The 451,260-nt window shown below is 39.6% G+C and overlaps 1 protein-coding gene across 3 annotated transcripts; it reads right to left on the bottom strand.

The window, feature by feature from the left end:
• Positions 1–208,058: 208,058 nt before the first annotated feature.
• Positions 208,059–442,985, bottom strand: COL21A1 (collagen type XXI alpha 1 chain). 3 transcript variants are annotated; one of them, XM_059880512.1, is made up of 30 exons: positions 442,897–442,985; positions 374,969–375,080; positions 366,774–367,325; positions 338,403–338,571; positions 337,747–337,963; positions 334,906–335,079; positions 333,757–333,834; positions 331,713–331,721; positions 331,334–331,417; positions 322,170–322,232; positions 302,404–302,457; positions 302,259–302,312; positions 282,734–282,787; positions 282,202–282,253; positions 281,576–281,631; positions 281,399–281,452; positions 258,049–258,102; positions 233,289–233,333; positions 231,062–231,115; positions 229,406–229,459; positions 225,912–225,965; positions 224,263–224,334; positions 221,877–221,912; positions 219,981–220,025; positions 214,676–214,708; positions 213,938–214,084; positions 213,795–213,849; positions 213,087–213,287; positions 211,213–211,290; positions 208,059–209,340 (listed from the first exon to the last, which is right to left on the bottom strand). In XM_059880512.1, exons 2-30 carry the CDS (start codon positions 375,054–375,056, stop codon positions 209,153–209,155), a joined length of 2,874 nt encoding a protein of 957 aa, XP_059736495.1. In that variant the 5' UTR covers positions 375,057–375,080; positions 442,897–442,985; the 3' UTR covers positions 208,059–209,152. The 3 variants fall into 3 exon arrangements, with proteins under 3 accessions (XP_059736495.1, XP_059736494.1, XP_024839572.1); XM_059880511.1 differs by lacking the exons at positions 331,713–331,721; positions 333,757–333,834; positions 334,906–335,079; ... (3 more) ...; positions 374,969–375,080; positions 442,897–442,985 and having other exon boundaries at positions 322,178–322,232; positions 331,334–331,586; XM_024983804.2 differs by lacking the exons at positions 258,049–258,102; positions 281,399–281,452; positions 281,576–281,631; ... (12 more) ...; positions 374,969–375,080; positions 442,897–442,985 and having other exon boundaries at positions 214,672–214,708; positions 233,289–233,325.
• Between the last annotated feature and the right edge of the window lie 8,275 nt (positions 442,986–451,260).

Below are 451,260 nucleotides of genomic sequence, written 5' to 3'. Positions count from 1 at the left end.
ACACAAATATACCAGCCCTCTTCAAGGGAGATCTAAAGAGTAATGTAAGCACAACCCTGCTGGGAAAGAAGAGGCTTCTCATTGTAATTTGAAACTGGTAAAGCAAAAAGAACTTAACCCCTTTGCTACCAGAAAAGCCTCCATTTTCACAATTTCATAGACACGCATCTCACACAGCACAGGGATGCATGGAGCATGTAAGTTCTAGTGGGGGAAAGCCAGTTTTCAAGCAGCAGACTGAAAATTTGGTCACCAGTTTTATAGAGGACCCTTTCAGATCTTTTTTTCTAATAGTACACATTTAGTGCATTTCTATATTAAGTCTCAGGTCGTGGCTGAATTAACATGAGATGTCTCTATCCTATATTTGAGGTTGTTTCTAGTTTTTACAAGTTGTTTAAGTTTACTTCTTACAAAAGAAAAGGAAGTTTCATAAATGAAGATTAATTTGTTGTTTGTTAATGACAGCCAGATCTTTTCAGAATAAAGTACAGTAGAGAATTCATCATCAGTAAATATATTCTAGTTCCCAAAGCCGTAGTTATAATAATTCAATAATGGTGATGAGAGAGCCCGGCTTTAGTGATCTTTGAATATCAAGATTTTAAGCAGCAAAGTATATTCATACTTCCCTAGTTAATGCAGTGCATTTGAAATACAAATAGCCTAAGATATAGTGTCATGACTCTTAACTTTCAAGTCATTTCAGTTGAAATATAAGCAGATTTACAAATTAGATATTTCCCATATGTTGTACTCAGTATTTTGATTTGCCTTAACCCATACAAATAAACAGAAGTCAAATATGCTTTCTGACTACATGCAGATTTGCATTTTCAAAATCTGATGGGCATAATGGGGTACGTGCACACCTTTCTAACATACCCCACTTAATCCAGGGAAATGAGCAAAGTGCGTGTTTATCCTTAATGTTTAATGCCTTTAAACTTTGGAAGTCTACAATGTTTCTGTGCAGCTATAATTTTCCTTAGAAGCTCTCCCTTAACCTTAGGGCTCACAGCGCTTTCATTGTCTGGGAGGATATTCTGATACCAGTGTAGATTTATCAAACAAATTCTCAAACTATTATGAAATTTTAATGTTTTTCCTTTACCTAGAGGTGCCTGGTTTCTTATTTAATTCTTTTTAAATATTTCCTCTGAGGGTTTAAAGCAAAGTCATATTTCTCATAAATCTACAATTTATTGGTGAAGGCAAGATACCAAAAGGGCTTGTGGAATCTTATTGTCTGCATGATTTTTCTAATACAAACTTACTGCATTCAAACTTGATGACGCTGTTGAATATTTGCCCTACTGACAATACTTTATTAACAGCCAAGTAGCATGCCCCAGGAGCAGACCCAAACACTGACACACTTCTATAACATAGCTATCCCATGAATAGCAGTAGTTCAGCTTGAAAGTGAATTAAAGCATACCATTTCAGTAAGAAATGATTGAAACCACTAAACTCCTTGATTTCACATCCAAAACAAACTAAGATTTTTTTGGCCAATGGTGAGGATTCAAATCAATTACTTGTAGATAAAAACTTTCTCCCCTGAATTTATTTAACATGTCCCCAGATAAAAGATACTGCAGTTTTTCTCTTTACATTTTAGAAGAGATGGTCAAGGTTATGAATTTGCTTCCTGTCTCTAGAGCACAGCTTAGAGTTACAAGTGAAAACTAGCTACCCTAGAGGAAGAAACAACTCTTACCTTCCACAAGTGCTGATTTTTCTCCTAAGATGTAAGTGAAAAATAAAAATGAGTCTAGGTGTCACCAGTCCCCAAACTCATTTTCCCAAAGTCTGATTTATAATATCAATCAGTGTAATTGTAATTTAATTGCTTCACCAGGCACAGAGCCCACCTCTAGACTAGAAATCAGTTGCTAGCGTTCTTAGTCAGAGCTTTTCGTATCAACTCTTCCCCACCTCCCTTCCAACTCAGACCAGATTTGGCAAACATTCATTTTCAAAAGGATCAACATGTGTAAAGAGGGAAAGAAAATAAAGAAGAAAAAAACCTACCAGAAAGAGAGGGGAAATGCTAACCACAAAGCGAAAAGCTAGATTTATTCCAACTTAAAAGTAAAGGTGTCATGCCACATCATTGGATTTCCAGGTGGGTGTGTATCTAAGTATGTAAAGGCAATTTAGAAGATTAAGCATTTTGCAGTGGCAACGTATCAATGTTCCAAATTTCAGAGCATATATTTAAAAGCTGCATAAGTCATTGAACAGACCGAAGAAATATATTCAGTATGGAAGAAGTTGGGACAGGAGAAAAATCCATGGCATCACAAGAATTGTTCCTAAAGATAAGCACATTCCAAGAAGAGGGGCCTTGGTAAAAACCCACCTCTCACAGAGTAGTCTTTGCCTAGGGTATATGCTAATATAAGTGGCCTTCTGGTTGGAAACAGAGAAGATTGAATACATGGAAGAAGTCCTTCCCAGGAGGGAACAGTCCCTCCTGTTCATTTTTCTCTATCCCTCACAAAAATTGGACACATTTAGTCCACAGATACGCAAACCGACAACATTCAGCAGACAGATCAATTTTCCCCAGCCTTTCAAAAGAAGGTTGCAGTATCTATAAATCTGTGTGGTTCTGGAAAGGTCTTTCTGTTTCATTCCATCTGACTTGGACACGTCTGCAGTAACCCAAAAGCGATGTTAATTGTGGATATAGCCTCCACCTTCTGCTGGGTTAATAGTTGTTAAAGAAATATTGAATGTGAATAATGAAAGATAGTGACCCAAAAGATTTGAAACTTTTGGTTGGTATTATTTTTAATGAATGGTGACATTATTGAATATTTTTAAGTGAAGAGAACATACATCAATACGCTTTGGTATTAGCCCATGTTCCTAAGATTGTTTTATTTTATTTCATGAGAGTAGGTAGTCTGGTAGTTACTTAAGGAAGAATGAACCAACATTTAATCATTAGAAAGAAAACACTGTTAATGAAATACTGATCTAAGTGTTCATCTGACAAACAGACTCCAATTAACTGACCCTAAGAGACTGGTAAATCAAATTACTAAGGCAGAGGATTTATCTGTCATCCAAATTGACAGATTATTTAAATAGGTAGATTGAGCATTAAGCTGTTATTTAGTTAACCATTAAAGAATAATTTCATTTATAGAGTACACTTTATAATTTTAAAAACTCATTCACAATGACTGGACATTTGGAATAATTTATTAATTCAACAAGCATTTATTGAATGCCTATATATGATTATTATGTGTTATCTGTTTTGCATATACAGTAAAATCAAATCAAACAATATACTTGCCTTCAAAAAGCTTACAATCATGTTTTATAGATTCAGTTGATTTAAGGGCATAAAATTATTATTTAAATGTTATTGTTACTCAAAAGGTAATTTCACTTTTTGCTTGAGAGTTTAGCTAGAATACAAGCACCATAAAAGCAGGGGCTGAGTTAATTTTGTTCATCACTGTTAAACAGTACATATTAGCAGCTCAATTAATATTTGTTGAACAACTGACTTTTTAATAAAGATGAACAATATTTCAGGGATTTTTTTTTAAAGAGCAGTGTTCTCTGGAAGCATTATAAATTGTAAGGATTCATAGACATGCTGCTGCTGCAGCTGCTAAGTCTCTTCAGTCGTGTCCGACTCTGTGTGACCCTATAGACGGCAGCCCACCAGGCTCCCCCGTCCCTGGGATTCTCCAGGCAAGAACACTGGAGTGGGTTGCCATTTCCTTCTCCAATGCATGAAAGTGAAAAGTCAAAGTGAAGTCGCTCAGTTGTGTCCAACTCTTAGCGACCCCATGGACTGCAGCCTACCAGGCTCCTCCATCCATGGGATTTTGCAGGCAAGAGTACTGGAGTGGGGTGCCAATGCCTTCTCTGACATACTCATTGACAAATTCCCCTATCTCTTAATAGGAAGCCTCACCTACAGTACCAAAGGCTCCTTTTGCAAGGAAACTAGCCTATTATAGGCCTCATCCCACAGCCAAGAATCAGAGTGCAAATATCTAAAAGCATCATATAATGAGTCACATTAGGGCTTTCCTGGTGTTTCAATGGTAAAGAATCTGCTTGCCAACAGAAGACACAAGTTTGATCCCTGGGTCGGGAAGATCGCCTGGAGAAGGGAATGGCAACCCACTCCAGTGTTCTTGCCTGGAGAATCCAATGGACAGAGGAACCTGATGGGCTACAGTCCATGGGGTCACAAAAGAGTCAGACATGACTTAGCGCCTAAACAACAGTGAATTGTGTTAGCATTTACAAAATATCTTGGTCTGTCATCACAGGGAGCTCTGATGAGGTGAGTGCCCATTGAATTAAAGTGGTCCTTCACCCAAAAGAGCAACTTCTATTCCTGTCAATTAATACCGCCTTTGGCTTGTAATGGCTTATTTGTTTTGAGTTTGCGTGCTGTTTTATGACACATATTACAAGAAGCCCTGAAGGGGACCACTTTTTGTTTAATAGACATTAGCAGTGAACACCACACCTGCTAAGATTCAAGTAGGCGTAGAGTGTTGAGACACACACTGGGATGAACACACGTGGAGGGTGGAAGAGGCATTTGATAAAGCAGGTTGGGGTGTCCAAAAGTCAAAGTCTTTCAACCCATGTTTTCCATCCTTCACACTTTATCAGGTGGAAGACTCTAGAAGTATCTCACCAACATACTAACCAATTCAAAATTTGTAGGTGTCTCACAGATGAATGGAAGGCATGATTGCCAACGTACCCCTGTAATTCCCACAAATGGTGCTTCAGTCCTCAGTGGAAGATATAACCTATAAGTGTTCTTCCCATCAACGCATTCAAAATGAGACAGTTCAAAGGAAATTTTTTAATTACTTTACCTAATGCAAATGTTCCTTGACAGCAGTAGTGCTTTAATTAAATAGCCCTGTGTGCTGCTAAGTCACTTCAGTCCATAGGGCTACCCTATGGCCTGTAGCCTGACAGGCTCCTCTGGCCATGGGATTCTCTAGGCATGAATACTGGAGTGGGTTGCTGTGCTCTCCTCCAGGGGATTTCCTGACCCAGGGATCGAACCCACGTTTCTTACATCTTCTGCATTGGCAGGCAGGTTCTTAACCACTAGCGCCACCTGGGGAGCCTAAATAGCCCTACTTTTCCATATTGTCTTTTTTAAGGAAATAGAGACTATTTCATAGCATCCTCATCAGTAGCTTTAGGGTAACGCTATAGGACAAATTTAGAGCCTCACAAATTAGCCCCAATTATATCACAAAAACTGTCCAACAGCAACAACAACAAAAAGACCTGTGTATATGTCACCCAAGACCCATTCCTATTCTGCATCATTAGAGGATACAAACTCTGTTCCCTAAGACATAATATGACAAGGAAATAGAACTAATAATGAGAAGGATGGACAAAAATGATTGATATCAAGGTGTAAGTGTATAACACTAACCCTGTAACACAAAAGTTCTCAAGCCAGGTTACATAACTACAAATGGGGAGCAGAGAGAACTTTTGAGAAATACTATTGATGTTGTTAAGGGAGTAGATCTTACTAGACTAGACTTTAATGATCATTTTTCAATATATACAAATATTGAATCATGTTGTATATCTGAAGCTAATATAATATATGTCAATTATGCCTCAATTTAAAAAAGAAAAAAAAATACTAATGACTGGTTCACTAGTCATTAGTATGACTAGGCCAGAAGACCAACTAAATTGTATCTCCTAAGGAGGCAGTAGTATTTTTTTTAATACTTATGAATAAGCAGCCAAACTTAGAACCCATAACAAATAGTCTTGGCAGCTTCCAACCCATTATACACATGAGGATGTTTCAGTATCATAATAGAGTTTCCAAATTAGAACAAGGCTTTTGATTTTTCCTTGGTTGCTGCTGAGTCCCAGGTAAGCAATACATTGTTTAAAGAAATACACAATGCTTGCATCCAGAAAAATGTTTGCACTTATTTATATACTAAATACAATTTATTCAGCATCTGCTATAGCAATGAATAAAACACACAGTGTCCAATCTTTCCAAATTTGGAGGTTAGTTGTTTCTAGAATGATTTCCTTAAGTATTTATACTTGAATGCTGAGCTTAAAATGCAATTTCTTAGACACACAGATGGAAAGAATATATCCTTCAAATGGTATCTGTTTATCACACTTTCCTCTTTGCTCGCATTTCCAGTTCCTTCCTGTATTATAATGTAAGGTGAATCGCAAGGCCTGCTCCATTATGTAACTCTTTAAAATTCGACTGAAAAAAAAAAAAAAAGTCATCTGAAATCACAGAGCAGATGCCCCTCATGCCTATCCCCAGTAGGTTCAGTTCTGAATATGCCGTGCTGCTGTTAGAGAGTTGTGTATATTCTGTGTCTGTGTGTGGAGGCACTGGCGCTCCTCAGAGGAGCACATGCACTTCTGAAGCTCCCTCTGGCACTGGGGCTTCTGTCGTCTTCTTTCCCAGATACTTTCTATATTTAAAAGCTATGGATTTTTTCTTTGTCACCCTTGCATTCTCTTGACATCTTTTGTTCTTCCATTTTACAATAAACTCTTTATCTCAGTGTCTCCATTTTTAAAAACTTTATCCTGCCTAGTTTCCTTATCTAGAACTCTCTTTCAAGTGTGTAACTGCTTCCTTTATCTCTTACCTTTCACCACCTCTCTCTTCCTGCAGGGTAATCCTGCTCCCCTCCCCACCACCACCCTCCTAATCTCCACTTCTTTCTTCCTTCTAGAAGAGTTGCATTTTCCATCACTGCATGTTCATTAGCAAGGCAGTGATAACATCAAATGGTGGTATAATAATATTCTTCCCATTAGACAAACTCACTTTACTTTTAGGTTGCTTTAGGAGAACCAGAAGTAAATTCTGTAGCCTGTCAATCCAACAGTGTTTTCAGATGCAGATACAAACACTTTACATTCACAAATTTCTATTATTTCTGTCTAAAATGTTAAAAACAAATAATAATTATGATTTTGAATGTGTATTCAGCATTATAGTGAAAATACAAGAAAATAATCTAAATAGCTACAGAAATTATACCTCATTGCCAGTCCATACCTCACATAATGGATAATTACCTTTGAGTCCAAAGCATTAATTTCTTAGTCTCAATGTCTATATATTCTGCCATGAGATACACTGTTTTTAATAGGAGGCTTTGATTATATATGCAATATAATTTAATATTATCTTTTAAAATGTCTTTTAATACTTTTCTATAAAACTATCTAGATATAATGCTTATCAATTGTATGTTCCAATTATTTTGAGGAAATAAAGTTAAGCCAGAGCATATATAATTTCTAACATAATCCAAGAATCCCTTATATGTAGATATAAAGCTCATTTACATAAATTTTCAAACAAGCTTCCTGAATCAGTGAAAGACTCATTAGGTAAAGATCAATCTGATAAGATCCCTTCCTTAAACAGAGCTGCTTAAATGCAGTGTTCAGGACTCCTTAAGCTTTTCGAGTGTTTTCTAGGTGGCAAAAGTTATTTCTTTGGAAGTCTGGAGTAGTTCAGTCACCCTGAGCTTTTCTCTTCCAAATCTATAGATGTTAATGGATGTTTGATTCTATGGGAATTTGTTGGCATAATCCCTCTACCAAAACAAAGTAGTGAATTATTTGGAACTACTTATAAGGATAAAATCAATAACTACAGGGCATGAACTTAAAACTCACTGCCCATGCTATTTTCTTGGCAAGTTTCCAAATGTCATCTTGAATGGATGCTTGAATGTTTTCCTAGGGATCCACTATATTTTATCACTTAACTCATGCTCAGAGAATGTCAGCCAAGAGCCTAGATTTAGATCTTGGTTTTGCCACTTTAACTGTCCGAATGATCTTGGGAAGGTCAAATTGAAATAATCCAATCAGAGAATAAACAGGAAGGAGTCACTTTCTGGAATCTAAATTTCTTCATCTGTGAAACGGGGAGAAAAAAAAAAAAACACCTCACCATGGGTAAGACTGAGCCCATTAAAAGAAGAGACTACATGAACAAATGGTTCATAAAGGTTGATATATTTCTTAACTCATCATGGCCACATAGCCCAAAAGAATTCCATCTGTAAGCTTTTCCACTAGTCGATGTACATTTTGTATTCCTATTGAATCACTGGATGGGGAGAAAAACACTTCAGAATTATTATAGAAAGATCATTCCCTCAATGAAGGTTGTTATGTCTACAAATAGACAAAGCTAGGCAAAGCCAGGAATTTCACCCACAATCTCCTACCATCTCAAAGGCATGAAGGCTCTCTCTCCTTGGTGACAGCCTCTTCTCGCTCCTCCTTTGATCAGTCCATTTCCATTGTGGTTGTTAGTATCCCAGTGCGGTGGCAAAAAAAAAAAAAAAGAGCTTTGATTGGCTAACTGCTCCTCCACTGTGCAAGAAAGAAAATGTAAAATGCACATCTACTTTGAGGTTTTCTGCTTGTGTTAATGGAAATTTGGTGAGTGAAACAACAGGGAGAGTTAGCCTGCTCAACTTTGACTCAGATAAGCAACACATAACTGAGGACTTGGACAGAGGGCTGTCCAGAGCACACTGGCACAGATGAAAGACTGGGGAGAGGTTTGCTCTATACAATCTAGAGCACTGTGCTTTGAATCAGGAGAATTAATTCAAGCAGAGGTCTCTGTGCTGCCCACTTTGTTCCAGGTAAGAAAGCTCGCCTAACACCCTTGCTTCAGTTACTTCATCTTTTTTTTTTTTTTTTAACTTAAAAAAATTTTTTTGGCCATGCCACTTGGCATGTGGATCTTAGTTCCTCAACCTGGGATCGAGCCTGTGACCTTAACATTAGAAGCTCAGAGTCTTAATCCCTGGATCACCAGGGAAGTTCCTCAGTTATTTCACCTTGAACGTGAACGTGAAGTCGCTCAGTCGTGTCCAACTCTTTGCGACCCCATGGACTGTAGCCTACCAGGCTCCTTTGTCCATGGGATTTTCCAGGCAATAGTACTGGAGTGGATTGCCATTTCCTTCTCAAGGGATCTTCCCAACCCAGGGATCAAACCCGGGTCTCCCGCATCTTAGACAGGGAAAATGACACCACATTTACTACTCAGAATTCTGTCATTGAGAATGAACTGACAATTCTCACACCTTTACAGAGAGATGACCCAAAGCATTTAGCAATAGAATAAGCAAAGATATTTTAATTGTGCTGGTGATGAAGAGGAGTTATAGTATACAGTATTTTCCAAGCAAATGTTACCATTTTTCTAAGGAGCTGATTACTATTTTGAAAAACACATCCTAGGACTGGTCTGCAAACAGCACATTTTGGGAAAGAATTAATCTGTGTCTTGTTATCGTTGGAAAGACAAGATAAAACAGTGATCAAGAGTCCAGCCTCAGAAATCAAACTGAATTTGATTCCTGGCTCCACTATTTCCTAGCTGTATAACCAGACTTTGTCTCAGTATCCAGATCTGTAAAATGGGGTTCATCAAATTTCCTCCTACACAGGATTTTATAAGGATTAAATGAGTATATAAGTGTAAAAAGACTTGGCATAGGGCCTGGCACATAATAAATGATAAATGCCAATTACCATTCAGTTTCACTGCTTAGTGACCGGTTTCTGGAGGACAGGGCTTTCTTCTCATGTCTCACAAGACCCCCACCCCACACCATCTCCTCCATGCCTGTACACAGCATTTGGCACATAAATACCCAATAGAATGAATGTTCATTCATCTGTTTCAAAAACGTTTACTAAGCATATATCTGTAGGTAAACAACAGTGACTATTAAATCAGTAGGTATTTACACATCTAATTACCTGACCCACATAGCTGCAATCTAACTATAGGCCATGATTGTGACCGGTCCACAGAAGTGTTTCACATTGATAAAGCAGCACCACAAAGTTTACCCCACATTTGAATACACAAAAAGGTCCAATGCTTATCTCCTAAAGGACGTTTTCTTGTGCCAGTGTGAACTGTACCATCACTAGTCAAAGGCTACAGATGAGCTATAACAAAAGAATCTAGAAACACATGCTTTTAACGGTAGTGTTCTTATGTTGGAAAGACAGTTTTACTTTTTTTAATTGTATAAATACCAAGAGAAACACTCCATGGGGAAAAAAAAAAACAGTCATAATACGAGAACAAGGTAAGAAAAATCAGTTTGTGACTTTCACTTCTCTTCTTTTCACTGACAAACTGCAGTCAATTTTACTATCACTTGCATTCTTTCAATTGGGAAATAAGGACTCAGAAGAAAATGGAATAAGAATTAGTCAAACCTGTTCTGTCCTACAAATTTTTTCTTAGGTTAGATGGTAAAGGAGCTTCAAAGGAATAAGTCAAGTCATTTAAAAGGACTTTGCCACTAACACAGATAACTGGAAAATAAATGTTTACTCATCTTGATAAAATCAGGTATAAAAACTAATTTGGTTTACCAACTAAAAATAGCTGTTATTTAATTACCTGAAGGCTGTCTTTAAAAGTCATTTTAAAGTGAAAAGTACTATGAATGTTTCACTAATTTATATTCAGTATTATTTGCCAAATATAACCAGTTATAATTTTTTTATATATAGTAGGTGAACAGAGATAAAATCTCCAAGTCCAAAAATGTAACCATAATAAATAGAAGAGTATTCCCCCCCCCCACATTTATAAGAATAAAAATGAAAGTCTTCTGGTGTTCAGACCAAACTCCAAACAAAATTCCTAAACTTCTGTTTTAGAATTTTGATGCCAAACTTTGGCTAAGGAAGTAACAATCCGCAGCACTGTTGCAAAGTTCTAAAAAAGAGGGTTTTATACAAATACTGACAGGCTCTGATCACCAGTGGCAATAGAAGGCGCCACCATAATTGCAGTCTCCTTAAGACAGAACTTATTTCAGGCTAAACGACAGCCAATATTTTGTATTTTAATTAAGAAAGCTGGACTTTGTTTATAATAATTGACTGTTAGGTCAATTCTTGCCAGGATACACTCATAAAAGAATTTTTGCCTCATGTAAGCTTTCATTTAAGATTTTGGAGCAGATTTAGGATTTGGGGTTGAAAGCTTTTTCAATTGCTTATTGTAGTTGCTTTCACTGTAATATTAATAGCTTAAGAATATATTTGCATATATTTTCAACCTATTTGTCAGGGGCCATAAATATTTATTATTTGTTTCTTGAAGAAAATTTTTAATCATGGTGATGAAAACATATTGTCTTCTGTAAACACAAAAGCCAAATCGTTTCCCTCATTAATTTGTGAGACCTGGAAATGAATCAATCTTCCACAGTGTTATAACATCAATCAATCAATATTTAAGAGAGAGTAGACCAAAGAGATAATCAAATAACGAATGAAATATTTGAGATATGACTTACCAATAGGCTGATCTTTAAAATGTCTATCTTTTTTTATTTTGGCTGTCCAGATTAAAGTATTCTATACAATAAATCCTTTAAAGCTCCTGTCGTCAAAAAAAATTTTTTTTCTTCTCAATCATAATTATCTTCTGGCACATGTGATAATAGTAATATTGCTTAATGTTTGTTTTAAAAGTAAATTAGAGACAGAATATATCTAAAAATTATACCTCTAGAAAAATGAGGCTCAGGAGGAAACCAAATGGAACACTGCCACCTTTTGGTTATAGAAATTGTAAGGTTGCAGGAGTTCACTGCTAGTTTTTCTCAGTCTAAATACGTAGACATACTTCCATCTTTTAGAAATAGTAACGCTCTCTCTGTTGGCATGAAAACACCCATCTTTAGACTTTTATTCTTTTGGTCCTTCACTTTTTAGGCATTTCAGTCTCCATTTTGCAAGTTTGTCCCCAAATTCTTCAACTTTAAACCTGGAAACAATTCTTCCTGTTTATTTTGTTTAAAAAAAAAATGGCAAGTAATGACCCAGTAATGAAAAACACAATGAGACTTTTCTATCCTGGGGCTCTGTTGTGAATATTTCTTTTATTTCTCTTTGTACCAAACAACACTGCTACTCTGTGGAACAGGATTTTGAAATGTCACACTCAAATTCCCCAAATCACTAATTGCATTTCTTTCAGCTAGAAGGATTTATGTCTTCTCACCCATAAGTGTTTTATGTATACAGTTTTAAATTATAGGGTAAAAGAAGTGATACAGTGGGTGCCTAGGTGCATATAGAGGATAATTGGCGGATGAGAAGAAATGAAGGGCTACATGGAGACATAGATTTCATGTAGGGCAGGATCTGAAATTATGATGTTTTTCTAAGCATGGGGACAAAACAAGGAAAATAAAGAATGGAAGAGTAGACAGACTTAACAAATAAAGTAAAGAAAAGAACTGGTTGAACAGATGAAAGTGATGAAAGCGAAAGTCACTCAGTCGTGTCCAACTCTTTGTGACCCCATGGGCTATAGAATCCATGGAATTCTCCAGCCCACTGGAGTGAGTGCCCTTTCCTTTCCCCAGGGGATCCTCCCAACACAGGGATTGAACCCAGGTCTCTCACATGGCAGGCGGACTCTGTACCAGCTGAGCCACAAGGCAAGCCCAGTTGAACAGTATATTATACTATTTTTTTTCAGTCCAATTATTACCCAGTCCTCTGGCTATAAAAGTGGAAAAACAGTATGCAACATATAATCAAAATAATAATTAAAATATACATATGAGTTCCCTGGTGGCTCAGATGGTAAAGAATCTGCCTGCAATGCAAGAAACCTGGGTTCAATCCTTGGGTCAGGAAGTTCCCTTGGAGAAGGGAAGGGCTACCCACTCCAATATTCTTACCTGGAGAATTCCATGGACAGAGGAACCAGGTGCACTACAGTCCATGGGGTCAGGAGGAGTTAGAAATGAATGAGCAACTAACACTGTCTTTCCTGAGTTTAAAGAAAAGAAAGAGAAATCCCTGAGAGCCAGTAACAAAGAAATGTAAAACAAAAGCTTTGTAAAGTGACTCAGTAGATGTTGAAGGGGTTATTAGACCCAAATGAAACCTCATTCTTAGATGCAATGGATTAGATGTCTATTTGGGGTAAGAACATGACCTTGGACATACGTGAGCTTGGGTGAAGGACCTGAGATCCCTGTAAAAAGCCAGGAGAACGGAAGAATGACTCCTGAGTGGCAGAAAAGTGAAAGTCGCTCAGTCGTGTCTGACTCTTTGCAACCCGTAGACGATACAGTCCATGGAATTCTCAGGCCAGAATACTGGGGTGGGTGGCCTTTCCCTTCTCCAGGGGATCTTCCCAACCCAGGGATCGAACCCAGGTCTCCCTCATTGCAGGTGAATTCTTCACCAGTTGAGCCACAAGGGAAGCCAAGTAACAAGGATATTTGATTCTGCTTGAGGATCTAAATAGGAAAACAATATTCCCTTTTAAAAATTAAAACAAATGACTTCACAATACTAATCTCCAAGTTCAGTTCAGACACTCAGTCATTTCCGAATCCCCAAGGATTATAGTGATATCCTCAAGTCTAGGAAAAAAAAAAAAAACTAGTGTGAAACCAATTGAACAAACATGAGTATATAATATCATATCCTAAGGTACACAGTGTTCCAACAAAGGAACTGAAGAGAACTTCAAAATCATAAATTGCAAACTGCACAAGCAAACCATCTAATAATTAGCAGGAGCCCTTAAATAAAACAGCTAGAGGCGTCACCCATGCCAGCCTGGAGGAAGTAAAGCCATCTGAAATAGATTGTTTTAAAATATGCTTAAAATGGTGAAAGAGATAACAGAAGAAATAGAAACCATAATTTTTAAAAGCAGGATATTAAAAAGAATGTGATGATTTAGGGGGGAAATTTAATTTAAAAAATTTAAATTATTACCATTTTTTAAAAAAAATCAGTGAATGATTTAAACAACCAACCAGACACAACTGAAAGAAAAAGGAATGAACCAGAAGATCTACCTGGGAAGTCTACCCAAAGGCACTCAAAATATAAAGTGAGAAACACATGCAAAAAGGAAGCGCTGGAAATCTCTGCAAAATATTATGGCAAGTTTCTCTTCAATAAACTTAGGGTGTTTTTCTCAATGAAAAATGTATAAGCAGATTTCAGGAATAACTCCTCTGTTTATCACCACTGCTGTCTTCTCAAATATTGCTTGAAATAATAAGAAAAGAATTTATGCGCAAGTTGCCAAATAATGAGAGCTTTTTAAATTACTGAAGTTAAGAATTTTTACATGCTCTACAATGTAGAAACTTGAATTCTTCAAGATAATTCTAGCTTTGCCATTAGGTCCCCTAAATATAACGGGAGGTCTCTAAAATAGCTTCTTCTGTATTTGTGCTCAAGCGCAACTGGTTCCCTGAAAATGTGGATTGATCATATTGACTTGCCCTTAAAAGTAAAAGAGATCGATATTTAAAACAGACGTTTCAAAATTAGGGTAACTCTATTTAAGCCTGTCATTTTACAGGCTGGGTATAAAGAATAATGTTATCAAACTGCTGACATTTTATGTATTTTATGACTTTGTAACATAATAAATGCTAATGCAATTGATATCAACTTATGGACATTACACAAAGGCAACATTATAAAATAAAAAGAATATGAAATTTTTGTACAAAGACTCAACTCACTATCTTGAAAAACGTTTGAATCTAAAGAGTAATTTATATTAGTGGTAAAGGCTATATATATCGTATAGTTTTAATTAACATCTCAAATCTAAAATATTCTTTGTATTGCTGGGAAACTTTTAAACTCTGAATAGATAATAAAATTAATATGGTTTTAAAAAAAAAGAACTAATGAGATCTTGCTTCCAATATTAGGTTATAAAAAACTATAGCTCCGTTGCAGGGCTCTCTCTCCCTCTCTGGCTCTCTCCCTTGAACCACCAGCAAGCTGTCCTGTTGTGGGGACATCCCATCAGCCTATGGGGAAGTCCATGAAGTAAAGAGCTGAGAGCTTCTAGCAGCCACATGAGTGAGTGTAGAGGCATCTCTCTCCCCTCATCCATCACCATCAAACCATCAGAGGATCCCACAGCCACAACCACCAGGTTAACTGCATCATCATGAGAGATCTCTAGCCACAGACATCTATGTAGGCTAGGGTCAGATTTCTGACCCACAAATACTATGAAATAGTAAATGTTTTTGTTTTAAGCTTCTAACTTGGGGAGCTATTTGTTATGTAGCAGTGAATAGTTACTTACATGAGCAAGATGTCATTTAACTTAGGAAAGGTACTGGTACCAGTATCTCAACATCAAAAATGTAATGTGAAGTGTTATCACTTGAGAGTCTAGTTCTGAAGGTTTGAATCAGCCATCAATCAACTTTACAGATATCAATTCTTCAAATAAATTAATATCAAAATCTGATTTCTTGTTTTTAAAAATAGTTAATGAACAAGCTAACTTAGAAAAAAATCATCTGATGGACATGCCATCCATTCACTCCTTGAGAAAACTTGATCTAAGCATGAGGTGTAAAATAAATTATTTTAGAATAAAGCTTCTCTGATATTGATATTGAGAACATTGTCCATCTCTCTACATATTCCTCTTAAAACATCACATGAAATTTTAGTTTTAAAATTTAGTAATGGGGGAAAATAATTCTTCTGTAATTACATTGACTCATTTATTCAATAAATATTGTATTTATTATCTTATAGTACCATAAGTTAAGCATTTGTGTCCATACTGGGAATACATTTGTTAGGAAAAAATATGTTTAAGGAAGAAGCAGACATTAAACAGTGGATCACAAGTTAAAAGACAATAAGGTGGAAGTTTCAACCAACACCTTAAAATGACAAATATCAGACATCAAATGTAAAATATTTTGAGGGAGGTCTACAAACACCAGTTGCTTTTGCTGCTAAGTCACTTCAGTCATGTCCGACTCTGTGCGACCCCATAGACGGCAGGCCACCAGGCTCCCCCGTCCCTGGGATTCTCCAGGCAAGAACACCGGAGTGGGTTGCCATTTCCTTCTCCAATGCGCGAAAGTGAAAAGTGAAAGTGAAGTCACTCAGTCCTGTCCAACTCTTAGCGACCCCGTGGACTGCAGCCTACCAGGCTCCTCCATCCATGGGGTTTTACAGGCAAGAGTACTGGAGTGGGGTGCCATCGCCTTCTCCATAAACACCAGTTAATCATCCCTAAAGTCCTCCAACCCAAGAGTAGTCAGTGGTCAAAAATAGAGAAAACTGTTGTGTGTTGAAGGTCCCTCCTTTTCAGAGGGAAGAGTCGGACATGGTGTCTGCTTCTAACATCAGACTGAATTACAGATTAAATGAGTCCATCAGAGAACTTGATGTGTGTTCCTTAAAGCTGGGGGTTGTAGTAGATGGTGTGTTACTCCCATCTTGTTGTTGTTCGGTCGCTCATTTGTGTCTGACTCTTTGCGACCCCGTGGATGGTAGCACTCCAGGCTTCCCTGACCTCAACCATCTCCCAAAGCCTGCTCCAACTGATGTTCATTAAGTCAGTGATGCCATCCAACCATCTCATCCTCTGTCGTCCCCTTCTCCTCCTGCCTTCAATCTTTCTCAGCATCAGGGTCTTTTCTAAAGAGTCAGTTCTTTGCATCACGTGGCCAAAGTATTGGAGTTTTAACTTCAGCATCGGTCCTTCCAAGAAATATTCAGGACTGATTTCCTTTAGGATGGACTGGGTTTGGTCTCCTTGCAGTCCAAGGGACTCTCAAGAGTCTTCTCCAACACCACAGTTCAAACATCAATTCTTCAGTGCTCAGCTTTCTTTATGGTCCAACTCTCACATCTTACATGACTTACATGACTTAGTAAGTCATTTTAGTCTTACATGACTAATGGAAAAACCATAGCTTTGACTAGATGGACCTTTGTTGGCAAAGTAATATCTCTGCTTAAGATATGGGAATACCAGACCACCTGATCTGCCTCTTGAGAAATTTGTATGCAGGTCAGGAAGCAACAGTTAGAACTGGACATGGAACAACAGACTGGTTCCAAATAGGAAAAGGAGTACGTCAAGGCTGTATATTGTCACCCTGCTTATTTAACTTATATGCAGAGTACATCATAAGAAACGCTGGACAGGAAGAAACACAAGCTGGAATCAAGATTGCCGGGAGAAATCTCAATAATCTCAGATATGCAGATGACACAACCCTTATGGCAGAAAGCAAAGAAAAACTAAAGAGCCTGTTGATGAAAGTAAAAGTGGAAAGTGAAAAAGTTGGCTTAAAGCTCAACATTCAGAAAACGAAGATCATGGCATCCTGTCCCATCACTTTATGGGAAATAGATGGGGAAACAGTAGAAACAATGTCAGACTTTATTTTCCTGGGCTCCAAAATCACTGCAGATGGTGACTGCAGCCATGAAATTAAAAGACGCTTACTCCTTGGAAGGAAAGTTATGACCAACCTAGATAGCATATTGAAAAGCAGAGACATTACTTTGCCAACAAAGGTTCATCTAGTCAAGGCTATGGTTTTTCCTGTGGTCATGTATGGATGTGAGAGCTGGACTGTGAAGAAGGCTGAGTGCCGAAGAATTGATGCTTTTGAACTGTGGTATTGGAGAAGACTGTTGAGAGTCCCTTGGACTGCAAGGAGATCCAACCAGTCCATTCTGAAGGAGATCAGCCCTGGGATTTCTTTGGAAGGAATGATGCTAAAGCTGAAACTCCAGTACTTTGGCCACCTGATGCGAAGAGTTGACTCATTGGAAAAGACTCTGATGCTGGGACGGATTGGGGGCAAAAGGAGAAGGGTACGACAGAGGATGAGATGGCTGGATGGCATCACCTTCTTGATGGACGTGAATCTGAGTGAACTCTGGGAGTTGGTGATGGACAGGGAGGCCTGGCGTGCTGCGATTCATGGGGTCGCAAAGAGTCGGATATGACTGAGCAACTGATCTGATCTGGTCTAGGTTGGTCATAGCTTTTCTTCCAAGGAACAAGAGTCTTTCAATTTCATGGCTGCAGTCACTATCTGCAGTGATTATTGGAGTCCAAGAAAATAAAGTCTGTCACTGTTTCCCCAACTATTTGCTATGAAGGGGTGGGACCAGATGCCATGATCTTCATTTTTTGAATGTAGTTTTTAGCCAGATTTTTCACTCTCCTCTTTCACTTTCATCAAGAGGCTCTTTAATTTCTCTTTGCTTTCTGCCATAAGGGTAGTGTAATCTGCCTATCTGAGGTTATTGATACTTCTATTGGCAATATTGATTCCAGATTGTGCTTCATCCAGCCCAGCATTTTACATGATATACTCTTCATGTAAGTTAAATAAGCAGGGTGACAGTATATAGCCTTAACATACTGCTTTCCCAATTTGGAACCAGTTCATTGTTCCATGTCAGGTTCTAACTGTTGCTTCTTGACCTGCATACCGATTTCTCAGGAGGCAGGTAAGGTGGTCTGGTATTCCCATCTCTTGAAGAACTTTCCAGTTTGTGTGGTCCACACAGTCAAAGGCTTTGGCATAGTCAATGAAACAGAAGTAGATATTCTTCTGGAATTCTCTTGCTTTTTATGTGATCCAACAGATGTTGGCAAATTGATCTCTGGTTCCTCTGCCTTTTCTAAATCCAGCTTGAACACCTGGAAGTTCTTGGTTCACATACTTTTGAAGCCTAGCTTGGAGAATTTTGAGCATTACTTTGCTAGCATGTGAAATGAGTGCAATTGTTCAGTAGCTTGAACATTCTTTGGCATTGCCTTTCTTTGGGATTGGCATGAAAACTGACCTTTTCCAGTCCTGTGGCCACTGTTGAGCTTTCCATCTCCCATCTAATGCTAAGTCGCTTCAGTCGTGTCTGACTCTGTGTGACCCTATAGACGGCAGCCCACCAGGCTCTGCCGTCCCTGGGATTCCTCAGGCAAGAACACTGGAGTGAGTTGCCATTTCCTTCTCCAATGCATGAAAGTGAAAAGCGAAAGTGAAGTCGTTCAGTCGTGTCCGACTCTTCGCAACCCCATGGACTGCAGCCTACCAGGCTCCTCCGCCCATGGGATTTCCAGGCAAGAGTACTGGAGTGGGGTGCCATTGCATCTAGGAAATATTAAAGGCAAGGAACCATTGGTTAATTTCTCCAGTGATGGGAAAAGTAAGGAGAGTGTCTGACTTGAGATGGGCTCTTATTCCAAGAATTTAATAAAGCAAAAGCTATTTGAGGATTTTCTATAGGACAGATTTGGGCCACAAATGGTGTAAAAATAGTGTGTTGAATTGTGTTGTGGACCAGCCCACAAAGGCTACCTAAAGAGTGATCTGGCTGTATAGACAGATCTTAGAAGTCATAATCCTGTATGACTTCATCTTAATTAATTTTATCTACAAGGGAATTTACATTTCCCAAAAAAGAGATATTCTGAGGTTCTGGGTGGTTATGTGAGCTTTTGTGACAAATTAAACAGAAAATAATTTACAGAAATGTTGGTACGGCAATAAGGGCAGAAGATAGATAGATGCATATGAATGTGCATATATATTTAAGCTTAGGGATTAATATAATTTCAAAATGTGCTTTGTTAGGGAAACTTTATTTTCTTATTCTAAGGTTTTGCCTTTTCTGATTGTTTTTATATTAAAATGCACATTTATGTTAGCACGTTATAGTGAGAGCATATGGCAGGTTTTTTTTTATTTTGTTAAACAAATTTTAATTAATATATTTATTTTAATTGGAGGCTATTTGTTAAAAATAAGTTTAAAAATTTAAAACCTGGCAACTTCATGTCAGTAAAATTTGAAACTTTATTCGTTTGTGAAATCTAAAAATCTGGGAGTCATACAGAATCTGAGGATAACATTTTCATATGGACCACTGGAGGAGCAAAAACACAGAAAAATTCTCATCAAACAACAAAGCAACTCTCATCCCACTAAAACTATTTCCTGTTACCCTGTGTTTTTACTATTTCTTGCCACTGATTTCTACACTATATTTCTCAATCCATTCACTCTTTGTTGTCTTACTCATAGTTAAAAAGATCGCTTACTTCAGGGCCACTATCCTCATCTCCTAACCATTGTTTTAATTGAATAAAAGGTTATTTCAATTCTATAGTGTTTTACAATTTTCAAAAGTTTCACACACGTGATTTCATGTCATTCCCCAATAACCCTTTTCCCCCTCCCCCACTATGTTACCCATCCTTTTTTCACCCTCTCCCCATTGGAAACCCCTAGTTTGGTCTCTACATCTGTGAGTCTGATTCTTTTCTGTTTTACTCACTAGTCTGCTGTATTTTGTAGATTCCACATACAAGTGATATCACACAGTATTTCTCTTTCTCTGTCTGACTTATTTCACTAAGCATGATGCCCACCATAGTTTGTCCATGATGGTGCGAATGGCAAAATTTCCTTCTTCTTTATGGCTGAGTAACAGTTTGTTTTATATATACAACAGATATATGTATCTGTTCGTCTATTGATGAATAGTTAAGTTGCTTCCATACCTTGGCAAGTGCTACTATAAACACTGGGTTGCATGTATCTTTTCAAATTAGAGTTTTCCTTTCATTCAGATATATGCCCAGGAATGGAATTGCTGGGTCATATGGTAGTTTTATTTTTAATTTCTTGAAAAACCTCCTTACTATTTTCAACCATGGCTGAAGGAATCATGCTCCCTGACTTCAGACTATATTACAAAGCTACAATACCCCAAACAATAAGGTACTGGCACAAAGACAGAGAGATCAATGGAACATCTCCTTAAATCAACATTCCCATCTAGCAGATCTATTTCCTCAGGTCATGTCCACTGCCTGTTCTCTGTTTCTCTTCAGACCACCATGCTCTATCAACTGGGCCCTCATCACTGCACCACAAGTCATTCATTGCCAGATTGCTGGCCCTGTGTTGAGTGTGTTCCCAGTAGTTCCTCCACTGGTCTAGTCTCCTCAGTCTCCCACTCCAACTCTGTACTCATCTTGCCCATCTTCAGCTGATATCATAAATTACGGAGAACTTTTAACAAACCTGAAATGAATCCTCAGTTTACCCCAAGATGGTTGCGTGCCTCTATCTACTTTCTTTCTCTTTTTCACGTCCTGTGAAAAGGTGCCTTGAAGCCCTCCCATCGCCTCCACTTGCACTTGCATCCTACTTTGCCCAATACCATCCTGTACCACTCATTTCCTCTTTGATGTTTTCCTACCATCAGCATTGTCAATCATTGAACAAATACATACCCCTTCCAAATATACATTGGTCTCAATATAAGACAAACTCTTTGCTTTCACCTGCCAATTCCTTATCATTCAATCTCTCTCCTATTCTGACTCCCACCATTAAATCACCATGCATTTGTCAACTATGATATTAAGATTTTTGTCTTCACTACTTAGCTGAAACTATTTCCTTACATGTCAACTCTAACATCTTAATTATACTAAACATGGATTTTCTCCATTCTTGACATCTTAGATAGATCTCAACAGCATTTGACACTATAATTATAGTATTTAACAATGTTGGCCCATTATTACAACATGAAACTTTTTCTTCTGCTGAATTATATGGGACTGATTCTCTTCTTCGTATTTTAGGAAAGTTTCTGACCTTTTTTACTACCTCTTTGTCTTCCACTGTTTCTGTAAACACATACAATATATATATTCAATTATATAGAATTTTATAGTATATTAATATAATATACAATATATGCAATTTTACTTGCATTCAGTTATATATATATATATTTTATAGTAATAATATAGTATATTATATATAATGCCTATAATTTAATAATATGCTTTATATATATATATATATATATATATGTATATACACACATACATATATGTATTTATCTTAAACTTCTGTTATTTGGCCTCTCTCAGCTTCACTTTGCCCAAAGAGATAAAGTCTACTTTTCATGCGTCAGCTAACACCATCCTGAAGGTTACGACCAAACCAATATTTTTAGTCCTGAATTATTTCTCAACTTCAAGTTCTACATCTCTAGCTGTCCACTGAGTACTTAAAACTGGAATAAACCAATGACACCTTGGTTTCACCATGTAAAAAATGAAAGTTATTTGTTCTCCTTTAAAACCAGAATCCCCTATATTCCATAAAGTCACTCATATACAATAGGCATTGCCTGGTAAATGCTCTCCACTCTGGTGCAAACCGGAGAAGGCAATGGCACCCCACTCCAGTACTTTTGCCTGGAAAATCCCATGGATGGAGGAGCCTGGTAGGCTGCAGTCCATGGGGTCGCTAAGAGTCAGACACGACTGAGTGACTTCACTTTCACTTTTCACTTTCATGCATTGGAGAAGGAAATGGCAACCCACTCCAGTGTTCTTGCCTGGACAATCCCAGGGACGGGGAAGCCTGGTGGGCTGCCATCTATGGGGTAGCACAGAGTCGGACACGACTGAAGCGACTTAGCAGCAGCAGCAACTGGTGCAAAGTCTTGGAAATACCAAAATGTGATACAATGTCTATCTTAACAACTAACATAGTTTCTACCTTAGGTTTGGTGAAGACAGAAATATACCATGTAGTCTAATTCATAGAGCTAAGCCCAGATGGCTGTGAGTACATATCTGGGACTTCAGATGATCTAGATCTCCTGAAAGGATGATCTCTAAACTATGTCCTGAACAAAATGTAGATCATTAAAGAAAAATCTTGTTCCTTTTTTCTTTGAGATTACTTAACAGTAGTACTCAGCCTTGTGTGTACATCACAGCAAACTCTAGAACTGCTTTTCAAAATTGAAATGCCTAGACTGCAACTGACAACTGTGATCAGCAGGGTAAGAGTTGTGCTAAAACCATTTTATTTTTCCAAATTCCGCCACTTTAAGTCTTTGTACTGCCACTGCTAAGTCACTTCAGTCATGTCCGACTCTGTGCAACCCCATAGACGGCAGCCCACCAGGCTCCGCCATCCCTGGGATTCCCCAGGCAAGAACACTGGAGTGGGTTGCCATTTCCTCCTCCAATGCATGAACGTGAAAAGTGAAAGGGAAGTCACTCAGTCGTGTCCGACTCTTAGGGACCCCATGGACTGCATCCTACCAGGCTCCTCCGTCCATGGGATTTTCCAGGCAAGAGTACTGGAGTGGGTTGCCATTGCCTTCCATTTAGAATATTACTGATTGCTCCCTTTTTGAAAAGAACCACAAATGGGGAGTTTCCTCTGAACATGGAAAAGCAGTTGATTACAAAAGCTGGAAGAATGCCCTGAAAAGTTCACCCTTAGACAAAGCATTCCAGAGCCATTTCCTCAATTATAAGGGATACCACCTGCGATATAACTCTATCAATATCAGTAAGAGATATCTTATCTCTTATGCTTGCCTCTTCCAATAGACAACAAGTTCCTTGAGAGGAGGGAGTTTTGCTTTTTCCTGAAATGTTTATTAATTAATTAATGCAAGTTAACCAAATGAACTGGCTATGAAGTATTCTATGAAAATGTAAGAGCAAATAAAGAGTCTTGGAGATCAGAAAAATCATGCATTCAAGGGTAGGATATAAGGATGTTTGTGGCCAGACATAAGGCTGGGGAGGTGAGCATGACTCAGGTTGTAAAGGGTCTTGGATCATATGCTACAGCTTTGGGGCCTTATCCTAAAGGTTATGAGGAGCCTCTGAAAAATGTTCATAAGTATGTTGTAATTAAACAAATTTAAAGTCATAATTCAAGGCCATATACTCAGGGAGTCAAAATTTAACATCATTTGTCTATAATTTCAATCTCCATTTTTAGTCTACATTATCATACTGTAGTCAATTCTACGGAAACATGATTATTCCTAATTTAAATGCCTTCTACTCAAAAATTTCCTCCCACTCTACTTTCTCTTCAGAGTTATTTAATTTTATGCCATGAAAAGAAGGCATCTGGTCTGTGGCCATTGGTATCTGTCCACACTGTCATCCACTGAAATGTAGCCAACCATGGCTCCTGGGGTCCTAACTGGATCAGCTAGATCAGTGATATTACCACGCACCATTCCATTCACCAAGAAAGAGGATAGAAGAATAAGAACAGGCCTGAGGAGGAATTAGAATAGAGAATGCTATCTATGCAGAGCTGGGGAGACAAGAGATTAATTAACTTGTGCAGGCAGCTCTGGAGCCTGGAGCTCAGGAGAAAGAGCCACGATGGTGGAGCGGGATTCATCAGTGCATGCCTGGAAAGGGTAGTTTCTCAATAAACACTTGTCTGCAATGCATGAGAAGTGACAGCTGAAACCATGAGAATGCAAATACACACAATAATAAGGTATAATGACGGAAAACAGGAGGTTAGGAAACACCAATATACATTGTTCTTTAAAGATCCAGTTATGTTGGAAAAGAAACAAGGAAACACTGATGCCACAAAACCCAAGGCAGCAGAGAATGCAAATGGGTGGACTAGACACAATTCTCAGTTTCGGGAGATCAATTAAGATAAGTAATAGAAATCACCTGTCCTTTTAAGCCACAAACGGATCATCAAAAACCTTTACCTAAAAATTTTCAGTGGGGGGGCTTTGATGGAAATCAGATTGCGAAGTCCACACAAAGGGAAATAATTAAAATAATAAATTAGAACAACTATTTTGTGAAAGTCTGAAAAGGCAAAAAGATAGAGATAAGTTTTCTACCAAGCGAAAGTTTAGAGTAAAAGGAAGTTGGATATTTGATCTCCTTTAGAATTAAAGAACATAATTTTTTCACTACCCAGTTTAATTAGTTTCAGATATCTGGTGATAATCTTTTCTTCATTCTTTGTCTATATCACCTATATCAAAATCACTTGCTAAATGCTGTGAGTGATTATTTCGTTCTCCTATCAACATGTCTTTAAAGCATGAAGGCTTCTCTATCTTCCTTAGTCACCTTACCCAACTTTACATTATCTTACTAAAGTCTTGCTTTGGTTAAACCATTTGCCTTCACTTTTTTTTTTTTTTTTAGTGCCTTCCTATTGCCTATCGAATAAAGTAAACACTACTTTTATTTATGGAGAGGAAAAAAAACCTAAAAATTGTTCACTCACACAGTGAAACATTTCTACAAGATACCAGTTTTCATGCCATTTCCTCTGCCTGGAGATAACATCCTCTCTTTTTTTCTCTACTTATCCAAAACTCCACTCACTATCTAAGGCTCAGGCCAGATGTCAAGTCAACAAGGATACTGGCTTTGATCTCCTCAAGTGAAAGAGTGATCCTTCTTTCCCAGGCAATCTGGCAGTCCTAGATTTTGACAGATTCCATCACACTTTTCATACACTATATGTGCTAAAGTTACTGCTGTGTTTAACTCTCCTAATCAGATGGAAAGAGCTTGCAAATAGAGAATGCAGCTTGTGTATTTCTCAGCCCTCAGAGAGCCTTAGACAATAGATGTTCAATAATACCAGGAAATATGCAGATCCATCTGTACATAGTGTTACTGCAACAAGAATGAGGGGAAAGATCAGATACAGAAGAGTGGAATAAAATAATTTTGTTGTTGCTGTTGTTCAGCCACTAAGTCATGTCTGACTCATTGCAGCCCCATGGACTGCAGCATGCCAGGCTTCCCTGTCCTTTACTATCTCCTGGAGTTTGCTCGAACTCATGTCCATTGAGTCAGTGATGCCATCCAAACATCTCATCCTCTGTCATGCCCTTCTCCTCCTGCCTTCTATCTTTCCCAGCATCAGGGGCTTTTCCAATGAGTTGGCTCTTCGCATCAGGTGGCCAAACTACTGGAGTTTCAGCTACAGCATTAACTCTTCCAGTGAATATTCAGGGTTACTCTTTAGTGACTACAGCAACTACCTCTATTAGATTTTCTATTATTTTGGACTTTCAAAGATCATCATAGGAACAAAGACTTCTTAACTAAGGCTGTGAAAAATAAGTTTAAAAAGGAATCCCATACACATAAATAATAATATTAATAGTAGGGTCTCCAACATACATTAAAAACACCATGAAGGACTTCCTTGGTGGTTCAGTGGCTAAGACTCCAAGCTCCCAACACAGGGGCCGGGGGTTTGATTCTTGGTCAGGGAGCTAGACCCCACATACTGCAACTAAGAGTTCAAATGCTGAAACTAAGGATCCCATGTTCAGAATCAAGGTACAGTTTCTGTACCTTGGTACAAGTACAGAACAAACAAACTGGTACAGTTAAATAAATAAATCAGACTAAAATATAGTTTTAGAAAAACAAATACTATGAAACTGTGAGCTATGAAGGAATTCTATGCCTTCTGGGAAGTGCTGCATTTTTTACCCTGAAGGAATTTAATGGTTATAAAGAGGTGATTAGGAATAATGGTCCCACGGAAAGTTGCTAAACTAAGACATAATTCCCACTTGATTCAGAAAATAAGTTTCTGGCATATTTTATGTCCAAAACATTTTGTATTAGCATGCTGCTGCTGCTGCTAAGTCACGTCAGTCGTGTCCGGCTCTGTGCGACCCCATAGACGGCAACCCACCAGGCTTCCCGTCCCTGGGATTCTCCAGGCAAGAACACTGGAGTGGGTTGCCATTTCCTTCTCCAATGCATGAAAGTGAAAAGTGAAAGTGAAGTCGCTCAGTCATGTCCGACTCTAGGGACCCCATGGACTGAAGCCTACCAGGCTCCTCCGTCCATGGGATTTTCTAGGCAAAAGTACTAGAGTGGGGTGCCATTGCCTTCTCCATTGTATTAGCATAGTATATAATAAAAATATGATAAGTTATAGGACCCCCCCTAAGAATCTTATAGTCTAATAAGACAGACAGAAAGTTGTTAACAGTGGGAGTTTATTGCTCTAGATTCAAAGGACCCAGCATCAAACTTAAGCTGTCCATGGTGGTCAACAGGGATTCCAGTACCCAAAGAATCCCCCAGGATCCCACATCCCACTGTGATGTCTAACGGGTTGCCATCTAAGCACATTGGCCAACACAGCCGGAAAAGGAAGTCCCCACTGGACAAGCCCTGCAGTTCAGCTATGGCTCTTCACCAGCTGTAGTGCAGGCCTCCCGGGAATGATGGCTGCATCCCAGGGGCGATGGCTACAGCTCGGCACAGAACCCCGGCTCTGCTTCCATCCTCCTTCCTCCACCTGTCAGAGTTTATGTTGTCTCCTCCCTTATCATCCTGGACTAATGCCCTTTAACTCAGATTTACTATAGATTAGAGCTGTCCAGTAGAGACAGAACGCAACTTGAGTGTGCATGCGTGCACACTAACTTGCTTCAGCTGTGTCCAATTCTATGTGACCCTATGGACTGTAGCTTGCCAGACTCCTCTGTCCATGGGGATTCTGCAGGCAAGAATACTGGACTGGGTTGCCATTCCCCGGGAGCAACCAAGGCATTGAACCCATGTCTCTTAAGTCTCCTGCATTGACAGTTTCTTTACCGCTAGCACCACCTGGGAAGCTGGAATGCAACTCAGTGACCCACATAAGTAATTTTAAATTTTCTACTAGCTACAACTTTAAAAGGTACAATGAAACTAGTGAAATTAATTTTGGTAGTGTATTCATTTATCCCAATATGTCCAGCATAATAAGATTTCATCTTGTCAAAAGTGTATTTTTTAAAAAATTTTATTTTGTTTTTAAACTTTACATAATTGTATTAGTTTTGCCAAATATCAAAATGAATCCGCCACAGGGATACATGTGTTCCCCATCCTGAACCCTCCTCCCTCCTTCCTCCCCATACCATCCCTCTGTGTTGCTCTTTTTATTCTGTCTTTGAAATACAGGATTATATTTTATGCTGGCAGTACATTTCAATGCAGACTAATGACACTTCAGCCACATATACATAGTAGCCACCATATTGCAGAGTTCAGCTCTAGACATCTGATATCCATGGGAAGATTGAGGTAGGAAAATACTCAAGACACTGGGTGTCTGCCATCCCCTCCCTAGACTAGCCCAGTTACTGGATTCTGGCAGGGGCATGTGGTTCTCTGAGCCCTGACAGTGGGAATTATCACACACACTTATCTTTAGGACCTGCACATCCTAAGACAATACTGAGTATAAAATAAAATAAAAAAACAGAACATTCCTCTTATTCCTGATCCTAAAAGTAGTGTATATATAATAACACTTTTCTGTTAAGTGTAATTGCTCTAGATGATCGCTATGTATTGTCTTCTCTTCCTAACTTGCTAAGGTCTTTTTTAAAGTCATCAGTGGGCTCTAAATCTTATTAAATAATTGATATATTTCTATTAAGAAAAGCATCTAGATTTTTTCCCTTTCTTAACCTATTAATGTGGCAAATTCATTAACAGACTTTATAATATCAAGCCAAACTTGAATTTCTGAAATATTAGAATTTCAGGGGTTTTTTGGTTTGGATTTTTTTTTCTTTCTTTTTTTTTTATTTTTTTACATCATCTAAATTCAGTTTTCCAATATTTGGCTTGGAATTTTTGACATATACGTTTAGGAGTAGATTCAGTTCCATTCAGCTGCTCAGTTGTGTCCAGTTCTTTGCAACCCCATGGACTGCAGCATGCCAGGCTTCCCTGTCCATCACCAACTCCCAGAGTAGGGTGGCCTGTGCTTGACCTTTATTTTATTGTCTTTATCTACTATTGATATGAAGGTTATTTTAGCACTATAAAATGTGGAACAGAATGTTTCCTGGTTTCTATTATCTTGAAATTTTTATATGACTGAAATGATCTATTCACTTAAAAGTTTGTAGAACTCACTTTATAAAATTGCCTAGATCTGAAATTTTCTTTTGTGCAAAGATTAATGTTTTCAGTTCCTTTAAACACTGTAAACTACTCAGGTTTTCTATTTTTACAGGGGTGGGATGGGGAGGGCGATGGGAGGGAGTTTCAAAAGGGAGGGGATATATGTATACCTATGGCTGATTCATGCTGAGGTTTGACAGAAAACAGAAAAATTCTGTAAAGCAATTATTATTCAATAAAAAATAAATAAAATTTTAAAAGTCCATAAGAAAAGACTGACTGAAATTAATGCTTTACTGAAGATGAACACCTAACTGTTGTGGAGCCATCACGATGAAGATTGCTAAGGGGAAATGGAAAACAGATTGCAACCCTGACCAATGGTTAGAAAGAGGAGTGGGATGTGGCAGAGAACCATCTCTAGGGCTCCCCCAGGTGGGGCAGAGGAAGGGGCAGAGAGCTCACACAGCAAGTCTCCTGAGCAAAGTTTCCAACTGAGGTTATTCATTCATGGAAGAGCAAGTGGTCCCGCTCTGGGTGTTCTGCATGGCAAAATATAGAACAGTATGAAAAGCAGCCTGGACATTTGAATTCAGAGCTTGTATTTGGACCTGATCTTGATAATTATGTGTAGGATGTCAAAATAGAGCTGCTCCCTTACCATTGATCTTCGGCAGAGTATAGTTGCGTGATGTAATTATGAATTAGCATGTACCACACTTTTCTAGGCTACTTTTCTCAAAATTTATCTAAGCTTTCTATTGTATTCTGAGAAAGGAACTCTCCAAGGGACTAGCCAATAGTCATATCACATCTTGAGAGTCTTTGCCTTCTAAATTTCATCTGAAAGGAGAGAATCAGACCCATGATTAACCACTTATTTCCTGGGATAAAGTAATTAATTTATCCAGAAAATAGTAATTTGATCTGGGCAATAAAGTGTTAATGCAAAAGTGTAAAAATATACAAGTTGCTTCTAAAACTGATGAAATATACATCTAAACTATTATTTTTTTTTCACTCTGTCATGATTTTAGCATTGTTTCTATCATCGTCTGTTTAATATTAGAAATCACTATGAAATATTGTGATATGTAAGGAATGAAATTCTAGCAGATTCCTGCCCCGAGGAATTTAGCAGCTTGATAACTGCTGAGGGAGGGGAAGAGCACAGTTTATTGACCACTGGTATGTGCCAAGCACTAAGCTAAGTGCTTTGTGTATACAACCTTACTCACTCCCCATGGTAACTCTCTGGGTTAAACATCATCATTTCCTTACATTAATGATGCAGTTTCAACTCTGAAATGTACACATTCAATAAGTTATTTTAAATCTAAAATGAACTCAAAAGTAAATAAATGGCAGGTATGTTTTAAAAATATTTGTTATATAAAAATATTTAATACTACATGCAAGGCCATATGCATACAACTTAGCAGGCGTACAATTGAACCCAGGTCTTTAATCCAAGGATCACAGTCCTAAACATTGCAGCATGGCTCATGAAACACAGTACTGACTGACATAAAGAGCTGCTTATTATTTGATAAATCTAGATTTCTTATATGTCCATAAACTACTTAACACAGCAGTAGGCACATAAAAAACAATCAATTGATTGTGGTTATTATTACAGTAAAATTAGTATTATTGATTAAGACAAGCCTAGTCAAAATATTAAGCAGTAAAGTTCCTATTTAAAAAGTTAAATTACTGTGCTGGAATTCACCAGATGACTATAAATTCTTCACTGTACTGTGGAATAAAAGAGCTCTGGGGAGAAGGATCTATGTGACATAGACATGGAGGATTGTGTGTGCTGCAGAGACATAGAAAGGTTAGGAGCCAGGCATTTTTAGAAAAAGTTCTGAGTATTTGTTTTCCTTTTCCCCAGGGTCAGATTTCCAGAGGCCCCAAACATAAGCAAAAGAAGAAGGGAAAAAAAAAGAGCTGAAAGGTAAGGTTCAGATAAACATGACTCGTTTGTTCAGAGAAAGAGGTTAAATTCCAAAGAGATAAAGTGAAAGAAGCAGCTCTGAGGACCAGGGTGTTCTGAGAAGGGGCTTGGGCAGGGTCTGGGTTTTGAAAAACCATGGAAGCAAATGTCTGTTATAGCAGAAAAGCCAGCTAGAGATTCTAATGGCAGGGAGCGCTTATAAACCAAGAAATAATTCAGAATGAGTCAGGAAGCCCCTGACAACAGAGAATGACACAGTCTCCTTTCCCAACCAGATGGCAGCCAAACTAGAGTGTTCAACAACACTTGGCAATAGATATCAAGATGGAGGTTTAAAAAGTACACAGACTGAAATAAGCAGTATTTAAGATAAAAAATACTTGCTTGCCTATGAGGTGATGTATGGAGAACAGTGTGGAGATTCCTTAAAAAACTGGAAATAGAACTGCCTTATAACCCAGCAATCCCACTGCTGGGCATACACACCGAGGAAACCAGAATTGAAAGAGACACATGTACCCCAATGTTCATCGCAGCACTGTTTATAATAGCCAGGACATGGAAGCAACCTAGATGTCCATCAGCAGATGAATGGATAAAAAAGCTGTGGTACATACACACAATGGAGTATTACTCAGCCATTAAAAAGAATACATTTGAATCAGTTCTAATGAGGTGGATGAAACTGGAGCCTATTATACAGAGTGAAGTAAGCCAGAAAGAAAAACACCAATACAGTATACTAATGCATATATATGGAATTTAGAAAGATGGTAATGATAACCCTGTATGCGAGATAGCAAAAGAGACACTGATGTATAGAACAGTCTTTTGGACTCTGTGGGAGAGGGCGAGGGTGGGATGATTTGGGATAATGGCATTGAAATATGTATAATATAATATATGAAATGAATCACCAGTCCAGGTTCGAGGCATGATACTGGTTGCTTGGAGCTGGTGCACTGAGATGACCCAGAGGGATGGTATGAGGAGGGAGGAGGGAATAGGGTTCAGGATGGGGAACACATGTACACCTGTGGCGGATTCATGTTGATGTATGACAAAACCAATACAATATTGTAAAGTAATTAACCCCCAATTGAAATAAATAAATTTATATTAAAAAATAAAATAAAAAAGGGGAAAACATAGGACAAAAGCAAAACTGTATCTTTGCACTATTCTCTTAAGTGTCCATCATCAGAAGAGAAGCAAATGAGAGGGAGAAAATAAGTGTAGTTAATGAAAAAGGATGATGCCAAGCCCACTGACTCTAGGAAAAGTTACTTCAATGCCTAATTCAAAAAGAATGATGATAAATACAAGCAATGAAAGCATTGTACCAGGAAAAAAATTATACCTGTTAAAATCAATCAGTAGCATTAAGTAACTATTAAGTAACAAAGTATCTAAAGAGAATTACTTTAAAAAACAGTTTTAAAGCAACCTATTAAGGGTCTCAAGAAAGAGATCTCCTAATTTAATCTTGCTCCAACTGAAATTTGAAATAGAACATTTCCCACACACTTAGAAACAATCTATTAAAAAAAATCAGGCGTCTTGCGAATGTAATACACCTGTTCATTTTTCCCCCCAATTAGAAAATCCCAGGCACTGCAGTCATTCTCCAGGGAGTAATGAAGGACAAAGGACCTGAGCACAACCCAGGCCTCCAAGGTCCTGCCCAATAAGAGTAAGTGGGTATGTTTAAACGTTTCTCTACAAACTCTATTTCTGTTCTCTCTCTCTCTCTCTCTTTTTTTTTTTTTTTTTTTTGGAGTGGAGAGAGGGGATTGAATTTGAACATTACTTTGTGAGTGGTGTTTTGTGCGTGTATAACATAATGAAACCAATACCACAGTAATCACTGTTGGAACTCATACTGCTGCTGCTGCTAAGTTGCTTCAGTTGTGTCCGACTCTGTGTGAACCCACAGACGACCTCCTACCAGGCTCCCCTGTCCCTGGGATTCTCCAGGCAAGAACACTGGAGTGGGTTGCCATTTCCTCCTCCAATGCATGAAAGTGAAAAGTGAAAGTGAAGTCTCTCAGTCGTGTCCGACTCTTAGAGACCTCATGGACTGCAGCCTACCAAGCTCCTCTGTCTATGGGATTTTCCAGGCAAGGAAAGTACTGGAAGTAGGGTGCCATTGCCTTCTCTGGAACTCATACATATCATCAATAACTTTTCCTAATTTGATCTGAGTCCTCAAGGAAGGCTTTACTCTTTATTACAGTATGGTCTTTCTTTACCTGAAAAGGTCACTCTTCAACCTCATGCTGGAGCTAGAATTGGGACAGGGAGGAGAATTAGGAAATCTCCTTAGCCTCTAGATAAATCAATTGTCACGACAGATTTTGCAGACTTTTTGTCCTGCATGGCATAAGTTCTCTTGGAGGAGATTGACATTAACTCCACCATATAGCTGCCAGAACTTACACAGAGCTGGGAAATAGACTCTTGGAGGGCAAAAACAGAACCCTGTGTTCACCAGGACCCAGGAGAAAGGAGCAGTAATGCCACAGGATACTGACCCAGACTTGCCTGTGAGTGTCCAGGAGTCTCCGGTGGACGCACGGGTGGGTGGAGGCCTGCTGCAGAGCTGGGGGCACTGAGTGTAGCAGTGCCTGCATGGGACCTTTTGAATGAGTTTGCCATTTTCTTCATTACCTCCACCATAATTGGCCCAAGTAAATAACAGCGGGGAAAACACAGCCCCACTCATCAACAGAAAATTGGATTAAAGATTTACTGACCATGGCCCCACCCAAAAAACAAGACCCAGTTTCCCCCTCAGTCAGTCTTTTCCATCAGGAAGCTCGCACAAGCCTCCTGTCCTTAACTGTCAGAGGGCAGACAGACTGAAAACCACAAACACAGAAAACTAACCAATCTGATCACATAGACCACAGCCTTGTCTAACTCAATGAACCTATGAGCTGTGCCGAGTAGGGCCAGCCAAGACAGATGGGTCATGGTGGAGAGTTCTGACAAAGTGTAGTCCACTGGAGAAGGGAATGGCAAACCACTTCAGTATTCTTGCCTTGAGAACCCCATGAATAGTATGAAGAGGCAAAAAGATAAGACACTGAAAGATGAACTCCCCAGGTCAGTAGGTGCCCAATATGCTACTGGAGAAGAGTGGAGAAATAACTCCAGAAAGAATGAAGAGACGGAGCCAAAGCAAAAAAAACAAAACAAAACAAAAAAACACCCAGTTGTGTATGTCACTGGTGATAGAAACACAGTCTGATGCCGTAAAGAACAGTATTGCATAGGAGCCTGGAATGTGAGGTCCATAAATCAAGGCAAATTGGAAGTGGTCATACAGGAGATGGCAAGAGTGAACGTTGACATTCTAGGAATCAGTGAAATAAAATGGACTGGAATGGGTGAATTTAACACAGATTACCATTGTATCTGCTATTGTGGGCAAGAATCCTTTAGAAGTAATGGAGCAGCCCTCATAGTCAACAAGAGTCCTAGATGTAGCACTTGGATGCAATCTCAAAAATGACAGAATGATCTCTGTTCATTTCCAAGGCAAACCACTCAATATCACGGTAATGCAAGTCTATGCCCTGACCCGTAACTCTGAAGGAGCTGTAGTTGAACGATTCTATGAAGACCTACAAGATCTTCTAGAACTAACACCCAAAAAAGATGTCCTTTTCATTTCAGGGGACTGGAATGCAAAAGTAGGAAGTTAAGAAACACCTGGAGTAACAGGCAAATTTGGCCTTGGAGTACAGAATGAAGCAGGGCAAAGGCTAACAGAGTTTTTTGAAGAGAACGCATTGGTCATAGCAAACACCCTCTTCCAACAGCACAACAGTAGATTCGACACATGGACATCACCAGATGGTCAATACCTAAACCAGATTGATTATATTCTTTGCACTCAACAATGGAGAAGCTCTACACAGTCAGCAAAAACAAGACCAGGAGCTGACTGTGGCTCAGATGATGAAATTCTTATTGCAAATTGAGACTTAAATTGAAGAAAGTAGGGAAAACCACTAAACCATTCAGGTATGACCTAAATCAAATCCCTTGCAATTATACAGTGAAAGTGAGAAACAGATTCAAGGGACTAGATCTGATAGAGTGTCTGAAGAACTATGGACTGAGGTTCATGACATTGTACAGGAGACAGGGATCAAGACCATCCCCATGGAAAAGAAATGCAAAAAAGTAAAATGGCTGTCTGAAGAGACCTTAGAAATATCTGTGAAAAGAAGAGAAGTGAAAAGCAAAGGAGGAAAGGAAAGGTATATCCATTTGAATGCAGAGTTCCAAAGAAGAGCAAGGAGAAATAAGAAAGCCTTCCTCAGTGATCAGTGCAAAGAAATAGAGGAAAACAACAGAATGGGAAAGACTAGAGATCTCGTTAAGAAAATTAGAGATACCAAGGGAATATTTCATGCAAAGATGGGCTCAGTAAAGGACAGAAATGGTACTGACCCAACAGAAGCAGAAGATATTAAGAAGAGGTGTTAAAAATACACAGAAGAACTATACAAAAAAGATCTTCATGACCCAGATAATCATGATAGTATGATCACTCACCTAAAGCCTGACATCCTGGAATGTGAAGTCTAGGCCATAGGAAGCGTCACTACGAACAAAACTAGTGGAAGTAAAGGAATTCCAGTTGAGCTACTTAACACCATACACAAAAATAAACTCAAAACGGATTAAAGATCTAAACATAAGATCAGAAACTATAAAACTCCTAGAGGAGAACATAGGCAAAACACTCTCCGACATACATCACAGCAGGATCCTCTATGACCCACCTCCCAGAATATTGGAAATAAAAGCAAAAATAAACAAATGGGACCTAATTAAAATTAAAAGCTTCTGCACAACAAAGGAAACTATAAGCAAGGTGAAAAGACAGCCTTCAGAATGGGAGAAAATAATAGCAAATGAAAAATATACAAGCATCTCCTGCAGCTCAATTCCAGAAAAATAAATGACCCAATCAAAAAATGGACCAAAGACCTAAACAGACATTTCTCCAAAGAAGACATACAGATGGCTAACAAACACATGAAAAGATGCTCAACATCACTCATTATCAGAGAAATGCAAATCAAAACCACTATGAGGTACCATTTCACGCCAGTCAGAATGGCTGCGATCCAAAAGTCTACAAGCAATAAACGCTGGAGAGGGTGTGGAGAAAAGGGAACCCTCTTACACTGTTGGTGGGAATGCAAACTAGTACAGTCACTATAGAGAATAGTGTGGAGATTCCTTAAAAAACTGGAAATAGTACTGCCTTATAAGCCAGCAATCCCACTGCTGTGCATACACACTGAGGAAACCAGAATTGAAAGAGACACGTGTACCCCAATGTTCATCGCAGCACTGTTTATAATAGCCAGGACATGGAAGCAACCTATATGTCCATCAGCAGATGAATGGATAAAAAAGCTGTGGTACATACACACAATGGAGTATTACGCAGCCATTAAAAAGAATTCATTTGAATCAGTTCTAATGAGGTGGATGAAACTGGAGCCTATTATACAGAGTGAAGTAAGCCAGAAAGAAAAACACCAATACAGTATACTAATGCATATATATGGAATTTAGAAAGATGGTAATGATAACCCTGTATGCGAGATAGCAAAAGAGACACTGATGTATAGAACAGTCTTTTGGACTCTGTGGGAGAGGGCGAGGGTGGGATGATTTGGGATAATGGCATTGAAACATGTATAATATAATATATGAAATGAATCACCAGTCCAGGTTCGAGGCATGATACTGGTTGCTTGGAGCTGGTGCACTGAGATGACCCAGAGGAGGTATGAGGAGGGAGGAGGGAATAGGGTTCAGGATGGGGAACACATGTACACCTGTGGCGGATTCATGTTGATGTATGACAAAACCAATACAATATTATAAAGTAATTAACCCCCAATTAAAAAAAATAAATTTGTATTAAAGAAAAGAAATCCTAAAAGATGATGCTATGAAAGTGATGCACTCAATATGCCAGCAAATTTGGAAAACTCAGCAGTGGCCACAGGACTGGAAAAGGTCAGTTTTCATTACAGTCCCAAAGAAAGGCAATGCCAAAGAATGCTCAAACTACCACACAATTGCACTCATCTCACATGCTAGTAAAGTAATGTTCAAAATTCTCCGAGCCAGACTTCAACAATACAAGAAACATGAATTCCCAGATATTCTAGCTGATTTAGAAAAGCTGTAGGAGCCACAGATCAAATTTCCAACATCCGCTGGATCATCAAAAAACAAGAGAGTTCCAGAAAAACATCTATTTCTGCTTTATTGACTATACCAAAGCCTTTGACTGCGCGGATCACAAGAAATTGTGGAAAATTCTTAAAGAGATTGGAATACCAGACCACTTGACCTGCCTCTTGAGAAATCTGTATGCAGATCAGGAAGCAACAGTTAGAACTGGATGTGGAACAACAGACTTGTTCCAAGTAGAGAAAGGAGTACTTTAAGGCTGTATATTGTCACCCTGCTTATTTAACGTATAGACAGAGTACATCATGAGAAACGCTGGGCTGGAAGAAGCACAAGCTGGAATCAAGATTGCCAGAAAAATATCATCAACCTCAGATATGCAGATGACACCACCCTTATGGTAGAAAGCAAAGAAGAACTAAAAAGCCTCTTGATGAAAGTGAAAGAGGAGAGCGAAAAAGTTGGCTCTAAGCTCAACATTCAAAAAACGAAAATCATGGCATCTGGTCCCATCACTTCATGGCAAATAGATGGGGAAACAATGGAAACAGTGACAGACTTTATTTTTTTAGGCTCCAAAATCACTGCAGATCATGTCTGCAGCCATGAAATTGAAAGAGGCTTGTTCCTTGAAAGAAAAGTTATGACCAATCTAGATAGCATATTAAGAATTGGAGCCATCACTGTGTTAACAAAGGTCTTTCTAGTCAAAGCTATAGTTTTTCCAGTAGTCATGTATGGATGTGAGAGTTGGACTATAAAGAAAGTTGAGCGCCAAAGAATTGATGCTTTTGACCTGTGGTGCTGGAGAAGACTCTTGAGAGTTCCTCAGACTGCAAGGAGATCCACCCAGTCCATCCTAAAGGAAATAAGTCCTAAATATTCATTGGAAGAACTGATTGATACTGAAATTAATACCTTGCCCACCTGCTGCGAAAAACTGACTCATTTGAAAAGACCCTGATGTTGGGAAAGATTGAAGGCAGGAGGAGAAGGGGATGACAGAGGATGAGATGGTTGGACGACATCACCGACTCGATGGACATGAGTTTGAATAAGGTCCAGGAGTTGGTGATGGACAGGGAGGTCTGGCATGCTGCAGTCCATGGGGGTCACAAAGAGTCTGACACGACTGAGTGACTGGACTGAACTGATCAAAACTGATCCATAAGAATTTGATAAGGGAAGAAAAGTATGAGGAAGAAGTTACCTGCACTCATACAAAAGCTTAAGAATATTCACTACGTGCCCCCAAGACCGTTAAGTAGCTAAACTGTAGGGCATGTTTTGAAGCACAGAAAGAAATGTAGTCAAGAAGGTGGGATGGTGCCATAATGTTAAGTTATCTTGCTTTCCGTGCAAGAACATTTAGTCTGTCTGAACTGGGAAGTTTTGTTTTGTTTTGTTTAGCAGAGAATTTACAAAGAGAGAACCCTACTACACTGTTCGTGGGAATGCAAATTGATGCAGTCCCTACAGAGAACAGTTTGGTAATTCTTTTAAAAAACTAAAAATACCTGTGGCGGATTCATTTTGATATTTGGCAAAACTAATACAATTATGTAAAGTTTAAAAATAAAATAAAATTAGAAAAAAAAAACTAAAAATAGAGCTACCATATGATCCAGAAGTCCCACTGCTGGACATGTATCCAGAGAAAACCGTGGTCCAACTGATATATGCATCTCAGTGTTCTTTGCAGCACTATTTACAATAGCCAGGACAAGGAAGCAACCTGGATGTCTATCTGTAGAGGAATGGATAAAGAAGGCATGGTTTATATACAGTGGAATTATACTCAGTCATAAAAAGAATGAGATAATGCCATTTTCAGCAACATGGATGGAGCTGGAGATTTCCATCCTGAGTGAAGTCTGTCAGACAGAGAAGGAGAAACATCGTATGATATCCTTTACATGTAGAATCTAAAAAAAGGTAATACGAATGAATTTATTTACAAAACAGAAACAGATTCACAGACATATAGAACAAACTTATGATTGTGGAGTGGGGGGCAGGGGGAAAACTGAGGGGAAGCAATAGCTGGGAGTTTAGAAACAAGCTGTACACTCTGCTATATTTAAAAAGGATTACTAACAGGATTCTACTGTAGAGCACAGGGAACTCTGCTCAATGTTATGTGGCGGCCTGCGTGGGAGGGGAGGTGGGGGAGAATGGACACATGTATGTGTATGGCTGAGTCCCTTCGTTGTCCACCTGAGACTGTCGCTATCAGCTATACTCCAATACAAAATAGTTTTTAAAAAAAACAAGTAAAAGGCTTTTAATCTTTTTCAAAAAACAACCAAATGTTGGGAGTTAAAAAAAAAAAAAAGTAATTTCAAAATACCAAACTAATGAGTAAAGAATCAGTTACTCAAAGTTGGCCTTAAAAAGTGATATTCAAAGAATAGTAATGGAATTTTTATCCAACTGAGGAATTTAATTAAAGTACCTCTCTAAATAGTGACCTGTAGAATCATAATTATACATTTCTTTAAAATGTATAGCTCACCTAATCTATATGGGACTTCAAATATCTGATAAATGCAACTATTTATTACATGACAGAATGGTTGGAATTTAAATCCCAGAAAATTAAACTTCATATAGGAAAGAAGCTGATAAATACTACCAAAATATGGTCTTATATCTTTCTTTCAACTAAGAATTTAAAATTTAGTACAAAATTGCCTGCAAGCATCATTTTTTTTTAATATTGGGGAAAATTCTACATCAACCATTTAATCTTAAATTCTTGAAAATTCTGTCATCCACCATTTCATTTTTTTTCTAATTTTATTTTATTTTTAAACTTTACATAATTGTATTAGTTTTGCCAAATATCAAAATGAATCATTTTAAACTTTCTATAATCAGACTCTTTCAAGCTGGTATTCAGATATATCCAATTAGATTTTCAATCAGACTCTCAGGCATGTAAGTCATCGTAGTCCCCAGTAAAGCGGAAGTCCGTACTGGCTTCTTTGAAGTGCCTATTAATGACATCATCAGTTTTTAAACCATAGTAATTCATAGTATCAAACTATAAGTCAATAGAGAAAAATACACCTGACATGAGCATTGTTAAATTACATACACATTTTCAAATATGTTCTATTCATGTATACAAATGTTTTAATGGTATAATATTTTACATACTGTTCTGTGACCTACTTTATTACTTAGATTGTGAATTTTTCCACATTCAAGTATATGAATTTCTATTTTCATTTTTGATGACTCTATTTTGCTGAATTATAAATTTGTCTTAATTTTATACCTCAGAAACAAACCAGTAAAACGTTTGCTCATACACTTTAACATGCTTGTCTGAATAATCCCTTTAAAGTGAAAGTTGCTCAGTCGTGTCCGACTCTTTGCGACCCCGTGGACTACACAGTCCATGGAATTCTCCAGGCCGAATACTGGAGTGGGTAGCCTATCTCTTCTCCAGGGGATCTTCCCAACCCAGGGATAGAACCTAGGTCTCCCCATTGCAGGCAGATTCTTTACCAGCTAAACCACCAGGGAAGCCTGAGGATACTGGAGTGGGTAGCCTATCCCTTCTCCAGGGGATCTTCCCCACCCAGGAATCAAACCAGGGTCTCCTGCATTGCAGGTGGATTCTTTACCAACTGAGCTATCAGGGAAGCTGAAATAGTCCCTTAATTATTACTAAAGGTGGAATTTCTGGGAAAAAATACTGTACTTTTGATTTTATAGTTTCTAGTGTGTGCATGCTAAATCGCCTCAGTCATGTCTGACTCTGCGACCTTGTGAAGTGTAGTGACCCTGCTCTTCTGTCCATGGGATTCTCCAGGTGAGAGTACTAGAGTGGGTTTCCGTGCCCTCCTCCAGGGAATCTTCCCAACCCAGGGATTGAACCTGGGTCTCCTCTGTCTCCTGCATTGGCAGGCAGGTTCTTTACCACTAGCACCACTTGGGAAGTCTGCGATTTCTAGTATGTATTATCACATTTCTCCCTTAGAGATTTGTATTTCCATCAGCAACAAATGAAAATTCCTCTTCACTAAAATGTGGGTCTTTGACAAATGGTGTTTTATTCTTTTTGTTTATACTTATGTTAATGTTACTTACAAATACATATTGTCTCAATGAGTCATTGCAACCTTTCTTCCAGCCAGCATTATTGTATGTGTCTGCTTTACCTACCACCATGGTGACTATGTAACATATTAACTGATCCCAAACTTCCAACTTTTTACTCAAATCATTTTACAAGCTTTCTCTCCCTCTCTTTCTCTTTTAATATTAGAAATCTAACCATGTTATTCTCACATTTAAACTTTAAGTGTCTTGCTTTGTTTGGCAAATTAAGTACAAACTCCTCTGTATCACATCATTCATAAGAAATGAATTTAAGAGGGCCTAAGATTGTTGATGGCACCCCACTCCAGTACTTTTGCTTGGAAAATCCCATGGATGGAGGAGCCTGGTAGGCTGCAGTCCATGGGGTCGCTAAGAGTCGGACACAACTGAGCGACTTCACTTTGACTTTTCACTTTCATGCATTGGAGAAGGAAATGGCAACCCACTCCAGTGTTCTTGCCTGGAGAATCCCAGGGACGGGGGAGCCTGGTGGGCCGCCATCTATGGGGTTGCACAGAGTCAGACACGACTGAAGCGACTTAGCAGCAGCAGCAGCAGCTAAGAGTCGGACACCACTGAGCGACTTCACTTTCACTTTTCACTTTCATGCATTGGAGAAGGAAATGGCAACCCACTCCCGTGTTCTTGCCTGGAGAATCCCAGGGACGGGGGAGCCTGGTGATATCCTGTCTATGGAGTCGCACAGAGTCGGACACGACTGAAGCGACTTAGCAGCAGCAGCAAGATTGTTGACACACATAGCCATATGGCAGGAAAAAAATCAACTCTCAGGAGCAAAGGATAACCTCAACCAAGGTCTCATTCCCCTCTTGCCCTTTCCCTGGCCCCTCCAAACATATACATGAAGAAACTATGGGAGAGAATCAGCACCGAGGGGGAAAAAAAAGGCAGATCTTAACTCACAACACTTGAGATATTGAAATCTTGAATACAAAACATTAACATTTTGAATATTTAAAGAAATTTTAAAAATAAATTAAAAAGGTGAAGCAATTAAGTCTACCAAAAATGGACCAAGTATATTTGGAAAGAACTAAATAGTTTTTCTAGAAACATAAAAACATATAATCATTAAAATTACATAGGTATTTAATAACATATTAGTTAAAATTATTTACTTTCAATATGTGAAAGTAAATATTTGCAACTTATATTCCTCACAAAGACATATATTCAAGATATGTAACTATTTCTTCAAATCAATAAGAGAAAGGCAAACAACTCAGTGACGTCAACAGACATTTTGCAAAAGAGGACAACTGATGGCTAAGAAGCATATGACAGCCATCAAGGGGATGAAAAGCATAACTTGAATGAGATTCCACTTCCTACTTTCGAGAATTCCTAGTGCTGACTATAAGAACTCTCACAGATTGATTGTAAAAGTGTAGCTGATATAATATTTTGGGAAAGAGGTTCACATCACCTTCTAAAGTTGAAGAGAACTATGATCCATAAGATCCACTACTAGGTATAGACCCAAAAGAAATACACACACACACACACTGAGAGACAAGATAAAAATGTGGACAGTAACATTATCTGCAAGAGCTTTAAACTAATAATGACTCATTTCCATCGATGAAAGAATGTGGTTTATTCACATGATGTCATGCTCTACTAAAAATTAACCAATTCCAGCTATGTGCAACACTGCAGGTGAATCTTATGAGAACAATGTCCAGTGAGAGGATACAAAAACAAAAGAACATATACTGTGCAATCTCATTTGTATAAAGTCCAAAAAATAAATAAAGTTTAACCTATGAAGGCAGAATTCAGAAAATAGTTACCTTTGAGGAGGAGGGTAGAGACTGAACAGAAGTAGATTTGTGCTGAAATAAACTTCAGGCCCCTCACTTACATGGACCCCTTTCAATGTCCTAAGGAGACCAAGTCAATGTGCTCACATAATCATAATGTTTTTGTAAAATGTTTAAAATAAATACATTTAACTGCAGTTGGTTCAGACATATGGTTCATTACTGTCCAAATTCACCTGGGTCACATTTCCCATTTCGCTGGATGCCTTTAGACAGGGAATGGTCTTTCAAGGGATCCATCTAGAATGAAGATGAGCTGACTGTTCACTGAGGTTGACAGTAGTGTCAAACTCAAGTGTCTAGTATCTAGTACATTTATTTTGTTCACAATTACTTCTATGAATGGTTAAGTTATTGCTTTCATTCCAGTGCAGGACTGGCTTCTAGGAATACTTCTACCACTCACCCTGTTGACTCCTTAAATTCTGTGACCTAACAGCGGAGAGCCAGAGGTCATATAGCAATTTAAGTGTATCCTACAGTACTAGCCAGTGGAAATATTTGGGTAATGGAGAGGAAACCAGAGGTAAAGCGTCTGCCTGCTATGCAGAAGACCCGGGTTCAATTCCTGGGTTGGGAAGATCCTCTGGGGAAGGAAATGGCAACCCATTCCGGTACTTTTGCCTGTAAAATCCCATGGACAGAGGAGCCTGGTAGGCTACAGTCCATGAAATCGCAAAGAGTCAGACATCACTGAGCAACTTCACATGGTCATAGAGAGGACACAAGGTAAAATAAACAGAGTAAAAAATCTAGTCCATGTAAATTTTTCCAGTCATGATGTATAAAACTACAGGCAGAGAATTTATTTCGTATTGATGTCTCATGACGTCGTCTCTCAACAAGAATGTACCAGATAACACAACATAAAAATTTATAAAGGCACCATAGTGTTGTTTTTTTTTTTTCCTTTTGTGTGGGGAATTGAGACAAATAGAGTGTATTAAAATTCTCAGATTTGGGAAACTGAATGAATCCTAGTAGAATTTAAAAAAAAAAAAGGAAACCTACTGTCACTGAAAAGCAAGTCTGTGTGCCCAATGCACAGTGAGGCCAGTTCAGTTCAGTTCAGTCGCTCAGTTGTGTCCAACTTTGTCAAACCATGGACTGCAGCACACTGGGCTTCCCTGTCCGTCACCAATTCCCAGAGCTTGCTCAAACTCATGTCCATCAAGTCAGTGATGCCATCTAACCATCTCATCCTTTGTCATCCCCTTCTCCTGCCTTTGATCTTTCACAGCATCAGGATCTTTTCAAATGAGTCAATTCTTCACACAAGGTGGCCAAAGTATTGGAGTTTCAGCTTCAGCGTCAGTCCTTCCAATGAACACCCAGGACTGATCTCCTTTAGGATGGACTAGTTGGATCTCCTTGCAGTCCAAGGGACTCTCAAGAGTCTTCTCCAGCATCGAAGTTCAAAAGCATCAATTCTTCGGTGCTCAGCCTTCTTTATAGTCCAACTGTCACTTCCATACATGACTACTGGGAAAACCATAGCTTTGACTAGCTGGACCTTTGTTGGCAAAGTAATGTCTCTGCTATTTAACGTGCTGTAGGCTGGTCATAGCTTTTCTTCCAAGGAGCAGGCATCTTTTAATTTCATGGCTGCAGTCCCAATCTGCAGTGATTCTGGAGCTCAAGAAAATAAAGTCTGCCACTGTTTTCATTGTTTCCCCATCTATTTGCCATGAAGTGATGGGACCAGATGCCATGATCTTAGTTTTCTGAATGTTGAGTTTTAAGCCAACTTTTTCACTCTCTTCTTTCATTTCATCAAGAGGCTCTTTAGTTCTTCTTCACTTTCTGCAATAAGGGTGGTGTCATCTGCATATCTGAGGTTATTGATATTTCTCCTGGAAATCTTGATTCCAGCTTGTTTTTTTTTTTTAATTTAAATTTATTTATTTTAATTGGAGGCTAATTACTTTACGATATTGTATTGGTTTTGCCATACATCAACACGAACGCTCCATCCAGTCTGGCGTTTTGCATGATGTACTCTATATGTAAGTTAAATAAGCAGGGTGACAGTATACAGTCTTGATGTACTCTTTTCTCAATTTGGAACCAGACTGTTGCTCCATGTCCAGTTCCAACTCTTGCTTCTTGACCTGCATTTAGATTTCTCAGGAGGCAGTAATGTCCCATCTTTTAAGAGTTTCCCACAGTTTGTTATGATTCACACAGTCAAAGGTTTTTGATACTTTGACTGTGAGGCCAAAGAATATCAAAACATTAGAGTTTGGAACAGAAAAAAGTTTATTGCAAGGTCATGCGGAGGTGAGTGGCTCATGCTATAAAAACTCCAAACTCCTCAAAAGCTTTCAGCGAAGCTTTTTTATAAGAAAGGTGAGGGAAGGGTGTGGTTAGTTGTTGCAGATGTCTTGGTGTCAGATCTTTTGTTCCCGAGGTCGGGTCATGGTCAGGTACAATGTCCCTGCAAATCTCTATCAGACAAATGTTATTCTCGGACAAGAAAGGGCAAGGTACCAAGGCACAGCTTTCACCCTCCAGGGTCCTGGTCCTGGGCAAGAGGAGGCAGATCTCAGCTGGTGGCTCCCGTAGGGCCAGGTCCTCGCTGAGGGGGCCAGGCCTCCGATCCAGCTGGCCCTCGGGCCTCAGGCCACCCACAGCATGGTGGCGCAGGCAGGCCTCGCAGACCGTGACCCAGGCAGACTGCCGTTGCTCTTACTTCACAGACACAGGCAGGTGCGGAGGTTCACTGCTGCTGCAGGCTTGGGCTGAGGCCAGGGGTGGCCATGGTGGGGGCTCTGGAGCCCGACAGGAAACAGATTCCGGCCTGTCCCCTGGGCCCCAGCTCACCCACTGAGCCAGGGCCAGGAAACAGGCTGGAGGGCCCCGAGGAAAAGGCCGGGATCACCACTTACCTCACTCCCCACCTGCTGACCAGCACCCCGCCAGTCTCTGGCTGAACCCTCTCACGAAATGTCCCTCAGTGATGGTTGGTTGCTTGTGGGCAGGGCCTCTGAAGCACCATCCAGCAGCTAAGCAGGGCCACTAAGGGCCGCTTACTGACGGTTGCTGGTGCATGGGGATTGCTGTGGTGCTGACCAGGGGCTGAGCAGGACCTTCCACCTGGTGACGGGTGCAGAGCACTGAGGCACAGCAGTGGTTATCTGCTAAGAGCTGCCCTCAGGTGCCCGGTTACACACTACTAGGAACATAGTGGCAAAATAAACAGAACCTAAACGCCGTGAGAAGGAAAGGAAAGATTCCTGCAGAGGAACAAAAACTAAACCTTCAGCTGAAATGTTCAGCACAACACAGGAAATGATAAAATAGTGGAATCCCTTCAAATCTGGGGAGAAGTGTCTCTCAATAGCTCAGTGCACAATTGTGTTTTCAACAAAACTGTTTTTCAGAAACACTCGGGGTTGGGGGGGGGGTAGGCTTTTCATTCAAAACAGACTTTTATGAAAAAAATAATAATAATAATTCTTAGGAATGACTTAAAAGAAACGGAGAAGATTCCAGAAGGAAGGCTTGTGATGCAGGAAGGAATGAGCAGAGAAACTGGTAAAAGTGTGAATATATACAAATAAGCCTTGCCTTGTGAGGATGAAAGAGAAGAAGGAAAGAAAGAAAGAAAGCTAATACTAGATAACAAAAGCCTAAGAGAGTAAAGATGCTGATTCACTTTATAATTCACTATTTTAGGCTGCATGTTATAATTTATAGGATACTGATTAAAAGACTAGAGAGCAAATAAATTACCTCTCAGCCAGAAAGAGAAAAAGGTGAAACAGGGGGACCAAAAATAACATTTAATCTGGAAGATAGCAAGAAAGAGGGAAAACAGGATTAAAAAAAGGAGACACCAATAGAAGAAAAGGAAGAGATAAAAAAGGAAAGAAGAAAATGAAGGAAGAAGGGAAAGAAGGAAGGTTGATTTGTTCAAGGAGAGGCAGACGCAAGTTACAAGGAAGATGTGCTGAACGCAGAAAACCACTCCAGATTGAAAGTTAGAGACAAAAAGCGTTTTAACCGGCAGATACCAAGTGCTGGCTTCACAGTGAGGCAAGAGCTACTTTCAGTGAAGATGTTACAATAGCAACAAGTCAGGAAAAGGAATGCTGTTCTTCAAAAATTCTTTGAGTTGCCTCTGATATCAATTCACATTCCAGTCCCCTAATTATTGACTGTCCTCGACCTCAGAGTCAACCTGGGGTCATGGTTTTTAGTGCATCATTGGAAGATTCTTGTGGCCCCATCATGGTCATCCATTGATGGATGATACTTGCTCCCCAACAAAATCTCAGATCATAAAGTGAAGTATCAACCATACGTAATAATGGAAAAGATTTCATTTTCCCTAGTCCTAACCATCGCATTACATGGAATTTTATGCTGAAATCATATTATTTTGGAAAATGGAAGGCAATTTCTTAAAATAGTTTAAAGGAAAATATATTTTTATAAAGATACAAATTAGAGAAGCAAATGATACTGGAAAAGAATCATTCTCTTCACTTCTGTATTAAAGAGAGACAATGATTAACGTTTTCAGTTATAATTTGGGGTAATATTCTAAGTTTTTGTAATTGTATGAAAAAAAGAATATATTAGCAAAATATATCAAGACACATAATCAAATATAAAATACTAAGGGTTTTATATAAATCAATAAGCATGCAAATATGCTCCATAGGAAAATGTATACATAATATGAGTAAGTAATTAATTACAGAAAACTAGAGGGGCATGAAACATGATAAAATCTTATTTTCAATAAAAAGTGAAGGAATGAAAACTAAAATGGATACCATTCTCAAGGATCATATTTGATTAATATAAATGTATTATGTTATCCAGACATTTTTTCATAATTATAGTTTATCATATATAAGGGTATTTTTATGTGGTCAAAATAAATAATATAGCTGAATTATGATTTATTTAACATTTTTAGCTTATGAAATCTCTTTGAAACTAGGCTCATTTCCAGTTGCTTACTCAACACCTGAAACTCAGCATATTAAGAACTAAATTCATATTTCCACCAAGTCTTTTCTACCCATCATTTTCCCCATCTCAGTAAATAGATACCCAATCCTCCCAGGTCTCTGGTCAAAAACCTTGCCATCATTCTTTATTTCATTCCCATATCCAATATGAAAAGAAATTCTGTTGGCTCTCCTTTCAAAATCTATGTTGGACTGACAATTTCTCATCATCTCCACTGCTGGTGGGATGTCCAAGCCTCCATCATTTCTCATTAGTGTAATTGCACTAGCTGCTCACCCAGTCTCTCCATTTCTGCTCTTGTACCTCTGCGGTCTGGTACCAACAGAACAGCCAGAGTGAAACTCTTGAAATACAAGTTAGATCAAATCACTCCTCTGCTCAAAACCCTTCCCTGGCTGCCCATTTCACTTACCTTCAAAGGCAAAGTCCTTAAAATTTCTTCTGCATTAGTCAGAGTAAGTAATTATAGTTTGCAGTTTAAAAAAGAAATCTTGACAGCATAAATGTCACAATGTGATGGAGGTTGCGTGGCTCTCCTAGATGTCTCTCCTCCCAGGGAACCTAATCATCTTTCATCAAGGGACTCTACTGTTGTCTAAGGCCATCTTGGAGGGCTCTGCGCGATCTCCTCCAGCCAACTGGCCAATAAAATGCACAGACAGAGAGACAGTCAATTCTATTGGCAAGAATTAATTTTGTGTCCCCTCCCAGACTACAGGAAGATAATCTAGCTATGTGTCCATGGGTATGGGGCACCAGCTCTTTCCTCTTCCTGGATCACTGCTCCTCAAGCAGTGATTAAGTATTAAGTATTAATTAATTAAGTATTAATTAATTAAGTATTAAGATGATGAAATTTTTCATCTTCTTCAAATGTTTGCCCAAAAGTCACTTTCTTACCGAGAGCTTTCAGACCATCCAATTTATACTTGCAACCTATAACTGCAATCACCTTTTCCCTACTTTGCTTTTCCATTTTTCCAAAGTATACATGTATATCATTTCCTAATACAATTGACCTATTTCTTAATGGTCATTGCATGACAAGGTATCATATAATCTCCACCAGGGCATATACCTGAGTCTGTTTAGTACATTGATGTATTGTCTAGAATAGTGTTTGGCACTGAATAGGCACTCAGTAACTAATTTGCAGTAAGTATTATAAAATGGTTATGATCTCAGGACTATCATTTTTAAGTTTAAGCTCCTTACATGTAAGTTCTCCGAAGTGTGATATTTTAAGTATAACTAGTTAAAAATTTATATATATTTTCTTATGGAAAACAATTCACTTTACTTCTATTTCTCATTTTTTAATGATTTCTGTTACTCACTTCCGATTTTATGCTTTGGAAAATTACCATCATATTTTCTTATCCTTTAATGTTTTCTAAGAATTTCATTGCAGTATTTAATTATTAGTCACTTATTTTCATGCTTATATAATTCTTCCATCCGCTACTCCTTCCAAATCCCTGATATGCTGTCAACAATATCATCTGATATTTTAGATTCAGTACATTATTGTTAGTTTTCAGTGCATTTCACATTTTTATTTTTAACTTAATAAATTTATTTTAATGGGGGGCTAATTACTTTACAATATTTTGTTGGTTTTTGCCATACGTTGACATGAATCAGCCATGGGTGTACATGTGTCCCCATCCTGAACCCCCCTCTCACCTCCCTCCCCATCCCATCCCTCTGGGTTGTCCCAGTGCACTGGCCCTGAGTGCCCTGTTTCATGCATCAAACTTGGACTGGTGATCTATTTCACATATGGTAATATACATGTTTCAGTGCTATTCTCTCAAATCATCACCTTCTCCCACGGAGTCCAAAAGTCTGTTCTTTACATCTGTGTCTCTTTTGCTGTTTTGAATATATGGGGTCATCATTACCCTCTTTCTAAATTCCATATATATGCATTAATATATTGTATTGGTGTTTTTCTTTCTGACTTATTTCACTCTATATAATAGGCTCCATTTTCATCCATCTTATTAGAATTGACTCAAATGTGTTCTTTTTTAATAGCTGAGTAATATTCCATTGTGTATATGTACCAAAACTTTTTTACCCATTCTTCTGCCGACGGACATCTAGGTTGCTTCCACGTCCTAGCTATTGTAAACAGTGTTGTGATGAAAATTGGGGTACACATATCTCTTTCAATTCTGGTTTCCTCAGTGTGTATGCCCAGCAGTGGGGTTCCTGGGTTGTATGGCAGTTCTCTTTTCAGTTTTTTAAGGAATCATCACACTGTTCTCCATAGTGGCTGTAATAGTTTGGATTGCCATCAATAGTGTAAGAGGATTCCCTTTTCTCCACACCCTCTCCAGCATTTATTGTTTGTAGACTTTTGGATAGCAGCCATTCTAACAGATTTTGGCTCTAAAATCACTGCAGATGGTAACTGTAGCCATAAAATTAAAAGATGCTTGCTCCTTGGAAGAAAAGCTATGACCAACCTAGACAGCATATTAAAAAGCAGAGACATTACTTTGCCAACAAATGTCCATCTAGTCAAAGCTATGGTTTTCCCAGTAGTCATGTATGGGTGTGAGAGTTGGACTATAAAGAAAGATGAGCACTGAAGAATTGATGCTTTTGAACTGCAGTGTTAGAGAAGATTCTTGAGAGTCCCTTAGACGGCAAGGAGATCAAACCAGTCGATCCTAAAGGAAATCAGTCCTGAATATTCATTGGAAGGACTGATGCTGAAGCTGAAACTCCAATACTTTGGCCACCTGATGCACAGAACTGACTCATTGGAAAAGACCCTGATGCTGGGATTGAAAGTGAGAGAAGGAGACTACACAGGATGAAATGGTTGGACGGCATCACTGACTCAATGGACATGAGTTTGAGTAAACTCCGGGAGTTGGCGATGGACAGGGAGGCCTGGCATGCTGCAGTCACTGGGGTCGCAAAGAGTCAGACATGACTGAGCAACTGAACTGAACTGACTGATTCTGACAGTATTCTTACATTTTCATTTTGCACATAATTGCAATCATTTTCATTTTTAATAGCATTTATTATTTCCTTTCTAACTTAATAGCATGCATGTTCATTGGAGACAACTAGCAATACATAAAACCATAAAATAAGAAGTAACAATCACCTATAATCCCCACCCCCTAGAGATAACCACCATTAGCATTTTGATACATTTCTTCCCAGTGTCTAAATATTTTTTTAAATTAAACTAGAATTGACCTACAACACTATATTAGTTCCAGGTGCACAACACAGTAATTTGATATTTCAGTATATTACAAAATGGTCATCATGATAAGTCTACCATTCATCACCATAGAAAGATATTACAATTGACTATTTTGCTCATGCTGTATATTTCATTCTCATGACTCAATTATTTTTTAAGTAGAAGTTTGTACCTCTTAATCTTCCTCACCTATTCTCTCCTCCCCCACGCTTTCCAACCACCTGTTAGTTCTCTGCATCTATGAGTCGATTTCTGTTTTTGTTACCTTTGTTTGTTTGTTTTGCTTTTTAGATTGAACAGGTAAGTGAAATCATACAGACTTTGTCTTTCTCTGTTTGACTTATTTCACTCAGCATAATACCCTCTGGGTCCATCCATGTTGTCCAAATGGCAAGATGTCGTTCTTATTTACGGCTGAGTAATGGTCCACATCTTCATCCATTCATCCATGGTATGCCCTGAGGTTATGTCCATATCTTGGCTATTGTAAATAATGCTTCAATGAATGCTGGGTCCATATATCTTTTCAAATTAGTATTTTTCTTTTCTTTGGGACATCATGCAGAAGTAGAATTGCTCAATCATATGCCAGGTCTATGTTTAATTTTTTGAGGAATTTCATGCTGTTCTCCACAGTGACTGCTCCAAGTTACATTCCCACCAACATCGCACAGTTTCCCTTATCTCCACATTCACACTGACACTTGTTATTTGTTGTTTTTTGATAAAATTCATTTTGACAGGTATGATGTGACTTTTCACTGCAGTTTTGATTTGCATTTTGAACTTTACGTGTGTCTGTTGACCATCTATATGTCTTTAGGAAAAGAAAATTACTATGATTTAAACTTCATTTCACTTTTTTCTTTCAATTTTCACTGCTTACTATTTTTTATAAAAGATATAATTTAAATGAATAAAGATTCAGCTGGTAGCAAGATTCTAGATCACAAGTTTTCCCTTAAAAAATACTGTTTCAGTACTTTCTTATATTTAAAGTGTAGATTTTGGGTTGATCTGGCTTAACTTACTTTGATGCTAATAGGTTTATTTCATTCCTCTGACCAAACACTATAGATTTGTTTCTCTGATATCCAGATTCAAATATTTCAATAGATTTTTTACTTTATTTATTAACTGTTTGTTTTTCATTACTTTTAAAGTTATCAGCATAGAGCTATCAATATAAATAAAGTTCCCATCATATGGCAGATCTACAGTTACCTGGGATATGTGGATTCTTGGATGCAGGTCCTTGTAAATGCTTTAAATTTCAATAGTAAGGGTCCAAGTGGAATGTATCTTTCCCTCCAAGGGTGCTTTCACCCTCTGAAGGGGTTTTCCAGATTTTTCTAGGCTAAACTACTTGATCAAAAGGCAAAATTTCTAATTTGGCTCTTATTCCTGAAATGTTATGACAAACTTACTGTATTTTTTCCTAGCTGCCAGCATTAATTCTGGCTTCCTCTATTATTTTGTCATGAAAATCAGAATATGAGGGAAAACTAGAAATCAGTATTCAGGTAATCATTTTATATGAAAGTCTTTTGAATAGATTGTCAATTAAATATTTTGCAAAGTGTGGAATAATAAAGTTAAATTTATAGAGAGTTCACATCATTGATGTTGGTCTCTTTCTCTTATGTTATAAACCCAGCATCAAGAAAGACCAGTGTTATAAAAAATCAGTTATATTTAGGGATATCAGCCTTCTCTTGGCTAAATTTTTCACTCAGAAAATTTGGGAAATGAGCCCATCTAAAAAGTTCAATCTTGAGGATTTATCATGATGATTTTAAAAGTGAACCACCCAAATATTTATAACACTTGATAGGCAAGCCTCTATGGCAAAGGACTCAATGCCCCAAAGTACCTACATCCACCATTCTCTTCTATAGACTCATGATAATCTGAGATGGTTATATGATTAATCAGCCATTTTCCCTCATTCAAACATTTCCCAATGTAAACCACAAAATGCTACCTCTGCCTGAATGAATCTCAATTTTCAGTAATCTGTCACACCTTCCTTCTGTTCAGTTCAGTCGCTCAGTCATGTCTGACTCTTTGTGACCCCATGAACCGCAGCATACCAGGCCTCCCTGTCCGTCACCAACTCCTGGAGTTCACTCAAACTCATGTCCATTGAGTCGGTGATGCCATCCAACTATTTCATCCTGTGTAGTCTCCTTCTCCTCTCACCTTCAATTCCAGCATCAGGGTCTTCTCCAATGAGTCAGTTCTTCTCATCAGGAGGCCAAAATATTGGAGTTTCAGCTTCAACATCAGTCCTTTCAATGAATATTCAGGACTGATTTCCTTTAGGATGAACTGGTTAGATCTCCTTGCAGTCCAAGGGACTCTCAAGAGTCTTCTCCAACACCACAGTTCAAAAGCATCAATTCTTTGGTGCTCAGCTTCCTTATATTCCAAACTCACATCCATATATGACTACTGGAAAAACCATAGCTTTTTTTTTTTTAATCTAATATTTTTTAAATTTTATTTTATTTTTAAACTTTACATAATTGTATTAGTTTTGCCAAATATCAAAATGAATCCACCACAGGTATACATGTGTTACTACATGGACCTTGGTTGGCTAAGTAATGTCTCTGCTTTTTAATATGCTCTTTAGGTTGGTCATAATTTTCTTTCCAAGGAGTAAGCGTCTTTTAATTTTATGGCTGTAGTCAACATCTGCAATGATTTTGGAGGCCCCCAAAATTAAGTCTGCCACTGTTTCCATTGTTTCCCCATCTATTTGCCATGAAGTGATGGGACCAGATGCCATGATCTTAGTTTTCTGAATGCTGAGCTTTAGGACATTTTCACTCTCCTCTTTCATTTTCATCAAGAGGCTCTTTAGTTCTTCTTCACTTTCTGCCATAAGGGTGGTGTCATCTGCATATCTGAGGTGACTGATATTTCTCCAGCAATCTTGATTCCAGCTTGTGCTTCATCCAGTCCAGCATTTCTCATGATGTACTCTAAATATAAGTTAAATAAGCAGGGTGATAATATACAGCCTTGACGTATTCCTTTCCCAATTTAGAAACAGTCTGTTGTTCCATGTCCAGTTCTAACTGTTGCTTCCTGACTTGCATACAGATTTCTCAAGAGGCAGGTCAGGTGGTTTGGTATTCCCATCTCTTTCAGAATTTCCCACAGTTTATTGTGATCCACACAGTCAAAGGCTTTGTCATGGTCAATAAAGCAGAAATAGATGTTTTTCAGGAGCTCTCCTGCTTTTTCGATTATCCAGTGGATGTTGACAATTTGATCTCTGCCTCTGCAATTTGATCTCTGGCAAACTGGTTCCTATGACTTTTCTAAATCCAGCTTGAACATCTGGAAATTCACAGTTCACATATTGTTGAAGACTAGCTTGGAGAATTTTGAGAATTATTTTACTAGCATGTGAGATGAGTGTAATTGTGTGGTAGTTTGAACATTCTTTGGCATTTTCTTTCTTTGGGATTGGAATGAAAACTGACCTTTTCCAGTCCTGTGGCCACTGCTGAGCTTTCCAAATTTGCTAGCATATTGAGTGAAGCACTTTCACAGCATCATCTTTTAGGATTTGAAATAGCTCAACTGGAATTCCATAACCTCCACTAGCTTTGTTTGTAGTGATGCTTCTTAAGGTCCACTTGACTTCAAATTTCAGGATGTCTGGCTCCAGGTGAGTGATCACACCATTGTGATTATCTGGGTCGTGAAGATCTTTTTTGTACAGTTCTTCTGTGCATTCTTCCCACCTCATCTTAATATCTTCTGCTTCTGTTAGGTTCATACCATTTCTGTCCTTTATTGAGCCCATCTTTGCATGAAATGTTCCCTTGGTATCTCTACTTTTCTTGAAGAAATCTCTAGTCTTTCCCATTCTATTGTTTTCATCTATTTCTTCGCATTGATCACTGAGGAAGGCCTTCTTGTCTCTCCTTACTATTCTTTGGAACTCTGCTTTCAAAAGGGCATATCTTTATTTTTCTCCTTTGCTTTTTGCTTCTCTTCTTTTCACAGCTATTTGTAAGGCCTCCTCAGACAGCCATTTTGCTTTTTTGCATTTCTTTTTCTTGGGGATGGTCTTGATCCCTGTCTCCTTTACAATGTCATGAACCTCAGTCTATAGTTTATCAGGCACTCTGTCTATCAGATCTAGTCCCTTAAATCTATTTCTCACTTCCACTGTATAATCTTAAGGAATTTGATTTAGGCCACACCTTCAGACATAAAGAAAACAAAGGGACAACTATAATCACCTCAAATTATACGATATTTTCAATGTGCAGCTCTAGAATCCAGTGTAATGTCAGCCTCCTTTCAAGTGCTCCATAATTATCCAGAATCTGTGCCATCACAGTGGCTTCTCACCCTTAACTCTACCAAACTGAAGTGAAGTGAAATTGCTCAATCATGTCCAACTCTTTGTGACCCCATGGACTATACAATCCATCAATTCTCCAGGCCAGAATACTGGAGTGGGTAGCCTTTCCCTTCTCAAGGGGATACTCCCAACCCAGGGATAAAATCCAGATCTCCCACATTGCAGGTGGATTCTTTACCAGCTGAGCCACAAGGGAAACTCTAACTCTACCAAAGACATAGTCAATTCCAATTTTCTTGAAACTTCTATCTTGTCAGTGTTCTTAAAAGTGATTTAAGGGGGTAGGAGAGATGTCTTTCCACCCAAGGTCTAACCTTGATTTTACTAAAACAGTCATTTTGATTTTTTTTAACTTTTATACCTACATGGTACTGAGAAACATTTTAAAATATTTTTTAATTAATTTATTTATTTTAATTGGATAATAATTACTTTACAATATTGTGATGGTTTTTGCCATACATCAACATGAATTGGCATAGGTATACAAGAGTCTCCTCCATTCTGAACCCCTCTCCCACCTCCCTACCCATCCTATCCCTCTGGGTTGTCCCAGAGCCCTGGCTTTGGGTGTCCTGCTTCATGCATCAAACTTGCACTGGCCATCTATTTTTCAAATGGTAATGTACACGTTTCAATATTATTCTCTCAAATCATCCCACCCTCACCTTCTCCCACTGAGTTCAAAAGTCTGTTCTATATGTCTGTGTCTCATTTTCTGCCCTGCATGTAGGATCGTCATTACCATCTTTCTAAATTCTATATATGTTAATACACAATATTTTTCTTTCTCTTTCTTACTTATTTCACTCTGTATAATAGACTTCAGTTTCATCCATTTCATTAGAACTGACTCAAATGTGTTCCTTTCTATAGCTGAATAATATTCCAGTGTGTATATATACCACAATTTCCTTACTCATTCATCTGTTGATGGGCATTTAGGCTGCTTCCATGTCCTAGCTATTGTAAACAGTGTTGCAATGAATATTGGGGTACATGTGTCTCCTTCAATTTTGGTTTCCTCAGGGTGTATACCCAGCAGTGGGATTGCTGGGTTGTATGGCAGTTCTATTCCCAGTGGTTTAAGAAATCTCCACGCTGGTGTCCTTGGTGGCTATAACCAATTTGCATTCCTACCAACAGTGTAAGAGAGTTCCCTTTTCTCCACATCCTCTCCAGCATCTATTGTTTGTAGACTTTTTGACGATGGCCATTCTGACCAGCATGACATGATACCTCACTGTGGTTTTGATTTGCGTTTCTCTAGTAATGAGCAATCGGAGAAGGCAATGGCACCCCACTCCAGTACTCTTACCTGGAAAATCCCATGGACGGAGGAGCCTGATGGGCTGCAGTCCATGGGGTCACTAAAAGTCGGACACGACTGAGCGACTTCACTTTCACTTTTCACTTTCATGCATTGGAGAAGGAAATGGCAACCCACTCCAGTGTTCTTGCCTGGAGAATCCCAGGGACGGGGGAGCCTGGTGACCTGCCGTCTATGGGGTCACACAGAGTCGGACACGACTGAAGCGACTTAGCAGCAGCAGCAGCAGCAGCAGCAGCAGTAATGAGCAATGGTGAGCATATTTCCATGTGTTTATTAGCCATCCATATGTCTTCTTTGGAGAAATGTCTGTTTAGGTCTTTTGCCCACTTTTTGACTAGGTTGTTTGTTTTTCTGGTATTGAACTGCATGAGCTGCTTTTATATTTTGGAGATTAATTCTTTGTCAGTTTCATTTTCTATTATTTTCTCCCATTCTGAGGGCTGTCTTTTCCCCTTGCTCATAGTTTTCTTCATTGTGTAAAAGCTTTTTAGTTTAATTAGGTCCCGATTGTTATTTTGTTTTTATTTCCATTACTTGGGGAGGTGGGTCATAGAGGATCTTGCTGTGATTTATGTTGGAGAGTGTTCTGCCTATATTTTCCTCTAAGAATTTTAAGTTTCTGGTCTTACAATTAGATCTTTAATCCATATTGAGTGTCTTTTTGTGTATGGTGTTAGAAAGTGTTCTAATTTCATTCTTTTACATGTAGTTGACCAGTTTTCCCAGCACCACTTGTTGAAGAGACTGTCTTTTCTCCATTGCATATTTTTGCCTCCTTTGTTAAAGATAATGTGTCCAAAGGAGCATGGATTTATCTCTGGACTTTCTATATTGTTCCATTGATCTTTATTTCTGTCTTTGTGCCAGTAACATACTGTCTTGATGACTGTAGCTTTGTAGTATAGTCTGAAGTCAGCAAGGTTGATTCTACCAGTTCCATTCTTCTTTCTCAAAATTGCTTTGGCTGTTTGAGGTCTTTTGTGTTTTCATACAAATTGTGAAATTATTTGTTCTAATTCTGTGAAAAATACCATTAGTAGCTTGATAGGGATTGCATTGAATCTATAGATTGCTTTGGGTAGTATACTCATTTTCACTATATTGATTCTTCCAATTCAAGAACATGGTATATTCCTCAGATAATTTGTGGCATCTTTGATTTCTTTCATCAGTGTTTTATAGTTTTCTGTATACAGGTCTTTTGCTTCTTTAGGTAAATTTATTCTTAAGTATTTTATTCTTTCTGTTGCAATGGTGAATGGGGTTGTCTCCTTAATTTCTATTGCTGATCTTTCATTGTTAATGTATAGGAATATAAGGGGTTTCTGTGTATTGATGTTATATCCTACAACTTTACTGTTTATTGATTAGCTCTAGTAATTTTCTGGTGGCATCTCTAGGGTTTTCTAAGTACAGGATCATATCATCTGCAAACAGTGAAAGTTTTGCTTCTTTTCCAATCTGGATTCTTTTATTTCTTTTTCTTCTCTGATTGCTGTGACAAGAACTTCCAAAACTATGTTGAATTATAGTGGCGAGAGTCGGTACCTTTGTCTTGTTCCTGATTTTAGTGGAAATGTTTCCAATTTTTTGCCATTGAGGATAATGTTTTCTATGGGTTTGTCATATATGGCATTTATTATGTTGAGGTATGTTCTTTCTATTCCTACTTTATAGAGAGATTTATCATAAATGGGTCTTGAATTTTGTCAAAGGTTTTCTTTGCATCTACTGAAATTATCATATGGCTTTTGTCTTTCAATTTATTAATATGGTGTATCACATTGATTTGCAAATATTAAAGAATTCTTACATCCCTGGAATAAAGCCCACTTAATCATGATGTCTGATCTTTTAATATGTTGTTAGATTCTGTTTGCTAGAACTCTGTTGAGGATTTTTGCATCTATGTTCATCAGTAATATTGGCCTATAGTTTTATTTTTTGTGTGTGGCAACTTTGTTTGGTTTGGGTATCAGGGTGTTGATGGCCTTGTAAAATGATTTAGGGAGTTTTCCATCCTCTGCAACTTTCTGGAAGAGTTTGAGTAGAGTAGATGTCAGCTCTTCTCTAAATTTCTGGTAGAATTCAACTGTGAGGCCATCTGGTCCTGGGCTTTTTTTGTTGGCAGATTTTTAAATACAGCTTTTATTTCTGTGCTTGTGATTGTTCTGTTCAAATTTTATTTTTCTTCCTGGTTCAATTTTGGAAGGTAATGCTTTTCTAAGAATGTGTCCATTTCTTCCAAGTTGTCCATTTTATTGGCATATAGTTGCTTATAGTAGTCTTTTATGACTTCCCTGTAGCTCAAATGGTGAAGAATTTGTCTGCGATGCAGGAGACCAGGGCTTGATCCCTGGGTGGGGAAAATCCTCTGAAGAAGGGAATGGCAATCCACTCCAGTATTCTTACCTGGGGAATCCCAGAGACAGAGAAGCCTGGTGGGCTACAGTCCATGGGGTCGCAAAGAGTCAGACATGACTGAGCAACTTACACACACACACACACAAACATTAACATTTGCACAGAATGTGTGCAAATGTGAGTGATTTCCTGTGAGTTCGCAGTCTTTTGTGACCCTTTGTATTTCTGTATTGTCTGCTATAATGTCTTCATTTTCATTTCTAATTTTATTGATTTGAGTCTTCGTTTTTTTTTCTTAATGAGTCTGGCTAAGGATTTGTCTGTTTTATTTACCTTCTCAAAGAATGAGCTTTATTCATCTTTGCTATAGTCTCCTTCATTTCTTTTTATTCTATTTCTGCTCTAATTTTTATGATTTATCTCCTTTTATTAACTTTGGGGGGTTTTGTTCTTCTTTTTCTAGTTGCTTTATGTGTAAAATTAGGTTGTTTATTTGATTTTTCTCTTGTTTCTTGAGGTAGGCTTCTATTGTTATGAACTTCATTCTCAGCATTACTTTTACTGAATCCCATAGGTTTTGGGTTGTCATGATTTTAATTATCATTTGTTTCTATGCATATTTTGATTTCCTTTTTTATTTCTTCAGTGATCTCTTGCTTATTCAGAAGCATGTTGTTTAGCCTCCCTATGATTGTGTCATTTATAGTTTTTTTTCCTCTAGTTAATAGTTACTATTACAGCATTGTGACTGGAAAAGATGCTTGAAATGATTTCAATTTGTTTTTAATTTACCCAGGCTAGATTTTTAGCCCAGAATGTCATTTATCACGAAAAATGTTGCACGTGAACTTGAGAAAAAGGTTAAATCCATTGTTTTGGTCTGAAATGCCCTGTAGATATCAATTAGGTCTAACAGGTCCAATGTATCATTTATAGCTTGTGTTTACTTGTTAATTTTCTGTCTGGATGATCTGGCCATTGGTGTGAGTGGGGTATTAAAGTCCCCTGCTATTATTGTTTACTGTTGATTTCCCCTTTCATAGCTGTTAGCATTTGCCTTATGTACTGAGGTGCTCCTATGTTAGGGGCACATATATTTAAAATTGTTATATCTTCCTCTTGGATTGATCTCTGATCGTTATGTGGTGTCCTTCTTTGTCTCTTATAATGCTCTTTATTTTAAAGTTTATTTTATCTGATATGAGTATTGCTACTCCTGCTTTCTTTTGATCTCCATTTGCATGAAATATCTTTTCTAGCCCTTTACTGGAAGGAACATACACTGAAAGTGTGTATGTTTCCCTAAGTTTGAGGTGGGTCTTTTGTTCAGTTCAGTCACTCAGTCATGTCCGACTCTTTGCCACCCCATGAATCGCAGAATGCCAGGCCTCCCTGTCCATCACCATCTCCCAGAGTTCACTCAGACTCATGTCCATCGAGTCAGTGATGCCATACAGCCATCTCATCCTCTTTCATCCCCTTCTCCTCCTGCCTCCAACCCCTCCAGCATCAGAGTCTTTTCCAATGAGTCAACTCTTCACATGAGGTGGCCAAAGTACTGGAGTTTCAGCTTTAGCATCATTCCTTCCAAAGAAATCCCAGGGCTGATCTCCTTCAGAATGGACTGGTTGGATCTCCTTGCAGTCCAAGGGACTCTCAACAGTCTTCTCCAACACCACAGTTCAAAAGCATCAATTTTCAGTGCTCAGCTTTCTTCACAGTCCAACTCTCACATCCATACATGACCACAGGAAAAACCATAGCCTTGACTAGACAGACCTTTGTTGGCAAAGTAATGTCTCTGCTTTTGAATATGCTATCTAGGTTGGTCATAACTTTCCTTCCAAGGAGTAAGTGTCTTTTAATTTCATGGCTGCAATCACCAACTGCAGTGATTTTGGAGAGAAAAAAAAAAGTCTGACACTGTTTCCACTGTTTCCCCATCTATTTCCCATGAAGTAATGGGACCAGATGCCATGATCTTCGTTTTCTGAATGTTGAGCTTTAAGCCAACTTTTTCACTCTCCTCTTTCACTTTCATCAAGAGGCTTTTTAGTTCCTCTTCACTTTCTGCCATAAGAGTGGTGTCATCTGCATATCTGAGGTGATTGATATTTCTCCCAACAATCTTGATTCCAGCTTGTGCTTCTTCCAGCCCAGCATTTCTCATGATGTACTCTGCATAGAAGTTAAATAAGCAGGGTGACAATATACAGCCTTGATGTACTCCTTTTCCTATTTGGAACCAGTCTGTTGTTCCATGTCCAGTTCTAACTGTTGCTTCCTGACCTGCGTACAAATTTCTCAAGAGGCAGGTCAGGTGGTCTGGTATCCCCATCTCTTTCAGAACTTTCCACAGTTTATTGTGATCCACACAGTCAAAGGCTTTGGCATAGTCAATAAAGCAGAAATAGATATTTTTCTGGAACTGTCTTGCTTTTTCGATGATCCAGCGGATGTTGGCAATTTGATCTCTGCTTCCTCTTTTGTAAACAGCCATATATAGGGGTTTTGTTTTTGTATCCATTTGGCCAGTCATTGTCTTTTGGTTGGAGAATCTAACCCATTTACATTTAAGGTGATTATTGATAGGTATTGGAGAAGGCAATGGCACCCCACTCCAGTACTCTTGCCTGGAAAATCCCATGGGCGGAGGAGCCTGGTAGGCTGCAGTCCATGGGGTCGCTAAGAGTCAGACACGACTGAGCGACTTCACTTTGACTTTTCACTTTCATGCATTGGAGAAGGAAATGGCAACCCACTCCAGTGTTCTTGCCTGGAGAATCCCAGGGACGGAGGAGCCTGGTGGGCCGCCGTCTATGGGGTCACACAGAGTCGGACACGACTGAAGTGACTTAGCAGCAGCAGCATTGATAGGTATGATCTCATTACCATTTACTCTAATGTTTGGTTCATTTTTAGAAACCTTTTCTATGTTTCCTGTCTAGAGAAGACCCTTTGGCATTTGTTGAAGAGCTGGTTTGGTGGTGCTGAATTCTCTCAGCTTTTGCTTATCTGTAAAGCTTTTGATTTCTCCTTTGAATATGAACAAGATCCTTGCTGTGTAGAGTAATCTTGGTTGCAGGTTTTTCTCTTTCATCACTTTTAGTATATCCTGCCATTCCCTTCTGGCATACAGAATTTCTGTTGAAAGATCAACTGTTGCCCTTATGGGGATCCCCTTTTATGTTATTCATTGTTTATCCCTTGCTGCTTTTAATATTTGCTCTTTGTGTTTAATTTTTGTCAGTTTGATTAGTATGCATCTTGGTGTGTTTCCTCTTGGGTTTATCCTGTATGGAACTCTCTGGACTTCTTGGACTTGGGTGACTATTTCCTTCCCCATTTTAAGGAAAATTTCAACTATTATCTCCTCAAATATTTTTTCTTGCCCTTTCCTTTTGTCTTCTTCTTCTGGGACTCCTATGATTCAAATGGTGGAGTGTTTAACATTGTCCCAGAGGTCTCTGAGGCTGTCCTCATTTCTTTTTATTCTTTTTTTCTTTATTTATTTCCACCATTCTATATTCTAGCTCACTTATCCTTTCTTCTATCTCAGTTACTCTACTATTGTTTCCCTGCAGAGCACTTTTAATCCGTTATTGCATTATTCATTATTGATTAACTATTCTTTATTTCTTCTAGGTTCTTCTTAAACATTTGTTGCATTTTCTCAATCCATGATTCTAGTCTATTTATCTGTAACTCCATTTTCTTTTCAAGATTTTGGATCATCTTTCCTATCATTATTCTGAATTATTTTTCAGACTCCCTTTCTCTTCTTCTTTTGTTTAGTTTGGTGGGTTTTTATCACGTTCCTTCACCTGCTGGATATTCCTCTGCTTTTCATTTTGTTTAGTTTGCTGTGTTTGAGGTCTCCTTTCTTCAGACTGGAGTGTCATAGTTCCTCTTAATTGTGGAGTCTGCTCTCTGTGGGTGGGGTTGACCATGGCTTGTGAAGGTTTCCTGGTTGGAGGAGTTTGTGTCTGTGTTCTAGTGGGTGGAGCTGATCTCGTCTCTCTGGAGGGCAATCCAGTGTCCAGTAGTATGTTTTGGGGTATCGATGGGTTTGGTATGGCTTTGGGCAGCCTGTCTTTCAATGTTCAGTGCTGTGTTCCTGTTTTGCTGAAGGATTAATGTGTGGTGTCTTGCACTGGAGCTTGCTGGCTCTTGAATGGAACTTGGTATCAGTGTAGGTATGGCAGCTTTGGGGTGGGTTCTCATCTATTAACATTCCCTGGGGTCAGGAGTTCTATGATAGCCCAAAGTTCTGGAGTTGATCCTCTTGCCTTTGGGTTTTGATTCCCCTCTTACAGTAGCTTCAAGGCTTCTGTATCCACACAGTACAGAAGACAGAACCCCTAGGTTAATGGTGAAACAATTCTCCACAGCCAGGAACATCCAAAGAGATTCACAAAGTTATATAGAAAAGAGAAGAGGGAAGACGAAGATAAAGGTTGCCAGGAGGACAAAAGGAAGAGTCAAAAGGGAAGAGTGCAATCAAGCCAGTAATCAAATCCCTAAATGAAAGTGGATACTAAAAATTAGACTCTTAAAGGTACAAAACTAATAACAAATATGAAAAAGCAAAAAAAAAAAAAAAAAACTAGAATAGAGTTTCAGACTCTTAAAAGTGAAATACAAGAAAATTGAACACAAACATTTTTTAAAATATGGAATTTGTTTAAAACATAAGTTGTTTTTTTTTTTCTCTCTCTCTTGTTAGAAAGGTAATAATAGGCTCCTCTGGAAACATGGAGAACACACACACTGCTACCAGGAGCACCTGCTGAAGAAAGGCAGCCAGGAGCACCAATGACTGGAGGCTCCACTCAGAACTTGGTCTCAAAGAGCAGCCCTTCAGAGCCAGCAGTGTGAACTGGCCCTTTTTTGCCATGTGGAGGTCAGTCTTCTGATAATGTTAATTTCAGGAAAATGACCATCCATCACATATGCTCATATTGCATCTCCACTACAGAGCCAGAGACAATTCAGGGCTACCAGGCTCAGGGATACACACGCCAAGGCACTGCAAGCCCTACAGCTACGATACTGTCTGGCCCAGCCATGCCAGACATTTTGCTGTCTTAGGAATGTTTTAAAAATTTTAAAGAATTTAAAATTTTAAGAGTATAAACTTAGTTTGAATCAAAATGAATCCTATGATCATTAACTAAGTATAATGAAAATGTCAAGGGCCTTTTGAAATCCTTTCTCCCAGCCTACAAACAACTTTTTAAAGTGACTAATTTAATTTAATTTTTTTCTTTTCCATTATGATTTATCATAAGATATTCAATACAATTTTCTGTGTTATACAGTAGGCTTCTGTATACAGTAGGACATTGCTTTTTATCTTTCCTATATATAATAGTTTGCATTAGCTTATCCCAAACTCCCAATCCTTTCCTCCCCCCAATCCCTTGGCAACCACAAATCTGTTATCTACTCTGTGAGTCTGTTTCTGCTTTGTAGATAATTCTGCTGGTGTAACAAGACTAATTTTAGAGTACTTCCCATTGTGTTATAAACTGAAAATGTTTATATTTGTGCAAATAAACTGCTTGAGCCATAAAGATAGTTTTAATTTGAACTGAACATGATAGTATCTATGATTTTGGAAAGATGGGGGAAAATTAGTCATTGTATCCTATTATATGTACACAGTATCTTTATTTCTAGATAGCTTCAAACTGCAAAACTGCATCAGGATGGAGAAAACTGGTTTCTAATAACTGTGGTTTTCTTGAACAGGAATACATAAATAGGTTTACTAATAAAAGTGGTCTCACAGTACCAGCAGTTACTTTAGTTTTACACTTTTTGTTTTTGTTGTTTAGTCACTAAGTCATGTTCAACTCTTTTGCAACCCCATGGACTGTAGCCTGCAAGGCTTCTCTGTCCATGGGATTTTCCAGCAAGAATACTGGAGCAGGTTGCCCTTCCCTTCTCCAGCCAAAATGGTGTTATATAGTGTGCTTTGGTTTTGAAGAAACTTTACCAAAAAGTCATGTAAGGGCTAGCTTTGCATCTGTCAGCATCAAATCTCTCATGAAAGTTCTAATCTTATACTGTCATAAAATTCTAATCCAATTTTATGCCTTCATTTTTGTATTATATGTCCTGTGCAAAATATGGAAGACACAGTGAACAAAGTCAACAGGCCAGTGATGTGCCAAGAGATGTTTAAAATCTGTTTTCTGAAGGGTGGAGAAGAGGGAAGCTCTGATATATATTGTATGCCAATTGTTATGGTGTAAATATTTCTGGGTCTATCTTTAGCTAGGATGCAAAACAGATGCCACCAATTAGATGGACTTGCAAAGCATTTAGAATAGGAAGATTGAGCCAGAGCCCAATTTTATGCACTGGAAATCTGTTGTAAGGGTGTGAGATGTTCCTGCAAATCATGTCACTGTTCCCTGTCCAGTTGCTGGGAACCCAGAGTCTTCTGTGGCAGCAGCTGCCTGATTCCTGGATTCCATTTCCCTTAGGTAGTTCAAGAACTTTGTAGTACCCACAGCAATCTTAAAGGAAGCATGAGAAGATTCCGGTGAGTCAGTTCTGTGATGCTCTATGAGTTTTTCCTAAAGGACCAGCTTAAGGTCCACCCCATCAGCCCTTCCATGCATTGAGTAAATCCTTAATTCTCTCTGTTAAGTCCTTTATGTTTAAAATTTGCCACATAAACTGGATTTCCTGTAGGTTCCCACTTAGAACGTGAAATTCTTAACTCAGAAGATCTGGTCATATTCTCTCCTCAGTTCTATAAATGGCAACTACAATATCCATTTGTGAAATCTTCTTAGACAAAGGTTTCCTTTTCCTTCTCTGACATTCTATAACACTGTTTGTTCTTATGTTACAGGAATCCCATTTGCACATGCTGCTGTTACTGCTGCTAAGTCACTTCATTCGTGTCCGACTCTGTGCAACCCCATAGATGGCAGCCCACCAGGCTCCCCCCCATCCCTGGGATTCTCCAGGCAAGAACACTGGAGTGGGTTGCCATTTCCTTCTCCAATGCAGGAAAGTGAAAAGTGAAAGTGAAGTCTCTCAGTCATGTCTGACTCTCAGCAACCCCATGGACTGTAGCCTACCAGGCTCCTCCATCCATGGGATTTTCCAGGTAAGAGTACTGGAGTGGGGTGCCATTGCCTAAATTGTCCTTATTTTAGGATTTAGACAAGTTCAGGACAGATAATGTCGGCACAGTAATGCATCTGCATAAAGACAATCTGTGGGAAGGACATTAATCTAAGGGAATGACAGGCATGCAAGATTGGGCCAGTAACAACACACTCGTTATTAAACAATCTCAGCAATTCTGATACAGACTTCCTTCCCCACCCCTGAAGATTCAAATCTGATCCCAGGAAGAGAGATAGCTACTGGAAAGTAAAGATTACTGACAGTGTCAGTAATCCGTGGAACCATGGAGCCTAAGGACCATACATTCTCCCAGTATGGGGAAAGTTGTTATAGCTCACAAAGCAGCTGCCACTGTAACTCTTTGGCACAGAATTTTCAGCAGCGTAGTTAAACAACATGCCTGCAGATCCAGGAAAACTCTCTGAATCATATCAATGTCTTTGCTACTTAGAGTTTCGGTGGTGAGGGGAGATGCAGGTCAGGAAGCAACAGTTAGAACTGGACATGGAACAACAGACTGGTTCCAAATAGGGAAAGGAGTACATCAAGGCTGTATGTTGTCACCCTGCTTATTTAACTTCTATGCAGAGTACATCATGAGAAACGCTGGGCTGGAGGAAGCACAAGCTGGAATCAAGATTGCTGGGAGACATATCAATAAGCTCAGATATATAGAGGATACCAGCCTTATGGCAGAAAGTGAAGAAGAACTAAAAAGCCTCTTGGTGAAAGTGAAAGTGCAGAGTGAAAAAGTTGGCTTAAAGCTCAACATTCAGAAAATGAAGATCATGGTATCCGGTCCCATGAGTTCATGGCAAATAGATGGGGAAACAGCGGAAATAGTGGCTGACTTTAATTTTGGGGGCTCCAAAATCACTGCAGATGCTGATTGCAACCATGAAATTAAAAGATGCTTACTCCTTGGAAGGAAAATTATGACCAACCTAGACAACATATTAAAAAGCAGAGACATTACTTTGCCAACAAAGGTCTGTCTAGTCAAGGCTATGGTTTTTCCAGTAGTCATGTATGGATGTGAGAGTTGGACTATACAGAAATCTAAGTGCCGAAGAATTGATGCTTTTGAACTGTGGTGTTGGAGAAGACTCTTGAGAGTCCCTTGGACTGCAAGGAGATCCAACCAGTCCATCCTAAAGGAGATCAGTCCTGGGTGTTCATTGCAAGGACTGATGTTGAAGCTGAAACTCCAATTCTTTGGCCACCTGACGTGAAGAGCTGACTCATTTGAAAAGACCCTGATGCTGGGAATTATTGAGGGCAGGAGGAGAAGGGGACGATAGAGGATGAGATGGTTGGATGGCATCACCAACTCAATGGACATGGGTTTCAGTAGACTCTAGCAGTAGGTTATGGACAGGGAGGCCTGGCATGCTGTGGTTCATGGGGCTGCAAAGATTCAGACACAATTGAGTGACTGAACTGGAAACTGGTGAGGGGAGAAAAGTCTTCCCAAGGCAGAAAATGAGTCTGGTGTCTTTGAGGATGAAAAGAGGCAACAATTGTATATTCTTGCCTCCTTTGTCACAGATTGGGTGACCATAGGTGCATAAGCTTATCTCTGGGCCTTCTGTCCTATTCCATTGATCAATGTTTCTGTGCCAGTGCCATATTGCTTTGATTAATACAGCTTTGCAGTATAGTCTGAAGTCAGGGAGCCTGATTCCTCCAGCTCTGTTATCTCTTTCTGAAGATTGCTCTGGCTATTTGGGGTCTTTTGTGTTTCCATACAAACTGTAAAATTTTTGTTCTAATTCTGTGAAAAATGTCATTGGTAATTTGATAGGGATTGCATCGAATCTACAGATTGCTCTGAGTATTATAGTCATTTTCACATATTGATTCTTTGATCCCAGAACATGATATATTTCTTCATCTGTTTGTGTCATCTTTGATTTTTCTCATTGGTGTCATAGTTTTCTCGGTACAGGTCTTCTGCTTCCTTAGGTAGGTTTTTTCCCGGGTATTTTATTCTTTCTGTTGCAATGGTAAATGGGATTTTTTCCTTAATTTCTCTCTCTGATCTTTTGTTGTTAGTGAATAGGAAAGAGGAGATATACATATAGTTGATTCACTTCATTGTACAACAGAAATTAAGGCAACATTGTAAAGTAACTATACCCAAATTAAAAAAACAGAAAATAGGCAACAAAGGCAAAATAGATTATCAAAAATGACCTACTGTGTAGCACAGGGAACTCTACTCATTATTCTGTAATAACCTATATGGAAAAAGAATCTGAAAAAGAATGAATATATGTATATGTGTAAGTGAAACACATTGCTGTACACCTGAAACTAACACATTGTAAATCAACTGTATTGCAATATAAAATAAAAATTAAATTAAGTATTTTTAAAGAATAAGAAAAAAATGAGGCAACTAGGGGTACACACATACAAATGAAGCTTTTGTTGTTGACATTCAGTAGCTCTGGTGATTCGTCAACAGTTTTTTGTTTGTTTGTTTGAGCGCATGTAACCAAATCTTTTCAGGAGGAAAATAAAAATGGCAGATGATTACTGTACCCAAAACATCCTAATCTTGGACAGTGTTTAGCCCCTAACATATCCTAGAAATAGTTTTAATATTAGGGAGCATAGTCTAAGAAGCAATATTTATTCAAAATATGACCCTGTATTTACTTCCAGGCTTTTGTGGCTTGGCATTAAGATTAAACAATGGTTATCCTGCAGTGATGTGAATGCATACTGTCTTCCCATCTAATCCAGCTTATACATGCCTTAAGACTCTGTTGTAAATTCCACACAATACCTAGCACAGTGCCTCATACATAATAGGTGAGCAAGATGTGTGGTAAATGAGTGAATACCTTTTACTTTTACACCTTTTCTTTTCTTCCAAACACTCACACACATACACAAACCCTGCCAACACCACAAATTACATTAATACAAACATTACCAATGTAGAAATTGTAACAGGATTTGATAATATTTTATCCTGAACGAACTGAAGAACTTTCAAATTTATTTTCTAATTTAAAATCATAAGCTTTTCTCAGGTGGTAAAAATAGTGGTTGTCAATTTCATGGTACAAATGAAAATTTAGTATCAACCATTTAAATTATTTCTTTCCATTTATTCAGTTATTTCAGAGAAAAAATTAAATTGAATAACGACAATAAGTTTTATGCTAATTTCTCTAAAATAAGCTATGTTCTTGAATGTCCACAATACTTCTGATTACGGCTTCTTTTGAAAAATATTTAGAGGGGTCAAAATGATTTTAAAATGTAGATGTATGGATGTAGCAGTAAGACATTTTTTTCCTTGGTAGAGTAATTAGAGTTCCCTTTTGGGAAATAAAAAAGCAAGTAAATACATTGGCAATTCCAATCAGTGTCTTTAAACACTAGCTCTGCTAATTTCCAAAGAAGCCAATGGTGCTGTATTTTGCCTTTATGCCCTCAAGAGAGAGCAACCTCATATAAGACCTGTCTACCTTGAAGACCACCTAATGTTTTACAGCTACAATTTCTAAAGAAAACCATGACAAAAATATGGCCTGAGACAGTACCATTTTATGAACAAATGTTCCCAAGTCACAGTGAATATTCCACATGACCAAATTTTCATGCCTTTTGTACTGCCCGTAACAGTAGCCATTAATACTATGGGATAATATATACACATATATATCACACATTTCTCCTTAAAATCAGATCCTAAGAAGTTCTTTAAAATAATATTCTTTAAAGAAGGAGCTCTAAATTTGTATTAAAAAGAAAAAAAAAAAAAAAAAAGAAGGAGTTCTGATGAGGTTTGAGTCAGAGTGAGAGAAAAATCTGTTAATCTCCTATCAGGCAGAGTTAAATAACAATCTTATTAGAGACTTTGATGATTTTGGAGGAAAATCTAATAATGATATAAATCAAATGTTAAAATAATCCTCTAAGGAAACTTACTTCATTTGAGAGAAAAATAAAGTTTCACCAGTAACCATAGTGAGTTGATATTATTGCAGTTGTTTTTATAAGTTGTTGCTATGACTTTTTTGACTTTGGGGCTAGAGTTTACTTCAAATACAACAGATGGCAACGATTACACTTCTGTAACTTTTTTTTCTTGAATAACTAAACAGAGCATAATAAAATAAACAGTCGTATACACTAGAGAGTTTTGTTTTGTTTCACATTTTATTAAAACTAAAAGTGAACAAAGTAACTCAAAGCAAATATAAAATGAGACCTCCATGTATTCCAAACTTTACCTACAAATTGAAAAATATTAAGATATTCTATTTTTTTACTTCTCTCATGGTTTTAAGGAAACTAAAACAAAATGGAACAAAAAGATAGTAAGAAAGAAAGTTTGCAACATCGACAACTCAAATCAGAAGCAAATATTAAAAGCCTAGGAGAAAGCTTCTCTTTATCTGTCTCAGTTTGGTTCAGTTGCTCAGTCATGTCTGACCATGTGGACTACAGCACGCCAGGCTTCCCTGTCCATCACCAACTCCCAGAGCTTGCTCCAATTCATGTCTCTCGAGATGGTGATGCCATCCAACCTTCTCATCCTCTGTCGTCCCCTTCTCCTGCCTTCAATCTTCTCCAGCATCAGGGTCTTTTCTAATCAGTCAGCCTTTTGCATCAGGTGGCCAAAGCATTGGAGCTTTAACTTCAGCATCAGTCCTTCCAATGAATATTTTAGGATTGATTTTCTTTAGGATTGACTGGTTTGATCTCCTTGCAGTCCAAGAGACTCTCAAGAGTCTTCTATACTCCCACAGTTCAAAAGCATCAGTTCTTCAGATCTCAGCCTTCTTTATGGTCCAACTCTCACATCCATACTTGATTACTGGAAAAACCATAGCTTTGACTATATGGAACTTTGTCTATCTCACTTGCTACAAATTGGAGAAACCAGAATTTGATAGAATTAAAATCTGAAAAAAAAATCTTATAATGAAATTTTAATCTCAGAGATGTTCAAATTTTTTTCTTAGTATTATGTGGTATCTGTCAATACCCTGAATTTTCCTTTTCATGACCTCTCCAAAAGGAGAAGATTTGGGTAATTTTCAAAATTCAAACTAAAGCTTACAAACAAAGCTAGATAATGATTACCTTTCACATAGCAATATTTTACATTAATTAATTCTATAAGGATTATTTAATCAAAATGACATAGTTGATGGGAAATGACCTCTAATGTACAAGAACACTGAGGTCAAGGACCAGATTCCCATTTCCAGATGTTTAAAATGTTGATATGTGTCCTTGGGTTAATCATTTGACTTCCATTTTTTATTTTCCCATTCTGACAAATGAAGGCAATAAATTCTCTGATAAGATAGAATTTATATCATGCTGAAATGTTGATATGTTATAATTAGATAGGGACTTTAATGCATCATAATAATACCAGTGATGGAACTCTTAGTCATGGTGATTTCTTTGGCAGGGATAAAAGTCTGTCTTCAATAGTGTGTGGAATGGTTTCTCAATTGCCAAATTGCCTTTTTAATGATCTCACCATGATTTCATCCTTTGGTTAAGAGCTTGAGAATTCAATGAAATAAAGTGTAGTGACTGAGCAATACCCAAAGTATTTGCCTATAAAATTTTTGTTTAAAAAAAATCTTGCAGAAATTCAGCAGAATTACTAAAGAAGGCCAGCAAAACCAATCTTAGCAATGTTGAAAGATCAAATATCTTAATAAGAATCATTGATACTACAAGTCAACGAATTATTAATTATTGCAGACCCGAGGCTACTAATCTGAGAACAAAGAGACTGAAGTTAATATTCAAGGTATGTTTCCCAACTGTAAAAATAATGCTTGATGATGATTTTTTATTTTTTTTATTTTTTAAATAAAAATGATATTTTATTTTTTTTAATAAATAAAATGATTTTTTAAATTCATAAGAATAGAAAGAGTAAACGAGTATAATAAGCATGCATAATGTCCCCTCAGAAAATGACTATACATTTACCATATATGCTGTCAGGTTTTTTATTCCTATGCATATCTAGACAGTCCTCTATTTACATGTCTCTTTCCTGGAAAAGTATTTAAAAGTTAGAGGCCTAGAATAATCAAATTTTTAAACAGTACATGTAAATAGATCAGGTTATATTTGCAAAGAATTAAAATCATACATACACACATATATACCAAACACATGTTGCAAAGTTTCCTTATTACAGTTCAGATGGGCCCAGGTAGATAAGAAGATGGCAATGCAGGGAGGCCTCCAAGAAGACCCATACATTCTTGTCCAGAGCAGGCCTTTCCCCCCACCAGTCCTTCTGCAGGGCCAAAAGCAAGAGTTCCTCACCCTACAAGCCTGGATAAGCTGAGTGCCTGGATGAGTGGTGGGGAGAAGGGGCTGGGCTGCCCTTGCACACACTGTGACCTACTGGATCTCAGCCAGCCCTGCACACTGTGATCAGCAACATGAGTGTCCTTTATGAGCATGAGTGTCCCAACTCGGCTGCCTGTACGGGAAAACCTAAGGTCATCTGCCACTCAGCCTACCCTCATCCTGCCCTGACTCCACCATGCAAGAAGCACGTACAGTAGGAGCAAAGTTTGAGTCATCTGCTCAGTTAGCTGAGGGCTTCACGGAGCTTCCTTAGCACACAAGATGAGAGCATCAAAGAGCAGGACAACACGGAAGGCTGAGTCAGGTCTCTGTCTGCAAGACAACGGGCCAGCAGCACCAACGACAAACCAAAGCACATTTTCAAGGCTGTGGCAATCTGCCCTTTCCTGGCGTCCTTCTACAGAAGAGCTTAAAAGCATTCTGCAAAATTACCTCTGTTCAAAACTATACATGTACATTGATCATAGAATGTGTGTGCTGAACAAATACCATATAATAAATAGGATTGCATATTAATATATTTATCTGTATACTTATATATGTTAATTATAAGATTGGATTATGCAAACTAATTTTTTAATATTTATTCTTTATGATGCTCATTGTCTTAACTTACTCTCACTTATATTAAGAATTTTATCTTTTCAGGGTATACAGAAAAAGGAATGCTTCTACACAGTTGATGGGAATGTAAATTAATCCAGTCCCTTTGGAGAACAGTATGGAGTTTCCTTAAAAACTAAAACTAGAATTACCATATTATCCTACATTTACACTCTCAGGTATAATATCAGAAAACTTTTAATTCAAAAAAAATACAAGAACCACTATATTCACAGCAGCACAAATTGCAATAGCCAAGATATGGAAGCAATCCAAATGTCTACTGACAGATGAATGGATAAAGAAGACATGCTACATTTTGTTGTTGGTACATATATACAATAAAACATTGCTGTTGCTGTTCTGCTGCTAAGTCCTATCAGACTTTTTGAGACCGCATGAACTGCAGCATGCTAGGATTTCCTGTCCTTCACTATCTTCTAGACTTTGCTCAAACTCATGCCCATTGAGTCAGTGATGCCATCCAACCATCTCATCCTCTGTCACTAGTGGCCTCTTGCTCTCAGTCTTTCGCAGCATCAGGAACTTTTCCAATGAGTAAGCTCTTCTCATAAGGAGGCCAAAGTATTAGAGCTTCAATTCAGAATCAGTCCTTCCAAAAAATATTCAGGGTCAACTTCCTTTAGGATTGACTGTTTGATCTCCTTACTCTCCAACAGACTCTCAAGAGTCTTCTCCAGCACCACAGTTTGGAAGCATCAGTTCTTCAGCACTCAGCATTCTTTATGGTCCAACTCTCACAATCATACACGATTACTGGAAAAACATAGAATTGACTATACAGACTTCTGTCAGCAAAGTGATGTCTCTGCTTTATAATACACTGCCTAGGTTCAAGGGATTAGATCTGATAGACAGAGTGCCTGTAGAATTATGGATGGAGGTTCGTAACATTGTATAAGAGGTGGTGATCAAAGCCATCCCCAAGAAAAAGAAATCCAAAAAGGCAAAACAGCTGTTCTGAGGAGGCCTTACAAATAGCTGAGAAAAGTAGAGAAGTAAAAGGCAAAGGAGAAAAAGGAAGGTGTATCCATATGAATATAGAGTTCCAAAGAAATGCAAGGAGAGATAAGAAAGCCTTCCTCAGTAAACAATACAAAGAAATACAGGAAAACGAGAGAATGGGATACAGGAAAACAACAAAATAGGAAAGACTAGAGACCTCATCAAGAAAATTAGAGATACCAAGGGAACATTTCATGCAAAGATGGGCACAATAAAGGATAGAAATTATATGGACCTAACAGAAGCAGAAGATATTAAGAAGAGGTGGCAAGAATACACCGAACTATACAAAAAAGATCTTCATGACCCAGGTAACCAAGATGGTGTGACCACTCACCTAAATTCAGACATTCTGGAGTGTGAATTCAAGTGGCCCTTAGGAAGAATCACCACAAACAAAGCTAGTGGAGGTTATGGAATTCCAGCTGAGTTTTTTCACATTCTGAAGATGATGCTGTGAAAGTGCTGCACTCAATATGCCACCAAATTTGGAAAACTCAGCAGTGGTCACAGGGCTGAAAAGGTCTGTTTTCATTCTAATCCCAAAGAAAGGCAATGCCAAAGAATGTTCAAACTACCCTGCAATTGCACTCATTTCACATGTTAGCAAATTAATGCTCAAAATTCTCCAAGCCAGGGATCAATAGTACCTGAACTGAAAACTTCCAGATGTTCAATCTGGATTTAGAAAAGGCAGAGGAAACAGAGATCAAATTACCAACACCCACTGGATCATAGAAAAAGCAAGAGGATACCTGAAAAAAACATCTACTTCTGCTTCATTGACTACACTTAATCCTTTGACTGTGTGGATCACAACAAACTGTGGAAAATTTTTCAAGACATGGGAATACCAGACCACCTACCTGCCTCCTGAGAAACCTGTATTGCAGGCCAAGAAGCAACAGTTACAACCAGACATGGAACAAGGAACTGGTTCCAAATTGCAAAAGGAGTACTTCAAGACAGTATATTGTCACCCTGCTTATTTAACTTACATTCAGAGTACATCATGCAAAATACTGGGCTGTATGAAGCACAAGCTGGAGTCAAGATAGGTGGGAAAAATATTAATAACCTCAGATATGCAGACAACACCATTTTTAAGACAGAAAACAAAGAGGAACTAAAGAGCCTCTTGATGAAAGTGAAAGAGGAGAATGAAAAAGTTGGCTTAAAACTCAACATTCAAAAGATGAAGATCGTGTCTGGTCCCATCACTTCATGGCAAATAGATGGGGAAACAATGTAAACAGTGAGAGACTTTATATTCTTAGGCTCCAAAATCACTGCAGATGGTGAATGCAGGCATGAAATTAAAAGATGCTTGTTCCTTGGTAGAAAAGCTATGACAACCCTAGACAGCATATTAAAAAGCAGAGATATTACTTTGCCAACAATAAGCATGTATGGATGTGAGAGTTGGACCATAAAGAAGTCTAAGAGCTGAAGAACTGATGTTTTTGAACTGTGGTGTTGGGGAAGACTCTTACAAGTCACTTGGACTGCAAGGAGATCAAACAAGTCAATCCTAAAGGAAATCAGTCCTGAATATTCATTAGAAGGACTGATGCTGAAGATGAAGCTCCAATACTTTGGCCACCTGATGCAAAGAACTGACTCACTGGAAAAGACCCCGATGCTGGGAAAGATTGAAGCCAGGAGGAGAAGGGGATGACAGAGGATGAGATGATTGGATGGCATCACCAACTCAGTGGACACACATTTAAGCAAGCTCTGGGAGATGGTAAAGGACAGGGAAGCCTGCTGTGTTGTAGTCCATGCAGTCTTAAAGAGTCGGACATGACTGAGCAACTGAAGAACAACAAGGTTTGTCATAGCTTTTCTTCCAAGGAGCAAGTTCTTTAAATTTCCTTGCTATAGTCATAATCCACAGTGATTTGGGCGCCCAAGAAGATCGTCTCTCACTATTGCCATTTTTACCCATCTATTTTCCATGAAGGGATGGGACCAGATGCCATGATGTTAGTTTTTTGAATGTTGAGTTTTAAGCCAGGTTCTTCACTCTCCTCTTTCATCTACATCAGGAGGCTCTTTAGCTCTTCTTCAATTTCTGCCAGTGGAGTGGTGTCATCTGCATATCTGAGGTTATTGCTATTTCTCTTGGCAATCTTAATTCCAGCTTGTGTTTCATACAACCTGGCATTTCACATGGTGTACTCTGCATAGAAGTTAAAAAAGCAGTGTACCAATATACAGCCTTTACAAACTCCTTTCCCAATTTTGAACCAGTCCTTGTTTCTTGTCCTGTTCTAACTGTTGCTTCTTGTCCTTTCCATTAAAAAAAAAAAAGATGTTCTTTCCATCATAGGGGGTTGGAATGCAAGAGTAGGAAGTCAAGAGATACCTGGACTAACAGGAAAGTTTGTTCTTAGAGTACAGAATGAAGCAGGGCAAAGCCTAACAGAGTTTTGCCAAGAGAACACACTGGTCATAGCAAACATCCTCTTCCAACAACACAAGAGAAGACTCTATACATGGACATCACCAGATGGCTAACTAATATGGAAATCAGATTGATTCTATTCTTTGCAGCTGAAGATGGAGAAACTCTATATAGTCAGCAAAGATCAGACCCAGAGTTTACTATGGCTCAGATCATCAGCTCCGTATTGTAAAATTCAGGCTTAAATTGAAGAGAGGAAAACCACTAGGATGTGTAAGTATGACCTAAATAAAATTCATATGACTACACAGTAGAGGTGACAAATAGAATCGAGGGATTAGATCTGGTAGACGAAGTGCCTGAAAAAGTATAGGAGGAGGTTCATAACACTGTCTGGGAGGCAATGACAAAAACCACTCCCAATGAAAACAAATGCAAGAAGGCAAAGTGGTTGTCTGAGGAGGACTTAACAAATAGCTGAAAAAATAAGAGAAGTAAAAGCAAAGGAGAAGGAAAAAGATATACCCAACTGAACGTAGAGTTCCAGAGAATAGCAAGGAGAGAGAAGACAGCTTTCTTAAGTGAACAATGAAAAGACAGAGGAAAACAATAGAATGGGACTGACTAGTGTTCTCTTTAGTAAAATTGGAGGAGGAACTATCTCCTTTGCTATTTTTTCGTGCAAAGATGGCACAATAAAGGACACAAATAGCAAGAATTTACCATAAGCAGGAGAGATTAAGAAGAGGTGGCAAGAATACACAGAAGAACTATACCATAAAGGGCTTAATGATCTAGATAACTGTGATTGTGTGGTGGTGTGGTCACTTACCTAGAGGCAGATATCCTGGAGTGTGAAATCAAGTGGGACTTAGGAAGCATTACTACAAATAAAGTTAGCTCAGGTGATGAAATTCCAGTTAAGCTATTTCAAAAGTTATTTAAGGTGATGGAATTCCAGTTAAGCTGTTTCAAATCCGAAAAGATGGTGCTGTGAAAGTGCTGCTCTCAATATGCCAGCAAATTTGGAAAATTCAGTAGTGGCTACAGAACTAGAAAAGGTCAGTTTTCATTCCAATTCCAAAGAGAGGCAATGGCATAGCACGTTCAGACTACCATACAATTACATTCATTTCACAGGCTAGTAAGATTATGCTCTAAATCCTTCAAGCTAGGCTTCAGCAGTATATGAACAGAAATGCAGATGTACAAGCTGGACTTAGAAAAGGCAGAGGAAGCAGAGATCAAATGGCCAACATCCACTGGATCATAGAAAAAGCAAGGGAATAGCAAAAAAAAAAAAAAAAATCTACTTCTGCTTCATTGACTAAGCTAAAGTCTTTAATTGTGTGGATCACAATAGAATATTATTCTGTCATAAAAATAATGAAATAATGCCATTTACAACGTGGATGGACCTAGAGGTGCTCATGCTAAATGAAGTAGGCAGACAAAGAAAGACAAATATCATACAATATTGCTTACATGTGGAATCTAAAATATGATACAAATGAACTTATTTAGAAAACAGACTTACAGACATAGAGGACAAATTTATGATTACCAAAGAAGAAAAGAGGTGGAGGAAGGAAAAATTAAGAGATTGGGATTAATGGATACACACTACTATCAATATAAATAAAATAGATGAACAACAAGGTCTATTGTATAGCTATTGTTGTTCAATCACTAAGTCATGTTCTACTCTTTGAGACCCCATGGACTGTAGCAAGAAGGTTCCTCTAGCCTTCACTGTCTCAGAGTTTGCTCAAATTCATGTCCACTGAGCTGGTTATGCTATCTAACCATCTCATTTTCGGTTGCCCTCTTCCCTTTCTGCCCTCAATATTTCCCAGCATCAGGGTCTTTTCCAATGAGTTAGTCCTTTGCATTAGGTGGCCAAAATATAGGAGCTTCAGTTTCAGCATCAGTCCTTCCAATGAATATTTGATTGGAAATCAAATTAGGTTTGATTTCCTTTAGGATTGATTGGTTTGATCTCTGTGCAGTCCAAAGGACTCTTTAGAATCTTCTCCAGCATGACAATTCAAAGCATCAATTCTTCAGTGTTCTGCCTTCTTTATGGACCAACTCTCACATCTGTGACTACTGGAAAAACCATCCCTTTGACTATACAGATCTTTGTCAGCAAAGTGATGTCTCTGCTTTTTAATACATTGTCTAGGCTTGTCGTAGCTTTCCTTCCAAGGAATAAGCGTCTTTTAATTTCTTGGCTGCAGTCACCATCCACAGAGATTTTGGAGGCCAAGAAAAAAATCTGTCACTGCTTTCACTTCCCCCTCCATTTGCCATGAAGTGATGGGACTTGAGTTTTAAGTCAGTTTTTTCACTCTCCTCATTCACCCTCACCAAGTGGCTCTTTAGTTTCTCTTCACTTTCTGCCATTAGAGTGGTATCATCTGCAAATCTGTGGTTGTTATTTTTCCCAGCAATCTTGATCCCAGCTTGTGATTCATCCAGCTCAGATTTCATGATATACTCTGCATATAACTTAAATAAGCAGGGTGACAATATACAGACTGTTGTACTCCTTTCCCAATTTGAAACTAGTCAGTTGTTCCATGTCCAGTTCTAACTGTTGCTTCTTGACCCTCATACAGGTTTTTCAGAAGACAGATAAGATGGTATTCCATATCACTTTAACAATTTTCCACAGATTCTTATAATCCACATAGTCAAAGGCTTTAGTGTTCTCAATGAAGCAGAAGTAGATATTTTTCTGGAATTCCCTTGCTTTCTCTATTATCCAATGAGTGTTGGCAATTTGATCTTTGATTTCTCTGCCTCTTTGAAACCCAGCTTGAAATCTGGAGGTTCTCAGTTCACATACTGCTGAAGCCTAGCTTGAAGGATTTTGAGCATAACCTTACCAGCATGTGAAATGAGCACAATTGTATGGTTGTTTGAACATCCTTTGGCATTGGCATTTTGGGGATTGGATTGAAAACTGATCTTTTCTAATCCTGTGACCACGGCTCAGTTTTTTCAAATTTGCTGACATACTGAGTGCAGTCCTTTAGCTGCATCATCTTTTAGGATTTGGAATAACACAACTGGAATTCCATCACCTCCACTAGCTTTGTTGGTAGTGATGCTTCCTAAGGCCCACTTGACTTCAAACTCCAGAGTGTCCAGCTCTAGGTGAGTGACCACACCATAGTGGTTATCTGGATCGTTAAGACCTTCCTTGTATAGTTCTGTGTGTTTTTGTCACCTCTTCTTAATCTCTTCTGCTTCCTTATCATTTCTGTCCTTTATTATGCCCTTTCTAGCATGAAATATTCCCTTGGCATCTCCAATTTTCTTGATGAGATCTCTAGACTTTCCCATCTATTGTTTTTCTCTGTTTATTTATATTGTTCATTTAAGAGGGCTTCTTATCTCTCCTTGCTATTCTCTGGAACTCTGCATTTATTTGGGTATATCTTTCTTTTTCTTTCTTTCCTTTTACTTCTCTTCTTCCCTCAGCTATTTGTAAAGCCTCCTCAGATAACCACTTTGCCTTCTTGCATTTCTTTTCCTTAGGGAAGGTTTTGGTCACTGCCTCCTGTACAGTGTTACAAACTTCCTCCCATAGTTCTTAAGGCACTCTGTCTACCAGATCTAATCCCTTGCATCTGTTTGTCCTTCCCACTGTTTAATCATAAGGAATTTGATTTAGGTAATATGTGAATGGTCTAGTGTTTTCCCTACTTTTTTCAATTTAAGCCTGAATTTTGCATTAAGGAACTCATAATCTGAGCCATAGTCAACTCCAGGTCTTATTTTTTCTGATTGTATAGAGCTTCTCTATCTTTGGCTGCAAAGAACATAATGAATCTGATTTCAGTATTGACCATCTGGTGATGTTCGTGTGTAGAGTCGTCTCGTGTTGTTAGAAAAGCATGGCCAGCTATGACCAGCATGGTGTCTTGAACAACTCTGTTAGCATTTGCCCTGCTTAATTTTGTACTCTAAGAACAAGCTTGCCTGTTATTGCAGGTATCTCTTGACTTCCTACTTTTGCATTCTAATGCTCTGTGATGAAAAATACATCTATCTCTCTCTCTCTTTTGGTGTTATTCATAGAACTGGTCAACTTCAGCTTCTTTGGCATCAGTGGTTGGGACATATAGTTGGATTACTGTGATATTGAATAGTTTGTCTTGGAAAGGAGTGGAGATTGTTCTGTCATTTTTGAGATTGCACCAAATCTACATTTTGGACTCTTTTGTTGACCATGAGGGTTACTCCATTTCTTCTAAGGGATTCTTGCCCACAGTAGTAGATAAATAGCCATCTGAATTAAATTCACTCATTCCCATCCATTTTCGTTGACTGATTCCTAAGATGTTGACATTTAGTCTTGCCATCTCCTGCTTGACCATGCCCAATTTACCGTGATTCATGAATCTAACATTCCAGGTTCTTGTGCAATATTGTTCTTTACAGCATTGGACTTTACTTTCACCATCAGACACATCCACAGCTGAGTGTTGTTTCTGCTTTGGCCCAGCTGCTTCATTCTTATGGGAGCTATTAGTAATTGCCTTCTTTGCTTCCCAGGAGCATATTGAACACCTTCTGGCCTTGGGGGCTCATCTTCTGGTGTCATATCTTTTTTTTTACCTTTTCATACTGCCCATGGGGTTCTCCAGGCAAGAGTACTAGAGTAGGTTGCCATTTCCTTCTCCAGCAGACCACATTTTGTCAGAAATCCACTATGACTTGGGTGGCCCTGAAGGGTATGGCTCATAGTTTGATTGAGTTATGCAATTCCTTCACCCCAACAAGTCTATGATCCATAAAGGGGTAGTGCATAGCACAGGGAACTGTATTCAATATCCTGTATTCAACCATAATGGAAAAGAAAATAAATATGTATATACATCTGTTGTTGCTTAGTTGCTAAGAAGTTTCTGACTCTGTGATCCCATGGACTGCAGCCCACCATGCTCCTCTGTCCATGGGATTTTCCAGACAGAATACTGGAGTGAGTTAACATTTCCTTCTCCAGGGGATTGTCTCAATCCAGGGACTGAACCTGCATCTCATGTGATGGCAGGGAGATTCTTTTATCATTGAGCCACCAGGAAGCCCCATATACATACAAACATACAGAACCTAATCACTTTGGTGCACATCAGGAACTAACTCAACATTGTAAATCAAATATACTTCAATTTTAAAAAGCATTTTATATTTGCATCATTATGTCTTCCAGGGGGAATTTTATTTCTACAGTTGATAAAACGTATCATATTTTTTAAAAGCCAAGAGAGCTACTTGAGGAAGATGAAAGTGCCTACTTAAATATTCCTGATATAGCATCCTAGGACATGATGGGGAGGAATGAATGATTCCTACACTGTTTCCAGAAGAATTGGATAGGAATTTGGAGGTTGGAAATCTAGGGTGGATCTTTCTAGATCTTAATGGACATGAGCTCTTGGAAATGACACTTAGGTTTCCCTTTCCTCTGTTTCCTTAAGATTTATTTGTTGATCAAATAAGTCTTTACTCTTTCCTAAATCCATTTAAAATGCATGGGAGAGAAAAATTCATAGATGAAGACAAAACAGGCCAGGGAAAGAATAAGGCTGAACAGGGCAGAAGGGGAAACGGACACATCCACAAATGGTCTCTGGGGGAAAGAAGCCAAAGAGATGGAGGAGGCAGCCCTGAAGCAGCAGGAAAAAGGGAGAAAGTGTTTCAGAAAGGAAAGAGGGTGTCTTCCAGAAGTCGGGAAGCAGAAGAGAATAGAAACCGTCTGCTCCATTTTAGTTCTATCTAAACAAAAGCTTGATGGCAGTGGAGGTGACGATCACACACAGTTGTTTTCAGAATTTTTAATGTGAAAGAAAGAGATGGAATTGTGTCTGTGAGCCAACTGACATCTATAGTTTTTTTTTTTTTTTTTTTCCTGAAGAATGGAAGGAGATCGGGGATCTTTACTATTAATTAATTAGTCATTTCCCGTTTTATTCAAAGATTCCCCAACAGAATTCAAAGAAGGTGCCCCAACGTGCATGAAGCTCCACCGTTACACAGTTATCTCAACCATATACACAGCTCTAAGGACATAAAGGACAACAGCAAGCTCTTCAAAGCTGTGCGGCTTATCTCTGTAGCTTCAGAAGCTGTTACAGGGCCATTTTGGAGCCTTCAGGAAATGTTTAGGGCTCAACATCATCATGTGATCATTTGTATCACAAAACGATATCAGAAAAAAAAAAAAAAAGCTCAACAAAGGGTTTGGGGATTGTTTATTTTGTTTTTATTATAGGTGGATGGCAATTTAATTTGCTTCTATGCACCAATCCTGGTGGCTCAGTTGGTAAAGAATTGCCTGCAATTCAGGAGACCTCAGTTCGATCCCTGAGTCAGGAATATACCCTGGAGAAGGGAATGGCAACCCACGCCAGTGTTCCTGCCTGGAGAATTCCATGGACAGAGGAATCTGATGGGCTACACTCCACGGGATCACGAAAGAGCCAGACTGAGTGACTTTCCCTCATTTTCATTCACATACAACAATGAAACAACAGAGAAACATGACAATGAAACAACCCGAGAAACACAGAGAAGAAAAGAGGAGATTGCCAACAGCCCAAGACCACCAAGAAGGTGACAGAGGATGGGATCTGAGGCCCAGATAGAAGAAGAATTCTTTCCACGGAAGGGAGGCGTGATGGAGATAAGGACGTTTGCAGATGCAGACAAGGCTCTCCGGGACTGAGTGGGAAGAGTGGAGGAGGGCGACAGGAAGGAATTTAGAGGAGTTTCAGTCCATAAAGAGGGCAGTTTATCTGCTGAGTGTGAGTGGAGAAAGGGGCACAGTCTGACTTCAGCGGGGCAGTAGGCTGTTTGAAATTAGTAAATGAAAGGACTTTCTATGTTATGAAGCCAGAGAGATGCACTAACTTAGGTTCTTTTCTTTTTTTAAAAAAATTTTATTTTATTTTTAAACTTTACAATATTGTATTAGTTTTGCCAAATATTGAAATGAATCTGCCACAGGTATACCTGTGTTCTGCATCCTGAACCCTCCTCCTTCCTCCCTCCCCATACCCTCCCTCTGGATCGTCCCAGTGCACCAGCCCCAAGCATCCAGTATCGTGCATCGAGCCTAGACTGGCGACTTGTTTCATACATGATATTATACATGTTTAAATGCCATTCTCCCAAATCATCCCACCCTCTCCCTCTCCCACAGAGTCCATAAGACTGATCTATACATCAGGTTCTTAATGCTATATATCAAGATGTGGTCACATGATGTAATGTAAATGCAGTTGCAATGACAAACCAAGTTTATTAATTTAAACATAGGAAGATTTCTAAATTGTATGAGAAAAGAGAAAACTAAAATAGTAAATGTGTAAAACCTCTGAGAATACTAATCATAAAAGAAAAAAAGAAAGAAAAAATTGGCAGAAATTCTTCAACTAATCAGGAATGTAATAATAAAAGTTAACAAATTATTTCTGCCTTTAAATCAGCAAATTGTTTTCTTCTATAAAAATGACCATGTGAGCAATATATATTCATCTAATAAAACTATTAAAAATAAAAATGCTGCAAAAAATAATTCAAAACCACTTGAAATTCAACACTTGGAGATAGTCACTTTTTAAACTTTGCTGTATCTGCTTTCCTATGCATACATATGTATAAATGCATGCCCATATTTAGAAATATGTAGATGTATCACATATATTTTCCCAAAGCATCACATAAATTTTCACTTAATATACCATATCTTTTTATGTTAATAAATATCCATGTGATTATTATTCATAGCCATTTACTATCATAATATAAAACAAAATCTGTTTAGCAAAGCCTTTTTTGGATATTTTGACTGTTTATAATAGTTACAATTTGTTCCTATTACAAAGAATCTTTCAAGGAACAGTTTTCTACATAATTATTTGCTAAGGGAAATAATTTTTAAGTGAAATTTTTGAGTGAAAGATTTTGCCCATTAAACACTTGGAAACTCTGGAAAGGTTATGACAGTTTTTACCCTGAGAGCAGTGAGCATTTCCCTACAATTATGCCCACCTAGGTATCAACATTTAATCCTTGCTCAGGTAATAAAATATGCTGTTATTTAATTTACATTTCTTTAAAAACAAGTGAGATTGTAATTTTTCAACTTTCTTTAATGGTCATATGTATTCTTCCTTCCTAAAATGATAATTAATATTCTTTGTTTACATGTTAGTCACTCTGTGGTGTCTGACTCTTGCAACCCCACAGACTGTAGTCTGCCAGGCTCCTCTGTCATGGGATTCTCCAGGCAAGAACACTGAAGTGGGTAGCCATTCCCTTCTCCAGAATATCTTCCTGACCCAGGAATCAAACCTGGGTCTCCTGCATTGCAGGCAGGTTCTTTACCATCTGAGCCATCAGGGAAGCCCATACGGTATACATACTTACATATATATGTACATACATATGGTAAATATTTTTAATATGGTTAATATTTTAAATGAATTTATTTATTTTATTGGAGGCTAATTACTTCACAATATTGTAGTGGGTTTTCCATACATTGGCATGAATCAGCCATGGGTGTACATGTGTTCCCCACCCTGAACCCCCCTCCCACCTCCCTCCCCATCCCATCCCCCAGGGTCATCCCAGTAGCCCTGAGCACCCTGTCTCATGAATTGAACCTGGACTGGCGGTCTGTTTCACATATAGTAATATACATGTTTCAATGCTATTCTCTCAAATCGTTCCACCCTCACCCTCTCCCACAGAGTCCCAAAGTCTGTTCTTTACATCTGTGTCTCTTTTGTTATCTCACATATAGGGTCATCATTACCATCTTTCTAAATTCCATATATATGCTTTAATATACTGTATTGGTGTTTTTCTTTCTGGCTTACTTCACTCTGTATAATAGGCTCCAGTTTCATCCATCTCATTAGAACTGATTCAAATGTGTTCTTTTTAATGGCTGAGTAATACTCCATTGTGTATATGTACCACAGCTTTCTTATCCATTCATCTGCTGATGGACATCTAGGTTGTTTCCTCGTCCTAGCTATTGTAAACAGTGCTGCGATGAACATCGGGGTACACATGTCTCTTTCAATTCTGGTTTCCTCAGTGTGTACGCCCAGCAGTGGGATTGCTGAGCCTTATGGCAGTTCTATTTCCAGTTTTTTAAGGAATCTCCACACTGTTCTTCATAGTGGCTGTACTAGTTTGCATTCCCACCAACAGTGTAAGAGGGTTCCCTTTTCTCCACACCCTCTCCAGCATTTATTGTTTGTAGACTTTTGGATAGCAGCCATTCTGACCAGCGTGAGATGGTATCTCATAGTGGTTTTGATTTGCATTTCTCTGATAATGAGTGATGTTGAACATCTTTTCATGCGTTTGTTAGCTATCTGTGTGCGTTCTTTGGAGAAATGTCTGTTTAGTTCTTTGGCCCATTTTTTGATTGGGTCTTTTTTTTCTGGAATTGAGCTGCATGAGCCGCTTGTATATTTTTTATATTAATTCTTTGTCAGTTGCTGCATTTGCTATTATTTTCTCCCATTTGAAGGCTGTCTTTTCACCTTGCTTATAGTTTCCTTTGTTGTGCAGAAGCTTTTAAGTTTAATTAGGTCCCATTTGTTTATTTTTGTTTTTATTTCCATTACTCTGGGAGGTGGGTCATAGAGGATCCTGCTGTGATTTATGTCAGAGAGTGTTTTGCCTATGTTTTCCTATAGGACTTTTATAGTTTCTGGTCTTACGTTTAGATCTTTAATCCATTTTGAGTTTATTTTTGTGTATGGTGTTAGAAAGTGTTCTAGTTTCATTCTTTTACAAGTGGTTGACAAGTTTTCCCAGCAGCACTTCTTAAAGAGATTGTCTTTTCTCCATTGTATATTCTTGCCTCCTTTGTCAAAGATAAGGTGTCCACAGGCGTGTGGATTTATCTCTGGGCTTTCTATTTTGTTTCATTAATCTATATTTCTGTCTTTGTGCCAGCACCATACTGTCTTAAGAAATATTTTAATGGTGATAATATTCAGTGCCAACATCAGCAAATATTAGTGCTGTTGTGATTTCAATCATTGTTGCCTTAGCTATGCCTCACACACTGTTTAACCCATTCATTGAATTTCTAATTTCAAAAATTTCATTTACAGATGTTCCTTTCATGGTTTTTTATTTTTGCTGATTATTTTCTTTCCTGATTTCTATTTTGTCTTATATTTCTTCAAATAATTCATAATTTAGGTCCTTGACAATCTAATTTGTTGTTGTTTCCATTTACCTTTCCATGTTGACAGTTTGTTTCATTTAACATTTGGTAACTTTTGAATGTGAGTGTCTCTAATGCACAAAGAGCTTGAATGCAGGGAGAAGGGAAGGAAGTGAACATTTTAAAATAAACCACAAGACACAATGTGCCTCTATTCTTGTTAGAAATTTTCTTAACTTAAGCTGGTAAAGAATCTGCCTGCAATGCAGGAGACCCCAGTTCAATTCCCGGGTCAGCAAGATCCACTGGAGAAGGGACAGGCTACCCACTCCAGTATTCTTGGGCTTCCCTGTTGGCTCAACTGATAAAGGATCTGCCTGTGATGCAGGAGACCTGGGTTCAATCCCTAGGTTGGGAAGATCCCCTGGAGAAGGAAAAGGCTATCCACTCCATTATTCTGGCCTGGAGAATCCCATGGACTGTATAGTCCATGGGGTTGCAAAGAGTCGGACACGACTCAGCAACTTTCACTTTCTTAACATATGTAATCAATTGCAAAAGGTGTTCAGAGTCCTGCCTTTGTTTCAACTGCAGAATCAGAGTCAAGATTTGTGAATGGAAGTAACTAAGGATGCTGGTACCTCAGGCCCGTAATGAAGTATCCCATGCCCTTGCTATGCTTCTTAAGACACTGCTTCTCCTTCACTTTCACATTTAGAAACTCCTATAAACTTTTCAGGCATGTGTGCTCAGGGAAAAGGCAATGCCTGTGTGTCAACCCACAACAATTTCATCAGTATTTTCCTTAAGTCTGTGAAACCACCATTCAAATTCAGGGTTCATACCTCCAATTTTTCTCCCTCATTATGAATTGGAAAAAGGTCCAAACTAAGAGTTGGAAAACCCTCTGCTTTTTGAACTTCAAACAGTAAAAGATAAGACTGAAAAAGTTTATGAGAAACAAGTCTTAACAAAATAACATGTAGACCTAGTGCAATGGCGTTCCTGCCCAGGTACAACATTTGAGAGAGCATCAGGTAAGCACCCATTCAGTGGTCAGGAAGGCGGATAAGAAAGCAACACCTTAAATCAGCTTGGGAAGTAGGTGCAGAAAAGAACTCTAACTGTGCTGGTGGGCAGACAGAAAGGGGTGGATGCAAGGAGCTCAGAAACCCAAAGGGATTTGGAGAAAAATGTGTTATCTAAACAAAAAAGAGTCCAGATGATGAAAAAGAAAAGTAATCGACTGAGACTTAAAATTCCCTGTGGGATATATTGTTTATAGACTTTTTGATGATGGCCATTCTGACCGGTAGTTGTAGTTTTGGCTTGCATCTCTCTAATAACTAGTTCTGTTGAGTACCATTACATGTGCTTTTTGGCTCGCTCTCTGTCTTCTTTGGAGAAATGTTTACTTAAATCTACCACTTATTTTTATAGGGTCACTTTTTTTATACTGAGCTTCACTAACTGTTTGAAGAGGGTGTGGAGAAAAGGGACCCTCCTGTGCTCTTGGTGGGGATGCAAATTGGTGCAACTATTATGAATAACACTATGGAGTTTCTTAAAAAAAAAAAAAAAAAAAAAGCTAACAGTAGAACTACCATATGACCCAGCGATCCCACTCCTGGGCATGTACCTGGAGAAAAACACAATTTGAAAATATACATGCACCCAATGCTCATTGCAGCATTATTTACAGTAGCCAGGTCATGGAAGCAACCTAAACGTCTATTGACATATGAATGGATACAGAAGATGCGGTACATATAAACAATCACTCAGGCACAAAATAAACATATGAATAAACATATCACTCAGGCATAAAAAGAACAAAATAAAGCTATTTGCAAGAACATGGATGGACCTGAGATTGTCACACTGAGTGAAGTAAGTCAGACACAGAAAGACAAATATCTTATGATATTGCTTATTTATGGAATCTTTTAAAATGGAGTACAAATTAACCTATTTTTAAAACAGAAGTAGAGTCATGGATGTAGAAAGCAGACTTACAGTTACCAGAGAATAAGTGGGCAGGGGGATAAACTGGGAGATTGGGAGTGACAAATACACACTACTACTACATATACAATAGATAAGTAATAAGAACCTACTGTAAAGCACGAGAACTATACTCAATACTCTATGATGGCCTCTTTGGGAAAAGAATCTTAAAAAAAAGAGTGGATGTATGTATACTGATTCTCTTTGCTGCACACCTGAAGCTAATACAACATTGTACCAGCTATACTCCAAAAAAGAAAAAGTCCCTATTGGGCCCTAAACTTTCACTAGGAAGCGGCAGGTGTTAGGGAATATGCAGCCACCTTTAAAGCAGTCACTTCAAACATGGATAAGGAGGATGTGGTTAAGCGCACTTTACAAAAAGAGCCTTCTGCACAGGATTCCGGTGCTGCTGTGAACCCGTGACTTTCAGGGTTCATCCTTTCTACCCTTTTTCCAGTAAGAGGTTTGCTAAACTTATCTTATCCTGTTCATCGGGTGCAGGGGTGAGGAGAGGGAGAGGTGATGTGTTATGTTAGTGTATAGATAAGGACCAAGAAGGGCTTCCCATGTGGCACTAGGGATAAAGAACCGCCCACCAGTGCAGGCGATGTAAAGAGACGTGGGTTCAGTCCCTGGGTTCGGAAGCTCCCCTGGAGGAGGGCACGGCAATCCACTCCAGTATTCTTGCCTGGAGAATCCCATAGCCAGAGGGGCCTTGCCGGCTACAGTCCATAGGGTCACAAAGAGTCGGACAGGACTGAAGCAAGTTAACAGGCACACAAGAATCAAGAAGAGGCATATGAGGACTTCATGGAAAAGATCACAGAGCCCCGTGAACCTGGGCTTCGGGATGATAGTCACTGCCTGGGGTTCCACACTGCCCCCTGGAGGAGAGCATCAGTGTGGTCTGTGTGACAGAGGGGAATCCACCTGAGCTTTGGTGTCCAGTGGACACAGTGGCGGCCTCGTTCATACCCACGTGTCGCTATCTATTCCCTAGTCTTTCTTTTGCTGTTATTGCTCAGTCTCTCAGTGATGTTTGACTCTGTGACCCCATGGACTGCAGCACGCCAGGCTTCCCTGTCCTTAACCATCTCCTGATACTTGCTCAAACTCGTGTCCATTGAGGCAGTGATGCCATCCAGCCATCTCGTCCTCTGTTTTCACCTTCTTCTCCTGGTTTCAATCTTTCCCAGCATCAGGGTCTTTTCAAAAGAGTTGGCTCTTCCCATCAGGTAGCCTAGATATGAACTTTCTTGAAAAAGTTGTATCGTCTCTTGAGAGATCCCTGCACATATATGCGGAATTGATGCTGCTTCTAAGTCTAACCTCAAATGTCTCTTGAATCCGCTCAACTTTATCTTCATGGCTGGGACCAAAAACTTCTGAGATGGAGTCACAGGTGAATGGAGGCACAGTCCCTGAGTGGCCAATGTGAAGATAGCCACTCAGTTGTTCTCAGATTGCAATGAGACCACTAAGACACGATGGAGAAGTTGATGTTATTTACTCAATAATACAAAGCAAGCTGTTTGGCTGTCCCAGACCAGGTCATATGCCCTGTACCTGAACCAACAAAGTGTGATCCACCATCGACACTAAACTTTTAGAAGTATGTTACTGGGGGTTAAACGTGAGTGCAAATAAACCTGTAATGGACTTACAACCTCCTTCCAGAGGACCACTGGATTGCAGCCTTAGAGAAGGAGAAGCAAGGAAGCAGGTATGGGGGGCAGAGTACCTGAAGAGCTATGGACAGAGGTTCGTCACATTTTACAGGAGGCGGTGATCAAAACCATCGCCAAGGGGAAAAAAAATGCAAAAAGGCAAAATTGTTGTCTGAGGAGGCCTTACAAAGAGCTGAGAAAAGGAGTGAAAAGCCAGGAAGAAAAAGAAAGATATATCCATCTGAATGTAGAGTTGCAAAGAACAGCAAGGAGAGATAAGAAAGCCTTCATAAGCGATCAATGCAAAGAAATAGTGGAAAACAATAGAATGGGAAAGACTAGAGACCTCTTCAGGAAAATTAGAGATATCAAGGGAACATTTCACGCAAAGATGGGCACAATAAAGAACAGAATGGTATGGACCTAACAGAAGCAGAAGATATTAAGAAGAGGTGGCAAGAATACACAGAAGAACTATGCGAAAAAAGATCTTCATGACCCAGATAACCATGATGGTGTGAGCCAGACATCATGGAATGCATAGTCAAGTGGGTCTTAAGAAGCATCACTTTGAGCAAAGCTAGTGGAGGTGATAGAATTCCAGTTGAGCTATTTCAGTCCCTAAAGATGACGCTGTGAAAGTGCTGCACTCAAGATGCCAGCAAATTTGGAAAACTCAGCAGTGGCCACAGGACTGGAAAAGGTTTGTTTTCATTCCAATCCCAAAGAAAGGCAATGCCAAAGAATGTTCAAACTACTACACAATTGCAGTCATCTCACACCCTAGCAAAGTAATTCTCAAAATTCTCCAAGCCAGGCTTCAACAGTACATGAACCGAGAATTTCCAGATATATAAGCTGGATTTAGAAAAGGCAGAGGAACCAGAGAAAAAATTGCCAACATCCCCTGGGTCATGGAAAAAGCAAGAGAATTCCAGAAGAACATCTACTTCTGCTTCATGGACTATACTAAATCCTTTGACTGTGTGGATCACAACAAACTGAGGAAAATTCTTAGAGAGATGAAAATAGCAGGCCACCTTACCTGGCTCCAAAGAAATCTGTATGCAGGTCAAGAAGCAACAGAACCATACATGGAACAACAGACTGCTTGGTAGATGGTGACTGCAGCCATGAAATTAAAAGATGCTTGCTCCTTTGAAGAAAAGCTATGACCAACCTAGATAGCATATTAAAAAGCAGAGACATTACTTTGCCAACAAAGGTCCATCTAGTCAAAGTTATGGTTTTTCCAGTAGTCATATATGGCTTCCCTGGTGGCTCAGAGGTTAAAGCGTCTGCCTGCAATGTGGGAGACCTGGGTTCGATCCCTGGGTTGGGAAGATCCCCTGGAGAAGGAAATGGCAACCCACTCCAGTATTCTTGCCTGGAGAATCCCATGGACGGAGGAGCCTGGTGGGCTACAGTCCACGGGGACAGGGTCACAGAGTTGGACACGACTGAGCAACTTCACTTTCACATATGGATGTGAGAGCTGGACCATAAAGAAAGCTGAGCACTGAAGAATTGATGCTTTTGAACTGTGGTGTTGCAGAAGACTCTTGAGAGTTCCTTGGACTGCAAGGAGATCCAACCAGTCCATTCTGAAGGAGATCAGTCCTGAATATTCCTTGGAAGGACTGATGCTGAAGCTAAACCTCCAATACTTTGGCCATCTAATGGGAAGAAGTGACTCATTAGAAAAGGCCCTGATGCCAGGAAAGATGGAAGGCAGGAGGAGAAGGGAATGACAGAGAATGAGATGGTTGGATGGCATTACTGACTTAATGGACATGAGTCTGAGCAAGCTCCAGAAGTTGGTGATGGACAGGGAAGCCTAGGGTGCCCATGGGGTCGCAAAGAGTCAGACATGACTGAGCAACTGCACTGAACTGTGGTGGCAGACATGGAACACAGGAGTGGCTGTCCTGGGCTGAATATGGAATAGGCAATTTTTCTAAGTTAGCACATGCTTTGCGGGAAAAAGCAGGTCCATGGCTGATATACCGATACACCTTACCTGGCTCCAGAGAAATCTGTATGCAGGTCAAGAAGCAACAGAACCGTACATGGAACAACATACTGCTAGGCAGATGGTGACTGCAGCCATGAAATTAAAAGATGCTTGCTCCTTGGAAGAAAAGCTATGACAAACCTGGACAGCATATTATTGGGGCAGCTTTATTATATGCAGGAGGTCACCTGAACATCTGGGAACGGCTGAGCTGTGGCAGACATTTAAAGAACCAAGGCAACCAGCATAGATGTTGCTACTTTCTGGAAACTTTAGGATTTACAAAGATCCTGTGGGTGCCCTGAGAGGCATCTGTGTCTAGAGTCGCTCAGTCGTGTTCGAGTCTTTGAGACCCCATGGACTGTAGCCTACAATGCTCTTCCGTCCATGGGATTTTCCAGGCAAGATACCAGAGTAGGTTACCATTTCCTTCTCCATCATTTGACCACAAAATGGTGAAAATGGAAAATTTTGAAGACATGAAGATAAAGAAGAGTTGTGGAAACTTCCTAAGCCTCCACTCTTGAGGATGGTTTGTGGTTTCAAAGCTACAGACGCATCCATCAGGCTCATGGCAGCTCATATGCCTTATGGCAAGTCCTTTACTCTGTGGGGTGTCAAATACACTAATCCTGCCAGAGTTAAAATCTGCATGCTCTAACTTGGATACACAAAAGCTGCACTTCTACAATTCAAAGATGATGTTTCCTGTCTCAAGTTTTCATTGCCACTTAGTAGACAAAAAAATCTTGCAAATACTTTTGAGGAAACTTCATCCTTATAGGTTCGCCAGACTCTTGGGGTATTAGTAACTGAGTTTTTTTCATTATACAAACTCACTGAGGTTTTAATTAGTCTCTTCCCCATCATTCTTCCTGTTTCCCTCCCAAGAGAACTTATCAAAGGTTAAGCTACCTCCCCCTGCAATCACGCTTAACCCAAAGAATCATGTCACCGAGGATTTTCTGCCCACATCTGCTGAGATGAGCTTGGTCCCACCTGCTTCATTTGGTCTCTGTGCCACTGTCAGTTACCAGAGCACGCCCTCACATAACCTGGCTCCTTGAAGCACATCTGTGTCAGTCGGCAGGGAGCATGGAGAAGTTGTGGGTGGCTGGGACACCATGCTCAGTTTGCGAGGCTGTGGGATCTCATTTCAGCCCAAACATTTACCTCGACCAGTTCTAAGGACTTGCCCTTCCTCATCATTCTCAAAACATATTGAGTAGAGAGCTCAAAATTTCCCAAGGTCTGTCCAGACATGAATAGCAACCTTGCCTCCCCAAGATTTTCCTGTACCTTGCCTCCTCCCACAGGGAGAGGAAGCATACACCCTGAATTCTTTATCACTGTCTGAATTCCTGCCCTCTCTCTCTTTCTCTCCAGCCCCCTCGCTCACCCCTCAGGGGATGGGACTTCCATTTCCCTTCCCTGTAAGATAAGAATTGCCCCGATGATATCTTCTTCTTGGCTGCAAATGAGCCTTAGTGCAGAATACTTGTGAGGTTGCAGAAGAAACAAGGTGACTGATGCTGAAGGCTCTTCTCCTGGCAGAAGGGACTTCACGGTTCTGAAAGAGGATGGAAGGGTGCAGGCCCCAGTTTTTAAAAGAATACCATAGCCATAGAAGAGGAGGAAAACTAGTGAGAACTAGGTCCAAGCTGGTGCAATTTTCCACTTCCAGAGGACTTTGAGCCTCGTTATACACTCACTGTAATACATTATTAGCTAAATGATACGCTCACCAGCGCCATGCCAGTTCCGAGGCCAACCATCAAAGACCAAAAAGTGGGAAATAGCCCAGTTCCTGAAAATCCCCACCCCTTTCCCGAAACAGCTGGTCTATACAGTTACCCAGCCCACAGAAACTGACCAGGCCATATTTGGGCCTGCTCTCGCCTTCTAGGAGGGCCCACACTCTGGGGGGGGCTTCTCTCCAAATAAATCCACTTCTTACCTATCACTTTGTCTCTCACTGCATCCTTTCTGCGATGAGACATCAAGAACCTGAGCCTCATTAGACCTTGAAACCAGATGTGTGATCTCAGTTACACGACTGTAGGTTTAAGTCCCAATCTGGCTTTTGGCTATGTTTTGAGTCCCAGCCACCTAGATTGAAGTCCCAATGTGAGTTACCCTGAATTTGGGTAACAATGTAAATACTGGTAGCAGCTTTCCAAGGGAAATGGATACCTACTTTCCTGCTTATAGAGGTGAAGTGAAGGCATTATAAAGTCACAAGCAGAGGCTGCTCTGAGCAGCTCACCAGCAAACTCAATCAAAGACGTCAGATGCCGTTTACAGTGTTAATGCAAATGCAAGTGGGGCAGATGGAAGAAACACCTGAGGGTAAGTTGTCACAAACGGTTATAGAAATTATTTCTTATACATAATATCTAAGGGCAATAAATCCTTTATGAGGAAAAAGAACCCATGACATGCCCTTTTATACTTTTAGAGGATTTAATAAAATTTATATAAGTATAGAGTGTATATTTAGTCATTCTCAACATATCTAGAAGTCTTTGAAAATCTAAGGTTAAATTCCTGCTTCAAAAATGTTTATAAATAAACACTTAAACTAGGTAAATCAGATCAGATCAGTCACTCAGTCGTTTCCGACTCTTTGCCACCCCATGAATCACAGCACACCAGGCCTCCCTGTCCATCACCAACTCCCGGAGTTTACTGAGACTCACATCCATCGAGTAGGTGATGCCATCCAGCCATCTCATCCTCTGTCGTCCCCTTCTCCTCCTGCCCCCAATCCCTCCCAGCATCAGAGTCTTTTCCAATGAGTCAAATCTCTGCATGAGGTGGCCAAAGTACTGGAGTTTCAGCTTCAGCATCATTCCTTCCAAAGAACACCCAGGGCTGATCTTTAGGATGGACGGGTTGGATCTTTGCAGTCCAAAGGACGCTCAAGAGTCTTCTCCAACACCACAATTCAAAAGCATCAATTCTTCAGTGCTCAGCCTTCTTCACAGTCCAACTCTCACATCCATACATGACCACTGGAAAACCCATAGCCTTGACTAGACGAACCTTTGTTGTCAAAGTAATGTCTCTGCCTTTGAATATGCTGTCTAGGTTAATAGATCTGACAATTAGAGTCAAAATTCTGGTGGCTAGTGGCAGCAAAACTAAATAGTTCCCCTTAGAAATGTCTTAACCCTCAGTTCTCTCCAACCATTTGGGTGTTCTTGATTTTTCTACAAAAATAAGTAAATAAACCTTCTTCAGGGCCTTTGAAAATGCTGTTCCCTTTGTCTGAAATGTCCTCTACCTCATAGATCACAGAATTATCACACTCCCTTCACTCAGGTTTCTGTTCAAATATTAGCCCATCAGAAAAGCATTTTTCGGATCACATTTTATAAAACAGAACCTCCTTCAATCTGTACCCTCTTGCCACTTTTATTTTTCTTCAAAGCATCTATTATTACCTAATGACTGAGTGACTGAACTGAACTGAATGTAATAGATATGTATTTATCTGCATATTATATTACCTACAAGAACATAAGTTCCATGAAGGCAGAAACATGATCTATCTTGTTCTTCCGCATTTATAGAACACAAGAAATATTTGTCAAATACATGAGCTATATTATATCTTCCTGCAAAAGCCCCATATTACACACATATGTGGTAAAAGAATTGGGGAGCATCAAAATATATGGGAATAGTTGTGGTGAGTTTATACATAGGTTCTCTTGTATTTTTTAAAGTTTAGAATCTACACAACCAAAACTGTAAGATTTTATGAAACTGAAGAAGATATAAATCAATAGAAAGCTATCCATGCTCATAGATTAGAAGAATAAATATTGTTAAAATGTCCATACAACACAATCTATAAAGTTAATACAATTCATATCAAAATTCAAATGGCATTTTTCACAGAAATAGAACAATCTTAAAATGTATATGGAACCATGAAACACCTCACATAGCCACAGTAGTCTTGAGAAAAAAGAAAGAAGTTGAAAGTATTGAGGATCCCTAATTTCCGTCTATATTATCAGTCAGTTCAGTAGCTCAGTCATGTCTGACTTTTTGCGACCCCATGGACTGCAGCACGCCAGGCCTCCCTGTCCATCACCAACTCCCGGAGCCTACACAAACTCATGTGCATTGAGTTGGTGATGCCATCCAACCATCTCATCCTCTGTCATCCCCTTCTCCCGCCTTCAGTCTTTCCCAGCATCAGGGTCTTTTCCAGTGAGTCAGTTTTTCGCATTAGGTAGCCATAGTATTGGAGTTTCAGCTTCAGCATCAGTCCTTCCAGTGAATATTCAGGACTGATTTCCTTTAGGATGGACTGACTGGATCTCCTTGCAATCCAAGGGACTCTCAAGAGTCTTCTCCAACACCACAGTTCAAAGGTATCAATTCAGCGCTCAACTTTCTTCATAATCCAACTCTCACATCCATACATGATTAGCAGACCCTTGTTGGCAAAGTAATGTCTCCGCTTTTAAATATGCTGTCTAGGTTGGTCATAGCTTTTCTTTCAAGGAGTAAGCATCTTTTAATTTCATGGCTGCAGTCACCATCTGCAATGATTTTGGAGCCCAAGAAAATAAAGTCTGTCACTGTTTCAATTGTTTCCCCCATCTATTTGCCATGAAGTGATGGGACCAGATGCCATGATCTTAGTTTTCTGAATGTTGAGTTTTAAGCCAGCCTTTTCACTCTCTCCTTTCACTTTCATCAAGAGGCTCTTAATTCTTCTTCACTTTCTGCCATAAGAGTGGTGTCATCTACATATCTGAGGTTATTGATATTTCTCCCAGCAATCTTGATAAAAGCTATGGTCATCAAAACAGTATGGTATTGGCATAAAAACAAACACATAAATCAATGGAACAGAACACAGAGCCCAGAAATAAAGTTTAGAACTTTAAATAATGATAATTACATAACTTGGGACAAATAGTAGTACTTTCTCAGTCCTCAAAAGTGTTTTTGTAATGATCAAATAAGATAATAAATGTAAAATTGTTCTGAAAATGATAAAGATTTTGGTTAATAAAAGATATTGCATTAATGTAATAATATTTAAACAAAGGTTATATAGCAAAAGTAAACTATTAAGATAATTAACAACTAATAAATGATAGAGAATGCAAGCAGATTTTGGAGTCCCTGAATAATCCATATTATCTATCTGCACTCACTGGGTTGTCTGTCCTTTTCTCTTATCTATCAGGATATAGCCTTAATTAACATCTACTTCCTTCTGTTTCTCAGTGTGCCAGATAGACTTTGATTTATTTCCTGGATTATATATTCTCCAAGCTACTTCCATAAAAATAGGTCTCATGTGTAAAGGAAAACCAGAAATATATTCTACTAAATATTATGACTTCTAAATTTAATTAAACCATGTTGAAGAACACAGGACATCTTTTTAGATTGCATATTTTAAGCAGAAACAGAAATCTTATTTTACAACTAATGACAAAGTAATGCTCAAAATATTAACAATGATATGGAACTCCAGTGCAATAAAAGAAAGAATAGACTGAAACATCAGACACAACAACACGTTTAAGTGAGAAGCACTCTACTTCATACGTGACTCCTCAGGGTTGGAAGAAACCCCTAAAACTTGAATAGCTTCTCTAAAATTTTCTGCATCACCCGTAACACTTCTTATTTTATATTTAGGTAAATATTTTTCCTTCTCCAGTTTTCCTATCTTTTGAACACACTGGCCTCTTCCCAGAATATTTAACTAACAGCTGTAAAATCCATTATAGTATCATTTATGGCTTTGAATTCAAGCACAGAAAGCCAAGAAACCTGAAAGTACACTATTATTTCTTAGAAATACAGGCTTATTCATACGAGAAGGTAGGATGAGTAGCACAATTACGATACAAATGCCAATGATCTAAAAAAAAAAAAAAAAAAAAGTGAATATTTGGTCCTTGTGTTATTTTTACAACCAGTACCTGGTATTCCTGTTAGGAACTATTGGGCCAATCAGCAAGGTGTTTAATGAGCTTAGTGAAGTGCCAATTATGTGATAAAAAGCACCTGGTGGAAAAGCTCCTCCGGAACCTCCTTCTTCCTGGGCAGGCTCACAAGCCTTGAGCTCATACATTTGGATCTAATATTATTTGCTGAATGATCGCTTTACCTTTGGCTTGTTTTTCTCTCATTACGAAGTTAGCACATGCTTATAGCAGAAAATGAAAATAATATATAAAGGACTATGTATCAATGTAATATAAAAAGATGAGTATCCTCACCTTTAAAATAATGCAGGTTGTCATGGGACCTGCTTCAAAGGTAGCTGAGAGTCTTCAATGAGTTAAAACATGTAACATACTTTCAATAGTGTCTAGAGCTCCGTAACTGTTCCATAAATGCTAGTTGTTACAAGTATTGCCAGTATTTTTGGTAATAGCATGACAGCTGGATGGCACTTAGGAAACGTTTGTAGAATTCACAGCTGAATGAAAAACAGCCTAGTTATGAGCCACTTGGTTCTTTGGTAACAGTGATAGTTCTCAGGAGTGTCAGGATGGCCCCCAGCTTGAGAAGGCAATGGCACCCCACTCCAGTACTCTTGCCTAGAAAATCCCATGGACGGAGGAGCCTGGTGGGCTGCAGTCCATGGGGTCGCTAAGAGTCGGACACGACTGAGCGACTTCACTTTCACTTTTCACTTTCATGCATTGGATAAGGAAATGGCAACCCACTCCAGTGTTCTTGCCTGGAGAATCCCAGGGACAGAGGAGCTTGGCGGGCTACAGTCCATGGGGCCGCAAGTGTTGGACACGACTTAGTGACTAAACTGCAAGATTTAATAAAGGACGTCTCGGGGCACCATTCTTGCTCTGTGACCTCATAGCCGGGGGGTCTGAGCATTTTGCACCTGATGAACCTGTTTCCTTATGTGTAATATAATGAGGTGACACAAGAGCCTCAAAGTGCTGGGATAATTGTTGGTACTCAAAGAAGCTTTGCTTCCTCCTTTTAATTGCACCATAGAAATGAACAACTCCCATCCCTAAACAAGTAGGGGCCAGGCAGAGGCAGAATGGATCTGTTACAGTCACTCTCTGCCAAGCTTCTCGACAGTGAGACAGAGGAAAGGCCTCTAATTCAATCCAAGCACAGGAACATTTTATTAAAGCAAGCCTCTACTGCCAGGAGAGAACTCTTCAGTGCCAAGATGCCAAGGCTCACACTGCTTTTGTCAAAATGCATCCACCTCACACAACTTTATTTAAAATGGGTAACTAACCAGAACCTACAGTACAGCACAGGGAACTCTGCTCAATATTCTGTAACAACCTAAATGGGAAAAGAAGTTGAAGGAGAACAGATACATGTATATGTACAACTGAATCACTTTGCTGTGCCTGAAACTACCACAATAAAATACAATTTTAATTAAAACATTTTAAATGCATGGAATATAGTCAGCGATGAATGTGCAACAGCAAAAATAAAGAAAGTTTAAAATTAAAAAATCAAAACTTCATCCACCTCCTTTTCAGCCTGCGCTCCTTGGGAGTGTCCTCATATTAGACCTCTGCTGGTTTGGGGTCACTGCTAAGCACTCACCTCTGTGACTGTCTTTCCTCTTCCTGTGTGATCATCTCTACACGGTTAGGTACTTCACCACAATCCATTTTTCCACCATCCTCTTCACAATCAACTACAGTTAGCTCTGGAACAACACAGGTTTCAACTGCGCTGGTTCCACTAATACGCACTTTTTTGTTTTGTTTTTAACTGACTGCATACTACAGACCTATACTACTCTTGGTTGGTTTAACCTGAGGATGCAGATGAGGTGCATGTGGAGTGCTGACTGTAAAGTTGCGTGTAGATTCTGGATTTTCCTGGGGCAGGTGCTCGTCCCCTCCGTGTTGCTCAAGGGTCAGCTGTATGTGTTTAGTGCAGACCTTCGTTCTGTTTAAACCGTGTGCACCCTCATCAACCCTCCCCAGCCTGCTGTGCGCCTGCCTAGTTCCTGCCACAGCCTCCCTGGTGGTAACTTCCTCTCCACAACCTAGCTCTTCGCTGCTGCATGTTCACATGCAGGGTCTCTGCTCCTCTGAAGCTTGCAGCTCCTTACCAGGACAGTCCCATATTCTCCCAGATATTTTGCCGTCAGACTCGTAGTACTCCTTCCTTCCCACCTGTCAGGTGCAGAGCCCACCACACTGTAAATGCTGATGCTGCTACATCTGTCTGGGTCTATTCGCATCTTGCTCAGTACACGTGTCCTGCTGGCTGGCTTATAATCCCAGGTTATCAGTTACAACCCACATGCCCAGCCCCCTAAATCTATTTCTCTATTCCATATATTTTGATTCCCAGACACTATAAATGCCTCCATTGAAGCATTCTGCAAGCAGTTCATATTGAAAGGCTGAGAAAGGACTATATGTGGTCCCACACCTGTAGCTGTTTATCTCAGTGACAGGCTTCACCACGGTTCAGCTGTCCGAGTCTTGTCAATAAACGTCAGCCTGATGTGTCCCCTCTTTCTTCATTTTCCAAACCTGAGCAGCCACTGAGTTCTGAGAACTGCATTTCCTTATGCTACCCACGTCATAGACCTCCTACCACTGCCTTCCCATGCCTCGATAGAATATCCTCACAGCCAGCCTCCTTTCTCCTGATCTGGGCTCCCTCTAATCCATTCCCCACTATGTAGGAGTTTGCTGAAACTCACGTGAGTTACTAACATTTTCCTGCTTAAGATCTCTAGTGGCTCTTCCAAGCTTTAGAGAAACTTCCAAACACCTTAGCATGGACTGAAAGGCCTTTGCCGGTTGATCCCCTTCATACCTCACTAGACTCGGGGGTCTACTTATCTCCTCCAAATGTGCCACCTCTAAACATTTCAACAGGCTAATGCACGTTTCTCTCCACCCTCAGCCTCTCTTCCATCCAAGTCTGGCTAATTCCTGAAAGATGCTTCAGTACTCAGGCTGAATCAGATTTCACCTTTCCAGGTAGCTTTTGCCCAAGTCCATCTCCTCTCCTACCTAGACCACTTTACACTCGGGGTCAGATGCCCTTCTAGGCAGCCCACTAGAATCCTGTGTTTAATTCTAGCACAGTGATACCAGGCTGCATTGAAATGGTCTGTTTAGTTTTCAGTGCCTCGAATTCTCTCCTCTTTCAATCCAAAGTGTCAGTTCCTTGAAGTTGCAAGTTTGCCTGACTCATGTAACTCTAGCATCATGCCTAACATTTGGTTAATAAATATTTGATGATGAAGGAAGAGAAGAAGATGAAAGGAAGGAAGGAGGGAGGAACCTGGTTCTCTGGAGCAGCTGAGATCTGGAGATATTCCCAGAGGTCCTTGCAAACATGTCAGACCCACAGGGAGCCCTCACCAAAACCAGCAGGAGAGATCAGCGACACCAGTTAACCAGAGGCATTCTATTTGGCAAACAGTGCTATCACTTTTATCATGTTCACAGTGTGATAAACGCTACTCTGAGTTTCTTACATGTGTTAATCAATTTGATTCTTACAACCATACAAGGCAACCATTTTGCAGAGGGAGAAACCGTAGAAGTGACATAAGCTCCTCAGAACATACTGGTGGTGGGCATTGGCGGGGGGGCGGGGGGGGGGGGGCCGCAGCAGTGGGCATGAGGGGGGATGGCGGTGGGCGTGGGGGGTGGGGGGGCGGGGGGGGACGTGGGGGAGACGGGTGGGGGGCGGGTTGTGGGCATGAGGGAGGTGGCTGGTGGGCGTGAGGCGGGTGGCTGGTGGGTGTGGGGGAGGCGGCTGGTGGGCATGGGGAGGCAGCGGTGGGCATCGGGGGCGGGCAGTGGGTGAACACAGGCATTCTGACTTCACAGCCCATCTCCTCACAGCTGTGCCCATGTCTCTTTTATTGACATCCATTCATATGGAATCACTATCCATCACTGATTTCCACAACTCTTTGTACAAATTGTTTTTATTTCATATTTGTTTATAATACGAGCCAAACGAAACATACATACGCACACGTACAAATTAAGAACCAGCTGAGAACTGAGCAGCCAGGAGTTACAGTAAGGAGTGTCTGAGATACAAGGATGAAGTGTTGGATGCAACAGGGAGCTGGGGCTGGCCTCTCACTTTCCTACAGGTAACACACTGCTGCTGCTGCTGCTAAGTCGATTCAGTCGTGTCCGACTCTGTGCGACCCCATAGACGGCAGCCCACCAGGCTCCCCGGTCCCTGGGATTCTCCAGGCAAGAACACTGGAGTGGGTTGCCATTTCCTTCTTCAATGCATAAAAGTGAAAAGTGAAAGTGAAGTCGCTCTTAGCGACCCCATGGACTGCAGCCCACCAGGCTCCTCCATTCATGGGATTTTCCAGGCAAGAGTACTGGAGTGGGGTGCCACTGCCTTCTTCTGTGAGCGTTATTATCAGAGTCCTTCAGGAGCTGTGCTCAGATGGAGACTCAGCCCTCCCCTTCTTGCTGCTGGTGAGTGAGCCAAGGCAGAGGACAGGAATACTCTTAGAAAGTCAACATGTACAGATAATCTTTCTAAGCAACCAGTCCACCTTCTAAGATTGTACATTGATTTTCCTTCAGTTCAGGTCTACCTTTTTACAAATGATGAAGAGTTACTATTTCAAAGAAATGACGTTTAACCAATTTTCCACCTTTACCTATAAGATAGCTTATCCTATTATTTTCCAGACTCACACTTAATGACTGATTAAATGGAAGATGCTCCATTTTTATACAAGATTTGTAAAATATGTATTGCATTAATAGTTGCCTTTATATTGTCTTTCTACTGTTAATGGAAGATATTCAATTCCTCAAATGCTTGTTGATGTACTATAGTTTTGTAGCAAAACTAATAAAGATTATGGAGATTATAAAGCACTTCTTGGTGGCTCAGATGGTAAAGAATCTGCCTGCAATGCAGGAGACCTAGGTTCAGTCCCTGAGTCGGGAAGAACCTCTGGAGAAGGGAATGGCAACCCACTCGAGTATTCTTGCCTGGAGAATTCTATGGACAGAGGAGCCTGGTGGGCTACAGTCTGTGGGGTTGCAAAGAGTCCGTCACGACTGAGAGACTAACACAGTTATATATATAACTTCTCAGGGTCACTTTACCCAGCCTAGTGGCTTAGTCGGTGTAAATTCACCCACAACCTGACTCTTTGCAACTTTAATGTCCATCCATGGCATATTGCATCAAATAATTTGGGAGCAAACACTGGAAAGCTGAAAATAAAACATGAAATACTTCTCTCATGAAATAAACATTAAATAGACAAAGTGATGAAAAACATAACTGATTTTTAACTTCAAAATACCTATCACATGGGGAGTATTGTGTGATTTTTGTCTGTCTTCTTTTCAGAAAAATATTTTTCTTTTTTTCTGAATTGTTCTTTGGTTTCCAAAACTTTGGACTCCACTCATACTGCATGCATTCTTGCAAGGATCCTGTGGAGACCCATAAAAACATGCTCTTGTATCCCAGATGGCCCCCCTTTTTTTTGTTTTTCATTTTTTAGAGGCAGTACTACTTAATAGCTGATGGTTAGCAGTCCCTCTTCTGAGTGGACTGTTTTTAGTGTTTAACAGAGAATATAATTCTCCAAGGATCCATGCTTAAGGAGAAATACAAAAGCTACCTAGGTGTATTTTAGTAGTAAATTCTGTATTTGCTAAAGCCTGAAGAGTTTTTTATTAATGAACATCCAAGAAATAGTTTCGAAGTTGTACACACACACACACACACACACACACACTTTAACCCATGACATTAATTAGGCTTGTCAATATTTTTTTACATGTGCAAGGATTAAGAAAGAAATACATTTTTACATGTGAGATAAAACAGAGCCAAATCTTAGAAAAACCAATATTCCCAAACAGCTTTAAAGCCTGAGTCCAGGCCTGGGTGAGTCCAGGCCTGGGTAGCCACAGGTCCAGTTACTGACTCTCTTTTTAATGCAGCAACAGGTCAGGGCTGGTATCCAGGATTCCTGCCCAGGGTCCATTACATAACACAGCCTCATTAACCGATTTTCTTTAATCACCTCCCTACTATAACCCACAGATGGCAGTAAAGCCCATCCTGGACTGAATTGTGTACCCCTCCCTCCCCGGCCACAAACTCATACGTGGAAGTCCTAATCCCTAAGGACCTCAGAATGTGATTGGAGTTGGAAGCAATTGAGACAATGAGCAGGCCCTAATCCAATGCGACTGGCCTCTTTGTATGAAGAGGAGGGTTGGGACTTGGGCATCGGGGAGCACAGAGGAAGGCCCTGTGAGGACACAGGGAGATGATGGCTGTCTACATGCCACGGACATGGGTCTCAGAAGAGACCAGTCCTGCCAACAGCTGGACCTCAAACCTGCAGCCTCCAGAACTGTGAGACTGTTGAACAAGCCACCCGATCTGTGGTTCTTTGTTATGAGAGCCCAAGAAGACCAATGCAATGTTATGAGAGCCCAAGAAGATCAATGGTATATCTGTATCAGCGTATACAGGAAGGTCTGAGTCCTAGCCCAGAGCATCACACCACCAGTCACATTACCTGTTTTCTTTCATCGCCTGCTCAGCTGGTCATCTGCAGAAGGCAACACAGTCAAGCTGACTTTGAGCCCACAGCATACACACAGCTTCAGACAATAGGAACTAACTGATTAAGAGGAATCAGCAAAATATTTTTGAAAATCAAAGGCTAGGCTCTCTCTTCAGTAGTTAAGAATTTCACATAATCCCAGTTTAAAACCACATGAAGAGGAAAACAAGAAAACGAATTCATCTTATTTCCAGTGAGCATATTGTCAACAGCAATATTGGCAACATTTTCGTTTTCATCTCTGTTTTCTATTTCTTGCAGATTATTTGTTCCCTAGTCTTGATAAGAACCTTGTGTGGGAGAGTCTCTCATCTTAATTGTGCCTTCTTGCATCCCCTGTGTCTACTGCAATCCCACCAGTAATGACTAAGATGCTGGTTCTAATAACTGTCTTTGAAATGGAAACTCTGACTCGTTGATTACTAAGAAAATATCTTTAGAATTGCATGGGACTGTAAAAGCTGTTTTAGCACTATAAAGTTAAATCCGTCTCATTTAGCCATCTACAGTTGCTTAGTATAATCTATTCCCAAGATCGTGAAAAGAAAGTAAGTAAGTCCATAAATACTCGGGTGGTTTGTAAGTCACAGTGAACAGCAGTTCAGTGAATCAGGAGAGACCCCTATTGACCTTTTCAGGTATTATGAGAAATCTGCAACTAGGATAATGCTTCCTTGCACGCCCTAGTGTTTGTGTTTGTGTAAATCAAGGGCACTTGACATCTTGAGATTGGTGGTCATGTCTGATTTCTCTTTGCTTCCTAGTGCCTACTACAGAACTCAGTCACTATTAGCAGCCCAGTGATATCCATTTTGCTGCTTCAGTTGCTAAGTCCTGTCCAACTCTTTGTGGCCCCATGAACTGCGGCACGCCAGGCTTCCGTGTCCTTCACTATCTCCCAGAGCTTGCTCAAACTCATGTCCATTGAGTTGATGATGCCATCCAATCATCTCACCCTCTGTCACCCCCTTCTGGTCCTGCCCATTTAGTAATACTGAACTGGACTGGCTGGAAGTGAACTGTTTACAAGTAAGAGGCTCCCACTGAGACAAGATTAAATGCAAGGGAATTTGTATTTATAGAACGGATGCAGGAACTTGTCACAATTCCAAGAGTGGCACAGAGCTGGGTGTTAGATTCAGCTGGAAGCTGGCATCTGAATGAAGTCAGGGCTCTCTCCATCTCTGCTGGGTTCATCTCTGGCCCCTCTTTCTTTTCTTCCCCCTCTGTTCACTTCTTCAGCCCACTCAAAAAAATTACTGGTAGACTGGCAGAAGGGTTTTAAATGCTACAGTTTTTCACTGTTTGGAAAGCCTGCTTTGATTGATCGCCAGCCCAGATTCTCTAGCGCGGTTTAAGCAGGGGAAACTGCAAGCCTTAGAGGAAAGCAAAGGGCAGACAGTCCCATTTGGCATCAATTCTGTAGAAGAACAAATGAATGAACAAATGAATAGTTTTTAGCACCAGTATATTAAAAGACCTTGAGAAGTCACGAACGTATAAAAGGACCAGTGCATGCTTAGTCACTCCGTTGTATCTGACTCTGTGACCCCATGGACTGTAGCCCACCCGGGTCCTCTGTCCATAGGATTCTCCAGGCAAAGATGCTGGAGTGAATTGCCATGCCCTCCTCCAGGGGATCTTCCCGACCCAGGGACTGAACCTGTGTCTTTTATGTCTCCTGCATTGGCAGGTGAGTTCTTTACCACTAATGCCACCTGGGAAACCAAATAAAGAAAAATTCTTTTTAAATAAAAAAGTAAAAATTTGATTAAGAGCCAAAATTTTTTTAAAAAGCTGAGAGATTTACTTAAAATGTGGACTGATTAGACTAAAATATTGGAATATTGGAAAACAGAGAAGAAACCCCCTTTCTGTTGGACATCTGAAAAGTTTGCTTTAGTTTTATGTACACTGTTGCTGGTTTACCCCCAAGCAGGATGAGTCAGGTTGGGTGTGGATTTCATGATTTTTTGCACAGGATATCTCCCTCCATCACAAATCTTTGAGGCATGGCTTTTGGAAGTTTTCTGAAGAATCCAAACAATTTTTCAGCATCACCCTATTGCCTGCTGTGTAGGTTATTGGTAGATATTTGTTGAAGACATGCACCTCCTCCGCTTATTTACTCAACTCTCTGCAGTTTTCTGACAGATTTCGAAGTGGAAAAAGAAGGGGTTGACCAGTGAAGTGTAAAGAGGGTTTACATGATTCTGAAGGTCAGGGAATTTTACGTTAAAATTCGAAATGGCTATGGAGTCTACACTTGATATTTGGTCTACGCTTTAGATCAAATTACATGTTCTGGGAAGCACTGACATCATAGAATGGATATCTATAGGCCTGGATGAATCTGCAGCAGTTGAGTGATGCCTGAATGCTCCTGTCCATCACCTAGAACTAGAAAATGTTCAAGCCACCGACCTGTGTCAGCAGAGACCAAATCACCAGAAAATTTCAGAAAAGAGCTCAGTTCTTTAAAATCTTACCTGAGAATTTCTAGAAAATAAGGTCACTGGGAAATTTCCAAAGACAGACATCTACCTCATCCTCATCTCATCCTCGTCCTGATGAAATGCAGGTGAGAAGTCTGCAAGGTGAGCTAGAAAAACACCATCCCTTGGTCTGTGTTCTGCATTTTTCCTGTGTATTCCTAGGTTGAATGTGATAAGGTGAAAGTATACCTTCCCCTCCCCTCCTCCACCTTCTCCAGACGTTCTTGCTTAGAAATTCTATTTCTCCTCCTCTTCTTCCACACAATGGTCCCTTTAAACAAATAATCTCTCATTTATCCAAGAAAAATCCTGGATTATGATTTGCATTTTCCTTATTTTTACTGAATAAGAGGACTGAAGTATTACAAATCCTACCAGTTTATCTTATACAGCTGAAGCGTTATTAATAAGGGGCATGATTTGTTTATGTAGAGATAGATTTCACTCCATTTCCTCTTTCTATTTCATCTGGAAACTGGGAATTCAATAACTGTTCTCTGACTAAAGCTTACATGGTTCCACCAACACAATTCAAAGCAGGCATTAGCTTTAAAGATCCTATATAATAAATTTTAGTTCTCAGTTTCAAATCCCATGAACCATCCAAATAAACTTTAAATGATTTGCTTAAATGTTCTCTTTCGGGATATTTATTTAAAGTGTACAATAGCTAATGTGCTATGTTATACTTGATTAATGTCCAATTAAATACTCCAAATTATAAATTTGGCATATTACCCAGGAGTTAATTTTCCCTATAAAATACGGTGTATAGTCCTATTTCAGTCAACATTTTCATGTATTTTATCTTTGAATTATATTATCAAATTGCATCATTATTACTGAAGATGCACTGAGCTGTTAAATTTCCATTATGCAATCAAAGATGAAGTCATTATTAACACCCAGTTTAAACTCTCAGCTTCAACAGACATATAAACTACTCATTTTTGTTTTTCATTTTCTTTAATATACTTCTGAGGACTTCCCTGCTGGCTCAGGGGTAAAGAATCTGCCTGCAATGCAGAAGATGCAGGAGACATGGGTTCTATTCCTGGGCCAGGAAGATCCCCTGTAGGAGGAAATGGAAACCCACTCCAGTATTCTTGCCTGAAAAATGCCACGGACAAAGGAGTTGGGCAGCTACAGTTCAAAGAGTCGCAAGAATTGGCCCTAACTAAGCAGCTGAGCATGCACATGTGCAATATATGGCTGACTTAGTCTTCAAAGGGATTTTAAATGATTTTCATCCTACTCACGATATCCACTCAATACCCACTATATTGTATATAATCTAAAAGGCTTAGGTATTGTCTTTACTTGGTTGTTCTCCTATGTAGACATAAGACCCCAGGGCATGTTGATTTATTTGATAATACATTTTAAGTGCCTTAATAGTCTAAGCTACTGATTTTTTCACTTCATTTAGAACTGATCCCAAATGAATCAAGCCTACATTCAAACATTCATACTGCATACCAGGACTAAGGAAAGGTGTTATCTATAAAGAGACTATACTATCTCTTACTTTGATAAACAAACAAACAAAAAAAAGTAGATGATATTCTCAAATGACTTAATTAAATCTTTTGAATGAAGGTTTAATTAATTTTCTAAGATACCTAACATGTCCTTGGGTGATTTATTATTGGTTTCCGATTTCATCTAAATATTATAAAGGTAAGTTCAGTAGCTAATAAAGCTCACTAATTTATCAGATTAGATCAGATCAGATCAGTCACTCAGTCGTGTCCGACTCTTTGTGACCCCATGAATCGCAGCACGCCAGGCCTCCCTGTCCATCACCAACTCCCGGAGTTCACTCAGACTCATGTCCATTGAGTCAGTGATGCCATCCAGCCATTTCATCCTCTGTCGTCCCCTTCTCCTCCTGCCCCCAATCCCTCCCAGCATCAGAGTCTTTTCCAATGAGTCAACTCTTCGCATGACGTGGCCAAAGTACTGGAGTTTCAGCTTTAGCATCATTCCTTCCAAAGAAATCCTAATTTATAAAGTCACACAATTTAATTACTAAATTAGGAACTTTAATACATGCAACTTCATACCAAAATGTCTTCTAAATTCTTAAAAATTTTTTAACTCTGTACATTCTTAAAAACTCCTTTCTAAATGTTAAAAAAAATACTTTTAATATTGTTTTTCTTTTTTTTTAATTTTATTTTATTTTTAAACTTTACAATATTGTATTAGTTTTGCCAAATATCGAAATGAATCCGCCACAGGTATACCTGTGTTCCCCATCCTGAACCCTCCTCCCTCCTCCCTCCCCATACCCTCCCTCTGGGTCATCCCAGTGCACCAGCCCCAAGCATCCAGTATCATGCATCGAACCTGGACTGGCGACTCATTTCATACATGATATTATACATGTTTCAATGCCATTCTCCCAAATCTCCCCACCCTCTCCCTCTCCCACAGAGTCCATAAGACTGATCTATACATCAGTGTCTCTTTTGCTGTCTCGTACACAGGGTTATTGTTACCATCTTTCTAAATTCCGTATATATGCGTTAGTATACTGTATTGGTGTTTTTCTTTCTGGCTTACTTCACTCTGTATAATAGGTTCCAGTTTCATCCATCTCATTAGAACTGATTCAAATGTATTCTTTTTAATGGCTGAGTAATACTCCATTGTGTATATGTACCACTGCTTTCTTATCCATTCCTCTGCTGATGGGCATCTAGGTTGCTTCCATGTCCTGACTATTATAAACAGTGCTGTGATGAACATTGGGGTACACGTGTCTCTTTCCCTTCTGGTTTCCTCAGTGTGTATGCCGAGCAGTGGGACTGCTGGATCATAAGGCAGTGCTATTTCCAGTTTTTTAAGGAATCTCCACACTGTTCTCCATAGTGGCTGTACTAGTTTGTGTTCCCACCAACAGTGTAAGAGAGTTCCCTTTTCTCCACACCCTCTCCAGCATTTATTGCTTGTAGACTTTTGGATCGCAGCCATTCTGACTTGTGTGAAATGGTACCTCATAGTGGTTTTGATTTGCATTTCTCTGATATATTTTAATAGAGATATGTTGTGAAACTGGTTTCTGAGATAGTTTTTATAATTAAATCTAATCTGTTTCAGTTATCAAGAGTCCATCTGCATACTTCAAACAATGAAAACAATCTCACCATGGGGGACTCTGAAAAGGAGGGTGTGGGGAAAGTCTATTTATTTGGATGCAGTTGAAAATAAAGAAAAGTCCACGGGATGAGTAATCTCACTCCCTAATAGCTCCCTTCTGGACACATGAGTAGAAATTCCCCAATATTTGTATTGCTTCTCAGATTGGATGTGGCTAACTCACCTTGGACTAAGACTTCTCAGTAACCTAAGAATTCACAAAAGTCACAGGAAAATCACTGTGTATTTGATAGGATGAGGGTTGGAGGCTTGGGCCAATTTTATTTACATCTCCAAGCACAAGTCTTTCCACACAGCAACTGAAAAACAAACAAACAAAAGCAAGGGAGGAGATCAAGATGGCAGAGGAGCAATTTGGGGAGCTACTTCCCACCAAGAATGTATGTAAAAGGAGAAATACTGTATGACATTCCTTATATGTGAAATCTGAAAAGTAACAATACAAATGAACTTACTTACAAAACAGGAGCAGATTCTCAGACTTAGAGAGCAAACCTGTGGTTGCCAGTAGGGAAGGATAGGGGAAGGGGCATTTAGGGAGTTTGGGATGGACGTGTACACACTGCTATAATTAAAATGAATAACTAGCAGACAAGGTCCTACTGTAGAGCACAGGGAACTCTGATCAATGTCATGTGCAGCCTGGATGGGAGTAGAGTTTGGGAGAGAATGGATACATGTATATGTATGGCTGAGTCCCTTTGCTGTCTTCCTGAAACTATCACAACATTGTTAGTCAGCTATACTCCAGGATAAAAACAGTAACATCAAGCATACACGTGGAGCAAGTCTCACTGAACACTGATGGGAGACTGGCAGTAAGACTCATACACCCGAGGCAGTAAGAAAAACCCACGCACAACCTGATAGGAAGGGGAAAGAAGCGATCACGTGGCGCAGGGGACACGAAGAGGAAGCCGATTACATGGGCAGCGGCCAGTCCTGAGCGGTGAGTGCTTCAAGCCACATTTTGAAGACTCCAGCTCTGGGGTCCACCACTGGAAAGATGAGTCCTCTTGGTTGGTTGAAGGGCCATGGGACTCACGGGAGGGCTGTAGGAAGCCTGGACTCCACTCCTGAAGAACATGCACAGCCTTGCTTACTCCCAAACACAAGGCAGAGAGGGTAAGACTGAAACCAACACACAAAAAGTCACTGGCTGGTCTCCCGCGACTGTTCTGGCACACACACTCCCCAGCCAGAGCCTCACCACCCATCCAGGCCCTGAAAGGGGGCCCTTACACTCGGCAGTGAATTGTCTGAAGAGACACATGCTGAGAAAGCCTGAGACTTTACCAGGAAGAGGCACCCGGGCCGAGAGCAGTGGGGTAAGGGAACCTAGGACGACTGCTCTGCCAGGCTCGCAGTCCCGGGTTTTATGGGGGTGGGGTTAGTTTCCAGGTTGTCTCTGGCCAGTTACTCTGGTCCTTCCTGGCGGTGTACACACTGCTCAGCTAAGATGGATTCCAGGGAGGAAGATTCTGGGAGGTGGCTGGACATGTGGAGCCTCCTTTTGACCTTTCCCAAATTCTTCCGGTTGGTGGCAGCTTGTCAATTCCATGTTCCTGACCCAGACCTCCTGTCATGAAATAACTCACGTGGACAGTTACCGTGGTGCCTGGCCAGGGCAGGCGGCTGCACTCAGTGTGCTTCCCCGAACATCTCCTGCTCTCCTAGGACCACACAGGGTGAGCGCTGAGCCACAGCTGTGAGGCACACGGGGGACTCAGCCCTAGCTGTGGGAGGACCGCTGCTGCTCCTGAAACCGGCAGCAGAGCAGAAAGTAGGCCAGGTGACGGGCTGCAGCCGGGCGACACGACCCATGCCCAGGTCCACGCCGAGGGCCCATAGCAGGCCCTCAGCTCCAGCGCTGGTCCTCTCTGGAGTGAGGGTGTCACGCTAGGAGCGGGGAGAGTGCACCAGGGAGCAGCGCACTGAGACCTGACCCTCGGGCCTTCTGTTTCAGCAACCTGCACCCGGACCCTCCCCGTACGGCAGGCCTGGGCACTGAGCACGGGAGAAGCACCAGCTCAGGCTGGCTCCGGCCCTCACCAAACAACGCGAGAAGACCCTAAAAGCAGAAGAGAGCTGCTGCTGCTGCTTAGCCACTTCAGTCGTGTCCGACTCTGTATGACCCCATAGACGGCAGCCCATCAGGCTCCCCTGTCCCTGGGATTCTCCAGGCAAGAATACTGGAGTGGGTTGCCATTTCCTTCTCCAAAGCATGAAAGTGAAAAGTCAAAGTGAAGTCACTCAGTCGTGTCCGACTCTTCACGACCCCATGGACTGCAGCCAACCAGGCTCCTCCATCCATGGGATTTTCCAGGCAAGAGTACTGGAGTGGGGTGCCATTGCCTTCTCTGGAAGAAAGCAGATAAGACTACAAAAACAAGCAGGAAATGAGTAACGAAACGGCAGTAAATGCATACTACCTATAATCACTTCAAATGTCAAGCAGAAGACAGGACACCCAATTAAATTCATATCCACCTTAAAGTGATGGAGAACCACAGATTTTTTAAAGACACTCTGTTTTAATATTACTCATATATATGACTTCCCTGATGGCTCAGACAGTAAAGCATCTGTCTACAATGCGGGAGACCCAGGTTCGATCTGGGGAAGATCCCCTGGAGAAGGAAATGGCAATCCACTCCAGTACTATTGCATGGAAAATCCCATGGACAGAGGAGCCTGGTAGGCTACAGTCCATAGAGTCGCAAAGAGTCAGACACACCTGAGCGACTTCACTTCATTGCAGGCAGATTCTTACCAATTTGAGCCACCAGAGAAGCCTATGGCTCAAGTTGATAAGAATCTGCCTGCAATGCGGGAGACTCAGATCCAATCCCTGGTCAGTAAGATACCCTGGAGAAGGAAATGACAGCCCACTCCAGTATTCTTGCCTGGAAGATCCCTTGGACAAAGGAGCCTGGTGGGCTACAGTTCAAGGGGCTGCAAGAGTCAGACAAGACTTAGTGTACACAGTTAGTGCACATACACACATATACATATCTATATATATACACATATGTACATGTATACATACACACATGTGTATGTGTATATACACATATATACACATGTGTGTACATATATGTATATGCATATATAACACATATGTATATGTACACACACACATATTCAGGACTGATCTCCTTTAGGATGGACTGGTTGGATCTTCTTGCAGTCCAAGGGACTCTCAAGAGTCTTCTCCAAGAGTCTTCTCCAAAACCACAATTCAAAAGCATCAATTCTTCAGTGCTCAGCTTTCTTTATAGTCCAACTCTCACATCCATACACGACTACAGGAAAAACCATAGCTTTGACTAGACAGACCTTTGTTGGCAAAGTAATATCTCTGCTTTTTATATGCTGTCTAGGTTGGTCGTAGCTTTTCTTCCAAAGAGCAAATGTCTTTGAATTTCATGGCTGCAGTCACCATCTGCAGTCATTTTGGAGCCCCCCAAAATAAAGTCTGTCACTCTTTCCACTGTTTCCCCATCTATTTGCCATGAAGTGATGGGACCAGATGCCATGATCTTAGTTTTCTGAATGTTGAGTTTTAAGCTAACTGTTTCACTCTCCTCTTTCACTTTCATCTAGAGGCTCTTTAGTTCTTCTTTGCTTTCTGCCACAAAGGTGGTGTCATATGCATATCTGAGGCCACTGATATTTCTCTCAGCAATCTTGATTTCAGCTTGTGCTTCATCTAGCCTGACATTTCTCATGATGAACTCTGCATATAAGTTAAACAAGCAGGGCGACAATATATAGCCTTGATATACTCCTTTCCCGATTTGGAACCAGTCTGTTGTTCCACGTCCAGTTCTAACTGTTGCTTCTTGACCTGCATACAGATTTCTCATAAGGCAGGTCAGGTGGTCTGGAATGCCCGTCTCTTTAAGAGTTTTCCACAGTCTGTTGTGATTCACACCGTCAAAGGCTTTGGTATAGTCAATAAAGCAGAAGTAGATGTTTTTCTGGAACTCTCTTGCTTTTTCAATGATCCAACAGATGTTGGCAATTTGATCTCTGGTTCTATATATATATTCCTCAGTCTCTAGACCCACCTTCTGGAAATGTTCCTTACATTTTCTTCCAGAAAATGGTTGAAAAAAGGATAAATTTGCAATAGACACTAATATCAGTTCAGTTCAGTCACTCAGTTGTGTCTGACTCTTTGCAACACCATGAACCGCAGCATGCCAGGCTCCCTGTCCTTCACCAACTCCCGGAGTCCACCCAAACCAATGTCCATTGAGTCGGTGATGCCATCCAACCATCTCATCCTCCATCATCCCCTTATCCTCCTGCCCTCAATCTTTCCCAGCATCAGGGTCTTTTCAAATGAGTCAGCTCTTCGCATCAGGTGGCCAAAGTATTGGAGTTTCAGCTTCAACATCAGTCCTTCCAATGAACACCCAGGACTGATCTTCATTAGGATGGACTGGTTGGATCTCCTTGCAGTCCAAGGGACTCTCAAGAGTCTTCTCCAACACCACACTTTAAAAGCATCAATTCTTCAGGCACAGCTTTCTTTATAGTCCAACTCTCACATCTATACATGACTAATGGAAAAACCTTGACTAAACGGACCTTTGTTGGCAAAGTAATGTCTCTGTTTTTTAATATGCTGTCTAGGTTGGTCAAAACTTTCATTCTAAGGAACAAGCATCTTTAATTTCATGGCTGCAATCACCACTTGCAGTGATTTTGGACCCCAGAAAAATAAAGTCAGCCACTGTTTCCACTGTTTCCCCATCTATTTGCCATGAAGTGATACTAATATAGATCTTATCATATGCCAGATGCTGTCCAAAGTAAGCTATATTAAGAAACAAAAGAGACTATAGCAAAAATCAACAAAGCCAAAAGCTGGTTCTTTGAAAGGATAAATAAAATTGACAAACCATTAGCGAGACTCATCAAGAAACAAAGGGAGAAAAATCAAATCCATAAATTTAGAAATGAAATTGGAGAGAAAAACAGACAACACAGAAATACAAAGGATCATAAGAGACTACTATCAGCAATTATATGCCAATAAAATGGACAACATGGAAGAAATTGACAAATTCTTAGAAAAGTACAACTTTCCAAAACTGGACCAGGAAGAAATAGAAAATCTTAACAGACCCATCACAAGCACAGAAATTGAAACTGTAATCAGAAATCTTCCAGCAAACAAAAGCCCAGGTCCAGACGGCTTCACAGCTGAATTCTACCAAAAATTTAGAGAAGAGCTAACACCTATCCTACTCAAACTCCTCCAGAAAATTGCAGAGGAAGGTAAACTTCCAAACTCATTCTATGAGGCCATCATAACCCTAATACCAAAACCTGACAAAGATGCCACAAAAAAGGAAAACTACAGGCCAATATCACTGATGAACATAGATACAAAAATCCTTAACAAAATTCTAGCAATCAGAATCCAACAACATATTAAAAAGACCATACACCATGACGAAGTGGGCTTTATCCCAGGGGTGCAAGGATTCTTCAATATCCGCAAATCAATCAATGTAATACACCACATTAACAAATTGAAAAATAGAAACCACATGATTATCTCAACAGATGCAGAGAAAGCCTTTGACAAAATTCAACATCCATTTATGATAAAAACTCTCCAGAAAACAGGAATAGAAGGAACATACCTCAACATAATAAAGGCTATATATGACAAACCCACAGCAAACAGTATCCTCAGTGGTGAAAAATTGAAAGCATTTCCTCTAAAGTCAGGAACAAGATAAGGGTACCCACTTTCACCATTACTATTCAACATAGTTTTGGAAGTTTTTGGCCACAGCAATCAGAGCAGAAAAAGAAATAAAAGGAATCCAAATTGGAAAAGAAGAAGTAAAACTCTCACTGTTTACAGATGACATGATCCTCTACATAGAAAACCCTAAAGACTCCACCAGAAAATTACTAGAACTAATCAATGAATATAGTAAAGTTGCAGGATATAAAATCAACACACAGAAATCCCTTGCATTCACATACACTAATAATGAGAAAATAGAAAGAGAAATTAAGAAAACAATTCCATTCACCATTGCAATGAAAAGAATAAAATACTTAGGAATATATCTACCTAAAGAAACTAAAGACCTATAAATAGAAAACTATAAAACACTGATGAAAGAAATCAAAGAGGACACTAATAGACGGAGAAATATACCATGTTCATGGATTGGAAGAATCAATATAGTGAAAATGAGTATATTACCCAAAGCAGTTTATAGATACAATGCGATCCCTATCAAGCTACCAACGGTATTCTTCACAGAGCTAGAACAAATAATTTCACAATTTGTATGGAAATACAAAAAACCTCGAATAGCCAAAGCTATCTTGGGAAAGAAGAATGGAACTGGAGGAATCAACCTGCCTGACTTCAGGCTCTACAACAAAGCCACAGTCATCAGGACAGTATGGTACTGGCACAAAGACAGAACTATAGATCGATGGAACAAAATAGAAAGCCCAGAGATAAACCCACTCACGTATGGACACCTTATCTTTGACAAAGGAGGCAAGAACATACAATGAATTAAAGACAATCTCTTTAACAAGTGGTGCTGGGAAAACTGGTCAACTACTTGTAAAAGACTGAAACTAGAGCACTTTCTAACATCATACACAAAAATAAACTCAAAATGGATTAAAGATCTCAACGTAAGACCAGAAACTATAAAACTCCTAGAGGAGAACATAGGCAAAACACTCTCTGACATACATCACAGCAGGATCCTCTATGACCCACCTCCCAGAATATTGGAAATAAAAGCAAAAATAAACAAATGGGACCTAATTAACCTTAAAAGCTTCTGCACAACAAAGGAAACTATAAGCAAGGTGAAAAGACAGCCTTCAGAATGGGAGAAAATAATAGCAAATGAAGCAACAAACAGCTAATCTCAAAAATATACAAGCAACTCCTACAGCTCAATTCCAGAAAAATAAATGACCCAATCAAAAAATGGGCCAAAGACCTAAACGGACATTTCTCCAAAGAAGACATACAGATGGCTAACAAACACATGAAAAGATGTTCAACATCACTCATTATCAGAGAAATGCAAATCAAAACCACTATGAGGTACCATTTCACACCAGTCAGAATGGCTGCGATCCAAAAGTCTACAAACAGTAAATGCTGGAGAGGGTGTGGAGAAAAGGGAACCCTCTTACACTGTTGGTGGGAATGCAAACTAGTACAGCCACTATGGAGAACAGTGTGGAGATTCCTTAAAAAACTGGAAATAGAACTGCCTTATGATCCAGCAATCCTGCTGCTGGGCATACACACTGAGGAAACCAGAATTGAAAGAGACATGTGTACCCCAATGTTCATTGCAGCACTGTTTATAATAGCCAGGACATGGAAGCAACCTAGATGTCCATCAGCAGATGAATGGATAAGAAAGCAGTGGTACATATACACAATGGAGTATTACTCAGCCATTAAAAAGAATACATTTGAATCAGTTCTAATGAGGTGGATGAAACTGGAGCCTATTATACAGAGTGAAGTAAGCCAGAAAGAAAAACACCAATACAGTATACTAATGCATATATATGGAATTTAGAAAGATGGTAACAGTAACCCTGTGTACGAGACAGCAAAAGAGACACTGATGTATAGAACAGTCTTTTGGACTCTGTGGGACAGGGAGCGGGGCAGGGGATGATTTGGGAGAATGGCATTGAAACATGTATAATATCATGTATGAAACAAGTCGCCAGTCCAGGTTCGATGCACGATACTGGATGCTTGGGGCTGGTGCACTGGGACGATCCAGAGGGATGGTATGGGGAGGGAGGAGGGGTGAGGGTTCAGGATGGGGAACACATGTATACCTGTGGCAGATTCATTTTGATATATGGCAAAACCAATACAATATTGTAAAGTTAAATAAAATAAAATTTAAAAAAAAACAAAGTAAGCTATATTAATTAACCCATATAATCTTTACAACAGCCTTATAAGGGAGTCACTATTAACATTTCAAAAGCAGAGACATTACTTTGCCAACAAAGGTCCGTCTAGTCAAGGCTATGGTTTTTCCTGTGGTCATGTATGGATGTGAGAGTTGGACTGTGAAGAAGGCTGAGTGCTGAAGAATTGATGCTTTTGAACTGTGGTGTTGGAGAAGACTCTTGAGAGTCCCTTGGACTGCAAGGAGATCCAACCAGTCCATTCTGAAGGACATCAGCCCTGGGATTTCTTTGGAAGGAATGATGCTAAAGCTGAAACTCCAGTACTCTGGCCACCTCATGCGAAGAGTTGACTCATTGAAAAAGACTCTGATGCTGAGAGGGATTGGGGGCAGAAGGAGAAGGGGATGACAGAGGATGAGATGGCTGGATGGCATCACTGAGTCAATGGACATGAGTCTGAGTGAACTCCGGGAGTTGGTGATGGACAGGGAGGCCTGGCGTGCTGCGATTCATCGGGTCGCAAAGAGTCGGACATGACTGAGCAACTGATCTGATCTGATCTGATCTGATTAACATTTCCATCTTACAAAGAGGAAATTGAGGCCCAGAAAGACTAACCAACCCGCCCAGGGTCATAGAACTAGTAAAGATAAAGTTAGCTTTTGAACTCAGCCAATACAGCTCCACAATCTATGCTGTTAACCACTAGGCTACTTTGTCTCCAGTACTTACTGAGTTTCCATGTATTAATGCGAAAATCATGAACATGAAATAAGTATTCTAACACAAATGACTCATACTCTCCTTTTACTCTGCACCATGTTCTTTCAGTTATTAAATAGTAACATACCTTCAAGGTGTTTTCTGTCAACCTATTCTGATCCACTTTATTCTTAAAGATTGTACAGGATTTCTTTATGTTAACATTCCAAACTATACTTAAACACATCTATATTGGTTAATATTAGCAATAATTACAGGTTTGGATCATAGAAATAATGCTGCATGAAAATAATAGCAGAGGAATTGTTGAAAGGAAATATTTATTTTAAATATTCAAAATATGGCAAAATTTCCTGTTGTAAATGAAGATATTCAACAGCCCTCCCATCTGTCACCCAAGATTTCCCCTAAAGGTGAGTTTTCATCAAATTTTGTTTTTAAATTCTCTGCCCATCTGATAAGTGAAAAGTGATCCCCACAGTATTCTTAAATAGCCTGATGTGATGACACATGTGTTTGGGAAAGATCATGCTGACAGAGCACAGAAGCTAGCTTGGTCACACCAAGAGTCAAACCAGAAAGGACAGATAGGAGGCAGTGATCACAGACTGCACTGCATGGAACAAGCAGAACTTACGCAGAGCACGGCTGTGAATGTGTCAGGAGGAATGAACAAGGGTGGGGGCCCCAGCAAAAAGGCCAGCTGATATTCGATATTGTGCTAGAGATGGGTAAGAAAGAGGAAGGATTCCAAAATATCTCTGAGGTTTATGAGTTAAGAATCCACGAGGATTGTAAAGAAAGCAACCATCCTAGGAAATACAGAAGAAGGCAAAGATTTGGAGGCGTGCCAGAGGACGACAGAGTTCCCTTACAAATATGAGATTCTATTATTTACTTAGAGAAGCTGCCTTCCTCTGCGGCAGGGGCTATTTCAGAATATTCACTGTATTTAATGTCAGTAAATCCTTGACGTTAGCCACAATATGAAGACAAAGACACTTACATCAAATTACCCAGCACGTTTATGAAACCAACTGTTCCATGCCAAAGCATTCCTTTCGCATTCTGCCATCTAGTGAATAATAATCATTGGTACAACTTGGCCTGTAAACTGCTCCTTCGGAACAAAGAAACCAGAATTTTATGACTTCTCATCGTGAATCTTTTCAGTTTCACACCATAGAAGCATAATCTGGAAGTGCCTCACATTTTTTTGCAAAACTTAATCTCATAATTATTAAATTTTAAAACCCAGAGGAAAGAATGAAAGCATAAAACCTACCAGCTTAATCCTAAAATTTGACCTTGGGTTTTGCTTGAAAATGTTTGCTGTTAGAGTCAGGGGGTAGTTATTGTGAGTTTCTTTTGCATTACACTGTCTCTTTCTGTCATGAAAAATAACAACAAAAACATGCACACACACACACACAAAACCTTTACTCATTAGCAACTTTCTTCTCTGTAATAAATATATTTAAGTAAACAATTTTCACCCATTACTTGACCTATGCTTAGTAATACTATCAAAAATTTATCATCTGAAAAATGATACTACATAACACATTAGAGATTGTATTTGAATGTTACAGGAGTTTATTATAAAAAATTTGTTACCTCTATTTTTATGAAAATTTTGCTCAGTTTTCCTGAGTTGATTGCTAATGCATATTACATATTAAACTTTATATATACACACATTTTAATTGAGTTTTTTTGCAAGCCTATCTCCCCAAAGTATCTGCAAATTTATTGACTGAGCAGATAATGTCATATAGCTTTCTGTTATGATGTGTTTAGTACCTCTTGGTTTTCAATAAATGCTAATGAATGAGTGATTTGAAATGATTGAAAGAATGAATAGAAAATGTCTGAAGTGTCATTCATTTTAATTCAAATTATATTGATATGTGATTTAAAAGAAGCAATCACTGTACTCAGCATCCTTCATGAGCCCTAGAAGACACAGACTGGACATATCATCCGAGTACCCACAAGGCCGTGAAAATAGAGATGTACAGTCATTAGACAGAATGGAGGGAAGTAGACAAAAGCCCTCCTTTGAAATGTGTCCTCATCGGTCATGGCAACATTCCCAGGCTTGTCAACTTATTTCCTTTGGCAGCTGTCTCTTGGTCCATCTGTTGAATTTCGATGCCGAAATGCTCAAAAAGTGAGCATGTCTTTATTCTGCATGATTATATACCAGCAGAGTGTATGCACTTGAGCTATTTCAGATTGTCAGCTAAAATTGCTCCCAAGAGAGTGTTTCATTGCCTTATGGATAACTATGGATGAAACCTCAAAATTAGGACGCTTATCCTAAGAACTTGGTATTAGTGATGTGCATTGGTTGCAAAACAGAGAATTGCAAGGAGAGATAAGAAGGCCTTCTTAAGTGAACAGTGCAAAGAAATAGAGGAAAACAGTAGAATGGGAAAGACTAGACATCTCATCAGGAAAATTGGCAATATCAAGGGAACATTTTATGCAAGGATGGGCACAATAAAGAACAGAAACAGTGAGGACCTAACAGAAGCAAAGAGATTAAGAACAGGTGGCAAGAATACACAGAAGAACTATACAAAAGAGATCTTAATGACCCAGATAACCACAATGGTATGGTCACTCACCTAAAGCCAGAAATCCTGGAGTGTGAAGTCAAGTGGGCAATAGGAAGCATTAATAAAAACAAAGCTAGAGGAGGTGACTGAATTTCAGTTGAACTATTTAAAGTCCTAAAAGACGATGCTTTTAAAGTGCTGCTGTCAGCAAACTTGGAAAACTCAGCAGTGGCCACTGAACTGGAAAAGGACAGTTTTTATTCCAATTCCAAAGAAGGGCAATGCCAAAGAATGTTTAAATGATTGTATTCATTTCACATGCTGGTAAGGTTATACACAAAATCCTTCAAGCTAGGCTTCAGCACTATGTGAACTGAGAACTTCCAGATATATAAGCTGGGTTTAGAAAAGGCAGAGGAACCAGAGATCAAATTGCCAACATTCGCTGGGTCATACAGACAGTAAGGGAATTTCAGAAAAACATCTATTTCTGTTTCATTGACTATGCTAAAGCCTTTGACTGTGTGGCTCACAACAAACTGTGGAAAATTCTTAAAGAGATGGGAATACCAGACCACCTTACGTGCCTCCTGCGAAACCTGTATGCAGGTCAAGAAGCAACGGTTAGAACCGCACGTGGAAAAACTGACTGATTCAAAATTGGGAAAGGAGTATGACAAGGCTATATATTGACTGTTTATTTAACTTACGTGCAGAGTATATCATCTGAAATGCCAGGCTGGATGAATCACAAGCTGGAATCAAGATTGTTGGGAGAAATATCAACAACCTCAGATATGTAGACGATATCTAATGGCAGAAAGTTAAGAGGAACTAAAAAGCCTCTTGATGAGGGTGAAAGAGAAGAATGAAAAATCTGGCCTAAAACTCAACATTCAAAAACTAAGATCATAGTATCTTGTCCCATCACTTCATGGCAAATAGAAGGGCGAAAAATGGAAACAGTGACAGATTTTATCTTCTTAGCCTCCAAATTCACTGCAGACGGTGACTGCAGCCACAAAATTAAAAGATGCTTGGAGCCCGCCAATCTCTGACGCCGCGACGCCGAAGCGTTCGACCCCGCGCTCCCGGAAGTGACGCGAGCGTCCGGTTCCCGCCTCCCAGCTTCCGGCTACAGGCAAAAAAATAAAAAATAAAAAAAATAAAAGATGCTTGCTTTTTGGAAAGAAAGCTATCACAAACCTAAACAGCAGAGACATCCCTTTGCTGACAAAGGTCCATATAGTCAAAGCTATTGTTTTTCCGTACAGGTGTGAGAGTTGGATCATAAAGAAGGCTGAGCACTGAGAATTGATGCTTTTGAAGTGTAGTGTTGGAGAAGAGTCTTGAGATTCCCTTGGACTGCAAGGAGATCAAACTAGTCAATCCCAAAGGAAATCAACCCTGAATATTCATTACAAGGACTGATGCCGAAGCTCCAATACTTTGGCCACTTGATGAGAAGAGCCTGCTCATTGGAGAAGACCCTGATGCTAGGAAAGACTGAGGGCAAGAGGAGAAGGGGGCATCAGAGGATGAGATGGTTAGATAGCATCACCAACTCAATGGACATGAATTTGAGCAAATTCTGGAGACAGTGGAGGACAGAGGAGCCTGGTTTGGTGCAGTCCATGGGGTTGCAGAGTCAGACACAACTCAGTGACTGAACGGCAATAGCAAACTGGTTGTAAATTGGATCTCTGAATCAATCTAACATGTCTAACCTGTAATTTTACTCTAGCCAAGCTAATTCTAAGGAGTTCAGATAAGGGCCTCATCTATTTTTGAAGTTTTTTGTAAGTGTTATTACAAACTTGCATTCCTTTGGGCAGCTGTTTTCATTTTTCTTTGCATATTAACACCTCTGCTTTTAAAAATCAAACCTTTGTACTTGTGGGGTATCATTTGCATTTGTGTGTTTCATAGAGCATTGTTGCCATCTGAAGCTGCAGAGGAGAAAAATAAGTACTATTTCTCTTAAGTAATATTGTTGTTGGGGCATAGGCTTGGATTACTGTGATATTGAATGGTTTGAAAACTAAGATCATGGCATCTAGTCCCATCACTTCATGGGAAATAGATGGGGAAACAGTGGAAACAGTGTCAGACTTTATTTTGGGGGGGCTCCAAAATCACTGCAGATGGTGATTGCAGCCATGAAATTAAAAGACGTTTACTCCTTGGAAGAAAAGTTATGACCAACCTAGATAGTATATTGAAAAGCAGAGATTTTACTTTGCCAACAAAAGTCCGTCTAGTCAAGGCTATGGTTTTTCCAGTGGTCATGTATGGATGTGAGAGTTGGACTGTGAAGAAAGCTGAGTGTGAAGAATTGATGCTTTTGAACTGTGGTGTTGGAGAAGACTCTTGAGAGTCCCTTGGACTGCAAGGAGATCCAACCCGTCCATTCTAAAGGAGATCTGTCCTGGGTGTTCATTGGAAGAGTTTGAGAGAACTTGGGAGTTGGTGATGGACAGGGAGGCCTGGCATGCTGTGATTCATAGGGTTGCAGTCGGACATGACTGAGTGACTGAACTGAACTGATTATTGTTGTTGCTGTTTTTGTGGTTCAGTTGCTAAGTCGTGTCTGACTCTGTGATCCCATGAACTGCAGCACATCAGGCTTCTCTGTCATCGCTGTCTCCCCGAGTTTCCTCAAACTTATGTCCACAGAGTCAGTGATGCCATCCAACCATCTCATCTTTTATCACCCCCTTCTCCTCTTGCCCTCAATTTTTCCCAGCATCAGGGTCTTTCCCAGTGAGTTGGCTCTTTTGCATCAGAACCAGTCCACACACACAGAGTTGGCCCTCTGCATCCACAGTTTCTGTATGTGCAGATTCAACCAACTGTGGATCCAAAAAAAAAAAAAACACATTTTTTTAAGATATCAGAAAGTTTCAAGAAGCAAAACTTGAAATTTGCTGTGCAGACAACTGTTTATAGAACATTTACATTGTATTTATCACTTATGTAGCAGTTCAGAGCTTCCCTGATGGCTCAGACTGTAAAGAATCTGCCTCCAATGCTGTGGGAGATGTGGGATACACTGTATTAGGTATGATGAGTAATCAGTAAATAGAGCTGATTTAGAGTATATGGAGGGTGTGCATAGGTCATATGCAAATATCACACCATATTATATAAGCAATTGAGTATGTGAAGATTTTAGTATCCCAGGATGTCCTGGAACCAATTCCCTTAGAGATAGAAGGGGGGAAGGGAAGACTGTAATAGCAAAATAAGAAGACTCAGAGTTGGTTGGTTGGTTGGTTGGTTTTGAAATCTGAACATGTAAAATAATTATATAAATGTAATTAAAAGTAATTTTTAAAAACATTCGTACTGAGTGCCAAAGAATTGATGCTTTTGAACTGTGGGGTTGGAGAGGACTCTTGAGAGTCCCTTGGACTGCAAGGAGATCCAACCAGTCCATTCTGAAGGAGATCAGCCCTGGGATTTCTTTGGAGGGAATGATGCTAAAGCTCAAACTCCAGTACTTTGTCCACCTCATGGGAAAAGTTGACTCATTGGAAAAGACTCTGATGCTGGGAGGGATTGCGGGCAGGAGGAGAAGGGAACAACAGAGGATGAGATGGCTGGATGGCATCACTGACTGGATAGACATGAGTTTGAGTGAACTCTGGGAGTTGGTGATGGACAGGGAGGCCTGGCTTGCTGCGATTCATGGGGTCGCAAAGAGTCGGACACGACTGAGCGACTGAACTGAACTTAATTCTTAAGTATTTACTTAATACTCAAGCAAAAGGAGTCATAATAATGTGAGAATTAACACATTAAAGAGCTTTCTCTTTCAGAAAAACCTGAGATAAAAGACCTCTCCCAAGGAGGACCCTGAGAACCTGGAAGAATTCATGGATATAAAGAATCAACAGATTCTGCTGCTGCTGCTACTGCTAAGTTGTGTCAGTCATGTCCAACTCTGTGCAACCCCATAGACAGCAGCCCACCAGGCTCCTCCATCCCTGGGATTCTCCAGGCAAGAACATTGGAGCGGGTTGCCATTTCCTTCTCCAATGCATGAAAGTGGAAAGTGAAAGGGAGGTCCATCAGTTGTGTCTGACTCCTAGCGACCCCATGGACTAAAGCCTACCAGGCTCCTCCATCCATGGGATTTTCCAGGCAAGAGTAACAGATTCTAGGGACATTAAATTACACCTGGCAATTCAGACTCCAGAATGGATGGTGCAGCCATCCCCTTGCCTTCAGGCATGGTGGGTGAACACAGGCTTGCAGAGCAGCACAGAGAGAACCACTGGCATCCACGTGTTCTTCAGATGGAGACATCTGAGCGCCCTAGAATTGGACTTAACACTGACTCGGGAGGTAGGCCCAGACAAGATCCTCTTCTCTTTCAAACCACATATTGTGGATTTCATAGAGAAAAAACTAGATGACAGAGTGGCTGGGTAACTAAACATGAGAATTCAGGAGCTCATCCATCAGTCAGCTAAAGAGGTTTCTTTTTAAGTGCTGATCAAACCCCGACCTGTCTTGTCAAGTTCCATACTCCTTCAGTGGAGATATAACCCAGAAGTGCCCTGCCATGTCCCTTGCATCCTGTTTTTAGAAGAAGTTTAAACTCCATAAGTTCAAAGAGAAAAAATTTAATCAGAGAAGTGAGACACAAAGGAAAACAGTCAAGCAAGAGAGAAAGTTATAGTTTAGCCATGAAACAAAGTCAAGGACCTTTAGTCCTCCTCAAGGGCTATTGTGTGTGTGTGCTCAGTTGCTTAGTTGTGTCTGACTCTTTGTGGCCCCGTGGACTCTAGCCCACCATGCTCCTCTGCCCATGGAATTTTCCAGGCAAGAACACTGGAGTGGGGTGCCATTCCCTACTCCAGGGAATCTTCCAGACCCATGCCTCTTGTTTCTCCTGCATTGGCAGTGAAATTCGTTACCACTAGTGCCACCTGGGAAGCCCCCTCAAGAGCTCTAGATAATCTTCTGAGCTATATATTCTGAGCTCCTTTGCAGACACTGAAACGGCCACCAGGTGGAAGAAGTTAACTGCATGCTGATCACCAGCACTTGGACCCCAGGATGACTGGAACCAGGAGACTGAGATGGCTGACTCCTGGTTACCTAACACCAACCAGAGAATGTTGCAAAAGCTGATGATGCACACACCCTCCTATCCTCTCCTTCACCCTGTCTTTAAGAACATTTCTCTGAAAGCCATTGGGGAATTGGGTCTTCTGAGCATCAGAGGACCACACACTCCTTGCTTTCCTTGTTTGGTGTTTGCAATAAACGCTTCACCTTACTTCACTTTATACCACCACAACCATGTCTCAGCAGATTGGCTTTTCTGTGAATGGGTGAGTGGATCAAGTTTGGTTCCATTATAGAAGGAGGTATTTCGTTGGCTACAGCTGAGTCTGCAGAAGAATGCTGTGTAAGACCCACTTAAGACTGTAAGACAAACCTGAAGGATGTCAAGAAACCAAACCAGTAGTCCAGAAAAGCTGAGAATAGTTTCCCACTATAGAAATAGGGAAGCCAACAGAGGATAAACACAAAGGTAGGCATTACTAACTTTTTACATTAGCACAATTGATGTGATCCCCACACTAGGCAACATTAGTATCACCTGGAACTTGTTAGAAATGCTAATTCTTCTCCTCCACCACGGACCTATTGGACTAAAAACTCTGCGGAGGTTGGGGAGGACTGTAATCTGAGGTGTCAGGAGCCCTCCCGGTGATTCTTACAAATACTGACATTTGAGAACCACCGGCATAGACTTTAAAGAAATAGATTAACCTCCAAGCTATAAAGAAATGGATTAACCTCCAAGCCATTTTTAAAAGAATCTCATTCACAGTTTATGTAATAAGTAAATGTTGGAAATTTAAAGTAAAAGATGTAACACCTTATATGATCCATGGTACAGATACATTTGATACCACCTATAGATGGGAGTTGAAAAGTGAACTATTTATAAATGATACCACAAAGTTTTCATGAGGCTAGAATGTTTTCTTAAATCTCTTAAATGTACTCTTAACTAGGAAATAATAGAATCAGTATTGTGTTATATTGTATTTATTATTATTTTGGCTGATTTACTTTTTAAAAGAAGTCAATAAATTTTTCAAAGTTTCCCCTCATAAAACTAAACTTAATGAGGAAAAGTTCAAGTACCTGTTCCTTGTGTTTGAGAAGAATATTCCGGGCTTAAGAAAAGCATATAGCTGGAAGCAGACAGCTGAAATGACCCACATACTGAGTTTAGTGAACAAACCATATTAAATCAGACATGCAACTTCTAGCTCACAAAATGAGTGAAATTAGTCTGAATAATTGAACTTTCCTGGTGATGGAGCTTGATCCTGATTCTGAATCACAGGGCATATCTGATAAGAAAGGAAATGGGTAGAGATGAAATAAATAGTCAGCTAGCAGACCACTGGAGTGAGGAGACTGAGAAGGATGGGAGCCTCACAGAGAAACACTCTAGTAACAAGAGCTGAAGATAGAGGCTGTTGACAGTCTCAACTGACGAGCCGTCAAGTAGGCATGAACCAAAGAGCAGATAATTTAGCAAATGAAAATTTCCCCTGAAGTTGACTAAAGCCTGATGAAAAAAATAAATAAATGCAAAGTTTGCCACAGGAAGTGGAGATCCTTAAGGAAACCCAGGAGAAACTGACATGTGAAATAAAGTGAATTAAGAAGAGGATATGCTTGGGGTTGAGGGGGGGAAGTGAGGTGAAGATTATAAGATATAGAGAACAGCAGACTCAGAAGCAAAGAATTTAAGAAATATAGGGTGAATTGCAGAATATGAAGTGATCCCAATGAAACTATATTGCTTCTCTCTGAAGACAATCTTGCTTTCCCAATGGCTCAGTGGGAAAGAATCTGCCTGGAATACAGGAGATACAGGAGACCAGGGTTTGATCCCTGGGTGGGGAAGATCCCCTAGAGAAGGAAATGGCAACCCACCCCAGTATTCTTGCCTGGAGAATTCTATGGACAGAGGAGCCTTGCGGGTGATAGTCCATGGGATTGCAAAGAGTCAGACAGGACTGAGTGACTAATGCTTTCATTTTCACAATCTATGCCCATGGTTCACTACTCACAGCTCCCCAGGTGGGTGGCACAGGAAGCCTGTGAGTTTCCACTCCAGCTCATGTAACTTGATCAATTGACAAATGATATAAAAGTGAGTACCATGAAATAAAATACATTCTGATAAATTTTAAGCAAGAAGAACAGAACCACTCACACATACTTTTTATTTACCAGTTGTTAGGAGAAGGAAATGGCAACCCACTCCAGTGATCTTGCCTGGAGAATCCCAGGGACGGGTGAGCCTGGTGGGCTGCCGTCTATGGGGTCGCACAGAGTCGGACACAACTGAAGCGACTTAGCAGCAGCAGCCTAATTTCTAACCTATTATTACTTTGAATCAGCCTATTAAATATGGCTGATTCAAAAAAAGATCTTATAAGTAAATATGATAGATTTAAAAAAATATTTATTTTGAAATAAACATTTGATTATTTCTAAATCTACCAGATTTATTCACAAAAGGCATAAATGATTACAACTCTTAAAAGAAAGTAACAAGTTGATGCTAATGATAGAAAAGCCCCCAGGAGAAGGACAGGAGTACAAGGAGAGAAGTAGACGAGCCACAAATTTATGCTTAGAGAGAGGAAGAACTCTCCTTCCCTGTGAAGGGACCAGAGCAGATCTGGTTGCAGCTCTTGCGCTCATCACCGCAGCTGAAGGACCTGCACCACAGGGCAACGACCAGTCTTTCCCTTCACACCAGAGCAGGGCTGCGGAGCACAGACCTCTGCTTGAACAGAGACTTGGAAAACTTCTTACAAAATTTGAAAAGACAAAGCAGACAGTATGGATATGTGTAATCACTCATATTCCTATTATGCTGCTGCTGCCAAGTCGCTTCAGTCGTGTCCGACTCTGTGCAACCCCATAGACGGCAGCCCACCAGGCTCCCCCGTCCCGGGGATTCTCCAGGCAAGAACACTGGAGTGGGTTGCCATTTCCTTCTCCAATGCATGAAAGTGAAAAGGGAAACTGAAGTTGCTCAGTCGTGTCCAACTCTTAGTGACCCCATGGACTGCAGCCCTCCAGGCTCCTCCGTCCCTGGGATTCTCTAGGCAAGAGTACTGGAGTGGGGTACCACTGCCTTTTCCACCTATTATGCTAGGTCACACATTTTTGCATTTTGCCATCTTTTCTGCCAATGTTTCTCTAAGCATAACCATGCTGGGACCATGCTATGCTTCTGTGTGTATGACAATGGTGGCATATCTTCTTTTTATACAGTTTTTAAAAGTTACAGTCTACTTACAGTTATAACAAAATATTGACTCTATTCCCCATGTTGTACAATAAATCCCTGTAGCCTATCTTAATCCTAGTAGCCTGTACCTCCCACTCTCCCACCCCATAATGCCCCTGACGGTAACCAAATACTTGTTTCTTCTGCATATCTGTGACTCTGCTTCGTTTTTTAATATTCACTAGTTTGTCATATCTTGGTTACGTATTATTATGTTGTATTTTCTCTGTCTGACTCATTGCACTTAGCATACTGTCCTCCACGTCTATCCATGTCACTGCAAATGGTGATGAGCAGCTCAGTGATTGGACCACAAACACACTCCAAAGCACTTCCCAAAGCCAGATCTTGCACCAAAAAAAGGTCAAGGTCACTGTTTGGTGGCCTGCTGCCCATCTGATCCACTACAGCTTTCTGAATCCCAGTGAAACCTTATATCTGAGAGTTTTGCTCAGCAAATTGATGAGATGCACCAAAAGCTGCAACGACTGCACCCGGCATTGGTCAACAGAATGGGCCTAATAATTCTTCTCCACGACAACACCCAACTGTATGTCACACAACTGATGCTTCAAAATGGAGAGAATTTAGCTACAAAGTTTTGCTTCATCCACCATATTCAACTGACCTCTCAGTAACCAACAAATACTTCTTCAAGCATCTTGACAACTTTTTGCAGGGAAAATGCTTCCACAACCAGCAGGAGGCAGAAAATGCTCTCCACAAGTTCACTGAATCCTGAAGCATGGATTTTTATGGTACAGTTCAGTTCAGTCACTCAGTCCTGTCCAACTCTTTGTGGCCCCATGGACTGCAGCACACCAGGCCTCCCTATCCATCACCAACTCCTGGAGCTTGCTCAACTCATGTCCATTGAGTCGGTAATACCATCCAACCATCTCATCCTGTCACCCCCTTCTCTTCCTGCCTTCAATCTTTCCCAGCATCAGGGTCTTTTCAAATGAGTCAATTCTTCACATCAGGTGGCCAAAGTATTGGAGTTTCAGCTTCAGGATCAATCCTTAGAATGAATATCCAGGACTGATCTCCTTTAGAATGGACTGATTGGATTGCCTTGCAGTCCACGGGACTCTCAAGAGTCTTCTCCAATACCACAGTTCAAAAGCATCAATTCTTTGGCGCTTAGCTTTTTTCATAGTCCAACTCTAACATCCATACATTACCACTGGAAAAACTTGACTAGACGGACCTTTGTTGGCCAAGTAATGTCTCTGCTTTTCAATATGCTGTCTAGGTTGGTCATAACTTTTCTTCCAAGGATCAAGTGTCTCTTAATTTCATGACTGCAGTCAACATCTGTAGTGATTTTGGAGCCCCGCAAAATAAAGTTTGTCACTGTTTCCACTGTTTCCCTATCTGTTTGCCATGAATTGATGAAACTGGATGCCATGACCTTCATTTATTGAATGTTGAGTTTTAAGCCAGTTTTTTTTTTTTTTTTTTCACATTCATCAAAAAGTTCTTTGCTTTCTGCTATAAGGATGGTGTCATCTGTGTATCTGAGGTTATTGATACTTCTCCCAGCAATATTGATTTCAATTTGTGCTTCATCCAGTCCAGATTTCACATGATATACTCTGCATATAAGTTAAATAAGCAGGGTGACAATATACAGCCTTGATGTACTCCTTTCCCAATTTGTGAACCAGTCTGTTTTTCCAAGTCCAGTTCTAACTGTTACTTCTTGACTTGCATGCAGGTTTCTCAGGAGGCAGGTCAGGTGGTCTGGTATTCCCATCTCTTGAGGAAATTTCCAGTTTGTTGTAACCTACACAGTCAAAGGCTTCTGCGTAGTCAATAAAGCAGAAGTAGATATTTTTCTGGTATTCTCTTGCTTTTTCGATGATCCAATGGATGTTGGCTATTTAATCTCTGATTCCTCTACCTTTTCTAAATCCAGCTTGAAAAACTAGAAGTTCAAGGTTCACGTACTGTTGAACTCTGGCCTGGAGAATTTTGAGAATTACTTTGCTAGCATGTGAGATGAGTGCAATTGTGTGGTAGTTTGAGCATTCTTTGCCATTGTCTTTCTTTGGAATTGGAATGAAAACTGACCTTTTCCAGTCCTGTGGCCACTGCTGAGTTTTCCAAATTTGCTGGCATATTGAGTGCAACACTTTCTCAGCATCATTTTTTAGGATTTGAAATAGCTCAACTGGTGTTCCATCACCTCCACTAGCTTTGTTCGTAGTGATACTTCCTAGGCCCACTTGACTTCACATTCCAGGATGTCTGGCTCTAGGTGAGTGATCACACACCATCGTAGTTATCTGGGTCATGAAGATCTTTTTTTGTATAGTTCTTCTGTGTATTCTTGCCACCTCTTCTTAATATCTTCTGCTTCTGTTAGGTCCATACCTTTTCTGTCCTTTATTGAGCCCATCTTTGCATGAAATATTCCCTTGGTATCTCTAATTTTCTTGAAGAGATCTCTAGTCTTTCCCGTTCTTTTGTTTTCCTCCATTTCTTTGCATTGATCATTGAAGGAGGCATTATTATCTCTCCTTGCTAGTCTTTGAAATTCTTGCTATTTTTGGCATTCAAATGGGTATATCTTTCCTTTTCTCCTTTGCCTTTAGCTTCTCCTCTTTTTTCAGCTATTTGTAAGGCCTCCTCAGACAGCCATTTTCCATTTCTTTTTCTTGGGAATGGTTTTGATCACTGCCTCCTGTACAATGTCACAAAGCTCCATCCATAGTTCTTCAGGCACTCTGTCTATCAGATCTAGTCCCATGAATCTATTTCTCATTTCCACTGTGTAATCATAAGGGATTTGATTTAGGTCATACCTGAAAGGTCTAGTGGTTTTCCCTACTTTCTTCAATTTCAGTCTGAATTTGGCAATAATGAGTTCATGATCTGAGCCACAGTCAGCTCCAAGTCTTGTTTTTTGCTGACTGTATAGAGCTTCTCCATCTTTGGCTGCAAAGAATATAATCAATGTGATATCGGTGTTGGTGATGCCCATGTGTAGAGTCTTCTCTTGTTTTGTTGGAAGAGGATGTTTGCTATCACCAGTGCGTTCTCTTGGCAAAACTCTCTTAGCCTTTGCTCTGCTTCATTCTGTACTCTAAGGTCAAATGTGCCTATTACTCCAGGTATCTCTTGACTTCCTACTTTTGCATTCCAGTCCCCTATGATAAAAAGGCCATCTTTTGGGGGTGTTAATTCTAGATGGTCTTGTAGGTCTTCATAGAACTATTCAACTTCAGCTCCTTTAGCATAACTGGTCAGGGCATAGACTTGGATTACTGTGGTATTGAATGGTTTGTCTTGGAAACGAACAGAGATCATTCTGTCGTTTTTGAGATTGTACCCAAGTATTACATTTTGGACTCTTTTATTAACCATGAAGGCTACTCCATTTTTTCTAAGGGACTCTTGCCCACAGTAGTAATATAACGGTCATCTAAATTAAATTCACCCAATCCAGTCCATTTTAGTTCGCTGATTCCTAAAATGTCAATGTTCACTCTTGTCATCTCCTGTTTGAACACTTCCAATTTACCTTAATTCATGGACCTAACATTCCAGGTTCCTAAGCAATATTGTTCTTTGCAGCATCAGTCTTTACTTCCATCACCAGTCACATCCACACCTGGGTGTTGTTTTTGCTTTGGCTCCATCTCTTCATTCTTTCTGGAGTTATTTCTCCACTGATCTCCAGTAGCAAATGGGCACCTACCAACCTGGGGAGCTCATCTTTCAGTGTCATATCTTTTTTGCCTTTTCATACTGTTCATGGGGTTCTCAGGGCAAGAATTCTGAAGTGGTTTGCTCTTCCCTTCTCCAGTGGACCACATTTTCTCAGAACTCTCCACCATGACCCATTCATCTTGGGTGGCCCTACACAGCATGGCACATAGTTTCATTGAGTTAGACAATGCTGTGGTCCATGCGATCAGTTTGATTAGTTTTCTGTGATTGTGGTTTTCAGTCTGTCTTCCCTCTGACAGATAAGGATAAGAAGCTTATGGAAACTTCTTGTTGGGAGAGACTGAGTGTGGGGGAAACTGGGTCTTATTCTGATAGGCGGGGCCATGCTCAGTTAATCTTTAATCCGATTTTGTGTTGATGGCTGTGTTCCTTCCCTATTGTTTGACCTGAGACCAGACTATGGTGGAGGCAATGAAGATACTGGCGACCTCGTTCAAAAGGTCCTGTTCATGCACTGCCACAGTCAGTGCCCCAGACCCTGCAGCAGGCCACCGCTGACCCACACATCCACCGGAGACTCCAGGACACTCACGGGCAAGTCTGGGCCAGTCTCATGAGGTCACTGCTCCTTTTCCTGGGTTCTAGTGCCCACATCGTTTTGTTTGTGCCCTCCAAGATTCTGTTTCCCCAGTCCTGTGTAAGTTCTGTAATCAAATCCCACTTGCCTCCAAAGTCAAATTCCCTGGGGGTTCTCAGTCCCTTTGCCAGATCCCCAGGTTGGGAAATCTGTTTTGGGCCCTAGAACTTTCTTAACAGTGTGAGAATTTCTTTGGTATAATTGTTCTGCAGTTTGTGGGTTGTCTGCTCAGCAGCTGTATGGTGGGATTAATGGTGACCTCCTCCAAGAGGGCTTATGCCACAGGCTGGGTGACCCAGGTCTGCTGCAGCCAGAGCCCCTGCCCCTTTGGCAGGCCACCACTGACCCGTACCTCTACAGGAGACGCTCAAACACAGGTCTGGCTCAGTCTCTGGGGTCTCTGGGTCCTTGTTCACACAAGGTTTTGTTTGAGCCCTCCAAGTGTCTCTGGCAGGTACGGTGTTTGACTCTAAACATGATTTTGCCCCTCCTACCATCTTGTTGGGGCTTCTCCTTTGCCCTTGGATGTGGAATATCTTTTTTTGGTGGGATCCAACATTCTCCTGTTGATGGTTGTTCAGCAGTGAGTTGTAATTTTGGACTTCTCATGGGAGAAGATGGGTGCATGCCTTCTACTCCACCTGTATCATTTATGGTACCGGAAAAAACAAACTTATCTCATTAGCAAAAATGTGTTGATTGTAATTGTTCTTATTTTGATTAATAAAGATATATCTGAGCCTAGTTATAATGATTTAAAATTCACTGTTGAAACCAAAATTATGTTTGCACTAATCTAACAGTTGATAGGTATGTATTTGGAGCTAAGTTAACAATAGAGTAAAATCTGAATTACTATTTGTCAAGATTCCTTGTCTTTGAAATTAAAAAAAAACAATTTTTTTAAGTTTTTTTCTCACGCTCAAAGCACATATCCACTAAGCAATTCTTATACGGACACTCTAAGTACAAAGAAAATGGTAATAATGGTTAATAAATTGACCAATGGCTTTGAAATACTACATTTTTAATGCCAAAAAAAATATTGTGACTGTCTCTAGACTTGGAGTTGAGGTGACCTTTGTCATTTGTCTTTTTATTTGACCTTTTTAAAATTGCTATGAACCGATAATGACTTTTGTATTATAATATTTTTTGTATTCAAATTTTGAGAGGTTCCTGTCTCTTAGGTGGAGCATTCCAGTTTCTAGATCATCCTTTCATGGGTTTTTTCTTGATAAATCTTAAAATGATAGCTTTTTCTCCCTTAATCTTTTGGGATTATTTCTGGGCTTCTCTGAATATTGTTTAAAAAACTCCACGAAATATTTATTTTGTCTGATTTTACTTCAATATAATTTCAGCAACCCTGAGACTTTTTGCAAGAAAACAACAAAAAATGGAAAAATAAGTTTAATGAGAAAATTCAGAATGTCAAAAATCTTACCCACAAAGACCCAAGGAACTTTCCATTCTAGAGAGTCTTGGGATAAACTGAAAATAAATACTACATTGTAACCACCAGAGGGCACTGCAATCTAAATAATGGCCCTCGGCGATTTTTTTTTAAGATGAAGCCCAATTTACTTTATCTTGAAGATCAAATTTATGTAAGAATAACATTAGATTACAAATTTATTTTAAACTCCGTAATGATTACAAAATATAGTTCTGCTGTTAGCCATATAACATTTACTTAGCATATTTAGAGAAATATAGACACCAGTGAATTATCCTCAGTACCCGCTGAAATGTGCCTGCACGTTGGGGAAGGCCTCTTTAAAACCAGAAGTTGCTGTGCACAGGTGAGAACCCCCGTGGAGACAGGAACTGTCCTGAACCAGCTGTTTCTTCCGTATACGTGTGTGTGTGCTAAGTCGCTTCAGTTGTGTGCAATTCTTTGCAACCCCATGGACTGTACCTGGCCAGGCACCTCTGTCCATGGAATTTCCCAAGCTAACATACTGGAGTGAACTGCCATTTTATATTCCAAAGGATCTTCCCAACACAGATCGAACCAGCATCTCATGTCTCCTGCATTGGCAGGCGGGTTCTTTACCACTAGCATCACCTAGGAAGCTCAGCATATGCATTAGGTTCCAGTTTATAGTGACAATCCAATAAGTACTTGATGAAGAAAAAATTAAATTACTAGTTTGAGCCCTTCTTAACTGGTACTCTCCCTAGGTGCCTGTCCTGGACCCTGCAATTTAAAGGCCCATCTTGCTCTCCTCTAGCTGAGCCCTTTCGTCTGTCTGGGACCACCTCCTGCATCCCATGGTCCCTGTAACCCAGGATCCCTCTTTGACCTCATGCTCTGGTGTCTCAGACAGAGAATCACTAGCATGCATGTCCAGGGCCTCCAAGCCCATCAAACCCAGGGTAGGTTCTCCTTGTGAGAGTGGATACCCCAGGCCCAAAGGCTAGCTGATAGGAAGCTACTTCTTTGGACAGAATTTCATTGTGAGGTGAGATTTAGGTATGAGGGAAATTGAAGGAGAATTTTATCTCTTTATTCCTTTATTTCTGGATTGCATAATTTTAAATAATAACATATTAACTGTATATTCTCTAAAACACAGAGGGACAGTTAAAGGATGTGGAACCAACTTGACTATGTGATGGTTTGGATAGAAGGTTAAAAGCAATAAGTGATCTGTGCCTACAGTTCCGGCTTGGGGGCCTGGTTGAATAACAATATCATCAAATATCATCAAAGAAGAGGAGTGGGCTTGGGGATACAGGCTGAAAACAATAAGTTCTCTGAGGAAAAAGTTGTGTGCAGGACCTGTGTAACAGTCATGCAAATATCCAGAAGGCAGTCAGAAGTAGTCCTGGAGTCTCAGGTGGAGGGTTTAGACTCTTTGCACCGTTAGAGGTATCTGTGTAGAGCTAATAATATAAGCAAAGAGCCCATCCAGGAAAAGTATGAAAGTACAAGAATAAGACAAAACTTGGTGCCCTGAGAAACAACATTTCACGATAAGAGAAGAGTGAACAGACAGGCAGAAGAAGGATGAGCAGAGGAGAAACCAGAGAAAATTTCAGTAAGAACCAAGGCTTGTCAAGTGGAGCAGGGAAGACCCGTGTGACACGGGCTCACAAATCTGTCTGCACATGATCTCCAGGAGGTCACGCCAGGGGGTAGTCAAGGTGAGGTCCCAGTGCTGCAGGCTGACCAGGGAATGGGAGCTTGGGAAGCACAGCTAGGGATCATATGTAAGTTTTCAAGATGTCTTTCCTGAGAAGATAGATACAGAAATATTGTAGTTGTTTTCAGGCTCTGTGGAAGAGCTACTTCCAGGAGAAGCAGGTGGTTTATAATCAGAAAATCTAAAAAAAGGAAAAAAGTCTCCTTGAAGACTACTTTCAAATATGGCCTCAAGTTCTAGTCTTTTCCTTGACCAAAAACTACCGAGATCCATCTTCAAGGGCTGCCAATTAGAAGGCAAACATTACACAGTGAATTATGTTCAATATCTTATACTAAATCATAATGGAAAAGAATATAGTTCAGTTCAGTTCAGTTCAGTCGCTCAGTCATGTCCAACTCTTTGCGACCCCATGAATCGCAGCACGCCAGGCCTCCCTGTCCATCACCAGCTCCCGGAATTCACTCAGACTCACGTCCATCGAGTCAGTGATGCCCTCCAGCCATCTCATCCTCTGTCCTCCCCTTCTCCTCCTGCCCCCAATCCCTCCCAGCATCAGAGTCTTTTCCAATGAGTCAGCTCTTCGCATGAGGTAGCCAAAGTACTGGAGTTTCAGCTTTAGCATCATTCCTTCCAAAGAAATCCCAGGGCTGATCTCCTTCAGAATGGACTGGTTGGATCTCCTTGCAGTCCAAGGGAAGAGAATATAAATCCATACTATATAAATATATGTATGTATGTAACTGAATCACTTTGCTGCATAGAAGAAACTAAAACAACATTGAAAACCAACCATATTTCAACAACAACAAAACATTTTAAAAAAGAACTCAAGCATTAAACAAATAAACAATTTCATGCTCATAAGCGATATATTCCCTTCTATGAAGATGAACTTCCAAATACTGCATTTCTTGGACTATGAATCTAGTAACTGAAGTTTCAGTTATTGACCAGATAATCACACTGCTGAGGGTTCTAACAGTGAGAGGTAAGTTGATATGCAAATTTGGTAATGAAGAGTCAGAAGATGGTAAAAGCATCCTTAGGAAAGTCAAAAGAAATGTAGACTGTCCAAAGTTTTTTGTTCCCTTTGGCAGCCTCATCCTAACTACTTCAGGTCTGATACTGATTTATGCCAACTTGACTTTAGTGAGTTCATTGTTGATCTAACGCAGAGTCTCCCTTTGGCTTAGATTGCAGACTCCCTCCACCCCCAACAGCATTGTTCACACTCTCACACCAGCCCCACCAGAAATCTCGCTGTTACCTAAAGTGAGGTCCCACTGCTCGCTGCTCTAAAGTCAATACACTGGAGGCAAGACTGGTGGAAAGGAAAGCTTGCTTTATTTCAGAGGCTGGCAACCTAGGTAGAGAGCAAATACCTGTCCAAAGGCCAACTGCCCCCCACTGACCATCAGTGAGCAAGAGCTTTTATAGTCAGAGGGAGGGGGCTACATGCAGAAATAGGGCAATCAGCTCTGACAGTCATCTTGAAGTTGGTGATTACTAATCTGGTTAGGGTTATCTATTGGAGAAGGAAATGGCAACCCACTCCAGTGTTCTTGCCTGGAGAATCCCAGGGACAGGGGAGCCTGGTGGGCTGCCGTCTATGGGATCACACAGAGTTGGACACGACTGAAGCGGCTTAGCAGTAGCAGTAGGGTCATCTTGATTGCTTTTAAGTACAGTTAGTCTTTAGTTCCAGAGTTGATTTGTTCCCATTGCTTTGATGCCAGTTCTCAGAATTGTGGCAATTGAAAGCTATGACACACCTAGACAGTGTATTAAAAGCAGAGACATCACTTTGCCAACAAAGCTCTGTGTAGTCAAAGCTATAGTTTTTCCAGTGGTCATGTATGGATGTGAGAGTTGGACCATAAAGAAAGCCAAGCACTGAAGAATTGATGCTTTCAAACTGTGGTGCTAGAGAAGACTCTTAAGAATCCCTCCGACAGCAAGAAGATTAAACCAACCAACCCTAAAGGAAATCAACCCTGAATATTCACTGGAAGGGCTGATGCTGAAGCTCCAGTACTTTAGCCACCTAATGTAAAGTGCTGACTCATTTGAAAAGACCCTGATGTTGGGAAAGATTGAGGGCAGGAGGAGAAGGGGACAACAGAGGATGAGATGGTTGGATGGTATCACCAACTCAATGGACATGAGTTTGAGCAAGCTCTGGGAGATGATGAAGGACCAGGAAGCCTGGTGTGCTGCAGTCCATAGGGTCACAAAGAGTCAGACACGACCGAGCAACAGAACAACAATGTCATGGCTACACTCTGGTCATCATGTAATTAACTTCTTCACCTGGAGGGAGTTTCAGTATCTATAAGACAGCTCAAAGGATATGGCTTTGAATGTTATCTACAGCTCTTGAGGAGGAACTGAAGTTCCTTGACTTTGCTTAATAACTATTATATAATGCTGTGTTGTGCTGTGCTAAGTCACTCAGCACATGGACTGCAGCCTGCCAGGCTCCTCTGTCCATGGGGATTCTCCAGGCAAGAATACTGGAGTGGGTACCCTTTCCCTTCTCCAAGGGATCTTACCAACCCAGGGATCGAACCCAGGTCTCCTGCACTGCAGGCGGATTCTTTCCTGTCCAAGCCACCAGGAAAGCACTATTATTATTTTGTCCCATTTGACTGCTTTCCTTTGCTTCTGCATTTCCTCACTTCATCTGTTAAGCTTATTCTTTGGCTAAAGTTTTTCTATAGACAAAAGGCAACAGAGGACGTGGGGGCGAGGGGCAACTCCCAGAGAGTCCTGCTCTGTTCCATCAAAGCCTGAGAGGCTGACACCCTGCAAGCCCCAGACACAGCCCGCAGCAGCTCCAGAGAAAGCCAGGCTGTGAACTACACGCACTCTGAGTCAAAGGGGAACATCCTGAGAGACTAAACTTCAAGCTGTCCTTGGAGCTGTTTTGTCTGTCTGTCTATCTGCACCCCTGTGAGATTCTCCCTTCCAGTTTTTGAAAATATCCAATTGTGTGCTCACAATGTCCAGCCACTCTCCCTACCCACCCTTGGCCTGCTATCCCAGGGCCCTAAATCTGGTTCATCCCCTCCAGCTTGCCCTCAAGGAAGGACAGGGGTCCCAGCAGACAGTTGGAGGGAGACATGGGCCTCCTTTCCTGAGTGTGGCCCTCTGGGTGAGTTGAGGACCAAGGCCAGCTGGTGTCCCAGGCCTCACAGGGTCATTAGAGTCCTCTGTTTGGGCACCAAGCTGCAGGCGGCCCTGTTAGACATAGGACACACCTCTCCAGGATAAAGACATGCTGTCAAACAGTTTTGTTCAAAGCATTTGCACCTATAAGGGAAGCATAAAACAGTTTCCTAACTGTCCTCTGAATAATCAGGGAAGTTCCTCCCCTGATACTGTGAGTCACATTATTAAACAGCAGTAACCGCACTTCTCAAGGGTGGATCCCTTAGAAAAGAAGTCTGGTGTTAATTGTTCTACTGAGACCTCAATAAATCCCTTTGCCAAGTACCCTTTTTCTCAATTTCTCTCTGGGGGAAGAAGGGGTCTATTTCTGCTATTTCTGCTTATTTCATTTTTGGAAAAAGGGCCACCATCCATCATGATACAACTCTAGGACACCAGCTGACCCATTCAGTACCTCCCTGAGTTGTCTGATTTTGCTGTATGCCAAATCTTCTCATTGCGGCATTCAGTATAGGATGAAGGATGGGTTTGCTAGAAGTTATTCCAGTATGTTTCTACAGCACATGTGTTTTGATGCATTCTAAAACAATTACCAATGTGTGTTCAGTTATTTATTCAACACATCTATTGTAGAGTGTCTTGCAGTGGGTATGGGAGATGTGATCAACACAGGGAGAGACAGAAGTGAGTTAGATGCCTGCCCCTACAGAGCTTAGGGAAAGGATATCATCAGTCCCTATGGTGCGACTGGTGCCCTGATTGGAGGCCACACAAGAGCCATGAGGGGAAGGGATTGAACCCCAGCTTGAGGAAACAACAGAGGGCCTCCTAGAGGAGGTGTCACAAGTGGAGTCTAGGAGGAGTTGTTATTCAGCTGCCAAGTCCTGTTCAACTCTTGGACTGCAGCATGCCAGGCTTCCCTGACCTTCACTATCTCCCACAGCTTACTCAAATTCATGTCCACTGAGTCAGAGATGCCATCCAACCATCTCATCTTCGGTCGTCCCCTTCTCCTCCTGCCTTCATTTTTTCTCAGCATCAGGGTCTTTTCCAGTGAATAGCTCTTCACATCAGGTGGTCCAAGTATTATAGCTTTAGCTTCAGCATCAGCCCTTCCAGTGAATACTCAGGGTTGATTTCTTTCAGGATGGACTGGTTTGATCTCCTTGCTCTCCAAGGCACTCTCAAGAGTCTTTTCCAATACCATAGTTCAAAAGCATCAGTTCTTTGGCATTCAGACTTCTTTGTGGTCCACCTCTCACATCCATACATGACTACTGGAAAAATCAAAGCTTTGACCAGATGGACCTGTTTGCCAGCAAAGTGATGTCTCTGCTTTTTAACATGCTGTCTAGTTTTGTCATAGCTTTCCTTCCAAAGAGCAAACATCTTTTTTTTTTTTTTAATTTTTAAACTTTACATAATTGTATTAGTTTTGCCAAATATCAAAATGAATCTGCCACAGGTATACATGTGTTCCCCATCCTGAACCCTCCTCCCTCCTCCCTCCCCATACCATCCCTCTGGGTCGTCTCAGTGCACTAGCCCCAAGCATCCAGTATCGTGCATCGAACCTGGACTGGCATCTCATTTCATACATGATATTTTACATGTTTCAATGCCATTCTCCCAAATCTTCCCACCCTCTCCCTCTCCCACAGAGTCCATAAGACTGTTCTATATATCAGTGTCTCTTTTGCTGTCTCGTACACAGGGTTATTGTTATCATCTTTCTAAATTCCATATATATGCGTTAGTATACTGTATTGGTGTTTTTCCTTCTGGCTTACTTCACTCTGTATAATAGGCTCCAGTTTCATCCACCTCATTAGAACTGATTCAAATGTTTTCTTTTTAATGGCTGAGTAATACTCCATTGTGTATATGTACCACAGCTTTCTTATCCATTCATCTGCTGAGGGACATCTAGGTTGCTTCCATGTCCTGGCTATTATAAACAGTGCTGCGATGAACATTGGGGTACACGTGTCTCTTTCCCTTCTGGTTTCCTCAGTGTGTATGCCCAGCAGTGGGATTGCTGGCTCATAAGGCAGTTCTGTTTCCAGTTTTTTAAGGAATCTCCACACTGTTTTCCATAGTGGCTGTACTAGTTTGCATTCCCACCAACAGTGTAAGAGGGTTCCCTTTTCTCCACACCCTCTCCAGCATTTATTGCTTGTAGACTTTTGGATCGCAGCCATTCTGACTGGCGTGAAATGGGAATCACTGCAGATGGTGACTACAGCCATGAAATTTAAAAGATGTTTGCTCTTTGGCTGTAAATTTCATGGCTGTAGTCACCATCTGCAGTGATTTTGGAGCCCAAGAAAATAAACTCTGTCACTCTTTCCATTGTTTCCCCAACTATTTGCCTTGAAGTGATGGGACCAGATGCCATGATCTTAGCTTTCTGAATGTTGAGATTTAAATCAACTTTTTCACTCTCCTCTTTCACTTTCATCAAGAGGCTCTTTAGTTCTTCTTCGCTTTCTGCCATAAGGGTGGTATAATCTGCATATCTGAGGTTATTAATATTTCTCCTGACAATCTTGATTCCAGCTTCTGCTTCATCCAGTCCAGTGTTTCTCATGATGTACTCTGCATATAAGTTAAATAAGCAGAGTGACAATATACAGCCTTGACATACTACTTTCCCAATTTGGAACCAGTGTGTTTTTCCATGTCCAGTTCTAACTGTTGCTTCTTGACCTGCATACAGATTTCTCAGGAGGCAGGTCAGGTGGTCTGGTATTCCCAACTCTTTAAGACTTTTCCACAGTTTGTTGTGATCCACACAGTGAAAGGCTTTGGTGTAGTCAATAAAGCAAAAGTAGATGATTTTCTGGAACTCTCTTGCTTTTTTTTTTTTTTGATGATCCAACGGATTTTGGCAATTTGATCTCTGGTTCCTCTGCCTTTTCTAAGTCCAGCTTAAACATCTGGAAGTTCAAGGTTCACGTACTATTGAAGCTTGGTTTGGAGAATTCTGAGCATTTATTTGCTAGCATGTGAGATGAGTGCAATTGTGCGGTAGTTTGAGCATTCTTTGGCATTGCCTTTCTTTGGGACTGGAGTGAACACTGACCTTTTTCAGTCCTGTGGCCACTGCTGAGTTTTCCAAATTTGCTGGCATGTTGAGTGCAGCACTTTCACGGCATCATCTTTCAGGATCTGAAATAGCTCAACTGGAATTCCATCCCCTCCACTATCTTTGCGTGTAGTGATACTTTCTAAGGCCCACTTGACTTCACATTTCCAAGATGTCTGGCTCAAGGTGAGTGATCCCACCATCGTGGTTGTCTGGGTCATTCTGTGTATTCTTGCCGCCTCTTCTTAATATCTTCTGCTTCTGTTAGGTCCATACTATTTCTGTCCTTTATTGAGCCCATCTTTGCATGAAATGTTACCTTGGTATCTCTAATTTTCTTGAAGAGATCTCTAGTGTTTCCCATTCTATTGTTTTCCTGGATTTCTTTCCACTGGTCACTGAGGAAGGCTTTCTTATCTCTCCTTGCTATTCTTTGGAACTCTGCATTCAAATAGGTATATCTTTCATTTTCTCAAGGCCTCTACGGACAACCATTTATACCTGAATATGCTAGTGTTTTCCCCTACTTTCTGCAAGTGGCGTAAGTCCTAGAAGGAGGAGTCAGAGTTATTTTGGTTCTGGTGGAGGGATGAGTGGATAAGATTATAAAGGCACAGTGAACAAACTGAAAATGGCTTCCTATCACTGGAAAACCGAACTTCAGGTGAACAATTTTTCCTTAAATAAACTTGGAATGTGTAACCAATATTAATCTCTTTAAGGGGAAAGTCAGAGGTCGAATCTGTGAACAGAATGATTATATCTGGTCTGAGAAGTCCAGAAACTTTACAAGTAAAATTTGGGAATTTGGCTTGCAAAAACTCAGAAATTCTCATAGTAAGTTTTCTGAGATAAAAGGATATTTTAAATAACTTTTCATTTTCAAATAGTTTTAGATTTACAGAAAAAAAATTAAGCAGTACCCAGAGATTCCATATTGCCCACCCCAGTTTTCTCTATTTGTACCACCTTAGCATCAGTATCGGAGAAGGTGATGGCACCCCGCTCCAGTACTCTTGCCTGGAAAATCCCATGGATGGAGGAGCCTGGTGGGCTGCAGTCCATGGGGTCGAGAAGAGTCGGACATGACTGAGCGACTTCACTTTCAGTTTTCACTTTCATGCATTGGAGAAGGAAATGGCAACCCACTCCAGTGTTCTTGCCTGGAGAATCCCAGGGACGGAGGAGCCTGGTGGGCCGCCGTCTGTGGGGTTGCACAGAGTCGGACACGACTGAAGCGACTTAGCAGCAACAACAGCAGTATAACGTAATTGTTATAATTCATAGGATTCTACTGATGCGCTGCTATTAGTGAACATTCATACTGTGTCCCTGTTTCCCTAGTTGTTACCACATGTCCTTTTTCTGGCCTAGGGTACCATCCAGGACGCCCCATGGTCTGTATCTCTGTCCCCTCAGGCTCCTTATGGTTCTGACAGTTTCTTTGACTCTCCCTATGTGATGACAGCTGTGAGTAGCACTTGTCAGCTGCTTTGCAGCCTGTCCCTCGGTTTGGGTCTGTCTGATGTTCTCCTGGTTTGACTGAAGTTGGGAGCTTTAGGAGGAGATATAAAGTTTCCAATGCAACATCTCGTGGAGGGAAGGGCAAGGTGGCCTTTGTGAAGCTGGAGAGGGAGTGCAGTGCCCATCGTCTCACTGCCTGGCCTCCTCCTCACTCTGTCCTTCTTTGCATCCTCATGCTCCTCGCCCCTTGCAGCCCCTGCCCCGAAGCTGTCCCCGCCCCTCCGTGCCTCTCCAGCTCCTCTCTGACAGCCGCGTCCTCTGCCTCCCTCTCTCCCTGTTCACCCAGGCTCACTGGCTCTCCTTCAGATCCTGGACCCCAGAGCATCACTCCGGCTATTCTTTGCCTGGAGATGTCTCAGAACACATCCCAGAACCCCTGATGGCCATCCGACCCCACTCACCTATACGTACCACACCACACTCACCTATAGCACCTCCCTTTCAGACTTCTGATCCCCAGCAAATGTCAGCTTTCTTGAGAAGACCGCCTGCCACCCCTGCCAGAGCCTGGCTCTCAGAAAGCCTGATGCTTTGATCCTTGGTGCAGCTTGTGCCATCCCTCAGACCATCTATCTCCAATTGCAATCAGGTGCCCATGCAGTTCTGTGATCAGTGCCTACTCCCTCCTTTATCTGTAGCATATCAATACATGGGGGAGGGCAGAAAACACGTCTAGTTTCTTCATTTGGTGTTGTCAGTGCCTTGTAGGACTGGTGGACACGTTATCCATCCCTGATGGAGGGAGGAAGGGAGATGGGAAGACTGTGGGAGATGCCAGATCAGTCCCTTGACTTGACGCAGCCGCTGTCTGGGATTCTTAAGATTGCAGCAGTGTTACTTGAGGGATGACACCTCTGTTCTGGGCTGGGCTTCCAGTGGAATGGAAGAGGATACAGTTTACTAAGGGCATGTATGTGTTGGCCACTCAGCTGGGTCCGACTCTTTGTGGCCCCATGAACTGGAGCCCACCAGACTCCTCTGTCCATGGAATTTTCCAGGCAAGAATACTGGAGTGGTGTGCCATTTCCTCCTCCAGGGGATCATCCTGACCCAAGGATTGAACCTGGTTTCTCATATTGCAATCAGATTCTTTTTTTAAAAAATTAATTTATTTATTTTAATTGGAAGCTGATTACAATATTGTAGTGGTTTTGCGTACATTGACATGAATCCACCACGGGTGTACATGTGTCCCCCATCCTGAACCCCCCTCCCACCTCCCTCCCAATCCCATCCCTCTGGGTCATCCCAGTACACTGGCCCTGAGCACCCTGTCTCATGCATCGAACCTGGACTGGCAGTCTATTTCATATATGATAGTACCTGTGTTCAGAGAAAGCAATGGCACCCCACTCCAGTATTCTTGCCTGGAAAATCCCATGGACAGAGGAGCCTGGTGGGCTGCAGTCCATGGGGTCACTAAGAGGTGGACACGACTGAGCGACTTCACTTTCACCTTTCACTTTCATGCATTGGAGAAGGAAATGGCAACCCACTCCAGTGTTCTTGCCTGGGGAATCCCAGGGACAGGGGAGCTGGGTGGGCTGCCGTCTTATGGGGTCGCACAGAGTCGGACACGACTGAAGCGACTTAGCAGCAGCAGCAGCAGTACATGTGTTCCAATGCTATTCTCTCAAATTATCCCGCCCTCGCCTTCTCCCACAGAGTCCAAAAGTCTGTTCTTTACATCTGTGTCTCTTTTGCAAGCAGATTCTTTACTGTCTGAATCACCAGGGAAGACCTTACAAAGGGGAGGGAGTGGACAATTTGGAGCACAAGCTGAAAGAGAGATGGAATCCAGTGTTCCTAGTCCTGATGTTCAATGTGGAAGGCCTATTAAGGTGATTATCTACAAGCAAGGGCAGTTTTTAGGTAACTCCCCAGGGTCGCACGCAGCTGGTACATTTTCCAGTGCAGTAAGTCCCCTACATACAAACGTTCAAGCTGCATGCTTTCAAAGGTGTGAACGTGTTGTTCGCACGTTCACTTACATAAGTCAGCCTACACATCTGGAGTACGATGTCGTGTGTGTGCACCCTCTACCAGGGGTTGTGCTTCTGTGTACTTTACTGTACAGTACGGTATAGAGTACTATTGTGCAGTATCTTTATTTCAAGCCCAGAACGTACCCAGACATCCCTGGATCATTTTATCAAAAAGGTAGATAGAATTGAATCCAGCAGGGAACCAGAGCCTGTGCCATCAACATCAGGCAGGAGTGAAGTCACAGCCTGTCCTCCGTCTCCTGCTGGGACGATCCTTCAGCTCCACCATCTCCCAGCTCCTCTCCCTCCTCCATCAGTAACTCATCTTGACTGTTCACTCGATGCCAGCCCCTGGATGCCAGCTGTTACGTGGTACTACTGTATTTTTCAAGGTACTATGCTATGCTATGCTAAGTCACTTCAGTCGTGTCCAACTCTGTGCGACCCCGTAGACGGCAGCCCACCAGGCTCCCCCGTCCCTGAGATTCTCCAGGCACTATACGTAATATTAAAACTGTTTTTGTATGTGTGTGTGTGTGTGTGTTCTTTTATGTATTATTTTTGTGAAAAGTATTATAAACCCACTACATTATAGTACTATATAGCCAATCATGTTAGTTGGGTACCTGGGCTAATGTCCTTTGACTTATGAACAAAGTGGACTTACGAATGCACTCTCAGAATGAAACTCATTCATATGTAGGGGACTCACTGTATTTAAAGTTCAGCACTTCTGCCAAAGGGAATGCACATTTGGAGGGGGCTTCAGAAATTATCTGTTTCATCTTGTAACCGCAATATTGAATTAGCCTACTCATTTGGCAAAGACTGAGTCAGTCCTCTCTATATCAACCTGGATTCTCATGCAGCAGTATTGTGGACGATAAAAGAAAAAATAATGTAAGCGTGATCAAATGGAAATATTCTTCTCACTTGCCTAATGTTAAAAGTCACTTAGCACTTTGTAAGTTCATGTTGACTCAGCCAAGTGGAATTGGGTTGCAAGAACTTATGAATTCTCCTCACGGGGGAATTCACTACCAAGGGTAACTGGTCTAAATATAACTTTGATTGGGTCTTGGAACAGAAAAAGGACATTAATGGAAGAACTGCTGAAACCCAAATAAAGCCTGTAGTTTATTTACTAGCATTGTACCAGTGTTTTTCTTCATTCTGGTGAATGCACCACGGTTGTGTAGGGTGTCAGAAAGGAGAGAGAAGGACACACACGGGCTTGCTTAAATGACTTTACGACTTTTGTGTAAATCTGAGATTATTCCAAATGATAAGTTATATAAAAATAAGCAAAAAACGATATTGATTTGTCTCGTGGAAACTAAGTAGTTGAAATGCCTCCCAAGGAACTGGAACCATAAAAGAAGAATTAAACAATGATGGTCACACACAAAATTTTCACCATCACCAACAACTGAAAAAATGCAAATCCACACAAGCCAGAATGTATTTCCTATGAAATCAGCCAATATAAGAATAACCAATATTGAGCAGATTTGGGAGAAATGAACCTTTATATACTGTGAGGGATATTCATTGAATCATTTTCTTTTTATCGCAGCTAATAGAAAATTCCTCTCAACTGGGAATGGAGGGGACACTTTGGTTCAGGCATTGGGAAAGCTCAAGGTTAGGTCAAACTTCAAGGGAGGCCTGGCCCCAGTGAACAGAAATTCACCTTCTTTCTGCCTCTCCTCTCGGCTTTCTGTGATGTCCACTTTACCCAAAGTTGATTCCTCATACACAACACTTCCAGCCATTTCCACAGCTCTGTTCTTCTTCCTTTCCATCAAGGAGCCAAGAGAATGATTTTCCCAACAGTCCTGGGAAAGTAAATATTTCTCACCTCAGTGACCTAAGTCATGGTCCGTCCACGAATGTTCACTCTGGCCAGAAAGGCGGCTGCACAGAGGGAGCCAATCTCTCCCACACTCTCTGGAGGAGACTGTCAGAGGGATGGCCCGTCAAAGGAAATGGGCAACGCAGGCCAATGAAGGAAGTGTATCCATTAACTGAATTTTTACAGAAGTCTTTTTAAAATAATGGATTTCAAACAAACCCAACTTTTTGTTTTATTTCAAGTAGTCAAAGTTGTACAAAAATAAAAGGAATCATGGACAAGAGATATTCTGGTAATTTTATCCTTTAAAAAAATGTGAAATAATCTAAATTCCCAGCAATAGTATGCTTGTTACATAAGTTACAATTCACTACTTGATGGACTGCCAGGCAACTATTAAATATGATGCTTTCTAAGGGTATTTACTGATAGTGAATAAAAGTCATTCTGTACTGGTAAGTTCAACAAATATTTGATATCTTACCACTTGCTGGGCTTCCCTGGTGGCTCAGACAGTAAAGAATCTGCCTGCACTGCAAGAGACGGGAGTTCAGTCCCCAGGTTGGAAAGATCCTCTGAGAAGGGAATGGCTACCCACTCCAGTATTCTTGTCTGGAGAATTCCAAGGACAGAGGAGCCTGGTTGGGCTACAGTCCATGGGCTCACAAAGACTCAGACATGACTGAGCGACTAACACTTTCGCTTTTTCACTACTGTGTGCCAGATGTAGGGATACACCAATCAACAAAACAAAGAGCCTGATCTACCAAAATTAAAATTTAAAATAATACTATAAGATGAATTTATGACAGATCTTTAAAAACCAACATTTACAGGTGCACACACACAAAAATATCTGCAAATGAACCAACATTTTCATGTATCTGCAGACACAAATATCTATAAAGTTGTACCTCAACATGTTAGCAGTAGTTTTGTTTCGTTTTGTTTTTCTGGTCAGTGGTTTAAAGGGGATTTTTTACATTTCTTTCTGGTCTTTTATTCTATTTTCAGAAGTATCTGCCATAAACACACATTCCCTTTTACAGCCAGAAAGTAAGTAACAAATTTGTTATCTTTTAAAAGAGTGGAGATTGAGTTCTGTTGATATGTTGGCATGCACAGAACACCTGTGAAATGTTTGAGCCTTTCTCTCCACACTCACCACGCTGGTGTTGGGTGGTGAGAGAGGAAATAGAAAAGGGGACATTGAGCTTACATTCTACACTGAGATCTAATTCCATCTAATTCGTTCAAATCAAACGTTTCTTGCACCAAATCGCATTGGGTTTTGTAAATGCGGTGATGAATTGATATTTCCCAAGGTATACTTGCTAGTTTTGGATTTGTATAAAGCCAAGATTGGATGCAAGGAATGAACATCACCTATTCATGTTATCTAAGATGTGATTGCAGAGAAAATGACTCTCACATTTCAGAATTCCCACAGCATGACTTCTGTCCTGTGTTAAAAACAACTCTAACATCGTCTAAGACACTCTGTGTTAACCTTGGTGTGTGAATGCCAAAGCCATTCCCAGGCTAGAGATGTTTTTGGAGTAATTTTCCCATGAGAAAACAAAGCATCTGACTGTGGGTGATATGAAAAAATAAAATTCCACTCTAATAGCCAGCTTTTCTGTTTTAACTCCTCAGGCCCACACCATCAGTGGAGACAATCTTCTTGGCATATATGGGCCAAAGGTAAGTGTTCTGAAGCATAAATCCTTTTTTTTTTTTTTATCATTTCTTGACATTTATTTCTTAATAAAACCACAAGCTCAAGGTTGTGATGAGCAAAAGAGTTAAAGTACAAGCATGAAATAAACATATCAACATTTTTATTGTTTAGTGCTATGAAGTATTATTAATTGTATTTGATAAAATTTACATATTCTGTCATTAAAAATGTAATTTGATCAATGTATACCTCATAAACAGTTCACATGATGCATTCAAGTGAATGTGGTTAACTTTGACCTTTTAGGATTGACCTATTGGTCAAACAATAGTATAAAGATCCCTTGGAATTGTTGAGTGAGGGATGAGTCATTTCAAATTGATTCCCAGGAGTGTCATGATTAAGTTAGTACTCACTTAAATGTTTAACAAAAATCTCTAAAATTCTTTAAGGAAATTCTCAAAGACGTCTTAAAACTGGCCCAGGGGACTTCCCTGATGGTCCAGTGGCTAAGATTCTGTGCTTCTCAGTGCAGGGGGCCCAGGTTAGATTCCTGGTCAGGGAACTAGGCCCCACATGTTACAAAAACACGAACAACTGGCCTAAGATTTATCCCAGAAAGAAGCAAGAACAGTTGGCCACTAGATCTTTGACATTTGTCCTTTCACTATTTTGGGGACATCATTCAAATAATCTTGATTCACCAGAAATAAGTTGCAAGTGCCAGTGATCTTCATAAATAGTGCATACAGTCAAGTTATAAAAGTATCAGAGGCCTCTCATTTGAAAATGGCTTTGCAGATCTTGGGTAATAACATATCTCACTGTATAAAAGCTCCATCGTCATCCCAAATCTCTGGACTAGATCCGTAAGTGCCAGCGAGATGCAGCTTTCATTTTCAAGGAGTCAAGGCAGCCCAGTCACCCCGTAAGAGATTTAATTCCTTTTGGAGCAAAGGACTATTAGGTGGCAGAGGTCAATGATTGTCTAATGCTTGACCACAGGTGTTTTCTACAGAAAATGAAGTGACTAGAAATATCAGAAATAAACATGCTAAAATTCCTAATCAGATTAATACTTTTATAAGTTTTATACTTAATACATTTTATGACCTCCTCAAATTTTGAAATTTTTATTAAGCCATAATCTCAAATAATATTTGGAGAATTAATGTAAATTTTTTAAAGTCTCTTAAACACCTTCCAAAATCAAGGCTCATAGAACAATGCCAATAATAAGTCTTCAATATAGTTTTTAAATTCTCCTGGAAACCATCCTATCAAGTGTTCAACCATTTGATCTGATATGTAAACACAGGTATATAAAGTCGACACTCAAGGCTCAGTGCCAAGAAATTCACTGAGCAGAACGTTATGAAGATCTTCTAAAGCCTACCACCAACTACAGTGCACAAATGGGCGTTGTAACTGAAAAAAAGGTTCACCCTGGCTCCCAAAATCACAAATTCTCCATCATAGCCATAACATGATGTGCTATTTGGTAACAAAATATACAAATGTTTGGCTTTATAAAAATAAAATGTTTAAGATCACAAAACAGAATAATAAATTAATCTAGGGATCCACTAGGGTGAGTGCTGGTCCTACCCTGGCCTTAATCTTTAGGAATTTATACTTTGAGACAGTTCAAGTTAAACTGGAATTTGAGCCTGGAATTAGCAAACCCTGTTATTTATTTATAAAGGGCTTCCCTGGTGGCTCAGATGGGAAAAAATCTGCCTGCAGTGTGGGAGACCAGAATTTGATCCCTCAGTTAGGAACAGCTCCTGGAGAAGGGAATGGCTACCCACTCCAGTAGTCTTGCCTGGAGAATTCCATGAACAGAGGAGCCCAAAACGTATTTACTGCAACACTAGTAAACTAAAACACCAGCATCTTTCAGGACTTCCCTGTCAATCTAGTGGTTAAGACTCTGCCCTTCCACTGCACGGGACAAGGGTTCAACCCCTGGTTGGAGAGCTAAGATCCTGCATGCCCTGCAGTGAAAATAAACCCCCCAAACTTGGATATTTCATGTGTAAGGGCCTTTTTCAAGCCTCTTGAAGGTTCTCCAGCCATATCTGGACAATTATATGTTTTTTGATAAATTAGCTGCAGCCAGCTGAGACTCCTGTCTCTCTCCATGGGGACCTCCTCTCCATCACTACTCTTACACAGGATCATGCTGGAGGGGCTGTGGGCATTCTGAGAACCTGTTGGAGAGGATTTGCAGCTGAACATCCCTCTAGTTTTGGTTTGGTGAGATATATTCATGTGATTTGCAGTGACTCTCAAGTATAGTTAAATACTTGTTAACCATCTCAGTGTACGAGATGGTTATGTATGTATGAGTTAACCACCTCACCCAACATCAAGGCACAAGGGTGAAAGACGCCAAAAAAATGCCCTATGGCATCTGGCACCAGAAATATCTGGATGACAAAGGAGAAACAAAATGATTCATCTTTCCGTAACTCTATGAGCAGATTTCAGATTGATTCATGGATAGTATAATCTAATTATATGGCATGTGGTTTTAAAATATTCCCACAAAAATTTTCAAAACATAAAATCTTAATAACACACAAACTCAAGACAAAAAGAAAAAGGAAAGCTTAGAGTTACTAGTATGAATGTATAGCCAGCCTCACTAAAAGGTAAAACAATGCTTATCTTATGGTAGGTGCCAAAAAGCTATTGTAAATTATTTTTACTGTGCAAGAGTAACATTAAAATATAGGTTTACACCCTTGTCCTAAAGGTTATGCCTTAGAAAATTAACTAGTGCCAATAAGAAGACATTTCTACATCAAGATACTTAAAAGCACACATGCAGAATAGGATAACTCAGCGGAGACGATGCCTGAAAATGTTTTTGATATCAGTAAATTTTTTAATGTTTTCTTACTTTATATACTTATAAAGCACATAGTATGCTAATATTTTCTAGCTAACATTTATATTATTCTAGGCAGTGTTCCAGGCCCTTTGCACGTAAAGACTAATTCTCAAAGAAAATCTACGAGACATATTTGTTGTTGTTCAGTCTCTCAATCATGTCTGACTCTTTGCAACTCCATGGATTGCAGCACCCCAGGCTTCCTTATCCTTTGCTATCTCCAGATGTTTGCTCAAACTCATGTCCACTGAGTTGATGATGCCATTCAACCGTCTCATCTCCTGTCACCACCCCCCCACACACACCCCGCTTCTCCTCCTGCCTTCAATCTTTCCCAGCATCAGGGTCTTTTCCAGTGAATTCGCTCTTTGCTTCAGGTGGACAAAGTGTTGGAGCATCAGTCCTTCCAGTGAATATTCAGGGTTGATTTCCTTTCAGATGGACAAATTATTGCCCCATTATACAGAAGAGGACTTCCCTGGTGACTCAGACGGTAAAGCGTCTGCCTACAATGTGGGAGACCTGGGTTCAGTCCCTGGGTTGGGAAGATCTTCTGGAGAAGGAAATGGCAAACTACTCCAGTATTCTTGCCTGGAAAATCCCATGGATGGAAGAGCCTGGTAGGCTACAGTCCATGGGGTTGCAAAGAGTCGGACACGACTGAGCGAATTCACTCATTCACTCATACAGAAGAGGAAACTGGGTACCTTGCCTTGCTTGGGAGTGTGTGACTAGTACAAAATGGAACTGAACCTGGACACAACTCCTTTCCTTACTAGTATTAACCTTCTCTTTCCTTGTCCCCCCACCGCAGCACCTTCTCCATCTGGAACTAGAAACAAAACTAATAAAGATATGTGATGAAATCAGTAGAAAGTATTCTGATGATGAAAAGGAGGCTTTAACAAATTACATCACCCAGAGTCCAAGCTGATATGGAAAAATTCCTTTACCGTCTCCCTTCCTCAAGTGGGTGAATTTCTTCTAGTCTTCCAAGGGATTTGCTTTGTCTTGAGATTTCAGTTTCAGCTCCATTGTTTCCATGGACCTAGTCTCCTGTCCCCACTCAGGATACAATACTCAAGCTCCTGAAATATTGAGACCAAGACTCAAGCCCAGAGCATCGCTTGTAGACTCTCAAAGCTCCAGCATTTAGTTCTGCCTTTGTTTCTGGATCCTAGATACTTCCCTAACTTTCTTTTGAGCTCCTCTAATCTTATGAAACAGAGAAGGCAATGGCACTCCACTCCAGTACTCTTGCTTGGAACATCCATGGATGGAGGAGCCTAGTAGGCCACAGTCCATGGGGTTGCTAAGAGTCGGACATGACTGAGCGGCTTCACTTTCACTTTTTACTTTCATGCATTGGAGAAGGAAATGGCAACCCACTCCAGTGTTCTTGCCTGGAGAATCCCAGGTATGGGGAAGCCTGGTGGGCTGCTGTCTATGGGGTTGCACAGAGTCGGACATGACTGAAGCGACATAGCAGCAGCAGCAGCAGCCTCATGAAAAAACTGCCATTCCTGGCATTTCTGGATGTCCTCCCAGGAGGATTTGTGGCTTTCTACTCTCATGCTTGTGAGAACCCCATCCTCCCCCCTGCTCGTGTGTCCCTCCATCTCCCTGCCTTCCATGGAGCCCCTGCATGACTTGTGATACTCACCTCCCCTATGCAGTCAGGGCACCCGCATGTCACCCCCTCTTTCCCGACAGAGACATTTGCTTTTCTCCTTTCCCCTAGGAAGCGTAGAACAGCTGAGGAAGAACGTGAATTTGGGGAGAGAATTGAAAAGTATCTTTTTTTTTAAATTTTATTTTATTTTTTAACTTTACAATATTGTATTGGTTTTGCCATATATCAACATGAAAAGTATCTGTTTTGAAAGGCTAACATTGTATTCCTTGTGGCAGAGGCTAAAGGGATACTCTCTGATGCTGCTTCCTCTTCGCCAGTGGCCACCAAGGTGACACTTGCCAGCCATCCTTGAGTTCAGGCTGAGACCAACCATCTGTGCAGTCTTCAGCCCATGGGGTGAGGAAAGGAAAGAACCACACTCTTGGGTCTCCTGTGCAAACCTCCAGCCATGTACTCCACATACAGCCTCCTCTGGTGAATGCTGGCACTTCCCAACAGAAAAAAGCTGACCCCCTGAATTAGTGGCGAAAGGAACTCCACAAAAATGCTGCCTCACTGTCATGAAACTGGATGTTGGCAAAGAACTTTTACTGTGCTAAGCAACTGAGTTTGGAGGGTGGGGTAAGTTTCTGGCATTTGGTATCCAGATGAATATATTACCATCACAGTTATCTGAAACATATTTTTAAGCTGAAATGCTTAAATTTGCTTATATTTGGTAAAGTCAAAACAGTGACCTTATTTGAGTCACTATTAGTTCAGTTCAGTTCAGTCGCTCAGCCGTATCCAACTCTTTGCGACCCCATGAATTACAGCGTGCCAGGCCTCCCTGTCCATCACCAACTCCTGGAGTTCACTCAGACTCACGTCCATCAAGTCAGTGATGTCATTCAGCCATCTCATCCTCTGTTGTCCCCTTCTCCTCCTGCCCCCAATCCCTCCCAGCATCAGAGTCTTTTCCAATGAGTCAACTCTTCGCATGAGGTGGCCAAAGTACTGGAGTTTCAGCTTTAGCATCATTCCTTCCAAAGAAATCCCAGGACTGATCTCCTTCAGAATGGACTGGTTGGATCTCCTTGCAGTCCAAGGGACTCTCAAGAGTCTGCTCCAACACTACAGTTCAGTAGCATCAATTCTTCAGCGCTCAGCTTTCTTCACAGTCCAACTCTCACATCCATACATGACCACTGGAAAAACCATAGCCTTGACTAGACAGACCTTTGTTGGCAAGGTAACGTCTCTGCTTTTGAATATGCTATCTAGGTTGGTCATAACTTTTCTTCAAGGAGTAAGCATCTTTTAATTTCATGGCTGCAGTCACCATCTGTAGTGATTTTGGAGCCCCAAAAAATAAAGTCTGACACTGTTTCCACTGTTTCCCCATCTATTTCCCATGAAGTGATGGGAACAGATGCCATGATCTTCATTTTCTGAATGTTGAGTTTTAAGCCAACTTTTTCACTCTCCACCTTCCCTTTCATCAAGAGGCTTTTTAGTTCCTCTTCACTTCCTGCCATAAGGGTGGTGTCATCTGCATATCTGAGGTTATTGAGATTTCTCCCAGCAATCTTGATTCCAGCTTGTGTTTCTTCCAGCCCAGCATTTCTCATGATGTACTCTGCATAGAAGTTAAATAAGCAGGATGACAATATACAGCCTGGACATACTCCTTTTCCTATTTGGAACCAGTCTGTTGTTACATGTCCAGTTCTACTGTTGCTTCCTGACCTGCATACAAATTTCTCAAGAGGCAGGTCAGGTGGTCTGGTATTCCCATCTCTTGCAGAATTTTCCACAGTTTATTGTGATCCACACAGTCAAAGGCTTTGGCATAGTCAATAAAGCAGAAATAGATGTTTTCCTGGAACTCTCTTGCTTTTTCGATGATCCAGCGGATGTTGGCAATTTGGTCTCTGGTTCCTGTGCCTTTTCTAAAACCAGCTTTAACAACTGGAAGTTCACGATTCACATATTGCTGAAGCCTGGCTTGGAGAATTTTGAGCATTAGTTTACTAGTGTGTGAGATGAGTGCAATTGTGTGGTAGTTTGAGCATTCTTTGGCATTGCGTTTCTTTGGGATTGGAATGAAAACTGACCTTTTCCAGTCCTGTGGCCACTGCTGAGTTTTCCAAATTTGCTGGCATATTGAGTGCAGCACTTTCACAGCATCATCTTTCAGGATTTGAAATAGCTCAATAGAGTCACTATTATGTTCATGATTAAACTGAAAAATGCATTTGTAGATTCTTATTTGTAAGTTTAGGTGTAAGTTTCAATTTCCTGATTGTTTATTTCAAGTAAGATGTCCAAGGGAGAAGGAAATGGCAACCCACTCCAGTATTCTTGGCTGGAGAATCCCTTGGATGGAGGAGCCTGGTGGGCTGCTGTCCATGGGGTTGCACAGAATGGGACACGACTGAAGTGACTGAGCAAGACATCCAAATGCTGATGATAATATTTCTGGTAACTGTACATTTGTTTAAGCAATAGCAACCTCTGAAATGTTCATGAAAAGACAGAAAGGCATCTAGAAAATACAGACAGGCATCTCCATAGCCACACTTCTTAGCCCTTCTAAAACTCAGGTGGGCCCTACAAGTGAGTGGGGTTCCCTTCTCTGAAAGCAGAATTCATCCTTCATAACATGTTTACATGTATAAGTTGAAATCATCCTTCATAACGTGTTCACATATTATAATAACTAGAATTAATTAGCTCAGAAAATCTATTTATGGATAAGAAAGAGTTTGAATCCCAAATGCAAACTATTATATAGACTTCATTTACCTGTTCTCACGTATCACGAGGCCATGGCAGCTGTGGGAAAGTGATGTCACATTTTGACGTTGCTGACAATTGTATTTTATCCCTTTGCAAAGCTTTCTTAGACTCTTATAATGTGAGAGGATTTTCTAACTGGGAGGGAATGTCAAGAATACAGAAACGAAGGGGAGGGGTAAAGTAGGAGTTTGAGAGTAACATATGCTATGTGTAAAATACATAAACAGAGAAATATATTCAGTACCTGTTAATAGCCTACAGTGGCTGAATGAAAAAGAATAGACTCATATATATAGCTGAATCATGTTGCTGTACGCCTGAAACTAACACAGCATTGTAAATCAACTATGCTTCAGTAAAATAAATAAATGAATACAGAAACAAAGCATCGCTAGATTAACTGTTGTGCTCACAACTTCAGAGAAGCTGACAGCAAATCTGAAAACAGACTAATTCTTACTCCTCCATCTCTCTCCAGCTTTATGTCTCATTAAAGATCTTCCTATTTTGAAATAAATCTCAAAAGTTTATAACTAATTTTTTTTCTGCTGTTTGAAACATACACACATAATTTTCATGCTTGAGAGCAACTTTAGTCTAGAGTCAAAATGTCTTGCATATATTCTACTTTTGTGAATTTCTAAATAAAAATAAGAATTCCCTTAGGGACTTCCCTGGTGGCCCAGTGGGTAAGACTCCTCACTCCCAGCACAGGGGGCCTGGGCTCGATCTCCAGTCAAGGATTTAAATCCCACATGCCGCAATTAAGACCCAGTACAGGCAAATAAAAAAAAAATATATATTTTTTTTTTGAGAAAAAGAATTCCCTTAAATATATTCTTGTAGAAAATGCTAAGTCTCATTTTCTGATAAAATTCCAGAGCCATCAAGTTTTTAAATTTAGTAATGAAGTTTCCAATTGTTCTTACTTTTTTTTATAGCAAAAGTGTGGTATTATTAGGATGAAATGTGAGTTTCCAAATAATCATAATAACAAGAAACAAGCTGGATTTTGCAAGCCAACTCTTGTGGAAGTTCTTTTTGATGAGAGTTTCAAGTTAGAATCCTCAAAGCTCACTCACACTCAGAAGCTGTTTGTCATCTGAATGTAATTTTCCTAGAGTTCAATAAACTGCAAATTGCTTGGCTGCAAAATAAATGACTTCAGCTATTTTAGTATTAAATCAACATATGTTTACATCAGTTTTGAGTTTCTGTTGATAAGGCTAGCCAAGCAATGAAAATACCTTCAATATGACAGAAATAAGTGTTTCTGGATTTATACAATTCTATGGACTAAGCTAACTTGAAACATCAAATATCATTAGCTCAATGATCACTTGAAGGATTTTTGTCAGACAGGACTCTTCTTAGTTTCCCGTCTCTAGGGACGACTGTCTTTTGTTGCCTGATGTCCAGTATCTTGAAAACTTTTATGTCATACATTTTGTCTATATTTTTCTTATTGATGTTTTCAAAATGGGGTGGGGAAGAGGGGGATAAATATGGTCCTTATTAGTCCTCCTAGGCTGGAAGCAGAGTGATTGAACTGATTTTAACAAAGGAGCATTCATGAAACCTTTGTGGAAGAAGGAAAACCTGAGTTGAGATAATCATAGATGCTGACATGCCAGGCTCTGTGGAATAGCATGAAAAACAGTGAATAAAATTTACCTGATTTACTGTTTAATCAGGAAAATGGATTTAGTCTGCTCTAGAAATGTTGGGGAAATTGATCATCTTACTTATCAGGCAGCTTAAGGTAATCTTTGCTGCAAAAACAAAGAAACCCTCAAATTCCACTTACTTCTCTGTGCTAGGATCCAGGCTGACAAAGTACCCTCTATTTGGAGCATAGCTAGTCTAACGGCAGAGGCAAATCTGAAGGTTCCGACATTGCAAAAGGTTGTACAGCTTCTTCTCAGATATGACTCACATGATGTTTATTCATATTTTATTGATCAAAACTAGTCCCATATCTATTCTCATCCGGATATAGGTCCCTGTAAGGGAGGGTCCATATATATACATTTCCTGAATACTTTCAACAATCATAAAATCTCTCATGCTTAACAGAAATGAAACTAGTGATTCTTAATCTACCTTGAATTCTGGTGATATCTTCTTAGAAAAATACACATATGTAACAAACATGAATATTTTTCCATACACTATTCTAGGCCTTGTGAAACCCCTGTAAGTGTCCCCAAGGACCAGAGGCCAGAGACTGTAGGTTAAGAGCCCCTGATTATATACCTTTGATGTCTATAGCTCTGGGGCCAAAAGAAATCTTAGGTTGCTGTAAATTTTATAGAATTAGAAGGTCGTATTTTGAGAAAACCAGAATGTACTGTGATTCTGTTGACTATAAATCCTAATCTGTTTGTAAACATATGAAGATATGTCATAGAATATAAATGAATATATTAAACATTTGTAAATCATGAAAATGACAAAGTCTTCGAATCTGCCATGATTTATACTCCATTTTCAGAAATCTTCATTGACCCATTTTAAAAAAACTATTCTTTAGCCTGAAGCCAGTCTACTAAACTTTATCTGAACTTCTAACTCAGTCATTTGATCTGGCCTGTAAGAATAACAGAACACCTGTTGGTCAAGAAGTGTTACTTCTGTACTTTTAAGAGATCTGCCCAGATGTCAGACTGTAAGCCTGCACATGCTCCATTAAAAGTCAGAGAAGACCATTATAATATTGAAATAAGAATCAAAGAAGTATTTTTTCATTTCAGTTTTGAAGACCGGAAAACAGAATAAACCAAGAACAAGAAACACCAAGAAAACTCAAAGAGTAGATTATTTCTGTTTAAGACAATTTTATCCATCTCATTTTGTATGTGAGACGTGTATTTTTGTTGTTTATACTGATAGTCTTGGTAATGTACATGAAAATGGCTGAGAAAATGCTTTGATTAAAGAAAAGAACATCGTTTTTATGTTTGCAATATTTAGTTAGATTCAGTTAGTTTAAAAATTATAATTTTGTACTTAAAAATAATAAAATATATACAAATAGATTTTCTTAGATTTTTTTTGAACAATGCAAGACTGAAATAAGATACAATAAGAAGATGAAAGACCACTGTCATAATCAATCCATCATTGATAATGGAAAAATTCTAGGAGATTTGATCCAATATCTGCTGGATCATTGAAAAAGCAAGAGAGTTCCAGAAAAACATCTACTTTTGCTTTATTGACTACACCAAAGCCTTTGACCTTGTGGATCACAACAAGCTGGGAAAAGGCTTCAAGAGATGGGAATATCAGACCACCTGACCTGTCTCCTGAGAAATCTGTATGCAGGACAAGAAGCAACAGTTAGAACTGGACGTGGAACAACAGACTTGTTCCAAATTGGGAAAGGAATACTTCAAGGTTGTATATTGTCACCCTGCTTATTTAACTTATATGCACAGTACATCATGCGAAATGCCAGGCTGGATGAAGCACAAGCTGGAATCAAGGTTGCTGGGAGAAATATCAATAACCTAAAATACGCAGATGACACCACCCTTATGACAGAGAGCAAAGAAGAACTAAAGAGCCGCTGGATGAAAGTGAAAGAGGAGAGTGAAAAAATTGGCTTAAAACTCAACATTCAGAAAACTAAGACCATGGCATCTGATCCTGTCACTTCATGGCAAACAGATGGGGGAAAAACAGACACAGTGACAGACTGTTTTGGGGGGCTCCAAAATCACTGCAGATGGTGACTGCAGCCATGAAATTAAAAGATGGTTGCTCCTTGGAAGAAAAGCTATGACCAACCTAGACACCATACTAAAAGCAGAGACATTACTGACAAAGATCCATTTAGTCAGAGCTATGGGTTTTCCAGTAGTCATGTATGGATGTGAGAGCTGGACTATAAAGAACTCTGAGTCCTGAGGAATTGACGCTTTTAAACTGTGGGGTTGGAGAAGACTCTTGAGAGTCCCTTCGACTGCAAGGAGATCCAACCAGTCTATCCTAAAGGAAATCAATCCTGAATATTCATTGGAAGGACTGATGCTGAAGTTGAAACTCCTATACTTTGACCACCTGATGCAGAGAACTGACTCATTGGAAAAGACCCTGAGGCTGAGAAAGATTGAAGGCGGGAGGAGAATGGGACGACAGAGGATGAGATGGTTGGATGGCATCACTGATGAGATGGACATGAGTTTGAGTAAGCTCTGGAAGTTGGTGATGGACAGGGAAGCCTGGCTTGCTGTGGTCCATGGGGTCACAAAGAGTCAGACATGACTGAGCGACTGAAACTGAACTGACTGAAAGGATTTGATTTACAAAGAAACTATTTTCAAAAGAGTAGGCAGAGTATAAAGGAAGAAGAGGAACATTATGGCTTTAGCCCGTTTACCTCCTCAAAATAAGAAAAAGAAAATAAAAGAAAAAAAGTTCAGATTCAGTGGTGAGAGGACACAGGACCAGAATCTTCAAGGGAAACCTGCCTGAGGAAGGGAAATGACCTGTGGAAAGTCACCAGCATCTCAAGATGATCCCCCCAGACAGGAAAGAGTCAGAGATGACCTCACTGTACCTCCCTGTGACCCACTGGGGCTCCTGTTGGTAAAATCAGCTAGAAGAAGAAAGAGGTCAAGGAAATCATTAATGATAGGAGTAAGTCTCAAGGAGAGACCAGGAGGAAACTGCAGTAAAGTAGGTAAGTACAGAAATGAATGGTCTCGAGAAAATGAAACAATATGATCATATGAGTGGACTCTTATAGCATTAAATCTTGTTTCATCATTATCTTTCTCTACTCCTCCCATGAAGGTGGGTAAGGAGGGGAACTGGCTTCCTTAGAGATGAATGGTTTCAAACATCTACAGACTTCTCAAGGCAAGTGTCACATCTTATAAATCTTTCTGTCCTAAGCAACATCACACACTTAGCACGTGATAAATATTTATCAAATTAATTGACTGAATAAGTGAGCAAATCATGTTTAAGTGGGAAGCAATAAATAAATGCCAACAGTCAAAGTGGAAATCTGTATAACAGCTTGTTCATCCTAAGTGGAACTCCTCTGGTGGTCTCCCGTAAACTTGGGTGAAACTGAGATATTTTAATTCTGTGACACTCTGACCTTGGTCTCAAAATTATTCCTTTAGGAAAACCCATACAATTCTCTCCATATCTAAACATACAACAGGCCCTATGTTTCCAATTTATTTTATGGTGAGATGGCTCTCAAATATATCATCACAAATTCCTCCAGTTTTCTTTGGGTGTTATATGGTAGCATATTCATCTCTAACTGAAAACAGTAAGATTTATTGGAATGAAGCAGGACTTATAGGGGCCATCCCAGAGAAATAAATCTCAGCACTTTCAGAAGAGCCAGGGGAGCTTTATTCTTTTGGGCTCAGCTTGGCTCACCCAGAGAGCAACCCTCTCTAAATAGCAGAAGGAAAATCCAAGTCCCTTAGAGACGAGTAGCTAAATCCATTTCCAAATCAGTTCTCACTTGACTGGATATGCTGCTCCCTGTGTACCTCACTCTCAGAAAGGCTATTTCCTTGGACAAATTATGAAGCTGTTCTTTCTGTCCTTCTCTTTTCCTCCTCCTTCCTCCTACACCAGTGATGGAGTGGGTAGCCATTCCCTTTTCTCCAGGGGATCTTTCTAAGCCAGGGATTGAACCTGGGTCTCCCATAATGCAGGCAGATTCTTTCCATCTGAACCACCAGGGAAATCCCATACTCGTATTACCAAGTTTAAATTCATTCTGCTCACCTCATAACAGTCAAATATAAACCCAGACCAACCGGGAGATCAGCTGTTGGAGCAGGGAATAGGAAATTTATAAAGAAAGTCAGCAGATGTAGAAAATGGTAGACTAATGTCTAAGAGAACCATCTTCCCTGAGTTAGAATTCCAGCTTATTTTACACTAAAACAGGAAGGGGTATGATTGGTTGTTGCAAACTCCTTGTTGCCAGAATCTTTTATTCTTGAGCTGTCCCTATAGGTCAGGTCATGAGGTTCCAGTAAACCTCAAACAAGACAAATGTTATTCTTAAAACTCAACATTCAAAAAACTATGATCATGGCATCTGGTCCCATCACTTCATGGCAAATAGATGGGGGAAACATGGAAATCATGACAAATGTTATTTCTTGGGCTCCAAAATCACTGTGGATGATGACTGAAGCCACGAAAATAAAAGACACTTTCTCCTTGAAAGAAAAGCTATGACCAACCTAGACAGTGTATTAAAAAGAGACATTACTTTACTGACAAATGTCTGTCTAGTCAAAGCTATGGTTTCTCTAGTGGTCATGTATGGATGTGAGAATTGGACCATAAAGAAGGCTGAGCACCAAAGAATTGATAGTTTTGAACTGAGTTACTGGAGAAAATTCTTGAGAGTCCCTTGAACAGCAAGAAGATCAAACCAGTCAATCCTAAAGATCAGTCCTGAATATTCATTGGAAGGACCTATGCTGAAGCTGAAACTCCAATATTGTGTTCACCGATGCAAAAGCTCAACATTCAGAAAATGAAGATCATGGCATCCGGTCCCACCACTTCATGAGAAATAGATGGGGAAACAGCGGAAACAGTGTCAGACTTTATTTTTCTGGGCTCCAAAATCACTGCAGATGGTGACTGCAGCCATGAAATTAAAAGACGCTTACTCCTTGGAAGGAAAGTTATGACCAACCTAGATAGCATGTTCAAAAGCAGAGACATTACTTTACCAACAAAGGTTCATCTAGTCAAGGCTATGGTTTTTCCTGTGGTCATGTATGGATGTGAGAGTTGGACTGTGAAGAAGGCTGAGCACCGAAGAATTGATGCTTTTGAACTGTGGTGTTGGAGAAGACTCTTGAGAGTCCCTTGGACTGCAAGGAGATCCAAGCAGTCCATTCTGAAGGAGATCAGCCCTGGGATTTCTTTGGAAGGAATGATGCTAAAGCTGAAACTCCAGTACTTTGGCCACCTCATGCAAAGAGTTGACTCATTGGAAAAGACTCTGATGCTGGGAGGGATTGGGGGCAGGAGGAGAAGGGGACAACAGAAGATGAGATGGCTGGATGGCATCACTGACTCGATGGACATGAGTCTGAGTGAACTCCGGGAGTTGGTGATGGACAAGGAGGCCTGGCGTGCTGCGATTCATGGGGTTGCAAAGAGTCGGACACGACTGAGTGACTGATCTGATCTGATCTGATCTGATCTGATGCAAGAGAGCCAACTCATTGGAAAAGACCCTAATGCTGGGAAAGATTGAGGACAAGAGAAGAAGGGGACGACAGAGGATGAGATGATTGGATGGTGTCACTGACTCAATGGACATGAGTTTGAGCAAACTCTGGGAGATGATGATGGACAGGAAAGCCTGTTGTGCTGCAGTCCATGGGGTCGCAAAGAGTCAGACATGACTTGGTGACTGAACAACAGCAACAACATTCTTTGTTCTGCAACGTTTTGTCTCTGTATGAATGGGAAGATGCTATACCTTTAAAGATCAGAGCCTTGAGAACAGTCTATCCTGTATATTTCAGTCTATAGGCACCATTCTTTTACAAAAGTTGTACAGCCAGCATGACAGACAGCAGAGCACAAAGGTTAAAGTACAAGAAACAGATCCAACGTGGGGTCAGATGTATTTTTCCCTATTATACTAGAAGACATCTGTAAAACAGTAAAACACCCCAAGTGACATAGGTAATTATACAGAGAGAAGAGGGCAACAAGTAAATGTACAATTTACCAGCTTTTTTATAGACTTTCTAATAGAACCTGAGGGGTTTTTGTTCAAAGTTTATGCATTCTACCTTGAGTGTAGGTATTACAAAAATATTACATATCTAATAGATGGTGGAGGAGGAAATTGAAGAGAACAGAGGGAGGGATGGAAGGAAGAGGGGAGAGAGAGACCTCAACTTATCCATTCATAACTGTTGAGTCAAACTCTTCACATCAAAAGTGAAAGTGCTAGTCACTCAGTCGTGTCCAACTCTTTGAGACCCCATGGACCACATCCCACCAGGCCCCTCTGTCCATGGGATTCTCCAGGTAAGAAGACTGGAGTGGGTTGCCATTTCTTTCTCCAGGGGATCTTCCCACCCAGGGATTGAATCTGGGTTTCCCTGCATTGTGGACAGATTCTTTACAATCTGGTCACCAGGGGAGGAGCATCACATCAAAGTAACAACAACAAAACAAAAAAATGGAGTAAATCTGTAAGAGAGACCATGTGTGTCACCCCAAATCTTTCAGAACCTTAGGTAGATAATACTTTTAGGAACTTTAAACTGGAGAGGAAAAGGACTAGAAAGGAAAAGGGGCTTCTATAATGCAGGAATATTATATTGACTTAGGTAAACTGTTAAGATGAAAACAAAGCAATGTACATAAAAAGATGTGTTGTTGCTGTTCAGTCGCTAAGTTGTGTCTGACCTTTTGCAGCACACCAGGCTTCCCTGTCTTTCACTATCTCCTGGAGTTTGCTCAAACTCATGTTTATTGAGTCAATGATGCTGCTAATCTCATCCTCAGTTTCCCTCTTCTCCTTTTGCCTTCAATCTTTTCTAGCACCAGGGTATTTTTCAGTGAATCAACTCTTCCCATCAGGTGGCCAAAGTATTGGAGCTTCAGCTTCAGCATCAGTCCTTCCAATGAGCACTCAGAGTTGATTTCTTTTAGGATTGACTAGTTTGATCCCCTTGGAGTCCAACAGACTCTAGAAGTCTTCTCCAGCATAACAATTCAAAAGCATTTCATTGAGTTATGCAAGCCCCTTTGCCACAACAAGATGTGACCTCCATGTAAAAGAAAGATCACAGGTTTTTCAGCCACTATGCAGGTTTCAGTTGTGGCTATGACTCAAAATGTATCTTTGTCAAAGAAAAACAGTATTCCGATCAGTTACACAATTAAGTGCTCATCAGATCAGATCAGTCACTTAGTCGTGTCCGACTCTTTGCAACCCCATGAATCGCAGCACGCCAGGCCTCCCTGTCCATCACCAACTCCCGGAGTTCACCCAGACTTACGTCCATCGAGTCAGTGATGCCATCCAGCCATCTCATCCTCTGTCATCCCCTTTTCCTCCTGCCCCCAATCCCTCCCAGCATCAGAGTCTTTTCCAATGAGTCAACTCTTCGCATGAGGTGGCCAAAGTAACTTTTCGCATGAGGTGGCCAAAGTACTGGAGTTTCAGCTTTAGCATCATTCCTTCCAAAGAAATCCCAGGGCTGATCTCCTTCAGAATGGACTGGTTGGATCTCCTTGCAGTCCAAGGGACTCTCAGGAGTCTTCTCCAACACCACAGTTCAAAAGCATCAATTCTTCGGTGCTCAGCCTTCTTCACAGTCCAACTCTCACATCCATACATGACCACTGGAAAAACCATAGCCTTGACTAGACGGACCTTTGTTGGCAAAGTAATGTCTCTGCTTTTGAATATGCTATCTAGGTTGGTCATAACTTTTCTTCAAGGAATAAGCATCTTTTAATTTCATGGCTGCAGTCACCATCTGCAGTGATTTTGGGGCCCAGAAAAATAAAGTCTGACACTGTTTACACTGTTTCCCCATCTATTTCCCATGAAGTGATGGGACAGGATGCCATGATCTTCATTTTCTGAATGTTTAGCTTTAAGCCAACTTTTTCACTCTCCACTTTCACTTTCATCAAGAGGCTTTTGAGTTCCTCTTCACTTTCTGCCATAAGGGTGGTGTCATCTGCATATTTGCGGTTATTGATATTTCTCCCGGCAATCTTGATTCCAGCTTGTGTTTCTTCCAGTCCAGTGTTTCTCATTATGTACTCTACATATAAGTTAAATAAACAGGGTAACAATATACAGCCTTGATGTACTCTTTTTCCTATTTGGAACCAGTCTGTTGTTCCAAGTCCAGTTCTACTGTTGCTTCCTGACCTGCATACAAATTTCTCAAGAGGCAGATCAGGTCGTCTGGTATTCCCATCTCTTTCAGAATTTTCCACAGTTTATTGTGATCCACACAGTCAAAGGCTTTGGCATAGTCAATAAAGAAGAAATAGATGTTCTTCTGGAACTCTCTTGCTTTTTCCATGATCCAGAGGATGTTGGCAATTTGGTCTCTGGTTCCTCTGCCTTTTCTAAAACCAGCTTGAACATCTGGAAGTTCACGGTTCACATATTGCTGAAGCCTGGCTTGGAGAATTTTGAGCATCACTTTACTAGCGTGTGAGATGAGTGCAATTGTGCAGTAGTTTGAGCATTCTTTGGCATTGCCTTTCTTTGGGATTGGAATGAAAACTGACCTTTTCCAGTCCTGTGGCCACTGCTGAGTTTTCCAAATGTGCTGGCATATTGAGTGCAGCACTTTCACAGCATCATCATTCAGGATTTGGAATAGCTCAACTGGAATTCCATCACCTCCACTAGCTTTGTTTGTAATGATGCTTTCTAAGGCCCACTTGACTTCATATTCCAGGATGTCCGGCTCTAGGTCAGTGATCACACCATCGTGACCATCTGGGTCATGAAGATCTTTTTTGTACAGTTCCGCTGTGTATTCTTGCCACCTCTTCTTAATCTCTTCTGCTTCTGTTAGGTCCATACCATTTCTGTCCTTTATCGAGCCCATCTTTGCATGAAATGTTCTTTTGGTATTTCTGATTTTCTTGAAGACATCTCTAGTCTTTCCCATTCTGTTGTTTTCCTCTATTTCTTTGCATTGATCACTGAGGAAGGCTTTCTTATCTCTTCTTGCTATTCTTTGGAACTCTGCATTCAGATGTTTATATCTTTCCTTTTCTCCTTTGCTTTTCACTTCTCTTTTCACAGCTATTTGTAAGGCCTCCCCAGACAGCCATTTTGCTCTTTTGCATTTCTTTTCCATGAGGATGGTCTTGATCCCTGTCTCCTGTACAATGTCACGAACCTCATTCCATAGTTCATCAAGCACTCTATCTATCAGATCTAGGCCCTTAAATCTATTTCTCACTTCCACTGTATAATCATAATGGATTTGATTTAGGTCATAGCTGAATGGTCTAGTGGTTTTCCCTACTTTCTTCAATGTCAGTCTGAATTTGGCAATAAGGAGTTCATGGTCTGAGCCACAGTCAGCTCCTGGTCTTGTTTTTGCTGACTGTATAGAGCTTCTCCGTCTTTGGCTGCTCATAGATGAACTAAAAACAATTACTGAAAAGAAGCTTCTCTTGAAAAGGAGATAATTTCTTCTGTGGTTGCTCAGTAAGAAGATATTGTGTCATGCAGAGGGAAAAAAAAAAAAAACAGTAAGTTGAAGATATTGGTAGATGTAATCTATAAGAACTTCCAACTCTTCCAGAATGTTCTAAGAACTCAGAAGTCTAGGAGGTTACTTCTTTAAATTAAAACATTCATCTTTTCAAGGCTGCTTTCAATTATCAGCCAGCATATAGCTATCAGTCCTACAAAGCAATTCAGTACAATTCATTATCAAAAGTTACATTTTGACAACTAGTTTACTGAGTGGTCATAATATGAAATTTAAAGGTTTAAAGCTAGACATTCATTGGCTGATTGAGGTTTTAATGGTGGTAATTTAATGGCATAACATTTTAGCTTTATTTTTAAAATGTTTTCTAACATGTCCATGTCTTAGGACTTATTAGATGCTAAAATGGGCAGAACCTAGTGAAAAAGGAAGAAATACAATAAGAATATCAAAGCAAGAAAGAATTAGATAGCACAGGCTCTGCTGAGCTAAGGTAAGAAATCATATTCTAGCCTCAGAGCAACATGAAACAATTAAAAAGTTTAAACTGAGGAATATATGGCCTGAACTATTATGTTTATATTGTTTTCAGTCTATTGGCTCATGTGCTAAACTACAAAATTTTTAAGGGAGTGGTGGCAGGGATTCATCTGTTTTCTTTTTCCACCTTCAGTCAACTAAAATAGTGCCTGATATAGAAAACTTGCTGAACTAACCAAATGACTTAGTGGCTGATTGTAGTACTTATGAGGGCAGGTGTTGGACATCACCCGGTAGACATGGCCTCTGCATCCTGGCGCTCATACCCTGTGATATCCTGTTCATTTGAGCATAGACAGAGCCTATGACTTGTTTCTAACCACCAAAATTCACCAAATGTGATGAAAACTCATTTCCATGCTTAGGTTGGATAAGATGATAACTTCCATCTTGCTAGCAGACTATGTAGCCTTCCCAACTTGTATCCTGTGGTAGACAAAATGCTGTATTGGAGAGATCCACATGGTGAGGAATTGTGACTTATCCACATGATAAGTCAGTTTCTTCTTTCTCAGTCAAGCCTTTGGACGAGACTCCCAACCTGGCTGACATCTTGACTACAGTCTCGTGTGAAACCCTGAAGCAGAGAACCCAGTGAAGCCACACCCAGACTCCTGAGATCCACAGAAACTGTGCAATAATGCATGTGTGTTGTTTGAAGTCACTGTATTTGTAACAATTTGTTATAGGACAATAAATATATAGCATTACGAGGAGGGGGTACTCAGTTCACTTGGTCCTCATTCTACTCTGAGGACGTCTTTTCCCTGCAGATGTGGGTGTTCACAGGTCATATTTGGGCTAAGACACCAGGTACTTTGGCCACAATAGTAGCTAATCCTTGGGTCATCTCCTGACCTCAACTGGGCCATTCAGAATCTGTCTCCCAAGAAATCAACAGTTGGAAAAGAGAGAGAATGGCACATTGCCACTGCCACTCTAGAAAAAAAATTGAAATGACATACTTTGACTGGTGGGGGTACAAGTCAATAATTGTATCTCTGTCAATGGCAATAGCAAAGTGGATTAGTTTCAAAGAATCTCCTACAGATTTAGCCAAAAATCTAGATTTCATCTATACAAATTTTAAAATCATAATTCAGGTGCAAAAAAATATAATTTCCAAACTTCTTAGTATATATATATCACCAGGAAAATCACCAACAATCTAAAGAGGCCTTAAGTTAACCTCAGTTTCCTTTCTAAAAGAAGCAGCTTTCAGGGCTCACAATGAGGCATAAAATGATACTCAAAACATCAGTGTTAATTCAAGCCGCCAGGAGGCAGCAGTCACTCCAACTCTAGAGGCTGGAATCTGATTAGCATGACATTCCTGGCTTGGTGATGAGAGCATGGAAATTTGAATAGCCACTCTCCTTGTCTTAAATGTGTATGTATTATCATAAGAAATGGAGAAACTGACTTGTAAAGTTGAAATAAGATGCAAGATTGTTTTTCTGTGTGGTCTTTCTTCTTGGCATCTAATTCAAACTCTTTGCAAAGTCTACCAAAAACATAGCAAGAACAATGGTGATCTCTGAATTATTTCAACCTCTTCTTTTTTCACCCCTCAGGCTGTACACAGACGTAACCACCGAAATCTAAATTATACCCTTAATTGTGAAAAGGATGCCTTACAAAAAGTCTCGTGTGTGGATTTATGGTAGAATTTGACCCAATATCCTGTTTTAGGCAAGTCCAGTTTTGTTTGTTTGTCACATTTTTTCTGGTTCAATAGGGAAGCCTGGCATGCAGTAGTCCATGGGGTTGCAAAGAGTTGGACGTGACTTAGTGACTGAACAATAAATGTTAGTATATTCTGGGGGGGGGGGGGGGGGGACAAAAACGTAGAGTTATACAAAACATTTTGAAAATAGGAGACATTAAGAATTTTTCCATTCAGGGATATTTGTCTATACCGTGTGGACTTGTATATACTTTAATATTCACTAGATCATGTTTATGCAAATATATTTTGTTGATGTTCAGTCACTAAGTTGTGTCCAACTCTTTGCAACCCCATGGACTATAGCCCCCCAGGTTCCTCTGTCCATGGAATTCTCAAGGCAAGAATACTGGAGCAGATAGCTTTTCCTGTCTCCAGGGGATCTTCCTGATCCAGAGATTGAACCCAGGTCTCTCACATTGAAACTGGGTCTCCTGCATTGCTGGATGAATCACAAGCTGGAATCAAGAATCCTGGGAGAAATATCAACAACCTCAAATATGCAGTTGGTACCACTTTAATGACAAGAAGTGAACAGGAACTAAAGAGCCTCTTGATGAAAGTGGAAGAGGAGAGTGAAAAAGTTGGCTTAAAACTCAACATTTGAAAAGCTATGATCATGGCATCTGGTCCCATCACTTCATGGCAAATAGATGGGAAAAAATGGAAATAGTGACAAATGTTATTTCTTGGGCTCCAAAATCACTGTGGATAGTGACTGTAGCCATGAAAATAAAAGACATTTGCTCCTTTGATGAAAAGTTATGACTAACCTAGACAGTGTATTAAAAAGCGGAGACATCACTTTGGCAATGGAGGTCCTTATAGCAAAAGCTGTTGTTTTTTCAATAATCATGTATGGATGTGAAAGTTGGACCATAAAGAAGGCTGAACACCGAAAAACTGATGCTTTCAAACTGTGGTGCTAGAGAAGACTCTTGAGAGTCTTTTGGTCAGCAGGGAGATCAAACTGGTCAATCCTAAAGGAAATCAGTCCTGAATATTCATTGGAAGGACTGATGCTGAAGCTGACGCTCTAATACTTTGGCCATGTGATGCAAAGAGCCAACTCTTTGGAAAAAACTCTGATACTGGAAAAGATTGAGAGCAAGAGGAGAAGGGGGCTGGTGACAGAAAATGAGATGGTTGGATGACATTACTGACTCATTGGACTTGAGTTTGAGCAGACTCAGGGAGATACTGAAGGATAGGGAATCTTGTCATGCTGTAGTCCATGGGGTTGCAGAGTTGGACACAGCTTAGTGACTGAACAACAACTCCTGCATTGCAGGCAGATTCTTTACCATCTGTACCACCAAGTAAACCTAAAGGTTGTAGGGTACCCAGTTATTTAAGACATATGTTGTTAAAATAACTCCAGAAGAGAAATTTATTTCAAGAGCAAAGTTATTTCAAGCAAACTTATTTCAAGAGCAAAAGAAAGAAGAGTAAGTCCCCTACATATGAACCTCCAAGTTGCGAACTTTCAAAGATGTGAATGTACATTCACACACCCAATCATGCAAGTGAGTTCCTGTACATTGTCACATGCATGCATGCATCTTCTACGAGTTGTTGTACTTTTGTGTACAGTACTGTACACAGTCCTGAAGTACAGTGTCTTATTTCAAGCCCAAGATGTCCGGAAGCAGGCATAAAAGCAACAGTGATATAGCTAGCATTGGCATGATGAGAAAGAAAGAACTACTACCCAGACATCGCTGGATCAGTTTTTCAAGAGGGTAGATAGAGCTGAAGCCAGCAAGGAACAGAACCTGTGTTATCAACGTCAGGTGAGTGAAACTGCAGCTTGCCCGCCATCTCCCGTTTCTGACGGTCTTTCAGCTCTACTGTTTCTCTGTCTCCTCTCCTTCCTCCTAGTCAGTAACTCTTCTTGACTATTCACTTGATGCCAGGTCTCAGATGCCAGTTGTTATACAATGCTACTGCACTTGTCAAGGTACTGTACTGTAAAATTAAAAATGTTTTCTTTATTTTGTGTGTTTGCCTTTTATGTATTTGTGTGAAAAGTATTATAAACCTATTACAGTACAGTACTATATAGCCAATCGTGTTATCTGGGTACCTAGGCTAACTTTGATGGACTTTGAATTGAACTAACAAAGGCACTCATACAATGGAACTTGTTCATATATAGGGTACTTACGGTATTCAAGGAATACACATATAATTCAGGTGTAGAAACTGTGAGTCAGAATCCTGAACTTTAAAAAAAAAAATTAACATTTTTATCAATGAAATAATTATGCTTGGGGGTGGGACTGTGTGGATCACAATAAACTATGGAAAATTCTGAAAGAGATGGGAATACCAGACCACCTGACCTGCCTCTTGAGAAACGTGTATGCAGGTCAGGCAGCAACAGTTAGAACTGGACATGGAACAACAGACTGGTTCCAAATAGGGAAAGGAGTACATCAAAGCTGTATATTGTCACCCTGCTTATTTAACTTATATGCAGAGTACATCATGAGAAATGCTGAGCTGGAAGAAGCACAAGCTGGAATCAAGATTTCTGGGAGAAATATCAATAACCTCAGATATGCAGATGACACCACTTTTATGGCAGAAAGCAAAGAACTAAAGAGCCTCCTGATGCAAGTGAAAGAGGAGAGTGAAAAAGTTAGCTTAAAGCTCAACATCAGAAAACTAAGATCATGGCATCTGGTCCCATCTCTTCATGGCAAATAGATGGAGAAACAGTGGAAACAGTGGCTGACTTTATTTTTGGGGGCTCCAAAATCACTTCAGATGTTGATTGCAGCCATGAAATTAAAAGATGCTTTATCCTTGGAAGGAAAGTTATGACCAACCTAGACAGCATATTCAAAAGCAGAGACATTACTTTGTCAACAAAGATCCATCTAGTCAAGGCTACGGTTTTGCCAGTAGTCATGCATGGATGTGAGAGTTGGACTATAAAGAAAGTTGAGCTCTGAAGAATTGATGCTTTTGAACTGTGGTGTTGGAGAAGACTCTTGAGAGTCCCTTGGACTGCAAGGAGATCCAACCAGTCCATCCTAAGGGAGATCAGTTCTGGGTGTTCATTGGAAGGACTGATGTTGAAGATCAAACTCCAATATTTTGGCCACCTGATGTGAAGAGCTGACTCATTTGAAAGAACCCTGATGCTGGGAAACATTGAGAGCGGGAGGAGAAGGGGACAACAGAGGATGAGATGGTTGGATGGCATCACCAACTCAACGGACATGAGCGTGGGTAGACTCCGGGAGTTGGTGATGGACAGGGAGGCCTGGCATGCTGCAGTTCGTGGGGTCACAAAGAGTCGGACACGACTGAGCGACTGAACTGAACTGATAGTACGATACAACAAAAGTTGTTTGATTTATAGAAAACATTCATAGAGCCTGAAACAAAATACCTAAGCCACTTATATAACAGTGAAAACTACTGTGTAGCAAATATAAACATATTAGACTACAGTAGAAAGATAAGGAATTAGACAAGCTCTGGCTTTGGCTCAAGTATTAATTCCAAATAACAGAAACCATCTGAGACACTTTGTGGAGAGTGAGTTATGGACCACAGCTGCATTCAGTAGGACAAATACTGGTGCTGAATCCAGGCTTTGTACACCAACACCAAATTAAATTTCAGAGACTGAGTTTTGGGTGAAGTTGCAAAGAATAGCTTTATTGCTTTGCCAGGTAAAGGGAGCTAGAGCAGGCTAATGCCCTCAAAACTGTGTCCCAGCCTGGAGAGGGTAGTGAGGAGTTTTACAGTCAGAGTCCAAAGAGGGCATGATTAGCTTGTGGATGTTTTTCTGATTGGTTGGTGGTGAAGCAGGGGAGTCAGTATCATCAACCTTCTGGTTCTAATAGTTTTGGGGCCTGTGTTATTGTGGGCAGACTACAGTTAACTTTTACAACTGGGTGGAAGTTTCAGTATCTGCAAAACAGTTCAAAACTATTTTTATGTGTATCCCTTGAGGGGGAACAAGGACCCTGTCCCAAGGCTGCACTATTATTTCTTGACTGCTCTTCCCTTGTCTCTGAATCTGCTCCCTTCTCTGATTAGCAATTACTTGAACCTGCCCTTTGGAACTCAGGAAAGGTCATGGAGGCTGGATGAAGCTTGTGTGCCTGTACCTGCTCAGTCGGTCAGCTGTCTGACTCTTTGCAACCCCATGGACATAGACTGCCCGGCTCACCTGTCCATGAAATTTTCCAGGCAAGAATACTGGAGTGGGTTGCCACTTCCTTCTCCAGGGGATCTTCCCAATCCAGGAACCGAATCCATGTCTCTTGCAACTCCTGCTTTGGCAGGTGGATTCTTTACTGCTGTGCCACCTGGGTGGCCCAAATGAAGCTTATTGCCTGCAGACAAGAAACAGGGGACGTGGAAAGGCTTTTGTGTCCTGGAGCCCTACAGAGTCCTGCTTGGTTTCAATACTGATTACCAAGTTTTACCATAGATGGGTTTGGGAAGCAGCATGTTTAGGGGTGGAGAGTGGGAATCTTTCATGTGTAGCATCTCTGTCCTAAGCAACATTCCCCACAGGTGGTCAGCTCTGTGATTTTCCCCATGTCTTTTTTTCACCTTCAGTAGTTGTAAAACAACAGTGTTGGATATCTTTATATCTAAGATTATTTTCAGTTTTCTCATTTTAAATCTGTGCAAAAGGGACTTCCTTGGTGGTGCAGTGGCTAGGACTCCATTCATCCAATGAAGGGGGCAGGGGTTCCATCCTGGTGGGAACTAGACCCCACATGCTGCATTTGAGGGTTCACATGCCTCAGCTAAGACCCAGCACAGCCTCAGTAAGTAAGCAAATATATATATCTTTTAAATCTGTGCAAAATATACACATGCATTTTAGGAAATCAACACTTAAAAATATTGAGAACATGAAAACATTGTAAATATACAACCTAAATTCTTGTTTTTTCTTCAAAAAAACAAGTGAGTGAGGAGATATAATTCAGGATTGTTGTAAAATCTGATGGAAAAGATTATTAAGGCTTTTGCTCAGTGGGTAACATTACAATCATCCTCCATACATGGAGGTATAAAAACAAAATGGCAAAATATTTCAAGAAGAAAATATGGTTTATTATTTTCACAGCAATAGCAAGAATAATTCAAAAAAGAAGCCTCATGACTTAACATGAAACATTGAGAGATATGCCTGTCTAAGTACTTCCCTCAGTCAGTTCAGTCACTCAGTCGTGTCTGACTCTTTGTGACCCCATGAATTGCAGCACACCAGGCCTCTCTGTCCATCACCAACTCCCGGAGTTCACTCAGACTCATGTCCATCGAGTCAGTGATGCCATCCAGCCATCTCATCCTCTGTCGTCCCCTTCTCCTCCTGCCCCCAATCCCTCCTAGCATCAGAGTCTTTTCCAATGAGTCAACTCTTCGCATGAGGTGGCCAAAGTACTGGAGTTTCAGCTTTAGCATCATTCCTTCCAAAGAAATCCCAGGGCTGATCTCCTTCAGAATGGACTGGTTGGATCTCCTTGCAGTCCAAGGGACTCTCAAGAGTCTTCTCCAACACCACAGTTCAAAAGCATCAATTCTTCAGCGCTCAGCTTTCTTCACAGTCCAACTCTCACATCCATACACTTCACATCCATCCAGTACTTCCCTAGATATTCAGGATTTATATACCACATGTAACATATTTGGAAGACCTTATTAATCACAGGTGCAGATCCGTCAATATTTTGTTCATGTTCCACTTTAAAAGTAGAAAAAATGTAGTCAAGATATGAAAGGAAATAAAGGTTTTAGTGATTATGGCAAGATGTCTCAATATAAAGTGTTTTAAATCAAACCTGAACCCTAGGTATCTACTGATCTGTGTTGACACAAACTTTAAAATATGTTCCAACTTAAGTCTCAAACTACTGAAAACTTATTTGTAAAATGGAGGTGATGGGGGAGAACTTCTATACTTCCATCTTCTTTTTTCTGGTTGTTTTATAGCGGAAAAGAATAAAGTATATGGAAATATGCATATTTTTTCTACCTAGAAACTGTTTTATTTAAAAAAAAAACACAACATTTTAGAGGACTTGTCTGGTGGTCCAGTGGTTAAGAATCTGCCCTGCAATGCAAGGGATATAGGTCAGATGCTTGGTTTGGAAGCTGAAATCCCACATGCTGCCAGACAGCTAGGCTGATGCACTGCAACTACTAAATCTATGCACCACAATGAAAAGCCCAGGTGCCGCAACTGAGACCTGATGCAGCCAAAAATAAGCTTACTTATTAATTTTTAAAATGGTTCTAATATTGAGAAAGAAAATTTTACTAGAGCTAATCAATGAATATAGTAAAGTGGCAGGATATAAAATTAACACATAGAAATCCCTTGCATTCCTATACACTAACAATGAGAAAACAGAAAGAGAAATTAAGGAACCAATTCCATTCACCATTGCAATGAAAAGAATAAAACACTTAGGAATACATCTACCTAAAGAAATGAAAGACCTATATACAGAAAACTATAAAACACTGATGAAAGAAATCAAAGAGGACACTAATAGATGGAGAAATATACCATGTTCATGGATTGGAAGAATCAATATAGTGAAAATGAGTATACTACCCAAAGCAATTTATAGATTCCATGCAATCCTTATCAAGCTACCAACGGTATTCTTCACAGAGCTAGAACAAATAATTTCACAATTTGTATGGAAATACAAAAAACCTCGAATAGCCAAAGCAATCTTGAGAAAGAAAAATGGAACTGGAGGAATCAACCTGCCTGACTTCAGGCTCTGCTACAAAGCCACAGTCATCAAGACAGTATGGTACTGGCACAAAGACAGAAATATAGATCAACGGAACAAAATAGAAAGCCCAGAGATAAATCCACACACATATGGACACCTTATCTTTGACAAAGGATGCAAGAATATACAATGGATTAAAGATAATCTCTTTAACAAGTGGTGCTGGGAAATCTGGTCAACCACTTGTAAAAGAATGGAACTAGAGCACTTTCTAACACCATACACAAAAATAAACTCAAAATGGATTAAAGATCTAAACGGAAGACCAGAAACTATAAAAGTCCTAGAGGAGAACATAGGTAAAACTCTCTCTGACATACATCACAACAGGATCCTCTATGACCCACCTCCCAGAATATTGGAAATAAAAGCAAAAATAAACAAATAGGACCTAATTAAAATTAAAAGCTTCTACACAACAAAGGAAACTGTAAGCAAGGTGAAAAGACAGCCTTCAGAATGGGAGGAAATAATAGTAAATGAAGCAACTGAAAACAACTGATCTCAAAAATATACAAGCAACTCCTACAGCTCAATTCCAGAAAAATAAATGACCCAATCAAAAAATGGGCCAAAGAACTAAACTGACATTTCTCCAAAGAAGACACACAGATGACTAACAAACACATGAAAAGATGCTCAACGTCACTCATTATCAGAGAAATGCAAATCAAAACCACAGTGAGGTACCATTTCACACCAGTCAGAATGGCTGCGATCCAAAAGTCTACAAACAATAAATCCTGGAGAGGGTGTGGAGAAAAGGGAACTCTCTTACACTGTTGGTGGGAATGCAAACTAGTACAGCCACTATGGAGAACAGTGTGGAGATTCCTTAAAAAACTGGAAATAGAACTGCCTTATGATCCAGCAATCCCACTGCTGGGCATACACACTGGGGAAACCAGAATTGAAAGAGACACGTGTGCCCCAATGTCCATCGCAGCACTGTTTATAATAGCCAGGACATGGAAGCAACCTAGATGTCCCTCAGCAAATGAATAGATAAGAAAGCCATGGTACATATACACAATGGAGTATTACTCAGCCATTAAAAAGAATTCATTTGAATCAGTTCTGATGATGTGGATGAAACTGGAGCCTATTATACAAAGTGAAGTAAGTCAGAGAGAAAAACACCAATACAGTATACTAATGCATATGCTATATGTGAGGCAGCAAAAGAGACACAGATGTAAAGAACAGACTTTTGGACTCTGTGGGAAAAGGCGAGGGTGGGATGATTGGAGAGAATAGCACTGAAATATGTATATTATCATATGTGAAACAGATCACCAGTCCAGGTTCTATGCATGAGACAGGGTGCTCAGGACTGGTGCACTGGGATGACCCTGAGGGATGGAATGAGGAGGGGGTGGGAGGGGGGTTGAGGATGGGGAACACATGTACACCCATGGCAGATTCATGTCAATGTATGGCAAAAACCACTACAGTATTGTAAAGTAATTAGCCTTCAATTAAAATAAATAATTAATTTTTAAAAAAGAAAACCAAAAATATTAAAAGAGAAAATTTGTGCTGAATACACAAAATGAGTTTTAAAACGGCTGTAATTCTGTTCCAGCAAAAGACTGCTTTTCTTTAAGCATAGATAGGAATCAGGATTAGTTAGTTGAAGAGAACAATTTAGACACACCGTTGCCAAGGTAACTTCCTCATTTGGGGAAGACCTTCACAAGTTCAAATGCAGAGCAAGGAGACAATCTTCTTTGTCTTGAGAAGACATAAGAGCATGCAGTTGAAAGATCAACTTAAAACACACCAACCAGAAAAAGACGTGTGGCAGACCACAAGTTTCCTCACAAAACGCATTGGTTAATAATGGCAAGAGATCCAGTGAGGAAGATTATAAATGCTCTTAACTATTTTCCTATTGAGTCTTAAGTAGGTTGTTTGCCATGTAAAGTCCTTGAGTCCACTAAGAGACAGAAAAGGAATATTCTCTGGAGTTTATCTGATACTAAAATCCAAAATTTCTCTTCTCAAGGAAGATTAAATGGTAATCTACAGTATTTGTAGATTCTTGAGCAAGGAATAAAATTGTACATAGGTATTGATGTCTTATTAAATCATTCTTTGTACACAGTTTTCAAAAAGTCCCTTTGGGAAAGATGGCTTATTTTCATCAAAATATATTCCTTCTCCCTTCTACTGTAAGAAAGCTGTAGCTGGGATCATTACTGGGCTGGAAAGACTTCCAAGGTGCTCTTGCAGCCTGTTCTGGCCATGGGCATCTGTCCTTTCTGGTGTGAGCCATTTTAGCCTATGAAGTTCATGGTCTTTTCTCAGTGCACAACTGTGATCCAGTGTGCACTGTGCCAATAAGGACACAGCCTTGGAGGAATAAGGCCCCGAATGACTCTGTGGAGCAGAGATTCCCTGACAACCTGGATTGTTTCTGTAAGAATTCTTATGTAAGAAAGGAATACATTAATTTTTCTTTAAACTGTGGCATTTGAGAAGCTCTTTGTTATAGCAACTGAAATTTTGCATTATAAGATTTTCTGCAGGCATTTGTAGATGTATTGTGCAACATCATATATATGATAAAGCAGAGACTGCTTCTCTACCCTTTACTCTTGTAATCAATAAAACATTATCAATATGGTTACAGTTCTATGTGATCTTTACCAGTAAAAAAATCTCCTTTACTCAACCTCTGAAGTAACTATCAAGTAATCCTAAATCTGATGTTAGTTATTCCTCGATGTGTTTTTATAGTTTTACTAAACATGTCTGTTTCTTAAACAATGTATAGACTTGCTTGCATTTTATAGTGAATGGTGAAGTTGCTCAGTCGTGTCCGACTCTTTGCAACCCCATGGACTGTAGACTGCCAGGCTCCTCTGACCATAGGATTTTCCAGGCAAGGATACTGGAGTGGGTTGCCATTTCCTTCTCCAGAGGGTCTTCCCAACCCAGGGATCGAACCCAGATCTCCTGCATTGCAGGCAGTCTCTTTACCATCTGAGCCACCAGGGAAGCCACTGTATAAATAGTGTCTTCAAAAACCAAGAATCTCAGTTGCAAATGCAAAAGAATCTATTTTGGTTAGTTTAAGCAGAAAGGAATTTATGTTGAATATTAAGTAGTTCATATTAAATAAAATCTCCACAACTCTCAAAAAGGCAGAATGTGAAACTACACAATCCAATCACATCACAAAATCTTTAATGAAAACATCAATGCTTCTAAACAGCATCTGTGGTCTCTGTGGAATATAGAGAAAATATTTTCTGTGTTTCTGCAAGGTTTGGGCTTCCTAAATACATTTTGCTGAAAACTGGGGATCCTGGCACATGATGATGAGAGAATTCCAGGAAGACTGACCTAATCCTGAAGGTATGTGTTTGTATTTCAAGAGAAAATGAGGCCCAGGACCTTGGAGACATATGTAGGTCATAAAAAGTCAGAGAGATACCCAAAGTTCGTGCAGCCTCTGGAGACATGTGTATGCATTCCAGAAGGTTAGAATGAGAACCCAGGGTCCTCCCCATCCCATCTCCACCGAGCAGAGGTGTCTTTCGCTCCATTCAGGAGAGGAAAGGGAAGGCAACTGTCCTGTGTGTAAGCACAAAGTCCACTCTGCTCACCGATGGAGTGTCCAGCTACTTACGAAGAAGGATCTTCCATCTGGCTCTCGTCACATCCCCTCGGGGGTACGTGCTGAAGTGAGAGAGAATCACACTTGTATTCATGGTAAGGTAATAAATATGAAATCTGTCTCTTATCAAAAATATCTCATGTACACCTTCAGGATGAATAAAAATGGAATATTAAAATCGCAACAAGTGCCTCAGACTAGATGCTGTACATTCCAACACGACTTCCCCCAAAACACTGTACGCAGCTGTTGTGCTAACCTGATGCCATAGGTCTGGTTATTGGGGAAATCCCTTGGTTTGAGACTTTGGGGCAAGAAGTTTATGAGGAAATACACTTGAGATCAGCACCCATGACACAGAGAGTGCATGTGTGTAACTGGGAAGGTTTAATTTGAATTCACACTGGGTCTGCTCTGTGACTTTAACCCTTATCTTGCTGCTTTTGCTTTTGTTACTACAGGCATACATGATGGCCTGCCTCGGGAAATAACCTGATCCTGCCCACCTGTGAAGGACCGTGACTTTCCTAAATTCTCTGTGTGCAAATGGCACACATCATCTGCTGCTTACCAGCTTAGCCCAGAAATACACATTTTGGGAGGCCAGAATCACAGCTGGATGTGGCATCTTTGTTGATATGACAGGAGATACTCCATTTCAAGCCACCCATGTAAGGAAGTGAACCTAACACACACCCCTGCCTGAGGCTTGCCGAGACATTTGCAAAGACTGAATAGTCTTTTTACTTTGTTTCCTCACTTTCCACCCACTTCTGATCCATAAAAGAACCTCATTTATATTCGGGCATCCAAGACCAGACAAGATGTTTCTTTTGAAGCATTAACCTGCCAACTTCTTGGTCATCTGGGTCCTGAATAAAGTCCCCAGTTAACGCATATAAGCTGTCTCTCGGGAGGGGGGTTGGGCTGCACTTCATGGGTAATTCCAGAAGGTTACAAACTCAGCTGAGGGCTATCAGCAGCAACACCCTGGCCACTTGTGTTATAAAGTCCAAGCTTGCACTGCTCACCACAGGACTGGCCAATAAATTAGATGGATTGTTGGGGCAAAGAATAGCAAGTTTATTTGGGAAGCCAACAGACCGAGAAGATGATGGACTAGTGTCCCAAAGATCCATCTTGCCCAGATGGGATTTCTTGGATGCTAGTTTCTTTTATAGAATAAAGAGAAGGAGGTGAGGAGGGAGAGTAAAAAAAAGATGATAAGTTATTGCAAATATTTCCTGTTTCTGGGCAGACTCCAGAGGGAATGTATTAATTTCTTCTTACCTGCAGCCATTCACAGGTGGTCTGGTCAGGGTGTTTCCTGTGAGCTAAATAAAGGTATTTTATCTTAAGGCTCATTACCTGGGAGGCAGGATTCACTGAGATGGGCCATTATGTATACTTCAAGCTATAGGCAATATCCCTCTAGTGATTAACTTGTAGAAAAAACAATAGAATACAGAGGCAAAAGCAAAGGATCTAATATGAAGTTAGATCTGTCCTTCCCTGTTCCATTGGAGATGAGAGCCTGAGTCTTCAAAGGCGAGATCTGGGCACTGCACAGTCCCACACCAGAGCACTTGCTCATGGTGCTCACTTCTGAATCCAAGGTCCACATGGACCTGTCTGATGGGATGGTGGTCAGGAAAGGCTTACCTTATTTCAAGTGTGTATTCCACCAAGGACAAAGTGTTTTCCTGTCCCGGATAGAAGGTATCATGAAACTCAGCCCGCAATCAGTCAGAGGCCAGTACTCATGGCATGCACAGGCAAGGTGGAGGCGGCAGGGATGGGAGAAGAAGGGGCAGTGACATCAGGATTGGCTGCTATTGCTGGAAACCTAGGTGCTGAGCAATGCCAGTACCCTGGCCAGCTGTTGTGGAAGAATATCTGCATTGAGTGAGGAAACTACCATGCTAGCAAATATTAATAGTAATTTCAAATGGATGATGACAGAATACAAAGACATGACATAGGAAAATAAAATTAGGTTCACTTATCTAGTAAGGGCTTCTCTTTTTTTAATTAATTTATTTTTTATTGAAGGATAATTGCTTTACAGAGTTTTGCTGTTTTCTGTCAAACCTCAACATGAATCAGCCATAGGTATACAAGGGCTTCCCTGATAGCTCAATTGGTAAAGAATCCGCCTGCAATGCAGGAGACCCTGGTTCAACTGTTGAGTCAGGAAGATCCACTGGAGAAGGGATCGGCTAGCCACTCCAGTATTCTTGGGCTTCCCTTGTGGCTCAGTTGGTAAAGAATCCTTCTGCAATGCAGGAGACCTGGGTTCGATCCCTGGGTTAGGAAGATCATCTGGAGAAGGGAAAGGCTACTTGCTCCAGTGTTCTGGCCTGGAGAATTCCATGGACTGTATAGTCCATGGGGTCGCAAAGAGTTGGACATGACTGAGCAACTTGACATGACTTTCACTATTTAGTCAAGTTTACTCAATTTGCTACAGAGTAAGAAAGAACTTAGAGCCATCAGAATATTGCCAAGGAATCAGTAATTTTTAACAGATTTTGGTGTAAATTCCTAAGATCTCCTAGAAAAGGGAATGCTAATAACTGCATGTAAAAAAAAAAAAAAAAAATGATTGAAAGCTTTGTCAAACTTCCTGAAAGCTCAACTACTTCCCTCTATACCAATGTCATATATTTAAAACTGGAAAAGCTCGTCACATAGGCTAGTCTGGGAATGTACCAGAGACTGGGTCCAGACTTCATTAGTGTGTTTGCTGCACAGTATAAAACATGATCACGTAACAGAGCAGAGTTCAGTCAGAGGGTTTATTGTCACCGTTTTCATTTATCACCTTTAGGCTTCTTGGTTTTCTCCCAAAACAAGAGTTAAGAAAATAATTATTATAAAGAAGCAATGATTACATCTGGGTATCATGGTACCAGATCCTATTCCTGTTGCCCTAAAGTGGTACAGCCATCTCTACAGGATAAAGCCAAGTCTTTCTAGTTTAATTATTGGAATGCAGGGGAGGAAGGTGTATTTTCCAGATCAATAGCTTCATATCAAGAACCAGGGGCTGTGTCAATCTACCCGGGTAAAACAACTACATCTTCGATGCAGTCCCTGCTTGATAAAGCTTGCATTCAAGCACTTATTCTCCAAGGCCCAACTACAACAGGAGTGAGCCTGTGACAAGGATAACCACAAATACATTTTCCTAGTTTTCAATAGCACATATAATCTCCATGCAGGGATGCAGTATTTCTCTAGCTTGTATTTCATTGGGAACTAGTATTACAGTATCTACCACTTGACTCTGTAACAATCTTCAAGCCATTTTGCAAATCTACCGAGTATATCTAGTCCAATAATATACTTAGGAAACATAGTGAATAATATAAAGCTGCATTTTCACATCTGACTGGCACAGTGTGATATGGTCCTGAGCCAAAGTTTCATTGATAATCTAATCTCTGCTCTTATCATGACTGGGGAACCAGAAAGCTGTTCTGAGATCAGTTTTCTGTTGTTGATATAACAAATGAGTACATATTTAGATGCTGAAAGCAATGCCAATTTTATAATCTCTCAGTTGAGTAGGGTGGAATTCTGACAGTGGTGTCAGCAGGTTAAAATCAAAATGTCACTTACAGGCTGTATTCAGTTGTTGGCAGAGTTAACTCCCACACTCTTGCTGAACTGAAGTCCCCTTGTCCTTATTGACTTTCACACAGGGGTCACTCTTGGCCTGTACAGGCCACCTTCACTCTTTGGCTCATGACGCCCTCCATCTTCAAGGCCAGAAATGGCTGACCCACTCCTCCTTATGCTCTGACTCTCTCTGACTCCCCCTCTGTAGCGGCCTGCTCCTGTCTCCTCTTGTGATGGTGTCACAGTGTACTTGCTCAAGGATGGCTGATCTTTATTCATTATAGAAGCCCTGGGATTATGAACTAATGATGGGTTGGGAAATTGGTAAGGTGTCAAGCCCACATTATGTGGCTAAATGGAGTGAGACTATTGGAAAGTGGCATAATACAAACTTGGCTAAAACAAATCTCTAATTCAATAAAGTATTAAAACATCAGTTTCATGTGATTAAGCAATACTTCAAAAATGCTTATAATTTGTAGTAATTTAAGTGAACTGCACACTTTATCTTGAGTAAGGATTGTATGTGTGTGTGCAGTTGCTCAGTCATATCTGACTGTTTGTGACCCCATGGACTGTAGCCTGCCTCTGTAGACAGGTTCCTCTGTCCATGGAATTTTCCAGACAAGAATACTGGAGTGGGTTGCCACATCCTTCTCCAAGGGATCTTCCCAATCAAGGGATCAAACCCGCTAAGTGAGGGTTGCTGCTGCTGCTGCCCCTAAGTCGCTTCAGTCTTGTCCGACTCTGTGCGACCCCATAGACGGCAGCCCACCAGGCTCCCCCGTTTCTGGGATTCTCCAGGCAAGAACACTGGAGTGGGTTGCCATTGCCTTCTCCAATGCATGAAAGTGAAAAGTGAAAGTGAAGTCGCTCAGTCGTGTCCGACTCTTAGCGACCCCATGGACTGCAGCCTACCAGGCTCCTCCGTGCATGGGATTTTCCAGGCAAGAGTACTGGAGTGGGGTGCCATTGCCTTCTCTGAAGTGAGGGTTATATACTATCAAATACATAAAGGTAAGATTATAAGCTATTTAAATTTTGGGTGCATATATATGTAATAATTTATGGTATGTATGTGTTTGTTAATATATGAATAACAAGCAACAGTTATGATAGTGGACACAGAAATGTGTTAAGTGTCATATACAAAGTGAATAAAATAATTCAGTTCAGTTCATCTCACATCCATACATGACTACTGGAAAAACCATAGCCTTGACTAGATGGATCTTTGTTGACAAAGTAATGTCTCTGCTTTATAATATGCTGTCTAGGTTGGTCATAACTTTCCTTCCAAGGAGTAAGCGTCTTTTAATTTCATGGCTGCAATCACCATCTGAAGTGATTTTGGAGCCCCCTAAAATAAAGTCAGCCACTGTTTCCCCATCTATTTTCCATGAAGTGATGTGACCGGATGCCATGATCTTAGTTTTCTGAATGTTGAGCTTTAAGACAACTTTTTCACTCTCCTCTTTCACTTTCATCAAGAGGCTCTTTAGTTCTTCTTCACTTTCTGCCATAAGGGTGGTGTCATCTGCATATCTGAGGTTATTGATATTCCTCCCAGCAATCTTGATTCCAGCTTGTTGTGCTTCATCCAGCCCAGCATTTCTCATGATGTACTGCGCATATAAGTTAAATAATCAGGGTAGACAATATACAGACTTGACGTACTCCTTTTCCTATTTGGAACCAGTCTGTTGTTCCATGTCCAGTTCTAACTGTTGCTTCCTTACCTGCATACAGGTTTCTCAAGAGGCAGATCAGGTGGTCTGATATTCCCCTCTGTTTCAGAATTTTCCACAGTTCATTGTGATCCACACAGTCAAAGGCTTTGGCACAGTCAATAATGCAGAAATAGATGTTTTTCTGGAACTCTCTTGCTTTTTTGATGATCCAGTGATGTTGGCAATTTGATCTCTGGTTCCTCTGCCTTTTCTAAATCCAGCTTGAACATCTGAAGTTCACAGTTCACGTATTGTTGAAGCCTGGCTTGGAGAATTTTAAGCATTACTTTACTAGTGTGTGAGATGAGTGCAATTGTGTGGTAGTTTAAGCATTCTTTGGCATTGCCTTTCTTTGGGATTGGAATGAAAACTGACCTTTTCCAGTCCTGTGGCCACTGCTGAGTTTTCCAAATTTGCTGACATATTGAGTGCAGCACTTTCACAGCATCATCTTTCAGGATTTGAAAGAGCTCAACTGGGATTCCATCACTTCCACTAGTTTTGTTCATAGTGATGCTTCCTAAGGCCCACTTGACTTCACAAGTAAAATTAGTACTTGTATTTAAAGTATACACATATATTATTGTACTTCATGTAAAAAAAAAGTAGTATGGTTCACATAAAAGAACAATTAGTATTACTTGTATGTTGACAAACCAAATATTTTTTGGTAGTTAATTTAACATTTATTAGGAGAAGACAATGGCACCCCACTCCAGTACTCTTGCCTGGAAAATCCCATGGATGGAGGAGCCTGGTGGGTTGCAGTCCATGGGGTCGCTGAGGGTCGGACAGGACTGAGTGACTTCACTTTCACTTTTCACTTTCATGCATTGGAGAAGGAAATGGCAACCCACTCCAGTGTTCTTGCCTGGAGAATCCCAGAGACCGGGGAGCCTGGTGGGCGGCCGTCTATGGGGTCACACAGAGTCAGACGCGACTGAAGTGACTTAGCAGCAGCAGCAGAATATACATTAGGTCATACACAAGAGATTTCTAAATTAAGCTAAAAGTTTCTTTTTCTGTCTTATAGCAGTCTGGCCATGAACAGTCCATAGCAAGTTTGAAGAATCTGTTTCACCTAGTCATCTGTTGGTCCGCTATCCATAGCAGATTGGTCTGATCACCATAGTTTGAGGACTTGCTACCATTTCCACCTTCCAAGCAAGGAGACAGAGGAAGGGATTCAAGAAGGCAAGTTCTCCTCCCACGTGAGCACAACCTGCAAATAGCCCTGTTCATGTCTGAGCATATCCCAGGGGACAGCGCCAGTCACATGGCCACACGGAACCACGGGAGGGTGATGGAGTGCAGAAGACAGTCTACACTGTGACCTGTTTATGAAGCACCTAGTTACCATACTAAGCCCTTGATGAGGAGTTTCTTTTCATTTAATCTTCCCAAGGAAGGTCCATATTACAACTGGTTTGTCTGAAGTTACAGTGTTGCCAGGAAACCCAAAATGAATTTAGATGCTTGAGGTAAAACATAATTTTAGATGTTTTTATACTCTTCCATTGAGGAGAATAATAAAAATGGGAGGTCCCTTGACCTATAAATGATATTCAGCCTAAAGACTTTTGCAACTAATTCCACACAAGGAATGAGCATCTCTAAATTTCAGGACCAGTTGTTGACTGGATGCTACCAACTAAATAATCATGAAAAGGCAATTGTGCATTTTTAGCTCTGTCTGCGACTTTCTCTCCCACACAAGATCCATTGACAAACTCCTCGCTGAGAACTTTAACTTCAAATAAATCCCTTCTAGGTGCAAAGCAAACTTCCATTAGCAGCTCTTTCCACTGTTGGTTAGTGAGACATTTAACAGCAACAACAGATACCTTATTAGCATTATGGTACAGAAAGAACAATGGTCCAGAAAGTCATCTGTGAGGAGCATGGCATGGTGTAGGAGTCAAAATGGGACAAAATGAGAGTTTATAAAAGTGATACTGGATTTTAAATATCTTTAAAAAAAAAAAAAAAAGCCTTAAGCAACAGCAGTTTACTTAGCTTGCACCTTTCATAAGGACAGAACTTTAGCCAAACATCAGGGGTCAAAAACTCACCCTGGAAAGCTTGGTACAAAGAACTAGAAAACTCATGATTCTGAGTAGGGAGGCTGATGTTACAAACACGTTCAGAAGCAAATCGCTAGGAGGGATTGGGGGCAAGAGGAGAATGGGACAACAGAGGATGAGATGGCTGGATGGCATCACTGACTCGATGGATGTGAGTCTCAGTGAACTCCGGGAGTTGGTGATGGACAGGGAGGCCTGGCGTGCTGCGATTCATGGGGTAGCAAAGAGTCAGACACGGCTGAGCAACTGATCTGATCTGATCTGACTATCATCTCAGATGCCTTTAGATGTAGAAAGCAGTTTCACTTCCCAGTGGCTCCATTCTCTACTTTTTTTCTTTTGGTGTGGCTGTGGCACATGGGATCTCTGATCTTCACTGTAGCATGCAGGACCTTTGGTTGCAGCATAGAGACTCTTCAAGTTGTGGCATATGGGATCTAGTTCCCTGACCAGGAATAGAACCCAGGCTACCTGCAGTGGGAGCACAGGGTCTTAGCCAGGGGACCTCCATGAAAGTCCCTCATTCTCCACTTTTAAAAATCTAAGAGAGAAAGAAATCGCAAAGAGGGCTAGCAAGCTGGGATAAATTCCCTTCCAGGGAAGGAACCTCTGACATCTGAGTATACTTGAGTGACCCCTACCTCTCATGGCAGAAGTGAAACAGGAGGGAGGGGAGCAGGGCAAAACCTTTAAAAGAATGACATAGTCCAAGATACGACAAAAACTGATTAGAGCCAACAAGGTCCTAGCCAACAAGATGGCAGAAGATTTGACTTCCAGTGGACCGTGAGCCTCAGTATACACTTGCTGTAATACATTAACATCTAAATGACACACCCATCAGTACCATGACAGTTCTGAGGTCAACCATTAAAGGCCAAAAAGGGGATGGTGGCCCAATTCCTGGAAATCCTTCCCCCTAGTCCTTCCACTCATTAGCCTGTAAAATTATCCCATAAAAACATCATGCCCTATTTTGGGACCATTCGCACTTTCTGAGAGCCCACACTCTCTCTGTGGAATGTGTTTCTCTCTAAATAAATCCACTTCTTATCTATGACTTTGTCCCTCACTGAGTTCTTTCTGGGATGAGACATTAAGAACCTAAGCTTCATTAAGTCCTGAGACTAGGTGTGTGACCTCAGTTAAAAGAGTGTGGGTACAAGTCCCAATCTGAGTTGCATGATTTCAGAAGCAAAGACCAAATTTCTCCTGCTGTAGCTACTCATCATTCCACTTCATAGGAGCAATTCCTTCTTTTGCAACCCTTTCCCCTCAAGTAGCAATTATCAAAAGTGGTGAGCAGGGTTAGAAATTCAACCAGGGACGTCAAGGGCTTGATCTGAGCACAAAAGCATGGAACATCTCACGCCCCTTGGCTCCTCTGAGTTTATTGGCCTCTCGTGAAAGAGGAAGAAATAGACTGAGGAGATTTTGTGGTCTCTGACACAAGATCCAAAATTGTTTTTAAGAGGGGATAAAATAGGATGATTTTGTCATGAGCAAAGCATGCTGGAAATCTTCAGATACACAAATGGCTACACACACATTCTTGTGTATTATGGTTTTACATTTTGAGTTAAGATCAGAATTCCTCCTCAGAGGACTGACATGATCTTCATCCCACTGTTCCACACCAAAAGCTTTTCAGCGGAGAGCAGTTGTGTGCACAAAGCATGAAGTAGCTGAAGCTTAGATGCTGTGACATTCTTGAGATGTTTCTTACCCCACTGCCTCCTTTCTTTAAAGGAAATAGGAGCCCCTTTTCTCTGTCAATGACTAGATAAGTCATCTTCTCTGGAAGCACCATCTTTTCCCCCACTCTGCCCCAGTACAAACATAAAAGAGAAGAGGCAGGGCTTTCCTGGTGGTCCATTGGTTGGGAATCTGCCTTGCAAAGCAGGGGACACTGGTTCAGTCCCTGATTAGGAAGATTCCACATGCCACAGGGCAGCTAAGACCAAGTGCCACCAGCTACTGAACCTTGCACACCTAGAGCCCATACTTGACATGAGAAGCCACTGAAATGAGAAGCCTGTACACTGCAACTAGAGGAAGCCTGTGCACAGAAATGAAGACCCAGCACAGCCAAAAACAAGCAAAATACAAGCAAATACATGTTTTAAAAAGAGAAAAGAGGAAGAAGGGGTGAGATGAAGCAGTGGGGGTGGGCTGTCCCAGGAAAACACACATGGTTAGTCTCTGCCTCCTGGCCCTGTTGTGAATTGAAGGACCCAGGGGAAGCCGGACCCAGCTGGCCCCTCCTCTGGCTTCTCAAGAAGTTCCCAGCAGCCTTAAAAATCTTCAGGTCTTGGTTATTTTGGAGGCAATGCTTTTGAAGGCCATAGCAATGCAGATACTCAAACTGAACCTGGTTGGGAATCCCCCTAAATAGTTTCCACATCTATCTTCTACTGCAAGAGATCTTCTTGGGTCAGTGAAAAGCATGCCCTAGCTGCCCTGGAAGCCTCAGTCCCTCTCCCCAATCATCTCGTTGGGCTCCATGGGCTGGGGAATCTTCATATTATGTGTTGAGGAATGGAATATTACCTGTCATATTGGTAAACAAAGGATGTCACCGTCAACAGCTATTGCAGCCGCAGTCTATGGTGAGCTGATGAGCCCTGAGGGAACAAGTCAGTTCAGTTCAGTCGGTCAGTCATGTCTGACTCTTTGCGACCCCATGAATCGCAGCATGCCAGGCCTCCCTGTCCATCACCATCTCCCAGAGTTCACTCAAACTCATGTCCATCGAGTCAGTGATGCCCAGGAAGGAAATACCACCTGCCATTTAGCAGGCATCAGACTTCAGCCACTCCCCACGGTGAACCCTGAGGAAACTTAGGATGCGAGAACACAGGATACTGGCCCCAGACAGCTTAGGTGCATATTAAAGGAATAATTTCAGTGAGCCCAGACTCTTGCATCTTCCCATATATAGAAAAGTACAAAATTTCTTAAGTGACATATCTGGTTTTCTTTAATTAGTAGTACAGTAAGTCCCCAATATACAAACAAGTTCCATTCCGAGAGCACATTCGTAAGTCCAACAAGATTAGTCTAGGTAATCAACTAACACAATCAACTGTATAGTACTGTATTAGAATAGGTTTATAATACTTTTCACACAAATAATACATAAAGAACAAATGTGAAAAATAAATATAACGTATTTAATCTTACAATACAGTACCTTGAAAAGTACAGTAGTATAGTATAACAGCTGGCATACAGGGGCACGCTTACATCTTTGAAACTTCATTAATTGAAGGCCCATTTATTCTAGCCTTCAAGCTCTAGTCATACTATCTTTTAGTTTCATTTCAAAAACTTGAGGGATGATAAGCATTTCAGAGGAATTGTGAGTACATGTTCTGGAAAAGCAAAAGCTTAAGTAAAAATTAGTTCCAAGTATGATCTTCCTTCATTATCATGATTATCCAGAGTATTTATTGGAATGCAGAGCTACAGAAGATAAGCCAAGACTCTCAATTCTTGAAAATCTAAGTAAAAAAATAAAAAAGTTGTAATCTTCAGAGTGGATAGCTTCAAAGTTCAAACAAGTGTGCTACAATGTCAAAAAATTGTCAATAAAAATGATCAGATATGCTCGAATCCTCATATTAAGAAAGAAAAATACAATGAAAGTCACAATGGAAACAAGACTATTTCAAGAAAGTAATTTGAATGCAGTACAAGTGTTAAATTCTTACTGTTCAAATTCAAGGTCTAGGGAATGTGCAGCTATTCAAAAGCTATTAAAACTAAAGTATTTATTGATATTGCCTTAGACTGCCTTACGTACAGGTTTATGCAGGATTTTTAAAGATTATTGTCACATGGGCACAGAGTGAGGCAGCAGATAAGAAGGAAGGAAATACATTGATTGCACTGAGAATTAAGAGATTAAGAGATCAAAGTGTTGAAATTTTCTCTGTTTTTAACCAGATACCTGATATTCACAAAGTCAACAATTATTTACTTCAGCTTCCTTCTCTAAAATGAGTTTAAAATGCTTACTCTTTTGTTCATAGGGTGCAAGCTTTCTCTGTAAAGTAAGACTTCTCTAAAGATAGCAATAACATTTTCCTCCCAAACATACTGTGTTTTAGATAACCTGTCTTCAACAAACACAACTGCTTTCTAACCTACTCTTTTCTTTTCCTTTTCTTTGCAAAAACAATAGACAGGAACATTTAATTTTGAACTGAAAAGAAAAGCTCATCAGGTTGAGTTTTCAGAACATGATGCATTTGGTGGCTGTAAACATTGAGGGAACCGTGGCCTTCCACATTGGACGAAGGTCATTCTTTCCAGCCACGGCCCCATCCAAGTGAATTTCACCACTCTCCCCACACACGGATTGAAATACAGTGTTTTGAAGCTCAAATCCACTTCAGAAACACCCAGTATCCTCGTTCCAAAGGTCAGCCAACTCGCCTGCTTTTTCCTGAAATCACAAACGGGATGGTACTTCACTTAATTTTTTAATGTATTCAACTGGCCACAAAGTCCACTCAGGTTTTCTGTACCTTATGGGAAAATCTGAGCAAACTTTTTGGCCAACCCACTATTTCCAAACAAATGTTTCTCTCTCCCCTCTTTCTTTTAGAGTCAATTTTCTCCCTCCTGCTAATATCTAATAAAAATGAAAGCATCACCATCCAGACTTGTAAATGAACATTCATAGCAGACTTACTCAGAACAGTCTCACACTGGTAACAACCCAACTGTCTATGAACAAGTGAATGAATAATCAAAATGAAATATAGCCATTCAAAAGGATACGATTCAAGGGACTTCCCTGATGGAGCAGTGGCTAAGAGTTTGTCCTCCCCATGCAGAGGGCCCTGGTTTAGTCATTGGTCGGGGAACTAGACCCCACATGCCACAGCTAAGAGTTTGCCTGGCACAACTAAAGATCCTGCAGGCTGAAACTAAGACCTGGTGCAGCCAAATAAATATTAAATATTAAAAAAAAAAAAAGGTAGATCCAGCATCATGGATGGATCTTAAAAACGTTATGTTGAATGAAAGAAGCCAGAAACAGATGAGCACATGGTGTGTGATTCCATGAATACAGAGCTCTAGAAAAGAAAACTGTCAATTGATAGCAGCAGAAAGCAGCGTGGGGGTAAGTGCAGCTGGAAGAGAGGTAAATTGTCTGGGGAAGCCTCAAGAAAACACTTTGAGGCTGATACAAATGTTCTGTAGCTTAACTGCGATGGTTTCACGGGGCACGTATATTTGTCGAAACCTATCAAAACGTCCAATACTTTGGCCACTTGATGCAAAGAACCAACTCATTGGACAAGACCCTGCTGCTGGGAAAGATTGAAGGTAGGAGGAGAAGGGGACGACAGAGGATGAGATGGTGGGATGGCATCACTGACTCAATGGACATGAGTTTGAGCAAGCTCCGGGAGTTGATGATGGGCAGGGAGGCCTGGCGTGCTGCAGTCCATGGGGTCGCAAAGAGCCGGACACAACTGAGTGATTTAACTGACTGATCAAAATGTATACTTAAAAACAGATGTATTTCAATTGTATGTAAATTATACCTCATAAAGTTGTTTTTAAAGTTAGCCTATTATATTTGCTAAATATATACAGTAAACAATATCAAGTTTTAGTTTATATTTTAGACTTTCAGGAAAAAAGGGAGAGAATAGAGAAAGGCAGGAGATTAAAAAATGACAGAATACAAATTGATTTCAGGCAGTTTTAAAATTGTGAAATGAGGAAGATAGTTATTTGATTTGTTTATTTTTATTTGAAGGATTTTTTGTGCAATGAGAAATACAAAACAATTTCAATCGTTTTTTCTCTTAGAATTTTCTTTCCTCTGAGTAATATTATATACCAATTTCATTTAATAGGCATTAATGCAGATTTTCATATAAATACATACCTTTGGGAAACAATATTTCTTTGCCAATTTCCTATGTAGAAATTAGATAATAGTAGGCCTAAAAAGTTATGTAGTTACTTTAATCCATGCCAAAAGACCAGAATCTCTAACAGTCAATAAACTTTTCTAATCTCATCAGCGGTTAGTCTTATGGGATGTAGCATTTGGCACCAGAAAACCACTTTATTCCACTGATAATTAGATAATGTGGTCATGTCCTTAGAAAGCACCAATATTAAATCACACATCACAAAAAGTGGAATTGGGAATTATGATTTTCCTTAACAACATGCCTATTTTTCCCTATTATCTACTCCCCCACTTTTTCCCCAAGCTGACTAATTCTCTATTTAGTGTCCAATGTTTTCAAGGCATTTAATTAGCCTGAGTACTTAAAAGTCTTCAAAGTCTTGTTTTTCAATTGACTCTAAAATAAAATGGCATTTTGGGGGATGGTAACAAACACAGCATAACACTTTTTGTTTTTCACAAAATAGAAAATGAAAAAAATTACATTTTTGTTAGCTAGCTGCAGCAAGTTTCACTCAAATAAAAGAAACCAGTCTTGCTAGAAGCACAGAAGAAAGTTCACAAACTTACTTCCAAGGAGTTATTCAATGAATGAATTGAATGAATAAATAGATGAAATAGGAGAAATCATGGCAATGATCAGCAACAAAGAGGTTTGATTAAACACAGTCTTAGTCAACTCAGAGGGATTTATTCAGGAACAAATGTCATCACCTCTTCCAGGAACAGTGCAGCATTGCCTGTTGGCGCTGCTGACAAGGACACAGAAGCCACTCTCTGGACTGCAGGGAGCCTGTTCAGTTAGTATAAAAACAGAGTTGGCTTAGGTTACAGAGGTGCTACCAGTGAATGGTCTTGCTGGCACGAAAGTGGCAAGGAATGCTGCTTCGTTCACAGCCATTCGTTCACATGTTGGAAGGCCATTCCCAGGAAGCCTATCTCATAAGACCTCACCCCCTGGGTCCCTGAGGACACGGTGGCTAGATTTTGGGTGTTACCCTTGATTTAAGTAGGACTAATACTGAAACTGAGCCGGACTCTGTGCGGCTCCTGGGCTTAGAAGACTTAACTGTGTCCTCTGTTTTTTTTTTTTTGTATGAACTGAGGCTTCATTCAGCCTTCATGGGGCTTCTCTGATGGCTCAGATGGTAAAGAATCTACCTGCAATAATTCTACCCTAATACCTGCCATCTACCCTAGTTTGATCCCTGGGTGGGGAAGATCCCCTGGAGAAGGGAATGGCAACCCATTCTAGTATTCTTTCCTGAAGAAGTTCATGGATAGAGGAGCCTGGTGGGCTACAGTCCTTGTGGTTGCAAAGAGTTGGACACAACTGAGTGACTAACAGAGAGAGCCTCCATGACCTTCCCAGAGTTTCAAGGGGCAGGTTCAAACAGTTGCTAATCAGGGAAGGAGGGTTGAGGAGACTAAGGAAGAGCAGCCAAGAAACAAGAGAACAGACTTGAGGCAGGGCCTTGGTTCCTATTCAAGGGATACACATGACAATATCTTTGAGCTTTTAAGGGAACTAAAACCCCCAACAAATGGAAGATGTTAACTACTTAATAGTCAACAAAGGAGTCCGAAATGCAGCACTTGGATGCAATCTCAAAAACAACAGAATGATCTCTGTTCATTCCCAAGGCAAACCATTCAATATCACAGTAATCCAAGTCTATGCCCAGAGCAGTAATGCTGAAGAAGCTGAAGTTGAACGGTTCTATGAAGACCTATAAGACCTTCTAGAATTAACACCCAAAAAAGATGGCATTTTCATTGTAGGGGACTGGAATGCAAAAATAGGAAGGCAAGAGATTCCTGGAGTAATAGGCAAATTTGGCCTTGGAGTACAGAATGAAGCAGGGCAAAGGCTAATAGAGTTTTGCCAAGAGAACACACTGGTCAGAGCACACAACCTCTTCCAACAACACAAGAGAAGAATCTACACATGGACATCACCAGATGGTCAATATTTAAATCAGATTGATTATATTCTTTGCAGCCAAAGATGGAGAAAGTCTATGCAGTCAGCAAAAACAAGACTGGGAGCTGACTGTGGCTCAGATCATGAACTACTTATTGCCAAATTCAGACTTAAATTGAAGAAAGTAGGTAAAACCACTAGACCATTCAGGTATGACCTAAATCAAATCATTTATGATTATACAGTGGAAGTGAGAAATAGATTTAAGGGACTAGATCTGATAGAGTGCCTGAAGAACTATGGACGGAGGTTTGTGACATTGTACAGGAGACAGGGATCAAGACCATCCCCAAGAAAAAGAAATGCAAAAAGGCAAAATGGTTGTCTGAGGAGGCTGTGAAAAGAAGAGAAGAGAAAGGCAAAGGAGAAAAGGAAAGATATACCTATCTGAATACAGAGTTCCAAAGAATAGCAAGGAGAGATAAGAACACCTCCTCAGTGAGCAATGCAAAGAAATAGAGGAAAACAATAGAATGGGAAAGACTAGAGATCTCTTCAAGAAAATTAGAGATAACAAGTGAACATTGCCTGCAAAGATGGGTTCAATAAAGGACAGAAATGGTATGGACCTAACAGAAGCAGAAGATATTAAGAAGAAGTGGCAAGAATACACAGAAGAACTATACAAAAAGGATCTATATGACCCAGAAAACTATGATGGTGTGATCACTCACCTAGAGCCAGACATCCTGGAATGCGAAGTCAAGTGGGTCTTAGCATCACTACGAACAAAGCTAGTGGAGGTGATGGATTTCCAGTTGAGTTATTTCAAATCCTAAAAGATGATGCTGTGAAAGTGTTGCACTCAATATGCCAGCAAATTTGGAAAACTCAGCAGTGGCCACAGGACTGGAAAAGGTGTTTTCATTCCAATCCCAAAGAAAGGCAATGCCAAAAAAATGTTCAAACTACCACACAATTGCACTCATCTCACACACTAGCAAAGTATTGCTCAAAATTCTCCAAGCCAAGCTTCAACAGTTTGTGAACCACGAACTTCAGATGTTCAAGCTGGATTTAGAAGAGGCAGAGGAACCAGAAATCAAACTGACTCACTGGAAAAGACCTTGATGCTGGGAAATGTTGAAGGTGGGAGGAGAAGGGGACGACAGAGGATGAGATGGTTAGATGGCATCACTGACTTGATGGACATGAGTGAGTAACCTCTGGGAGTTGGTGATGGACAGGGAGGCCTGGCATGCTGCAGTCCATGGGGTCACAAAGTGTCGGACATGACTGAGCGACTGAATTGAACTGAACTACTTAATGAAGCTTACTTTATTCCGGAGAAGGTCAGAGCTTAATAACTTCAAGAACAGAAGTTCATCAGAACCCAGGTCTCCCACATTGTAGGCAGATTCTTTTACAATCTGAGCCACCAGGGAAGCCCAACAGGATATCACCTGAGGCCAAATTAAAAGATCAGGACCTGCATGCATCAGGATTCTTATCAGCAACCCCAGCTCTTGAACCATTGCTATAAAACTCCTCAGCAAATCCCCCCAGGTCCAGACACACAGTTTTGAGGGCACAGCTTGCTGTTTCCCTCTTTGCTTAGCAAAGCAACAATGCTATTCTTTTCTACTTCACCCAAATCTCTGTTTTTGATTTCAATTCAGCACTAGTGCACAGAGGCTGAGTTTTCAGCATCAGTATGCTGATAGTCGTTCCCCCTGTCCCCTCTGCTTCTGTCTTATCCTTTTATCCCCAGAGTCACAGGAATGGCATTGAATTAGCTTTTCTACTTCCAGTTTTGCCTGATAACCTGTCTTCTCACTGTAGTCAGTGATTTATCTGCAGTGCACACCTCCTCCTGCTATTTCCTCCCTGCAATCCTGCAAGATTCTTTGGAATCTGCCTTCTCTCTCTCCAGCCCTGTCCCCATTCCCTACATCTCTGCTCTTATCTTTTGCTACCCTCGACACAAGCTTCCCAAAGCCTAAAATTGACTAACTATCACTCTCACAGGACTCTTTCTCTGGCCAGAGGCCTCAAAGGCAAGGCAGTGTGAGTGACCCCAGAATGTTTGATGGAACTCTGGCAAAAGAATATTTTTGAAGCTCCCTTGGTGATTCTAATGCAGCCAGAGTTGCAAAACATGGTAACTTAAAACCTTTGTTTTAGAGATTTAAAAAAAAAATTCAGAGAAGTTATCAGATTCATCCAGGGTCACATATCACGGGACTGTCTGTAACATTATTATTATTATTTTGGGGTAAAAATTACTTATTTCAAAATTTCCCTTTGAATTTCACTCTGTAAGATCTATAGACATGTTTCCAATTTGATGTAATGTTATTTTGAATTGGACACTGAGATTGTTGTAGCCAAGCATTCCGGGAAACAAACTCACTCAGAAGGACAATGCAGATAGTGGAGTGCAGTTCATTACACCGGCGGGCGCAAGGCAGAGTCTCCTCTTAGCCAAGGACCCCGACCAGTTTCTGTGAAAACCTTATAACCCTAAGTGTATGTGCTCAAACTCACCTCCCCAAATTCTCTAAAACTAGGCTGAACAAAGGAAAAGAAAGATACAATCAAAGTTAACCCGTGATTCATAAGCCTTAAGCCAAGGTAGTTAACAGTGGACAATTATTAATAGGCCTGTGGTCATACCCCAATAAGCATAATAGAATGTATGATTCTATTCAGTTACACAGATAATTAAGGTATTCTTTCAGGCAACAGAGAGTCTAGGTACGAGCACTGGGGCTCTTCCTTCCGGGGGCCTGGTTTTCCAGTTGTTATGTGGTTTCCGTGGATTCTGGGCTCATAGCTCAAAGTCCACAGTCCAGCCCAAGACGGATTCCTGCTTTCAAGATGGAGCCTGTTCTGTCTGATTCCTCCTTCAAGATGGGGAAAACACCTGTCACTGCTTGTCACTCTCTTATTCAGAATGACACTTCTGTCAGCTACTTCAAGTTGTCCTTTTGAAATCTACTTACTCAAAATTTTTACATGAAAACTTACTTTAGGAGAAGGTAAGGTGGGGCTCAGAAATGCCTTAGTGTGTAGGAACAGTAACGTTCCTTATTTCAAATATGCTATTTGGAGTAAAAGAAAATTTTCTATGTAGCTCTTAAGAAAACGTTTTGTTAAAACCTTTGCAGCTCAATTTAACTAAATTCTGGGTGTGTTTCTGGTCTTTTGTTTTTAAACTGCAAACAGACTTTGAGTTTCTTTCTGTTTCCCCATCATGCCTCATAACCGTCCACAATTAGGTTGTTAATGTTTTAGCCACAGAGCTGATCATCTGTTGTGTTAACAATTTATACCACGTGCTGTCCCAGATTAGAGGGTGTGACGTTTGACTCTTCACTGGAATCACTACAGAATGACAAGGCCGGTTTTCTGCCTTCCTCAGACACAGCACAGCTAAGACAGCAGCCAAAGAGACAGATCTGCAACTGAAGACTCCAAAAAGTGAGTTCTACCTCTCCCTGAAAAGTTATCACTCTGAAGATATCATCAAAGGTCCTAGCCAGAGTACTCTAATTCAATAAACTGAATCACACCAAGATAAAGCAGACTGGCAAGACATCCAGGTATAAGCGGCTTCATTCACTCTGGCTTAGGTTTTCAATTTATAAAAACCTGGTGATTCTTTTCTCCTTTGGAACAATTCGATTTTAAGGATGTAAATCTAACTGTACTTACAAAACTGAAAAAAATGTTCAGGCTAACTATACACAGCAATAGTTTATATGATTAATGTAGTGAGTTTTCATAGCTGGTTTGTGTGGGGTGGGGGGCTGTTTGTGCATGTGTATTTTGCTGCCCTCTACTGGGAATAGAAGGAATGATCGGCAACACAATTTTGTAAAGCAACAAAACCTCAACCAAAAAAAAAAACAAAAAGGAAAAAGGCATTATATGCAGCTCCATCTCAACTGAAAGTCTCTTTATGATGGAAACGAAATAATTATCTGGAAAAGCTCTAAGAACCAGGATGAAAACACAGTTGATATAAATGGAACTAATGAAATGAAATACAGATAAAATGCCTGAAGGTGATTAGCCCCAAGGTTTTGTTGCTTGTTCTTGTTGTTCAGCGGCTGTCTTATCCGACGTTTGCAACCCCATAGACAGCAGCACACCATGCTCTCCTGTCCTCCACGACATCCTGGAGTTTGCTCAAATCCCTGTCCCTTGAATCCGTGATCTAATCATCTAGCTTCTGACATCCCTTCTCCTTTTGCCTTCAGTGATTTCCAGCACCAGGGTCTTTTCCCGTGAGTCAGCTCTTCCCGTGAGGTAGCCAAAGTATTGGAGCTTTAGCATCAGTCCTTCCAAAGAATATTCAAGGTTGATTTCCATTAGGATTGACTACTTTGATCCCTTTGCAGTCCACGGGATTTTAGAATCTTCTCCAGCACAAGTCAAAAGCATCAGTTCCTCAGTGCTCAGCCTTCTTTGTGGTCCAACTCTCACATCTGTACACGACAACTGGAAAAATCATAGCTTTGACTATGGGGACCTTTGTCAGCAAAGTGATGTCTCTGCTTTTTAATAAGCTATCTAGGTTTGTCATAGCTTTCCTTCCAAGGAGCAAGTGTCTTTTAACTTCAAATTGCCAACATTCCTTTGATCAGAGACAAAAAGCAAGGGAATCCCAGAAAAACATCTACTTCTGCTTCATTTAGTACACGAAAGCCTTTGACTGTGTGGGTCAAAAACAAACTGTGGAAAATTCTTAAAGAGATGGGAATATAGACCACCTTACCTGTGTGCTGAGAGACCCGTATGTGGATCAAGAAGCAATAGTTAGAATCGTACTTGGAACCACCGACTTGTTCAAAATTGGGAAAGGAGTGTGTCAAGGTTGTATATTGTCACCCTGCTTATTTAACTTCTAGGCAGAGTGCATCACACAAAATACCTTGGATGAATCAAAAGCTGGAATCAATATTTCTGGGAGAAATATCAACAACCTCAGATATGCAGATGGTTCCACTCTAATGGCAGAAAGTGAAGAGAAACTAAGGAGCCTCTTGATGAAGGTGAAAGATTAGAGTGAAAAAACTGACTTGAAACTCAATATTATAAAAATCTAAGATCATGGCATCTGTTCATATCACGTCATGGCAAATGGAAGGGGGTTAAGTGGAGCAGTTTCAGATTTTATTTTCTTGGGCTTCAAAATCACTGTACACAGTGACTGTAGCCACAAAATTTAAAAAATGCTTGCTCTTGGAAGGAAAGCTATGACAAAACTAGAGACTGTATTAAAAGGCAAAGATGACACGTTGCTGACAAAGGTCTGTCGAGTCGAAGCTATGGTTTTTCCAATAGTCATGTATGTATGGATGTGAGAGCTGGATGTAAAGAAGACTGAGCACCAAAGAACTGATGCTTTCGAATTGTGGTTCTGGAGAAGACTCTTTAAAGTCCCTTGGACTGCAAGGAGTTCAAACCAATCAATCCTAAAGGAAATCAGCCTTGAATATTCATTGGAGGCACTGATACTAAAGCTGAAGCTCCAATACTTCAGCCACCTGATGCAAAGAGCCAACTCACTGAAAAAGGAGTTGACGCTGGGAAAGACTGAAGGCGAAAGGTGAAGGGGGTGAGATGGTCAATAGCTTCACTGACTCAGTGGACATGAATTTGAGCAAACTCCAGGAGATCGTGGGGGACAGGGAAGCCTGAAATGCTGCAGTTCAGATTAGATCAGATCAGTCACTCAGTCGTGTCTGACTCTTTGCGACCCCATGAATCGCAGCACGCCAGGCCTCCCTGTCCATCACCAACTCCCAGAGTTCACTCAGACTCACGCCCATCGAGTCAGTGATGCCATCCAGCCATCTCATCCTCTGTTGTCCCCTTCTCCTCCTTCCCCTAATCCCTCCCAGCATCAGAGTCTTTTCCAATAAGTCAACTCTTCGCATGAGGTGGCCAAAGTACTGGAGTTTCAGCTTTAGCATCATTCCTTCCAAAGAAATCCCAGGGCTGATCTGGGATTTCAGAATGGACTGGTTGGATCTCCTTGCAGTCCAAGGGACTCTCAAGAGTCTTCTCCGACACCACAGTTCAAAAGCATCAATTCTTCGGTGCTCAGCTTTCTTCACAGTCCAAGTCTCACATCCATACATGACCACAGGAAAAACCACAGCCTTGACTAGACAAACCTTTGTTGGCAAAGTAATGTCTCTGCTTTTGAATATGCTATCTAGGTTGGTCATAACTTTCCTTCCAAGGAGTAAGTGTCTTTTAATTTCATGGCTGCAGTCACGAAAAGTCATAGAAAAGTCAACTTTTCTATGGTTTTAGAAAAGGCAGAGGAACCAGAGATCCAATTGCCAACATCCGCTGGATCATTGAAAAAGCAAGAGAGTTCCAAGAAAACATCTATTTCTGCTTTATTGACTATGCCAAAGCCTTTGACTGTGTGGATCACGATAAACTGTGGAAAATTCTTCAAGAGATAGGAATACCAGACCACCTGATCTGCCTCTTGAGAAATTTATATGCAAGTCAGGAAGCAACAGTTAGAACTGGACATGGAACAACAGACTGGTTCCAAATAGGAAAAGGAGTTCGTCAAGGCTGTATATTGTCACCTTGCTTATTTAACTTCTATGCAGAGTACCTCATGAGAAACGCTGGACTGGAAGAAACACAAGCTGGAATCAAGATTGCTGGGAGAAATATCAATAACCTCAGATATGCAGATGACACCACCCTTATGGCAGAAAGTGAAGAGGAACTCAAAAGCCTCTTGATCAAAGTGAAAGTGGAGAGTAAAAAATTGGCTTAAAGCTCAACATTTAGAAAACGAAGATCATGGCATCTGGTCCCATCACTTCAGGGGAAATAGATGGGGAAACAGTGGAAACAGTGTCAGACTTTATTTTTCTGGGCTCCAAAATCACTACAGATGGTGACTGCAGCCATGAAATTAAAAGATGCTGCAGTTTATGGGGTCACAAAAAGCTGGACACAACTTAGTGACTGAACAACAAACACTTCTAAAATTCCTCTTTTAATATGTGAAGAAATTTAGGCACAAATAGATAAAGACATTTCCTGAAGACTCCTACTAGAAAAAGAAAGTGGAAATTTGAACCCAGGCAACCTCACTACAGAAGCCATGCCCTTGTAACTACACTAAGAGGCATGTGAGATGCTGGTGCACCCTTGTGGTCAAAATGTACGTGTAGAACAAACTCATCCACGTACTCATTCTTCAAACATCTGTGTTTTATGAGTTGGTCAAAATTAGTGAGAGTTGGACTGTGAAGAAAGCTGAGCGCCGAAGAACTGATGCTTTTAAACTGTGGTGTTGTTGGAGAAGACTCTTGAGAGTCCCTTGGACTGCAAGGAGATCCAACCAGTCCATTCTGAAGGAGATCAGTCTTGGGTGTTCTTTGGAAGGACTGATGCTAAAGCTGAAACTCCAGTACTTTAGCCATCTCATGCAAAGAGTTGACTCATTGGAAAAGACTGATGCTGGGAGGGATTGAGGGCAGGAGGAGAAGGGGATGACAGAGGATGAGATGGCTGGATGGCATCACTGACTCGATGGACGTGAGTCTGGGTGAACTCCAGGAGTTGGTGATGGACAGGGAGGCCTGGCGTGCTGCGATTCATGGGGTCACAAAGAGTCGGACACAACTGAGTGACTGAACTGAATGTGTTAGGCAAGAATATATTAGCACATACTCTCTACTATGATAAATTACAGAAATATTTCACCTTTAGATAACAATTTTGAAAGCAGATACTGAAAGTAAATATGATTTTTATTCCCTAGGTTTTGTTTTCAGTTCTCCAGATTTTGCTCATTTTCATTCCCTTTACATGACTTGGCCTGCTAATGTCTCCTAGCCTTCCAATCTCAGTTTATAATCATGGCTTTAAGGGAGTTTTCCCCACCCTCATCTGTTTCACAGCTTCAGCTCCCCTATGTAACACCACACACAGCGTGGCTTACACAATAGAAATGGATTTGCTCTTGGTCCTAGAGACTGAAAGCGCAAGATCAATGCTGGTGATCCTCCTGGCTTCTTCTAAAGTATTTATTACTACGTGTTTGTCCATGCCAGGTCTTAGCTGTAGCATAAGGACCTTTGGTTTTCCTTGCGGCTGTGGGATCTTGCTATTGTGGCACAGGAAGTCTTGGCTGTGGCATGTGGGATTTAGTTCCCTGAGCAGCAAATGAACCTGGGCCCCCTGCATTGGGAGCAAGGTGTCCTAGCCACTGGACCAGCAGGGAAGTCCTTGGCTTTTTTTTTAATGCAACTTTTTTTAACATTGAAATACAGTTGATTTACAATTATTGTGTCAGTTTCAAGTACACAGCAAAGTGATTCAAGTATACATGGATATACAAATACATATTCTATTTTACAATCTCTTCCATTGAAGGTTATTACAAGATATGTGCTATCCAGCAGGTCCTCGTTGTTATCTATTCTATATATAGTAGTGTGTGTCTCTTAGTCCCAAACTTCTAATTTGTCCCTCCTCCTTCCTTTCCCCTTTGGTAACCATAAGGTTGTTTTCTATGTCTGTGAATATATTTCTGTTTGAAAATAGTTCATCGGTATTGTTTTCATCATTTTCTGTCTGGCTTATTCAGTTAGTATGATCATTTCCTGGCTCTCAAATCACTGTCTTCTCTCTGTGTGCTTACGTGGGCTTTCCTCACAGGCAGACATATGAGAAGAGGCCACTGATTGTACAGGATTAGTATACCATTCTTACGAACTTATCTAACCATAATCACAGCCTAAAACCTTAATTTCCAAACAGATTCCCATAGGGAGTTAGGGTTTCAACATATGAATTTGGAAGTGACACAATTTAGTCAATAGCATCATCCTATACATTTATATGGGCTTCCCAGGTGGCGTTAATGGTAAAGAATTCACTTGCCAATGCAGGAGACAGATGTGGGTCCGATTCCTGGGCCGGGAAGATCCCCTGGAGGAGGGCATGGCAACCCACTCCAGTATTCTTGCCTGGAGAATCCCATGGACAGAGGAGCCCGGGGGGCTATGGTCCATGGGATCACAGGAGTTGGACACGACAGAAGTGGCTTAGCATGCATGCGCGCATACATTTCTATAGCACTTTCTCCTGTTTTAGAATGATTATAGAGCAATCCCCTGTTGCTCTGTTTCTTTTTAGACATGAGTGTCCTCATGCCAGACCACATGACTACGTCCCCACTGTGTCCCTGGCCAGTTCTGTGCATTTCACGGCCATGTGAAACTGAGCAGGACCTCGTGGGGCTCCAGAACACGGAAGCTTTTCTGTCCCGTTTCTTGTTTGTAGGGGACAGCCTCCAATCTCCATGACCTTCCCTGAATCCAAACGGCAAGTTCAAACAGTCGCTAATCAGGGAAGGGAAGGGATGCAGAGACAAGGGAGGAGCAGTCAGGAAACACCAGCACAGCCCTGGGGCAGGGTCCTGGCCCCCCAGGAACTAAAGCCCCAATAAATGGCAGATGTCAGCATTCTTCATTCCAGAGAAGACCAGCCGGGGCCAGATTAAAGGAACCAGAGAAGCTCACCAAGAGATCAAGAGGTCACCTGAGACCGGATTAGAGGAATGCAGACCCGGCACACACCGCACCGTATCAGCAACACTGCCTTTGAATCATTGCAATAAAAACTCCTCACCAAATCCTCCCAGGTTGAGACACACGCTTCCGAGGACAAGAGCCCACTGTGTCCCCTTCTGCCTGGCAAAGCAATAAAGCTATTCTTTTCTATTTTACCCAAAACTCTGTCTCTGAGATTCAATTTAGCACTGGAAAACAGAGGCTGAGTTTTCAGCATCACATGTGCTCCAAGCTGGTTGAAGGAAAAAGGGCAGAAAGGAAGTTCCCATTCTGCCCCTTCACCAGGTCTCCCAGAAAATGGTATAATTAGCAGGGGGAGTAGCTTGGTCAGGTCTAATAGACACCTGGGGCTTTGCTGGAGACAGAACACCAAAACAAGCCTTAAGCTGATTCAGCTGCTGAATGTATGGGCTTCAGTCCCCTCCAAGGTCCTCATCAAAGTCACAGAAGGACATGTCATCAATTAAGCTAAACTCTGGTCACCAGCCATTCCTGGGCAAGGAAGCAGGGGCTTTATCTGCCCAGGCGAGTGGCACACAACCCAGTTTCTGTGTTCTTATTTCATGTGAATCAGTCATTTAAAAATAGGGTAAATAATTTAATAAATTATACCCACTGAATAAATGATCACTGTGATGCATAATAAACTCAAAATCAGTTATAAGTAAGTATTAAAAAATGCTGCATTCAGGCTTTTACAAGATTTTATTGTACTTTGAATAACAAGCATGTAACAAATTTAGAGCATGATAAGGATGGAATATCTCAAGTTACATTCCTTACAAAAGCATTAAGTACAGTACACAAAGATTGTTTAAAATATTTTAAAGTCTGCTAAAAAATTATCAAGACATCCTAGGATCTATGGAGTTACCTTTCCTGTCAACTAGAGCACTGACTCCCATTAGCTTTGCTACAATAAAAGTTAACATATATGAACATACACATATAGTAAATGAAATGGAAAATGAAGGCATGCAACAAACATTCCAATTACTAAGCAGGTATGAAGAAGAAAGTATTTTTAGTGTTTCTGAACTCATGATTCCTTTGAACACATTGACCAGGTCTAATGAACCTTTTTCTCCAGAATGTTTTTAATGGTTCATATTTAGACCATTCCCAATGCAATCATTACTCTTTTTCAGCATCATCATTCATTGAATCATCTGAGAACTTGCAAATGGAGTAAGAAACACATCAATCTCTTTCACAGGTGATATTCAAAACACTGAACGACCAACAGTCCATCACCCCTGTCTGATAAGCACAGACACCGGAATAGTGCTCATGTGGTGATGCAGTCTGTTCCCAAGCTGAATATCAGCCCTGATCTCATTTCCCGCGGCCAGATGCACGTTTCAGCTAAGGTAGAAGAATGAGCTATGAAACATGAAATTCACACAGACAAGAAATTGAACTCAAATACTCTGCTGCACGGAGGCTGAACGTGAAACTTTTCACAGTGACTGCAACTGACTGGCTGACAGGCAATGGTGGGTTGTTTTTTTTTGTATTCAACTTTGATTAAAACAAATGGACTCACAAGAAACCCTTGAGATTTAGTTAATGCTACCAATCTCAAGGCTCCGAAGAACTGAGGAGCCTTTAAAATCAGTATACGTGACCTTTTCTATATTTTTCCTTAAGGAAAAAACAATAATAAAAACACCGAGGTACTTGAGTTTCTTTTCAAGGGATTACTGTTGTTATCTTCCTGAGATGCAAAGACCACAAAAGAAGAGCACCATGCCGAGGCTGCTGGACGAGGCACCAGAAACTAATAGTTTGGTCCTTTTCGAAAGGGGTCTCTTCCAACAATGACACTAAAACACAGCGATGGATCACAGATGCCCGGGGCGCCTGGCTGTCCTTGGATTCCGGGTTTTCCGTGGTCTCCATCTTTGCCGGGGAGGCCTGGGTCTCCAGGAGGACCTTCTTTGCTTATTCCAGGGGGGCCCTCTGGACCTATGATGGAACATTAGCAACATATGAACACAGAGTTCGTTTCTGGTGCTGACACAGCTGAATCTGTAAAACATGTAAACTGGAAAAGAGACTCTCTTCAACATTTTACATATTTGCACTCAAAGTGGAAAGAGAAGGAATCCTCTTGATAATTCTATATGCCTTCCATTTGGAAAAGAACTATCCAAAAATAATTTTCCAAAACTAAGCCAAGCTGTGTTATTACAGAAATCATGCAGCTAATGAAGACACAGAGCTAACATTTTAAGATTTCAATTTGTGGATTTCACAATTTAAAAAATTTAAGATTTCAATTTGCAGCTAAACTATTTCTTACTTTCAGCTTACTTTTGCCAATATTATTTTAAATTTGCCAGTAATATATCAGTAAGCGAAAACTTTAATGAAGTCACTTTTGTGCCATATTTGCAGTCAAAATGATTATTTTCATTATAGGTATATAGTTTCCACATTGAAATACATTGTCATTAGCATAATATCATAATAATCCATACACAAAGGTATTATAACACCAATTTGTAAACCATAATTTAGTTCAACTAGCATGCTCAAAGAAAGGAAAATTAAATCAAGACACTGGCCTTTTAAAGTTGGTGACCGAAATATTTAGGTTTGGGGATGGAGCAATGTGGTTTGGGAGCACTCTCTATCACTAATAGTTCCTGCTATTACCACTAATAAATGTTTATTCAACACTTAACTGCTGCTGCTGCCAAGTCACTTCAGTCGTGTCCGACTCTGTGCGACCCCATAGACAGCAGCCCACCAGGCTCCCCCGTCCCCGGGATTCTCCAGGCAAGAACACTGGAGTGGGTTGCCATTTCCTTCTCCAATGCATGAAAGTTGTTCAAAACGCTTTGTATACAAATTATTGAATCATCTGCTCCACCTAAAAGCCTCAAAAAGTAGTAACATCTAAAATAATAATGATGATACACATTTATTGAAAACACAGCTTTGGTTGTCATACACTGTCTGAAGGCACAACGTATATTAACTCATTTAATCATCCATCAGTGTCATGATACAAAGAAAGCCGAGTGCCAAAGAACTGATGCTTCTGAACTGTGATGTTGCAGAAGACTCTTAAGAGTCCCTTGGGCTGCAAGGAGATCCAACCAGTCCATCCTAAAGGAAATCACTCCTGAATATTCATCAGAAGGACTGATGCTGAAGCTGAAACTCCAATACTTTGGCCACCTGATGTGAAGAGCTGACTCATATGAAAAGACCCTGATGCTGGGAATGATTGAAGGCAGGAGGAGAAGGGGACAACAGAGGATGAGATGGTTGGATGTCATCACCGACTCAATGGACATGAGTTTAGTAAACTCCGGGAGTTGGTGACAGACAGGGAAGCCTGGTGTGCTGCAGTTCATGGGGTTGCAAAGAGTTGGACACAACTGAGCGAACGAACTGAACTGAACTGAAATGACATCTTATCACTATTTTACAAATGAGAAAACTGAGGGAAAGCAAAGTTAACACAGCTAGCAGAGTTTGGCTTTTGAGTCCATTTCAGCTTTATTTTGTGTCCCTGAGAATCATAAAGATAAGATAGTGATACAGACAGTGATATACATTAGATAGGCATGAGCAACTGAAACCATATGAGAGCTAGTCTAAGGAGTGGTATTCTAAAGAACTGAAATGATAAATGAGAGGGAATCTTGAATGATTCATGAATGTAATATAGGATAAAACTTCTAGTAGTTAGATCTCAATGTGCTGAATGTGAATCACTCAAAAAAGGAAAGAAAAGTCTTGATTTCAAATCTTTGGACATAGATCTATGGTGATTTTCCTAAAGCAAAATGTGCAGGAACACTTATGAGCATCACCAGTTCTTACCTGGGGGACCAGGAGGACCTTGTGCTCCAGGGTACCCAAGTCCTTGGCTCCCCTTTGCCCCGTTCCGTCCAGGGAGGCCTGCAGAGTGTCAGAGAGGTGAATAAGCTTACTTTTCCCATAAAATCACTTCCTCCTAGATTGTTTCTTTCAAAGCTGTTAATATATACATTAAAGAAAAATAAATCTTTAAAAAAAGTTTCACCTACTTATTATTACTTACCACCTATTTATTATTACTAATGGGAAAGAATTTTTTAAGCCACAATTTTTAAAATGATTAATGGTCTAGAAACATAATGAGATTAAATATTAAGAAAGGGAAATTATTGGAATTAATTTTGAAATTATTTAGCCCTTTCTGTTAATCATAGCTGTTCCTTTGATGAAACATCTAAATTGTTCAAATCATATTAAATTAAAAGGAAATAATTATCAACCAACATTTCACATAAACATTCAGAGGCAAAGAGCAGTTAAGTTGTGGCCTACTATTAGAAAGTTTGGTTGCAAAACCTAATTTTTTTTTTCTTTAAGATTTTTTTTTTAATGTGGACCATTTTTAATGTTTTTATTGCATTTGACACAACACTGCCTCCACTATTTTTTTTCTTAATTTTTTTATGGTTGGCAACATTTTTATTTATTTATTTTTTTAACCATTTATCATTTATTTATTATTATTATTTTTTTTTACTTTACAATATTGTATTGGTTTTGCCATACATCAACATGAATCCACCACGGGTGTACACGTGTTCCCCCTCCTGAACACCCCTCCCCCCTCCCTCCCCGTACCATCCCTCTGGGTCATCCCAGTGCACCAGCCCCAAGCATCCTGTATCCGGCATCGAACCTGGACTGGCGATTCGTTTCTTATATGATATTATACATGTTTCAATGCCATTCTCCCAAATCATCCCCCGCCCCGCTCCCTCTCCCACAGAGTCCAAAAGACTGTTCTATACATCTGTGTCTCTTTTGCTGTCTCGCATACAGGGTTATCGTTACCATCTTTCTAAATTCCATATATATGCGTTAGTATACTGTATTGGTGTTTTTCTTTCTGGCTTACTTCACTCTGTATAATAGGCTCCAGTTTCATCCACCTCATTAGAACTAATTCAAATGTATTCTTTTTAATGGCTGAGTACTACTCCATTGTGTATATGTACCACAGCTTTCTTATCCATTCCTCTGCTGATGGGCATCTAGGTTGCTTCCATGTCCTGGCTATTATAAACAGTGCTGCAATGAACATTGGGGTACACGTGTCTCTTTCAATTCTGATTTCCTCGGTGTGTGTGCCCAGCAGTGGGATTGCTGGGTCATAAGGCAGGGGAGATACCATGATCACTTTTTTTTTTTTAATGTTTTAGTTTTTTGGCCCTAAGACATGAGGGACTGCAGTTCATTGACCAGGGATCAAACCTACGCCCCATGTATTAGAAGGCTAAGCCTGAACCACTGGACCACCAGCAAAGTCTCTAATTTTTCTTATAATAGAAAACAATGTTGAATACAGTAACAGATGTTACCAAAGTCAAAATAAAGGAAATGGTGACTGTGATGTTCTATTTAAAGACATTATTGGACTCAAGCAAAATTTCTAAGTTCATTGTCAACATTTTCTGATTTACAAGTTCACATGCTTCATAACCTTGAACTTTCTCTCTTGACTTTCGGATATGCTTTCAAAAAATACAATAATTATTCTTTAACTCAGTTGACAAATTATTTAAAGATTTAGGGATAGAAAAATTTTTTGTCTTCAAGAAGACAAACATGAACTCTTGTCTATTAAATCACTTTAAGAGGTGAATACAAAAAAATATCTTTTTCTGTTGTTCATTTGCTTACACATACAAACTAAGTACCTTTTAATCCTTTGACACCTGGGCGTCCTGGAGCTCCCATTAATCCGGGAACACCATCTCTTCCTGGCAAACCAGGGAATCCTCGGGGACCTTCTGGGCCCATGGGACCAGGTGGCCCTGGAATACCAGGGGAGCCGTGCTGGGGCTGGCAATGATCACAGCTTTGAATTCTTCCACTTTGAAGTAAGACAGGTAACTGGGCTTGAAAGCAAAGAAACCCCCACCCTTATGTTTAAATGGTGAATGGACATTAATAATATCACTTATAATTTTAAAAAAAGATTTACAGATGCTTAACTCTTGGCCAATAACTTCATTTCTAGAAATTTAACTAGGAAATATCCATTGCTGTTTACAATAATTTTATTATGGAAATTGCTTCAAATAAGGGGGGAAAGTACCTCCCTAAAAGAAACTGTTAAATTATAAGTGTCATATTGGGGAATAAAATTACTAGAATTACGTCAGAAAATAAAATTTAATCAATGGTGAAATAATAATAGATTACTTTATGAAAAAGATTACAAACGTTACCATGTAATGTTTGTAAAATACTTAAGGTAAAAATACTTATCTAGGAGAGACAAAGATGGATAAATGTCCTTTATTTTCTTCTTTATCTTACTTACACTTTTATAATTTCTACAAAAATATTTATATTACTTCTGAAATTTGAAAGTTATTAAAATCTGTATGTTTGAGACTTACCTCTTAATACATCAGTGCAAACTTGTCGAATAAACTGTTCTGAAAATTCTCTCCCCTGCATCAAATTATTCGGGGTTATAACATGGACATGCCAAGTACAAAGAATGAAATCATAAGAACTGTGAAAGAAGCAGAATACATACCGGCTTCCCATCCATTCCTGGGGGGCCCGGATCACCTGGTTGCCCAGGGGGCCCCTGGGGGCCCGGGGGCCCCATCTGACCATCCACCCCAGACTCTCCTTTGGCTCCAGTGGCACCTCGGGCACCAGGCTCTCCCTTTTCACCCATCTAAAAACAAGAGAAATCGTCAGAAGTTCTATTTAAATATTTCAGGAGGTATAATTGCACCATAAAATATGTCCTCAAGAACACAGATATGAATAAATACAAACATATATCTAAACTATACAGGTAACTGCTGGGAAACACCATAATTGATCAGGAGGGAAATTTCATACCATATTAAACAGCAATTTATCCATCCAATCAACCACCCATCCAACCCTACAAATAACTGTTACTTAGTACATATATTGATTAGGCAATATGCATAGTACCAGAGATACATCAGTGACCGCGACAGTCTTGTTCCCACAGAGTTTAAATTCTAGCGGTAGGCATAGAGATGCATAATAGTCCTCATTGGAAAATATGCAGAAAAACAGTTCCTAATTTAGAATAGGAATCAATACTATTGACAAATGCGTACCATTTCATACCTAATTCAGTGAACCTGCAAATTCTGAAAATCTCTATTTAGGAACTATTGAAGAACATGAAAGATATTTTCTGTTTGGAATGTCAACAGCTAGATTTATTTATACAGTACTGAAAATTAAGCCGTGAGGACTGGACAGCATAATACAAGAAGAAACATACCTCTCCTTTTGCACCGTGATGGCCTTGAATTCCCTTTAAAAATTAATAGGAAAAAAAATGTGCAAGTTACAGTACTAGCAATGTGGCATGTACCCTTTAGACATATTTAATCAAACTTTAATTTTTGGTTTGGAAGAGAGCAATAGAAATAGTGACAAAATTATATATATAAGAGACCTTTTTAAAGGAGACTAAGAAAAGGCTACCCACTCCAGTATTCTGGCCTGGAGAATCCCGTGGACTATACAACTCCGTGGGGTCGCAAAGAGTCGGACACGACTGAGGGACTTTCACTAATGACTAGGAAATACACTAAATGAATAATATAAAAGGGTTAATTTATATAACTTTCATTTGTCTATATGAATATTTTCATATGATGAAGGTCAAATATGTAGGTTAGAATGTCATTCTATCTAAATTCTTTTAAAACTCTACTCTTATTTTAAAATATATTACTAGTTTAAGGAAAATTAAAACTCAAGTCAGAGAATATACCCAATATTTAATAATAACTATAAATGGAGTATAGCCTTTAAAAATTGCAAATCACTATATTGTAAACCTTATATATAATTGTACACTAACTATACTTCAATAAAAAGCTCAAATCAGTAAAAAAAAAAAAAAAAAGGAATATTTATTTTTTTATTCAGTGATTAAGATTCTATTTTTTTTTCAAATTTGTGTTCTTAAAGTTAAATTTTATTTGAGTACTATAGATAAACAATGGGTTAAAGAAAAGATAACATAGGGAAGAAAAACATACTGTCCTATGCTTAAGTCACTCACGGCTGGAAATTCAGAGATTAGGAAAGCAGCATGTTAGTGTGAAGTCAAGTGGGCCTTAGGAAGCATTACTATGAACAAAGCTAGTGGAGATGATTCAATTGCAGCTGAGCTATTTCAAATCGTAAAAGATGATGCTGTGGAAGTGCTGCACTCAATAAGGCAGGAAATTTGTAAAATTCAGTAGTGGCCACAGGACTAGAAAAGGTCAGTTTTCATTCCAGTCTCAAAGAAGGGCAATGCCAAAGAATGTTCAAACTACTGTACAATTGCACTCATTTCACACGCTAGCAAGGTAATGCTTAAAATCCTTCAAGCCAGGCTTCAACAGTACACAAATTGAGAACTTCCAGGTGTATGAGCTGGATTTAGAAAAGGCTGAGGAACCAGAGATCAAGTTGCCCACATCCACTGAATCAGAGAAAAAACAAGAGAATTCCAGAAAAGCATCTTCTTCTGCTTCATTGACTACATGAAAGCCTTTTACTGTGTGGATCACAAAAATCTGTGGAAAACTCTTAAAGAAATAGAAATACCAGATCACCTTACTTGCCTCCTGATAAACCTGTAAGCAAGTCAAGAAGCAATAGTTAGAACTGGACATGGAACAAAGGACTGGTTCAAAATTGGGAAAGGAGTACCCTGCTTATTTAACTTATATGCAGAGCACATTAAGCAAAACACTGGGCTGGATGAAGTACAAGCTAGAATAAAGATTGCCGGGAGAAATAGCAATTACCTCAGATATGCAGATGACACCACCCTTAGGGCAGAAAGGGAAGAACTAAAGACCCTCTTGGTGAAAGTGAAAGAGGAGAGTGAAAAAGTTGGCTTAAAACTCAACATTCAGAAAACTAAGATTATGGCATCTGGTCCCATCACTTCATGGGAAATAGATGGGGAAACAGTGGAAACAGTGATAGACTTTATTTTCTTGGGCTTCAAAATCACTGCAGATTGTGACTGCAGCCATGAAGTTAAAAAATGCTTGCTCCTTGGAAGACAAGTTATGGCCAACCTAGACAGTATATTAAAAGGCAGAGACATTACTTTGCCATCAAAGATCCAGACTCTAGTCAAAGCTATGGTCTTTCCAGTAGTCACGTATGGATGTAAGAATTGGACCATAAAGAAGGCTGAGTGTCAAACTGATGCTTTTGAATTGTGGCACTGGAAAAGACTTGAGATTTCCTTGGACTGCAAGGAGATCAAACCAGTCCATCCTAAAGGAAATCAGTCCTGAATGTTCATTGAAGGACTGATGCTGAAGCTGAAAGCTCCAATACTTTGACCACCTGATGTGAACAGCCAACTCAATGGAAAAGATCCTGATGTTGGGAAAGATTAAGGGCAGGGGGAGAAGGGGACGACAGAGGATGAGATGGTTCGATGTCATTATCAACTCAAAGGGCATGAGTTTGAGGAAACTCTGGGGTATAGTTAAGGACAGGGAAGCCTGATATGCTGCAGTCCATGGGGTTGCAAAGAGTCAGACACAACTTAGCAACTGAACAACACAAATTTTGTACAATGGGCTTCTCAAGTGTCATTAGTGCTAAAGAACCCGCCTGCCAATGCAGGAGACCCAAGAGATGCAGGTTTGATCCCTGGGTTGGGAAGATCCCCTGGAGAAGGGAAAGGCTACCCACTCCAGTGTTCTGGCCTGAAGAATCCCATGGACAGAGGAGCCATAGGAGAGTGAGACGTGACCGATGCAACGTAGCATGCATATGTGCATGTTGACCAACATGGCAGTTTTTTCTTCCCATGATATAAACTAGGGCCCTTTACCTGAAGCTTTCTCACCATCACAATCATGGGATACATCTGAATGGTTCCTTTAAAGTTTTTCCTCTTATCTTGTACATAGTCATTCCAATGACATTTTTGAGAGATGATAAGAACCTTTAGGAAATACACTAGAATTTTTTGTTTTTGAAATTTATTGTACATTCAGGCTCCAAAATCACCCAGTATTAGTTTAGAACAAAGGGTAGAGCTTTCACAATACACAGGAGGGATTTCATTAATCAACTTTATTATTTTTTATTGAAATATAGTTGATCATTAATCAACTTTTAAAGTTAAAAATTCGTGTTCTGCAATTCAATATAAAATTCAGTGTATAACATCTCAATATGAAATTCAGTGTATAACAAACATTTCAATAGAGAATTCCATGTATAACAATGAAGTTTGAGGATTTATGTTGATTTATTTCTAGGTTCCTTCAACATGAAGATACAAATGAGGCAGAAGAAAAAATTAGGGAAAAATCAAGGTTTGGCACAGAATAAGGGAGATTCTCAAAACTTGAGCATAAAGACACTAAATTTTAGTTTTCATATAAAAATCAATCAGTGAGTAAAACACTCTTTGTCAAGCCATTCTTTAAATATAGAGGTTTCTGAAGAAATGCAGATATGTCCCCTACCAGATAGAATCCTGCAATTGGATCCAGGTAAGGGGAAAGATAAAAGATAAAAGGATAAAAGCTCCCAGGACTAGAACCAAATTAGAGCTGAAACTGAAAACAGCTGTCAGCTGAGAATCCACTTAGATGATCTTGTGAGAGAAACATTTGCTTGGACCCCATTCATAACAAGAAGGCCAAAAAAAAATCAAATCGTACACGTGCAGCACTTGGTAGGATGACAGGTAACTTAGGGCTTTGTTTACTTAGAGGGGTGGGACAACCGCTTAGCAGCTGAGGCCACAGCTGCCCTGACGCCTCTGCAGACTCGGGTCATGGTGGTAGAAACGCAGCTTCCAACCCACCCAGGACAGAGCTTTCCAGCAAACCCAAATCCTGCGTTGGGGGAGGCAGACTTGCTTTTTCTCTTGGGAAGTGAGAAAAAAAAAAAAAAGATGTTAAGGGAACCTTGCCAAGGGTGTCCTCTGTCAACCAGTGAGCTAGCCGCCAAATTGTGCGCTCAGAATCCAAAGGAAATAGGCTCCTATCGGAGATTCTGTGAGTAAAAGGTGGGAGGACCGGCCGGGGTCGTGGAGGCTGACGCATGGAGAGGTGAGGCTCTCCTGTGAGAAGAGCCGTGCACAGATGCTGTGTGGTTAACCTGGGGAAGCAGAGCAGGGCGGCGAGGAGCAGGGACAGAGCTGCCTGTCATCCGGCGGTTTACCATGGGGCGAAGGGGCCCAAACTGAGGAGACCTTTCTTCCTGACCATCACTGCACACAGGCGTTCACTGCACACGGGCGGACCTGGTCCTGTGCGCTCTCAGTGATGCCTGCTCTGAAGCCCAGCTTCTAGGCTCTCAATTTCCCAACATCCAACGCTCACCTTTCATCTAAGACGCGCCCGGGGCCCTGTGCTTTCAAACACATGCCTTCCCACCCGCCAGGCCCTCTCCCATTCCTCCAAGCGAGGGACCCAGAAACTCTGCCCTTGGAGCCGTCACCTCACGGTTTCATCCCCCTACCACCAGAATCAGTGCAACTACGGAATCTGCCTTATGCCCACACTCCCTATCAGTTGGATGATTTTATTTGTCCAGTTTGGCTCTGACTTAACCTACACACCACGTGACAATCTAACAGAAACATGGCTTCAGAGGAGGAGTTTAGTCAAAGAGGAAGAAAGTTAGCGCTGAAGCACACAGGTTACTATGTGTAAGACAGATAGCTGGTGGGACGTTGCCATGGAGCTCAGCCTAGAGCAATGGGATGGGGCTGGGAGGCAGGCTCAAGAGGGAGGGGATATATGTGTGTTTATGGCTGGTTCACATTGTCAGACAGCAGAAACCAACACAACATTGCAAAGCGATTATACTCCTATTAAAATTTTTCTTAAAAAGGAAGAAAAGCATGTATTATATATCCATTCCATGACAGTTCCCTGAGATGGGATTAACACATCTGTAGGGTAGCAAATTGTGTCTTTGAACAAACTAGAGGGAAACAAGTTGATTCTTTCACTACACAGGGCCTCAACTGCTCACATTTTAAGAAGGAAATAAAAGCTCAGCAATGGGTACAGAGATGTTGCTATGAACGGCTGCCTTGGGCCATTACTACTCCAAGAAGCAGGTGGAATTGTCTGCCTTCAGTCATTTTTTAAAATGTGGACCATTTTTAAAGTCTTTATTGAATTTATTACAACATTGCTTCTGTTTTTACATTTTGGATTTTTGGCTGAGAGACACGTGAGATCTCAGCTCCCTGACAAGGGATTGAAACAGCACTTCCTGCACGAGAAGGCAAAGTCCTAATCACAGGACACCAGGGCAGCCCCGGCCTTTAGTCATTTACTTGGTCAGAAATAAGTATTGAAAGTCAAGTTTCACAGCCACAGAGAGTATCAGCATGGGAAAATAAAAATATAAATCGAACAATTAAAGCAAGCCCTGATCACCATCACCACGAGTATTCTCGTCCCTGTGCACTTAGAGTGCACACCACACCTCCCCTTCTCCTCAGTCATTTTTATTTGCAAGTAACTCTCTCTCAGTCTTGTTCAGTTATGTGATTCATTAATTCATTTTCCATTAAAAAAAAATACCTGGAATCCTGGAATCCCTGGTCTTCCATTTTCTCCCTTTTGACCCTTTAAAATTAAATAAATGTCATTTATTAGTTCACACATACATGATGCATTCACACATACAACGCATACTAGTACTTTGCTGCTATCTAGAACAAAGGTCACAAGAGCAGTGATGCAAATATGCAAAATGATGCAAGAGAAGAGAGGAAAAGAAGTGAGAGGAAAGTCAGCCTAACCTTAGAGTTAAAATTGATGGAGACAAGGAACAAACTACTGACTTTGGGGAACATGTAAATAGAACGTGTTAGACAATTGAGGGTTTTCTGCGGAGTCCATGCTCACGGCATGAAAACTTTAAAAATCCAGTGACTGTGGTCATTTTCTTAACTTCAATGGCATTATGTTTGGTGTGGATTATGCACATGTGAGGGCAAGAAGACCACTTTACAGACATTTTAAATTTAAAAGACATTTCTACATTTACACTGTAAAAAATATTTTGAATGAAGATCTTTCAATTGGGACAAATAAAGAAAACTTGATAAAGATACAAACATATTTGTCCATTCAATTAATATTTTGTATAAGACATCCATCTTGTATAAGACATTGGGCCAGACCCTGAAACACCACTATTTCATCCCTATGTTGAAAGGGTAATTAATATAGTCTAGTAAAACATACACCTAGATATACAATCAGTTAAAGATCTAGTGACTGAAATTTTAAATCACTCCTGAATAGCAGGTTTTTGTTTTTTTTTTCCATTTAGTTATACCCATGAATTCCCAGGGGCCCTGTTTGCTGGCAGGACCCTGCAACAGTGTCCCTATGTTGCCATCAAGTTGCTTACTGTGTAGTGCAGAAACTAAGCAAATTAATATCTTAAATATGCAGTTAAATTCCAAACTTCAAAGTGGCTAAGATTCTAAATCTCAACTGTTCTCAAAACAAAAACAAACTAATGTGCATGATAAAGGTATTAGCTGACCCGACAGTAGTAATCGTATTGCAGGATATAAATGGATCAAACCAACACCTTTTACACCTTCAACTTACTCAACTCACACATTTTTTGTGGTTGGGGGAAAGGGTGACTGGACTCAAGAAGACTAGTTAGAATGATGCTTCAGTCACCCAGGACCCATGACAAGAAATGACCAGGGTGGTGGATCTCAGAGAAGGGGCTTAATTCAACTTTCATTGTCTGAAACACATTGAGACTGTGACCCTAGCAGATTTTCATTCTGAAATTTTCTTTTATGCCTCCAGATATTCCAGAGTTTTGAACATCCTGGGAAATTTTGCAGTGTCTTTGTTTTATATGAAGCTTATTTTATGTAGCAAAACTCAGCCACTATCACTAAGCTTTGTAATTTTAAAAACATTTCTGAAATACTATCTGTCCAGATTTATAATTTTGGTCAGAAAAATCTTATGTATTTCTAGAACGTGAAAGACTGAAAGGCCGACAGATACAGTTTATTCCTTATCAGTGCGTCACTGATTCAGCCAGCAGCGTCCTATTCATGGACCAGCGGTCAGTTAAGGAAAAATCTCTTCTAGAGCCACTTGGACTGAGGTAGAACTGTCCTCACCTCTCAAAGCTGTCACACATTTCTTCTCTTCACCTTTTTCACTAAGACGTCCAAAACCAAATGTCCTTCTAATCACCCTAGATTTCTTCAGCCTGATCTAATTTTCTGGTATAATTCTCCTTCTTTTTATTAGTTTGAATATGTTTTATATGTAGAGTGAACAGTGTCTTATCAAATTTATTTGGGCATAAGTCATGTCAAATCATCTGGTGAAACCAACACACCACAAAGTGTATAAATGAACAGATATTACAAGAATAAAGCATAAAGTCCTGATTTTATTGCAAGCCAAAAAAAAAAGCCAGTAACGTACCTGAATGCCCCTTTCACCTTGATTTCCTTTGTCCCCCTGCAAAAAGGCAGTTTTATATGTAGCATAATATAATATATTCTGTAACCTTTCAAATAAACATGTTTTTCTTCAGCAAAGAAAAATACACGGTCTCATGCAAATTCCACAAGTGCCTTATATACAGAAGCTAACATAATATTTGGGAAGAGAGTAAAACCACATTATGTCAAAGTGATGTTCTAAATGAATACTTTCTTGTGCTCTTATATTCAAAAGAAAGTTTACTACAATTTCTTTGTTATAAGGAAGAAGAAAACTTTTCCATATTGATGACAATCTGAGGTTAAACAAAGAGAAGACAAACTTGTTTTATGAAATCAAACTGAAAAGTCTTCTTACTATTCAGCCAACAGTAGCCACAGATTTATAAGAAACAATGAAACAATGCTGAAATTGTATTTTAGAAAATATATGCTTCAAAAATTAACTTTTGGGGTAAAGTCATATACCATATTTTTGTTTCCTGGAGTTTCTCAGCCAGGAGAGATGTCTGAAACCAACTAGTTCAATGTCTTTGCTTTTATAATTAACACACAGATCAGGAAAGGTAAGCATTTGCCGAAAGTTGAACTTGGGCCATGCTATCCAAACATAGGGTTTTGTGCTTACAGCAAATAAAACACAGGTTTTCTTTTAACTGGCAAGTTTCTGAACAAGGAAATTCTCTAAATCCAAACATATATTCACATAGATTTAGTAAGTAAATCGGAGAAGGCAATGGCACCCCACTCCAGTACTCTTGCCTGGAAAATCCCAGGGACAGAGAAGCCTGGTAGGCTGCAGTCCATGGGGTCACTAGGAGTCGGATACTGAGCGACTTCACTTTCACTTTTCACTTTCATGCATTGGAGAAGGAAATGGCAACCCACTCCAGTGTTCTTGCCTGGAGAATCCCAGGGATGGAGAGCCTGGTGGGCTGCCGTCTATGGGGTCGCACAGAGTCGGACACAACTGACTTAGCAGCAGCAGCAGTAGCAGTAGTAAGTAAATACTATAGTCAATAGTATTAAATAAATACTAGCCACTAAGAGTCCAACACTTAATCACTGCTGTGTGGACCATCCTTGTGTCAGCAAGTGCTGCCTGCCACTCATCAGAGCAAAAAAGATCACTCTGGGGACAATAACCTAGGGCCCGAACAGATAACACATGAGGGATAGAAAAAATGAAATGATACAAAACTTGAAACAGCAAGGGATACAAAGATGGAGACATAGAATTTGTACCCTTTACGGAACAAAACTGGTACAGTCGCTTTTAACCTGGATGTTTAGATACTGACTCAGGGGTGTGGACTTCTCTGACAGATAGCCAGTTAAGTTCTTGCTCAAAGCCTTCAAGCCGACAATGATATTTATACAGATACAACTCAGAGCTTTTTTATTTAACGGGATAGAGAACCCAAGGGAATGCTATCTTATCTCACCAAAATATTTTATGTGAATATATAAGCCTTACATTTTAAACTCAAATTAACTTTAGATGAACTATTATGTAATATAATTATTTCAGAGAAAAGAATATCATGGTCAAGCATTCTGGTTGTAATTTTTATCATTTCAGACTTTTGCTTCAGTTTGGGAAAGATATTCATACTTTGGTTAAGAGTGGCTCGAGTTGAATATTTGGTAACCTGGAAGGGTTAGTTTTAAATTTACACTGCATCTGCTTCTGTGAGTTGAGCCCTTTTTTGTTATTGTTAGCATACACAATGGCCTGCCGGAGGGAGGGAACCTGAGCCACCTGTGAAGGACTGTCAGGAAGTGATACTAACACATCCCCCACCTGAGCCTTGCCATTCTATAGGAAACTTGCAAGGACTGAATAGTCTTTTTCCTTTGTTTCCTCACCTCCCCGATCTCTGATCCATAAAAGAACCCAGCAACCAGGCCCTGACAAGAAGGTTCTTTTGGGGCACTAGCCTGCATCTTCCTGGTCAGCTGGCTCCCCGATTAAAGTCTCTTCCTTGCCTCAAACCTCGTCTCTCGGATTCACTGACTTGTCGAGTGGAGAGCAGAGCGAGCTTTGGACTCGGTCACACTTTCCCTAAAAAATTCTTGACTCGCCTGGGTTGACTACTGAACAATATGAATTTACAGGATATTACTTAACTGTATGTTTTCTGATCTAACTTTTCCAAGGTCCTCACGCAGGAGACAGTACCCATGCAGGGACACAAAAGAGGGCACAGCTCTTGGCATGGGGTTGAGCACATTACGTGTGCGCCAAGTACGTAGGTCATCTCACTGCTGAATGTATCATTGGCCCTCCTATGCTACTTGCCCAAAAGAAAAACCTACATGTTCACAGCTGATTAACACTGAATTATGTATCCTAAAAATCATACCTTTTTCCCTTGAATTCCAGGTAAACCCAGGTATCCTGGTTCTCCTGGGGGACCCACCGCTCCTGGCTCTCCCTAAATAACACAGAAATCACATGAACATCGCAGACCCACTGCTTGTGAACAGCCCCACTGCTTGTATCTCTACATACATCTCAAATTTAAAACTGATAGTTAAAACTTTATGAACATTCAGAGTTATTATTACAGAACTAGTAAAGAGTGAAAAGTCCATGGATGTCCTAATAAAATTTTTTATGTTTCTTCCTATCTTTTCTAGTTAAGAAATTCTGAGAGCATATGATATTTGAAAGCTTCATAAATAGTTGGTATTTTTCTTATAACTTCAACAATAAAAAATTAAGCAGTGAAAATAATAAACATGGGTATTTCTCTTCGCATTTACTAATATTTTCTCTTCATCCTTGAAATTGCTTTTTCTCACAAATCCTCCTTTAAAAAACTTATTGTTATACAACTGGTAATAAAAAGAAGCAATAAAATTATTAAAAATTTCATTACCCAATATTTTTATTTGGTTATATATTTTCCCTCTACCTCTCACAAACATAGAGGCAACTTAGTTACCAAAATGTGCTATGTATGCATAATTTTATAATAAATTATTTACTTCAAAATATATTAATATTGAATTTTTTAATAACCATTATGTTTTAAAATTTTTAAATTATAGAACATCATTCAATTGTATTGATTTACCATATTTAATAAAATTCCTACTGCCAAACACTCATTTTCACCATTTTTATAAACAATATTGGGGTGAACATTCTTATCATTAAATATATACATTTATGATTTTTACTTTATATATCTGGAAAATTATTTTCTTAAACATAAATTCTTGAGCTGTTTTCAGAGCAAAGAATATTCTGTGTTATCTTAACTGAATTTTCTACTCCTTATCATGTCACAGGTATTATTTCCTTTCTTTTAAATGCCTTAAATAAGAAAGACTTACACTGTGAAAGTATATAATGATGATGTCTCAACAACATTTAGGTTAAAATTTTAAGAGATAGGATGTGCTCCTAAACATGCTTCATGGTGCTTTGGGTTTGCTTTGTTTGTTTTACTGTTAGTCCTAAACTCTTGTCACATTAACTAAAAATGGCTCTCTCTTGCGGAAACTAAGTTCTGTTCTCTTTGCTCACTGTGAGTTGTTGAGTATGACTCTAGATTTTTAAAGGCTAGAAAAGAATTTAAAATGACTGACATCAACTGTTTGGTTTGGAGGAAACTGGTAAGGCATTTGTGACTCCCAAACTGAAAATAAAGTCCCATCAATCATCAACCAAGGGACAGAACCACCCTGGGACACACACACTCTCATGCTCAGCCACAGAAGACAGTGATATTCTCTGGACCAGAGGGGATATTCACATTAGCAACCAACTTTTACCAGTTCTAGAAAAACCAAGGTATATGTCATGCCTTTATTACCCAAACTATGATAAAATATCCAAAACACAGAAATGAAATTGGCCCACATTCACCACTGGCTTTCAGGTACCTTAATTTCATCCTTCATTTCACATATCTTTTCTTAATACAACCGTTAATCTCACCAAAAAATGAGAAGACTGCATAGTTGAAAACATTCCCAAATACATCAAAACACAGTGAATTACCTTGAGCCCAGAAGCCCCAGGCAGCCCTTGAAGTCCAGGTTCGCCTTTAGTCCCCTGTCAATGCATCAAAATTATTTTAAATTTTGAATTTAGTCATCATATAGATATTTAGTCACCAGACATTTGAAGGAACATATTTTAAACAATTTTTACAGTTTCAACTTTCCAATCGTTTGAAAAATAGAATCTATATGTTAGGTCTTCTTATAAAGAAAAACTATTTTAAGCAAGGAAGTGAGTCTGCATATTTATAAAGTCTTCAGTGAGCCTGTTTGAAGCTGGTAGCTCCAAGTAACGGAGAAGGCAACGGCACCCCACTCCAGCACTCTTGCCTGGAAAATCCCATGGACGGAGGAGCCTGGTAGGCTGCAGTCCATGGGGTTGCTGAGGGTCGGACACAGTTTCCGACCCTCACTTCACTTTCACTTTTCACTTTCATGCATTGGAGAAGGAAATGCAACCCATTCCAGTGTTCTTGCCTGGAGAATCCCAGGGACGGGGGAGCCTGGTGGGCTGCCATCTATGGGGTAGCACAGAGTCGGACACGACTGAAGCGACTTAGCAGCAGCAGCAGCTCCAAGTAAAAACATCTTTAGGGACCAACCCTAATCAGCTAGGTCTGTGTTGCAGAGGCCAGACCCATGTATCTTAATAGCATCCTCTAGGCTGGAAATCATCCTTCCCTGTTTCACTTTCTCTGTAGAGCTCATTTTCAGTATGTAACTTAAGGAAAGAAAATTAGCCTCAAATGCACTTTTGAGCAGCTTTTGGAAGAAACATGTATCAGATAACGTTTAGTTTGCATGCTTTTTCAGAATTCCAGTACAGTCCTTGCTAACAGACACTTGGAAAGCAAGACCAAGTTGTTAGAGCAAAGCATGTAAGATAGGAAAACAGGACTGTTTATAAAAAGAGACAACCCGCCTCCTGGCTCATCAGGAGAGATTGTCAGAGGCGGTTCTGGCTTTCAAATATGCTCTGATACCTGAAATCATAACCCGGTCCATGTCTGGCAAAACCCTGTTATTAAAGAGGTTGGTGTGACACCCAGGAAAGGGGGGTGATGACCACCCAGAGTCAGGGCGGGTGTAGTGATCAGTAAAGAGAACCACCTTAATTCTCAGCTCATGTTGAGAACCACACAAACATAATATTTGCACTTAATTAAAGCATTTGTCACATTAACAGCATGATTATTCCATAGCATCATGGTTCCTTAAAATTTCTAATTTTACAGATGGTTAAGCTGAAACTCACAGGGGTGACAGCACTGGCTGAAAGTGATGTGACTTGATTATGTTAATGCACTTTGATATGATTTAGGTAATATTTTACAAAACTGGAATCTGGTATGGTAAAAAAGACTTACATGTGGTTCCACACCTATTCTAAAAACGAGTATTGTAGTGGAAATTGGAAGTTCTCTAAAGATCTACACAGATTCTCAGCATCATAGCTGCCTTGCTTGCAACAGCTTCATTGTCCTCCTGTTGACCTTATATCTGCTGATATTGTAGGCACTGTTTCCAAAAACATTAGTTGACACAACCGGAGGGAGACGGTAATATAGAGCAGCAGTCCCCAAAGTTCTTGGCATCAGGGACTGGTTTCGTGGAAGCCAAGGTTTCCGCAGACTGGGCGGGGGATGGTCCAGGTGGTAACACAAGTGATGGGGAGTGATGGGGAGCAGCAGATGAAGCTTCATTGCTCCCCCAGCCCTCACCTCCTGCTCTGTGGCCCAGTTCCCAACAGGCCGATACCAAGGCCCAGGGGTTGGGGACTCCTGATACAGAGGCAGGTAAGCTACAACCTGTGGGCTAAGTCAGCCCAACGCCTGTTTTTATAAATAAAGTTGTAAAGTTTATTTTTATAAATAAAGGAACACGGGTACACCCACGCAGCAGCTGCTTCTACATTCTAAGAGCAGGGCTGAGTGACCGCATCAGAAGCTGTATGGCCCTCAAAGACCAAAACACGTCCTGCCTGGTCCTTGGCAGAAAAACATTCTAAGACCTGAGCTAATACACTGCATGAAAAGAAGGTCAAACATGTCACTGAAAAGATTACATTTTAGAGGTATAATTTTAACATCTTGAGTCTATTTGAAACAAAATAGGTTCAAAAATAGATACTAAAAATCTGTTTTAACATCTTGAATCTATTTTAAAAATTGTTCAAGATGAGGGAAATCAAAGTTCATAGTGATTTATGTAAAAACAAACTGGGATGTTAGAATTACTTGACTCACCAGCCATATCAGCAGACCTGCCCAAGGGGTGGATGCCACAAATACATCGCTCTAAAATCTTTTATGGAAAGTCCAACAGATTTAACTGACCTCCAGCTCAGTGTGAGCCAACAATGGGAAGTGGCTAATTTTAAAACGCTGATAAAATCTTAGGCTGCAGTTCTTAGGAATTAGAGCATCCAGAATCACGGGAGACTCCATTGTATCCCAGTTATTTAAGGAGCATACAAAGACTCTACTTTTCTTGCAAAATGACCTTGAGAAATGATGGAGAAGGCCCATTTGGCAGGCAACACTTCCTACTGCTAGGATCCACAGTGTTCCAAGGACCCTCAGAGTTCACCCCTGGGAACAGGGCAGCTACTTTCCCTGACTCACTGGGTTCCCGTGACATTTTATCCTATCTCTTTCTCTAGGTACTTTAGAAATTCAAAGTAGAATAGATAAGACCATCTACTCATGTATGCCAGGATCTATTTCCCTGGTCTAGTTCAAGGATGAATGCTTTCAAAAGAGCAGATTCTATCACTTGCTTTCAGAAAGCTATCCTAGAATCTACTCATTAAATAGTCAAGAATAGTTTCTTAAGTCAAGCCAGAATCTACCCAACCTGATCCTCTAATAAGCCAAGAAAAAAAGAAATTCTCTTAGCACCTGACTCTGAACAGCTAGAAAATAGTTGAACCATGAAACTCAAAGAATTTCAGTTCTAACTTAAAAACAGCATCACCTGAAATCTCAATATATTTGTCAAGCTTGCCTTACTTTTTTAAAATGTGGAAGAGAATATGCCAACTAACGCCCAGTCCTGAGGGAGGAAACGCCTAATAAAACTCGTTACAAGGCATCTTACAAATAAAAATCCCACATATATTCCACAAAATAAAATACCAAAGAAGGGCTTGAAAGCTGGAAAAGTTACATCCCTCATCACTAGAGATGCTCTAGATAGAGGCTTGAGCACTGGTTCCTTAGAATTCTGGGTGTTGCTCAGTGCGCCGGAGCTACCAGTGAGGCTGGAGGGCTGTCACGAGGATCCTGGACTCCTTCCAGCTTAAACTAGGGCTGCTTCACATTACTGTGCTTTATATACTTGGTTTTCACCTGAGACTTCATTCCTCCAAGTGCTTGTCTATAGATTCACACCACATTCAAAATAACATCAGTGTAGTGAAAACTCTGACTGAAGTACATCAATGGTCATTTTGCACAGAGTCCTCGGTCTTATTAATTTCATTTTCTTTACCTTAGATCCTGGGGCTCCAGGCTGACCTGGTGAGCCATCGCTTCCCATCAAACCCTACATTTTAAGTGGGAATTGCAAGAGTAATTTAGAGAAGAATATTAAAAAGCAGTCAATCAATTTTCAAGTTATACAGTCCCATAATAATTAATCCACTAACATGTAATGCAATATATGGGAAACTTCCCTTCACACAACCAAATAAAGGAGAATAAAGAATCACGTTATGCAAGATAACATGAAGGCCAGCAAAGCCCTTACAACTGGTTGCTTAAATCACCTACCAATAGCAAAAATTACCGGAAAGCTAGTAAAAAACAACTGTAAAGAAAAGTTTATTTTCCAACACTCTGACTTTCTTCCTTTTGTCATGATGACCAACATTGAAATTTCTTCCTAGATATTATTTTGGTCAATTTTACTTACATTTTTTATTTTCTTGAATAATGTTTTTAAAGTGTTAAAATTTAATACATTCTCTGAATATAATAATCTGTAAGTTACAAATGGCTATATTTTTACTAATCATATGATTCAAAATAAAACACTGAATAACTACTCTAGCAACAAGGAACTAATTTAATTTAGATTCAATTTATATACTATTATATATATTAAAAACACTTGCTTTCTCTTTATCATAGCAAAAGAAATGTGATAAGCAATAATATTCAGTTAGCATTATCAGAAAACGGAATCTCAATATAGTCACACTGAAAAGACCATATCATCACTACTATGCTTTGCTATCAATTTAGGCTGTTATCACAACTATAAAATGTAAAATATACTACTCATAGCACAGTGTCTCAAATATTAGAAATATTAAATATACTTATTTTTGAAGTTCAATGAAGTTCTATTTAATACTTTCATTTTCTGGAAGCTAACTTAAATACTAGTATATAATTAAGTTTAATTTTTCAATGAAAAAATAATTTTGTCATGATGATGGAGGTAGAGGAAGAATATTCCATTCAAATCTTTCACCAAAATTTTATCAAATCTTTTCACAAGGTAAATACCTGCTTTTTAAACTTAAATAATTAAATGAAAAGTCAGAAACTATCAGATATTTTTTACTCAAAATAAAAGCTGTTACAGGCAATTTGATTCATAGGTTAAAATCCACATCACTTTTAGTAATAACTTTCAGAAATTTTTTATGGAGTCTTATATACCATAAGATTTTCATAACTTTTAGTATCAAACTCATATGTCCCTTTACTCCCAAAACTTCCAAAATTATTTTCTCACTAATTTAGGATCTTCCTATACAACCTGTTCTGAATGTATTCTTCCTTATTTGTATAAATTTGTAAATTATCTAAAAAATAAAAAAGAACATTTATTTTTAGACCTTTTCATGGTGCTCAGTTTTTTTGTTTTTGTTTTTTTAAATAAAGAGCTGAAGTATTTGTTTTCTGGTTTAGCTACAGTAAGAGCTCTTGATCTTTTCTTAGATAGCCAACTTTTTGAGCAGCTGAAGAAATCTATTCTCCTCTATAAAAATGGACAAAATCTTTTTCATACAAATGGATGGCAGTTGTGGAGCCTATGTGTCTCGTTGCTGAACACCTGCATTGTGTGAGGTTCAGAATGAGAAGTCTGGGTACATCGCAACACTATTTCACAGCCCACAGAATGACACTAACGTACAGGTATTCCCGGAGCTCCTTTCTTCCCTAGTGGTCCTGGAGGCCCAGTGTCTCCCTAAAAATCAAATACAGATAAAGTTTAAAATTGCAAACAATCAATTCATCATTAGGAATTTCCTAGCAAAGCATTCTGGAGAAGGAAATGGGAACCTACTCCAGTATTCTTGCCTGGAAAATTCCATGGACAAAGGAGCCTGACAGGCTATATAGTCCGTGGTGTCGCAGACTGGGACATGACTGAGCATATCGTAGCATTTAGATTTCAGCTTTGGGGATTGAGTGTTGACCTTATGCTCCAAGAATTTCTCTGAATCAAGAACAAAAGCTCTCATCATCTTTGAGGGAGTGCTGGTCTTATGAGAAGTAGGGGAAGTCTTCAAAGATCCTTTAATAAAACATACTCTCTATTACAACCATAATTATGAAGATTTGGAACTCTGCAGAAACCTCATTAGAGATAGAGATGCAGGAAACAAGAGGGCTGGGGGTGTTGAGGGTACATGCTCAGGTTTCAGGAAACGACACTGGGCGGCTGAACACCTACAAAGGCTTAAGACTCTCAAAGGCGGCTGAAGTGGTACACAGGCCTGCCAGCAGGGGGCAGCTAGGCTGACAGGATGCCTGCCTGCTAGGATGAAGCAATGAGCTCAGAATCAACGATCAAGACAGGGAAGCAGAAAACCACAAGACTGAGAATCAAGAGCAGTAACAATGAACTGCAGGTGTTAGAATGGCTAGAAACTGAATTCGGAACTATTATCTGAAATCTTTGCAAATGAAAGAACAGAATCATCAAAGACTATTAAGACTGAAAACAGAACAAGAGGCTATGAAGAATAAAAAAATGCTATTAGCACAGAGAACTATATTCAATATTTCCATGGTGGCTCAGCTGGTAAAGAATCTGCCTGCGATGTGGGAGACCTGGGTTTGATCTCTGGGTTGGGAAGATCCCCTGGAGAAGGGAAAGGCTACCCACTCCAGTGCTCTGGCCTGGAGATTTCCATGGACTGAATTGTCCATGGGGTTGCAAAGAGTTGGACACAACTGAGCAACTTTCATGTCACATAAGGAAAAAGAATCCAAAAACTCATTCAGTTTTATATATATATATATATGTGTGTGTGTGTGTGTGTGTATGTGTATATATGTATGTATATGTATATAAAAATAAAACTGAATGACCTTGCTGTATACTTGAAACTAACACAACACTGTAAATCAGCTGTACTTCAAGGAAAAAGAGTAAAAAGATACCATTAAAGTTTGAAATTCTAGAAATGAAAATTATGATTGCTTATATTTTTGTATCAACTGATGCTTTTAACAACAGGTTAGACACAGTAAAGGAAGAATAAATAGAAAATAAACATAACCAAAAAATTAACCAGAATTTAAGGATCAAGGATATGAAAGTAAGCAATTTATAAATGGAGAGGACAAAATTAGAAGGAATGAGATATGTCTAACTAGATTTTCTAGAAAGAGCAGAAAGTGGAGAATGAAGAGAAGTAACATGGACATTAACAGCCCACGTTGCTCAGAGTTAACAGAAATACCTACACAGAGCCAGAAAGGAAACTGAATTCCCACCAAGATGAATACAGATGAATCCATACCGAGACACATTGCACTGAGCTTTAAGAACACAAAACACAAATAAAATACCTTAAAGAATGCCAAAAGAAGGGACAGATCACTTGCAAAAGAATGGTGATTGGAACAAGAGCAGATTTTTCATAGTTAACCATGGAAGCCGGGAAATGATAGTAGAGAAACGTCAATGTATCAAGAGGAAATAATCATCAACCTCGAATTGTATACCCTACAAAAATCCTTTGTCAAACACAAAAGAGTAAAATAAAGGTATTAGTAATTAAATAAAAACTGAACATTTACAATCAAGACATCTGTACTAAAGGAATTTCTAAAGATATAGTTCAGGAAATAGAAAGCTTACCCTGAAAGGGTGGTCTAAAAGAACAAGATAGAAAGTAACCAAGTAAAATAGAAAGTGTGTGCGTAAATTCAAATTTATACTACCTGTATAAAACAACAAAAACAAATTGTAAGGTCAAAATAATAGCTTCCAAAATTAAATCATATTTGAACCATTAACTACGGCCATAAATGCGACAAAATATATTCCATGTGAAGAGACATCACCATTTTGCCCTTTTCATAAACAGATCCCAGGCCCAAATCTTTCAACTTTCAGTCATACTTACTTTTTGTCCCATTAATCCTTGGTTTCCAGGAAATCCTGGGATTCCCTGAAAAGAAATAAAGTAGATTTTTAATTTAAAAAATTTAGACAGTATAATTAAAGAAGAATGGGCCAAAATGGGAGTTTTAACTTGCAAATGATGCCAATCATCAAGCATAGCTCTGGAGAGCATGAAACTGCCATTTATAGGAATTAAATTTTGGAAAAGAAAAAATTTATGGGATTTAATATTATATGAACATGTACTGATATTTACAGCTTTAAATATAGACTTAAGAAAAGGAACTATGAGGATATTAACCTTGGCTCTTCTTTCAGAGCAACGTAAGTGATAAAATAAGGATATTTCACTTGACCACTTTCTTACTTTACTTATTGTGATGAACGCAAAAAGACTGTCAAATCATAGGAGTTCAAATGCAACAAAACAGGTCCAAAGGCCTCACAGTTTCTCAACCATAACTAAAACTAATGAAACTAAAGACTTCCCTTCAACTGAGCCTTGAAACACCCAGGAACTTAACTCCTTATGTAAGATACAGTTCTCTTTCTCCTGATGACTTCCTTGCCAAGACAATTGTGGAGCATATGCAGAGCAGTTTGTGGAGAGACACAAAGAGAGAACGAAAGAAAATTCATTCACCTGGTTCAACCCAAATGTACAAGTTCTCTAGCAAGATTCAGAGAAAATTAATGCTAATTGTCTAACTTTAAGAATAACGCCAGCACATTTATTGACAGGAAAGTAGATCCATTGACATTCAATGCATTTACCAAAATGATCGTTTATCATACATATTTATTGAACAGTGATAGTATCGATCAAAATTTATTTCTTCCTAGCCCCTTTCCATTTTCCTAGCTCCTTTCTTGATGACACTTCAATTGAACAAATGACTATCATTTGTTTTGATGTAAATGTATTGACTCTGGCCAAAAAACGAATTTGGAAGATAGGGAAATTGAGCACCATCAGTATTTCTCTGAAAGCCCTCTGCATCCTCAAGGCTTTCAAAAAACAGCAGTGGTCCTCCATAAATCAGGGCAATGAAATCAAGTATTTTCTTCTGCAGGGAGAGTCTGCCATTGTTTTGATGTCACACCTTAACTATTAACACTTGTCCATGTGGTAGCCACAATTATGGTGCAAGATACAGCACACAGTTCTAGTTTTAAAACCCAAACTTAAATTCCATAAAGTGGAATTCAGTTTGATCCTATTTGGCTCAATTCAATTCACCCTTTGCAGATAACAAAAGTTGTATGAGAGTGATGACCATCAACTAGGGGCTCACACACTAGTTGAAAACACAAGTCTTTATAAACATACTAACTAGAGAATAAATAAAACAACATAAAAATTTAAAGTAACATTATAATACATGAGCACAGTATGTCCATTAGCACTTCAAAGAGAAATCAAAAGTAAATAATTGAGTGATGAGTATAAAGAAAACAGAGTGATGTGAACTGTGTGCTTGTAAGGCAGAAAATGCCTGCTCTCAAAGCAGTCAGTTAAAGTCCACTTCAACAGACCACGTTTCAGCATGAAACCATCCAGAACCATATCCTATTCAAATACACACTCACACAAATTCAGTAGAATGATGAAGGTCTGGATGTAAACAAAATTCAAGTAAAATCTGCCTGTAAACTCTTACCAGATGCAAGGTGGATACAGAGTTCTGCAGCTGCGTCAGTGCTGTGTTGCTTGGCCCCAAGAATTCCTAAAGAGATCCTGCAACTGCCCTGATACCGTCAGACCTGAGAAGCTGACTTTTGTGCCGCATAGAAACTTTTGTTACTTAAGGTTTCATCCCTGTTCAAATCTCTATGCTCTTACACAATCTGTATTAGTGGTTATTAGTTACTCCTGTCTCTGCAGCCAACCCCACTGTCAGCAAGCCTACATTTTCACTCTGAAGGAAAAACAAAACTATGCCCAAACATCCCTGAGCAGCACCCAGGCCTCACCTCCTAGAAGGTCTTAAGAGCCCCCATTCTACCCAGATCAGTCCCTGGATTTGATTCAATACCTTTGATTTGAATAATTCTAATACTAAGCATGGTCTACATTAGGACACGCCCAAAAATCTTACATTATTTCAACATATCCAATATCTAATATTGAGAGTATTTGGGAGGATTTCAGATTAAGAAAAATAGATTCCTTTGCCTATTTCCTGTCTTCATAAATTAGTCAAACATGAATACATTCGGTCAAAGATATGAAAAGAAGTCATAATATCTTCTAGTTCAACTGTATCGAGAATTATTACTTACTTCATAAATACCAAGCAAAACACATAATACTATATAATATTCAAAATAAAATGTAAAACAATTTATAAAAGCAATTCTTGGCAAAACTAATATAATACCACAAGCATGCATAGAATAAAAAACTGTTGAGAGAGAGGTTCACAAGAAGAACTGAAATCACTCAGAGCTATATTAGTTAATAAAATTCTCCTAGACAATATTTTCCTGGGTCTCCCAATACGTTCACTGAAATTGACTAAACTTTGCCAATTTTACACTAGTAGAAATATTATTCAAAACCATTTGAGTGTTACCAGTTTGTTGATTCAAAAGTATTTAGTAACAATTACTTCATAGGGTAAATGTTTTTCCAAGCAAACTACTTTATATTTCGTATTCAGCCTGTGTGGTTTTGGGTTCAGGCTACTGTGAACATGTATAAGTAAAGACAGAAGCAAGAATTTTATTTGGTGAGAATAAAGGAACATGTTCCCTCCAGTTCTATGATTTCAGTTTGGGCTTGAAGAAGAGCAGAAAATCAAATGGAAAATCCTGTGTAATGCTGTGGTGAAAGAATGCTGACATGAAAAAATGTTCTAGAAGCTTCTCTGTAACCATTAAACCATTACTGTATAACAAAAAAGTCATTAAAAATAGAAATGCATGATTTAGAATAAAGGGTTTGGCACCTATTTCCTAGAGACCACTTCATAATGAAGGAAATATGTCCATGATGCATTACTTAGAAAAGACAAGATATCACTTTATACTTTTCCACATGCAATGGAATATTTAACTCCTGAAGTTAGAGCATCTTGGGTCAACTCTGACTAGATTGGGTGCATTGCAGATGGTATGGTTGTTGACTCTTGGATCAAATCTGCTGTTAAGTAATGCAATAATTTCAATGTACAAAAACAAATCTAATCAACTAGTGGAATTTTTAAATAAAAAATTTCAACCTTTCTACGAGTTTTACAGATATTTATTATCATACAATTATCAAAATATTAGAAGTATATAAAGTTTTCTTCTATTATATCAAGAAGTGATTTGCTCATTCCTAAAGATGTGATTCACGGGGTCACAAAGAGTCGGACAGGACTGAGCAACTGATCTGATCTGATCTGAAAGATGCAATGAATACAAAACACATATATTGACAGTATCATTCTTATTAGCTACAGACATTATAAATGATTATTAATAAAGGCCAGAATAGAAGCAGTTGAAAGTCTGGATTCTGGAGCCAGTCAGACCTTCATCTCGTACTGATTGACTCCAGGCCAGATATTTAAATTAGACTCTCAGTGTCCCCATCTTATACATGATGAAAAATAACAGAACTTAGCTCTATGGTTGGTATATTATGTCAGTGAGTTCTCACCAGCACTTAGCTCAAGCTTCCTAGGTGGCTCAGATGGTAAAGAATCTGCATGCAATGTGGGAGACCTGGGTTTGATCCCTGAGTCAGGAAGATCCCTTGGAGGAGGAAATGGCAACCCACTCCAGTATTCTTGCCTGGAGAATCCCCATGAACAGAGGAGCCTGGCGGGCTACAGTCCATGGGGTCACCAAGGGTCAGACTTGACTGATCAAATAAGCACACAGCACACAGCTCAGAGCTGGGACAAAAATAAACAAATTTGCATCACTTTTCAGAGCTCATTCCTGAAAGTCGCAAAATAAATGAAGTCAATTCTTTTCCAAGACTCAATTTTTGTTTTCCTTCATTTTGAGGATTTTTTTTTTCTCGTTCCTTCTTCTTTTTTAACATCTTCCCACCTTAACTTCCTCTACCTCATTCCCGAAAGTTCACACTGTGTTAGAGATGACTCTGGCAATCTAAGGTTTACCACTAGGGGGCACCAACAGGTTAGCATTGCCGCTCATTCACTAACCTTGCCTTTTCATGTTTGGCTGATTCTGACTGCATAAAAATACTAAAATGAGGTTCCAGATTAAGACGAAAGATTAGAACGATCCTGAGCTCATCCCCTCTCATGGACACACCAAATCACAACTGCATAGGGAACAACCATCTCTGAGAACAACCTGAAGACTAGCAAGACAGATTTTCTACAATTCAGGACAAAAGGAAAAGGCTACACAGGGGCAGAGAAGCAATCTGGTTATAATTCTTGTCCCCAGTGTGAAGACCCACCAGTGGGAGGGGTATCACAGCTGGAGAGGTGCCCCCTGAGGAGTGAGGGGTGTGAGCTCCATGTCAAGATTCCCAGCCTGAGGCCCTACATTGGGAAGGTGAGTTCCATAACATTTGGCTTTGAAAACCAGTGGCTTTGAAAACTCGCTCCAAGTCCCAGGACAGATAGAGTAGCTTGAAAAGCTCCTGGGTCATATGAGAAGGAGATCCTTTGAATAATTTATGGCAGGTGCTGGGGGACAGGGATCTGGTGGAACTTCTCTGGGATCAGAAGTGCTGGTAGGCATCATTCTTTTTCACTCTCCACCTAGCTGGCCTGGTACTTCTGTCATTTTCTATCAACCTAGATAATACCATGCATCCCTTTCCCCAGCATTCCCCAGAGGACCTGCCCTCTCTGCCTACTGTAAAGCACCTCCCTCCCCATCCTACACAGCAGGCTGCCCCAGCACCCCTCCAGAGCAGCTCCTGATCCAGGGAGTCAACCCACACATCAGGGAGCCTGCACCCATCACAGCCCAATCACAAGAGGAGGACACATGTGACCCACACAGGAGATACCCCAGGAGCACCTGACTCTGGTGACCAGAGGGGACTGTACCACTCAGCTCCACAGGACATCTTGTACATAAGACTGTCCTTTCAAATCTGGGAGATGTAGCTATTATACCTAATACATAGAAAGAGACATACAGATTTAGGCAAAGTGAAGAGATGAAAGAATACCTTCTGCTCTTCTGCATGAAAGAAAAAGACAAAACCTCAGAGAGAGAACTAAATGAAATGGAGATAAGACATTTTCCAGATAAAGAGTTCAAAGTAATAGTCTCAGAGATGCTCACTGAACTCTGGAGACAAATGGCCTAACTCAGTGAGAACATCCATAAAGAGATAGAAAAAAAAAAATTTTTTTTTAAAGCAACAGGAACTTAAGAATACTGAATATGAAATGAAACACAGACTGGAAGGAATCAACAACAGATTAGAGAATGCAGAAAAATGGATCAGTGATCTGGAGGACACAGTAGTGAAAATCACCCAACAGGAGAAGAAAAAAATTAGGATAATTTAAGGGATGTCTGGGACAACACCAAGCACACCACCATTTACATTATAGGGGTTCTAGAAGGAGAAGCAGAAAAGGCACTGGCACCCCACTCCAGTACTCTTACCTGGAAAATCCCATGGACAGAGGAGCCTGGTAGGCTGCAGTCCATGGGGCAGCTAAGAGTCAGACATGACTGAGCGACTTCACTTTCACTTTTCACTTTCATGCATTGGAGAAGGAAATGGCAACCCACTCCAGTGTTCTTGCCTGGAGAATCCCAGGGACGGGGGAGCCTGGTGGGCTGCTGTCTATGGGGTTGTACAGAGTCAGACACGACTGAAGGGACGACAGAGGATGAGATGGCTGGATGGCATCACTGACTCGATGGACATGAGTCTCCGTGAACTCCGGGAGTTGGTGATGGATTCATGGGGTCACAAAGAGTCGGGCACGACTGAGGGACTGATCAGTTCAGTTACTCATTCGTGTCCGAATATTTGCGACACCATGGACTGCAGCACGCCAGGCTTCCCTGTCCATCACCAGCTCCTGGAGCTTGCTCAAACTCATGTCCATCAAGTTAGTGATGCCATCCAAGCATCTCATCCTCTGTCATCCCATTCTCCTCCTGCCTTCAACCTCTCCCAGCATCAGGGTCTTTTCCAATGAGTCAGTTCTTTACATCAGGTGGCCAAAATATTGGAGTTTCAGCTTCAGCATCAGTCCTTCCAATGAACAGTCAGGGCTGATTTCCTTTAGGATTGACTGGTTTGGTATTGGCACAAACATAGACCCACAGATCAATGGAACAGAATAGATAGCCTGGAAATAAACCCACACTTAATTTACAAATAAAAAGCCAAGAATATAGTGGGGGGGGAAGTCTCTTCAGTAACTGAGATGGGAAAACTGGAGTTACATGCAAAATAATCAAACTGGAGCACTGTCTTACACCATAACTCAAAATGGATTAAAGACTTAAAAGTAAGACCTGAAACCATAAAACTCCAGGAGAAATTTTTTGGATCCATCTCCTCAAGCAAGAGCAACAAAACCACAAATAAACAAATGGGACTATATCAAACTAAAAAACTTTCATACTGAAGGAAACCATAAACAAAATGAAAAGGTAACCTACTGGATGGGAGAAGATATTTGCAAATTATGTATCTGATCAGATCAGTCACTCAGTTGTGTCGGACTCTTTGCAACCCCATGAATCGCAGCACGCCAGGCCTCCCTGTCCATCACCAACTCCTGGAGTTCACTCAGACTCACGTCCATCGAGTCAGTGATGCCATCCAGCCATCTCATCCTCTGTCGTCCCCTTCTCCTCCTGCCCCCAATCCCTCCCAGCATCAGAGTCTTTTCCAATGAGTCATCTCTTCGCATGAGGTGGCCAAAGTACTGGAGTTTCAGTTTCAGCATCATTCCTTCCAAAGAAATCCCAGGGCTGATCTCCTTCAGAATGGACTGCTTGGATCTCCTTGCAGTCCAAGGGACTCTCAAGAGTCTTCTCCAACACCACAGTTCAAAAGCATCAATTCTTTGGCGCTCAGCCTTCTTCACAGTCCAACTCTCACATCCATACATGACCACAGGAAAAACCATAGCCTTGAGTAGATGAACCTTTGTTGGCAAAGTAATGTCTCTGCTTTTCAATATGCTATCTAGGTTGGTCATAACTTTCCTTCCAAGGAGTAAGTGTCTTTTAATTTCATGGCTGCAGTCACCATCTGCAGTGATTTTGGAGCCCAGAAAAATAAAGTCTGACACTGTTTCTACTGTTTCCCCATCTATTTCCCATGAAGTGATGGGACCAGATGCCATGATCTTTGTTTTCTGAATGTTGAGCTTTAAGCCAACTTTTTCACTCTCCACTTTCCCTTTCATCAAGAGGCTTTTTAGTTCCTCTTCACTTTCTGCCATAAGGGTGGTGTCATCTGCATATCTGAGGTTATTGATATTTCTCCCGGCAATCTTGATTCCAGCTTGTGTTTCTTCCAGTCCAGCGTTTCTCATGATGTACTCTGCATATAAGTTAAATAAGCAGGGTGACAATATACAGCCTTGACGTACTTCTTTACCTATTTGGAACCAGTCTGTTGTTCCATGTCCAGTTCTAACTGTTGCTTCTTGATCTGCATACAAATTTCTCAAGAGGCAGATCAGGTCGTCTAGTATTCCCATCTCTTTCAGAATTTTCCACAGATAGAGGGTTAAAATTCAAAATATACAAAGAATTCATATGTCAACATCAAAAAATAATTAATTCAATTAAAAAATGGGAAGTGGACCTGAATAGGAATTTCTCCAAGAAAAGCATACAGATGGCCAAATACACATGAAAAGATGCTCAACATTGCTAATCATCAGGGAAATGCAAATTAAAATCACAATGAGATATCACTTCACACCTGTAAGTATGGCTATTAACAAATAGACAAAAAATAACAAGTATTGGTAAGGACATAGAGAAAAGAGAATCCTTGTGCGCTGCTGGTGGGAGTGTAAATTGCTACAGCCACTGTGGAAAATAGTAGGGAGGTCCATCAAAAAACTAAGAATAGAATTACCATATGGCCCAACAATCCCTCAAAGTGGTAGTCACCAGAGGGGATGGGTGGGGTGCTGGGCAAAACAGATGAAGGAATTAACAGGCACAAATTTTCAGTTATAAGACAAACAAGCCTCAGGGATGTGCAGATGTGCTGTACAGCACAGGGAATAGAGTACATAATATTGTAATAATTTGGCATGGTGACATGGTTACTAGACTTACTGAGGCTATCCATTCATAAAGAACAGAAATGTCTCATTATAATGTAGTATGGTGATATTGTAACCTGAAAATACTGTAATATTCTATGCAAACTATACTTCATTTTTTAAAAAGGGAAAATGCTATAATGACATTGACTTTTCAGTCTTTTGGACTCTATGGGAGAGGGAGAGGGTGGGATGATTTGGGAGAATGGCATTGAAATACATATAATATCATATATGAAACGAGTCGCCAGTCCAGGTTCAATGCATGATAGTGGATGCTTGGGGCTGGTGCACTGGGACGACCCAGAGGGATGGTACAGGGAGGGAGGAGGGAGGAAGGTTCAGGATGGGGAACACATGTATACCTGTGGCAGATTCATTTCGATATTTGGCAAAACCAATACAATATTGTAAAGTTTAAAAATAAAATAAAAAAATATATATATATATTTTAAGTATGTTTCATTACTATTTTTGAGAAAGAAATATGTTTGCAGTGGAACTCTGCAATGTTTTCAATTTTTTTTTTAAATTCCACACTAACTGACAGATCATTACAAATGATGTACAAAAGGTTATTTTGCAGTGAAATAATTCTGAAGAGAAGTAACATAATCATAGCTGCCAGACCAAAAAGCAACCATTATACAAGTACTTGCAATAAATCCTTATAAGGAAATTATCAGTTTTATGACACCCTTTAAAACAGTTTTACTACTCCCTTTCATCTTTAAGGGGACGGAAAGGAATCTAAGAAACAAAGGTTGAAGTTATTCTCCCTAGTCTACAGACTAGGACTCACTTGGAGATGGACTCAAAATAGCCAAAGATCATTTCAACAGAAAATGCCTTGTAAATAATTTTGATCTACTTGTGTTTATATATAACAGAAAATACCACCAGTTTGACATAATAAGCTACAGAATGAGACCAGGGCTATCATAGGAAGACACTCTGGGAGAGCCCATGCAAAGTTGGTTCATTTTACCGGCATTTTTCTTTTGCACCTAAAGTCACCTCTTCATTTTCTCTTTTTCTTTAAAAATTTGTATTGACATATAGTTGATTTACAATGCTGCATTCGTTTCAAGCGTACAGCTAGTGATTCAATTATTTGGTGGTGGTGTTCAGTCGCTCAGTCGTGTCTGACTCTGATCCCATGAATTGCAGCACGCCAGGCATCTCTGTCCTTCAGCATCTCTCGGAGACTCCTCAAACTCGTGTCCATTGAGTCCGTGATGCCATCCAACCATCTCATCCTCTGTCGTCTCCTTCTCCTCTTGCCTTCAATCTTTCCCATATCAGGGTCTTTTCTAACGAGTAAGCTCTTTGCATCATGTGGCCAAAGTATTGGAGTTTCAGCTTCAAAACCAGTCCTTCCAATTAATATTCAGAGTTGATTTCTTTTAGAATGGACTGATTTGATTTCCTTGCAGGCCAAGGCACTCTCAAGAGTCATCTCCAACACCAAAGTTCAAAAGTATTAATTCTTTGGCATTCGGCTTTCTTTATGGTCCAACTATCACATCCATATGACTACTGGAAAAATCGTAGCTTTGACTAGATGTACCTTTGTTGGCAAAGTAATGTCTCTGCTTTTTAATATGCTGTCTAGGATGATCATTTCTTTTCTTCCAAGGAACAAGCGTATTTTAATTTCATGGCTGCAGTCACCGTCTGCAGTGATTTTAAAGCCCCCAAAAATAAAGTCTCTGTTTCCATTGTTTACCCTTCTATTTGCCATAAGTGATGGGACCAGATGCCATGATCTTAGTTTTCTGAATGTTCAATTTTAAGTCAGCTTTTTCACTCTCCTCTTTCACTTTCATCAAGAGGCTCTTTAGTTCCTCTTCATTTTCTGCCATAGGGTGGTGTCATCTGCATATCTGAGGTTATTGATTTTTCTCCCAGCAATCTTGATTCCGGTTTGTGATTCATCCAGCCCAGAATTTCACATGATGTACTTTGCATATAAGTTAAATAAGCAGGGTGACAATATAGAGCCTTGATGTACTCCTTTCCCAATTTGGAATCAGTCTGCTGTTCCATATCTGGTTCAAGCTGTTGCTTCTTGACCTGCATACAGATTTCTCAAGAGGCAGGTCAGGTGGTCTGGTATTCCCATCTCTTTCAGAATTTTCCACAGTTTGTTGTGATCCACACAGTCAGTGGCTGTAGTGTCAATGAATCAGAAGTAGATTTTATCTGGAATTCTCTTGCTTTTTCAATGATCCAACAGATGTTGGCAATTTCGTCTCTGGTTCCTCTGCCTTTTCTAAATCCAGCTTGAACATCTAGAAGTTCTCAGTTCTTGTACTGTTGAAGCCTGGCTTGGAGAATTTTGAGCATTCTTTTTTTTTTATTTTTTTTTTATTTTTAAACTTTACATAATTGTATTAGTTTTGTCAAATATCAAAATGAATCCATCACAGGTATACATGTGCTCCCCATCCTGAACCCTCCTCCCTCCTCCCTCCCCATACCATCCCTCTCGGTCGTCCCAGTGCACTAGCCCCAAGCATCCAGTATCGTGCATTGAACCTGGACTGGCATCTCGTTTCATACATGATATTTTACATGTTTCAATGCCATTCTCCCAAATCTTCCCACCCTCTCCCTCTCCCACAGAGTCCAAAAGACTGTTCCATACATCAGTGTCTCTTTTGCTGTCTCGTACACAGGGTTATTGTTATCATCTTTCTAAATTCCATATATATGTGTTAGTATACTGTATTGGTGTTTTTCCTTCTGGCTTACTTCACTCTGTATAATAGGCTCCAGTTTCATCCACCTCATTAGAACTGATTCAAATGAATTATTTTTAATGGCTGAGTAATACTCCATTGTGTATATGTACCACAGCTTTCTTATCCATTCATCTGCTGAGGGACATCTAGGTTGCTTCCATGTCCTGGCTATTATAAACAGTGCTGCGATGAACATTGGAGTACACGTGTCTCTTTCCCTTCTGGTTTCCTCAGTGTGTATGCCCAGCAGTGGGATTGCTGGATCATAAGGCAGTTCTGTTTCCAGTTTTTTAAGGAATCTCCACACTGTTCTCCATAGTGGCTGTACTAGTTTGCATTCCCACCAACAGTGTAAGAGGGTTCCCTTTTCTCCACACCCTCTCCAACATTTTTTATTTGTAGACTTTTGGATCGCAGCCATTCTGACTGGTGTGAAATAGCATTCTTTGCTAGAATGTGAGATGAGTGCAATTGTGTGACAGTTTGAACATTCTTTGGCATTGCCTTTCTTTGGGATTGGAATGAAAACTCACCTTTTCCAGTCCTGTGGCCATTGCTGGGTTTTCCAAATTTGCTGGCATATTGAGTGCAGTACTTTCACAGCATCATCTTTTAGGATTTGAAATAGCTCAGCTGGAATTCCATCACCTCCACTAGTTTTGTTTGTAACCCACTTGACTTCACATTCAAGGATATCTGGCTGTAGGTGAGTGATCACGCCATTGTGGTTATCTGCGTCATTAAGATCTTTTCTGTATAGTTTTTCTATGTATTCCTGCTACCTCTTCTTATTATCTTTTGCTTCTGATAGGTCCATACTGTTTCTGTCCTTTATTATAAGTGCCCATCTTTGCATGAATATCTCTGATTTTTTTGAAGAGATCTCTAGTCTTTCCCATTCTATTGTTTTCCTCCATTTCTTTGTACTGATCACTTAGGAAGTCTTTCTTATCTCTCCTTGCTTTCTTTGGAACTCTGCATTCTAAGGGTATATCTTTCCTTTTCTCTTTTGCCTTTCACTTCTCTTCTTTCCTCAGCTATTTGTAAGTTATACATGTAACATCCATTCTGTTTCAGATTCTTGAGTTATACATATACATATATCCATTCTGTTTCAGATTATTTTCCCGTATAGGTTATTAGAGTATTGAGAACAGTTTTCTGTGTTATACAGCAGGTCCTTGTTAGTTAGCTATGTTTTATATAGCAGTACTCTTGCCTGGAAAATCCCAGGGACAGAGGAGCCTGGTAGGCTGCAGTCCATGGGGTCGCGAAGAGTCGGACATGACTGAGTGACTTCACTTTCACTTTTCACTTTCATTCACTGGAGAAGGAAATGGCAACCCACTCCAGTGTTCTTGCCTGGAGAATCCCAGGGACAGCGGAGCCTGGTGGGCTGCCATCTATGGGGTCACACAGAGTCAGACACGACTGAAGCGACTTAGCAGCAGCAGCAGCAGTATATATGTTAATCCCAATATTCTATTTTTTTAATCCAAGAAGATATTCTAATTAATTTTGCTGTTGTTAAAGTATTGTTTTTCATGACAAGAAAAATCTTATCAAATTGAAATAATACACCCGATAACCCAGAGGATGCAAGGAAGAGGACTGAGAGATCCAGGGGCAGAAACTGTACTGCCATATCACAGGAAAGTCATGTAGCTTTCCTGAACCCCCAAATCTGAGAAAGTAACCTATCTGTCGACATAAGTGAGTCAAAAGTGATCATGCCTGTGATGTACAGTACCTAGTAAAAGGATAGATGTCTGTAGATGTAAGTAAAACTAAAAACAATTCCACTTGAAAGATAAAGTTCCTAAATCATACCAGAGTTGTTCTAAAGTGAGCTCTGACCCTCTGAAAACCTATAAAGTGCGGGCTACACTTTTGGTTCCATGGAACTCAAATTGTGGCAAATTTCTCATTAAGGAGAAAATAGGAAATGAATTTTTCCAAGACCTTTTTAGCTGACTCAGTGGCTAAGTAAAAATTGTACATCTTTTTTTTTTTTTTTTTTCAGAAAAATCTGAAAATTGTATTTCTTTTTCTTTTTTTGCAATTTCACATGTGCTGGAAGTCACCAAACAAAAAAATATTTTAAAACAGCAAATCAAGGTGAAGCTAGTTTGATGAACAAAACAGATGAATGTTTAACCTTAGTTAATTTATATGGTTAAAAAAAAAACCACTTATTTGAAAATTATATTAAAATTGCTATCTTCTATGTATCTTACGGACTTCCCTGGTGGCTCAGATGATAAAGAGTCCACCTGCAATGCAGGAGACTTAGGTTCAACCCTTGGGTTTGGAAGGAAATGGCAACGCATTCCAATATTCTTGCGTAGAGAATTTCATGGATAGAGGAGCCTGGCGGACTACAGTCCATGGGATCACAGTCAGACATGACTGAGCAACTTTCACTAATGTGTTTTAATTATAATAATATTTTTGAAATGCTGTGTATACTATCACACGTAACCAGTGCATACAATGCATATCTCCATTTTTCCTATTGAAACACAATGAGATGATCGATTAATTAACAGTCACTAATGGAAAAATCATCACACTGGAGTAAAAGCTTCACACATGAATTTGGGTGGGCAGGAAACAAAATATTTAGTCCATAACATGACCCAATAATTTTCCATTGTATGGAAATACTACATTTTGCTTATCATTTCATCAGTTGACAGGCATTTAGGTTGTTCCCACTTTTTGGTTATTTTGAATAACGCTACTATGAACACTTGTACACAAGTTTTGTGGGGATGCATGCTTTCAGTATACCCATGTATCTTGGGTATACACCTAGGCATGGAATTGCTAGCTCATATAATAACTCTATGTTTAACCATTCAAGGAACTGCCAATCTGATTTCTCAATGGCTGTACCATTATATATATATATATCAGACCAGATCAGATCAGTCGCTCAGTTGTGTCTGACTCTTCGTGACATATATATATATATATATAATTTATATATATATTTGTTGCTGTACCAGCAGTATATTAAGACTCTGATTTCTCCAAATCTTCACCAATGCTTATTATTGTCTGTCTTTCTTATTATAACCATCCATCTTATTGGGTGTGAAGTAATATCTCATTGTGGTTTTGATTTTTATTTCCCTAATGACTAATAATATTGACTGTGCTTTCACGTGTTTATTGTCATTTTTCTTTTCTTTTTTTTTTTTAAGTGTTCTCACACATTAATTTTTTTTTCTTGGAGTATAGTTGATCTGGAGTACAGCAAGAAGGTCCAAACAGCCCATCCTAAAGGAAATCAATCCTGAATATTCATTGGAAGGACTGATGCTGAAGCTGAAACTCCAATACTTTGGCCACTGGATGCGAAGAACCTGACTCATTGGAAAAGACCCTGATGCTAGGAAAGATTGAGGGCAGGAGGAGAAGGGGATGACAGAGGATGAGATGGTTGGATGGCATCACCAACTCAATGAACATGAGTTTGAGTAAACTCCAGGAGTTGGTGATGGACAGGGAAGCCTGGTGTGCTGCAGTCCATGGGGCCACAAAGAGTCGGACATGACTGAGTGAATTAACTGAACTGAACTGAAAGGAAAAATACACAGAAGAACTGTACAAAAAAGGTCTTATTGACCTGGATAACCACGATAATGTGATACCTCACCTAGAGCCAGACGTCTTCGAGTGTGAGGTCAAGTGGGCCTTAGGAATTCTCACAATCAACAAAGCTAGTGGAGATGATGGAACTCCAGCTGAGCTATTTCAAATCCTAAAAGATGATGCTTTTATAGTGCTGCACTCAATATGTCAGCAAACATGGAAAATTGAGCAGTGGCCACAGGCCTGGAAAAGGTCAGTTTTCATTTCAATCCCAAAGAAGAACAATGCCAAAGAATGTTCAAACTACCACACAATTGTACTCATTTCACATTAGCAAGATAATGCTCAAAATCCCTCAAGCTAGGCTTCAACAGTACATGAACTGAGAACTTCCAGATGTATAAGCTAAATTTAGTAAAGTCAGGAATCAGAGATCAAATTGCCAACATCCACTGGATCATAGACAAAGCAAGTAAATTCCAGAAAAACATCTGCTTCATTGATTATGTAAAGCCTTTGACTGTATGAAAAATTCTTCAAGAGATGGGAATATCAGACCACCTCACCTGCCTCCTGAGAAACTTGTATGTCAGTCAAGAAGCAACAGTTAGAACTAGATATGAAACAATGGACTGGTTCCAAATTATATTGTCACTCTGCTTATTTAACTTATGTACAGAGTATATCATGTGAAATGCCAGGCTGAATGAAGCTCAAGCTGGAATCAAGATTGCCAGGAGAAATATCAGTAACGTCAGATATGGAGATGACACCATTCTAATGGCAGAAAGTGAAGAAGAGCTAAAGAGCCTCTTGATGAAAGTGAAAGAGGAGAGTGAAAATTTTGTCTTAAAACTGAACATTCAGAAAACTAAGATCATGGCATCTGGTCCCATCACTTCATGGCAAATAGATGGGGAAAAAATGGAAACAGTGACAGATTTCATTTTCTTGGGCCCCAAAATCACCGTGGACACTGACTGCAGCCATGAAATTAAGAAACAACTCTCCTGAAAATTATTTGTGTTGGAGTATTTTTGATTTATGAATTTCTACCAATTGAATTTTCATATGCCTCTCTGATTAAAAACTACTGTAGATCATTCTCTCACCAGTCTTTAACCTTTCATCAAAAAGAAAAAAAAATCTTCACACTCTCCCTTTCATGATTAACTTCACTTGTCTTTAATGGCTTTCAACAGTCTTTGGCCACCTGATGCGAAGAGCTGACTCATTTGAAAAGACTGTGATGCTGGGAAAGATTGAAGGCAGGAAGAGAAGGGGACAACAGAGGATGAGATGGTTGGATGGCATCACTGACTCGATAGACATGGGTTTGGGTGGAATTTGGGAGTTGGTGATGGACAGGGGGGCCTGGCGTGCTGCAGTTCATGGGGTCCAAAGAGTCTGACATGACTGAGTGACTGAACTGAAGTGAACTGAACAGTCTTAATCCACAGTAGGATTTTGATACACTCTTCTGTACAACATATGTTTCTTGAGTGATTTTGATACACTCTTCTGTACAACATATGTTTCTTGAGTGAATAACTAGAGAATAAATGTTCCAACTAAAACCACTTGGTACAGTGTTGTATTTCCCATGATTGCTCAGCAAATATTTGCACCTAACTACCCATCTTAATAAGAGCTGTCAACAATTCTAAAGCTCTCTGTGTGTGTCACTCAGTCTTGTCGGACTCTTTGCCACCATATGGACTGTAGCCTGCCTGTCTCCTCTGTCAATGGGATTTCTCAGGCAAGAATACTGTATTGGGTTGCCATTTCCTCCTCCAGGGGATCTTCCTGACCCAGGGATCAAATCCACATCTCCTGCGTCTCCTCCATTGGCAGGTGGATTCTTTATCACTGTGCCACCTAGGAAGCCCCTAAAGCTCTCTACTAGTGGTTTTAATCCAGTTTTGATAGATATTGTTCAGAAGTTGTTCATATTTCACCTAAATCCATCAATAAAGCATCTTCTTTTTCCATAGACAGCAGAAAGGAAGAATATTGTATCACAACAAAAATTATTCATAGTTCTAAGAACAAATAAATCATTATGCAATTCCTTTACTCTAATTTTAATTTTTACTTTATAAATTACTCTTTGTACTTTATTTTCAAGAAATATTTTTATTTAAAAAGTCTAAGAACTTATGTTATAATTAAATTACTAAAATAAACGCATATTCTGATATCTTGTGTTGATCATTTTCATTTGATTAGATTAATTGTGAACCATTAGAGCAGTACAGGACTTCTGGAATATATTAATAAATACTAGTCTACTCATGATTAATCTTTTGTTAAAACATACCTTTTTTTCTATAACTTCCAAAGTGTGAATCTTTGCCAAAAGCATTTCAAAGCGATAATCTTTTAATGAAGCAAGATCAAAATCACGTAAGAAGCTAATAGTTAACTGATTGCTAATAGTTCTAGGTACTTAGTTTATAAAATCAAGACCTAGAAACATACCTAACTACAACTAAACTACTTCTATTTCAAACAATGGAACACTTTAGTTCAGTATTAAAAGTTACAAAAGTCATTTTATAAACTAAGTACCTAGAACTATTAGCAATCAGTTAACTAATTATTAGCTTCTTTTCTGATTCTCAAAAATAAAAATGTATTTTTGATATAAGCAAAAATTTTCAAGTGCTTTTTCAGAAATCCCCCATCTATTTTTTCACCTCCCTTAAACATACCTAGAATATCAATGACATTCTGGTGTCAACTCTCAAGGCATTGAAACATTTGATTCAGTTTTCAGTGTGATACACACTCAAGCATTTCGAAATCTTTTTAAAAAAATAGAAACCAAGAAAGAGATCTTTAAAATGAAATGATCTAGTTACCAAAAGATGCATTCCATCAGCTCATACAAAAAAAATATAGCTACCATACCTATGAAAGTAGAAAGAATGTGAAATTTCCTTATTTCATCTGCTAACATACCCATCTAGATAGATCGTGAACCAAGAATTACAATAAAATATGCCCTTGTCTTGAACAACACTGTTTTGTTAATTATGTATTTTCATGCCTTGAAAAAAGAACTTATTTGGACTAATTCAAGGGTATCATATAAGAACCTTATAGCAAAAGTTTTTAATGAAAGTATACAAAACCTCCCTTGGTCCCATTATGACTGCAGAAGATAATTTTAAAGCCAAAATCTTAAAAGCCTTGAAATCCAGACTCAATATCCTATACCAATTGTAGTGCCAGTTTCCTTTCAACCACTCTCTTCAAAACAGAGATGAGTGTCATCAATCCCCACACCAGCAGAAACACAGAGCCCCCTGGAAGCAACGAAGACATTCCATCAACTCAAAGAATTTGAGTTCTCTCTTCTGAGAATAAATCATGCATCCTTTCATACATTCAACTGAATTTATTCATCTTGTCATTTCAGGATTCAAGAACGCCTCTTTCAAATTAAAGAAATGAATCAAGAAGAAGATTCTAATAAGGAATTCTTAAATGCTTACTAACAGTCTAACAATGATTTTAAAAGATTTCTTCAAAACATCAGTAAGAAACATAATCAGTACCATAATTCACAGAGCTTCTAAATTTAAAATCCACAGTGTTGTTTTATAAAGTTCTTCGATGGTGGTCAGATTTTACTATATCAGTGGAATCATTTGTAATAGGAAAGAAACACATTCATAAGTAAACCTAGTGGGACTTGATGAACTAATTTGTAGATAACAGGCCAACGCTTGCTTTTAAGATTAAAGGATATTTTTGCGGTCATGACAATGCCAAACATCATTCTTTGGGAGACCAAAAAGTTGCATATACTGGTTACAAATGTATTAAAACCTGTAGACCAATGGGATGTTTATGTGTTTTAATTCAAAATGCACTCTAAGAGTTATTCTCAATCAGGTTTTAAAACAAACCCTGGAACTAGCACTATTACAATAATAAAGACAATTGAATTTTCAAAATGTTCTCAGTTGTTAAATGTGAGTTGCCTTCACCCTAAGTGCCTTGTGAAATTCTTAACAGCAGATATCAGGTTTAAAAGGTTGTTTCACTCAACACATACCAAGGAGGTGCCACTCCTGGTTCCTGAAAGAGGAGTGTGAGGAAAAAAAAAAAATCTTACAAATATGTACTGACTGTAAAAAGCTTGCCATACAATTGCAAATCAAATAAGAGCAACATCAAAACTAGTGGGGTTTTTGTTTCCTCTTACCTTTCTCCTTTACGTAAAAAATAAAGCCAAGTGAGCAAATAAAGACACGCCCACATTGCTAGTATATAATAAAGTGGATTATTCCACGTGGGAAACACGATAGCAATTCAACATTAACTTCCCTCAAGGATTTTCTGCCCCTGACCTCTGTGCATAAAATGGCATGTCAAATAATCGCACCACAGAAAAGGTGAGGAAACAAAGAACCTACTTGTCTCTTAAGTAAACGATAATTTGGACCACCTCAGCAGTTAACACACACTACAAAGAGAAGCATAAGATGTGGTTTAGCGAGAATTCAAAAGGTATGAGGAAATGAAACAAAAGCCTCTATGAGTCAACGTCCTCAAATACAATACAATGATCCCCACATCTGCATCTCTGGAAAAATGATACGGCAAGTGTGTGCAAAATAAAATGACTTGAGGCATCCTTAACAAAGAAAGATGTGCTCACCTCCATAGATCCAGGAAGTGTGGCATCCTTTCCTTCATCCTCGTGGGGCTCCAGAGATCTTAGCTCAAAGAGTGGAACCCAAGTCCTGCCTGCAAGTCCTCACCAAGAGCCATTGCACCCTGAGCACAGTGGGTGGGCTGGTGATCAGAGAACTAAGGATGTGATGGATCAGACACTTGAGAGGAAAAGCTATGATAAACACAAGACATTGCTGGGCTCCAACCAGCACAGAACAGCTATGATGAATAGCGGGGAAAACGATGACAGTTCAGATAACTTGGTCACCAACCCCCGGCAAAAGCCAAGTAGCTGACTGACATGATAATTTGTCAAAAATGAATGTGCACAGTTATTGTGTCAACTACAAGTAAATTTGGCATGATGCTGTTCCCTTACTGCCCTGTCTCCCCATCCACCTAACTGCACAAGGTAAATTCAGAGTGATTTAGTAAGAAGTTAAGAAAACACATTTCCAACAACTGAGAATTCCCTGAAGCAATCTGATTTTGTGCCATTCTTTGGCACAAAAATGGAAATACAACCTGACAAACTTAATATGTTTGAAAACCCAAGTAACACTGCAAAACACGCAAAAGCCAGGCCTTATATTTTTATAATGTATTAAATAACCATATCATGCTCACAGGAGAAAATAAAACAGACACGCAAAAAGCAGGCATCAAAATGCAAACTGGGGAGGAAAAATAAGCAGAGTAACCAAAACGTGATTAAACCAAACTTTTGTCATGTAGACTCTTCCTTATGCATACATATTCAGAGAGTATGATATTTTATATAAACACAGAATATTATATTTTTATACTATGGTTTATATACATGATAAAGTATCAGACTTTATTATATTCCAAGGGATCTTCCCAACCCAAGGATCAAACCCAGGTCTTCCACTTTGTAGGCGGATTCTTTACCAGCTAAGCCACCAGGGAAGCCCAAGAATACTTGAGTGGGTATCCTATACCTTCTCCAGCAGACCACCCCAACCTAGGAATCGAACCGGGGTCTCCTGCATTGCAAGCAGATTCTTTACCAGCTGAGCTACCAGGGAAACCATTATATTTTATGTAAACATAGAATATTATATTTTTATACTATTGTTTACATACATAATAATGTATCAGACATTTAAGTTATTCCAATTTTGCAATATGATGAATAGTACAGAGCAGACAGATGGGATGAAAGTTACTAAACAAAATAATGCAAAAATGTAGAAAAATATGAAGTGAACAAAAGAAGTTTTCCAAAACACATGAGAGGTTAACAAAATTGATGAATCAGAAAATTCTAATGATTGAAGAGCTTCACTTTTAACCAAATTGTCATTTAAACCTGTTTATCTACTTGCTTTGAACCCAAATATTTTTAATCAACACATGTGCTATGAAGAGTTTGGTGTGTATCAGTATGGGCTTTTTACATAGATCTGTTACATAAATGGTGGTTAAAGATTAGACTAGTGTACTCATCTCCCAAGGCTGCTATAAAAATTTACCATAAACTTAGTAGCTGAAAGTGACAGAATGCTATTCTCTCACAGCTCTAGAGGCTGGAAGTCTGCACTCCCCCAGAGGCTCCAGGGGAGACCATCCCTTGCCTTTTCTGCCTTCTTGCCAGCATCCCTTGGTTTGCGGCCCCATCACTCCAATATCACTGTCTCCCTTGAGAAACTTCAGTTCTGCTCTTGACTGGTTAGATCTGCTTCCCTTCAGATAAGCCAGGATAGCCCATATCAAAGATCCTTAATCACACCTACAAAGACCCTCTATTCAGAAACAATAACATTTACATGTTTTAGTTATTAAGATCTGATACCCTGGCAGGGAACACTTTTCAGTCTACTATACCTAGTAGATTCTTAGAAATTCTAGAAATCTACCTAGTAGATTTATAGAAATTCTTCTAAAACTGTCTTGAATTTGACCTACTTTTCTTATTGGAACTACATTAGTCCCCATTTTCTATATCTATACTAATTATGCAAATCATGGGCCTCTTCTTTAAATGGCTTTGCTACTGTCCCATTTGAAAATATCATAGGATCACCTCCCCACCTGAAATAAATTCTTCTTGACTCTACTTCCTGTTCATTGCTTGGTCTTCCTGCACCTCCATCTGTGAGGTAAGACTTTGAGAACCATCCTTTTTCATATTGCTCACATCCAATTGACCCCTGGGCATTGTTGTTGCTTTTTTTCAGTTCAGTTCAGTCGCTCAGTCGTGTCCGACTCTTTGCGACCCCATGAATTGCAGCATGCCAGGCCTCCCTGTCCATCACCAACTCCCAGAGTTCACTCAGACTCACACCCATTGAGTCAGTGATGCCATCCAGCCATCTCATCTTCTGTCGTCCCCTTCTCCTCCTGCCCCCAATCCCTCCCAGCATCAGAGTCTTTTCCAATGAGTCAACTCTTCGCATGCGGTGGCCAAAGTACTGGAGTTTCAGCTTTAGCATTACTCCTTCCAAAGAAATCCCAGGGCTGATCTCCTTCAGAATGGACTGGTTGGATCTCCTTGCAGGCCAAGGCACTCTCAAGAGTCTTCTCCAACACCACAGTTCAAAAGCATCAATTCTTTGGTGCTCAGCCTTCTTCACAGTCCAACTCTCACATCCATACATGACCACTGGAAAAACCATAGCCTTGACTAGCCGGACCTTTGTTGGCAAAGTAATATCTCTGCTTTTCAATATGCTATCTAGGTTGGTCATAACTTTCCTTCCAAGGAGTAAGCGTCTTTTAATTTCATGGCTGCAGTCACCATCTGCAGTGATTCTGGAGCCCAAAAAATTAAGTCTGACACTGTTTCCACTGTTTCCCCATCTATTTCCCATGAAGTGATGGGACCGTATGCCACGATCTTTGTTTTCTGAATGTTGAGCTTTCAGCCAACTTTTTCACTCTCCACTTTCCCTTTCATCAAGAGGCTTTTTAGTTCCTCTTCACTTTCTGCCATAAAGGTGGTGTCATCTGCATATCTGAGTTTCATTTCAAAGTAGATGCCCTGTCCTCTTCCCGACTCTGAATGTCCCTGCTTCGTGGGAGGTGGGGCTGTAGGGCTCAGCTGGCCTCCTGCCATGCTCTGCCCTCCGCCTCAGCCCATTTCCCATTCTCATTTCTGCTGTTGGAGTGACATTCCTAAAATGTCACTGAACACCTTGCTTCCCTCCTTAGAACCCTGACAACTCTCAGATTCAAGTCCAAATAGCACAGACATACAAGACACGTTTTAATTTGGCCTCTACCTACCCCTGCAACCTCATTTATTATTTCTATCCCATGCCCTCCATCTGTTCTAAGCAGTCAACTAATGCCAGTTTTCTCACGTTTTGGAACGTGTTACAGGTTGCTGCCTTAGGAGGCCAAACAACTGCTGCTAAGTCGCTTCAGTCATGTCTGACTTGTGGGACCCCATGGACTGCAGCCAACCAGACTTCTCCGTCCATGGGATTCTCCAGGCAAGAACACTGGAGTGGGTTGCCATTTCCTTCTCCAATGCATGAAAGTGGAAAGTGAATGTGAAGTCGCTCAGTCGTGTCCAACTCTTAGCAACCCCATGGATTGCAGCCTACCAGGCTCCTCCATCCATGGGATTTTCCAGGCAACAGTACTGGAGTGGGGTGCCATTGCCTTCTCCTGGCCAAACAACTAGACAACTCTTATTCCTCCTCCAGAATTTGGCCAAGAGAGCATCTTGTTTACTCTTTAAATAGATAAATTTTATACAGTAGTATGTGAATCATATCTCAATAAATGGTTATTAAAATAAGAATACATCCTTTTCAGTGATGTCCCATTTAGTATCATATACATCTCTGCCAACTTTGCAAGCCTCCTCCATCCCCACCTTGCATCTCACTCCAGAACATTTTATACAATGTTTTTGCTTATTGGTACATCTGACTCCTTGAGGGCACAACCATGACAAATTCATCTTCATTTCCTCCTCAATTAATATAATGTCTGGCACAAAGCAGACAGTAGATGCTTATTGAATGAATGACCAAAAGATTATAATTCTTAAACACAGTGATACACGGTTGAAACAAATGCTAATAAATCCAGCAAGCGGTAGAACTGAGTTTGTTACCTGGATTGAAGTTAACTGAGAATCATTTGCCACTCAGAAAGTAAATTACCCTTAGGACTAAAGTACTCTTATGTGAAATGAATCGCCAGTCCAGGTTTGATGCATGATACAGGGTGCTCGGGGCTGGTGCACTGAGATGACCCAGAGGGATGGGATGGGGAGGGAGGTGGGAGGGGGGGGTTCAGGGTGGGGAACACATGTACACCCGTGGCAGATTCATGTCAACATATGGCAAAACCAATACAATATTGTAAAGTAATTAGCCTCCAATTAAAATAAATAAATTTAAAAATAAATAAATAAATAAAGTACTCTTAGGATTGATCAATACCAGCCTTTAAGTTTCAAAGAACAGGCCTGTGCATGCAGTTGTACTTTAAAGAAATATCATTTCCCAGTAAAATACATCCTTTATCCTCAATTTTAATTGTAAGAGTTAATGTTCACATTTATCAATGTTTGCAGGGATGAATCACCATCCTGCTTCTACAAGCTGTGTTTAATTAGCTTTAAAGCGTTTATATAAGCTTTCTGTCCTTCCTACTTAAGCACCACTAATCTTCTTGGCTGCCACATTTATAGAACAAATAGAGTGAACACATTCCTTTTAGTGGGGCCAAATATCTTCATCACAAATACTTAAAACCAGATCACACACAACAGAGGAGTCTTCATTTCTTTGCATCACAAAATCTAATACAATTTTTTTTCCTGTTTTTCAAACCTTTTTCACACATGAAAAAATATCTGATCTTTGGTAAAGATCAATCTTCATGGGATATATTTCTAAAAACCAAAGTTTCAGTGACTGGCAAAATAAGAGAAAAACATAATGATATACACTCTTAATTGGAAGAGAATACAGACCAGAAGAATTATATCCAGAAAACATGGGCAAACTTTAGATATTTAATCTTCTAATTGCTTTCCCAACAGAGTACATCTGGTGCAGCAAACCTTGCTTCCTTCCCACCAGCCAGCAGGAAGGACAGAGGAGTCAGAGAAAAAGGACGAAGTGATCTTTCCTTGCCTTCTCTGAACTGATGGCATGGGCAGAGGAGGGGATGAAGTCCCACTCTGTAACCCCCAGCTTTCTATCTGCTGGTTTAGGAGGAGAGGTTAAACCTAAATACCTTCACTATCCACTGCCGTGATTCCTTGTCATGTCAAGCACCTGCTTGTCATTTTTGTGATACAGATTCATTCAGTACATAAATTTCCTGTTAGCAAAACCTTACCCAGTTTGTAAAAGAAGGTTGACTATTTTAATACTTTACAGCATTCCACAGTTCTTATACATCTGGGAGGAGAAGAGGAGAACTTAAATAGTCAAAGGATTTCATGATGGATGAAGAACATCATCCTTTAGAACTGAATCCAGAAGGTACTCACAGGTTCTCCTCGAGATCCATCCTGCCCCGGAGCACCTGGAGGTCCTGCTTCTCCCTTTTAATGATAAAAAGAAACAGAGAATGCCATTTGCCGGTATGCTCACTAAAATAGTAATATGCAACATTACATGTATGCAACATTACCAGCTTCCCCAGGGGCTCAGTTGGTAAAGAATCCACCTGTAATGCGGGAGACCTGGGTTCGATCCCTGGGTTGGGAAGATCCTCTGGAAGAGGGCATGACAACCCACTCCAGTATTCTGGCCTGGAGAATCCCCATGGACTGAGTAGACTGGAGGGCTACAGTCCATGGGGTCGCCAAGAGTTGGACACGACTGAGAGACTAAGCACACAGCACATATATACTAAAGCACATTACATACAAAAAATTAAAATTACTTCTGGATTTCTTTCCTCATTTAAAAAAATTTCAAGTATAGTTAATTTACAAAGCTGTATTAGTTTCAGGTGTACAGCAAAGTGATTCAATCACACGTACATATGCAGGCATATATACACGTGTGTGTGTGTGTGTGTGTGTGTGTATAGTTTTTGAGGTTTTCTTCTGTTATATATATATATATATATATATATATATATATAGTTTTTGAGGTTTTTCTTCATTATAGTTTATTACAAGATATTGAATATAGTTCCTTGTGCTATACAATAGGTCCTTGTTGTCTGGATTATTGATGTCAACTTTTCCTGACATCAGATAACTCATTCTGAAATCCATAAGGTGACTGTATAAACATCAAACCTATACATGACAGAAGATAACTGAGTAGTCATAAGATAACCGGGATACACGTATACTCATTCTTATGAGAACAGGATGATTCTGTCTTCAAAGTAAATGTCACTTATATTTACGTGAGTCCTTTTCATAGTTTTACTTTTACTTTAAAATTGATCACCCTGTTGGATATGTGACCTTACCCCTCAAGAGTTGCATTTCAAAATCAAAACAAAGCTTTCATTAAGAATGTAGTTACTATAGGTTATTACTTGAAATTATTCAGCACTTTAATCTGGTATTAGTTTAAAATAAACATATTAATGTGTATTTTAGGTAGCTATTAAAATTATAATAGTTTTCAGTTATATATCTTTAAATTATTCTGCTCAAATTATTTATTCATCTTATTTTACATCCACTTTCTGGCATGCTCTAAGTTTTTCCCAAATGAATCCATTGCTAGCATGCAAAAACATATCATGACATTATGCTTACTAAAAAATAAGTCTTAGCTGAATTTAATTCTAAAGGGTATAATATCCACAGATCAATATGGCCATTAAACTGTCTGGACAAAAAATACAGGGCAGTTGGGAAAAGTCCCTTGAAATAGATGTTTTAGGCTTCTTAAAACCTATTGGTCATAAAAAGCCATGAGGTTGTATGTCTGTTTGGCAAAGTATTATGTCTTAACAAGCAAAGTTCTCAGCAAACAATTATGCCACATGTGAATTGTACCAGAGAGTACATTTCATTGGACATGAGAGCAAAAGAGAAAGTAGAACCAAAATGAAAATATTTTTCTTGTAAATAACTCACATATCTGAGTCCGGGTAAGTTTAAAAGGTGGCAGGGGGGAAGTCTCAGAATACATGTATTAAAGCACATGTCAACACCATTTTTCATAGCTTCATATCCTAATGAACTCCCCAAATTGTAAAAAATGAACCACAGAGGAAGAATCAATAACATGTGGCTAACACAATCACCCTTAGAAAAAAATCCAACCATATCACATTATATAAACACTGCTTCTCCCACTTTTATGAATTCTTGCATTTCATTAGCACAGTTACAACTAAAGCCAAATATTTCATCTATTCCAGTTTTATTTACAAACACTAGATGACAGTTGAGAATAGAAGGGGGCAAAAGATAATGCTTTCCTGTAAATTAACCAAACTAGAGGTCAGGGAGGTCCTACCAACCCAACATTTCTGCAGAAAAGTTTATAAAAATACCAAAGAGAAACAAAAATGGCTGTCAGATTCACAAAAGCAACAAGTTCAAAAGCCTGAAAAATTAGAGAAAAGAACTATGTCAAGTTCTGACACTGGAGGATCAGTACTGCAGCTTTGGGCAGGAAAAAGCTCTTTGCAGGAAAGAGCTCTCAGCAAGATATCCCTTTGTCTTGACACTAACCTCAAACCAGGAACCCTTTGATCTACTTATCTCCAGTCCTGACACACTTTTCAGATCTTTGGATTACACAATATTTTGCCTAACTTTTTGATTCTTTCTGGAGATAAAAGAAGTATAATAGAAGTGAAGAATAAGCATTTGACAGATGATCAGATACCTTCCCCAGCTTCTGGTTCAGTAATCTTCCAAACAAACTGTGGGAACCAGACAAGATCTAAAGAAAGATTATGAGGAGTTGACAAGCCTGCACTCAAGCTGGCACGCAGGGGAAACGGCAAGGACTCTGACCCCCATCCCAATGATCAACTGATATGGCTTCCTACTTCTTTTGAAAGCTTTCATGGCTGAGCAGAATCTTCAGAGATGTTTCTGGGAGACACAAGTTCACCTTCTCCCTGGACAGCTGGCATTCTGATTAAAGGCGACTTTCCTCTTCACCAACATTTGCGAGTATTGATTTTGTAAAAGTTGAGCAGCAGGACCCAGTTTGATCATGTCAGGAGGAACCATCCATGTCAGTGGTTCTCAAGGATGGTCCCTACTCAAGCCAGATCAGCTTCACCTCACTTGGGAACTTCTCCAAAATGCAAAATTTCAGGCCCTGCTACAAACCCACTGAGTCAGAAATTCTGGATGGTAGGGCCCAGCAATTTATGTGAACAGCTAATTCTGATGATTTGAGAACCATGGCAGACTTGTGAGTCATTAGGTAACTTCCACCACCTCCAGGTATTATCATATGTGATTGTCATACTAAAGCAAATCCATAGTTTAGATCATCTGTATATAAATTAAAGGGGGCAAGAGAGTTGTCCAACAGTTGTTCAGTTGCTCAGTCATGTCCAACTCTTTGCAACTCCATGGACTGCAGTACGCCAGATTTCCCAGTACTTCACCATCTCCCAGAGAAGCTGAAACTCCAATACTTTGGCCACCTGATAGGAAGAGTTGACTCAATGGAAAAGACCCTGATGCAGGGGAAAATTGAAGGCAGGAGAAGAAGGAGACAACGGAGAATGAGATGGTTGGATGGCATCACTGACTCAATGGACACGAGTCTGAGCAAACTCTGGGAGATGGTGAAGGACAGGGAAGCCTGGCGTGCTGCAGTCCATGGGGTCGCAAAGAGTCAAAGACAACTGAGTGAACAATAACAACAACATATTCACTGAGTCAGTGATGCCATCCAACCATCTGATCCTCTGTCATCCCCTCTCCTCCTGCCTTCAATCTTTCCCAGCATCAGGGTCTTTTCCAAAGAGTAGGCTCTTCCCATCAGGTGGCCAAAGTATTGGAGCTTCAGCTTCAGCATCAGTCCTTTTAATGAATATTCAGGGTTGATTTCCTTTAGAATTAACTGGTTTGATCTCCTTGCAGTCCAAGAGACAGTCAAGAGTCTTCTCCAGCACCACAGTTCAAAAGCATGAATTCCTCAGTGCTCAGCCACCTTACGGTCCAACTCTTGCATCCTTACATGGCTGCTGAAAAACCATAGATTTGACTAGATGGGCCATTGTTGGCAAAGTAATATCTCTGCTTTTTAGCACTTTTCTTTCAAGGAACAAGTGTCTTTTAATTTACTAGCTGCAGTTATCATGTGCAGTGATTTTGGAGCCCAGGAAAATAAAATCTGTCACTGTTCACACTTTTTCGCCATCTATTTGCTATGAAGTGATGGGATCAGATGCCATGATCTTAGTTTTTTGAATGCTGAGTTTTAAGACAGCTTTTCACTCTCCTCTTTCACATTCATCAAGAGGCTCTTTGGTTCCTCTTCGTCTTCTGACATAACAGTGGTGTCATCTGCATATCTGAGGTTATTGATATTTCTCCCAACAATCTTAATTCCAGTTTATGATTCATCCAGCCCAGCAGTTTGCATGATGTACTCTGAAAATAAGTTAAATAAGCAGGGTGACAATATACAGCCTTGACGTACTCCTTTCCCAATTTTGAACCAGTCCATTGTTTCATGTCCAGTTCTAACTTTGCTTCTTGTCTTGAATACAGGTTTGTCCAACAGTGGGAACAACTAATTTGGGATTACATGACCACTTTGGTTGGTAAAGACTTCCCCTTTCATTATTTTGATCATTAACTCCATTTTAATATGTTACTCTGATTAACAGGCATTTAAAAAAAAAAAAAAGTCACCATCAGCAACGTGTATCAGTAATGAAGTTCCACAATTATTTGAAAATTTAATTTCTTCTTATTCTTTGTACTTCTTGTCAAGAGTGATAATCAGAAGGATACAGAATCATACGAATAAAACAGCACCTACTCTTTATAATGTATAGCAGAGATTCTCCAACTCTAGCTGTACTTGTGGCGGATTCATTTTCATATTTGGCAAAACTAATACAATTATGTAAAGTTTAAAAATAAAATAAAATTAGAAAAAAAAATCATCTAGAGTGTTAGATAAACTGCAGATGGTGGACCTCACTCCAGAGTTTCTAATTCAACAGATGCTGATACTGCTGGTCTTGCAACCACACTTTGAGAAGCACACTGGTTCTAACCCAGATCTCAAGGAAGAGACTCTACACCCTTTCTGCACTCACCCACCCATCCCTAGTGAACCACAATGGCTTTGTCTGGCTTTGCACTTGGTACTGAGTTTTATAATGGCCAGATTGTTCAGCAAGTGTCTCATTTATGTAGGCACTGGTTTCCTGGCTTGCACAGTCTTTAAAGGATAGAAACACATCCTATAGGAGTTTTTTTAATCACCCAGAGTGCTTAGTATTGTGCTGAACATAATATAAGACTATATGTACAACTGCTGGAGCATATCAAGGTAGGCAAAATGGATGATTTATTGTCAAATGCTCAATTTTGGGAAGATAAAGGAAATGGGATAGACCTATTTGTGGACAGAGCTATTTGCATTTGAAATGGGATAGAGCTATTTGCAAAAGGAAATGGGATAGAGCATTTGTGGACAGAACTATTGCAAATGCTGTCGGAAGATTATGCAGGGTGATTACAATAAGATGATGGCCAGTAATCTTGACCCATGAATGATCTCTTGACTGTTTCAAAAATGTTTCATTGGGAGATGAAAGTAGGATTTCTGCTTAGTTATCTTCCATAAAATTTTCCAATGCTATACACAACTAGTTGATGAAATTCAGTACTGTATCCAGAACTTAAGTTCATCACTTGATTCCTTTCATGACCTGGAGATCCTGGTATATACCAAAATGTTTGGCTGGTAGGAAAAAAGGCATGTAACATGTCTCAACCTTGAAGTTATGATTTTGCTATTCTATTATTAATTCCTTCCTGATATAAGATAAATAGAAAATGTCATGCTAAACATTATTCCTCAATCCAGTCTCTGCAGCTAATGTCAAAGATGATTTATTCTACAGCAAACCAGTTATTTTTAAAAAGCAAATTTAACCAAAAACAGAGATGTGAAACTTGCATCGCATGTGTATTTCCTTTCATGTGGTGGTCTTTGGTACTTACCCACAAAAATGAAAGCATGAGGTGTAATTTAGTATGTGACCATTGCAACCCTCAAAATCTGGTGGAAGGTGTGTGACCATGAAAATATAATTTAATTTTGAAGAAGATCCTTACTTTGTTATTAAACACTATAATTTACCTTTGATCTTTTTCCATGGTTTATTCTTAGTATGTAAACAAAACTCTAGTATGCCAGAGAATATATTAAAGATGTAAGACTGGGTAAGCTCCTCCTGGCTAACCAAATAAACAGACAAGAAATTTGGAAGACATCATGCATAAAGGGATCACACAAACTAGGCCTGAAAATCAGGCTATGCCATGTAAAGGACAGTGCACTTTGGGGTAAATTCTTTAATTGCTCTTAATTTGATTTTAATTTCAAAATGACATTGCTATTCTCAACTTCATAGATTTTTCTTTTTAGGAAAATTAAATAAGAGTCTTTGTTAAAGTGCCTTGAACATCTCTAGAAACAGAAGGGAAGATCCAAGAAAGTTAGCTACTCTACTGCCATCAAAGGGTTTGGAATTTTAACAGTTCTTTAACTATTATGATTTGTTTCAGGCTACACTATTTTCAAATACTCTTATTTTTCTATTTGACTGCTATGGTTTGGCATTATAATTTAGGAAAAATGAATTACTTTTTAAGTGCTTGAAAAAAAAAAACCCACATTGATTATTTCATTGTTTCTAGGGGCCAGAAGTCTGCGCATGGCTTTACTGAGTTATCTGTGTGCATGCACAGATGCTAAGTCCCTGCAGTCGTGTTCAACTCTGTGCAACACTGTGGACTGTAGCCCATCAGGCTCCTCTGTCCATGGGAGTCTCCAGGCAAGAACACTGGAGTGGGTTGCCATGCCCTCCTTCAGAGGATCTTCCCAACCCAGGGATTGAACCCACATCTTTTATGTCTCCTGCATTGACAGGTGGGTTCTTTGCCACTAATGCCACCTGGGAAGCCCAGGTGTCTGAGTAGAGTCTTACAAAGCGGTAACCAGGAGGTGTGCTGGGTTGTGTTCTCATCTGGAGGCCTCACTGCACAAGTATCTACATCCACATTAACTCACTTCGTTGGCAGAATTGAGCAAGTAGGCTCTAAATGGAGCCCCTCATAATGTACCATCATTACTGGAGTGATACCTGTCGGTTAGAAGCAAGTCATAGGTCCCAGGAACACTCAAAAGTAGGGAATTAAAAAAGACATGAGCACCAGCAAGTGGGGGTCACTTTCCAGTCTTCCTGCCCCAATTATTGTCACATATCCCTGTAAGGGTTGTACTGTTTGCCTGGACACTAACAATATATGAAACTGTCTGTTTACTCACAGTCTGGACAAGAAGATTGGATTTTCAACTCAAGCTTTTGAACTTTTGTCAACCTAATGGGTGGGTAATTGTACCTTGGTATAGCTTCAATTTGTATTTCTCTTATTATGAGTGAAGTTGAACATCTCTGTACATTTAAGGGCCACTTTACACCTTTTTTTGGCTTTGAGAATTATATATTCATGTCTTTTCCCCTCATCTATATATTTATTGAAATATAATTGATTTACAATATTATAAGTCAAATAACTTGTGATTAGACAGTGGAAGTGATGAATAGATTCAAGTGATTAGATCTGGTAGACAGAAGCCTGGGGAACTATGGATGGAGGTTTGTAACATTGGACAGCAGGCAGTGACTAAAATCATCCCAAAAAAATTAGATGCAAGAAGGCAAAGTGATTGTCTGAGGAGGCTTCACAAATAGCTGAAGAAAGAAGGGAAATTAAAGGCAAGGGAGAAAGGGAAAGATGCCCAACTGAATTCAGAGTTTCAAAGAAGGGCAAGGAGAGATAAGAAGTCCTTCTTAAGTGAACAATCCAAGGAAATAGAGGGAAAAAATAGAATGGGAAAGACTAGAGATCTCTTCAAGAAAATTAGAGATACTGAGGAAACATTTCATGCAAAGATGGGCTCAATAAAGGACAGAAACTGTATGGATCTAACAGAAGAAGAAGATATTAAGAAGAGGTGGCAAGAATACACAGAAGACTTGTACAAAGAATATCTTAATGACCCAGATAACCATGATGGTATGATCACTCACCTAGAACCAGACATTCTGGAATGCAAAGTCAAGTGGGCCTTAGGAAGCATCGCTACAAACAAAGCTAGAGGAGGTGAAAGAATTCCAAATAAGCTACTTCAAATGCCAAAAGATGATGCTGTTGAAGTGCTGCACTGAATATGCTAGCAAATTTGGAAAACTCAGCAGTGGCCATAGGACTGAGAAAAGTCAGTCTTCATTCCAATCACAAAGAAGGGTGATGCCAAAGAATGTACTGACTAGCATACATCTCACACACTAGCACCACATGATTTATATACATATAGCACCACATGATTCCTGGTTGGTTGAATCATCCATGGATTCACATTCATGGATACAGAGAAACCATAAACACAAAGGGCAGACTATAAATTATACTTGGATTTTCAACTGTGGGGAAGGTTATACCCATAACCCCAGTGTTGTACAAGGGTAAACTGTAACACCATAATCAAGGGACCAAGGTTAACATACCAATGATCAGACATGTGGATGGTATTTACTCTGATATAATGAGAAGGACACTCAGTTCAGTTCAGTCATTCAGTCGTGTCTGACTCTGCAATCCCATAAATCACAGCACGCCAGACCTCCCTGTCCATCACCAACTCCCAGAGTTCACTCAAACTCATGTCCATCGAGTCAGTGATGCCATCCAGCCATCTCATCCTCTGTCGTCCCCTTCTCCTCCTGCCTCCAATCCCTCCTAGCATCAGAGTCTTTTCCAATGAGTCAACTCTTCGCATGAGGTGGCCAAAGTACTGGAGTTTCAGCTTCAGTATCAGTCCTTCCAATGAACACCCAGGACTAATCTCCTTTAGGATGGACTGGTTGGATCTCCTTCCAGTCCAAGGGACTCTCAAGAGTCTTCTCCAACACCTCAGTTCAAAATCATCAATTCTTTGGCGCTCAGCCTTTTTCACAGTCCAACTCTCACATCCATACATGACCACAGGAAAAACCATAGCCTTGACTAGACAGACCTTTGTTGGCAAAGTAATATCTCTGCTTTTCAATATACTATTTAGGTTAGTCATAACTTTTCTTCCAAGGAGTAAGCGTCTTTTAATTTCATGGCTGCAGTCACCATCTGCAATGATTTTGCAGCCCCCAAAACCAAAGTCTGACACTGTTTCCACTGTTTCCCCATCTATTTCTCATGAAGTGATGGGACCAGATGCCATGATCTTCGTTTTCTGAATGTTGAGCTTTAAGCCAACTTTTTCACTCTCCTCTTTCACTTTCATCAAGAGGCCCTTTAGTTCCTCTTCACTTTCTGCCATAAGGGTGGTGTCTTCTGCATATCTGAGGTTACTGATATTTCTCCCGGCAATCTTGACTCCAGCTTGTGCTTCTTCCAGCCCAGCGTTTCTCATGATGTATTCTGCGTATAAGTTAAATAAGCAGGGTGACAATACACAGTCTTGACGTACTCCTTTTACTATTTGGAACCAGTCTGTTGTTCCATGTCCAGTTCTAACTGTTGCTTCCTGACCTGCATATAGGTTTCTCAAGAGGCAGGTCAGCTGGTCTGGTATTCCTATCTCTTTCAGAATTTTCCACAGTTTATTGTGATCCACACAGTCAAAGGCTTTGGCATAGTCAATAAAGCAGAAATAGATGTTTTTCTGGAACTCTCTTGCTTTTTCGATGATCCAGTGGATGTTGGCAATTGGATCTCTGGTTCCTCTGCCTTTTCTAAATCCAGCTTGAACATCTGGAAGTTCATGGTTCACACATTGCTGAAGCCTGGCTTGGAGAATTTTGAGCATTACTTTACTAGTAAGTAAAGTGCAATTGTTTGGTAGTTTGAGCATTCTTTGGCATTGCCTTTCTTTGGGATTGGAATAAAAACTGACCTTTTCCAGTCCTGTGGCCACTGCTGAGTTTTCCAAATTTGCTGGCATATTGAGTGTAGCACTTTCACAGCATCATCTTTCAGGATTTGAAATAGCTCAACTGGAATTTCATCACCTCCACTAGCTTTGTTCGTAGTGATGCTTTCTAAGGCCCACTTGACTTCACACTCCAGGATATCTGGTTCTAGGTCAGTGATCACACCATTGTGATTATCTGGGTCATGAAGCTCTTTTTTGTACAGTTCTTCTGTATATTCTTGCCACCTCTTCTTAATATCTTCTGCTTCTGTTAGGTCCATACCATTTCTGTCCTTTATCAAGCCCATCTTTGCATGAAATGTTCCCTTGGTATCTCTAATTTTCTTAAAGAAATCTCTAGTCTTTCCCATTCTGTTGTTTTCCTCTATTTCTTTGCATTGATCACTGAGGAATGCTTTCTTAGCTCTCCTTGCTAGAAGGACACTCACCTCTGTGTTATCCTTCTCCACCACCCCTGAAATAATTCCCATCTAATCAGACAAATGTGAACTGACTGAGATTCTAACAGAAACCCTAACCAATGCTCTGCAAAACTGTTATAAAAAGTAAGAAAAGACTAATAAATCATCACAGATAAGAAGAGACTAAGGAGACATGATAAGAAAAAAAAAAAGGAATGTGGTGTATTCTGGATTGGATCCTGGAACAGAAAAAGGACCTTCATGGAAAACTAATGAAATCCAAATAAAGTATGGAGTTCAGATTAATTTACAGGAATTTGACAATACTGATTTCTTAGTTTTGACAATGCATCATAATAACATCATGAGAAACTTGGTAAGGTATATAAGGAAACCTCACTGTACTATTTATCTATAACTTCTCTGTAAATACAAAAGTACTTCAAACTAAAAAATTTCTTTAACAAGCCCCAGAAGTTTCTGTTGTTGTTGTTAGAAAATTTCGTGCTTATACTAAAACTTATGTGAAGTTTACATGAACCTCAATAATTTATTACAATTTTAAAAAGAAAAACAAATTTAGAGACTTAAACTATCTAATTTCAAGACTTATTCTGGGCTCCCTGGTGGCTCAGACCATAAAGAATCCACCTGCAATACAGGAGACATGGGTTTGATTTCTGGGTTTGGAAGATCCCCTGGAGGAGGGCATGGCAACCCACTCCAGTATTCTTGCCTGGAGAATCCCCATGGACAGAAGAGCCTAGCGGGATACAGTCCATGGGGTCACAAAGAATCAGACACCACTGAAGTGACTTAGCACACACATAGATGAGTAAAACAGAATCAAGAGTTCAAAAATCAGTTAACACATATATTGTATGTGTTTTTGTGCTAAGTATCAATTGATACTTAGCAAAAATGCTCATGTAATTCTATGGGAAATGAAAACCTTGCAATAAATGGTTTTTTATGACTGGGTCTCCAGGGAGAAAAGGGAAGAAAAGAACTTTAACTTTTATATCACACAGGAATTAAAATAATCAAAATGGATCATAGAACTAAATTTGTAAACTCAGTTCAGTTCAGTAGCTCAGTTGTCTCCAACTCTTTGAGCCCCCATGGACTGCAGGATGCCAGGCTTCCCTGTCTATCACCAACTCCCAGAGCTTACTCAAACTCATGTCCATTGAGTCAGCAATGCCATCCAACCATCTCATTCTCTGTTGTCCCCTTCTCCTCCCACCTCCAACTTTCCCAGCATCAGGGTCTTTTCCAGTGAGTCAGTTCTTTGCATCAGGTGGCCAAAGTATTGGAGTTTCAGCTTCAGCATCAATCCTCCTAATGAATATTCAGGACTGATTTCCTTTAGGATTGACTGGTTGGATCTCCTTGTAGTCCAAGGGACTCTCAAGAGTCTTCTCCAACACCACAGTTCAAAAGCATCAATTCTTCAGTGCTCAGCTTTCTTTAGAGTCCAACTCTCACATCCATACATGACTACTGGAAAAACCATAGCCTTGACTAGACAGACCTTTGTTGGTAAAGTAATGTCTCTGCTTTTTTAATATGCTGTCTAGGTTGGTCATAGCTTTTCTTCCAAGGAGCAAGTGTCTTTTAATTTTGTGGCTACAGTCACCATCTGCAGTGCTTATGGAGCCCTAGAAAATAAAGTATCTCACTATTTCCATTGTTTCTCCATCTATTTGCCAGGAAGCAATGGGACTGGATGCCATGATCTTAGTTTTCTGAATGTTGAATTTTAAGCCAACTTTTTCACTCTCCTTTCACTTTCATCAAGAAGCTCTTTAGTTCTTCTTCACTTTCTTCCATAACGTAATGTCATCTGATATATGAGGTTATTGATATTTCTCCCGGCAATCTTGATTCCAGCTTGCGCTTCATCCAGCCTGGCATTTTGCATGATGTACTCTGCATGTAAGTTAAATAAGCAGGGTGACAATATACAGTCTTGACGGACTCCTTTCCCAATTTGGAACCAGTTGTTGTTCCATGTCCAGTTCTAACTGTTGCTTCTTGATCTGCATACAGATTTCTCAGGAGGCAGGTCAGGTGGTGTGGTATTCCCATCTCTTTAAAAATTTTCCACAGTTTGTTGTGTTCTACACAGTCAAAGTCTTTGGCATAGTCAATAAAGCAGAAGTAGATGTTTCTCTGGAACTCTCTTGCTTTTTCAGTGATCCAGTGGATGTTGGCAACTTGATCTCTGGTCTCTGCCTTTTCTAAATCTAGCTTGAACATCTGGAAGTTCACGGTTCTTGTGCTGTTGAAGCCTGGCTTGGAGAATTTTGAGCATTATTTTGCTAGCATGTGAGATGAGTACAATGGTGCGATAATTTGAACATTCTTTGGCATTTACTTTCTTTGGGATTGGAATGAAAACTGACCTTTTCCCTTCCCATGGCCACTGCTGGGTTTTCCAAATTTGCTGGCATATTGAGTGTAGCACTTTCACAGCATCATCTTTTAGGATTTGAAATAGCTCAACTGGAATTCCATCACCTCCACTAGCTTTGTTCATAGTGATGCTTCCTATGGCCCATTTGACTGCATTCCAGGATGTCTGGCTCTAGGTGAGTGATCACACCATTTGTAAGCTATGGTGGTACAATCTTAGAAACTATGATATTTTATATATGCATTTAAGACATTTGAAAATATTTTGTTTTAGAAGAAAAGAGAAAATTTCTGACTTTAAGTTAGGTAAAGATTCTTAAATACAATACAAAGACATAAGCAAAAAGAAATTCTAAGAAGCTAGACTTCATCCTGATTAAAAACTTCTTCCCATTGAATAACACCATTAAGAAAATGAAAGGCAATCTGAGGGTCAGGAGATAATATTCCCAAATACATGTCTGATAAAAGACCTATTGTACAACGAATTCTTGCAACTCATTAACAAGAAAACAACCTAAAGTTTTTTTTTTAATTGCCAAATGTTTTGAATAGACACTTCACAAAAGAAGATATACAAATGGCCAAGAAGCCCATAAAAAGATGCCAACCTTGTCAGTCATCAGAAAAATGCAAACTAAAACCATATGAGATACTATTATGTACCAAATAAAAGAGCTAAAATACCAAATACTAAGTGTTGGCAGGATGTGGTAAAAGTAGAATTCTCTTGAATTGCTGATGGTAATAGAGAATAATACAATCACTTTGGAAAATAGTCTGGGATATTCTTAGGAAGTTAAACATACACTCACCATACAATGAAGCAATTCTAGTAGGTATCAACCCAAGAGAAATGAAACCATGTCCAATCTAGATGTGTATAAGCATATTCATATCAACATTATTCATAAATGCCAAATATAGGAAACAATTCAAATGTTCATCAGCTGATAAATGAAGAAACCAACTGTCATAGATCCATGCCACTAAATATGGTGTGTGTGCATGTGTTCCATCGTTCAGTCAGATTCAATTGTTTGAGACCCCATGGACTGCAGCCCACCAGGCTCCTCTGTCCATGGGATTTTTCCAGGCAAGAAATACTGGAGTGGGTTGCCGTTTCCTCCTCCAGGGATCTTCCTGACCCAGGGATTGAACTCCCGTCTCCTGAGTCTCCTGCATTGGTGGGCACATTCTTTATCACTGCACCACCTGGGAAGCCTTAAATACTACATGATTATATGTACTTGACATTGTAAGAAGCAAAACTATAGTAACAGAAAGCATAGTCCACATGAATACATGTGACAATTCCTTTGAATGAATGGATGAATCAATTAATCAGTCTCCATCCCTCCCTCTCCCTCACCCTTTCCCTCACCAACACCTCTTTATCCCTCTCTATATAAAATATATACACACATACATGAAAACATAAATATGTATTTTGATATACAAATATACATTTATATATTGACACATATAAACAATATAAACACACATACATACATCCTATTGATATTGTTTCTTTAGAGCAACCCTGACCAATACACAACCAAATGCAATGCACAGATATTGATTGTATCAAGTGTAAAAATAGCTATTTAGGACACTGTTTTTAAACAATTAGAAAAATTTGAATATTAGAAAATAGTATTGTATTGACATTAAATCTCTTGAACATCATGATGGAATTAAAATATTCTTAGGATATACAGGCTTCCCTGGTGTTTCAGATGGTAAAAAATCTGCCCGCAATGTGGGAGACCTGGGTTCAGTCTCTGGGTTGGGAAGATCCCCTGAAGAAGGGAATGGTTACCCAGTCCAGTAGTCTAGCCTGGAGAATTCCATGGACAGAGAAGCCTGGCAGGCTATACAATCTATGGGGTCACAAAGAGTCGGACACAACTGAGCAACTTTCACTTAGGAGATATAAGCTGAAATGTTTAGGAGAGAAATGCACGGAGTCTAATTTATTTTCCAGTGGCTCAACAACAACAACAAAATTTAGAAATAGATACTCATATATTTATGTGGTTCAATTTTCTGTATGACTGAAAAATTCCAAAACAAAAAGCTGGGTGGGAGGAAGAAAACAGATTTTAATAAGGTCAGAAAAAATTAGGTATGATTCATTATTGAAACATCCAAAAAGTAAACATAAACTGCAGACTATTCAGACAAAAGAATATTATTAAGCACTAAAAACAAATGAACTATCAAGTCACGAAAAGACACGAAGGAGTCTTAAACACATATTACTAAGTAAAAGAAGCCAATCTGAGAAGACTACACACAATATAATTCCAACTCTATGACATTCTGGGAAGGAAAATCTTTGGGGACAGTAAAAAGATTAGTGGTTGTCAGAGGCTAGGGGAAGAGGAAGATGAATAAGTAGAGAACAGAGAATTTTTAAGGCAGTAAAGTTATTCTGTTTGAGACTGTAGTGGTGGATACGTGATTATACATTTGACCACACCCACAGAATGTACAATATCAAGCATGAACACCAATGTAAACTATGGACTTTGAGTGATAGGATGTGTAAATGTAATTCATCAATTGTTAAAAAAAATGCACCACTCTTGTATGAGAAGTCAATTCTGGGGAAATCTAGGAGGAGGGGGCAGGAGGTATATGGAAACATTTAGTACTTTCTGATCAGTTTTGCTGTGAGCCTAAAACTTCTCTAAGAAATAAAGTCTATCTTTTTAATTAAATAGACTTTTAAAAAATTGTGAATGACTCCAGTAAAAAATTTCAAACAGACAAGAAGAAATTAACCTAACCATATTAGAAGATCCACACTAATTAGAAAATTCAGGACATAACCAAAGTTAAACATTAAGGGTAGCATGGACCTAGCAAGAAAGTAAATATCAAGAGTGAACTAACTTAAAAATGTTAAACATAATTATATTCTCCAGATAGTTCACTATCCGAAATATAGGGAAATGGAAACACATGTCCATGCAAAAACTTGTACACAAATGTTCATAAAGCACTATTTATAAGAGCCCCAAATTACAAACAACTCAAATGTCTATGGACTGATAAATGAATAATATCCATATATTCAAACAATGAAATATTATCAGCAATGAAAAGGAATAAAATATTAATATAGGGCAAAACATCAAAGAACCTCACAAATGTTAGGATAGGCCAAGGGATGAACCACAAAAGACCACATGATTCATATGAGTCAATATATATGAAATGTCCATATGGGCAAATTCATGTGGAAAGGAAGTAGGTGAGGGGTTGAGTATGTTGTTGTTATTGTTCAGTCACTAACTCGTGTCTGACTCTTTGCGACCCCATGGACTGTAGCACGACAGGCTTCTCTGTCCTTCACCATCTCCCAGAGCTTGCTCAAACTCATGCCCATTGAGTCAGTGATGCCATCCAACCATCTCATCCTCTGTCACCCTCTTCTCCTCTTGCCTTCAATCATTCCCAGCATCAGGGTCTTTTCCAATGAATTGGCTCTTCATATCAGGTGGCCAAAGTATTGGAGCTTCAGCTTCAGCACCAGTCGTTCCAATGAATATTCAGGGTTGATTTTCTTTAGGACTGACTGGTTTGTTCTTCTTGTGTCTAAGGGACTCTCAGGAGTCTTCTTCAGCATCACAGTTCAAAAGCATCAATTCGTCCATGCCCAGCATTCTTTATGGTCCAACTCTCACATCCTTACATGACTACTGGAAAAACCATAGCTTTGACTATAGGAACTTAGTTGGTAAAGTAATGTCTCTGCTTTTTAATACACTGTCTAGGTCTGTCAAAGCTTTTCTTCCAAGGAACAAGCATCTTTTAATTTCGTGGCTGCAATCAGCATCCACGTTGATTTTGGAGCCCCCAAAAATGAAATCTGACACTGTTTCCACATTTTCCCCGTGTACTTGCCATGAAGGGATAGGACTGAAGGCCATGATCTCAGTTTTCTGAATGTTGAGTTTTAAGCCAACTTTCTCACTCTCCTCTTCCACCTTCATCAAGAGGCTCTTTAGTTCTTCTTCACTTTCTGCCATTAAAGTGGTATCATCTGCTTATCTGAGGTTATTGATATTTCTACTGGAAATCTTGATTCTAGCTTGTGATTCATCCACTTCTGCATTTCATATGATGTACTTTGCATATAAGTTAATTAACCAGGGTGACAATATACAGCCTTGACGTACTCCTTTCCTAATTTTGAACCATTCCTCCATGTCAGGTTCTAACTGTTGCTCCTTGTCCTGCATACAGATTTCTCAGGAGTCAGGTAATGTGATCTGGTATTCCCAGTTCATTAAGAATATTCCACAGTTTGTTGTGATCCACACAGTCAAAGTCTTTAGTGTAGTCAATGAAGCAAAAGTAGATGTTTTTCTGGAATTCCCTTGCTTTTTCTATGATCCAGTATATGTTGGCAATTTGATCTCTGGTTCCTCTGCCTTTTCTACATCAGTTTATACATCTGTAAGTTCTCCATTCATGTACTGTTAAAGCCTATGCTTGATTTTGAGCATAATCTTGCTGGCATGTGAGATGAGTGCAACTATACAGTAATTTGAACATTGTTTGGCATTGCCTTTATTTGGGATTGGAATGAAAACTGACCTTTTCCAGTCCTGCAGCCACTGCTGTGAAAGTGTTAGTTGCTCAGTCATGTCTGACTCTTTGTGACCCTAGGGCCTGTAGCCCACCAGGCTTCTCTGTCCATGGTATTTCCCAGGCAAGAATACTGGAGCAGGGTGGCCACTGCTGAGTTTTCCAAATTTGCTCGCATAGTGAGTGCAGCACATTAACAGCATCAACTTATAGGATTTTAAATAGCTCAATTGGAATTCCATCACCTCTATTAGTTTTGTTTGTAGTAATGCTTCCTAAGGCCGACTTGCCTGCACAGTCCAGGATATCTGACTCTAGGTGAGTGACCACATCATCACAGTTAACTGAGTCACTAAGAGCTTTTTTGGACAGTTCTACTATGTATTCTTGCCACCTCTTCTTAATATCTTCTGCTTCTATTAGGTCCCTACCATTTCTGTCCTTTATTGATCCCATATTTGCATGAAATGTTCCCTTAGTATCTCTAAGTTTCTTAAAAAGATCTCTAGTCTTTCCCATTCTATTTTTTTTCTTCTTTTATTTCATTGTTCCCTTAAGAAGGCTTTCTCACCTCTACTAAAACTTGCTATTTTCTGGAACTCTGCATTCAGTTAAGTATATCTTTCCCTTTATCCTTTGCCTTTCACTTCTCTTCTTTTCTCAGCTATTTGTAAAGCCTTCTCAGACAACTACTTTGCCTTCTTGCATTTCTTTTTCTTAGAGATGATTTTGGTCACCACCTCCTGTACAATGTTATGAACCTCTGTCCATAAATCTTCAGCCACTCTGTCTAACAGATCTAGTCCCTTGAATCTATTTGTTACCTCCACTGTATAATCATAAGGGATTTGATTTAGGTCATACCTGAGTGGCTTAGTGGTTTTCCCTAAGCCATTGGTTTTCAATTTGAGCCTGAATTTTGCAACTGGGAGCTCACGATCTGAGCCACAGTCAGCTCCAGGTCTTATTTTTGCTGACTATATAGAGCTTCTCCATCTTCAATTGCAAAGAAGATAATCAATCTGATTTCATTACTGACTATGGTGATGTCAGTACACCACCAGATGGTGATATCCATGTGTAGAGTCAAAGTGATTGCCAGTGGGTTTCTCTCTGAGGTGATGAAAATGTTCTAAAATTAAACTGTAGTGTTGATTGAGTAACTTTGTAGATATACTGCTGCTGCTGCTGCTAAGTCACTTCAGTCGTGTCCGACTCTGTGTGACCCCATAGATGGCAGCCCACCAGGCTCCCCCGTCCCTGGGATTCTCCAGGCAAGAACACTGGAGTGGGTTGCCATTTCCTTCTCCAATGCATGAAAGTGAAAAGTGGAAGTAAAGTCGCTCAGTCGTGTCCGACTCCTAGTGACCCCATGGACTACAGCCCACCAGGCTCCTTCGTCCATGGGATTCTCCAGGCAAGAGTACTGGAGTGGGGTGCCATTGACTTCTCCGTAGATATACTAGAAACCATTGAATTTTATACATCAAGTGAGTAAATGTATGATACGTGACTTATTTATCAACATGCTGTTAAAAAGAGTAAACTGAAGTTTACAATTGTGGGTATATACATGTGCATGTATCACCTAGATTAATATCAGAAAGGGCAAGGAAGTAGAAAAAGAAGAACAAACTTGGCCCAAGTTAGCAGAAGGAAAGTGAAAGTGAAAGTTGCTCAGTTGTGTCTGACTCTTTGTGACCCCATGGACTATACCATCCATGGAATTCTCCAGGCCAGAACACTGGAGTGATATCTGTTCCCTTCTCCAGGGGATCTTCCCAACCCAGGAATTGAGCCAAGGTCTCCTGCATTGCAATCCACTCCAGTGTTCTTGCCTGGAGAATCCCAGGGATGGGGGAGCCTGGTGGCTGCCGTCTATGGGGTCACACAGAGTTGGACATGACTAAAGTGACTTAGCAGCAGCAGCAGCTCCTGCATTGCAGGTGGATTCTTTACCAACTGAGCTATCAGGGAAGCCTAGCAGAAGGAAGGAAATAATTAATTAGAAGAAAAATAAATGAAGAAGAGAATAGGAAAACAATAGTAATAAAAAAAAGACAAAGCTAGAGTTGGGATTTTTTGAAAAAAAGAATAACCCCTTATGAGACTAATTAAGAAAAAAATAATAATAGCCAAGACTCAAAATCAGAAATAAAAAGGGCAAAGTTACAATTGACTCAAAAGAAATTTTTTAAAGGGTCAAACTCTTATGAATAATTTATATGGACAAACTAGAACTGGACAAACTAGAAAAAAAGATAAATTCCTACAATCTACCAAGACTGAATAAACAGAAAGCCCGAATAGACCAATGACAAATAAAGAAGACTATATAAGCAATCAAAAGCCTTCCAATAAAGAAAGTCCCAGGAACAGATGACTTCACAGTATTTCGAGGTAAATTCTCAAAATACTTAAAGAAGAATTAATACCAATCCACCTTACAGCCTTCCAAGAAAAAGAAGACAGAACACTTTCAAACTTTTGATAGGCCAGTATCAAATAAAGCCCAAGAAAACACTACAAGAAAAGAAAACTACGGGCCAATATCCTTCATGATCATGCATACAAAAAGTCTCAACAAATATTAGGAAACTGAATTCAACAGTGCATCAGAAGGATCATACATCTTGATTAAGTGGGATTTATCTCTGGAATGCAAAGACGGTTCAGTATGGATATACCACATTGATAGAATGAAGATAAAAATCACACGATCATCTCAATAAATGCAGAAAAAGCATTTGATGAAGTTCAACACCATTTCATGACAAAAATTCTCAACAAATTACAAGAAACTTACCTCAACATAATAAAGACCATAGATGCATGAAAAGCCCACAGCTAATATCATATTCAATGGTAAAGAGGTGAAGATTTTTCCTCTAAAATCAAGAACAAGGCAAGGAAGCCCAATCCACCACTTCTATTCAACATAGTACTGACAGTACTAGTCAGAGCAGTAATGCAAGAAAAATAAAAATATCTAAATTGGAAAGGAAAAATAAAACTCTCTGTAGACAACATGATCTTGCATAAGGAAAACACTAAAGACTATATAAAATATTGCTAAAACTAACAAGTGCAGTAAAGTTGCAGAGTACAAAACCAACATATAGAAATCAGTGCATGGTATGCAATAACAATGAACCATCTACAAAGGAAATTAAGAAAATAATCCTAAAATTGCATCAAAAATCATAAAATGCTTAGGAATAATCTAAGCCAAGGAGGTGACAGACTTGAATGTTGAAAATGGTAAAATATTGATGAAAGAAATTAAAGACATTAATTAATTAATGAAAAGGCATTCCTAGCTCATGGATTGGAATACTTTATATTGTTAAAATGTTTATTCAACCCCAAATGATCTATACATTCAATGCAATCCCTACCAAAACCCTAATGGCATTTTTCTGTAAAAGCAAAAAACAATCCTAGTATTCATATAACCAAAAGCACAGATGGCAGAAGTAGGGAACGGGGGTTTTATCAGACTGAAAAGCTTCTGCACAACAAAGGAAATCGTCAACAAGATGAAAAGAAAAGGCATACTATGGAATGGAAGAAAATATTTGCAAGTCATATATCTGATAAAGAGTTAATACAAAAAATATATAAGGAACTCCTACAACTCAATAGAAAAAAAACCCCATAACCCATTTAAAAATAGGCAAAGGAACTGAGTAATCACTTCTCCAAGAAGACACACAAATGGCCAACAAGTAAATGAAAAGGTACTCAGCATCACTAATCATCAAGAAAATACAAATCAAAACTACAATGAGATATCATCTCTTACAGGTTGGTGTTATTATAAGTATATTTATATACACACACACAAAAGTGCTGGCAAGAATGTGGAAAAACTGGAACCCTTGTACACTATTATAGGGATGTAAATGGATGTTTTCTACATGCACTATAGAAAACAAGGTGGAGGTTCCTCAAAAAATTAATAAAACTGTATATTATCCATCAATATCACTACTGCATAAATAACAAAAAGAATGAAAACCTTGAAGAGATATCCAAACTACTGGGTTGATTGCAGCATTATTCACAATAGCCAAGACATGGAAGAAGCTTAATGTCCATCGACAGATGAATGACTTTAAAAATGTGAGACAGATAAACACACACACACACACACACACACATTTTTCAACCTCAAAAAAGAAATAAATCTTTCCATTTTCAACAACATGGATGAACCTGAAGGACATACGCTAGTGAAATAAGCATATGTAAAATGATAACCATTACACTGTCCCATTTTCATGAGGAACCTAAAATGGTCAAATTCATAGAAGCAGAGAACAGACTGGTTTTTGTCAGGGGCCGGGGAAAGGGAAACAGGGAAGTATTGGTCAAAGAATACAAAGATTCAATTATGCAAAATGAATAAGTCCTAGAAATCTACTGTACAATACAGCTTAGGGCCTACAGATAACAATACTGCTTTGTAAACTTTAAAATTTGCTATGAGGGTAGGTCTTACATTGTGCTCATATTTCAAAAAGTAATAAACAATAATAAAGGGGAAGGAAGAAAATTTTTGGAGGTGACAGATATGTTTATACCGTCAATTGTGGTGATGGTACAGTGTACATACTTATGTGCAAACTCTCCAAGTTGTATATATAGAAGAATCTGTGTTGTCTAAAAACGTCAAAAGACTAGATTATAAAACCCATGAGAGTTTTGTTCTCTTCTGTATGTCTAGTACCTACAAAGTATAAATAGATACTGGCTTAATCAATAAACAAATAGGAAATAAAACACAAAACTAGTTAAATATAATTAATAACACATGATTGAACTCTTGAAAACAGGGCCCTATACTGTACATCCAGGAAGCACTATCTGTAATCTTTAAGAAATCACTTGACATTTGGAGAACTTCCATAAATTTAAGTGAAAAAATGGACAATGTTTCCAAAGGAAAAGAAAACACCTATAGATCAAGGAAATCTGAACTGAATTTTTGAGCAAGTGAGGCCTTCAAAGTTGTGACCATTAGGAAACATGATGACATCTCTAATCCAACGCTTGACCCAGTGGTCTTGCTCGCTGACGGATTTACACAAATTCTCTCCTAGGTATCAAAACAAACACACACACACACAGCAGAATAATGACGTGGACTGTTGGCTTGTTCCAGATATATTGACTTGAATATATATACGTCCCTGATGTCCTTCTATTTAATAGGTCACACTATAAAAAGGCTGTTTCTGTTTGATAACTGACCCAGAAAAACGTCTTTATGTAAGAATAAGATGGTGCTCACCCACCATCATAGGAGCATGCGCCTTTGAGTTTTTTCAGGATTGATGAGTGATTGGCATTTCCCCATTCTTCTTACTCTAATTCTCCCATATTCATATCACACAAGTTACCAGGGTTAAGGTTAAAACTGTTAGGGTAGATGCCCATCAGCAGATGAATGGATAAGAAAGCTGTGGTACATATACACAATGGAGTATTACTCAGCCATTAAAAAGAATACATTTGAATCAGTTCTAATGAGATGGATGAAACTGGAACCTATTATACAGAGTGAAGTAAGCCAGAAAGAAAAACACCAATACAGTATACTAACGCATATATATGGAATTTAGAAAGATGGTAACAATAACCCTGTGTACGAGACAGCAAAAGAGACACCGATGTATAGATCAGTCTTATGGACTCTGTGGGAGAGGGAGAGGGTGGGGAGATTTGGGAGAATGGCATTGAAACATGTATAATATCATGTATGAAACGAGTCGCCAGTCCAGGTCCGATGCACGGTACTGGATGCTTGGGGCTGGTGCACTGGGGACGACCCAGAGGGAGGGGAGGGGAGGGAGGAGGGAGGAGGGTTCAGGATGGGGAATGCGGGTATACCTGTGGCGGATTCATTTCGATATTTGGCAAAACTAATACAATATTGTAAAGTTTAAAAAAAAAAAACAAAAAACTGTTAGGGTTGAGGATTCATTCCCCTACTCTCTGAAAACAAAGTCAAATCCCTTGGAAGACACAGCTAAGTACCTGCGGCTCAGATCCACTAAACAAACCTATCTGAATGGCTCACTGAAGGAGCTTCTAATATCCTGGGATTTTATTTCCAACACATAAGAATTCATGATATATTCAAAATAAATTGATCATGATCTTTAAATTACAACTTTTAGTTCATTCATTTTATACCAATGTCACATGTAAACAAAAGTCTAGTATCTGTACATTTTTCTCATATTCACTCACTAGTTACAGAAATCTTTTCTGTGGTATTTACCTTGAAACCAGGGCTACCCATTAATCCATCCTTTCCATGTCTTCCAGGTTCTCCCTGGAAAATAAGGACAAGTATTTTAATATATTTTTGCACTAATGTTTCTTTTTTAAAAGAAGATAGTACAGGATAAATTTTATTTAATGTAGAATACTTAAGAAAAATTTCCGTCAAACTCACAGCACGTCCAGGAAGGCCAGGAAAGCCAGCGTTCCCCTGTTCACCTTTTGCGCCCTGTTTTTAAAAACAAACAAAAACAATCTTTACAAGGTTTTGAAATTCCAACTCAAACTTAAATAGGAAAGAAAGATAATGTCCTCAAGGACTAATAGAATGCATGGAACCACAGCTTGTGTTGGCCCCGCAGCTTTCGGCATTATTTTACCAGGACACACATGACGTTGAGAATAAGATGGATGCAGAATTATTACAAGCATCTAAACACAGAAACCACATCTAGGCAGAATTAAGAAGAAATGTGTATCTTAAATATAGAGAGAACATAATTTCCCTTCAGTGAGAAAAAATAAGAGTCTCCATGGACATGCTGTTAAACAGCTACTACTTCCAAGTAATCTCTCTCTATAAATATTTTGAAAGTTCAGAAGGGTCAATAACACAAAGTATTCTTATAGAAAATCAAGCATAACAGTCAATAGTCATTTTTCCATTATTTCGTTGTTCTGAATAAACCCCACAGAGAAAGGTGAAAAAAAGCTAATTGCCAGAACAGTGGACTGGGACTGAAATTCCAATTTTCTATTTCCATTATATTGAAAGTTCAATATGATACTCTAAACTTCCCTTTTTGCCATAAAATCCAGGTGCTCCTTTATCTCCTTTGGGGCCCATTTCACCCTAAAAGACAAAATATAAATCCTGAGTTTTAGAGAAGTATTTAGTATTTCTCTTATAGATTAAAGAAAAACACCAATTATACACAACAGAGTTTAATATGCTAACATCAAAGTAAAGTAGAAATAAAATGTTTAAAATTTATTTACAAAAGTCTTATATCCCAGGCTTTATAAAGCAAAAGCAAGGAAAAGTGAGGGCATTTGATACTCTAACAGGGCTTTATATGATAAAAGTTAAGAGAATTTCTGTATAATCAAAGTTACTCATCAACTTTTAAATACTATAAGATTTACAACACTATAGGTTTATGGCTGAAAATTTTAAAGGAAATTTGTAAAAGCTTTATGTAAACTATATACTAATCTTAACCTAGTCATTTAATATATGAGCATTTATTGATAGCACATTTATAACATAGTTATTTCAATTTGAAGTAAAATGCAACATTGCTTAATTTTATAAAGAATAGGTTTCTTCAACCTTCGATCCTGGTATTCCATGAAGCCCAGGAAAACCAGGAAGTCCACGGTCACCCTGAAAATAAAACAAATTAATTAAAGAAAACACATTTCAGCCTAAAAATATCAACATATACTCTTCTACCTCATTCTTGACAAAATCTATTGGAAACAAATCTGCACACAGTTAAATATACATCACACTAAAACCCTGTCTCTATAAAAGACTAATCCTCTTTTAGCAGAGTTTCATTTATAATCAGAGAAGGAGAATATGAGAGGACAGGGGAATCTCATCAACAGTCCTTACCCAACCTTAGAGAGCAGTCATCCATTCTAAAAACACTTAGGCTTTTATGTGGCAAGACCTAGGAGTTAATGGAAATGGCCGAGGGCTAACACTCTCCAGAGAGAGCCGTCCTCTGAGGTCCCAGCTCAGTGCAGATAGACCTGAGATGAAAGTCTAGGATTCTGTGGAGGATTTTTCTCCTATTGCAGATCTCAGTAAATTGTTTGTGAAAGTAAAAGTGAAGTCGCTCAGTCGTGTCCGACTCTTTGTGACCCAGTGGACTGTAGCCCACTAGGCTCCTCTGTCCATAGGATTCTCCAGGCAAGAATACTGGAGTGGGTTGCCATTTCCTTCTCCAGGGGATCTTCCCAACCCAGGGATCGAACCCAGGTCTCCCGCATTGCTGGCAGATGCTTTAACTACTGAGCTACCAGGGAAGCAGGTGTATATTCATATGTGTCTACCAGAGCCTCCTGTCTCACTCATATATACCCATTTAGCATTCCCTCCAGAGAGGGTCCTCCCGCCCCCAACCTAGGTAAATGCAAGATCCACCTTTCCTACCAGGCTACCAAAACTGGTCTGCTTTCCCCACCAGAATGATGTTGTTATTGCGAACCAGGGAAACAGGAAAAAAGGTACAGTCTCTATCCTCACGGAGAAGGCGATGGCACCCCACTCCAGTACTCTTGCCTAGAAAAGCCCATGGACAGAGGAGCCTGGTAGGCTGCAGTCCATGGGGTCGCGAAGAGTCGGACACGACGGAAGCGATTTAGCAGCATGAAGAGGGAAGGATCTATGTGATCTCCAGAAGAGGAGAGATGGAGAAAATCACAACAGTGTGATATTTGGTGGGCATAATTTTAATACTTATTTCTGTGGGACTTAGTGCTGCTGTCTTACCTTCAAAAATCTTAATTGTCAAGACAGAGTTTCAAGAGAAGCCCAATGGCTCACTCAGCAAGATTTAGGTTAATTCACGTTTATTTAGGCAAATTAAGACACTGCATACAAAAAAATTTATGATTTCCTTAGCTGTCTGGTAGAGAGAGAAGAAGATGTGACCAATTATCTGTGATAGATATAACTCTTAAAAATTGCAATTTTAATGAAGGTTGTTTATTCACACGTTTTAAAGAGTTGACAGTTATTCAAGGCATAGAACCCTTGAAAGGCTACTCTTTCCACCCTAAATTCCAAGTCACCAAATCACATGGTTACCTTATGCCGGGAGCCGGCATATTGCATATTGAGTGCATATTGCATATTGAGTACAGCACTTTTCAGTATCTGGAATAGCTCAACTGGAATTCTATCACTGCCAGTGTGAGGAACTCCGCCCATGACAAAGGTCATGAGGAAGGCGGCTCGGCATACGCAAAGGCGGGATCGAGCTTCAGGAGTCGCCCTGGAAATTCTCGAGCATATACCCCCAAAACCAGAGTCTGCCTACTTTCTGCTTTGTGCTTTCACCTACATCTCTGACTTTACGGGGGGCTGTCCCCCACTACCTCTCTGAAAAAAGAGTTAGCTTACAGCTCCAGTTAATAATTCCTGGGTGTGACAGTGTTTAACCTACAAACTCCTTTGGAAATCCTCTAGCCTGCCTGAATAGGTTTTTCCGGCCACATGTGATTGTTCAGAGCCTCCCAACTGTGAGAGGCAGGAGATATTCTAAACTGTCTAAACACAGATTCTTTTGAGTAGTTAAAAGATTGATTAGAAATTGTATTGGTGAAGGGATTTTCACTTGTTGGGCCAATGTTTGCTGCTAAGTTTCCATATCCCTTACCTGCTGTGTCCCTGGCAGTGTATTGATTAATATAATTGGTGTAAGTAGTAGCTTTAATGTTTGTAACCTGGGACCCTTGAGTTAATTCTTTTTCTTGTTATAGCCCACCACACCTTTACCCTGTAGGAATGCAACTCTATCTAATGCTTTTGGAGGGTGGCTCCTGACCAATCACCTTTAGAGAAAAATAAGTTTTCTGAAGAAAAGGTCTTAAAATGTTAACAGGCCTCCGGGCCAGAAGATGATGCAAATCACCTAAGCTTTTGCATATGATAAGTTTGCAGGAAGAAAGCCTGGCTTGCTGCATGACTCTACTCCTTCCCCCATTATCCTCTATGCATAACTTAAGGTATAAAAACTGCTTTGGAAAATAAAGTGCGGGCCTTGTTCACCGAAACTTGGTCTCACCATGTCGTTCTTTCTCTTACCTTCTGGCTGAATTATTCAGCCTCTTTTCTCCACTGAATTTCCTCACTGAGCTATCCTTATTTCAGCCTCTTTTCTTCACTGAATTTTACTGAGCTATCGTCATTCTATTACTCTTTATATCCTTAATTAACATTTAATTAAGCAGTTGTTTCCTGATCTTCGCCTACGCCGTCTCTCCTTCGAATACCCTGGATCAGCCGGGGCTGGTCCCCGGCAACCTTACTACCCCATTTTTCCATTTCCAGCATAAAGGTGAGAGAACTACCTATCTGAATTGAGACAAGAGTTGAAGGTCAGGTAGACAAGATACACTCTTGATAAGATGGAATTTAGCTGACTAATCAGTACTTAATAAAAGTACAAAAAGAAGGGTAAACTGAACTCCCTTTAAGGGTGAACCTAGTCCCACCTAAGAATTCCATTCTCTGACTACTTATAGAAGACACCATCTTCAAACTGGTGATATTTTCCTGGAGATAAGATAAACCAACCTAAGATGAAGTGAGAAGACCAGGAAAATTAACCCACACTGGAACCAAGAAAACATAAAATCTGGACAAAACTACCCTCAATGTGCATAAGCAAGATTTTTAAGTAAAACTAAAAGGCACAGCATCCATATTAATATCCAGCAATGAAGAGGGGAGGAGCAGAGAAACAGTAAAATGCTTGGAGATTACTAAGGCAATATCTACAAAATACAAAGCACAAGAAAGGGAAACTCAAACCCAATACACTCAGCCAAGTAGCGTCCAAGGTTTAAGAGTAATAGGTAGCAAAGAAGTTGTAAAAGTAAGCCCGTGTCTACCTACAATGGTTCTGTAATGTGAAAGACAAATGCTGCTATGTTTGCCATTAAGCAGTTGAGTCATCAGTTACTGCAGGAAAGGTTAGCCTACGTTGATTAATATAAAAATTTATCTACTAGCAAAAAGAGGCTGCCAAATAATAATATTTAAAAAAAATAAATATGGCGGTGGCTCTGAGGCTAGGTAGTGGCCACTGAAAAATTTTGGAGGTTGGAAATACAGTGATTTGTGTAATGCAGTGAATATTTGGTGAAAACCTTGCTTGTAATTAACTGTAAAGGCAAAGAATGCATCCAATGAACTTAGCTAAAGAACTGAAAAAAAGAATGACAGTATCAGGAATCAGTTGGTATTGGCTACATTTGAAAAGGTAACTATAAAAGAGATCAGTACAGAAAAGAATCAGCCAGTTTTCAAGTTGCAATTAAAAGAATAGACCAAGTCTAAAAATACTGGGATAGGGAGAATACACCTTTTAACCCCCATCTCTAATAGGCAAATTAAGAAATTGGAGAAGGCCTTTGAAAGAAGTTCAGTCAAAACACAGCCTCTGTAAAGGAACAACTCAAGTGTGTGCCCCTAAAAACCATTCTCAGTTCAGTCAGTTCAGTTCAGTTGAGTTGCTGAGTTGTGTCCGACTCTTTGCGACCCCATGGACTACAGTACACCAGGCCTCCTTGTCCATTGCCAACTCCTGGAGCTTTCTCAAACTCACGTTCATTGAGTCAGTGATGCCATCCAACCATATCATCCTCTTCTGTCCCCTTCTCCTCCTGCCTTCAATGTTTCCCAGCATCAGGGTTTTTCAAATGAGTCATTTCTTCGCATCAGGTGGCCAAAGTATTGGAGTTTCAGCTTCAGCATCAGTCCTTCCAATGAATATTGAGGACTGATTTCCTTTAGGATGGATTGCAGTCCCTTGCAGTCCAAGGGACTCTCAAGTCTTCTCCAACACCACAGTTCAAAAGCATCAATTCATCAGTGCTCAACTTTCTTTATAGTCCAACTCACATCCATACATGACTATTGGAAAACCTATAGCTTTGACTAGATGGACCTTTGTCAGCAAAGTAATGTCTCTGCTTTTTAATACGCTGTCTACGTTGGTCGTAACTTTCCTTCCAAGAAGCAAGCATCTTTTAATTTCATGGCTGCAGTCACCATCTGCAGTGATTTTGGAGCTCAAAAAAACAAAGTCTGTCACTGTTTCCAATGTTTCCTATTGTATTTGCCATGAAGTGATGGGACCAGATGCAATGAACTTAGTTTTCTGAATGTTGAGCTTTAAGCCAACTTTTTCACTCTCTTTAATTTTCATCAAGAGGCTCTTCAGTTCTTATTCACTTTCTGCCATAAGGGTGGTGTCATCTGCCTATCTGAGGTTATTGATATTCCTCACAGCAATCTTGACTCCAGCTTGTCCTTCATCCAGACCAGTGTTTCTCATGATGTACCCTGCATATAAGTTAAATAAGAGGGTGACAATATACAGCCTTGAAGTATTCCTTTCCCTATTTGGAACCAGTCTTGTTCCATGTCCAGTTCTAACTGTTGCTTCTTGACTTGCATACAGACTTCTCAGGAGGCAGGTCAGGTGGTCTGGTATTCCCATCTCTTGGAGAATTTTCCACAGTTTGTTGTGGTCCACACAGTCAAAGGCTTTGGCATAGTCAATAAAGCAAAAGTAGATGTTTTTCTGGAACTCTCTTGCTTTTTCGTTTGATCCAATGGGTACTGGCAATTTGATATCTGGATCCTCTGCCTTTTCTAAAACCAGCTTAAACATCTGGAATTTTGCAGTTCACATACTGTTGAAACCTGACTTGGAGAATTTTGAGCATTACTTTGCTAGCATGTGAGATGAGTACAATTGTGCGGTAGTTTGAGCATTCTTTGGCATTGCCTTTCTTTGGGATTGGAATGAACACTGATCTTTTAAAGTCCTGTGGCCACTGCTGAGTTTTCCAAATTTGCTGGCATATTGAGTGTAGCACTTTCACAGCATCATCTCTTAGGATTTGAAATAGCTCAGCTGGAATTCCATCACCTCCTCTAGCTTTGTTCATAGTGATGCTTCTTAAGGCCCACTTGACTTCATACTCCAGGATGTCTGGCTCTAGGTGAGGGATCACACCGTTGTGGTTATCTGTATCATGAAGATCTTTTTTGTACAGTTCTTCTGTGTATTTTTGCCACCTCTTCTTAATATCTTCTGCTTCTCTTAGGTCCATAGCATTTCTGTCCTTTATTGAGCCCATCTTTGCATGAAATGTTCCCTTGGTATCTATCTCTAATTTTCTTGAAATGATCTCTAGTCTTTCCCATTCTATTGTTTTCCTCTATTTCTTTGCATTGAACACTGAGGAAGGCTTTCTTATCTCTTCTTGCTATTCTTTGGAACTCTTTATTCAAATGGGTATATCTTTCCTTTTCTCCTTTGTCTTTAGCTCTTCTATTCACAGCTATTTGTAAGGCCTCCTCAGACAGCCATTTTGCCTTTTTGCTTTTCTTTTTCTTGAGGATGGTCACGATCCCTGCCTCCTATACAATGTCACAAACCTGTCCACAGTTCTTCAGGCACTCTGTCAAATCTAATCCTTCGAATCTATTTCTTACTTCCACTGTATAATGGTAAGGGATTTGATTTACCTGAATGGTCTAGTGGTTTTCCCTACTTTCTTCAATTTAAGTCTGAATTTGGCAATAAGGAGTTCATGATCTGTGCCACAGTCAGCTCCCAGTCTTGTTTTTGCTGACTGTATAGAGCCTCTTCATTGTTAGCTGCAAAGAATATAATCAATCTGATTTTGGTATTGACCATCTGGTGATGTCCATATGTAGAGTCTTCTCTTTTGTTGTTGGAAGAGGGTGTTTGCTATGACCAGTGCGTTCTCTTGGCAAAACTCTATTAGCCTTTGCCCAGCTTTGTGCACACCAGGACCCAGGAGAAATGAGCAGTGACCCCACTGGAGACTGAACCAGACTTGCCTGTGACTGTCCAGGAGTCTCTAGCAGAGGGGTGGGTTGGCACTGGCCTGCTGCAGGGCTGGGGGCACTGAGTGTAGCAGGGCATCATGCATGGGACCTTTTGAAGGAGGTCACCATTGTCACCATTATCTTCATTACCTCCACCAGAGTTTGGCCCATGTAAATTACAGGGAGGGAACACAGCTCCACCCATCAACAGAAAATTGGATTAAAGATTTACTGAACATGGCCTTACCCATCAGAACAAGACCCAATTTTCCCTTCAGTCTCTCTCCCATCAGGAAGCTTCCATAAGCCTCTTATCCTTCTCCATCAGAGGGCAGACAGTCTGAAAACCACAATCACAGGAAACTAACCAATCTGATCACATGGACCACAGCCTTGTCTAACTCAATGAAACTATGAACCATGCCGTGTAGGGCCACCCAAGACGGACGGGTCATGGTGGAGAGTTCTGATAAAATGTGGTCCACTGGAGAAGGGAATGCCAAACCAATTCAGTACTCTTGCCTTGAGAACCCCATAAACATGAAAAACTATTCTCAAATTCTCTAAATTACTAAAAGTTGCTTCAAAACATTCTCTCAAGCTGGACATGATGGTTTAATAAAAAGAAACTGCTACTTATTATTAACTAACCAGTGAATGCAGAAATGGCCATGACTAAAATAAAACTGTGGATGATGCTACAGGCCAGAATCACAAGTCAACAATACAAAATTACAAATAAATATTTGCTGTTGAGAGAATTATTCTACCAAAAGAACCACAAATCTGGACTAAAAGAGACTATGACTGTGCAAAACTTTTAAACAAAGTTGCCTTGTATCACCACTGCTTTTAATGTTTTTCTGCCAGTTTTTACTAGCCCATGAATTAAGACAAAATATAAAAATAAAAGAGGTAAAACCTGGAAAGAAGAGTACAAAATATATTTATTTATGATTATATCTCTATTTGCCAATATACCTATTACCTTGAAATAACTGATAAGAGAAATCAGTTAATTGCTGTTTTAAAAATTAACATACAAAACAGTTTTTATATGTATAAGCAATAACCAATATAAAAATATATTAAAGAAAATGTTCTACTTATAATAGGACCAAAAGAGACAAAAATTCCTACATATAAACTTAGGTAATGTTGAGAACCAATACAAAATAAATTATAATATTATTCCATTGAGTTTTAAGATTGAAATGAGAAGAAAGGTAAATCACAATCCTGAATAGGAAAACTCAATACTGAAGTGATGTTAGTGCCTCTAAAATTAATCCATAAATTCAAAGGAATCCTCATTAAAATAGAAATAGAAACCTCTTTTAAAAATTGAAAAAAAAAGATACAGGACTTTATGTGGAAAAATAAGCATGTAAGAATAGCCAGGAAAATTTTGATCATAAAGAGTAATGAAGAAGTACTAGGCCTGCCAATATTAAATCACATTATGAAGTGACAATAATTAAACAATTTGGCCGTGGAGAAGATGTAGACAGATAAGTGGAACAGAGTGGAAAGCCAAAAACACTGGACCCAAATGAAAATGGAAATTTAGAAATTGTGAATTGGTTTAGAAATGGTTTTTAAAATAAATGGAGAAAAAGTGAAATTTCATAAATACTGTTGCAGTAATTGGCTATTCTTTTAGAAAAAGAAAGGTAAAAATATGAATACTCATCTAACTTTACTCCAAATACCAAAAATTTTTAAGATTAAAATATAAAATAATAGAAATTTTAAAAATTAAATCATGCATAATTGTATTCAAAATGTTAGAATGCTGAATCTTTCTATACAGATACAAATATAGGAGAAAAGAAGTAAAACTTTATATATATGTACATATACATATATATATACATATTTTAAATTTCTGTATGACTAAAATTCTAAAAAACAAATTAAAACACATAATATAATTCAGGAAAATTATTTTCACAGAATTTATGACATGCATATAAAAATCATTCTTAAAAAAGATGAACAGCCCAGAAGGAAAAAAATGCATATGAATAAAAATCAAATTGCAGAGAAGTAACATTATTTCCATGATTATACAGTGGAAGTGACAAATAGATTCAAGGGATTAGATCTGATAGAGTGCCTGAAGAACTATGGATGGAGGTTCGTGACATTGTACAGGAGGCAGGGATTAAGATCATCCCCAAGAAAAAAATTCAAAAAAGCAAAATGGTTGTCTGAGGAGGCCTTACAAATAGCTGAGAAAAGAAAAGAAGAAAAAGACAAAGGAGAAAAGGAAAGATAAACCCATTTGAATGCAGAGTTCCAAAAAATAGCAAGGAGAGATAAGAAAGCCTTCCTCAGTGATCAATGCAAAGAAATAGAGGAAAACAACAGAATGGGAAAGACTAGAGATCTCGTTAAGAAAATTAGAGATACCAAGGGAACATTTCATGCAAAGATGGGCTCAATAAAGGACAGAAATGGTATGGGCCTAACAGAAGCAGGAGATATTAAGAAGAGGTGGCAAAAATACACAGAAGAACTGTACAAAAAAGATCTTCATGATCCAGATAACCACAGTGGTGTGATCCCTCACCTAGAGCCAGACATCCTGGAGTGTGAAGTCAAGTGGGCCTTAGGAAGCATCAGTACAAACAAAGCTAGTGGAGGTGATGGAATTCCATTGAGCTATTTCAAATCTTAAAAGATGATGCTGTGTAAGTGCTACACTCAATATGCCAGCAAAATTGAAAAACTCAGCAGTGGCCACAGGACTGGAAAAGGTCAGTTTTCATTCCAATCCCAAAGAAAGGAAATGCCAAAGAACGCTCAAACTACCGCACAATTGCACTCATCTCACACGCTAGCAAAGTAATGCTCAAAATTTTCCAAGACAGGCTTCAACAGTACATGAACCATGAACTTCCAGATGTTCAAGCTGGATTTAGAAAAGGTAGAGGAACCAGAGATCAAATTGCCAACATCCATTGCAAGAGAGTTCCAGAAAAACATCTACTTTTGCTTTATTGACTATGCCAAAGCCTTTGACTGTGTGGACCACAATAAACTGTGGAAAAGTCTTCAAGGATGGGAATACCAGACCACCTGACCTGCTTCCTGAGAAATCTGTATGCAGGTCAAGAAGCAACAGTTAGAACTGGACATGGAACAACAACAAATAGGGAAAGGAGTACGTCAAGGCTGTATATTGTCACCCTGCTTATTTAGTTCATATGTAGAGTACATCATGCAAAATGCTGGACTGGATAAAGCACAAACTGGAATCAAGATTTCTGGGAGAAATATCAATAACCTAAGGTAGGCAGATGACACCACCCTTATGGCAGAAAACGAAGAAGAACTAAAGAGCCTCTTGATGAAAATGAAAGAGGAGAGTGAAAAAGTTGGCTTAAAACTCAACATTCATAAAAGTAAGTTCATAGCATCCTGTCCCATCTCCTGGCAAATTATGGGGAAACAATGGAAACAGTGACAGACTTCTTTTTGGGGATCTCCAAAATCACTGCAGATGGTGACTGCAGCCATGGAATTAAAAGACACTTGCTCCTTGGAAGAAAAGTATGACTAACCTAGATACCATATTAAAAAGCAGAGACATTACTTTGCTGACAAAGGTCTATCCAGTCAAAGCTATGGTTTTTCCAGTAGTCATGCATTGATGTAAGAGTTGGACTGTAAAGAAAGCTGAGAGCCGAAGAATCGATGCTTTTGAACTGTGGTGTTGGAAAAGACTCTTGAGAGTTCCTTGGACTGCAAGGAGATCCAACCAGTCCATCCTAAAGGAAATCACTCCTGAATATTCACTGAAAGGACTGATGCTGAAACTCCAATACTTTGGCTACCTGATGCAAAGAACTGACTCATTTGAAAAGACCCTGATGCTGGGAAATATTGAAAGCAGGAGGAGAAGGGGACAACAGAGGATGAGATGGTTGGATAGCATCACTGACTTAATGGACATGAGTTTGAGTAAGCTCTGGGAGTTGGTGGTGGACAGGGAGGCCTGGCGTGCTGCAGTCTGTGGGCTCTCAAGGAGTCAGAAATGACTGAGTGGCTGAACTGTACTAAACTGGATACTGTTTCCAAAATCACATGACAGGGTACTTTACCTTACTCACTAAAAAAGAATTACAAATCAAACCAGTATCATTTTGAACTTATAGTAATTAAAATCAGAAATTTTAATGAGTATCAATGCTGAAAAATGTGTGGGAAAAGATATTTTCCACATACTTGTTGATGGAGTACACACTTTCTTGAAGGTAAACAATTTGCATTAAAATTTAGTTATGAAATTAACCCTTTGATTCTCTAATCAATTCCACCTCTGAGAACTTTTCCTATGGATATACTCAGAAAAATTTACTGAGAAATACATACAAAGATGTTCATTACAGTCTTGTTGATAATATACCCACACTAAGGAACCACAGCACCCCTAAGTTAGAGGTTCCTTAAGTTGGAAAAAAAACAGCTCCTATAAGTCTATAGCTGTGATTAAGCTTCTGTTTACAGTTTCACTCACAAAGCCTTTTTGAATTTTCAACTTTCCACTAAACTGCTTGAGTTTTTTTCAACTCTCATCTTTGGCACATAATGCCAATAATCTCTCTTCAAATAGTTCTTTGTATGGGTCATGTGATTTATTAGACCCGAATCTCCTTGAGAAAAACATCCATTCTCCATGCACTCCTATTTTGTCTTAGTAGATGTGATCATTATTTATCAATATTTATATTCTTACTTCTAAGCTTATGGGGGAATCACACTTGTCTGACACTTGAAGTTGGTGTGGTTTACAAAATTTGCTCTGGCTAAATAATGATGAATGGAAGTGGTTTAAGAACAGCTGTTTGATTCTCCAAGGACCTGGTAGCATAATTAGTTATAATCTAGAGAGTGAAACTTCTGCACGCCTGAGTCTGCTAAGAACTTAGTTTAATTTAATGAGCAATAAATCTTTTGTTTTAAGGCATCAGCATTTGGGATTTGTCTGTCATTGCAGCATAACCTACTCTGTCCTAGCTGATGACTTAATGATGATTCATGATAATTTACTGAATAAATAAAATACTTCCATTTTTTAAAATACAGTAAATACTCGAGTCCTCCAAGAAAATTCCATTAAAATAATTATTTTGAGGAGTCACACTCTTGGTTTCCACTTAGTTTACAAGAGATTAGAATCAAAGAGAATCCAACATTTGCAGTAAAGTAGTTCCATTTTCTCCAGGTTGCCTCCAACCCTTTTATGACTGATGAACATGCCTTTGATGAGACTGTCAATCTGATAGGTTGATTAAGAGTCACAGTCTCCAAAGTTAGGCTGAGATTACTTCTTTGAGTAGCAAGAAAATATGAAAACTAATATTTTAAAACTCTCATTCTTTTAAAATTAACATGTGTCTGTGTTTTTAATGTATATAATCCTTTGTTCAGTAGCACAGTGTATAATTCATACATGGGACTACATGCCCAAATGAGTTGACTCATTGGAAAAGACTCTGATGCTGGGAGGGATTGGGGGAAGGAGGAGAAGGGGACAAAAGAGGATAAGATGGCTGGATGGCATCACTGACTCGATGGATGTGAGTCTGGGTGAACTCCAGGAGTTGGTGATGGACAGGAAGGCCTGGCGTGCTGCGATTCATGGGGTCGCAAAGAGTCGGACACGACTGAGCGACTGAACTGAACTGAACATGCCCAAAAGTTTTTCACTGCAAAGATTTTGCAGTTTAAAAATTTTGATGAACCAAGATCTAAAGTGAACAACCCCTTCCTTCTCAAAAGTGATTTTTTTTTTTTTCTTTCTTAAAGCCTTTATTTCTGAGATATGGCAGAAACATCTTACAGGTACACATGGAAAAGTAAGATTATGAATCCACTCGCATGGCGCAATCAGTGCAAACCATCACTCATCCCTCCAGCCTCCTCCTCCCTCCCCTTTTCCCCCTCCTCCCCTGCCCTTCCTCATCCCTTCCCCCCTTTCCCCTCCCCTTCTCCTCAGCTGCTCACAGGCCTTTCCATACTGCAGCTAATAGAGCAAAAAAGGAATAATCACACTGTTAAAAAAGATTCTGGTGAAAGCAAAAAAAAAAATAGGGTGAAAAGAAAGCCACACTGAGATGAAGACATTTTGTTTCAACCCCTAATTCTTGAGTAAATTCAGGCAGATGACAAGTTTCTCATTTCTCAGTTTCAAACTTGTAAAAAAGGGATTATCTAGCTCAGAATTACTGTAAAATGGGCAAGGCATGATTTATGCTACTAACCTTATAGGACTTTTTGTGAAGAGGCATGCGATAGAGAATGCATGTGGATAACATACATGCAAGTATATCTAAAAATAAAACAGAAAAACTAGACCCAACAGTAACACCTTCAGGCATCCAAGATAGTACACGTCTTCTACCTCTTCTTTGTTTCTTATCCTCTTAGATAAAAGCAGACACTAAGTGTCACGTGGGCTCAGGCCAGATTTACTGGTAGCTGTTTAAATCTACTAGTACATTCCCTCTCTAACAGGGGCATTCCCTTGGGCTTGGGAGTCACCATTGGACTACGCCTTCCGGAGCATCCCTGCCACAGTTAATCAGTGAGCACAACACAGGGCACACTCAAGTGAAGACAACAGATGAGAGTCTGAAATCAAGAAAAGACGAAACATTCTGTAAAAACTCAACAAAAGTTTTAAGCTTCCCAATGACGGCAGTAGAGAAAAAGGAAACAGGACAAGAAGTGGCAGAGCAGCTAAGAAATGAGGCAGGACGTAGAATGAACGGTTATTCATCATGAACTGAGAGGCTGAATCCAGTATAGTGCCCTAAAAGGAAAGAGGGTGAAGGATCGGGAAACAGTCGAGAGTCTGCAAAAGCATCTGCAGACGTAGGGAAAGACAAAACACACAGGTCAGCATCACATGGACAGATGGGAGGGAAGCTCAGCCAAGCCTGACTCCAGAGAAGATTTCTGGAGGGTCCTGCTGCCTTGGAGGAAAAGCTTCTAAGGAAAGGAGGTAGGAGAGAAGGAAACCGTGGTGCCACTTCTTCTCTACAAAGGAGAGAAAGTTTTTCTAAAAGAGCCTTGCTTATAACAACTTCAGGATTTCTCCAGATTCAGATGAAACAAAACATTTCATTAAGAAAAAAGTGTGTGTGGATATTTATTTAATAATACTTTATTATTTATTCTATGATTTATAACATATACTTATGCATGCATACATGCATGAGTCATGTCTGACTCTTTGCAACCCTATGGACTGTAGCCCACCAGGTTCCATCTGTCCAAGGGATTCTCCAGGCAAGAATGCTGTAATGGGTTGCCATGCCCTCCTCCAAGGGATCTTCCTGACGCAGGATCAAACCCACATCTCTTACATCTACCTGTATTGGCAAGGGGGTTCTTTATGACTAGCGCCACCTAGGAAGCCCCAACATACACTGATACCAATATATGCTTATCACTGATGTGGATATATATTTGACACATAAATTGATATTCATATTCATTTATATTTAATAATAATAGAATAATAAACTATCATTGGAGGAGAGGAAGGGCATGGGGTTGAAACTGGGACTCCCCAATATCTAGAGAACAGAGAGAGAAGACAACAATTAAATCATGAAAAGGGAACCAGTGAAAGCAAGAGAAAACCTAGGAACATGTGGTCCCAGAAGCCAGGAGAAGAATAGTTCCAAAAAGAAGGCAATAGATAGTTGTGTCAAATGCTGCTGAGACACAGATAAAGAGAGATACCTGAAAACAACAACTCCTGGCTTTCAAAGAGAGGGGAAACTGATGATTTAATCATGCAACATAAGGTTGGGATGGGCAACCTCCTGGAGGGGGTTCAAGAGAGTTTCTGAGTATTTACATTGTGATGGGAAACAGAAAAATAGGGGCTAGCTGAAGGAAGCTTTGTAGTGGGTTTACCTTGGTACGTTTCTGATGGGTCATGCCTTGGGTGACTGGGAAAATTTAATGAAGAAAGATCAAAGTAGCCATATGGTCCAGCAACCCTGCCCCTGGGCATGTAACCTAACAAAACTATAATTTGAATAAGTATCTGCATGCCTGTGTTCACAGCAGTGCCATGTACATAACCAAGACATAAAAACAGCCTAAGCATCCATCAATAGATGGGTGGATAAAGAAGACATGGGGTCTATCTGTCTGCCTATCTATCTACAGTAGAATATTACTCAGCAAAAAAAGAATGAAATAATGCCATTTGCAACAACATGGATGAACTTAGAGATTATCACACTAAGTGAAGTAAGCCAGAAAGAGAAAGACGTATACTTATGTGTGGAATATAAATATAATATTATATATATATATAAAATACAGCTTATATGTGGAATCCAAAATGTGACACAAGTGAACTTATCCATGAAATAGAAACAAACTCACAGACACAGAGAACAGACTGGGGGTGCCGAGGGGGAGGGCCTGGGGGAGCCATAGAGCGGGAGTCTGGGATTAGCAGATGCAACCTGTTATTTACAGCATGCATAAACAAGGCCCTACTGTATGGCACAGACAACTGTACTGAATATCCTGCAGACAAACCACAATGGGCAGGAATATGAAAAAGAATGCTTACATACATCACATCATGTGAAACGTATGTGTGCAGGCCAGGTTGCTTAAGTTATGCCTGACTCTTTGTGACCCTATGAATTATAGACCACCAAGCTCCTCTGTCCATGGGGATTCTGCAGGCAAGAATACTGGAATGGGTTGCTGTGCGCTCCTCCAGGGGATCTTCCAGACCCAGGGATCGAACCCACTTCTCTTATGTCTCCTGTATTGGCAGGCTGGTTCTTTACCACTAGTGCCACCTGGGAAGCCCATAGAACATATATGTATATACACACACACACACACACACACAACTGAGTCATTCTGCTCACTCTGAGTCATTCTGTTGTACAGAAGAAATCAGCACAACATTGTAAATCAACTTTATTTCAATCAATTTTTTTTTTTTTAAAGAAAAAGCTTGAGACACAGAAGAGCAGGACTAATGAATAACACAGTAATGGAGAAGGATGAGACCTAGAGCACGTAGGAGGGCTGGGCATTACACAAGGACAGTTCACCATGGCAACAGAAGAGAGGGCAGAATAGAGCTACACACACATCAACGAGGGTAAAGGGAGCAAAACAAGGTTTACGGCACTCCTGAAGGTGCAATCCAACACTAAGAGAAACAATAATGGATAAACTACAATTTTTTTTTTTTTTTGGCAGTTTACAAATCACCATGATGACCATGGTCATCACCCCTAATTTACAGTGTTTAATTCTGGTCAAACATATGCCTGGCCTTAGTTAGTCTGCACAGCAAGGCTGTGAAGAAATACTTGTAGCCCAACCTTCTAGATTTGGGAAAACAGATTTAAAGACATTAAGAAGCATGACTAGGAAGGTGAAGCAGTCTAAATTCAGGGTACAGCCTGAAACTTGTCACTGCATTAAGCCTTCCCCCACCTTGCAACACACAGGGGCACACACCCACGTTGGGCCACGGGGCTATCAGAAATCTACATGGGCAGACTACTCTCCCTAGTTAAGAAAGAAGGAAAAAGAAGAATAAAGAAGTAAAAAGTGGCCCCTTCCTAAGCCAATTCTATTTCTCCCTCCTATGTCATTACTGGCTTTGTTTAAATTTTATTAAAAAAAAAATCTATCTACAGGAACACTGCTAGAGGTGAGAGGTGAAGAAGTAAAGCCACTGGAATGCTGAATTTTAAAATATTATTCCCTAATAACCCTTTCAGCTGGGTCCTTTATTACTATTCTCAACATATATATATTGGAATTCCTTGATTGTGTAATAGATATCACTGTAACATCACTTCAGCTTTTGCCTTTCAAAGCCCAGATAATGAGGCTTATTCATCTAAGAAAAGGCTCGCTCATCACATGATGCCCTGATATGATGCTGAGAGCAAGTGGACAAAGAGATCCTGAAAAGACAATTCAAGTGTTTGATGCTCTGATGAAGATACTAAACAAAATGTATATAATTGGTACCATAAAGATAACCTTAGTTAGAATTAAGATATATTTTTTCTTAAACCCTAAAAAACCAAATGATGAATTTGAACAAAGTCTGGCTAGTTTAAAAAAATTATTAATGCTTCCTGTGTCTCTAAAATTACATTTGCCATGCAAAGTTTCATAGTCAATTAGAAAACCCATAAATATACATCAGTTAATCAACCCAGCTTAATGTTTTTTAACAAAATATATTTCTCCACATGATTTAAATATATTAGGCTTCCTTAAGGTTGGGGAAGTGCTTTGAAGTAGTTAAAGTATTTCTTAGAGTCCAAAGAATAGCTTTGGACTGAAAGTCATCAACTGAAGACCATTTGGTGGATAAGATGTCCTCTTAATTTTGTAAATTCAGGGAAAAAGAAACCATACAAAATCTATATACATTCTCTTCCCTGATATGTGAGGAACAAATGTTACAGTCAGCAAGAAAGTGCATATAATTTTAATTATCTTAAGTGGAAACTCCCATGGGAGTTTTCAGTGGAAATCCACAAAATGGAAATTATTCTGGGAAAATATCCCAACAGAGAACAGTACATGTGGAACAATCCCCTGAAGGCCATGGGTGATGCCTGGAAAAAATGCCCTGATTGACCACAAGTCAAGGCCATCCCCAGGGTATGTTTTCAACCTTCCCTTTGCTGAACATTCTGGAGAGAGAACCAAGGAAAAGCCTTTAACTCACTAAACTATTGTAGCTCTCCAGTAAAGAAATTCTCAGAGCCACAGGGGATGTCAAGAGGGAAGTTAGGGGCAACACATTGGGATTTTAGGCCCATAGTCACGTCCACCAGAGTTGACGCCCAAACAATGAACTTCAGAAAACAACACTGAACAAAATCACTGCTAGGCTGAAAACAGAGAAATTTATATAAACATACATCTTATTCATTTTGTCTTCTTCATTAGAATATACGGCTTTCTGAGAGTCACTTGCTTCTATTTTAAAGATAATACAATGACTCAAAATGATAGAGCAGGTAGCTTAAGAGGCAACTAATAGAATTATTGTTCTTTTTTTGCCTAAATTTTATTTTATTGGAGTATAGTTGGTTTACAATGTTGTGTTAGTTTCTGGTGTACAGCAAACTGATGCTGCTCTACGTATATACATATATGTATGTGTGTGTGTGTATATTTTTTTTCATATTTTTCCATTATGGTTTATCAGCGGATATTAACTATAGCTCCCTGTGCTGTACCGTAGGACCTTGTATTTATTCCTCTTTTTATAAGAGCTTGCATTTGCTAATCCCAGCCTCCCACTCTCTCCCTCCCCGATCCGTCCTCCCCCTTGACAACCACAAGTCTGTTCCCTGTGTCTGTGAGTCTGTCTTTTATAGATTGCTGTTCTTTACTTTTAAATAAGGTGTTTTACTCCAATTCTTTTATGGTGAATGAATAAAAATCCACCATTTAAACCCAAGTCAACACAAAAATATTTAAACAAATATATTCATTTATCCATTCCTAAATACATTTATTCATGCATGCATACTTTTATATATGCACCCCATGCCTGAATCAGGCTACTTGTGAACACATTAAAGAAACAGCAATGATCCTGTACACTAGAATAGAATGAGGTGCCCGGCATGTGGTCTCAGAACAAATATCTGCAGCTTCCCAATGGGATCCCTCATTCTCATTCTCATAGAGGAGTTGAGGGTCTCTCATGATAGCCCAGAGCATTCAAATATAAAACATCTCCATACCTGTGGGCCTGGCCTGCTCTCCATCACTTCCTAAGAAGCACCTTCATCATTTAAAATAGGCAGAGATTGCCAGTGGCTAAAAACATTCACAGAGGCCCAGGTCCCTTGAGAGGCAGGAAGATTTTGTACCATTTCTTCGAGAATTCCATCAACTGCTGTTGTTGCTCTGTCTTCCCCGGCTCCGCCCAGCATTACAGAGCTGCCCTGACAGATTCCACCTTCTCTGTATCTTTTCCGGTCACTGACTGTCCTGTTTGCCCTAACATTTCCTGCCCAGGACACATGCCAGCCACCCCCATGCAACAACCCAACCACAACCTCATTCCTTGATAAACCAACCAGAACAATAAAACAACAAACATTTATTTAAGGAAAATCCTGTACCAGGAACCACACTAAGTATTTTTCATATGTTATCACACTTATTTTGTGATATAAACCTATAAAGAAATCCCCATTGATTCAACAGACAAAATAAGATTCAAAGACATCAAATCACATGCCAAGATCAAACAGCTTGAAAGCAGCACCCCCATCATGAGATCTGCCAGGGGGTCCATCCAGAGATAGTACTTGAGCAGCTACAATTCCCTATAACCAGTATGAACAATCACAAAAATATAAAATGGATGGAGTCCAGATCAGTGTTTCTCAGGTGTGAATACCATGCACCCTGTTTTTAAAAGGCAATCATTTTGCAAGGCTTGTAGCTGGAAAATTAAGCACAAGTTTTCATCAGGTGCAAACAGCAGAAGAGCCTGCAAAGAATGCAGAAATAAGATTGTGCTTTAGGAATTAAGCCAACAAATCATCTTGGCGATCTAAGCAAATCCAAATGGCCTTCTTGGATATGGGCCAGCTTCCTGGATCCAGGATTGGATCCTTGGGGAGGTACTAAAATATTGAACAAATTTAAAGAACATGGTTCTTCCAATTTAAACAAAGAATGCATTAATAAATTAAATACCCCCAAGCACCTAAAATTAAAAAAACAAAAAATAAATAAATGAACATGGCAAATCTCAGAGCTATAGAAAAGGAAAGTCAGACAAATGTCTGCACCCACAGAATCCCTACAGGAGAAAGAAGTCCATCCAGTTAGACTAAAATGGGTTTCTATTGTGGAGATTGATAAATGGCTATAGGTGACTAACATGGGAACATACTCCACTCATATAATTCTCTTCTAAGAAGGCAGCTCCCTATGGAGCTTAGCCACAGACAGAGAACACGGCACCAGGGCAATGCAAATACTGGTGCCATTTGCCAGTGGTCATTTCGGACAACCACTTTGTTCTGGTGATAAAAGCCTCCTGTGTGCTTGATCAGCCAATGGTCCCTGACGTTTCTGAGCCAAAATCTTGGACTTCACCAAGATGAACGCCATTGAATGGGGGTCATCACAGGTAACAGCCTTTGTCTTTGAGTGACTAAAACAACCAGCTTTGTTTGTGTGTATTTACCTTTTCTCCATCTCTCCCAGGTTCTCCTTTGTAACCTGGCAGTCCTTGTGCTCCCTAAATTAACCACAAAATAAAAATCTGTTAGTTATGTTCTTTGGTTCACTAGAAACAGTACCTCTAAAATAAGAAGACACAGGCCACATACTTGTATTCCCGGGGATCCTGGAACACCTGGTGATCCTGCTATTCCCTGATATCCCTGAAGAGAAGGAAACAAGAAATAATTATTTCATCATATTCACAAAGGGCAGCCCTCCATTTCAATTTTCTTTTTGGTTTCACCACGCAGCATGCGAAATCTTAGTTTCTCGATCAGGGATCAAACCCATGTTCCTTACAGTAGAAGCACAGAGTGTTAACCACTGGACCGCCAGGGAATTCCCAGCCTTCCATTTCAGAATTCACTCTTCCTCACAGTTCTCACACCTACGACTTCACTTAATGACTGTTTAAGAAGTTTAAGAAACCACAACTACAAAGGGGCAAATGCTTAATAAGGAATGCACATCGTCCAGTCTTTAGGAAAACAGTATTAAATATCTCCAGCTCAATAAAATCATCGAGAAATGCTTCACTGCAAAAGAAGGCTTTGAGCAGCAAATACAGAGTCAATGTTCAGAGTTCCCAGAGAAATGTTCTGCACATTAGAAACATATTCAATGTATTCGAAAGAAAAGCATCTAGGATTGGAGGATTAAACAAATGTGACACATTTTAAAACTACCTGATTATCAGTTCAGTTCAGTCGCTCAGTCATGTCCGACTCTTTGCGACCTCATGAACCACAGCATGCCAGGCTCCCTGCCCATCACCAACTCCCAGAGTTTACCCAAACTCATGTCCATGAGTCAGTGATGCCATTCAACCATCTCATCCTCTGTCATCCCCTTCTCCTCCTGCCCTCAATCTTTCCCAGCATCAGGGTCTTTTCCAATGAGTCAACTCTTGGCATCAGGTGGCCAAAGTATTGGAGTTTCAGCTTCAACATCCATCCTACCAATGAACACCCAGGCCTGATCTCCTTTAGGATGGACTGGTTAGATCTCCTTGCACTCCAAGGGACTCTCAAGAGTCTTCTCCAACACCACAGTTCAAAAACATCAATTCTTCAGTGCTCAGCTTTCTTTATAGTCCAACTCTCACATCCATTACATGACCACTGGAAAAACCAGATTATGGTCATCTGCAATAAATTATGAATGCTATTCTTCAGGATCAGTCTATAACAGACTTTGGGTTGCCTATTTAGAAAGTTCACCCCACAAACACGGCTATAATGTGTCCCTCTACCTCCCAAGGCTGAGCTGTCTGCTAAGGTCACTTTCAAATCCATTGTGTCCTACACATCCTTCCAGAATTTGGAAACTTGGTAAAACACAACTTTTTCAGACAGACACAGACTATTCAGTCTTCACTCCCTGCATGGCCACTAAACTCCAAAATAAACTTCAGACCCTCAACACTTGCCCACGTTTCCCTGGATCAGTGTCAGGTTGACTTGGACCACCTGGCACCTGCAAACATTTCCCTCTCTTATTCACATCCCATCTTTCTTAGATCTTACTGTTCAGGTACAGTTTTCTATTGTCAATGATTATTAACACAGATTTCATTAATGTCTCCAATAACATCCTAATTCTTAAACCCAAAAGCTTCATTCCCATGTGGCTATTCATGAGTGTCTGCATGGATCTTTGTATCCACCAAGTTACATGTCAGTACATTTTCAGCTGCAATTTTAGAGACACCAGAAGTCCCTGCTTTTCCATTCCAATTTTCAAATATTCCTTTTACTACCCTTTGTTAACTCTGATAACAATAATAGCAACAATAATGGTGCCTTCAAAAGATCAGTCTCAGATTATTGTTTTTCTCTTTTTATATACTTTCTCATTTTGTAAAGTGCTCTCAGCTACTCCCAGAATGGGGGTGACTATGATTTCTATCACCAACCATCAGTCTTCCCCCATTTGCTTGTTCACAGAATGTATCATCATGTTTTCTCCAGTATTCCTTAAACTCACATATTTATCTTGAGTCCACTGGCCCCACGCTTAAACATTTTATTCCGCCCCATGAACAAGTCTCAAAATGAACCTCTTCAAACTCCATACAAAGCAACCTGCAATTTCCAAACCCACCATCCGCTCTTTAGGATGGCACTGTCTCTGTGTCACTGGATTTTGCCCCCTTGAGATGAAAGACGAAGAATCATTTATTTCTATATATCATTGAACAGAGCATCTGCTGCATATTTTGTCAGCCAAACACTGGAAAAATTCACCTCCAAGTCATCCACACAGAATGCAAGTGTAAAAACTCTCTTTCCCCAAGGAACCACGTTTGCTTGTGTGGCTTCTGGAGTTGAAACTGCAGTAATACCACGTGGTTCATGCTCTCAAAATCAGGGAGGAGAAAGAAAAGCCATGGACACAGCTTGTTCAGCCTGGAATCTCTGCCACTCTAGTCATCACTGAATTTCCTTCTCTCTACCTTTGGAATCAGATGGGCCTGGAATTGCTTTTCAGCTGCCACTGCTAGCATGCACCTACACAGAACCAGGTCCATTAAAAATGCCACCACTCAGGGTGCTCCTTACATCCTTCAAAACCCTGTGTGCACCATCTGGAGAGGGTGACGTGACTTACAACATGCTGCTATTATTGGGAAAAAAATAATAGTACCAATGATTTATACACTACTAATCATGTTCTAGACTACATACTTCATATATGTTAATCCACTTAATCCTCACAGCCACCTTTTAAAGTCGGTTGTACATTATCCCCATTTGCAAATGAGGAAACTGAGAAATTGCCAAAAGTTACATAGCTAGGAACTAACTAGACCAAGCAGGTAGAAATGTACCTCTCATCAGAAAATGCTGCGTGGCACATCCAGTCCTAGGACTCTAGAACAATTAATCAGATTCAAGAACTCCATGTGCCAGACTAATTTGATCATATTTTTATTGCTTTATTTTTAATAGCTAACATTTATTGCATGCCTAGTATGTGCTGGTATTATTATTGTTATAATCATTGGCTGCACAGTATGAGGGATCCTAGTTCCTCATCCAGGGACTGAGCACATGTGCCCTGCAGGAGAAGCACAGAGTCTTAACCACTGGATCATCAGGGAAGTCCCCAGATTTGTTTTAAATGCCTTAGAATTCTGAGGACCCAGAGGAAAGAAATGTTAATAAAATTCCTCAAAAGAAAGTCACCATGGAAATTGACTACGTATCAAAATGATTGGTCATCAGCAATGGTTCTCATTTAATGAATTTTTGCTTTCACATTTTTTTTTCAAAAGTCAAGCCAAATGTCATATGTGCTTTATTACTTTATTCAGAAAGGTAATCGTTAGTAGATCAAAAGCTGCCATGGCATCTCTCCCCTCTGAGGAAGGAGTAAGTTAATGTGTTACATTTTAATGGATTAAGGCACTGTAGAGATACCACAGACAGTGTTCCCAGCTCACCTCTGACTCATAATGTGACCTCAGGCACACTCATCACATCCCCAAGTCCTGGGAGGCAACACAGTGAAGTGGAAAGACAATGAATTTTAAAACTGGAAAAGACCTGGGGCTGAATTTTTGCTCCTCCCTTGACTTTCTGCTAAGCCATTTTACAGAGCTAAGCCTCAGCTTCTGACCATAAACCAGAATAATAATAAATCAACAGAGGACTCACAGGTGAAAATGTCTGGCAGTTGTTAGAATCTCAGCAAAGGTAAGCTTCTTTCTTTTCTTCAGGCTCAGTGACTGTGTACAAACCATAGATCGCTCCTGCAGAACCTTATTCTTTAGCCTTAATGGCCACCGTCAGAGCCTGGGGCATCAGGTCATGCCTCAAGCTCTCCTCAGCACATGTACAGATCCAATGCTCAACATGTTACCAAGTCCTGTGTTTCCAGGGGCCTGTTTGCTTTGTCTTTAGAAAAACAGCAGCACAGGAATAATCAATGCTTCCCACTATATAAGAACCAGCTTACTGCTGTTTTCTTAACATACAAGATGCATTCTTGAAAACTTAATTGTATCAAGAAGCTCAAGGATTATTTTAGAGCTAGAGGACACATGATTAGCAACAAAATAAAGAAAAACCAAAACCACATCCGACCTGGGGGATCCCAAGGCAAATCACCAGGAGAAGTTGGATAAATTTCAGTAAAACAAATTTTGGACTAAAAATCAGGAAAATAAAGGTTAACAGGGAGGAATATTACAACATAGAACACTTTCCAAGAGGAGCAAGAAATAAAACATTGCCTGACTCATAGCAGGGTACATTTAAACCAAAAAAAAAAAAAGCCCTGAAACAGGACAAATGATAAGCTTTTCATATAGGTTACTGAGTTTTTATTTTTATGAATATAGGTGTTTCTGTGTTTTCTTGTAGAACTGCAACTTTCACATTATCATCGACCAATTAATACTACTTAACATTAAATTTGCCCTTTTGCAATTTTAGCAGGTCCAAATACCCACCCTTCCCCCAACTGCAAGATTTCTGAGAGTATGAAAGTCTTTTCCACGTTCACACAAAGTCTCTTTGTAAATGAGTCATTTTTTAGGAAAAAATATTCTTGCTGCCAAATTTCAGGGTTGAAGAATAGAGAACCAATTTACTTTCTTCCATGATTCAGAGTTCTGATGCTCCAGGAAAGATGTATAGCTTTGAAAAGGAAATTAAGAAAATAAAATCATTGTGCAAGAGTCACAATTTCTTTTGAGCCTAGTTCTAATCATAGCATAAAATATTCTGCCAATCTAAATGTATAATTTTGTTTCAGTAATGAAGATAGTCATTGGTTTCTTTTAAATACTCTAAACATAAAAATGAGAATGAAATCCAGAGAAATCTCTTTGGATGTTACTTCCATTTTTAAATGTAAAGAAGAACGTGATTTAAAATTTACACTATTACGTAACTTTCTTCCGTGTTTCCCAAATTTCCAATAGAGTCTCTTAGATACCCAGCCAGGGTAACTAGGCAACCAAAATCAAGTATATACTTTTAATGTGTGCTGTGGATTCTTCTGGGCAACTCAATTCTACACACAACTAAATTTTCTACATAGCTACATTCTAACAATATTCATAAAATTGTCTTTCCAGGTATATCTATTATAGAAATTAATTTGTCACTAAAGCCAAGGAGTTCATAGGCTTTAACTGATTGTTAAAATGACTTGATAAATAAATCACATGAATATCTATAAAATTACACACACACTGAGCTCTAAGAAAGAACCATGATGCTATGGGGGGTGAAGGGTAGGCAGTCCACAGAAGCTTCCCGAAGAGATAGGCTCAAAGGAACAGTCAAGGAAGCATAGTGCATCAGAAGGAGCCCTTCAGCCTGCCCTGCAGTGGACAGGATGAGCCGCATCCATGAGAAGAAAGAAAAGAGATCACAAAGAAGCAGGCTCTGAAACAGGACCGGCATGGGCAGACGGAAGCCAAGTGCACAGCACTGAGGGTCTTCGATCCCTATCCAAGCCGCTCAGCCAGGGGGTCACACAATCAGAATGGAGCTCTGCAAAGCTTACTTGGAGGACAGATGAGAGGGGGCAGGAAATGCATGAAGTGGAAGCTTCCTGCAGGGGAAAGGATGAGAGGTAGAACCTGAATCTACTCAGGGGTGTTTAGTCTAACCTGAAGGTGGGGAACAGGGGGTGAGGGGGTTGGAATTTATGGAATGAAGCCTAGGTTTCTGGCTCGTGCAGAGAGATGGCTGATCCTGCCATTGACTGATGGCCTCTGGGGGAAATACAGTTTAATTGGTGATCAACTTAATAGTAGCACAAACATTAGAAAAATATTTTTATGGACTAAAAAAAAAGTAAATTGAATGACAGTCACAGGAAGAAAGCCTAGAGCTTGAAAAGGTTATTTCATTTATGAAGATTGTTTTTTTATAATCCACCTACTTCCAGAAGTATTTTTAGTAGGTTGGTGGCTAACATTGAAGGGCGTAGAATCAATGGAACTATTTAATACAGGGCAGAAAGGGAGAAATGATTGCACACAGGCAAGAGAGAAGAGTTTAGAGGGATGGAAACCTAGAATCATGATTAGAGTGCTGATTAGACAGGTGTATACATTTGTCAAGACTTGAAATGAGTGTATTTGTATTTTATTGTAAATAATCTATATCTCTATAAAATTGACTTATAAAGAAAAGAAGTTATATGCTTTTGAGGAATAAAAAACAGAATTTCTAATTCAAATGAAAGCAAGTTACATTTACTATACAGATCTTCTTTGACTTACAATGGGATTATGTCCAGAAAAAACCATCTTAAATTGAAAATATAAACTGAAAATGCACTGAATACACCTAACCTACTCAACATCATGGGTAGCCTGGAAGACTTAACCATGCTCAGAAGACTTCTATTAGCCTACAGTTGGGCAAAACCATTGTACTGCATCTCACTAGTCTAGGAAAAGATCAAAATTCAAAGTATAATTTCTATTGAATGCATAGTACTTTTGTACCTACTTTTGCATAGCACTTTCAACTTTTTAAAAAGTTGAAAAATCATTAAAACATCTAAAGGTGGGGAGTGGGCAGCAACATCTGCAAGTGAAACTTAATCTAAATCTAGTTCTCCCTGCCTCAGATAAAGGAATGAATGATAATCATAAAACAACACCATCCACTTTCCCATTATAATTCGCCTTGAGCTAACCACTGCCTTCCTTTGACAAATAATCTCTGCAGATACAGCTCTGTTCTGTTCTCAGATTCACAGATTCAATTAAACTTAGTTACGTAAATTACTTCACTCCCTGAATGAGGTTACACTTAAAGTTATACTAAGCTTATTTCGAAAGGAGAATGCACAACTTTTAAAGGTAACTGGTACCATTTTAGTAACTGTTATAATCTCAAAGTAACTATTATAATCTCTATAAGTTATGCTTTATGACCAATAGTTCCTCACTCCATTTCTTGCTCTGCTGCTAACTTTTTTTCATAGTACTTCCCACCATATAATATTGCTTACTTTTTATTATTTCGTAATTGTGAATTTATTATCTGTCTCTCCCCACCGGTGTGTGAGGTCCAAAACAGCAGGGTATTTTTTCTGTTTTGTTCATTGCTATATTCCCTTACCCTGGAACACTCAATGAAATACCTAGTATGTGAGTGGAAGAATGAAAAACCAAATAAACAAACAAACACATAAACATTGTGTCCAACTAGTCACCACTAACTAGGGCTCTAAAAATAATAGTGGAAACAGCTCTGATTATAATCAGACAGATTATAATCAGACAGCTCTGATTATAATCAGACATTATAATCAGACAGATTATAATTAGAAGAAGATACAACACAGGCATGAATTGGCCTTTAAAATCACAAGTGCTAAAAACAAACCAATACAATATTGTAAAGTAGTTAGCCTCTAATTAAAATAAATAAATTTAAATTTAAAAAAAATCACAAGTGCTTGGTGTCATCAATTCCTTAATTTAATTAAATATACAAATAGCTTTCACATCTATAATGATTATACACAATTATTATTATTGTACATACTACCTATAATATATAAAATATATTGTAATCTACTTAAGAGATGCATGAGATAAACATGGAAAGATTCATATGTGAGATTTACATAAGGGGTGTATTGAAAAAAAAAAATGAAGTAGCTAATCCACTAAGCATTGTCTAGGAAAGCTTTATAGAAGAGGTGAGTTTTATGTACCATTTTATTAGAAAAAGGAAGATAAACTGCCCAGGCGCTGGATACTTCATTTGAGGCAAACGGTCCATATTTGAGCTTATCAGTGAGACTCCTGAGGATGCGTGTGCGTGCGTGTGTTTAGTGGTAGCGGAAGACAGTGCGACCATGAGCATGCTTGGCGGGGAACACAGACTGAGGGGAAGGGAGAGCTCAGGTAGAAACTGTTCCATCTAGAACGTCCCCAACACTTCATAACAAGTCCACCTCCCGTCATTCTCTTTCCCAAACTACATCACAGCCATTCCTTTGACTTGTACACTAACATCTCCCATTTTCCAGACCCCCCCATCTCCACAGCACCCAGCCTCCAGGTCCTCACAGCTCTTAAATGACTGAGTACACAATTGGTACCATATTCAGTTCAGAGTCTGAAAAGAAAAAAGCATAAAAAGCTTGCCTCCTGGGTCCTATTACTAATTATCCCCCCAGCCCCTGCCAAGCTTACTCCGCAAGCCTAGTGTTCCTATTTATTTTATTTTTTATTTCCTAGTGTTCCTTTCCTCCTATTCTCTACCGCCACTCTGGGGGATTGTGGAAATGAGAAGAGCGTCCTCGCTGGGATTACACCTCAGTAATCCCAGTGAGGATTACTCAGTAACCTCCTCGCCCCTCCCAAGGTTGTCTTCTGAGTTGACTCACTTCTGAGCAAATTCCAGTTCCTCCAAACCTCTAACCAAATCCAGCACTCCAAAAACAGGACTGCAGTCTTTCTTAATATTCACATCATATATTACCAACAATGCCAAAAGTCACATTAGCCTTCTAAGTCACACATTACATATGTTAATTCCTCTTTTGACAAGGTTAAATTTAAATGCCATGTCCCAGACAAATATTCTGTTTGAATTTCAGTCTGTTACAATAGCCATCCTCCAAATTCGCCAAAGCTATTTGGATCTTCATGTCAACCCAAAGGCCAAAATAAATTGCCAAAATGAAATCAAGAATCAAAAATTCTTGAAAATCATATTAAGTCAGTGAACATAGAGTATCAAATGCTAAAAAATAAAATAAAATAAAACCCTGGAAGAAACAGCAAAATACTTAATAGTGGGGAAATTTTACTCCTCTTTTGTAAACCAGATAAAGAGAACTATTGACAACATCTATAGCAAATAATTCATTATCTTAATGTACAAGAATTGCATTAATTGCAATCCAAAATACAAGAAAGGACAGTTCATAAAAAGAGAACTCCCTCTGAATGCCAGACTTTTATGTTCAATCATCCACTTACCATTTCTGCTTGAACATCTAACGTAAACATCTGATCTATCCAAAAGCAAAGTCCCGACTCCCCTTCCCCAGTCTTCTCTGCCCCATCCTTCTACATCTCACTAGATTCACCCTTGACTACTCTTTCGCAAACTCATGTCTGATGCATCAGTAAATCCCGGGGGCTCTAACTTCAAAATATCCCCAGAAGATAAGCAGTTCCCTTCCCCTCACTCCTACCAACCTGATGCCAGCCACCCTCCTTTCATTCCTAGATTATTTCCTGTCTCATCTCCCTGCTTTTGCCCTTATCATCCTAAAGCCCAATTTCCATTTTCAACTCGAAAGTCAGAGTCATTTCCTTTACAAATAAGCGATATCACATCAATCCTTTATTCCAGACCCTCCCATGGCTCTTGAGTTCATTCCGACTGAAAGTCAAGTGGTCACAAGGGCCTGCTGGCTCTAAAAGACCCCTCCTTCTTCCCGCCGACCTTTTACCTTCATCTGGAGGACTTAAGGTCCTGTAGTTTGGAATTCCCCATCTGTGCTAACTGCCACTTCTATAAGGTCTAATCCCTGGAGAAAGCCACCCTTCTTCTGGCATCCGTGGACCACTCAGGACAGGCTGAGAGGGGTGGGGCTGGGGGACGCACTGCATCCCACAGCTGACTCTGGACCGAGCACACTTGTCCAGCAGATGTAGTGCATGGTCATCTTCCTGGGTCAGCTCTGGAAAGAGTTAGTTGCTCACTCATCTGACTCTTTGCGACCCCATGGACTGCAGCCCATCAGGCTCCTCTGTCCATAGAATTCTCTAGGCAAGAATACTGGAGCACGCTGCCATCCTTCTCCAGGGTATCTTCCCCACCCAGGGATCGAACCTTGAGCTTGGTCCAGCTCAACTTTCTCTCTTAGCAAATGTGATGAGTTTGATGAAATCTTAGAAAATCAGCATTGGAGAGGAACTGGGCCTCACTGGGCACCACTTTCTTATTTTCCAGACAGAAAAGCTGAGACCCAAGGAAGCAAAACAACTTTCAAAAGCAGAGAGCAAAACGGCCCCAGATCTTCCCAACCAGCAGCCAGGGCTTTGGGTTCAGGGAAGTACTTTCCTTCATGAAGAGGAATTAATGATGACAGGGAAAAAAAGACAGAAACAAACACCATAAAAACAAAAACTTCTACAAGATCATAAAGTAGCCTCGTGTTTCCCCAAAATGGCCTTCTTTTAAAAAACTCCAATGTTCATAGCATTCCAGCCTTTAATAGTTGTCCTACTCTTAAGTACCTAAGAGGATACATAAATATTTCCTCTGCCTCTCTTTTGATAGTGTTGAAACAGTAAAATAGTAATACGTTCAGACACTGTGCTGAGAGAAGTCATTTAACTGATAGAGAAATGAGAAAGTGGTGGAAGGATTTGAAGGCAGCTCTTTAATTTGGGTCGAAGGCATTTTCCTGATGAAAATTAGTGTTTCTCCAGAGTGGAATAATTTCCTATTTAAAGCTTCAGTTGACTTGGCCTCATTATAATGTGAAAAAGATTCAAATTGCTGATTGAGGGGGGTTGCACAGAACCAAATCCAAACAAAGCAGAATTCCCTTCGATTTGTTCCATCCAAGTTTCCTTGGCCAGATGGCTTCAGACACCAGCCAGAGCCCCACCCACCGCACCCCACTCCACCGCTGGCCCTGGACACACACTAATGACCCTCAGCTGCTCTGGCCCCAGGCTCACTTTCTCCTACTGCCTGGCCACCCAACCTCCTATCTCCTATAAGAGGGGAAAAGACAGGGGGAGGGAAGATATTTAAGAGAAAATGGATGTTGAATTTTGTCAAAGGCTTTCTCTGCATCTATTGAGATAATCATATGGCTTTTATTTTTCAATTTGTTAATGTGGTGTATTACATTGATTGATTTGAGGATATTGAAGAATCCTTGCATCCCTGGGATAAAACCCACTTAGTCATGGTGTATGATCTTTTTAATGTGTTGTTGGATTCTGATTGCTAGAATTTTGTTAAGGATTTTTGCATCTATGTTCATCAGTGATATTGGCCTGTAGTTTTCCTTTTTTGTGGCATCTTTGTCAGGTTTTGGTATTAGGGTGATGGTGGCCTCATAGAATGAGTTTGGAAGTTTACCTTCCTCTTCAATTTTCTGGAAGAGTTTGAGTAGGATAGGTGTTAGCTCTTCTCTAAATTTTGCAGATGACATGATCCTCTACATAGAAAACCCTAAAAGCTCCACCAGAAAATTACTAGAACTAATCAATGAATATAGTAAAGTTGCAGGATATAAAATCAACACACAGAAATCCTTGCATGCCTATACACTAATAATGAGAAAATAGAAGAGAAATTAAGGAAACAATTCCATTCACCATTGCAATGAAAAGAATAAAATACTTAGGAATATATCTACCTAAAGAAACTAAAGACCTATATATAGAAAACTATAAAACACTGGTGAAGAAATCAAAGAGGACACTAATAGATGGAGAAATATACCATGTTCATGGATTGGAAGAATCAATATAGTGAAAATGAGTATACTACCCAAAGCAATTTATAGATTCCATGCAATCCCTATCAAGCTACCAACGGTATTCTTCACAGAGCTAGAACAAATAATTTCACGATTTGTATGGAAATACAAAAAACCTCGAATAGCCAAAGCTATCTTGAGAAAGAAGAATGGAACTGGAGGAATCAACCTGCCTGACTTCAGGCTCTACTACAAAGCCACAGTCATCAAGACAGTATGGTACTGGCATAAAGACAGAAATATAGATCAATGGAACAAAATAGAAAGCCCAGAGATAAGTCCATGCACATATGGACACCTTATCTTTGACAAAGGAGGCAAGAATACACAATGGATTAAAGACAATCTCTTTAACAAGTGGTGCTGGGAAAACTGGTCAACCACTTGTAAAAGAATGAAACTAGAGCACTTTCTAACACCATACACAAAAATAAACCCAAAATGGATTAAAGATCTAAACGTAAGACCAGAAACTGTAAAACTCCTAGAGGAGAACATAGGCAAAACTCTCTCCGACATACATCACAGCAGGATCCTCTATGACCCACCTCCAAGAATATTGGAAATAAAAGCAAAAATAAACAAATGGGACCTAATTAAACTTAAAAGCTTTTGCACAACAAAGGAAATTATAAGCAAGGAGAAAAGACAGCCTTCAGAATGGGAGAAAATAATAGCAAATGAAGCAACTGACAAACAACTAATCTCAAAAATATACAAGCAACTCCTACAGCTCAACTCCAGAAAAATAAATGACCCAATCAAAAAATGGGCCAAAGAACTAAAGAGACATTTCTCCGAAGAAGACATACAGATGGCTAACAAACACATGAAAAGATGCTCAACATCACTCATTATCAGAGAAATGCAAATCAAAACCACTATGAGGTACCATTTCATGCCAGTCAGAATGGCTGCGATCCAAAAGTCTACAAGCAATAAATGCTGGAGAGGGTGTGGAGAAAAGGGAACCCTCCTACACGGTTGGTGGGAATGCAAACTAGTACAGCCACTATGGAGAACAGTGTGGAGATTCCTTAAGAAAATGGAAATAGAACTGCCTTATGATCCATCAATCCCACTTCTGGGCATACACACTGAGGAAACCAGAATTGAAAGAGACACGTGTACCCCAATGTTCATCACAGCACTGTTTATAATAGCCAGGACATGGAAGCAACCTAGATGTCCATCAGCAGATGAATGGATAAGAAAGCTGTGGTACATATACACAATGGAGTATTACTCAGCCATTAAAAAGAATACATTTGAATCAGTTCTAATGAGGTGGATGAAACTGGAGCCTATTATACAGAGTGAAGTAAGCCAGAAAGAAAAACACCAATACAGTATACTAACACATATATATGGATTTAGAAAGATGGTAACAATAACCCTGTATACAAGACAGCAAAAGAGACACTGAAGTATAGAACAGTCTTTTCGACTCTGTGGGAGAGGGAGAGGATGGGATTATTTGGGAGAATGGCATTGAAATATGTATAATATCATATATGAAACAAGTCGCCAGTCCAAGGTCGATGCATGATACTGGATGCTTGGGGCTGGTGCACTGGGACGACCCAGAGGGATGGTATGGGGAGGGAGGAGGGAGGAGAGTTCAGGATGGGGAACACGTGTATACCTGTAGCAGATTCATTTTAATATATGGCAAAACCAATACAATATTGTAAAGTTGAAAAATAAAATAAAATTAAAAAAAAAGAGAAAATGGTATCCCTTTGGGTAAACAGCATTGTGGGTAGTGTATCAGTTCCCACGGCTGCTGTAACAAATCCCCCCAAACAGAGTGCCTTAACACACACACACACACTCCTGGTTCCAGAGGTCAGAAATCCATAATGGGTCTTAGGGAGCTAAATTCTTGGTGTCATTGGGGCTGCATTCCTTCCAGAGGCACCAGGGGAGGCTCTGTCCCTTCACTTGCCCAGCTGGTAGAAGCTGCCTGCATCCCTTGGCTCAGGGCAGCTTCCCTCTGATCCCTGCTTCCATCACCCACAGCATCTCCTCCTCTGACTGATGCTCTTGCCTCCCTCTCATAAGAACCACTGTGATGACACTGGGCCACTCAGATTAGTCAAGAAAATGTCTTCATCTCAAAGTCTCTTTTGCCATGTAAGTTGCCACATTCACAGGGCTTGGAGTTTAGGATGTGGACATTATTCTGTTTGTTACAGTAAGTTTGTTCTTTCTCTTACAGCAGATACTACCTGATAGTGTCTAACATTTAATGTCAGACACTACAGAGCTACAGCTATACACACAACATACACACACACATACACACACACACACAACACAAATATCCATGTACTAAATGAGATGAGACAATAAGCCTAGTATAGTTTAAATGAGAGTCACACGTATAACATCCAAAGTTATTGTATCAGGCTGGGTGCACGTTAAGTCACTTCTGTCGTGTCTGACTTTTTGTGATCCCATGGACTGTAGCCTACCAGGCTCCTTTGTCCATGGGATTTCCCAGGCAAGAATACTGGAGTGGATTGCCATTTCTTCGTCCAGGGGATCTTCCTGACCGAGGGATGGAACCTGCCTCTCTTGGGTCTCCTGCATTGGCAGGCAGTTCTTTACCACTATTGCCAACTAGGAAGTCTAATTGTAGCTAATTTCCAGTGGTAAAAAGAGCAAACTAGAACTGATAACCTGTGGAACGCACTCACCTCTCAATACTTCCAAGGACTTTGTAACCACTAAAAAGACAAAAGCCCGAATAATTTGGCAGTCCTGTCTGGGGAGCTCCGCGTCACTGGGAAGGGTCTGCAGGTGAAATGTCTCTGCTTTGGAGCCGGGACAGCACTGCCCCTGCCAGCAACAGGAAGAGTGTGTCCCATGGAAGGGGTCTCCAGGCAGACGGCTCAGCTTCATAAAGCCCACCTTCCCTTGTGTGATCAGAGTGGAGCGCCCCCCTCCAAGTGGGGGTGAGGGAGTGTGCTGAGGTCACACAACACATGCAGTTATCCTCAGGAAGGGGTGGGTTATAAGAGAAATGACAAGTACCTAACAGGAGTGGATACAGGAAAACGGGGAGATGTTAGGATTGAAATCTATTCATTTCATTCAACTCAAATAGAAGTGCTCTGATGATAAACATTTCATCCTCACACCCAGCTATTGCTATACTGAGTGGCTTGGCCCTCTGCGCCCATGTAAATATTTAACTGCCTAGACTCTTATCCAGGCTACACTCTCCCTCTTGTGAGTGGAACCAGTGCCCTTACCTACTCAAGTCTTTTCTTCCTGCAAATACCCCTTATCTCCCAAATCACCACATTTCCCCCCTTATGCCTCATTTTCATCATGATAGAAACATGCTCTAACATCTATTGTGTCAAAACCCCTTCATCCCAGGTCTTTCTTCCCTGTTACACCCCTCAGAAGCATCTGTATCCCTGTTACCATTTGACCTCCTGATTTACCTCTCTCAAATCCAGTTTTCTATTCAGTTTCTCCCTGAAATCTCATTTATCAAGGTCCTCAATGACACTTATCCAGCAAATCCAGGGACCTCCCCGGCAGTCCAGTGGTTAAGAATCCACCTTTCAAAGTGAGGGATTCAGGCTCAATCCCTGGTCAGGGAACTAAGATCCCACATGCTACAGGGCAATTAAGCCCACGTGCCACACCTAGAGAGTCCGTGTGCCACAACCACTGAGGCCTTGCACCACAGCGAGAGAAGTTCTTGCACCGCAGCAAGAGAAGCAAGCACACCGCAGCTGAGGGCCCGCACGCTGCAGTGAAGACCCAACACAGCCACATTTTAAAAAAATAAATAAAAAGCAAATTCAGCAGACTACGCACAAACTTCATTTTTATCACCCTCAAGGCAGGAATGACACAACGGGTTGCCTCCTTCTTCAAACTCAGTCTTCACTTGACTTCTGGGAGGACACCGTCTCCATGCGGTCCTCCTCATTCACCGTCTCCCTGTGATCCTCCTGCTTCCCTGACCAGTTTTTTCCCAGTTTCCTTGGCTGGATCCTCCTCCTCTTTTCCTCTGGAACAGAGCCCTAAGCGCAGCCTCCTGCCCCCTTCTCTTCTCCAATTATCTGAACTTTCTCCCTGAATCATCTCATCAGCGCTGGTGGGTGCAGATATATCCAACATGCTACAGAGCCTGTGTGCTTTCACTCTCCAACTTCCCTCTGATTCAAGAGTCCTGAGATTCCGTCAGCCAGCCCAGAAAAAGGCCCCCAAACTCACCGCGCTGCTCAAACTAAACTGTGAAGCTTCCGGCGCTCTTTCCTGCCTCACGTCTATCTTGACAATGAGTCTGCTCAGTTTCACCTTAAAAATACTCCCGACTCTGACTGACCACGTCCCCCTTCTAAAGTGCTGCTGTTGTTCAGTTTCCCCATCGTGTCTGACTCTTTGCCACTCCGGGCACTGTAGCATGCCAGGCCTCCCTGTCCTCACCATTCCAATATCCCCCAGAGTTTGCCCGAGTTCATGTTCATCGCATCGGTGACGCCATCCGGTCGTCTCATTCTCCGACGCCCTCACTTGTCCGTACATGGCTCTTAATCCAGGCCGCCCTCACAATCCTGAAAGAACCTCCTCCATGGTTTCCCACTCCCACTCACGTGACTGAAAACTGAATGCTGCGGGGGAACCAAGCCCATGCGCCACAGCGAGGGAGTCCATGCGCCGCAGCCAGCAGGTCCGTGCGCTGCAGCTGGCGAATCCGTGCGCCAGGACTCCTGGGCCCACGTACCACAGCGAGGGACATTCCTGCACCCCACAAGGAAGCACGGGCATCGCAGCTCAGAGCCCACACGCTGCAGTGAAGACCCAGCACAGTAAAATAAAAATTATGAAAAGCAAATTCGACAGCCTAAGCACAGAATATGAATGTGCCTGGAAAACGCCACCTGCCATATCAGGAAACAAAGAATGCTGCAGCCACCGCTTTCCAGCTGCCCGGACAGTGAGCCCTGAGGGACTCACGTGGAAACAGCATGCCCACCATCAAGCCGGCAGCCACTGCAGCCCCACTGCAGCCCCCCTGAGGAGCCGCGGGATGAGGAGGCACAGGACACTGGCTCCAGACGGCTGAGGTGCAGGTCAAGAGAACCATCTCAGGGAGCCAGCCTCAGGCTTTTCCCAAACACAGAAACCCACTGAATTCCTGAGCTGAGATGTCCGGTAATCTTTTGATGTCTGGACGACCTGACCTTTTTTTAAATAAACCCTCTATATTCTGGCCTCTCCTTTTCCTCTTCAGAGCAGTCCCTCACACTGTCTGAGAAGACGCCTCCCAGGCTTGAAGTCCTCAGAAAGTCCTCTGAATAAAGCTTTAGGTTATGACTTTTTTTCAGTTGACACTCATATGATCTCTCCACAGAATGTTCATGTTTATCTTTCTGAATCGTGAGTCAAACCGCATCACTCGCTTTCTGCAGCCCCCACCGATCTTCGTCACACTGGGAGTGAGTCCTAGTGGGGCGGGCGGTCAGTTCACAGCACCGACCCCCGTCCAACAGCTCCTGGGCTCCAAGCTGACCACTGCCTCCTCACCTCTGCAGACGCCTTCCCTTGACGTCCCTCTACAGGGGCTCCCCTGAATGTTAACCCCTTTCCCAGGCAACACAAACGTGAAAGGCACCAGTACATTGCCGCTTCCAAAGCTGGCTGTATCTTTTGTATGAAATTTGCTAGCAAACCTCCGTCAGGGACTGAACGAGCTCCTCAGTCCTGATGGTTGGAGTGTTGGTGGTTTAACATGAGGTTGTGCTTCTTTCATGCCTTGAAAATTATTGACTCACAGTATAAACCTTCCCAGGCTTCATGCTAAGTTAATATCTCATGATAAAGTCTCCCAGGAGATACTCTTTTGGCAAAATTATTTAACATTCAAGACCTAATATATCATGTTTGTTTACTGTGATAAACATCCTGACAGATGATTTACCTGTAAGCATTTGCCTCAGTTGCTTTAAAGTGGTTAAGCTTTATGTTTCCTTAATTCATAAATACCCCTAAAATTCTCTATGAACTTTATAGGGTATTTTTAAAGTCAGATTATAGGGATACTATAGTGCATATATTCTTGGGGAAATAACATTATCTTTGACTTGAAAACTTTCAGATATGAAGGGGAAAAAAATAGGATTTCTGAGCTCATCTAGTCATTGCTATTAGGAATTCACTGGGCAGTCAGTCTCTACTACAAAGCCACAGTCATCAAGACAGTATGGCACTGGCACAAAGACAGAACTATAGATCAATGGAACAAAATAGAAAGCCCAGAGATAAATCCACGCACCTATGGACACCTTATCTTTGACAAAGGAGGCAGGAATATACAATGGATTAAAGACAATCTCTTTAAACAAGTGGTGCTGGGAAAACTGGTCAACCACTTGTAAAAGAATGAAACTAGAACACTTTCTAACACCATACACAAAAATAAACTCAAAATGGATTAAAGATCTAAACATAAGACCAGAAACTATAAAACTCCTAGAGGAAAACATAGGCAAAACAGTGTCCGACATAAACCACAGCAGGATCCTCTATGACCCACCTCCAAGAATATTGGAAATAAAAGCAAAAATAAACAAATGGGAGCTAGTTAAAATTAAAAGCTTCTGCGCAACAAAGGAAACTATAAGCAAGGTGAAAAGACAGCCTTCAGAATGGGAGAAAATAATAGCAAGTGAAGCCACTGACAAACAACTAATCTCAGAAATATACAAGCAACTCCTGCAGCTTAATTCCAGAAAAATAAATGACCCAATCAAAAAGTGGGCCTAAACAGACATTTCTCCAAAGAAGACATATAGATGGCTAACAAACACATTAAAAGATGCTCAACATCACTCATTATCAGAGAAATGCAAATCAAAAGCACAATGAGGTACCATTTCACACCAATCAGAATGGCTGCTATCCAAAAGTCTACAAGCAATAAATGCTGGAGAGGGTATGGAAAAAAGGGAACCCTCTTACACTGTTGGTGGAAATGCAAACTAGTACAGCCACTAAGGAGAACAGTGTGGAGATTCCTTAAGAAAATGGAAATAGAACTGCTTTATGACTCAGCAATCCCACTGCTGGGCATACACACTGAGGAAACCAGAATCAAAAGAGACATGTGTGCCCCAATGTTCATCACAGCACTGTTTATAGTAGCCAGGACATGGAAGCAACCTAGATGTCCATCAGCAGATGAATGGATAAGAAAGCTGTGGTACATATACACAATGGAGTATTACTCAGCCATTAAAAAGAATACATTTGAATCAGTTCTAATGAGGTGGATGAAACTGGAGCCTATTATACAGAGTGAAGTAAGCCAGAAAGAAAAACACCAATACAGTATACTAACGCATATATATGGAATTTAGAAAGATGGTAACGATAACCCTGTATGTGAGACAGCAAAAGAGACACTGATGTATAGAACAGTCTTTTGGACTCTGTGGGAGAGGGAGAGGGTGGGATGATTTGGGAGAATGGCATTGAAACATGTAAATTATCATATGTGAAATGAATCGCCAGTCCAGGTTCGATGCATGAGACAGGATGCTTGGGGCTGGTGCACTGGGATGACCCAGAGGGATGGTACGGGGAGGGAGGTGGGAGGGGGGTTCAGGATGGGGAACACATGTACACCCATGGCTGATTCACGTCAATGTATGGCAAAACCAATACAATATTGTAAAGTAAAAAATAATAATTTAAAAAAAATTTTAATAAATAAATAAAAGTAGTGAAGATGTATGCTCTTGTGAAGATACCTAGGTGACTAATACACTAGTTCTCTTGATCAAGCTAGCCCTAATGTTGCCCTCAGCTTGAAGAAACTTCAGTTTTTTTCTTCCCAACTCTACACTCCTGATCTCCTTTCTTATAGCATTTACTTTAGAAAACTGATCATCTAAATTCTTTCTCTGGTCCTTTGAGATGTAAATCTTTTAGAAAGCTTCTTGCCCATGTGACAGCCCAGGTCTTTCCCCAGGATCCAGGAGCCATCCCTCTGAAATGGAACCATTAAGAAAACAAGAGGAGAGGAGCCTGACTTGGACAGCTGCTCAAAATCAAACACAGATGGGCCAATCACTCAGAGGACACTCGCCAGACTCAGGAACAACTGCGTTTGCTCCATCTCTGGATCAGCCTCCCCTGAAAGGCCTCCAGCACTTTCCCCCCAGCTCACCCAGCACTCAGGAGCCCCCCTCCCTCTGGTTCAGCTGTGTGGAGTTGACTCTCCTCTATGACAACTGTCCTGAATAAAGTCTCCCCTGCCTGTTGAACTTGGCCCTGTGCAATGAGGTTACATTGACCCTAGAATCCCAGTACTGGAGATGACCAAGCTTTCTGTACTCACAGGCTTACCATCTTGACCAGGCCGTCCGGGGTAGCCAGGATTCCCAGGCTGTCCGGGGTCACCCTAGAGAGGAAAAAAAAAGCTCTCAGTCCAAAACAACCAACTCTACTGATTCAGTCAGAGCCCACCAGGGTTCAAAACCAATTCCATCACTTGCAGCTTTTTGTAAAACAAACAAACAAATGTAAAACTGGAAATCTCAAAATAGGGTTAGAAAAATGATATCATAGTTACTTTTCAAAGTAAAGCCTTTTTATTATGAAATATTTCAGGGATTTAATTCTGTGAACATTACAGGTATGGAGAAAGAAATGGCAACCCACTCCAGTATTCTTGCCTGGAGAATCCCAGGGACAGAGGAGCCTGTTGGACTGCTGTCTATGGGGTCACACAGAGTCAGACATGACTGACGCGACTTAGCAGCAGCAGCACATTACAGGTATAACAAGGGAAGTACTTTTCACTGATGTAAAATGTCAGTATCTATCGCAGGAAACATGTTTAGAATTCTGAACAAACCTGTGCAATGTCACAACAATTATGGCTTCAACAACTAATATTTCACTCAGAAATCTACAACTTTAATTCTATTCTAGACATTACACTACAGGAATCCATGACTTATGATATAACAATTCAATTTATAATTATTTTTAATATGATATCACTTGTAGGTTGAATCTAAAATATGACACTGAGGAACTTACCTAAGAAACAGACTCAAAGACAGAAATAGACTTGTGGTTGCCAAGGGGATAGAGAGGTGGGGGACGGATAGATTGGGAATTGGGGTTTAACAGAGGCAAACTATTATATACAGAATGGACACACAGCAAGGTCCTACTGCATAGCACAGGGAACTATTAATATATTCAATATCCTACAATAAACCATAATGGAAAAGACTATGAAAAAGCACGTGTGTGTGTGTGTGTGTGTATATATATATGCTTAACTGAATAAGTTTTCTGTAGAGCAGTAATTAACACAACATTGTAAGTCAACTATACTTCAATAAAAATAATTTATATCCTAAAAAAAGTTGTATTTTTTTTTAAAGTCCACAGGCTATGTGATCTTCCATGTGGGAGTCAAGTTTAAAGCTGTACAACAATCGTTCCTTTCAATCTAGTCAGTGTGTCTCTGCCTATATTTATAATTTCATTTTAACACAATATTAAACTTCTACAACTTGAATATTTTCATCAAAATGAAAAGTGAAAGAAAAAGTGAAATTTGCTCAGTCATATCCAACTCTTTGTGACCCCCTGGACTACACAGTCCATGGAATTCTCCAGGCCAGAACACTGGAGTGGGTAGCCGTTCCCTTCTCCAGGGGATCTTACCGACCCAAGGATCAAACCCAGGTCTCCCACAATGTAGGCAGATTCTTTACCAGCTGAGCCACCAGGGAAGCCCAACAGAGTGGGCTAGCCTATCCCTTCTCCAGCAGATCTTCCTAACCCAGGAATCAAACCAGTGTCTCCTGCATTGCAGGCAGACTCTTTACCAGCTGAGCTACAAGGGAAGCCCCATGAATATGAAGCCTCATGAAAACCAGGCCCAAGCCAAACAACCTGTCCAGCTCCCAGCATCCTTGAATACATGTTACACCTAAAATAGAAACTCTATCCTCACAAACCAGAGACCTCCAAGGAACATTATTCTATACAGCCTGGCAACAAGCCCAGACACATTCTAAAAACTGTAGCATGCTGCCCAATGACCAATACTGACCAATCAGATTGGAAAAGACCCTGATGCTGGGAAAGACTGAAGGCAGGAGGAGAAAGAGACGACAGAGGATGAGATGGTTGGATGGTATCACCGACATGATGGACATGAGTTTGAGCAATTTCCAGGAGTTGGTGATGGACAGGGAAGCCTGGCGTGCTGCAGTCCATAGGGTCGCAAAGAGTCAGACACGATTGAGTGATTGAACTGAACTGAGTAGTCCGATGGTCACGATGTGTGAAAAACAATGAAAGCAACACTTTTTGTGAAGTGAGTGTGTTTTATAATTTAATTCTAAGAACTACCTCAAAAAATAGTATCAGGGAATTCCCTGTGGTCCAGTGGTTAGGACTCCATCCACTGAGGGCACAGGTTTGATCCCTGGACAGGGAACTAAGATCCCACAAAACACAGGGTGTGTCTAAAAACAATAATAATGATGATATCATATTTGTGTATTACAGAATCCATGAGGGGCATCTTGTTGAAAAAGATCATGTCTCAGCCATCATTTATTGGTGAACTACTACAGAGAGATAACTGATTTCAACTCAGCAGGGCTTCACATCTACAGCAAGAAATTATTCACACATACCCCAGTGATTATATGTTAACTAAAGGCCACTGCTAAGGGAACTTCCACAGAGCCAAGTGCTCTGGTCTGAAATTCGACTTCAGGCTACTGGCGAGGGCTGTTTGTTCCTGAAACATAACAGGAAAAATGGAAAGAACTGTGTGAACTCTATCAAGGAGACAGTGGAGAAGGGATGGGCTTTTCCTTATGCTTGCCCAACAGGTTGACCACGTGGAGAGGCTGAGGAGAAGGGACATGCCGTTTTAAAAAGAGATAGAAAAGGAATAGCTGTAAACTTGGGGAGAAAAATAATGCAGGGACATGTAGCTTCTTGCTGAAGAGGCACAATCTGTAATTCTAATCCAAAGATAGCCAGTGTCAGCCGGGCATGAGAGAGCAGTGTTTCCATTCTCTAGGGTATTAGATGTTTTTTCTTCTTATTTGGAGAGGATCCACACTGATTTCTGGCCTCTCTGCCATCTTTCTTTAATCATGTTCAGATTGGCCTCACTATTTCTCACCAAATCCCATCTTTCTTTTCTTTTTCTGCTGGGAAGACTTTCTTCCTTTTGCATTTGAGTCCATATAACAAGGTTTCCAATCAATGTACCCTCCTTGTTACTGCATTTTCTCCTGATGTCTTTTTCTACTGAAATACTACAGCAGCTCCCTTGTCACTCAGTGATCACTAAGATATTTATAATGAGAGTTTTCTCAAAATTATCCCTTGATTGGTCTTCATTCATCATTTGGATTGAGGCCCCTTAAAAACATGGTTAATGTTTTCCACTGTTTTAGGACAATGCTGAGTATCAAGGAGAATTTCGATAACTATTTGCTGATGGTGACTTCAGCCATGAAATTAAAAGATGCTTGCTCCTTGGAAGAAAGTTATGACCAACCTAGACATCATATTAAAAAGCAGAGACATTACTTTTTCAACAAAGGTCTGTCTAGTCAAAGCTATGGTTTTTCCAGGAGTCATGTATGGATGAGAGAGTTAAACTATAAAGAAAGCTGAGCACTGAAGAATTGATGCTTTTGAGCTGTCATGTTGGAGAAGATTCTTGAGAGTCTCTTGGACTGCAAGGAGATCCAACCAGTCCATCCTAAAGGAAATCAGTCCTGGGTGTTCATTGGAAGGACTGATGCTGAAGATGAAACTCCAATACTTTGGCCACCTGATGTGAAGAACTGACTCATGGGAAAAGACCCTGATGCTGGGAAAGATTGAAGGCAGGAGGAGAAGGGGATGACAGAGGATGAGATGGTTGGATGGCATCACCGACTCAATGGACATGAGTTTGAGTAAACTCCAGGAGTTGGTGATGGACAGGGAGGCCTGGTGTGCTGCAATCCATGGGGTCGCAAAGAGTCGGACACGACTGAGGAACTGGACTGAACTGAACTGATTATTTCCAATCAGATCAAATCCGTTAATGACCTCTTTACTCGTACAGTATTAATTATCAGCAAAATCCACAACATCAAAAGGATCTGAGAAGGTTTAACTTCTATGATGATAAGGCTGAAATAAAACTTTGGCATGAGAAGAAACAGGAGTTGTGTTTTTAAGCTGCATAAAAGTACAAAACATACTTAACGATAATATTTTAAATGAATCAAAACTAAGTTTCCAAGGGAAAAATTCACCCACAAGATAAAACCCAATGTGACTGCTTAAGGCAACACAGGTCAATGGCCCCCAGAGGGAAAATAATCTCTTCTGCAGGTTCTATTATTTCTGGTAGGTTTTAGTGGTTATTTGAACTATTGCCCTATTGGTTTATTTGCAAAACCTCAGGTAGGTTTGTTATTGCTTCCAAAAAAACTAGAAGAATAAAGTAAAACCCTAACTGATTTTTGAAGAAAAGGCCAATTAGAATAAAAATTCAATTTTACTACTGTAGTAAAAGCTGACACCAACCTTTACTGATTGCTTACTACATGCTAAGTACTGCTCCACAAGATTTGCTGTTGTTGGGTTGCTAAGTCACGTCTGACTCTTTGAGGACCCCATTGACTGTAGCCCACCAGTCTCCTCTGTCCACGGAATTTTCCAGGTAAGAATACTGGAGTGGATTGCCATTTCCTTCTCCAGCGGATCTTTCAGACCCGGGGATTGAACCAGCATCTCGTATGTCCTCTGCATTGGCAAAAGGGTTCTTTATAGTTGAGCGACCAGGGAAGCCCCCTGTGAGATTTACCTGTATTCAATTTCTTAATCCTCATAAGAATCCCATGAAGCGGGTAATTTTACTGTTCCCACTTTATATATAAGAAAACTGAGGCCCAAGAAGGTTAGGTAACTTGTCCAAGGTCACGAGGCAGCAGTGGAGACGGGAACTCAGCTAACTGAACTTTAGACACCATGCTCCTAAATGCCCCTCTCTCTGCCCACATCAAAATGCAAACTGATCAGAAACCAACCCAGGGAAGGCTAGCAACCTTAACGTGGAAACGATTTTCCAAATATATTAAATTAGACATATGACATATAATTACACAACTGTGACTAAATTCTCAATCTACTTTCTTGTACTTTAGTTGAAACATGTGCAATTTCAAAAAATAAGTATTCAGCTGAAAAGCAATTCTTACTTATGATGAATTGATTTTGTGCCATAGAATTTCTGAGTTGCTGCCAGGGATGGGAACATCATGGACTAAGTTGAAACATCCCTGCACATGGCCTTGCAAGTGTGCAAATACGAACAAAGTGAGAAACAATTGCGCTTGCAAAAGTAAGCTAATTCTTTTAAGTTATTCATCTAAAACAAAGGTCGCTTAGGCCTGCATCCCGTGTTTTAAAGCTCTCTTCTCAAAACCCCTGTGCCTTGAGACTACCCACTGCCCTCCACAGAAGTATCTGACCTAAGACCAATTCCTTTGGTTTTCACCAAAACCAACCTCTTCTCTCCCTCAAAACTCAAATACTAATTCTCTTCAGCTAGAAGGAATCCACTTAGTTTGGGGAAATTAGCATAAATATGTGAACGCCCAGTGGTTCCTGAAATTTCCCAAAGGCTTTTGTATTTTAGCCTGAGGTTACCTTGATAACCCAAAGGAAACGCTACTCAGTAGAATTATCAGGGTAAAACAAAGGGCACCAATAAACTTGTAGAAAGAATGGTATTTCAGAGAAAATAAGTTATTAAGAAATTGCTTCTTCCTTAAAAAAAGTTGAAAAAAAATTGCTTTTTTTCCACATTTTCACTCTGTATGTGTGTGTGCTCAGTTGTGTCCGACTCTTTGGGAACCCACAGACGAGCCCACCAGGCTTCCTGTCCATGGAATTTTCCAGGCAAGAATCCTGGAGTGGGTTGCCATTTCCTTCTCTAGGATATCTTCCCGACTCAGTGATGGGATCCACTTCTCTTGCATCTCCTGCACTGACAGGCAGATTCTAAAGATTAGACCAAATGTGGGGAGTTTGTCCCCACAAATGTCCCTTTAGCTACGAAGTGGAGGAAGAAGCTGCCGTTGCATGGACAGGTCTTTTGGAAGGGATTTATTTTTAAACCGGAGATTGCCTGGATCTTTCATATAGAACAAACGCATTCCACATGGGTTAACTGGGGGACAGATGAATCTTACTTTTTCAATCATTTTATAATTCATTAAATAAAAAATATCACTATTAAGCACTACTCTAGACACTGAAATTCCAAAGGAGAACTGAACTAACCTTCACTGTGAGGTGCTTCCATATAAAAATCATTCCCAGAGCGTCATTAATTTAGTCACTCCCTTTGCAGTAGGGAGACAGAATGAATAAGCCAGCCTCATTCAGGGACTTCTCTATGCTTAGCAGATATATTTCTCTATGCTTAGTGAAGAGTCCAAGTATGGGCTGTGCTGTGCTTAGTTGCTCAGTCGTGTCTGACTCTGCCATCCCAATGACTTGCAGCCCACCAGGCTCCTCTGTCCATGGGGATTCTTCAGGCAAGAATACTGGAGTGGTTTGCCATGCCCTCCTAAAGGGAATATTCCCACCCCAGGGATCGAACCCAGATCTCCCACACTGCAGGCAGATTCTTTACCATCTGAGCCACCAGGGAAGCCCAAGAATACTGGAGTGAATAGCCTATCCCTTCTCCAGAGGATCTTCCTGAACCAGGAATTAAACCGAGGTCTCCTACATTGCAGAAAGATTCTTTAGTAGATGAGCTACCAGAGAAGCCCAGGTCATCATAGTTAAATTAACCTGGTTTTACAAAAGGGTTGTCATATTCATTGGAAGTTCAGAAAACTTGAAGCAGATGACTGACTTTATCTTAGAATCAGCACTTACTCACCCATCCACATGTGAATTTCTCCTCTTTCAGTTTCATGACTTAACTCTCAGCTCCCAGAACCCAATTTCTCGCTACTGGGAAGACTAGATTCTCCTGTACAGATAAGTCTGCCTGATGGAAATCTGTAAAGCGTTCCAGAGAACATCTAACAAAAACGACCAATACATCTCAGCTGGATGTATAGTAAAATCGCTTCATCTGTTTTAGTTCTGATTCTGTTGGACTAATTAAAAACCTATCAATTTTCCAGGCCAGAAGTTCTCCAAGGGAAGAAAACCTCAGGGTGTTGCTATGGATTCTGTTTTTCACATACAGGTCCCTGATGTGAGTAAGGAACCACCTCCAGGGGAAAGAGCCCTAAAAGGATGGAAGAGTGTGTGTGTGTTCCTGTCCTCCTGCCAGCTTTTCTGAAGAAAATGGAAAGCAGATTAAGAAAGCACGCCAACTTGAAGATCAGTGGAAAACTGCAATTTCACTTAAAGTGGTAGGTGGCAAAGGGGTGAGATGATGACTAAGAGAGAACGAAAATGAGGAACACATGAAACTTGAAAATACTGAGAATCAGAGGCTTTCACAGATAAGACAAAGCGTGTGCTAAAAGTTTGCTGCAGGAACATATGTGCATAAAAACTGGTATTACTTCAAGATGTCTAATGGACCACTGATGAAGATCAGGATACATCAGGAGGCCCTGGGGGCCTGCAGAGTAGACAGCCCCTTAGAGGCCCCGGGGGGCAACCTGAGCAGGCGGAAGGTCCTCTGGGCTTAGAGAGGTCAGTGTCATGGAACTCTGACTTCCACAAGGTATCTCTTGCAGACCAAATCATTTCAATGTAAAATATTCCAAGTTAAATAAAGTTGTATAAATATATTTCAAAAGATATATTGGTAGGTATATCGCATAGGTATGGCTGGTAGGTAGGTCATACCATGCTGCCTTGCAAGGTAAATTGTTTGAGAAGCATACTGCAGGTATTTTTCCTTTGGGTCAAAACATCCTAAATAACATGGCTAGTTTATCAGAAGAACACTTGAATTAATCTATCTAAATGCAATCTAAAAATTGTTCACAATAACCGATTATAAAGGACTGAAATCAAATTCCAAGCCAAACAGGTTTATTTTGAATTTACCCTTTTATTTCTTAAACTGTGTTTCTTTCTTAATTTCAAGCTAGGTTTGAAGTGGGTCATAAACTATCACCTGAAAATGGATGGGGAAACACACACAAAAGACCAGTATTCAATGCTCTCAGATAACCAATCTAAAATCTGAAATCTTTTAGTTGTGATGATTAAAACTTATCAAAAAATTCCATCTAAATGAATATTACAATTCATATTTAGCAAAATTTATTATGGTCACTTCAGGTAATAAATGATTAATACTCAAAACATTCTCTCTAGCTAAGAAGTCATACTTGTTTTCAAGTTAGACATTTTTATCTAGATGATATTTTTAAATAATATTAAGTAAACAAGATTTGGTTTTCCTTGTTAGCTCAGTTAGTAAAGAATTTGCCTGCAATGCAGGAGACTGCAGTTCGATTCCTGGATCGGGAAGATCCCCTGGAGAAGGGATAGGATACCCACTCCAGTATTCTTGCCTGGAGAATCCCATGGACAGAGGAGCCTGGCGGGCTATAGTGCATGCTATCACAAAGAGTCGGACATGGCTGAGCAACTAAGCACAGCACAGCAGCACAAATAAGACTTATCTACAGTGGACAAACCACTCAACTCTCAGTATCTTAGGCTATGTCTAAGTGATGCCACAATCCGTATCAACCTACTTAAAAAATTCAGCCATTCATATTTAATAGATAGAAACAGATTCGGAATATTATGTAAAAAGTAACTAGTTATAAAATAGTATGCACATCATACTTCCAATCATATACAAATGTGTACACAAATGAATATGTTTATACAAATATACAGAAAAAATACATATGCACACAAATAATATATATACAGATACACATGCAAATAAATATGTAAATGCAACTGAGAGATACGCATGTATGAAAATGACTAAAAGAATATACTTTCTAAAAATAATTATTGCATGATAAGTAAAAAAAATAAATGAGTACATATGCACACCTTTGACTCTCTTTTTAGACCTGGACATCAAACACAACACTCAAACCAATTTTCAAGTTTTTATTTCATTTTTCTATCTGAAAATCATCTTGACAGATTAAGCATTTAGACATTTAAGAATTTAGAACATATCTTTCTTCATTTTCTACCTGGTTGTAAGAAAGTATCATTCTTGGGATACAGTAGCAGCATTAAGAAGAAAAAACACAAATGGACAAGCAAGCAAACAAAATAATATTCTCCCCCACTTTATTGTGGGATCAATTTAAGGTTCAAAGCCAATTACAGATTAGGATACACTTTTTTTAAAAAATCACTAAAACTCACCATTTAAACTCTTCTAAGATATTAGGCAGAATATTCACAACAGGCTCAATGGTGATTAGGAATTTCGTGCTTGCTCAGCTTTAGTTTGTCTGATTTAACAAATAAAGCAAGTTAGGTGTTACTCACCTTGGGCCCTTGTAGTCCTGGTTTTCCTGGAGGACAAATGCAGGGAGCTGCGGTTGAACCTACATCACTGGGACCGTTGAGGCACTAAAAGACAGAAAAGGAGACGTACCACACGGCAAGATGCAAACACACGTGTGCACACGCGTGTGTCTGTGTGTGTGTGAAATGGTGAAGACAACTTACATTCACTTTCCAATGATATCTAGCCCAATCCAATAAGAAATTCAGCATCACACAAACAAGCTATGAATACTAGATACACTCAAACCACATGGAAATGGATTCTATTTCTCTGACATACTTACAATTGATGGAAGGAAGCTAAACAGTCCCACCATGCAAATATTACCATAAGGAGAATAATAGTGTCCAGGCCTACCTCACCATTCTGAAAGAAAAACAACAACAAACATGTTTTTAAGACATGTTTTGAAGTAAATTTCTAAATTATCTTTCTAGTTTACAGATATTTCTTTGTCTAGAGTAGAGATAAATGAAGTATCAAAACCAGCAAGAGCTAAAACATTTGATTTAACATTTAGCAACTATCCTAAAAAATTACCTATATATGTTATTCTTACATTTATAATAGGATGAAGAAAGGAAATTAGCAACGATGAGAGTGTGCTTGGTAAAACAGCCTCACAGGAATAAAATTACCTCAAGGTGGGGCTTTTATGCTCTCTTAAACTTTCTGGAAATCACTTAGTGAAATGAAAGTCATTCAGTTGTGTCCTATTCTTTGCAACTCCATGGATTGTCATCCACCAGGCTCTTCTGTCCATGGAATTCTCCAGAGAGACATAAGAGACTCGGATTCAGTCCCTGGGTCAGAGAGATCCCCCGGAGGAGGGCAGGGCAACTCACTCCAGGATTCTTGCCTGGACAGTCCCATGGACAGAGGAGCCTAGCAGGCTACAGTCCTCAGCATTGCAAAGAGTTGGACACAACGGAAGTGACTTAGCACCCTGGAAATCACGTGAGAACCAGAGAAAAAGACAAAACACATCTCAGCAAGTCACAAACTACATGCATTCAATTTTATGCAATTTACTTTAGGAAAGCTTCTTGCTAAACAATCTATTTCTTACTGAATAATGCACGATTTAAAATGGGTTAGTAGTCTTTCCAAATAACAAGTTCAATCAGAAAATGAGAAGATGGGAATAAAGATGAAAAAGGGTATAAACAAACCTGAAGAACTCACACATGAAAGTGAGGAAGGAGCCATTAAAACACAGAAGGTGGATGTGAGAACTCAGAATCTACAGTCTCAAGCTATGCTTCTATTATGGGAGGCAGGGGGTGGAGTGGCCATGGTCATGGCAAATGTCAATGGAGAAATACAACAAATCAAGTATGCACAATGGACTCTCAAAATGCAATAACTGTTTAATGGTTTTAGGAGAAATTTATATTCTAAGTTATAAGCATCTAAAATAAACATCATAGTGTTTAAATGAAAGAAATTTATATTCCAAGTTATAAGTATATATAAAACAAAAGTTACAATGTTTAAACAGTTAAAGTAGAAAAACTCAGAAGAAATCATTTCTAGAAGTTTCCATTGTTGATTTTTATTATAGATCCCTTAAATGCACTGCTCTGCGCTTTCAAATTTTCAGAAGATGTGAACCCATAAGTTATTCACTTTAATAGGGAAAAGGAAGATGATGACAACAAGACTATAACAAGGAAAAGAACCATGTAGGGCTCATATGTCACTGAGAATTCACATTGTCAAAAAGTTTTACATTCTACCATATCTGCATTACCAACAACATACCATTTTTTTGCCCAGAGAAAAATCAATTTCACACACTCACACATGCATATGATCAGACTCTAACGTTTTAGTTTATAATCTTTTTCTTCCTAATGCATTAACATCTCTAAATGAATAGAAAGTTGCTTATATCCTAGAAATATAAGAAAATCTTACCTAACAACAATAAGAAGAAAACTTTATATTCGTTATGGTTTGAGAAAACATGCTAACGAACAGGAAAATGAATCATTTTCTACTCTTCAGAATCGTGCCACATAAAGTATTTCACTCACACAATCGATCAAGTTTAAAAATGTGGTTTACTCACTGGACTTTCAGACAACAAATTCTATGTTTTTCTAGAGCAGGTCCAACCCTGCTTCATTCAAGAAGTGGAACAACAATGACCCCCAAGATGATGAAAAAACATTCCCTGTGCTCTTCCATTTACACTTGTACATTAATACATAATAACAGTATTTCAATTATGAACCTCAAAATATGTTTTAATCAATATCATTTTATTTGCACTGAAAATGAAGAAACAGATTAACTCTGTAAGTTAAATTCAAGCTCACATGCCATCTGCATTCTATTTATTGCTTTGAAAGTACTGAAGCAACACCCGGTGGAAAAAATAATCCATCCTACTCACAAATCCAGGTATTTCACACGCTGTCTCCCGGTTGTTCTGCTCTGGGTCACAGTAGATTCGTAGCTTTTGGACTTCAAACTGAAAACACAAAACCAGCCAAGTTAAAGTTGAAGCCCAAACAAACGGCTTTATAAAAAGCAACTCAGATACAAAGAAGCAGTCACTGTAGTCAGCAATAATGTGACACAGACCAAAGCACTTATCTTTGATAACGATAAAATACAATAAATAATAAAAACACAAAATTTGAATTTTTGACATATAGCATAAAGATGTGATGCAATGTAACTTCCAAGGAAAACTTTCGTAGCACCAAACACAAATCTCTGGTTTCCTTGGGAAACCCCAGTGGTACTTATGTAGCATCCTTGTATTAAGAGCTCCTCTAGAAAGCATTTCCTGGGCCACTGAAAAGCTTCCCCAGGCTTTCTGTGTTCACCCCACATCTCTCCACAGCCCTGATTGCACAGAGGAGGCTCAAGAAACCATCTTTGGTTTCCAAGATTTAGTTGTTGGCACAGAGAGCTGTGTGATGAGTAAACCCAGCACCTATTACTATTTAAATATTTACTACAATTTGACATTAATACACAGAGACCATAATCATACATCTGAATATGACACCATCTTCTCTTAATAGAAACAGGGTGAGAAAAACATACCTTTTCAAATAAAGGATTTTTCAAGACAGGGCTTGAAATACACACCTCTCAACCCATAATAGATATGCTAGTTTAAAAGAATGCCAAACAGTCACGGGTTTGCTTATGAAAATCCTGACACACATTAATCTAATTTTATCCTCACAGCTGCAAAGAAATTTTTATAACTGCCACTCACAACTTTAATCATATTATCTTTTCCAAATTCATGATACAATCTATGTTTCTCCTGGGAAATATGAAATTAATGTTTCATAAAAACATAGAATTCTACCATGCACTCAGGAGAACATATTTCTAAGAATTATTTTATTAAGTCTGATTTTTCATTTTCATACATACACACAAACATACAATTTCACTAATGAACTGACCACTTTTTGATTAAGTCCCTTAAAGGAATTAAGTTAAATACAATTAAATGTGATAAATACTATCACTAAAGCTCCATTTTATAGGATGCAAAAAGCAAATCATTTTTACTCACTTGGACAGTTTCTTCTTTCCCAGAGTACTTTCCAATTTGGGTTTGCCCACTGATGAAGATCCCTAACACTGGATGTAATGGCTTGTTTTCAATTTGTTGATCATCAATATACAGAGTTACATCTTGTTCCGTTACTAAAAGACGAATCTGATGCCAGCCTTCATCAAATAATATCTATAGGAAGGGAATACAGGAGATTCATAAAGAGAATTCCTAACAAACTTGTATTTTCTTTGTCTCTATTTTTTAGTCATCAACCATAAATCAGTACCACACAGATTGGCTGTATCATATTCTAACTCACCCTGACCCGAGCTGGGTCCCAAAGGCCAATACCCACCAATCACTTTATTAATCCCTACATGAGTTTCCGTCGCACATTCCGAAGTATCTGGGCCAAAGTATTTGTGGAAACAACTCCCTCAAGGTCACAGATAAGTTCCTAAAGTCCAATTCAAGTAGGACTCTCATCCTACGTACTTCATGGCATCTGTGTATCATGTAACTAGTCTGTCCTCTTGGACAGTCTCCCCCAAACCTTCTTCTCCTGATCTCCATGAAATGATATTAATAATATCCTCAGTTTTTAAACCACAGCAAGCACCCTTACCTCCTTCTCCTTACCTCAGTTGCCATACCAGGTAGATGCAAAGTTCCAGCCAGGATGTGTTTAAGCACAACTCAGATTCACTTCTCCATTGCCCTTCTCATTGTCATAATTTAGGCTCACAGGTATCTTGCTTTGTTTGAATAATTTTTAAACACATCTCAATCCCTGTTCCTTCCCTCTCCAAGCCAACCTTCTTCCCTCTGCTAGAAGTAATCTCATGCCCCATCTTAATCCTTTCTGTATTCCTAGGACCAAGCCCAATTCCAGGAAAGAGTCAAAGGTATTCTTTATGAAAGAAGAGAAAGGAGCAGAGGAGAGAGCTGCTTAGATCCTGACGGGACGGTGATCAAAACTTTTTGATGGAATTCCATCACTGACTGAACGAAATGTAAAGCCGTGTGTACAGTTCCCAGGTCTATGTTTACATATATGATACAAGTTTGAACTTATACCTGGCTCGCTTTTTGTGTGCATGAGTATCTTATACTCGAAACACAGGGGGCACCACATTCTATGCTCTAAATGAAAACTCTGCACTTTACTACACGTGACTCCTTAGTAATGAACCAAGATTTCCGTGTCCTCTCTCTCCATCAAAATCCTATACATCCTTCAAACCCCATTCCAGAAACCAACTCATTTATGAAGACTTGCCCACATTTTGTATTGAAATCCACTTTTTCTTCCACATTCCAATAACATTTTTCATCTCTATGAGATACTAGAAGCACTGAATATCACATTAAAAATAAGTTCGTTTAGGTGAAAAACATGCCATATTCATTTGTCACTTCTTACAGAAATCAGCACATCGTCTTTAATGAAAATGGCAGACAACAATGTTTTAAATTTATTCTTCTCACCAAATGAAGAAATTGCAAAAATGCATAGTTCCATGTACAGCCTTGTATATTTCATAAATTATATAACATACTATTAGACTTTTATAATAATAATCAAAATGTAATTGCTTTTATCATGATATCTGTATTCTGAACACATTTGACTTGGAAAATACACTTTTAGTTTATATATTTTATTAAATATATGTTTCTTCAGGGGATATAAACTGTCCCGCTAATAAATGCAAATTCTATATCATTATCTACCTGTATTTAATGTTCTGACAAATGTGACTTTACCTCAATATCCTGTAGGACATGACAGTATAAAGCAGACCAACATGGGCTTTGAAACTGACCAGACCTAAATTAAATTCCTGATGTCACAACTTAACTAGAACTTAATATCCTTGAACATTTTTTTTTCTGTAAAATAAGAGCAACAGCGCCTTCCTTGGGTGGTTATTATAATTAAATATTCCTGGCACTTAGAAACAAGCACTGAAAATATGATTTTCCCCACCCCATAATCTCACATGAATTAAGACAGATTTTCACTAAAATTGAGTTGCCATATGATCCACTCCTGGTTATATATCCAGACAATATACTATACTTCAGACAAAACTATACTTCAAAAAGATACATGCATCCCTATGTTCATAGCAGCACTATTTACAATAGCCAACACACAGAAACAACTTAAATGTCCATCAACAGATGAATGCACAAAGAAGATGTTATATATGTATATGTATGTTTTATATATATAATAGAATGCTACTCAGCCATAAAAAGAATGAAGTAATGCCATTTGCGGCAACTTGGGTGAGATGATCATACTAACTGAAGCAAGCCAGAAAGAGAAAGACAAACACAGTGTGATATCACTGATATCTGGAATCTAAAATAGGACACAGATGAACTGATTTAAGAAACAAACAGACTCACAGACATAGAGGACAAAACTGCGGCTGGCAAGAAGGAGGGGGTGGGGGTGGAGCATGAGTCTGGGATTAGTAGATGCAGACTGTTACATATGCAATGGATAAATGACAAGGTCCTTCCCACTGTACAGCAGAGAGTATTATATTCAATATCCGGTGAGAAACCATAATGGACAAGAATATGAAAAAGAATAACATACGTATAAGTGAACCATTCTGCCGTACACCAGAAATTAACACAACACTGCGAATCATAATTCAACACTCCAATAATTAAAAAAATACTAATTTTCTTCCTTTGCTGCTTTTATTCAGTAAGCAAAATTACATTATGAAATCAATATCTTTTCAGTCATGTTAAATTACGGCTCTCCTCTCCCAAAACACGCCAGCTTGATGCCAATTCCCCATGAATACCACAATCATACCCAGGCATCTTTACCTTAACTCGAGGGTCAGCAAAGGTGACCACTTGTGAGCCATTAATGATGCTGGTTGTTGTAAATAATAATGTTTTATCCACTCCGTTTAAGGTAACTGCTATTTGTGGCCTTCCATCAATGGTTAAAATTCTCCATAAATCCCACATTTTCTTGACCTTAAATCTCTGAGTGGAGACAAATACGTATGATGGAGGAAGACCTTCTGGGAAAACATTGCTGGAAACAGAAGACTGTGTATAAGCTTAAAGAATTCTCAACATGTCTGCAGATTTATCAAGAAAAAACTGTATCAACATACAACATTATGGGGGGATGGGAGAGAGGTTCAAAAGGGAGGGGATATCTGTATGCATATAGCTGATTCACTTTATTGTACAGCAGAAACTAGCATACTGTAAAGCAATTATGCTTCCCTGGTGACTCAGACGGTAAAGAATCTGCCTGAAGTGAGGTAGACCTGGGTTCGATCCCTGGGTAGGGAAGATGCCCTGGAGAAGGAATGGCAATCCACCCCAGTATTCTTACCTGAAGAATACCATGGACAGAGGAGACTGGTGGGCTACAGTTCACAGGGTCACAAAGAATTGGACACAACTGAGTAACTAACACACACAAAAATAATAAAATAAAATAGAAAAATACATATAACATTTACCTTGTGAATTCTGATAAATCAACTTTTGATGTTATTTCATATCCTTTAATCTTTGTTGGTAAAAGCTGAACTCTCTTCTTAGCCTTTTTCTTTATACCCAAGCCTAAAAGAATATCAAACCCCTTCTCATCACGTGCTGCCACGGGAATTCGTGTTGGACAGACAGATTCTATGAAGGAAAAGGCGTAAAAGTGGATTAATCATGGGTTACTTCAACAAAAAAGAAAATTAAGGGAGGAATAAAGAACATAGAATTCTAAAATCTCTATATGCACACAAATGTATATCAATGTATTTCTGAGAAACGTTTTTGTTTTGTTTTCAGGGTGTTTTTGTTACTTGACAATGGAGTCCTGTCTTCTTTCTCCCTAAAAGGGGATGAAATGTAAGACGAATATTTGTTCATGAACTGTTTCAAGGGCAACACTGCTGAAGTTTACACTTCACTATTGTGACTAAGAAGCAACGGAACACCTGGCCTGCCATAGAGGCAGGCTGGAGCAGGGTTTCTGCTTCTCATCCAGGATTGTCCGGGAGTCACACACCCTTGGATACTGCCCTTGAACTTCTTGGATCCGGGAGATGAACTCTGATTGCTTTCTTGCTTTCCCAGCATTTGAGAGGTAAGAAAAAACATGTGTGTTGCTCCTTATACTCTTTCCAGTTCTAGCAGTTTATAATCTTACAGTTCAAATGTCATTGGTTCTTTCACTCTGGAAAAAACTTAACTGTGGGTCTTTTCTGTTCATGGAAATTCTTCAAATGGGCCTATTATCTCATCTATGATTAATCAGATTATATATTCTATTAATCACATTCATAAATGAATAAAGACTTTTTCCTTAAGAAGAGTCATTAAGGTTTGCATTATACAGTCATTATATAAATTATAAAAATGTGATGTGCTTTTCAATTATCTGGGAAACTAGTGTCTCAAATTATGTGGAAAATTCTGTACAGTTGAAATGCTATTAAGCTGTTATACTGTAGGAATGTTGCAATATTTTCAGATTCTTCCAAGGCCATCATATAATATACACACTGAGCCTGACTGCTTATATTTTATAGAGCAGCTAACAGAATATAAATAGAAGAACCTCCACAAAATGTGCTTTAAGATAATCATTCTCCTGAAAAGCATTAAAGAGAGGGAACAGTATCATGTTTATCCTAGAATAAAAAGTAATGAGATGGATTTTATTAGGTCAATAATACTGTCATACCGTGTAGCATAGAATACTGAAATTAATTAAAGCTTTGTTATAAATAAAATTAGATGTATTCCTGAGAAGATATGGATATTTGCCTCTTCAGGTCTGAGGATGCTGAGTTGTTTTTTAGCTTGCTTGTTTGTTTCTTCTTTGTTTTTGCTTTGTTTGGCTGCAGTTGTCTGTTTATTTGTTTTGGCCCCACAGCGCAGCATGCGGGATCTTAGTTCCTGACCAGGGATCAAACTTACGCTCTGGCAGAAGTTCGGTGTCTTAACTACTAGACAGCCAGGGAAGTCCTGGGTTTTTGCTATTTCAGTAGCTTTATTGAGGTAAATTGAGATACAATAAATCAAACATAAAGTTTACAATCTGATTAGTTTTGACACAGGTACATGTGTATACCTGTGAAGCCATCTCCACCGACAAAGCAACGAACATGTGCATCAGCCTCAAAAGTTTCCCTACGTTCCCTGCAATCTGTTCCTGACACCATTCACTATCCCGATCCCATCCGCATTCTCAGGCACCACTGATACATCTTCTGTCACTACAAATAAGTTTGAATTTCATATAATTCTATAGCGACAGAAGCGTATTGGAAGTCCTCTTTCTTGTCTGGCTTCTTTCATGCAGCTTGATTATTTTAGATCCACTCTGGCTGCTGTTTCAGTAGTTCATTCTTTTGGATGCTGATTACTGTCCATTGTATGGATATATCACAATTATCTACATGCTTGCTGATGGACAATATTGGAAATATTGGAAATAATATTAAGTTTTGATATAAAGAGTTAGATGTATCCCTGGGAAGGGAAGGGTATTTTCCTCTCAGATCAGAGGTTGCTGAGTTTTGAAAGACCTAATCAGTCACATCCTTCTTCCTCTAGGAAGCTTAGTGCTAACTGATGAGAAGATACAGAAACTCTGCAAGCAGAAGGTGCTGGTTAGGGGTGTGAACCACTGAGTCTGATGAGACAGTGAACTGTAATTAACCACCCCTGCCTGGCAGCCCAGCAGGACTGATTCATTCCCCAGCCACCTGAGAAACAGGACTTGCCCCTAAGCTCACATAGGATCCACAGAGAAAATGGAGCTCCAGCTTCACAAACCTGTCCATCCAAAAAGAAAAAGCTAAAGGGACTTTGCCAACATGACCATCTACTTTTCTCAGATGCCCTTATCTGAAGACGCATTTTCTCATGAGTGGTAAGGAGTCAAAGAAAGTGGAGAAAGGTCAATCTATATACTCATTGCAGCACTGCTTTTAATTTGAAAGAATGAGAACTCACCAAAAACCTTTGCCTGTACCCAGACAAAAGCCAACTCAAGTGAACTTTGAGCAGAGAAGTGACAAATTTGACTTCACTATCAAACCATCTTTACATTTTTAAATAATCCATGTTCTGACAAATATTAATCTTTTACTACATTACTGAATTAATTTGTCTTTTAACCTCTACTTAAAACTGAGATTTCTTATCATTTAAAAACTCATTTTAATGTAAAATCAAAAACAACTTATCAAAAGAAGAGCTAGTCTACCTGAAGCTCCTCCATATGAAAACACAAGAAGCAGGGAATAAATGTGGTAGTAATGCTGAATGTTCAGTTCAGTTCAGTCACTCAGTCATGTCCAACTCTTTGTGACCCCGTAAACTGCAGCACGCCAGGCCTCCCTGTCCATCACCAACTCCCAGAGTTCACTCAGACTCATGTCCATCAAGTCAGTGATGCCATCCAACCATCTCATCCTCTGTCGTCCCCTTCTCCTCCTGCCCCCAATCCCTCCAAACATCAGAGTCTTTTCCAATGAGTCAACTCTTCGTATGAGGTGGCCAAAGTACTGGAGTTTCAGCTTTAGCATCAGTCCTTCCAATGCACACCCAGGACTGATCTCCTTTAGAATGGACTGGTTGGATCTCCTTGCAGTCCAAGGGACTCTCAAGAGTCTTCTCCAACACCACAGTTCAAAAGCATCAATTCCTCGGCACTCAGCTTTCTTCACAGTCCAACTCTCACATCCAAACATGACCACTGGAAAAACCATAACCTTAACTAGAGGGACCTTTGTTGGCAAAGTAATGTCTCTGCTTTTGAATATGCTATCTAGGTTGGTCATAACTTTCTTTCTAAGGAGTAAATGTCTTTTAATTTCATGGCCACAATCACCATCTGCAGTGATTTTGGAGCCCAAAAAAATAAAGTCTACCACTGTTTCCACTGTTTCCCCATCTATTTCCCATGAAGGGAAGGGACCAGATGCCATGATCTTAGCTTTCTGAACATTGAGCTTTAAGCCAACTTTTTCACTCTCCACTTTCACTTTCATCAAGAGGCTTTTTAGTTCCTCTTCACTCTCTGCAATAAGGGTGGTGTTATCTGCATATCTCAGGTTATTGAGATTTCCCCCAGCAATCTTGACTCCAGCTTGTGTTTCTTCCAGCCCAGCATTTCTCATGATGTACTCTACATGTAAGTTAAATAAGCAGGGTGACAATATACAGCCTTGACGTACTCCTTTTCCTATTTGGAAGCATTCTGTTGTTCCATGCCCAGTTCTAACTGTTGCTTCCTGACCTGCATATAGGTTTCTCAAGAGGCAGATCAGGTGGTCTGGTATTCCCATCTCTTTCAGAATTTTCCACAGTTTATTGTGATCCACACAGTCAAAGGCTTTGGCATAATCAATAAAGCAGAAATAGATGTTTTTCTGGAACTCTCTTGTTTTTTACATGATCCAGTGGATGTTGGCAATTGGATCTCTGGTTCCTCTGCCTTTTCTAAAACCAGCTTGAACATCTGGAAGTTCACAGTTCACGTATTGCTGAAGCCTGGCTTGGAGAATTTTGAGCATTACTTTAGGCTGTGTTATATAACTCAAATCATAAATCAATAAATTAAATTCTTCCTCTTACTATGATGCAAGATTTGTTCCTGGCAGGGGGCAGGGTAATACAGAACAACATGAAGCCTCATTTCAAATGCATTTGATTTAAAACTGCAAAAGAAAGAACTTTATTTGAAACGAAAATATGTTACACATTATATCATAAGAATATTCAGATTTGAATTGCTCTTTTGATTTGTTTTACCAAAGAGAAGTTATAAGATATTAGACAAAGAGCTCCAACTGAAGATCAGAATCTGAGGTTTAGACCAAAGCCTTCCTCTTAACCTCTCATGAGCCTCCGGCCTCTCATCTGTGAAGAGAGAATAATGCTCTCCTTCACAGGGCTTGTCTGATGATCAGATGCATTGATGTATGTGGAAATGCTTCATAACTTCAAAATAGCATGCAAGTGTGGGGAATAAAGCAAGTACTGTGCTCATCCTTTTTCTATAATCAAATCTTTTGCACTGTGTTCTGTTAATAATCTCCAGGATTGTACAGAAAACAGTGTGGCCCAGTGCATGAAATCAAAAGTGTATATCAGTAATCACAATATAGCCATGGCTTCATTAATATCCAGCACATCTCATTAGTGATCATGCATGCTCAGTCGTATACAGCTCTTTGCAACCATACAGACTGAAGCCCGCCAGGCTCCTCTGTCCATGGGATTTTCCAGCAAGAACACTGCAGTGGGTTGCCATGCCCTCCTCCAGGGGATCTTCCCAACCCAGGGATCTAACCCATGTCTACTATGCTCCTGCATTGCAGGCAGATTGTTTACCACTTGATCTATCAGAGAAGCCCTCTCATTAGGGAAAATGTATTTAAATAATTACATTTTATTTTTCTTTCAGCTTTCAATTTTTTAATTGTAAAGTGAACGTAAAATTTATCATTTTGACTATTTTTAAGTGTAAATTCACTACCATTAAGTATATTCAAATGTTGTATAACCAACACCCCTATTCAGGGAACCAGAAAAGAAAAGAAGGAAAAACCACTAAAGCAGAAGAGCTTCAGTTTTCAGAAATACAAACTTTGTACCCATTGGACAATAACTCCTCATGGTTTCTCTCTTCTCAGCCCCTGGTACCCTCATATTTTCTTGAAGGAATAATCTTTCTTCCCTATTTGCTCACCTACAAGAACAATAAAATATCCTCATACACAGGAACTGAAAAGTAAAATGTAGCTAAAATGCTCAAATACAGTTGGTACGTTTGCATACACTGGCTATGGGAGACAGGTAAAAGGAAGTTTCTGTACATAAAAAGCTGCTTTCATTGCCAACCAACAATTGTTCCAAAATCTGCCAGGGAAATAAAGGTAAATAACTAACTCCTCTATAGTGTCCTAAAAAGATGTATGTATAAGCATACAACCAATTTCTACTGGAAACTGGGAATAAAAATTGGAACTTGGAAGTTATTTTAAGGACCAAGAAAATCAAATGCTAACAGAGTCAGTCAGAGGATAATATCCATAACAGCTAAGTTGAACAATCTAGATAAAGCAAGTTAGTTTGAAGAAGTACATTTAGGAGCAAGGACAAAAAAAGAAAAAGAACTCAAGATCTAAGTTTGCAAGTGCAGGAAACTAAACAGTTGTAATTTTAGCCCAATATGTTCAGAGAGTATTCAGGAAAGGAATGCTTTCTGGAGCAAGCATAGATCACTCCAGCTTATTTTAAACACTAGGGTGCAGTGATAATTGCTTCCTGTTAAATCTAAGGGCTAAGTAATATAAGTGATTCAGTCTCATCAGGGTCATAAAAACATGCTCTATTTAAAATCCTACCATAGTCAGGGACAGAAAAACTGTCCATCTTTTGAGTCTGGCCAGGACAATTAGATATGTCCAGCTACTCCTTTCCGTGTGTGCGTGTCTGACTCTTGGTGACCCCATGGACTATAGCCTGCCAGACTCCTCTGTCCATTTGATTTTCCTGGCAAAAATAGCAGAAGGGGTTGCCATTTCCTCCTTCGGGGTATCTTCTCAACCCAAGGATCAAACCTGTGTCTCCTGCATCTCCTGCATCAGCAGACATATTCTCTACTGCTGAGCCACAGGACTGGAAAGGTCAGTTTTCATTCCAATCCCAAAGAAAAGCAAAGCCAAAGGATACTCAAACTACTGTACAATTGCACTCATCTCACATGCTAGCAAAGTAATGCTCAAAAATTCTCCAACCAGGCTTTATCAGTTCGTGAACCAAGAAATTCCAGATGTTCAAGCTGGATTGAGAAAAGGCAAAGGAAACAGAGATCAAATGGCCAACATCCGATGGATCACTGAAAGTGCAAGAGAGTTCCAGAAAAATATCTGCTTCTGCTTTATTGACTATGCCAAAGATTTGTGTGGATCACAACAAACTGTGGAAAATTCTTGAAGAGACGAGAATACCAGACCACCTGACCTGCCTCCTGATAAATCTGTATGCAGGTCAGGAAGCAACAGTTAGAACTGTACATGGAACAACAGACTGGTTCCAAATCGATAAAGGAGTATATCCAGGTTGTATATTGTCACCCTGTTTATTTGACTTCTATGCAGAGTATGTCATGAGAAACGCTGGACTGGAAGAAGCACAGCTGGAATCAAGATTGCCAGGAGAAATATTAATAACCTCAGATACGCAGATAACACCATCCTTATGGCAGAAAGCAAAGAGGAATTAAAGAGACTCTTGATGAAAGTGAGAGTGAAAAGGTTGGCTTAAAACTCAACATTCAGAAAACTAAGATCATGGCATCTGGTCCCATCACTTCATGGTAAATAGATGAGGAAACAGTGACAGACTATTTTGGGGGGCTCCAAAATCACTGCAGATGGTGATTGCAGCCATGAAATTAAAAGATGCTTGCTCCTTGGAAGAAGAGCTAATGACCAACCTAGACAGCATATTAAAAAGCAGAGACATTACTTTGTCAACAAAAGTCTGTCTAGTCAAAGCTATGGTTTTTCCAGTAGTCATGTATGGACGTGAGAGTTGGATTATAAAGAAAGCTGAGCACTGAAAAATTGATGCTTTTGAACTGTGGTGTTGGAGAAGACTCCTGAGAGTTCCTTGGACTGCAAGGAGATCCAAACAATCCATCCTAAAGGAAATCACTCCTGAATATTCATTGGAAGGACTGATGCTGAAGGTGAAACTCCAATACTTTGGCTGCCTGAGGCAAAGAACTGACTCATTGGAAAAGACCCTGAGACCCTGATGCTGGGAAAGATTGAAGGCAGGAGGAGAAGAGGATGACAGAGGATGAGATGGCTGGATGGCATCACTGACTCAATGGACATGAGTTTGAGCAAGCTCCAGGAGTTGGTGATGGACAGGGAAGCCTGGTGTGCTGCAATCCATGGGGTTGCAAAGAGTTGGACACGATTTAGTGACTGAACTGAGCCACCAGGGAAGCCAGATGTTAACAAGATGTGGGATTATCATACTAATTAATAATGAACACATTTTTCCAGATCTCAACTAGCCTAGTTTATAAGTGCCTATTCAATCCAATTCTACTTGTTATATTGTTTGTAAGCCACCCCTCTGCAGAAGTCACATATTTTATTGATAACTGGGGAAATTTATGTGGAGATTTGCAGTCAGAGACTGAAAGAAATTTTACTGATCCAGATCCAGTAGTCCAATAAAATATAGTTGTATCTGAGTGTACAGCTCAGATCTATGCAAGCCAGCTCCTTTAAACTTTCCTGAACTGAACTTGCCCTTAATGGTAAGGCACATGTGAGTATAGGTGTCACTGACACACATTCCTCAATGACATTCAGTGGCAATTTAATAATTTGCCTTTCTGAATATGTTTTATCATCAGGGACTTTAGTATCATGTAATGTACAAGTCATAGAAAGGGTGCCACATCCACCATGGTTTCAGTTTCAATTTAGTACTAAGACCGTAATAACTTAGATTCCATCTCATCATATTGGAAATACAATAAAATAGCAATAGCAAATCCTAAATAAATTATCCAAGCAGAAGTCCATTTACCAAAGCCCAGAGTCACAAAATTTCTTTTCTCATCACAGATTAAATGATCTCATCCTTTTAGCCAGCAAGCATTCCTACTGTCTTGAAATATAGATTGATTTAAAGTCAACAATACTTCATCAGAGGAAGATGTCTGCCAAACACATGACTGACAGTGGGACCTAGTAAGCATAGATTTTTATAAGACTCCTTTCAGTGGTGAGTCAACGGAACCAATAAACTCCAATTAGCCTTAAGTACAACTTGTGCACAACCCAGAAAAGTAAAAATCTTTTTCACCAGTGAGTAGTCCCACTAACATAGAATGTATTATTTTTCAACAATGAGAAAAATATAAGGAACAGAAATCCATCCTTGGCTTGGAAAATAAAGGGTAATTACAAACATAACTCATCTGGTTTTGTCAGTTTTCATTTTAAAAGCATTGATTATGTGATGAAATGTTAAGCTATTCCTTTCTCTGATTGAATACTAGAGATGGAGAAAGGTAGTGCATTTTACCTTTATGCAAATCCAGATAATAGTCTTTATCCCATTCCTATAACTCATTGTTTACTCCTTTTTTTCATTTTTAACTTAAATGAGAAGAAGTTTTGTTAAATATTAGTTATGCATCATTTTAACATGCTAACTCTATTGTTTATTTAACAGACATCCAGTCATCTTAACATGTCTCTCTGTTGCTCTAGCCTCTAGCATGCTGATAATAATCTGCATACAATGTGGTCTCTTTGCTCTCACACTGATAGGGCTGACCTCTGTGACCAACAGGAAAGACACTGCTGTCTCTCTGGCTCTCTTGGATGACTTACTCTGGGGGAAGCCAAGTCGTCATGTTGCAGGGATGCTCAAATAGCTCCTTAGAGATGTTTACCTGCCCAGGAACTGAGACCTCCTGCCAGCAACAGCACCGACTCGCCAACCTTGTGAGTGAGTCACCTTAGAAGCAGACCTCCAGCGCCAGTCAAGCCTTCAGCTGACTGCCACCCCAACTGATATCTTGATTGCATTCCTTGAGAGAACCTGAGTCAGGATCACCCAGCCTAGCTTTGCCCATGTTCCTGATCCACAGAAACTGTATGAGATAATAAATGCTATTATTATTTAACACAAATACAAGATAAAATGATGAAACAAAATGAAAATCAGGCCTCTATTACAAAGTTGGAGTCAGTCAATTAGACTAAGATCATATTTAGAAAGAGTGATATTGATCAAGTCAAGAACCAAATTCAAATCTGGTTCTAACTCCAGAGATTAGGCTCAGTTCAGTTCAGTTGCTCAGTTGTGTCCGACTCTTTGCGACCCCATGAATTGCAGCATGCCAGGCCTCCCTGTCCATCACCATCTCCCGGAGTTCACTCAGACTCAGGTCCATCGAGTCAGTGATGCCATCCAGCCATCTCATCCTCTGTCGTCCCCTTCTCCTCCTGCCCCCAATCCCTCCCAGCATCAGAGTCTTTTCCAATGAGTCAACTCTTCACATGAGCTGGCCAAAGTACTGGAGTTTCAGCTTTAGCATCATTCCTTCCAAAGAAATCCCAGGGCTGATCTCCTTCAGAATGGACTGCTTGGATCTCCTTGCAGTCCAAGGGACTCTCAAGAGTCTTCCCCAACACCACAGTTCAAAAGCATCAATTCTTCGGCGCTCAGCCTTCTTCACAGTCCAACTCTCACATCCATATGTGACCACTGGAGATTAGGCTAGACCATCACATATATTCACATGGCCTCAGGTTTATAGAAAGAACTATCAAGCTTTACTTTAATATACATTGCATTGTGCTTACTGAATTTTTTAAACTTTTTTATTAAGATACAACCTACATTCAGTAAAATGCCTTGATCTACTCTATGAATTATACTATGATGTACTTATCTCTTTTCTTGTGAGCAATCATTTGAGTTGTTTTCAGTTTGGGGCTACTTTAAATAAAGCTGCTATGAACATTCTTGAATAGTCTTTTGGTGAACATATGAACTTATTTCTCACAGCTAAATATTAATATCTAGAAGTAGAACTGCTGTTTCATAAGAAAAAGCAGTACGCTTTGCCCTAAAAGATAACATCAAAGACTTTTCCAAAGTGATTGTATAATATTCACTCCTATGGGTATGAAAGTGGTCATTTAAAAGGATGTAATAATAATAAAATATGTCATTAAGTGATATGTATTATATAAATAACATTTTAGAGAAAGAATGGGAGAGTGAGCTACTTATATAAGCTTTAAACATTCCTAAGAAAGTTATTCTGAATATTTTCTATTTCTATCTTTGCTAGAAATAATGAACTGAATGTACACAGCTGCATTTAGATCCAATCATAAACCCTGAGAGCAAGGTCTATGTGCTATAATTTGAATATTTTCTGAATCATACCATACCATAGTCATCTTACTTTTTCAAATTTAATACTCATCATTGGTTTTCACATGAAATATAAACACATCATATTTCTTTATTAAAAACATAGCTCTAGTCTCCCTAATTAAATGAATGGAAAATCCGTATTTTTGCATATACTACAAACCCTTGACAATGTAGATTGTCACCGACCCAGATTATATTTAAATTCTTTTAATCTACAGATAGAAAACAAAATGATTCCCCTGAATATTCAATGAGGTTTTATGAAATATTACCCCTCATCAAATCCCATCTGCCAAACTTTACCCCAGCTCTGACCTCTCATTTTCCTGTGCCCCATCTCTGTGGTTAGGAATTCAAGCACATATGTACCAATAGTGGAGAGGCAGAGGGAAGGAAATGAGCTCCATGTGAGGGCAGAGAAATTAATCACATGCTTGTTATGAAATCATGTAATCATGAAATCCTATCTTCGAAAGCAACTCAGTTGTCCTGGCCATGGCCCCTGATATGTGTATCTTGACCTTTTGTGGCTTCCATTGAAATGCAAGTTAAACAGAGTAGGGGAGAGGAGTATACCAGGCCATTATTTGTAAGTATTATGCCTTGAGTTAGATAAAGTATACAGCAATCTGAAAGCAAAGAGTCATCCAAAATGTGAACAATTTCAACAAGAGGAAAAGAAATTCAGAAGTCCTGAACATCATTCCAAATTAAAGTACACCATGGTGGAAAGCACTGGAAGGAAAAAAAGCCCCAGTGCTTTGGGGGATGAAAGACACCAAAGTTCCACTTAGGGAAGCCAGCTCTCTTTCTCGCTCCCCTCTCACCTCTCTAAGAACATTTGGCTACATTTACACAGCTAATTGCCTTCTGACTTCTGGTCCCTCTTGAGTCCACACCATATACTCTTTTAAGAAACAGATACGTTTCCTGCTTCATCCAAGAATCATGATGGTGGGAAAAGGAATGGTAAGAATACACAGGCTGTTTCCAGGTCCTGCTCTTTTAACTGTCTTCTGTGCACAGGCAAGTTCAGCTCACCTGAATCAAAATATGGGTCCTGAAACAAAGTCCTTCAAGACACAAGCTATTGGAAGCCCTTGTAGATACTTAAGGATGGTACCTCCCAAAGCACAAGGGGAAATCACTTTCTTTTCCCTCCTCATTCTATTGCATCAAGGCCATGCTTAGCTGACTCATAACAACAAAAGAATGATGTCAGCAAGACAGCAGAATAGAAAGTCACGACAACCATCCCCTAACTGAAATGCTGATTTAACAATGATCTATGGGCCAAATACCTTTATGAACATTCCATATTTAAGTCAGGAAGTTGAAGTTTCCCAGATGAGCACAAAAATAAGAATAACATCTTGAAGTAGGCAATAAGAGTGATTTCACCCTGGCCACATCAGTTCCCTCTCCAGGATGACACAAATAAGTGCCAAGAGAGATGCCCTTGCTTATAATGACTCCCCAGTGAGGAAGAAAGAAAAATGGAGCATGCATCTAACGCTCCAGCTTTCAGAGAGACTGGAGAGATGGAGAGACTGGTTTCTGTATTGACTCATTTGCAGCCCTGATGGAACCTGAATCAACTGAACGCCTGGGGACTGCAGAAAACAAGTAAGAGTGTGAGGGTGGCTTGTTGTGACATGATTCTGCATGGTCAGGAGAAGACACACGACTTGAAGCTTCTCCCACAGGAAGAGAAGAGTGGAGATGTATCCAGGCTCCCAGCTTTTCAAAGGGCTGCCTGAGGGAATGATGTTGGTCTCACCTGACTAATGATGCTGACAAGGAACCAGCACACCTGGACACCTAGTGGCCACTGAGAGCAAGGAAGAGGGGGGAAATGTGTAAAACTAGAGGACTTGAGTGTTACAGGAAGATACCAAATGGAGTGAAAGATTATTAGTTTCTGAAAAGGAAACTTGTCTCACTAATTAACAGATTTCTTACACAGTCCCAAAGAAATCACATCCCTCCAAAAATGGTTTCAAAATCTCTAGCCAGGCTGATTGCTAAGGGACTTTCACTGGGCAAAGCCTGTTGGTAAAGACTGGTAAAAGTGATTGCTTTTTCAAATGTGTGAATCTCAAGACAAAACTATGAGATATATGACTCAATCAAAGAACATAATATCTCTCCAGATACTGACCCTGAAGAAAGAGAAGTACGTTATCTGACAAAGAGTTTAAAATAACCATCATGAGATGCTTTATGAGCTCAAGAACATGACACATGAACAAAATGAGAATAGCAACAAAAAGAAAATATAAAGGAGAACCAAACAGAAGTTTTGGAGCAGAAAAACACAATAATTGAACCAGAAAACTGACTAGGGGGGTTAAAAGTCAGCCTTGATCAAGTAGAAGAAAGTATCAGTAGACTTGAAGACAGGTCCGTTGAAATTATCCAGGTAGAAGATCAAAAATTTTAAAGAATGACAAAAATTGAAGAAAGCCTAAATGACTCATGCCCACCATCTAGTAGACCAATATATAGATTATAGGAGTTGCAGAAGAAGAAGAGATAAAGAAGCAGAGCTTATTTAAATAAATAATAGCCAAAAAATTCTCAAATCTAGGAAAGGAAGCAGACATCCAGATATTCAAGAACTGGAAGAAATCCACATCCAGACACATTATAATCAAATTTTCAAAAACAAGGGTAAAGAGAGAACTTGGAAATCACTAACAGAAAAGCAACTCACTATGTACAGTGTACCCCATAATCCAATCACCAGATTTCTGAGTAGAAATATTGCAGGCCACAAGGGAATGGGGTGCTCTATTCAAAGTGTTCAAAGAAAAAGACTGCCCACCAAAAATAACATACCTGGCAAACCTGTCATTCAAACTAGAAAGAAAAATAAATACTTTTCTAGATTAAGAAAAAGCTCATCACCACTAGGCCCACCTAACAAGAAATACTAGGGAGGTCCTTCAAATTGAAAGGATATTAAGCAGCAACACAAAAGCACTGGAAAGTATAAAATTTGCTGGTAAAGGTAAATATAGAGACATATTCAGAATACTGTAACACTGTAACAGTGGTATTTAAATCACTTTTAATTCTGATATAGAAAACTGTGAAAATATATTAATGGATACACAGTATAAGATGATATAATTTGTGGCATCATTAAAAAGTGTAAAGGGTGGGGAGGAGCTCAGAAGGCTGAGGAATAGGACAGAGAGACCACTTTCTCCCCCACAAATTCATCAAAAGAACATTTAAACGCCGAGTAAATTCCACAAAACAATTTCTGAAAGACGGCAGAGGACATCAGGCACCCAGAAAAGCAGCCCATTGTCTTCGAAAGGAGGTAGGAAAAAATAAATGACAAAAAAAGAGACAAAAGAGGGAGGGATGGAGCTCCGTCCCGGGAAGGGAGTCTTAAAAAGAGAGAAGTTTCCAAACACCAGGAAACACTCTCACTGCCGATTCTGTGCCGAGCCTTGGAAGCACAGAGGGCAACATAACAGGGAGGGAAAATAAATAAACAATTAAAACCCACAGATTACGAGCCCAACGGTAACTCCCCCAGCCGAGAAGCAGCGCAGACGCCTGCACCCGCCACTAGCAAGAAGGGGCTGGGCAGGGAGGCACGGCGCGGGCTGCATCGCTTAGAGTAAGGATCTGGCCTGAATGCCCCAAGTGCTATCTGAGCGAACTAACTTGGGCTAGCAAACCAGACTGTGGGATAATTACCACGCAAAAAGCCAGCCCTAACCTAAGACACCGCCAGGCCCGTGCACAGAACAAAGGACTGAACAGAGATAGCCGGCTGCAGACCATCCCCCTCCAGTGCCAGGCAGCCAGAGCTGGAAGGGGGCAATCGCAGCCCCAGAGAGACATGATGTACAAAACTGTAAGCAGGCTTCTTTGCTAACTAAGACTTCTTGGGGGTCTGGATGGTCAACATCTGCCTGAGAAGGTGCACCGGTTGTACACCCAGAAAACCGAGCAGCGGGGAGGTGATAAGTCACAGAGGCCGCGCTCGCCAAACACCTCCATCACCTGAACTGCTTGGACCTGGGAAGGGCACAAAACGCAGGCCCAACGGAGTCTGTGCCTCTGAGGACTACCCTAGTGCCTGAACCTGAGCGGCTTAGACCTGGGAGGTGCATGCAGCCCAGGGCCAGCCTCGGATGGTTCCCGGTGGAGCAACCTAGAGCCTGAACAGTGTGGGCAGGAGGGTACACATGCTGTGAGTGGGGTCAGGCCCAGTGTGGCTGAGGCACTGCAAGCACATGCCAGTGTTATTTGTTTGCAGCGTCCCTCCCTCCCCACAGCGGGACTGAACAAGTGAGCCTAAAAAAAAAAAAAAAAAGGGTCCTCCACCGTCCCCTTTGTGTCAGGACAGAAATCAGACACTGAACACACCAGCAAACAGAGGAAGCTAAAACAGAGGGAACCGCCTTGGAAGTGACAGGTGCAATAGAGTAAAACCCTGTCGTTAGTACCGACTGCATAGGAAGGGGCCTATAGATCTTGAGAAATATAAGCCGGACCAAGGAGCTAGCCGAAAATGAACTGACCCCACAAAACCCAAAACACCACCAGAGAAAGTCCTAGATATATTTTTACTATTTTTATGATCATTCTTTCTTTTTTTTTTTTTTAATTTTTTAAAAAAATTTTAAGTCCTCTATTACTCCTTTAATTTTCACTTTTATAACCTACTAGAGCCAGACATCCTGGAATGTGAAGTCAAGTGGGCCTTAGAAAGCATCACTACGAACACAGCTAGTGGAGGTGATAGAATTCCAGTTGAGCTATTTCAAATCCTGAAAGATGATGCTATGAAAGTGCTGCAATCAATATGCCAGCAAATTTGGAAAACTCAGCAGTGGCCACAGGACTGGAAAAGGTCAGTTTTCATTCTGATCCCAAAGAAAGGCAATGCCAAAGAATGCTCAAACTATCGCACAATTGCACTCATCTCACATGCTAGTAAAGTAATGTTCAAAATTCTCCAAGCCAGGCTTCAGCAATATGTGAACCGTGAACTTCCAGATGTTCAAGCTGGTTTTAGAAAAGGCAGAGGAACCAGAGATCAAATTGCCAACATCTGCTGGATCATGGAAAAAGCAAGACAGTTCCAGAAAAACATCTATTTCTGCCTTATTGACTATGCCAAAGCCTTTGATTGTGTGGATCACAATAAACTGTGGGAAATTCTGAGAAATGGGAATACCAGACAACCTGATCTGCCTCTTGAGAAATTTGTATGCAGGTCAGGAAGCAACAGTTAGAACTGGACATGGAACAACAGAATGCTTCCAAATAGGAAAAGGAGTATGTCAAGGCTGTATATTGTCACCCTGCTTATTTAACTTATAAGCAGAGTACATCATGAGAAATGCTGGACTGGAAGAAACACAAGCTGGAATCAAGATTGCTGGGAGAGATATCAATAACCTCAGATATGCAGATGACACCACCCTTATGGCAGAAAGTGAAGAGGAACTCAAAAGCCTCTTGATGAAAGTGAAAGTGGAGAGTGAAAAAGTTGGCTTAAAGCTCAACATTCAGAAAACAAAGATCATGGCATCCGGTCCCATCACTTCATGGGAAATAGATGGGGAAACAGTGGAAACAGTGTCAGACTTTATTTTTCTGGGCTCCAAAATCACTGCAGATGGTGATTGCAGCCATGAAATTAAAAGATGGTTACTCCTTGGAAGGAAAGTTATGACCAACCTAGATAGCATATTCCAAAGCAGAGACATTACTTTGCCAACAAAGGTTGGTCTAGTCAAGGCTATGGTTTTTTCCTCGGGTCATGTATGGATGTGAGACTTGGACTGTGAAGAAGGCTGAGCGGTGAAGAATTGATGCTTTTGAACTGTGGTGTTGAAGAAGACTCTTGAGAGTCCCTTGGACTGCAAGGAGATCCAACCAGTCCATTCTGAAGGAGATCAGCCCTGGGATTTCTTTGGAAGGAATGATGCTAAAGCTGAAACTCCAGTACTTTGGCCACCTCATGCAAAGAGTTGGCTCATTGGAAAAGACTCTGATGCTGGGAGGGATTGGGGGCAGGAGAAGAAGGGGACGACAGAGGATGAGATGGCTGGATGGCATCACTGACTCGATGGACGTGAGTCTGAGTGAACTCCGGGAGTTGGTGATGGACAGGGAGGCCTGGCATGCTGCGATTCATGGGGTCGCAAAGAGTCGGATATGACTGAGTGACTGATCTGATCTGATTACTTTGCAAAAAAAAAAGACCCTTTTTTTTTAAAAGCAAACTTCATATATATATTTTTTTATAATTTTTGTGACTTTTTTTTTCCTTTCTTTTTTTTCTCTTCTTTTCTTTAATATTGTATTTTTGAAATTCCAAACTCTACTCTAGATTTTTAATTTTTGCTTTTGGTATTTGTTATCAATTTTGTACCTATTTTTTTTTTAATATATAATTTTTGTGACTTTTTTTTCTCTTTCTTTTTCTTCTTCTTTTCTTTAACATTGTATTTCTCAAATTCCAAACTCTACTCTAGATTTTTAATTTTTGCTTTTTGGTATTTGTTATCAATTTTGTATCTATATTTTATATATATATATATATAATTTTTGTGACTTTTTTTTTCTCTTTCTTCTTCTTCTTCTTTTCTTTAACATTGTATTTTTGAAATTCCAAACTCTACACTAGATTTTTAATTTTTGCTTTTTGGTATTTGTTATCAATTTTGTACCTTTAAGAACCCAATCTTCAGGACCCATTTTTACTTGGGAGCGAGATTACTGGCTTGACTGCTCTCTCCTCCTTTGGAGTCTCCATTTTCTCCACCAGGTCGCCTGTGTCTCCTCCCTAAACCCTCTCTGCTCTACCCAACTCTGTGAATTTCTGTGTTTTCCAGATGGTGGAGAACACTTAGGGAACTGATTACTGGCTGGATCTGTCTCTCTTCTTTTCATTCCCCCCTTTTATCCTCCTGGCCACCTCTGTCTCCTTCCTCCCTCTTCTCTTCTCTATATAACTCTGTGAACATCTCTGAGTGGTCCAGTTGTGGAGTGTACATAAGGAAGTGATTACTGGCTAGCCTGCTCTCTCTATTGATTCCACCTCATCTCATTCGGGTCACCTCCAACACCCTCTCCCTCTTGTCTTTTCCATGTAACTCTGTGAACCTCTCTGGGTGTCCCTCACTGTGGATAAACTTTTCATCTTTAACATAGATGTTTTATCAATGGTGCTGTATAGAAGGAGAAGTTTTGAGAGTACTGTAAAAATAAGACTGAAAACTGGAAGCAGGAGGCTTAAGTCCAAACCCTGACTCCAGGGAACATTAATTGACAGGAGCTCATCAAACACCTCCATACCTACACTGAAACCAAGCACCACACAAGGGCCAACAAGTTCCAGAACAAAACATACCATGCAAATTCTCCACCAACACAGGAATACAGCCCTGAGCTCCAATATACAGGCTGCCCAAAGTTACTACAAAACCATAGACATCTCATAACTCATTACTGGACACTTCATTGCACTCCAGAGAGAAGAAATCCAGCTCCACCCACCAGAACACCGACACAAGCTTCCCTAACCAAGAAACCTTGACAAGCCACCTGTACAAATCCACACACAGCGAGGAAACTCCACAATAAAGAGAACTCCACAAACTGCCAGAATACAGAAAGGATACCCCAAACTCAGCAATATAAACAAGATGAAGAGACAGAGGAATACCCAGCTGGTAAAGGAACAGGATAAATGCCCACCAACCAAACAAAAGAGGAAGAGATAGGGAATCTACGTGATAAAGAATTCCGAATAATGATAGTGAAAATGATCCAAAATTTGAAATAAAAATGGAATCACAGATAAATATCCTGGAGACAAGGATTGAGAAGATGCAAGAAAGGTTTAACAAGGACCTAAAAGAAATAAAAAAGAGTCAATATATAATGAATAATGAAATAAATGAGATCAAAAACACTCTGGAGGCAACAAATAGTAGAATAACAGAGGCAGAAGATAGGATTAGTGAATTAGAAGATAGAATGGTAGAAATAAATGAATCAGAGAGGAAAAAAGAAAAATGAATTAAAAGAAATGAGGACAATCTCAGAGACCTCCAGGACAATATTAAACGCTACAACATTCAAATCATAGGAGTCCCAGAAGAAGAAGACAAAAAGAAAGACCATGAGAAAATACTTGAGAAGATAATAGTTGAAAACTTCCCTAAAATGGGGAAGGAAATAATCACCCAAGTCCAAGAAACCGAGAGAGTCCCAAACAGGATAAACCCAAGGCGAAACACCCCAAGACACATATTAATCAAATTAACAAAGATCAAACACAAAGAACAAATATTAAAAGTGGCAAGGGAAAAACAACAAATATCACACAAGGGAATTCCCATAAGGATAACAGCTGATCTTTCAATAGAAACTCTTCAAGCCAGGAGGGAATGGCAAGACATACTTAAAGTGATGAAAGAAAATAACCTACAGCCCAGATTACTGTACCCAGCAAGGATCTCATTCAAATATGAAGGAGAAATCAAAAGCTTTACAGACAAGCAAAAGCTGAGAGAATTCAGCACCACCAAATCAGCTCTCCAACAAATACTAAAGGATATTCTCTAGACAGGAAACACAAAAAGGGTGTATAAACTGAAACCCAAAACAATAAAGTAAATGGCAATGGGGTCATACTTATCAATAATTATCTTAATCATACTTATCAATAATTATCTTAAATGTAAATGGGTTGAATGCCCCAACCAAAAGACAAAGACTGGCTGAATGGATACAAAAACAAAACCCCTATATATGTTGTCTACAAGAGACCCACCTCAAAACAGGGGACACATACAGACTGAAAGGGAAGGGCTGGAAAAAGATTTTCCATGCAAATAGAGACCAAAAAAGAAGCAGGAGTAGCAATACTCATATCAGATAAAATAGATTTTAAAACAAGACTTTAAAACAAAAGCTGTGAAAAGAGACAAAGAAGGACACTACATAATGATCAAAGGATCAATCCAAGAAGAAGATATAACAATTATAAATATATATGCACCCAACATAGGAGCACTGCAATATGTAAGACAAATGCTAACAAGTATGAAAGGGGAAATTAACAATAAGACAATAATAGTGGGAGACTTTAATACCCCACTCACACCTATGGATAGATCAACTAAACAGAAAATTAACAAGGAATCACAAACTTTAAATGATACAATAGACCAGTTAGACCTAATTGATATCTATAAAGACATTTCACCCCAAAACGATGAATTTCACTTTTTTCTCAAGCGCACATGGAACCTTCTCCAGGATAGATCACATCCTGGGCCATAAATCTAGCCTTGGTAAATTCAAAAAAATTGAAGTCATTCCAAGCATCTTTTCTGACCACAATGCAGTAAGATTAGATCTCAATTACAGGAGAAAAACTATTAAAAATGCCAACATATGGAGGCTGAACAACATGCTGCTGAATAACCAACAAATCACAGAAGAAATCAAAAAAGAAATCAAAATTTTCATAGAAACAAATGAAAATGAAAACACAACAACCCAAAACCTGTGGGACACTGTAAAAGCAGTCCTAAGGGGAAAGTTCATAGCAATACAGGCATACCTCAAGAAACAAGAAAAAAGTCAAATAAATCACCTAACTCTACACCTAAAGCAACTAGAAAAGGAGGAAATGAAGAACCCCTAGGGTTAGTAGAAGGAAAGAGATCTTAAAAATTAGGGAAAATAAATAAATGCAAATAAATGCAAAAGAAACAAAAGAGACCATAGCAAAAATCAACAAAGCCAGAAGCTGGTTCTTTGAAAGGATAAATAAAATTGACAAACCATTAGCCAGACTCATCAAGAAACAAAGGGAGAAAAATCAAACCAATAAAATTAGAAATGAAAATGGAGAGATCACAACAGACAACACAGAAATACAAAGGATCATAAGAGACTACTATCAGCAATTATATGCCAATAAAATGGAGAACGTGGAAGAAATGAACAAATTTCTTTTGTTTAAACTTTTCTAAATTCTTAGAAAAGTACAACTTTCCAAAACTGGACCAGGAAGAAATAGAAAATCTTAACAGACCCATCACAAGCATGGAAATTGAAACTGTAATCAGAAATCTTCCAGCAAACAAGACCCCAGGTCCAGATGGCTTCACAGCTGAATTCTACCAAAAATTTAGAGAGGAGCTAACACCTATCCTACTCAAACTCTTCCAGAAAATTGCAGAGGAAGGTAAACTTCCAAACTCATTCTATGAGGCCACCATCACCCTAATACCAAAACCTGACAAAGATGCCACAAAAAAAGAAAACTACAGGCCAATATCACTGATGAACACAGATGCAAAAATCCTTAACAAAATTCTAGCAATCAGAATCCAACAGCACATTAAAAAGATCATACACCATGACCAAGTGGGCTTTATCCCAGTGATGCAAGGATTCTTCAACATCCGCAAACCAATCAATGAAATACATCACATTAACAAATTTAAAAATAAAAACAATATGATTATCTCAATAGATGCGGAGAAAGCCTTTGACAAAATTCAACATCCATTTATGATTAAAAAAAATAACTCTCCAGAAAGCAGGAATAGAAGGAACATACCTCAACATAATAAAAGCTATATATGACAAACCCACAGGAAAAACATTATCCTCAATGGTGAAAAATTGAAAGCTATTCCCCAAAAGTCAGGAACAAGACAAGGGTGTGGAAGTTTTGGCCACAGCAATCAGAGCAGAAAAAGAAATAAAAGGAATCCAAATTCAAAAAGAAGAAGTAAGACTCTCACTGTTTGCAGATGACATGATCCTCTACATAGAAAACCCTAAAGACTCCACCAGAAAATTACTAGAACTAATCAATGAATATAGTAAAGTTGCAGGATATAAAATCAACACACAGAAATCCCTTGCATGCCTATACACTAATAATGAGAAAATAGAAAGAGAAATTACGAAAACAATTCCATTCACCATTGCAACAAAAAGAATAAAATACTTAGGAATATATCTACCTAAAGAAACTAAAGACCTATATATAGAAAACTATAAAACACTGGTGAAAGAAATCAAAGAGGACACTAATAGATGGAGAAATATACCATGTTCATGGATTGGAAGAATCAATATAGTGAAAATGAGTATACTACCCAAAGCAATTTATAGATTCAATGCAATCCCTATCAAGCTACCAACGGTATTCTTCACAGAGCTAGAACAAATAATTTCACAATTTGTATGGAAATACAAAAAAACCTCGAATAGCCAAAGCAATCTTGAGAAAGAAGAATGGAACTGGAGGAATCAACCTGCCTGACTTCAGGCTCTACTACAAAGCCATAGTCATCAAGACAGTATGGTACTGGCACAAAGACAGAAATATAGATCAATGGAACAAAATAGAAAGCCCAGAGATAAATCCACACACCTATGGACACCTTATCCTTTGACAAAGGAGGCAAGAATATACAATGGAGAAAAGACAATCTCTTTAACAAATGGTGCTGGGAAAACTGGTCAACCACTTGTAAAAGAATAAAACTAGAACACTTACTAACACCATACACAAAAATAAACTCAAAATGGATTAAAGATCTAAACGTAAGACCAGAAACTATAAAACTCCTAGAGGAGAACATAGGCAAAACACTCTCTGACATAAATCACAGCAGGATCCTCTACGACCCACCTCCCAGAATATTGGAAATAAAAGCAAAAATAAACAAATGGGACCTAATTAAACTTAAAAGCTTCTGTACAACAAAGGAAACTATAAGCAAGGTGAAAAGACAGCCTTCAGAATGGGAGAAAATAATAGCAAATGAAGCAACTGACAAACAATTAATCTCAAAAATATACAAACAACTCCTACAGCTCAATTCCAGAAAAACAAATGACCCAATCAAAAAATGGGCCAAAGAACTAAATAGACATTTCTCCAAAGAAGACATACAAATGGCTAACAAACACATGAAAAGATGCTCAACATCACTCATTATTAGAGAAATGCAAATCAAAACCACTTCACACCAGTGAAGACTGGTACCATTTCACGCCAGTCAGAATGGCTGTGATCCAAAAGTCTACAAGCAATAAATGCTGGAGAGGGTGTGGAGAAAAGGGAACCTTCTTACACTGTTGGTGGGAATGCAATCTAGTACAGCCACTATGGAGAACAGTGTGGAGATTCCTTAAAAAACTGGAAATAGAACTGCCTTATCACCCAGCAATCCCACTGCTTGGCATACACACTGAGGAAACCAGAAGGGAGAGACACGTGTACCCCAGTGTTTATCGCAGCACTGTTCATAATAGCCAGGACATGGAATCAACCTAGATGTCCATTGGCAGATGAATGGATAAGAAAGCTGTGGTACATATACACAATGGAGTATTACTCAGCCATTAAAAAGAATACATTTGAATCAGTTCTAATGAGGTGGATGAAACTGGAGCCTATTATACAGAGTGAAGTAAGCCAGAAAGAAAAACACCAATACAGTACACTAACGCATATATATGGAATTTAGAAAGATGGTAACAATAACCCTGTATACGAGACAGCAAAAGAGACACTAATGTATAGAACAGTCTTTTGGACTCTGAGGGAGACGGAGAGGGTGGGATGATTTGGGAGAATGGCATTGAAACATGTATAATATCATATATGAAACGAGTCACCAGTCCAGGTTCGATGCACGATACTGGATGCTTGGGGCTGGTGCACTGTATGTATGTATGTATGTATGGGGAGGGAGGAGGGAGGAGGGTTCAGGATGGGGAACACGTGTATACCTGTGGTGGATTCATGTTGATATATGGCAAAACCAATACAATATTGTAAAGTAAAAAATTAAATTAAATTAAATTTAAAAAAATTAAAATGAATTAAAAAAAGTGTAAAGGGGGCAGAAAAGAACAAAAAATAGAGTTTTGAAGTTATTAAAATAGATTGATATAACTATATGATGTTTTCTATATCAGAGGAAACTAGCGTGCTACAGTCCGTAGGGTTGCAAAGAGTCAGAAATGACTGAGTAGGCATGCCTGTGTCACATAGTAACCCCAAAAAACCTATAGAAAACATACAAAAGTAAATTAAAAAGGAATTTGCATGTCACTACAAAAATCAATAAAACACAAAAGAAAATAGGAAGAGAGAAAAGAGGAACTAAAAAAAGGTCAGAAAAAAAATTATAAATGACTATATTAAATCATTCCCTATCAGTAGTTACTTCAGATGTGAATTAATTAAAATCCTCAATAAAAGGCATAGAGTAGCTAAATGGATTTTAAAAAATACTATTCATGCTGTCTACGAGAAATTTACTTTAGAATTAAGGACACACATAGGATAAAAGTAAAGGGGTAAAGGGATGGAAAAAAGATACTCCATACAAAAGTTTACCAAAGAGAACAAAAATGGTGACAAATGGACTTTAAGTCAAAAATCTCTCAAAAGAGACAAGGAAGGACAGTGTGTGTGTGTGTGTGTGTGTGCGTGTGTGTGTGTGTATATGTTTTACTGGCAAATTAACCAATTTATATATATTTTGGTTAATTTGCCAGTAAAACATACGAATTATAAATATATATGCAATCAACATTACAGCACCCAAATATATGATGCAAACATTGACAAAACTGACAGCAACCCAATAACAGTAAGGGATTTCAATGTTCCAGTAAATAATGAATAGAATATTCAGCAGAGAAGGCAATGGCACCCCACTCCAGTACTCTTGCCTGGAAAATCCCATGGATGCAGGAGCCTGGTAGGCTACAGTCCATGGGGTCACGAAGAGTTGGACACGACTGAGCGACTTCACTTAACTCTTCACTTTCAAGCATTGGAGAAGTAAACAGCAACCCACTCCAGTGTTCTTGCCTGGAGAATCCCAGGGACAGGGGAGCCTGGTGGGCTGCTGTCTATGGGGTCACACAGAGTCAGACACGACTGAAGCGACTTAGCAGCAGCAGCAGCAGCAGAATATTCAGATGGAAGGTCAACAAAAGAACAACATTCTAGGCCAAATGAATCTAATAGACATATATAGAACACACTGCCTACCCCCATCATGGCCACAGCACCAGAATACACGTTCTTCTCAAGTACAGATGAAACAGTCTCCAGGATAGGTAATACATTAGGTTAAAAATAAATAAATAAATAAGCCTTCACAAATTTAAGAAGATTGAAATCATACCAGGTATATTTTCCAACCACAACTGAATGATATTAAAATAATTTTATTTTAATATTTTTCATTAATATGCCAGGAGGAAAACTGGAAAATTCACAAATACATGGAAATTAATACACTCTTGAACAATCCTTAAGTCAAATAAGGATTTGACTTATTTGACAGAAGATATCTTATACAAACAAACCATAAAATACTACATACCAAAACATATGGGATGCAGCAAAAGCAGGACTCAGAAGGACATTCATAGCAATAAAAATAATAAAGACCTAAATAAACAGCCTACCTTTACAAGTCAAAGAACTAAAAAAGGACAAACTAAGCCCAAGTTGAAAGAAATACTCTCTGATAAATAAAGAAATCATTTTTCATCACTTTTAGGTGGTCTTGAAATAAGGAACATATTGAACAATACATCTTCAAGGAAACAGTAGATTCATGAATATGAAATAATCTATGCGGGAACAAAGAGTTGGATAATATTTTGTTCATCCTGGATCAACAACAGTAGAATATAAAAGGGAACAACTCTATATGCTAAACACCACAAAATAGAAGTTAACTGTCAAAAAAAAGGTGAGCTAGTCAAATAATCTAACATATATAATGTTAATTAATATATATAATTTGAGGCTGCTGCAATATAGCAGTGCATTAATTTAGTGCATTAATCACACTGTGTAATACAGTATGAAATGTCAAGTGCAAAAAAACTCATATCTTCCACAAGTACAACTTCAAAATGTACATTTTAAAAGATGTCTATTGTACAGTGAATATGTGAACTGAATAGACACAGACATTACTTACATTCTTTTTCTGAGTGTGGATGAAGAAATATTTGGCAAGATTTCAAATTTGATTTTTTTTTTACAGATCAGACATTTTAGCTGAAAGAAGCTTTACCCCTTTACACACAGCTACTCTTTCATGTGTATTTTTAAAAATTTAAATACAGAGAATGCATTTATCAAAATACAGATCTTCAGGAAAAGTCTATGAAGCAAATACTTAACAGACATATTTAATCAAATTTATATTTTAGGATTAAAATGAATGGTAAGCGTAATTTTACCATGGAAAGTTTATTTTAATAATGAAGTATACCTAACTTCCTAACTGGAAGGAGGAGGAGCCTGGTAGGCTGCAGTCCATGGGGTCACAAAGAGTTGGACACGACTGAGCGACTTCCCTTTCACTTTTCACTTTGATGCATTGGAGAAGGAAATGGCAACCCACTCCAGTGTTCTTGCCTGGAGAATCCCAGGGACGGGGGAGCCTGGTGGGCTGCTGTCTCAGGGGTCGCATAGAGTCGGACACGACTGAAGCGACTTAGCAGCAGTAGCAGCAGCATACCTAACTTCAAAGTGAAAGATTTCTAACTAATCCAATAACACATTAAAAATCTCAATTCCTTTGACCTGTTCAACACAATAAAAGTCAACACAGTCTTACTGTTAGAGACTCATAAAAAGAATAACTGTACTGAGCATTTGTATTTACTTATTAGTACCTTTTTAAAAGTTTTATTATAGAAAATACTTAATTTTCTATGCTCTTTGTTTTGTAGTGGTTTCTTAAAATAGTAGATAATCTAAAAAGCTTTGAAGTGTTTTTCTTTACCACAGTCCCCTCAAATACAAAGAAAATAAAGAAATTAAGTTGTTTTCTAAGTCACAATCATGTAGAAATTTTTCTATCAAAAGTGAACCAAACAATTTTTGGATTTTTTGGTAGGTAAACTGGGAAAAAACATTTCCATTTGCATGAATATGATTTTAGGTAGATGGCACATTAAATGCCTATAATATTAAAAATAAATGATATGAATAAATTATTCTCCCCCCAAATAACTTAAACACAAGCATGTCTGTACTCCTACAGGTTTAATATTTACAAAAATTGGAACTTTCCTATATTTTATGGGATGATGTAAACTTAATAAACTCCAGTATTTAATGGAATGATGTAAACATAATTAATAGACTAGCAAGCACTATATTTTCAAAGGTTTCCTCATTGCTGGTAGGAGTTTGTTTTTCTTAAGTGAAATTTTTAAGACTCTTCAAAAGTTTTAAAAATGTTAGTAATTTGATATTTGTTTTCTGTTTTCTTTAATCCCCATTCACAATTAGGTACAGGAATATTCAGTTATTTGTATTAGAAAAACTTAGGAATAAACCAACTATACAAAAATGGAGAAAATTTAAATAATCTTAAAAGATTATATGCTATAATATTAATAGTTTAAAATCATACATATAGTAACATAGTATAAATAATATGAAAAGAGAGTATGAAATTACTTATACAATATTATCCTTATTTAGACAGTCTTTCCAGGTGGCTCAGACAATAAAGAATTCACTTGCAATACAGGAAACTTGGGTTTGATCTTTGGATTGGAAAGATTCCCCGGAGAAGGGAATGGCTACCCACTCCAATATTCTTGCCTGGAGAATCCCATGGACCGAGGAGCTTGGCAGGCTACAGTCCATGGGATCACAACCAGTCAGACACAACTGAATAAGCATGCACGCACACACACACACACGCACCACATCCTTATTCAGGCACATGAATAAACTCTCAAACACTCTGAAATCAAAAAAGACTAGAGCTCAGCTTTCTGAGCACTGAAGAATGCTTTTGAACTGTGGTGTTGGAGAAGACTCTTAAGAGTCCCTTGGACTGTAAGGAGATGAAACCAGTCCATCCTAAAGGAAATTAGTCCTGAATATTTATTGGAAGGACTGATGCTGAAGCTGAAACTCCAATACTTTGGCCACCTGAGGTGAGAAACTGACTCATTGGAAAAGACCCTGATGCTTGTAAAGATTGAAGGCAGCACAAGAAGGGGATGACAGAGGATGAGATGGTTGGATGACATCAGTGACTTGATGGACATGAGTTTGAACAAGCTCTGGAAGTTAGTGATGGACAGGAAAGTCTAGCATGCTGCAGTCCATGAGGTTGCAAAGAGTTTGACACAACTGAGAAACTGAAATGACTGACTGTATATGTTGATATATACAACTGTGTGCATAATTGATATATAAATGCATAATTAATTCATGATTAATTCTAAATTATATCTAATTAATGAGCACATAATTGAATAAGAATTGATAGCTTTTATGAACTTTGTACAGAATATTAAAGCTTTCCTAGGTAAAATAAAAAAATTTATTTCATATTTTTTGAGAATTTGTGTAACTTGAATGAGTAAAATATTATTTTATGTAAGTTCAATAAAAAATGAAACTGTAAAAAAAAAAAAAAGACTAGAATGGAAAAGGCAGAAACCTTGCTAACAGGAGTGATATAATCATACATGATTTACATATATTTTCATTCTTTATGTATCTTAACTTTATCTAACCTCCACAATAAACACATTGTATCTGAAAGAAACACACACACACACACACAAAAATCACAAAATATAATATCCTCCAACTATAGATTTTACAAGAAAGCAATTGTTCCCAAAAACAAAGTTTATCCAGAATAACTCTAACATAGAAATGTGTGCTCACTTCAGTTCTGACCTAACTCATCTGACATTGAATAAAACCATCTCCCCCACTGTAAAAGAACAGGTTATACAAAACTGTAAGAGATTGTCATTCTTACTTGTTTCCACATTATATTAAGGCTTACCTTCACAAAGTTTCTGCTTCATCACCTCCCTTATTTTGGATATTGCAATGTAGTCTTCCACATAAAACACATAGGTGGATGAAGGCTTGTTGGCAATAGCTCTAAGTTCTGCCTCTTCTGTTTCTGACCCAACACCAATGGCGAACAATGTTATTCTACTGTCTCTTGCTGCTTCTGCAGCATCCTTGACTTCATCTTGGGATTTCCCATCCGTAAGGACTACTGCGATCTTAGTCAGAAACCGTGCGGACTTGGCAAAAAGGTAATCAAGGGCAAACTGGATGGCCTTTCCAGTCCGTGTGTTTCCTCCCAAGTAATGTATTGACTCCATGGCTGCCATCAAGTTCTCTCCCGATTCATGGCTCCCCAGGGGGATCTCCAGGACAGGGTAGTCACTGTACTGAACCACCCCAACCTGAATAAACTTCGGTCCTATGTCAAAGTTCTTTGTGATATTGACAAGCCACTTTTTCACTATTTCAAAGTTTTCTGGGCCAACACTGTAAGAGCCATCCAAGATGAAAACTAAATCTGTCGGAGCAGTACGACAACCTAAGCGAGAAAGAAAATCATCAGAGTACATGTGTTACAGAAAAAAAGGAAAGAGGAAGGTTTCAAATGCATGAATTTTTCATTAACCAGATTGGAGAATCCTTTCACAATGTATGTATATAAAGTCACCACAGTGTATACTTTAAATATCGTACAGTTTTACATATCAATTATATTGAATACCTCAATAAAGCTGAAAATTTTTAAAGTAAAAGATACAGTAAGCAGTTTATAAGAGTTTTGTGAAGATTAATATGACACACTGCTTAACTCATGAAAATTCTTTATAAATGAGGGCTATGACTTTTGTTGATATTTTTGAATTATCTTATTTTAAGGATTAATGAATGAATCAGCTTTAAAATCAGACATTAAAAAATGGATGCTTGCATTGTTGGTGGGAATGTAAATTGATATAGCCCAGTACGGAGAATAGTATGGAGATTCTTTAAAAAACTAGGAATAAAACTACCATGTAACCCAACAATCACACTATTGGTCATATACTCTGAGGAAACCATAACTGAAAAAGACACATGTACCCCAATGTTCATTGCAGCACTGTTTACAATAGCTAGGACATGGAAGCAACCTAGATATCCATTGACAGATGAATGGATAAAGAAGTTGTGGCACATATACACAATGGAGTATTACTCAGTCATGTAAAGGAACACATTTGAGTTAGTTCTAATGAGTTGGATGAACCTGGAGCCTGTTATACACAGTGAAGTCAGAAGGAGAAACACAAATCTCCTATATTAATGCATATGTATGGGATCTAGAAAGATGGTGCTGATGACCCAGTTTGCAGGACAGCAGTGGAGACTGACCTGGAGGGCTTCCCCGGAGGCTCAGGTGGTAAAGATCTGACCTCAATGCTGGAGACCTGGCTTTGAACCCTGGGTTGGGAGGATCCCCTGGAGAAGGGAAAGGCTACCCACTCCAGTGTTCTTGCCTGGAAAATCCCATGGACAGAGGAGGCTGGCAGGGAGTCCATGGAGTCGCAAAGAGTCGGACACGACTGAGCGACTTGCACTTTCATTTTCAGTGCAGACATAGAGAACAGACTTGTAGACACAGTGGAGGAAGGAAAGGGTGGGACAGACTGAGAGAATGGCATCAGAACATATGTACATTTACAATGTGTATACATTCACGTTTACAATTACCATATGTCAAACAGATAACCAGTGGGGATTTGCTGTATGAGGCAGGGAGCTCAAACCTGATGACCTATGACAACTTAGAGGGGTGGGATGGGATGGGAGTTGGCAGGAAGGTTCAAGAGGGAGGGGTAACATGCATACCTACGACTGACTCATATGGATGTATGGCAGAAACCAACACAACATTGTAAAGCAATTACCCTCCACTTAAAATAAATAAATTTTTTAAAATGATAAATAAAAAACAAAAAATGGGTGCTACATATGAATATGACATCTAGATATCTCTTTGAAGGGGCAGGTATTGTTATAAAGCAACATTTTATTCTATTTCTCAAGAGAATAAATCAAACCACAAAATTTTTTAATAAATAAATGCATCATTTTCAGCTATACACTAACATCATTATCAATGAAATATGTTTCAGTTCAGTTCAGTCGCTCAGTCATGTCCGACTCTTTGCGACTCCATGAATCACAGCACGCCAGGCCTCCCTGTCCATCACCAACTCCTGGAGTTTACTCAGATTCACGTCCATCGAGTCAGTGATGCCATCCAGCCATCTCATCCTCTGTCGCCCCCTTCTCCTCCTGCCCCCAATCCCTCCCAGCATCAGGATCTTTTCCAATGAGTCAACACTTCGCATGAGGTGGCCAAAGTAGTGGAGTTTCAGTTTCAGCATCATTCCTTCCAAAGAAATCCCAGGGCTGATCTCCTTTAGAATGGAATGGCTGTATCTCCTTGCAGTCCAAGGGACTCTCAAGAGTCTTCTCCAACACCACAGTTCAAAAGCATCAATTCTTCGGTGCTCAGCTTTCTTCACAGTCCAACTTTCACATCCATACATGACCACTGGCAAAACAATAGCCTTGACTAGACGGACCTTTGTTGGCAAAGTAATGTCTCTGCTTTTCAATATGCTATCTATGTTGGTCATAACTTTTCTTCCAAGGAGTAACCATCTTTTAATTTCATGGCTGCAGTCACAATCTGCAGTAATTTGGGAGCCCCCCAAAATAAAGTCTGACACTGTTTCCACTGTTTCCCCATCTATTTTCCATGAAGTGATGGGACCAGATGCCATGATCTTTGTTTTCTGAATGTTGAGCTTTAAGCCAACTTTTTCACTCTCCACTTTCACTTTCATCAGGAGGCTTTTTAGTTCCTCTTCACTTTCTGCCATAAGGGTGGTGTCATCTGCATATCTGAGGTTATTGAGATTTCTCCCGGCAATCTTGATTCCAGGGCATGCTTCTTCCAGCCCAGCGTTTCTCATGATGTACCCTGCATATAAGTTAAATAAGCAGGGTGACAATATACAGCCTTGATGTACTCCTTTTCCTATTTGGAAGCATTCTGTTGTTCCATGTCCAGTTCTAACTGTTGCTTCCTGACCTGCATACAGACTTCTCAAGAGGCAGGTCAGGTGGTCTGGTATTCCCATCTCTTTCAGAATTTTCCACAGTTTATTGTGATCCACACAGTCAAAGGCTTTGGCATAGTCAATAAAGAAGAAATAGATGTTTTTCTGGAACTGTCTTGCTTTTTCCATGATCCAGCGGATATTGGCAATTTGATCTCTGCTTCCTCTGCCTTTTATAAAACCAGCCTGAACATCTGGAAGTTCACAGTTCACGTATTGCTGAAGCCTGGCTTGGAGAATTTTGAACATTACTTTACTAGCATGTGAGATGAGTGCAATTGAGCGGTAGTTAGAGCCTTCTTTGGCATTGCCTTTCTTTGGGATTGAAATGAAAACTGACCTTGTCCAGTCCTGTGGCCACTGCTGAGTTTTCCAAAATTTGCTGGCATATTGAGTGCAGCACTTTCACAGCATTGTCTTTCAGGATTTGAAATAGCTCAACTGGAATTCCATCACCTCCACTAGCTTTGTTCATAGTGATGCTTTCTAAGGCCCACTTGACTTCACATTCCAGGATATCTGGCTCTAGGTGAGTGATCACACCATCGTGATTATCTGGGGTGTGAAGATCTTTTTTGTACAGTTCTTCTGTGTATTCTTGCCACCTCTTCTTAATATCTTCTGCTTCTGTTAGGTCCATACCATTTCTGTCCTTTATCGAGCCCATCTTTGCATGAAATGTTCCCTTGGTATCTCTAATTTTCTTGACGAGATCTCTAGTCTTTCCCATTCTGTTTTCCTCTAGTTTTTTGCATTGATCACTGAGGAAGGCTTTCTTATCTCTTCTTGCTATTCTTTGGAACTCTGCATTCAGATGCTTATGTCTTTCCTTTTCTCCTTTGCTTTTCGCTTCTCTTCTTTTCACAGCTATTTGTAAAGCCTCCCCAGAAAGCCATTTTGCTTTTTTGCATTTCTTTTCCATGGGGATGGTCTTGATCCCTGTCTCCTGTACAATGTCATGAACCTCATTCCATAGTTCATCAGGCACTCTATCTATCAGATCTAGGCCCTTAAATCTATTTCTCACTTCCACTGTATAATCATAAGGGATTTGATTTAGGTCATGCCTGAATGGTCTAGTGGTTTTCCCTACTTTCTTCAATTTCAGTCTGAATTTGGCAATAAGGAGTTCATGATCTGAGCCACAGTCAGCTCCCGGTCTTGTTTTTGTTGACTGTATAGAGTTTCTCCATCTTTGGCTGCAAAGAATATAATCAATCTGATTTCGGTGTTGACCATCTGGTGATGTCCATGTGCAGAGTCTTCTCTTGTGTTGTTGGAAGAGGGTGTTTGCTATGACCAGTGCATTTTCTTGGCAAAACTCTATTAGTCTTTGCCCTGCTTCATTCTGTATTCCAAGGCCAAATTTGCCTGTTACTCCAGGTGTTTCTTGACTTCCTACTTTTGCATTCCAGTCCCCTATAATGAAAAGGACATCTTTTTTGGGTGTTAGTTCTAAAAGGTCTTGTAGGTCTTCATAGAACCGTTCAACTTCAGCTTCTTCAGCATTACAGGTTGGGGCATAGACTTGGATTACTGTGATGTTGAATGGTTTACCTTGGAAACGAACAGAGATCATTCTGTCGTTTTTGAGATTGCATCCAAGTACTGCATTTTGAACTCTTTTGTTGACCATGATGGCTACTCCATTTCTTCTGAGGGATTCCTGTCCACAGTAGTAGATATAATGGTCATCTGAGTTAAATTCACCCATAAATGTTAATCTGAAGTATTTATAAAAATACATATAAACCAATGAATAGGGGAAAGAAACTAAAAACAAACTTTCTGTCAACTTCAGGACTCAACTAGCCAGCAAAGGCACACACATTCTGGATATAGTTGAGAAAATTTATATGAACCAAGATCATGAAAGCAGTCATTTGTGTACTACACGCAGCATGCACGTTTAAAGGCCTGATCATTCATCTTCAGCCACTTATGTAGTAAAACATTCCTCGTGTGAAGTGAATCTAGTGCAAAGGGATAAAGCCATTCCTTTCTCCATAAAACTAAAGACTTATTAAGATCCCAGGAATCATGTGAAATCAGCACATCTTTGAGTTCTACCACAAAAAAAGACTATCTGTGGCACAACTTATATCCAGATGTACACACGTGAAAAGAACCAAAAACAAAAACTTTCTTAACTCTCTTTTCCACAGTACACAACACACTTCTAACCCCATTTCATTCTTTCAGTGTGTTTATAGTGAATACCTGCTCTCTAAGGACTGGCTTCAAACACAGGTGAGATATCTCTAAAAGCTCCCAGCCTAGTAAGACAGACAACGGGCTAGTTAGAGAAAGTAAAAGAATTATGAGAACATACAGGAGGAGGTGGCAACCTAACTGTGGAAAGTCAGGGGTTGTTCTGTGGGAAAGCAGACAGGCAACCTGAGATCAGAAAGCAGAGTTTTATCCAGGTCAAGAGGAGGACATTCTACTCAGAAGGAAAGCAAGTGCAAAGTTCAGGAGGTGAGAGACAGACCCAGCCCCATAGACGCGCTGGTTTGTCCGGGTGATTCTGTGGTCGACAGAGAGTACAGGGCAGAAGAGCAGCACTTGCTGCCTGCTTCTCTCACTTTTGCACTTAAGGCAGCAAAAATACTATTGCTCATGGCCCACAGGACAAGGACACCATGCCCTTGGAGAGGATGATTTGGAAGAGGAGGAGGTGAGTCGAGGTAGTGGGATACAAATTTTAAGTCGTGTGATTTTACTCAGATGAGGTGGTGTCGCCATGCAGAGGGGTGTGAAGGACACTCTTTCAGTAACCTCTGTCATGGGGACTGTCACCAGACTTCAGGGCAGGTACTGCAGAAATGGGATTCTGCCCAGAGACAAACTGTCCAACCCAAGGGAACTCAGCTCTCCTGATATCTTTGGAAGCTGGGTGAGGATGACAGGGTTACACTTTTATCAGTGTTTTGAGGGAGAGACAGGACAGGAAGGCTGTTTTTGCTGGCTCTTCGAGGTTGCCCTTCTTTGATGCTCTGAAGCTCGTTGTGCCTGGAACTGTGAGTATTTGTGTACCACTTGATTCAGTGGTCATAAACTTGTACAGGGTTATTCTTGGCCCTTTCTGCTCCAGTCCAGAGCCATGGGGCCTATATTTCATAACTGCAAGATTACCCAAGCGGACGGACACAAAAGCAAGTGCTGCCATTTATAAACCCCAGATGAAATAGCACTCTGAGAGATGCCCTTGTGAGAGAGGCTGGATCACCAGCGTCACAGGAAAGGAATGCACCGAAGACAAAAGTGTGGGTGTCAGTTGCCCAGTCGCGTCTGACTCTGCGACCCCATGGACTGTAGCCCCCCAGGCTCCCCTGTCCATGGACTTCTTCAGGCAAGAATACTGCAGCGGGTTGCCATTTCCTTCTCCAGGGGATCCTCCTGACCCAGGGATTGAGCCCGGGTTTCCTGCATAGCAGGCAGATTCTTTACCATCTGAGCTCCCAGGGAAGCCCACTGAAGATGAAAAGCAGGGTTCAAATATGAGCTGCAGCTCTAAGCAGAGGTATGACACTGTGCAAAGCCTGTGCCATTTATGAATTTCTTTTCCCGCTCAAAATACAAAGGGTGTCTACCTCATGGAATACTTGGGTGGAGTGAACTATGAAAGTGTTATGCAAACATTAAATATTATTGTTTTAATAAATGTTAAGTCAAGTTGAATCAAGTTGCCAAACCTGTTTTCTACTGTTAGAGGAACATTAATTCATTTATAATAGACAGTTTATATTTATGAGTTTTAAAATATGAATATAAATACACTTAAAAAATTTTTTTATTTATTTATTTTAGTTGGAGGACAATCACTTCACAACACTGTGGTGGCCCCTGCCACACACTGACTCAAATCAGCTATGGGAGCACATGCACCTCCCCCCCAACCTGGACCCCCTCCCACTGCCCTCCCCACCCCATCCCTCTGGCTTGTCCCAAAGCACTGGCTTTGAGTGCCCTGCTTCAGACATCCAACTTGCACTGATCATCTATTTTACATATGGTAATATACATGTTTCAATGCTATTCTCACATATCTTTCCACCCTCACCTTCTCCCAGATAATCCAGGAGTCTGTTCTTTACATCTGTGTCTCTTTTGCTCCCTTGCATATAGGATCATTGTCACTGTCTTTCTAAATTCCATATATATGTGTTAATATACTGTATTGGTGTTTCGCTTTCTGACTTACTTCACTCTGTATAATGGGCTCCAGTTTCATCCACTTCATTAGAACTGACTCAAATGGGTTCTTTTTTATAGCTGAGTAATATTCCATTGTGTGTATGTACCACAACTTCTTTATACATTCATCTGCCGCCAGACATCTAGGTTGCTTCCATGTCCTAGTTACTGTAAACAGTGCTGCAATGAACATAGGGGTATATGTGTCTCTTTCAATTCTGGTTTCCTCAGTGTGTATGCTAGGATGTCTGTAAAAGATGACCTGGATAGCAGAACTACAATTAGCAGCCTTTGGGATGTCCCTAGTGGTGCAGTGGTTAAGACTCCACCTCCCACTGCAGGGGAACAGATTCAGTCTCTTGTCAGGGAACTAAGATCCCGCATGCCCCAAGGTGCGGTCAACAAACAAACAAAACCCAGCTTTCCTTCTCCCATGCAAGCTTTCCTACAGGCAATCAGAATAAGAGTCAACACACTGAGCTGTCACTAGGCTGAGTCATTTATATGCCTGTGTTATTTACATAGATTATCTTGTTATCTCTATGAGATAAGTTCACAGGATGGTCCTGATAATGAATCCTGTGAGTAGGTACTTTATTTCCATATCATGAAGATTATATAAATGACTGAACAAGGTGGGTTAATATTACCATAGAATTTTCTTAAAATGACTTCTGATAGCTTTTCCTCCCAGTTAATGTGTAACATGGCGATTCATTTGTTTCAGGCAATCACAGCATCAAAGACAGAAAGAATAAGATCCTTAAAGCCAATACTTGGGCTCCTTTTATTTCATTTCCCCAATCAATGTGTTGATAAAAAAAAAAAAAAAGACAATGCCAATAATTCTTACTTGATCTTATTTCTCCATCTTCAGCTAATACAGAATTCTGAAGAAGCAGGATCGAAATTATCCAAAGAAATGTAATATGGTGAGCCATGTTTCTGTTTTTGCTTTAGGACTCCTAAAAAAGAAATAAAGAAGGAAAAAAAGAAAGTTAAATATATTAGAAAAATAAAGACAAATACCTAACAATTATAAGTTTGAATTTGGAAACTTCAATATTAGTTACAGCCCAGTTAATTTTTACTAATCTTGGAATTAACTTATGTGTCCAAATAGCCACATTTCAACTATATTAATGAAAGACAATGAATCAGAGCAGAGGAAGACCATGATAAATTTTTTCATTCATAATCATCTTGGAAAAGCAAAAACTTCTCTAAAACTTTAAGCTTTGCTCAAAATACTTACTAGAATCCCCTTTTTTAACACAGCCTGTAGAGCCCTATCATGTTCTTTCTATTATCTCAGGGGCAACACATAAGTCAGTTCAGTTCAGTTCAGTCGCTCAGTCGTGTCCAACTCTGCGACCCCATGAACCGCAGCACGCCAGGCCTCCCTGTCAATCACCAACTCCCGGAGTTCACCCAAACTCATGTCCATCGAGTTGGTGATGCCATCCAGCCTTCTCATCCTCTGTCGTCCCCTTCTCCTCCTGCCCCCAATCCCTCCCAGCATTAGGGTCTTTTCCAATGAGTCAGCTCTTCACATCAGGTGGCCAAAGTATTGGAGCTTCAGCTTCAGCATCAGTCCTTCCAATGATCGCCTTTAGGATGGACTGGTTAGATCTCCTTGCAGTCCAAGGGACTCTCAAGGGCAACACATACCCTTCTTTTAAATGTGGATTTGCATTTAAGAAACACCCAAAGCGTATCTGGTTAAAAAAAAAAAGTCTATATGATAAAACTGAATGATGGGATTTCATTCTTTAATGGCTGTAATAATTATAAACATTAAGATCTATTTTATTTAACTCATCAACACTCAGCTATGTGACCTTAGCATGTTTTCTAAGTTAGTCTCGAGACTTCACTCCTGGTTAAAGTGTGTATCCTTGCCAAAGACTGTCACTCCCAACAATGAGACCATGCCAGATAAACTATAGGCTTTTAAAACCCAGCAGAAAAGACAGGGTTTATAGAAACCTAAATGAGCTGAATTCCAAAAGTTATTAATAGGACAGAAAAGATTCAGGGCTCCTTTCATTCCAGGAGGGGGAAGAATTTGCCACAGTATAGAAGAAACCAAAGTTGGTGTGACAGACTAGAATTCTGAGAGGGCCCAGCCACAGAGCAAGGATGGGTTAATATCAGTCAGCAATTTTCCCCAGGAGCCTTATCTGGGTACATGGAATAGACAAGTAATACAGAGAAAATTGAGAGCAGGATAAAACAATCTAGAGAGATTCTTTTCCTCTCTCTCCCTCTCCAGGTACCCAGGGAATTCCTCAAATACAAATACTTATCTTGCTGAAGGTTAGAGGAGAAGCAACAGAACTGAGAAAAGCCCTTCCAAGGCACACTGGGCCTTCACTACAGTGGAGAGACACATCTCAAAAAGCAGAAAGGCAAAGAAAGGACTAGAGAAAAGAACTCAAATACAAAAAGTGGAAACTATACTGACAAACTGAGAGAAATCTTAAAAGTGTCTTCCAAGATATGAGAAGAAACAAGAAAATTTTGCTCTGATCAGGAGAAAAACACTCAACATAAGCAGATGCAGAGATAAAGAAGGCTGAGCACCAAAGAACTGATGCTTTTGAACTGTGGTATTGGAGAAGATTCTTGAGAGTACCTAGGATTGCAAAAAATCAAACCAAACAATCCTGAAGGTAATCAATTCTGAATATTCATTGGAGGGACTGATGCTGAGGCTGAAGCTCCAATACTTTGACCACCTGATTAGCAGAGCTGACTCATAGGAAAAGACCCTGATTCTGGGAAAGATTGAAGGCGGGAGGAGAAGGGGATGACAGAGGATGAGATGGTTGGATGGCATCATCAACTCAATGGAGATGAGTTTGAGCAAGCTCCGGGAGATAGTGAAGAACAGGGAAGCCTGGCCTGCTGCAGTCCATGGAGTCCCAAAGAGTCGGGCACAACTGAGCAAATGAACAACAAGAAATGATCACAATATCAGAAGCACCAAGCAGGGTTTATAAAATGACAATGATAAACATGTTAAAGGCTCTAATGAGTAAGATGGACAACAATATGCAAAAACAGGAAATTTCAAAAGAGGGATACAAACTATTAAAGATGTGCATGAGATGTTTGCAATGCAAATATATATTTAAAAAGAACTAATATTTAAAAAGAACTATATATTTTAAAAGAACTTTTGCATATATCAAAAGAAAAGATCAGTAAGCTTGAAGATAAATCAATAGAAATTAACCAAATTAAACTCAAAGTTGTGGGGAGATGAGTGAGTCATGCAAGCAACAGAGCTTCTGAACTCTGTGGGACAGTGTCAAGTGGTCTTCACTTATTAATAGCACACAGGTAATTAGCTTCTCAAATGGAAAGGAGAAAGTGAATTAAGAAATATTTTTAAATACAACGGCCAAGAATTTTTCAATTGACAAACCCTGCCACCAATCAGATCAAACAAACCCCAAACAAAATACAAAGTCACACCTAGGTACATCATAATTAGTTGAAAGTTTAAGAGTAAATTCTTAAAACTAACCAGAGGACAAAATTCATGACGTACGAAAGAACAACAATAAGAATAAAAAAATAAATTTCATGGTAAAAAATGGGTAATGGATCAAAGACATAAAATTTTAAATATGTAGATATATAATAATAAGTATATATTATAAATTATATATAAGTAATATACATATTATATATTATATATAAGTACACATTATATATAATATTATAATAAGATATATAATAAGTAGATATATAATAATAATAATAAATATGTAGATATATAATAATAAGCTGATAATAAAGCTTCAGAATACATGAAGAAAAGAGGGGGAATTTTTTTTTTTTTAACTTTACATAATTGTATTAGTTTTGCCAAATATCAAAATGAATCCATCACAGGTATACATGTGCTCCCCATCCTGAACCCTCCTCCCTCCTCCCTCCCCATACCATCCCTCTGGGTCGTCCCAGTGATGACAAATTCATATCAAAATGTGAGATTTCAACTTTCATTTCTCAGTAATTATTGAATTAGACAAAAAAAAATTAGTAAGAGTACATGCATGCATGCTAAGTCTCTTCAGTCATGTCCAATTCTTTGCAACCCCATGAACTGTAGCCTGCCAGGCTCCTTGTTTATGGGATTCTCCAGGCAAGATACTGGAGTGTGTTACCATGCCCTCCTCCGGGGGATCTTCCCAACCCAGGGATTGAACCCACACCACTTATGTCTCCTGCGTTGGCAGGTGGGTTCTTTACCACTAGCACCACCTGGTAAGAGTGCAAAAGGTTTAAGAAACATTATCAACCAACTTCACCTAATGGACATTCAAAGAACACTCCACCTAACAACAGTAGAATATATGTTCTTTTGTTGTACATATGAAAGTCACCAAACAGACCACATGCTGGAGAAAAAAAACAAGCCTCAAATTCCAAAGAAATGAAACCACACAAATTATGTTCTTTGACCTAAATGACATTAAATTAGAAAAAGAAGGACTTCCCTGGTGGCCTAGTGGTTAAGACTCTGACTGACAATGCAGGGGACACAGGTTCGATCCCTGGGACAGGAATATTCCACGTGCTGAGGGGTGACTAAGACAGTGGGTCACGACCCCTGAGCCCACAGGTGCAGCTACTGAAGCTCGCATGCCCTAGAGACCACATTCTGCAACAGAAGCCCCCGCAATGAGAAGCCTGAGCACAACTGCAGAGTAGTCCCTCTCACAGCAACTACAGAAAGCCCAAGCACAGGCAGCAGCAAAGGCCCAGCACAGCCATCAGTAATAAATAGGTAAATTTAAAATTTTTTTTAAATTAATGAATTTTTTAAAAAGGGAAGAAAATCCCAAAATACTTGGAAATTAACCAATGTACTTCTAAGTAATTCATAAGTTATCAGAGGAAAATCTTATAATATTTCAACTGATCATTTAAAAAAATAATAAAAAATTTATGATGCATTTAAAACACTACTAAGAGGGTAAGTTTAACTTTAAAAGCATATTTCAGAAAAGAAGAAAAATGAAAAATCAATATCTAAACTTCCACCTTAATAAGCTAAAGAAAGAACAACAAATTAAACCTAAAATATTAAAAAAGAATAATCAATGAAATAGAAAATTGAAAAACAATATGTGTAAAGAGTTAATTCTTTAACAAATAAATATACTTATAAATCCTAGCAAGAATAGTCAAGAAATAAGACAGAAAACATATATTACCTGAGTCAATATTGAAACGAGATGATATGACAGAGCCTACAGACTTTAAAGGATAGTAAGTAGACAGACGAAATGGTCAAAGTCTTAAGACTGAAAGTGAAAGTCCCTCAGTCATGTCCAACTCTTTGTGACCCCATGGACAATACAGTCCCTGGAATTCTCCAGACCAGAATACTGGAGTGGGTAGCCTTTCCCTTCTCCAGGGGATCTTTCCAAACCAGAGATCGAATGCAGGTCTCCCACATTGCAGGTGGATTCTTTACCAGCTGAGCCACCAGGGAAGCCCACTACTTACTGAAACTGAAACTTACTGAAACTAATAATTGAAATTATTAAATAAATTGAATTTTTATTCAAAAATTTTCCCACAAATAAAACTCCAGTGCCAGATATTTTCACCAGTAATTTCTACCAAACATTTAAAAATAAATAAATATGAAGCAAAATTAAATGAAAATAGAGGAAGAGAGAACTCTCAACTTCTAGTATAAGGCCAACATAACTCTAACAGAAAACTAGACAAAGATATTACAAGATAAAACTATAGTCCCTTATCCTTCATGAGGCAAGGATGTAAAAATACAGAATGAATCATTAGCAAATAAAATCTAGCAATATATGAAAAAGATCATGACCAAGTAAGGCTTAACCCACTGATGCAAGATCATTTAATGTTTAAATCTCAGGACTTTCCTGGTGGTCCAGCTGTTAGGACCCTACCTTCCAGTGCAGGGGTCACAGGTTCCATGTCTGGTTGAGGAACTAGGATCCCCCGTGCAGCAGGGCAAGTAAGACTGCGTGCCACAACTCCTAAGCCCCACTGCCTCAACTCGGAGAGCCTGAGTGCCGCAAACTACAGAGCCCACACACGCCGGAGCCCACAGGCTACCTGTGTACCACAAGGAAGACCCTGCATGCTGCAACTAAGACCCAGGGCAGTCAAAAATAAATAAATACTTTTTTAAAAATTTAAATCTCAGCTGATGTAATTTATAACATTAAGAAAGTAAAAAATATTTGCATGGACATCTCAATTTACACAGCAAAGTTATTTAATAAAATTTAGTACCTATTCATGATAAAACTCTCAGTAAACAAAGACTAGGAGAAAATTCTTCAATTTGATTAATGCCATCTATGAAAAATCTATAGCTCAGATCATACTGAGTGGTAAAAGACTAAATGCATTCTCCCCCAAGTCAGTAAAAATTAAGGCCATATTCTCACATCACTTTTATTCAAAAATGTACAGGAAATCCTAGCCAGTGCCACATTCCAAATAAGAAATAAAAGGTATAAAAAACTATAAGAAAGAATTAAAACTGCAATTATTTACAGACAACATGATTATCTACATAGAAACTTGAAACCTACTAAAACTCTAGTAGAACTAGTAAGTAAATTTAGCAAGGTCACAGGATACAAGGTTAATAGTTTTTTAAAATATATATATACATATAGTCAACCCAGTGGGGGATATAATATATGCAATACTATTTAAGTATTCAATACGATTCAATACCATAAACCTAGAAATAAAGTTACTGAAAATTGTGAACAATCTCTACACTAAAATATACAATACATTGTTGAAAGAAATTAAAGATCAAATAAATGGAGAAATATATATTCCTGGATTAAAAGACTCAGAATTGGTTACATCTTTATCCTCCTCAAACTGATCAATAGATTCAACACAACCCCAATCAAATCTTGACCCCACCTCATTTCATATGCAAAAGTTAGATGAAGTATAAATCTGAAGGTAATGCTAAAATTATAAGCTTTCTAGAAGAAAACATAAGAGAATAGCTTCAAAGTCTTTGGATTAAGTGAATTTTCTTAGGACATAGAAACCACTATCAATTTTAAAAGTGGATTCACACTGGATTTCAACAAAATTAAAAGATACCATTAAGAAAATAAGTCAATATTTAGACTAAAATACTTACAAAACATGACTCATACACAGACTAACATATAACTCCTAGAAATCAACAACAGAAGACAATCCAATTTTTTAAAGAGCAAAAGTCTTGAACAAACTTTTTAAATTATTAACAAAATAAAGAAATAGCCAATAAGCATAGTACATGGTTCTCATCATTAGTTACCGAAGAAGTGTATGTTAAAACCACAGTAAGATATCATTTCACACCCACTAAAATGGCTAAAATTTAAAAACTGACAATATCAAATGTTTAAGAGTCTATGTGGAGAAAGTGGAACTCATACATTCATGGTAAGAGTGTAAAATGATGTAACCACTTCAGAGAAGTGTTAAGTTCAGTTTCTTACAAAATTAAACTATGACCAGCAATCCTTTCTCTAAGTATATAACCTAGAGTAATGAAAACACATGCCAACAAAAAGACTTTAACAATGTTTATAGTAATTTTATTCATAGTAGTTCCAAACTAAAAATAACTCAAATGCCATCCACAGAAAAGTGGATAAACAAGTTGTTGGTTATTCACGTAATAGAACAGAGCAACAAAAAATAAACTTGTAGTATATTCAACAACATGAATAATTGTAAATATATTCTATTTAATGAAAGGATACAAACACAGAAGAATACACAGAGCATGATTCCAGGTATATGAAGTCCCAAAACAGAAAACTGCAATGTTAGGAAAAGCTTGCCATTGATGGGAGAAGTAGACTGGAATGTAGCACAAATTAATTCACTGGGAGTTACAAATAGTCTACATTTGCAGTGATGATATTTGGGTGCATAGATCGGAATAGGCTTAAAAGCTGTAAAATTTGTTGGACACAATTTATATCTCAGTGAAAAAGTGAGTCCAAAATCATCACCATCATTTTTTAAATTAGGCTGGCCCTCTCGACAAAGAGCTTATAAAGGTCAAAAAATGTCATTGAGAAAGAAGCATTTTTGGTGAGTCATCACCAGGATGTACTGTTTTATGGCAACAATGTGTACTAATAAATACTGACTAACTTCTTTCCCCAAAACCTCAAAATTAAGTTATTCTGCTCTTCTACCAAAAATTTCCTCATTATGTCTAAGTAGTATTTAATTCCTTCAGAATCCTTGGGCTAAAGTGAATTGTCTAACCGCTTTATATTTTAGATGACAACCATCAATGTAGACGATATAACAAGGGCATTAAATAAATACCACTACCATATTATTTCACCATGGAAATATAACTCATATATTTAACAAATACATTTTACAGTTATTTAATTGGACATATGCTTATGCATCCTGGAGAAGGGCATGGCAACCCACTCCAGTATTCTTGCCTGGAGAATCCCATGGACAGAGAAGCCTGGTGGGCTATAGTCCACAGGGTCACAAAGAGTTGGACACGACTGAAGTGACTTAGCATATGCACACGTTTATGCATGGAGTATATAAACTGAGGCATATTGAGTTTTATCATTTTCTTCCATCTTTTGGGGGAGCTTGTTAAACATATGGATGACTTAACCCTACCCATTGGCTTCAGATTGCAGGGCAAGGAGCCAAACACTTAAAATAAAAAGCTTCCCACAGAAAAAAAAAAAAAAAAGCTTCCCACAGGCTAATATCTATCAAAGTTCTGGAAATTCTGGTATAAGAAAAAAAGACACTTCCTATTCCCCTATGGGGCTTCCCTGGTGGTTCAGCAACGAAGAATCTGCCTGCAATGCAGGGGCTGCAGATGTGAGTTAGATCCCTGGGTCAGGAAGAACCCCTGGAGGAGAGCATGGCAACCCACTCCAGTATTCTTGCCTGGAGAATCTCCATGGACAGAGGAGCCTGGTGAGCTACAGCCCATGGAGATGCAAAGAGTCGGACAGGATTGAAGAGACTTAGTATGCATGCGTGAATTCCCCTTATAGAGAAGCAAGTTAGCAACCCTAAACAGGAAAGCACAACTCAGAATCTCTACATTCAGAACTGACTACTCAAAGAGTAATCAGGCAGCCTTAGCATCCTTCAAAGGTTAACATGCACACAAATAAGAGATTCATTAAAAGGCAGACTCTGATTCAGTACATTTGGTTAGCCACCTAAGATTATTCATATGAATGAAGGCCTCTAAGGAACATAGGAACACACACTGTCCTTAAACATGAAAAAGTCTGTTTTAGAAAAATGTTACTTAAAGAACTTCTTCGTGGATAAGGATAAAGGGGGAAATTACTTTTAATAGCATGTAAGAATTTAAACTGAGCTCTCCTGCTAATAGAAAATATATACTAGGCTAACTATCCACCAATCAATCCAGATTATAGATTTAACACTGCCCCTAACCCACTATAATTCAATATCCTTCTTACGGTGTTCTAATGGTCAAAAAAAAGGAAATGAAACTGGTGATTTGTAATCTTCCTTTCAACTATGGAGATGGTGATCTATATACTATAACCTCATAGGATTATTGTGATAAGGAAAACTTACAACGTCAAATGCTTGAGACTACTCTATGCCATTTAATCTTGGGAAGTGTTGAGGAAATTATAAGGCTGATTTAGAGAACATGACTGGCCTGTTGCATACACTCTATAAGCAACAGTCTTAGAACTTACACTCAGATTCTCTCACTCCAGAATACTTTCCAGTCTTCATTCAACAACAAATATTTCTCAAGTGCCTATTATGTAACAGATATTCTTTCAGGTGCTGGGAATTCAGAAGTGACCAAACTAGATAAGGAATCTGCTTTTGTGGTGCCTACATCAGTTCAGTCGCTCAGTCGTGTCCGACTCCTTGCGACTCCATGAATCGCAGCACGCCAGGCCTCCCTGTCCATCACCATCTCCAGGAGTTCACTCAAACTCACGTCCATTGAGTCAGTGATGCCATCCAGCCATCTCATCCTCTGTCGTCCCCTTCTCCTCCTGCCCCCCAATCCCTCCCAGCATCAGAGTCTTTTCCAATGAGTCAACTCTTCGCATGAAGTGGACAAGGTACTGGAATTTCAACTTTAGCATCATTCCTTCCAAAGAAATCCCAGGGCTGATCTCCTTCAGAATGGACTGGTTGGATCTCCTTGCAGTCCAAGGGACTCTCAAGAGTCTTCTTCAACACCATAGTTCAAAAGCATCAATTCTTCAGCTCTCAGCTTCCTTCACAGTCCAACTCTCACATCCATACATGACCACTGGAAAACAGTTTATTGTGATCCACACAGTCAAAGGCTTTGGCATAGTCAATAAAGCAGAAATAGATGTTTTTCTGGAACTCTTGCTTTTTTGATGATCCAGCAAATGTTGGCAATTTGGTCTCTGGTTCCTCTGCCTTTTCTAAAACCAGCTTGAACATCTGGAAGTTCATGGTTCACATATTGCTGAAGCCTGGCTTGGAGAATTTTGAGCATTACTTTACTAGCATGTGAGATGAGTGCAATTGTGTGGTAGTTTGAGCATTCTTTGGCATTGCCTTTCTTTGGGATTGGAATGAAAACTGACCTTGTCCAGTCCTGTGGCCACTGCTGAGTTTTCCAAATTTGCTGACATATTGAGTGCAGCACTTTCACAGAATCATCTTTCAGGATTTGAAATAGCTCAACTGGAATTCCATCACCTCCACTAGCTTTGTTCATAGTGATGCTTTCTAAGGCCCACTTGACTTCACATTCCAGGATGTCTGGCTCTAGATGAGTGATCACACCATCGTGATTATCTGGGGCGTGAAGATCTTTTTTGTACAGTTCTTCTGTGTATTCTTGCCACCTCTTCTTAATATCTTCTGCTTCTGTTAGGTCCATATCATTTCTGCCCTTTATCGAGCCCATCTTTGCATGAAATGTTCCCTTGGTATCTCTAATTTTCTTGAAGAGATCTCTAGTCTTTCCCATTCTGTTGTTTTCCTCTGGTTCTTTGCACTGATCGCTGAGGAAGGCTTTCTTATCTCTTCTTGCTATTCTTTGGAACTCTGCATTCAGATGCTTATATCTTTCCTTTTCTCCTTTGCTTTTCGCTTCTCTTCCTTTCACAGCTATTTGTAAGGCCTCCCCAGACAGCCATTTTGCTCTTTTGCATTTCTTTTACATAGGGATGGTTGATCCCTGTCTCCTGTACAATGTCACGAACCTCAGTCCATAGTTCATCAGGCACTCTATCTATCAGATCTAGGCCCTTAAATCTATTTCTCACTTCCACTGTGTTATCATAAGGGATTTGATTTAGGTCATACCTGAATGGTCTAGTGGTTTTCCCTACTTTCTTCAATTTCAGTCTGAATTTGCCAATAAGGAGTTCATGATCTGAGCCACAGTCAGCTCCCAATCTTGTTTTTGTTGACTGTATAGAGCTTCTCCATCTTTGGCTGCAAAGAATATAATCAATCTGATTTCAGTGTTGACCATCTGGTGATGTCCATGTGTAGAGTCTTCTCTTGTGTTGTTGGAAGAGGGTGTTTGCTATGACCAGTGCATTTTCTTGGCAAAACTCTATTAGTCTTTGCCCTGCTTCATTCCGTAGTCCAAGGCCAAATTTGCCTGTTACTCCAGGTGTTTCTTGACTTCCTACTTTTGCATTCCAGTCCCCTATAATGAAAAGGACATCTTTTTTGGGTATTAGTTCTAAAAGGTCTTGTAGGTCTTCACAGAACCATTCAACTTCAGTTTCTTCAGCATTACTAGTTGGGGCATAGACTTGGATTACTGTGATATTGAATGGTTTGCCTTGGAAACAAACAGAGATCATTCTGTCGTTTTGAGATTGCATCCAAATACTGCATTTTGAACTCTTTTGTTGACCATGATGGCTACTCCATTTCTTCTGAGGGATTCCTGCCCGCAGTAGTAGATATAATGGTCATCTGAGTTAAATTCACCCATTCCAGTCCATTTCAGTTCGCTGATTCCTAGAATGTCGATGTTCACTCTTGCCATCTCTTGTTTGACCACTTCCAATTTGCCTTGATTTGTGGACCTGACATTCCAGGTTCCTATGTAATATTGCTCTTTTTTACAGCATCAGACCTTGCTACTATCACCAGTCACATCCACAACTGGGTATTGTTTTTGCTTTGGCTCCATCCCTTCATTCTTTCAGGAGTTATTTCTCTAGTGATCTCCAGTAGTATATTGGGCACCTACTGACCTGGGGAGTTCCTCTTTCAGTATCCTATCATTTTGCCTTTTCATACTGTTCATGGGGTTCTCAAGGTAAGAATATTGAAGTAGTCTCTGCCTACATACCAGAGACTAAATAAATAATTGAGTGAGACCATTTCAGACACTGGTAGATGCTCTAAGGTAACTTGGCCAGGAGCAGAGCAAGGGCTGCTTTCAACAGGGACCTCAGTGAAGGCATCTGAAAGGATGCCCAGTGAGCTGACTCTTGAAGGCATTGAAGGAGCCATCCTGCCTGAAACTGAGGACAAGCTTTCCTTCTGTGGATGGAGTAAGTCTGTTTGTTCCAGGGACAGATGGAAGGTTAGTGACGGAGAGGTGAGGGAGGAAGCAGAGGAAGGGCTCGAGCTGTACCAAGGCAGCAGGACCCCAACTGGTGTGTTTCATTGCCAACTGTTCCCCCTGGATGCACACTGAATCCATGGAGGGTGTGTTATATTGAGAACCTTTCCCCCTGAATGCACAGTGAATCCATGGAGGGTAGGCAGCTCCTATGCACCAGGGCGAGGTCTTCCCATTGTGTAGAGCACCCCCCTTTCAATATCAAAGAAATCTCTAAACATTAAGTATTAGGTAACTCTCAGGAAATGAGATCAATTGATGATTATCCTCTTTTACTTTTCATCTCTCTTCCATTTTTCTAAGGTTATAAAAATGGTACAGAGAACCTATTTGCTGGGCAGGAAGAGAGACACAAATGTACAGAGCAGACTTGTGGACACCAGGGAAGGAGAGGGCAGGATGAACTGAGAGAGCAGCGTTGACATACACACATTACGATGTATGAAACAGATAGCTGCCGGGAATCTGCTGTAGAGTACAGGGAGCTCAGCTTGGTGCCCTGTGAACCTAGTGGGGTGGGATAAGGGCGGGAAGGGAGGCTCCAGAGGGAAGGGACATGTGTACTTATAGTTAATGTACTTCATTGTACAGCAGAAACTTACACAATATTGTAAACAACTATACTCCAATTAAAATATATACACATATGTTATACTGCGTTCCACTGCCACTGTCACTAATATTTTGTTAAGATCAAAATAAATATTTGTAAGTCAACTTCTGAGAGCAGTGGATACAAATGAGAGCAACTTCCTTGTCTCCTTGTAATGAATGGGTCTCATTGGGTCTGTGGCCGGAGAGGCATGGGAATTCGCATGAGGAACACCAGGAATGCAACAAAGCTTTGAAAACAAGGGACTATCGGGGAAAATGCCGTCTCAAAATGTGGTTGCTAAGCTTGGTCATAAACCCAGCAAATAAATTTGAAGGCTAAAAATAGTCCCCTCTTGAGACACTAACACTCATGCTTATTTATAAGCACATATTTATATGCTCTGTCTTTGAACTAAATTGTAAAACAGGAAAAGTGGGGAAACTGAAATTCTGGACTCCATATTTTTACACACAAAAAAACATACACACACACACACACATATACCCCTATTGTGTTCTATATTTTTAGCATCAAGGTGGTAGGCATGCATGCTAAGTCACTTCAGTAATATCCGACTTTTTGTGATCCTATGGACTATAGGCTATCAGCCTCCTCTGTCCATGGGATTCTCCAAGCAAGAATACTGGAGTAGGCTGCCATGCCCTCCTCTAGGGATCGAACCCATGTCTCACGTCTCCTGCATTGGCAGGTGGGTTCTTTACCACTAGCACCACCGGGAAAGCCCTAAGAGGGTAGGAAAGTGTTAGTCGCTCTGTCGTGTCCGACTCTTTGAGACCCCATGAGCTGTTGCTGGCCAGGCTCCCTTGTCCATGGAAATACTGGAGTGGTTTGCCATTCCCTTCTCCAGGGGATCTTCCCAACCTAGGAATTGAACCCAGGTCTCCTGCATTGCCGTCTGAGCCACTAAGGTGGTGGGAGAAGTATCGACTGGGACAGATAGAATTGAAAATGGCCAAATGCTGGCAAACCAGTGAAAGAATTAGGAATGGTTCATGGGTATATATAAAGTTTGGTTTGTGTGCTGCTGCTGCTGCTAAATTGCTTCAGTCGTGTCCGACTCTGTGCCATCCCATAGACGGTAGCCCACCAGGCTCCCCCGTCCCTGGGATTCTCCAGGCAAGAACACTGGAGTGGGTTGCCATTTCCTTTTCCAATGTATGAAAGTGAAAAGTGAAAGTGAAGTCGCTCAGTCGTGTCCGACTCTTTGCGACCCCATGGACTGCAGCCTACCAGGCTCCTCCGTCCATGGGATTTTCCAGGCAAGAGTACTGGAGTGGGGTGCCATTGCTTTCTCCGTTGGTTTGTGTGAGTAATCATTAAAACAACACAACTAAAGTTATATCTTCTGGAATTTCATAGGTCAAATTAAGCTCCCCAAAATATGCAATTAATCAAGGCCATCTTGATTGTGTAAAACAGTTCATGGTTAACTAAACAACTGACATTTGTTATCATATTTCTCTAAACAAAAATCTAGTATTGTAAGGAGACAGGTGATTATAAATCCTCATTTCATAGACAGTAAACTAACAGATTCCAAGAAGCTACGATTTTTACACTTTGCAGAATTTGCTGTCACGCTGCAGAGTGGGTGACTGCTTTCTTGATCTGCTTATAGAGTATATCACACAGCATCCATTAGAGCTGTACAGCAAAAAGCGAATGGCAGTAACTTGGTGGAGTTACTATAGTTTGGCGGGGAAGTTTAAAATCCCATCTGGCCATAGCAGCTTCTAAATATTCAAGCAATGAAATAATGTATATGTCTGTGTAACCATTTAAAATGGGGCCAGTAAAAGATAGTCAAGGAACACAGAGTACAGTGTATTTTATTGGCCTGTACCAGCAAGTCCACTAAAATCAGGCCATGGGATCCTGTTGGTAATTTTAAGCTGTGCATATAAATGTAGCACCTTTTCCTATCCTCAAATTCTTCTTTTATTAACATATATTAGCCTAATTTTTATTTGTTTCTTAACTCGGTTCCAATTTTTACAGTAAGGCATATGAAAAGCAAAGACATCAATCTCCAAAGGGAAAGCTAATAGAATTTTGAAATTCTAATTCAGGTCGAATTGTACTTCAACTTCCTAATCTCCCAATTCTTCCATGATACACCAGAAAGTGTGCTGGAAAACAAGGCATGCGATGTGAGTTCTGGTCCTCGATGTGCCTGGTATGCCAACTTAGAAAATAAAATGTAAGCATTTGTAAAGCTAAAACACAATACAAGATAATAAAGAGAAAATAAATGGCATAGACAAAAGAGGAGCCAGGGTAAAAGAAAATGGGTAGAAGAAAGCAACTAATGCCCAACTGATATGAAGAAAATCATCAGTAAGCAGCTCTAGCACCCCAATGTGATTTCTCATACCATTTCCCATTAAAAGAAATCAGGCTCTTTAGGGAGAATAGCAGATTCCAGGTCTGAGGGACCGGAGACAGAGGAATGTTGTCATTCTAAAAACAAGGAAAGTCTTAAGAGTGACTAGGATTAGATCAAAATGACCCAAAAGCTAAACTGAGGGTTTCCTATTTGCTAAAGATAAGACCATCTGATCATTGAAAATGATAATGACTACAATGGATTGATGTACAACAGTTTACTAAACCTATGAGTTCATGATGATAAATACAAAAAATAAAAATAAAAACCATACATTGGTCACCTTTGGAGATTCCTAGCATACAAATAAAGAAAAAGAATCAAATATTCATCCTACTTTTCCTACATGGATAATAATTCAGAGTAATAATACAGTTAATGAGGCAACAGTTAATAAATGCCAGAAGAATATAATAGAATTAGAAAAATCATATTTTGCAACTACTAATGAATGAGTTGTTGTTGTTGTTCAGTCACTAAGTCATGTCCAACTCTTTGCAACCCCATGGACTGGAGTGCGCCAGGCTTCCCTGTCCTTCACTGTCCATTGGAGTTTGCTCAAACTCATGCCCATTGAGTCTGTGATACTATTCAACCATCTTAGCCTCTATCACCCCCTTTTCCTGCTGCCCTCAATCTTTCCCAGCATCAGGGTCTTTTCCAGTGAGTCAGCTCTTCTGATATGAAGAGTATCGTATCAAAGCATTGGAGCTTCAGCTTCAGCATCAGTCTTTCCAATGAATATTCAGGGTTGATTTCCTTTAGGATGGAGTGGTTTTATCTCCTTGCAGTCCAAGGGACTCTCAAGAGGTTTTTCCAGTACCACAATTTGAAGGCACCAATTCTTCAGTGCTCAGCCTTCTTTATATTCATAAATATAATATGGCAAAGAACACTAGCGCAGCCCGTATGACTGGGTGAAAGGTTAGAGATGAAATCAGAACACATGCATCACTTGACTGCACCTGAACCTACCCCCTACCTTATTTAGCATCATTAGAGTGAATAAGATGCATGCTGCTCCAGACATGACATAATAGGAGCACATGGCCATCTGTGAATTATTTTTGGCCAATTAAAAAAGAACACCTGAAACTACTCAAGTCTCTGTATTTACCCAATTGTAAGAAATTCCATCCTGACTTAAATGACACCAAAATCAGTGAAAGGGAAAATCTGTACAATTAATAAACAAGTGCCATAAAAACAAAAGAGAAATTAAATGTAATTGTGGACTTTGTTGGAATCCTGATTGAAACAACAAACTGTACATATTTTTGAGACAGAGAAAACTGAACATGGACTGGGTATTAGATGACATACACCATTTAAAAAAAATTCATTGGGTGTAATAGAAGCATGGTGGTTTGTTTGCTTCAGCTTCTTAAGTAATTGAAGAAAAAAATATAAATGTTGATTATACAAATATAATAAAAGTAGAAGCCATCCAGTGGAGGAACATATTTGTAACAGATATAATTTAAAAAAAAATTGTATCCAAAACACAAATTTTCTATTCTAAATGTTTTCTAAGATGAATAGCCAACCCTATTTGTTTTGTCTTTTTCTTACTTTAAAACTTTTTAATGGCCAGAAGTTACTAAAAAATATGTCACAAAATTCCTGGGTATGGCTAGTAGCAGATTGATACTCAACGAGCATGTGTGACAATAATGTAAACACCCAGCCATCGTGGGAAAGAAGACAATGCATTGAATTATTTGCATGCATGCATGCTAAGTCGCTTGAGTCATGTCAGACTCTTTGCAGCCCTATGCACTGTAGCCCGTCAGCCTCCTCCGTCCATGGGATTCTCCAGGCAAGAATACTGGAGGGGGTTGCCATGCTCTCTCTCAGGGGATCTTCCCAACCCAGGGATTGAACTGCATCTCTTATGTCTCCTGCATTGGCTGGAGGGTTCTTTACCACTAGCACCACCCAGGAAGTAAGAAAACAGAACAAAACAAAACACCTCTCACCTGGTTTCAGTGTTTCTACTCCAACCTAATTAACTAAATTGGAAGCAGTGGCATGCAGATGGGACAGGGTTGAGGGCTGTAGCTTGAATGGATGTGTGACATACATAGTATTAGTATAATCATCCCCTTTTTAAAAAAACAAATGTTATTTCACTGGGTCATTCTCTGAAAATTCAAATTTCTTTTTCTTCTTTAAGTTGCCCTTCCTCACAACTTCTACTTTCAAATTAAACTTAAATTTAAGGCCACCTGATTAATAAAATACCTCTAGACTTTTATCAAAACTCAGTGAATGTGTATGCCCACGTCAACAGTTTTTAGCATGATGTTTTATGAATATTTCTTTTTCTGATTTTTCTAACCAAGTTTGATGAGTTTCAAAAATTGTGAAATGGTCCAATGAACTCTGGAGAATAGGATGGCAACAATTCAAATTTCCTGGAGAGTTTAAGAGACCTGGTTGGACCTGAATAATTACTGCTAAATCATTCTTAATTCTAAAAGCATCAGTGCAAAGCATTTTATTAACATTCCTCATACCCAAGTTGTAGTTATGATAGATACACTAGAGGGTTTCCTGGAACTACTTTATGGTAACTTGGGGTCTCATATAATTCATATGCACTGTGTACTTAGGTTCTAAACATTTTTAAATGTTTAGATCATTATTCTTCTGGCTTTGAATTGTCATGGATCTATGACTGCTGTTGAGAGTTAACCATTGACATATTATTTAACATTAACTGCTAGTCAGACCACCACTCACAAAATAAGATTTCTATGATATAATGGATATGAACCACTTAATAAATGATTTTATACTATAGTTTTGCTACAAATATAAAAATTGATCCTACCCTGAGCTATTTTTGGTTTACAGGAAAAATTCTAGGCTTGTTAAACAAATAACACATTGATAAAGAAGTTCCCTGAAGGAGAAAATGGCAACCCACTCCAGTATTCTTGCCTCAGAAATCCCATGGACAAAGTGGCCTAGTGGCCTGCAATTCATGGGGTCACAAAGGAGTCTGACACGACTTAGCAACTAAATAGTAACAACAATCTATCTGCTACAAATAAATGCATGAAAGCATTATGTGGCTTAAAAATATTAGACTAGGTGTTAGAAGACAATATTTAGCCTGATTTTGCCATTATTAGAATTTAAGCAAGAGAGAAAGGAAAAAAAAAAAAAAAACAGCCAGGACTGCTTTCTGGGACTTGAGTTCTTGCTTGGGGCTGGTGCACTGGGATGACCCAGAGGGATGGTATGGGGAAGGAGGTGGGAGGGGGGTTCAGGATGGGGAACACGTGTACACCCGTGGCAGATTCATGTTGATGTATGGCAAAACCAATACAATATTGTAAAGTAATTAGCTTCCAATTAAAATAAATAAACTTAAATTAAAAAAAAAAAAAAAAGAAACGAATTTACCAGTTTGGAATTCTGTGAATCTGTGATAATCAGCAAAATCAATTTACATGTATCTTTTGTAAGCTTTTTTAAAAAGAGTATAATTGTACCAGGAGGCTTCCCTTGTGGCTCACTGGTAAAGAATTCGCCTGCCAATGCAAGACAACATCCCCTGGAGACGGAAATGGCAACCCACTCTAGTATTCTTGCCTGGGAAATTCCATGAACAGAGGGGCCTGGAGGAATACAGTCCATGGGGTCGCAAAAGAGTAGAACATGACGTGGTGACCAAACAACAACAACAAAATAATATACCATTGCATTGCTGCTTTAAAAAAAAAAAAAAAACAAATTATAGATATTTAAGAAACAAGTATCAGAGCCAAGATACTATATTTCAGTGGATAAACAAACAAATATGCAGTGTTGATTAGATATACTACGTAATGTTCATTTCAGTTCAGTCGCTCAGTCATATCTGATTCTTTGCGACCCCATGGACTGCAGCACACCAGGCCTCCCTGTCCATCACCAACTCCCAGAGTTTACTCAAACTCATGCCAATTGAGTCAGTGATGCCACATATAACCATCTCATCCTCTTTTGTCCCCTTCTCTTCCTGCCCTCAATCTTTCCCAGCATCAGAGTCTTTTCAAGTGAGTCAGTTCTTCACATCAGGTGGCCAAAGTATTGGAGTTTCAGCTTCAGCATCAGTCCTTCCAATGAATATTCAGAACTGATTTCCTTCAGGATGGACTGGTTAGATCGCCTTGCAGTCCAAGAGACTATCAAGGGTCTTCTCCAACATCACAGTTCAAAAGCATCAATTCTTTGGCACTGAGCTTTCCCTATAGTCCAACTCTCACATCCATACATGACTACTGGAAAAACCATAGCTTTGACTATATGGACCTTTGCTGGCAAAGTACTGTCTCTGCTTTTTTTTTTTTTTTAATTTATTTATTTTAATTGGAGCCTACTTACTTTACAATATTGTAGTGGTTTTGCCATACATTGACATGAATCAGCCACGGGTGCACATGTGCTCCCCATCCTGAACTCCCCTCCCACCTTCCTCCCGTCACATCCCTCAGGGTCATTCCAGTGCACCAGCCCTGAGCACCCTGTCTCATGCATCAGACTTGGACTGGCGATCCATTTCACATATGATAATATATATGTTTCAATGCTATTCTCTCAAATTATCCAGCCCTCGCCTTCTCCCACAGAGTTCAAAACTGTTCTATACATCTGTGTCTCTTTTGCTATCTAGCATATAGGGATATCATTACCATCTTTCTAAATTCCATATATATGCATTAGTATACTGTATTGGTGTTTTTCTTTCTGGCTTACTTCACTCTGTATAATAGGCTCCAGTTTCATCCACCTCATCAGAACTGACTCAAATGTATTCTTTTTAATGGCTGAGTAATATTCCATTGTGTATATGTACCACAGCTTTCTTATCCATTCGTCTGCTGATGGACATCTAGGTTGCTTCCATGTCCTGGCTATTATAAACAGTGCTGCAATAAACATTGGGGTACATGTCCCTCTTTTAATTCTGGTTTCCTCAGTGTATATGCCCAGCAGTGGGATTGCTGGGTCATATGGCAGTTCTATTTCCAGTTTTTTAAGGAATCTCCACACTGTTCTCCATAGTGGCTGTACTAGTTTGCATGCCCACCAACAGTGTAAGAGGGTTCCCTTTTCTCCACACCCTTTCCAGCATTTATTGCTTATAGACTTTTGGATAGCAGCCATTCTGACTGGCATGAAATGGAACCTCACTGTGCTTTTGATTTGCATTTCTCTAATAATGAGTGATATTGAGTATCTTTCCATCTGTTTGTTAGCCATCTGTATGTCTTCTTTGGAGAAATGTCTGTTTAGTTCTTTGGCCCATTTTTTGATTGGGTCATCTATTTTTCTGGAATTGAGCTGCAGGAGTTGCTTGTATATTTTTGAGATTAATTCTTTGTCAGTTGCTTTGTTTGCTATTATTTTCTCCCATTCTGAAGGCTGTCTTTTCACCTTGCTTAATAGTTTCCTTCATTGTGCAAAACTTTTAAGTTTAATTAGGTCTCATTTGTTCATTTCTGCTTTTATTTCCATTACTCTGGGTGGTGGGTCATAGAGGATCCTGCTGTGATTTATGTCAGAGAGTGTTTTGCCTATGTTTTCCTCTTGGAGTTTTATAGTTTCTGGTCTTACATTTAGATCTTTAATCCATTTTGAGTTTTTTGTGTGTATAGCGTTAGTAAGTGTTCTAGTTTCATTCTTTCACAAGTGGTTGACCAGTATTCCCAGCACCCCCTGTTAAAGGGATTTTCTTTTCTCCATTGTATATTCTTGCCTCCTTTGTCAAAGATAAGGTGTCCATAGGTGTGTGGATTTATCTCTGGGCTTTCTATCTTGTTCCATTGATCTATATGTCTGCCTTTGTGCCAGTACCATACTGTCTTGATGACTGTAGCTTTGTAGTATAGTCTGAAGTCAGGCAGGTTGATTTCTCCAGTTCCATTCTTCTTTCTCAAGATTGCTTTGGCTATTCGAGGTTTTTTGTATTTCCATACAAATTGTGAAATTATTTGTTCTAGTTCTGTGAAAAATACCATTGGTAGCTTGATAGGGATTGCACTGAATCTGTAGATTGCTTTGGGTCTCTGCTTTTTAATATGCTGTCTAGGTTGGTCATAGCTTTTCTTCCAAGGAGCAAGCGTCTTTTAATTTCATGGCTGCGATCACCATCTGCAGTGATTTTGGAGCCTGCCCCCAACCCCCCCAAAAAATGTCTCTCACTGTTTCCACTGTTTCCCCATCGATTTGCCATGAAGTGATGGAACCGGATGCCATGATCTTAGTTTTCTGAATGTTGAGCTTTAAGCCAACTTTTTCACTCTCCTCTTTCATCAAGAGGCTCTTTAGCTCTTCTTTGCTTTTTGCCAAAAGGGTGGTGTCATCTTCTTATCTTATATTATTGATATCCCTCACAGCAATCTTGACTCCAGCTTGTGCTTCATCCAGCTGGGCATTTCGCATTATGTATTCTGCATATAAGTTATAAGCAGGGTGACAATATACAGCCTTGACGTACTCCTTTCCCAATTTGGAACCAGTCTATTGTTCCATGTCCAGTTCTAACTGTTGCTTCCTGACCTGCATACAGATTTCTAAAGAGGCAGGTTGGGTAGTCTGGCATTCCCATCTCTTGAAGAATTTTCCAGTTTGTTGTGATCCACACAGTCAAAGCCTTTTGACTGTGTGGATCTCAATAAAGCAGAGGTAGATGTTTTTCTGGAATTGTCTTGCTCTTTCACTGATCCAACAGATGTTGGCAATTTGATCTATTGTTCCTCTGCCTTTTCTAAATCCAGCTTGAATATCTGGAAGTTCATGGTTCATGTACTGTTGAAGCCTGGCTTGGAGAATTTTGAGCCTTACTTTGCTAGTGTGTGAGATGAGTGCAATTGTGTGGTAGTTTGAGCATGCTTTGGCATTGCCTTTTGGGATTGGAATGAAAACTGACCTTTTCCAGTCCTGTAGACACTGCTGAGTTTTCCAAATTTGCTGGCATATTGAGTACAGCACTTTCACAGCATCATCTTTTAGGATTTGAAATAGCTCAACTGGAATACCATCACCTCTTCTAGCTTTGTTCTTAGTTATGCCTCCTAAGGTCCACTCAACTTCGCACTCCAGGATGTCTGGCTGTAGGTGAGTGATCATACCATTGTGATTATCTGAGTCATGAAGATCTTGCCACCTCTTCTTAATATCTTCTGCCTCTGTTAGGCCCATACCATTTCTGTCCTTTATTGTGGCCATCTTCGCATGAAATATTCTGTTTGTATCTTTAATTTTCTGGAAGAGATCTTTAGTCTTTTCCATTCTACTGTTTTCCTCCATTTCTTCACATTGATCACTAAGGAAGGCTTTCTTATCTCTCCCTGCCATTCTTTGTAACTCTACATTCAAATGGGTATATCTTTCTCTTTCTCCTTTGCCTTTCACTTCTCTTCTTTTCACAGCTATTTGTAAGGCCTCCTCAGATGACCATTTTGCCTTTTTGCATTTATTTTTCCTGGGGATGGTCCTTATCACTGCCTCCTGTACAATATCACTAACCTCCACCCTTAGTTCTTCAGGCACTTGTAATGTTCACCGTGAAGTAAGGAGTGCTTTTATTTACAATTATTCATGATTACTCTCATCCACTTCACCATTCCTCGTCTGAGCTCCTCCCCACCAATAACATTTCCTACTTCACTAATGGGTTTCTGTGTAGAAGAATTGTCTCTCCAGCTAGTATGCATACTAGTCAGCACAGGGCTGGTATTCAACCCTGGTCCACCAGTTGCTATCTTGGACCCATTCTCAAACCTCACATTTTCTTCATCTGAAAAATGAAACAGCTATTCTAGGACTATTGTAAAGATTAAATGAGATAGTAAAACTCTGGCTCGCATGAGGTTAAATAGTGCATAGCAAGCACTTTACATTTCACTGTTCACTCTCCCTAGATTCCTAATTACAAACAAGAAATTATTTTATCTGTCTTTTGAATCCTGCAGAGCCCTCAACAATGCTAAGTTCCCAGAAGGCACTGAAATATTTTTTGGATCATTGGTTCGATAAGAACTTATTGAGAATAAACTGGTGTTACACTTTGGGGTCAGCATGGGAAGAAAGTAAAAATGAAGATGAATGTTACAGTTCTTTCATCGGGGATTTCTAAATCAGCCAGCTACCACACAAGGATATTAGAAACATGAAGTTATTTTCACATAACTTGGAACAACTGTAACTACAAGTTGACCAAAGTATTTAAAAATACTAGACAAAAATAACAAAAATGCATTATTAATACCCAAATAGGAAAGATTTTAGGCTATGTCCATTGTTTATCTCCCTTAATGAAAGTCCCTTGGAGTTAAACTCTAATGGGCAAAATGTGAATTTTTGTATAATTGGAAACCTATTTTCTTTTTCTTGGAGTAGGACTCACAGGAAAAACATTGCAGAGATTCAAGTTCCATGATAAAGGAGAAAAAACAAAATGGGTTTTCATAGATGGGATGAAATCATGTTTCCATAGAAACTCTGAACTTTTTTGTTACAGCCCAACTTAGCTGGCAATTTTGGCTAATTTCAACTATAAAAATAAATATGGCAACTTAAAAAGATTTACCCCATTTTATCATGAATATAATTTTCAAATGAAAGCTAAATACATGGAAAGCATCTCACTGGATTTAAGACCTATTTTTAAACTTCTTTAATCATTACCAACTTCACCTGGCAAAGATATCATTTAAATTGGAAACAAATCCAATGAACTAAGATGTGCCAGAACAAACAGAATCTAGAATATGGTTCTCTTCTGATTCTAATGCTGGAGCAAGAACAAGTACAAAGACTTCCTCTACTACAGACCAGTAGATTCTGTGGGTTTAAGAGCTTTTGATGAATCATGATAACCGAGACAGACTCACAATTCTACCCCAAATGGCAAGGCTACCTTTCTTTTTCATTTAGATTATTGTTTTTAACTTATAGATCCATTTGATCACTGGACTATTAGGCCACAATAAGGTGCCAAAATGTTTATGTTTTATATAAACATATTTTTGTCTTATGTTTTACTTTCATTAAAGGCATACCCTTATTCAAGGACTTCATCGTCATGCAGGGATTGGCTCTAGTCTTTGAATTTGCTTCTTATGAATTTTTTTGCATGACACCATGATTTCAGACCTAAGTCAGAAGAGCCAAGGACCAGGCAAATATGTACTTTTTTAATTAAAATTTTAAATATTTAAATAATTTTTTAAATTGTGAAATGTCAAAATACAAAAAATATTAAAGTAAATAAATAAATAAAACTGTCCAACCACACAAACTCACTCAGCTCTTCCCCATGTCCAATAACCAGCTCACAATCATGTAACTAAAGTTGAACCTTCTAGGCTTTACCCAACCAACAGTTTCCAAGCTGGGAAACTTACAGTTAATTCTCAAAGGATCACTCTTCCCTTGACTCTCTTGCATGCACGCTCCTTTTTCTCCCTCCTTCCCTCTATGGCCAAGGATCATGAGCATGGGCAAGATCTTCATCTGTTTCCCCCCATTTCCCCACGTTCTTTTAAAGCCTCCCCAGCTGCAATGCAAGGTCTGATTTCAGCGTGCTACTGACGCTGCTTATCAAGCACACCAGTGATTTCCTAATTGCCAAAGTAACCCGACTATCTCTTAACCTCCTTGTGTTGGGCTCATACAGATGGCTTTTTTTTTTTTTTTTTGAAACTTTCATGCTAAGGCTTCCTGTCACCACTCACCCTGGGAATGACATATATTCAGACTCCTCTGGGAGTCCCTCCTACTATCCTCTGTGTGGTTAGGTTCCTGGGGGTTAGCAAAGAGTCTCTACTTATCTTTTTTCATTGTTATTTTTGTTTGTTTTATTGGAATATAGTGGCTTTACAATGCTGAGTTAGTTTCTGCTGTATAGCAAAATGAATCAGCTATATGTATACATATACCTCTCTTTTCTGGATTTCCTTACCATTTAGGTCACCAGAGCACTGAGTAGAGCTCCCTGTGCTATATGGTGGTGATGGTTTAGTTGCTAAGTCATGCCTGACTCTTGCAACCCCATGATCTGTAGACCTCCACGCTCCTCTCTCCATAGGATTTTCCAGGCAAGAATACTGGAGTGGGTTGCCATTTCCTTCTCCAGGGGATCTTCCTGACCCAGGGATTGAACCCAGGTCTCCTGCACTGCAGGCAGATTCTTTACCAATTGAGCTACAGGGAAGCCCCCTGTGCTATGCGGTCAGTTCTCACTAGTTATCTGTTTCACACACTGTGGTGTATATGTCAATCCCAGTCTCCCAATCCATCTCACTCCCTCCCTCCCCCCTTGGCACTCATACATTTGCTCTCTATGTCTGTATCTCCATTTCTGCTTTGTCAATAAGTTCATCTACGTCATTTTCCTGGATTCCACATTTTGGGGCTCATATTCAATATTAGTTTTTCTTTTTCTGACTGACTTCACATAATCTCTACTTTTCTTATCTGCAAACTCTCACTGGAGAACTTTATCCTCTCCTACAACTTTAACTTCTACTTTGATAACACTGAATCCCAAATGTTTATCTCCAGAGTACCCTTCACTCCTTCATTCAAGAGTCCATTTTTAAATAATGATATCCAAAAGTCTAGTGAACATCAACTTTTATACAGCCCACATGCATCTCATTTTCATCAAATCTTGAAGGGAGTTCAAGATCTATTTCTGGAAAATGGCAATTGTCTTTCTATTCTGTATTCAAGTAATGACTCTACCATTTACCTAGCTATCCTAAATCAGAACCATGAGTGTCTTTCAACAGCTATTTTCTGTTCATCCTCTCACAATGAACAACAAAACCCCGAAGACTCTACTTTCTCTATATTCACTGACTACTGTCTCCTATTCACAAGCCTACTATCATAGGCTTGGGGCTTTTTCATTTCATATCCATCCATACTACTGAAATAGATGTATAAGAAACATTTGGGAATTTCAACACTTACTATTTTGAAATATACAACAGCCATTACTTATTTTAAAATAAACATACAAGTGTTTTAATATGATAAAATAAAAAATCAATAGGAAACATAACAATTAATCGTAAAATATTAGAAGAATTCTCTTTGAATGAAGTCAGAAAGAATATAAAGATGCCTGCAACCATCTCTGCTTAGCACTTAATAGACATTCCATTGGAGAAGGCAATGGCACCCCACTCCAGTACTCTTGCCTGGAAAATCCCATGGACAGAGGAGCCTGGTGGGCTGCAGTCCATGGGGTGGCTAAGAGTTGGACACAACTGAGCAACTTTACTTTCACTTTTCACTTTTATGCATTAGAGAAGGAAATGGCAACCCACTCCAGTGTTCTTGCCTGGAGAATCCCAGGGATGGGGGAGCCTGGTGGGCTGCCGTCTCTGGGGTCGCACAGAGTCGGACACAACTGAAGCGACTTAGCAGCAGCAGCAGCAGACATTCCATCTCGGAAAGTAAGATAAAAATCAGGTATAAGAATTGAGAAAGAAATGAAATTACCGATATCATTAGAAAAACTACATAAATAAAAATTTCCATAAAAATAATTTAAAATAACAGATTTTGGCGAAGTTGTTGCATACAGAGCTAAGCTGTTTACAATCAAATTCTTATTCTATGCATGTCTTTTTGAAGATATTATTTTAATATCTTCAATATTAATAATAAAAATAATGGTATGTCTAGGGTGAATAGAACAAGATTATAATTTAAAGGCAAAATGTTCTAAATTTATGAAAAAATGATTGCATTCATATGACAAGACTTGATATCATAAAGGTGACAAATTTTCCATCAAATGAATCTATGCATTCAATGAAATTCTCATCAAAACCAAGATGTTTTGTGTTTGAATGTGGGTGTGGGACTTGATAAGTCTAATCAAAAATTTCAATGAAAGTAAAACAGGCCAAAATTAGCCAAGACAATTTTAAGGAAGAAAAATAAGTAATAGATTTTTACTAACAGATTGAAGGTAAAAGGAGAAGGGGGCAGCAGAGGATGAAATGGTTACACAGCATCATTGACTCAATGGACATGAATTTGAGCAAAGTATGGGAGATAGTGAAGGACAGGGAAGCCTGGTGTGCTGCAATCCATGGGGTCACAAAGAGTCGGACATGACTTAGCAAATGAACAACAACAGAGGTTGTTTCATTTAAAACTCTAGTAATTATAAAGATTCAGTATCAATAAAAGTTTTGACTAGAATAACAGGTCTGAAGAAAGATTCAAAAAACAAACCCACCTATGTATGGGAACTTGTTATAACAGAGAAATGGCTCTATAAATGAGTTGTGAAGAGGTGGACTGTTGGATAAATGTGCTGTAATAGGTAAGCATATGGGGAAGGGTAAATTGAATAAAACTGTACCACTATTCACACTCTATACCAAAGGCGAGTATAGATGGATGAGAGACCTAAATGCCTGTCCATCTTTTCACTCCCCACTGTGATCCCTAGTTTGTCCATGAGTTTCTTATGGACAGAGATATATCTGAATCTCTCTTCTTCCCAGTGTGTTTCACAGTACTTTCACATACTAGAAATTCAATAAGTGGGTAATGGGTGGAGATACATACAGACTTTTATTACTAAAAGTCAGCCTTGCTTCCTGCCAGCTTTCAGTTATTGGAGAGATGTTCTCTGCCAGGAAAGTACTGGACATACACACTAGTCCAGCCCTCGGGGACTCTGAGAGTCTGGGTGGCCTCTGGCTGTCTTCCCACAAGCTCACTTATCCCAGATTTCCAAGACTGACGCTACCACTTCCATCGCACCTGTACCGTCTTTGGGTGCCCACTCCTGACTCACACCATCTATATGCTGAAGTACAGCTACCTACAGATCAAATGGAAGCATTTTAGGAGATTTCCCCAAATCTAAGCACTTCTTTATCTTCCTGAATGCACTGCGAGAAACCATAGCATAGTTGAAAGGATACAGGCTTTTTGTTAAAATAGATTTAAGTTATTCATCTACCACTTACTGGTGGCTTAAAGCAAGGTTGTGAATCTCTCTGAAGCTTACTTTTCTTCTCTCTAAAATTAGAAATAAATGTACCCTTTCTACCTTGAAGCCTTGTTGGGAATGCTAAATAAAGTGGCATAAAAACAACTAGTAAAATCTCTTGCTCATGTCATAATTCAATAAATAGTATTTTTCTTCCCTTCTTTCCTTAAATTTTTTAACACCAGGATTAGCAAAACTATGAGTGAAAAAAGAAAAAAAAAAGATGGCTATAATTGAAAAGAATCCCCCTTCCCTGAATATTCATAAATCATTGTCTGTAAATTTCAAGATGTATATCACTTTTCTGTAAGTAATATACATTCATGTATATGTGTGTTGTCCAGTTGCCTGAATAGCTCTGAGTGTAATAAGGAAGAACACATGTGACTCCATGTCAGAGCTGTTTCTTTTACTGTAACCCTTGTGCTCTGTTGCCTGTGCTTAGTCGTGCTGGCTCTGCACCACTTGTGAAAGAAGGCTGCCTACAGCCTGAAAAATACAGGCTAGCCCATTCTCAGGGCTCTGACCTTTAACGGTCCATTCATATAGAGATGAAAATTTTCACAACAGAAAATAACATTTGGAGGTTTACAGAGACATCATGACCTGACCCACATGGACAGTTGCAAGAACAAAGGATTCCTATATCAAGAACTTGTCAACAACCAATCACGCCCTTCCCTCACCTTGCCTTTAAAAGTGCTTTGCTGAAACTCTTTGAGGAATTTGGGGTTTAGGGGCACAATCCACCCATCTCCTTGCATGACCCTGCAGTAAACCTTTCTCAACTCCAAACTCTGATGTTTTGGTTTGTTTGGCCTCACCATGCATCGGGCACGGGAACTTGCATTCAGTAATGTAAATTCCCAGATGGCACGGTTTAAAACCACGAATTCCCTAAGCCACACTATGCTTTACATGTTAGAGGCCATCAGTTAAATATTTTGATGGCTCATCCACCACTGGTATTGAGTTTTATTTGTTTTCACAATGGTGATAGATTTATACTAATCCATCTTCACCTTCTAAGATGACTTCTTTTAAGTTCACACATCTATGTAATGATTGGCTAGGACAGAGTATACAAAAGGCCATTGTGGAGGATTACAAAGTCAAATGCCACGTGAGACACTTTCCCACACCAGGGGTCATGTTCCAGCCGATCAACCAAGCCACCCCAGATACCATTCAATCCCACAGAGAAAACAAACATTATTTTTGGAGCAGAGCTTATTTTTAGAAAGTTTACATCTTAGCTTTGAAACTGTAAACCAAGTAGAATCAAAAGGTAACACAACAAAATATAAAAACAGCAAAAAGATATCCATTCCCTATTCACACACACATAAACTTCCTTTTGGCCCAAGATGACTCTTAAAACCCAATTCACACTAGGATGACTCAAAGAGATGCTGAGAATCCCATTCTCCCTCCTCCTACTCTGGGCTCTGTTATTCCAATAACTCCCACTGGAATAATCACAGAGCCTCTTGACTATGGTCAACCTCACACAGATGTGAGGGTGGACAGTTGGATGTAGCTAGGGCTAGGTCAGCATTATTTACTGCCTCTAAGGAAGATTCCAGTTCAAGTCTCATCCCTAACCACCTGCAGAACTGGAACTATGTTTTCTTGACATTGTCTTTTTATCCAGGTCAAAACACATGAGAGCTAAGATACATTTTCCACATCTGTTTGCATTTGTAAACAAAAAGTTGTTTCAGTTATGAGATCATTGGCTTCAACATTGTTCATATTTGTATATTTTAAATTTTTATTGAAGAATTGTTGATTTCCCATGTTGTGTTAATTTCTGCTTCATAGCGAAGTGATTCAGTCATATATATATATTCCTTTTCATATTCTGTTCCATATGGGTTATCACAGTATACTGAATACAGTTCCCTGTGCCAGGCAGCAGGACCTTGCTGTTTATCCATCCTATACGTGATAGTTTGCATCTGCTCATCCCAAACTCCCAGTCCTTCCCTCCCTCCACCTCCCCTCACGCTTGGCAATCACAAGTCCATTCTCTACATCTGTGAGTCTGTTTCTGTTTCATATTACTTTAAAAATTACAAGCTAATTACAGTCACTGCTTTCTGCAAATTAAGAACATGACAAAATAAATGCGTATTTTTAGAAGGAGAGCCCTAATTACATATTCCAAAACAACTCACAAGTATTTCCTGTTATTAATCAAACATATAATCTCCAGTGGTATCATATTCTTCAAATGTGTGTATTCCTAGATGGGAGGCCAACCCTAGTACATGAAGACTAAAGATGATAATTTCTCATATGGTGACTTGCTATATAAATATTAAAAATTCTGCATCCCCAAATGAGTAGATACCCAGTCATTGATCTATACTATAAAACTATCTGAATACAATTTAGTGCCCTTTTCTTTAAAGAAGAATGCATTAAAAGTATTTATAGAACATCAGCTTGGTACAAAGTCTTAGAAAGGTACCCAAATTTTTCTATAGTACCATGCCTTTAAAGTGTAGAGTATAAAGTTGCTGTTGTTTAGTCACTAAGTCGTGTCTGACTCTTTGAGACTGCACGCCCTATAGCCCACCAGCCTCCTCTGTCCGTGGGATTTCCTGGGCCAGAATACCCGAATGAGTTGCCATTTCCTTCCCCAGGGGATCTTCCCAACCCGGAGATCAAATGTACATTTCCTGCATTGGCAGGTGGATTCTTTAATTCTGAATAACCAGGGAAGCCTCATAGAGAAAATGTACTTGATGAATATTCAGTAGCTTTATACCCCTAACTGTTCTCTAATATTAATTCCATGTATAAAAGTTTTAAAAGGTATAGTTTCTTTGTTTAAAAAACTACAAGTCAGAATAACTTCATGAACATTGTTCATATCATTATTTTCTTCTTAGTACCTTTCTCAACAACTCAAATTCAAAAGCTTTTCCTTAAATTAACTGTGTAGTAAAAATCACCATATGGGTTGTCATTGCTATAGATCTACAAGGCAACATCTCCCTCTTAGATGGGGGAAAAAATGTATTCCTCATCCATTTCAATCATGGAGAAACACCCAATAGATAGTACCCTGTAGTTCCTATCACACGTGCACCATTTTCATCAAAGCTCTTAACTGAAGAAGAAGTTATTATTTATACATCCTGTTTATCCTATAATATTAAGAGCTTTTAAGGTATAGGCTGAAGATGTATCTTGTATTGTTTATTTTTAATAATATTGTATAATATATAATAAAAACAGTATTATATTTATTGTTAATATATTTAATTCATTCATTCAACAAACATTTGTCACTGGCCAAATGCTAAGCCCATGTACAGTGCATTACATGGGACCTTACATACAGGGGAGTTCGATCAATGTCATGTTCGACAGTGAGTCAGATAGCCAACCATGGCCTGTGCTAGGCATTGTTATTGTTCAGTTGCTAAATCGCATCTGATTCTTTGCAACCTCACGGACTGCAGCACACCAAGCTTCCCTGTCTTTCACTATAAGGAGCATACAAAAGATGTACAAAAAATTTTGATGATATCGAAACATAGAAAATAGCTTATGGAAGTCCAAGCAAGTAACTAATACTGGTTAGCAGGGGGAACTCAGGAAACATGTGTGCAAGGAATGAGAGTCATCGCTTCAATATCAAAATACAAAGCAAATTCAGTATCTCCGAGTAACACTGTAATAGGAAGAACAAATCTGATTCTACATTAGATCTGTTCCCTTTACTTTAACCCTTGTGTTCTGTTGCCTGTGCTTAGTCATGTTGGCTCTGCAACTTTTGTAAAAGAGTGCTATATATCATTTATCTTGTTGGAGGTTTGCAGGAACATCATGACCTGACCTATGCAGCAACCAACCATGCTCCTCTCTTACTGGGCCTTTAAAAGTGCTGTGCTGGAAAAAAAAAAAAAAAAGGTGCTTTGCTGAAACCCTTCAGGGAGTTTGGGATGTCGCGGGGCATGAGCCATCCACCTTCTTGATTGGCCCTGCAGTAAACCTTTCTCTGCCTCAAACTCTGACACTGCAGTATGGTTAGGGTTCCCTGTGCGTCAGGCACATGAACTTGCATTTGGTAACTATATCAGTTCTATGCTTACTTTATGTCAACCTTGCCTAAAATTTCTTAAAGACTCAAGGGAAGCCATCGATCATTTTACGTTTTATTTAGGAATAGTCTTCTATAACTAAGAAAAATGGGAGGAACACAAGATGTTGTCTATCCTCAGCTTGAACTTATTCAAGAACAGGAAACTTGCTGCCCCTTAAACATCTATCTTTAGACAATTCTAATTGCTACAAGATTCTTCTTGAATAGTTCCTGAACAATAGCTGACTTCATTGAGATCCTATAGGAACCAGGCAATGGACTAAACAATTATATACATTACTTCGCTTAATCCTACAAGCCCCGGACATAGCAACTAAACTATTGGTTCTATTTACAATGGCACAGTGTGGCTCAGAGAGATTTCTGAAAGCTGATCACGCAATGACAGAACTAAAGGTTGGAGTCAAGTCCCTCTGAAGCCACGTGGCCCCAGTTTTCCACCACACTCATCAATGCTGCATTTAAGGCAAACGTCTGCCTCTTATTCATTAATATGCTGTGGTTCCTGTTTATGCAGTAAATGCACTACTGTTCATTAAGTCCAGGGTTTCTCACTACTGACATCTGAAACCAGATGAGACTTTATCATGGAGTCTGTGCTATGCATTTAAAATGTTTGTAGCATCTCTGGCCTATTACCCATTGGATGCCAGTCATACCCCTGAGGGACAAAATCAACCACATTAAAACCACATTAAAAACCACCAATTCAATAGAGACTTGCCTCAAGGATTGGCACTTAGAAGACCTTGATGAATAAAACTTCATTTGAACTTTCTAAGTCTTAGGTTTTATCCTAGAAGTCAACCACCATGTTCATAATCCTTTGCCCAAAGAGTAAAGCAATAAAGTAAAAACAAAAACTTGCTGGTTAGCCTCCTATTTCAGATTTGACATAAGCTCTATACTTTTACTATCAGTGTTTCTGGGTTGTGCTTTCATTTCAGAATAAAACGTTCTAAAAAGAGTAGATTAGATATTTCAAAAAATAATAACTTAAAAGGAAGTAAACAAACCTACCACAAACAATTTCATTGCTTACGTTTGCTTTTCATTTTGGACCATGAACAGGAAAGTCCTTTTAAAATTGAAAGTATTTTCCTTCTAATCTATTCTGATTTCACAAACAACTAATTGTAAAACATTATAATATTGCCTACAAAAATTTTTATTATATTTCACTCACTTGCATGATAGTGATGGTTACATTTTTCATGTTTTTCAGTCTATACATCTGTAAAGCTCTAACATATCATGCCTAGAATGAAACTGTTATATAATATGAGTCTTTAGTACATTTAAAGAATATAATATGAAAGAGGTTCTACTTCTCTAGGGAGTAAAGTTTTAGGTATGTAACCCATCTCTGTGATGAAATTCAGATTTCCCATTAGAAGACATATAATTCATTAAATCAGTTGATAGGATAGCACTAAATGAAAATTCATCTGCCTACATTTAAGGCTAAGAAAAAAATAATGTACAAAAAGATACTCTGACTTTGAGCCTAGAGGGTTTTCAGTGTGATTGTCAATTGGATATATTTTCATTCAGTTTAAGCCCAAATTTTTTTTGAGACAAAGAGACTCCCAGGGAGGTATTGGAGGAATTTCAAAGTGGATCACAGATTAGAACTCCCAGATTTCAAAAAACTAAGCTTAGTTGATGACTTTGGCAATGGTAGGCAAATAAACTAGTTCTATGTACCTTCCTTTTCCCATCCTTTACATTTTTGTTCTCATTCTAAAGAAATCTCACTTGAGTGAGATTTTTATTTTTTATTAAATGCTGAGAAGGGGCATACTGAAATTTAAAAAAAAAAATGCAACCCCTAAATGAGCCATGATGGGGCCAGTCACTTCTGGCATAAACAGTAGTCCTACCAATAACACTTTTCATGATAATCAATCCACATATTAGTTGTGTTCATTTGAAAAAAGGTTGGTAGTGACACCACCAGTGGAAGGGAGGATATAACACATCTTTTTCTATATTCTTGGCTTCTTTATCATTTTGATTTTATCTTTCTCTCTCCACTGAAGAGTGAAAGAGTCCTCTATGGAGGCAATATGAAGGGAAAGGCCTGTAATTTCTTATTTTATATTTTTATTCTTTCTTTATTTGGATGCCATGGGCTATATTCTTCCATTTACAACATGCTTTGTGCAAAGCACCAGTTTATCTGCTTTTCCAAATAACTAAATCATTAAATTTTAATATAAAATTATATGAAGTTATATGTCATTTTCTGTATATGTTGGCAAACAAAGTACATTAAAGTTTTTTGGAGGCCACCAGTAAATGATTTCGGCAGATTTGGTTTTCACAGTTGAAGGAATAATTCTAATTTCAAAAACTATATAACATTGCTAATCAGTGTAAAACTATACTTGCATAATGTATTCATGGCAAATTGCCTTTAAATCAAAGATACTCAGGAATATTATATAATTTCAATTACCAGAGTAACAAAATGCACCAGGGATCCTCTGGATAATCACCAAAAACATTTCCACCTGATAAGAACTAAATCAATTGATCTGGGATGTATATTAAAATGTCCCATTTTAACTGTAAAGCACTGGAAGACAGTTCTACATGGTGTTTCTGTGCCTTTGAATCAGCTTTTGTCCAGACTATTCCCAAGGATGCTGAGAATATCCCAAATAGCTGTGGTGATAAATAGTATCTCCCTCCTGGGATGAGGGATTTGTTTCCTGGCTGGTTTAGCAAAGATGACTACTTCTTCCAGTACAAATGTTGGACAAGTGTTCCAGTACCCTTTTTATAAAAGGGATTTCCTAAGTTCAGAGATCCTCAGCTGTGGCATAAACCATTGTGCAAGCAGAATCTACCTGGGTCCCTCCACACCACTCTCCTGGGACTTGGGGAACAAGATGAACCAAAGCAAATATGAAGCTCATACTGTCTGCTGTGTTGTAATAAAGTCCTCTCCCTCTGACCTAAGAGTCTCCGGTATACCAATCTGAAACAATGGCAGACTAACTTCTTAGACTGCAAGTAGGGTGAAATCTCAGACTCTTCACAATCTTTGATGTAAACATAGTAGACAAATAATAATTTTTTTAAAATAAAGAGGCCAAATCACTGTCTATAACTGAACTCCATTATTTATTATGTGGATTTATGATTTTCTTTAGCAAAGATATATTATAGTCCATACTTTTAGACACAATTAAAACAAAAATATTAATTATTTTAATGCTTCTAATTCTGATATCTACATACCTTATTTCAATAAGTGACTGATACTTAACAAGCCTCAATCTCTTTGGAACATGGTAGGCATGAACAATAAAATCATATTTAATACTTGAAAGCTGGATTGTGTTTTTAAAAATCAGCAGATTTGACCCAACCAAAAGATAAAAACAGTGACACTACATAAAAGTTATTGTTATCCTGACATTGCTCTATTTTACAAGTCCTTAGCTGGAAAAAAAAAAAACACATCACGATGAGCCATTTGATGAAAATAATGACATTAAATTTCATTCTGACAACTATGCTGAAACGTTATAGTTGGACAGTCTCCCATTCTATGTAACTCCATTATCTAAATGCATTTAGCAAAAGTACTGCTAGTCAATAAGCAGGGACATAAAGACAAAATTCTGACCCTCCAGGAAAAAAAATCAGAAAAATTTCTCTTTTCTCAAAACCCTAAAAATGAACATTCTAACCACTAACTTCATTTAAACACCACTGACTCCTTCAAAGCCACAACTTAAATTTGCCCCCACAAAACCCTTAAAATGTTCCATTTTCCTTTACCATTATACAAGTCACAATAACGCTGCTATTCAAGCAAACAACTTCCTCTGTACCACATGGCCATTTCTTTAAATCCATCTGAAACCCTGGACTGATGAGAAACTGTCTCACCACTAGGTCAACTGCGCATCGTTGGCTCAGAGCACCTGCTACTGAGTGAGACACTGATCCCAGGTTTCTGAAACCCTCTACAGAGCTTTACTTTTAGTGGTTGCTACTGGTTTGTCAAGTAAGGAACCTGGAAAGCTTTCACGTAGCTAAGTTCTCTGCTCAAGTGCAAAGAGAACACACAGTAATTGGTGAATGACAGCAACCAAAACCTACTCTGACCACAGCATCCTGGCATGTGGCTGCCTTTAGGTTGCAACTTGGCTGAATTTTCTGCTTGTTTCTGGCCAAAGGAAGTCTGTTTTCAGATACTCAATGAAAAGAATAGCAACTACATTATAAAAGAACTTGGTCAAGACTCAGCACAGTACTGTCATTTTTTAACAAAAGGACTTCAGATGGTAAGAATGTATCACTAATATGGGCCACTGGCAAAATTTTGGAAAAAAAAATTTGATTTAATTTATTTTAATTGGAGGCTAATTACTTTACAATATTGTGGGGGCTTTTGCCATACATTGACACGAATCAGGCACAGGTATACATGTGTCCCCCCCGAACCCCCCTCACCATCCCATCCCTCTGGGTTGTCCCAGTGCACTGGCTTTGAGTGCCCTGTTTCATGCATCAAACGTGGACTGGTGATCTATTTCACATATGTTAATAAACATGTTTCAATACTATTCTCTCAAATCATCCCACCTTTGCCTTCTCCCACAGAGTCCAAAAGTCTGTTCTTTATATCTGTGTCTCTTTTGCTATCTTGCATATGGGGTCATCATCATCATCTTTCTAAATTCCATATATATGTGTTAATATAGTGTATTGGTGTTTTTCTTTCTGACTTACTTCACTCTGTATAATAGGCTCCAGTTTCATCCACCTCATTAGAATTGATTCAAATGTGTTCTTTTTTAATAGCTGAGTAATATTCCATTGTGTATCTGTACCACAGCTTTCTTATCCATTCATCTGCCAATGGACATCTAGGTTGCTTCCATGTCCTGACTACCGTAAACAGTGCTGTGATGATCACTGGGGTACATGTGTCTCTTTCAATTTTGGTCTCCTCCGTGTGTATGCGCAGCAGTGGGATTGCTGGGTCATATGGCAATTCTGTTGTCAGTTTTTAAGAAATTTCCACACTGTTCTCCTTAGTGGCTGTACTAGTTTGCATTCCCAGCAATATTCCCTTTTCTCCACACCCTCTCCAGCATTTATTGCTTGTAGACTTTTGGATAGCAGCCATTCTGACTGGTGTGAAATGGTACCTCATTGTGGTTTTGATTTGCATTTCTCTGATAATGAGTGATGTTGAGCATTTTTTCATGTTTGTTAGCCATCTGTATGTCTTCTTTGGAGAAATGTCTGTTTAGTTCTTTGGCCCATTTTTTGATTGGGTCATTTATTTTTTTGGTATTGAGCTGCATGAGCTGTTTGTATATTTTTGAGGTTAATTCTTTGTCAGTTGCTTCATTTGCTATTATTTTCTCCCACTCTGAAGGCTGTCTTTTCACCTTGCTTAATAGTTTCCTTCATTGTGCAAAACTTGTAAGTTTAATTAGGTCTCATTTGTTCATTTCTGCTTTTATTCCCATTACTCTGGGAAGTGGGTCATAGAGGATCCTGCTGTGATTTATGTCAGAGAGTGTTTTGCCTATGTTCTCCTCTAGGAGTTTTATAGTTTCTGGTCTTACATTTAGATCTTTAATTCATTTTGAGTTTATTTTTGTGTATGGTGTTAGAAAGTGTTCTAGTTTCATTCTTTCACAAGTGGTTGACCAGTTTTCCCAGCACCACTTGTTAAAGAGATTTTCTTTTCTCCATTGTATATTCTTGCGTCCTTTGCCAAAGATAAAGTGTCCATAAGTGTGTGGATTTATCTCTGGGCTTTCTATTTTGTTCCATCGATCTATATTTCTGTCTTTGTGCCAGTAGCATACTGTCTTGAAGACTGTAGCTTTGTAGTATAGTCAGAAGTCAGCAAAGTTGATTCCTCCAGTTCCATTCTCCTTTCTCAAGATTGCTTTGTCTATTCAAGGTTTTTTGTATTTCCATTCAAATTGTGAAATTATTCGTTCTAGTTCTATGAAAAATACCATTGGTAGCTTGATAGAGATTGCATTGAATCTATAGATTGCTGTGGGCAGTATACTCATTTTCACTATATTGATTCTTCTGATCCATAAACATGGCATATTTTTCCATCTGTTCGTGTCATCTTTGATTTCTTTCATCAGTGTTTTATAGTTTTCTATATACAGGTCTTTTGTTTCTTTCAGTAGATTTATTCCAAAGTATTTTATTCTCTTTATCACAATGGTGAATGGGATTGTTTCCGTAATTTCTCTGTTTTCTCATTGTTATTGTATAGGAATACAAAGAAGTTCTGTGTATTAATTTTATATCCTACAGCTTTGCTATATTCATTGATTAGTTCAGTAATTTTCTGATGGTGTCTTTAGGGTTTTCTAAAATTTTAAATATATTCATGGCTGGTAATGTTCACATGTATAATAATTTAATAAAATATCTTATTGTTTAAAAAAATAGATACACCTTTAAAGATGTATCTATTTATAGAAGTTATTATCAGTATTGTGCCTGCTATTCAATATTTTGTGCTTTTGTCCACCATATTTTAAACACTCTTCCCAAAAATCAACAGTGTACAAAAACTAAAAAGAATTGTTTATATAATACAAATACTAAATAGAATTGTTTAAAAAATCCATATGTCTTGACTACTTTTCAAGCTCAATATCAAAAACATTACCAGTGTTAATTCATTCACCAAATAGAAAAATACTGAAATGATCAAGCACAGCAGAATACCATCTGTGTAGCCACAGTGAAGTTTATACTAAGATCAGTCACTTTGATTCCCTCATCTAAAATAATAGGAATATTATATTATTTCCTTCTAGAAACTAGATACAGGTGATTTTGTAGAAATTTTCCCTTATCCTTGAATTTATATGGATCTATTGACTCATTAGAAAAGACTCTGATGCTGGGAGGGATTGGGGGCAGGAGGAGAAGGAGATGACAGAGGATGAGATGGCTGGATGGCATCACTGACTTGATGGACATGAGTGAGTGAACTCTGGGAGTTGGTGATGGACAGGGAGGCCTGGCATGCTGCGATTCATGGGGTCACAAAGAGTCAGACACGACTGAGCGACTGAACTGAACTGAACTGAACTAAACTCCAAAAAACTCCACTTTTCAAAAGATAAGTATTTGTCCTTCTCCTTAATAATCCTAGAGGGAAAAAGATAACTACTATGAATTTCTTCAATGACTTTCTGAATTAAGACAATAGAAAATAAACCAGTTTCTCAATTATATTGATGTTACCTGGCTTTTTAGGACAGAATTCATTGGGGATGTTGAGAATATAAACAACATCAAAACGTCAGCCTTCCGGTCTAACCAGCAGACTTGCTAACTAGCAGGTCTGCTTTGAGTCACACTGCATTCAGAAAATCCTATTTTCCTAACTTAATTTAGTTTGAATTGTTTTGGGATGGCTTTTGTGTTCTTTGGTTTGCTTTGCTTTTATGAAACAAAGCACTGCTTGGTATCTCCAGTATTACAGTTTATATGAAAATCAGATGCTCTTCACATCCATGAAGAGCAAGGTGTCAAAGCTAAGTTAGGCAAGATTTAAGTTAGTATTTAGAATGAAGCTTTAAAAAATGATTTTTATTAAAATATAGTTGATCCACAATTTGCATTAGTTTCAGGTGTACAACAAAGGGAACCAGTGATACCTGTACATATACCCACATTTTTTTTAGCAAATGAAACCTTTGATGAGACAACCAGACATGAAAATAGGTCAATGAGAAAAATTGGGAAGAGCTTTCTGGGGAGACTTTTTTCTTAGTAGTCAAGATTCTCATCCCTACAGGATGGCTTCAAACAACTGAATGGACTCTGAATCACCCAAGCCCTTTTCCAAGCCTTTAATGGCGACATGGAGGGTCTTCAAAGGAATTAAGAGAGCAACTTTTTCAACAACTAAAAACAGAATGCAGTTCCAGATCACCAAATCTCTGCAATGCTGGTTTTGTGACCTTGACTCAGAGCCACTGGGATGGGATGTACCAGGAAACCACAATGCTTGGCAGATGCACACTTCATGTGCAAACATTTACCAGATGTGCAGTTCATCTGATCTATGCTCAGCAGTAGAAACAAACGTGAATTTGCTATGTAATCTGACATGCCTGTTCCTCCATGAGCCAGCAGGTGACAGGTCTGATCTCACATTTAAGGTATGCATTTGGAGCAGAGAAAATTTCTTAAGCTCCATTCTCAGCCCCAATTATAACCAATCCCATATGCTTGTTAAGCCTGAAATTCTACCAAGAAAGATTTGTTTTTGTAGATCAAGAATTCTATCCTTGTTAAAATGGAAATTCCCTTGGGAGATATAACTGTTAATCAGTTATTTATACTTCAGTGTAAATGATTTTAAATCCTGTCTTGACAGCTGGTTTTGATAAGGAAAACACATGAAGCTTTGTTGTTTGGATTGTAAGAAGGAAGAAAAGAATCTTCAGGAGATAAAAGTTAATAAATGAATAACTCCTTTACCACTATTATTCATCATATATTCAATCAATAATATTCATGACCACCTCATTTCAGACAACGGGGCATTCATCCTAGGCAATAGGGATACAGAGATGGAAAAGCATAGTTAATGGCCTTTACAAAGTAGGTTTCACTTCCTACACTGTTGGAGGGAATGTAAATTGGTGCAGCCACTATGGAAAACAGTATGGAGGTTCCTCAAAAATACTAAAAACAGAGTTTTCATATGATCCGGCAATCCCACTCTTTGGCATATATCCAAACAAAACTATAATTCAAAAAGATACATATACCCTATGTTAATACCTGCACTGTTTACAATAGCCAAGACATGGAAACAACCTACATGTCCATCCACAGATGAATGGATAAAGAAGATGTAGTACATATATGGAGAAGGAGATGGCACCCCCACTCCAGTCCTCTTGCCTGGAAAATCCTATGGACAGAGGAGCCTGCTAGGCTATAGTCCATGGGGTCGCAAAGAGTCGGACACGACTGAGTGGCTTCACTTCACTCATTTCACTCACTTCATACTTTATCACTAGAAAAGGGAATGGCAACCCACTCCAGTATTCTTGCCTAGAGAATCTCATGGACAGAGGAGCCTGGCGGGCTATGGTCCCTTGGGTTGCAGAGAGTTGGACATGACTGAAGTGACTGAGCATGGGTACATATATGCAATGGAATATTAGTTGGCCATAATAAAGGATGGGAAATGCCATTTGCACTTACTTCACATACTAAGTGAAGTCAGAAAGAAAAAGAGAAATACCATACAATATCACTTATATGTCAGATTTAAAACAGAACACAAATGAATATATCTACAAAACAGAAACAGACATAGAGAACAGACCTGTGGTTGTCAAGAGAAAGGGGTATGGAGGTGGGATCAACTGGGACTTTGGGATTAGCAGACACAAACTATTATATATAGGATGGGTAAACAGCAAGGTCCTATTGTATAGCACAGGGAACTATATTCAATATCCTGTGATAAACTGTAATGGAAAAGTATATCAAAATAATGTATATATACATGTGTGTGTGTATATATAACTGAGTCACTTTGCTGTATAGTAGAAATTAATGCAATATTATAAATCTATTACACTTCAATAAACATTTTTAAAATGTAGAGTTCAGTGGAAAGACATGAACTGTACAGTTACCACAGAAGAGGAGAGATGTTAATGGGCGTATGGGCAGGGTGCCAGGGGAGCTCAGAGAAATGAAGATCTAACTCCACCTGGGAGAGGAGACAAGAGTTTTCTAGGAGGATGTAAAGTCCGACCTGTGAGTTGAAGGAGAACCAGGGATTTGCAGGTAATCTTAAAAGGAGAGAAAGATAATACCAAATCATATCCGGAGCACAATTAAAGGGCAGACTGTGTTCAGTGAAATAGCTTTCCTGAAGTGAGATTTCCAGAGGGAAAGCTGTGGGGGCTGAGGAGCTCTGGCTGCTGTTATAAAATTCCAGAGGGCAGGGGGTTTGACCACAGACGTTTACTTCCTCACAGCTGTGGAGGCTAGTGGTCCAAGGTGAGGTGCTGGCTTGGTGGGCTCTGGTGAGGCCCCCTATTGGTGGGCCACCATCTTGCTGGCTGTGTGCGTTGGGTGGTGTCTCTTCTCATAAGAACACTGATCCTGTAATCTCACCCTTATGTGCCTAATTAACCTGAATCCTCTCTCCTTAGAGGCCCTACCTCCAAATACAGTTGAGGGCTTTAACACATGAATTTGGAGGAGACACAATTCAGTCCACAGCAGGCCCTGAGGGTGACAAATGACAGTGATGCAAACAATCCATGAAGGGTCTTTAAATCAAGCCAAGAGCAACGGATTTTGTCATTAAAGCTCATCCTGGGATTCTTCAGAGGGATTTTCCAATAGACATACTCTGGGTCACATTTTATAAAGTTCATTGTGGAGGCACAAGAAAACAGAAAGGCCCCCAGGAAGCAGGAGGACTTGAGGCAGAATGTCTCTTTCCACTCTTTCACTGGAGTGAAAAGAGCCCTGGGAGCTGAGACAGGCCAAGAATGATAGTTCATCTCTGGGTGCGGGGGAGAAATAAGAATGACCCACCTCTGGTCCTTTCCAAGGGAAAGAACTCAGAAGGAAAACCAAATTGTTTGCTGGGAGATGGGTGAGTAGAAATAAAACACTTCTTAGTTTTTAGGAAAGCAGGGCTAAGCATCATATGAGGTATGTACATATGGAACTGTGTAGTGTTTTTAGGCAAAGTTAATATCTCAAATGAAGGCTCTTTCCTACCAGCAGAATACATAATTGAATTATCCTCTACCCATCAGGAAAGAGTAAGCTATACTGAAGAGCAAATCTATCCAAGAATCGAAGTGCCTTTTAACAGCAAAGTTTATTTTTTGCTCATATTCTATGTACACTGTAGGCTGGCTACTGGTTCTGCTACACATGACTCATTTTCAGGCCCATTCTAAGAACATGACCATTTTCAATGATAGAAGTAAAGAGCTCTAGAGGGTCTCAAATATTTCAGTCCATAAACATATGTCAATTTTCCACTGAACTCATTGACCAGAACTAATGTGGGGTCAGGAGATGTCAACTTATCATGGACCTGAAATATACTTGGCAAACAAAGTTCATGATGATCACATATAACTACACATTCATCACCCTCCCCTCCAAAAAAATATGGAGGAACCTTTACAGCAGTTGTTGAAACTGCAATTTAGCAGGTCATAACCAGTGTTTTTTTTTTCCAACAGAATGAACAGAAGAGGAAATGTCAGAACATCATGCATGTAGAAAAGGGGGGTATTTGTCATGAGACAATATTTAATATACATCTATCAAATAAGTACAGATGTGCCACAATATAAAATATCTTCCTATGGGTCCTGTAAAAAACCTTCTAAAGCAATTGTTGTATGGAAGCTCCAAGTAAGCCAGTATATAGAAACATAACAAAAACATAATAACTGGGCTTTTCTAATCCAAAGTTCTGTGACTACCACAGAAGACTAAAGGAGACATGGTATTCCTTCATAGCATCAGCTCAAAGAACTGAGCCCAAGTTTTACTCTTTCTTTAATATAAAGCTCTCTCAATAACAAATCAATTAAGAAATTTCATGAACAGTGTGGGAGGGAAGGATTGGGAGTTCGTGTTTAGCAGATACAAAGTATCATATATAGAATGGATAAACAACAAGGTCCTACTCACAGGGAACTATATTTAATATCCTATGACAAACCAAATGGAATTTAACATATTTTATAATTAGCACTCAAACTCTGTATCTTAAAAATCAGACTGGCCATATTTTCATAAGAACTCATACATATGAAGAATACGTCACTGAATATGACATATTTGATTAATACAGGAAACACTTGTAAGTTGCCTTGGAATCTGTAATTAGGGCTCTCCTTTTAAATAGACAAATTTATTTCTCATGTTCTTACTTTTCATAAAGAAATGACTGTAATTATCTTGTAACTTTTAAGTAAAATGAAACAGACTCACAGATACAGAGTGGTTGCCAAGGAAGAGGGGGAGTAAGGAAGGGATGGATTAGGAGTTTGGGATTAGCATATGCAAACTAGAATGGATAAACAACAAAGTCCTACCATATACAACAGAAAACTATATTCAGTATCTTGCGATTAAACCATAATGAAAAAATATGAAGAAGAATATTTTATATGTATAACTGATTCATTTTGCCATGCAGCTGAAATTAACATAAAGTTGTATTTTAAATTTTCTAAAAAGAAATACCATGAAGTGACATATTTTTGGCACCTTCCAAGGTTTAAGGATTCCATGACTTTTTGTTTCTCCTAAAATAAAAAATTCAAAGCTTCAAAAGATTTTCCTTAATTCTACAAAGCCATTTTATTGGTGAGGAATAAATAAAATTCTCATATTAAGTGGCACCCTTGACCAAGATGAACAGCAATAAAAAATTTTTACTTTGTATTGTTATTAACTTATAAAACATTGTCATGGGTGATTCTTATCAGGCTCATGTATGTTGTAATGTTTAAGGCAGAATGTGTATTTCAAAACTACAAAATACCTATTGCATCTCACTACTTGTCACAGACTTAATATTCCCAATTTCCAATAGTCTATTTTTATCTTCAGCTAAAAATATACAAACGGGAAACATGCACATTCTATGTGTTTGTTTATGGGGGAAATGCAGTATTTATTAATTTAGTTTCAAATTTCTTGTTTCCAAAATGAATTCATCTTAACTCTTACTTTCTAGCTTCCATGTGAAACAGTTGTAATATTTATAATGCTTATTTAAATGGCAAGAGTTTCAATCAATGTCAGCGTTTTCTGCCCCTCCCCCAAATATACTATCATCCTTTTTCCTATATACCCTTCATAGCTCTGTCAATCCAAAAGCCAGCCTTTTGTTTCTATGGGGGAAATGCTTGCTAAACAGCCAAGAGTAACAAGTAAATGTCTCATGTAGTACATCTTCATTAATCTCCCAGATGGCTCCACTGTCTCATTAGGTATGCCAGAGATGTTTCCTGAGGAAAAAAAGAGCCAACGTGAACAATCTACCATCCTGACATTCAAGAGAGCCAAATAAAATGTGACTAACTGTGTTAAAAGAATGGAAAATGAAAAGCCCATCTTCCAAAATACACTAGTGTACAATTTTTTACCATATAAAAGGAAGCTCTGACATGGAAAATGATGAACATCCTGCATTTGTTAATTAAAGAAGTATTATATTGAGTTCAATAACAGTAACTTGTTTTAAAGTGATGAGTCAACAATATTCAATTCCTTCCTGGCCATATTCAGCCAGGTGCAGGGAAAAAAAGACTATATTGGCAGCTGGACCATCTGTGTCCCAGACCCAGCAAGGTCATGAAGATACTGTTGGAATCTGGGCAAGAAAACAAGGCTGGCTGGACTTCAACATATCCTCTATCAAACCAGGGGGAAGAGATGAGTGAGCTGGAGAGCACTTCCATTTCAAATTGGCTACAGTTCTGTTCTCTCAAATGACTTATTGAATGATTTGTTCCATTAAATACAAGGCTAATAAGTAGCTTCTTAAAACAATTCCTCCAAAAGGAGGAATTTTTTCCCCATTGTTCCAAATTGGATCTACTAGATCTAATAGACTCTGAATTTTCTGTAAGTATTTTGTAATCAAAATTAACATACCTATTTCTATTACACTCAAAGAACTTCAAAGATATGCACAATATCATTGTGATCTCTTTTCATGAAAGTATTTCTTTGTTATTGCTAAGCTATGAAACCAAAACATAAACCCTTGAAAATGATCCTCCTTCTAAACAAATGACAAGATCTACACAGACCCCACTGAATGCTTGCAGTAGGGTTTTGGATCCTTAAATGTGAGATTTCTTAAACTATTTTACATTGTTCTCCTCAACACACCTTCAAATGTTACCAACAAATACCACAGTCGAATTTTTATCTTCTGCCAACTAGGATGGCAGTAAAAACTAGTCTGCTGCTGTTGCTGCTAAGTTGCTTCAGTCGTGTCTGACTCTGTGCGACCCCATAGACGGCAGCCCACCAGGCTCCCCTGTACCTGGGATTCTCCAGGCAAGAACACTGGAGTGGGTTGCCATTTCCTTCTCCGAAAAACTAGTCTAGATATTCTTAAATAGAGAGCAGTGGGGATGTGCATTTAAGCTGTGTACTTCATTCTTACAGTTGAATAAAACTATCCCTGGTATTCTGGAAAATGACAACACTATACTTCACAATGAGTAAATAATGAATATTTCCTAGGAAAAACCAGCCCACAAGAACTAGAAATCATTCTACTTTGTAAATATTTTGGTCCACATCTTGGCAAATGAGATCAGTGAACAGTGTTTAAAAAGATATCTTTAAATCCCTGTAATGTGAGTTAAGTGTGATAAAGAGACTGAGTTATTATATATTTATAAAACTATAAATTATTTTATAATTAAAATTATAATTATTAAATATTCATTAAAAATCTTACAGAAAGGAGCCCTCAAAGGTATACAATGCCCAAATTCAAGACAGTATTAGTACTACCAAATTTATCATCTACAATGCAAGAAATTCGTGATGTGGGAAACTCTCATGACTCCCATTGTTCACTCTCAAACTGGTTGGTTACATCCAGTCTCTTACACAAACTTTCAAATTCCATGGTGAAAGCAGAAACAGCTGCACTGGACTTTGTTCCTGTTGGGAAGCTGACGTTTCTCTAGCAAGTGCCAAGAGCAGACTCAGAATTACAATATGTCAGACATTATCCAAAAGGAGATGTTCTAATTTTTCTATAACATCCAAATGCTATTCACAAGAAATTGCAAACAATATCTTTAAAGCCATATCACACACGAACCCAAGGGGGCAATTATGGCTGTCCAGATATTTGCTTGCTCCACAATGCTCACTTCAGAACAGAAGTAATAAAGCAGGTGCTAAAATGACTTTTGTTTTGTTCCACAATTACAAGTATTTTAGAATAACATTGTCAGAGTAACACTGGATATGGCCTTTTCAGAATTTCATGGCCTATATTGCTAGAGAGGCAGGGTTGCTCAAAGATGGAAAGTTCTCAGAGCAGGAAGAGGAAAAACACTCTGAGAGAGGTGGACAGAATGAGGAAGAACCATGGCCTCTTGGACATTATGCAGCTCTTTCTTTGGCCCTCTGGGGAACCCATGGGTTCTTGGACTGGATGGGCAGAGCTTGGCTCAGGTTTACCATGAGCAAACCCAAGAGGAACAGGGGATAGGCATGTCCAGATGACATGACACCAGTATGTAGTGCAAACCACAATCATTGAGGGTAAGCTACAATAAATGGAAAAAAGACCCATACAGTCGTAAATATGAAACTGCAAAAACAAAGATGTGAATGATAAAAAAGACAGCACCATAGAGGAAGCCCACAAACTCAGCAGATGTAGTAACTAACACCCATAGAAACAGAGTTAATAACAGTCTGAAAAAGACTAGCTTAGATGCCATTCATATTTAGAGATGTGTGTAAGAATGTTTGAATACAGATATTAACATATTCAGAAATGTATGTGAAAATAATTGAAGAGGAAAGTACCTAGATGGAAAATCAAGCTGAAGAATTCTACCAGACCACAAGCAAAAGGACACAGATCTAACAAAATATTTAAAAAGTTTTCAGAAGGAGAACATACAATGATATATGTGTAGAAATAATGTAAGAAAAGGTAAAATAAAAGCTTTGAGAGCTAAATAAAGATTTTAATCTTCAGAATTAGAGGGTCTCAAAAGTATCAAATTGCTTGAACAGGGAGGAAAAAAGATCTTTTAGAGCAGTGTTAGTGAAAAATCAGAATTCAAAGGATAAAGCAAAAAATCCTAAGGTAGGGTGAGTGGAAGGGGGTGGGCCTAGAAAAGATATATAAAAAGAAATAAAATTCAGATTTCTGCAGACTTCTTAGCACAAAAGTGAAGCCAAAAGATAATGGATCCAAATCTTCGAAGTTATGCATGAAAATAGTTTTGGACTTAAGCAAAGTTACTTTCATTTTTTAATATTTTGAACATTTGAAGATTAAAGAACTCAAAAGTCTACTATTTCTGCAAAAAAAAAAAAAAAAATCACTAGAAGATAAAACTAAGAGCTAGTTGTGAAACAGAAATTTTCTTAAAAATCAATGAACACACCAGCCTCCAATTACTATTCCTTCAAAATAAAAAAAAAAAAACGTCAATATAAAGTTGTTACTGAAAAAACATTAATAACATTCTGGAAATAAAACATAAACCCTCCAACCGGGGACTGGCTGTGGAATGGGGGATGGAGGGCAGTGATGGTGATAAAAGTCATGTAAGTAGGATAAGTAAGTTATTTGGTGGGGAGGGATAGATCCCAACTCGCTATCCCATGGGAAGAAAATGCAAGTTTTAACTGATACATAGAAACATAATAGTAATCACTATTACACAAAGAAGAATGTAACTTCCAGAGATAATTGGTAGGGGGAGAAAATGAAGCAAACTTAATTAATTCCAAACAAAGATGGAAAAACTAAAAGTAACAATTATAATAAAGAATAAGAAAACAAGATACATAGAAAGATAAAGATGCAAAGAAATAATTAAAACATATTAGCAATCATAGTAAAATTTAACAAGTTAAATTTGACTATTTAGAATTTAGAAATATTTTAGATGTTTTTTTTTAAAGTCCACCTATATGCTACTTACAAGAAATCAACCTAAAATTCAGTGACAGCAAGTGTTGAAAACAAGCAGTCAGAGAAATAATTCACTAGGAAAATGCTAATAAAACAAAATAGGCATACCACATAAAATAGAAGGCAAAAAATGATTAAACAGGGCCAAGAAGGGAATATACCATATTTATAAAATACTCATTTCCTAAGCAATAAGATTTAAAACTGTATCCTTTTTGCTTTGAATATTTTGACATGAACATTTATATATATAAATTTGTTTACTATATTCTACTTATATCTAAAGACACATTTGCTGTTAAACACCATTTTTAATGCCATTGCATAATCAATGCAAATATCAACCTTGTCTCTAATACTGAATATTTAGGATATTTTCTATGTCTTACTTATACAAATAACAGAATAATAAACCATTCTAGAGATACTTTTTCTAAAATGAAAGAAAGAAAAAGAGGCAAGAAATGAAGGCAATGATAACCCAACTGATAGATCCACCAACCATCTGAACCTCAGACTCTCAGACCTTCAGACCATCAGACAGAAAGGGAAATGGATGCTGGTGACAGGGGAACTGGCTGATATAGTCCCTCTCAACACTGACACTTCTAAGGATCTTAGAACCACAACATGCACACCAACCAATCCATAGCTAACACCAGACTCTGCTCTCCCCCATTAAATCATCTCTATGAATGAGTCAAAAATAACCTGATTAATGTGTTGCAAACATTTGTCTTCCCTCTCAGTATTTCTTTTAGTAAGAATGCTAACTCTGTAAAATAAACACAAGGCAAACATTAGGGAAGAAGAGCTCCCTAACTCAGGTACTTTTTTTTAATATTTTTAATTAAAGTATAGTTGATATGTTAGTTTCAGGTGTACAGCACATTCAGTATTATATATATAACTTTAGATTCTCTTCCTTTATAGGTATTACAAAATGTTGAGTATAGTTCACAAAGCTTCTTGTTGGTTATCTATTCTGTTATATATAAAATAGATATAATATTCTATATATCTATAACCAGATATGATCTATAGTCAGCTCCTTGTTGGTTATCTATTCTATTATATATAGAATAGACATAATATTCTATATATTATATATGTAACCAACCTCCTAAGGTCTCTGTCTCCCCACCCCCTTTCCCTTTTGCAGTTTAGGAATTAAAGTGAGGTGAAATGATAGCCTAGAACCTTCTGGAAGGCCATATTTGGGACTCACAATGGTCCCCAGAACACTTTCCACAATGCGTCTTCACACCTACCCTCCCTCTTCCTTCTGTTCAATATTCCTTCCCTTCACAGATTCAGAAATAGCCAGCAGGACTGAATATTTCTAAAATCAGAGGGACACAAATCTTTGTACTTTTGCTTAGAGGATAGTCTGCAAATAAATCACCACTGGAATAACAGAGCTGTAAGGGTCTTCCAAGCAAGGTATGGCACAATACTTAAGGCAGAAATGTGCATTCACACTGATATACTAATTATTCTCTGTAATGAAGGAATATTTCATAATAACGAAACTGCAATATTAACCAGTGCTACACTCAATATGTCAGCATATCTGGAAAACTCAGCAGTGGCCACAGGACTGGAAAAGGTCAGTTTTCATTCCAATCCCAAAGAAGAGCAATTCCAAAGAATGTTGAAACTAGCATATAATTACGCTCATTTCACATGCTAGCAAGGTGATGCTCAAAATCCTTCAAGTTAGGCTTCAGCAGTATGTGAACTGAGAACTTCCAGATGTACAAGCTGGATTTAGAAAAGGCAGAGAAACCAGAGGTAAAATTGCCAACATATATTGGATCATAGAAAAAGCAAAGGAATTCCAGGAAAAACAAAACAAAACATCTATTTCGGCTTCATAGACTACACTAAAGCCTTTGACAGTGTGGATCACAAAATACTGGGAAATTCTTAAAGAGATAGGAATACCAGACACCTTACCTGTCTCCTGAGAACCCTGTATGCAGGTCAAGAAGCAACAGTTAGAACCAGACGTGGAACAATGGACTGGTTCAAAATTAGGAAAGGAGTACGTCAAGGCTGTATATTGTCACCCTGCTTATTCAACTTCTATACACTGTGTACGTGTGTGTGTGTGTGTGTACACGCACGTGCTCAGTCATGTTCAATTCTTTGCACCCCATGGACTGTAGCCCAGCAGGTTACTCTGTCCATGGGATTCTCCAGGCAAGAATACTGGAGTGGACTGCTATTTCCCTTTCCTCTATACAGAGTACATCATGCAAAATGCTGGGCTGGATAACTCATGAGCTGGAATCAAAATTGCCAGCAGAAATATCAGCAACCTCAGATATGTAGATGATAACAGTCTAATGGCAGAAAGCAAAGAGGAAACAGAGCTTCTTTTTTTTTAATTTAAATTTATTTATTTTAATTGGAGGCTAATTACTTTACAATATTGCATTGGTTTTGCCATACATCAACATGAATCTGCCATGGGTGTACATGTATTCCCCACCCTGAACCCCCCTCCCACCTCCCTCCCCATACCAGACAGCAAAAGAGACACAGATGTATAGAACAGTCTTTTGGACTCTGTGGGAGAGGGAGAGGGTGGGATGTTTTGGGAGAATGGCATTGAAACAACAGAGCTTCTTGATGAGGGTGAAAAGAATGAAAAAGCTGGCTTGAAACTCAACAATCAAAAAACTAATATCATGGCAACCAATCTCATCAATTCATGGCAAATAGATGGGGAAAAAATGGAAACAGTGACAGATTTTCTTTTATTGGGCTCCAAAATCACTGCGGATGGTGACTGCCGCCATGAAATTAAAAGATGCTTGCTCCTTAGAAGAAAAGCTATGACCAACCTAGACAGCATATTAAAAAGCAGAGACATCACTTTGTCAATAACAGTCCATCCAGTAGTCACATTTGGGTGTGAGAGTTGGACCATAAAGAAAGCTGAGCACTAAAGAATTGATGCTTTTGAACTGTGGTGCTGGAGAAAACTCTTGAGCATCCCTTGAACAGTAAGGAGATCAAACCAGTCAATCCTAAAGAAAATCAACCCTGAATATTCATTGGAAGGATTGATGCTGAATCTGAAGCACCAATACTTTGGCCACCTGGTGCAAAGAGCCGACTTAGTAGAAAAGATCCTGATGCTGGGAAAGATTGAGGTCAGGAGGAGAAAGGTGTGACAGGGGATGAGATGGTTGGATGGCATCAAAGGACATGAGTTTGAGCAAGCTCTGGGAGATAGTGAAGGGCAGGGAAAGCTGGTGTGCTGCAAACCATGGCGCCATGAAGAGAAGGACACAACTTAGCCACTGAACAATACAACACCATTAACCAGGAAGGCAGAAACTTTATGTTTCTCTGCTTAAATCTGCCCACTCTAGGTTTTTCCCTACTGTTTTCTATTGACCATACATCCCAAGTAATTATTATACTCATCTTACAGCATCAAATGTTCATCATTCATTTTCTCTAAAAGTCAATAAAGTTATATGTACATACTCACCATTATGGGAACGCTCACCTCAGTATTAATGACCTCCTCAGGTTCCAAAGAAATGCCTCCTCTCACCCACACCCATACCCTGCTCCTTTATCTCCCTTTGCTTAAGATCATACCCTCCGTGAGAGTTACCCTTCCTTGAGATAATCAATCCTTTCACAGTGCCCTTGGCAACATTTCTTCACTATTTCTCAAAAGATAGCATCTGTCTTGATTGGCCTTTATCTTCTAGACTTTTTCTGGGTAGCTTGTGATTGACAGATTTGTGCTCAGCCGGAAACACCACCACCGTCTCTGCTTCAGTGACCATTTCTACAGAAGGGCTCCAGGTCCCATATTTGGAAATATTTCCAGCTCTCCCTTCAATAAACCCTCCCTTTCCATCAAGCCCTTAAACAAATCACACCCATTCCCAGTTTTAAGTCTGTTTCACAATATATCTTCATTTGTGAAATACAGACCAGTGCTCAAAGTCCAAGTAATAAACAGCAGAAACTTACAGAAAGGAGAAAAGAAATACCACTAAAGATCAAGAGCATGTGGGCTTCTGGGAAACCCAAAAGGCTGAGGGATTAGATCAGCTGTCAGCTGGCTGCCCTGACATCTCCTCTGACTGTCCTGTGCCCGAGCTGCAAGGCTGGTGCCCTCGCTTTTCTGGTTGTTAAACATTCTAAACGTCACTCCTTTTTGCAAACACTCACAAACCTTACAAAAGGAATATGTCCTAAGCATTACACGATGTTTTCTAGTACCAAGAATAAATCACAGTAAACTGACCTGCAGTTTTTTCACTTTTTTAAGAAGTGGTATTGGTGTATAGTTGATTTACAGTGTTGTTAGTTTCAGATGTACAGCATGGTGATTCAATCATATATATACACATATTCATTCTTTAACAGATACTTTTCCCATACAGGTTATTACAGAATATTGAGTAGAGTTCCCTGTGCTGTACAGTTTGACCTATACTTTTTTGATAGGATTGGGCTTCCTCTGTGGCACTAGTGGTAAAGAATCCTCCTACCAATCCAGGAGACATAAGAGACGCGGGTTCAATCACTAGTCAGGAAGATCCCCTGGAGGAGGGTATGGCAACCCGTTCCAGTACTCTTGTCTGGAGAATCCCATGGACAGAAGAGCCTATGGACTATGGTCCACAGGGTCACAAAGAGTCAGACACGAATGAACCGACTTAGCACACACACGCGCAAGGCTGATATCATGAGAAGACTGTACTTATGACACTTCAAAAATGAGAGCAGATAAATGTAGTCTGGATATAAAACTGATCAAATGGCTCCCCCATGGTGAGTAACAGTGGTTGCCAACCTGGCAAGAGGTTGCTGGCAAGATATTTTAGAATTCTGTCATGTGTCCTGCCAAGTTCATTGGTTATCCATAATTTGAGTGAGGAAAACGATGACATGCAAATCAAGTTTCTAGATAAAGAAAAGCTAAAAAAGATTTCTAACTGATTGAATGGAAGCCTGTGGATAAGATCTCACCTGGATAAATAATAAACCAATCACAATAAGACAAAATTCAAAAGAAATACACAAAAACCCTGGGATCCAAAATTTGGATTGTAGAATTCTTAAAAGGAATCTGTTGGCCTAACAGCAGGAGGACTGAGCAGACAAAAAGGCCTTAGCTAATGGCAAACTGAAGTCATTTGTGTGAGCTAGCTGCCAAAAATTAGTTTGCTCTTGGGCCACAGAGAGAAAAGAGCAGGGCTACACCCTTTCTATTTAGCAACCAATGATCAGAAAGAATCAATACTCAGCATGTCCAGGGAAGGTTGACTAGGCTGTAGATGTAACTGTAAACCATGCAAAAGACAAAGAATGAAAGAAAGAAGCAGTTTTAGAATACCATGTTCCACTTGTCTTCAAATCCTGGCAAGACTGGATTTGAAGTGGAAGAGATTTTTTTTGTCCCTGTTACTCCTAGAGTACAGAATTAGGACCAGTGCATGGACACCCCAAGGAGGAATTTTTCAGTTTAACCTAAGAAAATAATTTTTAGTAAATAAGGATGTTTAAAGCTGAAAGTTTCCCATCCTTAACGGTATCTGGCAGCAGATCATCTGCTCATTAGTTATGCTATTGGGAGAGATTAAGGCATCAAGCGTCATTCGTATAAACAACATTTGTATCACAAATGACAATTACTTGTAAGGTAATTTCCAGCCCTGTGATTTATGTTGACTATTGTGTGTGTCTAAACTGAACCATGCTTCAAGAAGCAGGCTCATGCCACACCTCCTCCATGAAGCAAAGTATGACACAGACCAAATCTTCCCCAGCACCGACCTCCAGCATTAAACCATCTGGAGTCTTACTTTGCTTCCAAACTTATATTTGAAGTAGTTCACCTCCCAATCATACCATAAGGAACCTCAGTCTACTAGGTACCCAGGGAGCCAGGGAGCTTGCTGACTCATCACCACCCACCCAACCCCCCGCCCACAGCACAGAATCAACATTTTTACAATTATCAGTAGCTCCTTTTTGTGAACGGGAAGAAAGACAATAAAGCTTTCTTGGGAGCATTTGTCTCCTCTCTGCCCTTTTGATATATCAAAATTCCTTGTTTTGCATTTAAAACTTCCCAACTCCCTAATGGGGGCTTCCCAGATGGCACAGTGATAAAGAATCTGCCTGCCAATGCCAGAGACACAGGGTTCAATCCCTGGGTAAGGAAGATCCCCTGGAGTGGGAAATGGCAACCCACTCCAGTATTCTTGCCTAGAAGACTCCTTGGACAGAGGAGTCTGGTGGGCTACAGTCCATGGGCTACAGTCCGTGGGGTCACAAAGAGTCAGACAAAATGACTCTGAGCACACAGGCAACTCCCCAATGAGGACAATGGTCACAGAAAGAGAACCCATTCTTGCAGCTTTTGCAGATAATAAAATATGCCTTCTTTCTTTCCCTGTTAGCACACGTGAAGAAATGGCTCTCAGAAAACAAATCCCAGGAGAAAGATTTTAAAGGAAAAAAGTCAAAATTTGAAATTGTCTACAGTAAAAGTAGACTTTATTGATTACACCAAAGCCTTTGACTGTGTGCATCACAATGAACTGTGGAAAATTCTTCAAGAGATGGGAATACCAGGCCACCTGACCTGCCTTCTGAGAAATCTGTATGCAGGTCAAGAAGCAACAGTTAGAACTGGACATGGAACAACAGACTGGTTCCAAATAGGGAAAGGAGTACATCAAGACTGTATATTGTCACCCTGCTTATTTAACTTACATGCAGAATACATCATGAGAAATGCCAGGCTGGATGAAACACAAGCTGGAATCAAGATTGCTGGGAGAGATATCAATAACCTCAGATATGCCAATGACACCACCCTTATGGCAGAAAGTGAAGAGGAACTAAAGAACCTCTTGATGAAAGGGAAAGAGGAGAGTGAAAAAGCTGGCTTAAGACTCAACATTCAGAAAACTAAGATCATGGCATCTGGTCCCATCACTATGGGAAATAGATGGGGAAGCAGTGGAAACAGTGGCTGACTTTATTTTTTAGGGCTCCAAAATCACTGCAGATGGTGATTGCAGCCATGAAATTAAAAGATGCTTGCTTCTTGGAAGAAAATCTATGACCAACCTAGACAGCATATTAAAAAGCAGAGACATTACTCTGCAAACAAAGGTCCATCTAGTCAAAGCTATGATTTTTCCAGTAGTCATGTATGGATGTGAGAGCTGGACTATAAAGAAAGCTGAGTGCCAAAGAATTGATGCTTTTGAAGTGTGGTGTTGGAAAAGACTCTTGCAAGTCCCTTGGATCTTGCAAAGAGATCCAACCAGTCCATCCTAAAGGAAATCAGTCCTGAATATTCATTGGAAAGACTGATGCTGAAGCTGAAACTCCAATACTTTGGCCACCTGACGTGAAGAACTGACTCATTGGTGCTGGGAAAGATTGAAGGTGGGAGGAGAAGGGGATGAAAGTGGATGAGATGGTTGGATGACATCACCGACTCAATGAACATGAGTTTGAGTAAACTCCAGGAGTTGGTGATGGACAGGGAGGCCTGGTGTGCTACAGTCCATGGGGTTGCAAAGAGTTGGACACAACTGAGCAACTGAACTGAACTGATGTATGGATATGAGTTGAACTATAACAAAAGCTGAGAGCTGAAGAATTGTTGCTTTTGAACTGTGTTGGAGAAGACTCTTGAGAATCCCTTGGACTGCAAGGAAATCCAACCAGTCCATCCTAAAGAAAATCAGTCCTGAATATTCATTGGAAGGACTGATGCTGAAACTGAAACTCCAATACTTTGGCCACCTGATGTGAAGAACTGACTCAGTGGAAAAGACCCTGATGCTGGGAAAGATTGAAGGCAGGAGGAAAAGGGGATGACAGAGGATGAGATGGTTGGATGGCATCACTGACTTGATGGACATGAATTTGAGTAAGCTCCGGGAGTTCATGATGGACAGGGAAGCCTGGTGTGCTGCAATCCATGGAGTCAAAAAGAGTCAGACACGACTGAGTGACTGAACTGAACAGTAAAAGTAGCAGTGTCTTACCCTCTGGAGGAGCAGGGCTAGGATTCTTCTTGCCTGCATTTGAGAAGATGGCAACCCTGTAATAATCGGATTCCTTGAGGACACTGTCTTGAGAAATAGATTGGCCTTGCTTAAGGATTGGCAACATGAAAACAACTATAGAGAGGAAGGGGAAAGAGGCTCTTCTTGCAGCTATCTTTATGATACATGCTCATCTTTGCAGAAAAGCTGAAGATGGAATGAAGTGGAAAACATGCACACATTTATTCTTAAAGTCATTAGTATTCAAATCAAGTTTGAAAATATGAAATTATAATGGCTTCACTAGTCTTACTTAAACTGTTTTAGGCTCAAGTATGGATAACATGGCAGGTTTCTAGATAGGAGATATGAAATTCAACTTGGCAGCCTTATCCAAGATGATGTAGAAACATTTAAAACACACAAACTCATTGCACTACTCAAGCTTAGCATTTAATGATGTAATAGGTCTGGCCGAAAAGTGTCCAATGTGAAATTACACTATCCAGCTAAAAATTAAAAATATTTCGAGGCACAGTTAAGGAAATACAGATACACAAATGGCTCTCACTATCCTATATTGGTAACTGGCCAGACATTCACTTAATTAATTAATTGAGAATGAATCAGAGCTCAAAAATATTTACATTTTTTTTCAGGGCTCTGACATGTGTAGTCTAAAAATAATTGATTCTGATTTTCCCAGCGTCTCCATAACTTCCTTCTATTTTAAGCCATGATCACTTCAATTCAATTCATCATGGGTTTTTGTTTAGTTTTTGGATTGGTAGACTATGTGCCTAGTCTAAACACTTTGTAGAAATTTACTGATATACATTATACATATAGAGTTCACCACAGTTTTGAGAAGAGCATAGACCCAACCAGGGACCCCCAATAATAAACCTTCAGATTAGTGGGTATGGGAGCAATTAACATATGAAATCAACCATGACATCCTCTTTGAAGCACTCTACCGAGAGCAGCAATGTACTAGGGTTAAAAGTTCCGTGATATGATACCAACCCTGATAGACAAAGCAGACACAGTGAAATTTGCAAAGAGATTGCGAGTCCTGGAGGACAGGGATCGTGTCTCATTTTTGCTGCATCTCTAGGATCTGGAATTAATCTATGGAAACAGCTGGAAAAATATTCGCCTAGTCGATGAATTAACACGTATCCTATACAAATACATAAAATTCTGTGCTATGGCCACACAAAGGTCTCTAGTTGAGGAGGCAAATGGATACTGAAACCCAGAGCTGCATCTGCCTGGAAACAAAGCTGCTGCTGCTGCTAAGTCACTTCAGTCGTGTCCGACTCTGTGCAACCCCATAGACGGAAGCCCACCAGGCTCTCCCGTCCCTGGGATTCTCCAGGCAAGAACACTGGAGTGGGTTGCCATTTCCTTCTCCAATGCATGAAAGTGAAAAGTGAAAGTGAAGTTGCTCAGTCATGTCTGACTCTTAGCAACCCCATGGACTGCAGCCTACCAGGCTCCTCCATCCATGGGATTTTCCAGGCAAGAGTACTGGAGTGGAGTGCCATTGCCTTCTCAGGGAAACAAAGCAATTTTCTAATTTTCACAGAGGAAAACAAGAGGGAGTCAAGCTTCCCAGGTGGCGCTGCTGCTGCTGCTGCTGTTAAATCGCTTCAGTTGTGTCCGACTCTGTGCGACCCCCTAGACGGCAGCCCACCAGGCTCCCCTGTCCCTGGGATTCTCCAGGCAAGAACACTGGAGTGGGTTGCCATTTCCTTCTCCAATGCATGAAAGTGAAAAGTGAAAGTGAAGTCACTCAGTCGTGTCCGACTAGTTGTAAAAAATCCCACCTACCAACGCAGGAGACATAAGAGATGCAGGCTTGATCCCTCGGTTGGGAAGATTCCCTGGAGCAGGGCATGGCAACCCAACTCCAGTATTCTTGTCTGGAGAATCCCATGGACAAAGGAGCCTGGCAGGTTATAGTCCACAGAGTTGCAGAGAGTCAGATATGACTCTAGTGACTTCACACATGCATGCATAAGATGGACTATCCAGGACCCTGACCAACGAAACCTCTACAATTGCTAAAATCTAGGAGCTCATAGAAGGAAATGGCAACCCACTCCAGTGTTCTTGCTTGGAGAATCCCAGGGATGGGGGAGCCTGGTGGGCTGCCGTCTATGGGGTCGCACAGAGTCGGACACGACTGAAGTGACTTAGCAGCAGCAGGAGGAGCTCATAACAAACCATCTGCAGCTGCAAGTCGGTCCTAAGGACACTTCCAACTCCACCCAACAACCACTGGGGATTGTGCCATATGGCAAAGGATGCTGGCCTCCCAGACTCCATAATAAGTACTTAGAGTCACAGGAGTTGCTCTGCAAAGCCTCTGTTGACACCCCTAGAGCACTGCTAGCTTTGGGAGACATGCTCCCTGCATCCCCAGCACAACATGGAGAAGGGTGAAAGTCTGGAGTCACCTGTCCGCCATGACCCCGGCTGCCTGGAGGATACCTCATCTAAAGCAGCAGCAAGCTTTCCACAAGGTAGATACCCAAATCAGACGTGTGAACAAGATCAGAAGTAGGAAGAATATTCACTTGTGGTAATAACTAATTTGAGTACCTTTCCCTGCCAGGCACTATGTTTAAGAGTTTGTGTGTATTATTCCACTGAACACTCTTGACCACAGCATGAAGTAGGTCCTTTGATCCTCTCTTGACAAATGGGAAAATTAAGCTTTAAAAGGTTAAGAACCATGAACAAGGTCACACAGGTGCTAAGTGGCAGGGCTACGACTACATACCCCCCCAACCCCGATCTTAGCTATAATCCTCGATGGCTTTACAGGATTAGAATACATAATATTCTTTTGGCACTCACTAGGAGTAAGAAAGTGATGCTCTGCTTTTAATAAAAATCACGCCTATCATTTTCACCAGATTTTCCTATCTCTTATTAGTGTGTCTGGTATTTCAAAGTACATCTCATACAAGTGCTTTGTGAATTACAGGAATGTAAATGAATCACATTGTAACATCATTATCTCTCTAATACATTTGTATCTATATCACTAATACATTTGTATTAGTATTCAAAATTACCATTTCATATGCTTCCTCTAAAAGCATGTAGTTACGTATTTACTTTTTCATTATAAAGGTAATACATGTGTATTAAAAAATAGAGGAAACAAAGAAAAGCAGGAAAGAAAATATCTATCATACTACCGTCAAAATGCAACTGTTAACATTTTGGGAAACAATTTTGAGCTCAAAACTACAATATGATTACTCATATAAACATGATTTCATTTATAAACCCATACTTAAGAATAAGAATTTTTTTCCAAGTGTTGAAAAGACCAGTGAATATGTTTTATATAATTCCCATATGGAGGCCAAAAAAGTTTGTTTAGCCATCATGAAAAGGAAAATACAATTTTCTTGAAATACAAAGATCTGCTATCTCATTATTTCCCACGCACAGTAACATCCATCTTCAGTGAACATTCAAGAATATTGTTATAGGAATTTTTGGAATGAATGCTACATTTCTCTAGAGACTAACTTCCTAAAGGGTTTTACTCAAACTGACTTCACCTCTGAACACAGATGGTCTAAGCTACAACTCTTCACGTGATCCATGATGGTCTCAAATGGTGCTTTTCACCAAGAAAAAGAAAATGAAAGAAGACTTTACAATCACGCCTACCAAGTCTGTTTTACTACAGGCTTTTCTGATAAGCAACCGATTTAGTAAGTTAGTGGTAGACTGGGATGAGAAACCAGGTTTCCCATTTCCTGGTCCATAGCCTTCTTGGAAATAATGTATGTCTATTTATTCAGTACTTCGTGTACAAATACTGTTACTCTTATTCAACTGGCAGAATGAAAACAACATATAACTTAGATTGTAGGTCACATCCCACACTGACAAACTTGCTGCACTAACTTATACAGGATAAGGTTTGAATAAGGTTCCACGCGCCTCCATATCCCATCAAGAGTTCTGAATCCCACGTTTTCTTTTCATCCCTGCTTCCTCCTCACTCTGAAGGGACTTAAGTAGGAAATGTATGAACCACTCTACCTAAGACAGCTACCTTGGCATCCCTGCTCCTCAGGAAGCATCCTTCACTCTCTCTCATTTCAAACCTTAGTCCAGAAGTGCTGGCTAACAAGTGATTTCAACAGGGAAAGAAAAGAAAAGAAAAAGAACTCCGAAAGGATGGACAGGCACTGCCAGAAGGAAAAGGGAAGCTTCTACAGAGAAGTGGAGGAGTCAGCCGCATTCTCAGGACCTTGGGTTTTTCTCTTCTCCACAGTGCCTCCCTCTGGTGTAACTTCTCCACTTCTTGCCATAATATAAATTCAAATCAAATTCATCTTCTAATGGACACAGGTTGCTTCCATGTCTTGGTTACTGTATATAGTGCTGCTGTGAACTGTCAATGAATAAAGATATGGTCCACATACACAATGGAATAGTACTCAGCCATAAGAAAGAATGAAATACTGCCACATGCAGCAACGTGGATAGACCTAGAGATCATGTACGAAGTGAAGTAAGTCAGGCAGAGAAAGACAAAGACCATATGATACCACTTATATGTGGACTCTAAAATCATCTCACAATTGAACCTATTTACAAAACAGAAATAGGCCCACAGAAACAAAAACCATACGTACCACTACCAAAGGGGAAAAGGGGGGAGGGATAAATTAGGAGTTTGGTATTGACAGCTATACACGACTATACATAAAATAGGAAACAACAAGGACTTACTGCACAGCACAGAGAACTATACTCAGTATCTTGTAATAACCTATAAAAGAACATATATACCTGTTGTTGCTAAGTCGCTTCAGTCGTGTCCGACTCTGTGTGACTCCATAGACGGCAGCCCACCAGGCTCCCCTGTCCCTGGGATTCTCCAGGAAAGAACACTGGAGTGGGTTGCCATTTCCTTCTCCAATGCATGCAAGTGAAAAGTGAAAGGGAAGTTGCTCAGTCGTGTCCGACTCTCAGTGACCCCATGGACTGCAGCCCACCAGGCTCCTCCGTCCATGGGTTTTCCAGGCAAGAGTACTGGAGTGGGGTGCCATAGCCTTCTCCAATATATACCTATATATACACATATATCTATATATTTTATATATATGCATAACTGAATATTGTGCTGTATGCCTAGAACTAACATAATATTGGAAATCAACTATATTTCAATATTTTTTAAAAAATCATATTCAGCCCTTTCTAAAGATTAATTCAAGACATTATGTTAAATGAGAATCAAAATGGTTTGAAAAGAAACAGTGACACATCATGCCACACTTGTTGATTTTCATAAATTTAAATCAAAACTATTTTTGCCTTATACACTTTTTCACTTAAAAATAGGTACAAAGTGCTATTTTTACATAATAAATTAAAAGGAGCTTTCCATTTGAAAAAAGAAAACTGCCAATTGGCTCTCAATAGACTTACTAAACTGAACAAAGTAACTTTTCTGAATCCCAGAGGACAGTTAAGCTGGACAGGCACTTCACCACAGTGTAATTATTGGCTGAACACTTACAAAGAATGTTCCTCCTTTCCTTATCTTTAATATTGTATCTAATTCTGGGTACTGGTGAGTGCCTAGACAGCCCCTTGAGTTGGAATCAAACTGCCTCTTCCTAATTCAGTAGAGAAATACAGCAAGGTTTAGCATTTATAAAACATTCAATACTTTGTTTCATTGAATCACCTATAGATTTGAAAGTTGCCATAAAAATATAAAACATATATTCTGAGTGTTTGTTTTTATTTACCACTGTTACATAATAAAAATGTAAAAGGCTATACATTTCCAAAGAATATATTTAGAAGAACTTCCTATAAAGCTCAGACTTCACTAGAAGTTTTTACTTCGAATTTAAAAAGAAAGTTGTGTCAGTTCTTAATCTTTTCTTCTTGACACCAGTAACTGTAAAAACAAACAGTTAGCGGGTAACATAACACTGCGATCGTGGCTACACTGACCTATATCAAAACAAGACAAGTCAAAACAAAAATTAAACAGTGAATCGAACAGAAGAACCTGGCAGGATTCCCAGACGGTCACCAAACTTGGACTTGAGAAACTGTCCATGTTTCCTGAAATTCTCAAAGATACCTCTGAGTTTTTCATTAGTAAAAGCCAAACTGCTAAAGTAACGGCAAAAAGGAAAAACTCAACTAGATCCTTAACCTAGCTATAAAAAAACTCTTCCTTTTCACAATGGATAGCTATATGTTTATTTTCTTACACTTAGCTATGGTGATGTCAGTGAATTTTCATTTAGAAAAGCTTTTCAATAAATAACCCTGAAATCAAAAATCAAACTGGGTCAAGGGAGACAGGCAGATCCATAGGATTCCCAGGGCACTTTATCTGGGATTATGTGCTTCTACCACATTATCTGATTTTTCAGAAGACAAGGCAGTTGAATGAAAAATGTACTGAGCAGAATACAGGAAGCCTGTTGTTATCTAGTGCCACCACTGACTGTTCCTGAGCTTTTAGCCAAGAATGAGGTCCCCAAGTCTTTTTCCCCATTTCGACTGGACAAATTATAATATCCCTAAAAATGCTATGAGTGCACAGGAATTCCATATAGACAGGTAAGGTGTAATGTTACACAGCCTCTCTTTTTCAAAGCACATGACAACTACATTTCATAATAAATTAACCCAACTGATTAACTTTTTAATCAGTTTGGGCATCAACATGCTACAGCTCTGATCTCAGGTGACTCCAATGTTTAGTCCAGTTTGGGAACTAGTGGGTGAAGCAGTCATTCTCCGAGTGCGGTCTCAGGCCCACAGTAACAGCATCTGGGAACTAGTGGGTGAAGCAGTCATTCTCCGAGTGCGGTCTCAGGCCCACAGTAACAGCATCTGGGAACTAGTGGGTGAAGCAGTCATTCTCCGAGTGCGGTCTCAGGCCCGCACTAGCAGCATCTGGCAACTTTTAGAACGTTGTTCGAAAGTTTGTATTATTTTCCAAGAAAGTTGAAGGACTTCATTTATTCAGAAACAAATTCTCTTACTAGCTAAAACAGAAAAAGCATCAAATGACATAACCTGAATTACCACTGCCTTTTCAGGATCTAATTTTCAGAGGTGAAAAGAGAAAAAGAGAGCATCAGCTTAAACCATTAACATCCAAGGAGAAATGATAGGAAATACTTATTAAGCATTTACTGTTAGTAGAACTTTATGTTTGTTGACTCATTTACTCCTCATGATAATCCCCCTGATGTAGGTACTATTCCCCAATTTTAGAGCTTCCCAGGTGGTGCCAGTGGTAAAAAAAAAAAAAAAAAAAAAAAAAAAAAAAACACCTGCCAATGCAGGAGACTTAAGAGACACAGGTTTGATCCCTGGGTCAGGAAGGTCCCCTGGAGAAGGGCATGGCAACCCACTCCAGTATTCTTGCCTGGGAAATCCCATGGACAGAGGAGCCTGGGGGGCTACAGTCCATGAGGTCACAAAGAGTCAGATACGGCTGAAGCGACTTAGTATGCATTCAGCCCAATTTTACTTAGGAGGAAACAGAAACAAAGAAAGGTTACACAACTGGTAAGTGACAGTCAGGACTCAAGGCTTGGCATTGTGGCTGAAAAGTGTGTGTCCATAACTGTGAGATGGAGAAGGCTCAGCCACAGAGCCAATTCTCTTTTCATGAGACTGGATTGCTTGCCAGGAATAAATATTTCAAGTTGTTTCCCACAAGAATGCTAATGAAACAAACTAAAGAGTTACTACTGCATGCTGAGAAATACAATCCAAAAATAATAAATACAAAATAAAAACGTATATCCCTTTGCTGTGATGTGTTTTGCTCACACGACTTTCCAGGTTGGCCTTAATGGTAAAACCGTCAACTTTGGAACAAAGTGGGCCATCAAAATAAGTGAACTGAAATGAAGACAATCAGAACCTTTCTAAGTGAGCCAAGTTATGAAAAATAAAGGCAATTAGGCTCACTTCTTTATGATTATCTCTGCTCCAGCCCTTTTGCCTGCAAACGGAGAATCATGAAATCACCGTGGGGCATTAGCATCTTTCCGAACTGGCCACTCACTGGGCTGCTTCATCTTGTCGTTGACTTGCAACATCACAGATGCTCAGCTCTTGAGTTAAATTATCCAGGATACATAATTTTATTATTGAGCCTTTTAATTTGCTTCCACACGCCTTCATTTTCCCCATCAAGAGAAGTGCCTCTGATCTTCACTTTTCATGCCCAGAGCCACTCCTCATCTCATACATAGTAAGCCAAAAAGAAAACCCTACTTACATTAAGTTGCAATTACATTTAATTTAATAACATTAAATTCTAATCATATTCAATTTAATGACATTACATTGTAACTTCCAAAGTATCCTAATGAAGACCCGATTTCCTGAATGGAGTAACCAAGATGTTTATGTGCTGAAACTTGTATTATGTTTAGTCTTCTAGAAGTCACAGAAGACTGGTAACAGAAAGAGTACAATCTCTTACATTCAAAGATGGAAGATGAGTCCTAAAATTGCATCCTAAGTTGGAAATCTAATAGTCAATTTATCACTGAAATTAAAGGTGAATCAAGACGCATTTCAAAGTACAGAATCAAGTGGCATATTTCTTGGAATTAATCCCCATTTTTTTTTTTTTTACTAGAACTCTCTGGTTCTAAAAGGATCACCCAGATCAGTTCCAATCAAATATTGTAAAAGGAGTTGCTTCTTCTATATGTGGTTCTGAAGCACTGTGAAATTATTGCAGCTAAGAAACAAAAGGACAGTTCAATGGCCTCCCCTGCCCCTTCTGCCAGTTGAGGCTTGTCCTTGCTGTGTCCTCACCTGGCTCTCTCTCACATTGTCTTGAGCAAACCTTGATGTAACTGCATAACGTTTCATTTTTCTCTCCCAAGAACCTAGGAAACACCAGGTAGGACTTCTAAACTGATGTTCTTGGAAGCCACAGCATGCCAGGCCTACCATTTGAACTGTCTTTTAGAAGGAATGATATTCTGGAGAGCCAGATTTAAGGCTGTTTAAATTTGAATGTGAAGATTATAAATTCCACCAGATGGTAAAATCCTTTACCATACACAGTGAGTAGATTAAAAACTAGGCTGTTGACTTGAAGATAATCTACTAGAAAAATTTTGTTCTAGAAAGTTCTATATAAAACATAGAGTAAAATTAGGAAGCTAATTAGAGGATGTCCATATATTCAGATTCTAGTAAGAAGGAAAAACTGTAAATTCTAAGGGTGAGGCTGACACGTAAATTCATGTAAATATAAAGTGTGACCATGTTCTCCACATAGTTTTCATTCAAAGTGTTTGGGGATTAGGTCTTTATTTTCTTTTTAGTTGGCGTGTGTGTCTGTGTGTGTGCGTACATTTTGGACTAGCAAACATGTCATTGACTATGCTGGAAGCATTATTTCCTTTAACTCTGACAACAAAATGGCATTGCCCATTCTGCAGATGAGGAAGGTGAGGCCCACAGAGTTATACCCCTGCCCCAGAGCTCAGAGAATCAGAAGAACAGATCTTGAACCTGCATCTTGGGCCTCAGATCGAGGCTCCTAGTCCTCACCACAACCTGTATTCCCCCCAGTTCTCTGAACACAAGCTTAGAACCTGTCCCTTAAAGGTCTCTATACCTCATCACAAATTGGCTCTGACAATAGCAGCTTGGAAAGCAACTGCTTTCCGCGCAGAACACTGAGCAGTGTTCACCCCAGCACACATGTAGTAGGACCACAGTCACGCCTCTTCTAGCTTTTTTTCCAACATCAGATTTTCAGATCCATTTAAGCCTATTTGCAAAGTCATTCTATTTCTGTACTAATGACTTACGAACAGCTGGAATTATTTTTCTCGCCAAAATTTTGAAATCTCAGATCTCTATTTAAAAAAAAAAAAAAAAAAAGGAGCCACTCAGAGAATTCAGAGACCTGCAAGGCTGAATTTCCTTGCACTCTGGAGAACTGGCATGAATCCCTGAAACCTCCAATTGCTCATACCTCATATGAGTCCTGTAAAGTGTACTGATGACAGGGATGATAGGGAGCAGCCCCATCAGGGGCCAAACGTTGGTGTTATTGCAGCCAGGAGATTCTTAGGTGCATGTCTTCTTTGGCTTCCTTTCAACTCTTAAAAATAGAAAATGTTTACTACAGGAAACTTCGCTCCAGGTGATGGCTAAGTCTCCGCCCTTTTCAGAATCCTCCAAAGTCCACGGCATTTAAATATATATATATATATATATATATATATATATATATATTTATATATATATGGGTAGAACCCTACTGATAAATATCTAAGATTTTCAGAAAAGGGGTCTGTTTCCTCCCTTCTCTGGAAGGAAAGCCAAAGGCGTCTGCCCTTCCCTCCGCTGAAACCCGACCCAGAGCCCTCTACAGTGAGCCAGCGCTAGCCTGACCTGCAGGGTCCAGGAACACACAGCGGGCTGGTCCCTACCCCGCAGTTTCAGATTCGGATAGTCTGCGCCTCCCAAGCGGGGCCCCCGAGTTTGCATTTCTGAAAGTTCCCAGGGGAGGCTGCTGCTGCTGCCAAGAGACACCCCTTCCTTGGAGAAGCAGGGCTCTCAGCCACTGGTTCCCAAAGCCACACCACCTGGCAGTCACCTGGGAAGTGTGTAGCCCACTCCCACAGATTCCGATATAATTGACTGGGTGCTGTCCCGGCCCCGGATTTGTCACGCTCCCCTGAGTGAGCCTCCGGGGCCGCAGTCTCAGAGAACCTCCCGGGCACCGCGCACAGCCCGCCATCCCGCGCTCGGCATCACGCTCCCTGCGCCGCACGTGCGGACACCAGCCCCTTCTAGAAAGACCGCGGCCCAGATAGATGAGCTTAGGGGAGTAAATCACCGCGCACTATCCATTTTCAGAGGCCAGAATGCTCCGAACAGAAATCAGAGTCCAGAGAGGCTACGGAGATCATGCGACCACCCAGGAACTTTGCGGGACAGATCCCGGGTCCCAGCCTCCATCCTGGGTGCCGACTCTGCCTGCCGGTTCACTCGCTGCCTCCGCACGCGCGGGAAGAAACTGCACCCTGCAGACGCGGGAGCTCCAGCCGGAGGTCCCCGGTTCGCCGTCACGGCAGGGACAGGAGAGGAGAAGGGGCCGCCTTACCTGGCGCGCGTCCCTGCTCAGGGGTGCTGTCGCGGCAGCGGCGAGCCCCGCGGGGGCCCGGGGGTCCTGGAAGTGACCGGCCGCGGCCCTGCCACCACCTGGGCCGGAGCGGGTCGGCCGCCCTCCCCTCCCGGAGCCCGGAGCCCGTCTGCCCCGGGCGGCCGGTGCGGAGCGCGCGGGACGCTCCCGGCCTCGGAGGCGGAGCCCGAGATAAGGTTCGCGCCCCCACCCGCCCCCTTTCCGCGAGCGGAGGCCAGAGGGTGGGTTTTGGATCCGAATCCCCAGTGCGAACTGCCGGGGAACCCCGCTAGGAGCCAGAGGAGCTCACGTCCCGCTGGGACTGGGGAGAGGCGGGCCCGGCATTCCCGGGAAGCAGGTCAGGGCAAGGCCGCTCGGAGGTGGAAGGCGCCAGGGCGAAGCGAGGCGACCCGAGCGCATCCCTCGCGCGGAGTCAGGGAGCCCCAGGCCCGCCTCCGGGCGCCGGGATCAGTCACCTGGTCCAGCGGCTGACCGGTGGACCTGCCTTTGACCTAAGCTGCCGGAACACCTGAGGGAAGTTCGCGTTCAAATAAATAGGCAGTTACCTTGGAGGACTTGGAGGTGGCAGGGAAAGTCCGAAATAAGGTGCCTGATAAACGGACGGTCTGCGCTCTGCCCCCTTTAGTCCGTCCCTCACGGGGCAGCCAGAAAGTTCTTTAACCATCACGGGCGCTCAGACCTGCAAGCGCTCTGGCCCTGGCTGACTCTCACCCGTCACTCTTCTGACTTCTCATCCTGCCCACTCCGCACCACCTGATGCGAAGAGCCAACTCGTTAGCAAAGAGCCGGATGCTGGGAAAGATTGGAGGAGAAGGGGAGAAGGGACGATAGACGACGAGGTGGTTGGATGGCATCATGGGCTCGATCGATGGACATGAGTTTGAGCAAACTCCCAGGGAGATGGTGAAGGACAGGAAGCCTGGTGTGCTGCAGTCCATGGGGTCGCAAAGAGTCAGACACGACTGAGCATATGAACACCAAACAAATCCACACCGGTGTGTTCTAGTCTCACTCGATTCTTCTTTTGCCTCCAAATCTCTGTTCCAAACGTTATCACAGGTGCCTTCATTCAGGTCTCAAAGGTCCCTTCCAGAGAGTCCTTCCTGCATACCCTCTCCAGACAAAACCACCCAGGACCCCTGACCCTACTTTATTTTCAACAGATCACTATCTGAAGTTTTATGTGTTAGATGCTCAGGTGTCTTGCATTTGTCTCAAGGTGAGCCCTAAGAGACAGGGAGGGCTCCTGTCCTCTTGCTCCCAGCTTTATCCTCCTCAGCTAGAACACTATCTGAAATATAAAAGTGCTCGGTGAATCTGGGCTGAATGAACATACAAATTAATTTCTCCCCGGGAAGAAATGCTCTCATTCAGTAAGTGAGTCCTACTGAATTCAGGTCAGATAGGAAACTCTTGGAGTCTTGGGATAATCATCATTTCCCACATTCCCTCCTTCATTTGTTGATCTGTTGATCTGTGTCCCACCACGTTGTCTTCCCACAAAACACCCTATTGATGGGTCCATCTCCTCGCGTCTTAAACTGTTGCTCTAGAATAGCTTGTTTGAACTTACTCTAGGTTCTTCTATCCCAATTCACTATATAATTATGCTCTTACAACTTCCTGAAATGCCCCAGCCAAGTTTGTGAACAATCTCTTACACACTTCTCCCTGGGTATTTCCAGGGCATTCAATTCCAGGACCCCATCAGATACCAAAATCCACGGATTCTCAAGCGCCCTATATAATGGCACATTCAGTTCAGTTCAGTTGCTCAGTTGTGTCCGACTCTTTGCGACCCCATGAATCACAGCACACCAGGCCTCCCTGTCCATCACCATCTCCCAGAGTTCACTCAAACTCACATCTATCAAGTCAGTGATGCCATCCAGCCATCTCATCCTCTGTCGTCCCCTTCTCTTCCTGCCCCCAATCCCTCCCAGCATCAGGGTCTTTTCCAATGAGTCAACTCTTCGCATGAGGTGGCCAAAGTACTGGAGTTTCAGCTTCAGCATCATTCCTTCCAAAGAAATCCCAGGGCTGATCTCCTTCAGAATGGACTGGTTGGATCTCCTTGCAGTCCAAGGGACTCTCAAGAGTCTTCTCCAACACCACAGTCCAAAAGCATCAATTCTTCGGCGCTCAGCTTTCTTCACAGTCCAACTCTCACATCCATACATGACCACTGGAAAAACCATAGCCTTGACTAGACGGACCTTTGTCGGCAAAGTAATGTCTCTGCTTTTCAATATGCTATCTAGGTTGGTCATAACTTTTCTTCCAAAGAGTAAGCGTCTTTTAATTTCATGGCTGCAGTCACCATCTACAGTGATTTTGGAGCCCAAAAAGATAAAGTCTGACATTGCATATAAATATGCACATCCTGCCATATACTTTAACTCATTTATAACTTATAATACATAATACAATGTAAATGCTAAGTAAATGTACTATAAATTATAAATGCTAAGTAAATGGGGCTTCTCAGGTGGCACTGGTGATAAAGAACCAGCCCACCAATGCAGGCGACATAAGAGATGTGGGTTCAACCCCTGGTTGGGAAGATCCCTTGGAGGAGACCATGGCAACCCACTCCAGTATTCTTGCCTGGAGAACCCCATCCAGACAAGCCTGGCGGGCTACAGTCCATACGGTCCCAAAGAGTCAGAAACAACTGAAGCAACTTAGCAGGCATGCACACTAAGAAAATAGTTGCAAACACACAGCAAATTCAAGTTTTGCTTTTTGAAACTTTCTGGATTTAAAAAAAAAAAACATTTCCTCTCTGTGGTTGGTTGAATCCAAGGATGCAGAGGCCATGGATACATAGCCCATGTCTCTCCTCAGTGGACAAAGGATGCTTAACCAGACTGTGATTCAGGATGCTGGCGATGGGGTGTACAGATCCACAGCTTGCAGAAGCTCCTCTGAAGCTATGAGTACATACTTTTTGTTAAGCACTGTTGCAAAGGCTCCACATCACTTCTTTCTTTTCCCTTGTATTCTCTCATTAGCCTTCCACCTAGTCGGCCCCTACCATGTCCTTGGATAGTTTCTCACCATGCCCTTATCAACCCATGTCTCGTTCTCTAACTTTCAGCCAGTATCCCAACTGTCCACTGGATGTCTTCATTTGCATGAATGACAGGCAGTTGGAATGAAATGTGGTCAGACTTGCATCCATTGTCTTTCTTCCCCTCCAAGACAACGTGCTCCCCCTTTCTGCTCCCCTGTCTTTCCCAAAGGCACCACCACCTGGGTCAAGGTCAGACTTTGCCACTGTCTCCTCTCTGAAGTCTCTGACCTTCTTCCCATTGAAATGCTGACATGGTTCCTACTGCACTTAACATCAGCTCTGAGCTGCTGAACCATCTCCAAGACACTCTCCACCCTCTAGGCTTGCCACTTCCTCCCCACCTCCTCATCCCTTATCACAGATCACAGGAAACTTCTGCTTCCCCAGACCCTCGGTGCCCAATTTCAACCTAGAGAAACTGTGATATATTTCACTTGTGTTAGTTTAAGCTGCTAAATTTGTAGAGATTTGTTACACAGCAGTAGAAAGCTAACACAACGACCCTAAGCCCAGCTATTCCAGCAGAGTGTGAATTTTCTGAGCTATTTACTTTAATAAATATATTTTAATATCCAATTAATATCCTTTAGTTATCATTCCATAAACATCTTATTTGTGAATTATTTCATTTTTATTTAATAATTTAGTACATTTATTTAATACTTACAACTCAACATTCAGAAAACTAAGATCACGGCATCCGGTCCCATCACTTCATGGCAAATAGATGGGGAAAGAATAGAAACAGTGGCTTTATTTTTTTGGACTCCAAAATCACTGCAAATGGTGACTGCAGCCATGAAATTAAAAATGCTTGCTCCTTGGAAGAAAAGTTATGACCAACCTAGACAGCATATTAGAAAGCAGAGACATTACTTTGCTGACAAAGGTCTGTCTAGTCAAAGCTATGGTTTTTCCAGTACTCATGTATGGATGTGAGAGTTGGATTATAAAGAAAGCTGAGCGCTGAAGAATTGATGCTTTTGAACTGTGGTGTTGGAGAAGACTCTCGAGAGTCCCTTGGACTGCAAGGAGATCTAACCAGTCCATCCTAAAGGAAATCAATCCTGAATATTCATTGGAAGGACTGATGCTGAAGCTGAAACTCCAATACTTTGGCCACTTGATGCTAAGAGCTGACTCATTTGAAAAGACCCTGATGCTGGGAAAGATTGAAGGTGGGAGGAGAAGGGGATGACAGAGGATGAGATGGTTGGATGCCATCACCAATTCTATGGATATGCGTTTGAGTAAGCTCTGGGAAGTTGGTGATGGACAGGGAGGCCTGGCGTGCTGCAGTCCATGGGGTCACAAACAGTCAGACACAACTGAGATACTGAACCGAACTGAATATTTTCTTTCAGACATAGAAATATTTAAATTTAATAAATAAAATATGTTTGCCAAGTTTCCCAATTTTAAAAAATATGAATTTAATTTATTTTTATTTTAATATGTATTTATTTATTTTGCTGTGTTAGGTCTTAGTTGCAGCACTTGAGATCTTCTGTTGTGGCCCAGGGGCCTCTCTAGTTGTGGTGCGTGAGCTCCTCTCTAGTTGTAGCATGTGGGCTCTAGAACATACGGGCTTAGCTGCCCCATAGCATGTGGGAATCTTAGCTCCCTGACCAGGGATCAAACCCAGGTACCCTGTATTGGAAGGCAGATTCTTAACCACTGGATGACCAGGCAAATCCCTCAAATTTTCTTTAATATTATTTAGTTATCATGAAAGTGACAGTCACTCAGTCGTATCCGACTCTTTGCAACTCCATGGACTATACAGTGGGGAGCCACTGGAGTGGGGAGCCTTTCCCTTCTCCAGGGGATCTTCCCAACCCAGGGATCAAACCAGGTCTCCCGCATTACAGGCGGATTCCTTACCAGCTGAGCCACAAGGGAAGTTCTTAGTTATCATCAGTTCAGTTCAGTTCAGTCACTCAGTTGTGTCCAGCTTTTTTCAACCCCATGAATCGCAGCACGCCAGGCCTCCCTGTCCATCACCAACCCCTGGATTTCACTCAGACTCACGTCCATCGAGTCCATGATGCCATCCAGCCATCTCATCCTCTGTTGTCCCCTTCTCCTCCTGCCCCCCAATCCCTCCCAGCATCAGAGTCTTTTCCAATGAGTCAACTCTTCACATGAGGTGGCCAAAGTACTGGAGTTTCAGCTTTAGCATCATTCCTTCCAAAGAAATCCCAGGGCTGATCTCCTTCAGAATGGACTGGTTGGATCTCTGTGCAGTCCAAAGGACTCTCAAGAGTCTTCTCCAACACCATACTTCAAAAGCATCAATTCTTTGGTGCTCAGCCTTCTTCACAGTCCAACTCTCACATCCATACATGACCACAGGAAAAACCATAGCCTTGACTAGACGGACCTTTGTTGGCAAAGTAACGTCTCTGCTTTTCAATGTGCTATCTAGGTTGGTCATAACTTTTCTTCCATGGAGTAAGCATCTTTTAATTTCATGGTGGCAGTCACCATCTGCAGTGATTTTGGAGCCCAAAAAAATAAAGTCTGACACTGTTTCCACTATTTCCCCATCTATTTCCCATGAAGTGATGGGACCAGATGCCATGATCTTCATTTTCTGAATGTTGAGTTTTAAGCCAACTTTTTCACTCTCCTCTTTCACTTTCATCAAGAGGCTTTTTAGTTCCTCTTCACTTTCTGCCATAAGGGTGGTGTCATCTGCATATCTGAGGTTATTGATATTTCTCCCCACAATCTTGATTCCAGCTTGTGTTTCTTCCAGTCCAGCGTTTCTCATGATGTACTCTGCATAGAAGTTAAATAAACAGGGTGACAATATACAGCCTTGATGAACTCCTTTTCCTATTTGGAACCAGTCTGTTGTTCCATGTCCAGTTCTAACTGTTGCTTCCTGACCTGCATACAAATTTCTCAAGAGGCAGGTCAGGTGGTCTGGTATTCCCATCTCTTTCAGAATTTTCCACAGTTCATTGTGATCCACACAGTCAAAGGCTTTGGCATAGTCAATAAAGCAGAAATAGATGTTTTTCTGGAACTCTCTTTCTTTTTCCAGGATCCAGCAGATGTTGGCAATTGGATCTCTGGTTCCTCTGCCTTTTCTAAAACCAGCATGAACATCGGGAGGTTCACAGTTCACATATTGCTGAAGCCTGGCTTGGAGAATTTTGAGCATGACTTTACTAGCGTGTGAGATGAGTGCAATTGTGCGGTAGTTTGAGCATTCTTTGGCATTGCCTTTCTTTGGGATTGGAATGAAAATTGACCTTTTCCAGTCCTGTGGCCACTACTGAGTTTTCCAAATTTGCTGGCATATTGAGTGCAGCACTTTCACAGCATTGTCTTTCAGGATTTGAAATAGCTCAACTGGAATTCCATCACCTCCACTAGCTTTGTTCGTAGTGATGCTTTCCAAGGCCCACTTGACTTCACATTCCAGGATGTCTGGCTCTAGGTGAGTGATCACACCATCGTAATTATCTTATTATTAGTTATCATATCCCTCAGTAAATATTTTATTATTTCGTTTTATCCAATAATTTAATATATTTATTTAACATTTATTAAATGTTTTCTTTATTAAGACAGGGATATAAGCATGTAAATTTAAAAATTAGAAAAGTCTATGTTTGTCAAGTAAAATTTCCTGATTTTTGTTTGAGAACATTATTGTATCCAAATCCACAATGTGGCCTCTTCCTCCTCAATGACAGAGATCTAAGTCATAGACCCCAAAATTAGAAAACAGGAAACAGAGTCTCACCTTTGTCTCACCTCAGCTTCATACCAACCCAGGCTGTAGATTTAGGAGTTATGTTACAAAAAGACTACCTGTAATTGAAATACTGCCATCTTAGGAATGCCTTCTGCCTTCTGCCTTGACTCTTCAGGACTCACTTCTGCTTGAGGTCCAAAAAAATAAATCATTATATATTTGCTATATTATTGCATTTTTAGTGTCAACAACTAAAGCATCTTTCATCCATCTACACCGGCTGAGCCACACACCTACCCCAGGAGTCAGTGTCGTGGAGCGTAAGGGCCATGTCTATGCTTCTCACCAGCTCATTCCTATGGGAAGAATAAACCAATATTCACTACATGAAGGGCTGGACCTAATGCAATAAGACCAAGGGTCCTGCAAGTAGGCTTACTTTCAAGTTTTTCCCTTCTGCGAGCTAATAGACCCTTTTTGCTTTCATTAAGCTCCTTTGGCTTGGGTTTCTGTCGCTGTCAACCAGAAGAGCCCTGAGTTGAACCCTCAAAGCAACTCTGAAGGTGAAAGACACTTAGGAAAACAGAATGTCAACATAGAGCTGTCTTGTGCCTTAAGTCCTGCTTAAACATCTAACTTGCACTGCTAACTATTCGTGCTGAACATCACAGCTTAGCACCTATACCAGGTATTTTTATAACTTCAGTTAAAAGTGCAAAAGCCCAAGGAAATTTGACATATATTCTAATTTCACCAGGCTATCTGCAAGTCTTATTTCTGAAGGCTTGTTCTTAGATCCAACTGTAAGACCCCCACATTGGCAAATAAAGATGCAAAAACAAAAATTACAAGTATATTCAAAAGTGCATCCAAGTATACTCCAGAAGAGTTTGGAGATAATTCCTCCATTTTATAGCTTCTTTCTTCCTTAATTTCAGAGTCCCAAGTTTTCCTGGACAAGAGAACACTGAAGGAATTTACGTTCCCCACAGTTTGGGTCACATTTCTTGTATTTTTATCTTAGGGCTGAAAGGCAAATTCAACTCTCCTCAGATTTAAACCATAACACAGAAATGAGAAACTAGACTATTTCTAACCCGTGATTTCTTGTGAGGCCTCTTCCCACAGAAATTCTTCAAAAGATGCTTCATTTTGGCTATCCAAGTGGAGAGGGAAGTGGAGACATGACTGGCCTCTGTGTCAGAGTCATTTATACACAGGCATCTTCAAAAGTAGGATGAAGATCAATGCTTTGTTGGTTCATCTATCTATGATTGAAATGTATCTGAAGTGAAAACATATTTACTGGTTTTCCTTTGAGTTTCGGTTAAAAATTGGAAATAGAGTCCTATCAACTAGGATTTTACAGGGTCCCAAATTCTTTTTTTTTTTAATTCAATGAATCTATTTATTTAAATTTTTATTTCCTATTGGAGTATATTTGATTAACGATGTTATGTTAGTTTCAGTTGTACAGCAAGATGCTTCAGTTATCTGTATACATGTACCTATTTTTTTCAAATTTGTTTCCATTTAG

This window comes from Bos taurus, chromosome 23 (assembly GCF_002263795.3).
Source record: "Bos taurus isolate L1 Dominette 01449 registration number 42190680 breed Hereford chromosome 23, ARS-UCD2.0, whole genome shotgun sequence".
NCBI classification, from domain to species: Eukaryota; Metazoa; Chordata; class Mammalia; order Artiodactyla; family Bovidae; genus Bos; species Bos taurus.
Note: the sequence above shows the minus strand (reverse complement) of the source record. Positions and strands in the feature narration are given on the sequence as shown.

Excerpts from the sequence above, each read along its gene's own strand:
- COL21A1 (XM_059880512.1), bottom strand. The coding sequence starts at position 375,056 with ATGGCTCACCATATTACATTTCTTTGGATAATTTCGATCCTGCTTCTT. Across the intron at positions 214,709-219,980 it reads CAGGGATTCCAGGATTCCAG|GGAATTCAAGGCCATCACGG; the intron begins GTATTTTTTTTT and ends TAATTTTTAAAG. Across the intron at positions 213,850-213,937 it reads CAGGAATGGATGGGAAGCCG|GGGAGAGAATTTTCAGAACA; the intron begins GTATGTATTCTG and ends AATTTGATGCAG.